The 534,137-nt window shown below is 36.8% G+C and overlaps 14 protein-coding genes and 1 non-coding gene across 26 annotated transcripts; 8 read left to right on the forward strand and 7 right to left on the reverse strand.

Annotated features, from left to right (window-relative positions):
* Window positions 1–42,547: 42,547 nt before the first annotated feature.
* LOC120625144 lies at window positions 42,548–43,249 on the reverse strand. Its single transcript, XM_039892106.1, has one exon. It carries the CDS (start codon window positions 43,178–43,180, stop codon window positions 42,887–42,889), a length of 294 nt encoding a protein of 97 aa, XP_039748040.1. The 5' UTR covers window positions 43,181–43,249; the 3' UTR covers window positions 42,548–42,886.
* A 34,565-nt stretch (window positions 43,250–77,814) lies between these two features.
* Window positions 77,815–83,391, reverse strand: LOC120625102. Of its 4 annotated transcripts, none has more exons than XM_039892034.1 (5): window positions 83,370–83,391; window positions 80,555–80,842; window positions 79,578–79,814; window positions 78,940–79,162; window positions 77,815–77,938 (listed from the first exon to the last, which is right to left on the reverse strand). In XM_039892034.1, the coding sequence occupies exons 2-5, from the start codon at window positions 80,797–80,799 to the stop codon at window positions 77,882–77,884; spliced, it is 762 nt and encodes a 253-aa protein (XP_039747968.1). In that variant the 5' UTR covers window positions 80,800–80,842; window positions 83,370–83,391; the 3' UTR covers window positions 77,815–77,881. The 4 variants fall into 4 exon arrangements, with proteins under 4 accessions (XP_039747968.1, XP_039747967.1, XP_039747966.1 ...); XM_039892033.1 differs by lacking the exon at window positions 83,370–83,391 and adding an exon at window positions 82,430–82,577; XM_039892032.1 differs by lacking the exon at window positions 83,370–83,391 and adding an exon at window positions 82,304–82,422.
* A 508-nt stretch (window positions 83,392–83,899) lies between these two features.
* Window positions 83,900–123,990, forward strand: LOC120625466 (UHRF1-binding protein 1-like). Of its 2 annotated transcripts, XM_039892548.1 has the most exons (29): window positions 83,900–84,066; window positions 84,972–85,173; window positions 89,307–89,417; window positions 92,659–92,736; window positions 94,065–94,169; window positions 96,795–96,921; window positions 97,400–97,560; window positions 97,871–98,021; window positions 98,901–99,027; window positions 100,307–100,412; window positions 101,672–101,792; window positions 102,146–102,237; window positions 103,054–103,189; window positions 103,984–104,159; window positions 104,556–104,670; window positions 105,343–105,477; window positions 105,820–105,989; window positions 106,132–106,307; window positions 107,251–107,387; window positions 107,798–107,938; window positions 110,036–110,207; window positions 110,888–111,002; window positions 112,018–112,152; window positions 115,019–115,030; window positions 118,863–118,997; window positions 119,307–119,450; window positions 119,831–120,132; window positions 120,918–121,029; window positions 121,415–123,990. In XM_039892548.1, the coding sequence occupies exons 1-29, from the start codon at window positions 84,023–84,025 to the stop codon at window positions 121,448–121,450; spliced, it is 3,774 nt and encodes a 1,257-aa protein (XP_039748482.1). In that variant the 5' UTR covers window positions 83,900–84,022; the 3' UTR covers window positions 121,451–123,990. The 2 variants fall into 2 exon arrangements, with proteins under 2 accessions (XP_039748482.1, XP_039748483.1); XM_039892549.1 differs by lacking the exon at window positions 115,019–115,030.
* A 4,227-nt stretch (window positions 123,991–128,217) lies between these two features.
* Window positions 128,218–273,826, forward strand: LOC120625468 (protein kinase C and casein kinase substrate in neurons protein 1). Of its 4 annotated transcripts, none has more exons than XM_039892551.1 (11): window positions 128,218–128,475; window positions 149,584–149,665; window positions 190,848–191,092; window positions 201,805–201,953; window positions 230,284–230,478; window positions 254,694–254,920; window positions 255,397–255,517; window positions 262,654–262,755; window positions 264,285–264,436; window positions 265,999–266,201; window positions 267,010–273,826. In XM_039892551.1, the coding sequence occupies exons 3-11, from the start codon at window positions 190,876–190,878 to the stop codon at window positions 267,120–267,122; spliced, it is 1,479 nt and encodes a 492-aa protein (XP_039748485.1). In that variant the 5' UTR covers window positions 128,218–128,475; window positions 149,584–149,665; window positions 190,848–190,875; the 3' UTR covers window positions 267,123–273,826. The 4 variants fall into 4 exon arrangements, with proteins under 4 accessions (XP_039748485.1, XP_039748486.1, XP_039748487.1 ...); XM_039892552.1 differs by having other exon boundaries at window positions 230,284–230,472; XM_039892553.1 differs by lacking the exon at window positions 262,654–262,755.
* A 9,232-nt stretch (window positions 273,827–283,058) lies between these two features.
* On the reverse strand, window positions 283,059–385,988 carry LOC120624856 (myotubularin-related protein 5). 2 transcript variants are annotated; one of them, XM_039891591.1, is made up of 40 exons: window positions 385,539–385,988; window positions 373,819–373,904; window positions 372,845–373,000; window positions 334,094–334,210; window positions 331,960–332,179; window positions 330,985–331,226; window positions 330,078–330,328; window positions 328,826–329,017; window positions 327,578–327,686; window positions 326,143–326,279; window positions 325,087–325,198; window positions 323,984–324,168; window positions 307,725–307,860; window positions 307,260–307,381; window positions 306,650–306,747; window positions 306,343–306,508; window positions 305,490–305,595; window positions 305,028–305,162; window positions 303,962–304,139; window positions 303,012–303,151; window positions 302,263–302,420; window positions 300,956–301,110; window positions 300,225–300,411; window positions 299,601–299,732; window positions 299,094–299,202; window positions 298,278–298,429; window positions 296,904–297,052; window positions 295,902–296,112; window positions 295,257–295,392; window positions 294,408–294,590; window positions 293,793–293,963; window positions 293,017–293,172; window positions 292,082–292,227; window positions 291,049–291,196; window positions 290,019–290,219; window positions 288,025–288,154; window positions 286,327–286,453; window positions 285,434–285,513; window positions 284,604–284,686; window positions 283,059–284,155 (listed from the first exon to the last, which is right to left on the reverse strand). In XM_039891591.1, exons 1-40 carry the CDS (start codon window positions 385,591–385,593, stop codon window positions 284,063–284,065), a joined length of 5,850 nt encoding a protein of 1,949 aa, XP_039747525.1. In that variant the 5' UTR covers window positions 385,594–385,988; the 3' UTR covers window positions 283,059–284,062. The 2 variants fall into 2 exon arrangements, with proteins under 2 accessions (XP_039747525.1, XP_039747524.1); XM_039891590.1 differs by having other exon boundaries at window positions 326,143–326,294.
* Window positions 308,989–313,815, forward strand: LOC120624857. The gene is made up of 4 exons (XM_039891593.1): window positions 308,989–309,063; window positions 310,889–311,047; window positions 312,313–312,474; window positions 313,635–313,815. Exons 1-4 carry the CDS (start codon window positions 308,995–308,997, stop codon window positions 313,806–313,808), a joined length of 564 nt encoding a protein of 187 aa, XP_039747527.1. The 5' UTR covers window positions 308,989–308,994; the 3' UTR covers window positions 313,809–313,815.
* On the forward strand, window positions 320,047–322,233 carry LOC120624858. The gene is made up of 4 exons (XM_039891594.1): window positions 320,047–320,110; window positions 320,670–320,828; window positions 321,221–321,379; window positions 322,016–322,233. The coding sequence occupies exons 1-4, from the start codon at window positions 320,105–320,107 to the stop codon at window positions 322,178–322,180; spliced, it is 489 nt and encodes a 162-aa protein (XP_039747528.1). The 5' UTR covers window positions 320,047–320,104; the 3' UTR covers window positions 322,181–322,233.
* Window positions 385,989–387,610: 1,622 nt separating the features above from the next.
* LOC120625127 (putative Ras-related protein Rab-33) lies at window positions 387,611–391,586 on the forward strand. The gene is made up of 5 exons (XM_039892067.1): window positions 387,611–387,923; window positions 388,816–388,935; window positions 389,234–389,383; window positions 390,977–391,090; window positions 391,483–391,586. The coding sequence occupies exons 1-5, from the start codon at window positions 387,726–387,728 to the stop codon at window positions 391,564–391,566; spliced, it is 666 nt and encodes a 221-aa protein (XP_039748001.1). The 5' UTR covers window positions 387,611–387,725; the 3' UTR covers window positions 391,567–391,586.
* A 5,858-nt stretch (window positions 391,587–397,444) lies between these two features.
* Window positions 397,445–397,516, forward strand: Trnaw-cca. Its single transcript has one exon. It is a non-coding gene; the product is annotated as a tRNA-Trp (tRNA).
* Window positions 397,517–399,065: 1,549 nt separating this feature from the next.
* Window positions 399,066–453,672, reverse strand: LOC120625153 (E3 ubiquitin-protein ligase UBR1). 2 transcript variants are annotated; one of them, XM_039892120.1, is made up of 30 exons: window positions 453,465–453,672; window positions 447,880–447,994; window positions 432,724–432,872; window positions 432,161–432,325; window positions 430,878–431,032; window positions 430,148–430,290; window positions 428,694–428,790; window positions 426,860–427,002; window positions 425,913–426,005; window positions 424,332–424,582; window positions 423,625–423,803; window positions 422,521–422,718; window positions 421,095–421,272; window positions 420,048–420,233; window positions 418,985–419,133; window positions 417,770–417,935; window positions 417,299–417,413; window positions 416,612–416,823; window positions 414,730–414,896; window positions 413,777–413,952; window positions 412,264–412,355; window positions 411,394–411,521; window positions 409,979–410,095; window positions 408,435–408,661; window positions 407,703–407,895; window positions 406,935–407,174; window positions 405,578–406,397; window positions 404,906–405,087; window positions 404,343–404,522; window positions 399,066–403,548 (listed from the first exon to the last, which is right to left on the reverse strand). In XM_039892120.1, exons 2-30 carry the CDS (start codon window positions 447,966–447,968, stop codon window positions 403,402–403,404), a joined length of 5,337 nt encoding a protein of 1,778 aa, XP_039748054.1. In that variant the 5' UTR covers window positions 447,969–447,994; window positions 453,465–453,672; the 3' UTR covers window positions 399,066–403,401. The 2 variants fall into 2 exon arrangements, with proteins under 2 accessions (XP_039748054.1, XP_039748053.1); XM_039892119.1 differs by having other exon boundaries at window positions 421,095–421,281.
* A 623-nt stretch (window positions 453,673–454,295) lies between these two features.
* Window positions 454,296–460,452, reverse strand: LOC120625154 (protein arginine methyltransferase NDUFAF7 homolog, mitochondrial). The gene is made up of 7 exons (XM_039892121.1): window positions 460,166–460,452; window positions 458,870–459,060; window positions 458,566–458,706; window positions 457,604–457,723; window positions 457,010–457,270; window positions 456,678–456,869; window positions 454,296–454,596 (listed from the first exon to the last, which is right to left on the reverse strand). Exons 1-7 carry the CDS (start codon window positions 460,395–460,397, stop codon window positions 454,423–454,425), a joined length of 1,311 nt encoding a protein of 436 aa, XP_039748055.1. The 5' UTR covers window positions 460,398–460,452; the 3' UTR covers window positions 454,296–454,422.
* Window positions 460,453–460,723: 271 nt separating this feature from the next.
* LOC120625193 (RNA-binding protein 28) lies at window positions 460,724–472,263 on the forward strand. The gene is made up of 11 exons (XM_039892177.1): window positions 460,724–461,206; window positions 461,720–461,848; window positions 462,547–462,816; window positions 463,951–464,115; window positions 464,528–464,717; window positions 466,430–466,607; window positions 467,873–468,035; window positions 468,667–468,772; window positions 470,146–470,310; window positions 470,810–470,909; window positions 471,618–472,263. The coding sequence occupies exons 1-11, from the start codon at window positions 460,939–460,941 to the stop codon at window positions 472,212–472,214; spliced, it is 2,331 nt and encodes a 776-aa protein (XP_039748111.1). The 5' UTR covers window positions 460,724–460,938; the 3' UTR covers window positions 472,215–472,263.
* A 3,261-nt stretch (window positions 472,264–475,524) lies between these two features.
* Window positions 475,525–489,625, reverse strand: LOC120625175. Of its 2 annotated transcripts, XM_039892153.1 has the most exons (9): window positions 489,540–489,625; window positions 488,895–488,941; window positions 482,917–482,990; window positions 481,520–481,659; window positions 480,912–481,077; window positions 479,531–479,655; window positions 478,321–478,458; window positions 477,285–477,462; window positions 475,525–475,810 (listed from the first exon to the last, which is right to left on the reverse strand). In XM_039892153.1, the coding sequence occupies exons 3-9, from the start codon at window positions 482,980–482,982 to the stop codon at window positions 475,634–475,636; spliced, it is 990 nt and encodes a 329-aa protein (XP_039748087.1). In that variant the 5' UTR covers window positions 482,983–482,990; window positions 488,895–488,941; window positions 489,540–489,625; the 3' UTR covers window positions 475,525–475,633. The 2 variants fall into 2 exon arrangements, with proteins under 2 accessions (XP_039748087.1, XP_039748088.1); XM_039892154.1 differs by lacking the exon at window positions 488,895–488,941 and having other exon boundaries at window positions 489,540–489,557.
* Window positions 489,626–492,302: 2,677 nt separating this feature from the next.
* On the reverse strand, window positions 492,303–511,960 carry LOC120624978. 2 transcript variants are annotated; one of them, XM_039891841.1, is made up of 8 exons: window positions 511,679–511,960; window positions 510,087–510,169; window positions 504,264–504,403; window positions 501,813–501,978; window positions 500,234–500,364; window positions 499,669–499,806; window positions 493,705–493,882; window positions 492,303–492,640 (listed from the first exon to the last, which is right to left on the reverse strand). In XM_039891841.1, exons 2-8 carry the CDS (start codon window positions 510,147–510,149, stop codon window positions 492,500–492,502), a joined length of 957 nt encoding a protein of 318 aa, XP_039747775.1. In that variant the 5' UTR covers window positions 510,150–510,169; window positions 511,679–511,960; the 3' UTR covers window positions 492,303–492,499. The 2 variants fall into 2 exon arrangements, with proteins under 2 accessions (XP_039747775.1, XP_039747776.1); XM_039891842.1 differs by lacking the exon at window positions 511,679–511,960 and adding an exon at window positions 511,574–511,593.
* Window positions 511,961–512,308: 348 nt separating this feature from the next.
* Window positions 512,309–529,680, forward strand: LOC120625393 (probable ATP-dependent RNA helicase Dbp45A). The gene is made up of 9 exons (XM_039892437.1): window positions 512,309–512,464; window positions 512,670–512,863; window positions 513,204–513,415; window positions 513,952–514,087; window positions 524,319–524,488; window positions 525,032–525,259; window positions 526,266–526,393; window positions 527,017–527,170; window positions 529,341–529,680. Exons 1-9 carry the CDS (start codon window positions 512,389–512,391, stop codon window positions 529,660–529,662), a joined length of 1,620 nt encoding a protein of 539 aa, XP_039748371.1. The 5' UTR covers window positions 512,309–512,388; the 3' UTR covers window positions 529,663–529,680.
* The last annotated feature ends 4,457 nt before the right edge of the window (window positions 529,681–534,137 follow it).

The following is a 534,137-nucleotide window of genomic DNA, read 5'->3' on the forward strand; positions in this document are numbered from 1 at the left end:
TTTTGGACATGTGGCATTCGATTTAGGCGTAATTCTACGCACTTTACTTATGTATTTAGGATAGCTAAGCCTTAAATGACGGGTTGGCTGCCGTCCGCTGAGGAGTTGTGTCCTCTGTCTCCAATTACACTAAATTGAGGCAAAATTAATCAAACATTATAACCTCTAAAGTACAAAAGTAATTATTTAAAGTAATTATTTTTTTAATTTATGGTGTAAAATCGTAAAACACTTTCATCCCCTCTACCAAAGGAACCGAGCTTAATGTCGGGATAAAAAGCATCCTATATTAATTCTAATACCTTTAGAAATATGTGTAGGTACAAAGTTTCATGAGGATCAGTTAAGTAGTTTTTGCGTGAAAGCGTAACAAACAAACTTACATTGACATTTATAATTAGTAGGGATAGGGATAGGGATAGGGATAGGGATAGGGATAGCCTTCCTCGATAAATGCCGAATAAAACACTGAAAGAATTTTTCATTATAATGTTAGTTTATTAGGTACGTAATTTTATTTTAGGTTTTCGCACTTCAACGATCTTCATTCACGAGGGATTTAGATTTAACTGGTTCGATGGGTTAATTCTCTTACGATGAAGTAAATTGGACAAAAATAATAAGAAGACGCAGTGGCGTGCGTAGAGGGTATGCACTATACAGATGATACAAAATGAAGAAAATCTCGAGTACAAGTTATAAATACTTAAGGATAGGCCTTTTATAATTCTTACAAAGCATATCCTTAAATTGTTTATAGCTCACACAGTCCCCACTCCCCAGCCTGAAGTGGCATTGGGCGGGACACATAGCTCGGAGAACCGATGAACGTTGGGGTGCCAAGTTGCTGGAGTGGCAACCAGGCACCGGTAAACGTTCCGTTGGTCGGCCCCCAACAAGGTGGACAGACGACATTAAAAGAGTCGCTGGGAGCCGCTGGAAACAAGCGTGGATTTAGGAACTCTCTACAAACGACCTATGTCCAGCAGTGGACGTACATCGGTTAATAATTCGTTCTGCTGTGTTCCGTCAATTATTATTATTACTAATTTGTATTTTTGCCGTCAACATCGCTTGCGAATCGGCTTATTTGTCTATTCCAAAAAGTTAACTTTAATTAATTTATAATAATAACTATAATATGAAATGACTCTCAAGACTTGCATACAGGCCAAAGAGATGAGATTAGGATAGGTGATTGTGACTTCTAAGCCAAAAATCAAACTACATCATAGAAGTTCACTGCTCTGGACATCAAGCGAGTATCTTTTAATCAAATTGAGCTATAAATATCTTATACTAACTTACCTACTTACACTTGGCCGAGTATGAAGCCTTAGGCCGTAACTAACATGTGGTATAGGTAAATATGCTATTGCTTTAACTTGCTTGCCCAACGGTTATTTGGTCCAACTGGTCACTTTAAACGACTTCAGAAAAAGGTGGAGGTTATAAATTCGGTACTATTTGTTTGTTTTTTGCCTTAGAACTTAATCATTATTGAAGCGATTTGGAGAATTCTTAAAATAAGTATATACTTTTCGTTCCCTTTTATATACATTATACATACAGTAGTATGTAATAGTAGCAGTGAGAGTACCTACCTAGTAATTTTCTATGTTTTACTAGGCACCGACTGAAAAATTATGAAGAAAATATTTATTTCTTACTGTTTCACTTTAAAGTTGCTTAACAAAGTCGATATTTTAGTTAATTTTTGTTGTTATATACCTATTTGATGAGAAAGTGCTATGAAATAACAAAGTATTGATCTCAACTCAAGACTCAAGGAAGGCGGAATGGGAGTTATTTTTTTACGGCCTTAGATTCCAGTCCTTCAACACCTTTCTAGAAAAAAAAAGTTGGTAATGAATCGGAGAGAGCATAGAAGTAAACCATCAGAACAAAAAAAAAACAGTCATTAAAAAGCACGTGGGATATGACGTGCTACACCTATCAAGTACCAAGTAGGTAGTTTTTTCACAATTACGCATCAAACTTGGCAAGTGGCGCATTAAATGCCATCCCATCGTAATTACTATCAGACGGGCGGAAAACTCGTCTACATAAGGTTTAAATTCGCTTGACAACTATTGTCTCCGATAAAGTAGATTTCACCTTGCGTCACGGAAAAGTGAACTGTATTGTTTGAGCAGTAAAGTTTCAACTCCAATGAATACGCAAGCTAAGAATATGTATGACAATGTACCCATATCGTTAATTATTTTTACCACAGTCACGAGGCCGAAAACACAAACGTATGATCCGATATATCGATAGGTCTAAGTATAAACATTGGCACAGGATGTGTCGTAAAAATGGATTCTACTACACACCTACCGCCTTACTATAATCGTTGTAAAGCGATTGCATTGTTATGCAATGTTTTGTTTTCTTCTTTCGAAGGACAAATAACTGATGACAGATAGAGAGAAAACATTGTACCTACACCTAAACACCAGCTTACATCGTTCATTCGTAAGTCCTATATGCTTTACCTAAGGAACTATATGTTTTTGGCCTAATATTATACTAAAATTAGGATAGTGCTCAAACCTACTAAGTAGGAACTGTTACTATTATATACTGTTTTTATTATATAAAACTTGTATCGTCTGCTGTGTTGTATTGGATAGTGTAGCACATGCTCGACACTCGCACTTTATCAGACGCGTCCACTCTCGCCTTAGCTCTCGTGTATTACCGTAACCGACAGGATTTGAACCTGCGACTCTTCGGCAACCGCAGCCTGAGCGCTTTAACCAATAAGCCACGGCTCTCCTACCGCCGGTTCCGAAATAAGTATATGTCTTTTACATCAGTCATCCGAAGATTCCGAAATAAGTATATTATGTCTTTTACATCAGTCATCTAGCTAGTAGATCGAAACTGCAAAACATTGCAGTTTCGATCTACTTTTCCAAAGGTCCATATTGCAATGTTTTGCTATTAGATATACATATTATCTGTACTTAATATCATAGGTTTGTCCATTTTGGCACTTATACTGCGATTGAAAAACTTTACGTTTGGTATGTGATTTATTGAGGTAGGTGTAGACTATGAAGCAGTATGATGCGTCCCGTAATTTACGCGGGCGAAGTCGCAGGGCACATCTAGTAATAATAAATAATAATAATAAAGTTTTTATTTCAGACCTCAGTCCATAATTGTTTTTCTAGTAAACAATTTACCTACTGAACTATGTTAGTAAACTATCATATCAACTAATAACCTCCCCGCAGGGCACGGGTCTCCTCCCACAGTAAGAAAGGGTTAAGGCCGTAGTCCACCACGCTGGCCCACCGCGGCTTGGTGGACTCAACACGCCTTTGAGAACATTATGAATAACTTTCCGGCATGCAGGTTTCAGGCATGTTTTCCTTCGCCGTTGAAGCAACGCACATAATTAAGAAGTCGAAGCCCAACCCAACTAGGCTATAAACGCATCTTACTGGACTGTCACTGGACTTATAATATGCAGTTTTAAGTGGTAAATATCTAAATCAACAATGGGCGTACCCAGGGGGGTGGGCAGGGGAGAGCAGGGGAGAGCAGCTGCCAGCAAAACTCAAAAAAAATTATGAACTCTCCTAAAAAATGTACGGGCGGCCAAGATACAGATAGGCATTCAAAAATGAAAAAAACATATAATGAAAATTAAGCTTAATTTGCTATAGTCCGCGAGCAGCAGGAGAATTGAATATAATGAATAATTGTTAAGTCAACTTCTCCTGAGGATGCTCCGGTTTCAGAGCGAAACGTGCGTTGAGGGTACAGATCCTGTTTGGTGTGGAGTATACGGATTGAAGTAATTATAAATTACACCATAAGGATTCCTCCTGTTCCCGCTGTTCGCGGAGGTTCGCGCAAATTAAGCTTAATTTTCATAATATATTATGGAGTTCCTCAAAGTAACGCCTGCTTCTATCCAATATTTGAAAAAAAACGTAGTTTTTTTCTTCAGTATCGAATATATAGGGCCCTCTGCGACAATTTTTAAAAACAGTAACGGACGATCTGGCCTAAAAAAATCTAAAACCTACTACACCAGAATCTGGGTACGCCCATTAAATTAACTCTTACGACTCAACCTGTATAATGTCACTGAGTACACATACATCAGATATGGATATAAATTATTTTGTCAGCAGCATGACTTGAATTTGATTGCCAAAGGTCAATGCGATAGGTGTAATCCTTCCGGCGTCCGATTGGCTGACACTACTCCTCCGGTGGCCAAATTAATATTAGTAATAAATAATAACGCACTATGAATAAATCTTTTACCTTCGTAGCCCGAAGAATCCGATAGGCCCCAATTGCTAAGCCTGTCCATCCGTCCGTCTGTCTAACAGCGGACTTTATGTCATGAACCGTAACAGGTAGAGACTGGTCACAGAATTTGTGTCTGTCCGTCTTATGAATAAACACAAAGAAAGTTCCTTCAATACAAACTTAAATTTTAAATAATAAAATGCTCAATCTACACACCCGCGGAATGTTGCTAGCTTACAAACATTCCCATTTTCCACATTTTATGGTAATCGTTTGGAACATTCGAAGTAAAATAATTACTGTCAACTGTTAAATTAAATGAACCGCCTGTTCGAGAAACACTATTAAAGTGGAGAGGTTTTTGCTTTAATATCAGTCGTGAACACGGTTTCTGAGTGTATTTAATTCTGTGGTTGCCAGTTATAACATAACGCTCTGAAACGTGGTCGCTTACTATGAAATTCATGAGATAGTTCAGAGCTATGCTCGGAGTATTTCTTCGTGATCTAAATAACTGGTGTAACCGACAAACACTATTGTTTGTACAATATAGAGTAGATTTTTTTCAATAAGTTTCAGAGTGGAAAACAACTCTTCTTGTTTACATAATCTTTATTTACACGTTTTATATACAGTTCCCGCAGAGTTCTTATTATTAATAGGTAGCAACTGACTGTTTACAATCCAAACACTAAAAAATTTCGCTTTAAAATTTGCTGAAATCTAAAAGAATTACTTTGATATAGTTTTCTTCAAAGAGCTTGTGTTTAATAAAGTGTATTAAATGATATGATAATAACTGCCTTGTTAGTAAAGTGGCTAGCGTGTTAGACTACAGATAACGAGGTTCGATTGCCAGATCTCGCCGAATACCTACTCTTAGGTATTCGTGCCAATTCTGTTCAGTAGAGGTATTACCATAGAAGCCGAGTAGCCGGGATTGCGTTACAATAAATATCACTATAACACTGTTTAACACTATAACACTGTTTGTAGTGACTCTACCACCGGTCGGAAGGTAGATTCTACAGAGTCTTTTTCAACGTCAACTATTTAGATGTTACATTTTAACATTATTTTTTCTATCTTGTGAGAGATGTAAACGGAGCCGGATGCTTTCAAGCAACCTTGTCATTAAGAAATTAATCAATTGTAGGTATAGTAACCTCGCTGTAATCGCATATTCTTTAAACCTATGCATTGGTAGGGCCAAAATTACCTTAGGAATCATATTATAAAAGCGTATACTCAATCCCACAAATGACTTCTGTACCTTTCGTTGACGATATGCAGATGACACTTATTTATAACCATTTCTTGTAAGTCGACTGTTTATGTCCACTTCTTGATTATATAGACTAATATGTTGTCTTACAAATACTATATTATTATATATTGTGAAGCTACAGTCAGTATACCTATTTCTTTAAACTTCTCTCGGAGGGATTTGCGTGATTTGTGTTTATATATTGATCGAACAGCTCATCAAGCAAACAATATAAATTATTTCATTGCAGTGATATGATGGTGATAACTACATTCATCGACTAACCTATTAACATTCGTAAGCTGGGAGAGTTTAAAACTGGTTAAAAAATAAACCTACAACTCAAGCCGGATATTTTATTTGTATTTTTAACTGCGAATTTGTGAGTCTCATACTGTTATCATTGAAAGAACATTTATTTCTTTGTATAGACTGTTTTTCCCGTGTCTATAAATATTAAACGAAAACTGTACATTATTATCCGTTACCCAAAAAAACAAGTAACAGTTATCTAGAATTACTAGCACGCATCTAACTGACGACGGTCGATTGTTTACGAAATAGGACTACTGACCGGTTTACCGCGATTTATTTATAACATGTGCAACTTTCTAGTATAATACAATAATAGCCGAGTGAAGCTGAAGTGGCAATGGGCGGGGCAGACAACTTGGAGAACTGACGTGTTCGCTACATGAGATCTTTGGTTGTATTCCTGCGTTGGGATAGATCTTCTCTTCTCTTCTTCGCCGTTTACTTCATTGCAGAAGGGCGTGTCCGGATTCAATGGTAAGGGGGAGAGCGGCGATACCATCTAGTCCACCCCAAACGTCGACCGCACCTGCTCGTGATGCCCCCTGCTAGATAACGGACGAGGCTCTGGCGACCGAGTAATGGCGGTATATCCATACTCCTACTCAGGAGACTAAGTGGAAGAGGCAAAAGCAGCTATAAGGTTTTAAATCCATTGGCGCAGTTTGCAGCGACCCTGCTTTCTGAGTCAAAGGCCGTGGGTTCGATTCCCACGACTGGAAAGTGTTTGTGTGATGAACATGAAAGATTTTCAGTGTCTGGATGTTTATCTGTATATTATAAGTATTTTATGTATATTATTTATAAAAATATTCATCAGTTATCTTAGTACCCATAACACAAGCTACGCTTACTTTGGGGCTAGATTGCGATGTGTGTATTGTCGTAGTATATTTATTTATTTATTTAAAAAAATGGTCCTTAAAAATGTCTGGTGCAGAAGGCAAGGGGAAACCACTGTACTATTTTCCCATGAAATCCGTATGAAAGTATACAAAATGAGAAGGTAGATAAGTCAGAGTAAAGTTCTATAACAGCCTGGAATAGCAGTAATAGATAGACGTTGGGATTCCAAGGTGCTGGAATAGCACCTTGCATCGGTAAACGCAGCATTGGTAGACCACGACAAGGTGGACAAATGACATCAAACGAGTCAGGGAGCAGCTGGACTCAAGCGACACAAGACCGTGGTATCATCATTTATTATAGAATCATTTATTTTATGGAATCATTTATTTATAGAATCATTTATTTCTCTTAAAGAATAGTTTTATATATTCACTTACAGAGAAATCATATTGATCTAATATTATTTGATTAGCAATTCTCCGGGAAATAAGTTTTTATCAATTTTACTTCATAGCTCCGTTACATTTGAACAGATTTTAATAAGTCTTTTTTTATTTGAAAGGATATACTAACAAGCATGTATTGCCTAATTTTAATGAAGATCTGATAAATATTGTCGGAGATAAAGGACATCACTCTTCACAGATACTAGCAAGTCGCAAGGCATATGGTACAACGATCGAATGCATGTGTACCATCCTACTGATATTATAAATGCGAAAGTTTGTGAGGATTGATGTATGGATGGATGGATGGTTTTAGTGTATATTTTACTATGGTTTTCTGTAAATTGGCTGAAATACTGATTTTTTTTTTTTTCGGAGTTTTACTCGCGTACGCCGCGAAAATGATTGATGATACATAAATATAATGTACTACATGTTTAAAGTAAGCGTGATTATCTTCAAAAAAATCCGCGTGGCTATATGTGTAACTGTTATGATTAAGTCACAATAACTACTTTTTAAAACACAGGTATAATTCTAATATGTTGACATGTCTATCATCATATTAATCCTTATCCAAATAAATAGTTTTATAAATATTAATTTTGATTATATACCTGAAAATTCCTTTTTAAATTATTCAAATTGAACCTATCGCTTAGAAGTTGCGACGGGTATAGAAACGCAAAAAGCAAGCTAAATGCATCGGGCCGCCCGGCCGCGAATAACATAGTTTGGAAATAAAACTTTACCTGCTATTTAGCGCTGCAATTCGTATCTAGGTTTTTTTAAGATATTAAAACCTCTAATAACCGATTCGGTGCAGACGAAGTTGCGCGCTTGTGATATATAAATCCTATAACCTGTCTCGATAAATAAGCTTTCTAACACTGAAATAATTTTTCTAATCGGACCAATAGCTAGTTCCTGAGAGCGTCGCGTTCAAGTAAACAAATAAACAAACTCTCCAGTTTTATATTTTGGTATATAAGATTAGATATATTATAGATTATTTTACATGAAAAGTTACATTAACATTGTCATTAATATAATTCAACCGCATCAATAACATTACTTCTTATTTCATTTTGAAAGTAAAACACTGTAATTAATAATGTTTTATTAATTACTGTGAGTGTATGACGGAAGGTTTCTTATCAGAAAATATTTATTATTTATAGACAAATGCATAATGCATCCAGTGTTATTGAAAAGCTGTATAACAGATTTTCCATCGTACGTAAAAGGTAACCTCGTTTAAAACTTGTTGTCTTACTAGCCCTGCTAGTGATGTACAAATTAGCATTGGAACCAGTTTTAGCATGCAAAATTACATTTAGATAGATGCTAAATGTAATTTTTGCAATATTTCAATTATTGCGATTCAATATTTCAATGGAATTCTGTTAATACAATTCAATCTTCGTACATTTGCGGTAGGTAAATGGAAAAAAAAAAAAAAAATGTAAAAAAAACTGCTTAATTGTAAAATGAATTACGGCTTAAAACGTACATCAAGTACCAATGATCAAGAAGATCATGAAGCAGGTGCTAACCTAAAAAATGAATGGCATGTTAAGACATTTCTTCTTATTTTTCCAGAGATGCCAGCACTTGAACCGTAGATAAAAATAAATAAATAAAAATGCTACGACAATACACACATCGCCATCGAGCCCCAAAGTAAGCGTAGTTTGTGTTGAATATTTTTATGAATAATATACATAAATACTTATAATATACAGATTATACATATATACATATGTATTTCATATAAATTGAGGATGTTATTTGTTATCTATATGTAATATATTTATATATATATATATATTATAGTTATATTTATATAGATATAAAAAATATATATGTTTTATTTATATATTTGTATAATTTTAAATATTATTTATTGCACCACCTACCTCTTTTCTATTTTTATTCCTTTTACGCCATTGGTTGCTTGGAAGAAATCGCTATGTAGCGATAAGGCCACCAAATAGTACTCTCTTGATATGTATTTATATCTCTGTAACTACTTTTTTTCTTTGGTGTACAATAAAAGTGTATTCATTCATTCATTCATACAGATGAAACACCCAGAGCTGAAAAAATATTTTATGTTCATCAAATAGACATCTTCCAGTTGTGGGAATCGAACCCACATCCTTGGACTCAAAAAGCAAGGTCGCTGCCAAGTACGTAGTTTATTTATTTACTTTAAGACTCCCGACTTCAAAATTAGCATGCAAATTAAATTAAAGCAAAAAGCGTTTGTAATCATCACTAGACCTTCGTCCCTAACTCGGAATGGAATATAATTACAAATGACGTTGAGTCATCGACGCGACAATCGACGTGTTGTGAATTGCTATTAAACAATCGGAATCGATTGATTCAAACTTTAATAGAGGTACCGTGGACGTACACAACCATAATACATTTTATTTTTATTGAAGTGAAACATTAGAATCGTTGCGATATGCAACTTTATGAAACGAAAATACGTCTCGATAAAGATACAAACACATAAATGTAGGATTAACGTTCGTTTTCTATATTCAATCCATCTGTAATCTGTTGATAATTTGCTTAGCAAAGACATTATTTGTTTAAAATTGTATGTTTATTTTTTGATACTTGGAATTGCTGAGTAATAAATCTTTAGATTAAGGATAGATAGAATATTGAACATAGACCTAAGTCAGCGAGAGATTGAAATGGAATACATTACACATATTGTTTTTTTTTACCATGAAAACTGAATAAAGTAGGCTACGTTTCAGAAGTTTTACTCCTGCCGTATGTGAATTGCACAGGATTTTTTCGTTTATTGCACCCACGAGTAAATCCCTCTTTAGAACGTGAAATTGTTTAACAAGTTTTTTCTACAATGTTCCAATTATAAACTATTAAAATATTATAGGGACTTACTACGCGTCTAAGTCAGGGGTCCATGGAATAAGTTCAACTCAGCATTCCGGCATGAAGCCTTATTAGAAGTCAAGTCTTTAGAGACAAATTGGATTAGGTACATAAGTCTTTACAAATGCTATTACCCCTTTTAGCAGATTACTACGTTCTATCTTAATAAGTTTAGTCCTAGTCTATTTTTTCGCAGCTAATTAATAGGTGAACTAATACAAGTAACTATTCTTCTTACATGATGGTGTTATTGTGAAATTGCTATTTTAGTAGGTATGTGAAAACACATGCGAATTTGAATATGCTCAAAATTAAAAATCACCGCCTCTTATCGCTCGTGATCGCTTTATTGAATGAATACCTACATGCCGTTTAGTCGACATGATGAAGTTGATCTCGTTTCTCGTGGAAACATCGGGGCCCATCGGTCTGACTTCACACGCACTTGAGAACATTATTGAGAACTCTCAAGTTTACTCACGATGTTTTCCTTCATCGTTTAAGCTAGTTATTTTTATTGCTTTAATTAAAAACGCCCATAACTCCGAAAAGTTAGAAGTGCGTGCCGGGGTACGAACTCGGTTCGCCCGAAAGGGAAGCCGAAAAATAATAACACATATTTTCCATGTAGGGCCAAAGATACCATTCAATTCCGATTCCGATCGGAACAGCAATCGCGCCAGTGGAAACCCATTGTGTTTGCGGAAAACACATTTTTTTGCTGCGATTGCGAAAAATCCCCGCGGATTTTAATTGTTTTCGCTTGGCAATGGGAATGGGGCAATACGAAGGTATTTCTGTGGCAGTCAAGTGGAAGGGATTTCATGGTCGCTGAACTTGATAGTGGTAACGCATCAGGAGAATTCTAGAGCGATTGTGATAATTAGAGGTAGAATTTTCTTAAATATATTATAACTAGCGGTCCCCAAATATCTGCTTGGTCCATCAATTATTAATTAAAAAAAAAAACAAGATAATCTATTTTTATCGCGAAACGTAACTCTCTCTCTTACTATCTTCACTAACTTATATCTCCCTCTCAACTTCCGTTCTCCAAGCCCAAAAGTGAAGTGAGATTCACTTTTCGTAACACTATCGTCACGCCTTCACCAGGCTACTCCCTAAGTCGTAGTGACTAAAGAAGTTTTACTTCAAAAACATTTTAATCTCTAGAACAGCATGGCAGTCCATAAGTTAAATAATAATAAATAAATTATATAGCCAACACAATAATAACTTGCTCAGGAATATGTGCAAAAATAAACGTATTTCGTAAAGACGTCACACGTGACTGAACCACGTACAATTGGCCAGGTAATTAACATCGGGCGGTAAGGTCATTACCAACTACGTTTTATATATGCTCTTGTGCATTTATTGTTATGCCGAATGGTTCTGCAGCCATTTCAAGTAAAAGTGTGCTTCTCTTACGCTTGTTCTTCATTGGATTGTAGCTATCGCCATCAATCTCACAAATTTTGTATAATCTGCGCCTTTTAATAGGTTGATAAACCGTAGCCAAGGGCGGGGTGTTATAAGTTTGACGTGTGTGTGTGTGTTTTTGTATTTCTGTCAAATCGTATTTCTTGTTGGATACGCAGTTTTTGATTATGTTTTTTTGGTTTGAAAGTCGAATTATCGGCCCAAGATGGCCGCCTCCACAAAATGGCGGTTGATATATTTTTCCACTACTCCCTCAATATGTTTGTAAAATGAAAGAGCTTGACTATACCACTGTATTATAAAATATGTCAATTTTCAAAAAAAAGGTTGCCACCACCAGAAAATGGCTAACTATATATTTATTTTCAAATCTCAATATGGATACCAGAAGAATAGGGCTCGTCTAGAAGAATAATTTACGTGACTTTGAAAGTCAAGGTTTTTAAATTTTATATTTTTTTTAGGATTAATCATCATAGTCAGATGTTATTTTCAAGCAAAAAAATGGATTACCTTAGTAATGTTTATTTGTATGGTACATGAATATGTATGGTATGGAATATGGCGCTGTATGATACGCTAAACTCATTGTTCAATTACTAGGTAGTCTCTGATACATGCCTCTTGTTACGGTGGCAAAATATTTAATAGAAGCAGGACTTTTGTCATGGGAAAAAATGGCGTGATCGGAAACAAAACATTGAAAATGTTTTCCAAAGATAAATAATATTCGTTGCTTAAATATACTGTTTTCAGAAGATATACGCCTCTTGTTACGGTGGCAAATTATGTTTTTAATAAAAGCAGGACTTTTGTCATAGGAAAAAAATGGCGTAATCGGAAACAAAACATTCAGATTTTTTCCAAAGATAAATAATATTCGTTTTTTAAACTTTTTTTACTGAAAACATAATTCCTTTGTTAGTTTTGTTTCTCCATTACACACTTTCTAACTATACAAGCGAACTTAATGATGCACGGTGTTTTATTTCAGTTCACCTTATTTTTCCATTTTAGTGGTTCAGGTTTCATAACCCGTTGTCAACCGTAATATTTGTTTTTCAAATTAGCAATTTAAAAATTACAGTATATATATCTACTGTCATATTTTAACTTTGCTAAAAGTTATAACTTATCCATGATAAATTGATTTAATTAACATAATGACGGCCGAGTGGCGCAGTGGGCAGCGACCCTGCTTTCTGAGTCCAAGGCCGTGGGTTCGATTTCCACAACTGGAAAATGTTAGTGTGATGAACATGAATGTTTTTCAATTTCTGGATGTTTATCTGTAGGATTATAAGTATTTATCTTTATCTTAAGTATATATATTAATTATTTATCTTAGTACCCATAACACAAGGTACGCTTACTTTGGGGCTGCATGGCGATGTGTGCATTGACGTAGTATATTTATTTATTTATTCATAATTCATTTTAAAATCAATCGAAAAAACGAAAATTAAATAATCTTTGAATTACATTAATGAAAATCACTGGACATTTGAGATTTGATCTATGTTTCTTATCTAACCTTTCGTGTTAGATGGCCATGGTCATCCTACTCGCACCTAGCACAGCAGGTTATTTTTAGCACATCCTATATTCGGGATAATGGGACGCTGGTGAGTAACACTCGATTGTGCTGACGTCACGCGCGGTCCCTTCGCTCCAGCCACTCCAGTTGGTGTGTAAAACAGAATAATGGATCCATTATATAACTATAATGTTAGCCACTATGTTTATGATTTCTCTACATAATCCTTGTCGAATACCGAGTTTTATCAAAATTAAGCTTAATTTGCTATACTCCGCGAAAAGCAGGAGAATCTGTATGGTGTTATTTATAAGTTCTTTCCTGTTGTCTAGGATATATTATTGTTATCAATTGGCTTTATATAATATGCTCCTTTAATTTTGTTTTTCTTCATGTCCTGTCAAATCTTTCTTCTTCCCACTTTAAGACAGGATTGTTAAAAAACATACTGTCATATTTAGTTGCATCGCATTTACAAGAGTCTGTGGCCGCTTTATTGTTCAAAGACCTTTATCTTTTCTCTGTTTCCATGGCAATCCGTGATTTAATTCCACCAAGTAAACAGCTGAGGTTGACGCTGCGTATTTTTTATAATAACTTTGTGCAGTTATTTTCCTAAAAGTAGTGATTCCGGAAGGGCTAGCATGCGGACCACTAGACCATTATGTATATCCATTATCTATCGTATTTATATATAAAAAAACTGCAATAGCTCAAAGGCTAGTAATTAATTTTTCTACGTTTAGGAGGTTTTAGTGGTCAAACAGACAGCCGCGGAAAAAGACTGTTTTATATAGTATAAAACGTAAGTAGAGATGCCTAAGTTTCAATGGAAAGATTAAAGCGGATATAAAAATCAAGAGGAAATTATGACTGGGTGTTTCCTCAATCTCTTATAACGGTTGCGTTATAAGGAAAATCTGCCACCACTGAATAATAATATGTACCTAATACTATACAAAAACATAACAATAACATAAAACAAAGAGGATGCATTATTAAATGACAGTGTATAGTCAGTACATATTTGAAAATTTAATGTACGTTCATAAAAACATTTCTAAATTTAAGAAAAAATGTGACTGCAATAATTTAAACATAAGAAGTAAGAATAAACTTACAGTGCAATATACTAGGTTACATAAAATTCATAATTCGTTTAAAGGAAATTGCATACAATTCTACAATAAACTACCAATTGACATCTTGGAGATGTCTCTTAAAAAGTTCAAAGTTTGTATTAAACGTAAGCTTATAGAAAAGTCCTATTATATTAAAGGACTACGTAATCGATAAAAAAGCTTGGGTGTAAATTATTGCTCTAACCAGGTTGCTCTTCTAATAATTTAAAATGACATTGTGAGATGGTGATAACAAAAAAAAAAAAACACCCGGCTAAGTTTGTTGTGGGCTTCTTCTTAGACCAGGACGCGTTTGGAACCCTCGTAGATTTAGTTTTAAGTTTACGAATGTGGTTATCGCCATCATCTCACTACCGTGTAATTCTTATGTACGCATCAAAAGTGCCACCTATGGGCCTACTTGAATAAAGATATTTTTGACTTTGACTTTGACTTTGAATGTTTTATTGAAGAATAAGGACCGGAAGTATAAATAAAAAGAAATACACATTACAGTTACAGTACCTATATTATAGTTTATAAGGTACCTACTGTCCCCTGACAGACAAAATCACAATAAAAAAAATAAAATCATGTGACACTTTATTAGGTGCTATACGCGCGTCAGTCTTTTATGTTTAATAGGGTTGTCACAAGTAATCACTTAAAATGTTTTGAATTTTGTTTCTATGAAAAAATAAATTCTGTTACACGTTGTATATATGTGTATATTTATTTTTTATAGAACGAGTTAGCCCTTGTCTTCAATCTCATCTGCTGGTAAATGACGATGCAGTCTAATATGGTAACAGGCAAACATATTTGTGAGTATGTCAGTTATATTAAACTCATACCCCTAATAGGCTTCTACGCGACGACGCGACGTAACGGAACGCTATATCACTTAGCGGCACGTCTTTGTGGCTAAGGGTGGTAACTTGTCACAGGCGAAGCTTCCCACCAACCAAGACCAGAGAAAATTCAGAAAATTGCCCTAAAATTGCTTCTGCCGGAGATCAAACAAATTGCCAAGTGTTGCGCCACACAGGTCGTCAAAAAAAAGGACTAGGGTCCCGTTAGCGCCATAGAGTACGGAATCCAAAAATATAGTATAGTGACGTAAGCACTCGACTGTTGATATGTTATCATAATATATAATAGAATTGTTATCGATATCATAATATGACGTCTCATATTATATCAACCGTATATTGTTATGAGTTGTGACAATAAACTGACCAAATTTTATATTTTGCTGATAACTTTTGTGTGACTTTGTTAACACGATCAAACTGTATAAATATGTAACTCGGGACGCCGGCCGCGTTTATTTAGCTTTTATTTCAACCCTAGGGCTAAAAAGTGATAGCCTAGAGGCAGTGACGTGCATACAAGGTATGCACGAGGTATGCACAAAGCGAACAAATGATATAAAATAAAGGAAATTTGGAGGTAGGCTTTTTATAACTCGTACAATGCCTATCCTAACTCTTCAAATATTATAGGACCATCTATAGAAATTTGTGTTTTTTCTTTCGAAAAGCACTATTTCAGGTCAAGTGAAACTCATGGTGGAGACCAAATTCAAATTCAAAATTTCTTTATTCATGTAGGCCTAATACAGGCACTTATGAAGCGTTAATACATGCTTACATAATTGTAAGGGGATGGTGATAACTTAAACCTAAAGCTACGAGGGTTCCATACGCGCCCTGGTCTCAGAAGAGCACCATCTTACATCTACGAAGTTAGAACAATTCACACTCAAGCTTTTATATAGTTGCAAGTTTGATCCCGACGCGCACCTCTAAGTTTACGAAACTATGTGAGTTTTTAATTTGAGCACCGGACGAAACCTGTCGTGAAAACCTATCTGGGAGTTCTCCTTGATGTCCTTGAAATCCCAAACCTTATTCTGGGAGGAGTCTCGTGCGCTGTAGTACGCCGCTAATGGTTATAATGATGATGATGAAATTATTTTACAGCACACTAAAGAAATGTCTGCCCTGTGGAGATGACAAATCAGAATACAACCTACCACCCTTCCTCTTCCCGCGTGAGTCGTACGAGGTGACTTAGCGAATATAACGAACATCGGGAAGCAGCGGCTTCTGTTCTATCATTCCAACGATCACCAACCCGTTTTAACGAGAGAACAGCAGTGGATTGTTTGCTTAAACAATCTTCTGCTGGTATCTATATAGCTTTATAGCGATCGTGACAAAGCATTGCATTACTACTCCAACGCTACACTACTTTCAGTAATAAGGAGGGCAGGCGGCAGTCATTTATAGTGGGTGAAACACAACCAGCCAATGGAGTGGTATGCATCAGGTGTATCTCTGAATAAAAAAGTGGCCTGATACAACCTCTTCGTTTCTTCATGTTGCGAATTGCCTCACGATAAAAAAAAAGTAAGTATTCAGTCTTGTTACGCTTCAGAGTGGTTATAGACTTACAGATTAGACCACCAGATGTTCAAAATATTAAATCGAGCATCGAAAAACCTCATGCATTTGACATTATAGTTTTTTGCATCCCATAAAACCAAACTCAGCATTATCGGCTACGCAGCTGTCTATGGTCACATTTCATAAACAGCACCTACGTGTTTAATCTATTAAAATGGCGGCGTTTAGGTCTGCTGAATCTTTATTTAAATTCTATATTATACAATGGTGAACAGGGATAGGGGAAACTAGGATACCAGCCGTAAAAAGATTTGTGTATACTCAAATTTAGTGACGTTCTTATACCTTCAAATAACGTATATTTCAGTTTAACATTATATTATCTATGATCATAACCTTTTAGTAATTGCCATAGTAATCCGTGACCCCATTTTATTTAGGGACTTAAAAATCAACACAGCTGATTGACACAGCGTATTTTTTATGAAAACTATGTACAGTTATTTCTCCAACAGTATATAACTCTGGAAACAGTATTTCATTATAATGGATACAAACTGATGAATCCCTCAACCCCCCTTTCCAACTAACATAGTGTGTCATCCTTATATCCCATGCTGGGCAAAGGTGAAGTATCTTTATAGAAAAAAGGAATTTACAGCTCTGGCCCCTTCACGCTACTTTAACTTTGTTGAGTTGTCATAAAAAATTTGGTACAGAAATCGGGTTTTTGTGATAAAACCATGACAGATGGCCTTCAATTCCCACTTGTATGTGCCGCCCATTATACAAACGCTTTTAAAAAATAGCTATAAAATAGCTATTTTTGTAAATAAAGTGTAAGTAAAAAATATAATAAATAATACCTATTTTTGTAAATAAATTATAAGTAAAATATATAAAAAGTATGTATATATTTTCAATTACACTTTATTTTCACACCGCCAGTAATCTTTCGAAAGCAGCGACAAAGCCGCTTCAGAAAAAGTGTGTGGTACTCCGGGCATCCGAGACTACCCATTTAAACCCCGCGGATACTTCCTGCCCTTCTGCTGCTTTTATAATGCAAGTTTCTACACTTTTTTTCTATGAATTATTACAATTATCCTAGTAGTTCCTATTTTCTTGTTACTTTCAGATTCGTTCTGTTGTTTTTTTCCTTCGTCGTTTCATTTATTTTTTTATTCTTGTCTTTTATATTGTATTTTTATCTTTTCACCTACATGTTAAGAAAATAATGAAGTAGAGTAGACTTAAAGGCGACCTAATCAATTAGCAGTGATCTCTCCCAGAGTTTTCTCTCCATAATGAAAATCCAAAAAAAAAGATATAGAAAATTCACCATTTTGTGGTGGCCGCCATCTTGGATTTGAAATTTACATGTATTATACTCATCAAGCCCTTTTATTTGATACGTATATTGAAATAGTGGCAAAAAAATATATGTAAACCGCCATTTTATGTTGGCGGCCATAATACGGACAATAGACTTCAGGCGGTGAAATATTATAAAAACATAAATACAAGTAATTTATACTTTCTAACCTTATAGTAAGACGAAAGTCCGATCTATTTTTAGCGTAAGTATATATCCATTTAAAAAGAAAACAAATATATGCAGTGCACGGATACATAATGTGACTTTGTTTACGTCTTATGAAGATCAGAATATTGTCACAAACAACCCGTAATGAGATGGCTGGAGCTTGATTTTACTTTTTAAACAGGCAATTGTATTTGTATGAAGCGAGGGTCATGATAGCTTCGACAAGATGACCTGGATGAGAAAAGTAATGATTTTTCATTTGGCCATCTGCAAGTCTGATTTTAATTCTATTTTACACGTAACAAATATATTTTAAATAAATAAATATACAACGACAGTACACACATCGCTATCTAGTCCCAATTTAAGCGTAACTGTTGTTATGGGTACTAAGATGACATATGAATATTCTTACGAATAATATACTTATAAATACTTATAATATACAGACAAACATCCAGACACTGAAAATCATTCATGTCGCTGCCCACTGCGCCAGTCGGCCGTCCTATTTTGTTTGAATCACGTTTTTTTAAGAAACAAAACTGTATTACGCATTGTTTTTGAAACTTTTCTTTACTAGCTGTTGCCCGCTTTATTCTTCTGTGTTTATTACGGTTTTTTTTCAATCCCGTGGGAACCATTTGTACCCTTTGTTACTCTCCGACATATTAACTAACTCTTTATAATAAAGGTTACTGGCTGCTTAGTGAGGACTTAGGGCTTGAAGGAACAAACAAACAAGCACACATTTATCATATTAGTAAGTGCCTTGTTTTAGAAAGCAGGGATGCCAAGCCTCTTTGCTCTACTAAAGCAAAGACGCTTGCGCTGGCTAGGTCATGAACACCGGATGGAACCTTCTCGTTTGGTGGTGCATGCTAAAAAGCCAGTGGGCCTATCGCGTTAAAGGTTTAAAGACTGCGCTAAGAGGCACATGACCGAATTCAACATAGATCGTAGACATTGATGGAGGCTCGCGGAAGGAAGAGTTGAATGGCGCAAGAGCATTAATGAGGGATGCCGTATCTATCACGAAGCTTGGCTTAGTGTTCCAGCTCAAAAAACCACGGGATCTTCAGATTGCGCCGAAGGGTTCAACTGCCATATTTGCGGCCGCAAATGTCGCTCGCGCATCGGCTTATTTAGCAATACAAAAAAGTTTTTGAACCGTCTCTCAAGATGTACAGGCCAACGTGTGTGTGTGTGTGTTTTAGTTTTTATTTATTTAAGTGTAGCAAAATAATTTTAGAGGAATTGCTCTAGCGTTCGTATTGTTTATTTTTTTGCACCTCAGGCATGTCTCGCTTGGTTTTCTCACCAGGATAACATGAACAAAAAGAATTATGCGGCACGGTTCTCGGAAAAATTCAGAACTCAGAATCGTTGACCTGAATAATTTGGACTCGCAGAATGCTTGTTTACGTTCACAGTTAACTTATCAGAGAGTTTTAATTATTTACGATAGTGCGATAATGTTAATGTCGTGGATTGTTGTTTGTTGTTATAACGATATAAAATATGTTTACTTTTTGTACTTTTAGTGAAATTGGTCCAACGGAATATAATGTAGTTCTACACACATGTATTATGACACACATGTATATATTATTTTGTTAATATATTATTTCTAAGTAACTTTAGATTTTGTTCTTGAACTTTAGAATTATGAACCTTATAATGGCTGATTGGCGCAGTGGGCAGAGACCCTGCTTTGTGGGTCTAAGGCCGTGGGTTCGATTCCCACAACTGGAAAATTTTTGTGTGATGATCATGAATGATTTTCAGTGTCTGTGTGTTTACATGTATATAATAAGTATTTATGTATATTACTTAGTACCCATAACACAAGCTACGCTTACATTGGGGCTAGATGGCGATGTTTGTATTGTCGTAGTTTATTTATTTCCTTTTTTTTAAATGGCATACTTTAAGCCACGCGAATCCTCTCAAAATAAGAACGGTATGGACCCTAGTCCACCACGCTGGCCAAGCGCGGATTGGTGGACTTCACACGCCTTTGAGAACATTAGCTTCTCATTTGAGCACATTATGCAGAACTCTTAGGCATGAGGTTTCCTCATTATGTTTTCTTCGGAATGAATGAACACACTTTCACTGTATCCACACCCCAAAATATACAGAAAATATAATATGGGCAAGCTAACACAATGCATACAATTTGGCGGCTTCGTCGCTACATAGCGATTTCTTCCAGGCAAGTGATATTTAATTTCTTAAAACGCACATAACTCCGAAAAGTTAGAGGCTTGCACTGAGGATCGAACTCGGTCTCCCAAAGGGAGGCTCAAGTTCAAACCACTAAGCATTCACAACTATTGCTGGACAATATTTTGTTGTCTTCACAATTATCATTCAACGCCATTCCAGCCCTCGTTTATTTTAGTATATCCCATTAGCGAAACCTTTTTAGAGCATAGCCCCGCCATACTCCCGCAATTTGTTTTATGACATTCGCTTTCTCATCTCAACAAGAACTCATCGCAACGAAAAATCTTTCAAAATCAAAAAAACACCATATTCTTGATCTCCGAATAACTCCTCTGTAGCTAGTTACTCTTCTTTCATTAATTTTGCCTTGTAGGGTTAGCCTTGGAAACTCGTCCAGGATTCCTCTCTGCAGGTGACCAAAAAATGCCAACTTCCATTGGTTCATCATCAACACCTCAACCAATTGACGTCCACTGCTGGACATTGGTCTTTTGTAGGGAGTTCCACAATACACGGTGCTGGGCCGCTTGCCCAGCGGCTCCCAGTGACTCGCCTGATGTCATCCGTCCACCTCGTGGGGGCCGACCTACGCTGCGTTTACCGGTGCGGGGTCCAGCACCTTAAGATCCCAACGTCCATCGGTTACATCACTGGCAACACGCACTGTTCGAAGACTTTAGTCTTGAGGCACTTCTTTGGTTAGTCTTTGTAAAACAATCACAGAGAATCAATCACAAAAACCAAAAAATGTTTTATGTACATCTGTATCAGGGCTGGATAAAAAAGACTATTCAGTAGTCACCTAGATAGATACTTCTCCCCTCCATTCATCATATCATCTTATTACCGGCACACTGCACGGAACGGCTCTCCTTCAACAATGAGTAGGGGTTAAGGCAGTAGTCCACCACGCTGACCTAGTGCGGATTGGTGGACTCCACACGCCTTTGAAAACATTATGGAGAACTATCAGAGAAGCAGGTTTCCTCACCGTTGAGGTAAGTGATATGTTAATTGTTTGAAACGCACATTACTTAGTAAAGTTATAGGTGCGTGCTGTGATTCGAACTCGGTCCCTTGGAATTGAAGTCGAAGTCCTACCCACTGTGCTAACGCAGAAAATATCAAGCGAGTCCTTACAAGACATTTTTCTTCCATTCACGAGTATTCACGAGTATGTTATCTCCGAATTCGTCAACAATCCAGTTTTGACTTAGGTCTAGGTCAGACTAATACGCGCACAATGCGTCTATTCCAAACCACGGGATGAACTGGTTAGGTATAAATAGTCCTAGGGCCAACCTTGAAAAATGTATGCACATAAATACAATAACAAACTAAGCTTTGTTGCAAGCGCGTATTGTTTAAGTGCAGTCAAAATAAATTGTTGAACGTTAACCAGGTGTTCCGGCAAGGTCAGAGTAAGTATTACCGTGTTACATAAATAGCAATGATAGCCTCGTGGTTATAGCTGCGGCTTCAATTACGGGGGGACCGAGTTCTTTCCCCGGCACGAGCCTCTTACTTATTTTTAATTTAAGCAATAATAATATAATTTAACTCATATTTAAGTATTTATGGTATATTAAGATATGTATTAGTATATTTATATTTTATATTTATCAATAGTATTTTTTTTTATTTGTGTAGTCTGGTTTATGTATTAGTATGTAGATATTCGTATGTATGTACTAAATAGTGTACCCCACCTATTTGTTTTCTTTTTAGTTTTCCTAATCCTAAGGTTGCCTGGCAGAGATCGCTACTTAGCGATAAGGCCGCCTTTTGTATCCTGCTTCATTCTTCATGTGTTTGTTCTTTTTTTGTCTTTTTTTTCTGAGTGGTGTACAAATAAAGAGTAAATAAATAAAAATAAAAAATAATTTGCTTTAACGGTGAAGGAAAACATCGTTAGGAAACCAGTATGCCTGAGAGTTCTCCATTGCGTTCTTAAATGCTTATAAAGTCATCCGCTTTTACGGCCAACGCTACGGTCTAGGCCCTAAACCCTTCCCCTCATTCTGAGAGGAGAACCGTGCCCTGAAGTGGGTCGGTAATGGGATGACGATGATGATGAAATGAAAAATGTAATTTTATTCTATACCTTACTGTAACGTTTGTAAGTACGGTTGCACAGGCTACAGCAGAGATTAAAAGAAGACCTCCCATGACGCAGCGGTGAGCTCTGTGGGCTTATAAGTGGGCGGTCCCGGGTTCGACCCCTGCCGGAGGCAAATTGGAAATTTATAATTTTTTTCTGCTCTGGTCTGGAAAGAGACTTCGGCCGTGGCTAGTTACCACTCTATCGGCATGGACGTGCTGTCAAGCGATTTAGTGTCCCGGTACGATGCCACGTAGAAACCGATTAGAGGTATGGATTTAATATTTAAACTGTCCCTAACCCGCTACCATCTTTAGGGTTCCGTAGGAAGGTAACCAACCCCAAGAGTGAAATAATTCAAAAATATAAATTCCTAAGTTCCAACTGTCGCTGACAGAACCCGAGACTTCCTCACTCTTAAAATGTCATTCACTGCGCTCACGTCTCGTTTTATATCAGGAGCGATGTATAAGGCAGCTTCGACCTATCAAGCTATAGATACAATTGCAAGATGGCGAACTGTGACGTAATCACGACAATTAATCTACGCGTTTTAAACACACCTTTAATGGTTAAAAGCAATTACACTTTACGTCTTCGTCTGACGTCACGAGCGACCGCCATTTTAAATTAACTTCCAAACAAATATGATGAAAGCAATATTGGTAAGATACCAATATTTAGGGATTTATTTTCATTATTTCGCAATTACGAAGGAAGGACATTTGCATGTTTTCAATTTGCGAAACTTGTTTCTATACTACGTCAGTGAGATCTTATTACCTTTAGAGTCCCAATGGTAAGTGAACTAACATCACTTTTGTGTTGTAAGTCAACACATTTTGTAGAACATTTTGTTACAGATACTACAGCATTGCTTTGTTCCCGTCTAAAGCATGGTTTCCAGTGTGATTACAGCACATGAGGCGTAACACCTCGCCTCATGTTGATAAACCACTTTGTAGGATGTTATCCTTGCATGCTCTGCGTAGTGCTGCTCGGTTTATAGGCATCTACTTGGTCCGACAATAATAATTATTACTGTAAAAAAAAACCAATATAAGTTTACAATTTTATATGAAGTAGTAAATCGTATACATATTTTTTTATCGTATTCGATGGCAAGGTAACGCTTCATTAAATACTAGATAGGTACCTGATGGTAAGAAGCAATTTATTGCTTGCGATAAAAACGCCCTAACCTTTTAGTCCAATCTTTTACATGTCTCATGTTTTTTTTTTTTTTTATTTTTTTTTTATTTCAAGGGAATTTTGACACAACGTGACTATGTCACCCCTATGGAAGCTAAACATAACAAAAAAGAAACTATCACTAGTTTTCTCTCCGCTTTAACGCTAATAGAACAAGTTTATAAAGCATTTTTGCCTTCTCGGATGCCGGGAAGGCAATAATGCTGTTCCACAGTCCTATATTAATTACATTAAAATATTGTCTTTAAACTAAATCCAACCTCTCGGCCGCGTACCGGGCACACTCCGCTATTATATGATACACGTCCTCTACTACATCGCATTCGGAACAATTAGGTGATGGGACCTTGTCCATTAGCGCCGCAAAACTGTTGAGCGGAATATGTCCAGATCGTAGCCTGAGGGCTGTTACTACCACGGTCCTACTCATATTGGCACCCAGAAACCAAGGTCGTCCGCACAAACTTGACTGTATTGTCTTGTACCAAATTCCTTTGGCCACTGATCTCTCATCAAAGTGTTCTCTTCATAACTTGTTACATTTAGACTTAACCATATTTAAAAGTTCTGAATGAAATGGTAAACAGCTGTATGAAATACCGTCATCAATCGCTTCTTTCGCTAATTCATCTACTCTTTCATTTGCAACTATGCCAACATGAGACGGTATCCATTGTAGAATTATTTTCTTATTGCCAGCTAAGAGCTTATATGTCTCATAATATTAAAAATTAAAATTTACCACTAGTAAAATTCAAGCGAGCAATTTTTGAAACTCTCAACAAAAATACTATTATAGTGTAAAAGAATACCTTAGTGACAGAAACACACCTACTTAGTTAAATTTTGTAACGGTGTAACAACATTTGTAATTGTATTATTTGCCTAATTTATTTAAAATGGCCTTATTACCTATTTCTGATTATTTTATTTATGTTCTTTACATCGTAATGTAATTTTTATTTTTTAAAACATTTGCACACCGTCTGTGACAGTCGATTGTGAAGGGACTGTTTGATTAAATGTTTACTTGTTTTTTACCCACAATTCGGCAAATAAATAAATAAATAAATATTATAACGTTAATTTTAGAAATACAAAACAATATTTAAAACATACATTTAAAAAAACACTTTTTATATATTTGAGCACTTTTTTGTGTTATGAAATCAGTAGATTGCTATCAAATTGAATAAAAGTTAAATACTTCTCTGTAATTTAAATAAGCCAATAGATGGTACTTTTAATGCGTATCTACGTAACATGAAAATTGTGTATGCATAATTGTGGGATAAAAATCTAATTTCAAGATACCAATCTTGACATTAGATGAATTCTCATAGCATACTAAACATCCACTCTAGTAATTCGTATATTATTACACAAAGTTTACGCCAGACCGCAAAACTGTTATGACTGTACTGACTCGATGTTTACAAAAATCCCAAAAAGATGTGGGTATTTGATATGGCTATGACATTTTTATACGATTCAAGGTTGAAACGCCATATTTAACCCAAACCAAAACAGCGGTGCAATAAAATAATCACCTACTTTTTTCATTTTGTTATTGTGGTAGGTTTAAAACCTCGTATTCGTAAATAATATTATGTTCACTTTATATTAGCGTGCTACTCACAAATAAAGTATCATCCTCGATTGACCTTTAAGGTACTAAGTGCTGCTAAATGAGGTCGAAAGAACTTGTACTATAAATAATCCTTGTAGTTTTGCAGAACAAAAAAAAAATGTTTTTCTTGACCATATTTCTGATCACGGTTATCAACTTTACACGATTCAGTATAAAAATTCTTGATATAAAAAATTACAGTTACCTCTTACGTTTGAAGTATGAATTTCTTATGTCCATTATCTATTTTCAATCTATCCGTCATGTATAGATTTATTACTAATGCCCAAGTAAGTAAAGTTCTATGCATACATTTACCTTGCACCAATGAATTTTCACTAGGCAACTAATATAAACTAATTTGTCTATGGTTCTTACCACAAGATGTGGTATTTTGCGTTTGTATTCTCATATTTTTAAGTTTTCGTATGAATTTGAGAGTTGTTAAAATACCACAACCATACTCAAACGGCGCTTACGTCATTAGATATCACATAAGAGGTCGTGAAACTTAAATAAGGCGATTCCTAAGTTTAGTGTAAATTGTCTTATAACGTTGTTACTGTAAAATAATATCCATATTCTTTTTAACAAACTACCTAGATGTGATCCAGTTAGTTTTAATATAGAAAACGGACGTTAGTTATGTACTTACTTTTAAAAAAAATTGGTATAAAATATGTTACCTAAAAAGAAATAAGTTGTGTGCCGGATGCCATTTATTTTATGGCGAAAAACAAAATACCTACCACCTGGTTTAGTTTTGATTGTAACCTGTAACCACCTAGATAAAGCAATTCACATGTAAGGTTTCTTTATCATTTATGTAATAATCTATGGAATAATAGGATTTTTCTATAAGCGTAAGTTAAGCATATTATTTATTTTTAAGCCCAAATACCTACCGATTTGTAACAGAACTAGCTGAAGTACCCGCAAACTATCTAGATGTCTAGATGTGATCCAGTTAGATTGTATAGATTGTGTAAAAAATTTGGTATAATATATGTTATCTAAGCCGGATGCTATTTAGTTTATGGGGAAATACAAAACACCTACCACCTGGTTTAGTTTTGATTGTCACCTAGATAAAGCAATTCCCATGTAAAGTTTCTTATCATTTATGTAATAATGTTAAGAAACGGCCGAGTGGCGCAGTGGCCAGCGACCCTGCTTTCTGAGGCCAAGGTCGTGGGTTCGATTCCCACAACTGGAAAATGTTTGTGTGATGAACATGAATGTTTTTCAGTGTCTGGGTGTTTATCTGTATATTATAAGTATTAATGTGTATTAAATTCATTAAAAAATATTCATCAGCTATCTTAGTACCCATAACACAAGCTACGCTTACTTTGGGGCTAGATGGCGATGTGTGTATTGTCGTAGTATATTTATTTATTTGTTACTTAATGTATGGAATAATAGGATTTTTCTTTAAGCCTTAATACCTACCGATTTGTAACAGGACTTGCTGGTGCCCGCAACTTCGTCGGTATGATTGATTATTTTATATCTATTTATTAAATTTTTCTTATTTGTGCAATTTTGTTTATGTATTTGTATTTGGCTATTTGAATGTAGGTTTATAATAATTTTACACCACCTGTCCGCTCTCGCTCATCTTGTCCTAATCCAAAGGTTTCCTGGCATAGATTGCTACTAAGCGATAAGGCCGCCTTTTGTATTCTACTTCTGTCTTTGTATTTCTATTGTTCTTTTATTTTCCTCACTTCATAGTGGAGTACAAATAAAGAGTTAAATAATAGCAATTATTGAATGTGTTGATATTATTTAAAGAAATTATGACCAAAATCACCATCAGCCAACGAGCGTCCACTGCTGGACATAGGCCTCACTTAGAGCGTGCCACCACACGGACCCCCGTCTTTCTCATTTAGCCAAATGCATAAATGTAATGAATGTGGTGATGGCAGATCAGAAAACAGTTGTCACCACCCCTATGTCGCAATACGTCACGAGCATGTCGAGGCTATCGGTGACCCTAAAGTTTTAAATCCGAATTTTAGTTCAAAAATATAATTTTAAATGTAAAACGGATATTGGGTTATTTATATAACTATAAATGCTATACAAATTCTCAATGTTGTATAAAAATATGTCAAAGTTATGTAAATTTTGACATGTTGTTATGATATCGCTAACAAGGATCTATCGCGTAATTATAACACCAATTACGTTTCGACACAATTTAGTGGTAATTAACTATTTGTCTTCCTAGATCCGACGTATTACCCCGCACCAAATGAGTACAGTCAGTTCCTTTAACTATTGACTTGTGTTAAGGTACACTTTAACTAGAGCACACAGGCAAGCTAGACATAAATCATAGGCAAAAAAAAAAGTCAAATATTAATTAAGTCGAATAGTAGGCCTATGTGATTAAATAAATATTTAATATAATAAGCGGTGGGTAAGACTTCGACTTCGAATCCCAGAATGCGCCTGTAACTTTTCGATGTGTTAGCGTTCTAAGCAATTGTAATATCACTTGTTGGAAACCTTCAAGCCTGAGAGTTCTCCTTTATGTTCGCAAAAGCGTGTGGAGTCCACCAATTCGCACTGGGCCAGCTTGGTGGACCTAAGCCCCTTCTCATTGTGGGAGGAAAACCCTGTATTGGGGCGGTAATGATGATTATCGTCTCAACAGAAACTTTATGCTATTTTAAAGCTTGCTTTAAATTCTTAAAGTATTTAAAATAAAAAGGTTAGATACCAAAGTATATAAAAACAAAAAAAATATATACTACGACAATAAACATATCGCCATTTAGCCCTAAAGTAAGCGTTGCTTGTATTATGGTTACCAAGAATATTTACATTAATAATATACACAAATGTACATATAAACCCAGACACTGCAAAACATTCATGTTCATCACACAAACATATTCCAGTTGTGGGAATCAAACCGCCGCCTTATACTCACAAAGCAGGTTCGCTGTCCAGTGCGCCAATCGGCCGTCTAAATATAAAATCTGATTAGTTAAACTTAACTTTACAAAGGTATTTGATCCGCAGTAACCGCGACCTTCGAAGTTCTTAGAAGTCATTCGCCGGATCGTTGACTAGCGCACTTACTGGTACTTACCTCCGTATCTACGTCAATAAATATTTTTATAAAGCCATTATGTAAACCCTGTCGCCCGATTATTGGGTTTTACAATTGTAATTCGCGAGCCTTTGTGTAACTTCAATTGTAGGTATTGTAAGGCCCGGAAATCCCTGATAAGCGACGTAATCCGTAACAATTAAGCTGATCCGGATAAGGATTTTCTTGTTATTAGTGTGAATTGTAACAGTTTCTAAGCGGCTTTCAAACTAAGATAGTTAGGAATAGAGCATTCGTCCCCTTATCCGAGAATGTAGGGCTAGAGTTGATAGCCCAGTAGGTAGGGCTTCAATTTGACAGTCGGGGGGTACGCCACTAACTTTTCTGAGTTATGTGAGTTTTAAGCAATAAAAATATCACTTGCTTCAACGGTGAAGGAAATGATCGTGAGGAAACCTGCGTGCCTAAGAGTTCTCCATAATATTCTTAAAGGTGTGTGGAGTCCACCAATCCGCATTGGGCCAGCACACCGGCGTGTACACTTTCAATCGTCAAAGCCCGCGGGCTCATTCCAGTGACTTCATTGATTAAATTGTACAAAAATCTCAAATTTTAATGTTGGATGAAACTTGGCTCTCCGATAATCAGATAACTCAATAATGCGTTATAATAAATCTTGCAATGCATTAAATATCTTTTTTCTATTGTTAGTGTAGTTCTACGAACGTAGAAAAAGGCGAAAGGTAAAAAAAATATCTTGTTACGCTAAAGAAGTATAACTTCTTACGCGTGAACATAAGTGCAAATACGGTTTTTTTTAACAACTACATGATGCTATCTCACCTAATGTTAAGACTACCCAGTAAGGGATTGGTAGTTATATTCAACTTAGGGTGAACATAGAAATTCAAAAATTTTCAAGTCCTGAATTGCATCCACCGGGAACGAACCGCGGACCCCTACCTTTTTGAGTTAGAGGTCCGAGGTTCGACCACCGCGCTTGCACACAGCGCCAAAGAGGTAGTCAAACATGTTCAAAGTCAATGTCAAATATTTCTTTATTCAAATAGGCACATATGGCACTTTTGATGCGTACATTACATGTAAAATGTGAAGTAAAAGAAGTGAGTTGATGGCGATAACTAAATTCGTCAACTTAAAACTAAAGCTACGAGGGTTCCAAACTGCCCTGGTCTAAGAAGAAACCCACAACAAACTTAGCCGGTTGTTTTTTTTCTTTACCACCATTAATAGTAATTTATGAATTTCCAATTCCGTACTAAAAAAATCAGAGTGCAAGTGGCTCAGTAAAGGTCACAGTATCAGTAGCCACAGCCTGCGTTATCTCAAATATCAACTCACGAAAAGCACCGTGCACGGCACGCGACAGTAGGAAACCAGTGCGACGACCTAGAAACCGATACAATACCTTTTAAGTACATGTGACTCGCTCATTATGTACCTACGTCGTTATCGGGGCATATGAGCGCACCAAGTTTACTAGATGCGTAGTTTATTTACTAATAACAATAAGTATTGAATAAGTATTCGAAAAGTGGTCGAAACTCGAACATAATTAATTTTTCCTCCGTTCCCTGCGAATTTAAATCTATTTTTTTTTAGTTTAAACGAGCCATATTTATAAAAAGAGCACTGTCGCTTAAAAAAAGGTTTATACCTAGCTTAGGGACAGTTGATTACGTATATTCAAGTAAATCATAAGAATAATATAAGTTACACCTATTGTGCAGATGTAATGTAACTTGTATCTATGTTATATTGAACAATAAACAATTGACGGTCGATTGATATAGTGGGCAGCGACCGTGCTTTCTGAGTCCAAGGCCGTGGGTTCGATTCCCACAACTGGAATTAGTTTGATGAACATGAATATTTTCAGTGTCTGGGTGTTTATCTGTATTTTATAAATATTTATGTATATTATTCATAAAATTATTCATGAGTCATCTTAGTACCTATAATACAAATTACGCTAACTTTGGGGCTAGAAGGCGAAGTGTGTATATTTTGTCGTAGTATAAAAAAAAATAAAAAAATATTGTTATTATTCAATTTTAAGTTTAAATGTTATGAAAATTAAGCTTATTTTGCTATAGTACTCCGCAAAAAACAGGAGAATCTGTATGGTGGGTTCTCCATAATGATCTCAAAGGTGTGTGGAGTCACAATGGAGGTTTATTCAAACAAACAAAAAACTTTTTATCGATATTGTTTATTTAAGGATAGAATAGAATTTGTGTTCAAATAGAAAAACTTTATTGCAACAAACCACAATAGAAATAACACAAGAAAAAGCAGAAATAGCATTTATCTTGGGTGCAAAGGCGGCCTTATCACTAATTAGCAATCTGAACGTGCGAAGCCGATAAAAAGGTAAAAAAGTGAATAATGCACCAAGTAAAAAAATAACTTACATGAACATACATAATAGTTTTACGCAATAACTACAAAAATACAGATATGAAACGAATGAATGAATTAATGATTAGAATATATATGTATGATATATACTTATATTCTATCATCAACTTACACAATTCTTAATTACACAGATAAGTAATAATTTTTAAAGCGATGTTTGAGAATAAACACAAAAAAAAGCACATGGCAAAAAAGACAAAGAAAATTTAATTAATATTAATAAATAATATTCGTGAACTAAACCTAATCATTCCAAAGCCCTGTTACTTACCTCGATGAACACACGCGACACGTGAGTACAACACGTGACCGATCTCACGGGTCCATACATCTTGTGGATCATTAGGTGTTTAATGTTCACGTGCAGTGAAATTGACTGACACTTTCAGGCATTGATATCTATGCAAACCTATACTAACATTAAAAAGCTAAAGAGTTTGTTTTGTTGAACACCCGGTTGGTGTATTCCCCGTGTGAATGAATGAATTGTTTATCGGGGAAGATTTCTGTACATTTAATATAATTTGAAAATTATAGTCCAAAACATATTTTTACGTTACGTGAAAACTACTGAACGGATTTAAATACAATTTGGTATAATGGTAGCTGATATTCCGGGTCAACATATAGGCTACTTTTTATCCCGATAAAAAATAAGCTTCTCCGGGAAAAAAGATGATTTTTTTATCAATTTTTCTTCATAGCTCCGTTAAATTTGAATCGATATTAATAATTCTTTTTTTATTTGAAAGTGTATACATCAAGCATCTATTGTGTAATTTTAATAAAGATCTCATAAATATTGTTGGAGATAAAGGACATAACTCTTTACAGATAACAGAGTCGCAAGGCGTATGGGACAACGATAGAATGCATGCGTATGGTACGCACCTACTAATATTATAAATGCGAAAGTTTGTGAGAATGGATGTATGGATGGATGGATGGATGCTTGTTACCCTTTAAGGCCACAACGAATGAACCGATTTGGTGGAAATTTGGCAGAGACATACAATATAGTCTGGAATAGCTCATAGGCTTATTTTTATCCTGGAAAAGCAAACAGCTCCTACAGGATGGCATTGCTATTTTTTCCGCATTTGTCTTTCAAAATCCGCGCACCGGAGTTTTAGATTGACGTAGTTTTTTGGATAGGCATAGTTGAGGATTTGAAAGGTGAATTCCTATCATGATATTCATCCTTATCCAAATAAATAGTTTTATAATAAAAATTGATCGTTTAACTGCAAATTCCTCTTTAAATTATTCAAATTCGACCTATTGCTTAGAAGTTACAACGGTTGTTTAGAAATGTTAAAAGCAAGAAAAATGCCGAGGGCTAAAACTTGACCCGGTAGATGGTGCTGCAATTACTTAGTTTCTTGGTTTTTATAAGATATTTAAACCGATAATAATCGATTTGATGCAGACGAAGTTGCGCGGGTCAGCTAGTATAATAATATATTATTACATAATAAACGGGGGTGAACTTCTCCTATTCTCCCTTGTCCCCGTGCTTTGGCGGGTGGACACGTTAATTATAGCCCCTACAGGCGCGTTTGAAACCCTCAAGTTTAAGTTTTAAGTTAACGAATGCAGTTATCACCTCACCTAACATGAGTGTTATCATGTTAAGTGTATGAACGCTTCATAAGTGCCTGTAGTAAGGTCTACATGAATGGAACATTTTTGAATTTGAATTTGAATACTTAAATAAACGTATATAGTAATAAAGTAACATTAATTTACATAAACGTACAACAACATTGCGTAGGCCAGTGAGTTCTAGAAGCGAGTATTATTTTTGTAACTCAGAGGTGAACAACCCCTCTTTGACACTAAACTAGTAATCATGAATGCGCATTGGTTTTGTATAACCATTGGACCTTGGTTTATAACCATTAGTTATATAATACCTAGGGGCTAAATCTTTGATAGCCTAGTGAGTAAATTCGGCTTCCTTTTGGAGGCACCGTGTTCGATTTCCGTTTCACTATATGCTTTAACGGTGAAAGAAAACATCGTGAGGAAACCTGAGAATACATTTCGTTCTCAAAGGCTTGTAAAGTCTACCAATCCGCACTTGACCAGGGTGGTGGACTACGGCCAAAACCGGGCCGTATATGGCCTGTAAATAGCAAGATGAAGATAAATAAAATAAATAAATAAATACACTATGACAATACACACATCGCCATCTAGCCCCAAATTAAGCGTAGCTTGTGTTATGGGCACTAAGATAGCTGTTGAATATTTTTTTTTATGAATATAATACACATAAATACTTATAATATACAGATGAACACCCAGACACTGAAAAACAATCATGTTCATCACACAAACATTTTCCAGTTCGGGGAATCGAACCGACGGTATAGGACTCAGAGAGCAGGGTCGCTGCCCACTGCGCCAGTCGGCCGTCGAAGATGACCACAATATAGCTTTAATGTTTTTATTTAATTTGTGTGTAAAGCACATCTACTTACGTGAAACTTTAGTGGAAACCCGCAGTTATTTACCTTTGACATTTAACTCCTACGTAGCTATGAATAAACCATAGTCATCGGGATATAAAACGCCAAACGGAGCACAGACAGACTGGCACCAAGTCTCGCAGTTATTTAATACATATTCCGTCCTGAATACGGATTCGGTGTCGAGGTCCAATGTCTGCGACCTTATTAAATTCCGCCCAAAATAAGTCAGGTTCGCTTACAAAGTAAGGCTGTCTGTCGCCTTGTGTAATGGAATAGGTCACGCTAGGCTCGAAACTTTAAACCTCCCATTTAGAAACATATCAATGGAAATTTGTCTATAGGGAATGGTCCCGGCAAAGTATATTTTTTACCGAAATTACCGTAGATAAATGGCGTGCCGCCAATCGATTTACCGTTCCGGTAAGTTGATGCGTAGTAACTATTTATCGCGAGGGTTTGGTTTTGGGTGGTTGGTTTGATTGTGCAATCAGGCATCTTAGAGGCAACGCTAACTCTTCCAATATCAGGCTTCACATCCAGTTTTTTTTATTTTATTTTTTTAATCATTGCGGATAGTGGATTCCGAAGTTGCTCCATATAATTGGGGGACGCCATGCACTCTATCTGCCGAGAGATGATCTCCATTTGCGACTCCATCCATCGGCCGTCAAAAAAACTACACAGAGTCTTTTCATAGTTCCATATTTCTTAGAACGCCCTAAAATCAAGGTAATCAATGTTTATATTCACAATTTCTGTAAAGCATAGATTGTTGATATCAGGTTTCTGTCATACACAAGTAAATTCATACTAAACACCGTAGCATTTAGTAACTTACACATCTCTATACAAAACCAACGCTGTATTTTATATTTACATATTATTATTATTATAAGTTACATGAGTTTAATACGAAAATGGTATAAAAAATACACTTTCATAATAATATAATACATACAGTATTATCATAGTAACACAAACGTGTCAATATCCTAACTTTAAAAAATATAACAATTGTAAAAGCTACTATTTAAAGCCACTACACTGTTAAAGTATTTCACGTAAATGGCGTTCATCGAATATAGTTTTTAACATAAATGTTATTTTTTTTAAGAGTACATGTTTACTCGCCATGTTTTTAATCACGGAAATAAGCATGTACTTACCTAAATATTATAAATGCCTAAGTAAGTTATTGAACCCTTAATGCCCGCCTGAGATTCAAGCCCGCGCCCGGTAATTTCTTTGATACGTTAAAAAACGCCGGTAGAAAAACAAGACTTCAATTTGCATTCATATTACATTGTTGGTTTGTTTGTTCAAATCAGGTATATGGCATTGTTTTGATGTACAAACCTTGAATATAAATTCTTTTTTTCATAGAATTCTGAATCTTTTCTAGAAACTAATTCAGTAAACAAAACTAGTCTACTAGTGATTCATTATGGATCGCGGAGAACTTGGCTCGATCGTTATTCTGTCAAGAAATTCTCAGTACCATTCTGGATTTGGCTGTCATACCTTAAGACGTCACATGGTCTTATAATCCTATTTAGAGAATTTAATTCAAGGCTCTAAAATCCGTCACTTCTTAAAAAACGAGAGTACTTTTCCCAGTAGTGGAATACTAGAGGAGACTGGAGACTGGACTGGATAATCATAAAAATACAATTTTCTCGAAATATCTCACAATTTTTTTTGAATACGTAGTAAAACTCTTTTCTAACATAGGATAGATTACTCTCTGCTTTCTTTTAACACCAGTTCAAAGTAAAACTTTGACGGCCGATTGGCGCAGTTTGCTGCGACCCTGCTTTCGGAGTCCAAGGCCGTGGGTTCGATTCCCACAACTGGAAAATGTTTGTGTGATGAGCATGAGTGTTTTTCAGTGTCTGGGTGTTTATATGTATATTCTAAGTATTTATGTATATTATTCATAAAAATATTCATCAGACATCTTAGTACCCATAACACAAGCTATGCTTACTTTGGGGCTAGGTGGCGATGTGTGTATTGTCGTAGTATATATATTTATATAAAACTAGATGATAAGCTAATAACAGATCTTAATGATTATACGGATACCTATAGTTGAATTTTTAAGCGTTAATAATTTTTTGATTTCTACTATGAGTATGTTCACGAACTAAAGAAGATAGGTAAAATTGCAAAGTGGACTTAACGTTAGGCGAAGGTGCAATATGAAACACTTATAATCACTTCAACCGGTTGACTTCCACTGTTGAACATAGGTCTTTTGTAGGAAGTTCCAAATTCCACGGTCCTTGGCCGCTTGCATCCAGTGGCTCCCAGTAAAGCTAACACTGCTAGAATGTTAGTTATTGGAATGAGCAGTTTTTTTTCTCGACTGGCTGTTGCCCACGATCCTAATCTACGTTTATTAAATGTTTATTAAATCCCATGTGAACCGCTCGTTTTCCTGGGATATAAAATAGACTATGTTACTCTCCGTTCATTCAACAAACTATGCCAAAAATCAAATTGCTTAATTGCTTACGTAGGGCGTGAAGGAAGAACAAATTATTATACTTTCGCATTTATAGCATACTAGCGTACCCAGCCCGCTTCGCCGGGCTAGATTTTGCTTTATTTTATTTAAACAATAAACTCACATCATTAAATTTTTAATTTAAGCCTCATAATATATTAAATCATTTATTTCTCTACGTATTCATTCTCTTCTATTCACTTCTCGAGTGGGTGAAGATCATTATCTATACCCATATACAACCAACAATAGAATATCATCACAAATAAATGCTGTATTTCACAGTTTGACAGTTCAAAAATAGGAGTGCTCCGTTCGTCACCAAACTTTACAGGATTACTCTCCAGGTCAATCTGGAGATTCCCCCCTTTCGGTCCAGCCGTTTCGGAGCCTATACGGAAAATACCCACACATTTTCTCTTTTACATATATATAGAAGATAGATAGAAGTAAGGATAAGGATTATTTGATGTTACAGTATATAAACATAAATATTATGTGAATATCCCCAAATCTCAACCTATTACGGTGCATAAGATACATCTCGCCGGCAGACAGACGGACAGAGGTGACTACATACTTAGCGCTATTCAAGTACCGAACCCTAGAAAGTAGTCAAGTCAGTCAAATATTTCTTTATTCAAAGAGGCACATAGATGGCACTTTTGATGCGTTGATTATATACAAAATGTGTACATAGCAGAGAGTAGTGATGGCGATAACAACAATCGTAAACTTAAAACTAAAGCTACGAGGGTTCCAAACGCGCCCTGGTCAAAGAAGAAGCCCACAACAAACTTAGCCGGGGTTTCTTTTTGTTATCACCATCTCACATTGTCATTAAAGTAAGTATTACTAGAGCTTTTCAACCATTCATTCAAGTACTACGCTTATTTCTGCCGCTAAGCAGCATTATTGTAATGCTGTGTTGCGGTCTGAAGAGCGTGAGTGCCGGTGTGATAACAGCCTCATGAGGCTTAACAACTACGCCCCAGGTTAATGGACACATCCTGCGAAGTGCTGCTTCGTTTATAGGCGATGGTTTTCCACTTACAATCAGGTGGGCCATCAGTCAATTAAAAAAAAAAAAAGAGTGTGTGTACTTATGTACACGCGTTAGAAGTTATACTTCTTTGGCGTATGGAAAAAAATTTGACGGCCGATTGGCGCAGTGGGCAGCGACCCTGCTTTCTGAGCCAAGGCCGAGGGTTCGATTACCACAACTGGATAATGTTTTTGTGATGAACATGAATGTTTTTCAGTGTCTGGGTGTTTATCTATATATTATAAGTATTTACGTATATTATTCATATAGTTATTCATCAGCCATCTTAGTACCCATAACACAAGCTACGCTTACTTTCGGGCTAGATGGCGATGTGTTTAATGTCGTAGTATATTTATTTGTTTAAAATAAAAAACTAAAATCCAGTACCTAGTGATTAACGATAAATATTAAAATTGATCACAATGATTTTATTTGAATAAAAATTGTTTTATTAACGTAATAATATTTATTTATTCACACTGTTTGTACTGTTTCATGACACCTGGAACTAACTTTACGATGTAGAATTCAGGTGTCGGCGTGCGCGCGCACCGTAAAAATTCACTCTCATCATTTTTCTCCATCGCGCCAAAAGAAGTATAAACTATCTCAATAAACGGGATAATGCGGACGAAGCATCCAAATAAAATGACAATAATAAAATTATCATTCCACCATTGAAACCCATCTGTCTCACCTAGCCTCCAAGGCCTTTGTATTCCCACGGAAAAACTTGTCTAGTTGATCCAGCAGCTATTCAATTATAGTCATATTATTATGCATCAAGACTCTTGGATAGTTTAGTATAGTCTGTAGGTAACTAGCGTGCTGCCCCGGCTTCGTACGTTGCAAAGTGGATAGAAATATGAGGCAGTTTGGAGTGATTAATAATACAATTTCACTGTATCTTTATTATCTCATAAGGTTTAGCCAGTGTTTGCAATATAAGCGCAATAATGTTTTGTTACAACATCGAAATTGAAATCTTTGATTTTCTTTGCTTTCTCTACTATCATAATATTATGTTAATTTACTAAATTACTACGAAGCGGTGATAGCGCACTGGGTACGAGCTCGACTTCACTTTCGGAGGGGGCCAGTTCGAATCTCAGCACGCACCTCTAACTATATATTATGTGCCTTTTAAGTAATTAAAATATCACTTGCTTCAATGGTGAAACAAAACATCGTGTGGAAACCTGCATGCCTGAGTTCTACATAATGTTCTCAAATGTGAGTGGAGTTCGCCAATCCGCGCTGGGGCAACGTGGTGGATTACAGCCCCCCCCCCCCCCCCCTCCGCCCTCTCCGGTAATGGGTTGATGTGATTATTTAAATTTCGTATTTTAAAAGATCTTAGCGTACAAACAACTGGAGATTTTCTTCATTTTATATCATCTGCATATCCTATGCATACCCTCTATGCACGCCACTGCATATAGGTCAGAAAACAGATTGACCTTGACTGTTGAGGTCCCATGGTGCTGGAATGGCGACCGCACCCTTAACGATGTGGACGGGCAACACCTAACGAGTAGCTGGCAGTCCACGACCGTGAATTTTGAATGACTATAAAGGACCTTAGGTATACTTTTGTTTGATCGACGCAGTTTTTGGCTAAATTAACAAAAAAATAACTAAATTGTTAATCAAATTTAAATCCAATCCTAATTATTAACCGTCGTAAGTCGTAACGTAAGTAACCAAGGTTCTGGGTATGTGGATTAAGTAGGTACACAATTTTAATGTTTAGTAAACCACATGAACAAACAGAAAAAGTTATAAGAAACTAGTTTACACAATGTATACCAATTAGGCAGTCTTATCGCTACATGTATCGATACATACGATCACTTCCAGGCAACCGATGGCGTAAAAAACTCCTCAAGACGAGCTAGTAGTGCATATAAATATATTTATATAAATATACATAAATACCTACTAATAATATAATTTCAGTAGATCTTCTTTGATCTTGCACATTCTTGTTCTTGCACATGTACTTTCGTTCACATTGTGTTAAAGGTTTCTCATACATTAAATTTTGTATTTACGAGTAGATGATGTTTAATGTGGAAGAAAGAACTAGTCTAGTTTACAAGATCGCTAAATAATAAGATGTAAAAATGAATTTATCAATTTCTTTAGAATTTTAACTATAATATAAAGTGTTAGTAACTGGCAAAGACCATAGCTTGTCACGAGTTCTTTCGAAAGCCGGACAGAAACCTTGAAGGTTTCTATAAAAAACATAGGATCGACTGCTGTTTACAAATTATCACGCGCTTTACAAGTACACAATGTGAAGAAACACAATGTTTTTACTTTTTTAAACGGTTAATCTTGGTTTTTTAACCTGCGTATTTAAATAAATAATGTTTCAGACGTTATCTTTTCTTTTTAACCCTTTGGAATTGTATTAATAAAGCTTATTTAACACGATTTACTTTATTTTATTTATATGTATTGTTTTATCGTCAACATGACCCGCAGCCTATTAAATGACAAGGTTGCTTGGAAGCATCCGGCTCCACTTTCATCTCTCACAAGATAGAATAATGAATATTAAAATTTAAAATGTAAATTTTTGATGTTGGAAAAGAGCAACTGCTGAGTTTCTTGCCGGCTTCTTCTCGGTAGAATCTGCCTTCCGAACCGGTGGTAGAGTTACTACAAACAGACAGACTTGACGTTTCAAAAGTGCTTATATTAGGCCTACTTGAAATAAATGAATTTAGAATTTTTTTTTTAATTAACATCCCACCGCTGGACACAGGCATTTCTCACGCGGATTGATGGGCTTGTATTATTTTACTGACTCCAAACCATTTAGCAAGTCATTCAGTTAACGTACCTATAAAGTTGAAACTACTTCATTAGTTCAAACACTTGGCTTGCGGTTGCATCATGTAATGCCACGATGATTTCATCCGGCTCCCATCTGACTGCTAAACATGCTTCGGAATTAGGACAACCGCCGATATGCGCGTGTCCTTAAGTCTTTATTTATGTAGAGACTAATATAACAACAACATTGCATTAAGGTTATGCAAATCGTTTGAAGTCCAATGCGGATTCCGATCTATTATAAAACTGTTGAGTACGGATTTACAATTTTATCATCTACTAGCTTCTGCCCGCGACTTCGTCTGCGTGGACTACAGAATTGCGTCTAAATCTTCGCTCGTTAACAATTTTTAATCTCACCACGGGAACTATTTGAGAGATCGGTATAGAAAGTACCTGTCCTTTTCATAGCATAAGTGACATGCATACCAAATTTCAAAGCTGTCTGCCCGCTTAACTCGTAAGCAATTTTCAATTTTCCCTCGGGAACTACTTTAGGAATCAGGATAAAAAATACCCTTTGTTGTTTTCCATGTCAAAGTCACATTGTTATATTTCCGCAGGAAACCTTTACCAGCAGGTTTTGCGGGATGAATATATAACTATGTCCATCTCCAGGATACAAGCTACATGTATGCCAAATTTTAACAAGATTGCCTCAACGGTTGAGCCGGAAATAGGTATCAAACAAACAGACGCACTTCGCATTTAGAATATTTCTTAGTTTGGATACTGACTTTATCATAATAAATCAGAAAGTCTGCTTTTTTATTCGTTTGGCTTAACCATATCTACAATGTTGACGAAATATGGCAAAGAGGTAGCTTGAAACCTGCAAATAGGTAATGTATAATTATCATCCCCTAAAAATTAATTGGATTTAAAAAAAATGGTCGACGGTTTTCAGCTAGTATAGTAATATAGAGCTAGTATACTAGGAACTTCTTTCTTTCCAAGCCTACTTATAAGAAGTACCTAAATAAATTTGTTATGATAAAATAAAAACGATTAACATGATTGCAATTACAAAAGTCACTAGTGATTTGGTATTTTTTTACATCATTTCATTTTAAATAAAGAGAAAGATTTATATAACCTACCTACTTAATTTCTTCTCATTGTAGATTTATAATAAATTGGCTAGTAATTACGTCGTAAGTACACACTAAAAGTAGCTTCAGCTTTTTAAACTGTTTTTGAGACTGGACTTAAGGAGGTCAATAAGATTGCAGCATTAGATCCGCGATTTTGACCAACAACAGTTCGCGCTAGACATGTGCCACGTAATGCTAATTTTGTAAGTGGCACCTTGTGTTGAAGGTGTCAATGCAAGGTGTACTTACGAAAAATTTGCACAACATTGTCTCTGATTTGAGAAGCTTTCTTAGTGAGTAGGGAAATCCGGTCTAATCCGGCACCCCCTTTGATTGCGTTTATTATTATTTTTTTTTTTTTTAAGTCTTTGCTAATGTAAATACTTAATAGTTTTACGGTTTACGGTAAAATTTTAATTATTCATCAAAAGTTATTAGCATCAAATTACCTTTTAATTATGTTGTGAGGCAATGTTGATTTGATTTGTTGACATGGTTATTTAATTATACCGAAATTCTCATGATTGAAAAGGTTTTAATTTATAGGATCTTATCGTTAGAACTGTAATTTGTCGTATTACAAGGTAAGGACTCCTAATAGGCAAGTAAGGCTAAAGCAGTACTTTATAGTCCAACTAATTCAATATGTAGTTGAATACCAGTTTAAATTTTGATACTTGCTAAAAAAAAAATTATAGGGAGTATGATTTTAAATTATTTGATTTTATTCAAAAAGATCTGTTTAACAGACAACAAAACAAATGGGCTTAAACTCGATTACGCTACCAGTAGTCAAAAGGGACTTTGAATCAAATTTTCAATCAAAAATAAAATTACCCCTTTCCCACATTCTTCTGATCACATCAATGAATGAATGAACACTTCTATTGCAGACCACAAAAGTACATAAAAAAAAAGAAAAGTACCTATAACAAAACAACGTTTACAATTTGGCGGCCTTATCGCTTCATAGCGATTGTTTCTCGTCCGAACTAATCCGTACTAAATATCGCCAATTTTGTCATGATCGGTAACTAGGAAGTTGCCAAGAATCAATAACAAATTTTGTATCAAAAGGACAAGGTCATCTCATTAAAATAGTCCATTGACCTAGTAGACTAAAAGTATGCTATGACCTACATAAACATAATGTTATGTAAGTAATATTTGAGTCTTATCAGATAAAGTACTTTTAAGAACGGAAATTAATTTGAATAGAAATGCAGAACTCAAGTTCGGTCTCCTAATAAAGTGCTTAAGATGATATAAATAGAGACCGAAATAATCTGAAGGAAAATCTTGCTTTGTTGACAAGTATTTAGGCCAAGATTAAAATTTCTACGAGACATTCAGTCATCGCTAACTTAACTACTTGATTTAATTTAATTACTAAATAATTAATTACTTAATAGTTTAACGGTTTAAGGTTAAATTTTAATTATTTTAATAAAGTTATTAGCATCAAATTACCTTTTAATGATGTTATGAGGCAATGCTGGTTTGATTTGTTGTCATGGTTAATTAATTATACCGGAATTCTCATGGTTATAATATTTATATCACTTACGTTGTTGCTACTGTAGTATTACTATGAAATTTATGTTATACTTTCCATGCTTTGGTTTATTTTTCTAGATCACAAAGAATTCTAAAGAAAAGCCTTTTCGTCGCGTAAATTGTATTTAAAACTTAACATAAAACTTACTATTTACTTCCTATAACCAGGTTTCGTGAAGTTGAAAAGAAAATAAAGACGTTCATTATAAAAACACAACATTTATTTTCATGGTGACATTACATTTTATCTTTACACATAGACATACATAAATACGGGTGCAAGGTGTTACAACAAGTAACAAAAATTGTTTTCACTCCACAGTTTATAATATTTTTTTTTTGACATTATATCCGGTCGTAACCGCACAGAAACACCGCCACAGTGGCTACAAAACTGTTCCGTCACATAACATTCACTTTTTTTGCGGCAAACGTGCTGATTTGGCGCGAGATTCGCCGAACCTCTCGCGAACCGTGAAAACAGGACCAGCTGTTTCTCAGTGTCAAAACTCCATTCCCAATTCCTTCCACCAAAAGCTCAAGGCTCCTCATCTTCTGATAACGACGGCAGCGCAAGTTGTCGACGCATCCTCTCCCTGCGCTGCGGAGAAACTGACTTCTGCCTCCTTAGCAAGCCTTCAGTATGCAGGATATAAGACCTCTCCGTTTCAGGTTCAAAAGTCTCAACTTCGGAATCATCTTCCACGAGGGCTGGTAAAGCTTGTAGTTTCTGACGCTTTTCCGCCGCACAATCAACTTGTCTGCCACGGCATTTCTGAAGCGCCGGATAAACGTCCACGCACAGCGCAGCGTGTGATAGTTTCACGACCATGATTGATAAGGTTTTTTGTAAGATTTAAGAAAAACGTTTGCTCTCAACGATTGCTGGATGCAAAGTGCGGGGCAGAGGTGCGCGCCACGTATTTATAGTCTCACGGAGAATTGCGCGTGTGTGCGAGCTGGCGTCACGGACTGTGTCCACGGCGTGAGTTGCCGCGGCCTGCGATTGTTCACGGCAAACAACAATGTTATCGGGGAACCGTTTTGATGTCACAATTAAGATCGTATACGTTGTAGATACGCAGGTAATGTATACTCGACCGGAGACAATGGCGGCTTTGGTATTAGGTAAAGCAAACAGACGTAAAAATTCGTGACGCCGCGCTCCGACACCAATAATTTCCTTCACGATTTCAATTTCAAAACAATGGAGCTACGACATTTATTGATGTTTCTCGGCTCTCCTCTGCGATGCATTTCTCATCTCCTTCATCCCAGCGTGTTCCCTGTATTTAGTTCCGGTTTACTTTTCTACGCAGATTCATCTGACCTAGTTTCGAATTTAAACAGGTAGATCAAGCTAAGTTATAGACAGCAATTTATTTTAAATTTCACACATTTATTAGCAGGATATTTATGGACTTAAGTTTGTTTATTTAGAGTGACAGAGATCTTTAAATGAATAAGAGAATAATACATTTGCCTCTCTCTTAATCTCTTGAGACCTGTGCCCAACAGTGGGACATTAATATGATGATATTTTTTAATAAAGATTGCACTTATTTTGAGTGATTTCTATGAGATCCGTTTGCCCAAAGTCAATAATGAATCCAATCTAAAATTTGCAGAATAAATAATAAAGTTATTAGAGCCATTCATATTGAAAGGGAAGAAGGAAAAGATTAGTACTTGGATTGCATCATAGATCTGAAGATTTTGATTAGATTAAATATTGATTTCGCGCGGAGTGAAGTATAAAAAACAATAGCTATTCTCTTAAATCTAAACTGTTCCCGCATGTTATAACGGAAAAGTATCATATGCAAATGATAAAGATACTTTTCATGTATTTATTTTTGTTTTTCTTTTCTGTTTTTATGTATTTATACAAGTTTCCACATGTAGCTATTTACCAAAATTGGCTGAGTAGATAAACCGAATATATGTTAAAAAAAACAGACTGACTCCCGTTCGCCATTTCGAATATAAGTTTTAATTACGATTGTTTAACTGTACGACGCTTTTTTCGTTCGTGGTATACGTCAATATAAAAAAGTTATTCCATTCTTAAAATCTTTTGAATGATTTGGAACCAGTTAAAGTTAAATTGAAATCATAAAAAGATTCTCAGATTTCAGTTGAAATAAACGGAACCCAATCGCCATTTTCATAATAGCCAAGATATGGAAACGAAATTCCGACTACCAAACTTCGATCAACCATGCCTAGATCAACCAGGTATAGGTTAACGTTACAGAAGAACGAATCATAATCGAGTGATATTTAAATTTCGATTTCACCGTCAACCTCTTTGATGATACCTCCAAATAGATACACGCACATATTAATCCTCTATGTTTGTATTTATATAACGCAGTATATACAAGTTCATTAACATATTGATTATATTGCTCAGTGTTATTTGTTATTAAAGTTTTATCGTTGTGTTAAAACTGTAAACATGCGCCCATGGTCATACCTACAAACACAGTTACAAGTTTAACATGTAATAAATTGGAAAATAAATACGGAAAAAGTAGCGTTACAAGTGTTGCAGGAAACCTAAATCGAAGACTACTTGTGTAAAACAATTTGGTAGATACCAAATGTCAAATAACGCTTGATCGGAGGTAAACAACTTTTTACACTTACTTGTTTATAAGGTATTAACTGCATGTTTTTTGTTAAGAAGATCAACTTTTGAACTTAATTAATATAATTAATCTGCCTCGGTTTTATAAACTTAAGTCAATGAATTCAGCCGAAAAGTTAAACACAAGGTAATAAAGTCAGTTTTCCAAAAAAGTTTTCTCTTAACTGTATTTGGAGCCTTTTTTTGGATCATTTACAAGTTGCAGTATAGCCTGACAAGTTTACCACCTGATGGTAAATAGTAAAGTATTAAAGAATCGAATTACAATATTGTAGTCCTGGATTACTTCCTAATTTTAATACACTAGGTAATAACGATTATTGCACGTAGAGGAGTTAAAGTTTAAGTTACAAAAAGAATTTCGTACACAGTTAAGATTTTATCGGCTTACAGAAATGGGATCCTGGAAACTAATCTTAAAATATAGTCTGCAATAACATTCGAACAGTATTTTAATGTTAGGACAGTGTTATAACGGATTACTGCCCCCCAAAGTGAGGATAAGGAATAAAATAATAGAAAATGAATATATATAGGTACTGCGACTGGCATATATCGCCATCTAGCTCCAAAGTAAGCGATAATAATAATAATAAGGATAACGTGGTCAAATATTGGGAAATTCCATTGAAAGCGTTGGAAGAGTTAACAATGAGGAAAACAACATAGAATAAAATAACTGAGATCGTGAATAAATGATTAGATTCCGTTAATTGCTAGTGATTGGTACGAAGCGATGATAGCCCAGTGAGTAGGACTTCCACTTTCGGAGGGGTAAGTTCGAAGCACCTTTAACTTTTCTAAGTTATGCAATTAAAATGTCACTTGCTTCAACGGTGAAGGAAAACATCGTGAGGAAATCTGCATACCTGGGAGTTCTCCATTATGTTCTCAAAGGTGTGTAAAGTCCACCAATCTGCACTGGGCCAACGTGGTGGGAGAACTGTGCCTTGTAGTAGGCCGGTGATGGGTTGATATGATGAATTGGTACAATTGGAAAATAGCATTGTGATAAATAATGCAGCTGGGGTTTTTTTTCTATTGAATCTCCATATTTTTGTTTATCTATTTCCCTTCAACAGCAGTCAGACATTGTTGACAGGAAAGTTTAGTGGTGTTTATTAGATAAAAAAATTGAAAAGGTACTAATTAAAACAATTAAAAATTAAACAGTAGCAATTCCTAGACATTTCAAATGATAAAACTCACGAAACATACAGTTTACTTGATCGTATTTACAAATGATGATCATGATTTGATCATAGCTAAAAATAAACTGACTGCGAGATGGTTATAAAAAAGAATAAGCCGGCTAAGTTTGTTGTGGGCTCTTCCTAGACCAGACCCAGGGCGCGTTTGGAACGCAGCTTTTCGTTTAAGTTGGCGAGCATATATGTATTAGAACGTAGCTTTAGTTGGCGAATATAGTTAGTGCCATTACCACATTGCAGTAATGTAAACATGTATGTATGAACCGTTCATAAGTGCCTACAATAGCCCTACATGAATAAAGAATTTTTGAATATAGGTACCTACCCCTAATCGGTTTTCAAACGGCATCTTACCGGACTTGTACCGATACTTAACCACTTGGCGATACGTCTTTGTCGGTAGGATTATATATAGAACAGGCCAAAGAAGAGATAACTTCTCCTAATTATCGAGAATCGAGAACGGGACCCTCCACTTATAAGACCACAGCTAGACTCACTTTGAAGCAACATGGTGGGTCTATGCTCTAAAACCCAATTAGAAAGAGCAGACCTGTTCCCAGCAATGGGGTGGTAAGAGGCTGATGATGTTTATTATCATCGAATGTTTTTAAGGACAACCTATCAGTATGTTTTGCTCGGGCGACGGACTTTAAGCTGTTTTAAGTCACGTACTCTAATGTCCCATAAGGTGATTTAACTAGATAACAGTGTTCGGAGATACGCACGTACTTAGTTGAACATGACGGGAGTCAGGAACAATTTCTTACTTAACTATTGGATAGAAATAAGCGTTACTTCGCCGAAGTTTTTGGAACACAATGACCAAAATTCAAGAGCGTATTCTGCAAGGTGTGTGTGGTTTATAAGAGTACGGATTTCCCTGATTTTTGCAAATTTTGACAATGTTTAAGGTTTAATTTATCTACTGGTGAAATACATAGGCATCCAGGGTTTATTTAAATAACAAATAATCATCATATCAACCCACTTCCAGAAACAATGGACGTTTGGGCTTATGTGTTTGAATGGCAAACCCGCACCGGTAAACGCAGCGTTGGTAAACCCCCAAACAGGTGAACAGAAGCCATCAAACGAATCGCAGGGGCTAGTCGTTACCGGTAAAAGACGGAGTTTAAAATTCCTTACAAAAGGCCCAGGAATGGGAGCGCATCGTTAGTATATGTCTAGGTCTAGGTCTGATAATTTTGTGTATATGATACATAGACGCACACCGAGCAGAACTATTGTGTTCTAGTAAAAACACGGCGGCTTTTTTTATGATGTGTGTGGCATGTTTTCACTGCATGCCGGCCGTGCGAGGTGTTGCTCTGTTTATAAAGAACAAGTTTAAATTCCCAACAAAACACCCTTATCCAGCAGTGGATGCCCATCTGTTAAAATGCATAGCAATATAGAATTATGCAAATTAAGAAAGCATCGTACAGCTTCTCAATTTAAAATCAGTATAGTATGTTGAATATTTCGTGAAATACCAACAAAAAGAACACGAGAGCGGGAAGTCAGATTCTACCTGTGACATCCAACTTGACATCTCGTACCTCCGAAGTGCCGTCGTGACCACGATTCACGCAAGTGGGTCGAAATATTGACAAATCCCAAAATATTATCGTGGTGTGTACCCTTGAACTATATTTAAGAAATCTTGATGAACCACTAAAATTCTTAGTTTAAAGTCTTTAGATATGTATAGCTTCATAATCCGTCCCAATGTAGTAAAAAAGACGCACTCTGAAAAACGGTGATCTTTTTTCAAAACACCTAACCTTTTGCGTCGAGGATTAAAAATAACATTAGTTAACATCGCTGCCATTTAGTGTTCAATAAAGAGTGTGAATGATAGAGGGGTGTTCCCTTTCCTTTCCTCGCCTCGGCCCCGATTTGGGTTTGATTGCTTCACTGACAGATTGGTCTGACGTCGGCACGGGCGGCGCCGCGAACCGGCCCGTGACCCAGTTCGGAAAAAGTTTGTTTTTCGGAAATGTCAAAGGACATCGCTTTATTCGAACCCTATTTAAAGCTGACATGTAGAATGCTATGGCGTCAGCATCATATCCATCCATACTTATTAATGCTAATGTGTAATTGTTTGTCCTTGTTTAACGCCCTCACTAAATAACCAATCCATTTGTTTTTTGTAATTTGTATTAGTGTTTTTACCTACACTTGGAGGAATTTTCAATTTTATAAATTTAAAAGGCATATAAAAATTTTCGGAACCGACAGAAGTAGATCGAAACTGCATTGTTTCCTACTAGATAGCGCTACAGTCGCTATAAGACTGATCTAAAAGGCATATACTAATTTCGGCATCGACGGTAGGAGAGCCGTAGCTTAATTGGTTAAAGCGATGACCGCGATGGCCAGCTAGGCGCAGGTTCAAATTATGTCGGTTCCGGAAAATTTATAAAACAATCCATTTGATTTTTGGCATAGAGCTAGTTTAGGAAACAGTTCTCACGGGAAAAAACCGTAATGAAAGCGGACCAAAACGGAGGCAACAGCTAGTTCATACTATGCTCACTAATATTATTAATGCAAGTGTGTTTTTTATGTCCTTCTCTGATGGCCTAATTAAGCAACCAATCGCCTTTATTTTCGGCATAGAGTTGAAAGGACGGAGAGTAACATAGGACGGAAAACAAATAATAGTTCTCACGGGATTTGTATAAAACAGTAATGAAAGCGGACCAAATCTATCCTCTATATTAGATTACTTTTTATCCCAGGGAAATGTTTGTTTAAAAACCCGTTAAAAACGCGCTCAAATAACGTGGGCAAGCTAGTACTATTAATGAATGCGAAATTTTGTCTGTTTGCTTATTTACCTTATGTTCGGCTTAACCGTTGAACCGATCGTGATGAGATTTGGTGAACATGTAACCAGCACCCTGGACATCTACGTGATTATTTCACCGGAAAAGGTAGTTGTTTAAAGTTACTAAGGATTTAAAATAATGCATAAGTTACCTAGCTTGACTTGACCGCTTAACTTATCGTGGTGAAATATTGCCTGGAAGTAGTTTGCATCCTAGATACTTTTTCTGCATTCCGGGGTTTTTAAAAACTCCATTCTCTAAACGCGGACGAAGTTGCTGACAACAGTTAGATTAGGTATTCGAAAAACTATGCAGCTAAAAATGAAATAAAAATCTATTTCAGAATATGCATTGCAAGCCCTTTCGTTTGACCGGCCAAGTGAGGCCACGTAACCTAGTAACCTCATTTTGAATATTTGACCCCAATTTCTGACATAAATTCACAGAAATCTAAATAATTCATTCATGCATTTTTCTTTTCATCTGTGCCTACCTTTACCTACATGCCGTGCGCTGACGGCAGATCGAGGTGTCGTACGATGCGATTAAGGAACTATAATGGGCTAACTCAGCATATCGTCTAAGGCAAGTACAGAAAACCTTTGTGGGACTGAGTATATGCTTTTATAACATAATACCGAAGGTAATATTAGATTTACCATAACATAAGTTTGAAGAATGTATAAAAACACATTTAGGTTATCGAGGTTACTTACAGGGCGCGCTTGGAACCCTCGTAGCTTTAGGTTTAAGTTGGCGAACGAAGTTATCACCATCCCCTTACAATTATGTAAACATATATGTATGAACGCTTCATAAGTGCCTGTGATAGGCCTACATGAATAAAGACATTTTGAATTTGAATATGAATTTATATTATTAATGAATTTCTTAATGACAAGGTTGCCTGGAAGCAAGCCGCTCCGCTTTCATATCACACAAGATGGAACAATAAATGTTTGAGGCGTAGGTGTTAAGCCTTTTGTGCCTGTAATGACACCGGCAACCACGCCCTTCAGACCGGAACACAGCATTGCAACAGTGCTGCTTAGCGGCAGAAATATGCATGGCTATACAGCTTTTGGCACATTGTTCACAAGCAGTGCCAGATTTGGACTAGTAGCCACTAGTAGAGCTTTTTATGATAGAGCTCGTCCGGGGAAGTACTACCGCCTGCGACGTGCACTTCATAGATGCACAAAAGCACTGGCTACCCTAACACTTTTATATTACTCGTATAGGAGGGCAATCTTTCCATTTTATGCCTTCTCTCTGCATTATCAAAGTCAAAGTCGAAGTCAAAAATATCTTTATTCAAGTAGGCCCACAGGTGGCACTTTTGATGCGTACATAAGAATTACACGGTAGTGAGATGATGGCGATAACCACATTCGTAAACTTAAAACTAAAGCTACGAGGGTTCCAAACGCGTCCTGGTCTAAGAAGAAGCCCACAACAAACTTAGCCGGGGGTTTTTTTTTTTTATGTTATCACCATCTCACAATGTCATTTTAAATTATTAGAAGAGCAACCTGGTTAGAGCAATAATTTACACCCAAGCTTTTTTATCGTTTACGTAGTCCTTTATACTATAATAGGACTTTTCTATTAGCTTACGTTTAATACAAACTTTGAACTTTTTAAGAGACATCTCCAAGATGTCAATTGGTAGTTTATTGTAGAATTGTATGCAATTTCCTTATGCCTACCCTAGCCACAAGCCCTGTTCACGCCACTGACTACATGCTTATATCTGCCGCTAAGCAGCATTACAATGCTGTCAGTGGCGTGCACTCCATATATGTACAAAAGCACTGCCTAGCCTAAGATTTCTATATAACTCGTATAAGAGGATTTTTGCCGTTTTATGCCATTTTCCTGCTGTATGCATACCCTGGTAAGAAACCCAGTGCGCGCTGAATGCTGTGTAACGGTTTTAAGGGCGTGGTTGCCTTTTTTTTTATTTCACTACAAGCTAGCCCTTGCCTGCAAACTCACCTGATGGGCTAACTTGTTGATAAAAAAAGTTCCAAACACTAACATAACCAGTAAACATTATACCTAAGTACGTTAAGGTACCTACACTATAATCTAATTTAATTCCATAGACATATACCTACAAACAAAATGATACAATTTTCAGTGGAAATTGGAGCAGACAGCGCTGTCTGTAAAAACTAGATTCTCGGAACCTTGAAAGTAGGTATTTCCCAGAGGTGTCGGCTATTTAATTAATTTGGACTATTCATAAGAAGGCAGTCATAAAAACCATTTACAAAACATTGGGCACCATTTTGTAAATTAGGTAGTCATAATGGATGGGTGGATTAGATACTTTGAGGGCAAAAAAGAGAGAACCTAATTTAATCTAATACGGAGATACATTTGATTACCTAAGCAGTAATAAAAGTTACTCTTTAAGTTATATTTGTTATGTTTTGTTTGTGTTAAAGTCTGCAGCGGATGAAGACTGACTATTCACCACTTATAACTTGTGTTACAGTTATTTTTATAAAGAGGGTAAATAATTAAACTTTGGATAACTATAATTGTTTTATGCCAAATATTTTATTAAATTGATTAGCATTTTAACAAATGTCCTGATAATTCTTATTTAATTAATAATAGTTTAAAAAAATATATATAATATTTGACATAGCCAACGTTCCTTTCCTTAACAATGAACAATAAACATAAAATAGTACAGATAAAAAATAAGAAAAATAAAAGAAACAAAATAATAAGAATAAGAAATAAATTCAAAATGTAGGCATGCTAAGGCGGCCTTATTCCTGCAAGCAATCTCTTAAAGGCAACCTTTGAATGACTGAAAGAGTATTCAGTAAATCGAAAAAAAATAAGCGTATCTTTAATAGGGGGAAGGGCTTTTGGGGTTTTTTGTTCTAAATGAAATAAGTTATAAACAAATAATGTGTTATAAACTTAAAAAATTAAGTCATTTTAGTCAATAGTAAAATAATCTATGTATTAATTCAATTCGAAAAAATGCTACTTATCTGTTTTTTTTTTAGCAGTATTGGAGTGAGTAGCACTCACTCAGCGGGCTATAAGAGAGCTTGGAGTATCGCTACGTGATCAAATCAGGGATGAGAAGAAGAACCAGAGTTACCGATATAGCTCAAAGAGTCGCGAAGCTAAAGTGGCAATGGGCGGGGCACAAAGAGCGATGGGGTCTCAAGGTGGTGAAATAACGCGCTCGCATCGGTAAACGCAGCGTTGGGAGTACCCCGACGAAGTCAAACGAGTTGCTGGGATCCGCTGGAACCAAGCGGCCCAGGACTGTGGATTTTGATTTGATCACATAGATATACTTCTTAAATAGCTATACATCGCCGTCGGAGCCTTCTTATGAAGAACATAGTAAGCGACCACGTTTCGCACGTTTCAGATCCGTAAGTCATCATTGGCAACACGCACTGTTTGAAGTCTTCAAATATCTTAAGAAGCCTTACTCAAAGTAATTAAAAAACGAATCAATTTAATAAACTTAAGTAAAAAACTACTTCAAAATTACCTCATTTCAATTCCATCAATTTACCTAATGGATGATAATTACATTTCAATTAAATGGTCAAATGAATATTGACAATTAGTTAAACAAACTTTTTACAACAATAAAAAATGAATCTGTTCTCAGTTTGTCACACGCTAATCTGTCCTAGTATTTTTTTTTAAACGTCTGCAGTATTTAATTATGTGAACTCTGCCGTGCGACAGTTCTCAAATCAAATCTAAATCTCTATTGTTTTAACATGAAACATCGGAAGAGACCTAGAAATGATTCCATCACTCATATCTGGCTTTATAAGAAAAACTTAATTAATATTCTTCACTTTTTCCTTAACAATGAACAGTGCCGGTTTAAGACAATTTAATTCACTAACAGAACCTGTAGGTCTATCAGGCTATCCACTAGAAGCCTACTTATCATCATCATCATCGCTCAGGAGCGAGATGGGGATGTAATAGTACTTTAACTCGTCACCTTCTCTGAAGAATAGAACCACCACGCTCATGTGCCAGAATTAAACAATCTCCTATCTGAATAATGAAACAGTATTACAAAATAGAGGACAGGCGACTAACCCTGTTCAAGAAACACTACTAAAGTGGAGTGGTTTCGTTTGGTCGTGTACTCAGTTTCTTTATGTGCCTAATTCTGTGAGGGTAGTTTATTCTATAAGTAAAAGCCACCAAAGCTAAAAGAAATCACACACAATTACCAGCCTACTACAGTGCATTTAGGGATCTCCTCTTACTATGAGAAGGGTTTAGGCCGATGTCCACCACGCTGTCCAAAAGCGGATTGATGGATTTCACACGTTTTTGAGAATTGTATGGATATGTGCTGGTGTTTCAACTCGGCACTTCGAAAGTGATGCTTTGGGACCCTTTGGCTATCACAGCTTTTTAAAAACATAACTAAATATAGCCGAATATTATATCTATCACAAAATAACAATATCAGTTAGGTACCTAAATTCGTTTCAAAATAGGTATTCCCTCGAATTTCATCTTTGAAATATGAAGTTCATCAATTATGTCTATTAACCTGTTTTCACACATTTTCTTCAGCGGAAAACGTAATCGGGATTTTCTGGCAATAAAAAAATACGGCGAATTTTGTTTTACACTCCCATCAACATAAACTGAACGTAAACTCTTCGGTGTAGATAAAACGGCAAACGATCTTAAAAACGTTTACGTCTAAAAAATAAAATTAATGCCTGCATCTACCGTGTAATTGCGTCAGTCAACTGTAGCTGATTTACTTGGAAAATCGTATTTTCAAGGAAAACTGTTTGTTGTAGGCACCTATACTTACCTTGGCTTCGACCCAAAACGTTCGGCGAATGGAATCAGAAACAAAACACACCTTATGAATTGGGGAAGCCAAGACTCGTAGGTTCAGCGGAACAGTCCTGGAATTGTTTAGGAGTTCCGTCAGAAATTGCATTGCAGAAAAGAGCTGTACGGCCAGCAAATAAGCTTAAATTACACAAACTCCTACGTGGAAAATTTAAAGAAATATTTAAATAATTAACAATATAGAATTTGTTATGAACTTTAAAACAATAAAACCTTACTTTAACGAAAAGTGGTTGTAAGCCGGCTTACTCGAAATGGATATAAGTTAGTGACAACTGCACATCGTCAGCGTAAAGTACATCAGTTATTTGTGGGATTGAGTAGGTACTTATATGCTTTTATAATATGATTACTAAGTTAATTTTGGACCTACCAATGTATAAGTAAACAAACGCGTTAAAACACATTTAGTAAATCTCGATTGCTACACAAATTTCTAAACGACAAGGCTGTTTGAAATTTAGCTCCGTTCTGCCCGTAATGCCCACAGGATAGGAAAATTCTAAAGATTATAAATCGTAAAATGGTATTGAAAAAGAGCAATAAAAGAATCTGTGGTAGAGTCGCTACAAACACTTGACTTGACGTTTCAAAAGTGCTTATACACGTATTTTGGTCCACTAACTTATAAAAGTAATATATTAAATCAATGTTTTGGTTACTACCAGAAAAGAAGTTCATTAAAAAATATTGAGAATCAACCGCATTTTCAGTCTTATATTATAAAACTACCTTAGAAATGCATCTTATTAATGCGGCATTTTGTTTTTTATCTTGGAGCAACGGTGAACGCTGTGAATTTAAGCAGCAGTTCCCGGATTCGATTTTGGGAATTTATAATTTCTGAATTTTCTCTGGTCTGTGTGGCTGGTAACCACCCTATCGACAAAGACGTGCCGCTAAGAAATTTTGTGTTACGGTGCGATGTTGCGTGGAAGCCGTTTAAGACTACCATACTCCCTTACAGGTTATCCCGCTAACATCTGAGACTGCATCATCATTTACCACCAGGCGAGATTGCGTCAAGAACTAACCTGTAGCGAATAAAAAAGAATTTGCTCAGACCGTGTCAAAAGCAAAAAAGCTCCACACCTCAATCGCAAAGACTGTCGCTATTGGATAGAACTGCTTCTATCCAATAGCGTTACTTAGCGGAAATCCATAATATATTATGAAAATTAAGCTTAATTTGCTATACTCCGCGAACAGCAGGAGAATCTCTATGGTGTAATTTATAATTTCTTCAATCCGTATACTCCACACCAAACAGATCCTCGGCAATGTACCGTTCGCACGTTTCACTCCGAAACCGGAGCATCCTCAGGAGATGTTGACATTGAAATGAATAATTATTAAGTGACAACAATATATAGCGGAGTATACAATATATAGCAAATTAAGCTTTATTTTCATAAGACTGTCGCTGCTTAGTCAAAGAAGTGCAGAGTCGTTCCTCGTAACAAGATGTTCATCTACTGAATAATTAAAAAATGCAATAATATCATGTTATTGCGTCACTCATGTGGCAGTTGTGTTAACACCTACGACAATAGTTATGGCGGATCAGCTGGTTAAATACTAAGTAGCTCTCCACGTACGCACAACGATAATAATTTTAACAATCAAGTAACAATGTGTACAATGTGTGCACAAGTTCTTTATTTAAACCAGCGCGATGCAGTTTAATGTGAGATGGTGATATTAAAAAAAAAATTACCCGGCTTATTTTGCTGTTGGCTCTTCTTAGTCCAGGGCGCGTTTGGAACCCTCGTAGCTTTAGGTTTAAGTTGGCGAACTAAGTTATCACCATCCCTTTACAATTATGTAAACATATATGTATGAACGCTTCATAAGTGCCTGTGATGAACTACATGAATAAAGAAATTTTGAATTTGAATTTGTGAAGCATGTTGGCCTAGCAGAAGTCTGATACCCTCTTGAATTGAAGATATCCACATTAAAAAATATTATAAAACAGGAGGTGAGAAAAACGGACACATTTCGCAAATCGATGCATTTCGCATGTTTATGACCATACGCGGTCACTTATTAACGTAAGAGTTTATTTATTATTCATTTATTTACTAACTTAAATTATCAATACAGGCTAATGCGATAAATAAGCAAAGAAAACTAAAACTTAGTATGGGCATAACTGATTAAATACATAATTGCATGGGCGTAGCCAGGGGGGGCAGGGAAGGGCAGCTCGCCACCCCCGAAATTCAAAAAAATCCTTTATACTATAATAGGACTTTTCAAAACTTCTCATCGCTATGAACAAATCTAGTACTACTAATTCGTATCTTTTTAAAACAACCAATTAAACTATAAATATATACGATAAATACATAAATACTGCCCGAAGTGCAGAAAATCGTATGACATGAATATATTTATATGACAGGAAAAGAGCCCTACGGAATAAAAAGCCGCCTGGTGGCTGGTTTATCGCTACGATCCTGAATCCAGTGTCAAACATTTGGCCATCTTAGTCTTCACGAAGAAACACTATAGGTGCTGTAGGTGCAGACTGACAAACGGCACTTCCTGCATCCTTTGTTAGTGTGAATAATAACAAATAACGTTGTATATGCACCTACGTTCGATATGACCAGTGTTTGGGTTTAAGTCGTGTTTCAGTACGAGACACCTCCTGACGTTTATGACTAAAACCAACAAGCATGGCTGCGCTCAACACAAATACTGTGTTTCAATGTAAATTAATGGATTTAAAGCTGAAATTATTGGTTCGATTTCATCTATTCGATACGTAGTTTACTTTAGCTTCAGTTAGAATTCGTGCACATTGTTTTTCAGCACAGTCGTAATGCTGAACGAAATGCTGTGCTAATATAAAATAATTAAATCATACTTCCATAATGCTAAAGTGTGTTTGTCTGTTTGCTACTTACGTTCGGCTCAACTATTTCAGAAATCTAAATAAAGGACTTAGAAGGCTTCATCCTGAAGAAGGACAATGCTTCTTGTCGCGCAAAATAGGAACTGTTCCCGTGTGCATATATAACATTTGGTACCTATGCGAGGCTTGACAGCTAAGCTGGTCCTGACATAATGTTGCATAAAGATAGCATGCGTCTTAAAAACAGACATAGAATACATTTTCTCCTTTAAAAACTAACAAAATTAAAAAAAAAAAACAGTAAAATCTCCCGGGAAAAAAGGTATAAAATCTTGAGGAAGCTAAGGTGAGGTGAGGAAGGTAACCGGATCAGCTCCCCAATCAAAATAGAGGATTGTGTATGATGAGGAATACGATGAAGGACTTAAAACTACAATTTGATATACTAACGCTTGATTCATAGGATTTAATCTATTTAAAACATATCATTCTCAGGCTGATAAGAGAAAGTCATTTATATCAATTTACTAACAGACAGACACTTCGATTTATTTCATTTGTGTAAGTTAGATAGGTCTATTCACCGTAGCATTATCTCAGTTTTATTAACAGATAATTCTCTATAAGCGCGATCTATAAGTAGATAAATACAGAAACCGATTCATAGAATACGCAATATTTTCATTATCTTATTGATAAGAGAAAGAAAACATGGACATGGACGGAGATAAGCAATACCTAGGTAATTATAATTAATCAGGTGAGTGTTTAAATGAAACATATAGATTCTAGAATATAATCAGTAGTAGATACAGACGCTTTACTGAGTGAAATAAAAGTGTAGAATGTTATCTATCCACTTTTCTGAAACGTACCGCTAAGGTATAAAACGCCCACCCACCAACTGAGTCTCTTGCCACCTATGACTTAAATATCTTCGAGGCATGAGTGTAGTAGCATTTTCTAGACTAGAGCGCTCCAACCTAGACCGCATCATTGCTTTAGATAGGCATAATTGTAGTCTAGCACAAACGGTACTAAAAGTAGTAGGGGAAGTACTACGCCATGCTTATTTCTGCTCCCTCCCCCCTACCATAAAATCTGGCAGATAAAAGGGACCTTATGTGCTAACTTTTGAATAAACCGTTCAGTAGACACAGGCAAAATGTACGGTGCTATTGGCATTAAATAAAACAGCGCAGTGAGCAAGCCCTACAGTCGATTTACTATTATTTATTTAACTACCGACAAAGCGGGATCATTTGCGGCTGTTTGCACTAGGTGACTAGACTATATATACCTAATGTTTTACAGAGATGTCTTCGTGTAGTCTGTATGACAAAACAGCCGCGGACGATCTAACCTAAAAAGATATGAAAAAGCTCTATGTAGGTACTTACTACTAAATAATTTATTATTTGAAGGAAATAAACAATAATAATTGAAGTCTATATGAATGGTGGGTAACAACTTGGAAAATAATTACCTACTAACACACGTCATTTACGCTTATCGAGCAGTTTATTATGTTCTAAAATAATAGTGTCGAGTGGTTGTTTATCAGAATCCTCGATAGCGGGCGAAAACAGAATAATTATAACACGGAATGTAATCCGTTGTGACCACGCGACGGAAAACTTTCAATTTATATAGATAACGAATTAATACGTCATATTGTCCAGCGATTTGGTAGTTTTACTTGATAAGTTTTCCGCAAGCTACCAAAACATATCTTTTAAGATTTATATGTGCTATTTTCGAACCGAATTACGAAACAACAGAAGGTTGTTAATTTAATAATAATAAACATTGAACAACCTTCTTTTGGTAAAAGAAAGAGGGTAAATAATAAAACTTTGGATTGCTATAATTTGATAAAATATCTGGGATATTTCATTAAATTGCTTAGCATTTTAAGAAATGTGCTGATACTTCTTATTTAATAAGTAAATAGTTTCAAGAAATAATTAAAATTATATTTGATTAATAGCCTATGTTCATGACATTGTGTCGAAGGGTAGTCGTTATCACAAGCTTCTTAGCCTATTGAAGCCTAGATACACAGCGTCTTCTTTGAGTTATTCCTTTATAAAATAACAAAGTTGTCTTACAAAATATGCAGCGACAACCTTATCATCTGCTGTGTTTATCAGGTCATATGGGTTCACAAATTACTATGGCAAGATCAATAAGGGCAATCTTAGAGAATACTCAAATAATAATACACAGACGAGCATTAGAATTAGTTAAGGTTGTCATTCTTTTCTTGGTGACTTTTGTTATAGAAATTGCAATGAGCGCAGCGAATGAAAATAAACTTTTTTGAAATTCGAATATAAGTGAACCTTTTTTATCTACCTCCTTTCCATCTGTTCTTCTCTACTCTTTAACCAGCATTGGCATATACACGACCGTATTTAAATAAACTTTGTGGGCCAAAATGAAACTTAGCAAAAGAATAATAGATACGCGTGGGCGTAATCAGGGGGGGGCGGGGAGGTCAGTAGCCCCCCCTGGAATTCTCACAGAAAATGTATGAACTCTCTTAAAAACAGTTTTGGGTTCGGTATCGATTATTAGAGGGCCCTCAAAAAAAGTTTTCCCAAAGCAGCTGCGAAAGAATTGACCTAAAAAAATCTCACCTTCTAACCCCATAAACCACAAGCTGGGTACACCCATGTCCTACACATCTTTTTAAACTATCATCGTACGATGTGGGATTTTGAAGGAGGTAACCGAAACCAGTGACCGAAAGGTTAGTTCACAAACCAGACGGGCAGGTGATGGACCACAAGTGCTAATTTTTAGCAGTCTCGGCTTATATACTCTTCCGTCTGCCCTTAAATTAATACGAGGTTTTTTTCATTTTTTTTATTCCACTACGAGTTAAAATAAAACAAGGTACCCGTACCAGGTAGTCGAATTTATAAAGAAATAGAAAAAGTAAATTCGACTGCCTCGTCTGAAGGAATCAAATAATTTACCCACGTATCTATTTGACGGAGTAGGAAGTTATAACATTGACGCAAGTAAACTTTAGTCGAATAAAGCTTGTTCCAGGAACAAACAGCACAGCACTTTCGGTTAATTTCATCTGTTACCGCACGTACGCGTTTAAGTTGCAGAGCTGGTGGTAATTTTAATGGTGGCACTGGTTTAGTCAGATGTCGTGATTGCCCAGTGTGTAGGACTTCGACTTCACTTTCGCAGGGAATAATCGGAAAACATCGAAACCTGAATGCTGAAAATTTTCTTTAATATAATTGGAGTCAACTAATCCGCACTGGGCCCGGCCCACTGGCTATGGCCTTAAACCCTTGTGCCTGTTGTGGGCCGGTAATGGGTTGATACTTGATATAATATGTAATGGTATGATGACTGGTTTAGTTAAAATAAATAATTAAAAAATAACTTCCTATATAATGCTTCGTGTCTGGATACTGGCTCAAAGTTAGTGGTGGAAAACAATGGGTGCCACTCAGCCACTAACCACTATTTTTTTTAATTTAAACAAATTTTCCCATTCTTTCATTGAAACAAAGTGGATCAAAGTTTTAAAAAAAATACTCACTTATTGTGGCCCGCAAATTATTAAAACAAATGTCTTTGTTCCCCTCGAAAGCAATTGTACGCTACTCTGAATTAATTTATAAGCAACTAGTACCATAATAAAAAGACGCAAAACTTTCATCTACTATTTTCCATAATTCAAAATGGATAAATTACAACTCTAAGAGAAATTGAAAAATTCAATAATGTATTGGCAGCTGGCTGATATAGGTTTCTAAACTCAGGTAAAGAGTACGTGCAGTATGAGAAATTAAAATATAATTTGTGAGGCACGATAAAAAACTAGCTTTTACTCACAAATTCCCACTAGCTCTTGAACTATTATAGGAGTATGATCATGGTTCGAGCCGTACGAGTGTAATAAAAGCGGAACATCACGTTTTAACTGAAAATACCTACTGACGTAGGCACCGTGCCTACGTCACGGCTGGAAGCTTCGCTGAGCTTTGGTTCTGTTTGATAAACCTATTATTATATTATATCTGTACACAAATAGTTAAGTTGATGAATAAATATACTATACTACGACAATACCCACATCGACGTCTAGCCCCAAAGTAAGTAAATATTTGTATGAATAATGTACATAAATACTAAGAATATACATATATACCGTTTATACATATACACTTAGAATATACATCTACTATACTATAGTTTGCAGTGACCTTGCTTTCTGAGTCCAAGGGCGTGGGCTCGTTTCCCACTACTGGTAAATGTTTTTTTTGTGATGAGCATGAATGTTCTTCAGTGTCTGGGTGTTTATATGTATATTCTAAGTATTTATAAATTATTCATAAAAATATTCAACAATCATCTTAGTACACATAACACAAGCTACGTTTCCTTTGGACTAGATGGCGATGTGTGTATTGTCGTAGTAAATATATAATTTTTTTAGCTAACTATCATCATTAATCAAGAATCCAACTCGGATGGGCAGCGTTCGGGAAACTTCGTGACATCTTCTCGTCCAAAATCCCCCAGTGCCTGAAGACTAAAGTCTTCGAACAGTGCGTGTTGCCAGTGATGACTTACGGATCAGAGACATGGTGGCTAACTATGGGCCTCATAAGAAGGCTCAGAGTCACTCAGCGGGCGAGCTATGTTAGGAGTATCTCTACGTGATCAAATCAGAAATGAGGAGATCCGTAGAAGAACTAGAGTTACCGACATAGCTCAGCGAGTTGCGAAGCTGAAGTGGCAATGGGCGGGGCACATAGCTCGGAGAACCGATGGACGTTGGGGTCTTAAGGTGCTGGAATGGCGACCCTGCACCGGTAAACGCAGCGTAGGTCGGCCCCAAACGAGGTGGACAGATGACATCAGGCGAGTAGCTGGGAGCCGTTGGAGGCAAGCGGCCCAGGACCGTGCATTGTGGAACTCCCTACAAAAGACCTATGTCCAGCAGTGGACGTCAATTGGTTGAGATGATGATGATGATCATCATTAGCCTATTTTTGTCCAACTGCTGGTCACAGGCATCCCCTCTCTCACGAGAGTAAGGGTAAAGGTGGTTTTTAAAGCCCATCATACTGCTCAAATGCGACGACGTGTGTGACGAGCTTAAGCGATTATTATCACATGGAAGTGAGTATGACCGACGGCGCTCCAGGACAAAGTGGACACTGTCAAATTTCTAATTCTATGCTGCTATTACCTTTTTTTTCAAATCGGACCAGTAATAAATAGTTCCTGAGATCACCGCGTTCCAGTAAACAAACAAACTTTTCAGCTTTATGTAAAAGATTAAACACATATTTCTAATCGGTTTCTACGCGACATTGTACCACGTGTGTGTCGGTAGATTGGTTAGCTACGGCCGAATCCTCGCACCAGACCAGAGGAAATGCAGTAATTATATATTCGAAATTGCCTCGCCTTGGAAATTCTTACCTGTTCCAACACACACAACCAACAATTATATCAATTATTACGATTACAGGAGAAAGGCAGGCGAATAAGACGCTATAGGAGGTCTTCACCCGTTTTTATTTCGATTCTCAACCGCCCGTAACTCTAACCAAATTCTTTTTTCATTCTCGTTCGACCGGAAGTAATCAAAACAATGTCAATAATTAGTTGTAGCATAATTACGTAACTTTTAAATGCAGTTTATAATTTTGTAACTATTTTTATTATTTCCTAAATAACAATATAGTTCAAGGGATACATACCACGATAATATTTTGGGATTTGTCGATATTTGGAACCAGTTGCAAAATTCAAAAATTCAAAATTCAAAATTCATTTATTTCAAGTAGGCCTAATACAAGCACTTTTGAAACGTCAAGTCTGTCCGTGTGTAGTGACTCTACCACCGGTTCGGAAGGCAGATTCTACCGAGAAGAAGCCGGCAAGAAACTCAGCAGTTGCTCTTTTCCAACATCAAAAATTTACATTTTATATTTTAACATTCATTTTTCTATCTTGTGAGAGATGAAAGCGGAGCCGGATGCTTCCAAGCAACCTTGTCATTAAGAAACTCATCAATTGTATAATAACCTCGCTGTAATAAATGTGTTTTAACACATTCTTTAAACTTATGGATTGGTAGGTCCAAAATTACCTTAGGAATCATATTATAAAAGCGTATACTCAATCCCACAAATGACTTCTGCACCTTTCGCAGACGATATGCAGATGTCACTAATTTATGACCATTTCTTGTAAGTCGACTGTTTATATCCACTTTTTGTTTATAAAGACTAATATGTTGTCTTACAAATACTATATTGTTATAAATGTATTGTGAGGCTACCGTAAGTATACCAATTTCTTTAAATTTTTCACGGAGGGATTCACGTGATTTAAGTTTATATATTGACCGTACAGCTCTTTTCTGCAATATGAATATAGTTTCAATATCAGCAGCTTTGCCCCATAATAAGATCCCGTAAGACATCACACTATGAAAGTACGCGAAGTAAACAAGTCTTGCTGTTTCTACGTCAGTAATCTGTCTAATTTTCCTGACGGCGTAGGCAGCCGAGCTTAGTTTACCTGCTAGTGTATCTATATGGGTACCCCACTGAAGCTTACAATCCAAGGTCATGCCCAGAAAAACTGTGGAATCTTCCATTTTTAGTGATTCTCCATTTATTATATTGCATGGATCGTGGTCACGACGGGACTGTGGAGGTACGAGACAAACTATATTTAAGAAATAAATATAATAAATAAATAGATACACACATCGCCACCTAGCCCCAAAGTAAGTTTTACAGAATATTTTATAAAGTAGGTAAATAATTAAACATTTGATAACTATAAATTCGTATTGGCCAGATATTTAATTAAATTGATTAGGATTAGATTATTATTTTAAATTAATAAATAGTTTCCGAGAAACTGGGTGAGTGGGTATTTTGATATAAATACGGGTGCATTTTCGAGGGCCCCGATTTCTGACGTTATCCGGACGTGGACCCTTACCACGGTCACGGGGGCGTTCGGACTATACAATGATTAGTCTCAAAGTCCACAAACAGTCTGATTAACGTCGAACCGAGCCGAGGTTCGACGTTAAGCTCGCAGGAGGCTCCCTCGGGTCGACGTCTCCCACCTTTCCCCCAATGTAGTCGAGCCCTGGGGCTCTTTTCATGGCGAGCTCTCGCGCTCGCCCCACTCCCCCGGTGTCCATCCAAAAAAGGAAAGAAAAGATACACTTAAGTCTTACATGGACTCGAACGATGCAAAGATACCTCCCGGTTTCTTAGTCGTTTATCACTTAATTTTTGTTATTTATTTTAAAGGACAGTATTTAGTTTAATAAAAATAGAAGGGAGTATGTGCTAAAGGAAAATGTATCCTGTAGCCGATGGATGTCTTATTGAGGGTTGGTAACACAAGCAATTAATAAACAATGAAAAACTCCGCTTCGTAATATAAAAAACCTAATCCTAACGTTTCAATGACGGTAGCGCTACGTAAATCGTAAAAATGATTTGCGTTCTAAAAGAATTTAGTAACGGCTCATACGCATTGACGAATGACGACGTATTTTTATTTTACGATAATGGAAAGCTACTGGCGCCTCGCATGATAATTAAATTTATCTTTCTATATAGTCATTAATAAAGCTAAACAGATTGCTTGTTTGTTCGCTAAGATCTTAAACTATCAGTTAGGTTTCAAAAATTGTTTTTATCCATAGCCCATAACAGTCCACTGGTGGTGTAAGGTAGCTCTACCTATAGACAACCGGACGACCGGAGTGGTCGTCAAGAAGAATACCTACCGAGTGGTGACAACTGTATCCTGATCTGCTTACTTTGGGGCTATAATGTGTGTATTGACGTAGTATATAATATAAAAAAATACAGAGAAATTAAGATCGATCGATTAAGCCTAATGAGTACATGGTTTAAAACATCAGTTCTCTCTGTTTCTCTGTTTCTCTCGGCCGAGTAAACGAAGTTACAAAGCAAGTGGGCGTCACGATGCGGTAGGTAGGTTTATCTTATGTGCAGAATTAACGGATGAAATTTTGCATTTGAAAAATTATTAACAGATGTTTACGCGGCCGAAGCCGTGGGAACTACGTATGAATTAATGATAAGATTTGGATATGATCGATTGCTTTTTATAAATATCATTTGTTATTGCAATAAAAACATTATTGCGATATGGTTAATGGTTTTATCGGCTGTAAACTTGGCGCGTGGATACCAGGCGTTCTGTGTCACCGAGGGCGTGACGTGATCAAGGCCGCTGTAGGGGCGCTTTGGGGGATCAAATCCCCTAGAAGTGGCTTAACACCTAACCTACCTTAACCCTACCTAGTTAGAAGCATTGAACCGCCACACTGGTCCAATGCGGTCTGACGGGCTTTAACGATTATAACACTAGCTGTTGCCCGCGTTTATTCCGATTTTTGACAAATCCCGCGGGAACCGTTTTAATATAAGTTGGGATGTAAGAGACGGTACTCAGATTTTTTTTACCGAAAAACACATTTTGTTAGTTAAGTTTAATTTGCTATACTCCGCGAAAAGTAGGAGAATCTCTTGAGAGAAAATAAAGCTTAATTTTCATAATATATCATGGAATTCCGCTAACGCCTGCTTCTATTCAATACTTTATTTTGAAAAACTCATTACGAAATCTCTACCTGACCGAGAAAAACGATAGATTCATTACTAGATACTTGTACTTACTACTTTTTAAATAATAATATAAATAATATATAATAAAAATAGCCTTTAATTCCTGAGCCAAGTGACTCCGTACACACTAATATTTTTTTTACTAACAAAACCATATTATTAATGTACACTTAACATTAATAATATTGATTTTTTAGGTATCGATGAATATATCTAAACAAAAATATTAAATTAATATTATATAATTAAATTCTTAATTAATGATGTCACTCGTATCGGATTGACTGTTGGCAAAGGCCTTCTGTAATTCCCGGTAACTTTTTCCTGTCGTGCGCGCCTCTGCTCTCTCTATGGTCGGCCTATTTCTCTTCTCATCTCGTAGTTACCAGTTTCAGATGACTTTGCTCCACTTTTCCTGTCTATCTCTATGTGAATGTCCTGTCCATCTCCATTAATTCATGTCAATCTAATTCTTACTATTTCATTACATAACATCAAAGGTATGATGTTATTTTTTTTAAATATCATAAATATATTTGAATTGTTATGTAAAAGTGTTTACCAAATCATTATTATAATTTAGGGAATTATAAGGTAATTTATTTTAACTAATTTACACAGTTTCTTATACTTATTTGCTCGGAATAACTGAGTAGTTTTGACTCTTTATTTTACGATGCTGCGGTCATAAAGTTGCTGGAAGATTCTATTAGCTACTGCTTACAGCAGTAATCGACGGTTTAAGTTCGTTGGCTATTATAAATGCACTCTCATAAAATGTGTAAAAATAGAACATCCCTACGATCATATTAGGCCGTTAACCTTATTACCATTTTTTATTATTAAATGAAGCGGTGATAGCCTAGTGATAAGGCTTCGGCTCTCCTTCCGTGGAGACTGAGTTCGAGCCCCGGCACGCACCACTAACTTTTCGGAGTTATGTCCGTTTTAAATTTAAACAATTTAAATATCACTTGCTTTAAACGGCGAAGGAAACATCGTGAGAACACTTGCATGCCCGAGAGTTCTCCATAACGGTTTTAAGGGCATGTGAAGTCTACCAATCCGCACTTGGCCTCTTCTCATTCTGAAAGGAGACCCATGCTTTGTAGTAGTTTGATATGATGATGATTTTCAAATGATGTTTTTTTTTTCATAGCAATTATCCACGGACCAAGCACATAGCCTTTCTGATTAAAGTGGAAAACCATCGCGTTATAAAAAGGGCAAAACTTCGCAGGGCATGCAAGAAACACGTCCGTCAAAGTGCTGCCACGTGTCGATCATCCTCAGGCTTAGGTTTTCAGCGTCTTGTGCCTGTACTTACAGCAACAGCCAGACCCTTCAGACCGGAAAACAAAAATGCTGCTTGGCAGTAGTACTCCACGGACAAGCTCTGCCACAAAACTCCTCTACTACATTTAATTAGGACAGAATAGAATGGAACAGAATAGAAAAACTTTATTGCCACACAGTGGCGATACTACCATAGAAGCCGAAAAGCTAGGCTTTTATTATCAATCGAAATTTCTAATCATAACTCGCATGTGGACTATAATCGTAGTGTTTCAAAGATGAATTGGTTTGTTATTTGGCACATCAACAAGGCTTTATATTGGCCATATGATGAGTCGAATTAGTCCTATATGTAACTGGGCTTGCTCTTATTCAAGACCCTAGGAACGCCACTGTTGCCACACAGCACAATAAGAAAATCACAAGGAAAACAGTAATAGTACTTTGTGCTAGGGTGCAATGGCGACCTTACAACTAAAAGTGATCTTTTAAAAGCAACCTGTGCGTGCGAATGCGATAAGCGAGAAGTGTGTTAGTGGAAAGTATATGGTACATAAAGTATGCTACAAAAAATAAAACAAAGTGACATGAACATACATACTACATTTACATGAAAACTACAAAAATAACTACATACACTACATATTTATGTTATTATAAAATTACATAATACTCAATTACAGTACAGACAGTTATATTTTGTTATTAGGCTTCGACTGGTGGGAGTGGGAGCTTTGGCCGTTGCTAGTTACCACCCTACCGACACAGGCGTGTCGCTAAGCGATTTAGTGTTCCTGTGCGATGTCGCATAGAAACCGATTAGGGGTATGACTACCATACTGTGTCACAGGTTAGCCCGTTACCATATTAGACTGTATCAAAACTTACCACCAGATGAGATTGCAGTAAAGGGCTAATTTGTAGTGGAATAAAAAAATTAAAATTAAGTTTTCATTGAAATTTTTATGAAAGTAGAGATCATAAAATCATCTCTTTATCGAGTAGGTATTAGTGATACTTTATAAGGGTGGTTGACAAATATGTCAAAAAGCAAAAACCCAAATAGCTTTGGGTTTTTTATAATAGGTACTTTATCAAGTGATTATATCTATCGTACTTGGATGGCTTATATTTATCTTTCAATATACGTACTTAGCTCGAAACGTAATTTACGTCCATTATAATAAAATAATGCGTAGTTTTTTAATGAATATTATGTATTTTATTTACTAAGATAAGATTCGATTCATTTGGGGAATTCATATTTGCCTATTAATTTTATTATTTGAAGGCATAGTATCGGATCTACATATAGATAATACACTAATATATCGGAGACCCTATCAATCGAGGTTTGCTGAGCGTCTTTCTTTCATTATTTCTAAGCCTCGTAACGGACAACGGAAACCTTAAAAGATCATTTAGTCGTCTGTCTGTGTGTCAAGGCCCAAGTATACAGCTTGAGTTGTCAAGTTGAAGCATATATAACTGCAATATAATTTATACTGCAGCTAGCTGTTGCCCGCGACTTCGTCTGCGTTTGATTTTATTTTTAAAGTATTCAGTATCGCTAAGCCTTAAAGGAGGGGTTTGCTGCTGTCCGCTGATGAGTTCTGTCCTCTATCTCCAACCAAATTCATCAGATATACACAGTTTGGGCAAAATTAAACACATATTATAACCTCTATAGTACAAAAATAATTATTTAAATCGGTTATTATTTGTCAGAGTTATGGTGTAAATCGTCAAACACTTTCATTCCCTCCCAAAGGAACGGAGCTTAATGTCGGGATAAAAAGTACCCTATATTACTTCTAAAACTTCCAAGAATATGTGTACAAAGTCTCATGAGGATCGGTTAAGTAGTTTTTACGTGAAAGCGTAACAAACAAACTTACATTGAAATTTATAATATTAGTAGGGATTTTAATTTTATTTCGATTTGGTATATTGTTAATTATTTCGCTTTCTTTTCTCTAATATTGTTATTTTTAATGTAGTGTTGCCCAAATTCAGTCTTGGTCTTGCAGTCTTGGTCTTGTTCTTGCGTTTTTGCAAGACCAAGACCAAGAACAAGACCGCGTATTTTTAGCAAGACCAAGACCAAGACTGACCGTGCAAGACTTGAGCAAGAACAAGACATAGCCTGCAAGACTCTTGCGTCTTGCAGCTAGGACTTAGCGCTATTTCACGGAGTAGTTAGGTGTAACAGTTCGGTGTATAGGTAGGTAGGTACGCTTAGGAATTCTATGAGACGCAAAAAACTATATCAAAGAATATGAAAAACTGGACCTATGCGCATTACGACTAATACCATAAACATAGCGAATAAAAAAATATCTATTAAAATCAAACTGAGTGCATGCATAGTTATGTTTTAACCATCGGCACTTTGATAATGCGGCATCAAAGGTTTTGTACTTACTTCTCAAAGAAATTTGCCGCTTTTCGGAAGTACATGGTTATGATACACGCGCCGGCGGCTTCTTTTGAAATCTAAAACAATCGTTGCCGCCGCGCCGAAATCATAACATTTGACACTATTCATGCAAAATAATTTCGAATTTTAAGAGTACCTACAGGTGTTCCAAAGAATAAATAAGTTTCAGAGTGCTTAGAATGAAAATGAATACATTATACTGATCACGCAAGTAGTATTATGATTAGGATAAAATGGTGAGGATAGGTAGTAGATGTCATAATAATTCATTCTAGTAAGTAATTATAATATTGATTACTTATATGGTTTTAAACTAATTACTTAGGTACTATTATTGTACATTTAGTCATTATATTTCTTAAGTTTTTACAAGAAAAAATAGCAAAAAAGTGTTCGAATATCTCTGAGAGAGATGATGAGAGTAAGTATTTACTAGCTGTGCCCGCGACTTCGTCCACGAGGAATAGTAACTTTGGAGGTATAGTGACGTTCAGGATTTATTTATTTATTTTAAAACTTCTGTCATCAAACATACAAACGAACTCTTCAGCTTTATTCAAATAAATGATAAATCGTAAAACTCTTTTATTAAATTTCTTATAAGTTGAGGGTTCAATCTCTTTCTAGACAGATAAGTATTGTTCTTTAAAATACAGTCAAGTTATTGTAATTAATTTGTTTTTTTACATGTTTTAGCAAATGTAAGCTTATAAATCATAAATGTTTATTAAGAAACAGTTACTTCCATGGAAAACGACATATAGGTCAGTTGATTTTTCGAATTTCTTATCAAATCTTCAGTTATTTATTAATCTGCTTGATCTTTACTATGGCTATGTTAATTCAAGCTCACAATGTTCCAATTCTAATACGTTTTTCTAAGATTTAAAGTAAACTTTAATAAATAGTAATAGACTAATAGGTAATTGCAAGACTTGCAAGACTCTTGCTGCAAGACCAAGACCAAGACCAAGACTGGGAGCGCAAGACCAAGACCAAGACCAAGACCAGGTGTATTGGCGCAAGACCAAGACCAAGACTGGCTAAGTCTCGTCTTGTTCTTGCATTTGGGCAACACTATTTTAATGTATTACTATGGGCTTTGCCTGCAATAAAGATATTATTATTATTATATTATAACTAGGTAACCTGTATCTCACCCGCGCCATTAAAGAATAGATTTGCAAAAGGCGGCCAATATATGTATATTGCGAATGATGTAGCACGATATCGGCTGAGTTTTATAAATTTATTCTTTAATGGCGCGGGTTACACCTCGGTACCGCCACGAATATTATATAATATATATTATTTATTTTAATAAGTTGAGTTTCAAAATAATGATCTTTACTTTTGGATCGTCAAGGTAAGTCAACGACAAAGTTAGATGAAAGGGGTGATAGCCCAGTGGTTGGAACTCAACTTCACTTTCGGGGGGCCGAGTTCGAACCCCAGCACGCACCTCTTACTCCTCGTTATGTGCGTTTTAAGTAATTAAAATATCACTTGCTACAACGGCGAAGGAAAATATCGTGAGGAAAACTGCATGCCTGGGAGTTCTGCATAACGTTCTCGAAGTTGTGTGGAGTCCACTTATCCGAACTGACTACGGCCTTAACCTCCTCTCATTGTGGGATCTCCCGTACCCTGTAGTGGTAGTAGTGCCGGTAATAGGTTGATATGATGATGATGAAGGTAAGTCATATAAAATTGTCTATTACAAATAATACTGCTATAAACGTTGATAGTAAACAAGGCCTCTGTGGGCCTAATCCCAGTCCTGTGGGAATCTAAGACAATCCGCTATTTAATTATTGCTAAGCAATTGCCATCACCTCTGATCGCACCCGGGCCTTCCACTTATAAGACAACAGAGGCCACCACTGCGCTGGAGAAGAATAATACGAAATATTTTATTTGATGTTACTTTAATATATTTCAAAATTCACTTATGTCAAGTAGACCCAGTTTATAAGCACTTTTGTAACGTCAAGTCATTCTGTTTGTCGTGATTCTACTACCGGTTGGGAAGGCAGATTCCATCGAGAGGAGCCGGCAAGAAACTCAGCAGATTGCTCTTTTTTAACATCATTTTACAGTTTACAGTGAAAAAATATATATTTTAATATAATATGGACGAACATTTGGAATAAATATAAATAAATAAAATAACCAAACAAACAAATTGTAATAAACAGCACTAAGAATCAGTTAGGATTAAATAAATAATATCGATATTCGATCAGTTGTTGAGTATTCCCGATTCCTAAACGAAAACTAAAACGAAAACTACGTAGGTCTTGGTAGGAGGAATGTCAATGTCAGTGGAAAAAAAAGGGGAATAAGAGGGAATTAACCGGTGATGGTGGAAAAAGAAGCATGGTTAAAACTTAAATGTACACTTGGTAGAAGTTTAAAAGGTCATTCTGTTCTCTTACACCTAATTATGAGAATAAGTAATTTATAAACATAAAGGAAAGTAAAACGAACAACCAGTTTAATTGCGAGTCATTGAAACGTACTTTCTTACAAACCACAAGTTGCTAACGAGATTGGAGATGAGTATTAACACATTTACATTAAACCTAGTTGCTAGAAGCTGTTATAAGCACCATTGTGACCAAATAATAATAACGGTTAAAGTTTAGGCATGATAATTAAACTTTATAAAACTATTTAAACCTACGAAGTCGGCAGGTACTATGATAAATTATAAGTACCTAAAGTACCTGCTTTTAATAAAGCGAAAGCAAAGTGTTAGTGTAAGAAATATTTACCTAGTAGGTAACTAAAATAAATCTCGAGGTACAAAGTAAATAAATAACTCTTAAATACGAGTATGTACACTGTATTTTATTTATATGAGCCTAACCCAATATTTCTAACAATATAATAAATTTTCCATTTTGTGAGAGGTTTAGAGCGGAGCCTGCTTCCAAGCAGCCTTGTCGTTAAGAAATTCGATTTATTAAATGTGTTTACACATTGTTTAAACGTATGCATTGGCAGGTCCAAAATTACCTTGGGAATCAGATTATAAAAGCATATACTCAATCCCATTTTCTTGGAATGGTTGAGTTGAGTACACCTAGTTCCCGTATTCGCATCCCGAGGCGGGTCACAAATATAAGGTGCTGAGTTTTCTGTCTAGACCTTGTCTGTAGGTACCAGCCCGGTATTTAAATTGGCAGTGTCATCGGAGACCACGCATGCCGCCAAACCTGGTTATTTTCACTAAATTTTGAAAAAAATCTTTAAAGCCCACCAATCCGCATCGGGGCAGTGTGGTGGGCTAATGCTCTAATTACCTCAACACTATGAGCGTGAGACATTCATAGGCTGAGGATGATTATGATGATTAATTATGTTTGTGCACAAGGAGCACCTACAAGATAACGTATTACTATTATCTACCCTTTGGCTAGATCCAATCATATTTCTATTTATATAACTTGCACAAAGTAGGTATAAGGTAGGCCATATCTACGTTATCTACCAAGTAGATAAGAAATTACTGAGTAGGGCGTATGTTCCCCGTAAAACCAGTTTAATATTATCATTATAATATCTGATACACTTATCCATACTAATATTATAAATGCGAGATTATGACTGTTTGTTTATTGGCCGGCCGATTGGCTCAGTGGGTAGCAACCCTGTTCGATTTTGCGAGTTCGATTCCCACAACTGTAAAATGTTTGTGTGATGAACATGACCGTTTTCAGTGTCTGGTTGTTTATATGTATACTAGCTGTCCCGGCGAACCTACTAGATATTCCCTGCGACTTCGCCCGCGTATTTTTCGGGACGCAGCGTACATAGTCTACACCTATAGTCATACATGAGATTTTCGACAAACATTTTTATATTAAAAATTAAATATTAATTTTTTTTTTAATAAAAAGTATCCTACATTACTTCTGATACCTCTAAGAATACGTGTACAAAGTTTCATGATGATCGGTTAAGTTGTTTTCGCGCTAAAGCGTAACAAACAAACTTACATTCACATTTTTTGACGGCCGATTGGCGCAGTGGGCAGCGACCCTGCTTTCTGAGTCCAAGGCCGTGGGTTCGATTCCCACAACTGGAAAATGTTTGTGTGATGAACATGAATGTTTTTTAGTGTCTGGGTGTTTATATGTATGTTATAAGTATTTATGTATATTATTCATAAAATATTCATCAGTTATCTTAGTACCCATAACACAAGCTACGCTTACTTTGAGATGGCGGTGTGTGTATTGTCGTAGTATAATTATTTAATTATTTATTTATTTATAATATTAGGAAGGAAGAAAGGATTCCACAGTCATATACGTCAGTCATATTAGTACCATAACTCAATCTACGCTTACTTTGGGGCTAGGTGGCAATGTGTGTATTGTCGTAGTATTATTTTTTATTTGTTTCCTTTGTCCGTCTCAACCACATTACTAATACTGAAAAAAAATTATGCAAACTGACATAGGATACTTTCATCCCTGAAAAGAGCCAAGGGACTTCCCAGGCGGATGTTCAGAAATAAACTTTAGTATCTATGTACAGCTAACCTAACAGCAAATCAGTGCATATAGAGTTAATTTTGCACGATACCTCGCATCTTGGAGACATACCATAGAGTAAAGTAGAATAGTGACACAAAGATAGGATACTTTTTTCCCAGAAAAATCAATAGAGTTCCCGCAGAATTTTTGAAAATCCGAAATAATCGCGGACGACGTCACGGGAAGCAGTTAGTGTCTGATATTCGTTTTATAATAATAATAATAATAATAATAAATTCTTTATTGCACACACAAAAACAAAATACAAAGAAACACATTTACAAAAATAATAAAAAAAAAAAAAAAACTAGTTTAAGTGTGCAAAGGCGGTCTTATCGCTAAAGCGATCTCTCCCAGACAACCTTTGGCGATAGTAGTTTTTGTAAGGAACGGGTTGTTGCGGCAATAAAAATTTCTACCTACATAAAAATATTGCAAACATGGTTGCAACTAAACTACATACATGGTTTTATCTTTAATAATTGAAAAAAAATATTCATTAACCAAATAGCAAATCGGGTCATCTTTAAATCGTCGTAGCAATCGTCTTTAAAAAGTTGTGGGAATTCATTAAGTTGTTTTTCAGTGTCTGGGCGTTTATCTGTATATTATAAGTATTTATGTGTATTATATTCATAAAAAATATTCAACATCTATCTTAGTACCCAAAACACAAGCTACGCTTACTTTGGGGCTAGATGGCGATGTGTGTATTGTCGTAGTATATTTATTTATTTATTTATTTAATAACTAACAATATCGTAAGCATAACGACCTATTCCAAAATCACCAACAGTCAGTTCAATTTCATTTATGTACTTATTCAAAGTATAAGAGAAGCGATGTTTTCCATACAATAGGGTGCAATAGGTTTAAATACATAAATAATGAAGTCGCACCTTTGACCTCGTTTGTGCATTTGCCACCCACATCTTTGTTTTTGTATTTTGTACGTCTCTTATCCTTTAGTATGCCATAATAATAAACATGTTATTTCTGTCGACAATAATTGTAGGTATCTTTTGTAACTTATGGCGCCATTTGTTCGAACATTAAGTTTTATACGCCTTCGTGGTAGTGGAATATCATCGTCATAAACATCGGCATATTAGCCCACTGCTGGACACAAGCTTCCTCTCTCATAGAGCCCTCTCGGCTTTAGACTTACCACGCTGCTAAGTTGCGGGTCAGTGTGTTTAACGATTACGCGTTAGTGATTATAAAGTCAAAGTCAAAAATATCTTTATTCAAGTAGGCCCACAGGTGGTACTTTTGATGTGTACATAAGAATTACACGGTAGTGAGATGATGGCGATAACCACATTCGTAAACTTAAAACTAAAGCTACGAGGGTTCCAAACGCGTCCCGGTCTAAGAAGAAGCCCACAACAAACTTAGCCGGGTGTTTTTTTTTTTTTGTTATCACCATCTCACAATGTCATTTTAAATTATTAGAAGAGCAACCTGGTTAGAGCAATAATTTACACCCAAGCTTTTTTATCGTTTACGTAGTCCTTTATACTATAATAGGACTTTTCTATAAGCTTACGTTTAATAAAAACTTTGAACTTTTTAAGACACATCTCCAAGATGTCAATTGGTAGTTTATTGTAGAATTGTATGCAATTACAATTACATAATAACAACCGGGCCCGCCATCTTTCCAAGCTCTCCAAGACGCCAATTTCCTAACTCCGGTCAGATGAACATGAATGTGTTTCAGTGTCTGGGTGTTTATCTGTATTTTATAAATGTTTATGTCTATTATTCATAAAAATATTGATCAGTCATCTTAGTACCCACAACACAAGCTACGCTTACTTTGGGGCTAGATGGCGATGTGTGTGTATTGTCTTAGTTTTTTTAATTTATTTTATTTATTACATACCGAGGATTTTTAGATAGAAAAACCGCAAACATATTTACCAATACCAATTGGAGCTAATCCTAGAGTAGTTACGGTACTGGACCTAGATGCTTTGGTAGCGAAGCTAATCTACGTAAGAAGAAAAAAGATTTAGAAAAATTATCCTTATCATCCCACGTTTGCTTTAAATAAAATCATTTCGTTGCATTGCTTCGATAGTGTCACAAGTGAAATAGTTATAATTTCTCGCAACAGACAAACTATCATATAGATCGGCTCTTTATCGGCTCTAGGGATTTTCTAGAGAAAACGGCACGTCCTTTCAAGTGCCGTTTTCTATGGTAGGCACAAATTCACTGCCTTGGGACACTTAAATAAATAAATAAAAAAGTTAGTAAACAAATTTTTAAATTTTTAAATCTACGTTGTAAGTTAGTAATTTTTGTTTTTATTATCTTTGAAAATATGAGCCCCGTCACGGGTAAAGGACTCCCCTTTTCCATTTTTCTCTGTAAAAAATTCATTTATTTCAAGTAGGAATACTTTCCTTCCCTAGGTTCATCCAATCTTTCCCTGCAGTTTAATGTCATCGGCCCTATCCGTGTGGTTTATATTGTTGGAAAACTTTTTACAACCAATTTAATCTGTTAGTTGTTGGTTTGTATTATTAGGACACTTATTACAACCAAGTTGTGCTACTTTGAAAGAATAGCAGCGTTTTTGTATTACAGTATTAAATTAAATAAAACTGTGAGTAACGAGTCTCTTCGAACTGAAATATTGCTATTTATTTTTGCCACACAAAATAACCGTAGAAAATCGAAAAACTTCAGTTAGAACAACTGCCGTCTACGGTAGCTAAGCGGAACATGTGGGGAACGCTTGTATTTTTCCATTTCTGGGTGTTTATCTGTTAAAAAAACATGTTTTATTTCTTAGTGTTGATTTAGAGGTCAGAGAACAAAATGTGTGAATAAAATATCTATTGGCGAATTAAGTTTTGAAGTATTGAATTCAAAATTTCTTTATTCATGTAGGCCTATCACAGGCACTTATGAAGCGTTCATGCATATATGTTTACATAATTGTAAGGGGATGGTGTGGTGATAACTTCGTACGCCAACTTAAACCTAAAGCTACCAGAGTTCCAAACGCGCCCTGGTCTAAGAAGAGCCCACAACAAACTTAGCCGGGTAATTTTTTGGTTTTTATTGGTTAATTTAACCAGTCAATTAACTTAATTATTATAACCCGGATCGAGTTGGTGTGGCCGGGGTGATCAGTTGTCATATTCGAGTGTGGGGTTGGTGCCCGCCAGGCAGTTGAGTTGTAAGCTCGATATAGGATAGACGGTAGTCAAACCGCTGCACCAAAGTCATCGTTCACTATAATATAGTACTACCATTTTAGTACCTAATTGTTTAGCAAGTGTTAAGGGTGATATCTGTGTTAAATGCTGTGCTTTAGTTATTGTGAAATATAAAGTGTTACTATAATGAATAAATGAATGAATGTATCAATGAATGAGTGAATGAATTTATTTGTACACCAAAGAAAAAAAGTAGTTACAGAGATGTAAACATAGAGCAAGAGAGTACAATTTGGTGTCCTTATCGCTACATAGCATATCTATACATATTTCGTCCAGGCAGCCAAAGGCGTAAAAGGAAAAAACATAGAACAGAGGTAGGTGGTGCAACCAATAAGACAAATATATAACTATAATATATATATATCACATATAAATACAAATAACATATAAACATACATGAAATAACTAGTGTGCTCGTGTTTTATCTGCCAAAGTATCCGCAACCATATCATCAGCTCATGATGAAGAACATGTTCACAAAATTGTGACACACATCGGCCTCCCGACATATGTATACGCAACAAAACTTCCGCGAACAAAGCTGCAAACAGTAAATTCAAAATACTTACAAATTTACATGGATTTATGGAGGGATACCTAGCCCGGTCTTCCAATCATTGGCGTGCACCGGGTTCCTTAGCAGGGAAAGGAACGCGGTTTGAAAAAAGCCAAAATTCTACTTCTATAAGAGTTACATATCAATTTTAGGGTAGGCAGTGCTTTTGTGCAAGTATGAAGTGCATGCCACTTCTTCCGAGCAATGTGTCCCTTCTTAATTCAGTAATATAACGAATGAAACGCAAGTGTAATAATAGCAATATAAAATTTATTTAACAAATAGGAACGTGCGCCCGCGCCTGAGACGCGGCCTCTGTATCAACGGCGCACGCTGTACGCGGATGACTTGGCCCGCTGGATCTTCTTCAGCAGGATCTGGAACATATACAGCAAGCTTACTCATTTTTAAGAGTTTAAGGCGCTTCAAAAAACAGATATTGAGTGTCTTTGACAAGACAAACATGACACAAGATCAATATACTTCCCAAAAAAATGTTATCATAATATATAATAAGCGTCATCTGAGAGCACATTAAGCGGTCGGTCCCGGCTGTTACTACTAATGGATTTATTATACTCGATAAAAACAACCATTGGAGCAGCGTGAGAGGTCCATGCCCCTAAGCATCTCTTCTGTAAGAGAATAGACACCTGTGTCAGCAGAGGAAGGGTAGAAAGCTAACGATGATGATGACAATATGGTGAAATTAAAAATATAAAAAAATCTTCTTAATTGGGCCAGAGGGTGAGTTAATGTTCTAAAACCCTCCCTCTTATAGATATGAGAGAACTGTAAAACATTCATAGGCATACCTCAACTTCAATATAGAATCAACAGACGTATATATTTTTGGTGTCCAATTAATTGCACTTGACACACGCAGAAAAAGTGTACAACCACAGCAAAGATTCTAGGATCTTGTTCAACAAAATCCCTTTCTTTTACATTATTCGCCTCAGCAGTACCTACATGATCAAACGATCCGAGCAAACTAGAAATTTATCTGACCAATGGTGTGGTGTACAACAAGGAGGTCTATTTGGTCCACTAAAATATAACGTCTTTACTTTTAAAAAACTAACCACAATTTTAACGGTTATATTTTGAAACTTACTCAGAGCAATTAAAAACTTCTGGTTCCTCTATTTGCTTTGTATTGTTGCAAAACAAAGAAGAGTGAGCTACTAGTTTGGTGAGCGACCAAGATTGACGTGGCGTATCGCAATCAGCCCTCCTTATATCCTTGAAATGAAATCTTCCGATTCCTCTTAAACTTACTGCTTGCTAACCGAGAAAAGATACCTAGTAGTTTGAGTACGAAGAGTTGCGAGGCGTATCGCAAGGTTTTCCCTTTATACACCTATAATTAACTCACCATATTATCATGGTCTATTTTCCTCTGCAGCGTCCGCCTCTGCACGGCGGCTGGTGGTAGGGGTTTCTTCGGGCGCTCCTCGCGCGGCGGTAGGGTGGACTTGCGCTTGTTCCGCGCACTCAAGATCTTGTTCAACAGTATATGGTTGTGCCTCTCAATCTCCCGCAATCTCTCGTTTGTGAACGACATGTTTATGCGGCGCGTGGATGGAACTGACACTGAACTGAAGTTATACATTATAAATGAAATAAACTTTTATGTTTAACTATTGATCCGTTGTCGAACATTCTAGGCCTTATCAATACACATATTATGATTCCCTTTTAAGTTTAAGTAGATATACCAGCAAATATCTCTATAACCTACTAAAAGACCATGGCCTGGCAGGAACTGAAGTACGTTCTATATACGAACGAGTTAGTACAAAGATGCACTGACAGGTTCCTATCAAATTTTAGCGAGGCAGGAAAGGCAGTAGGCTTGGAGGTTCTCCCGCTGACAGACGATTAATCTATGGAATGTTAAGAAGTTCGTCCCATTCTTTTTTTTATGGTATATTGTCCCTATATGCGCAAAGTGCAACCCACTATATCTGTTCGTTACAATTTAATGATGTCAAATACAATATGAATTCTTACCCAAAATCCGTAGATCTTCCAGAAATGGAGCCTGGTTTTTGACTATTACAACGTGACGTGCAGGACTGGCTCTTCGACAATTTGAGAGAAGTTTTGGACATTGCGTTATCAATCTGTGTCTTACTGTTACTCTCGCTTGAAACAGTTTTAACTTTAGTCTTTTCTATTTCTATGTCACTTAGGTCTTCCTCTTCAAATTCATCTGAATAGTTGACCTCCTCATCGTGAGCTTGTGATCTGTAAAGTCAAAGTCCAATACTTTATTTTTTTAAATACCTAATATTATATTAATATTAACCTACCTACCTATATACCTACACATAGCAGGTTATATATATTGACTTTTGTTTGTCATCATTACTCACCACTGTTTGTCCACCACGTTTGGCCCACTACACTCAGAATGTGAAGGGTTTAGGACAGTAGTCTACATTGATAAATTATTAGACTTCACATGGCTTTAGTAACTTTTTGAATATAATTTAGGCATGGTTTACTCATCATACTTTCCTCCACTGTGAAAGCTAATGATATTTAATAGCTAAAAACGCACATAGCTCCGAAAAGTTATGTGCATGGGAAGTTCAAACTCCAAGTGAAAAGGAGACCAAAGTATTATCAACTGTGCTATCACTATTTTTGATTTTTGGTATCTACATACAAATCTTTCCATTTCAAGAAGATTGCTGGTTTGTTAACTCAAAAAAAAAGTAGAGAGATAAAAGCAATATGGTCTAAAAAGCCCTCAACACCACCCACCACACGGCTTAGTTCATGTTTCACTAAGCCACCCACCTTAGGTCATGTTTCCCTAAGCCACCCACCTTAGTTCATGTTTCACTAAGCCACCCACCTTAGGTCATGTTTCCCTAAGCCACCCACCTTAGTTCATGTTTCACTAAGCCACCAACCTCAGTTCATAGTTTACTAAGGCTTAGTTCTTTGTGAGTTTTTTATTTGGGAATTGAGTTATTTACCTTTCGTTTTCGTTGTCAGACTCAGGTTCTTCATAAACACAAGTCTCAATACATATATTCGGAGGTCGTTTTACTGCATCAACGATACAACCCATTTCGGAGAACTCTTTTGTGATCACATCTATCTCATTATTATTCTCCTCCTGGTAAAACTGTTTGCATTTCATCCCGTTATTGTCACCAGAAGAGTAGTTAGTGTCTATGTATTGGTTTAGTTTGTCTACTTTGCTCTCGATTAAAGACATTGTGGTAAGCGTGCTTTAAGAAATAAAATGCGAGGCTCTGCAGCTAAAAATACAAATATAATTTGAGTTATACTACACAATAGAATTACCTAACCAATACCTACAAATGCCTTAAGAAAATAGTGAGTCTTCAAAGCAGGGCAAATGTTTACTCACAGTCAAGTAAAAATTATACTTTGCAATAGATAAAGAAGAAGTAGAAGTTCAATGGATAAAAAAGAATATAAAGAGTGTAAGCGAGATGTTGAGGAACAAAGTATACATTGCATATTCAAAAAATTAGCCTTTTATTCTCACGTAAATGGTAGGTTTGTATTTTAGCTGTAAGAATTAAGTGTAACTTCTTCACATTGTTTTAGTTAACTTGTCACTTACACGCTGTATCGATTGATTATAAAATTTTGATTGTATTAATTTAATCCAGGTAAATAAAAGAAAAATTGCACAATGAGTTTGAAATTTGAATCAAAGTGCTTTCAACTAACTCAACTTTTATAATTTTGTCTTCCACAGCTGTGACTAGGACAGCAGACTTTAACTCACTAGTTTCTTAATGCCAATGAACTACAGTAAATACGTATTGTGCTTAACTAAAGGGGAATTCCAAAGGTTGTGTGTAGAAAGGGATGCTAAGTGCTCAGCAGAAAAAATGTATACACTTTCTCTTTGAGTTTAAGGTCTATTGCTGTAGTTAGTTGGCTGAACTATCTATTGTAAATAGGCTAGATACACTCTTCTGTGGAGACTACAGGGCACCATGGAATAACATCATCGTTAACCCTGTAGCAATGTGACACCTATATATGTAACCTATATATGTAGATTCTGTGCTGCACATCAATCAAATTTAAATGCAAACAAAGAAGATTCATATCATCAGTCTCTGCTTAGCATTGCATAATGTCCATCTATGATAGTATGCCCGGAGGAGTGAAACAACTGCAACCAGCCAAAAAGATCTCATTTTCCTGACGGCAACTGGTACTACAGATAACAGCAATCTCAATGGAATGCCCATGGCTATGGTATCCACAAACAATCACACTGTCCACCAATCCGCACAGGGCAAGCGTTGTGGAATATGGCCTTAACCCTTCTCATTGTGGGAGGAGACCCTTTGTGCCCTGTGGTGGGCCGGTAATAGGTTGATATGATGATGAATCAAACAACGATTAGGGACCGACTTTATTATATTATATGTCTTAGATGACTGTGAGCAACAGCTTAACACATTCCATGCATCGTCTCACTACCATGTCCACATTTTTCTTGTAATTTTTTCTCCCAGCAATAGAGATCTACTTCATAATTTAACAAAGTGTTCGTTAATTAAGAAGTAACACAATTCTACTTACTGCTAGAGGTGACAAGAGAAAAATAGTTTATGAAGTACGGTGTTAAGGTTGTTGGTACTATGTCAAATATTAACTGCTTTATACGTATAGTCGTAAGGCAAGTAGCTAATACAAGTGGACTAATTAAATAAGCAACCAGATACAATTACCATCAAATTACAAACGAAATCAACGAGAATACAAATGCTAAGGCGTACGAAATCTTCAAAAAATACGTAAATAATATATTTGACGATTTTGTCAAAATAATTTTGTTTTAAGAATCTAAGACGTACGCCTCCTTCCTTGGCAGCCAGATTTAAATTAACTTGATCATCTCTTTGTATTTTTACAACACTTTCATTTCAGAAGAAAAACTGCACAAATAATTTATGAAAAATCAATAAATCTCGATAACAACAAGTAACAATAACAACCAAACAAAACAAAAAGCCCGCCACCATTCACCGATCACTCGACCAATCATCATTCACTATAAGAGGAGCTGTATATCTGGGGATTTATTTGTCTGTGTCACTAAATGACATTCTCTTTTCTTTTATCTATTTAATTAGGGTTCTGGTTATGGAGGGTAGAGGTAAGGAGAGTCATCTTATATGGGAGAAAAGTTGAAAAAGTGTCCAGTTGTTGCGCTAAATAACAGAGAATTTCAACAACTTACGTTGTACAAAATATTGTGGTAAATATAACCTTACTTCCTTGTATCTCCATACTTCCTTGTTTATTTTTCAAGCCTACTCTAACAATATTTATATTTGGCGCTTCTTTTAAGAGTTACCCTGATGCAAATGTGGCGCCATCCTAATTTAATACATTTTGACGACACTTTTTCATATACACAGATGACTCTCCTTACCTCTACCCTCCATAGTTCTGGTTATAGAGGGTAGAGGTAAGGAGAGTCATGTCATGAGTAAGGAAGTAAGGTTATATTTACCACAATATTTTGTACAACGTTGAAATTCTCAATAATTAACTACTTTAGTCGATAATGACATTAAATTTTTTAACTCGGCATACTTCAATTCATCTACGATTGCTACATTCATACCATACCCTGTGCATCCACCAGCGCCATTGTGGAGGATTTTTGAACTGTTATTTAGCGCAACAACTGGACACTTTTTCAACTTTTCTCCCATATAAGATGACTCTCCTTACCTCTACCCTCCATAGTTCTGGTATAACAATGGAATATATTATAAAGGCACTTACAATAGGAAAATTACAGAGATAGTAAAATGTAAAAATAACAGAATACTATCTAACTTGTTCCATGTTCTGGAGCGTAAATGTTGGCATACATAATAAATATTCTGCCTATTCATTTTATAATATATAGCAGTAATTTTATAATAAAAATATATTTTTATATGTAAAGGTTATATAGAAACACTAAATGACGGAAGATGATGAGGTATATGAAGTTTCTTTATTGGGATGACTACTTTAGAACTGCTAATAATAAAGACAATGATGTTCTTTCCGTTTCAAAGCTATAATTTATTTAAAATAAATGTTATTTTAACATTGTAGCTAATTCATATATTATTGCAGGTTTAATGTTAAAATACCTTAAAGATAGACACATAATAAAGCTGATTTGTTAGTGAATATGATTAAATATTCTATTGTTTATTTTATCCAAAGTCTTACGATGAATGAACAGCTGGTTTTATTGACAATGACAGCATTGTCCACTTGACGTTTAATTTAATTCATCTTTTACTCATTCGCTACTCATTCATATGCTTAGAAGAAAGAAAATTATTCCTTGAATGAGCCGTGGAAATTTGTGGGTGAAATAATGATTTTTCGTTAAAATTTATAGCCAATAATTCGTTTTATATACTGAAATTATCTTCAAGATGGTGACTATAATTAAAAACCAGTTATTAAAACATCTCTCGAGGTAAGTTGCAATTATGTACCTACTTGTTGTATTTTCTACGGTGATTATTTTTACAAGTGTTAAAATTTTAATAAAATAACAATGTTTATACAATTTATTTGGATCTAGGTTATTCGTGTAACCTTGATAGACTCTTTAAATTGCGAATGAATCTCTATTTTGTGCACAACAAACGACTGCCAGTCGCTTGTTGCTTTATTTTGTATCTTACTAAACTCTGAAACGTAGTTCTTGCAGAAGAACGTAAAAATGTATCGATGGGGAAATTTCGAGTGTGACCCTAGTGCGCCATTGCTGGGCAAAATAACAATGTTTAGTGTGTTCTATGTTTCAATTATCTGTTCCATTTTACAACTCTGTTTTCTTGTGTCTGTTCTCCTTAATTGTCTGATCGTGTTTTGTTTTGTTTATCTACTTAATGCAAAGATTGTGGAGCAGCACTAACAGCATTCTGAGAATGATTGCGAGTAGATTAGACTGCAGGAACGTGGGTCATTGCTGTGCCATTTCAAATGGAATGGGGCAGCTTTGACTTGTGTACATTCAGTAATTAAGTTAAATATGTTTGTTTGATTAGTTTTTAGTAATAACATAGACAATAGAGTTGTAATAATAAAAAACTGAGCCTATTAGATTCTTGAAATAAAATTATTATTATTTTTTTTATCTATTTTTGAGTTGTAACAATCATTATTTTAATACTTATAATTTATTTTGAAATTAGACCATCAGGATACCTTGGTGGACTATTGTTTAACAATTGTTTTGCTATGTAGTTAATCTAATACCAACCAAGTTCTGACCGTAGATTGTATAGAGCAAATGCCAACAAGAAACTCAGTTGTTCTTTTCCAAAATCAATTGAACAGAAAAAAAACAGACAAATTGTTTATACAATATTCCAGATACACCAAGAATCTGTCACCAGAACAGATCTCCCTCTCTGCTCTCAGAGGGTCTGGTGAGCTCCAAGACCTGACTCTGGATGAGGATTTGCTGACTGACCTGCTGGAATTGCCTGGCTGGGTGCGGCTGACCTCTGCCAAGTGTAATAGAGCTTCATTCAGGATACAATGGACCAAACTGAAAACAGTTCCTATTGTTTTGGTAAGAATTGTATTCATATTTTTGCTCATGGCTTAGTCTATGAATAAATGTGGGACTAAATTTTTCAAGAAAGCATGTATATGCCGACTGCAGTTTGCTAACTTGCGCGAAAAACACACTAAACATGGTAGCAGAACATTTATTTGGTTGTTAATATTAGCAATTTCTTGACCAAAAAGTTTAGATGTTAAGATCTGAGATATTAAGTACCTACTTACTATATTAATTTCATTGTGTTAGTTTATTAGTGGCATTTAGTTGAGATAGATTATTTGTAGATGAATTAATATTAAAATAAGTGGTTAAATCTAAAATTGCAACATGTTGTTTTGGTATAGGCAAGGCCCACTGCCTCACTGAGACTGAAAGAATACACCTTGTGTTCACATTAAAGAACATCTTTTGCCTCACATCTATTTTTAAAATAAGACATAGTTAAAAAAAAAAGTATTTAAACTAAATGAGGTGATTTTGAGGAATACAGGGCTTTACACGTATTTTAATACGTGTTCACTGTAGGTCTTCTTAAATATTGTTCAACGGGTAATTACCACAATAATACGATAATATGGTATGTACCCGTTGAACTATATTTAAGAATTGTTGATAGTCCACTAAAATCTTTCTTTAAAATCTTTTATTCACTGTAACTGTGAGCACCTTTTAAATATCAAAGCGTGAAAAACACTACATGACTAATCCAATACTATGTTACGGTTATTTTAAAGCGTACTAAAACTATCTAAGTTTGGGTTGCATCCTTATTATTTAACTACTAGCGGACCCGCGCGACTTCGTTTGCGAATGAGTCAACTTCAAAAAGAAACAATTCCGATATACTTACAACATGTTTGGCGTCGTTTGGCGTAACGTTTACCGTTTACGCATCGCACAAATCGGAATCTCTCAAAAAGGATATTTATTGTAACATTTCTCTTTAATGATGGTTGCCATTGGTCTTAGCGTGATGTTATATATAGCCTTCATTGATACTAACAATCCAAAAAAAATCGAAATCGAAACAGCATTTTGGACTCGGTATCGATTATAAAGCATCCCCTGGTCAAAATTATCAAAATATATTTAATGTACAGAAAATATAAGTATAGATGTCTAATTCTCCAAAATGAAGCCCTGCAAAGTGATATATATATATAGTGGTATTTGAAATAGCAAACAAAAGTACCTACAGAGAAAATAAGAACAACATATTCAATTTAATTAACAAGTAGACTGAATAGTTGAAGGCTGACCATTATACCAATTAGCTAGAGCTAATAACAACACTAATGACTAATTTCAGGCAATCTGATAGATAACATTGCTTAATTGCCATAAAATGATAACAACAATTGCAATGCTTTCTGAGTGGCTGTCCATATTCCACTACTGGCTTATTTTGAGGGAGATTACCATAAAATAACAACAATGGCAATGTTATAATCACAAGTTTTGCAATCAGCCCACCATCAACCAAGATATCAATGTCATCTCATCAGCTGTCAGCTCATCAATTGGTACCCTAACCTTGACTTGCATAAAAGCTCTAATAGTTTCTTCGCAAGGTATTAATGTGTATGCGAAACATCTGGAACCCAAGTCAGCCTATGAACACCATGCTATGCCGACCGTTGTTTGGATTTATTTATTTTTTCAACTTACGACTAGTATTACACTAGCGTAGATTCTGACGCGCCTATCTACAGAAATAATATTTGGCTGTTGGGCACTGGCCTTTCTCCTATAGGACATATGTTAGGGATAATAAACGAAACTCCAGGGGACTGGATTAAACTCTGGTGCTCGTACTGAGAATTGTTTTGACTGAAAAAAAATATAATTGGCACGAGTTCCTGGGCTTGGGAATCCAGCATGTTGTGTTGCGTAGTAGTACACTTACCACTTGACCATAAAGGCGTTGCTATGGTCTAACGGGTGTATATTAAGAGCTTTGGCAGAAATTACAGTTTCATCACGTTATTTCTGCCGAATAAAGAACAGAAATTAGTTAAGTGCTACTATGTTTATGGTTTTCGTGCCATAAATAACACTGCAATCTTACAACATCCGTTTGCTTACATTGTATACATAATGTGATACATAATAGGTGTGTTATCGATCTGCACATATCACGCGCGTGTAAAAATCGTGTGCAAGTGTTTACCGTGGAAGCTATTGTTAGAATATAATGGTAGTTGCATTCCCAAACACTTAATAAAGTTTATTGTTGTGCTGTCTATCAATCCGCATTTGGCCAGCGTGCTCGACTATGGTTGAAACTCTACATATTCTCAGAGGAGCCCCGTGCCCTGTAATCATTGTCAATTTAACCGTTTCACGACCAGTCTTTTGTAGGGAGTTCCAAAATCCACGGTCTTGGGCTGCTTGTTTCCAGCTGTTCTGACTTTCTATTCTCCATCCATAAGAATATTTGCCCGATAATGACAACTCTGGGCAGGTTTGGTCATCGATTTACCCTGCCTTTAATCGATTATTAATGGTTTATAGTCCCATACTGCGTTACTAAAATTAAATCGTCATTATCGATCGATTGACGTCCACTGCAGGAAATGGGTTTTTTGTAGAGAGTTCCAAAATCCCAGAGCCTGGGCCGCTTGTTTCCAGCGACTTATGTCGTCTGTCCACCTCGTTGGCGGTCGACTAACGCTGCGTTTACCGGTGCTGGGTCGCCTAGTCCCATACTGGGTCACATGAATCCATCTTCATCATCATCATGTCCTCAATCGATTGTCTCCATTGCTGGACATAGGTTTTTGAGAGAGTTCCAAAATCTATGGTCCTGGGCCGCTTGTTTCCAGCGGCCCAACGCTGCGTTTACCGGTGCGGGGTCGTCATTTCAGCACCTTGCGAACCCGATTGATTGTTGAACAGTATTCTCGTTAGTTTGGGCGTTTTTAAATACAGTTTCATCAAGTAAGCCGTCCTGTAAATTTAATTTGATACCTTTTTATAGTTTTTATTTAATACCATGAACAATCCAAAGCATTATTTGCGCGCAAATCGATTTTAATCCAAATCACTGGCTGGAGGGTACAGGCCAAATTTTGACTTGGGTTGTCAAATTTGCCCTTTTCTTTTCGATATTGTTACGCCTAAAGGCTAAGTCCACTTTCGTCTTCACAACCGGGCGGTTGGAAAGTCGCAAGTCGTCGATCGATTCTCCGAGCTATATGCCTCGCTTAAGCTTCGCGACTCGTTCAGCTTGTCGATAACTCTTGTTCCTCTGGGGATCTCCTCATTTCTGATTTGATTTTTCATTAAATGACTACTGATAACCATCCGGAACTGTCTAAAACAATATCGTGAACAAACTACTGGTGATATTTACATTGATATTAATAAATTACTTAAAGCAGAACAAATTGGTGATAAACCGTTATTACTAGTTCGACTAATTTTATTCTAGCTCCGACAAAGGGCAGATAAATACCTTTTTAAATCCATGTTTGGGTACTTTGGGTTATGTTATCAATCACAGATTATCAATGTCCCAGCAGTGGATAAATGTAAAGGAAAGTCATAATGAGACCTAGTGATAGCAAACAGGGCTAGCCTAAAGGTGGGCAACCAAACGAACAAAGACCGAGAGCTAGAATAAGAGATTATTTCTTGTTCTTTTAGCGTAAAGGAAAGCTCGAAGCTCGCGTTTACACCAAAATAACAACGATTAAGAACCAAGAACTAGAATTCTTGGACAAAACTTAGAAACGCTTTGAAGAGACCGCTCCGGGTAGCGAGCACACAAGCAAGAACGCTATAGTTAACTGTTCGCACGCTCTAATGCCGTTCATAACAAGCAAGAGAGCATGGTACCTTGCGAAAGGAGACAGAACAACGACAGAATGCCCTACGTCTGTTTACACTGAAATAATGTAATAGAGTGGGGATAGAAAGAGCATTCGCTCGCTGGATGTAAATCGGCCTTAAGTGTTTAATACTTCGACCACGTGGCTTTCAGGGGCACCGAATTAAATCTGCATTACACTTGGCCAGTACGGCGGAATATGACCTAAACCCTCTGGGAGAAAACCCGTGTCCTGTAGTGGGTCGGTAATGGGCTGATGATGAAGCTTAATGTTCATTGAAGATGTTTAATATCCACTTTGTTGCAGAATCTGGACGAAGTGAGCATAGCGTTGGAAGTATGCGAGGAGCCGCGTACAATGAACGCGAGCGCGGCGGCAGCCATGCCCATACCGGGCAAGTACAGCTACATACATAAGGTGAGAAAAACTTACCTTTGCATTCAGTACTTGTAGTATAATAATAATAATAAATAAACTACGACAATGCACTCATCGCCATCTAGCCCCAAAGTAAGCGTAGCTTGTGTTATAGGTTCTAAGATGAATAATATACATAAATACGTATAAAATACATATAAACACCCAGACACTACAAAACATTCATGCTTAGCACGCAAACATTATCCAGTGGTGGGAATCGTACACACGGCCTTGGACTTAGAAAGCACGGTCGCTGCCCACTGATGAAAATTTAATGTCCGGTGTTGTTATTTATTTTCTTTTCTTTATCGTAATAATTGACAGACCAAGCAGATGGCTGAGATTAAACAGGGCAACACTTTGTCATGCAATGAACATGGCCTGCATCGTGCTGGCCTGAGCCTATCAGACTTACGCATAGGTGTAAAGCCTCATGTGGCTATAATTAAACCGGAACTCATGCTCTTGAACACTTCTTCAACTGAACACAGCATTACAACAATGCTGCTTGCAGAAAAAAAAATGGCGGCATGCTTAAAATCAGACAGATTTACATAAAATTTGGTATAGTGGTACCTGATATTCCGGGTCAACATATAGGATACTTTTCATCCCGATCAATAATACGTTTCCTCCGGGAAATGGGAAGAATTTTTTTTTCAATTTTACTGTATAGCTCCGTTAAATTTAAACCGATTTCGAAAGGCATACATGACATCGATCGAATGCATGCGTACCATCCTACTAATATTATAAATGCGAAACTTTGTGAGGATGGATGTATGGATGGCTGGATGGACATGTTTAAAGTAATCATTATTACCTACAAAAAAGAGGTTATATGTCTAACTGTTAAGTCACAATAACCGCTTTTTGTTATAATTTGTCAATCAAAACACGGGTACAATCTAAAGATGGTGACATTCCTATCATGCTCCTTATCCAAATAAAATTGATTATGTACTTGCAAATTCCTCTTTATATTATTCGAATTGGACCTATCGTTTAGAAGTTACGACGGGTATAGAAATGTTATAAGCAAGAAAAATGCAGATGCGCGCCCGGCCGCGTATTATATGGTTTCGAAATAAAGCTGGACCCGGTAGGTGGCGCTGCAATTAGGTTCTTGGTTTTTTAAAGATATTCAATCGGATAATAACCGATTTGATGCATACGAAGTTGCGCGGGTCAGCTAGTATTATACAAAAGGTACAAGAAACGCAATACCGTGGTCCCTCAGAGCCCCTTTTTTTAACGTTCTGAGGAATAGCGCTTATGTAATTTACTGACACCTAATTAGTTTCTACACAACATCGTACCGGAACCCTCAATCATTTAGCAGCACGTCTTTGTCGGTAGGGTGGTATCTAGCCGCAGCCAAAGCCTCCAACCGGGAAAAGAATGCTCGAAAATTAAAATTAAATTAGCAAGGTGATCGACAATCAATAATTATCTCACGTGCTATAAGCGACCTTGATAAAATTGAATGTGTTAAAATGTTACCTTAACGCTATACAAATTAGTATGGTGACGTCTACTACGCGAACTAATGTGAGAAAAGTGAACCGCAAAAACAATAGATTTTTTTTTTCTTGACTTCGGCTTCACTTTCGGGGGGCCGAGAACGAATCCCAGCACGCACCGACAACGTGTCGGTGCGTGCTGGAAATGCTGTTGAAGCTCATAAGTATACTTCATAAGGAATCACCCTGTAAAAATATATCAAAAGAAGCATATTTATTTTTCCATACAAACTAATTCAAATTATTGTAAGTGTTTACTTATGACAACCCTATTGAAGATAAAAGACCGACACATGCATAGTAAGACGCGTACCTAAAAAAATAACGGGTTACGGGAGTCACTAGATTTTAATTTTGCGTGTGATGTTAGGGTTGTTCCGATTTCAGTAAAAAATATGGCAATGGTTTACTCAAAAACTATTAGCGTTTCGGTTTCGCAAATAAGTCTCAGAGACAGTAAATAATGTACCTCTAAAGCCTCTGAAGTATAATTTCGGTTTCCATTTACAAGTTGTATATCATTTCTAAGGTATGTGCGTTTTATGTCAGAAAACCTTCATGCCTGAGAGTTTTCCATAATGTTCTCAAAGGCGTGTAAAGTCCACCAATCTACATCGAGCCAGCGTCGTGGCCTAAACCCTACAAATTGTGGGTGGAGACCTGCGCTCTGTAGCGGGCCGATTATGTGTCGATATTATGATACGCTTGATCATTACTAAACGTATTGTTGAATTTGTTTATGTAGTACAATTTGTAGTACCTATTTCCTGATTACGCGGTGTTTTCCAAACAATCTCAGAAGTTACGAAGGTCACCAATACCCCTAGTACAAGCTCGCTCACTTCGCAAACGTCGATGCTCTTCGTATTCCTTTCCTACGAAGACCTAGACGTCAAATCTTGTACCAAAAATTGAGAAGGTCTGCAAACTAAACTAAGACGGGTTTTCTGATACGCTAGTGAACTCCACGATATTACCACGTTATCATTAATCGTCAATCAATGTCCTGTAACAGTCCACTGCTGGACTATCGCCCAACAGGTGGAATTGCCCATAATCACCACGCCGCGCTGCGCAGACTGGTTTGTGATCGCCGTAGGGGTAGTAATTACACAGAGGACGTCGCTGCCCGTGCTCCGTTATATTTCATTAGTCGCCTGCGGCAGCCGCGGGAAGAGGAGAGAGGTGGTATCTTTATTCTGCCCAGCCGTCACCATCCGGAATAATCATGCATTCGTTTCAAAATTACGAAACTCGAAAACTGTATACATTGTCGAGATGAGTAAACTGGTGCGAATACGGAACTACTCTTTTTTACATGTTTGTGCAGAGTTTTTTTGGGCTGTCGTCTATCTCGAAATCTCTTTATTTATTTATTTAGATGTTGCTTCTAATATGTTCGCCGAAGCCCGATTGCTTTTAAACCAGCTCCAATAGCGTCCAGAAGCTACAAGCTATAAGGATTTGCTGACAAGTTCGGTTTATGTGCAATAAAAAAGTCGCTTTTTACGTGGCATCGTAGGAGGTAATCAAGGTAATGCTTCGGAATGGAAAAAAATCATAAGAAATTGTCAAATTGCTGGGAATCGAACTCGGGACACTTCGTCAGGAATGTCCACGTAATGCTTAACGTAAACTTTATCAGTTCAAGTGTTGTAATAAAATTTACTTACTTATTTGATGAAGGACATAATTTTTTAACTTATTTCTTACAGGTAATTGACGGGATTTCGGTAGCTGTGAACCAAGTGCAAATAGACTTCAAATGTGATGCTTTCACCAGTAGCGTTCAGGTGATTATAAGTGATATTATAGAATTCGTTTTTAGGTGGACGGATAGAATAATCAGGGCACAATTAACCATAGAAATTTATGTAATTTCTACTCCCATTAAAACCGGTGTTTGGGTGGGTGTACTCACCCTTCTATTGGAATTAATTTGTTTTCTATGCACAGTTTGTACTGTCCCAATCTCTAGACACCTCAAGTTGCCTTTAAAACAGTGTCTTACATACTCTGCCTTCGTTTATTTAATAATACATCTAGGAATTCATCAATAACCTATTAGCAGCACCATCATCACCACGCTGGGCAGACGGGTTGGTGAACGCAGTAGATTGTATTCAAATTCAAAGTTAACTTATTTCAAGTAGGCAATATAAGCACTTTTGAGACATCAAGTATGTCTGTTTGTAGTGACTCTACCAGTGGTTCGTAAAGCAGTTTCTACCGCGAAGAAGCTGGCAAGAAATTCAGCAGTTGCTCTTTTGCAACATCATTTTACAGTTTAACAATCATTGTTCTATCTTGTGTGAGATGCAAGCGGAGCGGCTTGCTTCCAGGCTTGTATTAGTGTATAGTGGTAGCATAGAGGACGCTGCTGCCAGTTTCCCGTTACATTCTCTAAGTCGTCTCGTACGACACTTGCGGCATGAGAAGGGATGGTGACAAATGTATTCCGATCTGATCTATCTGGTGTTAGCTTAAAAAACATTTTAGACGGGAAACATCTATAGGCGAGTGTGAAACTGATTGTTGGCGTTGGCAATACAGGCCGTGGCGACGCATCACCAATTCTATATGATGGAATACATGTACTATACATAGTTAAATTGTCGCGATTTTTAGATTTTTTGTATCTGATAAAAATGCATAGTTATGTAATAAATAGTCATTATTGTATGGAACAAATTTTTAATGATTTGTCTTTTCATAATGCCATATCTGATTCGTCCACCAATCCGCACTGGGCCAGCGTGGTGGACTATGACCTCATCCCATTGACATGTAATGGGTTGATATCAGTGGCGTGCACTTCATAAATGCACAAAAGCTCTGCCTACCCTAAAATGTTCGTAACACTCATAAATGCGAAGGATTTTTCCATTTTATGGCATCTTCCTTCTTTATGCATACCCTGGTCAAACCCCCTGTGCACGCCACTGGTTGATATGATGATATGTGGTTCGTGTCGTAGTCTGTTATTTTATGCATATAACATCTGCCAGGCGTCTTATGACGGCTCACAGATTTGTGTTTGTTAGATCAAAGATAAACACTATTGTTAGACGTAGCCGACTCAACAGTGATGTAATGTTGGACTCATTGACCTTGTCTGCAGATCTCAAGGGTGACCGTGGAGTCACGCACGCCGGAGGGTCGGAAGGGTGACTTAAGACTGACTAGAATCAAATCCCCCGACACTGGGCAGCTACTTATATTTAAGGTAAAATTTGTTATTTATATTAGTGCAGTGAATAATTCTTTCAATTTAACATTTTTTTTTTTTATAAATAAATATTAAATATTTATAATATTTATAATGTAAGTACGTAGTATATTTATAAAAAAAAAAAATTGTAAAAAGGTATTTGATACATACTACGACAATACACACATCGCCATCTAGCCCCAAAGTAAGCATATCTTGTGTGTGTATAATTATAGGAATAATATACATAAATACTTATAATATATAGATAAACACCCAGACACTGAAAAACATTCATGTTCATCACCTAAACATTGTCCAGTTGTGGGAATCGAACCCACGGCCTTGGCTCAGAAAGCAGTACTTCGCCAATCGGCTGTCGCAATTTAACACACTGTCATTGGTAGTCGATTGTGAAGTAATTGATATAAATTTTGGCTACTTTATTCTTAAAGCAATATTTTTTTTGAAGCGGTGCTGGCGCAATGGGTAGCAGCTCAAGTTATCTTTCGGGGGGCCGACTTCGAATCCCAGCACGCACCTCTTTCCAACTTTTCTAAGTTATGTGCGTTTTAAGCAATTAAAATATTACTTACTTACATACCTTAAGAGTTCTCCATAATGTTCTCAAAGGTGTGTGAAGTCCACCAATCTGCACTGGGCAGCGGCGTGCATAGAGGGTATGCACAGGGTCATCATCATCAGCCTATCTCAGTCCACTGCTGGACTAAGGCCTCTTCATTTGCACGCCATCTCGGTCTATTGCTGGTTAGCTGCATCCAGTTCTTCCCTACTGCCTTTACAATATCATCTCTCCATCGAGCTGGTGGTCGGCCAATGCTTCTGTGTCCAGTACGCGGTTGCCAATCCAGAATCACTCGGCTCCACCGCCCGTCCTCCCTTCGACATATGTGACCCGCCCAGTTCCATTTCAGGGCCGCTGCTCTTTGAACGATGTCAGTGATTCCAGTTCGGTTTCTGATCTCTACGTTGGGAATCTTATCTAATAGAGACAAACCTAACATCGCTCTTTCCATTGCCCGCTGAGCCACTTTGAGCCGGTGCACAACCTTCTTTGTAAGGGTCCATGTCTCTGCTCCATATGTCATAGTGGGTAGGACACACTGGTCGAACACTTTGCGCTTTAAACATAAAGGAATGTCTCCCTTAAGGACGTCTGAGAGTTTCCTAAAGGCTACCCACCCGAGTTGGATGCGTCGGCTAATCTCTTTTTCCTGTCCCTCCTTGCTTAAGGTTATTGTTTGTCCGAGGTAGACATATTCGGAAACACACTTTACCTGGCAGCCGTGGACAGTAATATGGGCAATGTTATCCCGACACATTACTTTCGTTTTGTTGATGTTCATTTTAAGTCCTACGGCTGTGCACACTGTATGTAGCTCTTCCATCATCGCCTGTAGGTGTTTTAAGCTTTCTGCTGTAAGGACAATGTCATCAGCGAACCTCAGATGAGACAGTATTTTGCCATTGACGTTAATGCCTTTCGAAGACCAGTCTAAAAGGCGAAAGATATCTTCCAGCGCTGCAGAGAATAGCTTTGGTGAAATTGTGTCGCCTTGGCGAACCCCCCTAAGGATCTTTATTTGGTTTGTCAGTTCGTGTAATTTAACCTGTAGTGTAGCACCGCTGTAAATTTCTCTAATTATTTGGACATATCTGTCGTCCACTAAGCAACGTTGTAAGGCATGAAATATTGCCCAGTGCTCTACGGAATCAAATGCCTTCTCGAAGTCTATAAAAGCGAGGTAGAGAGGACGGTTGTATTCCCCACACTTTTCTATAAGCTGCCGGATCGTAAAGATATGATCTGTGGTTGAGAAATTTGATCGGAAGCCAGCCTGTTCGACTGGTTGTTCAAAGTCCAGGCGCTGTGTGATTCTTATTGTTAGCACTTTCGTAAATAATTTATATATGTGGTCTAGGATTGAAATAGGTCGGTAATTCGCTAGGTTGGATTTGTCCCCCTTTTTGTGGATTAGCGTTACAACAGCGTTTTTGCACGATTTGGGCGTTACACCTTCGTGTATTATTTTATTAAACATAAGCTGTAGACGCTTACGAACAGGTTTACCACCACATTTTACCAGTTCAATCGGGATTTGGTCTTGCCCGGATGACTTTTCGTTTTTCATGTGCTTCAGTGCGTTACTTATTTCGTACAGGCTTATATCCGGGAGGTCTTCAGTCCTACGTCTTACTAGTTTTGCCCTGGGATCTCTTCCTCTGTAGGTCGTCGGTTCTGGTGTAATAGTACTGTAGAGATCTGTATAAAAGTTCTCTACGGTTCTCAGGATTTCATCCCTATCTTCTGTTTTAGATCCATCGGGTCTCAGCAAACTGTATATGCACAGGGTATGCAGATGATATAAAATACTCCAGTACGAGATATAAAAAACTTAAGGAAAGGCATTGTAAGGGTTATAAAAAACCTAGCATTAAGTATTTATAGCTCGTACTGGAGATTTTCTTTATTTTATACCATCTGCATACCCTATATGTACGCCACTGGCACTGGGCCAGCGTGGTGGACTATGCGGCCTTTAACCCTTCTCAGGAGGAGACCTGCGCCCCATAGTGGGCGAGTAATGGGTTGATATGATGATGATGTGCTGTTTGTAGGAACTGGAATGGCAAAGTGCTCGCATAGAAGCAAAGGCGCTCGGTGCAGCAGCCGCGAACCTTCCACCGTTGAGGCTTCTACTAGGCAATACGCACTGCCGGATTGTTATCAAGAAACGGCTTTCAGGTATGCTTAAGTTATGAATGCTATTGCACACCACAAAAGAACATAAAAAAAGCAGTAAAGTATAACAAAACAACGTATACAATTTGGCGGCCTTACGCTTCATAGCGATGTCTTACAGGCAACCAATAGCGAATAAAACAAATACAGAAAATAGTTAGGTGGTGCATATCAATAAATTAATAAATATATACTACAACAATGCATACAACGCCGTCTAGCCCCAAAGTAAGCGTAGCTTGTGTTATGGGTATGGATATGACTGTTGAATATGTTTTATGATAGTAAACATAAGATGCTTATAATATACAGATAAACACCCAGACAATGAAAAACATTCATGTTCATCACACAAACATTTTCCAGTTGTTTGAATTGAACCCACTGAAAAAAAAAAAGTATTTTGCCTGGCGGAAAATATTCAGCAGTTTAAGCTTACTGCAAGAAAAAGAATCTGTGTTGTAAGTGAATATGTTTCCAGATTGTGCAGTCCTCGGTTCGAGGTTAGTGCTCCGCCCGGAGCCGTTAGCTTGGGCTTTGACGGATGGACAACTGCGGGCGGCTTTGGCGTGTGCGGCGGCTCTGGCCGGCCCCGTGCAAAAGGCCACACAAATGGCTACCCGGACTAAGGCAGCGCACAAGGTAAACCTTTTTAAATTGTTCAAAATATAACTTTTATACAACGTGTAACCGAATTACGAAATACCTTTTTTTCAAAGTCAAAGTCAAAAATATCTTTATTCAAGTAGGCCCATAGGTGGCACTTTTGATGCGTACGTAAGAATTACACGGTAGTGAGATGATGGCGATAGACATTCGTAAACTTAAAACTAAAGCTACGAGGGTTCCAAACGTGTCCTGGTCTAAGAAGAAGCCCACAACAAACAACACTGCGCCAGTCAGCGGTCAAACCTATATTTACCTTTTATGAAATTTAACCTTTCTTTTACAGATTGAAGAACCGCGTGAACAAATCCAAAGTAGGTCGAACTCGGGAGACAAAGATATCCTAGCACGGATGTTCGCGAAACACGACGTCCGGGAAACTTCCTACCATCTGCTCGCTCCAAGGATAGATTTGCACCTGTGTGACGATCCGGGCCGTAAGTAGACTAGTATACGACCAATATACGACTGCCTTGTTGGTCTAGTGGTGATCATTCAGGATTTTCAGGATTACGAGGTCCTGAGTTCAAATCTCGGATCGGACCAAAAATTGTTAGCTATTTTGTTGTTTCTGTGAATTAATTTCTCAGTACCAGCCAGATGTCAGGAAATCAACCCCCGTGCCTCAGAGAACACGTTCAGCCGTCGGTTATTATCAAGAAATTGTGAGAATAGTCTGTAAAGCCCATCAACCCGCATTGGAGCAGCATGGTGGGTCTCGTAAGAGATATGGCTTGGGCCCAACACTGGGCCGTTAATAGGCAGTTAGTAGACAACATACCGATTTCTTCCAGAATTTTATTCAAAATGATCATAACACAAACATTTTCCAGTTTTGGGAATCGATTTCACTACAATCAGCTGTCAATTTAATAAAATTTTCATTGTATATCATGGAGTATCGCAAAGTAACGCCTGCTCCAGTGATCCCAAACCTGGAATCACCGAAACTTCAAAACAGTTGTATTCCATCCATCCAGACTGTTTTTAGCATAGAATTACAAACATACAGAATTATTGCATGAAGTACATTGTGTTCAAAAATAGTTAAAACGCTCCGCGCACGTCTCACTTCAAACCCGCGGAATATTGCTAGCTTACAACCCATGTCTCATTTTCCCAATTTTATGTTAAACGTTTAGAACATTAGTGGTAAAATAATTACTGTCAACAAAATGGAAGAAAGTGACTAACCGCCAGTTCGAAATCACTCTAAAGTGGAGTGGTTTTTGATGCTTCAATGTACACCGGTTTCTGTAGGTTTTTAATTCTGTGGGTTTTCAGCATAACTTTGTTAATAATCCTCATTGTTTCAGTGGGAAGGTCGGAAATGCCGCAGCTAGCGAACGGTGGTGCTTTGCAAGTAACTCTAGTCAGTATGCAAGCTGATCTCTTTCCATATCACAAGGCTTCCAATGATCGACGACATTGGAGGGGGTACAGGTAATTTTTTTTTTATTAATCACTACAATTTAGCCCTTGACTGTAATCACACCTGGTAGTGACTGATGACGATGACTGTTGTCTAGGGGGTCCCCGGTTGGATCCCCGGCAGGTCCCATTTGGGAATCCCTTCTGCACGGCTAGTATGGGCAAGAGACAATTATCTCCCCGGGGAAAGGATAAAAATGTATCGTCTCCCACAGCTTTATCAACTCTCAGAGCAGGTGAAGGATAGGAGAGTTATAGTTGGTTGCGCGACAGAAGATGAAAGGAAGAAAGTGAAAGAAAGACTGGGGAAAGTAAGCGATAGACTGAACGTAGAGGACGTCACCAATAAGAACCCCCTGGTCATGCTCAAGGATGTTTTGAGCTATAACACTGACCAGGAGGTGTTAGGAGCGCTGGAAAAGCAGAACAATGCAATATTTAAGGGCCTGGAGGAAGATAGAAAAAAAGTGGAGATCTGTTTCCGATCTGTTTGCGCACTGGCGCACAAATGTGCGCCAGTGCGCATATAATGCACATATATTTTATATGGAAATATTATCCAAATAAAATATATGTGCATTAATAAACGGGGGTAAACACGGGAATTATATCCCCTGTCAGGGGATATAATTAACCTGGTACTTGGTTTCTTAGCGTTCCACTACACAGCAGTCGAGTATGGCAGATTAAACCTACAACCGTACTTGTTTTCTAAGCGACATCGTACCGAAACGCTAACGCTAATCGCGTGGTGGCACATCATTGACTGTGGGTAGGTAACCAGACCAGAAGGGATTCCCAAATCAGGCCTGCCGGGGATCGAACCGCGGACCCCTTCGCTTATGACAGCGGTGATAGAGGTCACCAGTGAGGTGGCAGGAATTATTATTGCTTGATTGCGTTGAAGGACGCTACTTATTAGCCTGCAATCTTGGAATACTTGTCGATTATCCAAACACTGTAACATCAAAGCAAAATGAACCTAATTGTCCTAGTTTTAGTGTCGCAAATTCTATAAACCTGTTTTGTATTTTGATATTACGACAAATTTGAGCTTTAAATCCAGAGAACTTCGCAGATTCCCCGGCTAGTTTTGAAACCATTCGGCGCTCATAGTAATGAGTTTGTTCGCGTGACGCGGCACGTTGCACACTGACACGTTTTTTAAATGAACTAAACTCACAACAGTTTTAATTCTTAAATATACTAAGGCCTGTTTAAAATATCTTTTGAAGTGAATAATTACATTCGTCAATATCCGCAGTGTTCGATAAGTCTTATTATATTTCAGGGAAGCTGCCACACCACATAGTCAGTGGTTGTCGCAAGCTCTGTCTACCTTCTGTACTACTCTCCTGGAGACTTTGGATCCCAGACCATTGACGCCAAGTGCTAAGGTATCGTAAAACGATGAATATATAAAAAAAAAAATTGTACTAAATAAGATATTGGGTTTCATTATTGAAATTAAATGAAAATACACTTTAACGTATTACTAACAGTGTGAAATAAAAAAAAAAATGGGCGGCCTTATCGCTAGAAAGCTATCTCTGCCAGGCAACCCAACAAAGGAAAGGGAAAAAAAAATTGGTTGTCTATAAAGTCGGCTTACTGACGATAGTTGAACGTGACAACGTCGTAAGAAAATACTGATCTAATGGTTGCATTTTTCAAAAGAAAATTTTAATTTTATTTGTTTGATAGATATTATCTTTGCTATAAACAATTGACACCACATTCACTTTTCACTGCACTTCATCCTTGCCGAAAACATGTACATGTGTTATTGTATAGAAGCTGGCCACGCGGACGCATCGCTCACTCTAGAAGGAGAGAGGCAGATGTCGAACGCGGAGGCCGACTGTGCCTCTGTCGCTCGTTCCGCGCTCTCGCTTGCACTTCAAGCCTTGAATGGAACGCCTCAGAGCGCGGTAACGCCGCATACGTCATGTTTTTTCGTGCGTGCAGCTCCATCGTATTATAAGACGTTGTCACGTCAAAAAACTTAAACTATTGGGTTAGGTTGTACACAAGAAGAAGTAGTATAATATACAAAAATAACAAATGTAACCAAATTAAAAAAAAAATCAGTCATATCATGCAAAGTATAAGCCAAAGGAAACTGACTCGGAAATAAAAATAATAAATTAGGTTGTCATTATTATTTACCAAACTGCACTAGAGTGAAGGCAATGTTTTACAGGTGTATGTATTCTATTATATACTTATTTACATATTTATTACATCCTTAAAATATCGAATGTTTTTGATATATAATACGGTGTCGGTAATCTAAGTGACGTATACTACCACAACTAAGTACGATGATGTGTATGAGAGCACGTAGATTGGTAACAGTGACTGCCTCATTGCTTTTTTTGTGACGTAAACTCCAACAACTAAGTCTTAGTTGTGGAAGTATACGTCACAAATGTAGTGCCTGCCATACTATTAAATCTGATATTTTCTTGGTATGACCCGAAACAGAATTGTAAATTTTGATAAATTAGCTCTCTTATGAGTCTTTATATTTTTATTACTTGTTGGAATGCCATTGGGTTAATGACGTAACAGAAAATGGCGGCAACAAAAATGTTTGAACTATTCTCCGGCTATTAAAACAATACCTTCTAAATTCCTAAATAATGTTTTTTAGACTAGTCACATCGAGAAGGTAGACGAGCCTGTATCCAATGGGGTGAATCATTGCGCCGCTGCGCAGGCGCAGGCAACTAACGATCCGTCCAATACTAATACTACTACTCTTACATCACAAGGTAAAAACTCTTAATTAATACTTACTTGATTGACTATAACTGCGAATAAATATGTATTTAAATTGAACTTTCTTCAATTTAATTGATATTATTTCACTTTTACAGAATCGTGATTCGCATGTATTCTTTATTATAATATTCATTATTGATTGTCTATAACTGCGAATAACTATGAATAAATTGAAGAAAAAGATATTAATTTTACTATTACAGAATCGTAATTCGCATGTAGCCTTTATAATAATACTTAATATAAGACTTGATACCTCATTGAAGACACCTTTTTAGTTTATTCGAAAGATTTCTTTAAAAGAGAACCATTAAGTTTATTAAGATATTCTGTATTATTACAGCATCGCCAACTAGAACTAGAATACTGCAACAATTGGGTAAACTTATGACAACCTGCCTTATACTTAGGATAGATGACTTCACTGTATATAAGGTAAGTTCACAACACGTTTTATATACAACGTGTAAATAAAAACCGACTTAGTTATTAATGGACCAAGCAGATAGCCCACATGATGTTAAGTTTTTTAGATTTTTATTCCTCTACAATTAAGCCCTTGACTGAAATTTAACCTGGTGATATGCATATAAGTGATGATGCAGTCTGAGATGGTAGCGGACTAATCTGTTATGAAGTATGGTAGTTATACCCCTAATCTGTTTCTACGCGACATCGCACCGGAACACTAAATCGCTTAACGGCAAGTCTATGTCGGTAGGGTGGTAACTAGCCACGGCCAAAGCCTCCAACCAGACCAGACCAGAAAAAAATCAGAAAGAATAAATTCCCAAATAGCCCCTGCCGGAAATCGAACATGGGACCTCCTAAGATCGTCAGGAGTGGAAAATCAACGCCTATAAATAGAGCAATACCTCACATCCTGCAAAATATTGCTACTGTCCATAAACCTGAGGCGTAGATGTGAAGCCTAATGTACCTATAATTACACCGGCACCCACGCCCTTCAAACCGCAACATAGCATTGCCACAATGCTGCTTAGCGGCAGAAATAAGCATGTTGGTATCACTTCCCCGAACGCTCCCTGTCACAAAAAGCTGTACTACTGCACAAAAAATATATAATTTACTCGACAAGCAAGGATTTGTACCGTATATTTTTGTTGACCTTGACTTAACAATATTTAAAACATTGTTTAAAAATAAGTGACTTCAAAAAATACCTTCTATATACCCATATCCGCTTAGAAATTTCAGTGGACAGATCTTAACCTAGTTTATTTCAATCAGGTATCAACGGGATCGAAATCCAGGGAGGCACCAAGGCCATTAGTGAGTGCTGAAAAAGCCACGTTACCCGGAGATGCTGGTCTTTTACATGCGGAGCTAACTTTCTTTTACTATCCTGGGGACGTTTGCTTTCCAGGTTAGTACGCTTTAGTATATGATATAACTCTCTAAATGACAATCTATTATCTAGACTTATGTAATAGGCGTACTTTTTCAAAATAAATTATTGTATGAGATGGTGATAAAATGCTTATAATTCTTGTTGTGAAATTTAAAACTTAATCTTTACAAACGGTCCCTAATCTGCGTAAACTCTAAAACCCCAGAAGGATGTTACCTCCCTAACTACTTTGTACTAACGTCTGGAACACTTTGGAAGTTTATTAGCCCTCGTGATTTACTTAATGATGTTTAGTCATCTGCTGTGATAGGAAACTTTGTGTCCTTAAGTTTATCTCCAGAACTCACATAGCTTAGAGTAGCAATGAAAGTTTGCTATCCAATATGCTGGAATCACTAAAGTATACCTATGTCTAGCCGTGTTTCACCTATCTCTTAAGATCATAATGATGAAACTTGAAGCAACAATTTGAATATTTCTGATAACTTGTCTCATAATGTACTTGGGCATTGGTGCACAACGAAAATAATCGAGTTAGTGCAACTTACATTCCCACACGAAAGTTTCTGTACCGTGCTATATGAAACGCTGCAGAGTATTGCCATTTTTATGATCGAGCAAAACAGGTTTCTTGTATTGCACCTTGATTTCATAATTCATTTTCTCTGTGGAAATTTGAACTCCCTGCCTAGAACGGTGATATATTCCGCTAACAGACATATGGACGGACAACTGAAAATACAGGAGCGGAATATGTTGCTTCTTGCGTTGAATGTCGAAATATCAAGCAATTCGTTCTTAAATTCAAGTGCCATCGCCCAAATTCTACGTGCAACTAAGTCCAGTGCGAGTATCTGTGGACGTGCCCAGTATTTTATGGCTGGCCGCCTTCCTGCCACACGTTGGCGCTGCGGCCGTTGATAATGCGCCACAAGACAACACCTCCACATATATGGACATACGGGCTGAGGCTATCATGCCTAAGGTGAGTTAACAGTTAGACGACGATGTATCTACCGTCTATATGATATTTGATATTATAAACGCGCAAAAAGTATTGCAAATTCAAGAAGATATCATGAAATGGTTTTAGATAAGTTGAAGGGATAACCTGATGGCCAACCCACATAACAATGCTTGAATCTATCATAACGACTTCTATCATCTTGCAGGGCGCGGAGATGCAATAAAAGATGTATTTAAAACAAATACCCCTTTTTATGTTACATAGAATTTTCTCTTACCTTTCTGAAGCATTTCTTTTACACTCACCACTTCCTATCACTGTATTAAGTTTTCTTAAAGTAGTGTTCATGTAAAATCACATAAATTTATAACAGCGTTCATTTAAAATTAAATGTTGTGGAATTATTCGTCTCAGATTGTTCTAGAAGCGGGCCCGGAACACGTATCGCAGCAGCGGGACCGACCAAAGGAACTTCACGTATGCACTGCGAGAGCCACGTTCACTAATGTGCGGGAATCGCCAAGGGCTAGTGAGTATTTGAAACTCTGCAATACTGCTCAAAAACCGAAATAAAATAATGTCTAGGAATTTTTTCCCAAAACTTTGTCCAGACGCGGATGATTTTTTTCAATCCCAGGCGCACTGTTTGTTATCCCAGGATAAAATTCTTTGTTCATCTCCAGGATTCAAGCATTATATGTCCCAGGTTTCCTCAGGATCAGTCCTGTGACTGAACTGAACATAAGTCACAGAAAAATTTACCGTCCGACTCGTTTTTAGGGATATCATTAAGAACAATGAAATATAACATTATTATACCAAAGCACTAATTCGCGGTGATGACCTTGTAAATAGTTAGGTAATATTAGCCTAACCTTCTAAGAACCGTATGAAATAGAGTCCAATGGCTTTATGTATAAACAGTGCAATTATAGAAGTTTTCTATATGACCTAACCTCTTGCATAATAATTGCTGTCTTTAAATCAACGGTCAACATGCCTCAACTATTAATTCTATATCAGATTAGTTTGATTTCAAAATTGTGGGAAAAGAATCAATATGTTGCGTCTTGGGGCACTAGACCCATCTATTCTGGCTGAAGTGAAAAGAAACTCACTGACCTTGAATTATTCTTTTGGTTTTGTGCTGCCCAAAACTGTGCCATTTTTTTATCTAATCCTGCTCCTTTTGCTTTGTTAGACACAGCCGGCAACAGAGCTGATCTAGCGTCCATAATAGCTTCGATCAGAAGGTCGGCTCCACCCAGAGGTCAGTTCCCGTGCTCCAGCGAAGATATGGACCCTATTCACGAACAGTTCCTATTGCATGCTGATAGTAAGTTGTTATTAACATTTTGAAGTGTTATAGTTTAATCTAGAGTAGGACAATGCAATATTTATACAGATAACACACTCATGTCTAACAGTCTTTTTCACTACCTATAATATGGGTTAAAATCAAAAGTTAATAAGTATCTTGCAGATAAGTGCGCACTACAACCGGCTGCGCCACTATTTGCCATAAGGTGTGTTCACAGTCTAGCTTTGGTTTGTTAATTAAAAACTATATGTCTATGGGAGATGCCATGTCATGTCATTTGTATGTTTTCAGGAGGTTATAGAATATAAACTGTTTCAATTGATATTAGTTATATTCCTGAAATATTTTTTGTCTTAGATTTGGATGACATCGACCGTGGTACGGCAATAACTCCCGAAATGTTGTGGCGAGAGAGCAGATCGGTTTGGTGTGCGAGAGTGGAGCCCTTGTGGGCTGACTTTTGTGGGGCGCGGGCTACTAACTATAAACCATCACCTTTATTGGATGCTACCCCATTAACTGCTTGGGTGAGTTAAAATTTTCCACAATTTTCTATGCATTTTCATAGATGTAACCCACATTTTTTGGTAATTTACGTTTGACCTTGGAAGCACAAATTTGATACCTCTGTAATTTTACTTTTTTAAATAGTGTTGATTGTTTTTGTAGTTATGTTTCGAGGAAGGATTCTCCCGCATTTGGGTGATAGGCCGCACTTGCGGCCTCAGTGGTATACAGCTGAATCATTACCAACTGCTCTTCCTACTGCGTCAAATGGAACGCATCAGCGAATTAACCGCATGGCTTGCGCACCAGGCCAACAGACTACCTGAAGATGACCAGGGGTACGCTTTTTTACTTAGCAATTGCCTTTTCCCACAAGTTATTGCCTCCTTTAGTATACAGCTGAGCCACAATCTTAGTGCCGCGTAAAATGGAAAGCACCATAGAGTAAACAGGTCGGTTTGCACTTCCGCACAGCACAATACCTGAGTTTGACCAAGATTAGTTTTATCATATTTTAAAGTGAAAGTAATTTTTTTTTGCCTAGGAAAATAACAATATTTCTTTCGCTTAAATAGTTCTTTATTACCTTTTAGGAAGATGTAGAATATACTGATTTGGCAATAGGGATCTTCCTTGTCAGAATAAAATTATAAAAAAATCTTTAATAAAGTATTCCAGGGTGTGTTGTCTGGCTCTCTACTCACAAATCATACGTGTTTTAATTTAATTATCTGTTAGGTGTATTTTATAAAATATAGATTTTTAAGTATATAGATTTTTTTTTTGACCAATCGGAGATTATACTTTCTTTATATGATTTTGAAAAGCATAATATAAGGTCGCTGTTTTCAGTTTTGAGCAGATGAGCCTTAGCTGTGAAAAAACACCATCTCACAAAATTATATATTACCTTTAACTAGTAGCAATAACGGAAGTACCACAGAGGATTAAGAAAAAGCGAAATAATTAGAAAAAGACCCATAAAAATGAAGTTAACCACCCAAACTCTATCTATCTTTTGGATTGAATCAAATTCCTACGGGCGTTTCCGGGATACATAAAATATATTCAAATACATATATATATATGTGTAATATGTGGTGTATTATTTAAATATATACTTATTTAATCAGCAACACCAGACATGCTCCAAAGATTGTTTACCTCCAATTGAATCGCGCAATTGCAAAGAAAATTCAGTATACAAATGTAGATAACCAATATTTTCAACCTAAACCATATTTTCAAACGACATCTTTAAATTTCTGTATTTTGTTCCAGAGCAATAGTAGTCGGTCTAGTTGTTCCGGCGGTGGAAATAACCCTGGTTTTACCTTCTAACTGTCCCGGCCAAGAGTCTTCCAGAGATCTAGACAGCGTACCATTAGATTCGTCCAGCCTTAATGATTTCAGATTAGGTAAATTGATTCACTGACTATTTACGGGAATATAAGTTTCGAGTAATATAATGAATGTCAGTTTAGCACAGTAGAGAGAGAGAGAGAGAATTTACGGGTTTTAATTTGTTTTATTCGCCGGTATTTATATAATATTAAGCTTTACAAAACCTTCCTAAAATAAAGAAGATTTATGCTTTCATAAGATTTATGGTCTGTTTTTTCTGGTCATTATTTAATGCAATAAAACATTTATTAACTCGTCGAATATCCGCAAAAAGCTTGGGATATAAGATTCTGCAATTTGCGGAAAATTTGTTTACAACTTGTTTGGATATATTGGTTTGTCCGAATCACCACCATTTGATCCAAGTTTGAAAACATTTGTTATATTCCATTAATAGCATAGCTTTTATTATTCGTCTTATCAGGTTCAGAAGCCACAATGGCACCGTCCATGCTAGACAGAGATAGCGGTGTTCTAGCAACTCAAGCATCTATAGAAGTGTGCACAGCTCAGCCTCTGGGTGCTGAGGAAATACCTCCACCAAGCCCTGGCCTGAATTTTGGAGGTAAGTGTTAAAGAAGTTGAACATTGTAACACCCAGAATGGTCTGAATAATTCACCTCATCGGAAAGCAGATAAATTGTATTACTGGAGAGCATGAAGCCAGTGTGTTCTGAGTAATCAAGGGAAAAAATCCAATGTTACCATATCTGACTCCTATATCCCAATATTGAACCTTTTTAGATTACATATGTATCTACTGTTCTAAAAAAAATAACTACACTTAGCGTTAATTTAAATTGTCAATTGATTTGGACTAGAATAGTGTATAGCTATTACGTTTGATTGTGGCGGAGCGTGTGCTAAAAAATATAAGGATGGAATGACCAGGAATTCATTTATTCACCTCAATACTAACAATGTTCAGGATGGCACTTAGATCTTTCATCAATTAACAGTATTATTGAAGCTAAATACCTAGTTTCTTAGCATGAATTATTTATTCCCATGACTATTATTCTTCATTACTATTAAAGTATTAATTTTATAAAATATATCATTAAAGCCCACCAACCTGCATAAGAGCAGAGTTGTGGGTCTGTACTCTATAACCCTGTCTCCCCAAGGAGTAAAATAAAACAACTGGACTGACTCTAATACTGTATATTAAGCTTCTCTATAATTCATATTACTACCAGTAAAAGACTCTACTACCAGTGCTGTCTTCGGCAGAGAAGACCACTGGCAAGAAACTCTACCGTTGCTCTTTTGTTCAATCAATTATTTGTCATATGTAATAACGCTAAAACGGCCCTTTGATACAAGACATATTTTAAGACAGGTCAAACATTATCATCAGGACTTTTGGCAGTTGTTTGTATAGAGCAACCCCTGGCACATAAACTGTTTGTATAAAATAATGCTAGGGCTCCATATATGATACCTAAATAACACAAAGGATGAGATATACTTATCTGATGCATCATCAGGTACAACCATAGTACCAACAACTTTTAACAACCATCACCAGTGCATACAACTCTTGTTTCGCCACAACTATATTTTGTTAAGTATATCGTTTCCATTATAAATCATCTATTCCCAATTTGTAACGGTCTTTCCACAATACTTTACTTTATCTCCTTTTCTCAATTAATTTATTTAAATCAGTGTTCACTTCTCTTTCCCGCCAATCGATCTTGTCAAACTCGCGTCACCCGCCATAGATCCAATACTTTTCTTTGAGTCTACTAAAGGCCATTATTCGATTTTCAATACACTATCAATGAGTATACAAACTATGGTTTGTTGATATATTTAATATAATCATCGGATTTATCATAGATAAAGTGCTATAATTCCTTATTCCCTAACACGTGCAATATATGAAATTATTAGTTTATCGACACACCTTAAATACATTATCATCAGCTTATATTTGACATATTACAGGAACTTCGTATCCCATAAGTGGGTAATATAAACCTACCAAGTATCCCATAAGGGTTGGCGCAAACTAATTCGTACAGCTAGATAACGATGATAAGCAAGTACATATAGCGATACTGAACGGAATAGACGCAATAACGCGCTGTCAGCGCTACAGAAAAAGTAAAGATATAATTTGTACCTTCACTATCAACATCACACTATCTACACATGGTACATTGTGTGAGATTTTCTACCTACGTTTAATCTTTCAGTCGCGTGAAAGGTTACTACGATTTGCTTAGGATCGAAAGAGAGCTATATAGTTATAAAACTGGGAAAAAGTCGCTAGATGGCGGTCTCTCGATAGATAGTTAATTTTCACGCGTTCGAATCACTAAGCTTAGGTACAACTATTCTCTTTCTCACTATTCTCAGTCTTTAGTCTTACTCTCCTCATAATGTAACTAATCTTTTAGTTACTTTAGTGTAAAGTTAATCTTCTAATTGTCAAGAAAATAATATAAACACACTTCCATGAAAAAAATCTCTTTATATTATTTTTGATTTAATTTTTTTATATTTTTAAATCATACTAACACAAAAAGTGAAAAGGTTGTTTACATTTTAAGTCGAATTAGACTTTAAACACTCTAGTACCGACTTGTTAAGGCTGCTTCGACAGTGCAAAGCATTAAATATGAACATTCGTGAATAGTCATCCTTTTAACAGGTTTTTCAACGATGCGTCGCGGATTCACATCCCTAGTGACGTCGATAGACAGTGCGTTGACTAGAGACGACGGTCGCAGTGACGCCGCATCTACTGCCAGCTCTGACAGCGATCGTTATGTCGTGGTGGGACTTGCGGCCGAATCGCCCGACGATGCTGACTTTGCTTTTAGGTGAGACTAATTAACATACCTTGTGACGTTGATAGACAACGCAGTCGCAGTGATGTCGCGTCAGTCGCGGTTAAACTGCATATAGTTTTTGAGTTATCTAATGCAAAGCTGTAAATGAGGTATTAAAGAGTCAACCTTTGCTACGAAAAGAGTATGGACTACTATAGTAATAGAGACAGGACTTTAAGTTGGCCGGATCAAAATCTGTGTTTCCGGCCATATATATATGTATATATATATTTTTTTTTCTAGGTAAGTTCACTTTTCTTTTATTATTAATTATTATTAATCTGAAATAGTCGTGAGTGTGGCGCAGATTTAGTTTTAAGGAATTCAAAGATGGCATTGTACATCGTACATCGTATTGTATGGGCCGGGGCACATAGCTCGGAGAACCGATGCTCGTTGGGGTCCCAGGGTGCTGGAATGGAAGCCTCGCACTGGTGAGCGCAACGTTGGCGACCTCCAACGAGATGGACAGACGAAATCAAGAGGGTCGCAGGGTGCCGCGGGACGCAAACGGCTTAAAATCCTGGAATTGGGAACTCCCTACAAAAGGCCTATGTCCACCAGTGGACCTCTATTGGTTGAGATGATGATGATGAACCGGATTCCACCACGTACACTATAAATATACACTGGTTGATAGAATTCTCTACTTTGCTATTAATCAATTGCAGAGAATTCGAGCACGGGCGTCTATCGAGCGGTGTAGAAGTAGCAGCCGAAGTGGTGGAGCGATCGTCATCCCCCAGTGACCATTCCATCACCAGCTCTTGCAAGCGCCGGGATGTGGTAACTTTTCTTTTACTCATTTGTCTAAATTAACTTAGTAGTAGTAAATTTTTACTGGTGGGTGGCTTCGGCCTTGGCTAGTTACCACCCTGCCGACACATAAATAAATAATAAATATAAATAAATAAATATACTACGACAATACACACATCGCCATCTAGCCCCAAAGTAAGCGTAGCTTGTGATATGGGTTCTAAGATGACTGATGAATATTTTTGTGAATGATATACCTAGATACTTATTATATGCAGATATACAACCAGACACTGAAAAATATTCTAGCGTTCCGGTACGATGTCGCGTAGAAACCTATTAGGAGTATGGGTTTGATATAACTGATATACTCCCTAACAGGTTAGCTTGCTACCATCTTGGACTGTATTATCACTTACCACCAGGTGAGATTGCAGTCAAGGGCGTGCAGCTTTTAGTGGATTAAAAAACAAATTGCCACAATTGCATTTCAGAGTAGTCGAGCCAAAATTTAAAAGAGATATTTATTGTACCTAGGGCCAGGTTTTCGGCTTCTACGGTAGTACCGCCATTGACTTGGTCATCGTTAGTGAAAACGGGCATACAACCTGGCCATACCACAGAGATAAAGTCAAAGTCAAAAATATCTTTATTCAAGTAGGCCCATAGGTAGCACTTTTGATGCGTACATAAGAATTACACGGTAGTGAGATGATGGCGATAACCACATTCGTAAACTTAAAACTAAAGCTACGAGGGTTCCAAACGCGTCCTGGTCTAAGAAGAAGCCCACAACAAACTTAGCCGGGTGTTTTTCTTTTGTTATCACCATCTCACAATGTCATTTTAAATTATTAGAAGAGCAACCTGGTTAGAGCAATAATTTACACCCAAGCTTTTTTATCGTTTACGTAGTCCTTTATACTATAATAGGACTTTTCTATAAGCTTACGTTTAATACAAACTTTGAACTTTTTAAGAGACATCCCCAAGATATAAGTTCTCATTCCGAATATAACGTACATTCGATATTTCTTTCAAGATTTCAACTTGCACTTGGCGACTACAAAACATCCACTTGCTGCAGCAAAGCGCGAACAATAAATCCTGCCTGAGGATAGTAGCGGATGACCTGAAGACTGACGAGTGCTCCTCCATACCCTGGGATGAGTTCCAGGTAACGAGCCAAAAGGAGATCGATGTTCTCCCATACGTTATTTGACCCCGGTGCTAGCAAGATGAAAGTGGTATAAATTGTAATAGGGCAAGTAAATTAATCGTGATTATATAATTTTTAATAGTGTTTTTACCTGCATTTGGAGGAAATATCAATTTTATAAATTTAAAATTAGTATAATGAAAATTGGAACGATAGGATTTGAACCTGCGAATCTCTGGCAATCGCGGCCTAAGGTCGGTTCAAATACTATCGGTTTTAAAAAATTGTATATGCATTTTAAATTTATAAAACTAATCGTAGCTGGAAGTTTGACAACCTTGTTGTTGAGTAATAAGAAAATCTAAAAATAAACGTTATGAGAAATTGCAGAGTTACGTAGCCAATATTTGATGACCATTCGTCTGGAGGGAGGCTTCGGCCGTTGCTAGTTACCACCCTACAGACATAGACGTGTCATTTAGCGATTTAGCGTACCGGTACAATGTCGCCTAGACACCGGTATAAGGGGTTAGCCGCGCCATTAAAGAATATATTTATAAATGCCAGCAGTTGTCGTGCTATCTCGTTCCTACAGTAGAATATTTACATCTGCTGCCATTTCTAAACACACTAGCTATTTCCAATTAAAAGGTTTTTTTTATTAATTTTTATTTTAAAATAAATCCTAGAAATGAAACGAAATTATTTGATTAAATTATATTACAATTAATTTATATATCAGAGAATTTTTACATTAACTACAGTGGAAGAAATATTTGGCAGTTAGGTCACCATTTTCGATTCGATTATCTCCAAGTTTTCTTATGTTCTCGACTTCTAGATTGTAAAATAGCCTAGTTTTCTTTATATAACATAAAAACATTGTTATTTTTTTTAAATTCTACTTCAGATTGTTAACACCAGGATCAATTCCTTCTTCTCCTTTGCTTACTGTAAAAAAATATTTTTTTCTACTTATTCTTTCTTGTTGTATCTCAGGAAACCACAGACACTAATCATAGCTGGAAACATATTTATAACACGCCAGTGTACACGCCACGCCAACGCAACGCCATGCTCGACGTTTTGGGTGAATTTAATTGTCGTATTCATTACGAAATTACGCTACGGAAACCAGATGCGAAGATCTGCCGCTGGTTTATAGTGTGATAATGGCTTAAGAAAATATAACAATTTGATTTGACTCAACACGAATCGCGTTACGTGGCTTCGGGTAGCGTTTTATAAATGTTTGGCAGGGTGTTAATAATATTTCAAAAAAAGGGAACAAAACGAAAAATATCTCTTATATTTAACTTGTTTGATAATTTTTTTTGTACATATTTTTTTATCAAAGGTTATTACAATTCTTAAGTAAGAGTTTATTATTTAGTTTTTCTAATAGATATTAAATCATATTTCGTAGTTTCATACATTGGCAAAACTTTTGCTCATAAATATACAGCGTGCTAAATACCACATAAATCCTGTATACACTACTACATTAAGCATTCGATACTAAAGTTTCCTCCAAACTCTCCCACATTAAAAATTCGTGTCACATTATTTTCGTCTATACCTTTTCTTACATACTCTCAAAGGCAGGTTTCATTCAAAGTTGTTTTCTATGGCATGTTTGACTACACTATTTCTTTTTCCGAATCTATTTTTCTATCCATCAAACTTCGATAAAGCCTTTACCATAACTACATAAAATCGTATTCGTAAAAACACTATCCGAGCTAGTACCGATATAAATACCTCTAGTCCCGAGCTGGTAGATAATAATGTTTTATTCTAAAAATATTTTAAAATAAAACATGTATATGAAACGTTGGAAATACCGGTGGCGTAGCTTTATAAAAATGCACAAACGAGTTATTTCTTTTCCCATTTTTTGTGGCTTTGCAAATAGTTTTAATTTTATATCTTAAAATAGGGGGAGACAAAAAGAACCTTGAGAGCAGTTTGTGCTGAAAATTATGTGTGCATATATAAAAAGCGAAAACAAATCGCGCCCTATATTTGATAACCTACGCAATAAGATATTTTTATTGTAGTAGTAGAGCTCGTCCGGGCAAGTACTACTGCCATGCTTATTTCTGCCTCGTAAGGGCGTTGTTGCCGGAATAATTACACGCACACGAGTTTTAACACAATTGACAGAGGGCGGAACGTTGCAGCACGTGTTCCTAGCATGCCCCTCGAAGTGTTGCTCTGTTTATAGGCAATGGTTTTCCACTCACCATTAGGTGGACCCACTGCTTGGTCCGTAAATTTTACGTATGTAAAAAAAAAATAACCGAATGAAAGAAGCTTTGCCAAACGAATATTTCGTAAGAGCATCTGGCCAACAAGAAATATAAAAGAAAATGTTGTTCGGATTGATACTATCAAGAATTATAACGATTTGATTGGGCTGTTTCGAATCCAGCCCACTGCAGGGCACGAGAATTATAAGAGCCTAGGCCGTAGTCCACCACGCTGGTTGGCTTTGACACACTTTTGAGGTCACTATAGAGAACTCTCAGGCATGCAGGGTTCAGAAATAGAAATATGTACATAACTTTGATAAGTAAGAAGTGCCGGGGTCCGGACTCAGTTCCCCGAAAGGAAGGCCGAAGCTCTATCCACTTTAAACCAGGCTTAAAAAAAAAAAAAAAAAAGATTTGAACGTAATGGTAAAGGCTTGTACATTGCATGATCACTAATCACTCCACGATCCCATCGTATTCGTAACCTATCCCCATCCGTAATTCGACATCGCTATTCTCTCATAAGATGTAATTCAAAATTGGAATGCATCCCTTTTCTAAACTATGTTGTCTATGTGTGTTTTTTTTTCTCTATGGCAACTCCCGCCCGCTCGGCTATCGTGCGAAAGATCCAACTCAAGGTATTTGCAACGGTTTGAAGATGGTTATAGTGTTTAATATGACACCGTAGTGGTACCATTTTGTTGAGCCCAATTAGTTTGTAGAGGTTTTGTGTCGTAGCCAAGGGGGTTTGTCTTATGTATCGAGTGAATGAGACGGAAGATATTGCCATCTCCTTTTCACAACGGTTTCATACTTTATGTTAATTTGTTTTAGTCTTCATTAAAAGCATACTTCGCTTTAAGACGATACGGCAATATCTTTTGAGAAGCTTTTAATTTTCAGATATATAAAAGAATATTTTTGTTAAGAAATCGCATGCTTTTTAGCTAAATTATCTCAATTCTACCGCCAAACAAAAAAATTATTATAAATGATAAAATTGTTGTACATATTTCTTGGGGCCTTACAACCATCTGTTAAAGTAGTGTTATTACAATATTTCTGATCCCCTCTTATCTTTTTATGGGATAATCTTTCTTTATAGGACGTCAACGTGTGTCAAATAAACTGTCATTTTAAGATAACACTGTGTTAAGCGATGGTAGTTAGGCCCCTGAAGTAATTTGACAGCTCTAAAACTAATGCTATTCTTTACAGCTCTCAGTAGAATGGGATAGCACTAATTTTGAAGCAATCATTCTTTTAGTTTAATTTAGTATTTGTATATTTCAAACGACTAGCATTTATTAATGTAAACAAGGCATCGAACCAAATGATATATTTTTCAATATATGCTGGCTATTTGCATGCTTCCATTTATATGTTGATTTTTTAGTTACGTTTTGCATGTGGTGTTTTCATCTCCCATTCTTAAAATTGAGCCCGAAATCGTAGACGTTCTCGTGTATCGAAACACTATCAACGTAAAGTAAAATAGAACGATTGCAGCATATTGCAAGTCTTTAGATCGCCGGTAACACTACTTTGTTTGCGGCGTCGCTACTAATGGTTGTATTCAATCAACCAGGTTGCTTCTTTAATAGTTTTAAATAACAATGTGAGATGGTGATAACAAAAAAAAACGGCTTAGTTTGTTGTGGGCTTATTCTTAGATCAGGGCGCGTTTTGAGCCCTTGTAGCTTTTTAAAGTTTACGAATTTAGTTATCGCCATCAACTCACTTCTTTGTCGTATTTTACATGTAATGTACGCATCGAAAGTGCCATCTATGTACCTGTTTGAATATAGAAATATTTGCCTTTGACTGTGACTATGATCGCACAAATGAAGCTTTATAATAATAATAAGAATAATAATATAAAATAGCAGAGCATTGCTCTACTGGGATCGAACAATTATCACTGACAGGTGTATAACATCTAAAAGACCCGATATAGTGTAGATATCGATCAGTGCGCCGTGCAATCATTGTTGTCATTAATATTGCACATGATGATAATTTGGTGAAAGCTCATAAAGAAAAAGCCTCAAAATACTTCGACCTTGCTCACGACATGTTTTAAGTCAACAGCCATTGTTCCGATAGTTGTTTGACTCGATAGTCTTCTCGCGAAAGCTTCGACTAACATCTTAAAAAGATTTCGCTTGGTTGCTGGATCAAGGGTCGTTTACAGAAGGCAATAATTCTGGAAACAGCATGTATTGTGAGGTTCGTCACTCTGGAGCCCTGACCGCCGGGTGCTTTGACATTCAAAAACCCCGCAAACGGAGGGTGGAAGGCTTTATAAAATAAAAATTAAGTTATAGTGATGTTTTTACTACAATTATATATATTTATTAAGCATCGATACGAATTAAAAATAAATTAAAATCAATAAAAGATAGAATTTTAAATAATATAATAAAAATAATTTATTTATTATTATTATATTATTATTGTGTATACGGCAGGAAACTCCTTATGGACTAGACACAGTGATATTTATTGTGCACAAATAAGTTCTTAACACTCGCATTAAGGTAATTTGTATTACGAGTGTAGTCACCTTCCTTCGGACCCATTGAAACAACGTTATATTCATAGTATCAAAGTAAAGCCTGCTACTATCCAACTTATAGTGATACATTTCACTGGAGTGCCAAGCATGAATGTGTAATATTATATGTATTTAGTATTAACCATTACTTTAAAAATACACAACGTTACATCTTTAATACAAATTTACTGACATGAAATAGATCAAATATTATCATAAACATTTTGAAAATAAAACATATAATGCAAAACCAGTATTAAAACAAACAAATATTAGACTCACTTTAATAAGATACCGACACTTAATAGCGCGCGGTGCGGTGTAATTGGCTTGCAGTAACTGCGCATTTAACTTGTGTGCCTTGCAAAGTTCTCTTCCAACTTAACGTAGAAAAAATCTTTTCAATCATTTCCTTTGCAATAAATAACCTATGGCACTTCTACCGGTCTATCACCCCCAGTCAAAATCAATGCAGACAGACAAAAATTCAAAAAAATGTGTATTTCGGTTTTGCTCTCTTTCCAATAACGATATTTAGAACCCCTATTTTGAAATCACAAATACTTTTATTTCATTTACATGTACCTTTTTATATTAAAATCATCATCATCACTTTAAGCGATTGACGTCCACTGCTGGACATAGGTGTTGTTGGGTACCGGACCAACGCTGCGTTTACCTGTACGGGGTCGCCATTCCAGCACCTTGGGGTCCCTACGTCCATCGGTTCTCCGAGCTATGTGCCCCACCCCTTGTCACTTCAGCTTTGCGACTCCTTAAACTATGCTGGTAGCTCTAGTTCTTCTACGGATACTCCTAGCATAGCTTTCTCCATCTCCCGCTGAGTGACTCTAAACCTTCTTATGAAGCCCACATAAAGCGACTATATTTACATATTTCATGGTTATGTTTTTAAATACAAGTGTTGCTCTACATTAAGAGAATTTTATCTGAAGTAATTCCAGGTCCGGAACGTACTGCACCTTAACCCTAAGGCTGAGATCTATAAAGCGTGCCTCAGACTTACGAAACAGTTAAAACGAGACAAACTTATGCGTCCGACATTGATCTGTCTCGTTTATACACAGCCAAGTCAAAGTACACACAATAGATCTGAGATTACGTATGACATTTGCACGCGATTTGCATGCAATGGTAAAGTAAATTTCGAAATACTTTTTCGTTACCATTAGGATCGGAGAAGGATGGGTGATATCTTTCTCGCATACTAATTGGGATTCGCTCGTCTAAACTTATTTCGCCAATTTATTCTACATATTTCCATTAGAGCGTTACTGATATCGTTAGATGTTGTCGTTTTCGTTTTTTGGTTCGAAAGTCAGTACACATTCAGGTTGGGCATGACCTAAAAATAAATCCAATCGGCTTTGTTTTACAGATTAAGTTCTCGGAAATATGTACCATCTCCCCCTAGAGGTATGTTTACGAAATAAAAATCGGTGCTAATATAGGTCTCATAATATGCTATAGCGCTATAGCGAACAGTATAAGCGTTGTGTAAAGAACCAATAAATTAGTTCGACGTCTTTGATCTAATGGTAAATGCATCTCCGCGAAAGTTTCTAGGCTACGTCCTTACTGCTGAGGCCAATAAGGATCCCTCCCTTCCTTACATTTAAAGCACGATTGCCCTGCCCTTTGGTAAGTCAGAAATAACAGGAATTAATTTCCCAATAAATTGGTTAGTAATTAGAAAATAGTGGATTATCTCGCGGCACGTATGTTATTGGGTTTATTTTACGTTGATTTTATTGTTTCGATACTGGAATACTAAAATAATTGTAATCATGTAAATGTGATACTTGAGACGCTTTATGCATGCACACAAATACACATATGTGATTGATTTATCTATGTAATTTATTTTTCCATGACACAATCATTTCTCGCAGAATAAGTTCTCGATGAGAGCACGTGCGTGGTCCGAGCCAAAGGATGAGGAAGACGATATATTGAAGCCGCGTGAGCCGCCGAGGGTCGCAGCTAGGCTTCTACGGACCGAGTTGCCAAGATTATTAAATGAAAAGGTAAAATACTTAGAGCTTGTCTAGATTATTTACTATTGATATTACAGCTTAAATGTCCCCATTTGAAGCGTCGAGTGCGACATACGAGTATCTCTGTAACGTATTATATCGCGCCTTTACAGCTGACTGAGCTTAACCGACGAAAGAAAATTTTTATACACCGGAGATCTCTCACCGCCTTATTGGACCAACGGTTTATTTAAATCCCTCTTTTATGTAGGACACCTATATCCCCCTACGACCTTAAAGTCAGTCTTTCTCGTAATCTAAAATTTGACTTACAATTTAATAATCTTGTACTCTCACCAGGGTGAACCTTTTGGCCTGGCGCCATACGTAGAACTCCTCGAAGCTCGTATCAGAGAATTGAGCATCGCTCTAAACATGAGTACGACGCTGGCGCTATCAGAGTTCATCGAAGATGAGGTGATCTTCCCGCCGATGCCGCTTGAGGTAAGAATACTCTAAAACGTAACGACAGTCAAAGTAAAGGGCCCGAACTTTTCCGAGCAAAAATCTTTTCGAAAAAAAGTTGAACCCCTAATAATTAATGTGATTATTAAAGTTCTATAAACTTCAAAACGTATTTGTCGGTCCGAGTATCCCACGCTTATTTGCCGATCCACTCCTTGGGCGACCAGTGTTGGCTATTTTTAGCACCAGTACTGATTGCCCAAAGTAAGGATCGGCTGGAGAGTCGGGCTTATAGAATACACGAAACGGACGTGATGATGTGCCTTGTTATTACGGACAAACTATTTAATATTTATTGCATATCTTGAATTTCTGCAGCTGTCAAATATTATAGGATTTCCATTTCTACCAAAATCCAGGTCCTAATCGAAAATGTCAAGCTGCACTTAGTTGAAGACCGTCCAACTAGATCGATATCATCACCACCTCCCCAACCATTGGATCTGGACCTCACAACACTTCGACTGACCAGGGACACAACCGGAGTTATCCACTTAGGGCCACCTCCAGTCAGTTCCAGGACAGTTTCCCCGAGCAGTCCAGTCCCTCAGATGCAGGAGGCGATGGAGGAAATACAGAGGCTTAATGAGGAGAACGAGGAATTGAAGAAGCGACTGGCAACTCTTAACCGAATAGCCGAAGATAATCGGGAGTTGAGAGCGTAAGTTCATTTATTTCTACCTTAATATATTTTGGACCTTTATTTTCCTTTGGACATGCTAGCTTGTAAAACGTTACTATCTTCGCAGCGTCCTTTTACGAATCAACGGATCTACTGATTAACGTGATTTGTTGCATAGAAATACGTACATTTCAGGTCATCAGTTCCATTATTTTTCATACCTTAAATCCATTTTGTTTTGCAACTTTCTTGTATATTTTGTGACGTCGGTTTTTTTTAAATAAACCGTACTGGTATAGCGATGATAGCCTAGATATTAAGACTTCGGCTTCACCTTCGGAGGGTCTGATTAGAATACTACCAATAATCTTATCCTTACAACATTTGCGACTTACAGATCTTTTTTAAGCGATTCAATATTACTTGCTTTAACGGAAAACAACGTAAGGAAACTTGCATGCCCGAAAGCTCTCCATATTGTAGCAGTAGTCTGTAGTGTACTTTATGTGACACAGCTCGTCCTGGGAACTACTACCGCCATGCTTATTTCTGCCACCAACAGCATGGTTGCAATGTTGTGTTCCGGTCTGAAGGTGGTGATGAACACAGGTCGGCACTTGTTGGACGTGTTCCTTGCATGCCTCACGAAATGTCGCTCTAATTATAAGAGATGGCTTTCCGCTTACCATTAAGTGGGTCATCTGCTTGATTTGTCGATTATAACTGTAGAAAAAATTAAATGTGGTAAGTTTTTCTTATTCTGGGAGTAGACCTGTGCAATTTGGTGGACCGGTAATGAAGATGATGATGTCATTGTGTTCCAGGAAAGTGGAAGAGGCGGCAGTGCTAAGGCAGTGCGCCCACGCGGCGCAACATGAAGCAGCTAATCTGTTGGCGGACAAACACGACCTCATAGAAACAGTGCGGCTACTGCAGGTATGCTTTACGTTCTAGCTGGGTCGCGGATGTGTGCGAAAGCGTTCCCGTGGCTCAGCCTCCAGGCGACTGGTTCGAACACCGTGGGGTTTTAGCCGCTACGAGTCCGACATCACAACCGTGCCTTCCCGTGGTGCGGTGGTAGCCACGAGGTCCAAAAAAAAAGGATTGCTTTACGTGCAGTATTACGTTCTGGGGTAATTCGGTAAACATACAATTTACATTTATCTTACAAAAAAAAATGTCTAAGATGTCTTTAAATGGATCAAACGCGAATATAGTCCGTTACAACGGCTAGTTTTTGATATGTAGGCATAACGGCTTTGACCTTTAGTTAATATTGTAAGCGAAACGGCTTCTAATAATCAAATTTGTTATATTCCAGGAACAAATATCGAACAATTGCCGAAGCAAGAGATAGCGTTCACGTGGCGGGGCACAGCGTTGCCTCGATTGTACCGCGTGCTGCGGCGAACAGAAATCCTAGTGGGCGTACATCCTTTACGAGACGGCCATTTTTGATTGACCTCTAATGACGTGCAAGACCTTTGAATGCGAGAGGTCAACTTATATTGGAAAAGCTCAACTGCATAGGTGTTGCGGAGACCATAATCCATTGGATTTGAGAACCTTAAGTTATATACAAATGCTTCTGAAAGAGGTCTACGTATATTGAAGCTGACCACTTTTCATTGACCTAATGTTGCTTACAAATAATTCCGCGTGCAAGGTGTACTTATATTGGTGTTTTAGTGTTTAATTCATATATGACGACCAACGTTGATTGACGTCTAGTTACCTAGATAGGCTTCCATTTTAGAGGTAAATTTATATTGGTGTTTAATATCGGATAAAATAATGTGGCATGACCCCTAGTTACCTAAAATATCTTATTACGGGTTTACTTATAATCGATGTTGAAGTAACCACAGTGACCTCTGACTACGTACCAATACTTCCGAAAGAGAGGTTCGCTTTTATTGGACATGCGTGTGGGTGTTATAATCTCACGGTTATCAATTAAACATAAGATCGAAATGACTGCTGTGTAAAAGTACTTTGTGATACAAGTATACAGTCGAGGCGGTATTAAGCGCGTGAGTTGCAAGCGAACGCGATAAAGAAGCCGAGAGTGCAAGAATCAATTCGTACGCGGTCACAAGACGTTTTTCGTCACGCGAGAAAAAAACTGGCTAATCTTTCAAATACTCTCAGAAAAAAAAAACTGACGTTGTTTGTTGTTTCTTCACTACATAAAAGTTTCGTAGGCAGCTTTCTAGATTTTGGTGGAAACAGGTTATCCACTCGCTATTAGTGCCTTGAATATCATTCCCGGCGGAGTGAAATCTACTATTTCTCTGCTTTTCAAGTTGATTCAACCACAAAGTTATTAATAGTAACGAAATAATTACGGCAAACTGTTTTTTTTTAGCGCGCAAAGGTAAACTGACGTACAGCCAGCATTTCGCTGCATACAGCCTATATTAAAAACATAAAAAGGGAATATCATCGTATTTAAAAAAATTACTTACAACGAGTTGAGAATTATTTGATCAAATTAAACGCTAATTTATCCAAGATGGTCCAGAATACATTTTCATTTAAGAAAATGCATACTATTTTTAGTGGCTTAAAAACTCTTTGCTCGTTAAAAAAAACCAGATTACCCGCATAAATTTAAAATGGTTCATCATCATACATATAACTTGGAGTGAGGTAAGACTTAATCGGAACATCATAAATAAAGCCCAAGATCGGTAATTTTAAATAAAACACGCTGTCTAATATCTTGGATTATGAGCCTTAAATCGATGTGATAAAGTCCTGATTACGAGCGAACGTGATGATAATTTATCTTTCGGCGACTTGGTTACATAATATTGTTTTATTTTCTGCATAAAAAAAACTAAACGATTGAAATAATCGCATTTAAATCCGTGGTTTAGGAGATCGGTCAGACGGACTTTTTTATATGTATACTATGTAAAGATAAAGATTTCAGAAAAATTATTGAATACCGCGTCTCAGTGCAATACTGTAAATGCACATTTAGATGGGTGACATGATTCGAGCCCACCCGTGGGCTTCGACAGATAAGTGTGGCAATTACATGCGTTTGACCTCTTCTGATAATAACAAGCAAAGAGAGAACCACAACCTTTTAGTGTCCCTCGACTGGACAAAGACGTGCTCTCCCAAATGAATAAGAAGCAAGTTAAACAAGGCAGGATATGACAATTTAATGAAGTACCTTATATCATTCATAAAAAGCGATAATATTTGTTCAGTTAGGGTATATTTTTGACCTCACTTTTTTGGGCAGACAGATAATATAAAATAGAAGATCCTCCTATACAGGTTATAAAAAATATTTAGGGAAGGCATTGTTATCACACATAAAATTACAGTGAATTTAACTGTACATACCCATCTAAATGTGCGTGTGAGAGCTCTATGTCAAAAACGGACAAAAAACCTGACAATGCATTTGCTATTATTTTTTAATTAATTAATATTTGGTATGCAGTGGTTTTTTTGATTGAAGTATACACACAAAACATCGTTTCAGCAGGAATATTAAAAAAATAAGATATATTTTTTTTTTAACAAACACAAGAGTGAAAACATTCTAAGCGCGTGATATAATAATAATAAATCACACACACAAAATAATCTAAATGCAAATACTAATTTATATATCAAGTTAACTAATAACAACTAATATACACAAAAAAAATAAAAACTTATCGTTTGAAGACGTTGCAACGAAAGTTTATGCGCAAAAGCTTTATGCTATATTGGGCTAAAAGTGTTTTGGTTAGTTACTGTCCTCGAGAAGTCCACATGGCAATCACGGAAAAGGGGGAAGTCCCACAACTGCTCAACGCCAGCGCCATTTTTAATTTTAGTGGTGCACGAATTCACGAAGACAAGTCTTTTTTTTTTTTTTATATATTTATAGACGAGCGCTTGACTGCAATCACACCTGATGGTAAGCGATGATGCAGCCTAAGGTGGAGCGCGCTTGCCTAGAAGATGCCTATTCACTCTTGATTTGAAGGTACTAATGTTGTAAGAACTGGAGAAAATGGAAGCTGGAAGAGCATTCCAGATGTCAGTCGTTCCAAATTCAAATTTTCTTTATCATGTAGTTCTATTACAGGCGCGTATGAAGCGTTCATTGTATAATAAATATGTTGCCATTATTGTGAGGTGATAACTACATACGCGAAGTTATATCTATAGCTAGCAGGATTCCTTTCGATAATGTTTTTGTTATCACCATCTCTCTTGTTAAATATTCAATTCATATTCAGCTATGACGTCAGGGAAATTCATACCATAAAGCATTAATATTGGTATTTTTCTTTATTTTTACTCTGACGTTGCGAAGTATCGATAGTCAAAATCAACCTTCGATCGAGAACGTACAAATGTTATACGAGGCGAAGAGGATAGATGTGGACAACACCTAAAATAAATTGAGAAATACCTTGCGTACTCAACGTCTGTACGAACCTAAGAACAATTTTGGAACAACGCAACACGAATGATTTAATTAAATGTTTGTCGCCTACGTGAACAACAGCGTGCGCATAGATTTCGTTAAACGTCTGTATAAAATGGAATTGAGTCATTTATTTTATCATTTCTATATTTAGTTCTGTACTTAAAGAATGCATTTATTATAGGAAAGTAATAGAAGTTTTATTTTGCTGAAAAATTAAAAACCAATGTTTAATCAAATAGCCTTAAACCAGCTGTGTTGCCATTTAAAGTTGCATCAAGTCTACCAAAATGCTATTTAATGAAATGATTAATCTAAAACAAACTAAAATAGGCTGTGTCGTAAAAAATAAATGTTATATACAAAACATGTAATTATTTTTATAGAAAGAAGTATATTATAGTTTTCTTTTTGTTTTTCAAGGTGCGTTTTGCTTTAACTTTTTATAAAACTAAATCGTTTTATTAATAATCATGCATAAATTATAATCTTTCTCATATTTGGCTGACGTTGTAGGTGAAAATTTTCATACAAAAAGTTCATAGCATAGTGCCATCTACCTTGAATTTTTGTTATAGGGTATTTCCTAATTTATACGTATTTTAACATACTATTTGTAAATTAATGGGTTTTGCATGTTTTAGCTGTATTAAAGTGAAATAAACCCTTTGGAATAGAATTTTAGAAACATTTTTAATAATAAAGTTATTGATAATTGTATATGTGCCACCTTTGAAATATTCAATCTTTCATATAAAATGTGAGAGTTCATCCTTTCATTGATTTTATCTAATTACAAGCTTTGGAACTTGCCACACTTAGCTATAGGGTAAAATTTAGTGAAACTAACGTTCCAGTAAAAGTATTTATAGAATTAGTATTTGATATTATCAAAATAACACTACTAACACCTGAGTGGTGATTAAAGTACGTACACATATTATGTGTTAGAAAACATGCCAATTACAAAGTTTGATTTAAGAGAACCATAACATGCAAATCAAAATCACCAATTATCGACTTATGTTCACTGCCCATTCCATTTTATTCATGTAGTTATAAAATAAATTAGCTTCATGTGTATACACCAGCTATATTGTATAATATTTTACCATAAATATATTGGTCTAACATATCTAAATGTGGCAATGTTCTTTTTTATAAGAACCTGTACTTTATATTACATATATACATATATATATTAAATAAAAAAAACTGTGCCTGTATTACACGAAATTTGCTTCAATGTCATGTGTAATTTATGTGTGTATTACTCATAGGTGGTTAAGAATCAAATATATAAACTACGATAAACAAATATGTAAACTACGATGTTACGCTAAATAGGATCTAAAAGAATATCATCGTATCTCATTTATTCATATAAACTATAGGATATTTTTCTCTATATTAAAATGTTTACAAATATATGAATAGGTTTAGAGAACGAAAACACTCAATGCTTTGAAATACATTTTTTTTATTTCAATTGCAACAGAGATTATCATATCCCACATACCTTATAGGCTGCTAAATATTTTCCTAATCTAGGAAACGTCTTCACAAAAAAGTAGTTTTCGTACTGTAAACTTGTTATGTATTTAGTATATCCATTTTTTGTATTTGATTAGTAGCATCATTTATACTGAATATTAAAAATATGTAAAGATTAAATGTGTGCTGATTTTTTAAAATGTTTTTTGTTAATTGATCATTATCTCACTCATATTTTTTATTAAAGCTATTTAATTTTTTTTTGCAAAAATGTAAATATTTTATTTTATATGACCTGTTTAAAGTCGACAAATTCAGTTTAGCTTAAAGTTTTATTGTATTTACACACTAATTTGCTTTTTTAAAAAGTAATATGAATATATATTGAAGTTTTTGTTTAACGTGTATTATGAAAAGAAAACAAATGTATTTTTATATTTAAAAAACTTCATATTCTGCAATATTCTCAATGTCGTCAAACTTTTTGTGTTACGCTATAATCTTTGTATTGCATAATGTCAACAACTAAACATGCCTACTTTGAAAATGTTAAACAATATAATATGTAAGAAAATGGTTGTTACTATCTGTTTAGTTATAAAAAGGAATTGTTAAAATTAAATTTAATGTTCTATAACCCAGTTTTTAATTTTTCATGTAAGTGTGAAAACACGTTGCTCCGACGTGTCAAGGGCTATAAAAATAATTTGTCAAGGGCTATAAGTATACATTCCTTCGCAGAACATCTACTCAACAACAACTCCAAACAAGTTCGTAAGAGTGTGGACAACAGATTTTAATGTGTGGCACCGAGTTATTAAAAGATGTTAATAAATTGGTTAGTAAACAATTCTACAAATATTTAATAGCATTTTATACCATTATGTAACTGAATTGTAGCATCGCCATAACTGTAGAAATAATATTTTGTATTTAAAAGACTGCTAAGAAAACGAAAATACTATTATAATACTTTTTCAAATTAACTACCAAAATAGTAGAAAATATTTTGCTAAGTCAACACTACCTTTGAGAGTTTTTCTTTAATGTTACTTGCATTTAAAAAACATACACGGCGAAGGTAATTACATTAAATAATTACATGCAAATATATTATTAAAGTATAAGCAGCAGCAGTGGTTAGGAATTCGAATCCCAGCCCAAATAAATATCCCACTCTTAACTTTTCTAGGCCAAGTGCCTTTTAAGCAATTAAAACATCACTGGCTTTAACGTTAAAGGCAAACATCATGGGGAAACCCACATGCATGTGTGTTCTCAAAGGCGTCTGAATCCCAACAATCCGCACTGCACTGCTGGCCCCAGCATGGTGGACCACGGCCTAAACCCTTCTCATTGCGGGAGGAGACCCGTGCACTGTAGTTGCATGTTATGATAGATAATGGTAAAAAAACGTGTGTGTACTTATGTACACGCGTAAGAAGTTATACTTCTTTGGCGTAACAAGATAAAAATCTTTTCAAAAATTTTATCTTTCGCCTTATTCGACGTTTGTAGAAAAACGAAACTAACAAGAGAAAAAAGGTATTTAGTTTAGTTTAACGCATTATCTAGTTAAATAAAGTTTATTTAAATATCACAAAAAACATTTTTGTAAATAGTTGAAGAAATGGACGTAATAAACATATTTAAAATACTAATAGACTCGTTATCATACATCCAAGTTTCACTGAACATTAGAATTTCAGACTGAAAATTGAATCAATTTTAATCAGTGTAATGAGCCCGCAGACTTTGACAGTTGAAAGTGTCCACTGTCAAACCTTATAGCTAACTTCAGGTTGTCGGTTTTTTGTGACAGTATGCGCGTGCATCGCAAAATGATGAGAGTGATATAATTATTTTTCCCTAACGTGCCAAAATAAGTATAACATCAAAAACCAATACATCACACAAAAATGGGAGATAGCATTTATTTTTATTTGATTGTTTCAACAGATACTTTTGAAATCAAGACTTCAAGATAACAATTTTCTTCCCGTATTATTTTTGTTTGACTTATAATATTTAAGTAGGAAGTAATCCCTTATTGTATTTATATGGGGTAAATTGAAATCCTATCTGGTAACACAAAACTAGATGTTGAGAAATAATAACGAATAGAAATAACGTGACCGTTGTCAAACTCTAGAGTGGCAAGTGGCAACATTTTTAGTTATGGCCGTCAGTCAGTTGGAATGGAGGCAAGTGATTGTTGCCGAAATTGTGTTTTAAAAATTTCAAGTTTCTAATAAAATCGTGAATTTGTGTGAATTTAATAAAATTCAAAACGATTTGTGTGAGTTTGTGAATTGTATAGTGACCAAATTGTTCGTGAATTTGCTCAAAGAATGTTAATTGTGTCCTTAAAGTAATAGGATCGGAGTGATCGTTTATATTATTGGATTACGGTTTCCAGTTTATACAGCTAATAGAGTGGCCAGGTGAGCTTTATAATTAGAATGTGATGTTGATAAATATTTGGTGAAAATGTAGCAGTGCCACGACAACTCAACGCGTGATGTCTTTTTACGCCTGGAGATAACGGGCTATACAAATCGGAGATTGCCTCGATTCTGATAAGATTTCATACATATAAACTTATGATTAAAACACTATGTTATATAATCCTCACATCTCATTTATTTCCCAAAAAAAACACATCTCTTTAGAACCATCATGTGGAAGTGTGGATTCGTAAACTGCTATGCTCTATTTACTATTGAAAGTTAAATTTTTATTAAGATAATTTAAAAGTGAGCGGTGCTGCTTTAGTCATTAAGAACTGCTTACTTTCTTTTCACTATTTAAAAATAACATATAGTACCTATTTGCCAAAATTTTATCTGTAGCCTTCTTTATCAGCATTTTCATACCATGTATGTATGTAACATCGTAACTGCCTCTTTAGGCTGGTGGTTGGCATGTTCAAATTCAAATTCATTTATTTCAAGTAGGCCTACTTTATAAGCACTTTTGAAACATCAAGTACCTATGTATGTTTGCAGTGACTCTACCAACTTCAACTATGTTTAGCATAGGCCTGGATTTGATGCACAGATTGGGCAAATTTTTTAGGTATTAAATTTTTTTTTTAAATGTTTCTATACTAGCCAAAACTTGGGACTCATTTATTGCATACTGGTCACTGAACAATTGCTAAATTTCTTTATGACAGCTATGTTTGGAATTGGACTATGCAGTGTTCATCTCACACTCAACAGTACAATGATTGTTATGTTGTAAAATTTCTTTTTAGAAAACAGTAACTGCTGCGTTTCTTGCCAGTATCTACATTCCAAAGTGGTTTGGTGGTAGTCTCACTTTAAACAATCAGACTAAATATTAATTTTATGTCCAGGAGGTAGGCGTTATTAAATATCTTCCTTGTAAGGCAATATTTAGATATCTACTTAACTCAACATAATTCATTTCAAACTAGAAAGAATTGCAAAGGTTTAGTGTAATGTGTGATGTGATGTGGGAATTTATAAACTTGAATCGCCAAGCTAAGATGCTCTGCGGATATATCATATAATATGTATATCCAAGACAATTTCTCAAAGATATGTTATCTTTGAGAAATTGTCTCATATTATACAAAGATTCATTTGCAATGATTCTGCAAGATCAGTACTAAATTTTGTACATCACCCAGGTATTATTTTCAAAAACTATGCTAATGTTAGTAAAGTTTTATGACTGAGAGGCGAAATGACCAAAATCTGATTAGTTAAAATATTTTCACACCTACCAAGAAATTAATCCAGTATTGCTTACAATAAAAAGCTCTACCAAGACTGCCATAAATTCAGCCAAAAACAACTACAGATTTAATTACGGAAGTTTTTTTAACTTGACAAGGTGCTTGACTGCATTCTTCTTAAAAGCTACTGACAGGGTAAATAAATAAATAAATATACTACGGCAATACACACATCGCCATCTAGCCCCAAAATAAGCGTAGCTTGTGTTATGGGTACTAAGATGACTGATTAATATTTTTATGAATAATATACATAAATACTTAGAATACCTATACATATAAACACCCAGACACTAAACAACATTCATGCTCATCACACAAAAATTTTCCAGTAGTGGGAATCGAACCCACAGCCTTGGACTCAGAAAACAGGGTCGCTGCAAACTGCGCCATTCGGCCATCAGGGTAAGATGGCAGCATCCCAACCTTAAAGCAATTTTTAAAGCACAAACCCTTTATTGGGTAAAAGTATCATACCTAACCTAAATTGCATCTACAGACTAATTTATAAATTAAAAAACAACCACTATTCTGACCAATATTCTTCCGAACAAATGAATTCAGCCACATCATTCAAGTTGCCAAACTGCCAGCTTAGAGTGCGGAAATTTGACCACCATGGTGCTTTGGAGAGCATGGTTAGTTTTAGGTTTCGGTTATTAGGACTAATAACTTTTATAATAATTATCCATCATCATTATCAACCAATTACCGGGCCACTGACGGGCACCAAGACCTGTGCACTGTGCACAGGTCTTCTCTCAGAATGAGAAGGATTTAGGCTGTAGTCTACACCGCTAGCCAAGTGTAGATTGGTAGACTTCACACATTCTTATGAATGTTATGGAGAATTCTCAGACATACAGGTTTCCGCACGATGTTTTCCTTCACCGTATGAAGCAAGTGATATTTAAATTCCGAAGAGGTGCGTGCCGGGGCTCGATCGCTGTGCAAGTTATAAAGAATTAAATATATCTATCTTTCATTTCATGTTAAACCTACATATTATATATAATACATATAATTTAAAAAAAATTTTTGCTGTATGTGTTTGTTTGTTGCGATCATTGAAAAAAAACCCGAAGGAACAGCCAAAAGAAAAATCGTAATTTGGTAAACAATACAAGGTTATTTTGTATGTGGTACTGAAATAAAAATAGCAAGTATATGATTTGAATTTTCTTATAAAATTAATGCCTTATTTATTAACAATTGAAATAGATATTTTTTTTCCATAAAAAGGTTTGGCCTTGCACAGAATATAAAAAGTTCCCTTTATCCTATTTGGCTTTAAAAATCTTAAAACACAGAACCGTTTTATAGCGAATAGGTAAGATCCGTTAATATTTTATAGCGCCGTCAAGAAAAGTGCGGGATTGTAAGTATAGGATTAGCGACGAGATGACAAGATTATACAGTGCTCGTTAACACGTTATTTACCTACTGGTTACTTATTTAACTATGTCACTTCTTTCAGCAATCACTGCTATATAAATATCATTATTTCGGGCAAGCCATTATTACTGAAATCCAATATTGACTAGTTGTCCATGTTACTTATGGATATAATACCATTTTAATGGTAAAAGATTAATGGAAATTATGAAACAAAAAAATAAATTAATTAAAATTGTATTTTTTTAAATTTAATTATCATGCATGATGGATTAACCAATGACGAGGTCTAGGTTATACAATTGCCAGGAAAATGCATATTCATGCTAATCGAATGCCTATCACTTATTACGTGGTACTTAGCAGTAATCACAGATGCTAAGAGTTTGTTCCGAACCTTAGCAGTACGTCAGAAACATGAATATAAAACGTTTTGATATTTAGTCGTTGACCTAAGAGTGACTGCTGTGAGGTTTTGACCTCCACCACGTTTGGACTAGGGTTAAGTTCGAATGTAATCGAAATCAGGGACTGCGCCGGCAAAGACGCTTGGATTGTTGCTTGTATTTGATCTTCCCGGTCGTAAATGAAGTATTGGGGCGCCTCCTGAAGTGTCCTCATTGTTGGCCTTCTGGAGTTCAAGTGAACACCGGTGTGGTTAAAAATACATGAGTGGTAAGTAATGCCTTTCAAACAAATTGCAAAAATACGTAGTTTGCGAGATCCAAAGACGTAGCTTAGCAACCTATACCAATAAAAACTTGTGTTTGTCTTGTTTTTTTGCCACCATTTGTTTGATGGCACAAAAACAAGACAAACATAGTTTTCATTCGTCAAACTGGCATAGGATATTGTTATTGCAAAAAACAGTCAGTGGGAGAAATTCACCAAATAATTAATAAGGTAGGTACCCTGGATATGATTAATGTTATAATATATTGCGAAAAGGTTTTAATTACATTTAAATAGATACAAGTAGGCATAGAAAAATAATTGACAATGGCTATAGACAGAAAGAAAATATTGGGATGCTTAAAGTTGATTATTTAATTATATTCTATCACTAGATACGATACTAAAATATTGAATCGATGTCGTCCAATAACGGAATTAACTTGGCGGGCACCCATTTCCCCGTCGAGTTATTTTGTCTTAGCAGTCGTGCGATAACAGTCCGATACCGATCGCCTAATCCGAAACGTAACTGCCTCGTTGGTCTAGTGGTTATCACAAGCGACTTCTGATCACGAGATACTGGGTTCAATTCCCGTGTCGGGACAATAAATAGTTTTGTAGGTACTAGCTTGGAGTTAGGAAATTGGTGTTACAACCTCGTGCCTCAGAGAGTACGTACGCTTTCCTCCTGCGCCAGTTCTCTTTCCGATCGTGTTGGATCTGCTGTCGCATCGAGCTATGCGAGTGAGGGAATAGAAAGTGCACCCGTGTTTGTTTATAATATCTCCCGCGTAGTTGAAAAATCTCTCTGGAGGTCGTCCAACGTGACCTAAATCAGTCAGTGAAACTTTAATTAAAAAGGGCCCTAAAACTAGCTCTGATTCAAACATAATAGAATTAGAAACAATTCCTCGATAGGTACGTGTTTCTCAATCGAGAGGCCGCATATATGCAGCAGTAGATACCAAGATAAGCAAAGCGATATCATTTTATCCGCTCTAAGCCGCGGTCAAGGCGGCAAACAATGGAATGCCCTAGATAGCGAGGTATTACGGTAGGTATTTGGGAATTGGTCACATTAGCCGCAGCAAGGTCGCCTGCGCCCTTTCCACCGGCGCAGATTGGATTATGTCTCAGCTTAGGCGTATAATGTAATTAGCTGGGACTGGGATTTATTTTATTCTCATTCTGAAGCGTCTTAAAACTTAAGAGTGATAGGGTTATTTTGGTATGTACATTTGGTTAAAGATAAAAAGTTATCTTTGTTTAGACCGGTCAAAATTATGCATAATCTGTGGTCAGTTGGAGTAGAAATTCAAAATGACAGGAACCCAGATCAAAAAAGAAGGTCATATAAAATGGCAGAAAAATAGAGGTACAGAGGAGAGTACAGACAGAAGTGTCAAGGGAAGATTGAAGAAGTTATCTCTTTGCTGTTACATTGGCTATTAGTTCAGATAGATTGATGTTTGAGTTTATAATGTGCCCCGTTGTAATAAAATACTTGAACGATTAAACGTTGTAATTAATATATGAATATGGGGTTTCTTTCACTACTAACAAATATTACTGCCGTTTGGAACCAAGTACGATACAAAATAGCAGAATTTTTTTTATGGTTTTGTTTTATGAAGTATTTTTTTTCAATTGCTGCTAGTTTGTTTAATAGGTATTAAAAATACCTTTTACACTACCGGTGGTGCAAGCGTCAAAGGCCCAAAACGGTTTTGCGGGACCGTAATTTTCAAAACTAACTCTAACATATTAAGTAATAGAAAAACGCGGCAGTTATTTAATAGAACTTACTACCTTATATTATACATATAAATGCGTATACAGTGTGTTTGATTTCAACACATTGTGAGCATCGGTTTAGCGTGATTTATTTTCCTTCTTATTATTATAACTTAAAATCTAAGATCTTGTCAGTGTAGACGTCTCCAACCTTCTCTATCCATGGCCTTTTTTGTCTTCTTTATAAGTACCCACCCCAATCTTACGTTTTGACTTTCCCACAAAGTCCACAATGTATTTGCCTACAGATAGTTAAACACAGTTTAAGACCAGACCATAGAAAATTTAGAAATTATAAATTCCCAAATTGTTACTGCTAGGTAACGAACCCGGGACCTGCCAATTAAAATCACAGCCCTCACCGTTGCGCCAGAGAGGTCGTCAAATATGGATTTAATAATAGGTACTGTCAAAGTAGAATAAAAAAAACTTGTTTATAAGATGCCACCAGGGTCTTAATGTTAAGCAATTTTCAACGTAATGACAATAATCGATGTCGACTTAAGTTCAGCCGATTAAGACAATAATTAACCACACATTTAAGCAAGACCTTGAACTGAGCCACATGTCTGTGATGTCACGGCCCACTCATGCCAAGGTTAATGAAGATTTTTATGTTAAATACCGTAGGTACCTGCTTGTATAACAGGTATTTTAAATATTAATCTCCTTGCCAGAATTTTAATGTTAAATGCAATGTTGCCCGCTACTTCGTCTGCGTTTGATTTTGTTTCTTGATGTGGCATTCAATTTAGTTCTAGTTCTAAAAAACATTAAAGTATTAAGTATAGCTAAGCCTTAAATGAGGGGTTAGCTGCTGTCCGCTGAGGAGTTCTGTCCTCTATCTCCAACCACATTCTGATCTACACAAAGTTTGGCCAAATTAACCTCTATACTTAGTACAAAAATAATTATTTAAAATCGGTTACAATTTGTCGGAGTTATGGTGTAAAATCGTCAAACACTTTCATCCCCTCTCCCAACGGAACCGAGCTTAATGTCGGAATAAAAAGTATGTAACACTTCCAAGAATATGTGTACAAAGTTGCATGAGGATCGTTTAAGTAGTTTTTGCGTGAAAGCGTAACAAACAAACTTACATTGACATTTATAATATTAGTAGGGATAAGCATAAGTGTTTCCCTGCTAAGCTAAACTCTTTTCTCTTACGCGAGCGAGGGATCAGAGTTTTGACCCCCCACAGAACACGTTGCGTCATCATCATCAGCCTATTTCAGTCTACTGCTGGACTAAGGCCTCTTTATTTGCACGCCATCTCGGTCTATCGCTGGTTAGCTGCATCCAGTTCTTACCTGCTGCTTTTACTATATCATCCCTCAGTCGAGCCGGTGGTCAACCGAACCGATGCTTCTGTGTCCAGTGCGCGGTTGCCAATCCAACCTCCACCTCCACCGCCCTGCGACATATGTGGCCCGCCCAGCACGGCTATATTTATAATATCACTTGCTTCAACGATTAAGTAAAACGTCGTGAGGGAACTGGCATGCCTGAGAGTTCTCCGTAATGCTCTCAAAGGCATGTGAAGTCCACCAATCCGCACTGGGCTAGATTCTGCAACGAGGAAATAGGCATCTTTCAGCAGGACACATTCCGCCCTAAAGTCACCAGGAAATCTTCGTTGCCCGCAGGTATGATTGATTACTCACCTGGAATGTTTTATAGGTATTCAACAGGAATGCTTCACTCTGCCGTCCGTTGGTAATAATCCGGCAGGGCTATCGGCGCACCTTATCCTTGAGTTCTCTAATTTACTATTTAGCAACACTAAGTGCAAGTCCTGTTCATTTGGAGATTTCTAATCGGTCGAGTTTCATAATCGTATAGCCGAAGTAGTTTTGGAGCGATGTGGTTACTGGTTACCAATAACTACGCGACCATATATTGTTGTAACCTATACGTTATTAGATCTTCAATTTGTGACTTTTCATCATCATCAGCCCGCAATGAGAAGGGTTTAGGCCGCAGTCCACCACGCTGGCGCAGCGCAGATTGGTGGACTCCGCATACCTTTGAGAGCACTATGGAGAACTCTCAGGCATGCAGGTTTCTTCACGATGTTTTCCTTCACCGTTGAAGCAAGTGATATTTTAATTACTTAAAACGCACATAACTGTTATATGGGTGCATATGGATAATACATCAGAAACTGCTTTCGTCTGTCAAAATATATAACAGATTTTTTTATACTTTTAACATGAAACATTGATTGAATTAAAAAGTACACGTTAACAAATGGTAAAGCACCCAGAAAAATTACAGTTATTAAGTATCTTTCGTAAAAAAATAAAATTTACGTTTTTCATACAATAGCGTGAAAAATGATGACAAAGTTTCATAATTACTTTTTTAATATGCGCCTCTATAAAAAGAGGCTAACTCTTTTTTGCTACAGTACGGTGGAAAATTCAGAAACAAATTAAGTAGGTCAAAATTTAATAACAAAACGGTTTATAGTTAAACTCGTTTAAATAAGATATTGTTATGTTAATATACATACTGGCTGCTTCCCACGGGAACTAAACGGGACCTTTAACATAAAAGACCACGTGCCCGGGAGGTCGAGGCCTGCTGTTATGTATAGTTTATGTTATGATTTTTTTTTTACTTAAACGGGGAACGTCCTTGGCTCAGTTGCATTACGAAACCATAGCATGGTTCAACACACTTGTTCGGTTTTGTAAAGTATTTTCATTATAGATATATTAAGGTATTGCCAAATCAGAGAACGCAAGGATAAGGCGCGATGGCCCTGCCGATTATAACGGAAGGCACTAGCTCGATGCATTCCTGCCGAACAGTTAACCTAAACCGTAAATTGTGGAAGCACGCACCGCTGCGGCCCTGATGCAATCCGAACTATTTCCGGAAGCGTTTAGAAATTGGACCGTACGCCTCGCCGTCCGACGGTACGGTGCGGGGCGGCCGAAAACCCGTATTCCGTAATCATTTCCGAAAACCTACGGATACGGATTCCTGCCTTGACGGCTTGTGGATTTGCCATATTTGTGTTGCTTCTTTTTGAAACGATGTGAGACGGGTTTATAGCCATCCGGCTACATAGCTTTTTATTGCATTTGTTTTGTCGTTAGTCTACTTTATATGAAGAGGTTTAAGCTGGTATTTAAATTGACTTTAAAGACTCGCGGAAGATTATTTACGTGGTCGGGGGCCTTTCTTCAACATTAAAGACTATAGGTACTAAACTACTACGTGTTAGTTACTACTTGTTAATTTTAACATTAATATAAGTTATACCTATTGTGCAGATGTAATGTAAATTGTACCTATGAATTATTGTACTATAATAATTGTACTATATATTATTGAGCAATAAACAAAATATTATTATTATTATTATTACTATTATAATTTCCTCCCACATTGAGAAGGGGTTAAGACCGTATTCCAACACGCTGGCTTAGTGCGAAATGGTGGACTCCACACACCTATGAGAACATAATATAGAATTCTCAGGCATGCAGGTTTCCTCACGATGTTTTCCTTCCCCGTTGAAGCATGTGATATTTCGATTACTTAAAACACACATAACTAAGAAAAATTGGAGTTGCTAGCTGGGATTCGAACTCGGCCCCCGAAAGTGAGGTCGAGCTCCTACCCAATGCGCTATCACCGCTACAACGACTTATTACGATACAGTTTTAGACACGTGTAGGAAAAGAACTACCCATTTGCAAAATAACATTGTTATGAAATGCATAGATTTGATAACTTAATTTCTTCGAAGTCGATTAGAATTAAAGAATGCATTGTGCGTGCTATAATTAAGAATAATACAATATGTATGAGTTTACGTAACTGCCCTAGTTGATAATGATGACTAATGACTAATGATCCAATTACGTTGGCGTTTGCGTAAATTAAAGTTTTATTCACTAGCCGTGATTTCTCATATTTATATAATAATCTTACACTGATTGAAGTTTAAAAAAATAGGTAAACTGTCCATGTCGCTATCGGTGGCTCATTTCCTTATTCACAGCCTAGGAATAAATATATATGTAATAAATAAATATATATATAATAAATAAATATATAAAAGAAAACGTATTATGGTTTATGTATCCGAAACTTCAAGCTTACAGGCGTTCAGAACATCGTCTGGATACGCAAGAATTAAAGGCGATAAAAACAGTTTTCAGAAAATTTCACTGAAATAACGATCGGCCTTTATTTTCGATCGCAGAGTATCGATATAATAAATATTATATATCATTAATATTTATTATATCGATACTCATGCGACGCCTGCTAATCGTCATGAGTATCGATATAATAAATATTAATGATATATAATATTTATTATATCGATACTCATGACGATTAGCAGGCGTCGCAGGTTATACTTTGCTTAACAAGCTGTCTTTCATTTAAACTAATCCGAAATTATAATAACTTATCCTTGTTTAAGTAACCAAGAGTAACACCCACTTGGGCAAGGTCTAGGTAAGCAATTACTTTATACGTATAATGCACATTAATTAAAAAATTGACCGTTTTTTTTCTTTGGTTTTTGTTACCATATACTTATATTTTGACTACCACACTGGCAGAGCTGTGAGCGCTGTGATTTTAAGTGAGAGATCCAGGTTTCGATCCCCGGTAGGGGAAATTTTGTCTCTGGTCTGCTCTGGTCGGATTCTTCGGCCGTGGTTAGTTACCATCCTACTGACATAGACGAGCCGCTAAGCTATACAGTGTTCCGATGCGATGGCGCATAGAAACCGATTAGGGGTATGACTACCATACTCCCTAACAGGTTAGCCCGCTACCACTTAGACTGCATCATCACGAGGTGAGATTGCAGTCTAGGGATAACTTTTAGTGGAATAAAAGAAAACACACGGGTGGTCGTTGTGTAGAAGAAAAAAAGTATTAACACGATGTTGCACAAATTGTTTTTTATCCAAATATATGACTTAAAAACGCGAAAACATTTCCCTTTTACAACGATGTCCGACGTGACAGGTAATTTTGTATATTTTAAATACGTTGAAACTGTTGAAAAACATTCGCCGGTTGCGTTTAATTTCGTTTGGTTATCATAATTTGTGTTATTTCGAAACATTAGCGTCGGTGCAGCGACCTTCGTACATTACGATTATCCGTTGATCGTAATCGATACGGATGCCGTTGTCTGTAAAATTATAAAAACAAGGACTTTTATGTACTTACAACAAAAACATCCATGCATACTAATTTTAGATATTTTCCGGTGAGAGGTTCTAAGGCCGTGGAAAAAAAAATATTTGTGTATTTTAAATGGGTTTTTCTTTTATGTTAACTAAATAAAGCGGTGATAGTTATTAATTAAAAATTAAAAACAACAGTACTGTAGGAAAAAGCTGTTCAGATTTTTAAAAAAATATATCAATTTTTTTCTTCTAACAGTCCTACAAAACGACAGTTGTTTGTCAATTTTGTAACATGATATTTTCGAGAACCCCGTATCGGATGTCGGATCGAATTTATACTAATGTTACTCCACTACGCGTTTAACATTGTCTTATGCTACACCATTGTCCGCGGGTGCCCTGTTTCAATGAGTACATTTATTTTAATATTATATTATGACTCTTTATCATTTACTTTATTAACTTCGCCCACGTGTCACCCTTGTGTTTTCAACCTTAGATATTTACTTAGAAATACTTCTCACATGCTCAATAACTAACTAACAAACTCACTGCGTCAGTCACTAACTGACTAACTCACACTTACACAAAATATATAAATATATAATAAATAGTATTGGTAGCTCCAGCAAACGTTTTTTAATCATTTCGTAGAAACCCTTCAATTTCCCGGAATAAAGATTACCATTTCTAATTTCCCAACTTTGGGCTGGTACTGTAAATTTATACGGTTTTAAAAAAACACCGAAAAATCATCGTCTCGATCTGGGGACTACACCCAGGGTCTCGCTGTCGACTATCTCCTGAAATTAATATTCAATCCAATCCAAAATTTTCAGTTGGACGATTGAATTTAGTAGTGCTTTCCTCACCTTAATATCCGACTCCTCCATGTAGATAAGAATATTTTTCAAATTCAAATTTCCATCTGTAGGTTTCAAATTAGATCGACTGTTTTCATCAGGCGTATTTAAATGACTAGACTAGACCTACAAGGCAGGAAGAGACACAACTTATATCAACTGCACTCATGTCGTGAATCTAAAGGACCCTCGAGTCGAGGAATTTCCTTCCTCGAAAAATACTGCTCTAAAACCGAATGAAGGTCAAGAAGTACTTTGTGACTCTCTTTGTTAATACAATGGATTTTTGAATAATGCGCTATAAATTGCGATTCATCATTCTTAGACCATTAACGTTCCACTGTTGAGCAAAGTAAACTAATAGTAGCTTCTTGCCGGCTTCTTTTTGAACTGGTGGTAGAGCCACTACAAACAGACAGACTTGACGTTTCAAAAGTACCTACTTGAAATAAATGAATTTTGATTTTTTGAATTTGAATAGGAGAGATGGTCTTGAAGATAGTGCTCGCAGCTTCCACCGCGTTTACGATGGCGTACATATAATTTTGAACAGGGTATCTGCCAAATTTCATTAAGATCGATCGGTGAAAGGTTACATACTAACAGACAGACTTTCGCATTCTTAGTAGATAATTAATGCGGTTGGAGATTAGAAAATGACTTTCTCAAGGATGTACAAGGTCTGTGCGGTTGTAAATCATAACAAAATATGACGTTACATCTCTGATACGAATTCATACCTGTTACGTATCTCGGATGGTGTGCGAACCAGTCATGCTGGAGGTAAGGGAAAGTGCACTTTTTGCTGATGGCAATAAATACGGGTACCGGTTGTGCTGATCCTGTGCGTGGGTTGAGACTTGAGGTATTTTAATGGTCAGCGGCCGGTCCCAACAAACTCGTTGTAGACAACTATCCCGCAGTTAGAGCGCCGCGATCAAGTGGAAGAGAGAATTAGACTGTATTTCCGGTAGTTTAAACCTACCTTACATGCGCCGGCGCAGATCGAATTTTAACCTGGTGTTCGGTAATCTATGAATATGGAACATGGTTTCATTTAGTATGCGTAATTAATATTTTGTAACAAGGGGACTTTTGAAGGTAATATTAAACTATTGGTTTCTCGCGACTTCGCACACGTAGAATTTCTGATTTTCCCTTAGATTTTAGTTTCCCCTATGCATTTTTCTGTTATACAATCTTTTAACGACCATTTTGCATTTTTAGGCGTTTTTTTATGTACTGAAATGGTGTTTAAACTTTTGGAATTCTCGCGTACCGTGGATTTTGTTTTTAATACCACGGGATAAAAGAAATTGTACGCGGACATAATCGCGGGCAATCGTTAGTCAATGTTAACGAAATTTCATTGAATCACACAAGGTATTCAAAAGTGATTATGCAATGTAAACTTTCAGTTTACATATCGGTCGACGGGTCCTGTTAGTTAAATATTAGCATTGATCGAGCAAGCGAGTTTGACAAGTTTGTGAGGTCTCCCAAAGTTTGTGGAACCATCTCGAGAGGCTGTTCGTAATCCACTAACGCTTATGCAAGCAGACACTTTAAGCTTTTCTAAGATGTAAGGAATACGAAGGTATATATATACGTCTTTACATTTATGGTAGGATATTACGGATGTCTTACTATTTTAATGTTTTAAAGTGGTGGTAGTTTGTTTCTGTCGTATTTTTGTCGTAAAGCTTTTTTCAATCATTGTCTTTAGGTTATCCATGTCATACTGCTGGGGCCTCCACACTGTGACAATCCGGATAACCTACACGGGAGCTTGACTTGCTTCCCGAGGCACGGGGGTTAAACAACTATAAATAATAAATACCTAATAACTTATAAACTTATCCGACAATCGATTCCATTACACTTTGTATCAGATTTGCAAGCTTGCAAACTTGGAGTCGCTTTATAGTATCAAAATACCTTAACGTCAAAGCAAAATGGACAGAATGGTACTTTTTTTAGATTCACAAATTCTGTAATCATGATATTTATTTTACCTAGCTGTAGAAGTGTTCACAAATTTAAGCTTTATAACTAGACAAATAAATCCAATTTTACGCTGAAGTCACGTAGTATCGATAGTCGAAACCGACCTTTGATTGGGAGTGCACATATCTTATACTAAAAGTACAGAACATGATAATATCATATCTTGACATGATCTTGAGAGCATCGCTCATCGCTGAACCTGTTGGTTATATCTGTCCAGCGATGTGAAGTCAGGACAGGTTAGCTTGTTTAATATAATCTCTGCTTTGAGGCTTAAGCATCGTTTGTAATCAAATCGCAGATGGGATCTTAAGTTGGGTCTTAAAGTCGAGTCTGAAGTAGTTTAGCCTAGTTATTATAACTTTGAATTGCTCTTCAAAGCGACAATTAAAGTCCCATCGGACTTAGCAGGGCAACCCTAGTTCTAAGTAATCTGTCTTTACAAATAATAATTTGAAGTTTCTGTCTGAGATTTTAGAACAACTGCGTCTCATTAATTTTGTACGATTAATAGAACTATTACTTAACGGCAAGTGCCTTGTCGTTAATTTTTCGTCTAACGCTCTGTTTAAAAATGATTTATTGAATGAATGATTATGGAGCAATATTAAAACTTTTAAATTAATACTACATACATAACGTACCTGCGCAGCTATTTTTGGTTGATCCTCGTACCTCTCGGAAGAAAGGGAGTTAAAGCATTGACCCGCCACGCTGCTAAAATACGGGTTCGCGTGTACTATAGTACATATCTATTTGACATCGACATTGTACACATCATTATTTCAACTGATAGGCATTGACTTCTGGGCATATGAGTTTTGTATGGTTTTCTACGTGGAGAGGTCATCGTGCAAATGGAAAGCACAATGTTGGTGACCCCCACTAGGTTGAAAGAAGATTTCAAGCGAGTCGCAGAGAGTCGCTGGATACGTGAGACACAAGACTAGAGTGGGTATTTTATAAATCATCCGAGATCACAAAATCGTTATTATTTACAACAAATGCACGTAAAGCATCAAAGTATTTACTTTCGAAACTGAACACAGGAATGGTATTTCATTAGAATGCAACGTTAGGCTTAGTGTTCAATGTTCATAGTGGACTAGAATGTCTATTGCGTATCGAATCAAACTATCTACTAGCTTCAACGTTCAAGGGGATACTAAACCAATTTCTGGAAAGCCGGAAATGTATTTCAGGCTCTGGTGCCGCAGATGTTCATGGATGGCGGTAGTCATTTAATTTTTATAATTAATAATTAAAAGACAAAGCAGAAAGCCTACCTGGTGGTGAGTGGAACACCATCACATATAAACAGACCAACACTTCCCACGTCATGCAGGGAACACATCCTGTAAAGTGTTGCCCTGTTTCCATCAACCTGGGTGTTAAGCCTCATGTGCCTGTAATTACACCGGCAACCACGCCCTTTACACGTGAACACAGCATTTAACATGAGGTGACCCGCTAACAGAGCAGCTGTCAGATGAACGGTGAGATAGAGATAGAGATAGATCATTTAGCAAAGTAAATGTTTATTTGTGTGTAAAGTATTTATAAAGACGAACGGTTGGCAACTTGTTTGTAAGAGTTACTGAATTGGTTAGCTGGTCGTGTGTTGAAGGAGCTTTGGTACACTGAAGAACAGACGGGGTGAATCCTAGAATATAGAGACAAGACGGACTTTAACAATACCACTCAGAATTTTTTGAATATTATCAAACTATAATAAAGCTTGAAGAAAAGCAGCCAATCAAGTTTGAGTAGTCAGGCGATAATACTTTGCAGTATAGAAACAGAACTCTAGACTTTAAATATTGCACTAATACACCGAATAATTGGTAAAGCTATTTCCGAAAATCTGAAAAACATTTTTAGATGAGCAGAGGTTTTGTTCTGCAACAAAGCATCTTCTGGCTTTTTGGTTGAAGTGGTCATAGTTATTAATAAGACTCCTCTACATCATAATTAAATATCATCGTCATCATCGTGAATCAAGACCTTTAAATTATTTCAAAGTGTTCGTAATCTACTCAAGATAGCCTCACGACTCAAGCTTATTCAAGAATTTTGAATCACCTTATTGGCAACGTTACTCATCGGAATTTCTCCAGTAGTAAGTAAGCACTTATGTAGATTTTTTTTAAATCTTGAAATAACATTGTGCGGGCAGCTGTTTAAGCGAGGCATGCAATTGTCAGCCTTCAATTACAATTTAATGACATTTTATTACATAACTGTATTGCCATATCTTGCAGCTATTTGCAATAAATTGCTTGATATCAGCAACAACTTCGACTACTTTGTATACAAATGGGTGCATGTTATTCAATTACGACATGGAACGTACAAAAGGACAATGTGTCGATTCATCGGGCATTATTCCCGAGTCCCCAATGAATATGATGTCTGTGAGGTAGCGCGTGACTAGGCTTAACAATATAGTCTACAAAATGCATCATTAGTATCAAGTAGGTAACAACGTTCAATACGCTAAGGAGCTAACTATAAAATTGCTAACAAGTCAAACTTCTTTTGCTCAACAAAGTATCTTGGTTTTACTCCACGAACTTGGACCGGTTGTGAGCAGCAGTTCCCTTCGACTCTTGATGATGTCTATTCTGACGATGATGAGTTTCAATACTCTAAATCACTGCTGGATATCGATACTTGATTTGAACTGCATTTCCAAACTTCAAGGTCAAAGTTGGTGCTTAAGTGGCTTACTAAGACTCGCTTGATGTTATCCTAGTTTGGATAAACAATAACGGCGCTTTGGGGTAGTAACAAGTTATTTTGTAACTGCCTTTTTTGTGGCTTCCTTCAAATCATTACTGGATTCAGCACCAACCTTCTTCTTTCTGCCCCGCGATAATGTTCCCCTTACCATTTGTTCTTCTATTATATTTTGCAGTTATTGAACTTCACAAACAAGTAGCTTCTTTCCTCTTATATTTTCTTTAGTACTATAGTATATATTTTTCACCACTTTTCGTTGTCTCTTCTTAGGAGTACCACAATCCTGTCAAATTAAATATATTGGGTACATTGTACCCAAAATATTTCATTTGCCAGTTCTCCGTACGCTGGTCTGTCGTTAAGTCAGGTTAGTTTGATATTATTTGTAGATTTTTTGTATTATATATATGTAAATAGCAGTCCAACAAAAAAGCTATTAATAAAAGTGCCGTAGCTTTGGAGTAACGCAGTATTTTGTAACTTTCTGCATTTGTGAGGTTATGTCAGTTGAAAAATATACTGACGTATATAAAGTTCCGTGTTATAGCATATTCATATTTGTGTTATCTGGGATGTCTAAGGTAACTAACAAGATAGATCACAACTATTTATTTCTTGGTACATATTCAAAATTAACTTTTCATTAGTTTCACCGATCAATCTCTTTCGTGCCTTCACCATCTACAAGACATTGGCGAAGTACCTCATGCCCAGTTGGCACAGACAAAAGTCATAAACAAGAATTGAAATATGCTGACGTTAAGCCTCATTTATTAATAATGGGGTTTGAGGTAAAGCGAATACGATTCATGTTTTAAAATGCCTAGAATGCGTTATGCGGAGTATTAATACAGTGTATTGTAGATCTGGTTCTTAATGTCCGACATCGACACCTCAGTATAGAAGCTATGTTGGTCGCTTACTACCGTGTCCAGTAAAGGTTTCCTCGCCCGTGCTCACTGCACGTTTGCTCTGACGAGGCCGCGTCGTCCGAACTCTGTATGATTAATTATCATCCTTACTCTATAGCATTAATGTGAGGAAATGCGTGGAGTTCAGGCCATCTGTTCTCCGGTGTATAGTTAACCTAACTGTTATGCGAGATCGCGTGTCCTCGAGCAATGACCATTACTAACGACGGATGCCGCTCCAGAGACGTTAGGGCTGTCGATAAGATTCTAATGCTCTTGTATTCATTTAATAATCGACTACAATCACTCATTTCTATAGTATTGAGCGTGTTAGTTTTATATATGATGCGATTGAGAATCATCTTGATTTAGAAGAGTTTCATAATGAAGATAACATAAATTTTTTTAAATTCCATTTTAAATATGCATTCGCTATCGCGCTTGATGGAGTCCATAGATAATATACTACAAGTTGTAGTGCGATGTAGTGATTCTAAACTCTAAATCGATGAGCGATAAGACACAAATATGGTACACTAATTATCTCATGATAATATAGTGATACAATCACAATGGATTCAATAACTACTGTCTAAGGAGTTGTGTATTTGCCCTAAAAATTGTATTATTGTAGAGGTGAAGCCTTTTTTAGACAGAGCTCGTATGGGGAAGTACTACCGCCACTCTTATTTCTACTTGGATAACGTCACGTCACGTCACGTCTTAGGATTTTAATTTTGGTATTCTATATATATAAAAGAAAGTTGTGTTAGTTACACCATTTATAACTCAAATTTTTATTATTGGCTGGACAAATTTTAATGATATTTTATATTTTTTGGATTTCTCTTAGACCGTAATAGGTATTGAAATATATATATATATATATATATATTTCAATATTAGTATTAGTATTGAAATATATATATATATATTTCAATACCTATTACGGTCTAAGAGAAATATAAATATATATATATATATATATATATATATATATATATATATATATATATGTATACTTATTATATTGAAATATATATTGAAGTATAGCAATCATCAAAAAAAAAAGATCCGTGGTACGAAGTTCGGCGGGACAGCTTGTTTTACATAGAAGAATTATACAATCTTTAGTATTTATAAGATTGTCTTTTTTATTTATACCCATAGTTCGTATATTGTATAGTATTTTATTTGTTGTATATAAGCCTAGTTGCCTGAAACTATAAATAATAATGATAATAACTTAAATAGATCAAAATTACCTTTCACGTAATGGAGTCCATGCCATAGGTCCAAGTAACTATTCCACAAAAGATACAGATGATGTAGAGACCCTAGCATCCGCTATTACGTGTAAAGTGCCGCATAACCGCCGCTGGGCCGTCATTCTGTCCCCGAGATCATTAGTCATTCTTGTGTTTAGAGGAATTTTGGACAATGGGTTCACTTTACTTATGTAGAGAAAACCGCTTAGGGCACAATACGAAATTAAATTATATAACTTGTCATATTATTCCGAGGGATTACGTTTCTAAATAGTACCCATTATTATCTTCGTCAGCTGTTACTCCCAGAGCCTTCTATGGCTATCCTTGAATTAATTATTGATCGTAAGATGTACTTCGAAAAATAAAAAAGTGTGCATTCCGTTCTGTTAACAAATTTTAGCCCTGGATAACGAATTCAAGGCTTTTTATTCCACTACAAGTTAGCCTTTAACTACAATTTCACCTTTGACTACAGTTTCACTTGCTGGTGTCTAAGATGGTAACGGGTTCTCCCGTAACGGGCTAAGGCAGTTTTATTAAACCCAAAACACGAATCGGTTTTACGCGACAAGTCTTCGTATATTATGAAAATTAAGCTTAATTTGCTATACTCCGCGGATAGCAGGAGTATCTGTATGGTGCTATTTATATTTTCTTCTGTTAAGATTATTGACTTTACAATTATTCATTGTAAAGTCAACATCTCCTGAGGATGCTCCGTTTTCGGAGCGAAACGTGCGTGGAGGATACATTGCCGAGAATCTGTTTGGTGTGGAGTATACGGATTGAAGAAATTATAGATTAAGTACACCATACAGATTCTTCTGCTGTATATTATAGATTTCCGCAAAGTAATGCCTGCTTCTATCAAATATGGCATGTCTTCGTGACATGTTCCTCCCACCAGGCTAATTAATTATTATATTAAATCCAAAAAAATCCCGTGTGGTAAGCATTTATATTGTATATATATTTTACAAATGATATATTCCCGACCGTCCTTCAGCACGCAGATGAATCCAAATGAAATGTCCGTATCTTTCCCCCCTAATCACTAAAACCGGTGTATTTAATCTCGTTCATTAGCTTTCGAAAATGGATCCTTTTAACCCATGATTTAGATGCGATTTTTGTGTGACGCAAAATAGATACTTAGCCGAACAGATGAGGGTTGTCCAAGGTCGTTCATTGTGTAGATCCGGTAAGTCGCCCTGCACGGGTTCAATAGGTATAGACGTAGGTATTATAAATCATTAGCTATATATAACCTCTTGTCTCTTATAAATGCGGGGATTTTTTTGTTCGAACACATGTTAGCGAGACAGATATTACCAGTTAGTTAGTAACGAAACATCTTAAATTAAAACGTACTTGAAATGACGTTTTGGACGTCTATCACAATGTCTTCTTTGTAGGATTTCATATTTTACTGGCTTATGGCTGCCGTCCATCATATCAACTCAACTCCGACTCGACTGCAATAAAAACATATGATTCTGAGCTTTATGTTATCCTAATCCTAACTTAAGTGAAGGAAAACATCTTGAAGAAACCTGCATGCCTCAGACTTCTCCGTTATGTTGTCAAAGGTGTGTGGCGTCTATCAGTTCGCACTTGGCCAGCGTGCTGGACTAGGGCCTAAATCCTTCTTATTCTGAGAGAGGAGACCCGTGCCCTGTAGTGGACTGGAAATGGGTTGATAATGATAATCCTAACTGTCCTATATTATATGCGATAGTGAGTATGTTTGTTTGTATGCTTACACGCCTTAAATACTAAACCAATCATCATGACATTTTTCATACAAGTTGCCAGGTGTTCAGATAATAGTAATTTAATTAACATCAAAAAAGGAATCTCGCCAAGAATAGGAAAATATGTTTTAGGAAATGACAAACAGAATTTATTGACAACAGCTAGTGTGTCATAAAGAGTAGTGCGTTTGTGGCAGTAGTTTATGATCCCGGGAAGCTATCATAGTTCAATAGGCCTGGCATCTTTCCAGACCTACTGTGACTTTACACTAATTTAAAAGTCTAGACTTTCTGAATTCAAATAAACCAATTATTCGACGCTAGGATATTATTATAATATTAAGATTTACATGTTCGCTAAATTTTGAAATATTAATTCGACTGTGAGATGGTGATAACAAAAAAAAAACCTGGCTACGTTTGAGGTAAGCGTTTCTTAGACCAAAGCGCGTTTGGAACCATCCTAGCTTTAGTTTTAAGTTAATGAATGTAGTTATCACCATCACCTAACATTAGCGTTAAAATGTTATAGGTTTGAACGCTTTATAAGTGCCTGTGATAAGGTCTACAATTCTACATGAATAAAACATTTTTAAATTTTGCTTACAAAGACAGAAGTGAGTTGATCGTGGTATCTAACTAATATTGCTGTGTGGTTTCATGGTGTTCTCTTCGAACTGTTTTTGTTGTGCAACTTGAAATACTTAGTTATATTATTTTATATTAACTAAACCGTGAACTGCGTCATCAGTTTCAGTCAAAGTATAATGCGGTCAACTCTAATCTTTTACAAGTTATCTTAATATTTTAAATCACTAATCTGCAATGTTTGATAAATTTATTAAGTTGTAGAGCTTGTATGTTTTTATACATTGATCGCAGCATCGACAAATCTTTTGACTATTGAGAGGTCATATTGTGACCTATTTATTGTTCAGTTTGTTGTTATAATTTGAAGACTTTGAATTTTTTTCTTTCTTACTTTGTGACCCCATTTGAAGCGGTCATAGCGGCGATAGCTCCAGTGAGCAGGACTTCAACTAAACTTTCGGTACTCAGGTTATAAGTTGTAGAACAAATGTTATTCATTATAATGCATAGTACTGCCCCCCCAGTAGAAAATTTAGCGCTTGACAAAAGCCTTTGAAAATCTAAATTACCAGTCACTTCTTGGCTCATGTTTGACTCCTTTTGTTTCAGATTAAAGTGTAAGTGCATCGATGAGACGCCGCTAGTGCCGGCACGAGTACGGCCGCCGCCACACTGCGTGGTTTACTTACTTGTAAGTTTCAATATTTGTATACCTAAAGCTTAATATATAAAACTATTGCGTATCATTTGTATTGTCAATATTTTTATCAACACTAAATTGTGGTCATTCTACAATACCCTTCGCACACAGGAAATATTATTTACCATATGCGGAAAATTGACAATAATATTGACGTGTGTGTGAAGAAAATCTCCATTAAACGACTTATTGACACTTGGGGGGGTAGGCTTTCTATAACTCTTACTGGAGATTTTCTTCATTTTATATCATCTGCATACCCTGTGCATACCCTCTATGCACACAACTATGCGGTCAGTCTAAGGATGCGTCCACATGTGCGAATATGTCGCGCGGCGCAGCGCTATACTATGCTAGGCACTCACTGTAAACGCGCGGTTTAGCGTGCCTCTCAAGCAACCCACTGCACAACCTTGTCCAACCTACTTGTCCTGAGCGTTGCGTCCGGCTTACGACCAATCACAAGACACTTGATCGAACGCGCACTTGTGATTGGTCGCATGCCGGACGCAAATATGTACGCTGATGGTAAGATTTCAGGTTTAGTCTTGCCTTTATGCGCTCTGGTATTAAGTGTTTTTCCTTGCCTGTCGGGTCTTAGAATAATTGTATCCTTGCAATTCGCAACGAAATCAGTGCAAAGTGTGTTTAAAAACTATTATAAAGTAATGAAACCTCTAAAAAATTTCTAATGCTTCAATTTATTGTTTGTTTACATTATTTTAAAGCGTTGTTTACATTACACGACAGGTTAAAATTGACTACGAAGATCCTTTTCACTGCGGTTCTTTTCGTTTTCAAAGTAGAGATAAATTATGCCATTCTCACAATGTAGATTAACGCAATAGTAAACCTAGGTAACAGTAACGCAATAATTAAGCTGTTAGATGTAGTCTGTATAGACAAGTGCAGAGTTCGTGAACCATTGGCACGCATATAGAAATTTTGCGCATTTCATCATTTGATTGTAGGAATTGCCGTGATTATAGAAAGATCAGTATTTATAAATGCTATAGATTTATATATTAACTATGTAGTAGAATTTATATTATCATATATTACTTTTTGTTTATTAAATTAATAAGACATAACACTGGCTACAAACGCTCTTTGATGTGTCATGCGTGAATTTTCATCTTTTCTTTTTTAGTTATGCAAAAGCATAGGTATACTATAAAATAACCAAGAATGTTAAGCTTGTTTAGTTTGCTACTAAGTGTTCTAAGTCATCTTATTCTTTGCTAAATTTTAGTAAATTTTATGTCCCTAAATGCATCCCTTTAACTTAATAGCCGTTTGCCGCCATTTTTTATCTTTTCTTGGCAATTTCTTTCATTTGACGCGTAGGTTTACCAACTAAAAAAAGGTTTACCATCACTAGAGTGACTGCCAGTTGGATATATTTCAGCAACGCAAATGGCAGTCGCAATCACAGGTATACCGGTTCGATAGTCGACATCGAGAGTCTTTGGAATGTATAGGTACTTTAGTAAGTTTGTAGATTACAAAATTATTAATAGCTATGCGAAATATTGTAACATTTTATTGGCCGCCGGATACCTTATTATCACAGACCCCTCCCGTACGCCCCCTAATATTAATTTCTCGTTATCCCCAAAATTTTGCGCAACTCTCTCTCTTCTCTTTTTTAAAGATTATTTTATGCCTATAAATAGAGATAAAAAATCATATTTTAATTCCTTTGTTTTTCGAAGTTAAATGGTTTGTTTATAATCGAGATTATTATTTTATTAAATCCACTTTAGACTAGTATTTTTGTAAAACAGTAATTCTCTATGACGCAGTTCTCACATTTCGCGGAAGTTATTTTTTTTACCTTGATTTTTAAATACTATTATATCAGGCATCAGCCTGATCTTTTAAAATTACTGTAATTATTAAAAGCCTATGTTACTTCTGGATAAAATAACTTGCCAGTGGTGAAAGAATGATTAAAATCGGTTCAGTAGTTTCAAAGTGATAGTTAAGTGGTACAGTTTATTTAAAAAAAAGAATATGATTCTCAGTAAAATAGCTTTAATTCGTCGTAAAATATAGTATGTACTTTCAAATGATATAGGAGACATAGCTAAGGTTGTGGATTATTTAATCTAGTACAGTAGGCGTTATCTTTGAAAGTGTATGTTTCGTTGTAGTTTTTTATTTTTAGAATAGCACCTGCCGCAGTTAAGAAAGCGTTACAAAATCAATACATATTATAAATTAATATATAATATAGAAATCAGTTATCCGGACATAACTCACAATTAAACTACGGAACGGCGAATCAGAAAATGGTGTCAATCGGAATCATTCGTACATTTGCCATTATAAAACATGTTGTTCGAAGAAATTAAAAAACGTCATCCGAGTGAAATTTACCTGCTGTAACATTTTACTATGGCTGTCTCCGAAAAGCAACGCTTTTTATTATGGTATCACAAATTTTAAACCTTAAATACCTTAAAATAGTTATCCGTTAATATTATAAATTAGACAGGGTATATTAGATTGTCTCTTACCTACGTTTGGCTCAAAACCCTACTGCCCTACTGTCGTTGGTCTAATGGCTAGCAAACTATACGATTCTCGTCTCCACGATTCTTGGATCGGGCTTAACATTTTTTACCATGAGGTTAGGAGATTGGTGATGTACAATCTCGTTCTCCAGAGATCCGCTTAAACTGTCGGTCCCAGTTATTAAAGTTTTATTAAAAGCCCACAACCCCCCTTTCAGCAGCGTGGTGAGTAATTGCTCTTAACTCTTCTTGCATTAGAAATAGGAGGTTTGTGCCCAGCAGTGGGATGTCAAACGCCTGATGACTAAACTGTGGTCAACGGAAATCTTTGACCTTTTCTCTCACGCAAATAACGTTCAAGTTTATAACTGAGTTTATATATTGAGATTAGCTCGCACAGATAGAAGTTATGATACAGCTTTGCGACGCTTCACAATATATAATGAAAAGGGCTTACTTACTTATCGCTAAGTAGCAATCGCTGCCAGGCAACCTTAGGATTAGAAAAACTAAAAAGAAAACAAAAAGGTGCACTATTAAAACACACATACCATATAATCTTGAATTATGACCCGCGTTTCCTTCCACGGATAATTTGTCACCAGGGCCGGTACGTAATTTGTTAGATTGGAGCGGCCGGGCTAACCGTCCGTCAGCGTCTCGTGAATTGGACGTCCACGACCGAGAATAGCCTTACGATTATCTCATAGACGGGGGTCGTTGCTCCAGACTAGTTATGGCTTTGTATGAATAAAGTGGCCTCGCTGATCTTGTTACTACCTCGCTGGAGGGGTTAGCAATGTATGAATGCAGATCACGAAAGCGGTACCGGAGTTCCTTACACGGTTCGTACTAAAACTGTCAAGTTGGTGTGTTCTATGAGCAAGTTCTTAGAGTCAAAATCATCAACGCTGGCCTCCTCACTCATAGGAGAGACTGTTTTAGGGCATAGACCCGCCATGCTGCTCCAATGCGGATCGGTGGGCTTTAACGATTTTTATCAAATATCAGTTATACTAACCTTAATATGTATGGCCCGATCTGGGAACCGAACCTAGGAACTCGTGACTAAATTCGAGTTCTAAGTTCTTAGTAGCAGCCAGGAATGAGAAAATAAGCGTTTTTCCCTCCTGTACTAAGTAGAGTATGTTTAACACTAGGCCCAAATTATTTAGCATTTTATACTAATAACAAGCTCTAAGCTAACAGCTTTTATACAATAAAATAATTTCCTCCTATCGTTAAGATTCAGACAGTTATTTAAGTGTACGCAGTGCGTTTACGCATTTATGAAGAAACACCCAACTGGACTTACTATAATAGTTAATGCAGTTAAGTGTTTCCTGCAAATATGATGATTTTAATATGATATCGGTTGCAGGGCTGCTTGCACCATTTAACGACGTGAAGGTATAAGGCCTAAAGAATGGAGTAGGTACAACAGAACTCAGTGCTATTGATCTATTGGAGCTATTATTTCGGGCAGGGCAGGAACGCTATTGCATAGTCTGAATGTCTTTTCGTCTCGGATGGACGGACACGCATAAGAGCCGGATGTTTGGTGTTTAGTTTGGGATCATGTATTGTACTTCCAAACCAGGTACCCGCTTTCTTGCTAGTTTATAACGCGGGCATGCAGCTAGTAAAACATAACAGTTGTCACTACAGCAAAAAAACTATAGTTATGGTGACAGATCTTACTGACAATAATTTAGTTAAATATGTTTTTTTTTCAAACCAAAAAACATGAAGTATTGATAAAATTTAACAATCGCCACTACAAGAAATAATACTAGAAATAATGAATTAATTGATAATGGTTTAAATATCGACCCGGCATATCTTTAACAAACATTACGATAAACTTTAACCACGTTAGATATTTAAACCTATTAGTTCTAATTAATTACCATGTAATGTAATGTAAGTTATTTATAAATCAATAAAGTACTTATTAATAACTCAATTAAAGAGTTACTTATTAGCTTATTTATTATTATCAGCTTTGGCCTGCGACTTTGTATGAATAAAAAAGTATCTCTCGGTTTCTTTCACAAATCTTTATTCTAAAATTCATGTCGATTGACGGACATGATAGATGGACAAACCAACGAACACACTGTAGCAATTCAGTCCCCTAAGTTTGTATGGTAAAATTTAATTAAGCAGATATTATACGCTTAGGAAGTCGGTCGGCAACTGCTAGTTAATAATTAAAAAATAATAAAAAGCCTATTATATTTTTTCAAAACTTTAAAATACTTATTGGATAAGAAGCAGGCGTTGCTTTCGCAATTACATGACATTAGAAAATTAAGCCTGATTGGCTATACTCCGCGAATAGCAAAAACATCTGTATTATAATTTCTTTAATCTGGAACAAGTGTTATGAGCAATTTAACAATTATTCATTGTAAAGTCAAAATCTCTTGAGGATGCCCGATGTCGGGGTAAAATATACGGTACAGACAGTACATTGCCGAAGATATATTTGGTGTGGAGTATAAAGATTGAAAATAATCGGTATGAGTATAGCAAGTTAGGCTTATTTTTCATAGTACAATATCTAATGTTTTATTTTTAATATTACAAACTGATTTACTCAAAATTTACCTTTTAAAGCCTCCTCTACCACTGCCACTTTAAATAGTGTTATTGAAGTTTATGTCGAAAACTTGGCAGTGGGGGAGCATAGCTTGGAGTACCAATGGACGTTGGGGTCCCAAAGTGCAGGAGTGGCAACCCACATACTGGAAAACGCAGCGTTGGTAGACCACCCAACGACAGACGACATCCAACGAGTCGTTAAAAGACCTTGGCGTGGGGAAGTCTACGAAAGAACCACGAGTATAGCTATACATCAGGCGTTTGAAATGATGATGTGTCTTCGACTGTGTGTGACGTTTGGTTACTTGGACTGGAGTCAACTCAGCGAGTACCGCGACAGCGGTATGAAATCACATCCGGTGACGTCAGAAATAGGGAAGTCAATTTGTATAACACCTTTTACGATCCACCAAAATGGATAACCAATATTATGGACCCTTGTCCTTAATAGAACAATGCTACATCGAATATTCTATTGGGACCTATATTTGGACCTAAAGTTTAGGTCCAATTGTCTCCCATATACGATGTACTTAATGCAATTTTCCACTTTGCGAAGTAGCTGGGCGATATAACGATGTGACGCTCGTTTTTTAATTATAATAACCCCTACATACATTTTAATATGTTAATCTGTTTGTAAGTATGTTTATCCGTACTAATTTTTGTAGGCTGTTTTAATTTTGACGGAACTTATTCTATTGCAAGACGTATCGTTGATCACATTTAAAAGCAAGAAACGGGAATACACTGACATGGTGTAGATAGCCTGTAGATAGCCATTATCAAAATACATCTGGAGGTACAATCTCCAGCTTCAGCTAGTGTTTAAAAAAATATCCCCGAACTCCTTTCGTACCTTGCTTAGGTAATTGCTTGTATTGTATTTGTATAGATATTGTTGAGAAGACGCCTACCATTACCTAGAGTGGTACTGTTGAAGATTCCAGCGACATTGAGCTTGGTGGATTCCCACCTTGATTAATACGTATGGAAGACGAAGTTAGGTACGCTGACGGTTCCTATATACCAAGTCTCTTTCGACTCTATATGCACTGTATATTTCTCTTCGAACATACGTTGTCTTTTAATGATCTCATTATGGCAGAAGATTAACATTACCTGGATTTATTTCCTTGATCGGGCAAAGATGGTTCGGTTCGGTTTTACTGGTCGCAAAATGCTCAGTATCAGTCCGGAGTTAGGGTAGTTTGTTACTAGGGTTTTGAATGTCTTAGTCTGAAGCCTAGTTAACCGTGTTTTGCGCTTTGAAGAAGGATGCCTATGACCACCAGAAGCACTTTAAAAGCCAAGGATGATCACAGATTTGAGAACATACAGAAACTTCGTTCAGCCATGATTGCATGCAGTAACTGTGTCCAAAAACAGTGAAACGCCGCGCACGTCTCACTCCACTCTCGCGGAATGTTGCTAGCTCACAAACTTATTTCCATTTTTGCTTTTTATGGTATACGTTTAGAACGGTAGACAAAAGAACATAATCCAGCGCTGCCCCATCTTTTCATACCTGGGATTGCCCAACGACTTTTGATCTCCCTGCTCGGACCGTCACCTGGTTGGAGAATCTGGACCTTGACTTGTAACTTATTAATTTGAAGATAATATCAATAATTTAAACCGCTTATTCGTAGAAAATTCCATACGACTAAATAAGGACGGTACAGATAAAATATTAGCTGTCAACTGCTAAATGTTATGAAGAAGAACTAAACGCCTGTTCGAGTAACACTACTGAAGTTTAGTGGTTTTTGATGCTTCAATATTAATCGTGTACCTAGTTTCTGTATTTTCTTAATTCTGTGATGATGATGATAAATGCGTAATGACAAAGAGATGAATTCACTGCCCGAGCAACGTACTCTTGAACTTCTTCTTGAAGTCTTGATTAGCATGTCACCTGCGCACTTCTTTACATATTCATGAGCGTCCATCTATTAATAACAATGACTTTATCATGCAAGTCAATGATAGTTCTGTATCACGTAACTTATATTATTACAAGAAAATAAGTAAAGAAACATTTTCTACAAGGTTTTTTTTATTGTTTGAAAAAAAAATGATGTACGTTAATTAAGCTAACAGCAAATAACTGAAAGGCATACATATAATCATACTTTCCTCAGCATTTTCAAGTCGGTGTCGAATAAATTAATTTCCTAACTATTTCAAACAAAAACGGATTTGATAAAAGTTAATTAAGCTAAAAGCAAATAATTAGAAGGCATAAAAATAATAATACTTTTCAGCACTCAGCATTTTCAAGTCGGTGCCGAGTAAAACATTATTTCCTTACTACTTATTAAACGACACACTGAACGGGACACACCCCTTTTCATGAAATAAAATGCATCTCCTGACATAGATAGTATGAACTATTTGTCGCACAACCAGTCTGGCAATCGGTCACGCAATAGTTTTCGATGTTTAGACTATCATTAAAAAGCGCACCAAACATTTAATCGTAGGACTATTCACCCGTCATTAGTACTCAAAGGATATTGTTATTTATTCATTAGTAAGAACAGTCGCTATAATCACTGCACGGCAAGCGATAGATACTCGCAGTCACGATTGGCCACTTCGTGAGTGAGATTCCACATTATTTTGTTGTACGGAACGGTTTTATTACGATTACATACATCACCCTTAGTACAAACTTGGCTTCACATACGTTAATAGTTTTCGATTATTGAAACAATAAATGTAAAGATTATTTTTGAGCACAGAATTAGGAGCATACAGAAACCGTGTACACGATTAATATCAAGACATCAAAAATCACTCCTCATTAGCAGTGTTTCTGGAATAGGCGGTTAGTCACTTCATTCCAATTAGAAGTTGACAATAATTATTTTACATGTAATGTTCTAAACGTTTACCATGAAATAAGAAAATGCGTAGTTGTTAGCAACGTTCCGCGGGTATGAAGTGAGACATGCGCGGGGCGATTTAACTGTTTTTGGACACATGCATGCAATATATGTAGGGTTCTTTATGTTCTTAATTCTATGTTTTTGAGCATTTCTTCACTAATACGGAGAGCATATTAAACTGTCGATCCAGGTTGTTATAGTATTAGAAAAGTGTGCAGGGTCTCAATTCTCCAGTCCTGTAAAAGAGGGTCAAGAGTTAATGCACCTATAGTGGTGAGGCGCCATTCGAAGTCGAATTACCATGAGCATCTTCCTATTGCGTGCTTCTTTGCATATTTTAAACAGATCTCCATCTATTAAGATATGAAAGACGTTATGCTAGGAGTTATGAGTAAGATCTCGTCATAAACTTTTCTCAAGAGCGTACAATTTCTGCTCGTATACTCGTATTATATGTCCACGTGTCCATGAATACTGAAATAGTGTAAACTCAAAGCAAAATGTACCTAATGTAACTAGTTTTACCGTCATTAATTCTTTAATCTTTTTATTTATTTTGCAAGCGTTACACCAAGGGCGCTTGTTACAGCTTTAAAAACAAGGTTTTACTCTTACGTTACAGAGTATCGATAGTCGTAACCGATCTTATACTAAGGGTTTTGTGTGCTAATAAGACGTTTGTATTGTCTGTGTCGCAGTGCTCGGATACCGCATAGCGAGGCGTGCGTAGATTTGCATACTTCTATTCCTTATGGATAACGAATATTTTTTGTATTTTGTCTTGTCTTAACGTTAGTTTGACTGCGCAGAAAATATATTGTCGAAACCGTAAAGTCCATTTATCTTGAAATCTGGAAAAGTTCTGCCGAAACCGGCTGTCTTTTAAATTAGTCTAGATTAATGCGAAGTCTTGTACTTGTAAAACGTGGCACCGCCATTGCGTAGATAAGGCGGAACAAATAAACAGACGAAAAATTTGAAACATAGTTAAGGGTAGTCTAACAGCATCAACGCACAGATCAAACCGCCGTACTAATTTTGGCTGGCACTTGGCTGAAATTTGGCATACCGAATTGCTAGTTTGTATGAAAATCGAACTTAGGTAAGCAAAACCACGTGCCAAATGAAAAGAAAAGCTAATAAGAATTCACTGAAAGTTAAATGAATTTTCAATTATTTTTAAATTGATGTAGACATAAACATTTATTTGAAATGATGGTGTAGCAGGGGTGGTATTTTTACTGAAATAAACACAAATCTCCATAAATCTCTTCCCGAGAGATGCATTATAAATAATGCTGCCTACTTTGCCTAGCTCGTTGCTATAAAGTGTGTTGGTTAAGGAGTTTTATGTTACCAAGTAGTCCTAGTACCTACGTTTATTCACCTTATTGTTACACCATACCTTTTATTATCGAAATCAGTACATCTCGTTGTTATGTGCGGAGATGGTAGCATTTCCTCAATCATTTAAATATATAGATGTCACGTAACCGATGTTGCTGTAACAAACGGCTTATTGCGATAAGACCGCCTTTGCGCATTTTTATTTTTCTTGTATTTCTGTTTCCAATATTTATTATCTTTATCCCGTAATTGTGTGCAATAGAGAATTTTTCTATCTATCTATCTATTGTTACTGCAAACTGGTATTTGGATGCCTTTTCTTGTGACGCTATTTTAAAGCTAACAAACTTTACGAAAATACATATATTACAATACATATATGGTATTTAAGTAGAAATTTTCAAGATTTTACATAAAAATCAACTAAAAAGTATTGGATAGAAGCAGGCGTGATATACTATGAAATACTATGAAAATTAAGCTTAATTTGCTATACTCCGCGAAAAGCAGGAGAATCTGTATGGTGTCATTTATAATTTCTTCAATTCTTAAACTCCACACAAAACAGATCATCGGCAATGTACCCTCTACGCACGTTTTGCTCCGAAACAATTTAAAAATTTACAATGAATAATTAATTGGTTGTTGTCAACAAAAATTTTTTAAAGATCGATTCAACGGTTAAGGCTAACATAATTTTAAACACCTTTGAAAACGTGAATGGAGAACTCTCAACGTTAAAGCAAGTTGAATTGCTTAAAATTAAAAACGCACATAACTCCGAAAATTTAGAAGTGCGTGTCGGGGATCGAAATCAGTCACCCCGTAATCGAAGCCGAAGCTTTTACCACTGTGTTATCACCAAAAAGCAAACTAAATATAATTCAATTAGAAAAGTCGTAGGCATACGCTGTGCTGTACGGGCAACATAGATTTATCACGTCTGCGTGTATAGCTAAGTACGTAAGGGCGTTCGCGTGAAAAACATCTGATAGTGTCAGGTTATTTTCGTACGCGCGTCGTCAGTTGTGCTTTTACGATCTTTTGTGAGTGTCCGAAAAGATTTAAATAGATCGTGGATAGCATCATTACAATGTGCGCTCGTTTTTTTACAAAGAACTAGTTGTTCACAATGATTTCGTCTCCGTAAACTCTGGATCATTTAAACATTGGCCACTCGAATACGTATAGGCGAAAACTATCCCTCCTGTTCGCATTTTAAAAAATTGTCGAAAATAATTTACTTCTACGAGTACATGCCATAAAAGGCAAGGTTTTGGACTAATGAGGACAACGGAAAATTATACTTTAATGTAATAAATACCATTATTTATGTCATAGGAGTATTTATGATTACTTACCAGTTAAATAACGCAGCTCATTCGCCTTTTTATCTTCCAACTTATATTACATCACACAGGCTGAAATCTTAATTAATAATTTATTAATTACTGATTAATATGCCAATGTCTGAATTTAAAATAATTTTCTCATGGTAAAATAATCATTACAAGCAGTTCAACAGTTCCAGATTGTATTTATTACGAGAAACAAAGAAACCTTTCTGTTTATAATTATAGGTAGGTTGGTAAAGAGGCATTAAAAATATGCGTAGTGCTTTGTCCATAACGTACTGTTCATTGATAAAAGAAAAATGTATAATTTTAAAACCCTCTCATCTCTCTCTCATTATGGCGTACCTTGCCTATAAAGCCATGGGGTACTAGTAAAATTATATATGCTCTTTTATCAACATTATCTAACGCGACAGATATAATCACATATATTTATTTCCTTCAAGTGTAAAAAACACTACTTAATGAAAATATAAAATTGATAAAAAAGATTTATTGCCAAATTATAGAATGCAGTCGCAAGCCTCGCCACAATTCTATAATCTGTATTTAATGTGCTCGCAAATTATCGCCGCTGAACATATTAAAAGTCGTAATTTTCCGCACCGGCAGCCGTAATCGTTACAAGTTACGATATCGCGAACTAATTGCTTGTGAAGTGAAAGTGACGTAATAAAAGTGTTTACTGCACTTGCTCCACGCCCGCCGTTCGTGCTCTCAGCAGACTCGCGTATGCTCCATCCGACCGCAGCACAGCATGGTCAGGAGACATATTTTTCCTCGGCGAATGGACTACATTTTATCAACTCTTCGAGCATTGGCGCACAGGTACAAATAATATCCGAATCCGAACAGGGGTGAACTGCTTGGCAGGTGGACTCGTAAATTTAATCCCACGTCAGGGGGATCGGGGGAATAATTTTTTCTCCTGCCTAATGGATAATTAGGCAGGAGTGAATCGAATAAATGAAATATTTCGATCATCCCACGGCGGATTTTATACTTACTTATATCCAATAATGACATAGATTCGTCCCGACAATTTTTCCGTTTTGTCGGAACTGATAAAATATTAAAAAGATAATTTATGGTATATACCTTGTTATATAATAATGATTGGTTGGGCCGTTCACACTTTATAACATACACGTAGTTTATATTGACCGAAATCCGGCTGTGGAATCCTATTATCGTCACGGAAGAACTGCGAAATCATATTAGGGATGCCAATGCAAAATTTATCGATAAGAAATATATAATTCATAATAATAAAAGGACACCCAACTATTTTTTTTTTTTTTAATTTATAGACGAGCGCTTGACTGCAATCACACCTGATGGTAAGTGCTGATACAGCCTAAGGTAGAGCGCGCTTGCCTAGAATATGCCTATTCACTCTTGATTTGAAGGTACTAATGTTGTAAGAACTGGGGAAAATGGAAGCTGTAAGAGCATTCCAGATCGTAGCGGTGCGGATCAGAAACGAAGATGCGAAGCGCTTCGTACGCGTCCGCGGCATATCGACCACGTAGGGATGCAGATCCTTAAGGTGCTTCGCGGTTCGATGGTTAAAAGGCGAGGGGGGAACTAGATCAAATAGTTCTTGAGCACACTCTCCGAAATATATCCTATAGAATACCGAAAGGCAGGCAACATTGCGACGATGTTCTAACTAATATCTGCATCTCAAGTCATTGTTACCACATCCTACTGGGATAAGTCGCAATTTTTATGCTCCCTACCCCTATCCCTCCCTTTTAAAATACTACCTTCGTATTGAAGTAAGAAGATTTTTTTATGAGGATTTTTTAGCAAAAGTAAAAAACGCAGTGTATAGAATTGAAGCTTATTTCAGTAAGCATTCATTAATTAATTCGATAACCAACGAGTCTTTCGTATCGATCCTACTGTTTTCTGTATCCAGTGTAAATACTCTCTTCTTCTTGTTTTAATGCCTCTCCGTTACTCAAGATCAGCAATCATTTTTTTAAACTTCTCATCGTCCGAAGCTATATTGATACTTCATAGCCAGGGCTTCTTTCGCCTTCCTAATAGATTTAGGTGTCCAATAAAAATAGCCCTTTTTTAATGACATAAGTAGTAATGAGATTAGGTGAAACAGCGGCGATAATGAATCTTTTAGCCTATATCGTTCTATTACTTACTATCGATATTATAGTCACTGTCCCAACACTAGCCAGCCTATCCCAAATCAAGCTAAGCCGAGCGTACCGTTACACAGCACGCCCACCGCTTCCAAGGCATTTTGCGTCCACTATACATTTAATACTACTTGGATTACATTTTAGCCTTTAACACATTTGTAATAGATGGGATTTTGCAATGTTATGCTTTATCGATAGTGCAGTTGTGCCGTAGATATGTTATATGGGTGACAGGTAGGATAAAGGCAGTGTGACAGGTATTAAATTAACCAAAAGATTTTTGGTTGGAGGTCAAAGCGCCTTATTTTGGAAAAGATAGAAAATAGCGTAGTTTGGCTCCATTCTTCTCTAGTGTCAAGTCAAACCAAATCTTTTAAAAATTAAAAATATTTAGTGCTATTAACAAATGACAATTACATTTTATTCAAGTTACAGACATCGGTCGGGAAATGATTAGTTTCTTCATTTATGTATTTCTTCGTTTATTAAGTTCGTCACCAACTTCACATCGGAAATAATCAATTGTATTACTTATTTTAGATTAAAAAATGTATTGATAAAATGTTCGGCTACTATATTTATATTTATTAAACACACCATGGGAGCGATGCTAAATCTTTAAACCTGTAGAAACAATAATGAGTGAACTTTACTTAAAAATGATGGCTTTTAATTAAGCTATGAATACCCTACAACTAGCCGCTCTAAACTAAGTTAAACTCTCTGTCGTCACGTAATAACAAGTGTTATTATATGGCGATTACATGTGGATTCTCATTGTCGGTGTGTGCTCAGGTGGGGCTTTTCAATGTCAGTATAATATGTTAAATGTATTGGTGTGTGTATATATTATACAATTTGTTAATAACTGTTATCTAAGTCCGTGGACTTGAATGTTTGTATGATAAAATAGTTAACGTATTTATTGGGTTTGAAATAGACGACTTATGCATAAGCGTATAACGGAGATTGAAGAGTGGTTTTTATTTATGCCACTATCCCTTTTCCCTGACCGAACCAAACGCCGTAGGTATTTATTGCGTTTCAAATAGACGACTTACCTATACTTAACGTTTAGCGTACCAGATGTCAGCAACCTTTGTGTTTACTATTCACGTCATAACGAAGAATGAAGAGTTGTTTGCATTAATTCCACTATCCCTATTCCCGGACCGAACCAAACGCAGTAGATATTTATTGCGTTTCATACAGACGACTTACCTATACTTAGCGTTTAGCGTACCAGATGTCAGCAACCTTTGTGTTTTCTATTCACTTCACAACGGAGATTGAAAAGTTGTTTTCATTAATTCCACTATCCCTATTCCCTGACCGAACCCAACGCAGCAGTTTATTGCGTTTCATACAGACGACTTACCTATACTTAGCGTTTGGCGTACCAGATGTCAGCAGCCTTTGTGTTTTCTATTCACTTCATAACGGAGATTGAAGAGTTGTTTTCATTAATTCCACTATCCCTATTCCCAGACCGAAGCAAACGCCGCGCCGCAGGTATTCATAGTGTGTTCAAATAGACGACTTACCTATACTTAGCGTTTAGCGTACCAGATGTCAGCAACCTTTGGGTGTACCACTTCATAACTGAGATTGAAAATTTGTTTTCATTATTGCCACTATCCCTATTCACTGACCGAGCCAAAGGTCGTAGAAACAAATTTCATAGATGCTTGTTTTTCTTCTAACATCCGTAATTCCAGATCATATCTGCCACGTACTTGCAGATCTTTCATCTACTTGGTTTCAAAACTACGATCCAAGGTTATAAATTTATTTATTTATTCAATTACAAGTCATATAGATTACTTATTTATTATATTTTTCAAAAATAATGTCAATCTAATGTTAACATTTGAAATGGAACCCTGTGAGGGCGCTGTAACCAGATTGAGAGGCGGACTTATTATTGTCTTGATATTAAATATTCTCATTTAGGAAGTCGTTTATTTTATAGTTAGTTCAAGTGCGGATTAAAAATATCCTCGAAAGCCTGCAACGCCTTGGCGGCTACTCTGGTGTTGCACATGTTAAACATCAGGTGACCCGCTTGCTCGTTTCGCTGCTATTATATACATAAAACACAAGAAATTCACTATTATGAACATTGCTACTTGCATCGGAGGTTGTGAAAATGTATTCATAAGCAATGTAATGGAATAGAAGCAGGCGTTACTTATGCGGAATTTTATGACATGCAGTGAAAATTGAGCTATATTAGCTATAATAGTTAGGTAATCCGCGAAAAGCAGGAAAATTTATACAGTGCAATTCGTAATTTCTTCAATATTGACACTCCACACAAAGCAGATCTTCCAAAATGTACTTTCTTCGCATTTCACTAAATTAAGCTTAATATTAATTTGTCAATATCTACCAAACTTGAAAGAAAACCTAGTTTAGTGACTGATTGGGATCTAGTGGTTTGGTAATAGATGAACGCTACTTTGCTTTACTTATACAAATGCACTTGTCAGCAACTATTACAACCGAACCTAGATAGTCACCCTGATAGAGAATAACAAGTACCTATCCATAATTTTTTTGTTAATGGTTCATATTTCTGCTGAAAATATACTACTGAATACTGATATACAACGTGTAACTGAATTACGAAATAATGTTGAGGGATGCGTGAGTATATTTCATAAAAAATAATCCTGTAAAAATATTAAATCAAAATAAGCATAATAATAATAAATAAATAATAAATAAATATACTACGACAATACACACATCGCCATCTAGCCACAAAGTAAGCGTAGCTTGTGGGTACAACGATGACTGATGAATATTTTTATGAATAATATACATAAAATACTTATAATATGCAGATAAACACCCAGACACTGAAAAACATTCATGTTTATCACACAAACATTTTCCAGTCGTGGGAATCGAACCCACGGCCTTTGGCTGAGAAAGCAGGGTCGCTGCAAACTGCGCCAATGGGCCGCATATTTATATTTCCATACAAACAAATTCAAAACATTCTAAGTGTTTACTTATGACAACCCTATTGAAGATAAAACCGACACGTGCATATAAATAATAAAATATGAATCACATTACAATAAGTTTCGTGTTTTTTTTTACAGTTTTTGTACGATTTTGCAAATGATGCTCTAAAATTTAGCCAAAAACAGTCGAAGTAGAAGTACATAAAGTATGGAAAAACTTTTTTTTTTTTAAATTAACATGGTGACTTTACTGAAATCTTTTGTAGACGTAATAATAATATGTTAATAAGACAAAAGCGATTGTTGAATGCGCGTGAAAAATGATATAGCCCTTTGACTTTGGTTCGAGGGGGAAATCTTTGGACTCAAACAATGATAGTTGACCATTGTCTCACTTGGAATGGTGTTTATTGTTTTTGGCGCGCATTTATATTTTATACAATGCGTCATTAGACATTAATTAATGGATTATTATTTCACTAACCTTATTATTTAGCTGGCAATTTTGCCGTCGTTTCACCATGCTCAGTTATCAGCTTTTGCTGGGCATTGTAGGGAAGAGCCGTTTCAGGGAGGTTGTACTTGTAGATTGAGGCGTACCGTTTTGTGTCGATAATTTCGCTACATATTGAATTTGTTTAACTGTATTTGTTTCGTTTAAATTAGTGTTAGTATTTCCAACGTTGTCTCATTTAATTGCCTAATTAAGCTAGATATGATTCGTGATTGATCTAGATATGATGAGAGATTAGACTAGAATAAACTAGAACTTTATAAACATTCAGAAAGAAGTCGAACATTTACATAAATGTGTGTGTCTGTTAACTTTTTGCGACCAATATTTGGCTCAACCACTTAAAAACTTGACGAATTGCGGTACAGAGAGCTTGCACCGGAGGCTTACATACCAATATTATAATAAAAGCTGAAGTGTTTATTTTGTTGAATCGCGCGCCAATCTCAGGAACTAGAATTCCCTAGGGAGCTTCCGTTGAAGCGATGATAGACCAGTGGGTAAGAAGGACTTCGTCTTCACTTTCGTCGGGCCGAGTTCGAATCCCAGCACGCACATCTAAGAAAAGTTTTCTTAGTTATGTGCGTTTTAAGCAATTAAAATATTACTTGCTTCAACGATGAAGGAAAACATCGTGAGGTAACCCGCATGCTTGAGTTCTCCATAATGCTCTCAAATTTGTGTGGAGTCCACCAATCCGTAATGGGCCAGCGTGGTGGACTATGGCCTTAACCCCCATATACCTATATTTGATGGCAATGGGTTGATATGATGATGATGATGTATAACGGAGTTGTTGTCCTGTAATAGTAGGATTATATTCCGAAAAAGCAACTAGCAACAATTGCTATATTATATGCTTGCGGTTAAAAAGCAAAATCGACGAAATAACCAAATTAGGAAGAAATAGAGGTAGCTTACAATATGGAGATGTACAGAAAGATCACTTTTGAGCCCGGCTAAACGCGGACGAAGTCGCGGGTATCAGCTAGTGGGTCTATTATATCCTGAAGTTTTAATCCCAGAGAACGCTACGTCCGTCTGGCCTACTACTCGTTGCCTTTAATGAGATTAAAGTTCCTACTGGATCATTTACAAATCGCCTGTCATTGCATTCTGTATCGTTACATCAATAACTTTAAAAAATTAGAGGTGCGTGCTGGGATTCGAACTCGGCCCCCGGAAAGTGAAGTCGAGCTCCTACCCAATGCGCTATCACCGCTTCTGTAAGTGTATGTGTAGTTTCAATTTGTTTTTCGGCAGTTTGAATGTTTGTTTGTCCTTCTTTCACGCCGTAACTAAGCAACCAATCGACTTGATTTTTGGCATAGTCTTAATTAAAAGGACGGAAAGTAACTCAGGCTACTTGTATTTCGTAGGGAAAGTAATGTTCCCGTAGGATTTGTAAAAAAACATAATATACACAGACGAAGAACGGGGGCAATAAGCAAATATTTTTATACAACGTGTATCCGAATTACGAAATACTGTTGAAGGGTGCACAAGTATATTTCATAAGGAATCACCCGGTAAAAATAAATCATAGAAGCATATAATTTATTTTTCCGTACAAACTAATTGAAAACATTCAAAGTGTTTACCCTATTGAAGATAAAAGACCGACACGTGCATAGTACCTACCTAAGAAAGTGACTGCGAATTAAAATCAAGTCACTCCTCGCTTGATTTTAATTGATGTTAGGGCTGTATCTGATTTCTTTCAGTAAACACTATGGTAATGGTTTACTCGAAAACTATTAGCGTTTCAATTTCACAGATAAGTCTCAGAGACAGTGAATAATGTACCTCTAAAGCCTATGAAGTAATATTTCGGTATTTATTCAGGGAGAACGCTACGCCGGTCCGGAGTACCAGTAGTCGACTTTAATGAGATTACCTACCCTACGGGATCATTAACAAATCGTCTGTTATTGCATTGTACGTCGTGGCAAGTACCTACTTGTGGAAACCAGTCAAGTGTGCTACAGTTTACATGTGATTTTTGCTTCGCGTGTGCTCACTGCATCTAGTGCAAGCATTTGTAAAGATATCGAGTGAATTGACTAGAATATTGTGTACTTTAAGCTTGCGGCACACTTGTTATATAATCGATTTGGATCATGGATTCTATCTTATCTTACAATAATTTATAAAGTTGAAATGTTTGTTTGTTTGTTTGTTTGTTTGTACACGATGATCTCAGGAACTATTGCTCCGATTTGGAAAATTATTTCAGTGTTAGATAGCCCATTTGTCGAGGAAGACTATATGTTATATATTATCACGCTAAGACCCATGAAGAATGTTTCAAAAGCGTGCGCTGCGTAAACGGTTAAAGTTTCGATAAAATCATGTGTGATAAAGTCGTTCCATTTTAAAATTAAAAAAAAAAAGTCCGTGACAGCATACCTATTATGTATATATTTTAAGGTTGATTTATAAGCGGACGAAGTCGCCAGGGACCGCTAGTTTAAGTATAAAAAGTTTGCTTACCGTTAACTTTTCTGAGTAAGTACTGTACAATGAACAATCTTCTTCTTAGGGTGCCGTCTCCTTACGAAGGTTGGCAATCATTAGGGCTATCTCTACCTTGGACACCGCTGCTCTAAATAATGATTTGGTGCTCTTTCCAAACCATTGTCGTAGGATTTTGAGCCATGATATTCTTCTTCGGCCAGGCCTTCTTCTGCCTGCCACTTTACCTTGTATGATAAGCTGGTGTTCCGCATCACATGACCAAAATATTCTAATTTTCTTTTTTTAATTGTTAAGAGTACCTCTGGAACCTTACCCATTCTTTGCAATACAGTGCTATTCCGTACACGATCTGTCCAAGATATTCTTAACATACGTCTGTACACCCACATCTCGAACGCTTCTAGTTTCCTGGACATGTATCTGTTAGAGTCCAAGCTTCTACGCCATATAGGAGTACAGAGAACACATAACACCGCCCTATGCTTGATATTTTCACTTGCTTTAACTTTGAAAGAAAAACATCGTTAGGAAACCTGCAATGCTTGAGAATTCTCCATATTGTTTCCAGAGGCAAGGCTAGCTATACTTACTAAACCCTTCTCATTCCTTTTCATTACCCGATGATGCTGATGATGGTATAAAGTTTGCTTTGTAATAGTGTATTTATAAAGTTTCAATAACATAAGGGTTTAGTTTATTTGGATAAATGTGAGGTAAAACACAGGCAGTGGCGTGCATAGGGTTTCTGACCAGGGTATGCATAAAGCAGGTACATGGCATAAAATGGTAAAATTCCCCTCTAATACGAGTTGTATAAAATGATTTTGGTATGCAGTGCTTTTGTGCATGTATGAAGTGCACGCCACTGTACACAGGCGTAGGAGGTCTTTGCCCACTTATAAGTAGTAATGTGATTCATAAAAGTGACATGAGCTCAATTTTTTGTTTTACTTTTTTATGTTCATTTTTAAAAATGTGAACCACGCTGTCTTTCTCTTCTTGCCCTTATCCCTCGTCACGTATGGTATGGTATCTCAGCAATTCTTCAAACTTAAATCATATGTCAATTATGTCTGTCTGCTATCTGAAGTCAACTCTCCTTGGGAATGCAACTCTCCATGGGAATGCAACTCTCCTTGGGAATGCAACTCTCCTTGGGAATGCGAGACCACGATCTTCTGTCGGCTTTCTGACGTCAACTCTCGTTGGGAATGCAACTCTCCTTGGGAATGCGAGACCAAGATCGTTATTATTAATAGATAGATACGTCAAGCTATAAAAGGGGGATAGGGAGAAATTCCGATTGAACACCCCTCAACAACGTCTTAGGGGGATGGAGGTCGTAGAGTTCAAATCCCGCCCGTTGTAGTTTCGTCGTACCTTCTCTTAGCTAAAGGGTATATAGTCAGCGTATTTACAGACGTGATCATTTGTCACATCTCTCTGTTCTCTGGTAGTAGGCGGATGAGGCGAAAGATGGGAAAGCCCTTATCCACTAGTGGACGTTCACGGGCTTAAATGATTGTGGTTATCTCAAAACAACTATGTCTATTCCCCCACGTTTCTGCTCCACTCTTTCTTTAAGTTTAGACACATTTCTTAAATTTGTTTCGTTATATTCTTTTAATTGTTTTAATAAAAAAAAATAAAAAAATTGGATATGCTTATTTAGACTATGTTACTCTGATTTCTAAGTGGTCACTTAACGTATTCTCCTAGCTAAATATACGAACTGTAAATATAATAAAAATGTATGACAGACCATCTATTTGTTAATGATCCCGCGGGGAAGGTAATCCCATTAGACGTTAATTCTTTTAGCGCTCACTCACTGCTACGGGCCTTGGAAATAGGCATGGTGTAATAACATAAGTTAAAGCGTATCATACAAGAGTTATAGTCAACATTTTCAACCCACTAATGTCCCAGTACAGGGACAGAGATGTATTTTGTTAAGATTTATTTTATATTTACAATACTCACACCGGGCACACACAAGTAGGGTTATATTAATGAACTTTACACAAGGTAGGAATAGTAAGGGGATGTTATTTCACGTTTAGACGTTTAAGAGTTTCTGTCAGTTGAAGTGTGATAAATCCTTTATTATGCGTAGTATCCTGACTATGCTAACTGATATGTTAATTTAATGTAATGTAAAAAGAGCTTTAATGTGTTATATTTTGACATAATAATATGAGTAAATGTATTACATTTTGCGACAAAATGTTTACTGGCTGTTAACAAAAATAGCATTTTTGACTATTTGTCACAAATTGTAATTTGCTGTCCGATGCGGTGATGTTGGATGCGGTTCCCATAATTGCTCCTTTTTTAAGAGTGTTAATACAATTACCAATGATCTTTATTGAACTGAGCCCCGCTATGACCTATGACTTGCACCGTACCGTCACATGTTAACAAACAATAGGCGTAGCGAGCTGTTCGATCTGCGCACGCGCCGCTATTCTCGCCATTACTATGTGGTAACTGATGGTCGCCACTGGCCACCACGCAGTTGTATAATGTCCGTATGACAATTGAAAGTACACTAAGTAGTACATGTTAACTCTTGGCTGCCATCTCACCTGGTGGTAAGTGATGATGCTGCCGGTAACGGGCTAACCTGATAAAGAGTATGGTAGTTGCTCATCACACAAACATTTTCCAGTAGAGGGCATCGAACCCACGGCCTTGGACTCAGAAAGCAGGGTCACCTGCAAACTGCGCCAATCGGCCGTCAATAAAAATCTGTTTTGGACTAAATATCGATTATATATCGCATCCCTCGGTAAAAAAAAAAAAATTAAAATATATTAAATGTACAGAAATCTTCCAGTTACAGTTTTATTATAAGTACAGACAAGTTGCGCCGAAGTCGGCATTTACCACGAGTTCAAAGGCATTGATTAACTCTAATCAAATCTTAATACATACATTGCTGGTGCACAGTATTAAGATTTGTATTTGTGTAGTATTAAGTAGGTAAGTACCAACTTAATAAATTGATACCGTAGACTATTACGTGTTATTATAGCTTTAACTCTATAAATAGTTCTCTGAGAATCCATTTGCATTGGTTCGTCGTTATAGTCGATAGGTATAATAATACCAATTACAATAATCTGAATAATAACTGCAATTGTATGAGCACAGTTTAGATTATCTCGAATCAATTACATACCGACCTAAAAACTGGGAGCTATTAACTTACTAGCAGTACGTTCCGGGAAGCGGTGATAGCCTAGTGGTTAGGACTTCGGCTTCACTTTCGGGCGGCCGAGTTCGAATCCCAGCACGCGCCTCTAACTTTTCTAAGTTATGTGCGTTTTAAGCAATTTGAATATGAATATGATACCAATTGCTTGGCGAAGATAAACATCGCGATTAAACCTGCATGCCTAAGAATCTTGGCTTAGCTTAAATAAAATGCATGTATATTAGGTACCTACTTGTGAACTCTTAAACCACTCTTATTTAATGCTGAAAACTGCATGCAAATCCGGTGCGTAGTTTAAAAGACCTATGCGTACAAACAGCGGAAGCGTATTTGTTCTAGCATGTAAGGAAAATCTTTGAGTATTTTCTAATTTTCAAAATAGCTCGGTAGGCAGTGCTTCTCCGCTTACATGAAGCGGGGACCTCTCTAGTTGTTCGCGGAAGCTTGTAGTAAAGTGTAAACGCTTGTGGGTTAATTGCTCTCGGCCGGACATTAAAATGTGCCTGTCTATTACAATAATTAAATCTTTGACCTCACTTGGACGGTTTAATGTAACGGAATCGCTGAGTTTCGCATTGTGGTCGCAATCTAAGACCGGAGTGGTAATTTACCGAATAGAATTTTTCATTGTTCTTCTGCTGTGTTCTTCCTATAAAAGGTAGAGCTTTTTCGTAAGCAATCTGAATCGTCGAGCAAAGAACTAAAAATTCTTTACATAAAACTGACGTAAACATTTTATTTCATTCATAAAAGTGGTTACATATGACCACTTTTATGCACGCGATGCACTGCGTGATGATGACGATGACGGCCGACTGGCGCAGTGGGCAGCGACACTGCCTTCTGAGTCCTAGGCCGTGGGTTCGATTCCCACAACTGGAAAATGTTTGTGTGATGAACATGATTGTTTTTCAGTATCTGGGTGTTTATCTGTATATTGTAAGTATTTATATGTATTATATTCATAAAAATATTCAACAGCTATCTTAGTACCCATAACACAAGCTACGCTTACTTTGGGGCTAGATGGCGATGTGTGTATTGTCGAAGTATATTTATTTATTTATTTATCTACTATAAAAAGCAGTTGTATTTCGCTTAGGACTAGCATAAACGAGAAACTTTCGAAAGATGCCAGAGAAGAGAAATAATAAAAAAAGAAACACAACTTTTTCGGAAAATACCATTTTACGTTTTTAATAAGAAAGAAGATAATATGATATTACTGCCACACAGATATGCAGTGGAATGTCATAATATACCGAATGTATCCTTGCGTGACAACCAAACACCAATGATTCTAGTTTAGCGGTAGGTCTTCAGACCTCTTGTATCTAAACGGTACTAAATAATAAATCACTGTCTAGTAGATTCGCTTTTTTCGATTCGATTCAATTCACTTAACAACCCGAAACCGGAGCATTCTCAGGAAACTACAATGGATATGTATTAAGACTTGACAATTTGTGGTGGTATGTGATGATGCAGTCTAAGTATGTAGCGGGCTAACCTGTAAGCTAGTATGAAAGTTATATTGAACCCATACCCTAATACCTGCTATATTGTGTACCAAGATCAAGCATCGAACAGACATTGTGGTTACGTAAACAATGGATGCCATCATAAGCGGTCGGGACTTCGGGTCTCCCATGACCTTAAATATTTGCGGTGCAGTCTAACCGCAGATGGGTATTATATTAGGGTTGCCACACATTAAATCTTTGTCATTACATAGTATAAAACTGAAGTCGTTCCCGATGTTTCTACGCTTAGATCTTTCAAACTTCGTAGCGAATTTCAATGCAGTTTGCCAGCAATAGATAAAGTGATTCAAGCGGAACATGCATATGACGTTTTGACGGCCGAATGGCGCAGTGGGCAGCGACACTATTCTCTGAGTCCAATGCCGTAGGTTCGATTCCCACAACTGGATAATGTGTGTGATGAACATGAATGTTTTTCGTAGTATCTATATATTATAAGTATTCATGTATATTATTCATCAGTTATCTCAGTACCTATAACACAAGCTACGCTTACTTTGGGACTAGATGGCGATGCTTGTATTTTCTATATATTATAAGTATTTATGTATATTATTCCTAAGTATTTATGTATATTATTCATCAGTTATCTCAGTACCTATAACACAAGCTACGCTTACTTTGGGACTAGATGGCGATGCTTGTATTTTCGTAGTATATTTATTTATTTATTATTATATTTTTTATTATAGCAGAGAAAAGCAAAGCAATTCAAAGTTTTTTTATGACAAGTTGTAATAAACTAAATAATATTTTGTTCGCTTGCATTGCAAACACTCGCTATACCTTACAAGACAGGGTACTACGGCATTGTAACATTAATCACTCCAAACTGAACCACATTAGTATCTACACTGCACCCAAGCGAAGCGAGGGGGTCGATAGTGCTTAACAAACCACTCTACATTTTCGACGACTATTTGACGGCCTGTGTCTTAGTAGAAGTATTTGGAACTCTGCTCCTCCTTTGTCAAAATTATATTTCCGGTAAAGGAAGTTCTGTGGTTAAGTTAAGGTGTTTTCTCATTAGAAGTACAAGCTTCAGACATAGTAGAAGCAAACAGATATAGTGGTTACGTAAACAATGGATAATAACACAAGCGATGCGCGACTTCGGCGTCTCCCATGACCTTAAATATTTGCAGTGCAGTCTAACCGCAGACGTGTATTAGGGTTGCCACCTATTAAAGTCCCAACAATAAACATAGTTAAGAAATACTCAGCCCGGAGTTGAGAAATTTTCGTTGTAATCCTTTACAACAGCACTTTATTTAATTTTATGGTTCTTACGTTTTTATAAGTTTTATGTTTAGTAAGATAATGGCTGTATGCTAATATTTGTTACACCCAATAAATTGTAGTTTAAAAAAAAACCGAAATGAAAATGAGGGTATACTTTAGATTTTTAATGTTTTAGACGTAACTCTTTAAATGAGTTTTAAGTTTACGATTCATTAAAGTTAATTGTAAGTTGACTGAAAATTTAATTATTGTTGTTACTTTATTTTAGATTATCGGCAACCCTAAGCTAAACTTTAAACGTTTGTCGTATCCAAGAGCTGCATCTTGCATGCACAATGTTTTATCTTGAACACGAATTTCAGAAAACTAGTAGTACTAGTAGGTACGTTCCTTATTTGTAGTCTACTTGAACGTACCCTGTGCCTTGTTTAAATAATTAGGTAATTAGAAAAAAAAAACTAAGCGGGGGCGTGGCAACTTTGTATTTATTCGTGTAGCCTTAAGTTAGAAAATTATGATGGCTTTTTCTCCTAAACACGGGGACATCATCAAGTCTCTAACTCCAAGCTGGTACGTACAGTACTGCTGTATATGACAGAAAAATTCAATACCTAAAAAAGTCTTGGCCCAAACGTGGAATAGAACCTTATAACCTTTATATCTTAATTGAACTTGCTTACCACCAAGATTGATGGTGATGAACATGGCCCACCTTATAGTAAACATAAAAAACAATCGCCTATAAACACAAAACTTTACAGGGCATGCAAATAAAAGTACCGCCCGAAACCATCAGCTAAAACGTAGGTTTTGGGCTACACCCAGTGTATTGGATAGAAGCAGGCAGAACTTTGCGGAAATCCATGATGTTTATATGTAAGTAGCCCAATGTGCATGCAATTACACCGGCAAACACCCCGTGCACGGTTCCGGGGATGAGATTCCGACTGGATGAGAAAAGCCGAAGATAGGACGGGAAATTGGCGCTGCTTGAAAGTGGACTCTGTCCAGTAGTGGATGTATATTTGGCTGATGATTATAATGATCTATCTCCAATCAAATATTAATTATTAAAAAAAGCACTAGTAGTTACATACCACTACACTAATTGTACTACATTCAACGTATACAATTAGGTGTTCCAATGTAGAAGGAAAAGGAAAAAGGAAAAGTAAAACTATACATGTTGAGGGAGCACTACTATACAATAGTCTACTAAAGGAGATTTTTTTGAAATCTTTTAAATCATTTAAAAACTAGCTGCCCCGGCGAACTTCGTACCGCGTATCATTTTTTTTTGATTAATGTTTTATTTTATTACTTACTAATCTATTTCGGTCTAAGAGGAATCCAAAAAATCAAATATTATAAAAATTGGTCCAGTCGTTCTTGAGTTATAAATGGTGTAACTAACACGACTTTCTTTTATATATATAGATATATATATATATATATATATATATATATATATATATATATAAATAACCTAAAAAAAGCACTGTTTAAATTTTTGATAAACGCGCCACTTTTGATTATATTTAACTACTAAAACCTGTTATTAGTTTTCTGCTAGTTTTGTATCACACTAACTAGATAATATATCTAGTTAGTGTGATACAAAACTAGCAGAACGCTAACCACCACCACTTCTAACACAAACTGTTTCCTTTTGTCTATAAATATCTTTAAACCTAAAGGTGTTGACTTCAAAACTAAAAACATTAGTTCAATACGTAGTTAATGCACCTTGAGAGCCATTATCTCAGATTAAAGCCTATCTTAGCTAGCGTACGACCGCAAACAATACGGGCGCGTCACGGTCATGAGTCCGCTGATTGTACCCGGCCCCATCTCGGCAGACGCGGCCTCTATGCCCGTTCACCTAAAATGATAAATAGCTACGCCACTACGTCGCGCGGCGTGGGGAAACCAGGATATTAGTTTTTTTATCAAAGTCAAAGTCAAAAATATCTTTATTCAGGTAGGCGCATAGGTGGCACTTTTGATGCGTACATTACATGAGAAGTACACGGCCGGCAGTGAAATTATAGTCGTAAACTTAAAACTATAGCTACGAAGGTTCCAACCGCGTCCTGGTCTAAGAAGAAGCCCACAACAAACTTAGCCGAGTGTTTTTTTTTGTTATAACCATCTCACATTGCCATTTAAAATTATTAGAAGAGCAACCTGGTTAGAGCATTAATTCACACCCATGCTTTTTTATCGATTAATTGATTATCGAGTAGTCCTTTATACTATAATACGACTTTTCTATATATATATCTCCTTTGATATATTATTTTTTTTCTGAAAATGTTTTTTTATTTCCAATTTGAAGTTGCAACAGAATACCCGTAGCAATAAGGCCGCCTTTGTGTGCCTCCAATTTGTGTGTCATGTTTTCGTATCAAATAAAATATCTGCAGTATGATGAGATCGGTGATCTCAGAGTGGACTTCATAAAAATACGGTGTCAATGTAACTCACCTGCTAAATAAGATCACGCTGCTTTGTAAAGTTGTATGGAATTTTTACTTCCTACGTCCACCGGCCAACGGTATCATTCTTTTGCAGTGTTATGCATTTCCTTAATCTGGCACGAGAGTTCTCGATATGGCAAATCAAACGTTTCACGCGAGCAATTTATTAGGCGCTACATAAACAGACAGATTTTGGGTCTTGTGTTGGATATTACTTGACGGAGACACTATTGGTGTCCAGTTTCTTCCCCTTGACACAATCGAGTCGCCAATCGAACCGTGTTCAGTGTAAGTATCTATTAAGAGTTCAAGACACATGCATCTTCCCTAATAATAAACCTAAAGAGTTTGTTTGTTTGATCTGGATAATCTCTGGAAATACCGTTCTCATTTTAAAATGCATTTGATATTCCAATTATTTAGGAAAATTACTACGACACATAGGAGCATCGCTACGACACTTAGGAGCTGAGCTGAGCAAGTAAGGGTGGGTGGAACGATAAGGTTTATTGTAGAATAACGGGTGAAAAGTGGTATGTGTAACTTATCAGATGTTGTACGAAGCCGAAGTCGCGGAGGCCCTAAGTACATTTATGACTACAATTATAGAAATCTATGCAACTTACACATTTGCCCAGAACTTACTGTCCAGGAGAAGCAACCGGCGACGGTGTCCATTGCCGGACGCCTAAACCGCAGTTTACTGTGATAATATGCGTGTCTCTAGCAAAAAGTGTCTACGTGTGCACAGCGCCTAATTCCACAGTGAATCATCTCGCCATAATGGGAAGGTCGCTTGCATGTGAGATCGTCTAATTTCCGTCATCTTTCGCTACAAAATAAAGTCGAAAACGGAACGTTTTAGATTCAGTTGAATTCTGTAAGTTTTTTCGTTCTTTCCTTACAGTATAGTGTCGTACGTTGGTGGAGGATCGCGCAACATTTTAAGCATAACGTTATATATTTCGCTGCATATCTTAAATACTTTTATTTTTTTCTGTCATTGGTTAAACTTTACCGCGACCTTGAATCAGTCACTAATTAGGCGTTTCGTGAATGGAATAATTATTATTTGTCTCGCATTATAATTTCTTGAAAGTGACAGTGCTGTATTGTGTGGTATGTAGTATGTAGTCTAGTTTAGTGAGACGTTCGTGTAAGAGGGCGGAAAAAAGTGTTTGTATATCGTGATCTGATAATAATTTGCGTGCGGCACATGTAGGTTATTATAACGCGACGCAATGTCGTATCTATTTATGTGCGACAAGTGATGTTCCGAATGTCTTGTGCGATTAAGGAGTGATTGATAAGGATGTCTTGAGTTTAGGTGTATTGTAGCATCGTCTATTTTTAAATTTTAAAAAGCATATAAATATGTATGTTAATTGGTTAAAGCGCTTAGGCCGCGATTGCCAGAGATTCGCAGGTTCGAATTCTGTCGGTTCCGAAACAATTTTATATGCATTTTATAATTTATAATTCCTCCAAGTGTAGGTAAAAACACTAATAAAAATTATAAAAGCATCGTTTATTGATAAGAATTAAAAGAAAAGTAACTTATCTAGACATGTTTTTATGAATATTGTAACCACTTTTTATTATTTATTATTGTTATTTTCGAATGCCAAGGAAAAGAAAGTGACAAATACTTTTTGTGTAGAGTGATGGTATTAAAATTAAGAACTTTGAGCACCCTTCTTATAATTAGTATTATTGGCACAGAATAGTCAGAAAATATAAAAATGAAGGAGTCACTGACAAATACGGAATGTTTAACATCAGTCTTAGGTTTCGTTATAGTGTATTAGTGTCAACTGTCAAGTATGAATAATATCATAGAGTCAGGGTTTAGGTGTGGCTATCCCGGAAAAATGTGGGTTAATTTAAATTAACAGTTCGGCACAAAATTAAACCCGACGGCTCCGAGAACTCGAGTTGTATTTTATCAATAAATATTATTTCAGGTAATTGGATTTTTTTAATAATGTGTCCAACTAGTATTTACCCGGCTAAGTTTGTTGTGGGCCCTTCACAAACTAGGTCGCTTTTTAAGTTCTTGCTAGGAGAGCTTTAGTTATAAGTTATCGAATGTAGGTAGTTACCGTGACCTCACAATAATGTAAACGTATATGTGTGATCTAGTTTTGTAATTCTTTCGTGCAAGACGACCGAAATAAGTGCCATAATACTGTGATCTAATAATAATTTGCGTACTGAATGTGTGCGTTATTAAAACGCGTCGGCGTTAAATGTCGTGTTTATTTTTATGCGACAAGTGAGGTTCCGAACATTATGTTTGCCTTGGGAAGTTCCACATACGGATTTAATACATATTATTGTCGTAGGTTTTGTAGTAAATAATATGATATACTTCATATTTAAAAGTTAGCGAAGTTGATGTATAGTTAGGTACTTTCTACTAGAGAAATTGGAATTGTCTCGCGGTTCGTAGATGTAATAGAGTAAGTATCGTACCCAGAGTAGGAAATGGACAATGTCTAGGAACGCTTAGCTGGCGTTTTACGGTTCTGACTACTAATATTTGACAATAATGGTTAAAACCCGCCAACCTACATTAGATCAGCGTGGTGGGCCTATGCTCTAAAACCTTCTTTCCTATGGCAGAGGTCTGTGCAAGCAATTACACGTTGATATGCTTATCATTATCATTATATACAATAATGTGAATACCATAATGTCATCATCGTCATGATTAGCGACCAATTTTCACGGACCACTACAGGGTACATGTCTCCTTTCAGAATGAGAATTTAGGTCGAAATAATGTAAGAGAGAAAGAGTTTAGGTCGTAGCTCGTAACGCATAGGTCGTAAAAGCGTATTGGTAGACTTTTCAACACACATATTAACACTGCTTTTACTGCGTTCAAATAATTATCATATTACTGTGTTCAAATTATAAATAGGTGCCCATTGAAATAAATTAAACTTGAATTACAGAAATAGACATTGTAGGTAATATTATGTTAAGCAATTTTTTGTTTGTCTGTGATGTTTTGTAACTAACAGCGAAGATAAAATAGACGCCACGTTTATTGTTTATTCCGGTTTCCGAGATTCAAGTCCAAGGGAAATGATACTGAGCGTTGAGACAAGTCTGACCGGTTCTAAGAAGCTTAGAGCGCGCGCAATGCGCATGCGCGGTCTGGGTTTGTCTAATGTGTGACCACAAAGTATAACTACACTTTGTGTGTCTGTCAGCCGACTTCCAAAAATTCGATTTCCGATTTGAGTTTAAATTTGAACCGATGTTCAAATTCTTTTTTCTACATCAATCAGATTATCCGTCTAGTTAGTAGCATTATTTTTTGTAGCTGAAATTTATGTGATAGCCTGCCAACCCGGACTGAAGTAGCATGGAGAGTTGAAGTTCTATTTTTCTATATTGATGCCAGTGCCCCGTATCTGCCTCGAGATCCAAGGAGATACAGAAACATATAGTATGTCTACAACTTACAAGTGATGTACGAAGTTTTACGAGGTAACGCGAGCGTAACTTGGCACACAATTGTAACGTAAAATCGTCCAGGAGCATTATAAAATGTTCTCATTTTCAATGAGAATCATATGAGCAAGCGTTAAAAACGCGATTAATAATTACGTAATCTGTTCAAACATACTTACATCATTTTTAACTGCGTTCGTTTGATAGTGGAGCACGATTTTGCCCGTAAATCAACTCTAATTGGACGCGTTAAATCCACAACAGCATGAGAGTACCATTCTGTTTAACCAATTTTAACGGAAATACTTAACTATTAATCGATAAATATTTAACGCAATCTTACGCTAATTTTATAAGAATCAAAATGCCTTCCTTTGCAATGCAAATCCTTTTCCTTAGAAGAAATTTCTTAGCGCATTGTATAGTTTTCTTTAATCTCCAGTTATGCAGTTCCAAATTTTTCTATTAAAAGTCGTTATTTAATTATAAAAAAAGATATTACAGGGGCAAAAGTTTCTATGGTTCGGACTTCTAAGGTTCGAGGGTGATATACTTATGTATTTATTAGGAAACAAAATATCCCATTTATTATGTACTAGCAACCTGCTCCGACTTCGCACGGATGCAATTAAGATATTAATGTGAGGCGGAGTGTTTAAATATAGTTCCATTACAGGATATTAATATACCCTGTCTCGTATGACTTAGCCAGCGCGGCGTTTGAAATGTAGGCGCGCAGAATAATAAGTATGTTTGTTTTTCAAATCTTTGAATTTCTTTGATTTTCTCTACTATAGTAGGTATGGCATGTTTACCACATAGTTTTATATGTCTCCTCTCGAACCACTCTATCTTTTGCTGAAAACTGTATTCGAATCTGTTGCGTAGTGTAAAAGATCTAACCTTACAAACAGTGGGAGCTACTTTGTTATATAGTATGTAAAGATATATTAATTAAATGATATATTAAAGATATATATTATGCAAAGATAAATTAATATATTGCATCACTTACAATGGCCTCGGTTTTATGTAGTTTATTATTAAATACGTATTAGCACGGATTGCTAAAGATGTAAGTTAGGTTGTACTTAGAATGGGTATGAGCAGCGACAGCTTACGTATGTCTAGGCATCAATATTGTACGCTTGCTATTTGCATTACGTGTGCAGTTCGGCCGTTTAAAGATTGCGTTCCTGACAGGCCGTGATTGTCTTGAATGGACGGTGTAACTTTGAAATGGCGTCGCTTTCCGATCCATTCTTATAGTTTAACGTTCACACTAACGAATTATAATTGTTATTAAAAACTCCTAAATACAAGTAGCTAGTAGTATTATATCTAATAACCCATTTTTTTATATAATTTAATGATAAATAGATGAAAAAAGGACATTAGTTTAAATTCTTTCTCCGCTGTTACAAGGTTATGTCAGTATTATTTTATACGCACGAATGACAAGAACAAAGCTAAAATCAAGAAGCATTAAATGTTACTATAAAAACGCGTAGGCTGAAGTTACACTATTTGTATAAAATAACAAAAACTATCAAAGAACTCATAATAAGTGTTAGAGGAATTTTTGAAATTTCAATAACATATTTTTATATTTTTATTTAATAGTTGCATCCTGATAAGGTGTACATTAGGGGTATACATATATTAAATACGGTATACTTCTATGTACTACTAATCGATCAACATGTTTAAGTAGAAATTTTATCTACTATCTACTTGTTGCCAGCGAGTGCACTTTATACATGCACAAAAGCACTGCATTCCCCAAAAATTTTTGTATAACTCATAAAGGGGAAGGATTTTTCAATGCTATGCCATCTTCTTTATTTATGCATACCCTGGTCAAAATCCCTGTGCACACCACTGCTTTTTGCCCGTTTATTACTGTTTTTTACTGTTCCTGTGGTAACTGTTTAACCAGGGATAAATAGAAGCCTATGCCCTTCCAACTAACTCTTTGCCAAAAACAGTAAGGGCCAAAAAAAACCAACACACTTTCGCATTTATATCATTTAACAGATGACAGGAATGCATTCCTTCCTCGAGCGTGACTCATGTACGCTCTTCATTGTCTGTGTTGCATCTTAATTAGATTAAATAGGTACCTACTGGCGTCGCATAGCGTCCGTAATGAAGTGCTGTAAACTATCTTCACGTAAATATTACGAATGTTAGCTCGTCCAAACATCAAGGGATTTAAATGACTGAGATGCCATACATAAGTGTGGGCTTGGCGTCCTATTTGTGTGTTAACTTAACATAAAAAAAATTGGTTGTCTGTAAAGTCGGCTTACTGACGATAGTTGAACGTGACAACGTCGTAAGAAAATACTGATGGAATGGTTGCATTTTTCAAAAGAAAATTTTATGTTTATTTGTTTGATAGATATTATCGTTGCTATAAACAATTGACACCACATTCACTTTTCACTGCACTTCATCCTTGCCGAAAACATGTAAATGTATTATTGTATAGAAGCTGTCCACGCGGACGCATCGCTCACTTAAGTAGGAGAGAGACAGATGTCGAACGCGGAGGCCGACTGTGCCTCTTTGTCGCTCGTTCCGCGCTCTCGCTTGCACTTCAAGCTTTGAATGGAACGCCTCAGTGCGAGGTAACGCCGCATGCGTCATGTTTTTTCGTGCGTGCAGCCGGCTCCATCGAATTATAAGACGTTGTCACGTCAAAAAAAATCTTTTTGATGCTTTGTTAGGTATAGAAGCCCTTCTCATTGTGGAAGGAGATGCCCTGCCTTGGAGCCGGTAATGGGTTGATATGAAGATGATAATGATGACGTATAGGACATAGCATTTACCTAACCTTAGAACAGCTTCCAGATTTATTTTATATATTTTCCATGATATAGGTTATAGTCCATCAGGAACTCTACGTTTACGTTTTTATTTCAGTTTTTTACTTGACGGTCGACTGGCCCAGTGGGAAGTGACCCTGCTTTCTGAGTCGAAAGGCCGTGGGTTTGTACCCACATCTAAAATGTTTGTGTGATGAACATAAATGTTTTTCAGTGTCCGCGTGTTATCTGTATATTAAAAGTATTTATGTATATTATTCAACAGTTATCATAGTACCCATAACACAAGCTACGTTTACTTTGGGACTAGATGGCGATGTGTGTATTGTCTTAGTATATTTATTTATATTTATTGTTTATTAAGAACCCATATATTATTAAATACAATAAAAAAGAAAGCTACCGCAAAGTACGTACCAATCGTATAAAAAAAGTTTTACTTATACGATTTAAACTCAATTGAAAAGACTAATCATATTATTGCTGCCCTTTTCACTCCGTTCCCAGTGGCAAAGGGTAGCACGATTTAAGGACTGTCAGTTCAGTTTAGACTAGCGGGCCCAGCGGACGTTGTCCTGTCCTGAAAATAAACAACATTCTGGAATCTAATCGCAGCGCCACCTAACTTGCTCAATTGTTAATCTCTAATCCGGGGACCCACTCGAACACACAAAATAAGTAAAATCTGTAAATATTGCGTGATGCTGATTGCTCAGCCTGCGGCATTCTTCTCACTATTAGCATCGTAACTATAAACCTTTTGGAGCGACTGTTATTATTACTATTATTTGCATGTCAAAAATAAATAAATAAATAAATGTGCTATATTATTAAATAGACATAAAAATGTGCTATGTCAGGGAAGAGCGAGATCTTCTGGCACAGGTTTTAAACTAAACAGAAGTTATCCGCCTTATCTGCTATTGTATCTAATATGTGAACAAATACATTTTTATTCCATTTAATTTTATAATTCAAAAAGCAGAATTTAAATCTTAATATTTATCAATCTATCTCACTATGTGGCTGGATGAGTATTATGTATTATGGCATAATTTTAGGAGTAGGTAGGTACTCGTAGCAGAGCTTTTTGCGACAGGACAGTGCAACCGCCGTGCTTTTATCTGTCGCTAAGCAGCATTGTTGCTATGTTGTGTTCCGGTATGAAGGGCGTTGTTGCCGGTGTTATTACAGGCGAATGAGGCCTGAGGAGGAGAATTAGGAGGACATTTACGGGGGGACATCTGCTTGTTGCTGTCAATTATATCTTTCGGTTGTACCCTTGTTTTGTTCAGAGATTTGCGTATAACAGAATTCGCATAATTACTTTCTTTCCTTCACATAAACAGTCTTACATGTGTGACTGATAGAGACATTGAATCCCACAGTTCCGACGGAAATTGTTACTTACTTGCTACGTTAATTGCGTGGTTATAAAATAGTTAAGTGTTTGTGAATCCTCTAGCTTTATGAAGTGAGAGTTCAGTTTAAAGTGAATCAGTGATGGCGAAATTGAAGAAGTGTCGTAAAGCAAGGAGATGTAGAGGCAAGATGCACCATTTCTTGCAGTACCTGGGGTAAGAACTATGAATGTAATTTAACACGAAATTTCGAAAAAGGTCACACTATGGAAAATTTAAAATGATCAATGGGGTTATAGTATATGGGGATAATTATGTCTATCCACTACACAGCCCACGTAATGGCCCACTACAGGGCACGGGTATCCTCCCACAATGAGGAGGGGTTAAGACCGTAGTCCACCACGTTGGCCCATTGCAGATTGGAGCACTTAACACCTTTGGGAACATTATGATAACTCTCAGGTATACAGGTTCCTCTCGATGTTTTCCTTCACCGTTGAAGCAAGTGATATTTTATTTGCTTAAGACGCTCGATACGCCTAACTTTTATACACATAAAGAAAAGTTAGAGGTGCGTGCTGGGATTCGAACTCGCCCCCCCCGGCCACCAGCGAAAAAAATTACGAACAGCTGCTAAAGTCGGTCACCTGCTTTAACCGTTACCCATTGTATAAAGTTTTTTTGAAGACCCCTTGCAAAATCCTCTTACTGCCTACGTAAGAAACGTCAGAATAAACACGGCCGTTCCAAAGAATGGCCCTGCAAGGCGGACAAAAAAAAAACCGGCTAGTTCCGAGTGTCCAATTCGCACACGACTTGTGTATCACAACACACACCGAAAAATTCACGGTTATTTGTATTAGCCACTTTAATTTTTAATTTTGGTTATTTATTTTCATATATCCCTATCCCTATCCCTACTATCCCTACTAATATTACAAATGTCAATGTAATTTTGTTTGTTACGTTTTCACGCAAAAACTACTTATCCGATCCTCATGAAACTTTGTACACATATTCTTAGAAGTGTTAGAAGTAATATAGGGTACTTTTTATACCGACATTAAGCTCGGTTCGTTTGTGAGAGGGGATGAGTGTTTGACGATTTTACACCATAACTCTGACAAATTATAACCAATTTAAATAAATATTTTTGTACTATAGAGGCTATAATATGTGTTTTATTCTGCCCAAACTGTGGTTAGAGATAGAGGACAGAACTCCTCAGCGGACAGCAGCAAACCCCTCACTTAAGGCCTAGCGATACTGCATACTTTAAATTTATTTAGATCTACAACTAAATTTAATGCCACATCAAAAAACAAAAGCAAACGCAGACGAAGTCGCAGGCAACAGCTAGTATATAATACAAATGGGTACACATTTTTGAAAATTTAAAATTTCTTATAAAAATACTCCCTAAAGATTTCAATTATGTTTTAGAACGTATCATTGTTGGTTATACAATGTTTTGTTATATTGGATAGAAGCAGGCGTTACTTTGCGGAAATCCATGATATATTATCAAAATTAAGCTTAATTTGCTATACTCCGCGAAAAGCAGGAGAATCTGTGTGGTGTAATTTATAATTTCCCCAATCCTTATACCCCACACCAAACAGATCCTCGGCAATATACCCTCTACGCACGTTTCGCTCCGAAACCGGAGCATCATCAGGAGATGTTGACTTTACAATGAATAATTGTTAAGTGAAAAATTCGCCAAATGTGTCGCCTTTTATACCTTTCTGACCCCCACCTAATCTATCTAAGCCCCTCCCACCTCATTAGTGCCTCTGAATATGTTCAATAGAGGTGAAGTTGATAAATTTATTTGTTCGTTTAGTAATTCGAACCTCCCATTCCTATGTTTAATAATTTCTAATTGTTCCCTCAAATCAAGTTTCAACCCTTTGTCGCAAGCATGTAATATTTCGTATGAATGATTACTGGTTACGTTAAAAGATGTTTTGCAAAATGAGATTTTTCAGGATGGTTATGATTGAAGGATGCCATATGCTCTTTGTAACGTGTTTCAAATTTACGTCCGGTCTGACCCACATATGTGGCGTGGCATTCAGAACATTGGAGTTTATATACCCCTGATCTGTGCTTATTGTCCAATCTGTCCTTACCGTTACAAATAGCTCTCAGTTGGTTATTTGTTCTAAAAGCCACATGAACTCCATGTGATCTAAGTATCTTTGCTACACGCTCTGATATAGATCCGAAGTAAGTCAGACTGGTCTTATACCTATTCAATAGGTATAAGATATAGATCCGAAGATTGGTCTTATACCTATTGAATAGGTATAAGACCAGTCTGACTTACTTCGGATCTATATCAGAGCGTGTAGCAAAGATACTTAGATCACATGGAGTTCATGTGGCTTTTAGAACAAATAACCAACTGAGAGCTATTTGTAACGGTAAGGACAGATTGGACAATAAGCACAGATCAGGGGTATATAAACTCCAATGTTCTGAATGCCACGCCACATATGTGGGTCAGACCGGACGTAAATTTGAAACACGTTACAAAGAGCATATGGCAGCCTTCAATCATAACCATCCTGAAAAATCTCATTTTGCAAAACATCTTTTAGACAGTGGACATAACGTAACCAGTAATCATTCATACGAAATATTACATGCTTGCGACAAAGGGTTGAAACTTGATTTGAGGGAACAATTAGAAATTATTAAACATAGGAATGGGAGGTTCGAATTACTAAACGAACAAATAAATTTATCAACTTCACCTCTATTGAACATATTCAGAGGCACTAATGAGGTGGGAGGGGCTTAGATAGATTAGGTGGGGGTCAGAAAGGTATAAAAGGCGACACATTTGGCGAATTTTTCACTTAACAATTATTCATTGTAAAGTCAACATCTCCTGATGATGCTCCGGTTTCGGAGCGAAACGTGCGTAGAGGGTATATTGCCGAGGATCTGTTTGGTGTGGGGTATAAGGATTGGGGAAATTATAAATTACACCACACAGATTCTCCTGCTTTTCGCGGAGTATAGCAAATTAAGCTTAATTTTGATAATATACAATGTTTTGTTTCCGATATATCGCAATAGATATCCGGAGATGTATTTAATTAGTAACAAAGCTCAGTTATTGCGAAGTACCTTCTTTGCAATATTTGAGCGTTCTTTGTAGTGACGGTTGGTTTTCAAATGCCAATTTTTTTCTCATAGACTTCTATAAAGTAATGCCTATTTCTATCCAATATTATCAGTTCTCTGTTTTTTTTCCAAATCACAAAGATACACATCCATTTCATTTAATTCTTCGCATTGTAAAGATTTTCCGAAGATAACGAGGCACGGGTAGTGAAATGAATAGTAGTACGTAAAACAGTTATTATGTTGGTATTTAAAGTACTACAACTTAATCGCTTCACTTCTACCGCGAGGCGTGGTTTACGTCATTCACGGATTCACACATTACATCACATACCTATAGTGTATACCTACTTCATTACTGCGCTGCGGGTATTGTGAATCAATGGAATGGAATTTTTTAATCATTCGCAACAAATAGGTACAAATGTTTATCATTATTATATGATGACAAGGTAGCTCTTGAATGCGATCTTACGGATTACCTTGATAGGTAGCTATTCTGACAGTTGCTAATCTGTGGCGACGTGTTATTGGTCGTACGCTCAAATAGTTGGCAGGCTTTGTCAAAACTGCTCTGTTTGTTTGATTGAGACTTTAATTTTCCGACGACAATGAAGTAAAGGAGGCAATTTTGCGGCAAAAATAAAAAATATTTTTACGACGGTTTAGAGAAGTTAATTCATAGATCTAATAAATGTATTCAACTTCAGGGTGATTATATTGAAATGGAAAAATAGTTTTGTTGTTTCATTTAATTTTAAACTCTTCCATTCCACGAACTTTTGGACCTCCCCTTGTAACATTAAAGTGGATAATAGCTTAATAGACATTTAAGTTTTGTTTATAAAAAAAACTGAAATGCCTCAAAAGTTTCTACAACCTTTGCGTTTCATAGATATGACTGAACGCGCGAAATGTTTAAAATTGTATAAAAAAATCCTCTCCACACGAAACGGTTTGTCAATAGATCGTGAGAGATAAAAACTTCATTCATCTATAGATCAAGGTCACCGTATTGTAATCAACAAAACAGACAGTTTTAAAATGTTTACATTGTTTGCACTTACCTACCGTTTTTTGATTATTTCCTATTGAGCACTGGATAGCTCAGAATGGCTTCCTTTTTCCATTTTTCCCTGACGTTATGTGATAAACTAGACACAGATGGAGTGCGTTTATCTAGAAGATGCTTTTTCATTCTTTATTTGAAGTCGAAAGTTCATTTGAGATACTGCTGGTGGCTTAGCCATATTATTATCGACTGTCTGGTGCCCACGTTTTTCTACGTCCTTTCAAATAACTCTAAGCCAAAAATCAAAATGATTCGTTGTTTAGTTCACTTTCGCAAATGCAACGTCTAAATGAAAACCGAAATAATACTTAACTTACTTCTGACACTTAACTGTGAAATCGTAACTCTAGTAGTTTTTGAGTAAACCACTGCCATAGTTTATACTGAATGAAATCATATACAGCTGCAACATCACATGCAAAATTAAAATCAAGTACGAGTAACTCGTGTCTCTTTTATTTAAACGCGCTGTGTAGCGTTGGTACTATGCACGTGTAGGTCTTTTATCCCCTCATGGGGTTGTCATAAATAAACACTTAGAATGTTTCAAATAAGTTTGTATGTAAGAATAAATATGCTTCTTTTTCTTTAATATTTTTACAGGGTGATTCGCTATGAAATATACTTATGCACCCTTAAACAGTATTTCGTAATTCAATTACACGTTGTATGATATTAGTAAGCATTATTTATCTCACCCTTAGGTCTCTCACCAACAGGTTCACACATTCCTCTAACGCAATGAGACTAAAACCTTTGCGCGTGCCTATATAAATTGCAAAATAATTACTATCATTACAGTTCTCAACCTAAGCCCGAGTGGAAATAAACTTACATCACATCTTACACATTTCGTATTAAATAATACAGGTTAAGCAGTAGTTATATTCAGAATCATACGATGAATAAGTGCTGCTTGATTTTGAGATTGCGTGATTCTTGATAGGCCGATTATAATGTTACTTTCATGATTAAGTACCTATTAGAGCATTAGAGTATTTTATTGTTGATATATTAGAACTTAATTACGAATGAGGAATCGGTTATATTCGCCTCCGGTATATATCAGCAGTGGCGTGCACTAATGGGTACTTCTTACCAGGGTATGCATACGGCAGGAAAATTGCATAAAATGGCAAAAATCCTACTCCTTTATATTAGTTAGAGTTATAATATATATATAAATTTTAGTGTAAGCAGTGCTTTTGCGCATTTATGGAGTGCACGCCAATTTTGTGGGGTTAGGTTAGGTTATACGAAAAAACATTTGTCACAGTAAATGTAGGAAAAATCGTAATGCTTACGTAAATTTACAGTAATTTTGGTTAATTAAGACGACAACGACTTATTATGAAAAGTAGGCTATACTCTGCGAAAAGCAGGAGAATCTGTATCGTGTAATTTGTGATTTCTTTAATCCTTATACCAAACCGGACTTCGGCAATGTAGCCTTTACGCACGTTTCGCTCCGAAACCGGCGCGTCCTCAGGAGATATTGACTTCACAATGAATAAATGTTAAGAAACGAGATAATAATTGAGTGACAACGACTTAATAATTTAAAAAGACAACGGTTATGAGCCATGCAGTCTCATAGTCTCATATATATCTGAGAATTAACTATTTTAAGTTTATTAGTCTTTGTTTCATAAAACTGTTTTTATAAAACTGAAGATGAAAGCAAAAATCAAAATCAATTCGATCTTGTGTTTTAAATTCCGTTTACATTCGGCTTCCACGTGCAATAACACCATAATATTCATGGTATGAGCTGAATACAGCTATGCTTTTCATTTCAGCGATCCTTCAAACTCACTTTTGAGTCGATGAGATTTCATGAGATGTGGCCTGAGATTTCAGTTGATTCTTATACTGTTCCAGCTTTAATGGCGTGAATGTTTCCATTGTGTTTCACATAATGTTTCTGACTTTATTATTGATTTACGTTTATCTTTGTCAACAGAGGGGCGGTGTGTGAGTGTCGCACCGCCATGTCGCATCACAGCGACGAGCAGGCGTTGCTGACAGTGACGTCGGACTCGTTCTGGGAGCCCGGCAACTACAAGCGTACCACGCGTCGCGTAGACGACGGCCACCGGCTGTGCAGCGAGCTCCAAGCTCTGGTCCAGGAGAGGGCCGACATAGAGAAAACTTACGCTAAAAGCCTGAGAGGGTGGGCGAAAAAATGGAATGACCTTATAGAGAAAGGTATGATACTTTTATTTTTATTAAGAGTTATAGGTACTTTGGATTCTGTGCCGTTATCACTAACGAGAATGCTAGGCATTCCGAAAATTCACATCAAATACCATCGTCACGGATAAGTAGTTGCAAGGAGCAAACTTTTTTGTGCCATATATGTACTTCGTGATATATTTCCAAATAACTTTTTACGAAACAGATAATCAAACAATCACATTATGACAAAAAGTATTACATAAAATTTTATCAGTTAGCATTATATGAATTAGTAGCCTATGAACTATCCCAGACTACAATCTATCTCTGTAACAAATTTCAGCCAAATCGGTTCAATCCTTGCGACGTGATTGAGTAACAAACATCCACACTCTCACATTTATAATATTAGAAGAATTGCTCTAACTAGATGGATGGTGAGACGATAAACACCATCCCAAAGGGTCATTTAAACCTGTTATAACACTTTGGGATGGTGTGTATATTCCTCTTCTTCTGAATCTAGGCGCATAAGATAACACTGACATCTTTAGTTTGAAATAGAATTACGAATGTAGTCCAAGTCAGCTTACGTAACTGGGTCCAACAAACCAACCAAACCAACTGGGTCCCTATCTCTCCGTGAGGTTTCATAATTTCTTAAATAATACTGGCACATGATCACCCAGAGGCTAAGACCCCTTGTTGTCCCATAATTACTCAAGACTTTTAGAGCGTCAAAAGCAACGAGTTCACAAGACCAGATTTCTTTAAATGGCATAAAAATAGGTAACCACTATTTTTCAACATCATGTCTCCTTCGATCAATACATCATAGCATATTCAACTTCATCTCCCTACTTCAGGCATTCATATCTCCGTTAAACGGCATAGTGGATTCACTATGTATCACTCCTTCCTCTTAGTACAGGAAGAAGTCTTAATGGTACCATTATCTCTTATTGAAATAATGTTAGTTGCGAGCCCCAACAGACGAAGCTCAACGGTGGACTCTTACCCGATCTCGGACTAGAAACAAGTTAGATTGTGACGGGCCTAATGCATATATATGAACAATTAAACTAATAAAATGTATTTATTTTATAATGCTATGTTTTAGTACGTCGCTAAACTTAATTATAGAGCCAGGTTCGAAACTTATTTACTGAGCCGGGTTTGATCGGATTTGGTTACGAAATAAAATGATGAGTTCCGATTTTCTCTAGATATTACGTTCTTTAAAAATATTGTTTATTTACCGAGTAGGTTAGAATCGTTACACTTAATATAATGGAATAAAAATTTAAGATCTCTATGTAAAAGCCTGTAATAGTCCAATTTGAATAAAGAAGCTATATTAGCGTATAATAAGTGTTCAGTTAGCGTAACTGATAAATACCGCTAACCACGAAAATGTATTATATTAGATATAATTAGCGAATACGCAGTAAATTTTAACCATAACTACATATAAACCTAATCATAACCGTACTATTCTTATGAACGGGGAACTTTAGTTGTGAGAATATATCACGACCGCTAGCAGCGATGTTATAGTAGAATCCTTAATAACAGTGGCGTGCATAGAGGGTATGCACAGGGTATGCAGATGTTTTAAAATTAAGAAAGTCTCCTGTATGAGTTTTTAAAAACTTAAGGATAGGCATTGTAAGAATTATAAAAAGCCTACCCTTAAGTGTTTTTAACTCGTATTGGAGAATTTCCTAATTTTATATCATCTGGATAACCTGTGCATATCTATACACGCCACCGGTGGCGTGCACTGGGCTTTTCAACAGGGTATGCATACAGTGGTAAGATTGCCAAAAACGCCAAAAATCCCCCAACTATACGAGTTATATATAAATTATAGGGTATGCAGTGCTTTTGTGAATGTACGAAGTGCACGCCACTGCACGCCACTGCCTACTAGCCTTTACTATAAATGCGAAAGTAAGTATTTCTGTTTGTTTGTCCTTCCTTAACGCCCTAACTAAGCAATCATTCAACTAGATTTTTGGCATAGAGTTAGTGGTAAGTACGGAGAGGTAAGTATGCTACTTTTTATCCTCGGGAAACAAACGTTTCCTACGGGATTTGTAATAGACCGTAACTAATGCATATATTTATTCTAATATTGTAAGCATTTTATCTGTTTCTCCGTAGCTTGATTCAATTAACCATTTATCAAGTGTTTTTTTTACATTTATATCGTGACATTTCTACAATTTTTAGTATTCTGTTTACCTTCGTATAGAGGAATGGTCCAGCAAACAGGTAAAATCTACGTCCAAACTTCGTTCTCAAAGGAAATTTCCATGTAGACTGACTTATGTATATGAGCTAGGGACACCAATTAGCAAACATTTTATGTAATACTAGCGTACCCAGCCCGCTTCGCGGGGCTAGATTTTGCTTTATTTTATTTAAACAATAAACTTACATCATTAAATTTTTAATTTAAGTCTCATAATTTATTAAATCATTTATTTCTCCCCGTATTCATTCTCTTCTATTCTCTTCTCGAGCGGGTGAAGATCATTATCTACACCCTGTACACCCAACAATAGAATATCATTATAGTAAATAAAAGCTGTATTTGACAGTTTGACATTTCAAAAATAGGAGTGCTCCGATCGTCACCAAACTTTACAGGATTACTCGCCAGGTCAATCCGGTGATTCCCTGAAAGTTTCATTGAAATCGGTGCAGCTGTTTCGGAGCCTATACAGAACATACCCACACACTTTCTCTTTTTTATATATAGAGATAAACGATTTATATAAATAAACTACGAAAATATTATATTTATATATACTTATAGCTCCAAAGTAAGCGTAGCTTGTGTTATGGGTACCAAGATGACTGATGAATATTTTTATGAATAATATAAATAATAATAATAGAGAATCACACAGAAACTGAAAAATATTCATGTTCATCACACAAACATTTTCTAGTGGGAATCGAACCCACAGCGTTGGACTCAGAAAGCAGGTTCGCTCTCCACTTCGCCAAGCAAGTTCCAACAGTCAGATAGTTTCGTAGCCTTGACATCGCTCACATGCTTAGTTACATCACACAGCTCTAGTGGAAAGGCACCCTTACGCCTTTAAAGTCATATATCTGTCTGATAGGCAATATGTAACATATCTATTTATCTTATCTTAATCTCTGTAATGTACACGTGTTAGCGTCCCGTTAAAAGCACTGTGAACCCGAGTAACCATTATTAATGCTATTAAATCCTGAATTTATAATGCAAGCCGTGATGCCTTGAAAGGAATCGGTAATGCGATATCTTTGATGTCTCTTTTAGTGGCGGAAATACATTCATGTTGTTTATTGATGGAACCCGCCTTTCATTACCAAAGAGTTGAGGACTTGGACATACTTTTACTGTGGAGATGCGAAACCTACGCCCGCATTGAATGTAATGCTAGTCGGAGAGATGTGGTTAGATTGTGGTTCAATAAATTAAAGAAAAAAAATGAACGCGCGCGTATACTATAAATAATAAATATAGTTAACAATATGAAATAAAACTTTAGATATCCGCTTCGATGCTCCTCGTCCTTGCGTTTATCTGAATGAACCTTTAATAATTAGTGAATAATAATTACCTATAATAACATAACTAAAAGAAACTTTAGCAATTTTAGTTCATAACTTGGAGTATCCAACAATATGAAATAAAACTTTAGATATCCGCTTCGATGCTCCTCGTCCTTGCGTTTATCTGAATGAACCTTTAATAATTAGTGAATAATAATTACCTATAATAACATAACTAAAAGAAACTTTAGCAATTTTAGTTCATAACTTGGAGTATCCAACAATATGAAATAAAACTTTAGATATCCGCTTCGATGCTCCTCGTCCTTGCGTTTATCTGAATGAACCTTTAATAATTAGTGAATAATAATTACCTATAATAACATAACTAAAAGAAACTTTAGCAATTTTAGTTCATAACTTGGAGTATCCAACAATATGAAATAAAACTTTAGATATCCGCTTCGATGCTCCTCGTCCTTGCGTTTATCTGAATGAACCTTTAATAATTAGTGAATAATAATTACCTATAATAACATAACTAAAAGAAACTTTAGCAATTTTAGTTCAGAACTTGGAGTATCCTTTTAGGAACAGAACCAATTCGATTGTGGGGGCAGTTATTTATTACAAGGTTTGTTTAGCTTAAAGATAAAGAAGAAATTATACACCGTATCTTTGCCTATATCATAAGGCCACGGCTGTTCGCTTTATAAATAACTGGATCTTATGTTATGTTCCTTTTTACATACATTTCGAGCTTGACGAAAAAGTGTTTTTTTTACTTTTGTTTGTCACAATTCAGAAATAAAAATGCTTATTCTGCAGAATGTTGAGATGTTTGGATCGTAAATTTATATTTCGGTACTTTCTCTGCGACTCTTTTGTGAACCACATGCAGGCATTAATTAAATAAAGGAGATTGCTTTACTTTCGCTACTATAATATAAATGCGATAGTTAGTGTTTATGCTTGTAACTAGTCTGTAATTTTAATCAGTATAACACATAAATTTGCTATAAACTACTTTTTGGTAATATGATGATTCACGAAGTGTACTTTCTTGGAAATTTTGTTTCACTTTGTACCAACTACGTAGCGGAGATCGAACAATCTGTGACCGCGGTGATGTTGTATTGGAACACTCATAGCTTTAGTTTTAAGTTTAAAAAATTGTTAATATATTACAACAACTACCTAGACACATAGCCATTCAGCCCCATAAGTAATCGTAGCTTGTGTTATAGGTACTAAGGTGACTGAATAATATACATTAATACTTAAAATATTATTATTGATTTGGGTTTTTTTTACGCCTTAACAGATGTTTTATTATGTTTATTTAAAAATGTATATATTTCTTTCAAAAAATTAATTAAAAATAAATGCAGATAAAAACCTAGACACCGAAAACTGTTGTCGTAGTATTTTTACTATGTATTTATTTAAACTGGAATCGTATTTTAACCAAGCACTTACAGTCCTCATTTCTAGTTGGCATATCTCTCGAGAGATCGTTGAAACCACTTTGTTGTTCATTACGTGACAGAACTCGCCACTTCTCGTGGATGTAATCATGCTTATCACAACGTCGCACTATCTCGCGTTTCCTTATCTGGATTGCGTTTAAAGGTAATAATATACGGTGATAATTTTATCTTAACTACGCTATCTTACTTGTACGGTACTAGGTATCTGATGTTGGATACATTTTATGGGAATTGACTAGCTGTTTGCCCGCGCTCTTTCGTCCGCGTTTTTTACGGTTTTTGCAAATCCCGTGGGAAGCGTTCGTTTTTCTAGGATAGAATGTACGTTACTGTCCGTCTTTTTCAACTGACTCTATGCCAAAAGTCGAGTCGATTGGTTGCTCAGTTAGAGCGTGAACGACGGACAAACAAACATGCTTTCGCATTTATAATATAAAAAAGTAAGGGTTCTTACAAGTTTGAAAACAATATTGACTAGGAGAAGCTAGTTGGGACAGCGCAAAGTAATAGAGTTAGTTGGTTAAGCTACATATCGATGTAGCTTAACCAACCAACTAACTAAAAGTATGATAACTCCGAAACTCAAACTCAGTCTTCACGGATAAGGATTGTAAAGCCGTACTTACCCAGAAGGCTATCGCCGCTTGTAGGCTCAAATAATGTCATCATCATCATATCAACCCATTACCGGCCCACAACAGGGCAAGGGTTTCCACCCACAATGTGAATGAGAAGGGGTTAAGGCCGTAGTCCACCACGCTGGCCCAGTGCGGATTGGTGGAGCTAATAAAAAATGTATTGACATGTAAATCGTATTGAAATATCTCTTAAGACTTTCTATAAGTAGGTACTAAGCTTAACTGTTATGATTTATCCAGCTCTCAGCGCTGTTAGATCACATCCATCTAAAAAAACCAACGAATATACAGCTAACCAGTGGCGTCGCAGGCACGTACGATATTATATAACGGTTCGCGATGTGATAACCGGATTATCGGCACTTAGCTCATCAACGATTAGCAACTCTGCACCGAACGCTAACTCTTGCTGTTACCAAACACTATTACTTACTTCGTCCTAACATAATCACCTCGCTGGCGTAGCGGTAAGCTGTATGGTCATATATGTTGGAGGTCCCGGATTCGAAAACCAGCTGCACGGCTAGAATGGGCAGGAGACAATTATAGTCGTAGTATATTTATTATTTATTATTATTATTATTTATTCAAAAAATATACGTGTAATAACTATTCCCGTGTTTTAGCAGGTGGGCACACCAGTTAATTATAACCCTTGTCAGGGGATATAATCGGGGGATGTAATTTTTGTCTCCTGCCCGTGCTAGCCCTGCTGCTGGATTTCGAATCCGGGACCTCCAACATATATACCGGGACCATACCGCTTACCGCTACGCCAGCGAGGTGATTATGTTAGGACGAAGGAAGTAATAGTGTTTGGTAACATCAAGAGTTAGCGTTAGGTGCAGAGTCTAGGCCTACAGGGGGAATATGGGAATTTTTATTACTGAAAAAAAACGCTGCTGAAGTCACGGGCTACAGCTAGTTATATTATATTGGGGCAGACGAAATCTTCGCAGTAATTAAATATCAATTCAAATCTAACCAAAATAAGCACATACCTAAGTGATGTCATACCTTATGTTTTTCTTCTGGTTGACTCCAACATCTGCGGATGATTTATTATCGAAGCAAAAGTGCATAGAGAGCGTATTTTGGAGAGCATGTGTTCAAATGAAATTAATGGAGGGCGGGCAGCAGCATCCTCTGTGCTACTACCACCTACTGCGATCACCAGCGTGTCCAGCGTTTCAGTCCAGCGGTGGACTGTTATAGGCTTTTTATGTGATGTGTTCTGTAGGGTGATGCGAAAAAAGTTTTTATAGTTATACTTAGGCGACCGATTGGCGCAGTGGGCAGCGACCCTGCTTTCTGAGTCCAAGGCCGTGGGTTCGATTCCCACAACTGGCCAATGTTTGTGACATGAATGTTTTTCAGTGTCTGGGTGTTTATCTATATATTATAAGTATTTATAAAATTATTCATCAGTTATCCTAGTACCAATACCGCTTACTTTGGGACTAGATGGCGATGTTTGTATTGTCGTAGTATATTTATTTATTTAGACTAAACAGAAGTCAACTTAATCGTATAGTTCCGCCAAAATAATGCTAAGTAGGTAAGTAATTACTAGTAGGTACTGCTTATTTTAAATTCTACAGCATATCTTATTTTGCCCCGGCAATTTTTACAGCGGCTTGCGTAAATGATTGTGTCTCGAATAATACATTAAAAACGAAATCGAAAGTTATTTGGGAACACTTAGCCTGTGTACACAACAGTGATCATTGTAGCGTTCAACAGCACTTAAAGTCGAGTAAAGAGTACGTCTGTTTGTTTGTTACGTACGCTCGGCGCAGTGGTTGAACTGTTTTTGATGAAATTTCGCCCACGTGCCGCTTCCATCCTCGAGATGGATATTTATAATAGACAAGCGGCTGGAACAGGTTACCCAGAGTTTTAAAAAAAACTTCGTCTGCTATCTATAAATCCGTACTAATATTATAAATGTCAATCTAAGTTTGATTGTTACGCTTTAAAGCAAAAACTACTTAACCGATCCTCATGAAACTTTGTACACATATTCTTAGAAGTGTTAGAAGTAATATAGGATACTTTTATTCCGACATTAAGCTCGGTTTCTTTGGGATAGGGGATGAGTGTTTGACGATTTTACACCATAACTACGACGAATTATAACCGGTTTTTTTATTTTTTTTTTGTACTGTAGAGGTTATAATATGTGTTTAATTTTGCCCAAACTGTAGTTGGAGATAGAGGACAGAACTCCTCAGTGGACAGCAGCAAACCCCTCATTTAAGGCTTAGCTATACTGAATACTTCTTACTGCCACATCAAAAAACAAAATCAAACGCAGACGAAGTCGCGGGCAACAGCTAGTAAATAATAAATAAATAAACAAATATACTACTACAATACACACATCGCCATCTAGCCCCAAAGTAAGCGTAGCTTGTGTTATGGGTACTAAGATGACTGATGAATATTTTTTTACCTATACTGATATATAAAGCTGGAGAGTTTGTTTGTTTACTTGAACGCGATGGTCTCAAAAACTCCTACTATCCTATTTGATAAATTCTTTCAGCTCTTTTGTTGGATAAGGACATTTATCAAGGAATGCTACAGGCTATATAATAACATCACGCTAAGATCAATAAGAGGATAGCAACGATTAAGAATGTTTCAAAATCGGGGGTTTTTTCTACAGCGCCAATCGGCCATCATTATGCATGGCTTGAGCGTTTAAAATATCTTCATCAGCTGAAGACGGTCGTAGGATACTAAAGGGTTTTTAATAACTCGGTATAATCGCGGACGAAGTCGCGGGCAACAGCTAAGTAGTTCATAATATAGCTATTATGGTCATTTACATGGAAACAATGGTGTTATGATTTTGTCAATGAATGCATTGGTACTGGTTCATCTTTTCCTAGAATTTATATCCAAATTACTATCCAAAATGGCAGATTCATATTCGCGTTTTCGCGTGATATAAAAAAAAAACAGGGGCACTTCTTTGACGGTTGGGTGGGCAGATCAGACCGGAGAAAATTCAGAAGTTATAAATTCTCAAATCGCTTCAGCTAGAGATGGAACCCAGGACACCGCACTGTTCACTGCTCGTGTGTACTAAGCTCTACTTTAATCGGCAATTCAATACGCGTAGTGAATTCGATACGATACAGATAGGGTCGTCGATGTGCCGAAAGTGCGTTAACATGCATGCATGTTGCGTCTGTAAAACCGAAAGTTATTTATAGTTCGATTGCGTAGGTATTGATTGTGTCACGTAAACTGAGCGCTGACGTTCGCCCTGCGCTGTGATCTGTTTATACAATTACAACAAAGTATTTCGAATTAAATAAATTATTACTGAGTATACTAGGTATTGGTAATTGCTTTTTGACGACCTTCATGGTGCAGCGGCAAGCGCTATGGTTTTAAGTGGGAGGTCCCGGGTACGATCTCCGCCAGGGAAAATTTGTGAATTTATAATTTCGAATTCGTTCTGGTTTGGTTAGCGTCGCGTAGAAACCCATAAGGGTTATGGGTTTAATATAACTGTCATATAGGTTAGCCTGTTACCGTCGCTGACTGCATCATCACTTACCAGCAGGTGAGATAACAGTCAGGGGCTAACTTGTAGTGGTAAATTACTTAAAAAATCAGAAACTTTAATATAAATTTTCATCCGCTGTTTGATACCTTTGGAGTTGGAATTTTAAAAATATGTGAAACACGTATTTCTTTATTTTTAATCGAAAACCTAAAATCAAAGTTTCATGGAATTAATTTGAAAAATGAATTGATAAATGAAGGATTTTATACAAATTTATCCCCCATTCAGGGTTGGAATTTTCAAATATCCTTTCTTAGCGGATTCCTACATTGTAATAACTATTTGTGTGCAAACTTTCAGCCCGATCCGTCAAGTGGTTAGAGCTGCCTTTTTTAAATATACCTACACTTGTTTTTTTATATTTCATAAAATACTTTACCCAAAAATTTAATGAAAAGATTGTTTAGTTTCGACGAGTTAAGTAAAATTAGTGTGTAGTAACGGTCAGGTGATGTGGGAGAGACATTACGTGCACAAGAATCACTTGCAGCACCTTGCGTCAACACATGAGCAGGTACGGGGAAAGTTATAAAACCTGCCGCACCGGCCGGGCCGCAGACTGCGACCAGTTTTTACGACTGATTGTTGAGATGAATAATTATATAATAACCGAGTACCCGGTGCTTATGTCGCGAGATGGGAGTGCTTATGCGCAACTGTTGTTGGCGGAATTTTCGTTAATGAAGCCCATTTTATACCTACGTACCTGTGAACCATTATGTCTCTGAAATCACGTATTATGTAACTCTGTTCACAAAATGATGAGTTCATGTAATCCAAAACTAATTCATATCCCTGATAGACACTGGTAGACTTCTCTTAACGTTTTTATTGACCAACACAATGGTTGAGCAGCGTACAAAACACGGGCCCTCTACAAGGCACGGGTCTCCTCCCACGATGAAAAGGGTTTGGTGCGGATTGGTGGACTTCACACGGCATTTGAGAACATTATGGAAAACTCTCAGACTTGCCTTATTTCCAAACAATGTTTTCCTTCACCCTTGAAGCAAGTGATATTTTAATTAATTAAAACTCGTGCGTTTTAGAATTAACAAAGCAAGCGATGCGTTCAGGTATTCGAACTCGGTACCCTGATAGTAAAGCCAAAGTCCTAAACACTGGGTTATTACCGCTATAAAAGTGTATATAAGCATAATACCTGTCTCTTATTTATACTTACCTCTGTATAATAAAAGGGTATGTGTTGCAGAACCACTGCAATGTATCCTATGGAACACTGCTGATTTCGAGAAGCCATAAGAGAGAATCATTAATAGCTGTTCATGCTGGTTAATCAAACTGCATAGTCTAATGCTGTTTCATGACACGAGCTTATACGTAGTGTTACTCGGCGAGATGACGTCTGCCCACGTAATAGGGGGTTAACCTACTCATCAAATTTCAGTGCGGAGTCTTCATTCTTAAATCTTATATTTTCCTCATACTTAAATTTATCCATTTTTGTTTTATTAGGACCGGAATATGGCACAATGGAGGCAGCGTGGAAAGGCGGCATGGTTGAAGCGGAACGACTGTCCGATTTACACTTAAGCGTACGAGACCGGCTTGTTAATGACGTCATCGCTCAGATTAAAAACTGGCAGAAGGATACCTATCATAAGGTTAGTGAATAATTAGTTTAATTATTTTGTTTAGATCGGTGAAAATTTGTATTAACGTTATTTCTGTTGAATCCATACATAATAAATTAAATTGGCCTGTAAGTGCTACCTTGCATAACAACGTTTTTTAAATATTAAATCTTGTAGCCTGAAACTCTTTTAAACCAGTTAGAATTAACATTCTGTTACAAACATATCAGTGTTGTAGAAAGTAACAGCTATTTTTTTACAAATAATAATAAAAACATGTCTGTGTCATAACATACGTGCATAGACAAAAAGTTCAGTGAGGGTTTTTTTAATATCCTTATATTGATTGTGATTAACATTTATTACAAAGTCAGCTTGTGGATAATCATTATTACGAAATTATTGTATAAAGATTACATTTCTTATACACAAAGTTTAATAATACACAGAAACATAACTCGTTTTTAAATTTAAAATAAAAAAGCAATGTATTCTTCTCAGTATTTGGTAGTATTTGAGCAGAAATTTGTTTGACTTACTCTATTATTTATCACGTACATCTAATCGAATAATGAAGTATATAATGTTAAAAAGCATTGTAAAAAGAACCGAAACCGAATCTTCTTTTTGAATGTGTGACGGACGAAAAATAGCCCTTATTAACCCTCCCCCTTTGAATCCTCAATAGCTCATCGGTTTTAGGGGTTTGTGAAAATCAACATTTTTTACAATAATGTACTGACTACGCACCAGTGCTGCCATCTCTTGTAATAACAAGACAAATGATATCAAGTATGTTAAAAAGCACTTCAAACAGAAAGTACTTAACAGACAATGTAGCTATGAAAAACAAATACAGTGACACTATTGAAAACCATAGCCTTTTGCTGTTTGTGCCTCTTTTGAGCGTAAAATCCGTAAAACCGCAGCTGAAAGGCCAAAATATCCGTACATGGCTAGTCGCTGTACAAACATGTCTTTGTGGGCTTAATGCGGCGTGCGGCGTCTAGCCTCAACGGCTACGGCCACTGAACGGCTGCTGGTCGCCATAAAGCATATTAACATAATGCTGCTAGCAATCATTTGTGTCTTGCTGTTTGTTATACGCGACTTTGTCGGCGGGGAAAGAGACAAAATTTTATCTTCCCACGTAGTTTAATTAACTCTCAAATCAGTTCAAATCCCAGCACCTCTAACTTTTCTGTTACGTGCGTTTTAAGCAAGTAAAATATCACTTGCTTTAACGATGACGGGAAAACATTGTGTGAGGAAACCTTCATGCCAGAGAGTTCTACATAATGTTCTCTAAGGCGTGGAGTCCACCAATCCGCACTGGGCCAGCGTGGTAGACTACGGCTTTCTCATTGTAAGATTTTTTGATATGATGATGATGATGATGATTGTAAAATGCTGATTGTGTGTGTGTCAGCTTAGAGAACTCTCAGGCATGCAGGATTCCTCAAGTGATATTTTAATAACTGAATACGCACAAGTATTTCTAAGTTCACGTGGAATCCAAATTCCAACTCGGTCCCCCGAAAGTGAAGTCGAGCTACTACCCACTGGGCTATCACCGCTTCTTCTTAATTTTACAATCATTGTAGTGGAATAAAAAAAAAATGGCGCTAAACCTTTATAATAGGAAGATCAGAATAAATAATTTCGAGAAGCACTATTATAAAATCTCGTTAACAATAAAAATTTACAGTAAAAAGTGAATCCACAATCCATCGAATGAGAAAGTTCACCGAGATTACGTAACATAGTATTAGCAATAATCGCAATAATAAATAACAGCTAAAAGTAAAAGTAGAAGTAAAAAAAAAAGCCAACATAAGCTTTCGCGTAAACAAACACCGACTGAGGTGAATATAAAATTAAATAGAAAACGACTGTCGCTTTCAATTGTTAATTTATTGTAACGAGCCGAATTATAGTTAGTGCAGTGTTAAATGCGATTGGAAGTTAAATAGCTAATTGTTTGACGCATAGCTTTCTTATGGCGCTTGCAGTCGGGACCTTTAGCTTTTCAATAATAAAAAATATCCAATGTCACCTAAACGCAACGCATCTTTTTTTATAGCGGTACATTAAGTGGAAAACCCTTGCCTTTTAGTAAGGCAATACTAAGAAGGGCATGCAAGGAACAAGTCTTGCAACGTCATCTAGCGAGGGTGTAGGAGTTAAGCCACACATCTAACTTTTCTAAGTTATGTGAGTTTTAAGGAATTCAAATATCATTTGCTTCAACGGTGAAGGAAAACATTCTGAGCAAACTTGTATACCTGAGAGTTCTCCATAAACTTCTCAAAGGTGTGTAGCGTCTACCGATCTGCACTGGGCCAGCATGGGGGACTACGGTCTTAACCCCATTGTGGAAGGAGTCATGAGATCCGTTGATATGAGGACGATGACATTTAGAATTTTATATAATCTGACTTTTCCATGCCTGGTGGAACACCCTGTGCACGCCGCTACTCGCAATGAGTTAAAATTCTAAACATGCTACGAACAATCTTTAGTTTTAGTCACAGGGTTTAAATCAGCCTTAAATGACTTGTAAATCAAAGGAGGCGTACGAATAATAAGTAGAAACGCTGCGCCGCTATTCCTAGAGTCAGCACACTGTTTTGTAGAAGTCTATAGATCTCTGTACTGAATTACTAATTCCCTACTATTACTAGAAAGCGAAATACGTAAGTTAAATTTTATTTGAATATAAACAATTAACGACTAAAGAATTTAATTCAATAAATTACCATTTCACGTAGTCTAAATGGGTCTTAAAAACATTTATAAGTAAGTATATAATCTTTATAATTTTGTCAACTGCTAAATCATATTTGATTGTATCTGGATTAAAGATTAGGGAAAGGAGATTAATATTAATATTGCAATCTTTTAGTGTCGCCATAAATAAAGAAAAATATTTTTTTTTTTTTTTTGCAACGCCCTAACAGAATCTTATGTACCTACATAATAGCTATATATAATATGGCAAATATAGGATTTATTGCAGCTGAAAAAATTGGAGGTATTTTGATTTTTTTTTCTTCTTTTCTTGTATGGTACTATAAGAAAGATTGACAGATTATTTTTGGTAGATACACCGTAAACATCGACACTTAAAACGTTTCAGTTACACGTTTATAAACCTTTTTTTGAATAACTAAGCCATAAAAATACTAGATGAATTATTATTATAGTTGCTATTCAAAGCTCGTTATTACAGACGCCGAGATGGTACCGTTATAAGTATAAATCAAGTATTGTCTCTATGGCGCATTCCATCTAATCTTATCTATTTTATCAGATAACATAGCAGTCGAGCGCAAATCTGACGCAATTCGATAAGTTCGAAAGTAGAGTAGTTCACGAAATACACGAACTGAGATAAAAAAATGCAGAACTGATTACATCGAGCACTGCACATCATCATCATAATATTATCAACCCATCACCGACCTATAACGGATGGGTCGCCTCTCAGAATGAGATCACGCCGTAGTCCAACACGCTGGACAAGTGCGAATTGGTAGACTTTGCTCGTTTTTAAGAACGTTATGAGGAACTCTTTTATTTTTTTACTCCACGACAGATTGTGAGTGACATTACCTGGTGGTAAGCGATGACGCAGTCTAAGATGGTAACGGGCTGTTAGGCGGTATGGCAGGTATATTAAACCCCTATAAGCAAATGCTAATCGTACCGGAACGCTAAATCTCCTGGAGGCACGTCTTTGTCGGTAAGGTTCTCAGGCATGCAGGTTTTCCTTACCGTTGAAGTAAGTGACATTTAATTGCTTAAATTAAATTATTTCGTTTTGTTAAAAAGAAATAATTGGTATTATATCGGTGGTTTTTTTTTTCAAAACATTTCTGCTGATTAAAAGTCTGCGCTGGTTGTTTTACTTTTAACTCCGCTCTTAATTACAGCGGTTTCAGTCAGTGGAATTAAATTGTATTTGATACGTTTTTGATAACGGAAATGTTATATCGAAATAAAAAATATCTGTGTATCGATTTTACGACATTTTCCCTGTAAGCCTAGGCTACAGCAGCATTTACCTGGTCGGTCCACATTGCCCTCGACTCTTCCTTGGACAACTAGCCAAAGCCTTTTAAGCCAGTATATACCTACATTCAATTAGATTTTTTTATATTGGGTTGTAATATGATTTTAAAGATTTGTAAATTAAAATAAATGAGCAAAAATCCATCATCAATTCCTTTCTTTTCAGACCTATTGCAACCTAACAAACAAATTACTGTCGAACTTTCATAGAGAAGAAAGCTTTAACATACAAAACCTAAAATCTTCCACGAATCGCATTCTGTAGTTTAATTCGCTTAACCCTAGAAGACCAATGGCCGAATGGGACCCAATGATTGACGTCCACCACTGGACATAGGTTTTTTGTAGGGAGTTGCAAAATCCACGGTCCTGGCTTTTGTTTCCAGCGACTTCTAGCGACTCGTTTGATGTTGTCCGTCCACTTGGTTGGGGGCCGACCGAGCTATTTGCCCCACCCATTGCAACTTCAGCTACGAGACTCGTTGAGCCATTTCGTTGATTCTCTTAGCATAGCTCTCTCCACAAACTAACTGTATTAGGTGACGATATAGGTCAGGGTAACAATTCGGTTACCAAGGCTCAAGGAAGTGTCCGTCAGTTCGTGTATCACGACTGACCTCCATACCGTGTACACACAGGATGCATTGTACTATCTCCTTATGTAGAGTATGTAGGTATGTCCTGAATTGCTAGACGGTATGGTTTTACTGATTAACGAGTCCTAGAGACATAGAGCAGTAAAAAATAGAGTTAAGCGCAAAGACTAGTTCTGCCACTAAAAGCTCTACCTACTACTAAACATCGTAAACTCATCGACAAGAAATGTACTAATTATGTTCACTGGCGTGCACCACTTCATGCGTGCACAAAAGCACTGCCTTCCCTAACATTGATATATAACTCGTATAGGAAAATAATTTGTGCCGTTTTATGCATCATTCCTGATTATGTTAATATATTGTTGTGTCGTTGTGAGCCAGAAGTAGCTGGATACGTGTACGCAGTGGCGTGCATTGCATATATGCAAATAAGCAGTGCATACCCTACCCTCAGGGTCTTAAAGAACCTTCAGATAGGACCATTAAAGTTTTGTAATTAAAAAAACACTAAGTAAAAAATATATGAAAGCGCCATCTAGTAATGAGCGGCCAAACTTCTAGGTCAATTGTCGCTAGACAGGAGACAGCGCAACCAGCGCGCGCGATGCGTAGGTATAGCTTATAAAATAAAATTTTCTACTTCGTATTTTAATTTTTAACCGTAAATGCTAAACATTTACCTTTTAAAACACGTAAAAATACCTATATTATCATTTAAATCTCATGTTATCGATTGCAGGGTAAATCAATTATTATGAATCACTCGACATATGACGCCATCTACTGTTGCATAGAAATATCAAATAAAATAAGCACGCCCAAAGAAAGAATCGTTCTGCTAGATGTGTGCGTGCAAGTTAGTAGTGTGTGTCGTGTAATGTTATAATCGTGCGCTTGTACTTACAAGATTAGCATCGGTCTTGTGTGAACAGTTTCATTCATAAATTCTCTATGTATGGGTGTCTATAAGCACTGCTTACGGAAGTGGATAATCAATTACGTGTTTGATTTTTTTATGAAAAGTATTCCAGGAATTATTGGAAAGTGAGAAAGTTAACAATAAATATTGTTTCTATTTATTGTTGACATATCAAAATAAAATAGCGTTCGTACCCATACTTACAAAAAAATTAAAGACATATTTTGACTAATTTCGATTGCAATATTATCATATTCAATCGCCATTATTGTTTACCTTCGAACAATGCTCTATGGCGTTGGTGATAAATAAACGGTTAAAGTGCATAAATTCAGCAACTTATAAAAGTTTGAGTAGTGATAGTTTAATGTGTTAACGTTATTTTATAGTTTATTCATTCATTTTTATTCGTGCGGTCTTTGTTTGGGTTCAGTGTGCCTGGAAAAAGTACTTAGAGACAACTTTAATTTCTATCTTTTTATCGTAAAATTAGAAATCATGCACAAAGGAAGGTGTGTACCAATGTTACAAATATCCACAAAAAAAGGTGATAAAGTAAAACGTATGTGTAATAATAAATATTACGAAAACTATTCTTGACTAAGCGGCTTTGTACACACCAATCGATTATTTTGCTTTCCTTTTGTTTTATTGTCCAATATACGTAAAGTTTGAAATGATAAAGGATATTGTGATATTAATAATTTTCATCAAGACGCTAAAAACATGTTGGAAAAAAATATTATCATCTTCAGTGTGCTTAGAAAATGCTGCCGAATGGTGTGTCATAATTTTGTGACGTAAATCAGGGTATGTACTTTTATTCAATTAGCAGTAGATAGACGATAGTAATAAATCAATCAAAAATATAACTTTCGTAAAGTAATTTGATTATAAACCGACATATCTAAAATATAAATTTTACTTTATGTTTGTGCTGAACACCTTGTGCATACCCTGGGTCAAAGGGCTATGCACGCCACTGCGTGTACGTAAATGGATTCACAACAAATAAAATAAATAAAAAGCTCTATAACGACTATCAGACATCAGTCTACTGGCTCTACCATACGGCCTAGTGGTTATCTAGATATTTAGCTTAGATTAAGATTCAGATTCTAGAGATGATTCCCGGGAGGTAATATATCTCTCCTATGAGAGAGAAGGCTTGCGTCCAGAAGTTACTTGCTGACAGAACAGTCTAACCTACAACTAGTTGGCCAAAGTCCTGGGTTCTATTTCCGGGTCGGGCTTGTTAGGCAATCTTTTTTATCAGTGCGGACCTTCTCATTCTGTGTTCCTTATTTTAATATCTAAATACCGCGTACTGCGATACTCATAATGTCAACACACTGTAGGGCACTCCTTCTGCAATGAGAAGGGTGTAGGTCGTAGTCCACTGTCTAGCACGCTGACCGTGTGCAGATTAGTGGACTTCAAACACTGTGTGATGTTTTTCTTCACCATATTTAATTACTTAAAACGCACGTGCCGTTGACGGCCGATTGGCGCAGTTTGCAGCGACCCTGCTTTCTGAGTCCAAGGCCGTGGGTTCGATTCCCACAACTGGAAAATGTTTGTGTGATGAGCATGAATGTTTTTCAGTGTCTGGGTGTTTATATGTACCTATATTATAAGTATTTATGTATTATATTCATAAAAATATTCAACAGCTATGTTAGTACCCATAACACAAGCTACGCTTACTTTGGGGCTAGGTGGCGATGTGTGTATTGTCGTAGTATATTTATTTATTTATTTACGTGCCGGTGTTCGAACTCGGCCCCCCTAATGTGAAGCCGAAGTCCTTACCACTAGGCCATACCCGCTTGCGATAATGGTTACACTGTATTCACAGTTCAGTGTCTGGCTCTCGGGGGGAAACACTGATATCATAATAAACAAAGTGTTTTTGATAGTTGCTAGGCAGCAGCGATCGAAAGCAGGTTAGCTGTTGCGAACCTTTTCTAGAACATCTGTATTTATTAGCAACTAACTGATCGGTTGTGAGAAATTCCAATACACGCGAGAGTTCCCAGAATACTGAACAGGTATTTTTAAAAATACATTGAACTTTTTCAGTAACATGAGAATATTGGGTAGGTACGCATTCCAATTTACGCATATCTTAAGAACGGCCACTATTACTTTAATGTTAGCGAAAATGTGTAAACTTGTTTGTTCGTTTGTCCTTCCTTCACGTTTTTACTTAACAGTCAATCAACTTAATTTTCGGCGTATAGTAAGTTGAAAGGGAGAGTAACATATGCTTTTAATCCCAGGAAAACCAACGGTTCAACGTAAAAAAACCATAGAAAACGCGGGCGACGACCGCGGGCAAAAGCCTAGTTACCCAATAAAACCTAAGCGTACATGGATATGTATGTTCTAATCTAACATAAACCGACTTTAGATAATAGTAACCAACACGGGAACTAATAGCATGACGCGAGTTTATGGAGCACCATATTTATCGCTTTATATTTTATAGTCGCTCACCCGATTTAAAATTCGCCCAATCAGTATTTCGATTCGCAAGTTTAGTACATTTTGCAAAACAAAAAAATGCTGCTTGATTAACTCACACAATAATAACAGTTAACAGTGTCTCATTAGCGATTGCCATATAATTTTTAAATTACTTTGATTTGTAATATCTCTTAAATTAATCACCAGTGCGATCTTATAGTCTACTAGTCTTATAGTCACGCAACGAATATTCCTGGCAGAGCCCCATTCCGAGGCTCGCCAACAAGCCCGCGTTACGCTGTTAAAATCATTAGGGTTAATCAGCTACACACAATCCGAAAAAAAAACGGAACGAATCGTCAGTGTAAACAAATCACGTGAAATCAACGCGCGATGCAATCACATTTTTTTATGAGTGTAATAATCACTACGCAACATGCCGCATTCCAAATAACTCTCCGCCAATCATAATAATCACATGAGTCAATCGCAAAGGTCATCGAATGATCGGACCGCTGGGGTATTTGAACACTGTTGCGATTCAAATTGTAATAAATTCGAATTGGTCGCGAACACAATAATTCATAAAACAAAATAAATTCAATCATTAAAAATGCTGCTATGTTATCTGAGCCAATTAAAATGTAATAGTTGATGTCATTCGCAAGGGCATTGTTAATCATAATAATAATATTCGGACTTTGCGTCACCTTGTCCTGTGACATAGTCCTCCTCCAGAGTCTGTCCTCTCTTTTTGGTGTCTCCAGAGACTCAAACTGTCCACGCTAGTCGCCTCTTTAACATCATCCTTGAACATTTTGTAACTTAATTCTTTTAACTTTTCATTTTTTTGTATGTATTGTGGGTGTTGTAGTTTGCAAATAATACACAAGTCTTTGTACACAGGAGGCGGCGTTAACGGGTCGCGCGCTTAATAAATATATACGTCGCATTTTGTATTTAGTTTAATTCCAACTCGTCACCCACTCTAATCTCTAGTTCAGTTTACATTAGTAGTAAAAATCCTTCTACACTTTGTCTCCCTTCCATTCTTCCGAAGATGAGTGCAGCCAAACAGATATTCTGAAATTGCCCTCGTCGAAAATCGAACTCGGGACCTTTTCTGCACATAAAACCACGGCGCTCCTGCACCAGGGAGGTCCAATCCAGAGACTCACACTTTCCTCTCCTGTTGGTGCCACTTTAGTCCCGCCTCCTCTTTAACATCATTTTTGCAAATTTTCCTTTTTCTCCCTTCCATTCTTCTGAAAATGAGTGCAGAGAAACAGACATACTGTAATTGCCCCCGTCGTAAATCGAACTCGGGCCCTTTACCCCCCACATAAAACCACAGCGCTCCTGCGCCAGGGAGGTCTACAGAATCGATATGCAGGTCGATGTAATCTTTGAACTGACAACATTGTTATTAATTACGAGTACACTATCGAATAGTAATTAGTTACTTGGATAATAATGACACGAGATCTCTCATTAAATAATTATTGGGATTCTAAGGTTATCATCGCCATCCCTAGACTATTAATGTCCCACTAGTTGACTCGTACATTTCGTAGAGGAAAGCGCTTAGTAGATTCAACCCACCGCGTTTCTCAAATGCATGTTTTGACGGCCGATTGGCGGAGTGGGCAGCGACCCTACTTTCTGAGACCAAGGCCGTGGGTTCGATTCCCGCACCTGGAAAATGTTTCTGTGATGAACATGAATGTTTTTCAGTGTCTGGGTGTTTATCTGTACATTATAAGCATTTATGTATATTATTCATAAATTTGACGGCCGACTGGCGCAGTGGGCAGCGACCCTGCTTTCTGAGTCACAGGCCGTGGGTGCGATTCCCACAACTGGAAAATATTTGTGTGATGAACATGAATGTTTTTCAGTGTCTGTCTGTTTATCTTTATATTATAAGTATTTATGTATATTATTCATATAAAATATTCATCGGTCATCTCAGTACCCATAACACAAGCTGCGCTTACTTTGGGGGCTAGATGGCGATGTGTGTATTGTCGCAGTATATTTATTTACCTATTATTATTTATGTAGACGGATACTAAAAGCTCAAAAGGAAAAGCCACTGATGTGAGCCATGCTGATGTTTACGCGAACTTCCGTCTTCTATTTTCTCCATCACAATAATTAAATATGCTTCTTTGTAAACATCGTGAGGAAATGCCTAATCTTATCTCATGTAAAGCGAGAAGCAAGGCAATGACTAAGTAAGGAGATCCCTAGTCATACATACACCGTCCACTAATAGTTATGACCTAAGGGACACCGTCTTAATAATGTGATGGTTTCAGAATGCTGTTGGGCTTACCCCTTTATTGTAGTGCATCAGAAATGTTCGCGATGGCTCATACTGATGACTTTTTTGCCATCGGAAGAAAACGAATAGCATCCTTGATGAAAAGAACGCGGGTAAGCAGTAACGGCATTCTGAAAGCACTAATAGATCGATACGACTCTCCAATTTACAAGTTGTATATTAAACTCCACGTAGGGCTGCCTGGACGCAGAAATATTAATTTGTAACTTTTTTTTATATTGCATATTAATAATTTAATTTATTTAGTTTTTTTTTTTATTTATTTAGTTTAGTTTTTAATTATTCTATTTATGTTATAGTGTACTTAGTGCGTAAATAAAAAATTCGGCATTCGATTTAGGCGATACCTTAAAAAAAGTTCTCCATAACGTTATCAAAGGCGTGCGAAGTCTACTCACCTGCACTAAGCCAGCCAGGTGGACTACACGCGGTGGCTTGCACTGGGTTTCTTACCAGGGCATGCATGCAACAGGAAAATTGCATAATTGGCCAAAATCCACCTCCTACACGACTTGTATATGCATTTTAGGGTAGGCAGTGCTTTTGTGCATGTATGAAGTGCACGCCACTGACTATGGCCTAACCCTCCTCAGGCACGGCAACTTGCCCAGCCTGAAAATATCGCAGAAAATATATAACTCTCTTAAAAAAAATGATGGTGGCCAAGATACAGACAGACAGACAAAAATGAAACAAAATACAGTTTTGGCTTGTTTTCGAGTATAGAGGTCCCTCTAAAAAAAAAAAAAAGTTTTTCAAAAAAGCCGCGGATGATGTGTCCTAAAAAATCTCACTTTCCCCACACCCTTTCAGACCAGACGCTGGATACGCCCGTGGAATTGTAAGAGTTTTCTTTGCAGGTACATTGCTTATCTTAAATTCTAAGTACAGTAGATATAAGATGTTTCGCAAAAGGTACGGCCGTAAAACTGTTTTATCGCCCTCCTTTAGTGAGGCCACTCTCCATTGATAACGCAGAGAACATCTTTTATATTATCTTAAAACGTAGAGTTTTTGTACAAATACAAGATAGAGATACAATCTACTCATACTATTTTAAGCAATTTTATTTTTGCGCTTTCCCATTTATAACAGTAAGTTTTTCGAGACGGGCCTGCGCAAGAATTATAAGTAATTTTATATTGTTTATCTGTCAAGCTGTGATAGCCCAAGTGACGTGTATAGAGGGTATGCACAGGGTACGCAGATGATATAAAATGAAGAGTTATAAAAAACTTTAAGATGATATAAATCCCCAGTACGGAGTTATAAATACTTAAGGGTAGGCTCTTTATAACTCTTACAAAGGCTATGTTAAAGTTTTTTTTATAACTCTTCATTATAAATGATATGCATACCCTGTGCATACCTTCTTTGCACGGCACTGGTCATAGCACAATGGTTAGGAGCTCGACTTCACTTTCGGGGGGCCGAGTTCGTATCCCGGCAGGCACCTCAAACTTTTCTCTATTTTTCTTCTTTATGTGCGTCTTTCATTTCTATATGTGCGTTTTAAGTAGTTAAAATATCGCTTACTTCAACGGTGAAGGAAAACATTGTGAGGAAACGCAGGTTTCCTGCAGGTTGCATGCAGATGCATGAGAATTCTTCATAATGTTCTCAAATAAATAATTAATAAATATACTACGACAATACACACACCGCCATCAAGTCCCAAAGTAAGCGTAGCTTGTGTTATGGGTACTAAGATAACTTTATGAATAATATACATAAATACTTATCTATAATATACATATGAACACCCAGACACTGAAAAACATTCATGTTCGTCACACAAGCATTTTCCAGTTGTGGGAATCGAACCCACGGCCTTGGACTCAGAAAGCAGGGTCGCTCACTGCGCCAATCGGCCGTCAAAAATCGTAAATGTGTGTGGAGTCCACCAATCCGCACTGGCCCTGTGTGGTGGACTACGGCCTAAACCCCTTCTCTTTGTGGGAGGAGACCCGTGCTTTTTAGTGGGCTGTGGAAGGGTTGATATGATGATGATGACGATGTACTGTCATGAAAATTGCTGTGTTCACCCGCGCGCCTCGGAGAGCACGTTATGTCGTCAATCCCAGTTTATTGCTACAGCATATAGCATATCATAATCTTATAAACTAATATATAAAGCTGTAGAGTTTGTTTGTTTTCTTAAACGCGATTTTCTTAGGAACTAAGCGTGCGATTTGGAAAATTCTTTCAGTTTTAATAGCCCATTTAACCAGGAAGGCTTTAGGTTATAATATATCATCACGCTAAGACCAATAGAAGCATAGCACCAATGAAGAATGTTTCGAAGTTGGGTGGTTTTTTTTCCTTTTGAGGGCTCCCGCTACGTGCGCTGCGTAAAATCATGTATGACAAAGTTGTTCCCATTTAAAAGTTCTTAAAAAAGTCCGCGTCAGCATATGTCTATCTTTTAAGGTTGACTTACACCCGGACGAAGTAGCGAGGGATCGCTAGTTATCGATAAAGCTCATCAAACCGCATAGGAGCCAAATGGTGGGTCTATGATCTAAAACTCTCTCAGTTGGGGCAGCGTGGTGAATCCCTCTTTCTGAAACCCTCTCTCTCTATGTGAGAGCTAGCCTTTAGCCCAGTAGTGAGCGAATGTTAATAGGCTGCTAATGATGTTGATGAAAGAAGCGCTGTCCTTTTCGCAATGCTCCGCGTAGAATAAGATGGCATTATTTCAAACCAATCCTAACCAATCACGGCCAAATCCTTTCTCATCCTGACAGGAAACCCGTGCCCTGTAGTAGGCCGGTAATGGATGATAATGAAACAGTATATGTTGAGTAGGGATTCCACTCAACATATACTTCCTTGATCAATATTTGAACTGCACTCGGTAACCATACAAGCCTATTTGATGAATAAAGAACTCTATAGTGTCGAGAACCAGTGAATCTCTTAGTTTTTAACAATGCTTGTCACGTGCTGGCGGTCTGCCAGCTGTTTTGCTAAGTAGGCATGTCCATTTTAAACAAAATCGATTTCGAATTCGTTTCGATTCGAATTTAACGCAATAAAATCGATTCAGCAAACAATTCTATAAACAAGAAATAATAATAATAATAAATAAATAAATATACTACGACAATACACACATCGCCGTATAGCCGAAAAGTAAGCGTAGCTTGTGTAAGGTACTAAGGTGACTGATGAATATTTTTATGAATAACACACATAAATACTTATAATATAGGTACATATAAACACCCAGGCACTGAAATACATTCATGTATATCACACAAACATTTTCCAGTTGTGGGAATCGAACCCACGGCCTTGGAATCAGAAAGCAGGGTCGCTGCCCACTGCGCCAATCGGTTGTCAAATATGTAAGTAGTATTTGAAAAATAAGGTATTATTAGGATTATAGGAAAAAATAAGTGGTTGTACATATTTTTTTAAACATTACAATAATACATATGAATTACTACATAGGTACGAGTACATACCACAAATAATACATAAAAAAGTAATATAAACATATTGCCATCGATTCGTTAGTAGATCTGTTAATGGGTATTTACTATAAACAATTACCAGTAATTTTTCATCCTCAGCTCATCAACGTCCCACTGCTGGGCAAAAAACTCCAATCTCGTAGGAGGGAGGGTTTTACAGCATTGACGCATCACGCTGCTCTGAAGCGGGCTGGCGGACTGTTACGATTATTCACTATCAAAATTTTAGGAATTTATATTCCTAACATTTGATTGTAACGTTTTTTTATTATGCAAATTACCGATGATTCTTTAACCACTTATAATCGAACTTAATGAAAAATATAAATCGATTAATCGACTTCAGATAGACATGCCTATTTTGTAGGTGTGAAAATACGGCGACCTCGGCAGGTGACCTTTTCTTTATAATAACAAGTGTCACCCACGTCTTCCCACTTCGGAGCTTCACCTTTGTGCTACGGACTTTTCCATCACAGCACATTTTCATACTACAGGGATAAATTAAAATGGTTTTGTTTAGGTAACTCAATAAGTTTAATAATTTCCTTATCAACCACGTAAGAGTAATTTGTTGGGCATAAAAATTATCCTTAATACCAAAATGAATCGCCTTGGAATTGTGCAATTTTTTGTGCACACGGAAAATGCCTCATTGTGTTAGTGGTTAAAATGGTCTCTTATCACGAGGTCCTGGGACCGACTCCTGGGTATATTGTTATAATTTTAGGGGTTTTCACTGTTTTGCCTTTTTTCCCAACTCCGTGACTCGGAGAGTACTTCAAGCCGTCGATGCAGTTATTGTATTGTGACTAACTGATCGGTGTTTTGATCCCAATAACTTCATTTGATCTACACGACGATTCCATGCTCTTAGACCCTCCTGTTAAAGGAGACTTCTGTCAAACTTCAAAAGGCCGATGGAGCCGATGATTATGACAACCTTGCGTATATACAATACATAGACTTCTGTATAAAGAGCTATATCTACTGATTTAACATGTCCATAAAGGACGTAACCTACATGTTTATATAAGAGCTATAAAAATAGTTGGAGCAGATACCGTACCGTATTTTTGTGCGTAATACACCCGCGATAAGACCTGCGGCATGCGGAAAGCGTGAACAGATTATTAATTAAGCAAACAGCGCTAAAACTGTAGGCGCGATTTGTTCAGTTTAAAAATGTTAGGATTAATTATGGTCATAAATGTGTAGTTTCTCGTTAAACGAAGTGTATGTTCGTATCATAGGGCTTTGATACGTTTCTTAAGGAACTTGTACAGACAGCGGCGACAGTACAGCGTAACTTGGAGGTTTTTTTGGAGGTCCACTGCAAGTTAGCCCTTGACTGCAATCTCACCTGGTGGTGAATGATGATGTAGTCAAGGATGGTAACGGACTAATCTGTACCCCTAATCGGTTTCTACGCACCACCGGAATGCTAAGTCGCTTGAGGCCACGTCTTAGTCGGTAGGGTGGTAACTAGCATCGGACGAAGCCTTCCACCAGACCAGACCAGAGAAAATATAGAAATAAAAACTTTCCAAATTGCTCGTGCCGGGTATCTAACCCAGGACCTCCCATTTAAAACCAAAACGCTCAAAGCTGTGCCAGGGAAGTCATCAAATAGTGTTAACTGTCAATTTTCTGAAATTCTAGCCATAGCCTGCGAATTCGTCCATTTTAGGATTCCCGCAGGAATCTAGTATTTTCCCGCGATAAAGTATTATATGGCCGTCTCCAGGATGCAAACAATTTTTTTGCAATATTTTCACCAATATAAGTTAAGCAGTAAAGTTGCATGTGCTATTTTTTGAAATCCTATGGGTAACTTTTACTAGCAGCTTTTCCGGGATAAATAATATCCTGTGCCAATATCGCTACAAGGATGCAAGCTACATGTGTGCTAAATTTAATAAAGATGGGATCAACAGTCGAGCCGAATATAGGTAATAGACAAACAGACAAATTTCGCATTTATAATATGTGGATGTAAGTAATTAAAATGTCACTTGAACTCACGTTGAAGGGAAAACATCGTGAGGAAACCGGCATGCCTATGAGTTTTTCATAATGTTCTCAAAAGCGTGTGAAGTAGGTACACCTAAACGTGTTGGAATTTGGAATAGTCCAACACGGCTCCGAACACAATGAGAAGAATTCTCATTGCATGCACTGCTCATGCTGGATGTAAGAATATTCAAGTTGCCGGCGTAAATCTGCCGTTTTGTATGGAAGGCCAAACGTAAGGTTATATTTGACATCTAAATAAGTGATAAGTACGGTGTAAATACTGTTTACATAAAAGCAATATAAATAGTTTGCGCAGATACCGGCACGCATCGTTGTGCGTAATACGCCCGCGATAAGACCTCGGGCATGCGGAAAGCGTGAACAGATTATAGATTGAGCAAACAGCGCTAGAACTGTTAAGCTCAGTTAGCTTAGTTTAAGAATTAAAAGGATTAATTGGTGGTATGTCACCGCTATTATATGTAGATTCAAATAGTCTGAGCTCCGATAACCAACTGTTAGTTTTGATGTACATCATCGTATCAAACCATTACTGGCCCACTTCAAGGCACGAGTCTTCAGCCACAATGAGAACGGGTTAAGACCGTAGGCCCCCCCTAACGTGAAGTCGAAGTCCTACCCACTGGGCCATCACCGTTATTTTTATGTACATTCGCAGTTAATCTATCGTTTTATATTGCAGCCCAAAATTTTTGATTAAAGCTAGATTCCAAGTTTTTGAAATCATGGGCGACAGCTAGTTAAAACTCTTTAACAAATAAAAACCGACATCTGAAAAAATATTTAATGCCGAAGTCGGTTTTTTTTTGCGCATAAATTTTTAGTACTCGTACCTTTTATTATTTATTTTTAAATTGACTGTTGCACTATCCCGTTTGTCGTACCAAACATCCTTCATCAAACAAAGGTTGTCTGGAGGAGATCGCTTCAAACGATAAGGCCGCCTTGGCGCACATATATTTATTTCTTTTGTTTTGTTCAATTTGTTTTTTTTCTTTATGTGCAATAAAGACGTTCTCTCTATCTATCTATCTACTGTGGTTTCCGGTCGCGAGCAAATATACAAAAATACTAACTTTGATATCATACGGGTTTAGTTATCAGGGCCTCTAGCTTATTTTATAGTGAAGCTTTGGTTACCTGTTTACATTGTTTTTCGAAAAATAAGTGATTTTGATTATTTAAAAAAATATAAGTGTGTAATAATAAGTGTGTACGTGTAAACTCTACGCGCGGTTTAAGTATAACTTTTATTATTATTTATTGATGAAATAGTAAAATGTTCCTGGGACTCCGCCATTTCATTTGATATTCATTCATATTTGTAAAATTAAAATTAATTTTAAAATTCATTAATATCACTTTCACATTTTATAAATATTTGCATTTGTTAAATAGAATAATTTAGCGTTGAAAATTTAAGGTTAGATCAGCACGTGTCAATATAACCTTGTCATTGAATATTCTAGAATATTCTACAAATTTATTGCAAAAGTAATAAATAAACAAGTATATTTTGAGATTTTCAAAAAACTGCAAAATAAATTAATCTTTTAAAACTGTTGAATTTTTATTCACTTTTATATTCAACATTGATCCGTTTGGAAATATGGGAAATAAATAATCCTACTTGGTTTTGATATTTGCCACTAGCTGGCGTATAAGTCAAGAAGCGTGGAGTATATGACATATACTTACGACCAATCTAAATTATTATTTGTAAATAGCGGAAACTACACAGACGTCTGACGTAAGCGGTACTTCCGTCAGAAAAAAAGATCTGAGTTACTCCCTACCTAAAGAAGTTTTACTTCAAAATGTCTTTCAATCGGGGCGCTCAACTCTGGTAACAATAGAGATTGCTCTTGACAGTTTTCGTATTGATCGACGTATTTTGACCCGCAGCACGGCCGCGCGAACAATGTCTTATACGACGAACGATGGCCCCTCTGGATTAGTGATTTATTGTTATCAATAACTCTAAGGGCAGCGTATTATAACCTCTTAATTTATTTTTAAAGTTATTTTTAACAGCGTCATAAGAAACGGCATAATATAGTGTGTTTAAAGAACTTTCACGCCTTCATCATAATCATATGGACACACTAGCTGATACCGCGACTTCGTTCGCGTGGATTGAGGTTTCTTATTCCCGCGAGATCTCTCCTATTATTCGGAATAAAAAGCCTTTGTGCTTTTTCAGACTTCAATATCTGTACTAAATTTCGGCCATATCGGTTCAATCGTTGCGACGCGATTGAGTAACAAACATACTAACTCTGTCTGCGCGGACTTCAGAATTAGGTCTAAAGCTTCGCTCGTTAACAATTTTTAATCTTACCACGGGAACTATTTGAGACATCGCTATAGAATGTACATTCATGTCCTTTTCCATAGGTGACATGCATTCCAAATTTCAAAGCTGTCTACCCGTGGCTAAGCTTGTAAACAATTTTCAATTTTCCCTCAGGAACTACTTAAGGAATCGGGATAAAAGGTAGCCTATGATTTTTTCAAATGCTACATGCATGCGTTATTTCATCCAAATCTGTGCAGCAGTTTTTGCGTGATTGATTAACAAACATCCACACTTTCACATTTATAATATTAGACGGATGGGCGTCCACTGCTGGACGTTGTAGGTCTGTTGTAGGGAGCTTTAAATTTTACTCCCTACGTCGGTTTCTCCCCGTCGGTCCCTACTCTTGAGCCAGACTTTCCACCTCAATATAAAAGAACTTGGTGTTTTGGATACCAGCTATGTACCGGTTCATCTTTTGTACAGGTACCAACCTAAAGCATGAATGTGGGTGGATAAAGCCAAGCTCCTAACTCGGGACTGGTAATTAGAATTATTGACAGCAAAACCTTAGAGCTATAATTTTTTACGTGACCCGAGAATTGAACCAGTCGTAATAAATACGCTGTCCACTTATAGACCAACGCGTTTTTTAAAAGGCAATTTTTATTCCTGTAACTTGAACGTGTGCGGAAGGATAGCATTAATACGTACTATTAATTCCCGTAAAGAGGATGAAGCTATGCTGTTACATTGGGCGGAAGGTAACACGATGCATGCATGCCTAAGTACCTACTTGTACTTGCATCACATGACCTCCCCGGTGCAGTGGTGAGCTTTGTGGTCTTATATGTGGAAGGTCCCGGTTCGATTCCCGGCAGGGAAAAATTGCAGCCCATGACAGACTATTTATTTTATTCATTTTCAATAGGACTACCAACAAAATAACATGTTTTATAAGTTATGGATAAACCTAGCCTTAGGTTACTTATTACTACTTTTGTATACAAAAAAAACAATATTGGAATACAAGAGAAAAGGCGAAGTTACCGGCATCCGCTAGTCTATGCCTCTATCTGTCTACTAATAATAAAGAAATGTCTAGACCACCGCGAAACCGGAATATTGTATTCTACTCGTATTTATTGACTGAAGAGTGTGTATTGATGAGGTTTAAGGCAAGTTGATTAAATAGTGGATAGAAGCAGGCGGTTACTTTGCGGAATTCCATGATAACTTATGAAATGTAAGCTTAATTTTCTATAGTTCGCGAAAATCAGGAGAATCTGTATGGTGTTATTTATAATTTCTCCAATGCTTATACTCCACACCAAACAGATCTTTGGCAATGTACCCTCTACGCACATTTCGCTCCGAAACCGGAGCATCCTCTGGACCATTTTCTTACAATGAATAATATAATTGTTAAATGTACTAACCACCATACAATTCAAATTAAGCTGAAGTTTCATAAGTTGATTAAAAGCTAATTTAGAAACAAAATAAAAATGTAAGCGAAGAAGTCGTTATAAATTCTTCTAGTCATCTTATTGCGAAGGTTTATATGCAGAAGTGCCACCTAGCTATTCAATATTCACGATATTATCTCATCCCCACGTGACTGCTGCTGTGTCGTCCGTTGCAGGTGGATTAGGGTTGCCAGACTTTTCGAATGTATTTTTACTGAAATCTATTTTTGAATATCGTCATCATCATATTAACCCTTTACCGGTTTGCTACAGGGCACGGGTCTCCACCACAATGAAAAGGGGAATTAGTACACCATGCTGGCCTAGTGCGCATGGGTGGTTCTAATTTTGGAATATAAATAACTAGAAATAATAAATAGAAAATAAAGCGCAATTTATTGTTCCCAGCCTATTTATCCTGGGAATAGGGCTGCTTCCTATTCTATCCCGCTGCTCTAATGTCCTCCTCTCCTTAGTTGTTCACTCTTGACAGAGTGGTCGTGGTTGACGATGGTACATTTTCTTTGGCTACATCAGCCCCAGCGATGCCTCCACTTGTTACGATCTTCAGCGTTTCGGAACATTGGACTATGGAGGTTTGTGTTCTAGCTTTAATTATGTCTGTCCAACGCGTGGGTGATCGACCACGTGACCGTTTGCCTTCCACATTCCCCTGGACAACAAGTCGTTCCATGGAGTGCTTATTCCTAGTTATGTGTCCAAAGAACTTGAGGATTCGTATCTGCGCAGTCGACGATAACCTCTCATTGATTTGCTCTAATGTCAGATGGTTTTAAATAATAATAATTTTAAACAAGATTGTAATTTTAACCGGGACCGGGAATGCCTTCAATTTCCTAAATCCGAGCTAGTATAAGTTTCATTTCTTTGATAGTAATCACACAACCTAGTAATTTTTGGCCCAACCAAGTAATCTAAAACAAAACCTCGTGATCCGTACGTAAAAACACACTAGACCAACAAGCTAGGTAATCCCATGCTTAGTTTGTTGTTGACAACCCTACGGTTTTACTTCAGCGCATGTCGTGCAGTAAATATTAGTAAATATGGGAGGATATAACCTTGTCACACTTGAATAGAATAGAACATAAACACGCGCAGGCGAGCCTGCGATAGTGCTATCATTAAAATGGTATTTATAATGCCTCGGCTGTATACCTATTCTGATGTCATGATATAATACAATATTTTATACCTGTATAACATATCAGCATCATTGTCATCATATCAACCAGTTCACTACAGGCCACGGGTCTCCTCTCACAATGAGAAGGGCTTAGTCCGTCCACCACGTTGGCCAGTGGACTCCACACGTCTTTACTCACGATGTTTTCCTTACGCAAGTGATATTATATTATTTTAAAACGCCCTTACTTAGAAAAGTCAGAGGTGCGTGCTGGGATTCGAACTCAGCCCTCTGAAAGATGTGCCGAAGTCCTAACAACTATAACCGCTTCTTATGAATGACTGTATCAATGAATATACTTTCATGGAACACCACAAAAAGTACATAAATAAAGAAAAGTATAACAAAACAGCGAATACAATTTGGTGGCCTTGTCGCTTATATGTATAATGCACGGGAGCTACGCTCGACCGTAACAAATAGGAAGATCTTCTTTCGAGTGGGTGTACGTGCTCGGGGACCGAGGTCCAACCGATCATCTTTGGAAGTTGTATATAACTATATATGATCATTATTTGTGAGAACTTCGGTAGCGCGATGCAAGAGCCATCTAGTTAGCACACCATTCATAATTTATTATTTATTTATAAACTAGCGAATACACGCGACTCCATTCCCGTGGTAAGTTTACTTGTCCTCAGCCTTTTAACTTTATATTGCTAGGCGTAGGCTTTCAGTCTCATGGGCCAGCAGAACTTATGCTTTAAACCCTCGACGCTGCTCAGTTGCGTATTAATAGGTTTTTAGATTATAATCACACGTATCTAAGTAACAGACTGATGGTTTAACTTGATCTACGAGGCAATGTTTGACGGGCGATTGGCGCAGTGGGTCCCCTGCTTTCTGAGTCCAAGGCCGTGGGTTCGATTCCCACAACTGGAAAATGTTTGTGTGATGAACATGAATGATATGACCCATACCCTGAACATACCCATTCAGGGTATGGGTGTTTATATGTATATTATCAGTATTTATGTGTATTATTCATCAGTCATCTTAGTAACCATAACACAAGCTAACGCTTACTTTGGGGCTAGATTGCGATGTGTGTATTGTCGTAGTATATTTATTTATTGATTAATGTACCTTCTAACTTAACTCCCTATTATATTTGTACTTTGTGAATTTTCTGTGTGGTGTACAATTTAAGTGTATTAGTTCATTTATTCATTCAATATTCTGGCAGAAAAATCCAATTACCAAATGGCTATTTTCAGAGTCGAAAATTTAATCGAAGACCTCATGACCCGTAGTAAAAATGCGTGCTAGTCGTAGTCGGTCTGACCGACTACGTTCTAATCAGTAATTTAATTACTTAAATTATTTTCCTCAAACATTTCCCTTGTATTTCATGAAATAAAATTTATCTTATCATTAATCGGTCCGGTCTCTAGACTGACCCAAATAAAGTTAGGTTGTGTTGGTATTCGGTACTGAAGGCCGCAGATAATATTAAGGATGGCTGGTACGAGGGCTACGTGCTCTTAAGATACGGCAGTGATACACGGTCTGAAGGCTAGCTTTACACTGGTGTATTCTATTTCTATTCGACATTCGAAACTTAACTTATCCACGTGCTAAGCTTGTTCACGTGTAAAACATATTAAAACGGGAAAGTTAAACATTATTTTATTAAATCCGGCTCCAAGGACCATTTTCTCTCTTGGATATCAAGATAAAATAAGACGCTGTTAAACTTTTCAGTTTTAAATCGTTTTTACACATAAACTCATGAAAATATAATTTTTATTTCTTTAGTATAATTAAAAGAACATTTTATGCCTGCGCGTTGTAGGAATAAATAATAGACATCATCGGTTTTGACATCTATAGTTCTAAAGGTCAACAACGTAAGCGATGCGTGCAGGAATAGAAAACTTTAATTTTTATCATAGACTAAAGTGGACGGTTTTTGACGTGCACTTTTTTAATTTTTACTTTTCCTGTACCTACTGTATCTTTGTCGCTCACCTCGGAAAAGAAGCGCCTAAAAGACAGCAGAAGATTAACAAATAAACAGTTACTATATACATTTTGGATATTTAAGGTTGTTTATTGAAAAGCAGTTATAAGTGGACGAAACCACGGGCACACGGAGTAGAAATACAAGGGAACAGCTGAGAAAGCATATACACAAACCAACTTATAGACTGCTAATATTATAAAGCTTTTTTAAATATTCTTATAAGTTAGACCTTGACTGCAATCTCACCTGGTGGTGCGTGATGGTGCAGTCTAAGATGCTAGCGGTCTAACCTGTTAGGGAGTATGGCAGTTATATTAAACCCATATTCCTAATTAGTTTCTACACGACCTACTAAATCGGCAGCGGTATTGCTTTAACGGTAGGATGGTAACCAGCCACGGCGAACGCCTCCCACCAGACAAATCAACAAAAATTGAAATCAGACTATTTTATTTCTTACCCAAAGGTTAAGGAGCTACAAATAGCAAGGTATATTTTTGTTAGGTGAAAACCGGTAACCAGAGACTAAAATAGTATACGATTTATAAATCGTATTTGGGTTAGGTTAGTTTCCAAAACTGTTAGATTCAAAATAAGCTAATGCTAATTGTAATTGTGTATTCAATTCGCGTGACCAAAATCTCCCGAAATTAGTATTCAAAGTTATTCAAAGAAAACGAACAGATTACAAAGATGTTTTGTAAAATGTAGATGCGTTACCCGCATTTTCTATTGCCGATATTATAGTAAGGTAACTGCCCGAAAACGAAGAAAGAGATTAAAACAAAAATTAATTAATTATTTGCGGAAACTAACTATTAGAATAAATATAACTAACTATTAGACTAACTATAAATGAGAAAAACATTCAATATTATTGAATTCAAACCTAAGAGAAGGTTTAATATTGTTTTCTTAATGCATTGTTCATGCCTTACAACTAAATTCGCCTTGTTAAGCCCTATAATAATCATCCATACAACCAAAAAAACATGATAAGTATCTACTTAAATCATTCGTTCGTGAAGATGGGATGTGTACCTCTATACCTACTAAACCCAGACCTCAGAGAGCACCGTTGTCGATCACTAAAAGTTATTTAGATTTATTTATTAATCTTTAAAGCTTGCCAACTCCCATTGAAACAGCGTAGTTTTTTTTAAGCTTTAAAACTGAGATCTTTAGAGCATTCTTTTAATCGTTTTAACTGCTTCTTAAGTCTGAGCAAAGTCAAAGTCTGCCTGCCTGAATCAAACTCTCCTATGAAAGGCCCTGTGCCTAAGGTGACGTGACAGTTTACGCCTGATTTAAAGTCCAATAATTTTGCTTATGCCCCGTCTATTTATAAATCGTCATAGACAGATTATAAGTATTATGAAGGTCAAAATAGTCCTAAAATATTACACTACACTACACACTACACTACGGGAACACTTGTTTGCGTAGCTTTAATATAGGATTTAACGTCAAAGGAATAGAGTTCATAATTACAGGTGCGAGTGACTGTTAACTGTTAATGTTAGGTTCTGGGCGGGCGTGACGTTGAATACATTACAATAAATTTGAACACAATCGCATCATCTGAATGTTAATGTAGAATGGTGGATGTGTTTATGCGCCGGGGTATACTGATAGTTTATGTTTTCGCAAATTATGTTTACTGTAACCCTTAGCCATAGTATTAACATACTTGAACGACTATTTCCGCGATATTTTTATCAATAGCAGAAGCGGTGATAGCCCAGTGGTTAGGTCGACTTCGCTTTCAGAGGCCAAGTTCGAATCCCAGCACGCACCTCTAACTTTTCTAAGTTATGTGCGTTTTAAGTAATTAAAATATCACCAGCTTCAACGGTGAAGGCAAACATCGTGAGGCAAGCTACGTGCCTGAGAATTATATAGTGTTCTGCAGTGGCGTGCATATAGATTTGGACCAGGGTATGCGTAAAGCAGGAAGATGGCATAAAATGGAAAAATCGTAATACTATAAGTGTTACATTGCCTACACTATAAAAAACTAGGGTAGGCAATGCTTCTGCGCTTGTATGAAGTGCACGCCACTGATGTTCTCGAGGGTGTGTGGAGTCCATAAATCCGCAGTGGGCCATCGTGGTGGATTACGGCCTTAACCCCTTCTCGTTGTGGGAGGAGACACGTGCCCTGTAGTGGGAATACAATGGGGTGATATGATGATGATAAATATCAATAGAAAATAGTCTTTAACCTGATCATTTTCCGGGATAAGTAGTAAATCTTAATGTGACATAGTTCATCCGACTAAGTACTAAGTATGCTTAATTCTGCCGCCAAGCAGCATTAATGTATTACCGGTCTGAAGGGTGGAAGTCGCCAGTATAGTTAAAGATACATGAGGCTTAAGACCTACGCTTCAAGGTTAATGGGCATAGGACGGCACTAAAAAGAAAACCCTAGGAACTGTTGTTGCGTTTATAGGCGACGGTTTTGTATCATTTTCTCGTCGGGGAAAAGATAAAAATTTTTCTTCTCTCGCAGCTTTATCAATTCCCCGAGCATTAGCGCAAAAGTGGAAATAATATTCAAATAATATACCTACGTGTAAATAAAATAAAATAAATATACTACGACAATACACACATCGCCATCTAGCCCCAAATTAAGCGTAGCTTGTGTTATGGGTACTAAGATGACTGATGAATAATATACATAAATACTTATAATATACATATAAACACTAGATGGCTAGATGGCGATGTATGTGTTGTCCTAGTATATTTATCTCTTTAAAGTAAGCGTAGCTCCTGTTAACTAAGATGATTGATTTTTTTTACGAATAATAAAAATATAAAAACTTATAATATACAGATAAACACCCAGACACTGAAAAACACTCATGTTCATCACACAAACATTTTCCAGTTGTGGGAATCGAACCCACGGCCTTGGACTCAGAAAGCAGGGTCGCTGCCCACTGCGCCAGTCGGCCGTCAAACACGTGTAATAATAAACGGGGGTAAACTCCTATTTCCTGTTCCCGTGCTTTAGCAGATGGACTCGTTAATTATATTCCTTGTCGGGGCATATCATTTTTTTCTCCTGCTAGCAGCAGGGCGCTATAAAATCTGAGTAGGTACAACTCTAAAAAGACAATAGTAAAACTACACACAATTTTTTTTCAATAATCTTCTAATGTAAACAATCTTTTCATCGGAAACTTTTTAGTGTATACTCATTTTGTTTTAATTTTCTTAAATAAACTTTACATTAGAAACTTAACTTTTTTATTATTGGATCATTAAACTGGTAACAACCAATGACGTTATCATGAGAATAACATAAATAAAAGAGAAAGACAGGAGATTGAAACCTTCTAGAAATTACCACAGCATGCTTAATTTAGATAATAAAAGCTAATCAAATAAAGCTAAATTTAAAACTGAATACCTGCAATACTATACAATGAATAGTGATGATATAAAATTAAAACAGAAAATAAATAAATTTAAGTTATGTAAGTAAATGTTTGACATGTTTTTTGAATGAGGTCAAAGAACTACTAAACAGTTATTTCTGTAAGCATTTAAAAGTGAGCAAATTCGAAAGACAGGCGCATGTTGTCCTGCCTTGGTCCGACAAAAAGGTAAATGAAACTTAAGATTTACTTTATAAGACAGGTAAAAACAATAGATTTTATGTACAGAATATAAGGGCAGGGATGTACTAGTCAGAGCAGTCCTTGACTAGCTCAGAAACTAGGACGCTAGGTAATCAATACTATATCGCCCAATCAGGACGGAGAACTCTACAAACCTAACATCAAAGTGAATGTCCTCAAACATTTTCTTCAATCGAGATGGAAAGCGTGTTTTAAGTTAATTTTGTGGTCTGCTGCAGACGATTTTAAATCTTCGTTTGAAATTTAAATTCTTTTATAAACTTCATATGCCATGGTTTCTGCAATTTTATAAGTTACTAGCGTACCCAGCCCGCTTCGCCGCGCTAGATTTTGCTTTATTTTATTTAAACAATAAACTTACATCATTAAATTTTTAATTTAAGTCTCATAATATATTAAATCATTTATTTTTCACCGTATTCATTCTCTTCCATTTTCTTCACGAGCGTGTGAAGATCATAATCTACATGTACACCCAACAATAGAATGTCATCATAGTAAATAAAAGCTGTATTTGACAGTTTGACAGTTCAAAAATAGGAGTGCTCCGATCGTCTCCAAACTTTACAAGATTGCTCGCCAGGTCAATCCGGAGATTCCCTGAAAGTTTCACTGAAATCGGTCCAGCCGTTTCGGGGCCTATACGGAACATACCTCCACATTTTCTCTTTTATATTTTATATATACAGATAGATAGATAATAGAATAGATAAACAGCAGTCCATGTGTTAGGAAAACCGCGTTCAGCATTATCCTAATATTAACGTCCGAACCTAGGACCCCGTGATTTTGGTTCCCGCCTAACTAATCTTTAGCGAACCGCTCAATTTGGTAACCAGGTTGTAAAATAAAAGGAAAATAAAATCTTTCTTACTTTTCAATTATCGCAAAGATTTGATCAAACGATCACCTTTGCTCGAACTTGTGATAAATTCTCCTAAATTTTCGGATAGAAATTCGTTTTTAGTAATTTTTTACATCCCCATACAATCAACTGCAGGACTAAAAGCCTCTCCTAACGAGAATATTTACCAGTTGTGGAAATCGAACCCACGGCCTTGGACTCAGAAAGCAGTTAGGCTGCCCACTGCGCCAGATGGCGATTTGTATATTTTTTTTACTGCTGCATGGAGCACGCTGCTGTCGGTTCTCTGCTTTATTCCCCTAGACGCCAGGTACGTCACCCACGGGAAGAGACGGGGCGGTAACATCTGTATTCTGATCTGACGTCACCACACAGTACATTGTTCAATTATGATATTTACAAAAGAAATTCTCTCCAATTATTTTCCATACATGTTTTTATTTAATGCAACTCTCAACTCAAGAATGCAGCCGGAGACTTTCGATTGCGAACGCCAGGCTTCGGAAATGTTTCAAGCGCAAGTAATTGAGATAACAATTTGCAGAAGTTGCCAACTAGTAAACGCTAGAATTTCTTTGATAACTAACAACATATTGTGCTCCTTATAACTATAATTGGACAGATTTCTTTAAGTAACTGAGTAATAAATACTTGTTATTGTTGTATAGCAATTCGCTTAAATATATAATGATAAACAAATAAATGTGAAGCTTTTGCTTACAATGCGATTTTTTAAAAAGCCACGACCGACGACAGATTCGTTGAGATTTATAATAAGTTAAGGTTCCTACCCATATTATACTTATGGCCAGTAGTAAGCTCTCATAAAAAAACCTCTGGGGCCATTCGCGACGGTATAGTTATTATGTCTACCCATTATCTCGTCATATCTTATACAAATAGGACAAGAAAATATATTAGACTGTTTTTGTCTGCCATAATAAATCTAATGTTCTATTTTCTACTTGTTCACAGTCAATGATACAGTTGAAAGAGCGCAAAGAAATGGACGAGGCCTTCAAAAAAGCGCAGAAGCCCTGGGCAAAGTTCCTGCAGAAGGTCGAGAGGACGAGATTGGAATACCACACGGCGTGTAAGCAGGAGAGGACTGCGCAAAACCAGGAGCGAAACGCGAGTGGGGACAGCTCGTTAAGTCCGGATCAGGTCAGTGTATGTTTTTTTTTTATATTTTTTACACATAAGTTCTGATCTTTTTGGTAATCAACAAATCGTATACAATTTTGACATGTATCTTAAATATCAATACAAAATTAGGAATGGAAAATACGAATTTGTTTTTTGAATATGGTTAATTAATATTCACTTTCATTCACATACGTTTTTAGATAATTTTAAAAATTGTTACCTTATAACCTACTACTCGTTATATACTCAAAGATTTGACTACCAATTTGAGATATGAAGAATTTGACGACCTCCCTGGCGCAACGGTGAGCGCTGTGTATTTGATTTGCCGGGTTCGTTTCCCGGGAGGTCAATTTGGGAATTTATAATTTTGGAACTTTCCCTGGCATGATCTGGCCGTGGTCGGTTACCCTACCCTACCGAGAAAGACGTGCCGCTAAGCGATTTAGTGTTCCGGTGCGATGTCGCGTAAAAACCGATTAGGGGTAGCGGGCTAACCTGTTAGGGAGTATGACTACCATACTCCCTAACAGGTTAGCCCGCTACCATCTTGGAATGCATCACCACTTACTACCAGGTACGATTGCAGTCAGGGGCTTAATAAGATAGATATAATGAAGATAATTAATAGAATTCAAAAAAAATGACAAAAACTAAACAAACAGTCGTGTGTAAAAGCGGTTTTTATTGCTAAAGCAACTCTTAGCACTAATAGGAATATAGGTACAATATACATATGACACTCTATATGTCAGTATAAAAATGATAATACTGTTACCAGAACGTGTAATTAAAAAGTTGGTAATTTTGCATAAAACCATACTTTTTGCCCATAAACACGAATAAAGATCAACACACGATATTAAATTACGACGAAACGAAATATAATTTTTTACGAAATATAACCTATAAAATTACGACTTATATATTTTATCAACATCCCATTTAATTTTATTCGGATGAACTACAATTTCATGATTCCTTATAAAAACACCTGGGTCGCAATAGTTGGAAGTCCACACAGTGATTCAATTCGTACAGTGTAGGTTACATATAATCTATCATCATCATAATCTCTTCTTCTTGCTCAGCTCCCAGGGTATGTAGGGTCGACCCAACGTCCCTTCTTAAAACTTCTAGACAGACTTTTTGTGGTTTTGGCAAATTTTTACGAACGACCGCCTGTCTGACGTCTCAACCGTAGTCTTTGAAGCTAAGTTAATAACTTAAAAATTTTACATTGTAAAGTCAACAACTTCTGAGAATGCTCTCTTTTCGGAGCGAAACGTGCGTAGAGGGTACATTGCCGAAGATCTGTTTGGTGTGGAGTATAAGCATTGAAGAAATTATAAATAACACCGTACAGATTCTCTTGCTTTTCACGGCTATAGTAAATTAAGCTTAATTTTCATAATATATCATGGATTTCCGAAAAGGAACGCATGCTTCTATCCAATGCATAAATACTTTTAATATTCAGACAAACACCCAGATAATGATAAACATTTATGTTCATCACATAAACATCTTCCAGTTGTGGGAATCGAACCGACGGCCTTGAACTAAGAAAGCAGCCCACTTCACTCAAAAATCACTTTTACGCCTATAAATGTTTACCGCGAAAGTGGCTTAAATGACGCACTATCTGGGGCGCTCGATTCCTCCGGCACACTGACTTACTCACTCACTTATTTATGATTCACCCACACCTATCAGTGTCTGTACTATCGCCTGGTTACTAGGTAGTCCTAATCGATAATCTAACACTGCATCGACTGATACAATTCCGTGCACTTGGTACCTATATCGAGTTGATTCCAAGATTATATAAAATTTTTTGGTCGTTCTAATTATTAATCGATATATTTTGTGTCGGTTAAAGTAGAGAACTTTTGACACGTAATTTTTCAAGTCGGTATTTGTTGATTAAATTCATCATCATCATCTTCAGGGCACGGGTCTCCTCCCAAAATGAGTAGGGGTTAAGGCCGTAGTCCGACAGGCTGGCCCAGTGCGGATTTGCGGACTTCACACACCTTTGAGAACATTATAGAGAACTTTCAGGCATGCAGGTTTCCTCACGGTGTTTTCCTTCACCGTTGGAGCAAGTGATATTTCAATTTCTAAAAACGCATATAACACAAAAAAAAATTATGTACATAAAAATATAACAAAATTTCATAAGAAAGTGGATTGTATAAATTTAAACATAAGAAGTTAAAATTAACTTGTAGGTCAGTTTACTAGGTTACATTAAATTAATAATTAATTCAAGGGAAATTGTACATTATTTTTAAACAAATTACCGAATGAAATCTTTCAGATATCTCCCAATAAGTTTTATTCTATAAGTTCTCCCAATAAGTTTTTGTTTTACAAAGGTAAAACAAAAATTCTTAAAAGTTTTACCGTTACACCCTGCGCCGTCGACAATAATTGGTCGTGAATTACATCTATGCTTTTATGCCTATAAAATATATAAATAATGGTAATAATAATGAACATTTGATAAGTGCCTGTGATCGGTCTACGTGAATAAAACCTTTTTGAAATTGAATTTAAATAAACTCCTCACCCCCTAGATGTGTGAAGGCAACGTTAACCGGGTACTTCGTTAAATCCCGCTCGCTCATCAGCACTTTGAACCACTGATGCAGTAGACCGAGCTAATACGTGCCTGCCTACCTGACGCCCAGTTCACGGTCAACTGAGCTGATTTTAGTCATACGTGTACAAATTGTAGGGTTAGGATTTTGCAGCGCGTGAATGTATCAGCAAAGTTGAAATGGCCAAAATTTTTTTTTACCTACTAGCTAATGGCCGCATTCTTAATGCGCTTACGGTCTCGGGTGGCGTGCGGAGTAATCACCGTCCGAAATCGCGTCACCCCAATCGAGCCGAGGTTCGATCTCACATGAGACGCCCTCAGACCGACGATCCCTTTGCTTCTTCGAGGCTTTGGGTTCAAACTCCTCCTGGCAGAGCCTCATTCCGTTGTGCTGTTAAAATCGTTAGGTTTAAAGCTACACACAATCCGGAAAAATACAATGTTCGTTTATTGCGGATTATTATGGTTTTTAAATCCCGTGAGAATCGTTATTTTCCTCGGATAAAAGCCTATGTCACTCTCCGTCCTATCAACTAACACTATGTCAAAAATAAAGTTGACTGGTTGCGTGAAGGATGGACAAACAAACACGTTATGGTATTAATATTATTAGTGAAGATTATAGTGGCCTCACAATAGAAGAACTAGAGTTAAAGTCATATCCGCTGGAGCAGTCCGAGACCATGGACTTTTGAACTCTCTACAAAACACCTATATCCAGCGGTGGACGTCAATTGGTTTATACGATGATATAATCATGGTGATTAACCAAAATAGATAATCCTCTAAATTCGGAATATAAAATAAATAAATATAAATATACTGCGACAATACAATACACACACTGCCATCTAGCCCCAAAATAAGCGTAGCTTGTGTTGTGGGTACTAAGATAGCTGATGAAAATGATTATGAATATAATATACATAAATACTTTGAATATGCAGATAACCCCACAGGCACTGAAAAACATAAAAAAATATTTGTATAGATAGAGAAAAAATGTAAAAACATATTATTATTTATCTATCGCAAACAGGAGTTCGAATAACCACCATATAAATCACATATAAATTCTTTAAAACGTCGACAATTTACGTGTTACTGACTATTTGTAAGTGCATGGATAACATTATCTCATTGGTGATAAGAAAATTATTTATTAGTGTTATCCGAAAAATGCAAGAGCCGTATTCATAGTCGATATATATATTTAAATAAATGAATGAATACACTTTTTTAGTGCACACCGAAGAAAATAGTAGTTACAGAGATATAAACATAGAGCAAGAGAGTACAATTTGGTGGCCTTATCGCATCATGACGATTTCTTCCAGGCCACCAAAAACGTAAAAGGAAAAACATAGAAAAGAGGTAGGTTAAATATATAAATTAAAAAAAAAAGTGTGTGTCAGCTCCGATGTACGACTGGAGTTTACTCCTTAAGTACGATTGTCGAAACATACACAAAAAGAGTTTATTTAGCTAAATAATGATTAATACCATATAAAAGGGTAAATTAAAAATTCTGTGCAATTTATTCACACACGGCGGAAGTGTAACTTCTTAAAAGTAGCCTACGGGAGATTGAGGCGGATGTAGGGTATCAGAACTATTAGGATAAATATAATGTTTATTATTTAGTTTCCATGGTAACAAGAATAGGAAAAAAAAATGTATACTGTTTTCTGTCTCACTCTGTCCCATATATTTATGTGTTTGTTTCTTTACCTAGATAATATTCGGTTTCCTTGGTAACTTAAATAGGAAAAATAAGTTAATTAAACGAAAGCGACGTTGCATGTATGCGCATCACAGTTGCCGGGCATGCAACGTTGCAAAGCGTAAACGTAACGAGGTCATTCATCAGTAGATTTTACTTCTCACATTTTTAACATACCGGGCGCCTTATATATGAAAATCGATTCTTAAGGAGTAAACTCCAAAAAAATAGTAAGACTTCTAAATTATCGTCTCTCTAATTATTTAATATTTCTATATGGTTTAACCCGGCCATTGTCTTTGTCTAAAACGTGCTTTCTGAGCCACGGGAATGCACAACTCCAAAATCCTAACAGAGAAGTGCAGTTTATTAAAAACTTTTTCGGCTCTATTATTTTGTATAGACTTAATATTCATACGGGAAAGTGTTTGTTTTGTGGAAACAGCTTTATTCAGGCGTACTGACGTATTCAACCAAAGCGCTTTATTTTCGGAAATCATACAGATCCGCTTGTGAATGTATCCGAAATAGAACATGGAAAAGTGATACAGGAAAACTGATTTTATTTTATATAGCATTTTTGACTGCCTCATTGTGGTTGGTCTAAGTGGTTGGCGCATTTGACTACAAATCACGGGGCCCGGGGTTCGGTAGCCATGACGGGTCTAAGTTGTTTATTGGCCCCCGTATGTCGGAGAGCACCTAAATCTGTCAAAGGTAAAATGTTTATAACAAATATGTGAAAATAATAGTATTTTATTTTTATTTTTTAAAACTCTTTATTTATACACCGCTTAAAAGGTAGGGAAATAAAAGATGAATAGAATTACAAAGAAGGAAGACACAAAAGGCGGCCTTATCGCTTAGTAGTGAATTAGGACAAAATATCTTTTTTTAATTAAATTTTTTTATTTATACGCCACTACGAAGTTAGTGAACTAAAAGACGAATAGCAATACAAAGATAGAAAACGAATACAAAAGGCGGCTTCATCGCTTAGAACAGAAAGCTTAGAATAGACAACATAAGCGAGAATGAACAGATGATGTAAAAATTATTCTGTTATAATATTATTGTCTATGCTCCAAAACCCTCTCTCTCCATGCAGGTGGGTGAAAACTATTCAATTCAGCAATTCTTAATAACACCTGGACTATAGGTTAATAATTAATAAATAAATACAATACAGTAACTCAATTCTTTTGGCAGTCGTTTGAATACAAGTAACATTTTAAAGAAGTCGTTGTCACGCCATAATCATCCCTGCGCCCCTGACCCCCTTAGAGCGTCGTTCAGTAGGAATTACGGTCGAAATTTCCATATTTAAATACTATTTAGCGAAGACATAATTGCTTAGTATGATTTTGTTACAAGCACGCAAATATGCACTTTATTTGCATCAATAATAGCGTAGTCGTGAAAAATTTTCTGCCCTATGAGGTTTTAGTGCTAATGTGACATGTTACTAAACAAAAAAAACTTTGTTAAGGGCTCCTTAGACGTTGCGTGTTTATAACCCTCGGATCCTTAAATACGGAAAATTATCACCATCTTATTACTACAATATACAAACATGCTAGTCTAAAGGTACCACCTCTTTAAGAATGTATCGAATTTTAATTAATTACGTTTTAAGATGTATAATAATAGAAGAGGGGCTATAGGCCGATCGCCAGTTGATTTAATGACCTAAGTCGTCATTGCATAAACATGGACTTAATGTCTTTGTCGTACCTAAGCCCTTCATCACTTACGTAAATCACGTAGGTAAGCGATTCAGCGTTATGGTACGACTTTTCTACGAGGTTCAAGCTTACAAGTAGGTATCGTAGTTAAATAATTGCCCAACTAACAGTTTTTGGAGTGAATAGACCGTGAACTTTTAATTATGGAATCCTTTCAAAAGTTAAAATGCCCTCGACCCTTTCGAAAATTTACGGCCCATTGAACCTAATAAGACCGAATAGAAGCTCTGCGAGCAGATGTTTATTTCAGAAGCTTCGTACAACATCTGATAAATATATTATATACATAAATAAGCTCCGTTTAAAGAGATGGCTATAACTCTTTAAACAGCGCACAAATCTATTTTTATTTGATATCTATCTTAACCTTTTTAGAGGCAATTTGTCGCGGGGTTGACCCCAAAAACGACTCAATTTCATAGACTTAATTTAAGTCAAAAACAAATAATAATATCAATCTAGAAATTTTATTATAAATATAATTTCCTGTGATTCCAAGCCTGTATCATGGGTGCCCGTTCAAGTTGTGTTTACTTTTCGATCGATAACCGAAAGTTTTTTCACAATTTAATCTTGAAGAAATACACATGCACTACTAATTGCAAACAATTTTGTTTTAATGTTTCACCACATAATATTTTTATTTTGAAAACCCTTATATTATATGAATAAGAAGCTGTTCAGTCCACTCTTATGTTAAGGATACGAAACGAGAGGTTTTTTTTGATTAGCCTTTCTTAAAACAATATAATATTTTTATCGATAAACTATTTTTATACAGAAATGAGGCCAGGAAAATGAGCTTAAATTACATATAAAATCAAATGAATGAGTAACTAGGAACAAAAATTTTTTTTTCGTGGTAAATTATTTCCATTCGTTTTTTCTCTAGGATTCATCTAGGATTTATTTGTTTTGGGCGACCCCATGTTTCATGGAGCCTCGGGTCTCGTACTTCAAAGTTGTGCACCCATCCATTTACCTACTTGGATCAACGTTAATAAACCGACGCATTACATTAGTTTGCGATTTCGTAACTAGGTCACACCATCGCAGCAAGTGCATTTAGTAGTTAAGGCTGATACACACTTGACGTTTCAAAAGTGCTTATAGTAGGCCTACTTGAAATAAATGAATTTTGAATTTTAGAGCGTTGTGACGCCGCACAATTAACTAAGCGCGGCTTCGAATCACAAAGATTTCTCTCCACCTCAACTCGATGGTGATTTGTAACTATTCGTACGGAAGGCACGGTCTGCTTGCATTATGTGTCACACCATGGCTTTTTCTATGAATAACGCCACAGCGGCCGCGACGCGCCGCTGCCGTAACGCATCGTGTACACCGGTCATTAGTACTGTAGTAATAAAGATGACTACAACGATACCGTGGGAAAACTCAGTTAAGAGGTAACTGATTCAAAGAATCACGCGTTCGATATTAGTTACTGTAGATACAAATCATGTATTTCTCATCAGATTTTCATCGTCCCCTCACGTATTACGGTGGCTTCTCACGGCGCGTGATCCAATAAACCACTTTACTCCCGAATTGACTCGTGAGATGCTACATTACAAACTGATTCATAGTTAATGTTATAAATGTAAAAGTATGTCTGTTGGTTTATGTGTTTGTTACCAATGTTTGGCTATACCAGAGCACTGATCAGGAAGAAACTTACACGGAAAGCTTGCGTACTGAAGACGGAGATATTATTGGATACTATTTATCCCGGAAAAGCATCTGGGATACAAACTGATTATATATAAAATAAAGTTCGTTACCTATAAAGCTATGGCTTATTAGCAAAACTCTGGATAGAGACTAGACAGCTTGCATCCCATAGACATTGGAGATACTTTTTTAATTTGAAAGTCTCAGAATGTATACACCATTTCTAAAAAAAATCATCATCAAAATCGGTTTACATTTCACAAAATAAACACCATCATCAAAACAAAAGCGTCAATATAATGGCTTCCCTTTTACGTGCGAAAAACGTATCAATAATGTGGCTTTGCTACGTGCATGACACGTTCTCCGGTGGCAGAAGTGGGATCGATTGCGTCTGAAACTGCGTGATCAAACGTGTGGGAATGAATGTCTTTACGAGCGTTGAGGTGACAAGCGAGGACCATCCGAGAAACGGGACATGGAAATTGATGAAAATAAGTATAAATCGACTTAAAGCATCAAAGACTCAGTCCTTAAGAATAGAGTGAATGTATACAAATATTAGACTTACATATTAATATGTATATATATTTGTCTGTGGTTGTCTGTGGTTGACAGCTGTCAAGGGAACACTCGTTTGTTTTGCTGCGACAGTTTTAATTCCAAAATAGTTACTAAAAACGTGATTTCAATGTGTTTCTATCGTTTTTACGAACGAATAACTTACCTGCTACAAGAAATATCAAACCAGAAGACAAATAATTATAATTTGGATGGAAATTTCACTAAATCCACGATTTGGTAAATATAATTAAGAACCTACCTATGCTTATATGTGTAACGAACATTTCAAATAGACAAGAACGTCAACAGCAAAATAAACATCCGGCGATACTTCAAATTTGACACATAGAGAGTGTTGTCGTACCTCAAAAAGAAGCATAGACAACATCTAGTATCAAAAAACTTTGAGTATACCATTAACATGGACATCTCGGAAAATGCGATCGAAAAAATTCTTGGAAAACTAAAAATAGAATTAGAAACTCAAACAGAATGCATAACACATAACGTTATCAATGCTGTTAACGCCGAGTTACAGCAAATGCAAGGGAAACTTGAATTTGCAGTGGAAAAAATATCAACTTTAGAAAAAAAGGTACTTCAGCTTGAGAGAACAAACAGACAACAAAACCTTGTTTTCCACGGATTACAATGCAAGAAAGGGGAAGAAACAACAAGCATTTTAGAATTAGTAAAATTCATGAATATTGTATTGGAAGAGAAGGAAATTGACTTTATAAGGAAGCTGGGGGATCACAAATCGAGTCCTCTTCTAATGAGACTTACTACGGTGAGCAAGAGAAATGAGATCCTAAGAAATAAAAAGTCACTCAAGGCAAGAAACGTTAATATTACTGAGGATTACCCAAAGGAAGTTATTGAAGAACGAAAAGCGCTTAAAGATCAACTACTAGAGGAAAGAAAAAAGGGAAAAATTGCTTATTTTAACTTCAATAAATTGATTGTAAAGGAAGGCATTCCAACACAAAGAGAAAAGAGAAAGCAACAGTTCTCGCCACCTGCACAGGAAAATGTAACAAAACCAACAAAAAAACAGGCGAAACTAGATCAACTGAAAAAAAACAGAGGAATCTTAAATCAGAACGAACAATAGCAACGAACACTCAAACCACAGACACTAAACTTAGTCATACATGAACATGTTACACGAAACAAAAGGCCCCCACCACGGCCGGTCCGTAATTAATTTCTACGCATGTATCTCGGAAAGCTCAACATCGGTTGGACCGATTTGATTTACTTATTCTATTACGTCTCAATACGAGAAAAAATTTAAATTTTGATAAAACAACGGAATAGACTCCAAAAGAATTCTGTATAGAAAAGACCATAAAAACTTTCAATAGATGACCTTGTTTAGGTGTTACGAAGTTCTATCTAGTGTCCCATGAAAGTAAAAATCATGTAGTCTGCAGTAAAGCATGTGTGCACGCATATAATTGCCTAATTACGAGCGTGCCACACAATAGCATCTGGGGTGACGGGTTCGCCCGTCTCGCTCGTTAGCACGTCCACAGACAAGGACGGTCGCGGAAGCCTTACGCAATGCGATTGGGCTTCGAATTGCGTGCTGAAGTGTGATTTGTATCTTATTAAGGTTTACTTTCGTACTGATAAAAAAGGATTGTTTTTGTTTGAGTGTCTTTTTATTGTGTTTTGCATTCAGATAATTTATTTCACATTAGAAGTTAGGTAAGCTTATTTTTGTTTTTATTCTTTATTGCGCAAAAATTAGGTACAAAGGCAATCCTAACGCGATTACGCGTTTCCTCCAGTTAACCTAATATGTGTTGAATTTAACGACGTTTATGTATTTTTTTATTTTAAAAGAATACAATTATATCGCCTAAGTAAAGATTACATATCACGCACACATAAAAATATATAAACAGTATATAATAAATAAATATAATATATGCAATATAAAAATAACATAGTTAGATACCTGGCTGCCTGAAGCAGATACTACTATCTGCTTCAGGCGGCCAGGTTAGGTTTTGGTTAGATTGATATAAAATATAGAGGCATTTTCATAATTCACAACCGTTTATTTTTAATTGAAAAACAAAAATCCACAAGATACGCTTACCTTGGGGTTAGATGGCGATGTGTGTATTGTCGTAGTACCTACATGTATTATTTACTAGCTGTTGCCCGCGACTTCGTCTGCGTTCGATTTTGTGTTTTAATGTGGCATTCAATTTAGTTGTAGTTCTAAAGTATTCAGTATCGCTAAGCCTATGAGGGGTTTGCTGCGGTCCGCTAAGGAGTTCTGTCCTCTATCTCCAACTACATTCATCAGATCTACACAAAGTTTGGGCAAAATTAAACACATATTACGACCTCTATAGTAAAAAAAAATATTATTTAATTCAGTTATAATTTGTCGGAGCTATGGTGTAAAATCGTCAAACACTTTCACCCCCTCTCCCAAAGGAACCGAGCCTAATGTCGGGATAAAAAGTATCCTATATTACTTCTAACACTTCCAAGAATATGTGTACAAAGTTTCATGAGGATCGGTTAAGAAGTTTTTGCGTGAAAGCGTAACAAACAAACTTGCATTGACATTTATAATATTAGTAGGATTTATTATTTTAATATCTGCTACGCGCACTCCAACAGCACGAAGCACGTGCGTTACGCAATACCTCTGGAATATGGACCAATAGGCGGCCATGCCGTGCCTAATTCCTGAACGATCGGTGTTGAGTGATTCCAATCACTTGACCAGTTTATTACGCTCGACGCAAGTGCTACACAACTCGCACTTGCCAATTGCTTTAACTTTCTAGCTTTCAATGACTTCCATCCGTTTTAGCTGCTTAGTGACGGCAGAATTATACCACCACCACCTTCTGATTAAGCTAAGGGCTAAGCAACAGTAAAAGATTAGCGCGTTCAAGCATGCATACAAACAAACTCTTCAGCTTTATATATTAGTATAAAATAAACATTATGCGTGCTGCGTGGTGACGGCAGATATGAATACAATAACCACCCCTCCTATTCCCGCGGGTGTCATGCGAGGCGACTAAGGGAACATATCGGAGAGCGGACAGCAGCGTCCTCCGTGCTACTACTACTACGTACTGCGATCACCAACACGTCTGCCCAGTGCTCCTTAGGAGAGGCCTCTTGCCCAGCAGTAGATTGTTATAAGCTTTGATGAATATTTATTTATACTCTTTATTTGTACACCACTCTGAAAAACGAGACAAAAAAAGAACAAACACATGAAGAATGAAGCAGGATACAAAAGGCGGCCTTATCGCTAAGTAGCGATCTCTGCCAGGCAACCTTAGGATTAGGAAAACTAAAAAGAAAACAAATACGTGGGTACACTATTTAGTAGTTACATACGAATATCTACATATTAATACATAAACCAGACTACACAAGAAAAAAAAAACTATTGATAAATATATAAAATAAATATACTAATACATATCTTAATATACCACAAATACTTTAAATGAGTTTGAGTAGATAAATAAATAATAATAGTAGTCGAAGATGATTACGATGACGAATTAATTAGTGACCTACGCGGCCCCTACACTATAGCTACATTACATATAGCTACATAAAGAGAGAGAGCGAGATCGCTATTAAGCGATAAGGCTGCCTCTTGTATTCTACTTCTTTCTTTATGTTTCTGTTTTTATTATATTTTTGTACGTATATGTTAATGTTGTGGTATACAATAAAGAGTAAAACAAAATAAAAATAATAAATACATTATACATTCATATCATTATCGACCCATAACTAACCCACTTAGAATGAGAAGGGCATAGACCGTAGTCCACCACATTGGCCAAGTGTTCATTATTGGTAGACTTTACGAGCCTTTGAGAATATTATTGAGAACTCTCATGTTTGTTTGCGATATTTTCCTTACCGGTTAAATCAAGTTATATATTAAAAATCATAAACGCACATAACTCCGAAAAGAGAGACTTCGGTCGGTCCGTGATCTGACTCTGATCCCTGAAAGGGAAGCTGAAGTGCCAACCACTAGGCTATCGGCGCTTATACATTTACAGCTCTTAACACCACCGCCTACGCGGATACGTGTCTTATCAGTTATCACGCCCTTATAGATGTCCCTTACGTGCTCACGGTTGACTACGGGCTTGTGGCTTTGAGAAAAGGTGCTGTAAGTAGACATAATAACAATAGCGTATAAGTCCGCAACCTTTATAATTACAACGACTCTGATGCGAAGGGAAAGCATCTCCAAAAGGTTTTTTCGAAGATTTGAAATAAGAAAACCTGATAAAAAAACCGTTCCTGCCCCATCGATGTCCATAGGTTAGGTAGGTTAAATTCAAATTCAAACTCAAAATTTCTTTATTTATGTAGGCCTACCACAGGCACTTATGAAGCGTTCATACATATATGTTTACATAATTGTAAGGGGATGGTGATAACTTCGTACGCCAACTTAAACCTTAAGCTACGAGAGTTCCAAACGCGCCCTGATCTAAGAAGAGCCCACAACAAACTTAGCCGGATAATTTTTTTTTTCGTTATCACCATCACACAGTTTATTTATATTAAGCTATGAAGCTAGAGCAATTCACACCCAAGCTTTTTTTATCGTCCAAGTAATCCTTAATATTTTAATAGGATTTTTCTGTAAGCCTACGTTTTATACAAACTTTGAACTTATTGTAAATACGTTAGGTGTATCAGTTGAAAAAAAATATCTCTTTTTACATATGTCATTTCTGAAGGCACGTTTGACAGTTTTTTGGACGTTTTTTACCGGGAAGCACGAGATTAAGTGACATTATGGATAACATTTTACAAATTGTTGCTTACACACGTTAGGGGCCTCTGCAGATCGTGGGCCCGGTATGCCTGATACTGCTTATACCTACGCCCCTGTTTAAAGGGGTGTAAAAAGAAAAAGATAGCACAACGTAAGCGTAACCAAGTGGGCAGTGGCGTGCACTTCATACAAGCACAAAAGCACTGCATACCCAAATTATTTTATAGCACTCGTATTGGAGGGGAATTTTTCCATTTTATGCCATGTACCTGCTTTATGCAAACCCTGGCCAAAAACCCTACGCACGCCACTGAGAGTGGGTAAATGCACAAGTGGAGGCAGGCGAGAGCTACTTGTGGATTATATTTCGTGAGTATCCGAGCGCTTGTTTAAATTTGGGTCAAGTTTCAAAAGCGTTATTTGTCCGTTGAGAACAGCAGTTTCCAACCATAGAGAAATTAAAATATCGTTAGTGTCCCACTGCTGGGCACTGGGCTCCTGTCTCACAGAGGATTGGGCTTTAGAGCATAGACCCATGACGATGCTGCATTGCTGTTCTAGGGCATTAACGGTAAAGGTATTGTCACAAGGTAGCGATAATTTAAATTTATCCTATTTATTTTAATTTCAATGTCTATTAATTATTGTATTATATAAGTTATTATTATTTTATAATATTTTAATCTCTCAATTTTGATATTCTTTTGTATATGGGTTCCCGACCTAAAATAAAATAATTTTATGTGATTTATTTTTTATACTGCTCTCTGAGGCACGGTTATAGCGGACGCGGTGTCCGCCATAATATAGTCTTCAAACCTTTAGTTAGACCCGAAAATTTTGACAAAATATTAAACATAACCGAACCGGGAATCGATTCTAGGGCCCCGGGATTCGCAATTGAACATGCTAACCACTGCAGGCATTTGAAAAATCTCGATATTATCTCAATATTATAAATGCGGAAAAATTGTTTGGTGGTCCTTCCGTAACGCCACCGCCTTGGTTTTTTTTTTTTGATTTTGCAAAGAGTTAGAGGACGGAAAATAACATAGGCTTCTTTTTATGCCACCAGCGCGATTTGTAAAAGACCGTAATAAACGGAAGAAGAATGCGGGCAAGTTAAATTATAAAGTTACTAGATATAGCAGGAAAGCTATTTTGCATATAATATGTCCCGTTAAAATGTTTTTTTTAAACTTTGTTCTACTAGTTTATTCAACAGCTTTCTATAATAATAGGTCTAATTGAACAACAAAAAAATACTATGGCAATCTTTCGAAGTCGTTCTTTTTTTTTTTTTTTTTTTTAAATAATGTATATTTGACTATTTCTTTGGATCATCGCTCATCATAAACAGACCGCACTGGACCGCAGCGTAGAAAATCACGAAATAAATAATAAACAAACTGAAAAAAGTCAAGTTGATTCAGTGTTTCTTTATTTGACAAAAAAATGACGCGTTTTTAGGGTTCCTTGCCCGAAGAGTGACAATGGTACCCTATTACAAAGCCTTCGCTGTCCGTCCGTCCCTCTGTCAGATGGCTGGAACACATGAACTGACATAACCACGAATGATATAGAAAAAATAAAGTGGGAAAAATCCCACACAAGAAACGCGTCTATGCTCTATCTTAATGTAATATAAAGAGGTAACGTTTGTGAGTTTGTGACGCTGTAAGGCATCTCTGGATCTTCTGAAACGATTTTCAAAATTATTTCACCAATAGGAAGCTACGTTATTGTAATGTCATACACAGGCTAGCTGTACATACGCTTTGTGCGTATGTAAACGAACATCATTAATAATTCGAATACAAGTTAAAAGGTTTAGTGCCCAATGAAGTGGGCACGGGTAAGATATAAAATTATAAAGCTTTTGAATTTGTTTAGTTCAACGCTCTAATCTCAGGAAATGAGATTTCAAATTGTATTTTTTTTGTGTAAGTAGTATCGGCTATATAACATAACGCTACGACCAATAGCTACCACTACCACGCTACGATCATCAATGAGAAATGTTCCAAGAACTACAAAAATATCCTTTGTGAGAGATTTCGATGCGTGTGAAGTGTGAAGGGTAAACGTTACTTCAAAACGACGGAATTGTTTTTGTATAGTTCTGAAAACAGTCCGCGACAATATACGACGAAGTCGCGGGGTTTATTATAATAGTATATAGTGTTTTATATTGCATCTCGGTAAAAAACCGTGTGGCGATGGAAGTATACAAGTGTCCTTTCCCCCCCTCTTCCCGTGGGGGTCGTTGTAGGCGATTATCTACTACGTTCACCAACGCTATTGCCCAGCGTGCTGATTCCGTGCAATACCGTTGGATCTCCCACTCTCTCGCCTTTTTCCAGCAAAGGACAGCAGTCCAATATTACAGGCTGTTGATGTAAAGAACCACTTTATGTGCTGGTAAACTCGCACTTAGCCGGCTTTTCTCGTATCATTGTACTTATTTTTTGACGGCCGATTGGCGCAGTGGGCAGCGACCCTGCTCTCTGAGTCTAAGGCCGTGGGTTCGATTCCCACAACTGGAAAATGTTTGTGTGATGAACAGGATTTTTTTCAATCTGGGTGTTTATCTGTATATAATAAGTGTTTATGAATATTATTCAAAAAAAATTCAACAGTCACCTTAGTACCCATAACACAAGCTACGCTTATTTTGGGACTAGATGGCGATGTGTGCATTGTCTTAGTATATTTATTATTATTTATTTATTATTTGTGAATGTTGACTGCACTGCGTTTACATTTAGTAGAGTCATCGTTGTCATGAAGAATTGTGTTTATGACCACCGAGAAGTCGTTAAAGTTGACATTATTACGTTACCAACGTTAAAGAATTCCCTTAATGTTTGCTCAGAATGATCGACGCTTTATTGCGAACTCACTGTGGGGATAACGTACAACGTCACATTCCGGGCTGATTATAATTTTTTTAACACAAATACTTAATTAACTTCCGGCCTGACTAGTTACTACCGGTGGAACCCAGAACCTAGTAATCCATAGTTAAATGTTCTAGCTAATAGACCAACTTTCATATATGGCCACTAGATCAACTATCGTAATTGGCAACTAAACTAAGTATTATACAATATGGCTACTAGATCAAATATCATTAATAGCCACTTAACCAATTATTATAAGTGGCCACTAGATCAACTACCGCAAAAGGCCACTGAACCAATCATCATAAATGGCCAGGTTACTTACTTCAGCACACGTGTATGTGTACCAAAGTGACATAACTGAAAAGTGGCTTGCTGAAAAGGTTCTGCGATTTAGATTGACCCAGAAACGTGGAGGAAATTGAACGTCAGTTAGTCGCAGAGGCGCCGGTGGTCTGTCGCCGCTGCATTGTACAGAGCGGTTATTATGTACGGTTCGCCTTCTGGGTGTCATGTGGGAGATGTTCCACCTACGTTTACTTATTCGATCGATAGTTTACTACGATTTAAATGGTATCGAAAGAACGCCACCTAGTTAAAATACTGGAAAACAGTACTGTCAATAGATAGTCTATTTGCGATACCATCTCGATCGATATCGAAGGTAGAAACTATGGAGGGTAGAGGTAAGGAGAGTCATCTTATATGGGAGAAAAGTTGAAAAAGTGTCCAGTTGTATGCGCTAAATAACAGTTCAAAAATCATCCACAATGGCGCTGGTGGATGCACAGGATATGGTATGAATGTAGCAATCGTAGATGAATTGAAGTATGCCGAGTTAAAAAATTTAATGTCATTATCGACTAAAGTAGTTAATTATTGAGAATTTCAACAACTTACGTTGTACAAAATATTGTGGTAAATATAACCTTACTTCCTTGTTTATTTTTCAAGCCTACTCTAACAATATTTATATTTGGCGCTTCTTTTAAGAGTTACCTTGATGCAAATGTGGCGCCTAATTTAATACATTTTGACGACACTTTTTCATATACACAGATGATCCTCCGTACCTCTACCCTCCATAGTAGAAACTCTTTCACTAGGCACTCTGTTAGGTTTTTAGTATTTTTTTGTAATTTTGGACAAGTTGTTAAATTATAAAAATGATAAATCATCCTCATGTTACTAACTAGACGGCCGAGTGGCTCAGTGGGCTGTGACCCTGCTTGTGAGTCCAAGGCTGTGGGTTCCCACCAACATTAACGTTTTTCAATGTCTGGGTGTTTTTCCGTATATTTCTAGTATTTATATATTTCATTCATAAAAATACTGTTAAGCTAAGTTTGTTGTGGGGCTTTACTTGACCGGGGCGCGTTTGGAACCCTCCTTTAAGTTTTAGTTTCAAGTTAACGAATGTATTTATCACCCTCACCTAACATTAATGGTAACATATATGTATGAACGCTACGCAAGAGCCTGTTATAAGGTCTACATGAATAAAACATTTTCGAATTTGAATTTTGAATATTCACCAGTCATCGTAGTACCCATAACACAAGCTACGCTTACTTTGTGGCTAGATGATGATGTGTTTATTGCCGTAGTATATTTGCATTTATAGTAATTTTTAATGCCCCACTACTGGGCATATGCCTCTTCTCTCAAAGCAGCGAGAAATATGGAGCTCATACCCACTACGCATATAATACACGCAACACAAAAACCCTTATAATATTCTCAACTTAGATTCGTAATGGTGTTTCTACATCGTGTTATTATTGCCCGATTGCTGGACATGAGCCTCGGCCTCTTCTCCCATAGCAGGAGTACAGAGCTTACAGAAAATAAGTTTGGAAGCAGCACAAAAACACATAATATTTTCTACGTAGGTTCGCTATGATGTTTATACATCGTAGCATAGCCTACGTGACATGCCCTAGGTTTTTTTGAAGAGTCATTCATCACAGTAGAGCCAGCCGCGACTCGCCTCAGGGTGTTCTTGTATAGCGACCGTCTGCGAGCACAGTTTAGCAAACAGTCGTTTTTTTTTTTTGGATTTAACAAAGTAGCGGCTTTGACTGCGATTTCACATGAACGTTAGGACGACGCGGTTCCTAATTTAAAAATAAACAGTCCCTCTATTAGTTTATTTGGCCATCCAAAGGGGCAATGCTGCCATCATCTTAGGAACTGTGCCTCGCTGCGGTGGTCGTGGACGTTTTAGATTTTATTTACTTTGAAATAGTTTATTAAGAAAAAAAAAACAGTCCGTCTGATTGATTTTGTTAAATAGGTGTAAAATAAAGTAGTAGTAGAAAAGCTTTTTGTGGCAGAGCTCGTCCGAGAAAGTACAAATGCTTATTTCTGGCGCAAAGTTGCAATGTTAATGCTGTGTTCCGGTCTGAAGGGCGTAGTTACCGGAGTCATTAGAGGCACATGAAGCTTAACACCTACGCCTCAGGTGCAGGACATCGGGTGGCACTCTTAGGAAGTGTTCCTTGCATACCATGAAAATAAAGCTTAATTTGATATACTCCGCGAAAAGCAGCAGAATGTGTGTGGTGTAATTTATAATTTCTTCAATCCTTATAGTCCACACCAAACAGAACTTCGGTGGACTAAGGTGGTTAAGGTGGACTTAACAATTATTCATTGTAAAGTCAATATCTGCTGAGGATGCGCCGGTTTCGGAGCGAAACGTGCGTAGAAGGTACATTGCTGAGAAAAAACGATAAGGAAGCCTGACATGAGAGTATGAGCTGTATGAGCTGTAAGATCCATCAAGCTGTGACATTTACTAGCCGGATCTAGTGCCGCGAACAAAAACATACATTTTAGAATGAATTACAAAAAAAAATTCAAATACTTAAATTATTTATAAAAAAATATTAAATGCTGACAATATATACTAAAGAACAAAATACGAAAAAGAGCAAAGCGAAAAAAATACCAAAGTTTAAACAATACCACAGTATTGCGATAGGAAGTGGTCCTTCAGTTTTTTTTTAAATTTAGGAAGACGATCCCCTTTATTATGTCTATGTCAAGTACTTTATTAATGCGTTTGATTTCCATGGTATGTCATGGATTTCCGCAAAGTAACGCCTGTTTCTATCCAATGTTCCTTTCATGCACTGCGAATTGTTCTCTGGTTAATAGCCGGTAGATACACTCAGATATGCCATCCGCTTGGTTCGACAATTATAACTATTAAAAAAAAAAGTTTAATTAAAGGGAAGAAGCGTTTTTATTTTTGTTTTTACTCGATCTTAGTAATTGCAATACACAGAGTCAGTTCATATTGGACACAGAAGCCGTTTTTTTTAATCTAAAACTTTGTGAACACTGGTAAAACAAATGTATTTGAAATTGTTCCTCCTCTGGTGTCACATCAGTGAGAAGGTTTGTATTAAACGAGAGCTGTCAGCCCTTCAGGATAAATTGGACACACTTGGTTTGATACACTGTGTTGAGGACGGATATCGCAGCGCTTCTACGTTTCCAGTTCGGAAACGGCACTTCGTAGCGTTCATTTTCCATAACTGTTATGTGTATGATGGAAACCATTTAGTATTTAGTTAATATTTTTTTTTTTAAACCATGCACTCAATCAATTCTCTATATTCAAAACTCTTTTCACACTTTTTATCATATATATATATATAGCCTGTAATAGAACCAGACTTGACTATATGCTTCCCGAACGGGAGAATTTGTCCATAATCGGATAAATAATAAAAGGATGCCGTCACCACGCGGCACGTGTTTATATAACATATTGGAACATATAGAATAATGTAGTATTAGTTAGGTTAGTAAAGGACTGTCATCGAGAGATTCATTATTATAGTTACTATTTAATAGGCTTTCCTTTAGGGAGTTGCCTAAATTAACTAATTTATATTTTATACTTACTGTATTGACACTATATCTTAATTTATTGAAAAAAAATTATGTTTTCTGCCCCCCTACAGAGAATCTTGCTGGTAAGAAAAGACATCTATTGTATAATTTTACTTTTGTGTTTGGTAGTTTGATCGCTCGTGAAGAATATGGTTTGTTTTTCGCTAGAAATGCAAATAAAAAAAAAATGACGTAGAACTCTGCTAGAACCGTTCGACTTTTCGAACTTTCGAGTTGGAAACTTTTACCCTCACCTCGCAAGTTGCACCGCAGTTTATGCCAAGTTGAAGTTTTCGAGCTACCTTGTGTACAGTAGGCAAGTAATTGGGATAAAAACACGGACAATGTAAATGTACCTAATTCATCTTCTTAGTCGTGCGCTCATGCCAGTCGTTATAGTAGCCAGGGGTTGTTAGCCAGTTAAGAATTTCGATCCGGTTTCGGTCAATTTCCCTGGCTATTACTAACCTACCCACAACAGTGGCGTGCACTTCATACATGCACAAAAGCACTGCATACCCTAAAATTGAAATATGGGGGGGGAGAGGATATATAATTTTTGTCTCCAGCCTGATTAGTGAACTTCCCCTCTGCCTTGAGAACATTATGAAAGCATGCAGGTTTAGTTTATTTAACCGGTTAAAAGGAGAAATCGTTTGTAATTAACTTAAGAGATACTGACCGTAATGCAGAAGTACTAGGCTGTGTCGGGAGGTCGGCGGCTTTGGTTTGTAAACTTCTTTACATAGTAAACATTTTCCAATAAAAAAATATGAATATTCAAGAGATTCCGATAGGTATAGGGATTGTGGAAGTCGTTAAGTTAAATATTCAAAGAGATAAAAAACTCGCTATGTAGTCGCAGTTGATTTCCCTCCGGCTTAAATTCATTACAGCTAAGAGCTCAACTCCAATATCTCTTAGAAAAACTGTTTTACCTTCGAAATTACCGCTTAGAGGAAAGTTGATATTTTTTTTATCCTTCTTTCTCTATGATGGAATTATTATTTTTATTATTCGTAGTCGGAGATTTTTCTTAGTCCAACTATAAAACTGTTTAGGCGCTTGTTTATTTATACATACTATAATTCCGGCAGTTGCCTGGAGTGTAAACGTAAAAAATCATTAGCAAAATTGTTATGTTTGTTTCAAACTGCAAGTTCATTAGAAACATTACATAATTAACGTTTTTAGCTTCCAGTAATGTTTTAGATTTGCTCTCATTTCATTTAACGATTTGTGAACCAACTTTTTTGACTTTGCTAGCTGAGAAAGCGAATGCGAATTTCCAGCGCCCGAAAAAGCAATAGATGTGTTACGGAATAACTTATAAGTTATTAAATAATTATTTACTCGTGTCATGTAAGAAACTACTTCGTATGAGTTATTTTTACCAGATAACTGGATAAAGACAAGACGAAAATTTTTTTCCCTTAGATTTTGTATGGCACTAGACATCTATTAGGTAAATTGTTGATCGAAGCTTTTTAGTGAAGCATAAAAACTACTACTGGCATTTATTTGTTGGGTTCTTTTAAGCCGTATCATGAATAAAAAACAAAGGTAGTAGGTGTGTAATATTAAAGCTATACTTGACACAAAATCGCGAGTACGACATATGTATACTTGAGAAAGAAGTAGGTGGCGGTGTACCTAATAAATGAGTTTAACGTAAAACTTAATTTGATGTCACTCGGGAGTCGAGAACCGCCGTCACCCCTCGTCTGGGTCTTAATTGGTTTATTTCCTAACCGCCGTGCCTACCTGCCTTATAAGTCAATTTGAACGGGTTTACTTGAAAAAAAAAATCGAAATTCACGTCACGCCTGCCGTTTGGTAGTGACTCTTCCACTGGTCCATAAAACAGTATTTATATAATAAAAGTTCAATAATCATTATTTGCATTTACTATGGAATATAGGTAAGTAAAGGCAGTTTGCATAAACAAGTTTTTTGTTGAATTTTCCAGTAGTGCTAGCCTTTATGTTTACCTTCTGTGAGGCTAGTGTATCAACCACTAACATCATGTACGGCTGTATTATTGTCCCATTAAATAAATAAATATACTACGACAATACACAAATCGCCATCTAGCCCCAAAGTAAGCGTAGCTTGTGTTATGGGTACTAAGATGACTGATGAATATTATTATGAATAATATACATAAATACTTATAATATTCAGATCAAACCAACATAATCATGAAAGACTATAATATAGTAGGGGAGACCGGGGATGGTTGAATAACTTATGACTTAAGCTCATTTATCTCTGATGTTTAACTTTATATAATCAAACCAACAGTTAAACAATAGTTGAGATAGGAGAATTATTCTATTCAAAAATACTTATCTATAAGGTTATCATCTGTGATAGGTTGATGAAAAACATGTGATGGTGGCGAGTTATTGTTGCTTAGTCTTTCTGCCCCTACAGCCAACCAGCTCCGGTCTCCCCTACACATATCGTAAAAATAAATATACAGATAAACACACAGACACTGAAAAACCAATCTTCTTGATCATACAAATATTTTCCAGTTGTGGGAATCGAACCCACGGCCAAGGACTTAGAAGGCAGGGTCGCTGTACATAAATGACATTACAGAAGTAACTAACAACAAATGCGTCTTGTTTGCGGATTATATTTCCATAATTCTGTCATCAAATAATAATAATCTCTTTTTACATCAATCTGACATAAATAACACTTTAAATAATTTAATAAACTGGCTTGACATGAATAATTTACAAATAAACTAAAACACAATACTTACAATTCTACAATAAGTCCCCCGCTACCCTTATTCGTCCAACGTCTCACATAAAATTCTTAGGACTAAACGTAGATTTCAGACTGACATGGAGGACTCACATCGATACAGTATGTGAAAAATTAAATAGGTTTTGTTATGTGCTAAGACGTCTCAGAAATGTCGTAGACTTTAAAGTAGTTATGTCGGTGTATCATGCGTATGTAGTGTCAGTACTTAGATATAGCTTGGTGTTCTGGGGCAATGGGGGCTGATGTAAGTAGGGCATTCATTGCCCAAAAAAAGTGTATTCGAGCTATGTGCGGTGCTTCACCGCTGGACAGTTGCAGACCAATATTTAAGCAATTAAAGCTGCTCCCTCTACCTTGCTTACAGTGGCGTGCATAGAGGATATGCACAGGGTATGCAGATTATATAAAATGAAGAAAATCACCAGTAGGAGCTATATAAACTTTATAGCTTAAGGGTAGGGTTTTTATAACTCTTACAATGCCTATCCTTAAGTACTTTATAACTCTTATCGGAGATTTTCTTCATTTTATATCATCTGCATACCCTGTGCATACCCTCTATGCACGCCACTGCTTGCTTATACATCTTTGAAACTGGGTGCTTTGTGCAAAAGCATAAGGCATTATTTACAACGGCCAGTGATGTGTACCCTAGGTATGTTAGAAATACCTATCGTTTAGTTTTAAACTACCTTCCCAAAACTAAGTATTTTGATAAAAAATGTGTTATGATGTGTATTAAAGTATATAATAAAATACCTAATTATATGAAATCATTAGCAATTAATCAATTTAAAACTAAATTATTTAAATGGCTTTATGTGTACAATTTTTATGTCATCAAAGAATTTTTTGAATTAAAACTTAATAATGACGTATAATTTGGTAATAATGACATTAAAATTGAAAATATTATGATTATGTATATTCCTAGACATTATATGATGTAATAAATTGAATTGATGACAACATGTAATAAATTTGTCAAAAAATATTGTTTATTATGGTGGAATTTAATGTAAACCATTGCATGCCATTGTGTGGCTGATTGTAAATTGAACAATTCAGATTTTCACACTGCGCCACTCGGCCGTCAAGGGAAAAAAGCATCCCAATTCATAATATAATCCTTTTACCATTATTATTATTATTATTATTTAACTCTTTATTGTACACCACAATGAAGTTAGTAAAAAAAAAAAACAATAGAAATACAAAGACAAAAGTAGAATACAAAAGGCGGCCTTATCGCTTAGTAGCGATCTCTGCCAGGCAACCTTTGGATTAGGACAAGATGAGAGAGAGCGGATAGGTTAACCCATTAACCCTGTACCGTTCAAATAATTGTGCGTATTTTATCATTTACCTTCAAACGGCAATATTTTCACGTCGCACATAATTTCAAATCATACAACACAACTGACATTAAAATAGTGTACCCAAAACACCTATAGTAAATAATATGTACGGTTTTAGTTCCGTGGAATTTATTTGAGCTGCAATACACATATATTTATAATTCTGCAAACAGATAAAGAAAATGGCGGAACGCGTGTCAAAATGCCGCGAAGACGTCGCTAAGAACCGCGACAAGTACCAGGCAGCTCTGGCAGAGATCACGGCCTACAACCCTCGCTATATTGAGGACATGACGGGGGTGTTCGACCGCTGCCAGCAAATGGAGGCCCAGAGGCTGACGTTCTTCAAGGAGGTGCTGTTCAGCTTCCACAAGTGCCTGGACATTAGCAAGGAACCCACGTGAGTTGTTTGTGTGTTCCACGCACCCCTAGCTGCATCCAGGATACACGACCAGGAAACAGGAAGCATCTTAGCATTTCGCTAGATAATTTAATATCTATTGGTTTATAGTATAATTGACGGACGGAGATAAGCAAGGGCGTTGTAGGCAGTTCCCCGGACGAGCTCGAGCGAAAGAGCGCTACTACTAGGCACAAGAAAAAAAACTTATGTATAGACTTTTTTACATAGAGAATAACCTAAAACGCAACTATTAAAAGAATTATCTGATGAAGAACTACTCTTTTTTAATCAAACAATACTAAGGTCATCGCGACGACTGTTACAATATTTTGAATTAATTGACAGACGAAAGTACCAAATTCTACCCCTTCCTTTTACCCCGATTGCATAAGATAATAGTGAATATACTTGAAATTCCAACGCACGATAAAGTCATTCCATCCAAAGCTATCATTTTACTTTATAAATTCCAGATTACCACAAATATACGAAGAATTCCACCACACGATAAACAACGCCGACCACCAGAAGGACCTCAAGTGGTGGGCGAACAACCATGGAGTTAACATGGCCATGGCGTGGCCGCAGTTCGAGGTAACCTCCACCATCCACCACCCACATAGAGCCTGCTTCCCGACCACAGCTTAGTAATCATACAGTTTCGAGTTAAAACTAATTTGATAGTCATAGGCGCAGATTCGAGAATAATGTAGCGGGAATTACATTCTAAAAGCTGACAACAATTATCAACAATCACTGGTGAATTTTAGTAGATCTCAGCTTTATATGCTATATTCGCATGAGAGAGAACGTCTTTGTCCATTGTAAGACATTAATTCGCGTGGTGACAATGTACTAGTTACTCATCATCAGCCTATAAAATGTCTCGCTGCAAAGATTTCTTTTTAATTGAAGAAAGATATAAAGGCTTGTATCCATGCAGGTAAGTCTCTGACAGTTAGGGATTTACAATAATAGAATACTGTTACTATCTAGGAAAGAAACGGTCTTAGATTGCAGAAATGTAAATTTAAGGCAGTATAACAGCAAAGACGATGTTTTATCTAATAAGCCCCGATTTCAACTTTCGTGTCAAGTATATGGATATAAAAAAATATTTTTTGTATCGCGACCTATAAGGCTTAAATTCCCGCAAAGCTTTCGAGGTTTTGGGATTTTTCGAACTGTATGATTGCTAATTTGTGTACACAATCTCCGATACTTACCAAGTAATGCATATAATTATATATGCGATGCCGTTATGTATGCAGTTATTAACTGAATGCTTCCTTGATAGATAGGATTTTCTAGTCAGTATTAGTTAGGAGTTTTAGTGGCATGCGAACTACATACTTGTACCCATTTATCTATTTCTTATTTCTTTCTTTTCTAATTGGCTGAGATTTTAGTGATATACGAGTAGTACAGAAGCTGCTTTAATGCAATCAACAGACGGTCCAACTTAGGTTTGTGCCAACCATCCAACCAAGACAATTTAGTAGGTTAGGTTTAGGTACTGATTTTCGGACAGGAGCCTCTCGTGTGAAATTTTGCACATATTCTTCATTGAAGTGGGCGGTAATCTAGTTTTTATACTTACATGGAAAAAAAAATTAAAAGTATATGTCGAAAGTCCACATGCATCCTTTTATAGCTACAGGATTTGATAAACTTTCAAACTCCTATAACTTAGCGAACTTCTTGGGAAACTGACAACGCAGTCTAGGTTTCTAGTAATATATTGACAAATAAACATCAAAGTATAAAAATGGTCATGTTTCTAATAGAGGTTCTATTTGACAAAAAAATGTTTTCCTAAATACTAAAATCCATATCGATATCCATAAGAGCTTCTCTCTGATCGGCCTATCGTCTTCAATGAGACTTAAGATTAAGCTATCTGAGGCCCAGATGATATCCCCAAGTTATAGCATGTCGAAATAACGTGCCAAGGCATTCCGTTCATATGGTATGCAATAAAATAATTATGAATCGGTCCAACTAAATTATTATACTAAATTATTATGGCACCAATTAAATTGGATCGTCTGTTATGAGTATAAACAGTCGAAATTAATTCTAACACTTTCAGTAGAAGCGCTTCTAATGAGTAAGCAACCTTCAGCGTATTCTTGAGTCATGCGACGCTAATTTCAATATTGACACTGCAGTTGTTTGATTTAGCAGCGATTGTGAAACATTTGATCAAACATTTGGGAGTATACTATAGGAGTAGGTATGTAGGTATGTAGGTTTCACAAAACGCTAACGGCTTTTCGTTTAACAAATTAACTAATTTTCGTGATAAACAGATCGGATAAATACCTCGTGGCAAAAATTCGATCGAAAAGTAAATGTTTGAAGTTATAAAGACAAGCAAAGTTTTGAAGAGAATTAAAATCGTAAAAATAATGTTTTATATTTCATATTGCGGCCAATAATTAGTTGTGTTATTTATCCTACGATTTAACTAAAAAGGGTACAACTATTCGCGTTTATAAAATATTCACTAACATCAAAATTATAAACTAATTACCGGCCCACTACACGTCGCTATAAAAAGTTTGTACGTATAATAAGTGTAGCCGGGATTGACAGCGGTCGCCCTAAATTGCTTATAAAGCGGAGTCATGTTCTCCCCATAGGATTATCTTGTCATCCCAAGAATAAAATAGACGACTATAGCTGATATTGCTGAATTTATATAAATAATTTGGCAAAACGATATACATTAAATTGTACCTGAATAGAAAATCAACTATTGGGAGCAATAATTCTTACGATACAATAAAATAAATAAAATATCGCTCATTCAGTAAAGTTCCAAATGAAAATTAATAAAATTCATAAATATAGAAAGGGCATATCTATGGTGCCTACCTACATATGTAAACCATAGATACGAAAAAAAAAAATCTTTTTTTTGGACTCATAGAATTCAGGCCTACCCTACGACTTAAGAAATTTAAAACATTGGATAGAAGCAGTCGTTACTTTGCGGAATTCCATGATATATTATGAAACTTAAGCGCAAGCAGTTAAGACAATGTACGAAGATCTGTTTGGTGTTGTGTATAAGGATTGAAGAAATTATAAGTTGCAAAATTCCTTTTACTCCGTTGTTCTAGTATTTCCAAACTCGAAAACGACTCTTTGCAAATCGGAAGCGAATCTTGTACTAAGGTACTTCACAAGGATTTTTTTTTTAATGCGAAATTTAAATAGAGTACTACGCGGTTAAAAGTCCCGATTTTTAAAATAACGTAAGAAGGAAAATATGTAGTAAAGTTTTGTCTTTTAAGAGTTTTTCCAACACAAAAGGGCATGATGGGGATTAAGGGGAAGATGCTGCCTAACCATTTTGTAATCTTATACTTATATATGAAGCTGAAGAGTTTGTTTGTCCTGAGATAATCGCGATCAAGTTAACAATACTTGCACGCGATGCCCTCAGAAACTACTAGTCCGATTGGAAAATTATTTTAGTGTTGGATAGGCCATTTTTAAACTTACTAAAAGCAAAATATGATCACGTTAAGACCAATAGTAGCATTGCACCAATGCAGAATGTTTCAAAATTGAGGATTTTTCTCCTTTTGAGAGCTACCGCTGCGTACGTCAACAATTAAAGTTTCGATAAAATCATGTATGACGAAGTTTTTCCCCTTTATATGTCAGCATATGTCTTTCTTTAAAGGTAGACTTATACGCGAGCAAAGTTGCGAGGGACCGCTAGTATTTTATAATATTCTGGATAGCTGGAATACTGATAAAGTTTCATAAACAAGTTTTAGGTGCTTAGTGTTATGTGAGTTTGCTTGTATGAGATGATGAAGTTCTTAAAAACATATGATACTGGATAGAAGCACTTAGTTTATAGTTAAGTCAACATCTCCTGAGGTTGCTCCGGTGTCGGAACGAAACGTGCGTAGAGAGTGCACTGCGAAAGATCTGTTTGGTGTGGAGTATACAGATTGAAGAATTTATAAATGTCACCGTACAGATTCTCCTGCTATTCGCGGAGTGTAGCAAATTAAGCTTAATATTCCTTTTATAATAGCTTATTTAAAAATGAATTACTTAACTAACGGACAGTGTATACGGTTTATTTTCGTATTCTGATGTCTTTTTAATAGAATGAAAATCTAGTAATCGGTTACAAACCACGAAGCTAACCGTAATTTCCCACCAGAACATCCAGAAAAACAGCAATTACAAATTGCCCCTGCACGACAAAGGCCAACACATTGTCTCCTCCCAATGCTTTATCAACTCTCCGAGCATTGGTGGTGGGAATAATATACGGGAGTAAACTTCTCCTAATCCCTGTTGCCATACTTTGGCCAGACACGTAAGATTTATCCCATGTTATAGGATATAATCAGGGGATATAATTTTTGCCTATGCTAGCCGTGCTGCCGAGGATTTAACCCGGGACTTTCGACGGCGCTCCGCAATGCGCCAATCGAAACAAACGTTCGGAAATATAGCCACAGTATGTCGTTAAAAGGACGAACCGCCTGAGACCACGGAGCCAAAACTTTTCAAATACCTCCCGGCCGGCGCGACCGCGATGCTCGCGCGGGTGGTCACCACCCGTCCACCACCGCTCCACATCGGCGCCCTGTGGGCACGCGCCCAGAGGAGGTTGCGCCGCGCTCTCTCAATTTGCTTCGGAGATGAGAGGGAGCATCGAGTGGCGCCGTCGGACACGACTAGCGTTCACAACAACGGATGTTATAACATCGCGTTCCTGGTACGCCACGGTGTTGGTACGGTTGCCAGAGCTGAATACAATCACGTTATCACTCCCCGGAAAAGTTAGGCAGGCTCGAGTGTATATTTTTTTAAAGATAATTGCACGCAGTTTCGCAGAAAAAAGGCTACCAGTCAAAGTCAATATTGAGTTGTGACATTTGGGTTATTAATAAAAATACCTGCGTGGTCTGGTTTCCAGTCATAAATTATAATATGTGTTCTCAACCTATTCGTTGATCTTTTTGTCGAATGAAAGTTCATTAACTGGTTTGTAAACTTTTGGAAAAAGTTCTTTCTTACTAAACCATGTCTAATTTATAAAAATTCACAGACATATATTTTTCGGTGTATGTTTGACAAGTTACGAAGTCGACCAGGGTTCTCTGTAATGATGAAATTTTTGCCTAACCCTTTGCAACCGGCTGCTACCAACTTTTACGAAAAATATATACTCGAGTCACAAAATCTGCGACACAATTGGCAAAATGTACGCATTCGGTTTCACCCCAAATTTATTTTTGATGGTAATTCATTCAGCGCTAAAGGACGCTACATTTCCCAATAACATCGAAATGTGCAGCTCTGAAAATCGCCTAATTTAGTCCTTTCGCACGAAATTCACCAACGCCCGTCAATATTTCACCAGCTTTTTCACATCAAAATTTTTGGTAAGATCTTTAAATTTTTGACAATTATTTCACAGATTATCACTGATATCCACCCATCTCCACTGATTTGTTTCGACAGACTGTCCTGAAACGTCATGCTAAATACAACGCAAAATATGGATTGGGCACTTTTGCATTGTTGGTTTTTAGATGCTGCATCGCAGAACATTTGCACCAATGGCCGGTGCACTAGTTAAAATAATTTGTTTACGTCCTAAAACATATATAGCTGCTTTAATGCCATCACATGATTCCTTAGCAACAAATTCATAATTGAAGGAAGAGAAAAATAACTCAATGACTACAAAAACATGACTTTACTGCTATTTGCTAAACTTATATTAAACAAATTGATTAAAAACTGAATACATTTATCGTAAATTTTCTATTTTGTCGCCACATTGTATTTCCCATAATGAAATACGATTTAGGTACAACACTTAAATATAAACAAGCCCTTAAGAAAATACTCTCCAATTATCCAGAACCTTTCGAAGTCGGAAGCGTAATAAAATAGTCTAGTACATTCGAATTTCATAAAGCAAATTGAAAATTTAAATCGAATACGAAAGAAAACACTGCCAATTCCAGCTACACTTATATACTACAATAATCAATAAAACGAAATGAAGTCAACCTATATTTGCTAAACTTATATTAAACAAATTGATTAAAAACTGAATACATTTATCGTAAATTTTCTATTTTGTCGCCACATTGTATTTCCCATAATGAAATACGATTTAGGTACAACACTTAAATAAACAAGCCCTTAAGAAAATACTCTCCAATTATCCAGAACCTTTCGAAGTCGGAAGCGTAATAAAATTGTCTAGTAAATTCGAATTTCATAAAGCAAATTGAAAATTTAAATCGAATACGAAAGAAAACACTGCCAATTCCAGCTACACTTATATACTACAATAATCAATAAAACGAAATGAAGTCAAAACAAAACTTACATCTATATGGTTTCAGATACCAAAAAGCGAGACATAAAACCAAAAATAAAAACTAACGATCAGAACTAACAGTATATTTTTTTGGTGGATAGAAAGACTAAGATTTACAAGACCAGTCAATGTGCCACGTCTATACGACGCCATTTTCTTTAAGCCAAATAATATAAAGAAAAATGGAAGAAGTCAGAAACATGTTACCAACACCTTAGGAGACGTGTTGTCGGCGGTTTGCCATGTATTTATGGGCATAAAAATATGTGATAAGATTTGATTTGACTGAACCAAAATGGCGTCGTATTTGTGGTGCATATTTGTTATTTCAAGTACGCATAACTTACAACCTCTTTGAATCATCAAGTATGTTTGGTTGAAGGCGCAGTTAAAATCGGGAACAATAAAAATTCGATAGGTTCTTCGCTACATTAGCTATTTTTTTTATTTAATTAAGTATCATAATAGTTACTGCTCTTGAGGATTTAACTAATTACAGACTGATGCTTTTATACACGTTCTAACTTGGCCTCTATAATACTTTAACTCTTCTACAATCACACGATTATGAATATACCATGCATAATTCAATATCCATCCCATATAAGCATGGTCACTCGCAATATCTCCCTTTATTGTCATCGTCTCACACTTGAGTGCACAGAGCTTGATGTTGCCGTCAGGTTAGGCGTAAGTTGTCAAACAGGCGAAGTAACCCTTAACACGAAACTTTGACTTTGAAATTTGACTTTGACGGCTGCAACCTAATGTCACAGAAACCTGCGGCATAATTGTATGTCTGCGGCTTTATTACAAAAATGACGTCGCCCTGTATGTCAGTCTACGCTTGGCCTCATCAATCAATTAAAACACGAGCTTTGAATGGAAGTGTTACAATGTTTTATTAATTCATTCCTTTTTTCCCATTCAATTTTATTTCGCCTACACGCGCGGACTAGTTTGGATACGTCATTTTAAACAGTAATTTTTATGACTGATATTTTATTTCTCTGCCTACCATCTTTCTTTGATCCTTGTTCCTTTTTCTGGTGTTTTATGGGCAGACCCCGCATCTGCACTATAACTTTGATGGTTATTCATACATCATCTTCCAAAATAGAAATACCTCTTCACAAAGCTTCTTCCCAATGGAGTTGTCCTTTGTTTACCTTGGTCCTTACACTTTCCTTGATCTTTAATCATTCTTTGCCCCTCTATCCATAGTTTTCCTTGTTTCTGGGAATATAAACATATAACTGGCCTACAAAGCCAACGAAAATGGCGTACAAATCGTATCCCAACTGGTTTGTGTGTTGTTCCCGACCGCTTGTGACCGCGTGTGTCGACCCAGGAATACACGGAGGAGTTCCGGGACATCGCGAAGGGCAAGTCCAAGGAGAGCCTGCCAACCGGGCCCATCACGCTGCTCAACCAGCGGCCAGTCAGCGAAGACGTACGTCCCAATACCTGCATCGGTGTCTTGTAGATGCGAACTGCTACGCCATTTGATTCATTTTTTGGAAACTCATCTCGTTGAAGACACGTGGCGTGGTGCTATTTCGGTTAGACACAGCTGTCAAAACTAGCGACAACCTTTCTTTAGAACTATCAGATTAGTTAGGAAATCGTATTAAACCGAAATAGCAGCACTGATTTAATTAGATTTAAAAAAAACTAGTCTACTAAAGACCATATGTGTAACGTGCTCTTAAAAAAAACCAAAAACTTAATATTTTTAATCCAAAAAGTTTTGTGTTATCATAATGTGGAGAGAATGTATCAAATGGCGTTTATCTTCGAGCTACAAAACGCTGACGTTATTGCATCTCACTCAATAATTGTTTTTCGGTTAACAAATCACTTACTCTGGATGTTATACTTTTTTTAAACTTTTCGGGGAAGTAGATTATCTTTCCGGGGCAAAATCCGGGATTGTAAGAAAAAGTATCAATTTCAACTTGATAGATACAGTGTAAAGATTTGGCGTCCAAGGAAAAAAACTCTAGCGTAAATGTAACTCTTAAGTATCTCTAACTCTTAAGTAGATACTCCTTTTTTCAAAAATTTTATAACCCCAAACCATCAAACTATTGGATCGTTTATGAGGCGATGTTCAAACAAAGTGTTCAACCGATCCTTACCCAATGTAAATTCCAAGGTCGAGTTACGTTATGTATTAAATAATAAAGATTTACAATCTTTGGTACACAAATAGAAATTAATTGTAATAAGTTATTGAGTGAGATTGCACAGGTGTTTAAATAAGTTGTTACATTTGCACAGATCACAAATTTTTAAGCAAAAAGTGGAAAGTAGATAATTTATCATCCCTTTATTAGTTTGTTATTTGCGCAAATGTCAAGGCAAAATAAGGCAAGTTTTAAGGGGCTAAACACATTTTTATGTAATAAGGTCGTTTCTTATTTTTAAGTTGTGAGAAAAAATGCTTGTTTACTTTTGTTTTAGAAGTGTGGTTAGGCCCAGCGATGGGATTCAAATGAGAATGAAGAGTTTAAAATAATAAGAGACCAAGATTAGCATATTGCTTTTTTATATTTATTTTAGAGAAATGTTGCATGAAATTCTATTTAGAACTTTCTAGAATGTTAAATAACTGGTGTATGGGTCATTCTCATTTCGATCTTTATTTATTAAATAAGATTGCTTTATTTGACCTCAGTATATATATATTTTTTTTTTATCGTTCGATGTTGCATGATGGATGTCGCTTTTCCAATATGCATTTTTGCACGTTTTTTTTATATTTCTCTATTAATAATAAATAATATTAACAAATCATTATTTAAGACGTATTATTTTTGTATACATATTACAAAATATATTTTTATTGAAAAGTTATTTTATAAACTATTACCTTTATTAAAAAAACCCTTACATATAATTTTGAGTATTTGTATATAAAACTTCATAGGGAGGTGTGAAGAACCTATTAAATATTATAAGTTATTATCTGTGATACAGGAACTCCCGCCAATCACAGTTAACAACAAGACCGGCAAAACGGCCAACAACCACACGGAACCACCAACGAATAACACGACCATAATGCATAACAATACGAGCGCGAATAACACCATAGACAAGAAGACCATCAGTGCACCCATAGCTGTCACGTGAGTATTTACTCAATTTTTTACCAATGGACCAAAACATAACAAAAAACAGGGAACCAAAAACTTACTAGCGTTGTTAAAAGCAGTTGACGTTTTAAAAGTAAGAGTTATAATTCTGAAAGGTCAAAAATATCAGAATAATACTGGTTTAAGCAATGATAGGAAATTTCCTTTCTATTTAAGGACAATATTATAAATAAAATCTGTGATGTCATCTGAATTGTTATCTTTTTACACGTGTTTATGTAACTTACCAACCAAATTGAGGTCAGATGACTGGGTTACCGAAACGATTTTTCACACAACCACACCAAAATTTGCAATCCCTAATCGTCATCATCACCAAAGCTCGATAACCCTGGCTCCCGGAAGGCTCGATAAGCCTTTGCTTGGCCAAACAAATTTTTCCATCGGGGGCGGTCAGAAGTAACTTCCTTCTAACTCCGAACTCCCAAAACCCCCAAGTGACTCTCTACTTCATCACTGCACCGAACGAACCCTAGGTTGTCCTTGGCCTCTACGCCCTTGTTATTTGCCCTCCATCACTATTTTACTACCACGCCACAGGGAGGTGCAGTGGTTATATGCCTGACTCTTACCAACTAAAACCCACGGTGTTCCAACTCGTCGCCTGGTGACTGGGTCACGGGAACGCTTTCGCAACAAACTGTCGCCATACCTAACCCCTATAGTTCCCTTCCTAACATCCTCACTCCATCTTTAGCATAGAACGTTTGGAAATATACGCTTGCGGGTCCGGCGCGTGCACGCGGGCGCCGCGTGCGTTCGCGCTGCGCGACCGCGCTCTTTCGCGGTACACCATCTTCGACACTAGCAACGTGTTTAACCTGTTAGTTGCGTAGACATTTTATTGATATTTGTATTAAATTGTCTTTAAATTAAGCGGTTCTAGAACGTAACATTCACTTTTGGGAGTTATGTGCGTTTTTAATTTATAGCGCTTAAAATATCACTTACTTAAACGGTGAAGGAAACAATCGTCAGGAAATCTGCATGCCTCAGAATCCTGCGTAACGTTCACAAAGGTGTACCAATCCGCACCTGGCTTGCGTGATGGTCTATGCCTAACCTCTTCTCATTCTGAGAGGAGACCCTGCCCTGTAGTAATAATAATAATATATATAGTCGTATTTTCACCTAATACCAAAAAAGTCTACAGACAATTATTTTCCGTTTCTGTTTTCACCCTTTTTACCGTAGTGTAACTGTGAGTATCATGGATTTTTGAACGACTTACGAAGATGATCGTGCTTTAATACAAAACTTATCACTGGCAACAAGCACAGTACAAAGGACTTCAGGCAATGAAGGATTTTAAACAGCCGACATCCAAGACAGTTATTATACTACGTGAATTTTCTTTTTGGGGAATGTTTGTAACAGCTGAACAGACAACATCTTGGAATAAACTTGCAAAGACCGCTGCTGATCTTTGCTGAAGCACCATTAAATTTTTGAAGAAATTTGAAACGTCAAGCTCTCAAGGTTAACGTTTTGTTTATAGAGATACAAGTTTCAAAAATCTTTGTTTCAATTTACAGAAACGGTACAGCCTCAGCACCTAAATCGGCGAAAACATCTCCCGCGAAAGACAGCATTAGCGGCAAGGACAATCCCTTCGAGGAGGAAGAATGGGACGAAGAGTCCGGGGGAGCCCTCACGGATACCGGGGAGCCCGGCGTACCGGTACGAGCGCTATACGACTACACCGGCGCTGAGAGCGATGAGCTTAGCTTTCGACAAGGTACGTTCCTAAGCATCACGCATTTCGAAGTGAGTTATTCCGGGAAAGATGGTTAATTTTCCTGATTTTAATTTTTCGCATATATCTCGAACTCTCGAACTCCAATGATATGAACAAAGAATATTTGAATCAACCTTTCAGCTTTTTTGCTTTTTTTTTTCTCTCGGTTTGATTTGGTCAAAAGAAATCTGCCAAGGCAACCTTTGAATGACAAAACCTGTTGCAAGAGAGCGGGATAGTGCTTTAAGTGTACCAATAAAAATATATATTGTGCACCAACCCAACCAAACTAGCAGATTAGCCATTTTTTAGGCAAGAATGCTTTCAGCAAAATCACTTATAATATTTTTTTTTTATTTATTACATAATATTATATTAGCGATATTTCAAAACTAGTGAAAAATTATTATCATTTCTTGTTCCCCGTGCGAAACTTTTACCGCATTCACCATGTTCCACCCCCATAGTACAAAGAAATCAATAATAATAATATTTTATTTATTTCTAGAATTAGATATAACACGAATACTTGCTCCTTAATTAACTTATTATGTACAATAGTAATAACATCAATAATTAGCTAAGGTGAACTCACACCGACCACTCAGCACCCATTGTCTTCTAAAACCTAAAGTTTAGTGTCAACGAGACAAAAGATACCAAGCACTGAACAACCGATGAGAACTCACCCTTACTAAAATAGAAGAGTGCTTTGACATTTGCACTAGGTTTGCTTGAGCCGCAAGCAAAATACAAAGACTTCTCGCCTGTCTTTTTTTAAATGTTAACTATAGAATATGTCTTTCAGGCGATCTATTCGAGAAGCTAGAGGACGAAGACGAGCAGGGCTGGTGCAAGGGGCGCAAAGACGGCCGCGTGGGCCTCTACCCCGCCAACTACGTCGAACCCGTCGGCCACTAGCGCTGCGGTCCGGCGCTTCGACTCAGTCCGCAGTGCTTCGCCGCACCGCGTAGCTAAATCGGAAACTCCGTCGTGATTCGTAGCGCTACTTTTAGTGGGAGTTCACGTACTACATTGTTTCATTTGTAGTATGGTGGGGAGGACGTATGCACGCATCGCATTCTCTCACACACTGACACCCTTTTTATTAAGCGTGGCATAGCGTGTCAATAATTGTAAAGTGTTTTGTCACACTCACTCATGGCACCTTTCAAATGTCAAAGCGTAAGAAAACACTATATGCATTTTTAACTCTGTGTTTGAGAGAATGAGAGACGTATATAAGTCACCCGCAGCATACGCTTAGAACTCTTATAACGGATGCAGCAACGTGCCTGTTTGCGGACGCTATTCTACGGTCGCGATATATTAAACGTATAAAATAAATAACACACCTGTGATTCAAGATCAAATCTGTGTCAAAAAGATGGCTGCCCTAACACCAATGGCGCGCACACCATAGATGCGAAAAACACAGCCTAGCCTAAAAAATTATGCATAATCCAGATCGGTAAAGGAGTTTTTTTCTTTATTAGTTATCCCTTGTTCAGTGTTCACTCAATAGATGCGGTTTGGTATCTTTTTAAATTAATATCTGTGGCGTCAGTACGTGAACTCTCAAAGTTTCGTCGATTCACGTACGTAATTTTGGACATAGGATTGGGTAGCTGTGCGTATCGATACGGAAGCTTATTTATGGGAGACCAAATAAAAATATTGTTCTTTAATTCCGCAGTAACTAAACTTTTAAACAGTAGCCCTGATGTATTGAATTTAGTTTACCATTTTAGAATTGGGTCATAACTTATTATATCCTTAAACCCTTCTCATCCTGAAATCAGACCCGTGCCCTTTAGTGGGCGGGAAATGGGTTAAAAATTATATGAATACCATATTGAATATTGCGTATTGCCGGTGTTCGAAGATATATGTGACTGAAACGCAGTTTTATAACTAAGGAAGAGCAGAGGACAGCAAGAGAATCAGAGTTACTGAAATACCTCAATTAGTTGCAAGGTTGCAGTGGACTGATGGACTGAAAGTCCTCCTCAACTCCGATAGGTCTAAGTAGCTATTATAGTGACCTTGAAACCAAAATGACTCGGCCTTGGTCATTCCCCCACCCACCATGGGTGGAACGCCGTTGGAACTTTAATCAAAGCGTCCAGGCAGCCGTTGGTCACATAAGGCACAAGACATAAGTCCCCATAAATAATCTAAGCCCAACAGCGACGTCCATCGTTTCAGACTTAATCGAGATATCACTTTGCGTTAATTTCGGCCGAGATTTAGCACTTGTTTTGTAAAAATCACGTGACGGGGTACGCTACAGCCCGAGCGAGTGTTCAATGGCCACTGTACTTTACGTGAACCGTAGAATCAATGTTGCTATTTCAATGTATTACCTCAGCAGTTCATATAAGCGAAAAGCTACTGATATCGCACCAATACACTAAATGAATATTTTATATTATCTTTATAAATACGAAGCGGTATTAAGGTTGAGGCGATCCCTTATATGAAATTGTTGATTTATTAGAAATAGTAACACTGGTCTTACTAAATTGTACCTTATTCCAAGGGACATGAAATTTGACTTTATCTTGAACTGTATAAATATTTGAGAGAGATGTGTATTTGAAATAAATTTGTGAAGTCATATTTTAGTAAGTACTAATTACATCGTACAGAAAAAAAATACGTAAACATTGTTCATAATAAAATGAGCCAACAACTTGGGAATTAAATATTTAGGATCATGGTGTTTTTGAATGAGATTCCACTTGGCACTTTTAGTTTTAAATTAATTGATTAAGCCAGTATTTAAATGCCATCTCGAGACAGTTAATATTAGTTGTAATAAAAAATATTAATAATACACGGGGACATTTTTGTTTGTCTTCCAACGGCGATATATTTCATTGCAGCGATATTTCAAAATGTGATGTTAAAGATAATATTCAATTATTTTGGTGCACGCGAAACATCCTAAACCGAATGTTAGAGACGCGTTGCGGGGGCTGCACTGTAACCAAATCTTACTTAATTCGATCAGCTTTTTAAAAATTACGTTAGTTTTTTAGTATCAAAACTTCAAAGTATCAAATAAATGAAATCAAGAACATGCGACATTTTTTTTTGTACTACACTTTTTTAATTGATAGCTGTTAGGTTGTTTCGCAACACCTCACATAATTTTCTAAATTATTTATCAGTGTAGTGTACATATGTGTAGTAAACTGAGCACATCTAAAAAAAGAGACAATTTGTTTCGGATAAATAATTTATCGTCATTGGTAGACGGGTAAAAACGTTGCCATGTATAAAAATAAATCACGAAGTAGTTCAATATTTCGCACTGAGATGGGAGGCTGGGGCTTAATTCGCTATGACATTAAATTAGTGAAGCGTTCAAGAATACTTTAGTGACGTCAATAATAAGATTTGACACCTGTAATTCCGTGGGTAATTTGGATTTCATACGACAATGCAGTTCTTAAATGTTTCAACACGGTCCAATTAACTGTAGTTCTTCCCCTTTCGATTCCAGTATTAAGAAATAACAGAATGTTTTTATGCGATGACGTCATCAATACTTTAGTATAATTTATATTTTATATTATATCCAGTAGCTAATCCACGAATTAAAAACGATGAACAATAGGCTCGTTTTACTTTGAAACAGAGATTCGATGTTTAAAAACGAATACGTATGCGATCTTGGCAATTTCGTACTAAAAAAAGTTACACAGATAATTTGACCGTGCTTCGTCAATTTTATGTCGTTTTGTTTGGACGAAATGTCAAATTAAATTTTATATCCCCATAGTTCGTAATTAAGATACTTCCGAGCGTTCGATCGACAGCGAATTGCCCTAGAATACAATTTAGAGCTCCAGTACCCTACGGACTAAATAATTAAACGATAGATTAAAAATGGATCATTTTAAAGCTGAGGTTAACTAAAAAGGACTATAATAGCTCATTTTCATTTTCACCTTTTTCCTGTTTTTACTAAAAAAGGGCACCGCAATGTCTAAATAAGTAACGCATCATCTAAGGCTTTATGTTCTACTGTCTTAAAAACGAAAATATCTCGAACAATCAAAACGGTTCATACAGAGCTCTCGCAGGAATGGACCAATGAAAATGAGTTATAAAGCCTTCTTTGCACCTTTAACTTACATTACTTTCTATTTTGGGTTTTCTCATGTCTCTTTGTGTTTTGATTCAGAAAATATATTGTTCTTCTTATCCAGCATTCAAGTTCTATCGTGCTAAGTCCGTAGAGTCCGAAAAGATATACATTTTTAGAAATCTTTAGAATTTTTACGCTTCAGTCTTTTATTTAAAAAAAGGTTTGACTTTATACATTACAGAAAAGTAGGTGTTGTTACATTAGTTTATAAAAAAAAAAAACTAGTACAGTTTAGGGATCTGACATTCAGACATAATAGCGTCAGGGCTTTTTGGGGTCCGGGTCAAACATACATAAGTAACACAAATATCAAGTTATATCGGTATCAGTGTTATAAGGATCTGTTCTGAATTTAGATAGAAGCGTACGGGTTAAACCATGTCTCTGTCAGGGCATCTTTCGAGACTCATTATGTCATGATGCCTTCCAACTGAAGGATAAAACCTTGCATGGTTTTTTCTCTATCCCTGACAGAGCCCCGATGGAACCCTGTTAAGGCAATGACAGTACTCTGAAGAGGCCCTGACGGTGCTCTGAAGAGGCCCTGACTCTAATATAAAACAATTGCGATACGGAGCTACGTGTCTGTCGTAAGCTTTAAACGGTCTTATGAATATTCATTTCATCCTTCATTGAGTTCAGCAGAGCTATTGTCGAGTAGTTGTACCAGTTCTGTTGTATACAACTCTTCGAACTGAAATAAAATTGGCAGGTCTAAAAATAGTCCTTTTCTCAAAAGAACATAGTGAAAAGCATAACGCATCTTTCACACCTGCCAACTTATTGGAGTAAAGATAAAGAGATAAAAGATAAATTTATCTTTAACAGAACCGGCAACATAGTATGCCTCAAAAAATTATATGACACGAATATTTCATCAAAGCGTAGAGACGGTACACATTTCTACTTTCTAAACAAATGTCGATTCATGTGATACTGGATCTCTGTTTGGTTATGTGTTCACGAACATTAACATTACTATGGATTACTTTCAAATTCATAGTATTGTTTTGTGAGGCTGTCACATAACTAGACATGAATTACTAATTCCCCACAACTGTAATAGCCCATCTATATCAGTAGTTCTTTCCATCGCTGCATAAGTACGAAGTTTTTGACGCTTTTTAAATCTCCCCTACGTACATGATTTTCGCGGCCCAATTTTATACATCTTTTTTAACAAAAAAAAAAAACGACTGTCGACAAGTGATTTGGCACCGGGGAGCGGGTATTTTTGGAGGATATTTGTACAATGTGGAAACCAAAAAAAAAATGACTTCTAGTGACGTTTACTGACTTAGGTTATAATTTGCGCAACGACCGACTTAGTTGTGGTGACGAGCGAGACCACAAAATAACACAAGACATTTTATTGTATGGACGATGTTAAAAGTTTTTTTATTATGAAAAATATCTAAGGCGCTGCGTACTAATGAGACACTTAGAAACCGACACGAGACGTTTTCACGGGAAACCGTGGTTGCATTTAACGACACGTTCTGTGTCCAGGTGTGTACTATTTGCATGGAAAATTGTTTATGTGACCTACCAATGTAAGGATTCTCTTACACTGTGTCAGTACAGTCTTGATGCAGTTGTGCCAATTGCATTAATGCTGCAACAGAACTATGTTTAGACCCTTATCGGAAACCATAAGCTACGTATGAAGTGACCAGTTTTGTATTAATTATGCAAACATATTACAGCGTCTCGTATCGTTTATGAAAATTGTACGTTTGCGCAACGCCTTAAATTTTGGTTAACACAAAAACATAAATCACAGTAATATACACGTGATTAGAAAGATCGCTGAAGTAAGATGAACGTGTTGTGGGTTACGTTCATTTTGTGGTCTGGCCCTCCGCCGCGGTAGGTGCACAGCGTGGATAGTGAAATAATTACTACCTTTAATACCTAGCTAAGCCAAATACTGAGCGTCCGGGACTAATGCGCACCGCCAACATACAGATTATATTTGTGATATATTGACGTATAATCCATTTTTAATTATCTGTCTTACAAAGTAAACAATAATTTCGTTGTTTTAAAAATAATTAAAACATTTACACGAAGGAAACTCTTTTTTTGTTGATATTTATTTTAACACTTGTTTATTTTTCTTTTCTATTTTTAAATCATACTTTGTACTATAAAGTAATGAAGAAATTTGTTACATTATAAGAAAGGTAAAAAAAAATGGAGAAGGTGGCTGCAAGAGTTCCGGCGCCTCAATGTACATACACGGTTATATATTCGTCGTGCATATAGTATAATTATTTCCCATTGTATATAATGTATAATTAATAATTAATGTAATGATAATGACGGGCGGCGCCAACAAACAAATTAATGGCCTAAAATGATCACCACCCCTCGTTGCCTGTTGTTTGGGTATGACATTACGACACCCGGTCGTAACAGCAATTTATGACGTCAAAATTGACAGCCTGAATATGAAGAAGTGTTGAATTTGACGTCACAATTCGATATCATAGAACCCTTGTGAACGAAAAACGATGCCTTGCACGCTTTAAGAAAAGTCCATCACTCTTTAAACTTCAAGACAGTTGTTTAAAGAAGTTACGAAAAAATCTTAGGGCTTTAATTTTCAAACCGCCAGAGTAATATGAAATTATATCTTAAGAGTTAAACGCAGAGAAACAGGATATTCTGATCATATAATAGTGTGAGTTCACGTATCAAATAGAATTTATAAAAATTTAATTTAAATTTATAACTACTTTTGAGGATACTGGGCAAAGAAAACTTAATAAAATAATTGTAAATAGCAGGCACTGATGATGTTATACAATTTAATTAAAAAAAATAACCAACATTTCAAAGTTAGTATAAGTTTACTTATAATAACATTTATTGATTTTTGGGCAGGATAATTTTTATAGAGAAAAATTCTAAAAATATATCTCAATTTAGTATTTTGTTTTCGCGCTTATAAAACCAAGAAAAAATGTTAAGATATATTTTAATTAACTTATCTTACCTCTAAGCAATTTGTTCTACTTTGTCCTAATTCGGTATAGTATATTAACTGAGAAGACACATTGTACTGCTAAGTCGATTACTCAAAAGTATTTCTTTGGCTGTAAGGCATCGATATCGATGGAAGATGGTCGATCTTTCTAATCTTCATAGGTTGTTGGCGTCGTTACGTCGTTGTAGGTTAAATAATAACGATTAATATATTATGAAGATATTTAACTTTTTTTTTTCATTTTTTACCTCGTTTTCAACATTGTTGTATCGTAATTTAGGAGGCTGATGTTTTATCTTTTGACTCGCGAAGGTAGTCTATTAGTCTTAGCGCTATTTGTTTTACTTGTTATGGGTTTCGAGAGACCTCTGTGAAATTCTTTGTATTATATTATTATTATTATCAGAGGGTGGTTACGGACCACATATGTTAATATATTATTAATATTGGTAAAAATAAAATTGTTACATATGATTTTGATGCGTTTTATTTATTTTAACTAAGAAATATGTGCGCTTCTGCCATTTTGCTTCGCTTAACAAACCTGCATTAATAAATAGCTGGCATGAATAAGTATTATATCAGACAAAACCTTTGTGAACATGAAAGAATGGATCCATTTTGTTGTACACCACATTAAAAAATGCACAGATGAAATAAATATATAAGGTAAATTTGGCGGCCTTATCGCTACATAGCGATCTTTTACAGGCAACCAAAGCTTTAAAAGAAAAGTCATTTATAGACGTATGGTATGAATTAAAATTCACCATTTTTTTTAAGTTAAAATGCGAGGTAGTGGGTATGGCAGGTTCTATACTAAAAAGCGACGATGGCTTAGTGGTTATGAATATTTTAAGCTTTAGAAATGAATGAAAAAGTCGTAAGTCTACATACCTGAGAATTTCTCCATAATACTTTCAAAGGCATGTGGAGTCTCCAAACATTTTAAAACAGCATTCTGAGAGACGGACGCCCCGCAGTGGGCCGGTGGTAGGATGATGATGATGATGATGAAGATATATATGTTAAAATTTTCTTTTAAAGTCACCGATGTCGAATATTGGGCACTATATGTTGAATGAATAGGTATGTAAGAGATGTGCCGTGTGGTACAGACGATAAGAAAACAGTTATTACCACTCCTCTATGCGGGTGGCGTTCGAGGTAAGAGTGTCCAGTGTTGCTACTGCCATCTACTGCGATCGCCAACACGTCTGCCAAGCGTGGTAATTATGACCAAACCCTCCCATTGGGAGAGGCCATAAGTCCAGCAGTGCACTGTAATAGCCTACTGATGGTAGATGACATAAAAGAAAAATATCAAATAAAATGCATAAGTCAATTTAAAAATCTCTTTATTTTTATTGTACGCAGTGCACTGTTACACGTCCTAGCTTCCAAGCCCGGCGCGGTACAAGCATTCTCATTAATTAATAATATTAAAATAATATAAAACTTATCAAGCTGTAGGTACATGTGATTGCAAAAGTGTGGTGTCGTACCGCACCGGGCTTCTTTTAATATAGTTTACATGGAGGTCAGCTGCCGTATTACGTATCTTTTTGATCTGGTTGCAAACCGGTGGTTTATATACAAAATCATGATTTAACACACACACGATTTTGTTTGATGACAGTACACCATGTTTAGCAAATGTCAGAAAGGATACAGAATACAGTCGATCAGGGTTTACAAGGAAAGCTATAGTATACTACATGGCTTACCCTATAACAATTTAAACTTAACACATTTTAACCATAACTGGTGACGTCAGGGAAGACATTTAAAGAAGTGTAAAAACTAAACTCACAAAATGCAATAGAATATAGAGAACTAACTGCTGATTTGGTTTTATTACGGACAGGTTGCTAACCAGTCCATACTAACAGATAATAAACACCAACACTGGAGGAACTTCGTATAAGCACATTACTCTCTCCTAGATGCTTCGCTCTTAAATGTGCAAGTTAAGCAATGCAATACAACATCGATTAGAAAGTGTCCGGTTTATAACATATATATACATAATTTATAATATGTATGTTCTGCACCTTAGTACAATTAGTTCAGATAATTCCATGCGCACGGAATGTCGATTGGGAACTGAAGTTACAGAATGCAGAAAGAAAAATTTTCAGTTTCTAACGTAATTTCATGTACAAATCAGCATGGCAGTGTTTTGTTCAGAAGGACGTGGTTGCTGAGTGTAATTTCAGGCACATGAGGCTAACATCTACCTACCTAGAACGTAGACCGTCAATCATAAAAAAAAAAAAAATCGATTGTCTGAAAATTCAGTTTACTGACGATAGTTAAACGTGACAACGTCATAAGAGAATACTGATGGAATGGTTGCATTTTTTAAAAGAAAAATTTAAATTTTATTTGTTTGGTAGATATTTTGTATGGATATAGAAAGTATATAAATTGAAATCACAATTGAATTGATGAAAATGAAATGAAGTTACATTTATTTGTACGCATGAATACAATTATGTCAATTTTTTTTACAATGTACATAGTTTCTATCATCATCGTTGCTATAAACAATTGACACCACATTCACTTTTCACTGCACTTCATACTTGACGAAAACATGTAAATGTATTATTGTATAGCAGCTGTCCACGCGGACGCATCGCTCACTCAAGTAAGAGAGAGACAGATGTCGAGCGCGGAGGCCGATTGTGCCTCTTTGTCGCTCGTTCCGCGCTCTCGCTTGCACTTCAAGTCTTAAATGGAACGCCTCAGAGTGAGGTAACGCCGCATGTTGTCATGTTTTTTTTTCGTGCGTGCAGCCGGCTCCATCGAATTATAAGACGTTGTCACGTCAAAAACTGTACAGTTTGTTTGATAAGTTACTGTTATGACTGGAGCTTTATAAACTCATGCAAAACGCAATGCAATAAGATTACGCGTGAAAAAGTCTTCTTGGAAGTTTTTATGCCAGCAGTATTTCATCGAAAGTTTCTAACGTGATAAATTATTGTACAGTCCTTGTATTAAAATGTCAAATTGTACGTCGCAGTAAGAATTCATGCGCAAATAACTTCAGATGCGAATGCAGGGTTTAAAGTATGTCTATGAAAGCTAAAGGCATGTTTTATAATAAGACTAAGCAGGCTTAAAATAAAGCAGACTTAATAGTAAAATCTTTAGTCGTATATTTATCATATCAACTCTTTTATACCAAATTCTCGGCAATATGTGTGGTGCTTTTGGCACCGGACGGTTAGGTAACGATCGTTCAGAGGAATAGCAGAGACACTGCGGAAAGAAACACCACACATTTTTTATATTGATAAGTTAGTAACGTCAGACTAGATTTCTACATCTTAGTTTGCGCTCATTTGGAAGTATTTTATAGATGGTTACCCGCATGAGAAACTATGTGGCATTATACTAATCTCCCAATTAGAAAAGGATCTCAAAAATACACCTTAACCCATAAAAGTATTATTCATATTAATGCAGATTCGAAAGGTAAAGATTAAGATGTTTTGACAAACATCACATTGAACTGAAACGTAATTATATTTGAAAGACGGTCGACTGTATGTTTGTTAAACTGTGGTATTAGTGCTTGTTCAGGTAACATTTTGATGATTGTAAAAAAAACTTTTTTCTTATATATATTTTATAAGAAATATTTCGTGCCCGTCTACCGTTGTAGTATAAGTATTGTTTTACATTGTTATTGTTGTTTATTCCTATTTTAAATGATGAAAAAATATTTCTTGCCTATGTTCGATTATAGTGCTGCTTAAATTGTCGTGCTATGAATATACGTCTAAAAATATTTATTAGGCATGTTTTAATTTTTTTTTTGCATTCCCACTTTTCCTCAAAATAAGTCTGAAGTTTTTCTATTAGTTATAGACCAACGTAATAAGTTCCTAAGTTTGGTCCTAATTATGACAAATATTTCCGCCTTTTTTAGTTCCCGGTTGCAACTTGAAAAGAATTCTGCGCTTGGTTACTTGATAAAGAAACTGATAATGCAAGAAAAAATAAAATAAAATAAAGAATATTTACAATGTAACTACTTGCAAAAAAATAATAATTTATAAACACTGCAAATTACCGATTTTTTAATATTGTTATTGTACCTGCATTAGCTTTTAGAAATATGAAAAATATAAACGATGTTATGATAGCCAAAATATAGGTTTGACTCGACTACGGTCTACAAAACAACTTTTGTATTATTGGTTAAGTTTTACTCGATCAATGGAATAATGCCTCGAACCCTGAATTCCTTGATAAAGTTGTATAAAAGCGGTAACCCAGTAAAAACATGCTATACAATATGATACCACGCTGCGCGTGTTGAGACAAATCAGCTCGTAGCATCGTATTATTTTATAATTTAAACTTGTATCGTTATGTAATGCAATATAAATAAGATGTGCATCTTGCAGTTTTAATATAGGTACAATATTTATATATTTACTCAAATCGCATTCGTAAAAATTGCAAACAATTTTCGACCCTATTGCTAGAGCATTATGAGCCATGGGTTTGAGCTTTGATTATACTATTTTGGCTTGAATTACTCGCCGCCTTAACTCGACACGCTGGTCAGTTTGTCCGTCTAAAACACCTTCACCATAGCATAGAGTCACGTGACGATATCAACATAGAATACATTACATTACACTTAGGTTTTACATATATTTACAAAACAAATATTAAACGGCGTAGCGTAAACATAACGAACAATATTGTGATCAATTTTCTACAAGAAAAGGACAAAATGTTTATCTTTAAGGAATTATCTTTGTGCCAAATTTCGTCAAAATTTTCAGGTGTCGCTTGCTCGTTCCTTTTTTTGACAATAAGGTACCCATTAAAAAGAAATGTTTCAAATCAGAAAGTTATCATAAGAGTCATTGAATATAAATAACTCCTGTCAATAACTATCAATTTCCTTTAAAGAAAGTCCCAAAGTCTAGTTAAGAACTTATCAAAAGACATTAAGGAAAAATACATATTTTCTTAATAAATTGTGGGTTTTTAAACATAAATAAATTTACTCCAATAATTCACGTAATTAAATTAAAAAAAGATAGATTTTTCTAACAAGTCCATTCTCGTGAGTCTCAAGAAGAGCTTACTAAAGAAATGATCCATCAAGTAAGGTCTTCTAACAAAGAAAAACACAACTAAATTAGCTTCATCTCACAGGCTTATAAAATAAATAAGCTTAACTGAGATTCTCGCAATAACACTTTTTTCGAAACGGACAACTTATTTTGTTTTCATACTATATAATTTCATATATTAAAGCAAAAATAATACTATAGACAATGTATATATCAGCTTTTACATGTTAAAATTCAAACCAATCACATTCATCATCTTGATTTACCTTTTGATCTACGAACATGGCGGTTGAGGCAAAACAAATCATTTTATTAGTGAAGATGAAGTTAGCTGATAGAAAATGTTATGTCCGCCTTTAACCAGGGCCCCGTTTCCCGTGTTCTAAGCAATTAAATATCACTTGGTTTTAACGGTGAAGGAAAACATCTTAAGACCCTCCTTCACCGTTCGCAACACAGAATTAAGAAAATACAGAAACCGTTTACACTAATTGAAGCATAAAAAACCACTCCACTTTAGTATTTTTTCATAGAATTTAACAGTTGACGGTAGTTATTTTACCGTTTACAATAAAAAGGGGAGAAGTTTGTGAGCTAGCAACGCGGGTGTGAAGTGAGACGTGGGCGGGTTATTTTCACGGTTTTTGGTGACAATGCACTGCATGCAATAATTGCTGAATGAGGGTTCTGCATATTTTTAATTCTTTGGTTCTCAAAGGCGTGCAAAGTCCACCAGTCCGAACTTGCGTGGAGGACGACAGCCTAACCCCTTTTCATTCTTGGAGGAGATCCGTGCTATGTGGTGATGATAAACAAAATCAGTGTGAATGGTTCACTTTAATGATGTTGTAATTGGTTAATTCGACGATTAATATATTTAGAAACATCAATTAATATATATCTAACATAACAGTTACGAATAATTAAATATAAAATTATATTAAAACGGAAATATTATTATAATGGAACAGAAGTCTATACACAACAATAATTAATTAATTAATTAGGATAAAATATTTACAAATAACCAACGTAACAATATAATATTTTATTTGTAGGTGTCTAACTACTAAGATTTTTAGTCTAAGAGCCTAACAAGTAAACTGTGGGAGGTATTTGCAGTCTTTCGTTTTATTTTTACATTTAAATAAAGTCGATCTAAGTAACAATTGCTAGTTTAAAGGATATAGCCGGTCAGTGGGTTGTGAAAAGACATTTATGTGACTTTGTTACGGTTAGCTATTTCATTATAAGCCAAGATCAGAAAATAAATATTCTGTGTTGCCAAGTTATTGTTATTATATTTTAAAGTTTTTCTATCTATTAAAGATAAATATTTTTTCTTATTTCTAAAACAATTCTGTAAACGCACACTGAATTAATGTTCTTGGCCCATGTTTAGTTGGGAGATGTTTAGCGAAGAAAAAACTTTTGTGTAGAGGTTGTAATAATATAAATATTTTCAGTGTTTACATCTAAGAAACGAAGTTTGGCACTTAACGTACGAAATCTCGTACTATATCATCAACCCAAATTTTACTTTTGCCTACTACTCATTTGAAGCAAGAGATTTATGAATTTTGTAACATACCTCCGACAATTTACAACATGGACTCTTTCACTATTTACAGTAATAGTCAAGTCGACTCTACATGCGTTACTGCACGAAAAGCGAGATTAAGGAACAGAAAGAAAACCTATTTTTCGATACATTCGCCTGTAAGCGGTCCTTATTTCAGACTATCGCTACTAGCGCTATCTACGGAAATATTACTGCCGATTTAACGATAGTATTTTTTTCATTTTTTGCGTTTAGCGTTCAGCAGATCCAGATACATTTTACTAACAAATGTATTGAAAAATGTAGTATCATACAAGTGTCTAATATTACAACTGTCAGCGTTGTTAAAATTTTCGTCCTCGATTTCTGTTACCAACGTACCACACTTGTAAGACGAAATAATATTACAGTTATTCAGAATCAAAACATATAATTTTAATATGATGATAATGTTACGTCACCAAATGAGTATGAATTTGGTTCGTTGCTATAACGCAATTAAAGAATTAATTTATAAAATGCTGCTCTGAATAGTATATTTAAGATGTGTTTCTATACCTTTCGTACAATATACGAAAAAACAGAGATTGAGAACGGCCGCCATTCATAAATCTATTTTTTAATTAATGGCAGCTTGGAAGCAGGCCACTCCGCTTTCATTTCTCACAAAACAGAAAAATTCTAAAGATTGTTAAACTTTAAAAAGATGTTGGAAAAGAGCAACCTGCTGAGTTTCTTGCCCGCTCTTCTCAGTGGAATCTGCTTTCCGAACCGGTGGTCACTACAAACAGACTGACTTGACGTTTCAAAAGTGCTTATTAATTAGGCCTACATGAAAAAAATGAATTTTGAATTTAATTGCATGGGTTATATGATAATGTTATGAATGTAACGCGTCTTTGATAACTTAATCAACTTCGAACACCATATCAACACCAACTGATTTAAATTAAGACATTGGAATGTGCGTTATATGTTATGTGACATAAAGCAAACTTTTCAATATTTTAGTGCCGATTGTGGTCACATGTCGGCCATGCGAAAGAGACTTTATGTCACATGACATTGGTGACATGACAAGTTGGTGTTGAGTCTATGTATTTTACAAAGGCCATCATCCCTGTCTAAAATAAACTGTGCGTCTATGTCATTGTGAGAGAAAAAAACGAGTGTATGGTGCCAACACGCATTTTTAACTTTGCGTTTCACGTTACGTTTGTTAACGGTACGTTACGTTTGTTAACGGTACGTTATGTTTGTAACGTTACTTTAGGTTCGTAAATCTGAACTATTTGTATGTATTTTTTGATAATGCGTTTGGTCGTTCATATAACAGTCATACAAGAGTTAAGTTAAAGACTAACATAGTAATAGCAATCGACACCGCTGAGAAGACCAACGCTTTCAATCAATAATGCACTAAATATGCACTTAGTCTTATAAAAAAAACAACAGAAAGTCTCTGGTTTTAGTTTCTTTACTGATGGTTACGTGTTCAAAAATATTGAATATAACTCATAATAATATGTTCTATTAAAATAACATATTCCGTCACTTTTATTACTTTATCGAACGCTTAGCTATGTCACTAGAAAACTAAAGGAAAAGGCTGCTAATTCGTGAGGCAATTCCTATTTTTCACTGACCATTTTTGACGACTGTCAGCTCATCTAGTATATTGTTGATCGTAGTTAAACACACATCGAACGTTGAAGATGATTATTTTCTACCCTAAATTTAACTTTATCAATAAAGGCCAATGCTTGGCCTTTATTGATCCAAGGCGAATAACAACGATACACCAGCTAATTCATAGCCTAACTTACAACAGGGACGGACAACGGAACGCTGCTGTTTAGAAAATAAGAAAACTGCTTATCTATCGACATATTGAAGCTAGAAACACGTCATCAGTCGCAATAGCATCTCTGGAAGTCATAAGTTTGTCTCCAACAACGCGACTTCTAGCTATTGTCCTGTACCGGAGCTAAGGTCCTCGAGCACATCACAAGCTCAGGGGAATATCTTTCTCGCATCGAAATAGCTCCCATACAGTAAACATTGCATTAACAAATGCTAGGTTTTAAGAATGCCAGTCTGATGCTGTTTACTTTTATCAGATCCCTGAGTCTTGATTGAGTCAACTGTGGGGCCTAAGCGAAGAGTTCTGGGGCAACCTCGAGACCCAAAAGTCCGGCAGTTATCTGACTAATGTGCAGTGACTCGTTGATCTTTTTCGGCAGTTCTGGTTGTTTTACAGATCTCAAAATGTCTGATTGTATACTCCCGAGCATTTTAGATCGCCCGCTATGGCTGATATTTAAGGCTATTATTAAATTTAATTATAGTTAATATTGTATTGAAAGATTAGACTAGATTCTTGAAAACCTGCCGTTTTGGCTGTAGAATATTCTCGAAATCTGCCGTGGTGCGGGTCTGTTAATTTACTTTCTCACCCATGTACATCAGCCACAGAGTGTTGTGTTAAAAGCTGCTAGAAGTCACATTTCTGCAGTGATGTATTTATGTACTCATATATGCACCCAAATGGTTTACGCTGTTTTGGGTTATTTTTTTGTTTTCTTTAATTTTGTGCAGTGTACAATAAATAATATATCATGTACGACTTCAGTATGACGTCATAAGGTGCTGCTGTACCGATGCATTGTGTGATTATAGCTAGCAGTTGATATTGCTATTCCTAATAAATCTGTAGGCTCATAAATTCTGATTTCTCTAATTTGCGAGCATTGAGTTAGTATAAAACTGCGTTTAGCAGAACATTCAGATTTTAGAACATCCTTAATGGCTAACTTACACAAACGTCACGTTAATGTCGGCATTCAAATTTACAAGAAGCTCTAAGGCGGAAGGAAACAAATCACACTAAAAAGACCAGGTTTCCCTTACAATAAGACAAAAAGTTAATTTTAGAAAGACGCCCCAAACTTCTAGTGATTGCAGCTTGCTGTAGCGTCTCCGACTCCAACATCGACTCATTTAGGAGACATCCCAAGACCAGGGAGGTCTTGGGATGTCTCCTAAGTCGTTAATGAGAAGGATAACAACCGGTAATGATACTAATTCTATGAAGTAGCGGCTTCCTTTTTCATGTTCCCCGTGGAAGAGTATAGTAAATTTTTAGTTCAGAAATTCGTTTACAACAATATTATTATCAATAAATCATTGTAAGTAAGAGAAGGGTTGTACATTAGTAGCTACAATATCAAGACAGACAGCTTCGCTTAGATGAAGGCCCGGTTGTTTACATCACCTGAACATGGTTTCCAGCCTTAACCACGGATTATTCTAATTCCAAGCATTTTGTTGTGACCAAGGTCATGCTAAGCAAATGTCTAATGGTCAAAGGAGCCCCTTAGGAACATTTTCCCCGATATTTTTAGTGCAGACTCCATCTTTGTCATAGCTTCCACCCGTATCTCAATTAATATTACGGAATCTAATCAGGTTAACAAACGAAAAACGACGTCATTTATAGTGTGATTGTCGCCATGATTTTTTAACGGTTGCGTGGCGTGTATCAAGTATGCTTTAACTATTATAGTTTTTTTTTTAATTTCCTCGATATTCAATTTAAGTATATCTAACTAATGTACCCTTTAAATTTTTTTGGCATATTTTTCCCAATTTGTCCTCTATCTGATATGTCATGATATTTATCAACCGGTATTTAAATATTAATTTTTAATTATATTGTGACATGTCAGCCCTAAGCCCACATAATCCGTAGCGGTTTTTATTGTGTAAAATTCTGTATTTACACAATTCACAAGAGAATTGTGTAAATCTCCGCTACGGTCTTTGTGTGTTTATACTTTAATCGAATCCAAATTAACTTAGACAAAAAGCATATTTTATTCATTTATATTAAACTTTCGATTAAATTTGACAAATAAAAATATAAATACATAATGATACGTAAAGCTTGTGACACATTTTCATTAATATAACAGTTAAGTCTAGTGGGTATCGTTCGTGTCGCACGACATGTCGTGTCGCGCGTCGTGTCGCGTCCGTGGCTCACTGTAAGCAAGCTTGCAACTTCTCGGTCCACTCCTGCGCAGCGTTGGCGTCGCTCGCACAGAAATTGTATGTCCGTCTACTCGTTCGTAACTGCAGTAAAATGCAAAATTAAATAAAAATATCGTAAATAAACTAATAAAATAGGTATAATATAAACTAATTCGTAACAGTTGGAGAAAAGTTAAATAAAAATAAAATACATTCGTGACCGTTAAATGCGATAATAAATAAACTGAGTATAATAAAATACGCAAAAACTTATTGGTATTTAGAGTTAACCAAACCAAGAAGGTGGAATGGGATTCAACGGTGAAGCAAAACATCGTGAGGAAACCTGCATGCTTGAGAGTTCTCCGTAATATTCTCATAGACACGTGTGCAGTCCAAACTGGGCCAGCGTGGTAGACTACGGCCTTTACCCCTTATCGTTGTGGGAGGAAACCTGAGCCCGTAGTGGGTCGGTAGTGAGTTGATATCATCATTATCAGATGACAAACTACCTACAGTGAAAAATATCAGTAATGTAAGTGTAACTCACGTCAAAGAAAGACCTCTCGTCGCACTTCTTAGGAGGTCCGGGCGCCGGTGCCGCCTGGGACACTGTCAGCACTTCTGCCAAATCTGTACATCAAACGTTCTCAATTTTATGTTATGATTTTCACGCTCGCAAAGATGGGTCACAAAATGGGTTTAACAAAATGGACTTCTTGTCACTCGTTTTAGAGTCGCAAACTCTACAAGTACTATATATAGTAGCTGATACTAAAAGTACTATAGGATTTTAGTTTACAAATGTTATACAACGTGTAACTGAATAACGAAATAATGTTGAAGGATGCATAAGTATACTTCATAAGGAATCATCCCGTAAACATATTAAATCAAAAGAAGCATAATAATTTTTCCATACGAACGAATTAAAATAATTCTAAGTGTGTTTTGACAACCCTATTGAAGATCAAAGAACGACACGCGCATAGTACCTACACTACGCGACGCATACCTAATAAAGTGTCAGAAGTCACATGATTCTAATTTTATCATTTCATTTACACGTTGCACATATAGTATGTAATGGAACAAGGATTTAAATCGATTAGCCTATTATGAAAATTAATCAAAATCTCCTGAGGAAGCTCCGGTTTCGGAGCGTAGAGGGTACACTGCCGAAGATCTGTTTTCTGTATAAGGATTAAAGAAATGATAAATTACACCATACCTCCTGCTTTTCGCGGACTATAGCAAATGAAGCTTAATTTTCATAATATATCACGGATTTCGGCCAATTAACGCCTGCTTCTATCCAACGATTAGACCATATTTTCTCCATCGTTTTGTAAAGAGAAAAAAAGTTGCGAGTGTTCTTACCAATAAAACCTTTACAATGGGAATCCTCCATCGCGTCGTAGTATCGAAGCTGATGCTTTATAGAGTCGAGCACGAACCACCTGTGGAATATTTTCAATCAAAATTATTGTATCATGGTTTCTGCTTATCTATCCAAAAGTCATGTTTTCATTTCGCAACAAGTTAGCTTTTGATGCCGTCTAAGATGATAGCAGTGATAGCGCATTGGGTAGGAGCTCGACTTCTCTTTCGGGGAGCCGAGTTCGAATCCCAGCACACACCTCTAACTTTTCTGAGTTATGTGCGTTTTAAGTAATTAAAATATCAATTGCTTCAACGTTGAAGGAAAACATCGTGGCGAAACCTGCATGCCTGAGAATTCCACGGCCGTCATCCTTTCTCATTGTGGGAGGAGTCCCGTGCCCCGTAGTGGGCCGGTAATGGGTCGCTGTTATGATGACGATGAAGATGATAGCAAATTTATTCATTATTAATTGCACATTGAATTTTTCTCATTTCGGAAACAGCACATACTAATTTCGGAAACGACAGGACTTTTACAGGCATTTTGAAAATTTAATATATTTGATATTTCCTCTATATGTAGAGAACAATAAACAAATTATAAAAAAAAGCAATGTTTCATGTCTTGTTTTGTGCTTGAAAAAATCCCAGATTGCATCAGCCGGAAGACCTCCCACTTATAACACCACAGACCTAACCACTGCGCCAGGGAGGTCGTCGAGACATCGGACATCAAATTTTATGATTAATTGGCCTTTAACAAACTTTGATTAATACTAATTAAAAATTAAATTTGACCAGTGGTTTCTCAGCAAAATGAAAGTTCCTCCTATGAAGACTCTAATCTCTATAGACAGTTTAGAGTTTAGGGTTTTGTTAAAGGTCCTTACCTCTGCTTCCACCCTTTGAGCAGGGCACCTCTTTTGTACAGATGCCCTTCGTGGGTGCGGTTCTCGGCCACGTTCGACGAGAACTGCTCGTAATACTGCTGGGAAGACGACTGCAGGGTTGCTACTCCTGTGGGAAACGCACATCATCAACTCATTTGTAACTATTTAATTTTAGAAGCGTGCCGAGTTAACCTTATTATTGGGTCAACATATTTTATTATTGTTTAGCTTGTATGTGATAGTTTTGATTGCTCTTTTGTGACCTGTTGGTGATCTTATTGAATAAATAAATAAAAAATCGGTAGTCTTTTAACATCCGACTGCCTGGCTCGGGCCATATTTTTTTTTAATAGTAATCATTGACGGTCTGAGCAGGTGGAGCACCCGATGGTAACTGAAAAGCAAACGCCTACAACAAAGAGCGACACTGAGACAAAGAGCGCAAGAAACACGTCCTGCAAAGTGCCGCTCTTGTGTCCATCAATCTGAGGCGTAGGTGTTAAGTCTCATTTGTCTGTTATTAATTATAATAATTCTAATAATTATAATAATTCTAACAACAGATTATCGTCATATACTTGGATCTCGCTGATGAGATTACCGCCATGTGGAATGTTGAGTCGACAGTTATTGTTTCGATCGTTGTTTCAGTCAATGGTCTTCTCGCGAAAAGCTTCGACCAACATCTTAAGAAGCTTTCGCTTTATATTTATATAAAATAAAAAAATGAAAATCAATAAATGATAGAAATATATAATTCTCACAGGTTAGTGAAGAGCCTACACATCGAACTGGTGAACCCACAAATATGACACCCCTGGTGAATACAAAATAAGACGAACTTAAAGTAATGTGTATAATGAAACCCAAATTCGATAATACTGCTGTAGCGGTCTCCACATTACAGAACTAGATGGCGCCACAAAAATCCTGCATCGCGCTAGAGAAGTTTTCACTAAGAATGCCTATATATACAACTTCGAAAAATGAGCACGATCACCCGCTCGGAGGACGATCTTCCTATTGTTACGAGCATGAGCATGAGCATAGCTCCCGTACACTGCTATAGTGCAAGACTGAGTCGCTGTTATGATCGCCCGTCTCTGGAGCGAGAACCATAAACTTACATAAAATCTAGTGAGATGAATAAAAACAAAAATCTAAACACCTTTGGAATTAAATTAAATCGAAATCCCCAATTAAATTAAATTAAATCCAAATCTCCCAGACTAGCATACTTCAAACTTTGAGTCATAAGAACGACTTCAAACTGAGATCAAACCTATGAAGTCAACGCGCGATCGATTCAAGTCGCATGCGCGAATTTGAGTTTCAGATGCATATAAAACCATTCTCAGACGAGTCAACGCAGAAGGGATTAACCGTTATTGCATGGCATTGCCTTATCGTTAATAATAATAATAATAATGATAATTTCTTTATTTCAGGCAAAGCCCATATTAATACATTTGAAACAACAATTAGTATTACTTAATATACAATATCGAATTAAAAATTAAAATTACAGTATAAATTTATTCAAATGGCAAGTCAAAAATATAAAATTAATAGACAAAATAATAAGTTTAATACTATTTGCTCCGTGTGTGTGCATGTAAAACTGGCATAAAAAGATTATCACAAATTGATGGAAGCCTGTTAAAAGAGGCGCACGTCAGTAAGACCAAGGTCACTCACCCGAGGACACGGCGCGGTCGCGGTCGCGGTCGGCGGGCGGCGGCGCCTTGTAGCGCGTACACGGCAGCGCCAGTGCGTCTGCGCAGCGCTCGTGGCACGCGGCGCCGCAATCCACACAGCGCACGCCCGTCTGTGCGCACGACAATGGGATTACTGCAGCCAGCGGGGTGCACTTCATACATGCGCAAAAGCACTGCCTACCCTAAAACTTTTCTATTACTCGTATAGGAGGACCATTTTTCCATTTCATGCTATCTTTCTGCTTTATACCTACCCTGTTCTGTGCACGTCAATGACTGCAGCGGCCAGCATAAGGCTTACAGTGGCATGCATACAGTGTAACCTCAAGGTATTCACTAAGCGGGAAAATGATTAAAAATGAAAAAAACTCCAGTACGAGTTTTAAAAACTAAATAGAATTGTCTCAGCCTACAATTGTGCATTTAAAAAAGCTGATTTAAATATTTTCACAATTCCGCTCAGAGTTTAAAGCGCAAAATTAAAAAAAACTGGTTGTTACGTAATCCTCTCTTATTTTTATTATAGTATCTTTTGTTTTTTTTTAATTTATCTCTTAAGTTTTAGGTTCTGTAAATTGAAGAACGTCTATATGTCACGATGCATGCAGAGTTTGCATGTAAGTGGGGTATACAATGTATAATTTATAATATTACCATTACGTTTATAATTAATTAAAGGCATTGTACATAACGTTGGCTTCCTAAATAAATAAATAAACTTAAGAATTGTAAGAGTTATATAAAGACTACCCTCAAGTATTTATAATACGTACTGGTGTTTTTCTTCATTCTATATCATCTGTATACCCTGTGCATACCCTCTATACACGACACTGCATACAGGGTATACACAGGCATTGCTGGACAGACGTGTCAACATAACACACGTATTTACCATGTGGTGACGGCAGATTGGAATACAGTTGTCCAATCCTGTTGAATATGTGTACCAATCCTCGACGCGACCCGCATGTGTCGTACGTGACGACCCAGGGGATAGACTTCGTAGCTTTAGTTAAGTTTACGAATGTAGTTATCGCCATTACTACTGACTACTATGTACACATTTTGTATGGAATCAACGTATCAAAAGTGCCAAGTGCCTTTTTGTATGAAGAAATATTTGATGCAACTAAGTACTACCATCTACTGTGATCACAAACCCGTCTACCCAGGGTGGTGATTATGGGCAAAGTGGACTGTCATAGGCTATTGAATCTGTCCGGTAAAATTGGCAGTGCTACCTTCCTTACGATATGTGCAATAGCTAGGTTCAATTTCTGTTATCAATTAATAATAAAATTATGTTGATTTTGATAATTGAGGTAACCAGAGTAAAAAAAAACCAGATTCGTGACAATGTTTTGCTGATTTCGGATATGTATACAAGTCTGTGGGGCCGAAGCTTTAGTTATAGCACTTTTCGTAAGGACGCCATAGTGGATTCCCATTGGATAAGGTTTGGCTAGGAGAACCCTATGAAGAGTGTAGGTGGCTGTATCTTATCTTCTAGTCTAGTCGACAAGTTGAAAATGGTACAAAATAGAGATACTGCACTTAAAATTATGTGCGATAACTCATTGCATCCGGAATGACGCCTAGAAAAATGTGCCAAAAGCGTGTACTAGCACATAAAAAGTTTCAAAAATTATAAACAATTTAAGATGAAAAAAAATTTAGTTTTTTGCCAATATTTCATAAACTATTAATATTTAAGTAATTTCAAAAAAGATTCTGAAAGAGGAGGAAATTTCCAATAAGAGTTCCCAATTCCCGGAACTCTTTCTCCATTATTTATAATTTTTTTTTTTACGCTAAAAATAGCTCAGACACTTTTGGGCTGGGCTTTTGGCAAATTTTTCTAGGCGCCATTCCGGATCCAATGAGCTACCGCACATAATTTTAAGAGCGGTATCTTAACTTTGTACCATTTTCAGCTTGTCGCCCAGACTATTCTGGAATGTCGCAACGAACCTCGAGCGGCCCCCACAGCAGGTCGGCGCAGTGGTCGCAGCGCGCGGGCGCGGCGGCGGGCGCGGGCGCCCAGCGGTGCGCGGGCGCGGGCGGCGCCGGCGCGGCCGCCATGCGCGCGCGCGCGAGCACCTCCAGCGTACTTCGCCGGTGTGCCGCCGCGGTCGCGCGCCGTACCACGCCGCTGCACATCGACGCGTTGCGCTGCGAAAACACGACCATCAATCCCAAGCTAGCAGTCCCACTGCTGGGCACAACCCTCCAATCTCTTAAATGCAAAAGTATGTTTGGTTGTCGTTTCTTCACGCCCTAACCGAGTACCCAATTGAATTGATTTTTGAGATAAAGTTAGTCAAAGGACAGAAATGGGCTACTTTTTATCACAAGAAAAAAAAAAGTCACCAATTGATTTGTGAAAACCAGTAATTATACCGGATGTAGAAAGCGGGTAACAACAAGTATAGTATGAGCGCAAAAACCCTCTCATACTAAATACTTGGACGTATAACGGTTGAAATGAAGATAAAATGCTTTCTGATGCACGCAACAAAGGCAAAATACGATGTACCTATACAGTTATTGACTACTTATGAGTTATAAGTCACTAGCATAAGAGAATAATTTGATTAATCTTTTATTCGGATATACCTACATTAGGTTTACGTTAACTATGGCAAACCGCTCATAGAAATTAATATTATTAATGCGAAAGCGTGTTTGTTAGTTTGTGGATCCTTACTTCAAGCCCTAACTGAGCCACAAATTACTTGATTTTTAGCATAGAATAAGTTGACAAAATAAAGAGTAGCATAAGGTAATCCCAGTAAAACAAACTGTTCCCAAAAAATTTTAATAAACGCGGTCGAAAAATGCGGGCTACAGTCATTAGAGCATAAGCGTAAGATTTATCTCAGATGACGTCTTTGGACGTCTAACGTGCAATGAAGAGGGGAAGGTGCTTTCTGAGGCAAGCAGGGTAAAGGCAAAACACGATGACATCATATAACAGTTATTATTTTCTTAATGTATATACCTGTAGCTCTAATGTGTTGGGCAGCTCCAACTGGTCCCATCGCACCCTCCACTTCTGCGGCAGGTGGCCCAACTCGAGCTCCAGCTGTCGCAACCTCTCGAGCAGGCCGGTGAACGCGTCGGGCATACACCGCGATATGCTGTCGTACCTGCACAACAACGAAACTTTGCATAATCCTACTCGGCCTAACCGAAGGCTGGACCAAACCTGTGCACCCTCCGTGTCTCTAGCTCTAGCTACGAATGGCTACGGACGGTCACATTATACTAGTTATGTAATACCGCACTGTTTGCATTCGCGAGTGCACATTATAACTAGCAAGCGCAACTACTCGCAAACCGCTCGCGAAACTGTCCAAAAGTGCCCATACTAAGTTCCTAAGATTCACGCGAACCGCAATATGGGAGGCTGCGTAAGTTTGCGCGGTTTGAATCCCGGGAATTTCTGACTTTTCTCGGGTCCCTAGACTTCGGGTATATAAACTCGAGACACGGTTTTTGAAGTTTTGTTGTATTTGTTATTTTTACAAGATCATACGTAGTAAACGACTCGATCCTCGCGAAAATATAGTTGTTTGTTTGTCTTCACTTTACTATTTCCCTAAAAGAGCAACCATTCGACTTGATTTTTACTGATGATCACAGCAAAAACAAACTGTGGGAACCGCGTGTTTGTTGGAATTTGCAAAAAAAAAGTTATAATTCCTTGAACACCCCTTATATGGTTGTGTTTGCAACGATATTTTGAGTATCAGTCAGTCATAAATAACATTACATGAGGTAAACTGCTGTTACTGTTATAAATTTGTAATTTTTTTATGGATTTACTTATTTTATTGATAACTCTCGCCAAAAGTTTACTTGATTTTTATTTTGTTCTGAAGTCTCAAGATCTCCTGTTCCAGGAATTATCGACATGTGAAAGTATCGAGACTTGGAATTCGCCTGGAAGTTGGCTCTCTGATGTAAATGAGAAACTATTTCGTGATATGGTGTTTAAGAGTTAAGAGCTATTTAGTGTAAGAGTAAGTTACCCCGCCACGACTAGTCGTCGCTGTGTGGGCTGCGTGCGCTCGTCGAGCCAAAGGTCCGGCTCGTAGGGCACGCCGTGCGCCATTTCTTCGCTAACATAGTACTCCCATATTTCGAGACTGCTGACTGCGCTTACTGGACGCAGGACCTGTTTGTGAAACATATACAACGTGTAACGAAATTAAGAAATACTGTTGAAAGGTGCATAAGTATATTTCATAAGGAATCACCCTGTAAAAATTAAATCAAAAGAACCATATTTATTTTTAGTTACAAACGAATTCAAAACATAGTTTACCTATTGAAGATAAAAGACCGTGCATAGTACCTACGCTACTATGGCAATGGTTTACTCAAAAACAGCCTTTTGGTTTCACAGATAAGTGTCAGAGACAGTAAATAATGTACCTCTAAAGCCTCTGAAGTATTATTTTGGTTTTCATTTACATGTTGTAGACTTTGTAACTAAAGCTAGGTTGCTAATGCTAAGTTGTGTAGCAGAAATCGCATTTACGCCTGTATTTGTGTTTGCATTAAACTGTTTGCTTCTAGATGAGTCTGAAAGAACTGAAACTATTAATAATTTATTTTCTTCACAGAGAAAAAGCGATATGTTATTTTTGATCATATTTCGGAATAAAATTTTCTGGTTAGAACATATACTAAATAAGTTGAGATTACATTGTTTTGGTTGTATATTTTATTAATAACGAATAAAATATTTCCTTCGAATGTAGGTAAGAGAAACACTTTATTAATTAATAAACCCGACTTCCCTTGGAAAACATTAAAAATTAATAGAAAAAAATATTTAAAAAAGAATTGCCAGTTGCAACGTTCCACACTGAAATCGAATCCGGTGATATCACGGTCTTAAGGTCAGTCCTTAAGATCGTGGCATGACCGGCTAGAATAAAACTATTAAGTTACTACGTACTGGGTTGTCAAGGTCAGGCGTATACAATAGATTGTAGAACAGCGGCGACCGTTGGTGCAGCCGCTCTATGTACTCAAAGAGTCCTAGTGAGGTTCGGCCGTCCTCCCCCTCTCCGCCCGCGCCGGCCACGCCCCCTGAGCCACCTGTCTCCACTCCCTAGAAACATTTTTTACTTACACAATAAAATATTGGAAACAGAGAAAATCCTGAATTTATATCTTGTTTAACCGAAATCCCGGAAGCGGTGATAGTGAAGCGAGATTTCGGCCTCACTTTCGTAAGGACTAAGATTTCGACACTTTTGTAACTTTAAGAAGAATGCCCGTAGCATTTGGGCAATTAAATTTATCGGCGAAGAAAAACATCGTAAGGAATTCTGGACGAGTTCTCTATAATGTTCTCAAAGGTGTATGAGGTTCACCTGCTTGCACCTGGCCATAGTGATAAACTGTGGCCTAAGCTGTTTAAATTCTGAGTAATTGGCCGATTGATAATAATGATGTTGACGATACGAGTTATACAAATTTGGGGTCGGCAGCGTTTGTACGCATGTATGATGTGCACGCCACTGGAAACCTAAAAACGCTGCCATGCCAGAACCTTTGGAGCCCGCACCCGTTGTTTATCTGAGCTTGCTGAGCTGAGCTTCCCACCCGTTCCCACTGTACCTTTACAACTCTTTCTTTGTATTCTAAAGCATTTCATCTTCTTAGAAACAAGTGAGATAAATAAATTACAGTCAATATTATAAATCCAAGTATGGCAACGCGACATACCAATCTGGAAGCATCAACTCTTCGATCATCGGCGGGTGCCAACCCAAGCTCCGCACGTTGAGCTTCGCTGTCGAACAGAAATGTGCGGAAGCGGCAGGATACACTGTGGTACGCCACAAACCGAAGGTAGTAATCGTTGAACTCGAACGCTAGCGGGAACTGTTTTTGTAGCTGGAACAGAAATGGTTTCCGTGAACAAGTTGTTTTTCTTTATTATGCACATTAATGGGGTAAGATTAAAGATCAGTGTAATCTTACCCAAATTTAATAAATAATTGTAAACAGTAATAAACCCAATTAAATGGATATCAGGATGTCTCGAATGATAAATAAAGAGCAATCATACGGAAACATTAGAATTAATATTTACTGTTGTACAATAATTAAGTCGAATAGTTTTGAGATCATACCCCGAAGTATGCAACGCTTAATGAATAAATTAGCAACCTTGCCTCTAAATATAGATCAAAGTTAAAAGAAGAGTTTTGTAGCATGACGAATGTCAAATCAATGAATCTATAAAAGTGTTAAATAAAATGTATTCTGGTGTGTAATTCAATGACAAGGAATTGTTTAGATATAGAATACTAATATAAACATGCTGATTTACATTACCTGATGCACCGCGTCGAGGAACATCAAAAAGGTCGGTGTGAAACCCTGCTGCGGTGTGGCGGCCAGGTTAGATCTCTGCTGAAACTTGTGGCCCAAAGCTAGCCATTCCTTTTCCACCATTATCCGGAAGCCTTCTAACGTTCGGTAATACGGATCCAGGCAAATTTGTGCTAATGATGATATCTGAAAAATATAATAATATGCTTTTTGGTAAATCTGTAATAGTAAGGAAAGTTTCAGATATTTTAAAGTTAACGAAACAAAGTGTCTAAAACTATTCGGGTTAAAACTTCTATCAAAGGCATTATAACTAACATCGTAAATCGGGCCAAATCATTTTAATGCACTTAGTACGGGATAGAACTGTTGATTTTTAGGCTGTTGTTTTATCGCAAATATATTTTCACTTGTACCTAAAGCGGAATTAACAAACAAGTAGGAGTAAGATCCGAGTCAATTAACGTGCGCTGGAAATAACTATAGAATTTCTGTATGGCATTATATCAGAATTGAAAGGGTCCGTAGCAGAACAATATGAGCCAATACACCTAAACGGAGGCTAAAGAAAATATGGGCCGAGTACCTAACTCGGAAAACCGAGGGGAGTCAAAGATGCTCGAAATTCGAATGGCGTTGGTAATACCCCACTTGCGGGTCGACCGACGACATCAAGAGAGGAAGCAGGAAAGCCGCTGGTTGCAAGCGCGCTAGATCATAGAAAACTAGCACTATAAAAGACAGTGGCCGACCATCGTTGATAGATGACAATGATGATGAAACAGAAAAACTTCCTGTCATCTTATAGTTGAACAATGGAATCTTATCGGGTTCAGATGGCGGCTGAATTACCTGTGCAGTGACATCCCAGCCATCTTCGAGTGAGAGCAGGACAGAAGAGCCTTGTACGTCCAGTAGGTCGACGACCGCTCCGGACAGTTGGAACAACTGTCGCAGTTGCCACAACCACCCGGACTCTTCTACTAATCTGAAATTAATTATTTATTTTCAAACCCATGTATCAAGGCCAGCCAGCGGTCGGCGCGCGTTTAAATGGTGCCAGCAGCAACACCATTTAAGTCTACGCGTTTTAATAAGTGCGAACAAGACGTTCGGTATGGTGTTTCGCTTAATAGTTGTCTAGGTAAATAAAATCTTAAAAGGCGTTAGTGAATTATAACTTATCGTCGCGCTCTTAAGAGTCTTAGAGCGTGTTAAAGAAGAAAAAATACTGTATCCCCTCTTTATCGACTTCTGTAATATCTAATTATCTAAAGTTTGACTAATGATCACTTACTAACGAGGTCGAAGAACGTTAAGACGCAGGTCGTGCGAATCTTTGGGCTTTATCAATTATATTTGAAAATAATCGTCAAACTTGCACTGGAGTAGAGTGGTGTGTCTATGCTCTTCACCTATATTGCCTATTGTGGGCCAGGTCTCTGTGCTCAGCGGTGGGCTATCAATAGGCTGGGAATGATAACTTTTGGTACAAACCTGAAGAAACCAGGTTCATCCGGGCTCTGCGGTGCTGATGGTGCGGCCGCCCGCAATAGCTTCTTAAATGCGTGTTTGGTGTGCCGTGCGTCCGGGTACTCCACGGGTACGGGTTCGACCCCTGCGAGCGCCACACTTGCGCCCTTCTCCGACAGCACGTACAGAGCCGCGCGTCGGTTTGTATTGCCACTGCCACCGCCGTCGCCTGATACTAGAATAAAATAAGATTTATTATATTCAAGCCAGCGGAAGAAAAAAACTTAGAAGCATAACTACTGCTCAAAAATGGTCTATAACTAAAACATAGCCTATGTGGGAGTGGCTTATAAAGTGTGCCCCGTTTACGTTTAAACCACTACTCACAATGTTGACAGATTAACTACCGGACAATCACCGCCGGCTGCATGAAGCACTGTAGAACGCATCATGGTGCGCTTATAGAATGATTGGTACTCATTTGAATGTCAATTTTGTTAGAAAATGAAAACTTTAAATTTTTTTTCCTTTGCGGATTCAAGGTCATTTGGAAGGGGCTAGGGAATAATTGAAAAATTAAAAGTTTAGAGGTTGATTAAAGTCAAAGTTAAAAATATCTTTATTCAAGTTGGCCAATAGGTGGCACTTTTGATGCGTACATGAGAAGTACACTCTAGTGAGATGATGTCGATAACCATCGTAAACTTAAAACTAAAGCTACAACGTTTCCAAGCGAGTCCTGGTCTAAGAAGAAGCCCACAATAAACTTAGCCGGGTGTTTTTTTTTGTTATCACCATCTCACATTGTTGTTTAAAATTGTTAGAAGACCAACCTGGCTAGAGCAGTAATTCACACCCAAGCTTTTTTATATATTACGTGGTCTTTTAATAGGACTGTTTTGATAAGCTTACGTTTAATATAAAGTTTGAACTGTTTTGAGAGACATCTCCAAAATGTCAATGGGTAGTTTATTGTAGAATTTTATGCAATTTCCTTGAAACGATTAATAAGTGTTAAACACTTACCGGAGTCAAGATCTGCGGTAGACAGTCGCTGCCGAGGTACGTAGAGCTCGAGATGCGACGGTTGGCGACGATCCTTCAACGAGCCCCAGCGGCCGAAGTGTCGCGCTGCACTCGTGCCGCCCTTGCCCCCGCTGCCGCGACCCAGCACCCTGACAAGCAACCATGATAATGAGCCTGGTAAATGAAGCTCATAATCATCATTTGCCTGGTTCTCGAGAAAGTAAATTTAAATCTTTTACACCAGTATTGCTTAAGTTGGCTTTTGAGAAGATGCATACAAAATGTGGCGGTCTCCACATTATCAAACTAGATGGCGCCACAAAGCTCCTGCATCGCGCTAACGAAGTCTTCACCAAAATTAACCACATATACAACTTCCAAAGATGAATGTTCGGACCTCGGTACCCGAGCACGATCACCCACTCGAAGGAAGATTTTCTTATTGTTACGGACGAGCGTATCGCCATAGCGAACGTACACAAAACATATGAGATATATTATAAGAGATATATTCTTATATACTTAATATACAACGTGTAACCAAATTCCGAAATACATTTAAAATTTCATAAGGAATCACCCTGCAAAAATACTAAATCAAAAGAAGCATATTTATTTTTCCATGAATACGAGTTCAAAACATTCTTAGTGATTACTTATAAAAGATAAAAGACTGACACGCGCATACGCGACGCGTACCTAATAAAGTGTCAGGAGTCACTTGATTTTAATTTTGCATATGATGTTAGGGCTGTATCTGATTTGATTCAGTAAAAACTATGGCAGTGGTTTACTCTAACACTACTAAGTTTCGATATCAAAGATAAGTTTCAGAGACAGTATGTAATGTACCTCTAAAGCCTGTGAAGTATTATTTCGGTTACACGTTGTATTAAGCTGATGAGTTTGTTTTTTAACTTGAACGCGATGATCTCAGGAACAACTGGTCCGGTTTAAAAAATTCTTTGAGTGTAGGATAGCCCATTTATCGAGGAAGGCTATATATCATTACGCTAAGACCAATAGGAGCATAGCACCAATAAAGAATATTTTAAAATTGGAGATTTTTTCCTTTTGAGAGCTTCCGCTGCATGCGCAGCGTAAACGGTTATAGTTTCAATAAAATCATGTATGACAAGATTCTTTTGTTCCCTTTAAATGTTCCAAAAAAAGATCGACGTATACGCGGACAGCTACAATAATAAAGGCAATGTCAGAAAATGATAATACACTTTTTTTTAATTCTTTATCCGCTGCTATAAGGTTACGTTAACAAAAAAACAATAAAAAGCAATAATTAATTATTGCCCTATATTTATAATTGTTTTTTTAATTAAGTACCGAAACAGAACCAGTGGTACCGTTCTCACTTACCCGAGGGTCCCAGCGGCTTTACTCAGCAAAGGTGTGTGGTTGTGCTGCTGCTCTTCGCAGCAAAGCAGTAAGGAATCCAGGCTCAGACTGGAATCTTCGAGCTCGCCTCGTGAGGCCGGTGTTAGCGCCACAAGAGTTGCTAGGTACCTTTCCTGCAACACAATGGTTTACAGTTTGCGTTACCTATCTTTCTCTCTCTGAAGTAGGCTGCAACGAATGCGCAGTAGTCACAACTATAACCTATGCGCAGCTCAAAGCAAAAATTCTTCTTCGATACGTGTTCAAAACTTAAGGGTATGACTAAAAAATAATTGCAGGGAGTCAAAACCCTGGCATTTGGAAACCCGTTCGTCTAGCTGTCGACGTTCAGTAGTTGATATGATGATAAGGATTATATTATTCACGTATGAAGTGAACGTTCGGAGAGCCTGACTTCAGAAATAATAAGATAATAGTACTAGCAACGCTTCACTCTAGCTTTCGCAACCGGTTGACACATATCTTCAGACATCTGTCAAACGGTGGCGACCTATCATTCCGGACAGTTGCGGAGAATGTGCAACTCGCGCTGTCAAATAGGGAATAGGATAAAGTCGCAGGAAAATTAGAGGTCCCCGATTTCTAATGTAATGCCGTTACGTACGGACGTGACTCTCATTCACGGACAGGCGGGCAAACGGACGAACGCAATCGACCAAAATTACCCAAAGACACTAAGTCGATGTCCGAGCCTTTTTTGGGAGACTGGTTTAAACCATGTGGTGGTTATCAGGTGCAATCGGTACGTTATTAGTATGGATGATTGCGGCGTCTTACTTGTTCTAAACTAGATGTAGTTTCGGTGCCGCTCTGCGCGGGCCCGGGGGTCTGGTGGCTGGACGATTTGAGCATTCCCATCACGCCCTTATGATGTGACGCGGCTGATCTAGACAATATACATTGTTTATATCACCTTACATTGTTTACATCACAGATAAAAACTTTATTTTAGTCTTTGAACGTCACGAGTTACATCGTTTTTTGTTTCATTTGAACATTACTTTAGATAGTGATCTCCCACGTTTGTTAAACAGTGGTTTGACACTAAAACAACTTTTGATACAAAGATTTTTTTTTCTATTTTATAATGAAGACCAATACAGAAATTTAAAGTTTAAAATCTTCGCTATCTAGGACCTACTTAAACACAAACAAAAAATTCTCATGTAAATAGGTCTAAGCGTTTTGTAGGAGTTCCGTGACAAACACACGTACAACAAATTTTCTATACTTATAGTAACTATACAAAAACATATTCTATACTTATAGAAAAACATCGCTTACCTCGCTAACAGTGCACCGGTACGCGGATGTCGCCAAGACAGTAACGGCACTCTGCTTTGTCTATAGCATCGCGTCGCTCTTCTCAGCGACTCGTCTGATATGCTCTCTGGCACGGCCACAACCGCGGGGTAACTATATCACAAACAATTTCCAATTATTAAATAGATATGCAATCTATATCGATTCAATCTAGTCTATTTTATTGAGTTATAGCATTGTTTGTATGCGAGATTGTGTTTGCTAAAGTAAAGGTCAAAGCGGTGATAGCTCAGTGGATAGGAATTCGACTTCGCTTTCGGGTGGCCGAGTTCGAATCCCAGCCCGCACCTCTTACTTTTCAAAGTTATTTCGTTTTAAGCAAATAAAATATAACTTGGTTAAACGGTGAAGGAAAACATCGTGAGGAAACCTGCATGCCTGAGAGTTCTCCACACTGTTCTTAAGGGTGTGTGGAGTCCACCAATCCGCACTGGGCCAGCGTGGTCTACGGTCTTAACCCCTTCTTATTGTGGGACCCGTGCTCTGTAGTGGGCCGATAATCGGTTGAAAAGCTTAATATTTATGTTAATTTCTTATAACTAAGTATATTTAATTTAATATGATTTTATAAGTAAAATGTCTGACCTTCGACATAGAGTATAGAGCGCATTAGCATGCGCGAGTCGGAACGGAGGCGCCGCGAGTCCAACGCGCGCCCAGTCGCGAGCGTACACACGTTCGCGAACACGCTCCAATGACCTTGAGTGTGTGTCTATGCCTTCCGACACACCGCTACCCGGCCCGCATGCGCCTGAAAGTTCTAATTCTTCCACTGGAAATAAACAAGTAATAGTTTTAGTTCGTAGTAGCAAAGTTAAAGGGCAACCACGATTGATATGACCGAGAAGAAATCTTCTGTTTTTTTTTATAAAAGTAGTCCTTAACATTTTTTTGCATGTCACAGAGATTCGTATGGCATTAATTTTGGGTAAACTTTTATATTATTTGGGGCACGGTGTGAACACTACTGATGATACACAAAACATATGTAATATAAATATGTAAATATGGAGATGTTGCCCGCGTTTTTTTCGGTATTAAAAAAATCCTGCGGTAACTGCCAGTCTATTTCCGGGATAAAAATAAACTCAAATCAAAGATGCAAGCTCGCAATCATCATCAAATCTCTATGCAAATTTTATTAATAAAGTTCAACATTACAGATGAAACCACGGAGAACAGCTAGTATTTTATAGTAAGTTGGCAAGACAGTTGGTAAGTACATTGGCAGACACGATTTTCGCCTTACACATTCCGCGAGCTTTAGAGATCATCTGATAGCATCATAATATCGATGTATAAATGTTAAAACTCACGTGACAACGTGTCGGCAGATAGGGAAGACATGAGCGGTGGTGACGTCAGAGATCTCGCGTCCGCTGAAGGCAACACGTATTTCTGACGCTTGGAAGGTTTCGGTTTGAGGCCCGCACGCCGAGCTGTCTTCAGCAACGTCTTTTTGGCGAAGCCTCTATGAAACAAAAATATTTTTGGAATGTAGATTATTTATATAGAACAGTTAACTCACATATTTTGCACTAATTTAATCTAGTACAAGTTCTCTGTAGTTACGGTGACAGCAGATCAGAATACAATTGCCACCCCCTACTCTTCCCGCGGTTGTTGTACGAGGCGACAAAGGGAAAAAAAACAGAGAACGGACAGCAGCTTCCTCTGTGCTACTAGTATCTACTGCGATCACGAAACCGTCTGCCTATCGTGGTGATTATGAGTTAACCTTACCCGTACAGCAGTGGACTGCTATAGATGTTGATCTGTATACCGTCGGAGAAAAATTCTATAGATTGTGAAACTATAAAATGATGTTGAATAAGAGCAATCTGCTGATTTGTCTGTCGGCTCTCTGTCCGTAGTATCTGCCTTCCGAACAGGCAAAAAAAATTGAAAACTGCTAATAAACTAAGCCGACATGAAAAAAAATAATTTTGAATTTTTGATCATTTATTCAGTTTGTTTATCCCGAGGTACAAGTCGCGGCAAGTAAGTCTAGCGCTGAACGAAACGTGGAAGGGATAGATGCACATGGGTACTGTCGCGCAGGCAATACAATCATTACTTTAGTTAATAAATAGTATTTAGCCATTAATTAATAAAGTAATGATTATTATCCAATAAAAATGATATTATTTAATTGTAATGTGTGTGTTTGTGTGTAGTGTAAATGTAGTGTAAATATTTGAGTATGAATATATGTGTTTGTAATTATTATAGTTTAGAGTTTCAAGATCCAAAGACTTCTTGTTAAAATATAATTTAGGCTATAATTTTAACAAGTTTATCTGGAATAGAAAAATAAAAACATTCATTAAAACTACAACAAAAATTAACAGTAATAACAAAACAATTCAGAAAGCAACTGTACACTGGAAGTGCGCGGGGTGTCGTATCGGTACAGGAAACGGAATACGACTGGAGAGCCAATAAGCACCTGCGAACGATACGCACACCCTCCCGGCGACCCTCTTACTCCCCCATGATACCTAATTTTCGACTTCTGCGCAATAACGGTCACCGCTAGACTTTCGTGCCGCTACTTATAACGTTTGCGTGAAACGCTTGGTGGTACTTCCACAAACGGGCCAGAGAGGGAAGGGTTACGTACTTGAGGGTGTGGTGCTTGGGTTGCGCGAGGTCGGCGGGCGGCGGGGCGCGGGGCGCTAGCGCGAAGTGCAACAGCGGGTGTGGGGGGTGCCGCAGCCGCGCCACCGCCTTCCGGAACGCCTCCGCTTGCTCGCTGCTCACCTCCTCATCCAGCGCTACCTGCCGGCGAATAAACGTGAGTATGAAATAAGTCTTAAGTTGTACGACTCTTTTGTATCTCGTATAGTTTATATTCATTTATTTTGGTACTTACTACTATTGAAAATTAAAATTTACAGGCATATAGTTCCTATCGTTCTACAATGTAGCAGTATGTTTTTCCCACGGCTGGTTTTATTCTTCTAATTAACACCTTAGGTAATCGTTGCAGATAGGCACCGAGGACAAACCTCTGCGGTTTTTTCGGTGCTTTTATACTAACCATTTTATTGTAATTATTTTATTTGAGAAATAAAAAAAAGTTGTAGTATCTATTTATTTATTCTTCTTTAATTGGAAAACCAAAAGTTGTAGATGCTAAATAGTTAACAAATTGGTTGACTTAAAACTAATAACAGGTTTCCACAGAAAAGTTTTATATAAACAAGTACTAAGAAAAGGTACAAGTAAACAACACAAAGTAAGTAAAATAAACAAGTAGTCAGTAAAGTGTTTTTCTTTTATAATTTCTTCTTCTTTTCTTGATTAAGTAAGGATAAACAGGTTTTTTAAGTTTGTTTTAAAATGATGTATATCATAGCGAAAACTAACCTTGATAAGCTGGAATGTAGCAGCACGTAACTGCAACCCATCGTGTAAAGTGTGCTCGAGGTGCGCGTGCGCAGCCCGCACCCCCTTTTCACGTGTCAACGCACTCAGGGGGAAACTGCGCACAACCGTCGCCTCGCATGCTGCAATAAATCTTATCATCAGTATTCTCAGCCCGTACACTTACTATGTACAGTCTCATACGTACACTCATTTGATTTAGTTGGTACTTCCAACAATTATAAGGACATTGTATTGTTAAGATAAAACAATACAGAGCATCCAGTGTAATTAATCAAGTTAACCAACTATACTTTGGAGTAACGTAAACCTGTCAAATTTGTATGAACTTGTAAAATTTTGATACTTGGTCCTCTATCCAAAATTATAGATTAACCCGAAAGAGGCTTTGAAGTTACTTTACAGTAGTGCGACAGGTAGTTTAGAAGATATAGTAATAGTAGTCAAATAGTAATCAAGGCTGTTTACAAAATTATTTCTCACTTTAAGACTTGACCGTAGACAAATAATCTTATCCCTCGTCCCATTTTGGGAACTCACTACTTCTACTAACCCTATACCCAGCGGGATTTCACTAGCTTCCTTGAGTTATGTTATTTAATGTATGTTTATATCTTATTTGTAATTATATGTGATATATATATATATATATATATATATGTATCTATATTTATATATTTGTGTTCTGTTTATATCTCATTTATTGCACCGCCCGACCTCTTTTCTTTGTTTTTTCCTTTTGCGCCTTTGGTTGTCAGGAAGAAATCGCTATGTTTGCGACCAAATTGTACTATCTAGCTATATGTTTATATCTCTGTAAGTCTCTTTTTTCATTTGTGTGCAACAAAGGTGTATTTATTAATTCATCCTTCCATGGTGCCGTCACGCGCTCTGTAGCCATTGGTTACGAGCCGCTGTCGAGTCTTGCTTACCGTAAGGGTCTAAGGGTACGCCCTTGAAGAGCAGCCGGTAGTTGGTGAGGAAGAGCGCGCCCTCTGCGGGTAGCAGCTGCGAAAGTGCCGAGCCCCTGCCGTCGGCCAGCAGCAACGCACGAAGCGCCGTGCCAGCGCCGGCCTCGCCACTGACCAGCGCTGGCCATGCTATTCTAGGCTGCGGATACAGGATTACGTTCGCAAGGATGACTTGGTAACACAATACTCTTTTTTAGGGTTCCGTACCAAAAAGGCCAACAGTTTTAATCTTTAAAATTAGGGTCCCGTTAAAATTACTAAGACTCCGCTGTCCGCCCGTTTGTCTGTTTAACTGTCCGTCTATCACCAGGCCGTGATATTTAGCCAGTTAAAAAAAAAAAACCACCAGCTAAGTTTGTTGTGGGCTTCTTCTGAGACCAAGGCGCGTTTGGAACCCTCGTAGCTTAAGTTTAAAATTGACTAATTTAGTTAGCGCCAACAACTCACTTCTATGTCAAATTTTACATATAATGTACGCATCAAAAGTGCCATCTATGTGCCTTTTTGAATAAGGAAATATTTAACTATGACTTTGACTTGAAATGTACGTAACTGCGAAAAGTTACAGGTGCGTATTGACTGTAACAATATTAATATTAGAAGTAAAAAAAAAAAACTTGTAGTGCAGTTTACTAGGCTGCATAAAATTAGTAATTCATTTAAGGGTAATTGTATATTACCAGATGAAATCCTTGAGATGTGTCTCAGTAAGTTCGAAGTTTATATAAAGCGTAAGCTTATAGAAAAATCCTATTATAATATTAAGTATTACATGTATGATAAAAAAAGCCTGCGAATGAATTGCTCTAACTTTATAGCTAAACATTAACTAGACTGTGAGATGGTGATAACAAAAAAAAACCGGCTAAGTTTGATGTGGCCTCTTCTTAGACCAGGGCGCGTTTGGAGCTTTCTCAGTTATAACGCTGCATAGGTGCCTTTAATAAGGTCTACATGAATAAAACATTTTTGAATTAAAATTTGATTTTGATTCCCTACTTGATTCGGAATTTCGTAAAGGACTTACCTTCTGAACAGGCGGCAGTCGTCTACTCTCCCGTGCTACTGCATCTAGAGTCTCCAGGTGCATGTGAACAACTCCTGGAATCATCTGATGTAGACACCGCACGTGCTCCGCAGTCACCCCGCCTTCTGTACACACCTGGGAAAGTAGATCTACAAAGTTAGAAGATCTGGTAAAACAACTTCATTATTATTGTGCTACAGGTTAAAGGATGTGTAAAAAAGGTTAACACTATATTTAAAACTGTCAATTAACTTTCGTTTGTTATAATTAATAACTATATTAACTAGGACAGAAATGAGTAATCTAAAAACGAGATATATGGATATCTATACGAGGATAAACGCAGCAGCCAACATTATTGTTGCGTAAAAATAAAATGAAAATTGAGAAAGATTGCGTTATGATTGGCTACGAAATTTTCATTTCATTACAACTGAGTGAAAATAACTCAGAAAAAATTACCTTATCGACGAATCTGGACACCATTTTTATAACGTTATTGCCTGCTTCTCCGGGATCCGCCTCTTCAAAACCAGATTCAGCGTCCGCACTATCTGATTCCGCGACGCTAAAACAGCCAATTGTTTTTTTTTCTTAGTCTCGTATGACCTAATAATTCCTTTTCTAGACTCGTTTCTGCTCCTGATCAGAAAGCTTACTCAGCGACGGAGAAACCTGTGCTCCGATAAATTCTTAGTAATATAAAGTAATATCAGAAATTAGGGAACTAGAATAACATTGCTTAATGATTTCAGTTTAACTAAGTGGCAATGGACGAGATATGTAGTTTGGAGTTCATTGTAGTTCGGTCGGTCGGTCAGTCAGTCAGTCAGTCAGTCAGTCAGTCAGTCAGTCAGTCAGTCAGTCAGTCAGTCAGTCAGTCAGTCAGTCAGTCAGTCAGTCAGTCAGTCAGTCAGTCAGTCAGTCAGTCAGTCAGTCAGTCAGTCAGTCAGTCAGTCAGTCAGTCAGTCAGTCAGTCAGTCAGTCAGTCAGTCAGTCAGTCAGTCAGTCAGTCAGTCAGTCAGTCAGTCAGTCAGTCAGTCAGTCAGTCAGTCAGTCAGTCAGTCAGTCAGTCAGTCAGTCAGTCAGTCAGTCAGTCAGTCAGTCAGTCAGTCAGTCAGTCAGTCAGTCAGTCAGTCAGTCAGTCAGACAGTCAGTCAGTCAGACAGTCCGTCAGTCAGACAGTCAGTCAGTCAGACAGTCAGTCAGTCAGTCAGCGAATGAGTCACTCCGTATGTCCGTCCGTCCATCCATCCATCTATAATATTACTAGGATAAATAATTCTTAAAGGCATCTTGTACTCAGTCAACTTACCTGTTGGTAATACTATTGCTGGCGCGATCGGCGTCGTCACCCCGCACGTCCGCCCTCCGACCTGCGCCCTCTAGCGGCAATAACAGGTACACCATACGGTTCGCGTAGTGAATAGCCTGGCTGTACAATGTGGATTCTTCGCTTGCAATTAACTCGCGTTGTTTTTCTACAGATCAGGAAAAATGTACAATTAAAGATAACGAACGTCACTAAATTTTTAGAAAAATGCAACGTTATGTTAAAAAGAGTATTTTATATTATGTCAATAATTTAATTTCATCTAATTTTGAAAAATAAACAACTTTACCTTGAGGTAACGTCGGCCATAGCCTCATCTGCTCTGCGGCTATTTCCAGCGCGCTCGGTTCCTGAGCCTTCAGTAATGATATGTATTCGTCATCCTCCCTGAAAAAAAAGTAGGTTTCTAATAATATCGCAAATAAAGATTTCACTTTTGGGAACGTTAAGTTAAATGGAGTTTACACCATAAAACCAAATTTCGAGCGACTAATTTTAATTGTGTTACGGATTAAAAGATCGATCTGAATTGTTAAATAACGCCCGATCATCATTTAAGTCTATCCTTACCTACAGGAAAGCATAGAAATGGGATTGCACTTTTTGTTACTTAATGTTTACGTTAAATGATTTACACAGTTTATATTTATGTTAAATCCAATATATGAGCTTTAAAAAAGTTGCATCATTTTTGCTATCAAACTAAGGGTCTCTTTTCTAGCTTCTTTAAGTTGGCAGTTTGAACAGATTACGAATGTGCCTATAAGTATATATACAGGAAAAACAAAGTTACAGGAATGAATCTTTAAAATTGTCAAATTTATTTCAATGTTCTTAAATTTTTCTGTAGTTCTAGAAAGATGGACTGGAACTTTAGAAATGTTATAATTGGCTAATACCTGGGGCTAGGTATTCGATGGTGGTGCGCCGGACTGGGGATGTATAGCGCTTTAATATCTCGCTGCACGTCCTGGTAGAAAGCCGCTTCCCAGAACTGCTGCGATGTCCAAACTTGGTGTTCCTGAAGGGGAATGCCTCTTTAAACTTGGGCCGTGATTCCAAACGCTCCGTTTCGTCTTAAAGGTTGAATTTTTTTAGGAAGGCTGTTTGCAAAATTATAGTGAGTTGTATTAAAATTTTAAACTTAAACAAAAGCTCGAGCCATCTATTCCTTAAATAGATACAAAATTGAGTTTTAAGACAATGCAAATAAGAACCACTTTACTCAATGTTCAAGTATGTACAAAATCGGAAACGAGTCCATGATTGCGAGCGAGCAAAACTTGTACTAAGGCTACTGAACAGCGATGGAAAAGCGAGGTTGGGACGATATCCCATGTTATGTATTAGCTGTCAGTGTTTACCTGTATACACATGAAGGCGTACTGGATGACTCCAGTGCACAGCTTGCGACAGTAAGCCGTGGCCAGTGGAAGGATGGCTGCGGCTATTGAATGCTCGTCCAAAGCGCTGGCCGATTGCAGGGCACAGTTCAGTAACCTGGGAAAGGAAATATCATGGCAAGGCATAATTGACCGTACTGTATAGACCAAAAGTACCCGTTTTTGAATTTTCGTTTGTTATTGTTGCTTGCATAATGGAAAAGTTAGCTTGTTTAACTAAGGGTCAAAAATAATGAGTTTTGGGCACAATTGTATTAAGTTGAGATCGTGTCCACCAATAGGCCAGCGTGGTGGAATACGGCCTTTACCCCTTCTCATTGTCGGAGGAGACCCGTGCCGGTTATATATATATTATTATTAATTTAATGCTTGCACAATATGTTAAACAAGTAAATTGCAACATTCAAGGTCAGTGATTACTGACTGTATTATTATTGATAAGTTACAATATAATGCGACACGCGATACCAAAATGAACGGTTAAGTGCAATAGTGATACTACAAGTCTGATGAAATATTAGATAAGGCTTTGTGTGCGTATAAAAAAAACACCCATCAAAACTATCGCGGATAACGGCAAAACGAACAAATATTTCATTGTATTGTACAGTGTGCATAAGTAATAATTATTTATTGTAAATTCAACATCTTCTGAGGATGTTTCGGTTTCGGAGCGAAACGTGCGTCGAGGATACCCATATTTCCGAAGATCTGTTTGGTGTGGAGTATAAAGATTGAAGAAATTATAAATTACACCATACACATTCTCCTGCTATTCGTGGAGTTAATTTACATAATATATCATGGAATTCCGCAGTTTTTTATTTTTTATTCCACTACAAGTAAGACCTTTACTCACCCGGTGATGATGCAGTCTAAGATGGTAGCGGGCTAACCTGTTAGGGAATATGGTAAACATACCCCTAATCGTTTTCTATTCGACTTTGCAGCGAAACACTAAATCGCTAAACGGCACGTCTTTGTCGGTAGGGTGGTAACTAGCCACGGCCAAAGCCTCCCACCAGATAAAAAACCTGCTTCTCTCCAATTTCCATTAACCTTACCCTTAACAATATCCATTAAACTGTATCAGCAATCTACACCTACACTATAAAAGGAGTGATAACCATCGACATGATCATCAGCCGTGACATCTCATAGTTGCATGATATTTATAAACGAAAGCGTGTAAACAAAACCATATTTTATTTTACGCTAAAACAAATTCACGATGCTGATATTGTACCTATGTGTTATTGCAAGCTCCTTTATGATGGGGCTATCACAACTAACTACGATGGTAAGTCCGACAACATAGCATAGACTCCATCACTTGATAAGACAGACATAAAAATTTTTTTAAAAAAAAGGCTGAGTCCAAACTAGGCGTATATACGTTAAATAATATAATTAGATACATTTTAAATATTGTATAATAAATGTAACATTATGTATTGTGCTGAATAGAAATTGAAATTTAAATTGACATAGGATATAAGCAGGCTTACTTTGACGATTAACAATAATTTAACTTAACCTTTAAAATTTAACAATTATTAATTGTTAAGTCAAAATCACCTGAGGATGCTCCGGTTTCGGAGCGACAGGCTTACCGGTACAGGCTTTGTGTGCGTATAAAAAAACAACCGAGGTGGGTGTTTTTTTTATATATCAAACGTTAGTAAAAAAAAAGCAACCAGTTTTTAGAGGCCTGGACAAAGAAGTAAACGACATGTATGATCTTTAAAGGCCAGTACCTACCTGTTAAGAAACAGTTGTAAGATAGCGAATGTATATTGTCACCTGACTATTCTGTAAAAAATCTGTATATGCATATCAGCTCTAAGTCTTTTGTGAGTTAAAGTATACGCTTTTATTACAAGATGCCGAATGTGATTTAGGACCCTAGCACTGTAAGTAGTAGTATAAGTTTGTTGTGTTAATACATATTTATAAGCAACCGTTCTGTTCTCATCTCTCACAGATAGAAAACCGATTGCTTGTATATAAATTGTACCTAGATGTTTAAACAGAGCAACTTCTACTCGATGTAATCTACCTTACGAACAATAGCCTTAGTACAAGATTTAATCGCTCGCAATCGAGTAGTCGTTTTCTAGTACGGAAATACTTGAACATTGGAATAAAATGGGCCTTATCTGCATTGCATTGAAGCTAAAATTTCCCAATTTTTCACGTTTGTAAAACCAAAATCAAAAGTACAGGATTTGCGACCCTAAAACGAGTAACATTAGGTCCACTTTACTTTGACGGTACAAGTTCTTCATGATTGCGCGCGAGGAAATCTTGGGCTTTTTCAAATGTTTAAAAAATTAAAAAATGTAACATACTTGGCAATAATTTCTTTTTTTACTTTTCTTCGAATCAAATGAATTATCTATAGGTCTATGTAAATAAGGAAGCTTTGACTTTAGTCTGTGATACATGAAACTCTTCCTCCATTTAATTAACGACCGATTGGCGCAGTGGGCAGCGACCCTGCTTTCTGAATGCAAGGCCGTGGTTTCGATTCCCACAACTGGAAAATGTTTGTGTGATGAACATGAATGTCTCTATATTATATAAGTATTTATGTTTATTGTTTACGAAAATATTCATCAGTCATCTTAATACCCATAACACAAGCTACGCTTACTTTGGGTCTAGATGGCGATGTGTGTATTGTCGTAGTATATTTATTTATTATTATAACCAATTCTACGTGACGGAGCAAACGGGGGCGGGGCGACGGTATTAGGAGACCCGGTGAAGAACAAAGTTGTATTTAGAGTTCACTTAGAATTACTTGACAGTCAAGAACAGTGTCCCTGGCTAACGTCCCACGCAGTGGAAGCAATAGCTGGAAGCACGTCCTGTGGTCTCCACTAGCAAGGTTCCTAACAGCGTCCGGCAGGTGTCTCCGAGAGGAGAGCGTTTGCTGAAGCACCGCAGGCAGGTACCGCTAGAGATGGACAATGGTTGGCCGCGGCACAGTCTTGAACTAGTGGGAAAAAATCTCTTTAGCGCGATTTACATTTCACGCAACTACAACTAACGCCATCTAGTGTTAGCGGGTCAATATTGCGTTTTATTGTAATCTTACATTATTTATTATCTGGCTTCAGGGCAACGGGATATGGTCTCTGGTGAACATAGCGAAGTGCGACCGTCAGCTGGATTCGGAGGCGATAATAGTGGACATTAAGAGGAGCAGGATCAACCGCACGCACGACGGCATATCCGCCAAGCTTGACGTCGCATTAATAATTGACGACTCTTATGGGGTAAGCTTGCGTTTAAACTGCTCAGCTACAAAATCATAAGGTCCTTTTTTTATCCCACTAAAAGTTAACCCTTGACTGCAATATCACCTGGTGGTAAGTTATGACGCAGTATAAGATGGTAGCGAGCTAACCTGTCAGGGAGTGTATACCCCTAATAGCAGTGGCGTGTATGGGGGTTTTAACCAGGGTAGGCATAAGGCAGGAAGATAGCATAAAAAGAAAAATTCACCTTCTATATATTGTATGTAACATTTAGGGTAGGCAGTGCATTTGTGCATATATGAAGTGCACCACGTAGCGCACGACCGTCGCGTAGAAATTTATTAGGCAGCTAATAGGTTTCTACGCGATATCGCACCGGAACACTAAATCGCTTAGCGGCACGTCTTTGCCGGTAGGGTGGTAACTAGCCACGGCCGAAGCCTCCTACCGGATCAGACAAGAGAAAATTTGCCGGGAATCGAACCCAGGACCTCCTACTTAAATTAACATCGCTCAACGTTGCGCCAGATATGTTTGTCAAATCCTTTCCAACATTGGAGAAAGGTATGGCAAGAGGTGCTATGAAGGTTTCGGCGATGTTTTAGTAATAAATTAAATTCAATACTATTCTTGGAGTAAATCAGGAATTAGAAGTTCTTAGAAGAACCAGAGTTACATAGCTAAAGGAGTTGCGAAGCTAAAGTGGCAATGGGCGGGGCACATAGCTCGGAGAACCGATGGACGTTGGGGTCCCAAGGTACTAGAGTCCTCCCACCAGTAAACGCGGCGTTGAAAGACGCCCGACGAGGTGAACGGATGAACACAAGTGAGTCGCAGGAGGTCGCTGGATCCAAGCGACAAAAGACCTATGTCCAGCAGTGGACGTATTTGTGCTATATACTTTTCTACTTTGATAGTCTAGTGAGTGCGGTCCCCCTTACGGGGGTACGCACCACAAAATTTTCGGAGTTATGTGCGTTTTTAATTTGAGCAATTAAATATCAGTTTCTGTAACGGTGAAGGAATACATCGCTAGGAAACCTGCATGCCTGAGATTTCTCCATACTGTTCTCAAGGGCGTGTGAAATCTACCAAGTGGACTTCGGCTTAAACTCTCATTCTGAGAGGAGACCGGGCACTGTGGGGAACCAGAGGTGCTGTTGTTGTTGGTGTTGTTGACGTTGTTGTTGACGTTGTTGATGACGATGATGATGGTGATGATGATGATGGTGATGATGATGATGATGATGATGATAATAGTGATGACTTCCTACTTTCCCTAGATACTCATAGACGTGTGCAAGTTCGTCGACGGTGGATGCAAACAGTACCAGATCATATCTGACGATAGTATCATCAATTTAATAGACAAATACGCTAAGGAAAATGTTATAAGAGCATTTGAGCTCGCTAAAATCGACCCACCGGAGTTTCCTGTTTATGAAGTAAGTTTTTATTTTTATTTTAACAGCCCAATATTGTAAACTGCCAATGCCGTTGGTAGCTACCAGATTAGACTATAAATAGGATATTAAACTCTTAAAAAATTGTCACCTCTGGAATTCAAACCCTGTTATACACCATTTTTATGCCAAAGAAGTCTGCAAAACTGCCTCTTTGGTGTTTCGGTTAAAATGTTAAAGGATGCTGGGTGGGATTCCTGAAAGGAGTATTGTGATACGTAGAATTGATGATGCATTATGACATTATTAAAAGTATCGCGCAAAGTTAATAAATCAGACTAATTTAAAATCTTCAGATACCAATTTGGTAACACTGTCCCTTTATTTATAAGAATGGCTAGGAAAAGGATATAACAAAATTCAATCTGCCATCTGACGATTTTAGATTTTTTTGAAGTTTTTTTTGGCGCGTTAGGGGAAAATGATGAGAGTAAATTTTAACGATGCGCGCGCAAACCGTCGCATAAAACCAACACCATGAAGTAATGTTTGACAGTGTACACTTTTAATTGTCAAAGTCTGCCGGCTCATTCCGGTGATTTAATTGATTCAATTGTACAAAATCTCAATGTTCAGTGAAACTTGGTTGTCTGATAATGAGTTAACTAGGTAATGCGTTATAATAAAACTTTCAATGTATTTAATACCTTTTTTCTATTGTTAGAATAAAACTTTTGAAAAGATTTTAATCTTGTTCCGCGAATGAAGTATAACTTCTAACGCGTGCACATAAGTACACACACGTTTTTTTATTCCTCTACAAGCTAGCCCTTGACTGCAGTCTCACCTGGTCGTAATGGTCGATGCAGTCTAAGATGGTAGCGGGCTAATCTGTTAGAGAGCATGGTAATCAAATCCCTAATCGTATTATAAGCGACATCGCACCGGAACACTAAATTGCTAAGCGGCACGTCTTTGCCGGTAGGGCGGTAACTAGCCACGGCCAAAGCCTCCTACCAGATCAGACAAGAGAAAATTCAGAAATTATGAATTGCCCCTGTCAGGGATCGAACCTAGGACCTCCTACTTAAAATTCACAGCGCTCACCGTTGCGCCAGTGAGGTCGACAAAATAAGATTAGCTACGAATAAGTAAATACTAAGATTGTTTCCGATTAATTTCGGATGTTAATCGCATTGCAGGGTAACTACGTCATAGAAGACTTCATAATGGACTATTGCGAGCTGCCAACGAATTGCGTCTTCGGCAAGTTTGAAGCTGAAGTTTACCTGGTCAATAACGAAGGTGAAAAGGTGGCATGCCTGAAGGTGGTGATCGTGTTCGACGCGCCAGAGGACGATGAAGAACTTTGTTAATAGGCAGTAGGCAATATTGAATAAAAGTACAATAAAGCTTATAAGATTTCGATTCATTTTATCCCAGTAATACACAAATCCCTAAGACGATACAAGACTGTGTAATAAATATGCATTTAAATATGAGAAATTACATAAATAAATAAACAAATAAATATACTACGGCAATACACACATCGCCATCTAGACCCAAAGTAAGCGTAGTTTGTGTTATCTCAGATAGCTGATGAATATTTTTATGAACAATATACATTAATACTTATAATATACAAATAAACAAACAGACACTGAAAAGCATTCATGTTCATCACACAAACATTTTCCAGTTGTGGGAATCGAACCCACGGCCTTGACTCAGAACGCAGGGTCTATGTTATTTTCAACTAATATTGTAAAGAAAAAATAAGTTTTTGTTTGTTTGTGTGTTGAATACACTCACCCGTAGTTGTCCGTGCATGCATTACGTTATAAATAGCTCATACGAGTGAACAGCTAGTAGTCGGGGAACACTTAGTCGTCATCATCATCATACCAATCCATTACCGCCCCACTACAGGGCACGGGTCTCCTCCAACGAGGAGGTTCCACCACGCTGGCCCAATGCGGATTGGTGGACTCCACACACCTTTGAGAACAGTATGGAGAACTCGCAGGCATGCAGGTTTCTTTATCATGTTTTCCTTCAACGTTAACGCAAATAAATTAAATTGCTTGAAACGCACATAACTTTAAAATTTAGAGGTGCGTGATGGGATTGGGAGACGAAAAATGTGTCTTTTGTTTGTTTCATTAAGATTGGTAAAGTGATTGAAGTAGATCTTCATGAAATTTGCTAATCTTCAATGATGGACGTAACGTTCTTGTAATCCTGAAACAGCATCTGGGTAACAAAGCTTAAAGAAGGATAAAGAATGTTCTTGTTCACGACTACGCAGCTAAACCTATCTTTGCCAAATTTAGACAGCTTGCATCCTAAAGACAGACATATAGTACTTTTATCGCGGTAAAATATTCATCGCGGCACCAGTCAATCGCAAATGAAAACACCAAGTGCGATTTTGGTTCCAACATTTTCTTTCTGGAAATTTCGACCTACCGGTGAACAAGCCCCGCCCCGTAGACGGCCGGAGATAAAAGTTGATAATGAAGAATTAAAGGCTATTATGGAAGCGGATCCGTCGCAAACCACGTCCGCGCTACCTGCAGGCTGTTGTGTTAGTGATAAAACTGTTTTAATCCACTTGCATAAGCAAATTGGGATTGTGAAAAATCTTGGAAGATAGGTACCTCATGAATTGAGTGCAGCAAACCGACAAACGCGCGTCGACTACTGTGTTAAATTACTTAACCGGCACAATAATGAAGGAATTTTGAATCGAATCATTGCTTGTGACGAAAAGTGGATCCTCAACGATAAACGCAATGGCTGAAGTGAAGAAAACTGGATCGGAAACGCTCGTCGCAATAATAAATAAATATACTAAGACAATACACAAATCGCCATCTAGCTCCGTAGTAAGAGTAGCTTGTGTTATGGGTATTAAGATGTCTGATGAATATTTTTATGAATAATATACATAAATATTAAATACTTATAAAATAATATAATTCCTAAGGTAATTTTGGACCTACCAATGCATAAGTTTAAAGAATGTGTTAAAACACATTTATTACAGCGAGGTTATTATACAATTGATGAGTTTCTTAATGACAAGGTTGCTCCGGCTCCGCTTTCATCTCTCACAAGATAGAAAAATGAATGTTAAAATGTAAAATGTAAATTTTTGATGTTGGAAAAGAGCAACTGCTGAGTTTCTTGCCGGCTTCTTCTCGGTAGAATCTGCCTTCCGAATCGGTGGTAGAGTCACTACACACAAACAGACTTTACGTTTCAAAAGTGCTTGTATTAGGCCTACTTGAAATAAATGAATTTTGAATTTTGAATTTATAAAATACAGATATACCGGATGTTTGGTGCATCGTGTGCCAAATCGAATCTGATGATTGGAGGGGTCTTTGGCTATCTCTTCAGCCCTCGTAAAAAAATCTTGCTCAAACGGTTTTTTTTATACTGATTTTAAATTGTTTTTTTAAAAATTGTAAAAATTCTACATTTAAATTTTAATAAAAAATAAAGTTGTTAAGTATTAATTAATTTTCTTTTTAATCTTTAATTTGTAACGTTTTACGCTTCTTTTGAAACTAGAATTACACGCCAGCAACATCTAGTTTTTGTTTTACAGCCCCGCAAAGTTTTTTTTACGTAAAAAAATAAGCTTGAACGTCAACTTTCGGTTTTAATAAAAAAAAAACTAAAAGTGATCATGTTCTTCCAATTTTTTTAAAACATCTCTGGACTGTCCCCTTTCTAATGGTGTGCAATATGCCATGAAAAGTAATTAGTAACATCACTAATTTTCAAATTTTCTAAACTTAGTCACAATTTTCTAATATTCAACAGATGAAAGAAAAACAAGTTTTTGCGTAAATAAAACTCACAAGCAGGTAAAATTTTTAAATTTCGTAGGTTTTACTTGAAATAAAAATAATACATTGCATTTGAAACATTTATTTCATAATTTTTACAAATTCTGCTCAAATTGTTCACCCCTGTTTCGAATGCAGGCCCGACATCTTTGACGTATTGTTACAGTTGTAGTCCGAAGCCGTATTTCGTTCTTAATTGTACCGAAGGCCGCTTCTATGCGTTGTATTAGTACCTCCCTCGTTGGGACTTCTGTGGCGTATACTAGCTCTTTGGCACGTCCCCAGACATAAAAATCTAACGGAGTTAAGTCTGGGGAACGTGGAGGCCATGCAATAGGCCCATCGCGCCCAATCCACGAATTGGGGAACACATTATCGAGGTATTCCCTCACAGTTAAACGCCAATGCGCGGGACAGCCGTCATTTTGAAATACTATGGGCACATCTTCATTAAACACGGGCACCTCGGCCAATAATTCCGGCAGATCATTTTGCAGGAACTCTAAATAATTATCGCCATTTAAGTTATCAGGCAGGTAGTGCGGTCCAATTACCTGATTCCCAATCACTCCTGCCCAAACGTTCACACTAAACCGTCTTTGAAAAGATTGCTGTCTTTTGGCATGTGGGTTTTGCCGTTTCGGTGCCCAATGGTGTAAATTGTGCAAGTTAAGAATCCCTTCTCTGGTAAATTTGGATTCGTCAGTCCACAGTATTCTTTTTAAAAAATCAGGATTATCCACATCTGTGTGTAACAAAAACCGACAAAAGTGCATTCGTCTGTCAAAGTCGCCACCCTCAAGACCTGCAACAACCAAAAATCTTTTTAATTCCCCTTGAGCAGTAATTAATTGCACTAGAAGATTATGGATACCTGCTAAACAAAGGCAACGTCAAACAAAGGTTTTAAATTACGTACCTTGAACCGGAGTCTCGTGGAATGGATATTTTTCGTTTTGTCGAAGGACTTTCCACACTTTCCATATTGAAATATCAAGTTGTGCCGCCACATATCTAATGCTTCTTGTGTCGTCTTCCTCAAAAAGTGCCAGTATTCTCTCGTCCACTTCAACATTATGTCGCACAACATGTCCCCTTGGTTCATGAAAATTGACACTCCCAGTCTCGCGTAAACGTCGGTATGTGTCTTGGAAGACTCTGCGGCCAGGTAATCGTCGACCAGGAAAGCGTTCCTGGTAAAGTCGTTGCGCTGCACGAGCGACACCACGGGCTGCACCATAAACCATTATGATGTCCGCATATTCCTCGTTAGAGTATGTCGTCATTGCAACAACAAAAAAGTCAACAAAGTTTAACAATAACACCAAAAGTAAATAAAACGTAACAAAAAACAACAAAACTTAACGAAAACTAAATAAAAGAATCGTGGAGTACAGTAAGCTAGCACACACGTTAGGCAGCAGAGGCAGTGATGTCTCGACTAAAAAATAAGATGGCCGCCGTGTCGACGCGACGCGGGGCCCGTTCGCGATTGGTTCAAACAGGTTTGCACTATGCAAGAAAGGAATAGAAGATAGATTTCGCTTCACTAGAGTGAAAAAACTATTTTTGCCTGTTTAAACGAACAACGGGCGTATAACTTTATGAAAGAGACAGAAAATGTCATCTGCCTTGTGAATTGTGAGTGTTATTTACGCAAACCCTTGTTTTTCTTTCACCTGTTGAATATTAGAAAATTGCGACCAAGTTTAGAAAATTTGAAAATTAGTGATGTTACTAATTACTTTTCATGGCATATTGCACACCATTAGAAAGGGGACAGTCCAGAGATGTTTTAAAAAAATTGGAAGAACATGATCACTTTTAGTTTTTTTTTTATTAAAACCGAAAGTTGACGTTCAAGCTTATTTTTTTACGTAAAAAAAACTTTGCGGGGCTGTAAAACAAAAACTAGATGTTGCTGGCGTGTAATTCTAGTTTCAAAAGAAGCGTAAAACGTTACAAATTAAAGATTAAAAAGAAAATTAATTAATACTTAACAACTTTATTTTTTATTAAAATTTAAATGTAGAATTTTTACAATTTTTAAAAAAACAATTTAAAATCAGTATAAAAAAAACCGTTTGAGCAAGATTTTTTTACGAGGGCTGAAGAGATAGCCAAAGACCCCTCCAATCATCAGATTCGATTTGGCACACGATGCACCAAACATCCTGTATACCCAGAAACTGAAAAGCATTAATGTTCATCACAGAAACATTTTTCAGCTGTGGGAAGCGATCCCGGGTACTGCCAATTGCAACAATCGGCCGCCAACCCTAGCGAGTCAGCTTAATCCTGGCCCAAGCAAAAATTGACTCAAAGAAAAATTTCTTGTGAGCATTTTGTCGACTAGTGCCGACGTCGCTCACTATAGTTTTCTTAAATCAGACGATAACGGCGGATGTCTATTATCGGCATCTGCAAACCATGATGGAAAGCTAGCTACTAAACAAACGAGGCTGGTCTATCGGTCTAGGCCACTGCTGCTTCAAGACAACGCTAGACTCCAAACTGCTACCAGATCAGATGAGTTTTAAGAATTTGCTTGCAATGCAAAGCAAATCCCCTTAAAATGCACTTATGAAACGAAACTACACATATAAAAATTGGTTGTCAGTAAAGTCGGCTTACTGACGATAGTTGAACGTGATAACGTCGTAAGAAAATACTGATAGAATGGTTGCATTTTTCAAAAGAAAATATAATTTTATTTGTTTGATAGATATTATCGTTGCTATAAACAATTGACACCACATTCACTTTTCACTGCACTTCATCCTTGCCGAAAACATGTAGATGTATTATTGTATAGAAGCTGTCCACGCGGACGCATCGCTCACTCAAGTAGGAGAGAGACAGATGTCGAACGCGGAGGCCGACTGTGCTTCTTTGTCCGTCGTTCCGCGCTCTCGCTTGCACTTCAAGCCTTGAATGGAACGCCTCAGAGCGAGGTAATGCCGCATACGTCATGTTTTTGTGTGCGTGCAGCCGGCTCCATCGAATTATAAGACGTTGTCACGTCAAAAATAATAAGGCTTCTTTCGACTAAATTTTAAACTCAGCTTTGGTGCAACTCAGCAAATGCAACGTGTAACGGAATTACGAAATACTGTTTAAGGGCGCGTAAGTAAATTTCATAAGGAATCATCCTGTAAAAATATTAAATCAAAAGAAGCATGTTTATTTTTTCATACAAACTATTAACTTGACTTGAACTATTAACTATTAACTTAACTTGAAAACAATTTAAGTGTTACTTATGACAACCCTATTGAAGATAAAAGAGTGAGCAGTGCATAGTACCTACGCTACGAGACGCGTACCTAATAAAGTGACAGGAGTCATTCTAGCAAGAGTTTACACAAAAACTATTAACATTTTGTATTCACAGATAAGTCTCAGAGACGGTAAATAAAGTACATCTAAATAAACTGGAGTACTATTTCGGTTTTAATTTACACGTTGTATAATCACAAACCTTCATATGAATATATTTATATTATAAAACATAATTATTTAGAATCATGCAATCCATTTAAATGTTACATATCGTGCGAAAATAATAGAATTTTTCAAATAGTTACACTCGCTACCTTTTATCAAACAGTAAGATTTAAGCGTGCATTTGTATAGGACAGGAGAGATAAACATCGGTATTTTCATTTTATAAAACATAATTATTGCAGCTATATATAGGTAAACGTGGAGACAATTCTTAATGGTCGTTCTGTTGGAATAGACTCACTATGTTGGCAACGAGACTGTGTTTTTTTTCAAGCCTTTTTGTATTTGTTCTAGCTTATAACATGCAAGTGAGTGTGTAGCTTTTGTATTTTTCTTTATTTACAAAGTCTTGAAGTCTCGGGTCCAATAACGGACTATACTCACAAGATGCTGCTTTTAAAGGTTTAAAATAAAGTAAATAAAAAATATTAAACAGAACTCGAAACAATATAATTTACATAATATTTATAATTTTTATTAGCTACACTTATAAAAATTATCAATTTTTTATAAATTTAAAATGCATATAAAAGATTGCCAGAGTCGCAAAAATTCAAATCCTGTCGGTTCCGAAATTTTTTTTATGCATTTTAAATTTATAAAAAAATATAATTTTCATTTATCACAACATATATTTTTCCATGCAAACTTTGGAGGGTATTTTGATGATTTTTTTTAGAAATAACTTTAAAGTTAATTATTTTAATTAAAAAAAATATCTTACAAATCGGTTTATAAATGGGAGTTTATTAACGGGAGTTCTTATGTTAACACATTGATGGTGATGATAGTGGTAATGGTGATGAGAATGAGAATGATGAAGATGATGATGATTATGATGATGATAATGATTTTCTGATTAAATAGGGCGACGGCGTATGGTCAGTGATCAACGTGGACTCGTGCGGGGACAAACTGGAAAATGTTGTCGTAGGGATAAAAGTGGATAAGCACAGGGTAAACCGCACGCACGAAGTGTTCCGAGCCGAGGTAGACGCTGCTATGATCATCGATGACTCTTTTGGGGTAAGTTATTTTACTTATTTGTATTCACGTACAAAGTTCATTCGAAGAGTGGTGTTAAAAAATGTTTTAGTAGTACTAGAGCTAATTGTCAAAGAGCTAGTTCGAGGAAGTAATACATCAATGCTTATTTCTGCCGCTAAGCAGCATTGTTGCAATACTGTGTTCCGATCTGAAGGACGTAGTTTCCGATGTCATTGCAGGCCCATAATGCTTTACACCTACGCCTCAATTTGATGGACACAGGGCGGTACGTTGCAGGACATATTCCTTGCATACCCTGCGATGAGATGATCTGTTTATAAACAATGATTTTCCCCCTACCCACGTGGGCCATCTGTTCGTCAATTGACACTTCCAAAAAAAACTAGTAACGTGACTTTTATAAAATACAGATTTTCATAGACGTCTGTAAGATAGTGGACGGCGGTTGTAAGCATTACACCAACATCGTTGACGGTCTGAAGAAATTGTTGTACACGCATGCAAAGAAAAACGCTCAAATCGCCTTCGAGTTAGCTGGCATCGACCCTCCAGATTTCCCACTCCCGGAGGTGAGTCTGCACAATGGACAATGCATGCAACAGAAATTTACACACGTTCTTACGCATACTCACACATGCGAACGCAATGCCGAGGCAACACAATTAGGGTTGTCAATTTTCTTTCTAGTTCACTTTTATACAACGTGTAACCGAATTACGAAATAATGATGAAGGATGCATACGTATATTTCATAAGGAATCACCCTGTAAAAATATTAAATGAAAAGAAGTAAAGCATATTTATTTTTCCATACAAACGCATTCAAAACATTCTAAGTGTTTACTTATGACAACCCTATTGTAGATAAAAGAACGACACGCGCATAGTACCTTCTCTACGCGACGCGTACCTAATAAAGAGTCCGAAATCACGTGATTTTAATTTTGCTTGTGATATTGGGGCTGGGCAGGGAGTTAAAATTATGGCAGTGGTTCAATCAAAGACTATTAGCGTTTCTGCATCACAGATAAGTCTCAGACACAGAAAATATGTACCTCTAAAGTAGAGTAGCCTGTGAATTATTATTTCGGTTTTCATTTACACAATTGTAAAAAACACAACTGTACGTTAAGTAGATAAAATTATAAACATGCCTCTGAATCGAGTATTATTGATATTTAAAAATGACCTTGTATATATTTCAGGGTCACCACCTACTAGACAACTTTTTATTAGACTACTGCGAGTTGCCCACGTATTGTGCTTACGGCACGTACGAAGCGGAGGCTTTCGTCATTAAGGACAAGGAGCAAGTTGGCTGTTTGAAGGTGGTCGCCGAGTTCGCGCAGCCAGAGGAAGAAACATGTTAATACGCACTAAACCAAGCCATAAACACAACTGAGCATGGCTTGGTTCGCGGCTTCTATTTATCTTACTCGTTCATTCGAAATAAAGTGTTACGAGTGTCTAAATTCTTATTTCATTGTATCAAGTAGGCCATGAGCACTTCTGAAACGTCCAGTATGTCTGTATGTAGAGACTCTAGCACGGGTATGGAAGGCAGATTCTACCGAGAAGAAGCCAAAATAACTCAGCAGTTGCTTTTTTATAAAATCAGAATTTCTACAATTATTATAATGTCTTGCGAGAGATAAAAGCGGAACGTCATGCTTCCTTAAGCAGTGCTAAGAAATTATTGTGCACCAATTTTCTTGTATTATGTCATAAAAACAAGACAAGATTATGTCCACCTATTGTACTATGGTTCATAAAGTTTTAGTCCAGTAGACCAGTTCATTGCAGCATAATTTAAAACAAAAATTGGTTGATTAAATAAGACGAGCTTATTTCCCGTGCTGTGGGAGATAGTCTTTTTTCTTTCAAAACATATGAAATCATATGAAACACATTTTTATACGTAATTTCGTAGACGAATATCATTATATGATGGCAAAATAAGAAAATGTTCGTTGTATTTTGATTTTAATTCACCAACCAGTTCAAAACATATCCAATTATACAGGTGAACGAATGTAGAGCTTTTACGTTTAAAAATGAAATACAGACTTTAAAAAATTCTTAGCGTCTGTTATACAGTAATAACGGTGCAGTTGGAGACACTCTAAGTTCACTGTAATAACTACTCAACCTTACGGTGTATGTTTGTATGTATGGATGTGGTTATCTCGTTTGAATTATGTTTTAAATAGGCTACAGTCTTAAAGGGGCGAAAGATGTGACTGTATGAATACGTGATTGAAATAAAGTGACTCTTACATTCATGTATTCCAAAATTTTCAAGACCAGATTAAAAACCGAGAACTCTGGATTCTGGGTTAAATTACAGTCCACTGCTGGGCTAAATGATTCTTACAAAGGTTTACTCATAATCAGCACGCTGGGCAGACGAGTTTGTTATCGCAATAGATGGTAGTAGTAACATAGAGGAAGCTGTTTCCCGTTCTCCGTTATATACCCTTAGTCCACGCCCACGCATAGAATCTTATGTCATCGAGTTACAAATACAGTGGTGTAATTTTGTGGGACAATTGGTGGTAGGTTTCCGTCGTGGTTATAAAAATACAACCGAATTGATAACTTCTCCTTATAGTGAGTAGGTTAAGAACGATTGTTTATTACAAAATTAATATTCATTTTTCTTATAAAATACGAAATACAAATATTCAATCATATATGGACAAATGTCCGAAATAAAGATTTATTATTATTATGGCGTGGCGATACGTCGCCTCGGCCTGTATCGCCTAACTACCTGTCAAGGAATATTGCAAAGCTATTTTGCTATTTTCAGTAGGGACCCAAAGTCAGTGGTGTTCACGGACAGGCAGCGACATGGTCTGACGTAGTGTTTGTGTACTCTATGGGAAAGTTACTGATAAATAACAAACACATTGCTGTGTTAGTATTATAGTTGTTATTTGTCAGTAACTTACTCATACAGTATACAAGCACTTCGTCCTTATAACTTAACAATAATTACAAACAAACTTTAACAAAAACTTTTATTTATTATGCGCTCGGAGATGCAATTTCATATTAGTACCCTCTTTTTGTAAATTAGCCTGTAAGTTCCATTTAAGTGGAAATTCCTTTATGGAACAATAAATACCTTAAACCAGAAACTTAGGTCTGAAAATAATAAATGTACTCACCTGACGACGAGCTCGAACTGGTGGTGCTGTAGAAGGTGTTTGTTGGTGGGCAGCCGCGCGGCCAGGTCCCGCACGAGTGCGCTCCGCGCGGACGGCGCCCGCAGTGCGCGCAGGACCCCCGGGAACGACTTGCGCGCGTCCGCGTACCGGCACTCGAATATCGCGGCGATACACGACCGGAGCACCTGCGGAACAAAAGGGTGGGTGTTTATATGAATATTCTAAGTATTTTTGTATATTATTCATGAAAATATTAATCAGTCATCTTAGTAGCTATAACACAAGCTACGCTTACTTCGGGGCTAGGTGGCGATATGTGTATTGTCGTATTATATTTATTATTATTATCATAATATAGAAATCCATAGACCAAGCAATCGTGCGGTAAATCCAAGATTCAAGATACAAGACCGACATGGGCATACACTACGCCCACGCCACGCGACGCGTACCTAATAAAGTGACAGGAGCCACATGATTTAAATTGCATGTGATGTTAGAGCTGTATCTGATTTCCCACGTCATATATAGAAATCCGAAGACCAAACAATCGTACGGTAAATCCCACTAAGGACCCATAATAAGGGCGCTTGTATAAAAACTTTCCTTGCCCCCATACAATGACGCGATACTACTTCGGGTCTCCTTCCACGACGCGGGATTAAGCGGTTAAATACACCACGTACTCTGTCCAATGTATTTATTGGTATTGGAAAAATAATAAAATAAAAATTAAAAAATTAAATGAATAGTGCATAAGAAGTCTTATATCGTGTGTCAGCGGCGCGGTGGTATCACTTCGATCAATTGTGGTCGTTTTATGACCACAAACACAGTGGTTGAACTTCGTATTGAGTTGCACATGGCATTGGGTTCTATTTGCACAACTGAAAAATGTTTTTGTTATGAATATGAGCGTATTTCAGTGCCTGGGTGTTTTTCTGATCTGTATATTATAAGTATTTATGTATATTATTTATCAAAATATTCATCGGTCGTCTTAGTACCCATAACATAAGGTACGCCTACTTTGGGGCTAGATTGCGATGTATGTATGGTCGTAGTATATTTATTTATTTATTGAATGGAAATATAAAACTTGCTTCAAGTCGCCTGGCAGAGTTAGTGAGCAACAGCTGCGTGTGTTCGACCGCGCCCGTGGGAGACGCGCCCGGTGGAATGATCCGAGGCGCCGGTAGCCGTATCGCTGACAATCTGAAACAATAGCCTTATAGAAAGAATGGATTTAAACAGACTTTTAGAAAAAAAATTACAATATTAATAGACCGGGCAGATGGCACAATCGCAGGGCATCCAAGGATCAACGACCATCAATAATAGGCGTTTTGCTAGGACGCCTTAACAAGGCCGAACTAATAAACACTGATATAATTTTCAATATATATTATCTTTATCCCTTAATTGTGTGCAATAAATAATTTATCTATCTCTCTATCTAATTTTCCATGCCTCTTACTTTTATGAGTACCTCTGAAGACTGATTTTCAAACTTCCGAAATTCAGTCTTCCTGCATCTACCAAAGAGGCCGGTTTCCGAAAAAACACAAGTAAGATAAGTTAAGCAAACTGAAATACAATGACGAAAAAGAAGTAAGACAGAGCTCCTCTTACAGATACAGGACAATTCTGAAACTCAGTTTAAACAAATTTTCCTAAAGTCCCTTTTTCCTTAGCACAGCGGTACGCTTTTATTCTCAAACGTGCTTGGAAATTTGGGCATTATTTTGACAGCCTTATTCGAAATAAATCGATATTGCTGCACTGGCCAAATACATGCGCCACATGGCCATTACTGCAGTTTTATTTTAAAATAGAACGACCTTTTCTCCGAAACATGGCAACGGTTTTATTTAAATTTCGAACCGGCTAGCAAATAAAAAGCTGTATATTGAGAAAATAAAACCCAATTTAAGCGGGAAAATCAATGACTGAATTTCGAAAAGTTAGAATTACTTTCCGAAATTCTTTTTGACAAAATGAGTTAAGAAAATGTTTGTTAAAAGTACTACACATGCCTTGGCCACTACAAGGCATTGATGGAATTACGTATATTATATTTACACTTCCGTCCATCAATGCATCCGATGCCACAGCAGCAATGTAACTTTAGCATCCTTGGTTCTTGGCACTTTACTCACTTGGGGTTGTTAGCGTTCCTGGCGGTGACCTCCTCGATGACGTCATGGACGCGTGCGGTGTCCAGGTGGGGGAGGGGGGGCTGGTGGATGCGGGCCGAAGCACCCTCCGGCGGCCGCAGAACTCGCTGAGAGTACGCCTGCGCAGACACCCCCTGTTACAAACTTGTCGCTTTCAGTTGAAGCCATAAACTTTTTCACACCAGAGCCCAGACAAGTTTGCTACGGCAACTGTGATTCAACGGTCAAAATTCAAAATGTCATAATTCTAAAATTCTAAATTCATTTCTTTCAAATAGGCCTACACAGTGGCGTGCATAAAGGGTATGCACAGGGTATTCAATAAGCGAGCATATGATATGAACTGAAAAAAGTCTCCAGTACGAGTTAGAAAAACTTAAGGATAGGCAATGTAAGAGCTTTAAAAAGCCTACCCTTAGATTTTATAACGCGCTCCGGAAAAATTCTTCACTATATATCATCTGCATACTCTGTACATACCCAATATGCACGCCACTGGGCCTTCATTATAAGCATTTTTGAAACGTCAAATCAGTCTGTTTGTAGAAGATCTGTCACTGGTTTGGAAGGCATATTCTACCGAGGAGAAGCGGGCAAGAAACTAAGCAGATTGCTCTTTAACGAAATTTTTTCCTACTCGTGAGAGAACAAAGCGGAGCAGCTCTGTGTTAAAAAAAAGCATCAATTGTTTAGTCGATTAATTCCACTATAGTAATAATGAAAAAAAAAAACCAAGTAATGTTTGTTTTAAAAAAAATATTATATGCAATAAATTGTAAAAGAAGTCCTCGCACAGGGTACGCGCTCGCTTGTCACATAAAAATAATGAGACTTCAAAGTGAGATAAAATGATAACAACAAATTCAACTATTAAATCTACTCCATTCGTTTAGTAATGAAGATTTTTAAATGTAATTTTAAATAATAATACATTTATAATAAGTATCTGGACTTTCTTTGTGTCCTCCGCCAGCTCCATCGTTCGTTCGCCAGTTACATCCGTAACTGTTGTCGAGTCCTTAGCCCAGCTTTTTTTTTAATTGACCAGTCCTCATCCCCAACGAAGGTAGTAAATATATCTAACTAACACTATAAATATATCTTGGCTAACTACCCTCAATACGACGGTAATTAGCGCAGAGGGCAGCGACCCTGCTTTCTGAGTCCGTGGGTTCGATTCCCACAACTGAAAAAGGTTTGTGCGATGAACATGAATGTTTTTCAATAGCTGGGTGTTTATCTGTTCATATATTATAAGTATTTATGTGTGTTATTCGTAAAAATATCCATCAGTCATCTTAGTGCCCATAACACAAGCTATTTTGGTGCTACATTGCGAGGTGTGTACCGTCGGCGTACCTTTTTTTATTTGTTACGGATGCTAGATAATATAAATGGAAAGAAAATAAAAACAGACCTGTGGATTAGGGTTTTCATTAAGATGTAACTGCATGGCCAGCTCCTGTAGGTGCTGGAGTTCCAACTCAGGGTTCAGTGACTCCAGCCTCTGTTGTTCGGGCAGGTTTCTGAAATCATAAAAGAAAAGAAACGTGTCACCTCTTGCCAGAGAGAGAGAGAGAGAGAGAGAGAGAGAAAAAGAAAGAGAGTTTTAAAGTACACGGAACAAAGAAACAAAAGGAAAGATGTTAAATACAATAGGCGGCCTTATATTTTAGTGCCTATCTTTAGCAGACAACCTAAAGGAACATAATATAAGGAACTCAGATACTTTAAAAAAGCGCCATCTCGTGACAATATTGATTCCAAGTATTGAAAATGTAATTTTTCTTTAATTAATTATTTATTTACAAGAACAATTACTACGGTTAAGTTATAATAACAAAATATTTCATTAAACTGTAGGACAGTCTGTTGACGGAATCAGCTCTCATAAATAATAAAAAATTAAATTATAACAATGACTTTATTTTATTAAAACTATTTAATAGTTAGTATTTTATGTTTATATATAATACAACCTTAAGAGATAGACAATATCGCGTACTTTTTTTTAGAACTTTTAAAAGGGAACAACTTTGTCTTACATCATTTTATCCAAACTTTAACCGTTTACACGCAGCGGAAGCTTTCAAAAGGCAAAAGCGTCCAAAAGCGCGCCTTCCTCGATAAATTGGCTATCCGACACTAAAATGTTTCCAAAATACCGCCAGTAGTTCCTGAGATCATCGCGTTCAAGTGAACAAACAAACATACCCTTCAGCTCTATACAACGTGTTAATGAAAACAGAAATAATACTTCACAGGCTTTAGAGGTTATTTACTGTCCCTGACACTTATCTATGAAACCAAAACGCTAATACTTTTTGAGTAAACAATTGCCATAGTTTTTATTGAAATAAATCAGATACAGCCCACAATCACATGCAAACGTAAAATCATGTGTCGCTCAGTACTATGCACGTCTCGGTCTTTTACATTCAATAGGGTTGTCAAATATTTCCCGAGTAAATTACATTGTATGGAAAGATAAATATGCTTCTTTTAATTTAATATTGTTACAGGGTGATTCCTTGTGAAATATACATATGCACCCTTCAACAGTATTTAGTAATTCCGTTACACATTGTATATTAGTATGAGATATAAAACAAGTGAATGTTAATTGCCACCCTAATTTTCTTTTTTTTAAACACGTATGTCTTACTGTACTAATTCATCCCATATGTCAGTCGGTCGCCACGGTGGGCCCCGCTCCGCCACCAGGCCGTTGAAGAACATGGATTCCAGCAGCCGCACCGCGAAGGGACACTGCGACAGCCCCCTCGCGCCGAGGAACCCGGCCTTGTGGAATGTGAGCACCGGCGCGGGGTGTATCCGGATTATTGTTAAACAATGCCTGGGGAAACGCTTATATTTTAACTAACTTCGACAAGCAGGAGTTGTGAGCTAAGCGGTGATAGCGCAGTGGGTAGGACTTTGACTTCACTTTTGGAGGGCGGCAGGGTGATTACGTATCTCGCGACAGCAATGCGACAGGCGTAAATCTTGCAATCTCGCTGTCAAACGTCACTTTTGTTTATTTATTGTATGGAAAAGTGACGTTTGACAGCAGTGATTGCAAGATAGGCATAGGATACGTAATCACCCTGCCGAGTTCAAATCCTAGCACCTTTAACTTTCGAAGTTATGTGCGTTTTAACAAATTAAAAATATCACTTGCTTAAACGGTGAAGGAAAACATCGTGAGGTAACCTGCATGCCTGAGAGTTCTCCGTAATGTTCTCAAAGATGTGTGGAGTCCACCAATACTGGGCCAGCGTGGTCGACCACGGCCTTAACCCCTTCTCATTGTGAGAGGAGACCCGTGGCCTATAGTAGGCCGGTAATTGGTTGAGATATTGATGATAATCATGACAGCTCCGTCATATATAGACATGCAAAGTTTGCTATACTTTGAAAAAGCGACAGAATCTGTTTGGTGTAATTTATTATTTCTTCAATCTTTATACTCCACATGCGTCTCATGTCGAGTATAAAGATTGAAGAAATAATAAATTATAACATCTTAGGCAGTGTACTGGAGCATCCTAAGAACTTTACAATAAAAAAAATGCTCAGATTTATCACAGTAACGATGTTCAATAGAAAGTTATTATTCTGTGCTCACTTGTTACGAGGCTTTCGAAGGATAAAGATATTTATATATTCTGCATAAACTGTACCTAACAGTGTACTTGAGGACTATAAACCCGTCGAATCAACGTTACTGTGTGTACGTGGAGGATTAGGGCAAGAGCCCTAATCCTCCACGTACATATATTTTTCCATTAGTGATAGTAAAAATAAAAAAGTTTGACATATGATACTTTTATCCCTTAAAAGAACTTAAGAATCAATTAATTTTTCGTGCTCTCAAGCACAAGGTTTAATTCTAGCCGACGATAGTAAGCACCCACCTGTAACCCTGTAAAAGTTTCGCTAAAGTCCTCATAAAAACCGCCCGGATTTCCTTATCGAGCATATGAGGGGGTGATGAGGAGGGCGCGGGCGGTGCGAAGGCAGAGTCCGCGGACTTGAGTTCAGGTTGCAGCACCAACGCCAGGGCCTCTTGGAGGGAAGACAGGAGCTTTCCTTCCGGTTGGGGAATGTTCACTCCTGCCGGTATGTGGAGCGAGCCGACGTCTAAGTCTGCTACTATGACATCTAGCTGTAACAGAAATCCATACTAATATTAATACGAAAGTTTGCCTGTTTGTTTTTTTTTGCGAAATTCGCGAAATTTGGTACATATATTGCTTGCACCCTTGAAGTGTACATTTATAGGCATGGCCGTACCCAGCTTTAGGTCCAGGGGGGCAAGTGAGATTTTTAGGTCAGTTCGTCCGCCGCTGTTTTGTGAAAAATCTTTTAGAGGGCCTCTATAATCGATGTTGAAGCCAAAACTGTATGTTTTTTTATTTTTGTATGTCTGTCTGTCTGTCTGTCTGTATCTTGGCATTATAAATTCTTGAGAGTGTTCATACATTTTTTGCGAGATTTCCCCCTTGGGGGGGCAAGCTGACTTTGCATCCTGGTAAAGGATATAGCACACTTTCATTACGGCAAAAAAACGGTTCGCGCGTTATTTTTAAATACCGTATATAACGCGGACGAAGCCGCTAGCAACATATAAAATTATTTATAAAACTTGCAATATTAATGAATTAATATGTGTTTACTATACTATAACTGATTAGAAAGTTATCACAAAGGACAGCATTCATTGATTAATTTCTTTATTTTTTAATTCATTCATTCGTTTATACATTTACTGATACTAACATACATACATTCATTCATTTAGTCATTCATTCGGTTACTCACCAATTCTGAGACCTCCTCTTTCAAGCTGGAATGTACGCCGATGAGAAAGGGCGTCGGAGTGGCCAACACCTCAGCCAAGCCCGCCGGCAGTAGTGGTATGTACACGTGCGCGTATCTGAAGGGGAACATGAGCGCGGCGAGGGCTCGGCACGCGGCAGACAGTCGCGCGGCTGCCAGCGACAGCAGTAGGACCTTGTGCTCGCTCATCACCGCACACCACAGCGTCACCGAATTGTGTATACCTGGAAAATAACAAAATAAATAATAGTTATAGCAACTATATAATAAATATATAATAAATAGCGTCATTTTTGGGCAGCGACCGTGCTTTCTGAGTCCAAGGCCGTGGGTTCGATTCCCACAACTGGAAAATGTTTGTGTGATGAACATGAATGTTTATAAGTATTAATGTGCATTATATTCATAAAAAAATATTCATCAGATATCAACACAAGCTACGCTTGTGATGTGTACTGAGATAGCTGATGATGTGTGTATTGTCGTAGTATATTTATTTATAATTTATTTATACAAACTTAAGGGTTTTATTATTATTATAACTCTTTATTTGTACACCACATTAAGAATTATACAAATAAAAAAAAAGAAACATAAAAATAGAAGTAGAATACAAAAGGCGGCCTTATCGCTTCGTAGCGCTCTCTGCCAGGCAACCTTATGGTAGGCTTTTTGTAACTCTTACAATGCCCTTGAGTTTTTTATAAGTCGCACTGGAGATTTTCTTCGTTTTATACCCTGCGCATCAGTGGCGTGTACAGGGTTTCTTAAGAACCAGGGTATGCATACAGTAGGAAAATTGCATAAAATGGAAAAAATCCTCCTCCTATACGAGTTATATTTCAATTTTAGGGTATGCAGTGCTTTTGTGCATGTATGAAGTGCACGCCACTGCTGCGCATACCCACTACGCACGCCACTGTGCTACAAGGTTAGTGATGATGAAGAGCTCCTCACCCAACAGCCTCAACAGCATGTGCACGGCGGTGTGGGTCACGGGCATGGGCGGCGCTGCCGGCGGCTGCAGCGCCTGGCGGTCCCCCGCTCCGATGCTGAACCGCACCTGCGGCCCGCCCGCCGGCGGCACCAGTACGCAGCCCAGCAGGTTGCCCACTAGCGTCTCCAGCGGCACGCCGAGGTTCTCAACCCACACCGTGTAGATTATGCCGAGGCAGTTCTGTGAACGAACGAAAAAAAAATTTTAATTCTACTTGATAAATAATGTCAGTATTAGTCGTTTCCAGCCGTCTTTGCAGAGCATGCATGGAGGCAGATGAAACACCTACGGACGTGATGCTGGAGTGCACGGGCGTGACAGAGCAACGCAAGATCTACCCGGGATCACCAGCCACTATCCCAGAAGTCCTCAGCAACCTGGGCGGTATGCTGGGATTCTGGAACGAGCTTGGATGGCTGGAGTCGCGAGCAACAGTGGGAAATTTCTACGTACAACAAGCGAAGCGCTTACGTGCGGAAACTGCCCAGAGAGAAGAAGAAAAAGAAGAAGAAGTCGTTTCCAGTAAACGATGATCTTTGTTTAAGTCGTATGTTTTTGCTCGGTAATATTTGTGAAACTACCCGATTGTACAAACATTTTCTTTTAGCTGCATTAAGTTATGCTTTATAGATTTATATGTACCTTCTATAGTGTACGCTCACAACATGTTGTATTTTTAAGTTTAATGTTTTCTCAACTAAGCTATTTTTTTGTAATTCTTTTGAGAAATAAAGATCTTAAACCACACGTAACGTGAGCTATTTTAACGAAAGCACGCCCCGAAGAGTTTTCTGTCCGCGTGAAGATCACACTTAGATCTCTCACGTTCTTACATTTCATTTGCTTATAAGAAATAGAAATAATTTATTAGAAAAACTCAGTACGTCTCAATAAACAAAATCTCAAAAAATCTCATAATTTGTACCGAGATAGGTATTACCTATCACCCTATTTTAAACGACAGATAGCTGTTTCGCTTTCATATTTTTTTACAATTACAGCCAAGAACTTGGCTAAACAAGCTGCTTTTATTGAGCAGTGTAATAATTCTGACATTAACACCTTGGAAATCATTCCAAGTTATTCTACTTTAAACTAGTTAAGGAGACAACAGATGATTCCTCTTGCTTAGATAAACAGACAACTGAGACTATCTCTGGCATATATGTACAATATAAATTATATTAAGGCATTGCACAATTTAAAAGTAAACCAAAAAATAATAATAAAAAATAAAAAATCTAATTCTAATCATATCAACTTGGTTCACCAAAACATTCAATGTATTAAAGGAAAGGACTTAGAGATTGAATTATTTTTGAATGATTTGAACATTAATATTTAATGTTTAACTGAAAACTGGTTGAAGACTCATGAATACTTGTTTAATTTTGGTAACCACCAGGTTGGTAGTTCGTTCGCCAGAGTTTTTGACCCCTAAACTAGGAAATCCCGTATCTTAGGGGCCGGTGCCTTCCCAAACATTGATTCAATCATTGAGATTATATATAGTGCACTTTAACAGAAACTTTACAAAGGTGTGTTGAGTTCTCTAACGGTTAAATGAGAATAGCATAATTAACAATTTCTTTAGTTACAATTTTTGGGAAGGACCTCGCCTCTAACTCGCATTGGCATTATTTGCTTTTTTAAGATCACTTGCAAACATTAAAAACAAAATGTTAACAGTACATAATAACACATCCTAGGCGGTTAAAATGACATAACCAAATTTAACTACATCGATTCGATCATAGTATTCGTGATAGTCAGTGATAGAAACAAGTACCACGACCTGCTTCTGCGATTTGATTTGATACATCGACCGGACTGCTCTTTCTACACACATAAATAAACTAAAACTATAAAATGTGCACACTTATTAAAATTAAAATTGAGAAACTTTTATAATTTTTATGAATGCCCCATCGGCTTCTTCGTTTCCGAATAGCCTCGTCTCTCTGATCATCTGTCTTGCTCTGAAGTCGCAAGACTTCACTGCTCTCGCTGCCCTCGTACCCCATTGATAGGAACGTGCAAGCGCAGTATTGGTAACTGGAAATATCCTGATGATGTGGGCGGAATGCCGCTTACCCGGAATGTATCGATGTAGTCTTGTCTGGAAACGATGACGAGACATTTGGGCGCGTACATGATGCTGTGGTGGGTAATGTTCGCCACTGGCCGGCTGCCGTCCAGAGACTCTTCGTCCTGGAAACAAAAATTAACAATTAGTTAACTGATGACTCGAAATACGGAATTATTGCCTTGTTGATCTAGTGGTGAGCATGTTCGACTGCAAAACATGAGGTCCTAGATTCGTTCCCCAGGTCGGGCCAGTGAGTAAATGTTCCACCAAGAAATTGTTAGTGTCAGCCCGAAGTTTGGAATTGGCGGAGATTCATCCCCGTTTCCGTTCGTATCTGGTCCAAACGGACTATGAGAGTGAGGTAATATAGAGTACACCGGTGTAAATGCACACAATGGTACACTATACATAAATATTTACGCGTCTTTGGGAAATCTCTCTGGAGATTGACTACCATGGTCGAATGGGTAAACGGTGGGGTATCGTGTAAGGAATGCATCAGCAACATTACTCTTCTTTAGTTGGGTCAAAAGTATAGAATATAAAATGGTTATATAAAATTTAACAATTTTAAGGAAAGCCGTCTTACTAGGTATAATTCAATGGGTTTGTTGTATTACAATATATAGGTATATCTCCAAAGTTTATAGAATTTTATTTTGTTATGTCAATGCCTTGGCTACGTTTCACGAGTCGCCCAAAAATTGTTAAGTATGGAGATTTTCTATAAGACATCTTCAGTGCCAGTCTAGAGTAAGGAAATAGCGTTGACCAAAAACATACTGAACTTCTACGAGACAGGCCTGCGACCCTACATCCTACTATTAAATTATTAAAATGCCACTTCTGGGCATAGACCTTACACGGGTTTTAGGGATTATAATCACTTTAATGCTCTCCGGAGGCATGGTGTTGGACACAGCCAATAGCAAAATGCTAGGCTAGTATGATGTAAAAAAAACTACAATTTAAATACAAACTACAAATTATATTTTTAGTTCCACGACACTATATGGCTAGCTCTAGCTCCGACGCTCGCTACAAAGGATCAATAAGGCGATATTACGCTGAATATTTGAATAACTTCGTCGGCATTTTCAAACTTTTCAATCGAGCACAATGGAGGGCTTCCTAAAAGGAGCGACGCCGGTTACGTACGGAAGCTATTTCGATATTGCTGTCAGGCGAGGCTTCACTGCCGGTGCCACGTACCTTGCATTACTCGATATTAACTTTTGAACTCTGCTCACATTCCAAGTGAACTCTTTCAAAAACAGTTTCTGTAATCGAAACTGTAAAGACACTGTAATCGAAACTTCAAAGTTTAGGAACCTTATAAATGAACGTGGTTTTTTTAAAAGTTATAATTGATCGATGGAAAACCATCGCCTTTAACCTAATTCTCAGATATTAAGTAATGTATAAGTTTAGTACCATGTAAATTAAACTTAATTTGCTATAGTCCTCGAAAAGCCGGAGAATCTGTATGGTGTAATTTATAATTTCTACAATATTTATTACTCCACCACATTGCATAATTCGATGAATTGAAGATATAGTAAATTACACCAAAAGATTTAGAGGGCGTTACTTTTCGCAGATTATAGCAAATTGAGCTTAATTATTTTTATAAAATATCATGGCATTCCGACAAGTTACGCCTGCTTTTAATCCAATAAGTATACGTTAAATAAAACAATACTAATTACTCTTAGCTAGGCTAGATTGTAATGCTTTATGGAGGTAAAAAAAACATTCGTACAAGATAAGCAACGTTTTGGAATTATAAATGGATAATGCTTCAACCTACAAAATACGAGTACATCAGTTTCATAAAGTCCCACATTTCATAAAGCCCGGAGTTCTGACGCTTTCTTTTTATAGTAGGTAATAATTGCCGGACCAAGCGAAGCGTTGATAGCCCAGTTCGTAGGAGCTGGATTCAGGGGGCCGAGTTCGAATCCCAACAGGCACATCTAACTTTTCTAGGTTATGTTCGTTTTGAGTAATTCAAATATCACTTGCTTCAACGGTGAAGGAAAACATCGTGAGGAAACCTGCATGCATGAGAGTTCTCCATAATGTTCCCAAAGGTGTGTGGAGTTCTTAGCCCCTTCTCATTGTGGGAGACCCGTGCCCTGTAGTGGGCCGGTAATGAGTTGAAGTGATGAATTGCCAAACCAAGCAGATGGCCAACCTGATGGTAAGCCATATTTTTAAACAGGGCATGCAAAGAGCACGCGCTGCAACATACCTCCGAGGCGAAGGTGTAAAGCTCATGTACCTGTAATTACTCTGAAAACCACGCCCTTTCGACCGGAACACAGCATTGCAACAATGCTGCTTAGCGGCAGTTATAAGCATGGTGGCACTTCCCCGAACGACTTTTCGCCCCAAAAACCTCTACTACTACGAAAAGCTCCGATTGAAGTCCACTGCTGGACATAGGTCTTTTGTAGGGAGTTCCAAAATCCACGGTCCTGGGCCGCTTGTTTCCAGCGGCTCCCAGCGACTCGTTTTATGTCGTCTGTCCACTTCGTTGGGGGCCGACCAACGCTGCGTTCACCTGTGCGGGGTCGCCATTCCAGCACCTTGGTACCCCGACGTCCATCGGTTCTCCGAGCTATGTGCCCCGCCCATTTCCACTTCACCTTTGCGACTCGCTGAGGTTTATCGGTAACTCTGATTCTTCTACGGATCTGATTTGATCACGTAGAGATATCCAACATATCCGCTGAGTGATTCTGAGCCTTCATATGAGGCCCATAGTAAGCGACCACGTTTCGGTTCCGTAAGTCATCACTGGCAACACGCACTGTTCGAAGACTTTGGTCTTCAGGCACTGAGGGATTTTGCACGAAAAGATGTCACGAAGTATCCCTAACGCTGCCCTCACGACAATGAAAAAAGTAGTGTAATGTTTAACAGGCTCACGCATATGTGTCTTGAACTTAAGTTTATTTATTTACTTAAACAACTTTAATGCATTATAAAGGAAACATACACAGAAACACTTATTTTAACATAAATTATGTGCAAAAGGCAGCCTTATCACTAAAAGTGATCTCTTCCAGGCTACCTTCACTAATGGAATAAGTCAATGAGAGATAGAACGCAATTCTATAAAAAATACATAAATAATTAAATAAAATTGTATGTATTTATATAAAATAATAAATGTAATAATGAAGAAGAAGAAGATATATAAATATTTATATTGAACTTTGTAAAGATCTGATGAAAATCTTCGGAGCTGTATGGTGCCATTTGAATACGAACATCGTAGTGTTCGCCAGTCCTGTTTTTACTTCTTTTTAATTGTGAAGGTATATCCACTTTCGAGGGAACAGAGTTTGAACCTCCTATAACTTTTTAAAGTTATGTGCATTTCAAGCAGTTAAATATCACCTGCTTTAACATCGAAAGAAAATATCGTGAGAAAGCCTGCATTTTAAACAGTTCTCCATAATGATCTAAATGGCATGTGAAGTCTACCAATCCACTCTTGTTCAGCGTGGTAGACAGTCAGTCAGTCAGTACAGTCTTAGTTTCGAAGTCTGTGTTTCTTTGCCCAGTAATAGGTTGGTGATGATGATGATGAAGATTTTTACGAGTAAAATACATAAAGTATAATAAAAAAATGCACTTAACAGTCCAGAGTTGAGTCGTCACAAATCCGATTCGGTTAAAACTTTTCTCATTTAAACCACAATTGGCGGCGTCCCTTTGTGTCAAACACATAGGTAGGACGATGTGAAATTAGTTTTCATGAGTTCACATACAAAGTATTACTGCATTATCAAACTTTTAAGAGAAGATTGGCCCCTATTTTTTTATATAATCACGTCACACTTTCAACCAACGACCGAATTCGAAGACGGAGTTTCTCACTACCGACGTTATTTGTTGTGTAAAATTATATTGAAAAACGATAAAATATAAACCCCTATAAATCCCTCGCATGGCGAGTTGGAATAGGAGGCTCCCTACGAAGGATCAATAAAGCGATAACACGATGCATATTTTAATAACTTCGTCGACGTATTCAAACTTTTCAATGGAGTACAACGGAGGGCTTCCTAAAAGGAGTAACGTAAGCTAGCTACGGAAGTTATTTCGATATCGCTGCCAGACGAGGCTTACTGCCGGTGCAAAAAAAAACCTACTCAATATTAACTTTTCAAGTCTTCTCATATTAAAGGCCTTTGAAATTCTAACATATTACATTCGACGGCCGATTGGCGCAGTGTGCAGCGACCCTGCTTTCTGAGTCCAAGGCCGTGGGTTCGATTCCCACAACTGGAAAATGTTTGTGTGATGAACATTAATGTTTTTAAGTGTCTGGGTGTTATGTATGTATATATATGTATCAGTCATCTTAGTACCCATAACACAAGCCACGCTTACTTTGGGACTAGACGGCGATGTGTGTATTTTCGTAGTATATTTAATTATTATTTCTTAAGTAATCACCATTGCCGACAAGAAAGTCAGCGAGGCTATACGTCTAACTTTTATAGTTAAGTCAAAATAACCGCTTTCTGTTCAAAGTTTTTAATCAGAACTCGGGTACAATCGAAAGATGATGAAAAAAGGTTTAGGCTGGGATTTATAGTGAGTAAAAATGGCAACCTCTGGTTAATTTTTTAGTGCCGCTTTTCCCAGATGTAGTTGCTAATACACAGTACTTTGATATATGTATGTCACAAAGAGCCGACCCACAGTATAGTGGTGGTACCGATTATTCAGTATGGTAAACAGAAGCAATATGGTAAGCCGCTATCTATCGTATGCCCGTCACGCAACATATAAATGTTCACCACAGAATTAATAACGTACAGAACCCTCATCCAGCCATAACTGCAGGCAGTGCATTGTGTCCGAAAATAGTGAAAACGCCCCGCGCAAGTTTCGTAATTTTGCTAGCTTACAAACTTTTCCCCATTTTATGGTACACGTTTAGAACATTAGAGGTAAAATCATCATCATATCAACCCATTACCGGCCCACAACAAGGCATGGGTCATCTCCAACAATGAGAAGGGGTTAAAGCCGTAGTAAGTCCGTAGCAACGCTGGCGCAGTGCGGATTGCTGGACTCCACACACCTTTGAGAACATTATGGAGAACTCTCAGGCATGCAAGTTTCCTCACAATGTTTACCTTCATCGTTGAAGCAAGTGATATTTTAATCACTTAAAACGCACAGAACTATGAAAAGTTAGAGGTGAGTTCTGGGATTCGAACTCGGCTTCCCGAAATCTAGGCTATCACCGCTTCGCTTCGAGTTAAACATATTACTGTTAACTGCTTAATGCAGGGAAGTAACTAACCGCCAGTTCGAGAAAAACTACTATAGTGGATTGGTTTTTGATGCTTCAGTGTTAGCCGTGTGCACGGTTTTCATATGTTCTTAATTCTGTGATGTTCACCATATCCAGTGAGATCGCTACTTGCGGAACGCTACGTCAACTATCGTTTGCGACGCAGGTGAAGGCTCATTGTTTTATGCTGATGGTAAAACGTTGTATTCTTTTGACATAACGTGGTTGCCATATTTGTAGAAAATTCTGAGACGTTTAAGCGTTGCTATTTTAGCCTAGGGTCTAATTTCTTCTTACTTGCCTTGTAATGTTAATAATTTAAATTTAGTATAACGTTTATTTTTTTTATTTGTTAAAAAAAAAAATACTTACTAAAAGATTTGTTTTTAATTTTTATTTATTTCATCGCACTTTACACTACAAAACAATAAAAAGATTGCTTACATTTTAAGACAAGTTAGAAGAAAGAGAGGGAGACTTTCAAAGTCTCATACTTCAAAAGCTTTTGAAATGAGTGATAACTAACACCTTGTTTGGGGCACTGTTGGTGACATTTTTTTTTTTTAAAGTAATAATTGACGAACCTAGCTGATTTTAAAGACCTCCTTGGCGTAGCGGTGAGTGCTGTGGATTTAAGTGGGAATTCCCGAGTTCGATCTTTTTAGGGAAATTAGGGAATCTATAATTACTGTTTTTCTCTGGTACTGATCTGGTGGGAGGCTTCAGCCGTGGCTAGTTACCACTATACCGATAAAGAGGTGCCGCTAAGCTATTCGCGTTCCGATAAGGAGTATCGGTTTAATGTAACTGCCATACCCCTAACATGTTAGCCCGTTACCATCTTAGACTGCATCATCACTTACTATCAGGTGAGATTGAAGTCAAGAGCTAACTTGTAGAGGAATAAAAAAAAATATATGGACCACCTGATGGTAAGTTTAAAACCATCGCCTATAACAGAGCAACACGTCGCAGGGCATGTATAGAACACGACACAAAGTGCCCTTTATCCATCAAATTAATGCGTAGGTGTTAAGACCTATGGCAACCGCGCTCTTCAGACCGGAACACAGCCAAGACGGCAGAAAAAAACATTGCGGTAGTACTTTACTCATAGAAAATATGTTCTAGATGAAATGATGACGATGATGAAGATGGTAAGACATACCTCGGATCAACAGAAAATAAATAAAACTCTGTTTAAAGTTGGCTGAATACACAGAACACAGACGCCTCTAGGGGGCTCGCTCGCACGCAAGGTCTCACCAACAAACAATAGCTCCCACGGGGCGCCATACCGTCACACGTAACCCCGTCATAACTATAGGTATCAATGTCAACATATTACGCCATAGCTCTCGATTCTACAGCGCGACGGGCGATTAAAGTTATATAAACAACGTGTTACAGAATTACGAAATAACATTAAAGTATACTTCATAAGGAGTCAGCCTGTAAAAATATTAAATCAAAAGAAGAATATTTATTTTTACATACAAACGAATTCAAAAAGATAAAGTACCTATGCTACGCGACGCTACCTAATAAAATGACAAATTATAAAAACCAAATTGCAACGACGGGGGATCGCATCGGGAACCTCCCACATAAATTGCAGCACTCACCGCTGCGACAGAGGGGTCGTCAGAAATACCTATAGCAAAATTATAATAGGTCAATATGACGATGAAGAAGTACCTAAGCAAAAATCTCAGTACTAGGTACTTGTGTACTAGTTAGCATCCGGGCGACGCGCCGCGGCGGTTCGCCACGTCTCAATAGCAATCCAGAGCAATGGAGCCCGTCCCACGGGAGCGTCCATAAACAAAGCTCGCCTCAGGTTCGTGTTTATTTAGCGTTGAATACCTAAGGTTAAAGGCGTAAAGGAAACACGATGAATACTCCTTCATGCTCATATCAGGTTGTAAAGAAGTAAGAACTATGACACACAACCTACTACTCTAAATCTTCTATTAGCATTGCTGCATTCATACAATTTTGTCCTTTGTAGAAAAAATATTGTTCGCATTAAATTACTTTAAATCAAAGGCCTCAAAAATTCAGCCGGATATTTTGAGTTCTAATTGCCTTACAATAGAAACCAGCTTTGTGCCAGCAGGCACAAAGCTCGGGAAAATTATGGACGTTGGACGTACGAAGGTGCTGGAATGGTAGCCCCGCACTGGTAAGCGCAGCGTTGGTCGCCTCATGAGGTGGACAGACGACGTTAAGAGCGTCGCAGGTAGCCGCTGGACCTAAGCGGCACAAAACCGTGGAATTTGGAACTTCCTACAATGCCCTATGTCCAGCAGTGGAAGTCTATCGGTTGATACGATGATGATAATAAAGTGTGCTTATCTAACACAGCACATTCCTACTATCCCTACTAATATTATAAATGTCAATGTAAGTTTGTTTGTTACGCTTTCACGCAAAAACTAATTAACCGATCCTTATGAAAAGCGGACAGTAGCAAACCCCTTAAGGCTTAGCGATACTGAATACTTTAAATTTTTTTAGAACTACAACTAAATTGAATGCCACATCAAAAAACAAAATTAAACGGAGACGAAGTCGCGGGCAACACCTAGTTATAAATAAATGTACATAATAGAATGATGCACTTTTCTCATTGTGCTACAAGGCACGGATCTCCTCTCCTCAAAAAAGGTTTCAGGCCATCCATAGCTGCCTCAACGCTGGCAGAATGCGAATTGTTAGACTTAACACGCCTTTGAGAAAGTTATGAAGAACACTCATGCATGCAGGTTACCTCACTATGTTTTCCTTGACCGCTAAATCAGGTGACATTTTAATAGCTTAAATAAAAAACGCACCTAACTCCGAAAAGTTAGAGGTGCGAGCCGTAGCTCTTATCATTGGGCTATCACGGCTTCTCTGAATCTACTTAACCTCAAACTAAAAAAAAATACATCGTGAATATGTAAGTATTGATTAACGAATGTTTTAAATGAATGAATGTATACTCTTTTATTGTACAGAAAAATTGTAAATAAAAATTTTACACAAAGTATACAATTTGGCGGCTTTCGCTACATAGCGATCTCTTACAAGCAACAACGGCGAAAAACACAGCTCAAGAGGAGAGGTAGGTGGTGCATATAAATTTATTTATTTATTTCCTATTACAGACTATTTTTACAGGAATTTTCCTAATGCACTAGCGTAGATACTGATGCCTACCTACATACTAAACTTTATCAGTGTAGCAAATGCACCACAAAGCAACCTTTGTCAGTTCAGTCAGAATACAACAAAACAAAAATATACATATTTATTTGCATATATACCTATATATACATAAATTCCATATATATATATATATATATATATATATATATATATATATATATAATAAACTTACAATATTATATATAGATACTGATTATTAATATACAACTTGTACAATGAATATCAATAATACATAAATATATACAAAATATTGTGTTTGATTGACAAGAGTCAATCCCCAAACGAAACACAAGGCATGTCTAAGGTTCCGAAGCTTTAGACAAAAAACGATCTTTAACAAGTATGTATTTAAAAAAATGCTAATTGAATTATTATTAAAATCTTAAAACTTTAAATTAAAAGCCCTTCGAAGTATAGAATAGGGGGTGATCACTACAATTACAACTTAAAACCGTCTCAACCATATAAAGTTACGGACAACTGATTGTATTTCATAATATAATTCTTTTACGATGTAAATAACGCAATCGCTCAGATAAAATTATCATCGCAGTCTAGACGGCTAGCTCGACGAGCATCGCGTCTGGCCACAGCGTTCCGGCTGATTTGAATAAGCCCTTCATTTCCCAGTTAATTAAAGGGTTGCGGATCGAGAAGGGCACTCCTGGCTTGCGAGCACCGACCGCCAACTTTCGAAAAGAAAAAAATTATATGCTTTCCCGAAACTTTCTTTCCCCACTTTTGTGCTTTCGTTTTACTCGGGGAGTTGGTTGTAGGCTTTTTCACAGACCGACGGCCGTATTGTTTAACTTTTTTGACAGATTGCCAATCGGTCTTCTTTTTTATCTTTTCGTTCTTCGTCCGCGTTACTTACGGATTTTTAAAAATCCCGTAAACTCACTTTTTATGTAATTCTTGATTATTTTTAAACAAAATTTAATGAAAATTCTTATAATCAAATAGTGAAAAACACAAAAAAAAGGTCCATAAATAATAGGCACAAAGAAGTTAAAATAATAATCCTCAATTTACTCTAAAACTTGCTTGATACCGAGACGCTTTTAATGAATTACACATTTATTAAGAAACAACGATCTCTAAAAAACTTAATTTATGTAAAAGGACATTAATGAAAACTGCAAAATTATTAAAACATTATTCTGATGATAAGGTTGATCACAGACTGGCGCGAGCTTTAAGATCCGCACGAACACAATGAGGATATTATCAATTTAAATATTTCTTTATTTTCCCTACACATTGGAGTAATCTGGAGGCCTGGTCTCAATCCTTTGCCCAGCAGTGGACCATTAATACCCACAGCGTATTAATGGTCCACTGCGGCAATAATCACGATGACTATAATATAAGATGACAAGGATTGAAATCGGTTTAGTTATTATTTTTAAACAATTTGATTTGCCTAAAGAAGGACTTCACAATGCAATGTGAATGCAATGTGAATGAATGATCGTCATTCGCAATTGTTTGGCACTACCCATGCAGTGGACTGGTGCTAATGATACCACTAGCATTTCTATGTTAATAATGCGTTGCGTTTTATGTGTCATGAAAGAGCTTGTATGGCTGGAGTAGTACAGCTGTGACGAAGAAGCGCCGCGCCGCGCCGTCGTCGTCACGTTTGACATATACACGTTGCAGCAGTCTGCGATCATCTTAACTCATCGATGAAACGCTCCAATTATCCACCGCCGTCGATATTTAAAATTTATTCAACAATATAATGGAAGAAAGGACAATGTTACAATTAAAGTGGTGATAGCCTAAGTTATAGGTATAGTAAGGGTTGGGTTTCCCCAACCAGGGGACAGAGATAGATACCAAGCTTGCACCTCTTACTTTTTAGGGTTATGTGCGTTCTAAGCACTTAAATATCACTTGCTTTAACGTTGGACCACGGCCTAAATTCTGCTCCTCCTGAGACGTGGACCTGTGCAATAAAGTTAGCTGGTAATAATGGTTTTGATATGATAGTATAGAAAACTTTACCAAAAAGTCACAATTTGAAAACCCAAGACGTTAAACATGGCTTTGCAACTTCACCTAGTAAAAACTGTAAACGTGAGACATAGCTACACATGCACAGGCCACAATAAGACTACTTAGATAGTTCAGATCCATTTGATATTCTAGTCAAGGTTACCATAGTTATTGAAACAAATCGTAGAGAGCAATTATAATAATAATATAATAATAATAGTTTTTATTTGATTAAAAGTAAAAAAAAATTCATCTTAAATTACCCTGCACCCCCAAACTAGGATATGCCATGTGTTGGGGGTGAATTGGACGCAAGTACAACAGGGCCGTGGATTTGGAAACCTCTAGCTTACAACTTATGACCAGCCTTGGACTTCCATATTAAAATACGTTAATTTAGAATACTGGTAATATTCCCAAAAGCCCCTCTACCATATAATCACTCTTTCTCCCTATATTGCCCGCCGCTAATGAATAATGCAAAAAATAAACTCAACCAATTAAAATATTGGTCGATCATAGTCAACTAGCACATATAAATGCGCGCAATTTATAACCCTATTGCTGGTAAATAAAGATCTCAATCGAGCGAATTATATGAGTACATAATGATGTCTGTGCGGGCGGGTGTACCTATGCGGATGGAGGCCTATTTCAATATACCATTACGAATTCTTTAACGGTTCATTAACCTGCGTTTGTAAACATCCTGCACACTGCAACCTAATTAGGTAATAGTGCTAAACTAACATAATATAATATATCTTGCCTAAATAGACAGGTCTCAAAGCGTGCTACCGACCGTTTTTACAATGTTCCTCGTGAGGAAAGGTACCACTACATTTACCCTGATTTGAAATCAGGGTTAAAACGTTGTAAGGTATTGATTAATAAACATTAAGGGACGAAATCTCACTAGAATTAAATTAATTTCCGCACTACTGTAATAACTGTACTTTTTCGGCAATGTTATAAGATTGTTATTATATATGTATTAAATTACTTCCACGTAATGTCTGTTTTTGCCAAAATAAAAAAAAATTTGAAGGTACGCAATACAAATGGAGACCATTTTGCATTTGCAAATTTAACTTATAACCACACACACCTTTTCGAGATCAAAGTCGTTTTAAGTAAAATTCTTTTACACGGTTATTTGAAAAACATTATGGTATGAATTATGGGATGAACTAGACATAAAATTGAATGTACTGATCAAAAGTGCGTTGCAAATAGGTAATTCAGATTGAAACATTGATTTCCGTAATGATACTTATCAGAAACTATACGGGGACCAATCTGTAGGCAATCGCTCAGTGCCTGAAGACGAAAGTCTTCGAACAGTGCGTGTTGCCAGTGATGACCTATGGCTCTGAAACATGGTCGTTAACTATGGGCCTCATAAGAAGGCTTAGAGTCACTCAGCGGGCCATGGAGAGAGCTATGCTCGGAGTATCTCTACGCGATCGAATCAGAAATGTGGAGATTCGTAGAAGAACCAAAGTTACCGACATAGCTCAACGAGTCGCGAAGCTTAAGTGGCAATGGGCCGGGCACATAGTTCGGAGAAAGGATGGACGTTGGGGTCCCAAGGTGCTGGAATGGCAGCCCCGTACTGGTAAGCGCAGCGTTGGTCGACCCCCAACGAGGTGGACAGACGACATTAAGCGCGTCGCAGGTAGCCGCTGGATCCAAGCGGCTCAGAATCGTGGAACTTGGAACTCCCTACAAAAGACCTATGTCCAGCAGTGGACGTCTATCGGTTGATGTGATGATGATGATGATGACTTATCAGAAACTATACGGGGACCAATCTGTAGGCAATCGCTTCTAACGAAGTAGCGTTTAATAATACACTAATTGTATACTCAATATTCCCAGTAGCTGTATGATCTCTGTGGCGCAGCGGTGAGCGTGGTTTTAAGTTGTAGGTTCGATTCCCGACAGGAGAAATTTATGATTTCTAAATGTTATCTGGTCTGGTCTGGTGGGAGGACTCAGCCGGGGCTAGTTACCACTACGACAAAAGACGTGCGCTAAGCGATCCGGTACGATGTCGCGTAGAAACCGATTAGAGGTATGGGTTAATTATAACAGCCATAATCCCTAACCGTTTAGCCCGCTACCATCTTAGACTGCATCATCACTTACCACCAGGTTAGTTTGTAGTGATAAAAAAATTACACAAAAAAAACAGTGCCTTGCATTTCATACAGCACATAGGCAGTGCTTTTGTGTATAAACGAAAAGCACGCTACTTCTAAAAAATTTATGGATCTCGTACAGGAGGAGAAATTTACCATTTTATGCAAAATTTATGCCTACCCTGGTCAACCCTGAACAGTGGCCTTATGTGATATTTCTTCAAAAGTTTCACAAAAGGACAATCAAGGTCGCATATGATTTGTTAGAAGAGAAGCAGTCGTAATTAATGTAAAGTAAAGTAAATAAGCGTATATTTCACTGAACGTCATAAAGTCATCCGCGGTAAATTGCTAATGTATTTCTATTGTGGCTTAATTGAGTAGCATTTGTATCGTGCGCAATATCGAACAGTAGTCTTAGTTCGAGATTTGTTCGCTCGCAACTGCGGAGTCGTTTTCGAGTTGAGAAACACTTGAAAATCGGAGTGAAATGGATCTTATTTTTATTAATTAAAGCTCAAATAGTGTGTCTCTGTGGCATCGTATTTTCTGGACGGATGAACCGATTAACTCAATATGGGTATCGTATCAAAGTGCTTGACTAGTAGAATGCCAAACAATTGCAAATCCAAGATTGCCGCCACCACTAGTAGCATAATATTGATCACCGTATTGAAAGTCGGGGTTTATTTAATTATTTGTACCCAAAAATGTCTAAGCCAAACGAAATGGACAAGTATAAAAGTATTGCTGTTTTTTTTCACCCTATCCTCGGGATAAACCGAATGGCAACACTAAGTACCTAATCTACTTCCATCTTAATCAAGTTGTCCAGTTGATAGATTGCGAAATGAATTTTAAGTAATACTGCAGGTGCACCGGCAGTTTACGTAATTGCCGGTAACATGGTGTGATATAAACGCGTTATAAAAGTTACCCAATGGAATTTATAAAGGTAACGTATGCCTTAGGAATCAGTTTCCTTTACGAATAACTAACTGGAAATATCTATCTATACGCCATTTACATTGATTGCCTAGTAAGCGTTGACAGCCCAGTGGAGAGAGACACTTTCGGGGTACCGAGTTCGGATCCCAGCACGCACGTCTTATATTTCTAAGTTACGTGCGTTTTTAGAAATTCGAATATCACTTGCTCCAACGGTGAAGGAAAAACATGAGCCTGTTATTACACCGGCAACCACACCCTTTAGACCGGTACACAGCATTGCAACAATGCTGCTTAGCGGCAGAAATAATCTTTTTCACAAAAAGCTCTATCTACTACTACTAATATAATGTATTTTTATATTAAAAATCTTTGCGTTACTTTTTAGTGAAGAATATGTTTTACACTGTATCACTAATATTATGCCAACAACGGATAGGCGTAATTTTCTATCAAGAGTAAACAAATTTACGGCTCTTTTAATATTAAAAATATTTTCCTCTACTTTATCTATCCGAAAAAAATCACTTATATATCAATACTTTTTCATTATCCGCTGCCAGCAGAGAAAATTGTCGCGGAAGATGAAAATCGAGCTAAATAACCTACGGGAGGCAATCGAGATGTAAATTGAACGTCAAAACTCCATCACGGAGATATTTAGCATCACATTGCCTCACATCTACGGAGCGGGTTTTATTATACGTTTTAGCTTCGGGCCGCGTTTGACATATCCACGACGAAGAAGTTTCTGGCAAATTATATTCTTTAAAAGCACAAATCATATATTCTGCCATTTTCTTAATTTATTTGTTTGCATCAGGCAACAAGGCCTAATAGAAAAAATTAAAATACAAAACCTATAATATATAAGATAATAAGATAAAAAAAACAAAACATACAGTAAGTATATAAATAAGAATCTTAAAAAAGGTATTATTAAGTTTAGGTAGTACCTGCGTATATATATATTTCTATATAGTGTGCATAAAGTAGCGCCCACCTTGGACTAATTTTCATCAAACATAGATCTCCCAGAAATTTATATCACGCCGTCGTTTTTGCGTCTGGGTTTAAAAATCAAACCGAACCCAGAATCTGTCATAGCACTGACCGCTGCACTTGATCGACGAGTATAAGAAAGTTGTATAATCTGTTAAAGGTTGTAACAGGTTTGACATACCAGAATATACAATAAGTTATTGCACTTTTGAAGGCATTCCCCCATAAGAAACAAGTTTACGGTGCCATGATATGCATAAAATCAAAAGAGAAACAACTTACATAGGTATGTTCTCTAATCTCTTATGATCGAATACTCTGCTAACGGTGGTGCGCAGTTTTGTCTGCATGCTTTTAAATGAACAGCGTATTATGATAAGAAACAAAATACTTTTCTTGACCTAATGACAGATTGGAGTGAAAACCATTATTTTTAATGTAAACCATTATTTTTAATTTTTAATCCCCGACGCAAAAACGGCGGGTCGCAATAAGTTCGTGTCTATGTGTGGCATAATAGCTCCGGAACGGATGGACCGATTTTGTTTTTGGTTATTTGTTTGAAAAGTGAAAAGTGTTCTCTTGGTAATGTGTGATAAAATCGCTCCAAGATGGCTGCCGCTACTAAAGGAGAATTACTTTTTTATTCGGAATTCCCTCAATATGGATATAAAATGAAAGGGCTAACCTAGCAGAATAATCTTGAATATGTTGTACACTATGTTGAAACGGAATAAGGAATATTAACTAAGAAATATAAAACGAAAACTAAAAACTTGAAAATTTTTTTTTTTCTGTTCAATTGGTGAGGAAAGTGGAATCATAATTTTTTATTTAACTTTGAGTACATTATAAAAAGAAAAATATTCTACGACAATACACACATAGCCATCTAGCCTCAAAGTAAGCGTAGCTTGTGTTATGGGTACTAAGACAGCTGATGAATATTTTTATGAATATAATACACATAAATACTGAAAAACAATCATGTTCATCACACAAAACATGTTTCCAGTTGTGGGAATCGAACCCACGGCCTTGGACGCAGAAAGCAGGGTCGCTGCCCACTGCGCCAACCGGCTGTCTTCATTATGAGTCGGGGTTTTTTTTTTTTTTTAATTTGAATGTAATATTATGATTTTAAGAACCTCGGAAAAGAGCGGACAAAGGTGAAAGCCACCACCTTTGTCCGCTCTGGTCGACCAGTGCAACAGTAAAGCTGGCCGCATCCGCAATGATAACTAAAAATATACGGTACTTGATGGTACCAGGATGTGCTGTGCTGATTTTGATGGATTAACTACGCCACAGGAAACAATAAGCATCCGGACAATAAAGAAACCACTTTATTAACTGACTTCCAACAAAAAATGAGAGAGATGATACACTGGTCGTTAAAGAAGTGAAAGACTGGCACGCCATTGTAGTCAACGTAGTGTTGCTATTTTACAATAAATTACCAGTTGATATATTGGAGATGTCTCTGAAAAAGTTCAGTTTGTATTAAAAGGAAGCTTATAGAAAAGTTCTATTATAGTATTAAGGACTACGTCAACGATAAAAATGCTTGGGTGTAAATTATCGCTCTAACCAGGTTGCTTCTTTAATAGTTTTTAAAGGACAATGTGAGATGGTGATAACAAAAAAAAAATAACAACCGGTTAAGTTTGTTGTGGGCTTCTTCTTAGACCTAGGCGCGTTTGGAACCCTCGTAGCTTTAGTTTTTAAGTTGACGAATTTATTGATCGCCATCAACACACTCCTATGTCATATTTTACATGTAATGTACGCATCAAAAGTGCCATCTATGTGCCAATTTGAATGAAGAAATATTTGACTTTGACTTTGACTATATTTTAAACAACCATATGACATTTTTTTTTAATCGTTATATAAGTGAATACGCTACCAAGGCACACATACACACTGTCTGTGTACTAATACTTTGAAGGACAATAATGACTGTCATCGTCATCGTTATCAACCAATTGCCTATCACTACAGAGTCAAATAAAAACGTGGGTCTTCTGTCAGAATGCGAAGGCCTTATTTCAAAGTCCATCACGTTTGCGCAATAAATGTATAAGCTTAAACACACTCTCGCGTTCAGAACATTACTAGTGATAGTGTTACACTAAATCATGGCTAAGAATCGCCTAAGTTAGTTTAGCGACTACTTCACACTGTCGGGTGAATTGCGAAGGCGTTGTTTATTCATTTATTTATTTATTATTTATGTACCATAAATTGTGATTGTGAACATAAGATACATGAAGTATACAAAGGAAATCTTATCTCTAAGAGATCTCTTCCAGCTACCCCAGGATGTGAGTAAGATGATTTAATTGTGGTATAGTTCAAATAAAGGTACAATATACTTCATAATAACTACTAAGTATATTTAATATATCTAAATAAAAATCTACATACTAATACAATAAAAATTGAATATACTATATATACAAAATACATAAAAATATAAATATATATATCTATAATAAGTAAACAGTGATAAATATACTATGACAACGATAGATAATGCTCCTTTACATTGTGTTTAAAAGAGTGCACCGATCGGCATTGTCTAATATGTTCTGGTAGTAAGTTCCAAAGTTGCGTAGCGTGGACGGAGAAAGATTGTTTTAATGTTACTGCGAAACAGCCTACTCTACTGTCTTGCTGCACAAGCTATTTCCATACTAGGCGCACGTTTGCTCGCAACTGTATCGTTTAACTTGGCAAAAAGGTGCAGGGTTTCCGTTTACGACTGCTTCCGCTCCTGTTTACGACGGTACTCGAAAGCCATTTCATCTTTACGGGAGAATCCACGATATTGCAGTAAGACAGCGCTGAAGGATCGTTCTTATTTAAAACACTGTACGAATTAAATTGAGTTTTACTAACCATTCTTTTATTATTATATATCAACGGCAACCACAGTCATAACATTGAGTTTAGTGAAATGGGTGGCCACCGACTACACTTATTAGTTAAAGATAATAATTTTGTCATTAAATCAGGATTTTAAACTTCTTATTATGTACTCGTTGTTAGTCTTTGTCTCTTCTGTAGCCCAGTTATAATTTTCTTTTATAACGAAAGTTTGCACTTGGGATTTTAGTTTGTTGGTGTTTTATTTTGAGAAATCTTCAGTTATAGCGATATGGCGATTCAAATTCGATCCCAAACCAAACTAAGGGTTTTGGTTTTGCTTTTTCTTTTTAATTGACGGACCGATCACAGTAGAAACCATTGCCCATAAACAGAGCAACCCTCGCAGGACATACTGCAACGAACCGCTTCGTGTCCATAAACCTGACACGTAGGTGTTAATTCTCATGTGCCTGCACCGGCAACCACGCCCTTCATTGAGCAAAGAATTGCAACAATGCTATGGCGGTAGAAATAGCGGTAGCACTTCTCCGGACTTTTATTATTATTATTTTTTTTTTATATATTAATAGCGGGCAAACGAGCAAGTGGGTCACCTGATGATAAGTGATCACTGCCGCCCATAAACATCTGCAGCACCAGAGGAGCCACCGATGCGTTGCCGGCTTTTAAGGAATTTGTTTATCCGCCCCTTGAATAACCCTAGATAGTATTTTTGAGGAAACACATCAGATGGGAGATTGTTCCATAATTTGCAAGTGCGCGGTAGAAATGATCTGGTATTCATTTTTCTCTATGGCGTACAATAAAAGTGTGTTCATAAATTCAAGTCTATATTCATTTAACACTTACAAAAATAGATGAGTAAAACATTAACAAAGTGCCCGCGTACATCATCGCGATTGCTCACATGTAACAGCCGCCGAATAAATAGGGCCCCGCTGAGATCACTTCAATTAAATCTATGTTCAGATATCAAAATGAACGTGATCTTACTGCTATAATGTAGTGGATAAGTTATATAGTATTTTTTAATAAATACCTTAGGGGGCGTTCATAAAATACGTGAGATGTTTAAGGGGGGGAGAGGGTCGAGGCAAATTTCATCTAATCTTACGTGGGAGAAAGGGGGGGGTCTCGACAAATATCACGCAGTTTTTTCAGATTGAAACAAAAAAAAATTATACTATTCTGGTCCATTCGTCTGTTTACAATAACAATCCAACGCGTTTACGTAAGAAACACACATTTTAAAATTTTCTTCATTTTAAAGATTTTTCAAAATGTCGGATAAAACTCACGACATCTCACCAGGGGGGAGGGGGACAGAAAATTTAAAAAAAACTCCTCACGTAATTAATGGACGCCCTTACTTGACAAGCGATTGAATAGTTATATTAATTCTTTGTTTTTATATCAATTCGGTTTTAAATTATTAGCTTCTTGCAAGAGTGCTGGTTCGGAAAAGTACTAACGCCATTATTTCTGCCGCTAAGCAGCATTGTTGCAATGCTGCTTAGCGGCAGAATTCCGGTCTGAATGCTGTGTCACATGAGGCTTAACGCCTACGTATCAGGTTGTTGGGCACAATGTGGCACTATTTTGGGCGTGTTCTTTGCATGCCCTGCGAAGTTGTGTTCTTGTTATAGGCGATGGTTTTCCACTGACCAATCAGGTGGATCTTCGGTTTTCAATTTTATCTATAAATAAGTACGTACTTTAAAAAAAAAAAATGCGGTCAAAGCAGCTGGCAACGGCTAGTAAATAAATAAATATACTACGACAATACACACATCGCCATCTAGCCCCAAAGTAAGCGTAGCTTGTGTTATGGGTACTAAGATGACTGATGAATATTTATATGAATAATATACATAAATACTTAGAATATACCTACATTTAAACACCCAGACACTGAAAAACATTCATGCTCATCACTCAAACATTTTCCAGTCGTGGGAATCGAACCCACGGCCTTTGAGTCAGAAAGCAGGGTCACTGCCATCTGCGCCAACCGGCCGTCAAAATTAAACATTTTAGCACAACAGCTTAGCATGGTGCCAATAATGCTGGCTTCATTTCAGGCATGAGGAAGGCAGGCGGACGAATCGACGCGGCGGATCATGGTAATTTTATCATTCGCAGATGTAACTTTTTATTTGTTTTTTTTTTTATTGGTTTATACACTCTAGCGCTAGGCCACAATCTCACGTGATGGATTGGAATACAAATGTGGCCGAAGATTGTACGCTTGCCTAGAAGATACCTATTCACTCACTTGTTTTAAAGACACCCAGGTTGGAAACACAGAACTCGGGAGGGCGTTCCGAATCCCAGCAATGCTAAAAACCCTACGCAAAATAATTCGAATGTCTCATAGAACAGTGGGTATTCTGAATACCGCATCCACAATAACTTGTATCGACGAGATAACATTCATTTTCCGTCTTGCCCGCAAGGCTGTTGACCCGCCAATATGGGCCTCGCATCGTACCAAGCGAACGATGTATTTATTGCTTCGATACATCTATTTAGGGAAGATTTTTCATCCGCAAAATTATCTTTTACTGAAGTAAAAAGTTGAATTTATTTGCTTTTCTCTACTATACTATAACATGCATGTTGACTGCATATAAACATTCCTCTTGAATCACTCTATCTGCTGTGCATTAAAATCGGTTGCGTTGTTTGAAAGAACTAAGCGTACAGACACAGGGATCGACTTTTTTTATACTTTGTAAAAGATTTCGATGGTAAATATGTTCGTAGGTAGGTACGTATCTACTTAGCCAATTTGAGAGAAAAATGTTTTCCCAAAACACCAAATAACTTGTACGTCCGTCCCTTGAGGCATCAAAGCTACTTTATGCGTATTTTTCCGTAAAAACACGAAGCGGCTCAAAACGTCCCCGGGGACATCAATACACGAAAATTCGGAATGGCGGACGTAGGATTTCACTCTGGCAAATAAATTGATAAATATCAAATAGCGTAAGAAAGCTTCCGGCCATCTTTTTTTTCATCCCTACATTTGTAGTGTGGAAGTACGGCCCTCGAGGCAAAGAGTCCTTACCGTAACACTCAAGACACTATTCTATTAGCCTTTTTTAACCAGGCCATACATAGCCTACTAAAAATTATTGTAAATTATGACGTCATCGGTAATTGCATGTACTGCCTAGTAGTCAGAGCTTCGGCCTCCATTTTGAGGGAACCGATTCCCCGGCACGCATCTCTAACGTTTTGGAGTTAAGTGCGTTCTTAATTTGAGCTATTGAAATTAGTGAACGAAAATATCGTGAGGACTGAGTCAACTTGCAAGCCTCAGAGTTCTTTATAATAATATTCATCATTATCATCATCATCACCATATCAACTCATTACCAGCCTACTACATGGCACGGGTCTCCTCCCACAGTGGGAAGGGTTTAGGCCGTAGTCCACCACGCCAGTCCAGTGCGAATTGGTGGACGTTATACGCCTTAGAGAACATTATGGAGATATATTTTAATCAATAAATCAATCAAAAATACTTTATTGCACACAAGAAAAAAAAAAAAAAAGACAAAAAAACCAAAGGTACAAGTCAATTAAATTTGTGTAACAAAGGCGGCCTTATCACTTACAGTGATTTCTTCCAGGCAACAATTATGAGGAATTGGCTCACATATGAATCCTTATAGCGGTGCGCAAAACTCTAAGAATATACATACATATTAATAATTACAAAAACAGTACATATATTAAAATAAAATAAAATACTATATGGTAAAATAAATAATACTAAAACAATATATAATAAAGTTAACGGTACAGAAAGTAAATGTGTTACAGTGTTAAATAATAGTTCTTTAGAGGAGTCTTAAAAATACTGTGTGATTTAGCGTAACGAATGTCACGTGGAAGATCATTCCACAATTTAACTGCCTTGATAGTAAATGACTCATTGTAACAGTGCGTACGGCTGATTGGCACTTCCAGCTTATTAGAGAGAAAGTGTAAGAATTGAAATAGCACCAAGAAATGTAAAGTTTTAATTACGTACATAAGTTAGAAAACCTCGGCTTCACTTTCGGGGGGCCGAAAGTGACCTAAAGTGAAGTCCTAACCACTGGGCTATAATATTATTAAAGGCCTCCAATCCGCACTTGGTCAGCAGTGGACTTCGTTCTTAACTCCGCACATTATGAAACAGGACCTGTGCCCAGTAGTGGGCCGCTGATGGTTTGATGATAACTTAGTTTGAGTACCTTTTGTACCGCTGCATTACTTATATGACTAACTGCAATAGATTAATAACTGCAACGATATAAAACCCATTGTAGAACCGATAGAAAAAAAACCCACAATGTTATCACGGGTTTTGCGTTACACTTCATCCTGCGGTCTAGCGTAACGAGGCGTCATGTTACATACATACAGTACATCTAGTCTAAACAAATATGGATATAGTTGAAAACTGTAGGTGTTAACTAAATTTAAACCATCTTGGCCTTGGTTAGAGCCCACCAAAGCGCATTGGAGCGACACGGTAAGCCTGTTCTCTGAGACAGAAAATGCCTGTGACCAGCAATGCGGCTTGTATAGCCAGAATACTCCTCGAGGAAAGGACATTATACTTATCCTTTCGCATAGTTTTATGCACTCTCCGAGCATGGGCGCCAAGTAATAACCAAATATAAACGTGTAATAGGAAAGGGAGGTTAGCCTCTCCTTTTGTCTGAAACTCTGCTTTGGCGTACAAGTAAATTTATCTTGTCAGTGATAGAGATATAGTCGTGGGATTTAATTTTTAGCTAGCCGTGTTGAGGTTAATAGAATAATCTTAGGAAGGATTTTTACTAAAGTATGCAATAAAAAATTTACATCGCCTTCATCTCACTACCATGACATATGTTTTATGTAACGTGCGCATCAAAATTGCAATATATGGTAGGTCCATATATTGCATTGAATGTCGTTTGAATAAAGAAGTATCGACTTGACTCTGACTTTGACAAGAGACACGACAAAATGTATACGAAATGTTTTCCTAACTATTACTTATGATTACTATACCCACTACAAGAAACCGAGAGTGAAATTTGACCTGAGGAAATGACCTTAGCTACTAGGAGTACATAAAACAATGATAAACCGGATAATGCACACACATAAACAAGTAACGAGTGATTGTTCGTCCCGAACAGTAACTAGCAAGACGCTGCTGGCACCATTTAACGAAATGCGCTGGCCCGTTGCTTGCCAGTCAGCAAGGGATTTAAAATACAAACTGTGAAGAAATTAAAGTAGAGAACACTAAAAACAAGGAATACAAAACTTCAAGATACCCGCATCGACGCTGGACAAAATTATAAACATAATAACCGACGTCGGGCTCCGCCATTATACACAGGCTACGGTACTTTGAAACAGGCCCGATCTATTTATAAGCACATGAACAAACAGATTTCCGCTTACAAAATACAAATGTAGGCAACACTTTTTTATGAACCGACGTCTCCATGTAATCCGCCGCGAGGTCATAAAACTCGTATATTATTCAAATCCATATTTAGAATCAAAATAAAAGATGGAGGCGTAAAATACATCCGCGCCCGTACTAAAACAATGATAGGAAAATAGAACTGTGATCAAAACTAAACCGTCTCGATGTGTTATGTACTAATACCTAATTGATAAAGCATGCTTAACACTGTGGCATACAACCTTGAATATTGGCATGCTTATCCCGAGTGTTTTTTATCAATCTGACAGAACAGTTATTAAATAAATAAATAAAAATAAATATACTACGACAATACACACATCGCCATCTAGCCCCAAAGTAAGCGTAGCTTGTGTTTTGGGAACTAAGATGACTGATGAATATTTTTATGAATAAGATACATAAATACTTATAATATACAGATAAACACCCAGACACTAAAAAGCATTCATGTTCATCACACAAACATGTTTCAGTTGTGTGAATTGAACACACGGCCATGGACTCAGAAAGCAGGGTCGCTGCCGACTGCGCCAGTCGGCCATCAATTGGTGTGTATATTTAAGTAATTATATGAGCAGGTGACAATTGTCTCCCCGGGGAAAATAATTGTATTTTTTCCTGCTCTACGATACTTTGTTTGTAGATATGTGAAACAAGGCGAACTACCAAACACACTTTCGCATTTATAGTGGTTAGTAAATGATTGTTATAGAAATCTTACCAATATTTTAATACTCTGTTTCTGTACTTCAAAAACTAGTTAAAAACAAGAAACATTTTCTAGAATTCTACGTATCAAGAGCCTTTAGAAAATCTGCATACAATCTCGATAGTCACAGCAGACCTCCCTAATGGCTCCCGATCCCTATTCATGAGTCACACTCACGGCATGCCCTTATCGCGCGGCATGCCGATATATCTCCCAGCAGCACGACCATTTTTTTAATGATAAACTGTACTGGAATTTATTAATATATAATTATTTAAATCGGTCAACACTTGACGGAATTATAGTGTAAAATCGTCAAACACTTTCATCCCCTCTCACAAAGGACCTAAGCAGAAGTTGGGGATAAAAGCCTACCTTTCAAGTGAGATAAAACTGAACACGTGTTTTAAAATTAAAATCGGTTAGTTAGTCCATCGCGGAAGAACGTGACGCTTAAGTTATATAAATATTAAGATTTAAAATTAGTTTTTCTGCGATGATAGATTGTATTTATTCCCCGAATACCTACCTGCCTGGTAACCCGTATCTCTCCAGCTCGTTAACTAGCGCTGTGCAAATAAATTACTTCGATTGTTTGATCCGTTGCTGCGTGAAGAAAAAACATAACAAGAAATATTAGTAGGTGCCACTGAGTAAAAAAAAATTGTCTATGTTACTCTTTGTCTATGCCTGCCAACCTGCTGCCTACTCAAACAAGTTAATTTTTTGCTCTACTGCACACTGTTTGTTGATATGTGAAACAAGGCAAACTAAATAAGGTTAAATAAGGATTGTTATTGAAATCTTACCAATATTTAAATACTCTGTTTCAGATGCCTGTAAGTCTTAAAATCAACGTATCAAAGGCCTTAAACAAATCTGCATATAATCTCAATAGTAACGGCAGACCTCCCTAATAGCTCCCGCTCCCTATTCATGAGTCACACTCACGGCATGCCCTTATCGCGTGGCATGCCGGTGTATCTCTTAGCGCCGCGACCATTCTGTACTGATAGCCTGTAATGGAATTCATTAATAGTGCGTTATATGTTAAGAACGGAGTTTAAAATGAACAGAGATCTTATTTTAAGTAGTAGTAGACCCGTTACGTTGTTGAACTACTATCAACACGAACTTTTTGCTTCTTCCTTTCTGATCCGCACCGCAATGGCCTGGAATACCAGTGGCGTGCATAGAGGGTATGCACAGGGCATGCAGATGATATGTACGAGTTATAAATACTTTAGGGTAGGCTTTTACGTATCTCTTACAATGCCTATCCTTCAGTTTTTTATAACTCGTACTGGAGATTTTTTTCATTTTATATCATCTGCATACCCTGAGCATATCCTCTGGAATGCCCTCCCATCTTTCCCGATACGTATAATCTGGGTACCTTCAAATAAAGAGTGAATAGGCATCTTCTGCATATATGCAGATGATATGTACGAGTTATAAATACTTTAGGGTAGGCTTTTACGTATCTCTTACAATGCCTATCCTTCAGTTTTTTATAACTCGTACTGGAGATTTTTTTCATTTTATATAATCTGCATACCCTGTGCATATCCTCTGGAATGCCCTCCCATCTTTCCCGATACCTATAATCTGGGTACCTTCAAATAAAGAGTGAATAGGCATCTTCTAGGCAAGCGCGCCCCATCTTAGGCATCATGAGTTACAAACAGGTGCGATTGCAGCCAAGCACTTGTCTATATTATATTTAAAAAATTAAAAAAAGTAGTGATTTTTGCGACACGAGCTCCTCCGGTGAATTACTACCGTCAAAAAGCTTTGCTGTGTTGAAGTGCGTGGTCGCTGGTGTAATTACAGACAGCCAGTCTACAATTGTTAACTCACTCACTCAATGAGTAAGTCTTAACGAGTCACCTTAATAAGTCACCTTGTAAAGTCAACATCTCCTGAGGATGCTCCGGTGTCGGAGCGAAACGTGCATAGAGGGTACATTGCCGAAGATCTGTTTAGTGTGGAGTATAAGGATTGAAGAAATTATAAATTACACCATACAGATTCTCCTGATTTTCGCGGATGGTTTTGTTTGGTGCGCCAATGAGTACATTAAATAAAAACCAATATGTATAGTGTATACTAATACTATAAAGTGGAAAGGAGAGTTTGTGCCGATATGAAACTACGTATATGTATAACAAAAAATCTCGTTCACTTTCTACGATGATTCACAACTATGTTAGTTTTTATTTTCACAGTGCAGTTTACCCCTGGAAGTCTTAAATCTTGCACCTGTTTATTTGAGTGGTCCCTTCCGCCCCTTGCTTGCATGCATGGGATGTCATGCGTAAAAAGATACAACGTTCCGTTGCCACACTTTACCTACTTAGAAATAGTTATATAAACGTTGGGATGTGCTCAAATATTTGGAGTATTCCTTGTGTGTGTGTGTGTGTGTGTGTGTGTGTGTGTGTGTGTGTGTGTGTGTGTGTGTGTATCAGGGTGTGTGTATGTATGAGGGTGTATGTGTGTATGAGGGCGTGTGTGTTTGTGTGTGTGTGTGAAGAAATACCGTAACATTTGTAAAATATTGATGCTGAATCTGTTGTAAAAAAATCTTTGAACTAAACTAAATCGAGGTCTGAAAGTAATGCCGTCCTTTTCACACTGAATCTCCTGGAAAAGGATGCAACTATTTTGAGACCTGTCAATTTTGTTTAGTAAAGTCGAAAATTAAAATTGATATTACTATAGTATTTCATATTGCACCTTTTTGGTACGGAACTCTTTGGTGTACGCTAACTTTGAAGACCACACAGACAGAGTTGCAGGTAGAAACTAGTACCTAACTACAATATATTATTAGTAGTCAGCTAATTGGTGTTTGATCACAATCGCGATCCGTACACTGTGACGTCATGGCTCGCTTTATTTCGAGCGGCCGTAATGATTGTTTACTTTTTTTTAGCGCAGAACACCGCGCGCCGCGCTCGTGGGAACCTTTGGGTAACTTTTTGCTTATTGTGCTAGAATGACGACTTAAATGCCCGCCTCGTTGCTCTAGGAGTTAGTATATTCGAAATGTGGATCCGATATCCGGGTCAAGGGGCAAATATCAACTTCGTATAATAATAAACACACACATCGCCATCCAGCCCTAAAGTAAGCATAGCTTGTGTTAAGGGTACTAAGATGACTGATTAATGGTTCAATTATTAATATACATAAAAACTTATAATATACACCCATATACTGAAAAACAAAACAATTCATCACACAAACATTTTCCAGTTATAGGAATCGAACACACGGCCCTGACTCAGAAAGCAGACTCTCTAGCCACTGCGCCATTCTGTCCGTATTATGTGTATATTGGTAGACGAGACCTCTTAACTCACAGTAACTTGCAACAGTTAATTCTCCAACGCAAAGCATAACAAATATGACGTCACGGGCATGCGTTCAAAACAATGGTCTTATCGCTATCCTCATATCGGCGGCCGTAAACATTAAAATACATATGTACACCAATCGTAGATGTACGAGAACGTATGTAAACCTATCATTGATATTGGCGTAGGTACTTTTAATTTTATATTGATGACACTTTGTATTAATGTCAAAAGCGGGGATAGCCTAGTGGTAAGGCATCGGCTTCCCTTTCGGGGAGGATCTAGTTCGATCTCCGGCTTCGAAGTTATGTGCGTTTTTAATGTAAAGCAATTGAAATATAACTTGCTATAACGGTAAAGGAAAACATTGAGAGGAAATGTAACGTTCTCCAAGGCGTGTGAAGTCTACCAGTCCGCATTTTGATTTATTTTTTCCAAAAAAATAAACTGCCAATGTCTCTCGGTATGATGTTCGGATTGTAAAGTTATCGACACATTCAAACCTGTGCCTTTTTTCAACTTCGCTTTGTTCGATATTACATAAAACAGTAAAATTCTAGTTTAAGTTTTAATCTTGGAGTTACGGACGCTTTAGAAGATTTTGTCTTGCTTATATTGATGCCAAAGTGATTCGAAACAACTTTTAACTCTAACAATACTTTGGTATAAAGGTTTGATTTAGTGGAGATATCGGCCTCATCACATATATATACGAGTATCATGCTAACTATAATGATAAGTAACGTTTGAGTACTGTTGTGGTTATGTATGTTGTATTATTAATTTTTATGTGGGTATGCCTATAATTAAAAACAATAAAGCAGTTCTGATCAAGTGCCGAGTTTGAATCACAACATGGTGACAGCGGTGAACTAGTAAATTAATAATTACTAAATTAATAGGTGTAATTGGTGTTAAAATCGGTAAAAGTGCGTTATTGGAGGCTTTGCGCATAAGTGATAATGGAACACGCTCGACCGCCATCGGAATTATGCTTAGAAGGAGGACCGGCATGCCGCGCGACCGCGTGGCGAAAATGGCGCCAGCAATTTTTCGTGTTTTTAAAAGCGGCCGGCGTTCACAAAGAAACTACAGATGTTCAAGCTAGTCTGTTAGTAAATTTAATAGGATCGGAAGGGTACGACATTTATACGACGTTTAAATACACAAAAGATGAAAGTCGCGAAAATATTGATACCTTGGTGAACAAGTTCAACGAGCACTTTGGGACGAAACAAAATACTACCATGGTTCGCTTTAAGTTTTTTACCCGGAATCAAGAAGCCGGCGAGTCTATTGACGAATACGTGACGGCGTTGAAAATCTTATCTGAGCATTGTGAATTCGAGCACTTGGAGGAAGGTCTTATTCGCGATCGAATAGTTTGCGGTGTATTGGATGGCAAGGTACGAGATCGGCTACTAAGGACAGAAGAGCTATCATTGCTAAGTGCCTTAAAAATATGCCGGGCTAACGAATTTTCAAAAGAAGAAAAACAACACATCGAAGGCGTCAAGTTGAAAAGTGATGCTGGTGAGGCGTGCACATCATCGACGGCGGTGGACGTCATTTACGGCGCGCGCGGCGGTGGGCGAGCAGGCGGCTGGGCGCCGCGGGCACCGCGCGGGCGCGGATGGGCGCCGCGCGGGGCCGCCCGCAGCGCTGCGCGGATGCAGCCTCGCGGGTTTTCGTCTGATGTGGTGGGGCGCTCGTGCGCCAAGTGTGCCGGGTTTCAGTGTGATGGTGGTTACAGGTGTCCTGCTAGGAGTGCCGTATGTTTTTTGTGCAATTCTCAAGGTCACTTTAAGAAAAAATGTACATTGAATACGCGGAAAAGTGTGTATCAAATAGTGGAAAATAGTGATACGGATGAGGAATTATACAGGGTCTCGACGATTGATAGTAATACGGACTGTAAGGACGGCAATAAATGGTATGAGACAATGCAATTATATAATAGTCTAAAAACTGAAAAATTCAAACTCGATACGGGATCGGACCTTAATGTTATGTCTATAGAAAGATATAAACAGTTAGGTTTGCATGTTTCAGCTTTATGTCAAATTAATGTTAAGGCTCAATCATTTTGTGGTAATCAAATACCTATACTGGGTTCTTGCTATATTTCTTGGATTTATAAAAACAATAGATATAACTTAAATTTTTGCATTTGTAAAAATTATTGTCAGAGCGTGTTAGGGAAATATGCTTGTGAGGAATTAGGTATTATCAGACGCGTTTTTACCATAAATATAGATAAATATTCAGATTTGTTTAGCGGACTAGGTAAGTTACCGGGCGAGTATAAAATTATTATTGATCCAGGAGTACATCCGTCGGTCTGTCCTGTAAGAAAAATACCTATCGGTGTGCGCGACAAACTACAAGTGGAATTAAAGCGTATGGAAGACATAGGTGTCATAAGGAAAGTATCTCATCCTACGGAGTGGGTTAATGCGATAGTAGTAGTAGCAAAGAAAAATGGTAGTATTCGTGTCTGTCTCGATCCGCGGCCGCTGAACCGGGCTGTGCGTCGTGCGCACTACCCGCTGCCGACCCTCACTGCAATAGCGGCCAGGTTGCAGGGCGCGCGCTACTTCAGCAAGCTGGATGCTCGTTCGGGGTACTGGATGATTCAGATTGACAATGAAAGCGCGGATTTATGCACGTTTGGAACACCTTTTGGACGGTATCAGTTTTTACGTTTACCTTACGGAATTAACTGCGCCTCTGAGGTGTTTCATGCTAGGGTACGGCAACTGCTGGAAGATCTGGAGGGTGTAGACTCATTCGTGGATGATATTATCGTATGGGGTTCTACTATGGCACAGCACGATGAAAGATTGAAATGTTTATTGGAAAGGGCACGGCAGGTAGGTATCAAATTTAATAAGGAAAAGTGTGAGTTTAGGGTACAGGAAGTAAGTTATTTGGGACACACGTTTAGTGCTGGTGGTATGGCAATTGACAAAAATAAACTTAAGGCTATCGAACTTATGCCGACCCCTCAAGATAGGCCCGCTTTAGAGCGTTTCTTAGGTATGGTAAACTATTTATCAAAATTTATTACAAATTACTCGGAAATAGCATCACCCTTGCGTAGTCTCTTAAAAAAAGACGTAGTTTGGTGTTGGGACGAACAGCATGATAACGCGGTGCGCCAGTTGAAAGGCCGGCTGTGCGCGGCGCCCGTGCTCGCGCTGTACGCGGCGGACGAGCCCGTGCTGCTGTCCGTGGACGCTAGCTCGCACGCGCTGGGGGCGGTGTTGCTGCAGGCGGGACGGCCCGTGGAGTTTGCGTCGTCCACGCTCACTGATACGCAAATTAGGTATGCGCAAATAGAAAAGGAATTGCTAGCTATTGTATTTGCCTTAGAGCGATTTCATCAATATCTATTCGGCCGGGGTGACATCACAGTAGAAACGGATCATAAGCCTCTCGAGGCCCTTTTCAATAAGCCGTTAGATGCCGTACCTGCACGTTTACAACGTATGATGCTAAGAATTCAAGGTTACAGGTTCAAGGTAGTATATAAACCAGGAAAATATATGTTCGTAGCGGACACTCTGTCGCGTGCGCCGTTGCCTGAGCTGATGACAAGTAATGTCTCAGTCGAAGTTGAGGAACAATCTTGCTTTGTGATTGACAACGTAAGGTTCAGTGGTGATAAAATTAACCTAGTTAGAAAAGGAGTCGAATCTGATAAAGAATGTCGAACTATTATAAAGTATATTAAAAATGGCTGGCCAGCAAATAAATATGATGTCGATGAATGCGTGCGAAAATTATGGCCATATAGAGAATGTTTTGAATACATAGATAATATTATTTTGAAAGACAATTTAGTTTATATACCTCAAAGTCTTCGATCCGAAATGATAAACCGGGTTCACGAAGGTCATATGGGCATCGATAGGTGCAAGCGACGTGCTCGGGATGTGATGTTCTGGCCGGGCATGTCGCGTGACGTGGAGCGCGCGGTTCGCCAGTGTGTGACGTGCGCGGAGCACGCGCCGCGGCCCACTCGGGAGCCAATGATCCCGCATAAGATACCTGACCTTCCGTGGTCGAAGGTAGGCTCGGATATTTTTCAATACCGAAACAGGAACTTTTTGCTTCTCGTTGATTATTTTTCAAACTTTATTGAAGTTAGTACATTGAATAGTATTGGGAGTAAGGCGGTGATACAAGCTATGAAGGATCAATTTGCAAGGCATGGAATTCCAGCTCAATTATTGACTGACGGAGGCCCGGCCTACCGCTCTAAGGAATTCATGGAATTTCGGAAGAAATGGGGTTTTGAACATATCTTTACTTCACCCAATTATCCTCAAGCTAACGGTCGAAGCGAAAAAAGCGTTCAGACAATAAAAAATTACTTAATTAAAGCGACTAATTCGGGATCAGATTTTTATTTAGGCTTATTAAACTTTAGAGCATGCCCACGCGAAGGGTTAGCATCTCCGGCGGAATTGCTTATGGGGCGTAGGTTGAGTACCAGACTTCCAGCATACGAGCAGATGCTCAGACCACACCGCGATAACCAGTTAGATTACGATTGCATGTTACGTAAGCAGGCTAAGAGTAAATCATATTATGATCAACACTCGCGAGCGTTGCCTGAGCTAAAGCCGGGAGAGAATGTAGTTATGGTAGATGAAGGCAGACGCAAGCACGCTAAAGTACAAAGTGCAGCGCCTCAGCCGCGCTCGTACTTCGTTACAGACATGTCAGGGAGGCGATATAGACGAAATAGACGTCACTTACTTCGTATTCCTTCAGCGGAGGGCACCGCAATGTTCCAAGAGGAAGAAAAGTGGAGTAGCGCGGAAAGTGATGAACAAAATGCGCCGGATGAGATTTGTGCTTCTGCTACTACTGTCGTAGAAACCTTGCATGACAATGCACAAAGGGTAGAAACTCATAATAATAATGATATAGATATATCAATCAGACCGGCGGCTGTCAAGGCTCGCATTAATCTCAAAAAATATAAATGATTGTTACTCTTAATATAATTATAATTAGGTATGTTCTTACAATGAATTAATTGTTAATATATACTAAGTGCATGAGGTGATTGGCTTATGTATATTTGTACATGTATACATAATCAGTCTACCAGTATTGAATCTATACCTATATGCTTTTAAAATTTTATGGAAGAGATGTTGTGGTTATGTATGTTGTATTATTAATTTTTATGTGGGTATGCCTATAATTAAAAACAATAAAGCAGTTCTGATCAAGTGCCGAGTTTGAATCACAACAAGTACTATGTCAGAATGACCTTGACAAGGATGACCCAATTTTTGACGCACCGGAAGTGTCAACTAGGCGATAGCCACTGTTTCGAACCATCACTCCGATCCCTATTATACAACAGAAAGGCGTCAAAATACAATAGCATTGTTTGGAATGTCTATTGTTTATTCGATAACAGTTCTGAATAAATAATATGGCAATTATTTACCTTATATTACCTGTTATAGTAACGGAAGTGTGTTTGTCGGTTTCTTTGAAGTGAAGTGATTTTTTACAAGTTTATCCTGCAGGGCTAGCACGGGCGGGACATAAAAATTATATACCCCGATTATGTCCCCTGACAGGGGATATAATTAACGTGTCCACGTGCTAAATCTCTGCAACATGCAATAGAAGTTTACCTCCGTTTATTAATACACATATATTATTTGGATATTATTTCCACTTGTGCGCCCGTGCTCTGAGAGTTGATAAAGCTGTGGGAGAAGATACATTTATATTCTTTCCCCGGGGATATAATTGTCTCCTGCCCATGCTAGCCGTGCAGAGAATGATATATTCTATGATCGATTTATTTATATAATATTCTTTTTTTACACACCAACAAGCTAAGAAAATAAAACTAAAATAGAATTGCCAAGCAACATTAGGATTGGCAAAACATAAATTGGACTGCACAAATGAAATAATACATAATATAATAAATATGAGAAAAATAATAAAGGCTACCCTAGCAGAATATCTCAAGCTATATCTTTAAATTTCACTACAAGTTACCTAACCCTTAACTGCGATCCCTAATAATGCATTAAATGATGATGCAGTCAAACAAGGTTACGGGCTAAAATGTTAGGGGTATGACCTTTATATTAATACTAAACAACCCCTGACAGGGGATATATTTATCGTGTCCACTTGCTAAAGCAGGGGAACATGGAATAGGGGGAGTTTATTATTACAAATATATTATTTAGATATTATTTCCACTTGTGCGCCAGTGTTCCGAGAGTTGATAAAAGCTGTGGGAAAATACCCCGGCGAGATAATTGTCTCCTGCCCCAGCTAGCCGTGCAGCAGCAATTTTCGTCTTTTGCCTGTGCTAGGCAGAAGACGAAAATTATATCCCCCGATTATGTATATAATATCCCAAGGGATTTCCCCGATTATATATATAAGGGATATAATTAACGTGTCTATGTGCTAAAGCACGGTAACTGGGAATAGGAGAAGTATACCCCAGTTTATTATGCCACATATATTATTTCAACTTGTACACCAGTGCTCTGAGATGTGATGAAGCTGTGGGAGAAGATAAATTTTTATTCTTTCCCCGGGCAGTGGCGTGCACTCCATACATGCACAAAAGCACTGCATACCCTAACATTGATATGTAACTCGAATAGGGGGAGAATTTGTGCCGTTTTATGCAATTTTCCTGGTGTATGCATACCCTGGTAAGAAACCCAATGCACGCCACTGTCCCCGGGGATATAATTATCTCCTGCTCATGATAGCCTTGCAGGGGAGTTGGTTTCCACGCAGCATTGGACGTAAATCGTCTGGCACAGCTTTGCCGGTGAGGTGGTAACTTGCCTGTTATTACCTCTTCATGGCTGAACGGATTTTGATGGGTTTTATTAGTAGTTAATTAACTTACTGGTTTTATATATATTAGAAATCGACTTCGTTGGTTTTTTAAAACTTATAACCAGTGAATACTTTAAACCAAGACAGCCTGAAGTAATAATAACATAAATATGTTTAAACAATCGTTATCAATGACAATGGCGTGTAAACAAAACAATAGTAAGCCGATAAAAACGATTTTTTTTTAAATATTACCTTCCATCGACCTTTATCGAGTGTGATAATAGTAGGGTTCTGTGATAGTAGCTAGAACTAAAAGTTTATGTGATTTATGTATGTCCTCGTTATGATTTCAAAATCACCATTTCAACCGATGGACGTCCACTGCTGAACAAAAACAACACCCTGCTAAGTTTGTTGTGAACATTTTCATTGTGGCGCGTTAGGAATGCTCGTACTAGCTTAAGTACTTATGGCCAACATCTTTATACCGTGCACTATTTTTTTATATAATTTGCGTCAAAAGTCGTAATCAACGGACCTCGTGAAATTTTTGACTTTGAACTGTTACTTTTATGAAAAAAGCATTTCGTAACAGTTCCCGCACTCTTGAGTTTGTACATGGCGATAAAACCAACATCTTCCCGGTAGTCTTCCTGAGTACTGTGGAAATTTAGCGTTTGATATTTATGTTTTTTTTTAATCGACGTACTTTAAGTACCGACTACTGGCACACGCAGCTTGATCTTATCTCGAAAAAATACACGGTTTTTAATTGTTAACTTAAAAGTGCAATTCGAATCGACAAAGAAAAACGTATAGCGTACGGGTCCAATTGAAAATTTCTCTCTCTCTAAATTCACCTGTTTGGAATCGTTGTCTAGGCTGAAATTAATTATTATTGTACCAAATAAACTGATAAGCTGAATTCATAACATTGTTATCAGCACAAGGCGTCATTCATTTGTAGTCTATCAAACAACGGAAACTCGTCAATGACACAGATTTCAATTGGCGCCCTTCGGAGAACGTCCTTTGACACTCTATCAGAATTTAAAACAAACAATTATAAATTCCCAAGTTTTCCCCGCCGGGAATTGAACCCGCGACCCCTACTTAAAAGACCAGCTCTCACCACTAAGCCAGAAATTTCGTCGGGTTAGATTCCCAGGTAAACCACCGGTTTGTATTAATTAGGTGTATATGAAGGTACTAAGATACTATGACTCGGAAGGATGTTAAGCCGTCAGTCCAAGTTATAATTGGATGTTAGAGTCCCCATTGATCCGAGATGCTGCCAGCTAGGGTCACCTAAATTGGGTCCATTTAAATCTAATTATAGAAACAAGATTAGATGCGGGCAGAAGACGAAACACCCAAATGACTTGTAGAGCGAAAACGGTTACGCCCCATGATTACAATAGTTAAGCAGTAATTACTCTAATCAAAATCATTTCTCTAGAATAAAGATAAGCACTAAATAAAAGTTAAATAAATGTATTAATTTCGGTACATATAATATTATGTACACTATTTTGAAGAATATATTTCACTTGCCACACGCATGACAAATACAAAATAACTTAGCTGGTTTAAGTCTATACTCTCTATACCTCTATGATTAAAAGGAGGCTCATATATACTAATAACATAATTAGGTTACAGATAATATAAATTCTCTATAGGCAAAAAGATTTCGACTTTTTTTTTTTTATTTGATTGGTCTCCATAATAGGTGATATATATTGCGCCGACAACTAGTTGCATGTGAAACAATATCCAAAAGACTAGGATATTTTTAGGTAAAAGACAACTAATTTTTACATCCGTATCTTGAAAACTCAAATTATGAATTCAAGAATAAATTCATAATTACATATTCACGTATGAGAGAGCATAACAGGTTTGCAAAACTCGAAAAGTACTCAGTGGATTTCATTTAAAATTTTAACATAACTTTGCATTGATATATATTTTTTTTTTATGTTCATAATTGACAGACCAAACAGATGGCACGACTGATGTAAACCTGAAAAGCTTATAAACAGAGCAACATTTCGCAGGGAATGCAATGACCACGTCGTGCAACGTACCGACCTGTTAACATCAACCTAAGGCGTAAGTTTTAAGTCTCATGTGGCTATAACTACAACGGCAACAGAGTCATTCAGCCCGGAACACAGCACTGCATTAACAGCACTGCAAGAATGCTACTTGGCGGCAGAAATAAGCATGCCAAATAAAGCCCTACTTAATACTACTATGTATAAAGTATAGTTTTGAATATCGATCGTTTCGTGGCGAAGGATGAAAGAATATAGTACTCATAAAGTTGTCGATCGAAACTTTGCTTTATTAAAAATACCGCGGCACATTTAGTTTCCCCGGACTAAAAAGTTTTTTCTGTCAGTTACCAGGATATAAGCAAACACTATGCAAATTTCGCGAAGATCTGGTTTAGCTGTGCAGCCGTGCATAACATGTAACAAAGGCCGGAAAAAAAGAGTATCCGACATTTCCAGGATAATCATTATATAATTTTTAAAGCGCTTTTACTTACACTTGAAGGAAATATCAATTTTATAAATATCACAGTCGCTATAAGACTGATATTAATGCATACACTTATTTCGGTATCGGCATTTGGAGAGCAGTAGCAGAGTTGTCAAAGCGCTCAGGCCGTGATTGCCGGAGAGTCACAGGTTCCAAGAATTTTTATATGCATTTTAAATTTATAAAATCATAATCATCATCTGTATAAACAGGTACAGGGCACGGGTTTCCTGCCGTAATGAAAAGGGGTTAAGGCCGTAGTTCACCACACTGGCCAAGTGGAAGTCGGTAGACTTCACATGCCTTTGAAAACATTAAGTAAAACTTCACCTTCACCGTTGGAGCAAAGTGATATTTTAATTGCTTAAAACGCACATAACTTAGAAAAGTTAGAGTTGCGTGCTTGGATTCGAACTCAGCCCCACGTAAATGTAGCCGAGCTCCTACCCACTGCGCTAACACCGCTTGGAAGGATATATATACAGTCAAACCTGGATAAGCGAGAGTTCAAGGGAGCACAATCTCATTCTCGCTTATAGAGGTTTCTCACTAACCCGAGTTTCTCGCTAATGCAGGTACATGGGTAGCGTTTCTCTCTTATAGAGGTACGCAGCAATAACAAGACATATTCATGAACTATGTAATTTTATTTTATTTAGAACTTATTTACATTTAAAAAAATCCGTGAATTTCGTTTGGGTTTTTTGTTTTTGTATTTTGAATGTTTTTCTCGAACTCATAAATTTTGTCGAATATTGCTTGCTCGACTGTCGCTTATAGAGGTATAGATAAGTAGCAGTCTCACTTACGGAGGTCCGTGAGGGAAAAACGACTCTCTCTTACAAAGGTTTCTGTTTCTCGCTAATAGAGGTTTTGGGAGTTTAAAATGACGGGTCCTGGCTATTACTCTCACTTATAGAGTTTTCTAACTTATCCAGTTCTCACTTACCCAGGTTTGACTGTATATATATATATTTATATATAATGTTTACTAATAATTTTTTTGAGTCAGTTTCTCTAGCGGATAGAAACAATACTAGTAATAAATTTCGCTCCTAACCTTGGCTATTATATGTATAAGGTATAAATTTTACGGTTAAATTGTGTCGATCTATTAGAGTGGAACGTAAAGGTCAGTACACACAGCGTGCAGTGGGAGCTCGCCGGATGCTTTATGAGAACATTGCTTTAATTTATTGAGACATAAATGGATAAAGATGATTTGCTACAAGAGCTCTAATATTTTGCGCGGTGAGCGCTGTGGTTTCAAGTGTGAGGTCCTGGGTTCGATTCTTGTTAGGGGCAATATGGGAATTTTCTATGGTCTGACCGAAATCTCACCTGATGAGTAGTGATCACCTGTTATGAAGTATAGTAGTTATATTAAACACATACCCCCAATTCGGTTTCTAAGTTACATCTTATCGGAACGCTAAATCGCTTGGCGTCACGTCTTTGCCGGTAGGGTGGTAACTAGCCACGGCCGAAGCCTCCAACCACACCAGAAAATTCACAAATTATAAATTCCTAAATTGCCCCGGCCGAGGTCTAAACCGGGACCTCCTATATAAAAACATAGCGTTAACCGCTGCGCCAATGATGGCATCAAAAATGTCGTCTTTGTATACTCATTGAGAGTACCGGTGCGCAAGAAAAGCCTAATCATCTTACAGCAGATAATAACGCGAGGATGACGCGGCCTCCGTACTCCACACAGAAAACTTTTCATTCGAAAAGGTTACAAATAACATAATATATTTTGACATACGTAGAGATTTTCGAAGTTCAAGCAGTACTAAATTATGTTTTTGTAGACGTGACGTCATAATTTTGAACTCGGCTTTCACCTTCATAGCGGATCTTTAGATTTTGCAGTTTTATTTATTGAAAATAAATACCAATCTCACTTAGAATAAAAATAAGTTTTTCATAATATATTAATAGGTACCTACAATATTTTAGCGATTCTTTGTTTATGTCATCACGCCTATTGTTCGATGTAAAGTTAACATCTGAGGATGCTCCGGTCGTAGTGAAACGTGCGTAGAGAGGACATTGCGGAAGATCTTTTTGGTGTGGAGTATCATTATTTAAGAAATTATAAATTTCACTGTGCAGATTCGACTGCTTTTCGAAGCACTAATAAATAGATTCGAATAATCGAAATTAAGCTTCGTATTCATTGTGATGTCCGGTACTGATCGAGCAATTAAGACATATCTTGATAATGCCTAATGGTGCAGCGCTATTATGCATAGGTACATACCTCGTCTGCGGGCTTTGTGGGCGTGATGGCGACGGTCTCGTTGAAGCAAAGGCAGGCGCAATAGTGCCGGTTTGCGTCCACGTCCGTCAGCACGGACACATAGAAGCGCGGCTCCGAGCGCTCCGTGGACAGCGCCCATCCTTGCGGTTGGCAAAACTGAGGGACCACACGAATAAATGTAGAGAGGCAACTGTCGTCTGGGAATATTTCTCAAACTCCTGGCTATCTAACAGTAACATAAATTAAGCCCTAATATTTTAAGCACTTTTAAAACAGTCAAGTATGCGAGACAGAGCCCATCCTTGCGGTTGGCAGAAATGGGGGACCACACGAATAAATGTAGACAACTGTCGTTTGGGAACACTTCTTGGAAACTCTTGGCGAGCTTTCAGTAATATAAAATAAGCCCTAATATTATAAGTACTTTTGGAACGTCTAGTATGTCTGTTAAGAGTTACTCTACCACTGATTCGGAAGGAATATTCTACCGAGAAGTAGCTCGCCGAACCTCGCCAAACCCCCTAGTCACTGTTCCAATCGTCGCAGTGGTTATTAGCAGAGGATCTTGTAACTCAGTTGACACGAAACTTAGCTACCCACAGTGGAATTTTACCACCTGATAAATACATAGTTTGCATTCTAAGACATAAGTTTCCAACTTAGTTCACTGTAACTGTGTTGGCAGATGCAATTACGTAATGTATAATAATGATTTGGGAGGCATTAGATGGCAATTTTACACATACAACAATTTTGATTATGGGTGCTAGATTTATCAAGATGAATTTTACATGCACCGTTCGCCCTCCCTTTATGAACGAAAACACATTTACAGGAAAAGAAAACCAACATATATCTAAGACTGTACCAATTCGTCAGCACTTGAGCCACAAATCAATCGGCCATTCGTTCCTAAGCCTAAAAACTTAGTTCTAGCATAACAATATAAAGTTTTGAACAAATTATAATCTCACCCATTCTATACCGTCGTGAAAGGGTGTGTCCTCCCAGTTGATTTCTGGGAATCTTTGAAGTATTACGCCGTTGCTCAGTCCGCCTCCTGAAACAAATAAGAATACATTTTAAGTTGTAGTAGTTGTATGTTAAATCTCTTAATACCCGTTTTCACTATCGACGACCAAGGAACATAGCTTAATTAGTAACGCCTAATCTAAGGCCATTCATAAGCATACATAAACTTTTCACAAATGGTTATCACCTAAGAGTTGGTGAAACGTTTTTTTCATATTGCCCAAATTATTAGGCATTCGAATTAGGCTCTCAAATAAGCCTTTATTCAGTCAAGTGTATTACTTCGACACGGCTAGCATAATCAGGAGATTAAAATTATATCCCCCCATTATATGTCTTGACGAGGGATAAAGTTTACGCACTAACGCTGCCAAAGCTCGGAAACGGAATAAGCGGAATAATAAGTTTAAAGCAAATGATATTTAAATTGCTTAAATTAAAAAACGCTCATAACTCCGAAAAGACAATGGTGCGTGCCGGTGATCGAACTCTGTATCCACGAAAGAAAAGCCAAGCTTTACACCCACTAGGTTATCACCGCTTATTATTATACGTATATTTATTATTATTTGGAGATATGAAATAAAGCTGTAGGAGGTGATAAAAAAAGTGTCCTTTCACCGGAAATAAAATGACTACTGCCCACGCTAGCCACGCTGTGAGTACCAAATGGATGCCATAATAAATTACGAACTGCCTCACCTTTTATTAATTCCCACTGGCATTTAGTGTTTCTAGTAACCATTAGGAGATCAAACTATTAAATTTTTCGTCGTTTATATCAGTGCTTCTCATTAGTAGAGTATAGTAGTCAGATTAAATGCGAAGTAAAAAAGAGGGTAAGAAAAGTGGGAGAACATTATAAAGGTGGGAAGGCGACCTAAGAGCCTACAGCAGGAGTACAGTGGAGAAGGAAAACCCAAGATCGCAAAGTATGGAAGAACATGGGGGTAGCAAGAGAATCTAGCTAAACCGGTATCTGTGTAAAATATAAATACCAGTTATAATAAATGTAAGACTGTTATTCAGCCTATAAATAAATAAATAAGAAATACCGATATAAAAGTGTGACGCATAATAAATAAATGGAGGAATTGTAAATATATAAAAAAAAAATTGATTGCATTGGCGTTCATTCATATTTATTTATACTGCGAGACCTAGATTCTTTGCTTTTAATATGAGTAGTTATACTTAAGTATATTTATACGTAAATTGTAACACTTCAGGCTATATTTAGTCTATTGTAGTTGAAAATTATAGCCACGTAAAATAAATTTCTATGTATATAAATATAGTATAGCAATTCTGTTTAATTAAAAAAAAAAATCAAATTTAAAATTCATTTATTTCAAGTAGGTCTAATTAATAAGCACTTATGAAACGTCAAGTCTGTTTGTAGTGACTCTACCACCGGTTCGGAAGGCAGATTCCACTGAGAAGAGCCGGCAAGAAACTCAGCAGATTGCTCTTTTCCAACATCATTTTAAAGTTTAACAATCTTTAGAATTTTTCAGTTTTGTGAGAGATGGGAGCGGAGTGGCCTGCTTCCAAGCAGCCTTGTCGTTTAGGAATTCATCAATCGTGTAGTAACCACGATTTATTAAATGTGTTTTAATATATTGTTTAAACTTAGGTAAAGGTGATCTACCTAGGCAATATTACCTTCGGTATCATGTTATATTAATTATCTATATCTTAATATCGATATCTTCGATTATATGTTAACAAATTCGCAGCTATTAAAAACAACAAGTATCGAAATTCTATCAATACATAGCCTACACCAACGCCAGAAACAACTGGAGTCAGAGTCATAAAAAATACTATTTTCATTTTCCACTGACTTGACTTCCTTTTTAACCGAATTACAAAAAAGGAGGAGGTTCTTTTTTATGTGTAACTCTTTCATTTATAAACAGATTTAAATTATTTTTTCTTTAATGTTTTAAATATCATCATAAACCCATTAAATGCCCACTACGGGGCTCGGGTCTCCACTCAGAATGAGAAGAGTGTAGGCCGTAGTCTACCAAGCTGGCCAAGTGCGGATAAGTAGACTTCACACGCCCTTGGGAACGTTATGGAGAATTCTCAGGCATGCAGGTTTCCTCACGATTTTTTCCTTCACCTTTTAAAGCATTAGATATTTAAATTGTTAAAATTAAATACGCACATAACTCCGAAAAATCAGTGCTGCGTGCTGGTGCTCGAACTCGGTGTCCACGAAAAAAAAGCCGAAGCCTTACCCACTATGATAAAACCGCTTCTAATTTATGACAGCGCGTCAGTTTCACAAAGTGGACTAGCACGGGTCGTTAGGTGTGGAAAGTTTGGTGCTTTTGTTTTCGTACTAGGTCAAGGGCGCACCCGGGAAAAGGCACCTCTGACGCTGACACGGAATTAATGTCGTCTCAGGTTGATTCTACGACTACGCTATGCCCGCGGCATCGCCCGGCAGGGTAGTTAAATGTATGAGCCTAAATATTTCGACGGCCGATTGGCACAGTTTGCAGCAACCCTGTTTTTTGAGTCCAAGGCCGTGGGTTCGATTCCCACTACTGGAAAATGTTCAAGTCATGAAGAAGAAAGATGGCATAAAATTATAAAATGTTTTAAGAGTCAAACTAAAATTTTAGGTTACACAGCGTCTTTATGCATGCATGAAGTGCACGCTACATGGTACGTTTATATAAATACAGTCTTCATAGTGATAGGAAATACCCTACTGTTTTTTTTGTTATATACAATACATAGTTTTTAAGTCGTTGTGATTCCGTATCTAACGACACGCTTGCGACAGGCGAAAATCATGCGATCTTTGCCCTCAAACGTGACTTTTGTATTTTTATTGTACCGCAAATGATTGGCAGCAAAGATCGAGCGACAGAATTACGCCAGTTGCAATCCGCTATCAAAAACTATGATCTGTAACTTGTACATATGTACAAAAACCATGATCCGTAAAGAAAAAAAAGTAACATTAATAGGCAAGCAAAGATCGTCAGGGTGATTACGTATCTCACAACAGGCAAGACTTTTATAATATGGTTATTTTTCTCGTTGATATCCTTATTCTGATGTGGTGTATAAGGAAGAGTATAATTATTTAAGTTCATAACTTCATACAAATAATATTTATACGTATTTGACTTCACATTTTCGTTTGGCTGTCGGGTCCAATAAATTATTCTATCCCACATTTCGTATCGCGACTTGTCAGTTTAAAAACATCTTAGGCCATCAAAATTCATGGCAGGCATAAAATTGTCGGAATTCACGAGTGTATCATGCAGGACACGCAACACTAAAATTCAACTTAAATTATATGAATACTTTCACACATTTCTTACAAGACCTTTTTAGTGCAGGTTCCTAACCCAATAAAATCTATCGACAATTCATGTTGCTTGGTGGTGATATATATATATATATTAACGCGATTTTGCGCTACGAAATCGATTTAGCGAAAAGGAGGTTTTTAAAGCAGTGTATTTATCAAATTGTGGCATATTTTTAGTGGAAAATAATTTAATGACATTTTCAAGACCTTAATGCACATCAAGCCGGTTTTTAATATACAATTAAGGTTATTCGGTAGCATAAATATTTCCTTTCAAAAAATCATCTACTCCATTCTTTAAAGCACAGTATCTCCATAGTCCAAATTCCAAAGCGACAAAATGAAATCCTGTTTTTGTATAGTTAGGGGACTACAACCTGCATAGTTTCTAATAAAACACTTAATAGAAGCGTTATTTGTAGACAAGTGTGTAAAATAGAGTATAAAGCCTTGTATGGGAAAATGTTACGTAGTTATTACAAACCGCACGCAGACGGAGTCGCGTCAGTTTATTTATAAAATTTGCATGATAACAGACGCTTCTAACGAGCGTTTAGCATCATTACAAGCCACTAGCAACTTAACAAGTGATAACAAGTTAGTTAACAAGAGTTTAGTTAGATAAACTCTCGTTTAGATAGTTATTTAGTTTGAGGTGGGTCAAGCAGAGGGTACAAGCATTTAATATTGCCTTTGTGTGTGGAAATTACTTAGCTATAATAACAAGCCTAGCCTATTTCATATCCCACTATGAGAAGGGAAATACCGTAGTCCACAACGCTGCCCTAGTGTGGATTGGTGGACTCCACACACCTGAGAACATTATGGAGAACTCTCAGGCATGCAGGTTACCTCGCGATGTTTTCCTTAGCAAACAAGTGATATTTTAATTACTTGAAATTCAAATAACTTTGAAAAGTTAGAGGTGCGTGTTGGGATTCGAACTCAGCCCTCGAAAGTGAAGTCGAGCTCCTGCCCACTGGGCTATCACCGCTTATAATAGCAGAAAAAGCAAAGAATTGAAAGGTGTGATGCCGTAACAAACATATTTTTGTGCGCAAATGCTGCTCTAACCTTAAGAGATAGAATAAATTAGTGTACCACGGAATTGTATTATTAATTCCTCCAAACGATGCCGCATAACATTGCACCCGATAGAAGCGAAGAAGTAGTTGTATAAACGCTAACATTTTGCCATGTTACCTATACGCAAAGGAAGGTCAACAAGTGAACTATCGAAATTTAGAGGCCGGATCGACAGGTTAGGTGCACTTCTAAATAACTATCTCACTAGTTCATTTACAATTCATTATTATTGTGCAATAAATAGTAGCACGTTGTTTTGAATACAATATTGTATACTATAATAATAACATGTATAAAGAGAAAAGATTTATTTCGTTAGTTTGTTTATCTAGGTGTGCTTATAATAAAACTGTAACGGTTTGAATTCTGGAAAGTAAAAAAACATTTGTAATTTGTTTTTGGGCACTCTATATTTCTGGTGTTTCATATTTAATTTTTTGTATTATTTTTCAGTAAATATAATTTTTATATGTTCTATATTCATAATGGTTACTTATTTATTTATTTGTTTTTAGTTATAAATATTGTTTTATATATATTATAAAATATTTATTTAAGTAATGAAATATTTATGTTATGTATACATATAAGCACCACCTAACTATTCTCAAATTACAGAAAATTATCTTCGCCATTGGTTGCCTGGAAGAAATCGCTATAAAGCGATAAGGCCGTAAATGTATCTACTTTTTGTGGTGTGCAATAAAAGTATATTAATTTATTAATTCATTCTATAGTCGATACGGCAGCCAAAACTGTATTTTTTGCATTTTTGTCTGTCTGTCTGTATCTTTACCGCGCATGACGCTGAAACTTCTGTATAAATTTTAATGAAACTTGGCATGATTTGAGTTCGTACAACATAGGATACTTTTCAACCCGAAATTCAGCAAAGATCCCTTGGGAGAGGGAATGAAAGTTTTTAAAGATTTTAAACCATATCTCCATCAAATTTGAACTGATTTTAATAATTCTTCTTACACATGAAAGGTTAAAATTCCTAAGAATAAATGTTTTGACTTTTTTGGTTAGTTTTTTTTTTGGGTTTAAATTGACGTCACAGCAACAATTCGCAGTGCATGCAAGGAGCGCGTCCTGCAACGTGCCGCCCCCGTCTATCATCTTGAGGCCTAGGTGTTAAGCCTCACGTGCGTTTTATTACACAGGTAACCACGCCCACAGCATTTTAACAATGCTGCTTAGCGGCAGAAATAAGCATGGCGGTAGTACTTCCCCGGACGTTATCAGTTTGTTACCTTGAAAGCCATACCCGGTAACCAGTTATGTGCAAAGCTCCAAGGCCGATTTGAAAGTGGTTATGCATTACATACGTTGATAGTAAATAGACGAAAACTATACAAAATCTGTGGACTTTATCATCATACGTCGTGATTTTTTCATACGATTATTTAATTTATCTTATCACTAGTTTCAAGAGACGTTAGAATGACTAATTTTATTACCATACAATCTTTTCTATCGCGACCTTTGAGTACAGTCGCGTTCACAGTTTGATTACAAACATTGCTGATTCATAATTCATTGGTCACATAGCGAACCGCCCGGGATTCGCTCGAAGAACCCGATTAGGGGTATGGGTTCAATATAACTGCTATAACCCCTTAAGGTAAGCTCGTTGCCATCTTTGATGCAGATCACATAACATCAGCACGGCTAGCATGGGCAGGAGACAATTTATCCCCGGGGAAAGAACAAAAAATGTATCTTCTCCCACAGCTTTATCAACTCCCACTGAACAGGCGCACAAATGGAAATAATATCCAAATAATATATGTGTAATAATAAACGGAGGTAAACTTTTTCTATACCATGTTCCCGTGCTTTAGCTGGTGGTTTAATTAGGTATAATAATATAAATTAGGTATAATTAACGTGTCCCTTGTCAGGTGATATAATCGGGGGATATAATTTTTGTCTCCTGCCTGTGCTAGCCCTGCAGGTGGGATTGCGTTCATGGGATAACTTATCCTTGCTTATATTATAAATGCGAAACTTTGTTTGCTTATTTATTTTTTTGTTCTTCCTTCACGCCCTAACGAAGCAACCCTACTCCTGTCCACAACCAAAACTGTCATATTATAGTTTGAAAGGACGGAGAGTAGCATAGGCTACTTTTTATATAGGGAAACAAACATTTCCCACGGAATTTGTAAGAGACCGTAATATAGGAGTACAAAGAACGCGGAGAACAGGTAGCAGTGCTCTAGTCTAGTCTACGCAAAGTGTTCGGTGTAGTAGTAGTGCTAGCAACTACACCGAACATTTTGCGCGGACACAAAAAGTGTCTACGTGTCTACATATCCACCCACTGCCGGCCCACTACATCGCACTGATATCTTCCTAGGACTTGAGCTTGCTCGGGGTACCAACCCTCTACGCCGCGCTACCAACCTACTTCGGATCATTTCTTTTTTAAATCAGTAACTGACGCGGTACATAGCTTAGCACAACATATTGATGGACTTGGATGGAAAATGGCGACCCCAAACCTACACTCAACTTGCCTTCTTGTCTCATTCTTGTCATTATTAGTTTAATGTAAAGTATTTTTGAACAATATAAAAAAATAATTGCGATAAAATAAATAAAAAAAACGATAAAAAGACATTTAATTTCTGTAATAATGTTATTTTTTTTATTTTACACTACAAAGTTATGAAAATATGGTTTATATTATGAGACAAGTTGACAAAAATTGACCTATAAACGCAGCGTTTTTAGCCCCTAGGTAGACACGACATAAGTAATTCTATCGAATGACAGGAAGCCGCTGGACATTTCGTAACAAGGTCGTTTCGTTAAAATAAAATCTATGCGAGTTTTTTTTTTAAATAAATACAATCAAGATGAGCGACCGAAAACAGACAGGCGGCGGCGCGGCACGGCGGTCTGAATTTACTTTACTCTATGAAGTTGTACAATATTTATGATTACCGAGAGCAGGAGAAATTGCATGAATAATAATCGATTGATTTCTTAAGTGGTAGGTATATAACTGGTTATGCTGTTATTATCATTTAATTGCCTTTTAATTCTGTCAACAGTATCTCATAAAAGCGAAAGTTTGTTTGTACGTTGGCTTTGCGAGGACTGCATGTAAGGATCAGATGCCTTTACCGTCATGAAACAGTATTACGAATACGAATGGTCTTAGAATTATGATCCTTAATAGCTGTTGCCCACGTTGTTGGTACGCGTTTATAGTGGCTTTTACGAACTGCAAACCGTTTTTTTCTTGGGATAAAAAGTATCCTATGCTACTCTCCGTCATTTTAAATTAGTTAAAATGCGAAAAATTTGATAGATTAGTTGCATAATTAAGGTGTGAAGAGACGACAAACCAGAAAACACACTTTCGCATTTATAAAATTAGTAAGGATTTTATGGACTTTAAATAAACTGTCATTTTAAGATGAGGATGCTGTTTTAAGCTTAAGCGTAGTAAGGCCCCAGTACCGTTACTGATATCCCATGGACGCAAACGGAGCGCATTGCTTCCTAGTTTCTAATATGCACCGCAAGACCTACTGAAGCTGTCTACCTACTTATTTTGTAGGCAGTGGGGTGTTAAAAGTTCTAGGAGTATAGCTAATTTTATACAATCTTCATTGTATAATACCAAAGTAACACCTGCTTCTAGCGTTCTATCCAATAAGCAGTAGCCTTTTTATTAAAAAAAATATTTATATGCTTATAAAAAAATAAAGATGGGATACTTTTATAGGCTTCCTTTGGAATACAAATGTAGATTTACTCAACATAGTATCATATCATATATCATCAGCTTTACGAATTATTCTAGACAGACTTTAAAAAGAAAATTATATCACTTGTTTGGGTAAATACTATTGTTAAAATAGTTACATGAATGAGGTTTCTTTCTACTTATTTCTAGGAGTTATTATGAAAACATATTATAACACATACTTAAAATGCACTTAAAAAATTCAAAATGGTTGATTTAACAAAGAATATAACTACAGTGATGTCATTTACTTAAAAATATAAATGATGAGATGAGATGAGGTAGGTAGGCAACTGGTAAACAATAGTACTGTTGTACAACACAAGAATTTGTGCAACTTCATCATCCTTAGCCTATTAATATCCAGAGCTTGGAGCAGGAAAACTATATCTCTTTGATAAGAAATTTATTAAATCACACTAACATCCTTCATGGGGCTTGGTACAGGTTTGTAGGCTTCAATGTTTTTTATCATGTTATAGTAGTACTGACCAGGCTGTGTTGTAAAATACACTCTGTAGTTTGTGTTCCAGTTTGGATAACACAATTCTCCTAATACTGGGCAGAAACTGAGAATTTATTTACTGTCTAACTCTTAACAACCTCCCTGGCGCATGGTGAGCGCTGTGAAATTAAGTACGAGGTCCCGGGTTCGATTCCCCAAAGAAGCAATTTGGGAATTTATAATTTCTGAATTTTCTCTGGTCTGGTCTGGTGGGAGGCTTTAGCCATGGCTAGTTACAACCCTACCGACAAAGATGTGCCGCTGAGCCATTTAGTGTTACACAAACAAGCAATCAGACATACTTTTGCATTTATAATATTAGTTAAGATTTAACTATAAGATTTAACAATGTTTGAACCAATACACCCCACCAAATTTTTTTTAATTTTAGAAATTGGTTCCTAGAAAAGTATGTGTTGTCTAACTCATGACATCCTTTTTTCAATTTGTTTAAGGAAACTTCTTAGTAACCTACCTATACAGAGTCAGCATTTCCCAGAAATGAATTCTTCAGTGCACGTTTGTCACAAACTATTAACAGAGATTCAAGGCTGGATGAATTAGGAATTCAATGAAAATCATCACACAATTCCTGCAAGAAATCATTTAAAATAACAAAAACTTTTAATGATAGTTGGAATATTAAAATATTACATAGATTATTGTGGAAATAAGTATTGTGGAAGCAAGTATCCTGTTTTATGAAACATGTAATGGTATATGGAATACACTTTTAATAATTTCAATGAATGTCAATGTGTCATTATCATTCTCCTGGCGCTTTCCCTATTTGGGGTCGGCCCTCCTGATACTTGTCCGCCATAGTTTTCATGTCATTGAAAACAGTCCTAGTCCAGGTGGTAAGTGGGCGACCTCTACCTCTTTTGCCTTCATCTATAGCCATTACTTCCTGTGTCATGTGGCTTTTGTCTCTACGCATTATATGCCCATACCAGCGTAATCGGCCCTCCTGCATCTTATGCTGTACTTCCGCAACTTTAAAAGAGTATCGGATAAACTCATTCCACATTTTGTCTCATACCATAGAGCACATAGGGAAGGAAAATATATTTCTTGACTAGCTGATTAATACTTGATAATTGAATAGGTGTATAATATTAAAATACCTAATAATGAGACTTGTGAGAGTTGCCTCTGTAAATGAGACTATTGTGTCTAACAGGTTGCTCAGCTTAAATTATATTTAACTGATACCTATAATCTGGGTACCTTCAAATCAAGAGTGAATAGGCATCTTCTAGGCAAGCGTGCTTCATCTTAGGCTGCATCATCACTTACCATCAGGTGTGATTGCAGTCAAGCACTTGTCTATATATTTAAAAAAAAAAAATATTCTTTATTGTTTAACACAAGTTAACTTCATGTTAATTTAGTCATTTAAGATGTTGTGTAAGACCTTATAAATATAAGAGAGTAAATTAACTAATTTTTTGATTTGAAGCAAATGTCTTATTAGTAATAGACTTATGGTAGTAGTTACTAAACTTTAAGAGGGAAACATTACCTATTATAACAAGAGTTGTTATAATAGGTAATGTTTGCAAATAATGCAATAAAATATTATAAACTCAGTGGGCAGAATGGTAATATTTTAACCATACAGTCCTGTCATTGCTATACAGTAATTTTAACATTGTTGATATAAGACCAAATCTATTAATAAATTATTGGACATTTTTTTCAACACAATATCAAATCAAGGCCAAGTAGAAAATCTAAATATAAAGAATAGGTAACTAACTAGTCATTCCTTACATTCATTCAGCTAAATCAGTTTTGATCACAGTATTCTGTTTTATGAAACATGTAATGGTAACCTTGGAAGCTTGTGTGAATGAGCTTTTTTTATAAACATATTGTAGCAATCAAATGAACAGACGACTGTCTGTCTTTTGTTTAATAGATTTCTAAATAATTATACCCATACTGAAACTTTTGGAGACCTCCCAAATGGAAGCATACACGCCCATAACTAGATTGCAGTCAAATTTGTATACAAACATCACATGCAAGTAGCATATCTAGTATAGTGATAACCATTACAGATTATTTGTGTTGTTTATTATTTAACTAGTGAAATAATTGTGATTTATATATTACAAAGAAATAGAGTATTAATAGTTATGATGTTATTTGCCAGTTGACGATAATGGGACTTATTTGCATAACTTTAAATGCCTATTTAATTTGTTGTTTTATAATCAATACAAAACTCAATATTACCTCATGGAAATAGTAGCTTGCCAAAATTTAAAATGCCTGTTCACCTTAGCTTTAAAAGTAACAAGATTAGCTTGGCTAAAAGACTATGGTACATAACTCAAACTTAGTTATAAGCACGCACCATCAAATCCTAATAAGCATTTTCTCAGTAATAGCTATAAAATAGTGTACCTGAGTGTGTTGTATCAGTAGAATCAGTTTAAGAACAGCCTAGACAAATATAATGTATTCACTAATAGAAAGGATTGCATTTTCAACACCATTCTCATCAAAGTATGGAGGCCATTCTATTTTAGCAGCATTTTAAATTTTATCAACCCTGTTAGGCCTCCTATTTAAAAGGAGAGAAGACATAATTATGACCCTCCATGTCAACCAACCATGGTTATGATGTTAATGAGTTTTGTCTTCTAACTGTCCTCATCATCATCATCATTACCGGTTTACTATAGGACACAGGTCTCTTTACAGAATAAGAATCAGTTCAGGCATCAATGACCAAGAGTAGATTGGTAGACTTAACATGCCTTTGAGAACATTATGGAGAAGTTTCAGACATGCAGGTTTTGTCACAATGTTTTACTAAGCAATTTATATTTTAAATTGCAATTATAAACGCAATTACCTAAGTCCTAAAGTTCGTATAGAGCCACTTTTTCCACCAATATTCTCTTTCATTGCCACAAATACATATTTTCAGAAGTATGTACCAACTTACTTTCTTTCTCGTGGTCGAAGCCCACTATAACGAAGTAGTCCACGAGCCTGGACATCGCAATCCTACGGGAGCATCCAAATAACACCACAAATACACACCGTATCTGAACTAAACACAACGAAATACATTTTTTTCAATATTTCACATATTAACCCGCCACTATCGTAACCAATCACACACACGACGCGTAGCAAACCATGAACTTTAGATTAATATAAACAATGCACGCATTAATAAAGAACTGAATAATTCCTCTTCACAAATTACACCAATTACGATAACCCACAAAAATAGGTTATAAACTCGCAAAATTTAATATTTCGCCACTTAAAAATGAGTATTCTATTATTGTGTTATAAAAATAATTCAAAATATATCAATTATAAAACAAAGTTTGCAAGGTTTGCAAAATTTTAGTTAATTAACGGCACAAATTACGGGAACCCTCTCTCGTCATCCGACATTTCCAAAAAACTGGTATGGAACCATAGACTAAAAGGCAAAATACTGAAATTATTAGTCATACCACATTAAAACATACATTTTCTACCATACAAAATGAGGGCTCTTTGAAATCAATCATAATACATTTGTGTTTATGCACAAGCTCTTTAATTAAAGAGATGGTATCATTTTCTTCATTTTCACAGTCGATTGCCCAAAGTAGTACAATTAAACAATTTGATTTACAAGCCAATTTGGCTTCCTTGTTTTTTTCCTTTCATTAGCTTAATTTTTATTTCTTAGATACCTTGGTAGCAAACAGGCAAATATTTTGTGGTAACTATTAAAATACAAAAACATAAAACACACCTCAATCCTTTTTTTCCTTATTAAAAAAAATTACCAATTTTATCAATAGTTATTTTATTTTATCAACAACCTTTTAGAAATAATTCTTATAATTTTTTTTTTATATTATATAGTGTATCTCTAACTAAGAACTTTGTGCAAAGCTATTCTATTTTTATGAATTATTGTAAGAATTGCATATATTTTAAGGAAAAAAATAATATTAGTTTTCTAACAATTGGTAGTAATATTAAGGCGGGCATCCCGAATGAATATCACTCATAGATTGTAAATCAAGTTGTCAAGGTTAGGGATGTTATTAAATTAATATCGATTTTTAAGTCAATTTGAATTGAAATCTTCAAGTAAATAATAGGCAACTGGACACTTATTAAAAAAAAAATGCTAAAATGTATATAAATAGAATGTTTGTAACCTGAAACGATTAATCAATTAATATTTTGGATAAATAATTTTTATTTATAATTTTAAATATTTGATAGAAGCAGGCGTTACTTTGCGGAAACCCAAGATATATTTTGAAAATCAAGCTTAACTTACTATTCTCCGCGAAAAGCAGAAGAATCTGTATGGTATAATTTATAAATTCTTCAATCCTTATATTCCACACCAGTCAGATATTCGGCAATGTACCCTCTACGCACGTTTCGCTCTGAAACCGGAGCATCCTCAGGAGATGTTGACTTTTCAATGAATAAATGTTGAAATCAACAAATAAAACTTAAAAATAATCGTGGTTTACTCCCTAGGAAATACGGTTACCTGTGCGCGACATCATCTAGGTATAAGCAAACAATACCCATAGCGATCACAATGTTCACTCGATCGCTTTATTTACTCACAGATGACGTCACGCGGATTGATGAGACGTGGCAATTTTGAAAATTAATAAAAACTTAGCCGGGTGTTCTTTTTGTTATCACCATCTCACATTGTCATTAAAAAAATGCTTTATGCTTCTCGACCTCTTCTTAAGTTTTTAATTAACCTAGAAAAAACAGGCATCTCGAGAGGTTTTAAATTAGTTCAATTAATATACATAGCCAATGATTGGTTTATTGTGTTTTATATGTTTAAAACAGAAAAATCCTAATCTCAATATTGCAATATATATTTACTAGATCGATCAAAAGATCTTTGATGTCAAAGATCGATCAATAGATCTTTGATCGCCATCCCTACTTCCTAGTATAATCCTATTTATTTTATGGTCTGTGCCCGTAAGTTTGACGTTTGTATAAGATTGTTTCTGTGTTCAGTTCCATTTATTTTTTCAAAATTGGTATTTGTCCTTCTTTACACAAAATCATAATATTGATATTTATATTTTTACGAGTTAATGTGTTAACAATTTCATCCGATAAAAATAAAGCAATGCCAGATCCCATTGAACCAGTGCCCGGTTTGAAGCAGAAAAAAGTGTTTAAAATTATAGTTCTGGGTGATTCTGGAGTTGGAAAAACATGCCTCACTTTTCGCTTCTGTGAGGGGCAGTTTCTTGATAAATCCGAGGCTACAATCGGTGTGGACTTCAGGGAAAGGACCATACGCATAAGCAATGAAGATATCAAGGTATCAATTTGAAGAATCACTGAGAAAATTAATTTACGATTATACCAGAGTTTAGGGGGTTGTATAGTATATTTGTTTCAGTGCAATTCCGTTGATTGCCCAGGTGAAGTAACGTTCATTTGGGAGAGGGAGAGACTTAAGCGATAAAGCAGCTATTTCCATTCAATATCACTGAAACAAATAATTATCATAAATTTATGTTTCTTTGATATATTTGCTATTCCAGACTATAATTAATCTTTATGCTAAATTTCATCCATCCGTTCTGCTATACAGTAAGACTGACACAGATTATAGATAGTCCATAGAGCGGAAATATATATAATAATTATCAGCTTATACTCTTGTGTCTCTCTTAATCGTTTTTTCTTTGCAATCTAGAGTTTTTTCTGTCAATCTAGTTTTTTATTTGCAAGTTCTGGCAGTCTCTAAGTGGGTCTACAATATTACATTTATATGTTTTTTCATGTTTTGTTTAGTTTTATAAGAGTTATTGCAACCTGTTGATTGTCCATTAAATAAATAAATAAATAAGTAAATATCCATCTTAACTTTTGCATTTTAGTGTTATGATAGTATAGATTTGAGTGATGAAACTACACTTGGATAGAAGCAGGTGTTACTTTATGGAATTCCATGATATATTATGAAAATTAAACTTAATTTGCTATACTCCGTGAACAGCAGGAGAATCTGTAGGGTTTAATTTATGATTTCTTCAATCCTTATACTCCACACCAAAGAGATCCTCGGAAAATGTTTCTAAAATCTAGGCATGTTTTGCTCCGAAACCGGAGCATCCTCAGAAGATTAGGTTTAGGCCAAGCAACACTGTGTTTACTGGTGCGGGGTTGCCATTCCAGCACCTTTCAAATTCTCTTAATTTTCACAGTTACAACTTTGGGATACAGCAGGGCAGGAGAGGTTCCGCAAGTCGATGGTGCAGCACTACTACAGGAATGTGCACGCTGTGGTCATTGTTTACGATGTCACCAAACCAGAGACTTTTCATGTAAGATATTTTTTCAAATACTGCCACTGAGAAACAGTTAATTCTGACATTTTAATGAGTCTAAATTTATTGAACGATGCAAGAAATTTGCATAAATAAACATGACATGTATTCTATTTATTTCATTGCATAAAATACTAATTTTATCATAATGTACCTTCTAAATATAAGACCTTGCTCTATTTTAACCAAATTATTACACTTTTATTTTACATCATGTGAAAATAAAAGAAATAATCACAATCTGGTATTTTTTATTTAACACTGTACATTTTATACTATCTAAAGATTCTCTCAGTCGATAGCAAGCTGGATGCAAGAGGTGGAGTCGCACGGGCTGATGGGCTCGCCGCGTGTACTCGTGGGGAACAAATGTGACTGCGGTACTCCGGAGTCTCGCCTGGCCACCACCTATGCGCAGCGCCTCGCAGACAAGTACGGCATGCCGGTGAGAGAACCATTCTCATACAAGGGCAGTAGTAGGGAAGAGTGTACTATATCCAGAGGATTCGATTCTGGTCGACTTTTCTAATCCCGGAATTTCGAGATTATCTACAGTTAACCTCGGGAACCCGGGATAGTCCCAGCACTGTATTGGTAATGAAATGTTGTAACGAAAATGCAATAAAACATAACAAAATTAAGTAGTAAGTTTTGTGAGTACATAGAATATTTAAGTTTTATATCTTCAAAAAGGCTGCTAAACAAAATTATAATTTCTACTTATAAAATAAACAAACCAGGCATTTCTGTAAATAATCTAAAATTTATTTGCTGAACATTAGCTTTCATAGGGTCTTATTATAATATAACATTGCTTCATATTCTACTATAACGCATGCGGATTTTAAAGTGCGGATGTTGCGGAGTTTAAAGAACAATAATTATATTATTATTTATAACAATAACAATAAACTTCAAAAAATTAACTTCTTTTGACTTATTTAGATAAACGATTTAAAAATGTATCAATCCCGAAAACCCCGGAATTCATTAAATTTGATTCTGAAAATTTCGGGACTAAAATATGAAGGGGACCCTTGGTTCCGGAGATGGTCTTGGGTGTGATCTCCGGTAATATTATCACTGCCACATTCGCTATATAAAATGCCCCCTATATGCAAAGTAATAACAATTCCTTGTAAAAACAAAAACAATTCTTTAAAAAAAACTGGTGGGAATTTTATCTCATTGATTAGATTATATTGTACTCACAGAGAATTAGGTGTATGTACGATAATATGTCCATTCGTATCTGTTTTTTTTTCTTTGTTTCATACATCAGGAAGTGATAACCTAGTGATAAAAACTTCGACTTCCCTTAGGGAGTCTGAATTCAGTTCCCAGCACCTCTTAACTAATCGAAGTTATGTGCGTTTTTTGGCAATTGCCTTAACGCTGAAGGAAAACATCTTTAGAAAACCTGCATGCCTGAGAGTTGTCCAGAACATTCTCAAAGGTATGAAGTCTACAAATCAGCACTTGGCCAGCGTGGTAGACTACGGCCTAAGCCATGGGTTTACCCAGGGGCAGGGGAGGGCAGCTAGAAATCTCGCAGAAAATGTATAAACTTATTTAAAAAATCTATGGCGGCCGCGGTACAGACAGAAATAATAAAAATACAGTTTTGGCTGCAGTATCGATTATAGAGGGTCCTTGTAGCGAACTTCAGGGTGTCGGTTTTTTGTGACGGTGTGCACGCGCATCGTAAAAATTTACTCTCATAATTTTTCCCTAACGCGCCAAAAGAAGTACTTATAACTTCAAAAGTTTGACAAATCAGCCGTGGACGATCTGACCTAAATAAATTTCACTTGCCTTGACCAGAATCTGGGTACGCCCATGGAGTAAGCCCTTCTCATTCTGAGAGGAGAACCGTGTACCAGTAGTTGATATTGATGTTAATACGGCAGTATAACCCGCGCCATCGTCAATTTTGGAACGCCCTACAAAATACATATGTCGGGCAGTGGACCTCAGTCGGGTGAAGTGTTGATGACGATGATCACATGGGACTCACGTCGTGTTTTGTTCGCTGCAGTTATTCGAAACATCGGCGCTACTGGACTCTGAATGCAACAACGTGGAGGCAATATTCATGACGCTCGCGCACAAACTGTACTCCAAGCAGCCGCTGCGCGTGGTCAGCGTTGAGGTGAGCAGGTCCTAAGATGCCGAGTGTTCCGACATGAAGCTCAAACAACATATCATCATAACTTCTGTCTGCGAACGTACACTTTTATATTAGCGGAGGTTATTGGTTTCATTGGTTTGCAGTTTGCAGCGACCCTGCTTTCTGAGTCCAAGGCCGTGGGGTTGATTCCCACTACTGGAAACTGTTTGTGTGATGAGCATGAACGTTTTTCAGTGTCTGGTTGTTTACATGTATATTGCTATTTATTTATGTATAATATTCATAAAAATATTCATCAGTCATCTTAGTACCCATAACACAAGCTACGCTTACTTTGGGGCTAGGTGGCGGTGGGTGTACCGTCGTAGTATATTTATTTAGTTAATTTATAACATTGTATTTTCCTATTTCAGGGCGAACGCGTTCCAAGGCTGGTTACTCTATCTCGACAAAAGAGGAGTAATAACATAAATCATGACAGTTGTCTTTGTAGCTAAACTAGGTATACGTTATAGAACTGCGAAGGTGCTAATTTGGCAGTCTACAGAAATCCATATGTGCGTTCATAAAATACGTGAGATCTTTAAGAGGGGAGGGGGTCGAGTTAAATTTCATCTAATACGGATTTTTTTTTTCTGATTGAAACAGATAAAACTATACTATTTTGGTCCATTGGTCTTTTTACAATAAGAATCCAACGCGTTAACGTAAGATACCCACCTTTTGAAAAATCTCACGTGTGATTGGGGATCTCACCAGGGGGAGAGAGGGACAGAAAATTAACACACCACAACACCTCACGTAATTTATGGACGCCCCCTAAAATAATATCTTGTCTGAACACGTTTTATTCTAATAATTCTACGACAGCGGTTTCTGGCAAATTATTGGTGAAGTAATACAATAAATTAGCACCTGTGACGGAGCTGTCGTCATCGGCTTTCTGATGTCCCAATGTTTGGCAAAGGCCTCCGTTTTCATTAGAAAAAGGATAAGTGGATAAGTCGGCTTTAAGTTTTATTTTCACAGGTTAGTGAAAATAACCGGGAGCGACTGTTTAACGTGTTCTTCTAGGTCAAGGCAGATTTACTAACCCAATTTTAGTATTTTCCATCAGTAGTTAGCGAATTGGATGGTATGTAGCCGGCTTTATTATTGGTTATCTGTGGAATGCAAAGTTCTTTATCTGTTGGTTTTTCAATCCTCAGTTTGAACTATGGAGGGTAGAGGTAAGGAGAGTCATCTTATGAAAAAAAAAATGAAAAAATTTTTATTCAAAAAAAAAAAAAAAAAAAAATACGTACGTAGTAAATCTTATATGGGAGAAAAGTTGAAAAAGTGTTATGCGCTAAATAACAGTTCAAAAAACATCCACAATGGCGCTGGTGGATGCACAGGGTATGGTATGAATGTAGCAATCGTAGATGAATTGAAGTATGCCGAGTTAAAAAATTTAATGTCATTATCGACTAAATTAGTTAATTATTGAGAATTTAAACAACTTACGTTGTACAAAATATTGTGGTAAATATAACCTTACTTCCTTGTATCTCCATACTTCCTTGTTTATTTTTCAAGCCTACTCTAACAATATTTATATTTGGCGCTTCTTTTAAGAGTTACCCTGATGCAAATGTGGCGCCATCCTAATTTAATACATTTTGACGACACTTTTTCATATACACAGATGACTCTCCTTACCTCTACCCTCCATAGTTTGAACCCATAATGTCTTATGGGTCCACTATGACTTATGTTTTAGTCACGGATCTTATATACTCCCCTAAAATATATGGGGAACGAGTTATAGTGAATGGACTTTACTGCCGCTCGGAAAAGACGTAGGCCGGCAATTCGACTTGGCAGATAGAGAAAGCAATATGTCTCATTACCGCATTTCAGAAAGATAAAGCTAACATGAAGTTATTTCGTCTATGGTTGTGATCAGCAGACACAGACAAAGAACTGTGTGTTCTTCAAATACAAAATTACCCGTAATAATGCCGCTTGCACACGATCCAATTCGTAAACGGCATGGAGTTGGTAATGGAATCTTTATTATAGTCCCATATAGTAGTTATTTAAGTTGATGGTATAATGGCAGCTACAGCTGAATTACCACAAATATTAAAAAAAAAAACGATGTAGACATAATAATATATTTTTGGTATTATAATGTGCCAAATATGTAGTTTTTATAATTTCGTGGATACCAGCTAGAGTATAATAGATATTATTAATTATAAGAGTACAATGTAAACAGGGTTTTCTCAGCAATTATAAAACGAACGGACAGACACAAGTGAGGAAATTCTGAAGGTAATATCTCTGAGATAAGCAGCATAATAGTTACTCTCCCGTGACTAAGTTCAGTTAAAACTTTAGATAATACAAACTTTCTACGACTATTCTACACAATATGACCCACGTGCGCTATAACTCCTTTTTTTTTTAGCTTTTTGGATGATGTTAAAGTGTTTATATTCTCAAATTGGACCTAGAAGTTTAGCTCGTTTTAACAAACGAACTTTCATCCCCTATTGAACCCCTTGGGGATGGAATTTTTATAAGTCCTGAAATTGTATTTTTCTATTTTAATTTTCAACCTAAATACCAATTTCGATCGACATTCCAACTTCAAATGAGCTTTCATCCCCAATTTAACCACCTTTCCCAAGAACTGGGCCATTATAAGTCTGAATGTTAAAGCATCTAAACTTATTACTACGTTATTATAAGAGAACCGATCCCGTCAACAAACTGTTCCACAGTTTGAAGGAATGTTTGTAGTAAGTTTGTAGTATGTCTGTAGTAATTATAACTGAAAATAAAACTATATAAAAAAAATCAATTACAAAATATATTTTGTAAATGTATTTTGTAATTGATTTTTTTTTAATATATATTTTCTGTTAGTTCCAGAGACTAACGTTTAAGTTCAAACAAATAAACAAACTCTTCAGCTTGTTAATTATATGAAGATGAAGATGCCGGTCCTCAAAATGTTTGTAAAAAATAATTTAACGAATAATATACAACGTGTAACAGAATTACGAAATAGTGTCGAATCACCTGTAAATATATTAAGTCGAGGTCCTACCCACTGGGCTATCGTCGCTTTCCTATTACATGACACTAATTTCAAAATTAATTATTCAAATAACGAGTAAATACAACGGGTTATACTGTTAATATTTTAATTCGGTATACATGAGTAATAAAAAAATGCAGATCCTACGTTGCTAAGAGGACGTGGCGTTATATCTAAATTATTGATCTCTCTATTAAGTTAAGCGTATGGTGCGTTGGTCGTAACGCAACCATCGTTATCAACCCATTACCGACGACCACCCATTCAGACGGCCGAGTGGCGCAGTGGGCAGCGACCCTGCTTCTGAGTCAAGGCCGTGGGTTCGATTCCCACAACTGGAAAATGTTTGTGTATATGTATTTATGTATATCTATATATATAAAAGAGAAAGTGTGTGGGTATGTTCCGTATAGGCTCCGAAACGGCTGGACTGATTTCAATGAAACTTTCAGGGAATCTCCGGATTGACCTGGCGAGTAATCCTGTAAAGTTTGGTGACGACCGGAGCACTCCTATTTTTTAAATGTCAAACTGTCAAATACAGCTTTTATTAAAAATATAATGATGTAAGTTTATTGTTTAAATAAAATGTTTTTAAGAATAACTAGCGTACCCAGCCCGACGAAGCGAGCTGGGTACGCTAGTTATTCTTAAAAACATTCATCAGTCATCTTAGTACCCATAACACAAGCTACGCTACGCTCGTAGTATATTATTTATTTATTTATTACCGGCATCACTATTACATGGCACGGGTCTCCCCTCACAGCAAGGTTTTGGCCGTTGGTCAAGAACGGATTGGTAGACTTCACACACCTTAGGGAACATTATGGAAAACTCAGGCATGCAGTTCACAATATTTTACTTCGCGTTAGTGATATTAAATTGCTTAAAACGCACATTACTTCGAAATATTAAAAGGTGCGTGCCCAATCGCCCAGCAAGGGTGATAAAGTCCTTACCACTGAAAGAAAACATCGTTAGGAAACCTTCACGCTTGAAATTTCCCCATAATGTCCTTAAAGGCGTCTGGAGTCCGCCGATCCGCACTGGGCCAGCGTGTTGGATTACGGCCTTAACACATTCTCATTGTGGCAGGAGACCCGTGCCGTGGTAGTGGGCCGTTAATGAGTTGATAATATAATGATGATGAGTTCATAAAATTTATTTATAAATTTATGTATTATTTCTTGCCCTATTTGAAAGAAATCATTTTTGAATTATAATTATCGGTTTAACTTTAAAGTGGTAAGCAGTGGTACCTTTTTACTACCATCGCTTTAAGTAGTGTTATTTTAATATTGTTGACGTTTTATTTTAGAACAATTATGCTGATTTTCGGTCGAAAATTTACCGTCATTTGAAAATAATACTGCTTTCAGCTTTGGTAGAAATATGGTACTGTATAGAAAACGTAATTTAAGAAATAAAAATGGAGAATTATTTTGTGATTAATTAATAATAATAAGTATGTAATTATAAGAAACGTAATGTTTTAGATATAAGTAAAATGCAAGATGAAAGAAATAAATTGTTCAAAATATTGTTACAAAGACTTGTTTTTTTGTCATGTTGCCCGCGCCTTTGTTTGCTTCTTCTCCGGGTGCAAGCTGTACATACAGCGTTGAATAAAAAATTACAAAAATCTTTTTGCCTGTAGTTGTTCACATTAAAACTAACAAGAATTGTTTTACAACTTTTTTTGAAATAAAAAATATTTATTATTTTACATAGATACTCTAGACTACGCGATGTTTTTTAATCACATGTATTGGGTTTCACAGCGCCTTGTAATGCCACTTTACAGAAATAACGTGATTAATAAATTATTTTCGTTGAAATAAATAAGTTAGTCAAAGTAATAATTTTGAATAGTCGAAGAACAAAATTTGTTCGTTTAATGATAGGAAATACAAGCCCGAGTGCATTCTGTTATATTTTATCTTACTCTAAGTATATGTCACTGTATATGTGCCAAATTTAATTAAAATTGGTGCATTAACTAAGCCGAATATAGGTAACAAATATACAAAAAGATACCTTTTCGCCTAATTAAATGTTGGAGAGTTAAAACCGATTTCAACAATACTTTCATAGGTTGGAAGGCTCTTTGCATGAAGTAATTGGTGCTTCGTTTATAAGTTAAATGATTCGCCGGATCTTTTTAAAATTGGGAACACTACTCGCGAGATGGTCATCATCATCGGGACGATATACCTACCGAGAACGTAGAGACAGAAAAAGCCAATCCCTAAAACCTCATGCTTCGCCAATGAACATGCGATGATAGCTCAGTAGTTAAGGCTTCGGCCTCACTTTTGGGGGACCTAGTTCGATCCCTGGCACGCACCTCTTAACTTTTCGGAGTTTTATTTAAATATAACTTGATTTAACGGCGAAAGAAAACATCGTGAGGAAACATGCATGCTCCATAATGTTTTCAAAAGGCGTGTGAAGCCTTTATAGCCTCTCCACGCCACATTTATTTAAACGCGCCGTTGACGCGCGTTTCACAAACGCATTGCAGCGCGCTTTTTCCTACAGAGCTTGTTGTCGTTTGTATCGATTAAAATGCGCGTCACTAGCGACCGTCTTACGCCATCTTGCTACTGTTGACGAGGTTGTGCTTAAAAACACAATATCTCTACTGTATCGATTTGAATGCGTCTTTGCATTTATACAGGCGTGCAAAGGTCTAGAGGTTGCGCCTGACTGGCTTGCGTATCGCGACTGTCTCGCTTCAAACGGGCATCGACGACGCGTTTAAATGACGTAGTTTGCACAAGCCCTAACAATCCGCATTTGCGTGGTGGACTATGGCCTCACCCTTTTTTCATTCTTAGAGGAGACCCGTGCCCTGTAGTGGGACGGTTATGGGCTGATAATGTTGATCCTCATTCCTCACCTTCACTCATACGTTCAGATGTGGCAGAAGGTAGATATGGAAAAATTTAGAACACGCGGGCTCGTCGCAATCCACAGGCCAGCGCGCGACATAAAGCTTCGCCTCAGCGTTTTTTAAAGAACACTATTTTTTTTTTTTCATCTTCACTCAAAGCCGAATCCATGCCAGTTACCTACTGCTAAATCAACGTATTCTTACAGTGTTATCGCATAGTAATAGGACGACAAAATAGTAAACGTATCTAGTGGTTTACTGACAAGGTCACAGGATTGCTTTCGCACAAAACCGCAATATACGTAGGTAATGGACCTATCTAGATCGATATGAATGTTAAATTACCGCTTATCAGCAGTGTATCAAATTCACTCCATTTGGTATCGACTCCGTGGCGCAACGGTAGCGCGTCTGACTCCAGATCAGAAGGTTGCGTGTTCAAATCACGTCGGGGTCATAACTTTTTTTGGTCATAATATTTGCGTAAAAATAAAATTATTATTTAATATCTGAAATTAAATCTCAATCTATGTTTCAACTGCTAAAAAACTTTCCCTTTTAAGCGAGTGTAACATGTTATATTAGTATTTGAAATAGTTTATTAGTGTTTGAAGCGGCTAAGTTCGAATTCCAGCACGCACCTCTAGTTTCTTTTCAAAGTAATGTGCTATTTAAGTTGATTAGTGTTTGTTTGTATTACTACAGGATAGGAGTGAATTTAATAAAAAGTTACCTTTGAAATTAAGCCGTTTTGGGATCAATAAACCCGGGTCTATTATCCAAAATGGATGACAATTTGGCGACCCAACTTATAAGTCAAAAACAAGAAGAATTGTTTTCTTTTTGTTTTTAACTTATAAGTTACACAGCCAGTAATTTAATTTTCAGATCTGATTTTTATATTCGTAAATTTGACTGGAAAGGGCTTTGACAGACGGACGAACTGATAAAAGGACTAAATGAATTAATTTCGTCCTAGTAAAGTGCCGTTAGTTGACAGTAGATCAGAATACATTTGTTACCACCCAGTCTTCCTGCGGGTGTCTCACGTGGCTACTAAGCGAATATAACGGAGAATAGGCAGCATCATCCTCCGTGCTACTACTATCTTCTGCGATCACCAATCCACGATGTGAATATTGGCAAACCCTTCCGTTTGAGGAGGCTTTTTGTCGAGCAGCGGAATGGGTTATAGGCTATTGATGATCAAACTATTAAGAATTAACTTGAATGAAATTTAGATTTTGTCCGGGTGCCGACCCAGGAATCCAATCCAGAACTCTTGATTCATATTCGAACATGCGTACTACTAGACCAACGAGGTAGATATCCAATAGTAAAAACTCTGAGTAGTACGACTAACCCAAGCTGTGATAAATGCAAACTATATAACGGACGCTTCGAAATTAATATTACCCATATTTTTTTAAATTGTACATATTGACGCTTGATTCTTTATTGAAAATTTCTCAAATAACTCTTTAACCATTCTTGTAGGACCTACGGTCTTCCAAAGCTTAGATATAAGAAAAAAACCACTATTGCTCGTAGCGGCCGTTTTCATCAACTATGAAACACTTAGAAACTTGGTTTATTTTTTCCAAATTCAGGCCTTGATTCCTACAAAGTTCCAGCCGGCTCCTCCGTGACGGCAACTGTTGCGATTCCCTTGGACAGCTTTTTAGACTGACGTCTTGATTCTGGAAGAACTGTAACTCATAAAGAGATAACGTCGACACGCAGATACGAATCCTCAAATTCTTTGGACACATTGTAAGGAATAAATACTCTATGGAAAGCAAATGCTCACGTGTTCGATCACACACGCGTTGGACAGACCTTTTATATTAAACCATAAATTATATAAATAAATATATTATAAATAAAATATACCTACATAAATTCCATAGTCCAATGTTCACGAACTGCGCAACAAATGTAGGCGCATCGCGGGATCTGCATTAGCCAGAGTTAACAACTGAGTAGGAGTAATAGAAACACGTAAGAATCTCCAAGAAAATCTTTATTTCAGAAAAAAATATATACTTTAATAGGGTTACCTAAGAAGTTACCCGGGGTGTAACCGTGCGCAAGCATAAAATATACATATATATGACCAAAATGGCAAGTTTAAAGAATAAACGACTTATTTCATACATAATCAAATTCTTAATCGGTGTTACTATTTGTACAACTTTTTAAGGACGAAAAGGGCTAGCGCATGTCAAGGAGGGCAGTATTTTGAGGCAAAATAAAGTTTATTTCAGTTCTTTAAACATCTTGTATTAAAATACTTTTTTTCCAGAATAAAAGAATCTTGGTAGTCTTCAGGATGAAAGCTTTCTCGTTAGTTTCGCCAAAATCGGTGGAGTATAGGCTTTATTCAAATCCCCTGGGAACATTACTCTGGTGCTGATCCGGGATTTAAGTATCCTATGTCCATATCCAGGATAAAATTAGGATACTTGTGCTCTGTGACGTGCGGATGATGGATTGATAATGATGTTTACACAAGGCCGATGTATCGCCGTTTTCTTTCCCTAACTTAGCTTTAAGTCACTACCGTGTCTCGAGATTTAGTATCATTATTACGTTAAAGACTCACTAACTCATAAAAAGGCTGACCACTGACAATAACAATTGACATTGGCGTAATATTTGTGCTCTGTGCACGTATAAAGCCATTCTCCTAAGACAAGAGGAAGAAGAAGTAAGGCAGGCTTTATCGATCAGCATGAAACTGAGCAAGCATTGTGTTCTTGAACTATTAGGAGCTGATTAATAATCATGGTACGTTGGAATAGTTAAGCAATGTTTTGTCACACTTCACTGAAATCACTTGAAATTGCGTGAATAAAAAACTGCGTAACTATTTCAACGTTATGCCACGTTTATAGTTGCTATTCTTCTACAATAACATAAGGTCAGAGCAAAATAGCATTGGACTTTTTTTCGACGCAAACCATTAAAATGCAATCGGCCGGGCCTTAATATGCGCTAGCATATAAATATAAACTTATAATTTCTAAGAAGCTATTTTAGATAAAATTAGACCAATAGATTCACAACAAAACTGTACAAACACAACAAAAATGTAAACCCTTAGAGTGATATTCCTGAACTGGCAATAGAAACATTATAGCGTCGAACTGAATTGAACTTTATGTCTCAGGATTTAAAGTTGTAAATTCCGTTCCTGTATCATGCCGCGTCAAAACCAATAAGAGATATGTCTAGTATAAATGTCATACACCTACAGGTTAGCTGGCTACCATCTTAGACAACATCATCACTAACAAGGTCTTTGCAGTCAAAGTAAAGATGTAGCAGAAAAATAATCCAATCTAAAATTTTCATAAGGGAGATTGAATGTAGTAGTGCTCTCCTTTTCCAACTATTACCTTAAGATTAAGATAGCACTAGTCAATTTAATCTGTCGCCTAATTCGAAATCTTTCGAGGAAATAAAAAGTTATTAGTCATGTTCAGCGACAAGGAAAAGTAGATAGGTAGTAGGGTAGTGCTACCACCATGCTTATTTCTGCCGCTAAGCAGCATTGTTGCAATGCTGTGTTCTTGTCTGAAAGGCGTGGTTACCGGTGTCATTACGTTACGTGCCCTCGCGTCTTAACACGTACGCCACTTTGTAGGACCTCCTTTCATGCGTTTTTTTGTGGTTTTATGCGTGTGTGGTTTTCGACTAACCATGCGGTCATGGTCTGTCAAAAATAATTATTAAAGAGGCGGAAATCTCTAAAATCTACGAACGAAACTTCCCACGAAAAAAAATTATTCTAAAAGACTGCCTACTAGTGGAAATCTAAACCATTGTTAATTGCTTACTCGATTTCCGGCACATAATTATTTAAGAATTTTCAATTTCTAAATCACAATGAAATTAACCTTGATTTGAATAATTGAAAAAATTACACTATACAGATTCTCCTGTTTTTCGCAGAGTATAGCAAATTAAATTTCAAAATTTTCTTAGAAAAGAAAGAAAAAGCTTTAAAAAAAAATTAGCTCTACTCTATCCCGCGTAGCGCACAACGCTGTGTGATTCCGCCTTAAATAAAGGCGCACATTCTTGTATATTAAGTGCAAAATGTCACTGTTATAAATTACATCGACAATATTCTTTTGCGCACAAAGGAATAATAAACTATTGTGAACACCATTGAAATACAGGCCTTATGGCTTTACGTTTAGATTTAAATTAAAACAAGATAATCTCGCGAATAGTGTATGTAAATGTATAAAAAATGGCGTGTTGGGATTGACTAATTTACTCTGTATATGTTTTCTAATTAAATATACTTTCAAATGCACAAATAAAACACAAATTAGATATTAAAATGTTTAAAATAAAATCACAAATTTCTATTTTTTCAGCATTAAAACAACATTAAGATATAACCAGTTTGGCCATGCGAAATGTTTAAAATAAAATCACAATCATTAGATATTATTTGAAAGGTTACAAAAAATTTTGCCATGTTAAATTTGTCAGCGTCATAATTACATACAAATTGAACCAATTTGGCTAAGTCATATTTAAAAAATAAACACAAATTATTGTTATACTAAAAATCAAAATTACATTACAGTCGAAACAATTCGGCCATGTGATGTTATACTCATCCACATTCCAAACTCGCGTATACATATTGAGAATATTTTTTTTCAGAATCCGAATAAATTAGTAGTAATATTTAACAAATTAACAGGGTGTCCGAGCGTTCATTAGATCGCCGAAACGCCACTAGAATCTAGGATCTATTTTAATAATTAAAGAAATACAGCGTTCTAATCCACACTAAAACTTGTGATCACAATAGCTCTAAAACATAAATACGCACTAACGTTAACGTTGTACGTAAACTTTTATCATTTTTGACACATAACATCAGTAAATTTTTAACACTGCGATTTCGTCTACACGTTTTTAATACCGCTTCAGTACACTGAATCAAAACACGAAGCCCCGATGAACAACTGTTTAGAACCATTTTGTTCTTAAATAATGCAATAATTTTAAAATTATAAAATGAATAATATTCCTGGTAGTGTTCACAAAATTCTATAAACGCTGTTGTTTCAAAAGTGATTGGATAAATATCAGTTTTACTAGTATGTATTTGACGTCGTTTACGCATTATGGAAGTACTCGTATCATCAACAATTATTAAGTCTCATTTCAATTTTACACAAAGATTTAAATCGTATTTAACCAGAGTATATCTACAATTTCAATCTTTCTCAATACATAAATTGGCAAGCGTTTCATATTGCGAATATATATTTGTGTACTTTAAATCGATTTATTTTATAAATTTATTATTATTTCCATAAAAAGCACACAGATACTTCGGCGCGCAGAATTGAACCTTTGAGTGGGATTTTTACGGAAATGTTAATAAACATGTTATTTATGGGGATACCGAAATACATAAATATAATACCCAAGATATTGTCATTATAAAACGTGTTAAGAGAGACAATGTTATGTGAAAAAAACGTGATACGTGTGTCATAAAAATGTGTATTGAGATGAATGAGATTCCGCGCATCGTCATGACTTCACCAGCCTAATGTCTAATGCAAGGTCATATCGTATTGTATTTCGTGGAAGATAGATTCCACTTTTGCAATACCAAGCCTTGCAAGGAATAAAACACTATGCTAATTAGTAACACACAAGCATCCGTTATGCATGTTTATATTATGAAAGTTCGTGCTAAATCAGCCTTTTTTGTTTACTGGCCTGAAAAATGCATTCTTGATGTCTGTCAGTGTGCGCTACAAAATAAAACTAATCAGTTGATATAACGTAGTGACAACGCAGTTCGATTAAAAAAATATAGTTTTATTATCCATTTGTAATTTATTGTTAGTTGTAGAAATTGCATCGAATATTTTTTGATTCAGGAACGCTTTTAACGACAGGACGACAGTTTCAGAAAGCATTGCTCAAGTGTTAAAGCAAGCTTGCTCAGTTCGAGTTATTTAAAGTAACTTGGCAAACGGGAAAGATCTTAACGATGAATATCTCTTCATACACTCAAATATATTTATAGTCAGCGTTTCACGCTCGAAATAAGTTTACGTTCAAACGCACGTCCTTACGTATTTATCGTATTGCATTTCGGGCAAGATCCCGCCGCTTTTCGCTGAAGTGACGTCTTGCATGTAATATATAACTACGAAATAACTCTTTAAGATAACGTTGCACGTTCCCAATACGCTGACGCACGTGCGTGCGTGCTGTACGCATTAAGGCCCGTGCAACGAGCCTGTGCTATTCCCGGCGCGTCGCACGTGATGCTATGAACAGACGCATCGCTCACATGTTCTGCCATGTGGTGGTGACCAGCATGTTTGTATCCAGGCCCCTCGCGATCCTCTCGTAGATGCCGTGGCTCAGCCATATCATGCGGAGCTTTTCATACCGCTCCTGACATAGGTGTAGTGGGTTGCCTCGCCGTAAACCCTGGAAAGGTTATGTGCAGACGTAGGTTACTAGTCCTCATCATATCAGAATTAAAGCGGAAATAACATAGTGGTTATCGGCCTCTCTTTCGGGGTCAATTTTCTTAACATGTTGTGGAGTACAAACAAAAATTATAAATAAATAAAAAATGGTGTGTGATGACCACTATTCCCCACTTGGTAAGCGTGGTGGAGGACTAAACCCTTCTCACTCTGAGCGGAGACCCGTGCCCTGCAGTGGGTTGATAATGTTCTTAAAAGGCGGACCGCTGGGCTACTCACTGTACTAGGCGAGTAGAAATGAGAAGTACGTTTTATTAGTGCGGCCCACTGAAGTTCCTTAGTACCCGATTTCAATAAACCTAGGTATAGCCTAAATCGGATGCCTAGTGATTTAGGTGATTCATAGAGCAAAAACGTTTATGCGATGACTAAAGACGTTAGGCGCCATCTAAAGGACACCGATTCGGCGGATCGTAAAGTTTAGGGGACTCGTAAACTGACACTTGACAGATGAAAAGAGAAAGAGAAAAAACCGTTTTTTATAAATTAACTTCTAACGGGCATGAACATCACTTGCTTCAACGGCAGTGGAAAACCTTAGAGTTCTCGATAACCTTCTCAATAGTGTGTGAAATCTACCAATAGCCACTTTTCCAGCGTGGTGGACTACGGCCTCAACTCATTCTGAGGAGACAAGTGCTTGTAGTGGGCTGGCAATGCGTTGATAATCGCTTGGAAGCTGCTCGGTGTACCAGGCGAGCAGGAATGAGTCGTAGGTTTTATTAGCGTTACCTGGTCCGTCTCGCCGTAGTTGTCGAGGTAGGGCGCGGGCAGCATGGCGCCGCGCGCCGGCGCCGCCAGCAGCAACAGCTCGCACTCGCGCACGCGCAGGAACGTGCCCGCGCCCGCGCCGCAGGCCAGCGCGTGCGCCACCACCGCGCCCACCAGGTCCACGCCGCTGCGCCCGTGTGGCTGGCGGAAGCGGTTGCGATACTGATCAGTCTTGTTTTTTATATTAATAGCGGGCAACCAGAGGAGCCACCGATGCGTTGCCGGATTTTAAGGAATTTGTTTGTTTATTCTTATCCGTTTTATACCGAATACACTTCGGTGAGTGTGCTCAAGCGGTTCCAAAGGCGCAGTTTTTTTGAAATTGCTATCACCATCTCATATCAAATTAATATTTAGCTATTAAGTTATAATAATTCATAGACAAGCTTTTTGTCATCTTTAAAATGATAATAGAATTTTTCTATAAACTTACGTTATGTATAAATCTTTAGCTTATTGAGAAACATCATGCATATTTCCTATAAAGCGTAAACCACACACACAAAACTGGGCAGCACACTAACCTTGCTGACTTCAATCTGGCAACAGTAGCTCTGCGAGCACAATATCTGCCCGCAGACCAGACACATGGTCGGGTTCTTACTGTCCTCCCGCTCGGAATTCGGGCACGTGAACTCCGAAACCACGTTCATAAGTTCCGAAAAGTCATCCGGCAATGTGACCAATCTGGGCGGTTCGCTGGGTTCTGAAGAATAATTATTATGAAGATTAAGCTTAATTTGCGCCAGGGAGTTCGACAAGGTCGTTATACCAAGTTAAGTCTAAATTCAAAATAATTTTGGCACATGCGCATAATCTGGAGGCAAGGAGGAGCACCGGAGTATCCTCAGGAGATGTCGTCATCCGCGGTGTCGTATTTAGAGTCAATTTACGTACGTACGTTAATTGGCTCTAAAGGATTGTTTTTCCTTCATTCAAGTCTACATTTACATACTAAGTATTATACTTAATAAACTCGCCAGCTATCGATTAATGCAGGTTTTACGCGTGTCACTAATATATATTTAAAAAATAAAAATGGTAGACCGTAGGTTGGCCAAGGTCCATACTAAAATATTCAAACGTATTTAGATCTAGCAAATTCTTGAAAAATGCATTACAAATTTGGACCAGAACAAAAGGAGATTAATAAAAGTATGTTAGACAAAATATATATGCATGAACTAGTCACTCACCTAAAACTATACTCGGCAATATTTCGCCCTGGAACCAAGCCTGCGATGCCTCTGCCCACGCTGCGGCTTTCTTTTTGGCCAACAAATTGTCTATTAAATCTCTAAATGAGTGCGGCATATTTAAATACCCGCACATCGCGTCCCACGTGGCGCCATCGACCACAGTTAATTCTGTCGACGGTTGAATATCGCTTAAAAAGTGAAAGAACAGACAGCAACATCTCAGGAAATTCAGACACTGTTTTTTGACACATTCCCAAACTGCACTCGGGTTCAAATTGTCTGTTTCCAACTTCCCTCTGCGTAATTCTTTCATGATCGACAAAAGGTTTTCCAGGTCTGGATTGACCTGTTCCTCGCCCTCCATTCCTTCAGCGGTACACGTCGTCACTTCTGTTATTATTAAAGCTTTAGTTAATGTCGCTCTGAACGCTTCTAGCGTCAGTTGCCTCGCTAAATGCGTAGGTCTTGCAGGTCCCGAAGTTTTGCTGAATATTGAAGGTATAGTTATGACTAATGCGACTAGAGTGCCGAAAACTTCGTGCGTGAGAGGAGAAGTTTTCCCAAGAGTATTTAATGCGCTTAAAGCGTGGTGCGATACATGTTTGGGCGCAGACCATACAGCTGGTATGACAGCTGCTAGCCTTATTATGGTTTGTAAAGCATCTCTGTGCCTGGACGGTAGGTCGCCCAATAAAGGCCTTTTCTCGGCCTGTAGTATGGTGTTTGTGCTTTGTATTGTGTACGATGTAGCTCGACACAGGGTTGCCACTGATACCAGACCTCCCGATTCCGATATTTCACTTAAACCTGGAAGCATCTGTGAAAAAAACAGAAAAAAAACGACTGTTGTTGAAAGTGTTTCAAATTAATATCATACAGCTGGATACAGTTTGAATTTATAGTTTTTGCAGTTGGCAGTGTTAACAGATTAAACCGATACAGTAATAAAACAGATTTTTGTTTGTTGGTACTATAGTGAGTACCTAAAACTAAAATTGAGTGTAATTGACATGGCAAGGTCAAATATGTATCGATCGTTTATTCTTATTGAGGGTGGGTACATATGTATATACTGCTGTGCTAATTAAAAATGAAAGTTTTTAGCATTTTGCTGAAATAGAGCTTTAGACATGTCCTGCATCTGAAAAATAACTGTTTTGTTTTTTTTTTACAGGTCGTTCTGTTTTCGGTTTCCGAAATAATAAGTGAGATACATATACATAGGAATTCTACCTATGTATCTTACTCTTTCATTTCTATTTGTATATTCAGAACAACAAACTGAAACTCTGTTTTAGCAAAAACGTTGTACGTTTACAAAAATGTTTTAAAGGACTAAATTTTACCAACTAACCTTAGCGAAGTCTTCGATAAGAGTTTTCGTAGTTTCATTATACTCGGGCAGCACGGTATCGAAGTGGGCCAAGAACTCGGCTGGTAACAGATTCTCCGCGTGCGTTGATATGTACACTTCGGCTTCATCGGCCGACTCGTCTTCCATGTCGGAAGACATGGCCCCAACAGAGCGAGCCCGCGCCGTACAAAGCATATCTTCACAGTATTCCGTGCAGAGATGGACGGTCTCTGAGCAGATCTGAGTAAGTTACAAGTAGACGTAGCGATATTAATTCATGCTATTTTACGTAACGTAACGGTAATAGGGGTTAAAGTATAAAATTCCCGTTGTTATAGTAATCGTTACTTTGAATTGACATAAAACCTTCCTGGTGTGAGATTTTCGAGTGAAACTTTTTCACAACACACATACGTGTATCAGGTTAAAAAATGGGCAACATTTGATTTTCGACTTTCAAATGATCTTTTATTCAAACTTGGACGTGAAAGATGGACACTTCGAAAATAAGAGTGATTTTTTTAATAAGAATTCCGACGCGGAACAAACGTGGCAGAAACGGCTCGCAATATCAACACTGCGTTTGAAAAGGAGACTGCTAACGAGCGCACCGTGTGTTTTTGGTTTAAAATGGAAATTTCTCTATATTCATAATACTATAAAATAGAGTTATAGAAAGATTGTTTACGTGTCAAGAGTATACGTGCGTGCGTATACGCATAAAAGGTGACGTATACGAAGTGCGTGCGAGTTGTTTATTGTATTCACCTGATGTTTGAGCTGTATTATGAGATCCGTGGAGTCGGCATACGTGGTCTCGCTGAGGGGCGGCGGGGGGTGGGAGGGGATGGCAAGTGCTGGCAGCAGCGGCAGGGCCGTGTTGCAAAGCCGCTCACACAACGGGCACAGGTACTCTTTCTTCTCCACGTCGAAGGCTGTGGGTTGGCGGATGCGGTACGGTCTGCGGAAAAGAATATCATCTATTTGGTATGGATTTTAACTGCTTACCTTAGCTGCAATCTCATCTGTTGCTAAGTGATGATCCAGTGTTAGGTAGGGTAGAGGGATAAACAGATTAGCAGTTATATTGAACGAATACTCCACATAGGTTTGTTTTTACGCGACATTGTACCAGAGCGCTAAATTACTTTGCAGTACCTCTTGTAATAACTAGTCCCATCAGACCAGACTATAAGAAATGATTAATTTCTAGATTCAAATTCACATTTTGTAAGAAAATGGAACATTCATATAAAGATTTGATTTTGAGATTAAATTGTAGCCGAAAACGTTCTGCCTAGTAGGCGCAAAAATTAAAAAAAAAAAAAACATTATTCTTCAGTAAAATAGGTAATGACAAAAGGTATATGACAGTTGTAGTCAGGAAGCACGCTCGCTACACCAATGGGAATCGGATGTTTAAAAGAACTCTATAAGGCCGCCTTTGCACACCCACTAAGTACTTGATTCTTTGCTATTCTATTTCTATGTTCTACTCACCTCAGCTTCTCCTTGTCGAGCACCCCGTCCACGTACTTCCTCCAGCACCTGGCGTGCAGCGCGTGTCCGCAGCACGACACGTGCGGCTGCGGCCCAAAGCCGGCGGGCGCCCACGCGCTCCGCCCCGATTCCGCCCCGCCCGCGCCCACGCCCCTGCGGTTGAGCACGGTGGAGTTCTGCGCGAACGCCACGAGCACCATCGGTTCCGCCATCGCTTCTACGCGAGCCTGCCGACAACATCATCGTCATCATATCCTGGGTGGATATTAGATTACAGGGCTCGGCTCTCCTCCCACAATGAGAAGGGGTTAAGGCCGTAGTTCACTACGCTGGCCTAGTGCGGACTCAAAAAACCTTTGACAACATTAAATGAATCAATGACGGTCGGTAGACTTAACATACCTTTGAGAACATTATGCAGAACTCACAGGCATGCAGATGTTTTCCTTCTTCAATTGTGAATAAATACATGATGTAAATATACTACGACAATACACACATCGCCATCTTGTCCCCAAAGTAAGCGTAGCTTGTGTTATGGGTACTAAGATGACTGATGAATATTTTTATGAATATTATACATAAATAATTAGAATATACATATAAACACCCAGACACTGAAAAACAATAATGCTTGTCACACAAACATTTTCTAGTGGTGGGAATCGAGCCGACGACCTTGGAGTCAGAAAGCAGGGTCGCTGCAAACTGCGCCAATCGGCCTTCAAATAAATAAATAATTAAATATATATTGTGTTATTTGTAATGACGCCATTAACAAACAATTATATTAGTGGCTAATTGTAATGACGCCATTCACATTTCGACGTGTATGTTGGACTTAGTAGTAGTAGAAGAGCTTTGTGTGACAGAGCTCGTCCGAGGGAGTACTATAGCCATGCTTATTTCTGCCGCTAAGCAGCATTATTGCTGCTGTGTTCCGTTCTCAAGGACGCGATTTCCGGTGTAATTACAGACACATGAGGCTTAACAACTACGCCTTAAATAGATGGACACACGGCGGCCATGTTACAGGACGTGCTTTCTTGCATGCCATGAATTGTTGGTGAAGTGTCCAACTGATAGTAAGTGGAAAACGGATCCATCTGATTGGTCCGTCAATCCTGCTAATATTATAAATGTGAAAGTGTGGATGTCTGTTACTCAATCACGCAAAAACGACTGAACGGATTTTCTTGAAATTTAGCACGCATGTAGCCTTTGACATGGAAAAGAACATAGGCTACCTTTGATCCCGATTCCTTTAATAGTTCCCGAGGGAAAATTGAAAATTGATTGACGTGCTAAGCCGCGGGCGAACAGCTTTGAAATTTGGTATGCATGACACATATGGCAAAACGACATTCAATTACTATTATATTCCTACTCCGATCTTTGAAATAGTTTCCGAGGTAGGATTAAAAATTGTGAACGAGCGAAGCTTTAGACCCAATTCTGATTTCCACGCAGAAGAAGTCGCGGGCAGAAGCTAGTTATTATTATAAAAAAAAAGTATGTTTGTGAGTAACATATAGCGTATTAACCTGTTCTTGACACATGATGCATATTCTCGGCGCTTCGTTGACTCCTCCGCCCCAAACGCCCAGCGCTGCGCCTCTGTATAATGGTAAAAGGTCTTGTTTTTCCTCTTCTTCTGTCACCTAAAACAATAAAATGCCCATCATTCCATCATACTTAATATCAATTAAAACAAATACACACTATTATAAGGTTGCCTGGCAGAGATCGCTACTAAGCGATAAGGCCGCCTTTGTATTTCTATTGTTCTTTTATTTTCCTAACTTCATAGCGGTGTACACATAAAGAGTTAAATAAGAAATAAATAATACACCTCGTAAATGAAATAATACTTCAGTCTTTAGAGGCTTTAGTACATTATGTACTGTCTCTAAGACTTATCTTTGAAACCGAAAACCTAATAGTTTTCGAGTAAACCACTACTGCTATAGTTTTTACTGACAGAAGTCAGATACAGCCATAACGTCACGTGTAAAATTAAAATCACGTGACTGTTGTCCCTTTATTAGGTACGTGTCGCGTAGCGTAGTTTGTATGGAAAAATAAATATTCCTTTGATTTATAATTTTTATTGGGTGATTCCTTCAGAAATATACTTATGCATCCTTGAAGATTATTTCGTAATTCGGTTACACGTTGTATATGTATTTAACACATAATCGGTCAAATAACAGAAGTTTAGTTATTATTTATTTAGAATTTTAACTAATATATGAGCAGATTTTTGAACTCTATTATTCTTATTATATTACTTATTTTTGGACTACAGAAAAGCTTTAACCTGACGACCTCATAGACAACCTACATACAGCTAAAATGGCTTATAGTAGGAAAACTGGCAGTGTTTTCTTTGAGCACCCTTTGTGCTTATGGGGTTAAAAAAAGAAAAGTCTGTATGAAAATCTGTCATTTTTATTAAAACTATATCCATAAAACTTGGTATTAGGACTTTTGAGCGAGTAACGGGATAAAAGTTCTTCATTTTGCAAGATATTTTTCATATTTATTTATTTTTATTTTATTCATTTATTTGGTATCTATGACCCATCACTACGCACTACACTATAACATAAATAGAATAATTAAAAATTAAACGAAATAAAAAAAAAACAAAAAACTTGCATTAAATAAATTTAAACAAAAATATATATTAATAAAAAATATTATTAAATATTAGATCCACGAAAATTGGTAATTTAACTGTCTATTGTAAATAATTCTTTATTTACAACAGACATTTCATTGATTGATAATATGATTTCTTACAGCTATAAAATTTTCGTTAAAAAAGTTATTTTTGTCCATTTGGTAATACGACTTTTTTTGCTTTTAGCTTAGTCGTTATCTGAATCTCACGGGATATTAGAAATTATAAGCAGACGAATTTCTTATTATTATACAAGTACTTATAAATGCTTACCGCCGTGTTAGTCTCCTCAAAGAGGGTAGTGTTGTTGGCAATGAACTTATTCATTTGATTCTTCATTTGCGCCATCACCTTTGCCCGTCGCTCCGCCGCTAGTTTGGCACGACGAGCTTTTTCCGCCTCTGGAAAATATATTTCAGACCATTTTAGTGATGTAATTAAGATGGTAGGAAAAACCTCTTTTTCTTGTTTATTAAATATACTACGACACTCATCGCTATATATCATTTTTTTTTTGTTAAACATTAATATATATTTATAAAACAAACGATATATGACATTCACGAGTGCAAGTCTAAGTGAGTAGCTAATCTGTAACGATAGCCTAAACTGAAAAAAAAAGTAACCGTAGCTTCTGTTATTATATATTATATTATGAATAATATACATAAATTATTATAATATACAGGTAGACACCTAGACACTGGTAAAAATTCAAGTTCATCATACAAACATTTTCCAGTTGTGGAAATCTAACCCACTGCACTCCGGTGCAGACAGATAGACTCCAGTTTGAAAACAGGGTCTCTCCCCACTTGGCCAATCGGTCGTCAAAAGTTGTAGGGGTTAGGTTACAATTACACTAAACCCCTAATCAGTTTCTACCTTTCAGTATTTTCTATCGGTTCATCGTGCTGAAGGAACAAAATAATGTTACCAGAAGAATGTTAAATATTTATATTGAAGGCAAAAGAAATAAAAGAAAACCAAAGAGATGGATGGATTCGCGATGAGTGTTCAAAGAGTTAATAGTAAGATGACTGCTTATGGAAGAGAGAACAGGTTGTGTCGACACGGTTTAGCGTGGATATAAAGTCTTAGAAAAAGAAGAAGAAGGGGAAGTAGAGTAAGATACAAACTCACCGGCTGTAGCATCCACTGTTGGCTTTTCTTCCTGGTCAGTGTCCATGTTTTCGCCATCACCAATGTGTTCTTCCCCACGGCCCAGAAGCGTCCTTAAAAAAAAAGTATGGTCCAAATAAAAGACTTGCTCGGAACTGTAAAGAACATCCTCTACACATTAAAAAAAAATGTAAAAGCAATGTGTCATCTTTTGTTTCAAGTGTCACATTAAAACACGAACGTTTAACGAAATTGGTATAATTACAAAACTAGACAGTGCTGCCAGTAGCGTATTCTTTATTATTTGTCTTAAAAAAACCGAAATTGGTATAACTACAAAACTAGACAGTGCTGCCAGTAGCGTATTCTTTATTATTTGTCTTAAAAAAACCGAAATTGGTATAACTACAAAACTAGACAGTGCTGCCAGTAGCGTATTCTTTATTATTTGTCTTAAAAAACCGTAAAGGCTTGACAATGTAATGATTACAGGAATAAGTTGTGGAACAAAAGTAACGTCCTATCAGCTTAGTATCTTTCCAACTTATTACGCGTACAACTTCTGAATACATTTTTGCAATACTCTTTAAACTGCAATTGAAAGACCCACCGCGTCGCATAGCCCTACCATGTTATTCGATTTCGCAAGTATGAATTTAAAAGTGTTTGTTTATTTGTTTGTCAGTTCTTTTCTTTACGCTTTAACTAAGCAACCAATCAACTTGATTTTTTGGCATAGAGTTAGTTTAAAAGACGGAAAGTAATAATAATAATTATTAATAAGTATAGGTACTATGACAATACACACATCGCCATCTAGCCCCAAAGTAAACGTATCACACAAACATTTTACAGTTGTGGGAATCGAAACCACGGCCATGGCATCAGTGAGTAGGGTCGTTGCTCACTGCGCCAGTCGGCCGTCCAAAGTAGTATAGGCTACTTTTTTTCCCAGAGAAAAAACGGTACCCACGGGATTTTGAAAACCTGTAATAAGGCAACGCAACGCATGCGAGGCCACAAGTAGTGATCCTACTAATACTATAAATGTGAATGTGTGGATGAACGGCTGAACGGATTTGGATGAAATTTGGCATGCATGTAGCCTTTGACATGAAGAAGAACATAAGCTACCTTTTATCTCCATTTCTAAAGTTCCCGAGGGAAAATTTCAAATTGATAACGAGCTAAGTCGCGGGCGAACAGCTTTGAAATTTGGTATGCATGTCGCCTATGCAGTGGCGTGCACAATTTGGACCAGGGTAAGTATAAAGAACTAAAATGGCATAAAATGGCAAAATCCTCCGCCGTTGCCAGTTAAACTTTAATATTAGGGTATGCAGTGCTTTTGTGCATTTATGAAGTGCACGCCACTGCGCCTATGCTATGGAAAAGGACATTCATTTATATAGATCTCTCACATAGTTTCCGTGATAGGTTTAAAAATTGTTTACGAGCGAGGCTTTAGACCCAATTCTGAAGTCCACGCAGACGAAGTCGCGGGCAGAAGCTAGTAATTAATAATTTCGCTTACCGCATCTTGTGTAACAGCCACTTGGCGAGCGCCTGGTGAGCGTCTACTCGTGGACTGACAGATAGTCGCTGCAGTAAGGTCAGCAGACCACTTCGCGCCGCACTTTCCGCGAAGGCCAAGAACTCGTAGTGGCCGCACTCTTCGTCGCGCAGGGCATAGCCAATGAGGTGGAGTGCCTGGACAACAAGTTTCTAGTAACTGAAGATATTAAATATTGAAATAGATATATATTTATAAATAAAATAACTCAATAAAATAAATAAATATACGACAAACATCGCCCTATCTAGCCCCAAAGTAAGCGTATCTTGTGTTGTGAGTTTATTTAATCTCAATCAAGGGCCAGAATTTAACAGCTCGTTAATTTAGGTCGGTCGGGTAGGAGACTTCACTTTCGGGGGGCAGAGTTCGAATCCCAGCACTCCGTCCACTCCGCGTGCGGTTTCTCACTCTGTGTTACACACTTGTTTAAAAATAACGCTTCTATATGTGTTTTATTAAAAACGATTAGCAACAAGATTTCATATTTACGCTTCGCAATTTTGAGTAAGGAGATATAGTGAAACGGTGAAAGCAGTTCGACTTCACTTTCGGGGGGCCAAGTTCGAATCCCAGCACGCATCTCTAACTTTTCTAAGTTATGTGCGCTTTAAGTTATTAGAAATATCAGTTGTTTCGACGATGATGTAAACCATCGTGAGTTAACCTGCATGCCTGAGAGTTCTACATAATATTCTCAAAGGTGTGTGGAGTCCACCAATCCGAACTGGGCCAGCGTGGTGAATTATGGCCTTCTCATTGTGTGAGGAGAACTGTGCCCTGTAGTGGGCCGGTAATGTGTTGATGAAACTCAGATATGTGAGCATCCTCAGATGTTTACTTAACAAACCCACAATGGCAATGTGGCTAAAAGTTCACATACATTTAAATATTTATGAATAAAGTTTACATACCTTATGTACTTGTGGCTCAGAGAAAGATCTCGCCTTCAAGTCCAACGCCCTTTCGAGGACGCATCGTAACACGTGTAACGCGGCGTCACACTGGAGCAGATTTGCGAGTAGTCTGAAGGGCGGCGCTAGTTTGGGCAAGGGTGGCGGCGGACAGCATTCTGGGAGACCTTCAAATCCAATCACGTGATGTGAGAACTAAGATTTCTACTTTTTTGAAATAAATACATGAGCACAGCGCTCTTGTGTTTTAAGTAATTTGTTAACTTTTTAGTAATTTCAACTGTTGGTTTTCCAACTAAAGAAAATAAAAATAAATAGTTGGAAAATCCAAAAGTGCACGCCTCATAATCTCATTCATTACAATAAAATTGAGATTATTTGTAAATTTGTAAAAGTATTTTTTTAATAATAATTAAACTACATCTAATTATACCGTAAAAGGTAATAGTAATAGGCTTCTATTCCTCAAAATCCTGATTAATATAAAAAAAAACAACTCGATAAGTGAAGTATTTCGCTCGTTATCATGACACGGACGTCCAAGACAGAACTTTTATAAACAATTTTTAATTAGTTTAAATAATAAAAAGAGATTTAAAAATATCATGAGTGTCAAAAATAGTGTTATTTCTGAACATTTGTCTATTTATACTTATAAAAGCAATAAAGAATAAAAAAAGTGACATTTTGAGTAGGAGAATCACTCGGTGTGCGTAAACTGGCAGTAATACCCACCTCAACGCTTCGCTTATGAGGCGTGCAATAAATAAATTAATAAATTGTCGATTCCAAATTTGTTTTCACCCGCAGCAGGGCAAATATTCCCTGATGTCTGATAATTACGTCCATCCATTTTCTCGTCTTATCTCATAGAAATATGATGAGAAATAAAAAAGTTTGTGACATTTAAAAATACCTACAAAGGACAGAGATTGAGATGATGGCACTAACCTCTATTGTTGAGACTGGCAATACAAATGACAGTTTAAATTGTGTCCCAATTCGAAGCGCCAGATTTGACATACGAGTGTCTCTGAACTAATATCAGTGTTTCTATTCAATTATTTTATAACGAATAAGCAACTCTAGAAAGTAGTGGGAAAGTTACAAGTTTATATTGTAAACACAACAAAGTTAAGTGAGTTTTTGTTCATTATTTTAATTTAACCTATTGATTAACCAAAACATTTTTGGATTTTTCATAATTGCTATTCAGGGAAACGCGTATAAAAAAATATCCAGACTACCTATCATGTAAGCGGAGATGGCTTCCTAAATAATTTATCTTTAAGAAAGTATAATTTTGTGTTAATTCTTTTTTATTAACAGTAAACAAACTTTTACAGTTAAGAATATCTCTTGTAGAAAGTATAACTTGTAACATTGCAATACTTCTATCATTATTGTTGTCGATTACATTACCTGTATAATTTAATTAGTTAACTTTCAATACTCGCTCAACAACATTTTGCTCAACACATGTATAATGATTGTTCTTGTTGTGCACTTTAAATTTAGCATGCTTTATAGTACAATTTGAAGGAATGTTATATTATAATGAGACCCTATGAAAGCTCATATTCAGCGAATAAATTACATTTCATTTAACCCAAAAATTTCCATGCCAAATTAGTTTTCTGTCTCCAATAAATAAAATAAATAATAATAAATAAATAAATATCTACACATCGCCATCTAGCTCCAAAGTAAGCGTAGCACAAGTGTTATGGGTACTTAGTTGAATGATGTATAATTTTTAATGAATAATATACATATAATATACATACAACACACTGAAAAACAGTCATGTTCATCAAACAAACATTTTACAGTTGCGGGAGTGAAAGTGAAATAGAAGAAAAAAAAGAAATAAACTACTTGCCAGCAGACTTTCTCCTGTTTCTCTGTTCTTCTTCACTTCTAGAGAGTTCTTCTCTGGTATAGTGATAGAAGAACGTGTCGTAGTCGTCGAACAAATGCGGCTTCAACTTGTACACACCGCGGTTGTTGCCGCTGGACGGCTTCACAAAGTCCGCGACTTCGTGAATGACTGCTTCGAGGCCAGTTTCGTGGAGTTGATCTTCGGGTAGGGCCCTAAAAATATGTAACCAAATATTTTAAAGCGGTCATTGGGTAGGAGCTCAACCTTCGGGGGACCGAGTTCGAATCCCAGCATGCACCTCTAACTTTGTACATTATGTGCGTTTTAAGTAATTAAAATATCACTCGCTTCAATGGTGATGGAAAAGATCATTAGGAAACCTGCATGTCTGAGAGTTCCACATAATGTTCTCAAAGGTGTGTGGAGTCCACCAATCCGCACTGCGACAGCGTGGTGGACTACAGCCTTAACCCCTTCTTATTGTGGGAGGAGAGCTGAGCTCTGTAGTGGGCCGGTAATGGGTTTATGTGATGATGATGAATATTTTGGTGATTTCTGAGTGCTCTAGCGGCAATTTATTTTATTCTACTGAAAGTTAACCCGTGACTGCAATCTCAGCGTAAGTGATAATGTATTCAAGCCCATATCCGGTTTGAGTTCCTTGTCAAGGTCAAACTAAACACTTACCTATTAAGTTCTGAGTGCGGCATCGGTTTGACGCAGAGCATCTGGATTATCTCCTTTTTAGTTCTCTCTTCGTTGCAAACTTCGCCCACACCCGGCACGTATCGGGAGCCCACCACTAGAAAAATGAAATATTGCTTTTCAACACTCTTTTCAAACTTGTTAACTTTTAAAAATAACTAAGGTTTTCAATTAAAACTTTTAACGACGTCTTGCAACTCCCGTTTCTAGCACCAGCCGATTTTTTCAAAAAGCATTTGACTAAATAATCCAAATCATAATTATGTTTATTCAAATGGGACATATTTTTACAAATTCTTTTAAATCATTGAAATATATGTTCCACATTATTGTAAGGTGACAACGACTGCGGAATTTCTAAATTAAACCAAATTGGTTTCTAAAGTAGTGTCCCATGCACAATGTTCCATGTAGAACAGAATTGGCACCAATTTCGCTTAAAATTTCTCTCACCTGTAATCAGAAGCCCCAAGAACTCCTCAACCATACTAATCGTATGCCTCAGAGTGTCATCTTCTATCGGCTTCTGCTCAAAGTCAGCGGCCGCCCAGTCCAACAGGTTGAACTTGTTCAATACATGAATCATGAATTCATTGCTTTCGATAAGAGAAGCGCCGATCTGGAAGACAAATATTACTTTAGCTTTGGGATAAATTGAAGAAAGATATTTATGAGTTATGAATATCTCTTCATTTACCCCCATTCTTTACGACTAAGAACCGTGTTCACTCCAATAATTTTTTTTAGTATATTATCTACCAATATCGTTAGTCGTATTTGTAAAAGGACAATTACTATGGTTAACATTAGTTGTCAATAGTTTAAAAAGACATCTAAAAACCTGTACATTAATACTGCACCAAAATTAGCCTCGCCTATCGTAATACACGATTGAAGAAAATTTATGACTTTTGGGTCGGGGGTTAAGGTAGGAGTTCTGCCGCTTTCTGGACGAAGATGGTACATGTTTTGACATTGTACTTTTGTATATATAGTAAATATTACTGGTATACTTAAAGGTAATTTTGTCGCTTTCTGGACGAAGATAGTGAAAGATTTTGTACGAAAATCTTTTGGCGAGAAAACTCTCTTATAGGACATATCACTGAAGCAATCTAAAAAGTTGGGCAGATGATTATAACAGTGTTTAGAAGCGATTATCTAAATCCTATAATGGGTTTTTCACCTAGTTTAAGATGCAGGTAAGGTGGTGGAGTACACAAATCTAAAACGTTTAAATAGTCACACTAAAATACAAAAACAACGCCATATATTTTTCAGAAGGGGTTGAGGAAGGCAAAGGCTAGTTTGTGGTAACGCGTAGACTTCTGTCCAGCAATCGAACCATTGACATGAATTTCATGATATTTGACCTACTTATTCAGTATACCACCACATAATTACATACAGAAGCCACATTCACCCAATATTGCATGCAGTGTGTCCAAAAACAGTGAAAACGCTCAGCGCACGTCTCACTTCACACCAGCGGAATGTTGCTAGCTCACAAAATATTTCCCATTTTCCCCATTTTATGGTAAACGTTTAGAACATTGGAGGTGAACTAGTTACTGTTAAACTGCTAAATGAAATGAGTCTGTTAGAGAAACACTACCAAAGTGGAGTGGTTTTTGATGCTCCAATATTAGTTGTGTACACGTATATTACCTGCAGCATAACCACGTCCCGGTCGAACATCTCGGTGCGGCATTTGACGTTGTGATAAAAGTACAGCTGGTTCAGAAGCGCGAACCCGTTCCTACGCCACATGCCCGCGTGAACTTGCGCTATCATGGCCATCGTGCATAGCACCGGCTCTGGGGAACAACGGAAACGCTAATGAACTTAACGATCCATTAACACCTTACACATTGTGATTAAAGTTGTTAATGGATCGTTAATGAAAATAGCTAGTTAAAAGGTTGTACTATACCGATGGGTTTACAGAGTTTATGATTGAAAAAAACGCTTGTTATTCAGGTTTATCCTGGTATCAATAATTTTAAAGGAACTACGCGGTGGCAACCATAACATCAGTTGTGTTTTCGTTTAAGGTCAAATGGGGTGACAGATTACTATGGCACCAGGAAAAAGTCCAGTCCAGATAAAAAAGTGTTGCGTTACTTGATATTCTAATATTTTATACATGATATCCAAAGTGCAATACAGGCAAATCCGTATTGCTTTATACTGAACAACCTCAAAATTGACCAAAATAAATTATTGAAACAAAATTTTTGACGAAAAGGATTTGCAAAAAAACTCATGACTTTATAAAAGACATAATATAGAAGGGGTGTTTTTATGGAATTAGCCAAATTGACAAGTTTAATTCCCGTTTTCATGAACGACGGGCAAGGCAATGCCTAAGTAAATAGCACCTGATCAAAGAAGATTCCCAGGGATACATTTATCACCAAACGATTTTTACTTGGTAAATAATATAACCTAACTTGTCTATGGTTCTTTCCACAAGGTGTGGTATTTTGTGTTTGTATTATTATTATTTTTTTTCCATCTTTCAAATGTCAGTTTACTATTCCCCTTAACTTTACGACCGCTGAATTTATGTCGTTACTTAAGACGGCACCTAACAAAGTTAGTAAGTCACATAAGAGTTCGTGAAACGTTTTTTTCTCTAGGAATCATCTAAATTACTAAGATTAAGGCCATTCCTAAGTTTAATGAAAACGGGCATAAGTGTCATAGAAATTGGTAGGAAAACACTTACCTATGAGCTCTTCCGGGGTCGGTTTAGGTCGATCCTGGCGTTCGAACTCCCGACTGTGGTAGGATAACCCATGGCGATGAAGTTGCAAATGTAGACCAGCAATGAACCTTGATAGTGGACGATGTACTGACACGGGTTCTTTGGATACGTCGTATGGGATCACTGACGCACTTTGGTTGCCTAGTTCTGTAAATAAATATGCAAAACACTATATACTTCAAATCTCTTTTGTTGCTTGAATTCACGTGAATGTAATGATTATGAAAAAAGTTATATTCAAAAATAACTGACCTGCAAATACGTAAGCACAATAGCGGGTTGGGAGAGGGTTTCTTTGTTTTGCTTATTTTTGATGACATCAGGGTGGGGGGCATTGGCGTGCATAGAGGGTATGCAGATGATATAAAATGAAGAAAATCCCCAGTAAGAGTTATAAACTATATAGAGTATATCATCTGCATACCCTGTGCATACCCTCTATGCACGTCACTGGTGGGGGGTTGCTTACGTAATCATCACCCAGATGTTAGTTTATTTATTTAGTATACCACACATTAATAATAAATATACTACGACAATACACACATCGCCACCTAACCCCAAAGTAAACGTAGCTTGTGTTATGAGTAACTTAGATGACTGATGAATATTTTTATGAATTAGATATACATAAATACTTAGAAAATACATATAAACACCCAGACACTGAAAAACACTTATGCTCATCACACAAACATTTTCCAGTTGTAGGAATCGAACCCACGGCCTTGGACCCAGCAAGCAGGGTCGCTGCCCACTGCGCCAGTCGGCCAATGTTTATGTAAGTAGGGGAAGATGGGGGTTAAAAGCTTTGCTTACTTTTGCTGACAAGGGGGAGGGATACTATATAATTGTAATAAATCTGCGTACGTAACATTTGAATGGCCCCCTAGTTTTAAATACATTGCGATGCTACTGTAACAGTAAAAACTTCTCGAAACATCTCCAAGGTCATTCGTTAGTTTATGATCTTGTTTGGTTCTCTGTCTTTCTCGCTCTCTCACTCACCTCTGAGTTCGCTCGCGTTCTTCGCGCACGTGTCTGCGTGCCGGCGCAGTGCCATGCGGTACGCGGACGCGGCGAGCGCGCGTTCCGAACTGCACCACTCCAGCGCCAACGTAATGCTCTGCGCCAACTTCACGTGCAGGTTGAACGCCGACTCCCACTCGGGCTCGTATTCCATGTGCTGGCCGATCTACGAATATATTAGAACGAAATATCCTTTTTTTCACACGCGCACACGTACGAGTGTAAATGTGATGTCAATTTTACTTCTTATGTCATGTCTTGGCAAAATAAGTTTAATTTGTTAGAAGCAAAAATAAACTTACACTAGACTACACAAAATAAGCAAATCATTTAAAGGTTTTGATATCCTATATTGTCTCTAAAAAAGTTCAAAATTTGTATTAAGCGAAAGCTTATAGAAAAGTCCTATTATAATATAAAGGATTACGTAAACGATAAAACAGCTTGGGTGTGAACTATTGCTCTAACCAGGTTGCTTCTTGAATATTTTCAAATGACAATGTAAGATGGTGATAACAATAAGAACAACCGGTATTTAGTGGATTTATTTTTAGACTAGGGCGCGTTTGGAAGCCTCGTAGCTTCAGTTTTAAGTTTACGAATGTAGTTATCGCCATCACTAATCACTTCTATTTAGACATTTTGTATGTAATCAATGAATCAAAAGTGCCATCTATGTGCCTATTTGTATAAAAAAATATTTGACTTTGATTAAGGTTTTCAATTCTTAAACTTAATCTACAATATAGAAATCGCGACAGTTCTAAAGAAACAGATAGATAGTAAAATCTTTATTGCACGTACAGAAAGAAATCAAGTTAAACAAAACAAAAGGTAAATAAATATATATTCGCAAAGTCGGCCTTACCGCTTAAAGCGATCTCCTTCATAAAAAGTAAAATATGCAACCTAAATAATTGTAATAATATAACATCACATTTACACTTGGACGTGTGAACGTATGAACGTTTGTATGTCGAAATATGATCTTGTACATTCCAGGACAGACTAATCTATTTCTCTGCCAGTAATCTGTGAACCCACTTTACTTTAAATATAAACACAGCTAATGTTATGGTTGACACCGCGCATTTTTTTATAAAACTTGTTTTCTATAAGTATTAAGACCAATATTTTTTTTCCGAAATTGTTTACACTATTTATTAAATCGCATTTATAAAAACGCGGACCGAATCGCGGGAAACAGCGAGTATACTTATACTAGTAATACTAGCTGTCATATTAAACTATTACCGGCCCACTACAGGGCACGGGTCTCCTCCCACAATGAGAAGGGGTTAATGAGGATTGGTGGACTCCACTCACATTTGAGAACACTTTATTCGTCCTTCCCACTGGGCTCTCATCGCGTCATAGAGACAAAGTATAAAATGCATCCACATACCTGTCTCACAACAGAATCCATTCCCTGCATCATGACTAGTAGGTTCAGCATCAGAGACAGTCCATGGAGGAAGCCCTTCCGAAGGTCGTCATCGAAAGTGGTTGGCAAGGAACCCAATAGGTACTTCACGTCGTATAGGACGAATTGTGCACGCTTGAACGCCATGGACACGTGATTGCGATCGAATTCCAACCGACCCTGTGGAAGAACGACCTTGTTAATCATAATCATATGATGTGCAATAATTAACTAGATATATTTTTATATATCCACAATATTTAAAAAAGGTCATTTTATTTTCCTATTGTGTTCGAAATTATGCAAAGTCAAATAAAAAATAACCTATATATTATAACAAACTACAGAGTTATTTCTTTTTAAGTTATACCCCTTTTGGCGCGTTAGGGAAAAATTATGACAGTAAATTTTTACGATGCGCGCGCACACCGTCACAAAAAACCGACACCCTGAGGTTAGCTATAAGGTTTGAGTCTGTGGCGTGCATAGAGGGTATGCACAGGGTATGCAGATGATACAAATTGAAGAAAGTCTCCAGAAAGAGTTATAAATACTTAAGGGTAGGCTTTTTATAACTCTCACAACGCCTATCCTTAAGTTTTTTATAACTCGTACGGAAATTTTCTTCATTTTATATCATATGCATACCCTGTGAATACCCTCTATGCACGCCACTGGGTGCGACAGTGTTCAATTTCAATCGTCAAAATCTGCGAGCTCATTCCGGTGATTTAATTAATTCAATTGTACTAAAATCTCAAATTTTAATGTTGAGTGAAACTTAGTTGTCCGATACTGAGTATTTAAATAAGCTTTATTTAAGTAGATGAAACTTTCAATGTATTAAATACCTTTTTCTATTGTTAGTGTTTCGTTTTTTCTACAAACGTTGAATAAGGTGAAAGTAAATATTTTTTTAAATATATTTATCTTGTTACGCCAAAGAAGTATAACTTCTTACACGTGTAGGTACATAAGTACACACTCGTTTTTATTATTCCACTACAAGTTAGCCAATCTCACCTGGTGGTAAATAATTAAATTGGTACCAGACCCTTAATTCAGCAAAATAGACGATTTTCTTACCTCGGAGTTGCATCGTCGATTGCATTCGCTGACGAACGTGTTCATGACGACGAATAGTGCGTCGTGCTTTGCGATGAGATGGTGGGCGAGTGTCGGCGTCGTGTACAGCTGCACTGATAGCGATGAGATCGAGAACGAGTGGTCGTGGTCGTCGCGGATGAAGTCCTTCAGGATCGAACCTGAATTGAGAAAAAAATAATAATATGTCACAGTTATAAAATGAAAGAAAGTTTAAGATACAATTAAACATAACATTCGCGTGGTACAGTTACGATCTATATATTTTTTTCTGTAACACCTATTACCTACACCTGTATGAGCAAATAAATAAAATTCAATTGAATAGAACAATAAAAAATAATAAAATAATTAGCAGGAGAATCTGTATGGTACAATTTATAATTTCTCCAATCCTTATACTCCACACCAAAAAGACCTTCGGCAATGTACCCTCTACGTTTCGCTCCGAAACCGGAGCATCCTCAGGAGATGTTGGCTTTACAATGAATAATTTTCATAATATATCATGGATTTCGGCAAAGTAGCATCTGCTTCAATCCAAAATTCTATAGTCCATTTTTATTAACTTATCTTATCGTAAGTTTATTGTGTAAAGTATGTTTAAGAGACAAAAACATATTAAAAGATTTTCGTTTTCATAATATTAGAAAAATGGAAAATACTAACATGATAACAATAATTCTCACCGTAATTTTTGGTGAACAAAATAGCCATAGTCCTCTTGGTGGAGGTATCCATAAGGGTGGTCGCTATGAGCAGCCGATGCCACGCGGTCCTGGCGGCTTTCCACATGTGGCAGTCGTTCTGCATGACCCCGGCGGCTACACCGACACTAGTCCCGGCTAAAGCCCAACTAGCCAAGCCAGATTCCTCGCCTAGAGCCACTTGGCTGACGGCTAATCGGAGACTTTGCTCTTGGCTCACGAAATTTTGTAGCCTAGAATAAAAAAAATTGTGTTAGAAATGTTTTAATTCAGTTTGATATTATCTTAGTTGGGTTTATTTAAATTGCAACTACGCGTAGTTGACGTTTCTTATTAATATTTAATTAAAGTTTTTGAAGTCAAACTTCTTTAGAATCGTTGTGATTTCAAACCGGATGCAACGGAAAAACGACAGGTAAGAGACACAAATACAAAAATGTGTAGGATGAAGCCGACAAAGAATGAGACAGAAATATACATACTATTTATGTTATTTATTTATAGCCCATTAATTATAGTTATACTCTTATATTCCGACTAATCGTAAGGTAACTCGCGCGAAGAGGTTAGCTTCTTAGTTTCTAATATGCATTGCAAGAATGTGAATTACATCGCTAAGTATATTTAAAATGGGAACTAAAACAGACAAAGAATTCGAATTCAAATCTATATTTCTTTATATCTAGACGTTTTTTTTTGTGTTTTTTTAAATATTTTTTTAGGTGACTTTGAAAAGATTTAAAGGTAATTTACCAACATGACTGAAACAATTGCTTCATTGGCATTCGAACATAGTTATCAATTTGGACAGTACGTGTAAATAAATAAAAATAAATACTTGTTACAAGTTTAAAATTGGATTCATTTAATTTTTCATAAAACTGGAAAACAATGAGCGAGTTCGATTCTTTTACCATATGAATAACATTTATTTACGTGCTTTAAGCGATGCCCAGAAATGTTTTAAAAAAAAAAGAGCCTTTGAACTTTTTTCCCTTAAGTTTTGGTTATTTAACTCAACTTATTCCCATCACTGGTAACGATGTACATTTACATTTATGTGCAACGTGTAATTTTTTTTTTTTATTTTGTACTGTCCCTGAGGCTTATCTGTAAAACCATAACACTAATGATTACCCACTGAAATTGTTTTTACTGAAAAAAAAAAATCAGAAACAGCCCTACAATCACATGTAAAATTAAAATCATGTGACTCCGGACACTTTATTAGGTACGCGTCGCGTAGCGTAGGTACTATGCGCGTGTCTTTTTTATCTTCAATAGGGTTGTCATAAATGAACACTTAGAATGTTTTGAATTAGTTTTTATGGCAAATTAAAAAAAGGGTTCTTTTGATTTAATATTTTTACTTATGCATATTAGAAACATTTAATAGTTTTATTTTTTTTAAATATACATATGCATCCGTCAATATTATTTCGTAATTTTGTTACACGTTGTATAACAGGTCTTGTGATTGTAACATTATCGAGAGAGAGTGCCCTTCCTTTCTGGAGAACAGTTGTAGCTTGAAGCAAGCAGTAAAGCTTGAATTCCTCTTACCAGTTTAGCAGTTTCATCGCGAACATTTGGTGCGCGACCACGTGTGCGTGCATCACTAGCACCTTCAGCGCCGGCCCGTGGCGGGAGGTGAACCTGTCCGACACGACACGCACGTTAAATTACATTTAGCACTAGTACAGCTTTTTGTGTTAGAGCTCGTCCGTGGAAGTGATACCGCCATGTTTATGTTGCGGTTGTCGTTGAAATAAAAAAAGTAACAATTTACGGACAGAGCACCACTTCACAGGGCATCAAGGAGTATACTGACTGTAGCTTCACATTATATTTATAATAATATAGTATTTGTAAGGGTTGCCTTACTTTTTGTTTATAATTTAGACTAATATGTTGATATTAGTCTATATAAACAAAAAGTGGATATAAACAGTCGACTTAAAAAGAAATGGTCATAAACTAGTATCATCTGCATATCGTCTGCGAAAGGTATAGAAGTCATTTGTGGGATTTAGTATACGCTTTTATAATAAGATTCCTAAGGTAATTTTGGACCTAAGATAATAGAACATATCAATTACGGAAAACATTTAATTTAAATCGTTTTAAAAGCTTCTTTAGGAAAGATTTAGATTTGTCAATTCCGCTAATTCGACCGTAAGGCTCGATATTTCCATTGTTCCAAAATGTTCCATTTTCAAACTTTGAAATGGTGTGCAATAAAAGAGTATACATCTAAATTTATTACAATAATTATTAATAATAAAAAAAACCTCTTTTGCATTTGATACCTCCATATATAAAAAAAAGGTAATTGGCTTTTTAACTTCAGGCTACGACCTTTAGGAGCCAAGTAAGAAAAAGTCAACGCCTACCGGCGGGCGGGTGATGCGACGCAGCAGATCGGGGTATATTGCGTAGAAAAGCTAATTAAAGTTTGTATGGGAAACATTAGAACAACTGGTAAATATATAAATAGTATACAAACTCACATCTCAATGTCGGTCTTGAGTTTGTCGCAGATCTGAAAGGAGTTGCACTTGACTAGCGCGCGACCCTCGCGGTCTATCAGACTGACGAGCTCCACCGAGTCGCGTTTTGAGCATTTTATCACCCGCATCAGGGTTGTTATAACCTATAAATCATACAATACATTATTTATTAGCAAAATGCAATTCCAACTTTCAGAAGCGGGATTGGAATGTGAGTGTATCTGGCAATTACGGACTGAGCGCTTTTCCAGTTTAACAGCGCTCCTGGCTGTTGATGCTTAAATTAAAATCCTCATCATCATCAGAAAACACAATACCTAACAAGTCCCGAGACATAAACAGTCCGCGGTGTTTAGGGTGTTAAGCATACTTGGATATGGGATTGAAGCAGGCGTTACTATGCGGAATTCCATAATATATAATGAATACTAAGCTTACTTTGCTATACTCTGCAAAAGTACGAGAATCCGTACAGAGTGATTTATAATTCCTTCAAACTTAAAACTTCACACTGCTATTTGGTATGCCTAATTAAAATTTCCATTTGAAGCGTTGATAGAGCATTGGGTACAAGCTCGACTTCCCAGCACGAATCTCTAACTTTTTTAGTAAAATTATGTGCGTTTTAAGTAATTAAAATATCACTTGCTTCAACGGTGAAGGAAAACATCGTGAGTAAACCTGCATGCCTAAGAGTTCTATATATGTTATGTTCTGAAAGGTGTGTGGAGTCCACCAATCCGCACTGGGCCAGCGTGGTGGACTACGGCCTTAACCCCTCCACAATGTGGGAGGAGACCCGTGCTCTGTAGTGGGCCGGTAATGGGTTGATGTGATGATGATGATTTTGAACGACTTATTAATGTTTTATATTAAAGTTTTAATTAAATTAAACAGGAGAAGGGGTAGTTTCAGTGTATGGAACACTTTATACAAAAACTTTCGCCTTCATAATATTAGTGTGATATCATTAATATAAAAATAGATCATAGTAAATTCAATTTACTCCTACAAAAATCAAACTTAAAATCGCCTAGTTCTCGTTCAAATCCGAATGCAAATTTCATTCGAATTAATAATATAATACCAGAAAACATTAAGGAAAAAGAGTACGATAGCGTGTTCATATATACCCTTAAAAATATTCAAATAATTAAAATCGTTTACTGTGTTAAGGATTTTTTTAAATAATGATACATAATAATATTTATTATTGAACGGTTTGCTGCGATTGTGATATTATTATGAACAATGTATTAGTAATGTAAAAAATTGAAATTGAAATTGGAAGATGTTGAAAAAGAGCAATTGCTGAGTTTCTTGCCGGCTTCTTCTCGGTAGAATCTGCCTTCCGAACCGGTGGTGGAGTCAATACGAACAGACAGACTTGACGTTTCAAAACTGCTTATATTAGGCCTACTTGAATCAATGTGTACTACACAAAAAATTTAAAATATGAATTTAAAATTATTGAATCTTTTGAATTTTGAAACTGCTTGGTACAGCTAGTAAATAATATTATTAGTTACTTATTTTTATAAATTTAAAATGCAATATAAAAATTTTCGTAACCGACAGGATTTGAACCTGCGACTCTCTGGCAATTGCGGCCTGATCGCTTCCTCCAATTAAGCTACGGCTCTCCTACCGTCGATGCCGAAATTAGTATATAACTTTCACATCAGTCTTATAGCGACTGTAGCGTCATCTAGTAGGAAACGTTACAGTTTCGGTTCGATCTACTTTTTCAAAAAAAAAATATATGCATTTTATATTTATAAAAATTGATGAAGTGTAGGTAAACACTAATATAAATTATAAATACATTAGTTACCTGTTCAAAAGTATGAGTTTCGTCATTGTATAAAACTGTGCAGTAACAATCAGGTTGATCGAGTATTTGTAGTAAATCTCTTTCAGCGTCTTTTAATCTGAAAAAAAGAAACACACCATAAATAACAAGCATACCAACTTTCGGTACAGAATTTCTTTTATTTCATTTCCTTTCATACCACCTCTTATAAAAAAAAACCCATTTAAAAAGTCCAAAAAGGAGTGCCTCAACAAAAATTAAAAATTAAAAAAATTGTTGGCGGGCGTTACTTTGCGGAATTCCTTGATATTTAATATTATTCAATTTCATCTCAATTCGCTATACCTACTCGGCGAATAGCAGAAGAATGTGTACGGTGTAATTTATAATTTCTTCAATCTTTATACTCCACACGAAACAGATCTTCGGCAATGTACCCTCTAACCAAGTTTCGCTCCGACACCGGAGCATCCTAAGGAGATGTTGACTTAACAATGAATATTTGTTAAGTAACAAGTTATATATGGCAAATTAAGATTCATTTTCATAATAATAAACTAGTAATTATTGACGGACCATGCAGATGGCACACCTTATGGTAAGTGGAAAACCATCATCTATAAAGAGAGAAACACTTCACAGGGCATGCAAGGAACAAGTCCTGTAACATGCCGTGTCCATAAACTTGAGGCGTCGGTGTTAAGCCTCATTTAACTGTAATTCCACCGGCAACCGCGCCCTTCAGACCGGAACACAGCATTGCAACAATGCTGCTTAGCGGCAGAAATAAACAGGCCGATTGGCGCAGTGGGCAGCGACCCTGCTTTCTGAGCCCAAGGCCGTGGCTTCGATACCCACAACTGGAAAATGCTTGTGTGATGAACATGAATGTTTTTCAGTGTCTGGGTGTTTATATATATATATATATATATATATATTATAAGTATTTTTATAATATACATTATAAGTATTTTTATAATATACATTATAAGTATTTATGTATATTATTCATAAAAACATTCATCAGTCATCTAAGTATCCATAACACAAATAACGCTTACTTTGGGGCTAGATGGCGATGTGTGAATTGTCGTAGTATATTTATTTATTATTTAACAAATACGTATAATCGTAGGTTGCCTGGTAGAGATCGCTTTTAAGCGATAAGGCCGCCTATTGTACCTTTTCTCCTTTCTTTTTCTAATGCTTGTTTATTTTTTTTTATAAATAATGCTGGTGTTATTTATTATTTAACAAATACGTATAATCGTAGGTTGCCTGGTAGAGATCGCTTTTAAGCGATAAGGCCGCCTATTGTACCTTTTCTCCTTTCTTTTTCTAATGCTTGTTTATTTTTTTTTATAAATAATGTTGGTGTACAATAAAGTGTAAATTTCATTCATTTCATTCATTCATTCAAATACATACATTTCAACATACAAACTCCTTCTATCATTGAAATTAAAAATACATACATCAAGTCATTGGGCAGGCCGGGCGCGTGGTCAAGCGTGAGCAGTCGGAAGCAGTAGGAGAGGCACATGGATGCGACTATCATCATACGCTCCGTCACTTCCGGGTCCGTGCTGGCCTGGGCTTGCTCTTCGTTGTCTGGAGCCTTAAAAACCAATATACATACTTTTTCTTCAAGCTCAAAACTTTTTTTCAAATATACCAGGCAAAGGATTAAATATTGTGGGGGGTATTGCAGTATACGTGGCAATGAAAAAAAATTTGTTAAAAAAAACACAAATAAGTGCAAAACATTTTTGAAGTTATACTTATTTTGGGGCGTTAGGGAAAAATGGTGAGAGTAAATTATTTCACTCCGTCACAAAAAATAGACACCATGAAGTTAACTATGAAAGCATTTTAGTTTTTCTAAAAAAGATTTGACAGTTGACTTACAATAATTTAAACAATAAATTTTTTCTATTGTTAGTGTCGTTTTTACTACAAACGTAGAATAAGTCGAAACATTAAATTTTTTAAAAGACTTTTATCTTGTTACGCCAAATAAGTATAACTTCTAACGCGTGTACAAGAGTACACACACACGTTTTTTCTTTCGAATATACAAGGCAAGGGGTTCTAAACTGAGCAGGCGGACACGTTTGTCATATCCCTTGTCAGTGGATATAATTTTTGTCTCCTGGCTATGCTCGGCCCTGCAGGTGGAATGGAAAGAAGATGAAGAAGACGTACAGCGTGCAATTGGCAGAAGGGGTCTCGCTTCCAGGCCTCCGTGTCACCGCAATCGCAACAACCGCCGCCGCCCGACTGACCCATCTTGTACTTATGGTGGCGGTGCGCAGACACCTTGAAGCATTCCACACACAGCACGCACGTGTTGTCCATGCCTGAAATTAAGGGTATAGGTGCATAGGCTGTTCTCTTGAGGGTGCTACGTTTACCAATCCACACTTGACCAGCGTGATGGTGTATGCAGTGGCTTGCATTGAGGGTATGCACAGGGTATGCACTAAGTGAGCAGATGAAAAACAGATGGGACTCGTTTACCCGAACTAAAAACTACCACGGCATGTCCCTCTCGTTGGCTTTATCGGACGTCCGGGGAACCCGTTGTATACTTCCCAGACCTCCAGTACGAGTTATAAAAACTTAAAAGATCGGCATTGTAAGAATTATAAAATGCTTACCGTTATGTTTTTATAACTCGTACTGGAGATTTTGTTTATTTTATATTATCTGCATGCCCAGTGCATACCCTCTATGCACGCCACTGGGTGTATGGCTATTCAAAGTCAGAGTTCATTATCAGGAACCCATTACTAGAAGGATTTTGGCCATAGTCCACCACGCTGGCCCAGTGCGGATTGGTGAACTCTCCGAGTTAATAATAATGTTCTCAAAGTACTGTGTACTTATGGGGACAATACGGGGAACTCTCAGGCATGCAGTTCCCTAAGGATGTTTTCCTAACACAGTTGAAGCAAGTGATATTTAAATTGGTTAAAACGCATCTAAGAAAAGTTAGAGGTCGGTCCTCCGGAAGTGAAGCCGAAATAAGAACTAGCCTTTCACCGCTTTCGCGTGTGATTGCTTAAACTTAAACATATTTGTATGATGGAAAATGTTTGTGTGATGAAGTATTTATGTATATTATTCATAAAAATATACATCAGTAATCTTAGTACCCATAACATAAGCTACGCTTACTTTGGGCTAGATGGCTTTGTGAATATTGTCGTTGTATATTTATTTATTTATATGCTTTCCTTATAGCGGTAATAGCGCATTGGGTAGGAGCTCGACGTCACCTTCGGGGGGCCGGGTGCGAATCATAATGTTCTCCATGGTGATTTGTGGGCCAGTGCGGTGGACTTCAGCCTTAACCCCTTCTCATTGTTGGAGGAGACCCGTGCTTTGTAGTGGCCCGGTAATGGGTTGATGTGATGATGTCGTTGATGCTTTCCTACTTTAGGACTACCCTGGTCAAAAACTCTGCACAGAGGCTAGCTACTTACCGCATTCTCTGCAGCTGTAAGCCGGTTCTCCCTGCTTAAAGACTTTCCCGCAGAGGGTGGAGCGTCGTGGCGGCGGCGGCTGCGAACTCTCCGCGGATCCGTAGACGAACTGTTCTAACGGTTCTATTAACAGTTTCGTTGCCAAATCCTCGTCGAAGGACCAGTCTGGAAAAAAAGTCTGGCTTTGTAAAATACATTCCTAGTAAGGCAAGTGTTATGAGTGCGTGCGTGCGTTCGTGCGTGCGTGCGTGCATGCATGCGAGTGAGCGTGCGTGCGTGCGCGCGTGCGTGTGTGTATGTGCCAAGGAATATTATGTCCTGAACGTATGAACCGATTTTGAATTTGCTTTTTTTGTTTGACATGTGAATTAGTTGGGAGGATTCCCAGAGCTATGTTTGATAACAATCATCAAAAAACGGCGGATTACATATTTTTTCACAACTCCCTCCATATGGATATCAAATGAATGGTAGTATAATAATGTACACTATATTAAAAGATGGGGGTTTTAAAATTTTTCATTTATAGGTAATTAATTACTGATATAAGTTTATGGACGTACCTAAACATGTCCTGTTGGGCTGTGGCGAGTAGATCCTCGGCACTGTTACCCGCCAGTGGTCTTGGAAGTGGGCAGGCGAGAGCACCCCCTCTGCTAACTTTGTGCGCCATAAGTCCAGCACGGCGTCTGCACGCGCCGTCAATGTAAACCTGTCGATACCACCAAAAAAGGAAACATTATTTTAAACGTTTTGTTACTGAAGACGACCTCCCTGGTGCTGTGGTGAGAGCTATGATCTTGTTAATGAGAGGTCCCGGGTTTAGAAAGTTTGTGAATTTATAGTTTCTGTATTGTCAATAATTTTTCCGAAAAGGGCGTACCGTCAAGCGATTTGGCTCGGGTACGATGTCTCGTAAAAACCGATTAGGGGTGTGAGTAAAATGTAACTGACATAGCCCTAACCTAACAGGTTAGACCGCTACACTCTGAGATTATAGTCAAAGGTAGAGGAGGAGTAGTGGGACATTGAAACCATAATGCCCGTTTTCAATAATCGCCTAAATCGAATGCCTAATGATTTAAGCGATGCCTATAGAAAAAAAAACGTTTCACTAACTCTTAGGTAACAACTATTGGCCAAACGTAGATGTATACCCAGCAAGCAAAATATATTCTCGTTATGCAGTTTAAATAAATAAATAAATAGATTACTAGGCTACATAAAATTGCTAATTCATTCAAGGGCAACTGTATATTATTTTATAACAAATTACGGCATGAAATCTTTGAGATGTCTCTCGACAAGTTCAAAGTTTATATATAAACTTACACTAGCTTATAGAAAACCCCTATTATAATGTTAGGAATTACTTAAACGATAAAAAAGCTTGGTTGTGAATTGCTCTAACTACATAACTTCAGAGCTTAATATTAATTTACTGTGAGATGGTGATAACAAAAAAAAAATAACTGGCTAAGTTTGTTGTGGGATCTTCTTGGACCAGGGCGCGTTTTGAACCCTCGTAGCTTTAGGTTTAAGCGTACGAAGTTATCACTATCCCCTTACAATTATGTAAACAATAAAGATATATGAATGACCGCTTCGTAAGTGCCTGTGATAGGCCTACATGAATTAAAAATTTTTGCATGTTGAATTTTACCTAAGAATATCGTTACTTATTTAGGCATTGCCTTGTATGACGTTAGTGAAAACGGTAACAAGGATGATAAAGCTGAGTGTTATTGTGATAACGTGTCGTCAGATATCAGAACAAAGAAAAGAGAATTGGCACTAAAAAGGCCAAAAAAAAAACGCCGGCATCAAAAGCAAAAATACAAAGAAGCACAAATAGCTTTGTCCGTATACATATTTTGCAGTACGTCACCCTTTATTTTTTATTCCACTACCTTAGCCCTTATCTGCAATCACACGTGATTTTAAGTGATAACGCAGTTTAAAATGGTAACGGGCTAAACTTTTAGGCGTATAGCAGTTATATTAAACCTATAACGCTAATCGTACCGGAACGCAAAATTGCTTAGCGGCAGGCGTTTGTCGGCAGGGTGTAAACTAGCCAAGAGCGAAGTCTCTGTCTTTAATCATTATTTTGAAGTCGAAGGGGCGTTTAAAAAAATACCAAAATCATGTTTCTTATTACGTAGTCGATAATAGATTATAACTAAACATATTCAAATCCTCTGTATGATCCATCACATCTCCAGTCTCCGAAGAAAAAAAGCTTCGCGACATTTCCCCTGGGTTTTTCACTGATAAGATAACATTAATCACTAAAATGTTGCAACAGATTCTACTATTAATGCTTGGTATGTAGTATGTACATTATTTTTGTCCAGCATTTTCTTTTGTCTATGGGCGGATACATTCGTGTAATTTTTACAAATCTGCGATACTATACGCGGACGATGACTTCGCAGCGCGGTAAACAATAAACTGACTTCGGAATTGGCATGACGCCACGTGATGCGGGGGATCTAAAATCATATGTTTTCTACACCAAAAACTTGTCCTCAGTTTTTAGTGTCACGGCACAAAAATTGTAATGCTCTATTATTATTATTTTATTTATATACCCATTATGGACCCTCGCGACTTTGTCCGCGTATGAGTCAACCTTAAAAATAGTCGCATATTATCGCGGATTGTTTTTAGAACTTTAAAGAAACAATTCCGTCCTTTTTACGTTACGTTTATCGTTGACACATCGCACACATCAAAATCTCTCAAAGAGGATATTTTTTTGCAGTTTTTGCAAGATTTCTCATTGATGATCGTACCGTGGTCGTGGTAGCTATTGGTCGTAGCGTGATGTTATATACAGCCGATACTAACAAAGCTACCATCTTAGACTGCATCATCACCCACAACCAGGTGAGATAGCAGTCCAAGGCTAAGTTGTGGTGGAATTAAAAAACTTAAACGCATCTCGTACGGTAATATATGTCATGGAATTCTTTAAAATAACGCCTGCTTCTACACAATATTTGAAGAAGTTAGTTATAGAAACTCGCACCCGATAATTTCTTGCAAAAATACGCTAATTGCTTTAAAAACAAAAACAGCGCGGATTTAGTCGCGGGCGAGTCGACAGCTAGTCAGCTATAATAGCGATATTAACAACCGATGGAAGCGCAGTGCTGAACAGTCTTAAGTAGGCATTTCCATATACCAATGGTTTTATTCCCTACTGAATCACCGCAAAAAGTCATGACATTGACACCTACCTTACTGTAGTATACGTCAATTAAACACAGCGGTCGGTTGCTAACTGATTTATTTATCCACCCTCACTTATCATACACTACACTTACATTGATTCGCCATCAACTAACTCACTTCTAGGTTATATTTTACATGTAATGTTATCAAAAATGCCATATATGTGCCTATTTGAATAAAGAAATATTTGACTATGTTTTTGATTCTTCTACTATATTTATATTATGCATGACTACTACATACTTTATGTCTGAACGTCATCGATTGGACCAGGAATTGGCATAACATCATTCAATACGTCACATATTGTTTTCGTGCAATTTATAGACTGCTGATAAGACGCGAGGGAAAACTAATAAACAAGCGCATTCAGCGTTTGTGAAGTTTTTTTTTTATTACACTACATGTTAGTCCTTGACTGCAATCTCACCTGGTCTAACATAGTAGCGGGGTAACCTGTTAGGGAGTATGACTGTTATATTTAACACACACTCCGTTTTCTACGCGAAAACATACCGGAACGCTAAATCGCTCAGCGACACGTCTTTGTCGGTAGGGTGATAACTATCCACGGCCGAAGCCTCCCAGCTGACCAGACCAGAGAAAATTCGGAATTAATAAATTCCTAAATCTAAGCCGGGAATCGAACCCGGTACCTCAAACTTAAAACCACGGCGCTCACCGCTGCGCCAGGGAGGTCGACAAAAACATTATCACCGGCCCGCTACAGGGCAAGGGTTTCCTCTCAGAATGAGAAGGGTTAAGGGCGTAGGTAGTACACCAAGCTAGCCAAGTGCGGATTGGTAGACTTTACCTTTGAGAACTTTATGACGAACTCCCGAACATGCAAATTTCCTCACGATGTTTCGCTTCACCCTTAAAGAAAGTGTTATTTTATCAAACGCACATAGATCCGAAAAGTGGACGAGTTTCGTCTTTTCTATCTATACTTATAATCCCTACTAATATTATAAATGAGAATGTAAGTTTGTTTGTTACGCTTTCACGCAAAAACTACGAAACCGATCATCATGAAACTTTGTACACATATTTCTGAAGGTATTAGAATTAATACAGGATGCTTTTTATTCCGAAATTAAGCTCAGTTCTTTTGAGAGATGGGTAGAAGGTGTTTGACGATTTTACACCATAACGCAGTCAAATGATAACCGATTTAAATAATTACTTTAGAGGTTATAATGTCTGTTTAATTTTGCCCAAATTTCGTGTAGATCTGATGAATGTGATTGGAGATAGAGGACACAACTCGACAGCGGACGGCAGCCAACCCGACATTTAAGGCTTAGCTATCCTAAATACAAAGTGCGTAGAATTACACCTAAATTAAATGCCACATGTATTTCGAAAAACAAAAACAAACCCAGACGAAGTCGCGGGCAACAGCTAGTAAAACTATAACTGGAAGATTTCTGTACATTTAATATATTTTGAAAATTTTGATCGGGGGATGCTTTATAATCGATTTTGATTCCAAAACAGATTTTTATTTAATTTTTGTCTGTCTGTCTGTCCGGGCATCACGTGAAAACTACTGAACGGATTTAAATAAAATTTGGTATAGTGGTAGCTGTTATTCCGGGTCAACATATAGGATACTTTTTATGCCGATAAATAATTAGTTTCCTCCGGGAAACTGGATGAAATTTTTTATCAATTTTACTTCATAGCTCCGTTAAATTTGTACCGATTTTAATAATTCTTTTTTTATTTGAAAGTGTATTTATCTATAATGTAAAATTTTAATGGAGATCTTATAAATATTGTCGGAGATAAAGAATCTCTTCACAGATACCAACAAGCCGCAAGGGACATCGATCGAATGCATGCGTACCAACCTACTAATATAATAAATGCGAAAGTTTGTGAGGATAGATGGATGTATTGATGGACGGTTTCAGTGTATATTTTACTATGGTTTTCTGTAAGTTGGCTGAAATGTAACGATGTTTTCTAAAGATGTCATACCGCGAAAATGATTGATGATACATAAAAATAATGTACTTCATGTTTAATCATGATTATCTTCAAAAGAATCCGCGAGGCTATATGTTTAACGGGCCGCCCCACTGTGTTGCGGCTAGTGGAAAAGTAACTTTTTTCCGATTATTTTTTTCAGTGTTTTTAATGATGCAATTTTGTCATAGACATTCCAAGTAAACAAAAAACACATAAAGCTTATTTTTATGTTGGCCCGTTGATTTCTAATTGATTTTAGAAGTCAAATATACACAATTTTATGATTTATTTTAAAAACTAATCATAGGTTATTTATCAGAAATAAAAGAAGAATTAAAATATTTTTTTTTTAAATTTTTCGAACAATTTTTTTTAATTTTTGACTTTTGTTGAAAATTTGACCCAACAATTTTTTTCGGTGTAAATTTTTTTCACTCATTCTGTTTGGGATTTCATTCTGACCAATCTGTAGAAGTTTCTCATCGATACAATTAAAATTACAGTTTAGGCAATATGATTTCCAAAAAATTCCGGATTCGCAACACTGTGCGCCCGGCCGCGAATAACATAGATTGGAAATAAAACTGGACCTGGTAGGTAGCGCTGCAATTCGTCTATAAGTTTTCTTAATTATTAAACCCTTTAATAACCCATTCGGTTCATATTGATATAAAAAACCTGAGGAAGGTCTAAATTTTTGAGAAATTTAATTTTTACTCTGTAATAAAAAAAAGCATATATATTTTCTTCTTTTTTTTCCACGAGCAGTCATGGGCAGGTCTATATTGCGGCGTTGGCTTTGAATTTCGGGAAACGTTATATAGGTGTATGACTACCGTTTGAGCACCCGTTTAAACCTGAGTGGTCTTTGGGTTCTCATATATTTTACCAACAATGTGGTTGTTTTTAGCAATAGTTAAATAAAAAAAATATTAAAATAAAAAAAAAACATTTTTTATTCCACCGCAAGGTAGCCAATCTCACCCGGTGGTAAGTGATGATTCAGTCAAAGATAAAGTAGCGCGCTAACCTTATAGAGGTATTGCAGTTTATTTTACTATTATACTACACTTATTTCGCTTACACCTAGCATATAAGAGGAGAAAAGAGCATGATAAGTGATTAAGTAAATAAGTCCTTCGTTTGTTTGTTTGTTTTCATACTTTATTGCACAGTTAAGAATTATTAATATCTTAAGTAATTTGTTTGTTTTAATACTTTACTGCACAGTTAAAAAGCTATGTATATGTACATATGCGCAACTTAATGTCCGGAGGCATCTTCTACCAGTCTAACCTTTTAACTTTACTTCTTACTTTTAACTTTTTTGCGTTTGTTTTTTACTTTTTTTTCATTGATATGGGTCACTTTGAAAATTAATCTATATTAAAAACCCAGATTCAGGAATAGAGCATCATGGGCAAATATTTAAAATCTACTGTTTATAATAACACCTATTTATATACAGCATAGAGTTCAAAATGTACTTTAAAAATTCACTAAAACTTTCCATCTATTTTGGTTACACGGTCAACGACATAAGATGACGATTAGGTACGGTAATGACGAGGCATTTTCTGTCTTATACAAAAGGTATAGAGTACATTTCTGTTCATTTATAAATGCGGGTTAATTGTTTTGGCTATATAAATACTAATTGTATGAAATCTTCAAATGCAATGGAAATAACGTTGCTAAGTTCGTTTTGTTAGGTAATAATGAAGGCACTTGGTACTGGAGCTGTCTAACAACGAAATTTATGGACACACCGACGCCACTCGATGGTCACGCGGGTGTTAATAATATCACAGAATAAAAAACCGGCCAAGTGCGAGTCGGAGACGCGCACGAAAAGTTCCGTAACGTCATCACTAATATTATAATTGCGAAAGCGTGTGTGAAGCGTTAATAGCGCATTGAGTAGGGAAGCATTAATAGCGCATTGAGTAGGGAAGCGTTAATAGCGCATTGGGTAGGGAAGCGTTAATAGCGCATTGAGTAGCGAAGCGATAATAGCGCATTGGGTAGGGAAGCGTTAATAGCGCATTGAGTAGGGAAGCTATAATAGCGCATTGAGTAGGGAAGCGATAATAGCGCATTGAGTAGGGAAGCGATAATAGCGCATTGAGTAGGGAAGCGATAATAGCGCATTGAGTAGGGAAGCGATAATAGCGCATTGGGTAGGGAAGCGTTAATAGCGCATTGAGTAGGGAAGCGTTAATAGCGCATTGAGAAGGGAAGCGTTAATAGCGCATTGAGTAGGGAAGCGTTAATAGCGCATTGAGAAGGGAAGCGTTAATAGCGCATTGAGTAGGGAAGCGTTAATAGCGCATTGACAAGGGAAGCGTTAATAGCGCATTGGGTAGGGAAGCGTTAATAGCGCATTAAGTAGGAAAGCGTTATTAGCGCATTGGGTTCGACTCGACTTCACTTTCGTGAGGCCGATTTCGAATCCCAGCACGCACGCGTAAACGCGGTTATGCAAATAAATTACGTCTGTTGTATATAGAAGCTCCCTCTTTTTTTTACTCCACTACAAGTTAGCCCTTGATTGCAATCTCACCTTGTGGTAAGCGATGATGCAGTCTAAGATGGTAGCAGGCTAACCTGTTAGCTAGGATGGTATTCATACCCCTAAAACATCATCTTCATAAAAACAACCGATTGAGGTCCACAGCTGGATATAGGTCTTTTGTAGGGTGTTTCAAACTTCACGATTCTGGGCCGATTGTATCCAGCGGCTCCCCGCGACTCGTTTGATGTCGTCTGTCCACCTCGTTGGTTTACCCCTAATTATATATCATAAACATAATCATATATTATATCATTCTAAATCGGCAATACCAGTAAGCCAGAAATTCATCAAAATACGATCAGTCATTTTTGAATGTTTGTTTATTTTATTGGGAATTAAAATAAAGTTTTTTTTTTTAATTCCCTCTCTACAAGCTAACCCTCGACAGCAAACTTACATGGTGATATGATGGTAGCGGGCTTACCTGTTCGGTTAGGTTAGGTTATAACCGACGAGGTCGAGGTTATAGATAGCGGTTACAACAAACCTAATCGGTTCCTACGGGGCATCGTACCAGCAGTGGCATGCACGTCGTACATACGCGATAGCACTGCTTACCTGCATATTGCCCTGGACTGGTTCAAAAACTACCTTATGGGTAGGCAACAATGATGTGTTAAAATAAGTGATAAAACTAGTGACTTTGCTGACATCACCTACGGAGTCCCTCAGGGTAGCGTCTTGGGTCCTACTCTTTTCCTAGTGTATAAAAACCCTCTCTGCGAAATATCACCACAATTCGGCCGTGTCTGTTGTTTTGCGGATGATACTGTCGTTTTATTCGAAGGCTCAAAGTGGGAAAAAGTGAAAGCGTCAGCTGAAAAGGGACTGAGCCAAATCACCTCCTGGCTAGAAGACAATCTATTAACGGTTAACGCGACTAAGACTAAATACGTGTGTTTCAGTGTCTCCCGCAGAACAGAACCAGACAAGAATTTTGCCCTTTCTATCCATACTTTCCCCTGTAACCGAAGCAGTAGTCAACTCGGCTGTAATTGTAGCATTCTAGTGAAAGAAAAAACTATAAAATACCTCGGTGTTACAATTGATGAGCACCTTAACTGGTCGACCCATATTCAAAATACCACGAACAAAATAAAAAAGCTTATTCCCCTATTCAGAATCCTGAAAGATGTTGCTCCAAATGAGACCACGTTGTTGGTGTACAAATCCCTATGTCTTCCTATCATGACCTACTGCATCAGTGCATGGGGATGTGCCGGTAAAACATTCATGCTGCAACTAGAGCGCGCGCACAGAACACTGCTTAAAACGATCTTTAGCAAACCGTACAGATACCCTACGGTAAAATTATATAATGAACTCAGTAACCTTTTTAATGTTCGACAGCATTACCTTTTGGCAGTAATCATACGCCACCACCCTCATACGGCTGGTAATGTTGCTAAAGTTAGTATTACTAGGGTTACCAAATTTCCAGCACCCAGGAGTAGCACTCGCTTTGCACAAGCACAATTTGAATTTAGATCGGCACATGTATACAATACATTTATAAAGGTAAACAAAAACCTAATCAATGCCAGTAAATATGACCTTGCAGAATCAGTAAAAGGCTGGCTATCAGGTCTTAGCTATAACGACACTGAAGATATACTTAAGATTATGAGGTAAACATTTACACAATTTACATTTCACACATTTGTACAACATTCTTTCATGTTAGTGCACTGTTTTTGAATGTCTTAAATGTTGTTCACGCACGCACACAAGCATTCACTTGCACATTCATGTACGCACTCACGCACATACGGTCACACACACACACACACACACACACACACACACATACACACACACACACACGCACACTTTCACACACACTCACCCAGAATACCCCACACAGACCTACAAAATTAATTCTTTACTTATAGTTTAATTTTTATACATAGGTTAAACATAGGTTTCAAATAATCAAGGACCTAGCCTCTGTAACACAGGTTTTCCTTCCGCAGAGGTTAGGGCATTCATGTAATTATTATATCCATCATTTTTAGCCTGAATAAATGATTATTATTATTATTATTATCTGTGTACACTTGAGTGTCTCAGCTAACAGCTGGTATTTCAGGTGTGCACGGACCTAAGTCAAGTGCACACCCAGAGTCAAGTAGAAGGTTGTGGTTGGACATTATTGTGATTGTGTGTGGGTTCACCAGTTCGATGTGTAGGCTCTTCACTACCCTGTAAGAATTTACGGACTATCCTGCAAGTGTTCAGGATAACAGCTTTTTGGAGAGATATGTAGGTGAATTCCGGTAAATTGAGTAAGCTGAGTGACTGGTGAAGTTGTTTGGGAATGACACCTGTAGTGGATAATACTATGGGAACTATGCTAACTTCATTAAGCCGCCACATGCGCTTTATCTCGTCTTTAAGGTCTGTATATTTAGAAAGTTTTTCGGATATTGTGTTTTGTAAATTATGTGTGTTGGGTATAGCTATGTCTATGATGATTGCAGTTCGGTTCTTTTTATCTTGAAGTGTAATGTCAGGTCTATTGTAATGGATTGTTCTATCTGTAAGAATTGCACGGTCGAAATACAGTCTGTATTCGTTGTTTTCGAGAACTGATTCTGGTACATATTTATAATAAGGTATGGGTTTCAGATTTGATATGAGATTATATTTGTAAGCTAACTTCTGATGGATTTTCTTCTATTCTGTCTGCGCTATTAATTTACAAGCGCCTGTTATGTGCTGTATGGTTTCATAATTACTATTGCATTTTCGGCACAAGTCCGTAGGCAAGTTTAAGATCCTCATTATATGTCTTTGGTAGTTGCGAGTTTCAATTATTTGGTCTTGTATAGCAATCATGAACCCTTCAGTCTCAGGGAAGAGTTCGCCACGACTTAACCACGCGTTCGACGCTGCTTTGTCGACATTAGGTTGGCAGAGGTCATGTCGATGTCTCCCATGTAGAGACTTTCGGGCCCACTCATTTATTTTTGTCTGTTCTGTGGTTTGTGTCTCATTTTTTTGGAATGTTTTGTCTTTGAGGTTCAGCGGTGTTAATTTAGCGTCAGATTGGACAGTCGCCTGATGAAGACCGGATGTGGTTGATTTTTTGTAAAAGTAAGATCGGAGTGTCGTTATTTGTTTATTGTGTAGGTTTTGGATATCTATTATTCCTCTGCCACCTTCATGGCGTGGTAAAGTCTGTCGTTGAAAGCATGCTCGTGGATGATGTTTACGGTGCTTAGTTAGTGTTGTGTTTATAATTCTTTGAATGTTCTTTAATTCTGTTTTTGACCAGTTAATAATGCCAAATGAATATGTTAAAATCGGTATAGAAAATGAGTTAATAGCTTTGATAATATTTCGTGAGTTTAATTGTGATTTTACGAGGGAGTTGAGTCTATGTTTAAATTGTTGTATTAGTTTGGTTTTTGTGTTTTTGTACTCTATTAACTTCCCCTGGTTATATCCTAAATACTTATAAACTTCGGTCTCTTCTAGTGAATTGATTTGCTGTCCAGCTTCCATGTGGTAAGTGTGTTGTAGACTTTGTCCATCTTTGATTGCATTAATTTTGCATTTATCAATGCCAAATTCCATACAAATATCTTGAGAATATTGCTCAGTAAGATTAGCTAATTGATACAAATCTTTTTGTGTCGTGGCATATAATTTTATGTCATCCATATACATGAGATGATTTATCTGGGTAGTTATCTGTTCGTTCATGTTATTTATCCTTTGTGTATTTTAAGGGATAGCCTACGTTTGCAGCAATCAGTACATTGGAGAGTGGATTCAAAGCTAGGCAAAACCATAGTGGGCTCAAAGAGTCACCTTGGAAGATACCGCGTTTGATATGTATAGGTTCGCTTTCAGTGTGTGATATTTTAAGTCGTGTGGTCCACTTGTGCATTACAGTTTGCAGCAAGTTTGTTAGTGTAGGATGTATTTTATAGATATCTAAGACTTTTAACAGCCACGAATGGGGTACGGAATCATATGCTTTCTTGTAATCAACGTACATAGAGTGAAGCTCTTTTTTCTGTTTTTGTACTAGCCGTAATATCACAGAGTCGATTATAAGTTGTTCTTTGCAGCCCTGACTATATTTCCTGCACCCTTTTTGTGGTTCAGCTAGAATTCTATTGTTTTCAATGTGGTCGTATATTAAACTAGTAATACAGGAACTAATTATTTTATAGATAGTTTGGAGGCATGTTATTGGTCTGTATTTGGCTGGGTTGGTTGGATCTGAAGGATCCTTTGAAATCATGTAGGTTGTTCCTGCCATTACATAGTAAGGTATAGAGGCAGGATCTTGAATTAAATTATTTATGTGGTTGTGTAAAAAGGGATGGGTGTATGCAAACTTCTTGTACCAGAAGTTGTGTATCTTATCAGTTCCAGGGGCTTTCCAATTATGCAGTTTTTTTTATGACATTTTGAAATGTCTCTATTGATATGAATTCAAAGGGCATTGGCTGTACGTGTCTATTTCTGTCGTATTCATCTCTGATCCAATCTGCTTTATCATTATGATCTTTAGGTTTCTCCCATATGTCAGCCCAAAATTTTCGAACCAGATCTGGTTCCGGAGTGTTAGGAGTAGAGGGATGATTACTTGATGTATTATTAGATGTAGATAATTTTAAATTCCGATAGAAGTTTTTTTCGTTGTTTTGAAATTGGTTGTTTTGTGTTTTGCGTAGTGTACATGCTCGATATCTATAATTCTACTGGCTATAACTGTAAGTTTTTGTTTGAGAGTATCTATAAATTGTGTAATGCATGAGTTTGGTCCCTCATGTATAGAATGTACCTTGTATTGGTCCATGATTTTCCTTACTTGCGCTGTCAGCATTGGACTTGTATTTCCGTTACGATATTGAATCAATCTGCCTATTTTTACTCTAAGATCTTCTCTCTTCTTCTCTAATCTTCTTTCCCAATTCGGTTTTTTAGGTCCCATTCTGTTCGACTGTTCTGCAGTTATATCCATTTTTGCACCATTACATTTAGCCGCTGTCCATGCTGCGCAGTATATTATAGTTTGTAGTGTTTTAAAGTCTGTGTCTGAATTTAAATACTTTGGTAGAATGTTATTATCAATGTAATGTATAATTATCGAGAACTTTTTCGAAGATTTCTGCTTCCAGATGAATGGTCTAGTAGTAGGATCGGTATCAGTGTACTTACTAAAGGTTTCTTTAAATGTATTATCTATATCATGGTTAATATGGACGAGTGAGTTATTATTACTTTTTATAACATCCGTCTCACTTGTTTCTTCATCAGTTGTATTTCGAGGATAAGGATAAGTAGCCAGTAAATTATAATGTGGAAGTAAATTAATATCACTAGTGTCGTTTGTAGTTAGTGTAACATTGTTGGGCGTTTTTTGGTAATTTAAATGAGCTAATTGTGCATTTTGTGTGGGTGTATTTATGTGAGTGATGTTCATATTTAAAACATCGGTCTTTATTTTCTCTAGTTTTTTGATATCTAATAATCGATTATTTACTATAGAGCGCCTTTGATCAGATAGTCTTTGTGGAGAAATGTTTGAAAGGTCTGGATGGATATCAATAAACTTTTTATGTAGTTTCGTACGGTATGAAGTCATATTGGTTTCCGATTCTGTAACTATGTAATAACATCTCATTAAACTTTCATTAAGATCATCGGTCCATCTCATTCGGCTGCTCGTGTCTTGTCCTGTGTGAATACTTTTTTGCTGAGTATGAGTGCTCGTAAGTTGAAGTTCATCAGCTACGGTTTTCTTAATTTGTTCGAGTCGCTTTTGACAAATTAATTTATTACATATTATACGCCGTTTCTGGTCAGCTACTCGTTGTTCAGAAACATGTGAGAGTTCAGGAAAAATCATTAAAATTTGTTGGTGAAGTGGTTTTCTATACGTAACTTTAATGGATTCTAACTTAGTTATACGGTAGTAGGACCTGATTATTGCCTCATTGTATACATCGGTCCATTTCATTCTCAATTTCTTAGCTTTCAATATGGTGGGCACAGATTTACTGACAGAAGTTGTCTCCTGTGCAACATCCATTGAAAACTCGCTGCTTACATGGGATGACGGTGACGTTAGTATCGACGCCACTGCGTACCGGTACGCTAAATCGTACGTTCGGTATGTCTTTATCAGTGAGGTGGTAACGAGCCACGGCCGAATACTCCCAGAAGATCAGACCAGAGAAGATTCAGAGATTATAAATTCGCAAACTGCCCTAGCCGGAGGTCAAACTCGGGCTCTCCATTCATAAGACCACAGCGCTCATCAATGACGAAATATTCGGGAAAAAATATTGCTCTGTTGCTGCGTGAAAGAAGGAAAAACCATTGAAAACTTTGTAATATTAGCGATAATATCACCAAAAATAAACTAACGCGTTAAATTGATTTGGGTATCCTTTGAAAACAATAAAATAAATACTTAAATAAATTTGAAACGTCCGAACTAAAAAACGACCACGAAAATGGGGACTTGTTGTCTTTTATTAATAATAAAATTCTGCCAGCTCATATTGTGCTTTAGATTTAACAAGTTATGGTGCATTTTCCTCAAACGTCGAGGGAGGAAGTTGGCACCTTACCAAAATGCGAGGCCTACCTGCTCCCTAAAAGACCTTGAAGGCGTCGCGACACTAAACTCATTTCTGCGGCCTCGTGTGATAGAAAGAATACGTCGAGACACGAAGAAGTGAAATCAAGTGGGTGCGCCAAGAGTAAAAAAACGAAAAATTATACTGACACAAGTTTCTTGCCGGCTCTTCTTAAAATTCAAAAACACAAAATTCAAATTCATTGATTTTATTCAATATTAATTGAATTGACGGCGATTATCCGATTATAAGTCCAAGGCCGTGAGTTCGATTCCCACAACTGATTTTTTTTTTTATGGACATGAATGTTTTTCGGTGTCTGGATGTTTATCTGTATATTATAAGTTATTATTTTTATTATTAATAAAAATATTCATCAGCTATCTTAGTAAACATAACACAAGCTACGCTTAATTTGGGACTAGAAGGCGATGTGTCTAATGTCGTAGTATATTTATTTATTTTTATTAATATTTATTTCAAGTAGGCCCAGTTTATAAGCACTTTTGAAACGTCAAGTCAGTCTGTTTGTGGTGACTCTACCACCGGTTCGGAAGGCAGATTCCACCGAGAAGAGCCGGCAAGAAACTCAGCAGATTGCTCTTTTTCAACATCATTTTACAGTTTACAATGAAAAATATGTATAAAATAAATTTTCTATCTTGTGAGAGATGAGAACGGAGCCTACTTCCAAGCAGCCTTATCGTTAGGAAATTCATCAATCGTATAGTAACCACGATTTATTGGATGTGTTTTTACATATTGTTTAAACTTATGCTCGATAGATTCTGCATTCCGAACCGGTGGTACTGTCACTAAAAACAGACTGACTTGACGTTTAAAAACTGCTTATAAAGCCCCTAGGGCTAATTGAAATAAATAAATTTTAAATTTGTTGATTTTTTTGTTACGTTTTATTTTATTTTGTTGTCGTGTAAAAATTACGATATTTTTTCTTTATGAATAGAAAGTGCGGATTGATATACTCCAGACGCCTTCGAGAACATTATCAACACACTCTCAGGCATGCAGGTTTTCTCAAGATGTTTTCCTTCACCATTGAAACATGTGATACTTTGATTGCTTAAAACGCACATAACTTAGAAAAGTTACGAGGTGCGTGCCCGGATCAAACTTGTTCCCCCCGCAAGGGAAGCCGGAGCTTTATCCACCGCTCAGATTAGACTTCAATACGCAAAGCCATTTAGTTTTCTTAATGAACTACTATCTAATTAAATATCATCCGGCAACAATTACGACGGGTAGTCATAAGACGGGATGGCGTGTAACCTTGACTAATGGAGCACGAGAAGATGGTATACCTGACAGCCGGTATCATGTCCCCTGTGTCCACTTCCATGGATTCGTCCCCGACCTCCACCTCCAGCTGCATGGGTGGTGGCGAGCTCATCTCCGGTCAGCTCGCTCCAGAGCGCACTGCAACAATCAAGTTATAAAAATAAAAGTCTGATCAAACTGTTTTGAACCCCGCGAGGGACGCGTCACGCGATAACTTTAGGCATGCCGGCAGTAAAGAAGAATCCGCGAAAATAAAGAGTAAAAATCAAATAAATCTATACCATCTATATTATATTAGTTATAAAGTGGAAATATTTGTTTGTTTGTTTGTACTGAAAATGCTCAACCTATTTTAACCATTTCTTAGCCAAAAGAAAGCTAAGCTACCACTTAGTAACTAGTATAATTTATTTTCGAAAAAATTGGAGTTACCTAAGAAAATTTGCAATAATGTAACCCAAAGTAGCAAAATTTTGCCTAAAAAATTCATTACTTGGCGTGCGCTGAGAAAACTATTGATGATACTTAGAAAATCTGTGGGTATATAATGTGGGTGGGTAATAATGAGTACTTCAACTCATGTAGTGAGTTGAAGTACTCATTATTACCTAAAAATTAAATAGTTCAAACAAACTAAAAAAACACGCTTGGTATAAAAAACTAAACTAATTTCTTTCTTTTAGTTTATTCATAATAGCGATTTTTTTTAATTTTTCTTGATCTATTATTTTTATTAGAGCAAAATTAATCGGTAACCCATCCACCATTAAAGAGATAAAATATTTTTTTTTTTATTCAGTGTGCCCGTCTCTCGAAATGCAAGTTCTAATTATTATTTAAAACAGGCCATTAAAAAGTAATAGCTAAAGCCCTCTACCATCTAGTAGCTTAATGTTTTCTGTGGAATTTGTTAGGTACGCGATCGCCATAGGTTTTTTACATTTGGGTCTAGATGGCGCTGTAGTAATTAGTAAAAAATCTTATTTTTTATAGTGAAAATTGGAATAATCTTTTCAGATTAGTGTATTGTCATCGGTCCTCGATATGTCTACAAAGTTTGAAAGAAATCTAACCGTTTAAAGTGGGTCAAAATCGCGCCCAAAGAAGTCGGTTACAAACAAACATACAAGTGAAGCTAATATAAAGCGTGTAAAAAGTCCGCGAGGAAATATAGGCATCTATTATAGTTCATTCGCAATAGCAGCTTTTGTGTTCTAAAATTTAATTAGGTCGTAAGTTAGGAAAAAAAACTTGGTAACATTAATATCGCAGTATTAATACTTACTGAAATAAATGGTGGGTGGTCTGAGGCATTAGCACTCAACAGAAAAAACCTATGCATACTAGTGCGAGCGCTTACGGGGCACTGTGGGCTTAATAGACACATGTTCAACCTAAAGCTGCAGGACACAGTTCTATGTAGACTCTGTAAGGAGGCTGCGGAGACGCCGCTGCATTTGATCTGTTCCTGCCCCGCGCTGATGCAGCACTCTTTTGGGGAAACACATAATGCAACCAGAGGATGCTAAATTTCTTCGAGCAAGGAAAGTGCTGCTTTTCCTGAAGGCGACCAACGCTTGCTGGGAGATCTAGACAGCGGCGTCACAATAGATCGTAGCCGGTCGACGTGACACCAGGGATCAGACGAACCTGAGCCGCAAGCAGAAGAAGAAGAAGAAGAATAAATGGGTTCTATCATTGAATTCATTCCAATCGGATATTTAATGAAGAAATTATCGTTTTAAAAATGTAAGAACTTTATAGGTAACCGTTTTGTTTAGGTATATAATATGTATACAATACGGTTCTTTTTATTTGGTATTATATATTTGTTTCACTCATTCCTTTCATTTTGTATTCCTAAACAATTTAAAATAGGCTTTAAAAACAAAAACGAACGTGCACGAAGTCCCGGGCAACAGTTAGTTCATTTACAAAGTCAACATCACCTGAAATGCTCCGGCGTGCGTATAGTGTACATAAACATTTTGTAAAGATCTGTTTGGTGTGTATTGTATATAGATTTAAAAAGTATAAATTGCACCTAACAGATTGTAGCGGATAATAGCAAACTAAGATTTATATATATACATTGGTCTCATGGTTTTTTTAAATTGACTTACTTATTTGAAAGTCGGTTAAAAACCGCATTAAAGGCGAGGTCACTTTAGATACCAGGTGGGTTTCCTTATTTATACCGGCCGCAGTCGAGACCGGAAGATATTGAAACTCCTTTAGCGACTTCCACTTCCGGGGGGCGGACGTATATGTTGTCTGTGCGCATTCCATCTCTACATTTATCGTGCAGATGAAACAAAATTCTTCGCGGAGTACAACATCTCTTATAACAAAGATTATATTTTTGGAATGTTTCTATGTAGCGGAACAATTTTTAGATTATTTCGCTCATAAAAAGCTATATTTTCAGAGGGTATATGTACTAAGAGTTATAGCTGGTGGAAAGACGTGCTAAGTTCTAAACACAACAAGTACGAAGCTGTTTTTTTTATAAACAGATGCGTGCTAAGGTTAAGTTAGCTTCTCGTAAACATATGTGACCTAGTGTTTCGCCAGAGAGCGGTACACACTACAAAACATATAGTTTAGTAGTAGTCCCTAGCTTTTACCCCAGTTGTTTTTTAAGCCACTGGGAAATTCATCGGACAGGTGGAAATATGGAACACTTACTCAGCGGGCGATGAAAAGAGCTATGTGGAGAGTATCTACGTGATCAAATCAGAAGTAGGGAGATCCCTAGAAGAACTAGAGTTACCGACATAGCTCAGCTGGTCGGAAAGCTGAAGTTGCGATGGACTATGGGTTCCCAAGTGGAAGGTGGACAGACAGACAGGTGTGAACTTCTCCCATTCTATGTTCACGTGCTTTAGCATGTGGACACGTTAATTATATCCCCTGTCAGGGTATATAATCGGGGGATATAATTTTAATCTCGAACATTGCACCAATGCAGGTTACATGCCAACAACATGACTAGCCTATGGCATCGTGCGCGGTTTTTTGGTTTTTCAAGAATCCTGCGTGAATCGTACTTTTTGCCGCAAAAAAAGCAGTCTATTTGTAAATCCAGGGTATAATGTATGTCCAATTTAAACAACTAGGACCGATATGATGCGCGACGGCTCAAAAGACTCTTCAAGGCTCGGAAGTGGACAACCTTATTTTCTAACTAGCCTTAGTAACTGAGAACCAGACCAGAACCAGAATTCCACCCCCGCGTAATCGCGCATGCTAACCTATGAGGCATTTGTTAATAATATTATCTATAGTAGTTAGCATAGCTCTTGTGACTCACTTCTGTTGTCAACTCACGTCTGCAAATGGGACATAGGTATTGCTATGAGTTATGACGTAAGCGCCTGCACGCGTATTTTCTCACGCGATTTATTTACGTCTTATGAATATAATTTTATGACAATGTTAGGTGTACCAACGTGCTGGAATAGCGAACCCGCACCGGAAAACGCGGACGCGGAAGACACGTATCAAGCGAGACATCAAGCAAGATACTGGAAACAAACAGCCCATTATGGTCAATTTTGCTGGACATAGGACTACAAAAGACATATGTCCAGCATTGGATGTCCACTGGTTGAATGATGATGACAATGTTTGTGCTTTGGTCAAATTCAAAGTTTTTTCAAATAGCTCTATACTTCAGATGCCATAAAGTGAACTAATGTGAAACTAGACATTGTTGAAAAACTGAAAATTTTGTTATTCTTTCACATTATGTATGATTGCAAGTCAATCGTCAATCAACTCAATAATAATAGTAAATGAGATAAATTTTTAAATCATTTTAAGATACAATAAATATATTACAGGTGTTTTCTCCTCTGATGCCCAAAACAATACATGCAGCTTTTCACTACACCATATATGTATACACACATAGCTTGCATCTATAAGTGATTACAGTTTATATAATTTATTAACTATACATTTTTTTTTTGGTCAGTCATATTTTGTCAAAATAAACTGGACACTTAGTAATACGGGACATATGTCAAATCTATATTACAATTTTAAGTATAATTACCGGACCACAACAGGGTAATGCTCTCCTCTAAGAAAAAGAAGTATTAAAACTGTGTCCATCAAAGTAATGAATCAATTGTAAATGTTTTTGTAATTGTAATTGGGTAACTCTGAAAGGTAGACTAAAGCACGAATCAACAGACCTAACAGCTTGTTGATCTAATGTTTAGTTTGATTGGCACGTAGCTTTGTGATCCTAGGTTTGATTCCCCAGCCGGCCCGAAAATAGTTATCTAATAAGTGAGAAGAACTAGTCTTTTGGACATTAAAAACTGCGTAGCTTTAAAGCATAGCTTGACGTTTCAAAAGTTCTTATATTAGGCCTACTTGAAATAAATTAGTTTTGGATTTTTGAATTTTGATAGTTTATCCAATTTTTTGAGCCAATATCTACTACTTATCATCTACTTACTCAGTAGTACTTCATCAAAACTGTAGAATTCTGTAGGTTTTAGTCAATATACTTCTAAAGGATAATATATATATATTTTGGCAATTCATTTTAATTCAAATTCATTATAATAGAATATCTTAAATCAAATTGTAATAAAACTTGCCAATTTCATTTCACACAAAAAGGTGAAATATTCTTTTGTATAATTTTAGAAGATTCATTAAAAATATATAATACTTTACAATGTCCTCTTTGTCAAGTTACAAATGGCCGAATATTAATTAAGACAGGTAAAGTGTTTTGAATATTTTAGTATGGATATGGAGGTGGCATCAATACAAATAAGTATTATAACCAAAACAGTTTAAACTTCCAGGTTCCAAAATATTGGTACTTAACCATTTTAGTTACATGGTATATTATAGCATAATAGACTTTATGTAAGTACACAAATCCTCCATGGTAAAGTAAATATAAACAGACAGACTAAATGTTTCCAGGGCCTGTATGTACCAGTGACTGGCAAATTTGAAATAAACAAATATAATGATAATAAGACAACTAATGCCCAATTTTACAATAATGCATAACATTTTATTATGGATACCATATCAGCCAATAATAAACAAAAGAAGCAGTTAAACAAAAAAAAATGTTAACCTTAAAATCTTTATTTTCAATTTACTAATACAGTTTTTGGTATGATTTCCTTATTATGATGACTGCAAAGCTCTACTTGGACATGTTCTGTTTTTCACATTTTACATAATATATCTGAAATTAAATTTGGCACAGAGAGAAAAAATCAAAACAAAATTGACATAAAGTTGTTTTATTTTACTTATGATAGTGTTCAAGCCCTTTGAAAAAATAGCGGTGCACATAAGAACCTAATAAGAGATTAATATTGTTATTAATGTATTGATTATAGATACTTATGCTAGAAAGCTGAAAATTTGTAAGTGTAGTTGGTGCAAATTACAGGAAACCCATTCTATTATGAATAAAGAATAATCTCGTAATCGGGACCTAAATTTACGTGAAAACATTAGGAAACTACTGTTTCCACATTAAATTTCGACACGATACTTTATTACGGTTTCGTATCAGTGAATTGCGACGAAATTATCGCAACAAAAGAAAATTCAACCTCACCTAACGAAATTGTTAAATCATCCAACTTCAAGTCTTTGTGCTCCAAGTACGTGTGCTCCACCAACTGTTTGAAGAACACTTAAATTAGCACTCAACTTATTTAATATCATTAGTTTTGTACACCGTGAACATCACAATTTTTCACATCTGCTAGATTTCTCTGGCACAAATCCACTGAAATTATATGATTATGACATTTCATCGCAGCGTGAAAATTGTCCAAAAATATCGCGTGAAAAGCATATTATTTATCTGTGCCATAAATTAAATTTTACTATAAAATGAGGAAAACAAATATTAATAAAATTTGTATTTAAAATACCTAGACCTATAATGAAATGTTATTTTTTGAATACTTAACAATTCTTATTTATCGGTCTTTCGATATTTACGATTTTTGACCACAGGCCTACTAGATTAGAAATATTTTTTTTAATTCTCTTTCTGGGTTCTAGCTCATTTGAGACTGTATAGCCCTCCATTCACTGAGAAATGAGAATAAAGTAACCTCATTCTACTACATAATTATTATTTTCCAGTTCAGGACAGGTATAGAACTAAAGGTCGGCATAAGGGAGTGAAAGTATAAAGCGCGATTGTAAAAATCGTATTTCACGCTTATAGTTTTCTTTAAAAAGATAAGTCAAATCAGAAGGATCACAAAATATAAAAAAATAGGTACAAACTAAAATTGCGGCTGTGTTAGCCTATTTCGTCGTATCTTATGACCTATGTATAAAACAATGTATACATTCTTCGAAATTAGAACAAATAATGAAAGTCCTTCAACTATGTCGAGTTCTGTATAAAAATGAATAAAAAACATTTATCTTCGTTTCAAAGCAATTAATTTATTTACACATTAACAGTTTTTTTTACCTATTCTACATACTTCAAACAATAGGTACCCATTGAGTTATATTATTCAACTCAATGATAATACCATATAAGTAAATATCTAGGGTGCTGAAAACCCTAGTGGAGGGTATTTTTCTAAAATTCGCGCCATTCCGGAAGGATAGAAGGCCATAAATTTGAATCTTTCACCCATTTTCTTTGGGTTTACTAGCATATCATATGCAGACTTAATTTTTTCTTTATCATTTTCCGTATTGGCGTTATCCACTAACACCTAGAACAATTAATTTTAATATAACACAATTCTTAAGTTCTAAGTTTATCAGTTAATATAATTTTAGTAATATATCACAAAAATGGATACCGGCTATAGTTGCCTTAATCAATTTCTTTAAAATACAGGTTAACCCTGAGGTTTCACCAGTCAGCGCCGATTTTTCGACATGTTACTTATATGTGTAACACTTGACTTTCTTATGAAAATTAAGCTTAATTGTATTTGTATTTGTACTTGTACTTGTACTTGTATAGGATAATTATAAAAGTATAGAGTGTGTAAATAATCAACCACTGGCACCAGACTTGCCCTCAAATTGTACCTCGTTAAAATATTTAAAGTGTACTCATTCCGATTACGAGGCCTCGTAAGAGTCCCGTATCGTTATTTTTCGTCACTACCTACCCCTACCTCCCCGTGCCGGGAGTGGGTAATTTGCGCGCCTGCTGCCTTCCTTGGATGTGGTAGCAGTTTCTCAGGCTCCCTCTCCGGAATCGAATCCTGATTCCCCGTTACCCGTGACAAACAATGGTAGTCGCAGAAACTACCATCGAAAGTTGATAAAGGCAGTCATTTGGAAGATGTACATCGGGGTACAATATTGATATGATATTAAAAAAATAACATTAATAAATAACATAATAAAAGACCACCACTTTTATAGAGACATAACGCCACTGTGTGGCGTGTCCGCGATCCTATCTTATAAATTACACCATAAAAATTCTCCTATTTTTCGCGGAGTATAGCAAATTAAGCTAAATTTTCATAATATATCATGGATTTCCGCAAAGTAACGCCCGCCTGCTTTTATCCAATACTTGACTTTCAATCTTGTCAATAGCGGTGAGATCGGTGAGATCCGGTAGCGATTGACATAATCAAAATTTACTTTTAAACAGTGTTGCCAATTCTGTGGTTCACAACAAGCTTCTGAAACTAAATTCTCAGTTCTAAAAATAGCGATGTCCTTTCCTCAAATAACATTAGTAGTGAAAATGGTAACACATGATAAGTGAAGTATTTCGCGCCTTATCGTGACCACAGGATATGGGATCCGCACATACAGACACACGGACGTCCAACGTCCACGGACGTCAAACATTTTTAAACAATTTTTAATTAGTTTAAATAATAAAAGTGATTTAAAAATATCATGAGTGTTAAAGATAGTATTTTTTCTCAACATTTTTCTATTTATATTCACTTATAATAGCAATAAAGAATAAAAAAAGTGACATTTTAAGTGGGAGAATCACTCGGTGTGCGTAAACTGACAGTAATACCCATCTCAACGCTTCGCTTATGATGCGTGCAACAGACTTAAATTAATACTGGCCTGGTCTTAGCCCCATTTTGAATTTTGAATTATTTGAATTTTATATGTACTGTTTCATTAATGCATAGAATGTTAAGCCGGTCTAAAAATTGGTATTTTTGACCAGGGTAGAAATAAAGCAGAACGATGTCATAAAATATAAACATCTTCCACCTTTATGAGTTCTGTAACAACACAGGGTAGCCAGTGCTTGCCACTGAATGCCGTTGATATTCCCATAACGCGTAACTAACAATGACCAATAACACGTCCTCTTTTACTAAGTAATTTTGCAGACCATCAATTTCATCAGGAACAATATTATTCTGTACTCTACTCTGCCGGAAAAAGTCACGTTTAACTAGCATATGATGTAAACAAGTAAAGCAGCCAGCGCTTAGCGAATATGAAAACCGGAAAATGCCGGATGGAACCGAACGACTCGCTGCAAGGGGGCATAACGCTCTTTCTTTACGTGACGATTTATATCAGTAAACTCCTACTGCAAAACACGTTAGGGAACTACGTTCCAAAAAAAACTACTCCTCTTTAGAATGAACCATTTTTTAGGACCAATTGGTATCCCTTGAACCAATGTACCAGTTTTAAAGTTAATATTTTCGGTATTTTTTTCAAAAATTCACTTACGCGGAATTGTTTGACGTAACGGTTCTGGATCAATCAATGTTTACTACGAGGTATGGGAGTGCCAAGGTCATTTAAATTAAAAATTAATTATTTTAACTTAACAATATCTTACTTGTAGTCTAGCATTAGCGTGCAGTCGCTCTAAAAAGTCCATCTGGGTGACTGGCCCAACCACTAACGCATAGTTCTCATCTCCAGGTGCCACTGACGCAGCTATTCGCAGTTGGCTAAAATCTACGTCTGCCGTTAGATCTGCAGTTCCAGGACTTTCTAGCGGATCCGCTATTTTGTGCTTGTGAAATGCCTATAAAATTGGATATGATTTGTTTTAACTGCTTTAGGATATAAACTCTGGAACAAAGTTTCATTGAAAGACGAGTTTAAACCCGTATCTGAGATCTAAAATAGGTTCTGAAATAATACTTATAAAGGTGAGGAAATTACCCTAAAAGTATCCCCCTTTTCACCGGCGTGTCCGTAATCAGCGATTAACGCTAAACCACCGAATTGATCAACTCTATTAGCAAGTTGCTTTGCAATACCGAGACTTCTAGGACTTATCTCAAGTGCTACCCTGTCCCCCTTGTCTAAAGGCGGCCTTACAAGGACTCTGGTTGACTGAGTTTCATTAGCCGATATTCTGTAACGTAATTTGTCGTTCTCATCAAGGTCAATGAGGATTTCACGCCATCCTTTTTCTGTTTTCTACAAAAAAAAATAAAGCTGTTAGAATATGAAACGAACATTAAAAACTCAAAAATATATATGTTACGGGTAAGGTTGTAAGTTGGAATAAACTTAGGTTTACCCAGGTTTACTTAGTTTGACATTACCCAAGGTTTTTGGGTAATGTCAAAATAATAATGTAATAACCTAACCTACTCAACCAGAGTTGGGTAGACCTAGGTGAGTATGGGTAAAATCCGAATTAAAATTTATTTTACTTATTTTTAGGACTTTACCCAAAACCGTGTAAACCTAGGTTTACTACATCTTTTTGCATTACCCGTAACATACTCGTATATATGTTATACTTACTTCAAATTTATGAATAGGTAAAACATCAAAAAATTCATGGGCAATGTACCAAGAGAAATTATTTGGTACTTTCTTCAAATCATTATACCAGTACACTTTTATACCACTCACTGTTTCACCCTAAAACATGATTATAGAAAAGAGAAGAATAAGCCTAGAACATAAAACAATGGTGTTAATTTAATTGAGCACAAACCGTTAACTTTTTTGTATTAAAATCTACTTATCTATCTATTATATATTAAGTATATCATATATTTATATATTTATGTATATTTTATACTTATATATTACGTATATTTATTTTAATTATCGATACAATTTGGTATTTATGTATATATTACAACACTCTTGGCACTATCTTGTTCCCTTGCTCTAAGTCCTTTCTACAAAGGTTGCCTGTAAGAGATTGCTTGCAGCAATAAGGCCGCCTTTGCATGTCTACATTGTTTACTGTTTCATTAATGTTTCTTTTCCTATATGTATGTTTACATGCAATAAAGTGTTTCTTCTTCTTCTTCTTTTTAAAGTAGTTAATCTAAGTCCAATAGTTGGCCTATTTACTCTTGTTTTAAATCTGTTACATATGAAAAGAAAAGCACTTTTAAGAACTAATAAGTTACTTCACCATGAAGTGACAAAAACTATTTTTTACGAGCGAAAGACAAAGAGATATTGACATAATAAGAAAATGTATTTACATTCTTTATCTAGCTGTTCTGTAGATGAACAAATTAACTTAACCATGTTTATACAGAAGTAGTAGAATAGTTATTTTGTCTCATCACATCAACCAAATATCGGCCCACTACAATGCATGTCTCCTCTCACAATGAGAAAGGGTTTAGGCCATAGTCCACCACGATGGCCCAGTGCGGATTGGTGATCCATTTATAAATAGACTGCATTATCCCTAGGCCATTGATAAAAGCACAGTTGTTCTTATAATTATTTCTCTTTACCTCACGATTATGGGGGCTTTCCAAATCCATTTCACTATGAGAAACGCAAAGTCTGTTTGCTTGTACCATCTGCATTGTTGATGATATCTCTACAAGGTGGAGGCTGACATCTGCTGCTTTATAGCCGTATCGGTTTAGCACCTGAAACCTCAATAAAAAGTGAGAATATCCAATAGAAGGAAATTACAGAAGCGTACCCAATTGAATTTTTTCCAGTCTTGAATATCTTGGACATATTGCATTCAAAATTAAGTGTAATTAAATGAGCGACTCTTAGTGGACTAGAGTTCAAATCTATACTTACCCTCAAGATATCTATTAAAAGAGTGGCTTTTCCTGGGCCCAACTCAACTATCTGCAAAGGTTTCCCCAGACACATCTTCTGTGTTTCAGCATAAAACCATACAGCTAACATTTCTCCAAACAACTGGCTGACTTCAGGTGAGGTTATGAAGTCACCAGTTACACCTATAACATCTTTTTTCTCGTAGTAACCTAAGAATACAAAAAAGCATGCACTTTTAACATTGTTAGAAATAGCTTGTATGTATCACTTGAATGCAAGCTATGCTAAATATCAGCAAGTTTGATTCAGGGGTTCAAGGATTAACACTTATTATTATCAGCCACTGGCGTGCATTGGGTTTCTTCCCAGGGTGTGGTGTATGACCAGAAAAATTGCATAAAACAGCACAAACTCTCTTCCTATTCGAGTTATATATCAATGTTTGGGGTGTGCAGTGCTTTTGTGCATGTATGGAGTGCACACCACTGTTATCAACCTATTAAACATCCCACTACTAGGCACAGGCCTAGTATTTCTTAACATAGAAGAATATAGGGTGTAGTCCTATAGTTATCCTAGTCTGATCTTGTGTTAATATTGCTAGCTTAAGTTGTTCTTGTGGTACAGAGAAAAAGTGTAAATTAATCCCAAGTCATAGAGTTCACATTGACATTGCCCTGTATTGGGATAGAATGCAGCTTTACTTTGCATTTCTTACGAAATTAAGCTTAATGTTGATTGTGTGTTGTACCTAAAAACTGGATAAAATAAACCTTAACATAGAGATCTAGTAAAAGAATAACTGGACAGCTAATCGGTTTGTATACTGGAATTATAAATTTGGCTCACGCTGGAACTGAAGACTAGCTTACGCTTTTATAATATTATGATTCCTAAGGTAATTTTGGACCTACCAATGCATAAGTTTAAAGAATGTGTTAAAACACATTTATTACAGCGAGGTTATACAATTGATGAATTTCTTAATGACAAGGTTGCTTGGAAGCATCCGGCTCCGCTTTAATCTCTCACAAGATAGAAAAATTTAAAATGTAAAATGTAAATTATAGATATTGGAAAAGAGCAACTGCTGAGTTTCTTGCTGGCTTCTTCTCTGTAGAATCTGCCTTCCGAACCGGTGGTAGAGTCACTACACACAGACAGACTTGACGTTACAGAAGTGCTTATATTGAGCCTACTTGAAATAAATGAATTATCAATTTTCAATTTTTGAATTTTGTTAGGCGAAACTTCACCAAAAGCTGTTTTCTTAAGCCCTAATGACAAACTACTAAATTAAATAACATTAGGAACCTTCTGTGGGATTGGTAATAACTATGTGCATATATTCAGCAACAGTTAAGGGCCCGTTGAGGCGTAATTTCTCTTTAATTATCGTCATAATACTCGGCGCGTCCGCTAGGTTAGGCATTTTTAATGTATTCGGATCGGGACGCTTTACGACTTTGTATCCTTTATGTCTTTTAGACATACTATTTATAAGCACTGGCCTACTTAAAACACGAAATAAATTACGCGTATTCATGTTTAAAATTTAAATTGAATAATTTTGAGCCCGATTAATTATTTTGGTTTTTATGTCAAATTTGACAATCAGCTGTAATACCATTAGGGTTGTACCATGGGTGTTCATTCTACTATATGGATTGAATGAAAAACCGCTTTTTGTAGAGTAATCTATAATATTGTTGGTAGATTTTAGCAGTAGTGCATAAATTTACATTTATCTGAATTTTCAAGACATAAAATAAAAATTAATTTTTAATTTGAATAAAATGATTTGTAGAACTGACGGAATTACCGAACGAATAATTGTATCACAAATGTCACTTTGACGGTGACATTTCTAAATCAATAAATTTGTTTTGGTCAAAATGCGAGCTACGAGCAGAGTTTTTAAAATTTTATTTCATTTAAAGATCCACAATTAGTTTTCAAAATCAAGTTGCGCTTAATTAACCAATTTGTCGGTTGTACTGCAGTTAGAAAATATTTACACTTATTTAAAACACGTGTTTGGAAGTTTGGTTATTTTGTGTGTTGTGTGTCCGTAAATATAAATTAAAATGTCTGAAGAGGAGCACGTAGACACGGAATCAAATACAAAATATAAAGAAGGCGTAAATAAAAATGCCAGATTGATCATCAAAAATGTGTCATTCAAAGCCACGGAAGACAGTCTCAAAGAGCATTTTTCTCAGTATGGCAAAGTTGAAGAGATAAATTTACTAAAGAAACCGGACGGAAAACTTGTAGGCTCCGCGTTTGTTCATTACACGCAAGTTCCTATGGCTCAAAAGGCACTGAATGGAACTAACAAGAAACCATTTTTAGGTAGGTATTTGTGCCTATCCTGTTGTAGAAAAACCTCTGAAACTATACTAATATTTTGGGACCAAAAGTAGTGCTGTCCTTTTCACAGTATTTCCAATGTAGATAGCATTACTCTTAGACTTTTCTATCACATAATTTCTGAGAGTGTTAGTTATGCAATTTACTCTTAAATGTTAAGTCTTAAACAGCAAGTTAGGTAGATAGCAGGTAAAGAAATAAGGTTGTGTTCTGACATGGATGTTGATGCTTGGCACATTTGATAAAGACAGCATGTTACTGAGCACCAGCCTAAAGCTGACCTGCAAGTGGTGTTTTAGAATAGAGGTCTTGCAGGGGGATTATGTTTCTTGCAATAGGCGCAAATCTTGCAATTGTTGCTGTCAAACGTCACTTATGTTTATTTGTAGTAAGGAACAGTGATGTATCATAGCAGTGTATATTATTATACACTGAATATTATTGTATATTATTATACACTGAATATTATTGTATATTTATCATTTTTATTTACAGGCAGACCTATATTTGTTTCCTGGGCAGTTCCCAAACACAAATACAATGAAGAAGCAATTAAAAATGGACAAAAGACAAGATATTTCAATTATGATGCATCAAATGAGGATTCTAAACCAGAGATTAAAGGTTTGATTGATTAAAAACTCTTTTTTTCTTTTATTACTATAATTTTCCAAATACTAAATAGACACACTAAATTATGTGACAAAGAGTGGTTAACATAACATTAATATAAAATTACTGGAAGATTTACCTGGCTAAGTTTGTTGTGGGCTCTTCTTAGACCAGGGCGCGTTTGGAACCACCGTAGCTTTAGATTTAAGTTGGCGAACGAAGTTATCACCATCCCGTTACAATTATGTAAACAAATATGTATGAACGCTTCATAAGTGCCTGTGATAGGCCTACATGAATCAAGAAATTTTGATTTTTTTTTTAAATTTTTACTACAAGATTTATTCAAAGAAGTGTTTGTTTCAATATGTAAGGTTTCTCTACAACCTTGCTACTCAACTCCGTTACTAAATTAGATCTTTGAAGTATAGTGTCTAGCCCAATCAAAGGCTAACTGATAAATCATCAAAAGCTATCTATTTATATCAAATAATGGACTTATTAGACATAGATACATAATAAGGGAGTAATACAAGACCTGTATAAAAGTTGGCTTTTTCTTTACAAAATATTCTATACATCATTTTCTCCCACTCTCAGTTGACTGTTACTCTCTCAAATGATAGAATATCATCATCTAGTACATATGAGAGATTTCCATACTCCATTGTTGTACTGCAACGTTTCAGCATATTTTTTTTTGTATTTAGATGAAGATGAAACAGAAAACAAGGAGGAAACAAAGGAAGAGAAAAATCAGATAAGATTAAACAGAAGAGCTCGCCTCATAATCCGTAACATTTCATTCAAAGCCACTGAAGAAAGTTTGAAACAGCATTTTGAGCCATACGGCACTGTACAAGAGGTCAGTCTACTGAAGAAGCCTGATGGGAAAATGGTTGGATGTGGTTTTGTGTTATTCAAGAATGTGCAAATGGCTAGAGAGGCACTGGCTAATACTAACATGAAACCGTTTATAGGTAAATATTGTAATATTTCCGAATGAAGTAGCCTTAAGAAGGACCTTTCTTAAGCTGTTCTAAAGTTGTACAATAAAGAGAAAAAAAACAATTATTGGCTTATTCTCTAGTCTACACTAGTCTAGCAAGCTTAACTAAGCAGCACCAAAAATTTTAAGCTTTAATATTTTCTGTAAAAGAACTGTCATTATTGTCATACAATTTGGAAATTGAAAATGAAATAAATATATAAATATAAATAAGTATACTACAACAATACACACATCACCATCTAGCCCCAAAGTTAGCGTAGATGGGTACTAAGATGCCTGATGAATATTTTTTTTTTATGAATTACTAGTGTACCCAGCCCGCTTCGCCGGGCTTGATTTTGCTTTATTTTATTTAAACAATAAACTTACATTATTAAATTTTTAATTTAAGTCTCATAATATATTAAATCATTTATTTCTCTCCATATGCATTCTCTTCTATTCTCTTCCTGAGCGGATGAAGATCATTATCTACACCCATGTACACCCAACAATAGAGTACCCAATCATAGTAAATAAAAGCTGAATTTGACAGTTCAAAAATAGGAGTGCTCCGATCAATCCAGGAAATTTACAGGATTACTTGCCAGGTCAATCCGGAGAATCCCTGAAAGTTTCATTGAAATCGGTCCCGCCGTTTCGGAGCCTATACGGAAAATACCCTCACACTTTCTCTTTTATATATATAGATATACATAAATACTTAGAAAATACATATAAAGGCCCAGACACTGAAAAACATTCATGCTCATCACACAAACATTTTCGTTACCTCTGTCTCAGTGAGCAAATTAAACATTGACACATTTGTTATTTAGAGTACCATTAACAGCCCACTACAGAGCATGGGTAGTACTAGAACATAACTGTCTATTACTAAATTATCTGAACATACTATGCCTTTAAGAAAACGTGAATAATGAAAAGTACTTGTATGTTAGCTCAGGCAACCTAAGGCGACCATTTGTGAAGATATGCTTAATGGAGCTAATTCAAATAAATCTGGACAACGCACCAATTCTGCTTATAGCTAGATAGTCTGAATGCATAAACCAAAAAAAAAACAAGGAATAATTTATATAAAAATCTTTTCTGTCCTTAGGTCGACCCATATCAGTAGATTGGGCAGTTCCTAAGAATCAATACATGCGGCACGTAGTAAACCAACAGATGGAGATGGAAGATAGTATCAAAAAGGAGGAGTCAGACAGTGACGACGATACTCCAATGAATGTATCCACGGACGAGGTCAAGGATGAAATCAAGAGTAAGTTTTGTGCTAGCGGCGGCCCACTTGCTCGTTTGCTTCCTTTTAATATAAATAAAAAAATATGATCGTATTAATTCTTGCTACATAAAAGATTTACATTGACAATATGTACGTGAATCATTTTCAGTGGTATGTAACATTTTTATTGGCTGAGGTTTGGTCTAGTAAGCAAATCTCTTAAGTAATTTAGCCTAGATGTCCCACATAAACAAAGGGTTGATGTTTAGTTGAAAGCCCTTCCAGATCAGCACCGCATCATCTTAGATTAATTCATCATCAGCTCAAAGAGACTCAAGACACATGAGTTCCAAGTCAAGTAACTAATATTGCTATAAAATTTAGAAACCATTAAAAAAATGTTAAAGATGTTAGCATATAAACAAAAACAAAACCACAATTATCGTTTTAGGTGAATCTGGAGACAGTTCTGAAGAAGACGCTGATTCAGAGGATGAAAATGTGAAATCAGAGGATGATGATAAAGGAGATAGCGATGGTGATGAAAGTGATGACGAGGATGAAGACGATGAGCCTGCCGATGATGATAAAGACGATGATGATGGAAAGAGTGTCACAAGCACACAGCCAGATTTTCAACGGTACAGTCTGTTATACTACTTTTGCTAAATACGTTGTCACGCGCGATTATGAAATCTTAACTTCCTAATAATCTATATATATAAAAGAGAAAGTGTGTGGGTATGTTCCGTATAGCCTCCGAAATGGCTGGACCGTTTCCAATGAAACTTTCAGGGAATCTCTGAATTGACCTGGCGAGTAATCCTGTAAAGTTTGGTGACGATCGGAGCACTCCTATTTTTGAACTGTAAAACTGCCAAATACAGCTTTTATTTACTATGATGATATTCTATTGTTGGGTGTACATGGGTATAGATAATGATCTTCACCCGCTCGAGAAGAGAAGAGAATAGAAGAGGATGAATACGGAGAGAAATAAATGATTTAATATATTATGAGACTTAAATTAAAAATTTAATGATGTAAGTTTATTGTTTAAATAAAATAAAGCAATATCTAGCCCGGCGAAGCGGGCTGGGTACGCTAGTAAGGTTATATGTAACGATATTTTCTTTCAAAAATTTTCTTTATTTAAGTTTACTTTTTTAATACATGGCACTGATGCTTTGATACAAATTTATCCATTGCAGTGAGATTATGGTAATATGTAGTTATGGTGATAACTAATTAATTTAAAACAAAAACAATGAGGGTTCCAAATTAGCTCTGGTCTAAGAATAAGCAATAAACTCAGCAGGGCTATTAATTTTATAATGGAAATTCCAGTATTACTTATATTTAGGAATTCGTTGTTACTATTTGTAGCCACTTACGACTTATCGCTCTGTGAGACTAACTTAGTGCTGCATTAATCAACCAACTTGGAGCTAAGACAGGATTTCAAGTATCGGCATGTCTTTGTTTACTAGCCCTTGATTGCAATCTCATCAGATGGTAAGTGATGATGCAGTCTAAGATAGTAACGGGCTAACCTGTTGGAACGCTAAATCGCTTAGCGACACGTTTTTGTCGGTAGGGTGGAAAATTCAGAAAATATAAAATCCAAAATCGCCTCCTCCTCTGCCCCGAAATTTATACAACATGTAAAGGAAAACCGAAATAATAATTCACAGCATTTAGACGACCATTATGTACTGTCTCTGAGACTAATCTGTGAAACCGAAAACCTAATAATTTTTGAGTAAACCACTGCCATAGTTTTTACTGAAAGAAGTCAGATACAGTCCTAATATGACATGCAAAATTAAAATCATGTGACTCCTGTCACTTTATTAAGTACGCGTCGGGTAGCGTAGGTACTATGTGCGTGTCGATCTTTTACCTTCAATATTGTTGTCGTATGTAAACACTAAGAATGTTTAGAATTCGTTTGTACGGAAGAATAAACATGTTTCTTTTGGTTTGATATTTTTACAGGGTGATTCTTTGTGTAATATACTTATGCATCCTAAGACATTATGTTTACACCTTGCATAGGACGAGAAGAAGAAGAAGAAACACTTTATTGCACGTATAACATACAGGAAAAGAAACAGTAAGGAATATACAGTACACAATGTAGACATGCAAAGGCGGCCTTATTGCTGCAAGCAATCTCTTACAGGCAACCTTTGTAGATAGGACTTACAGCAAGAGAACGGGATAGTGCCAAGAGTGTTGATAGATATACATAAATACCAAAATGTAAAGATACAAATACATATATAATTTAAATAAATATACGTAATATATATTTTTTGACGAGATTTGTTTAATTGAATAATTTCCCCAGGATAAAACTGAACGACGCAGAAGACGGTTGCACCATTTTCCTGACGAACATACCGTTCAGCGTGCACAACGAACAATTGCAGGCGTTTGCGGAGAAAACTGGCCCCGTCAAATACGCGCTCATATGTATGGACAAACTGACTGAACACTCCAAAGGCTCCGGATTCGTTAAGTTCGTGGTAAGTTTCCGAGTGCCTAGTACTAGATTTTCTATCCCTTCAATAAACTGGCGCTATTCACGTTGAAAAGCACGTAAAGCCATGGTCAGGGGTTAGTATCACTAACTTGGTGATAATTGCCATAGCCTGTTAACCCGTATAGACCCTCCAAGGTACACTTGGAGGCTCTACATCTCTCTCCTATTATAAAGTCTCCAGCACCGACGCAATGTTGCCTGTTTATCGGTTTTTTACCGGATATACTTCGGTGAGTGTGCTCAGGAACTTCACAATCTTGTTCCCCCTTCCCCGTTTTACCACAGAACAGCGAGACACCGAGAGCGGTGGCATCCTTATGTGGTTGATATCCCATCAACACGCACGAAACGTTTTTTATCCACGTTTCTGATACGTGCCGCTAAGATGTGGAACGCCCTCCCGGTAACTGTGTTTCCTGCCACGTATAATTTAAGTACCTTCAAGGCTAGAGTGAATAGGCTTTTTCTAGGCAAGCGTGCTCCAACCTAGACCTCATCATTGCTTTCTAACGGGCATGATTGTCGTCAAACGCTAGCCTATCGTTAATAAAAAAAAAAAAAAAAAAAAAAGTAACAAAAAAAAACTTTGTACCAATCATTGGGAAATAGTAAATAAATAAATATATTAGGGCAATACACACGTCGCCATCTAGCCCCAAAGTAAGCGTAGCTTATGTAATGGGTACTTACTACTTAGATAACTAATGAATTTTTTTTTAGGAATTATATACAATATATATGAATTCTTATAATATATAGATAAACATTCAGACTCTGAAAAACATTCATGTTCATCACGCAATTTTTTTCCAGTTGTGGGTATTGAACCCACGGCCTTGGATTCAGGCCATGGAAGCAACGACATATTTGGCAATTTCCTTCTTATATATGCAGCTTCTTTTTTTTACTATAAGACTGTTTGCAGAGGTGCCGCTTCTGGTTTCTCTTTAGCTCGCTCGTTTCATTTTTTGTCAAATCCAATCTTGAGTAAAGAAAATTCTCTTTTAACTATCACAGGACGCTTGGCAGATTGGAAACAATTGTTGATTAGAAAATATGCATAAAACGGTGGTTCGTTAAATGAAATAATATGATATAACAAAAAATAAATCTTTAGTAATAAATCGACGTTAGTAAATTTCAATTTAAAAAAAACGCTGTGCTTCGCCATTAAAATTGACGGTCGTACCCGATGCATTAGAAGTCTTAAATCAAAAATCTTTATTGAATCTGACACGTGCTCTGCAGAATAAGGACGACGCAGAAAGCTTTCTAGCGCTGCCAGCAGAGCAGTTGCGGCTTGAAGGTCAGGTGCTAATCGTGAAACCGGCCCTCAAGAGAGAAAACCTGCAGAAGGGTGACAAGAAACAGCCCAAGGACAACCGCAACCTGTACCTGGTTAAGGAGGGAGGTCAGTTTGTTTTTGCACTACTTTAAAAAAAAAAAATATATTTATTTGGGTAAATTAAATTACTGTAGACGTTAATGGCTGGAGCCTTCTTTAAAGAGTACTATAATTGCCCCTCCCCCTGTCAGAAGACTGATCTTCCAAGTTCCACATCAAGAAATGAACGTAATAACGAGGGTAGGTTGCAAGCAGAAAATAATTTGTGATGATATTCGAAATAATTTTTTAAAAATAAAAACCCTTTAAAAAGTTTTTTTTTTTTTTTGTAAACATTCCAACTTCTTATTTTCTGTAATGTTTTTTAATTGTCACAGTTAAGAGTGGAAAAATATAGATAACAAAATCTCTATTACAATCAACAATATAATTTTTTTTCAATGAACAGCTCTTCGAAATTCAAATGAAACCTCTTAAAATTTACCTTAGTTGCCATGTTTCGGAGTTAAACATCGTTCCATTTTTAAATTACACAAAAGACATGAGTTTACTATGGAATTTATTTGGCCGCTAAACCACGATAGATATGGATTTCATACAGTTTTAGATGCTCGCATGTGGCCAGTAGAAAAATTCCGATATATCTCGAAGAAGAAAATTTCCAAGCTTGTTTGAGCAAATATAATTTGTTGTTTAGTGATCGTGGCGGGTACGAAGGCAGCCGTGGGCGTGTCCGCGTCAGATATGTCCAAGCGCCTGACACTCGAGCGAAGCAAGACGCAGATGTTGAAGAACTTGAACAGGTGAGTTGCTTGCCTTTTCACACACGATTTTGACAAGTGACATGTATGGTACCCTCACGTCTAGACTGTCCCTTCTATAAAGGTCCTCATTAGACATTTCTGACAAATGAATAAAATATTTTAATGTTTGCATAGCAATGAAGATGCACACATTAAAACAGAAGATATAAACACAAATCTTACTCTTATCGCTACGTTGTGTTCGTTGATTCACATTAAATAAAATTAACTCTTACGATGAAACTGCATCTTTTAAACGTTTTTTTAGACTCTGGCACTTGGTACAGATAAAATAACACAAATCAAAGACTAGAAATCGTTTATTTATCTATAATATATATTTTAGTGTCACGATGTTTGTAAAATTTTTGTAAAACTACTGAACCGATTTTAACTTTTTTTTAAAGTTTATTTGTTCCTACTTAATAGAGGATAGTTAATATCTCAATTTATAAAATATCTGACAAAGAGTCATAATTATCTGTTAGTTCGATAAGATTCTAACAGATGGCAATGTGAGGTAGTTAGTTGACTTAATTTAGTAAGTATCCGATAGATGGCGCCATTATTATTATTAATATTATAAAATATATGAAAGTGTGATAAAATATATAAAGTCTTCCTTCACGCCCTAACTAAGCAAGCAATTCACTTAATTTTTGGCGTAGAATTAGTTTGAAGGACGGAGAGTAACAGAGGCTACTTTTTATTTTATAAATTTTCTCCAATTATTGACTCCGACTTTATATACTTAAACCACTTTACGGCTGTTCTTGACTTGGACTTATATACGGTGTTTTGACAATAAGTGCTCAGGAGGTAAGCTTATTGTTGAGCCAGTCGGCAGGCAGACACCAGGTCCGTATACGGGCAGCAATTCGACTTATACCAGAACGACTGAATGGTTATCGAAATAAGTCTTCCTTTTTAAGAAACATTGCCAGCACGACGAATGTTGGTCAATGTGTTGAATGTTATTTAAGAGGAATGTGCAGTAGTATCCTCACAAGTTGACTTTTCTATCATCAAAAAAAAAACAAAATCATTTATTTCAAGTATGCCTAATATAAGCACTTTTGAAAGTCAAGCCAGTCTGTGTGTAGTGACTCTACCACCGGTTCGGAATGCAAATTCTACCGAGAAGAAGCCGACAAGAAACTCAGCAATTGCTCTTTACTAATATCAACAATTTACTTTTTACATTTTAACATTAATTTTTCTCTCTTGTTCTCTTGAGATGAAAGCGGAGTCGAATGCTTCATTTAATTTTTGACTTTGATTTGTAAAATCGCCAATCAATATGTATGTATCTTAGGGATATAACAGTACGAATTAAGCTTTTTTTTAAATTATAATTTTGATTATCTATGCAGATTCGTATCCCGCTACCGGATCGTGGTGTCGAACCTGCCCCCCAATTACGACGACAACGCGCTCCGCCGCGTGTGCGTCCGCACTGTGGGCTCCCCCGCTGTCGTCACCGAGTGCCGAGTCATGCGCGATCTCAGGGCGCCCATGGGCCGAGACGGGAAACAGCCGTGAGCAGTTAAACATTTTTAAATTCATTATAATTGTGTGTGCGTGCGTGCGTGCATGCGTGCGTGCGTACGTGCTTGCGTGCATGCGTGCGTGCGTGCGTGTGTAACGGATAAAAGGTGAAACTGCTACATGCAGAGAATACTTCGCAGTGCTGCCTGGCGACAGAAATAAGCAAGGCTTTGGTATTTCCCCGGACGAGCTTTCAAAAAGCTCTGCTAGTAGTAGTTTAGACCTTCCATGTTTAAATGCAGTTGTGTCGTCACTCATGGCAGATCGAACCTTAATCAGATATGCAGTGACGTGCATAAAGGGTATGTAATGGGTATGCAAGTTATATAAAGTAAAGAAAATCTCCGATAAGAGTTCTAAAATACTTAAAGATAGGCATTGTAAGAGTATTTCTAGCTCGTACTGGGGTTTTTCTTAATTTTATATCATCTGCATACCCTGTGCATACCCTCTATGCACGCCGCTCATATATGTAATACTATAACCTAGGTCCAAAGGCTACGGGTTCGTGATGTTCACTCGCCATGAAGATGCGCTCGCGTGTTTGCGGAAACTGAACAACAATCCTGATGTATTCGACAAAAATAATGTAAGTACAACAAAACAATTATTAGAATAAACTATACAAATGGCTAGAAAGTTTTGGAATGATCTTTCCAATTTTATTAACACTGAATTATTAATTTCCAAAGTTGTTTTTTTTTATTTCTCTACAAGTAAGCCGTCCAGCAGTGGCCGTCAATCGGTTGATTTGATGATTATGATGACAAGTTAGCCCTTGACTGCAATCTCACCTGGTGGTAGGTAATGATGCAGTCTTAGATGGTAGCGGGCTAACCTGTCTAACACGTCTTTATTTGTAGGGTGGCAACCAGCCAGACACCCACCAGACCAGACCAGAAAACATTCAGAAAAATAAATTACCAAATTGACCCTGCCAGGAATCGAACCAGGGACCTCCTAATTAAATTAACAAGGCAGCAAAAAATGTTTGTTTGTACTTTTAATACGCTCTAACTTAGCATCCAATCAACTTGGTTTTTGGTATAAAGGTAAGGTGATAAGGACGGAGAGTAACGTAGGCTACTTTTTATCCCAGGGAAACAAATGATTCCCACAGGATTTGTAAAATAAAAAGTAATAAACGCGGACAAAGAACGCTATAGTCTACACGTAATATGTACAATCACCATTCGTTTTTTTATGAGACTTACCCTTGAACATCGTTGCCACATCAAATTGCTCCCTCGCTCGCTCGTTACAATTTTTTTTTAAATAATCTAATTCTATATTCCAGAGACCCATCGTATCGTTCTCAATTGAAGACAGAACAGCTTTGAACGCAAGAAAGAAGAGATTAGAGAAGTCAATAGCAAACAATCCATTAGCAAACCAAGATAAAGAACAAGAAAACACACGTAAGAACAGAAAGAGAAAACATAATTCAGCGCCCGACGAGAGTTATATGAAAAAGGGACGATTCGACAAGAATAAAAAAGAGAACACCAGCAATAGACAAAATCGATTTGGGAACCAGAACAACGAACAATATGAGTTAAGAAAGAGCAAACAGCAAAATAGATTTGGTAAGAAAAATAACTATAACGCTGAAACTAACGTTGGAAAGTTTGTTAGAAGGCCAATGGATGACGTAGAATATGCTGGTTTATCAGCCAAAGAGGGTAGTCAACACAAAATGCGAAGTAACCATAAACTAAAAGCCCAAGCGGATATCCATAGACAAAATGTCAAACAGGAGAAGAAAGTGAACAAGAGATCCCAAAGATTAAAGATGGCTGCCCGTGAGAGAATAAAGCAACCTAAGCAGAAGATTAATAAAAATAAAATCGGCAAACGCAATAAGAAAAGGAAGTTCAACAATGATTTCATGTAAAAAATTAAAACTTGTAAAAAATGTATAATAAAAAGTTTCCTCAAAGTTCTGTATAGTTTCTTTTAAGTATAATTTTGAAATTAAAGTCACGTAATTCGTAAAATCTACTTATGTCTAAACGCACAACCAATTTTTACTGAAGGAATAGACAATCGCAGAAATAGTACTTGCGATTATATAACAGAGATTTTTTTGCGTTACTTACTACATACTAATATTAGAAATTTTGTCTGTTTGTTTGTTGCCTATGTCCTTCTTTACCATTGCATGATCGTATCCTTTATCTACTTTCCAGCTAAATTGTTATGGATACAAAATGTAGAGCAGAATGCACAGAATAAAGAACATACAGAAACCGTGTGCATGATTAATATTGAAGCATCCAAAACCATTCAACTTAAGATTATAGTCGTAAAAATTTAATAGGCCCGTTTTGACATTTGTGCAAGACCATAGAATGTAACTTGGAACGAAACTGAAAGAAACAATAAAATAAAAATCAATTACATACGGTGTTTTTAAAAATACGTAAATTTTTTTGGGACGTTAAATTATATGAAAGAATATATCGCGCTATATATATATAATATATATATATATATATATATATATATATAATATATATATATATCTTTTTGCGCTTACTTTATAGTAGCATGCAATTTATAATTGTTGCGAAACGTTCCGAAAACAGTTACGTTCGAAGTCTTTTTTTTTTTGTACTAGAGCTGTAACAATTTTTTTTACTGAATATCGAAAATAAATTTTGTGTAGTAATCTTTACTGCAAAGAATGAGCTTGGTTCTCAAAATGGGTTCTAAATAAAGAGTCTGAGTTGATGTATCTGACCAAACGGCACATGACTGAAGCGTCCCCGCGCGCACTGCGCAGTTTTTCGTTCCTCATCTTGTAAAGTTGACTGTGCGCTCGTTTAAGTTTGATATATATTGTTTACTATTACGTTAACTATGGCTCTTCTATTTTGGACATTAATTTAAACATAGTGATTTGACTCGATTTTTGTGTTTGTTGTTATATAGTACTAACTCTGTTTCAACATGTTGAAAAGTGGATGTATAATCAACAGCCAGTCACGCGTATTGGTTGTGAAGTTAAAGGAATACTTTGAACGAACGAACACTTTACAATACATAATAATATCAATTCGAGTCTTATTCCGAGTCTTATGTCAAAACGGGCCTATTACTTTTATACAACTATAGTTTCTCGAACAAACGTTTATTAACTTAATAACATTTAGCAGTTGACAGTAATTATTTTACCTGTGGTGTTGGGATTCACCATAAAATGGGAAAATGGGAATAAAATTGTGACCTAGCACCATTCCGCGGGTGTGAAGTGAGCCGTGCGTGTTTCACTGTTTTTGGCGAAAATGCACTGCATACATTAAATAAACTACGTTCATCATGTTCATCACACAAACATTTTCCAGTTGTGGGAATCGAACCCACGGGCTTGGACTCCGAAAGCAGGGCTGCTTTCGCTGCCCACTGCGCCAATCGGCCGTCTAATAATGGCTGAATGAGGATTCTGTATGTTCTTAATTCAATGCTACCAGGCGTATTTCTTTAGGCTTCTTTTGTTTCCCATAATTTTTCTATTGAATCTGCGCGTATATAGCTGTAATATGTACCTACTTATTAGGTACCTTACGTATTATTATGCACATTGAACTCTGGATAGCGTGAGAAAAAAAAATCCTGTGCAATTTGTTCACACAGGGCGGAAGTGTAACTTCTGAAAAGTAGCCTACGAGAGATTGAGGTGGATGTAGAGTATCAGAACTATTAAGATAAATGTAAGGTTTATTATTAAGTTTCCATGGTAACTAGAATAGAGAATAAAAAAAAATTATAATGTTTTCTATCTCACTCTGTCCTATACATTTATGTGTTTGTTTCTTTATCTAGATATTATTCGGTTCCCTTGGTAACCTTAATAGGAAAAAAACAGATGAAATAGTATGTATATTTCTGTGTCATTCTTTGTCGGCTTCATCCTACACATTTTTGTATTTGTGTCTCTTACCTGTAATTTTTTCCGTTGCATCCGGTTTGAAATCACAACGATTCTAAAGAAGTTTCACTTCAAAAACATGTAACCCTAGTACAAGATTTGCTCAGTCGCAATCGAGAGTCGTTTATGAGTATCGAAATACTTTCATAGTAAAATGCATCTTATTTTTATTCTATTAAATCTTAAATTTGCCTACAACGTTTCTAAGTTGCTTAGAACGTTTGTAAAATAAAAGCCAGAAGTACACGATTTGCGAATCTTAACGCCTGTTTCCACTATATCTAGGCACCGCCTATATCGAATGCCTAATGATTTAGGCGTTAGAAATAAACTCTAAGGTGATAACTATTGGTGATGTATGTAAAATTCAAAATTCATTTATTTCAAGTAGGCCTAATATAATCACTTTTGAAACGTCAAGTATATCTGTTTTTAGTGACTACTACAGGTTCGGAAGGCAGATTTTACCGAGAAGAAGCCGGCAAGAAACTCAGCAGTTGCTCATTTAAAACGTCGTTTTACAATTTAACAATCTTTGTTCTATCTTGTGTGTGATGAAAGTGGAGCAGGCAACCTTGTCATTAAGAAATTCATCAATAGTAACCTCGATGTATTAAATGTGTTTTATACATTCTTTAAACTTATGTAATGGTAAATCTTATATTACTTCCGGTAACATGTTATAAAGGCATACACTCAGCCCAACAAAGGTTTTCTTTACTTTCCTAAGACGATATGCTGATATCACTAATTTATGACCGTTTCTAGTACGTCGATTGTTTATATACACTTTTTTTATATAGATTAATGTTTTGTTTTACAAAAATTGAATTGTTATAAATATATTGCGAAGCTACTGTAAGTATACCTATTTCTTTAATTTTATCACGGAGAGATTCGCGTGATCGAAGTTTGTATATTGATCGGACAGCTCTTTTTTATAATATAAATATAGACATATATGTATTGATGTATGTCTAAGAATTGCCTTAGATTAGGCGTTACTTATTCTTTATTATTAATTATAATATTCTTTATTACTTATTATTATTATTACTAGGGTCACGGGTCAGCCGTGCAACTTCGTCTGCACCAAATCGGTTATTACCGGAAAACACGAATAAAATAACATTTTCTAAAAATGAATCCTAGCTAGAATCCCCCGAAACTCCCTGTATAATAAAATTCATGAAAATCGTTGGAGCCGATTCCGAGATTCCAATTATATATATACAATAATAGCTCGTTTGAAGATATAAGATATATATGGAATTGCCTTGTTCGTTGTTAGTGAAAACTGGCATCAAACTGTTAACGTTAGGCATAATAATTTTAATTATACGGTGTTGAATTTTATTGCGAGCGATATAATAGTTAGTTAGTTAGTTTATTGCGGAACGCCTCAATTTCTGGTAATCCTCTCTACAGCTTGTGTTAAGTTTGGGGTGTAGCTCTGACACGTTGTTCCTGATATGCGTGCGAAGCAACGCTTCGTACTCCAGCGGGTGCTTCAAGTAGTGTTGCACGTGCGGCGAGCGCGCCCAGCATTGCCATGTGCACTGCGAAATGAAGATTAAATCACCATATCATCATACTAACGTAATCAACACTACAGGGCACGGGACTCCTCCCACAATGAGAAGGGGTTAAGGACCAAGTCCACCACGCTGGCCCAGTGCAGATTGGTGGACTCCACACACCTTTGAGAACATCATGTTGAACTCTCAGGCATGCAGGTTTCCTCACGATATCTCCTTCACCGTTGAAGCAAGTGGTACTGCAATTAAAACGCACATAACTTAGAAAAGTTAGAGGTGCTTCCGAGCAAGCACCTCTAACTTTTCTTAGTATTCTTCTTTTCTTTATTCCGTTTGTTAATTTGTTTGTAATATTTTATCGCACACACATTTATAACACTGAAAAAGAAACAAAATAACGGTAAGGCGAATCTCTTCCAGACAACCTTTGGCGAGAGGAAATACGACAGAAAAAGATGGCGCGGTTAACTTCACATAAACTACTTACTATTAGATAATACGTACTAAAATATACTACAAGGGATAAATTTTAAACTACATTAAAAACTATGTGCTAACATAATTCAATAATATGCATACTATATATAACATAGATAAATAATACTCTAAGAAACGATTTAAAATAATGCTCAGTGATTATGAGAGATATATTAGCAGGGAGCTCCAGATACTCATTAGGGCAAAGTCCGTTTAATATGGACCATTACTCTCTTTTTTTCTTATTGCACTTTTCCGATTTGGAGTAAAAGTCACTTGATATCAGGTAATATAATAATCCCTTTAACGTGCTCTCGAAAGCAAAAAGAAAACGTCAAACGCTATTCGCACTATAAACTTCACAGAAGCGGTGATAGTCTAGTGGCTAGGACTTCGGCTACACTTTCGAGGGCCGAGTTCGAAACCCAGCACGCACCTCTAACTTTTCTAACGTTGTGCGTTTTAAGCAATTATAATATATCTTGCTCCAACGGTAAAAGAAAACATCGTGAGAGTTCTCCTTCTCTTCTTCAATGTTGTGGAGTCCGCCAGTATTTTATAAATTTAAAATGCATATAAAAATGTTAGCTACAGATGGCGCAGCGCTAGTCGCTTTAAGACTGTTATAAAATGCATAGACTAATTTCAGCATCGGCTGTTGAAGAACCGTAGTTTAGTGGTTAAAGCGCTCAGGCCGCGATTGCCAGAGAATCGCGGGTTCAAATCCTGTCGGTTCCGAAAATTTTTATATGCATTTTTAATTTCTAAAAGTGATATTTCCTTCAAGTGTAGGTTAAAAACACTATAAAGATTGTAAAAGTATGTACGTTTTTCTTTTAAAGGTTTATTGTAACACCCATAACCCATCTGTCACTCATTATGTCCTCTGCAGATCGCTTTTTAGCAATAGGGCCGCCATTTGTACAAGTGTCGTTTTATGTCCTTCTATGTGTTTCTTGGTGTGCATTAAAGTATACTAGGTTTCTTCTTATTCCTATTGTCTGCGGTTCTATCCTACCTCGATGCCCATCTGCAGCCAAAGGTCGCGCGCGCGGCGTATCCTGCGCTCGTGGCCGACGGGGTCGCTACTGGAGAGCAGGAACAGTGCGGGCGCGCGGCACGGCGTCGCGTAGTACGTCTCGCACGCGCGCTCGTAGTGGACCGTGCACACGTTGTAGAGGGCCTTGAGGTACGTACTGTTAACCAAACAATAAATACATACGTAGGTATTGATTTGATTTGTAGTTATTATGTAAATGTACTATGTATGTTTATTTTATTTTTTTGTAACATATTTTATGCACCACCCACTTTCCATTTTTTTATCGCCTTCGCACGCTCAGGTTGCCTTTAAAAGATCACTTTTAGTGATAAGGCCGCCTAGCATCCTAGCACTAAGTACTATTACTGTTTTCCTTGTGTTTTTCCTATTGTGTTGTGTTGCAATAAAGTTTTTCTATTCTATTCTATCCTGTACGAAGGAACTACGTTGGGAGTATCTCTACGATCCGTAGAAGAACCAGAGTTACCGACGTAGCTCGACGAGTCGCAAAGTGGAAATGGGAGGGGATTCGGAGAACCGATGGATGTTGGGGTTCTGGAGTGCTGGAATAGCTTCCCGCACATGTAAACGAAGCGTTGGTTGGCCCCTAACGAGGTGCACAGACGACTTCGAACGACGACTCGCTGCGAGCCGCTTGAAACAAGCGGGCCCAGGATCGTTTATTGTGGAACTCCCAACAAAAGACCTATGTCCAGCGGTGGACTTCAATCGGTTAATGTGATGATAAGTGTGATCAAGGTCTACTTGATACATAGAAAGAAAGATTGCGGATTCTGCTTTCCTTAGATGCATGGCGAATATTTATTGTTTCTATTTGTCGGGGCGTCAAAATGCATGCATCCTTAATCCTTTTTAGGAAACCAAGCGGTACCTATTCTAGCTGGGGTGAGTCCTACAAACTCGAACGCAAACTGCGGGGTTCTCCCTATGGCCTGAAAGGGTACCTATCTATCATTCTACACCACAATAAATAATGGCTGGTTCTACTTACGCCATAATAGTTTTGGTTATTTTCTGCGCGGGCTTATTACGCGGGAAAATCGCGAGCGGCACTCCTACCGTCACTTCGGTGATGTCTGCTACAGAGTCCCAAACTTGCGCCTCCACACGGTTCAATACGGGCTGGTACCTGCGGAATTACGTTTTATATGACACAAGTTGTTATCATATAACCAAGTTCCTTTTCCACTGAAACTCCTTATTTATAACATTTAGACAAATTCTGTGTTTCGTAATTCTTATAACCCGGGAACTCTAAAACAAGAGTGACTAGGCATCTTCTAAGCAAGAGCGTCCCATCTTATGCCACATCTACACTTTCCATCAGGTGAGATTGTGGTCAAGCGCTAGTCTATTAAAGTTAAAAAAAAAAAATTCAAATCAGAAAACCAGATACCTAAATGCTTGGATACATTAATAAGTTATGCTGGAACTAAGAAATTCAGATAAATACATTCATGAACCCTGAAACATTTCAATCCTTTTTTGGACAGACGTTTAATGAAAAATATTTTTTTAAAAACTGGTCGGTCTGGCCGCGTATTGTTAAATAATTGCTACAAGAAATTCGCAGTAACAGCTCAGAGTTAGGAAATGGGCGCCATCCACCCACATGCTTTGGAAAACACGTTATTCCGTTGGCAACGCTAATTATCACTTTTGTATTTATGAATGTGATAAAACTCGAATAATATAATAATGCTATGATCGCTGCACAACCAGTTCCGCGTTGCCACTTTTTTTATTCCTAGCTATTTACGTCCTAGATATTCAATTAGTTCTTATGATATTTTGTTTATTTATTTACTTTTGAATATTATTTCGGATCTGTGATACGATGCATGGAGTCCACGTTGTTTATTAACTCTTTTGTTGAAACTTTCAACTTGAAAGGAATTTCCTCGTTAGGTGTTTATTACCTCAGCACGGCTTGGGAAAATTTTAGAAAGGGTTAAATTTTACCTTCTCCCACACTTTATCCACTGGCGCAAATATCCAATTAATATACGTGCGAAAACAAACGTACTCTTCTGGCATACTGGGGTAAACTTCTGCTATTCCCTGTTGCCGTGCTCTGTCAGGTGGACACGTAATTTATCCCTTGACATTGTCAGGGGGATTAATCAGGAGCTATAATTTTTGTCTCTTGCCTATGCTAGCAGTTCATGCGCCAGGTCTCTCTAAGTTACGTAATAACTTACTTTTCTTTATCAGTCAAAGCGTGTACCATAGCCTCCGACCAAACGTATCCGCCCACGGAGAATCCGTGCACCATGTACGAAGTGTCATTGGCGTACATCAACTGCAGCAAGTCTCGTGCGATCACCTGCAGGAGTACTCCTCAAAGTCAACGTCAAAGTCAAAAATATATTTATTCAAGTATGCCCATAGATGGCATTTTTGATGCGTACATTACATGAGAATTACACGGTAGTGAGATCATGGCGATAACTATTTCGTAAACTTAAAACAATAGCTACGAGGGTTCCAAACGCGTCCTGGTCTAAAAAGAAGCTCATAATAAACTTTTGCTTAGGCAACGCATAACGCGCTCATTCCTCTTATAAGGTCCAACATTTGTTGGGTTACATATCAGTAGGCACTATTAGAGTTTTCAGTTCACATTAATTTAACAGTGTTTCGGTAGGTACTCAAAACATTTACAAATCAACATGTTTTGTCTAGACAACATAAGTATGCTAATTTTAATTCCTAAAAAACAATTAAATGCCCGTATGATGGCATTCAACAGTAACGTGTTTAGAGTATTGTCGCTAAACAAGTTGTCTATTTCTATTTTAACATACATATAACAAAAGTGTCTCTGTCTATCTGTTCCAGCTGATCTCCGACTGGACGCATTTTGATGGAACTTTTACTGGCTGGTAAAGTATAACGCAGGGAGTGCACATAGGCTACGTTTTGGTCATGATATCTATTCCTTAAGGGGTGAAATGGGGGTTGAAAGAGTGTATGTCAGTCTCATGTTTTAGGGTGAAATGAGGCCTAAGTACTCGTTCCTATAAATTTCAATGGCGAGTTAATTCAAAAATTCTACGCGTTTAAAACGGTAAAGTTGATAAATAATTGCTAAATAACTGTTCATTGTAAAGCAACATCTCCTGCACGGCTAGCATGGCAGGAGACAATTATTTCCCCGGGGAAAGGATAAAAATGTACCCTCTACAGCTTTATCAACTCTCAGAGCACTGGCGCACAAGTAAAAATAATATTTGTGTAGTAATAAACGGGGGTAAACTTCTCCTATTCCGTGACCCAGTGATTAAGCAGATGGGCACGTTAATTAGATCCCCTGTCAGGGTATATAATCGGGGGAAACTATTTTTATCTCCCGCCCATGCTAGCTGAGGATGCTCCGGTGTTGAGCGAAATGTGCGTATAGGATTGTAGGGGTTGAAGATCTGTATGGTGTGGAGTATAAAGATTGAAGAAACTATAAACTACACTATTCTGATTTTCGCGGAGGATACCAAATTAAGCTGGGCTTAAAATGGATTGGGTTATCATTCGCGTACTTGGACAAATGTAATAAGTCCGGTAGGTTTTGACTCAAGAAGATACCTTCGCTCCCTTCCGGGGCCACAGCAGCTGCCACGGTTCGCAGGTCACCCGCAGCACGTCGAATCCCTCGTCGAGGTAAATGTTGGCGTATTTCATCACTTGGTTTTCGGTTGCTAATAACCAATTCAGCATTATACACATCGGTTTGTTTGTTTGCTTAGTTAACCTGGTGATAAGACGATATTTCTTTATTGAAGGTGTTTTAATCGTCGGCAGGTTATTACAATACAACGTTGCTTTAGTTTATTATAACTGGAATATGGTAAATTTTTGTTTGGAGATTTTTTTTTAAGTTTTTTAATTTATATTTATTATAATACCATTTTATGAAAAATATTTTGATAAAAATTGAAATAATTACAAACTAAAATTAGTATTTAAAAAAATATAAGCCCTCTAAATGTTCGCTTATGGGCATGGTATCCAATATGCTGACGCTATTGCCCCTTTGAATTGCTAGACTTAGCCGTTTGGCTAAATAAGCGCCAGCTGTTGGGTCACCAGACGACTAGACCAATTTTTGGGACGCGCTGTTAATAAAATATTTCGTGACGTGTAAAAGTAATTAATTAAAACGCTAAATTATAACAAGTAAAATAAATAATTACTTCATAGTTTTAAGATCTGCGTGGATATTTATTTTGTCGCTGGAAATATAAAGAAGGTTCTTGTTTATATGCTGCGTGTGCGCATCTCGTGAACACAACTTTCTCGGTAGTGTGCGTGACTGCGACATGCGCGTGTTACCCTAAAACAATTACAATATATGTATACAATTAAAATCTATACTATAAAATTATAAATCTGTAGTGTCTTCTTCTATTTGCAGGGGTGATTAGCATTGAATAAAGATGTGACGCCATCTTGACTAAGTATTTACAGTATTCAAATTGTCACAAAACAGAAGTTAGATATCTATGAAAACTTTAAAATTAATTGTAGGTACATGTTTAAACTATTTCCTCGTCGTTAAGAAATTCATCAATTTAATAAATGTGTTGTAACACATTGTCCCTGATTGGTTTCTACGCGACATCGTACCAGAACGCTTAATCGCTTGGCGGCACGTCTTTGTCGTTGTCTCGTTAATGGATTGATGATGACGATGAGGTATGTATGTATAAACCTATGCTATTAAACTATGATTGAATGAATGTATACACTTTTATTGTACACCAAATAAAGATACAGAAAAATTTTATATCAAAATTTTACACAAATTATATCAGCGGCTTTATCGCTACATAGATCTCTGCCAGGCAACAAATGGTGTAAAACTTGCGTAAAACACAGTTTAAGAAGAGAGGTAAGTATTTTATATGTTTAGTTAGTAATATATTGTATAAGTAGTTTATATATTTGCATATATATATATATATATATATATACCGCTCCGTACCTAAGAATTATATATATATATATATATATATATATAATTCTTAGGTACGGAGCGGAGCGGAATCGCATACCTTAGGCATAACCTTACGCCATTCCGTCTACATATTTGAGTCGATTTGCATTAAGTGTTTTGTTCCTAGTGCTAAATTAAATAACCCAGGTCGGACCGTCGAATAGGTGGGTCATTAATAATTTATTATTCATTTACAAAAAATAAGTTTTACAAAAAATTCAATCACTTATGTGATTTAGCAGTTGGGGAGAAATGGGGGAACTGGCGCCACATAATACTAATCTTTATTTACATGCATTTATAAAAAATAATATAAAATAAAAAAGACCTATAAGCTATGTTAGTACCTATGCTACTTGGCGTACCTTTCATTTATAAAGCACTGAGAAAACAAATGCCTTCCCACCCAGTGCTCCATAAATGGATTTTCTTTTTTGTCTAATAGAGCTTTTGATTCTGCTCATCACATGCAGGAAATTATGTCAACGTTAACGTTATCATTTTTGTTCTTAATTAATTATTAATACAAATTCTTGCGGGACATAGCTCTATATGGCTCTCTTGAAATAAAAATCAATGTATATCTTTACTCACGTTAATTAGTACTGCAGGAGTCTTGTAGCACACAGCATACATGTACGACATTGGTTTTGTTGCCATGGCCCAATCTGCGGAATTACAAGTTAATAGGTATATATTTCTGAATAATACAATTTAATGGCTGTCTTATTAAGCCCTACCCAGCCGTATCTCCAATACAAGAAAAATATGTAGAATAAACATAAAAAATGATTGGTTATTATTTTTAATTATCCTTCGGAACATGCATATTGTGTCAGTGTACTAAGCAGGTGGATAACAAAAGGTGTCCAAAGTAACTTCCTAGATAGCTTGGTTTAGCAAATCTACAGACACTCTTCCTTAGATATTTTTTCAGTATCGAAGCATCTAAAATTTATAATTAGAGCATTTCAGCTTCCATTAATTATGTCTCCTTATTACCAAAATATGTAATTTATAAATTGATTTGTAAATATATTAATATATAATTATTAGGTATAAAATATAACGCTAGTTAAAAAGCAGTTCACTGACCAAATTGAACGACCCAAACACCCAAACACCCAGGCTATAAGTAGGACTTCCGTTTCGAAAAAAAATAATGAAATAAATGACCTAATTAAATTATTAATTACTGCTGGGCTGGTCCCCATTACCCACTGGCTCCGATTTCCCCGTATTCCCCTACATTTCACATTTCAACTTCCTTATTTGTTTTTTTAATCGCACGAGTTTAAATAACTTTAATTTGTGACTTTTTAGTCGTTTTTGTAGTTCACTTATTAATTACCTACCTGTTGTCTTCGACTCCGTCCGCGTTGGTTAAGGTTTTGGTAGACCCGTAGGAACTGTTAATTTGTCTTGGATTAAAGTTATGCAATGTCTATCAAGAAAAAAATTAAGAAATGGTTTTTTTTAACTGTCAAAGTGTGCCTGTCTGTTTGTTTGTTTGTAACATATGTTTAGCCCAATCTCCACCGATCTTAATGAAATTTGGCACATATACAGGTTGCTCCCTGTTGACGGATATAGGATACTCTGTACCCCAGAAAAGCACAGCGGTATTCTGCATAGATAAAACTTGCATCCTTTTTCTTCACCTACTACATAGCCCTTGACTGCAATCTCACCTGATGGTAAGTGATGATGCAGTCCAAAATGCTAGCGGGACAAACTTTTAGGGGATATCGCAGTTATACTTAACCCATACTGCTAATAGGTGTCTATGCGACATCGTACCGGAACGCTAAACCGCTTCGCGGCACGTCTTTTCGGTAGGATGGTAACTAGCCACGGCAAAACCTCCTACCAAACCAGATCAGACGAAATACAGAAATTATAAATTCCTTATTGAATCAAACCTGGGACCTCCAAGTTAAAGCCACAGCGCTGCGCCAAGGACTTTGTATAAATGTAAGCTTGTTACGTAAGTAACAGCTTGCTTTCGTCTTTCTTGCTTAGGGATGCTTTAAAAACATAAAAAACGCTGACGAAATCACATATAACAGTTAGTAAATACCAAAATAAAATTGTAGTGTCAGTCTGTGGTTTCTAAATAACGAGCACGTTATAACCAAAAACGTTTCTAAAATTGTTCAAAGTAGATAAATAGATTGATAAAACTCTTTATTGCACACCAAAAAGAAACAACATTAATGACAACCTTATAAATTTTAACAAATAACTGTCGAAATTGGATCGAAAAAGGCGTCACTTTGCGGAATTCTATAATATAGTAGCGTACCCGGGCTTCGCCGGGCTAGATTTTGCTTTATTTTATTTAAACAATAAACTTACATCATTAAATTTTTAATTTAAGTCTCATAATATATTAAATCATTTATTTCTCTCCGTATTCATTCTATTCTATTCTCTTCTCGAGCGGGTAAAGATCATTATCTACACCCATGTACACCCAACAATAGAATATCATCATAGTAAATAAAAGCTGTATTTGATAGTTGGCAGTTCAAATTAGGAGTGCTCCAATCGTCACCAAACTTAACAGGATTACTCGCCAGGTCAATCCGGAGATTCTCTGAAAGTTTCATTGAAATCGGTCCAGCCGTTTCGGAGCCTATACGGCACATACCCACACACTTTCTCTTTTATATGTATATAGATAGATAGATTATGAAAATTAATCCCAAATTAAAATTAGTAGTGAGTTTTCCATAATGTTACCAGGGGTGTGCAGTTCACCAATCTGCACTGCACCAGCGTGGTGGAGTAAGGCCTTAACCCCTTCTCATTGTGGGAGGAGACCCACGCCCTGTAGTGGGCCGGTAATGGGTCGATTTTATGATGATGATCTTTAAAGGGATGAAAAGTGTTAAAGTTGGAAGTTTATATGAGGGCGGACGAAATTAAGGTCATTAAAAATCAGAAGTTGGGTTCCTTTTAGGGTGATGTTATCTGCTAAGAAAGGGTTTGACTAAAACCCACCCCTGTAGACTGTAGTGGTGAAAAAACCAGTATGGTTTCAGACCTGGAAGAACCACTGTTGACGCGATAGAAGAAGTGATCCAAGCAGCAAAAGAAGCGAAACTCAATAACCAATGGAATTCCCTTATACTGGTTGATGTCCGAAATGCTTTCAATACAGCAAGGTGGGATACGATTATCAACAAGCTGAAATCTCGGAATATCAATAAACACTTGATGAACGTAATAGTGGACTATTTTACAAACCGTTTCATACAATTGGAAAAAAAAGTTACGGCAAAGATAACCGGGGGAGTACCACAGGGATCAGTACTTGGCCCTACGTTGTGGAATATACTCTACGATGACGTGATGGATATCGAAGCCCCTGAAGGAGTCAAGCTTATCTGCTACGCGGATGATCTAGCGATTTCAGTAACTGCGAAGGAGGCGCATGATATGGTGGTTAAAGCCAATGAGACGCTGCATGCCATAGACCTGTGGATGCACCAAAATAATTTAGACGTCGCGCCGGAGAAAACTGAAGCAGTTGTCTTTAACAGGAAAAAGAATGTTCACAGGATATACTTTGATTTTGGGGGAAAGACAGTGATACCATCATCTAGTGTAATATACTTAGGAGTAAAACTGGACTCGGGATTAAATTTCGGGCTGCACATAAAGTCGGTTTGTGAGAAAGCTTCTAGGACCTCGAGAGCTCTCTGTAAGTTACTCCTGAACACAAAGGGACCCAGCGACAACAAAAGGAGGACGTTAGCCATGGCCACCCAGTCAATAATCCTGTACGCTGCACCAGTTTGGGAGCCAGCGATGACCTTCGCTTTACACAGAAGGCGGGTTCTCAAGGCACAGCGCGTGTTAGCACTCCGAGTATGCTCTGCCTACAAAACCATATCGACGGATGCAGCGCTGGTGTTAGCTAACCTAACGCCTATCCATCTACTTGCTGCTGAGAGGACAGAAGCAAGAAAATCGAAAAACTCCGATCTCGCTATTTCAGCTCAGCAGGTAACACTCGCGAGATGGCAAAATGAATGGGATACGTCTACCAAAGGCAGATGGACACACCGACTCATTCCTAATATTGAACGATGGACGAGTAGAAAGCATGGCCGATTATCTTACCGACTGACGCAGTGCCTTACGGGCGATGGCGTGTTTATGGACTACCTTAGAGGCATTGGGAAAAGAGAATCAGGGAGATGCATGTACTGCAACGAAACGGATGATGCAATGCACACAATTTTTAATTGCGTCAATTGGGACAAGGAAAGACGAGAAATTAGTGAGGAAATCGGAGAATTTAACGCTGAAAGTTTGGTGCATAAAATGTTGAAGACGGAAAAAAACTGGGTGACTGTCGCAAAGTATTTAGAGACTATTATACAGGAAAAGGAGAAAGAAGAAAAGAGAAGAAAAACAAGTCCATGAAACATTTTCAAAATCGTTGTCGTGTTTTAGGCCGAAAGGTGGGTACACGGTCAACGAGGTGACAGGGGGGGTTTTAGCCGGTACAAGTCCGGCACTACCTAGCGCTGCGGGTGTCCATGAGGATTTCCCCTCCTGTGTAGGAAAAAAAAAAAAAAAAAAAAAAAAAAAAAGACTGTAGTGGTGAAATGGGAGATGGAAAGTTGTATAAAAGTCTCTCGTTTTAAAAAAGATCAATAGTTCTTATTTTAATAAAACACCTCTATTTGATAGAAGCAGACGATACTTTGCGGAATTCCCTGATATACTATGAAAATTAAGCTTAATTTGGATTCTCCGCGAAAATCAGGAGAATCTGTGTGGTGTAATTTATTTATATTTCCTCAATCTTTATGCTACTCACCAAACAGTTCTTCGTCAATGTATTCTTGAGAAAAAAACTTATATCTAGGTATTAATAACACTACGCGGTAGATCGGTTGTTTTTATCATGTGTGAATTTGTTGTGATTTAGAGTGTGAAAATGTATATATTCATAACATAACAATTGATTCTTTCAATAACTTAAGTAAGTCCTAATCCTAACAGCATGCAAACTTAGTACGTACCTTTTTACATCTTCAACTACGAGTAGCTGAAGATGTAAAAAGGTAGCCTCCATTGTTTAAATTACAATGATATTATTAAAAATATTGGATATAAGTTGCAGAACTCCACTTGCTTGCAACCTTGACGTTCGTAATTTCAATATGCATTTTTATTAGCGACTGCCAAAAATGCATGTTGTCGGTAATGTCGCATGCCTTTGATAAACGAGGTTTTGAAAGTACGTACTTAGGTAGATTGATTTAAGCATTTGAAAGGTAACAAGGTAAAACTGCAATGTTATTGCTAGTTATAAAAGCTAATTGGGGTTTTTTGCCAAGAATTTCTCAGTATTACCTATCAGCACGGCTAGCATACAAATACAAAGACAACAAAAAAAATTAAACTCTAATCATTTTAGCCTTATATGCCCGTCATTTATACGAAAAATTTAATAAAACTTACTTACTTATTATATTGATGTATCTAAACACTTTAAATAACTATCAAAACCGATTAAAAGTCTTAGAAAAATATTAAGAAGTACTTATTATTAAAGTTACATTCTCCTTCTAGGTGATATAAACGTATTACAAGATATAATTTAGGTATATAGTTGGTATATAATCAAAAAGTACTATCTGATTTCAAGTAGGTACAACTGGCTATCTTTCGCACGATAAACTAATATTAAATTATGATTTTAAAAATAACGACGCGCACTCTATGCCGGAGTAAATTCTGTACTAATGTGGACACTTTACAGAATCGCGTAACGGAAATCATAAAAAACTAGCTTATTCTTTATAAACGTACTCGCTAAAGCCGTACTTTTACCGGTGTATTACATATTTTATAAATTTGCGAAGGAGCCATGACGTGTAGTTATACTAATGAAATGTCAGTCTTTTATATGCCTCGCTCTGTAAGTTTTTTTTAATCATTATGTAACACAGAAGGTGAATCATTGCGAGTTTACCTACTACCTATGCGACTGAATTAAATATCTCCATCCGAGGGCTCCGTTGAGAACCGTCGGCCCAGGGCCGTGGATTTTGAAACTCCCTACAACAGACCTATGCCCAGCTGTGGACGGTATATAATATTATATAACATAATTTTTATCGGTGATGAAAATGACGACCTCCCTGGCGCAAGGTTGGGCGCTGTGAATTTAAGTAGGAGGTCCCGCGTTCGATTGTCGAAAGGGGCAATTTGGAAATTTAAAATTTCTGAACTTTCTCTGATCTGGTCCAGTTTTGGTCGTGGCTAGTTACCATCCTACCGAAAAAGACGTGCCGCTAAGCGATTTAGTGTTCTGGTGCGATGTCGCGTAAAACCGATTAGGGGTTAGTGAAGTGGGGTGGGTAGACTACCACACTCCCTGACAGGTAAGCCCGCTATTATCTTAGACACATTATCGCTTATCACCAGGTGAGATTGCAGTCAAGGGCTAACTTGTAGTGGAATGAAAAAAAGAAAAGAAGAAAACGTCAAAAGCGTGGATAATCCCATAGCCACACGATAACGCTTGGGAATTAAGATCTGCTCACCTTATAGCCGTAGTCTGGCCCAGTGCAGGTAGGTGAACTCCACATACCTTTGAAAACAATACGGGGGAACTCTCAGGCATGCAGGTTTCAATACAGTTCGTAGTGTTTGTTCAATGATGTACATTGAAAAACAGTTAGATATTTCATCTATATGTGAAGCTTGTATCTTTCTATATTAATTCACCTTTGGGCCACAGACTTTTATATAAATAACTATATAGTAAATGTATAATAATTTATTAGAAAAAAAATTGTACAGGCGGGCAGACAGGCAGGCAGGCGGGACATTACTTAAAAAATCAGAAACTTTGATATACATTTTCATCCCCTATTTAATGTCCTTGGGAGTGGAATTTTTAACGTTTTTCGTTATTTTTAATCGAAAACCTAAAAAACCTAAAATCAAAGTTTCATGGATGTATATTGAAAAATAAATTGATAAATGAAGGATTTTATTCAAACTTTCATGCCCCCTTTTACCCTCTTGTGCCTATCTGTGTGCAAAACTTCAGCCCGATCCGTCAAGTGGTTAGAGCTGTGCGTTGATAGATCAGTCAGTTAGACACCTTTGCCTTTTATATAAAGATAACTGCCATATCCCTAACAGGTTAGCCCCCTACAATCTTAGATAGCATCATCACTTACCAACAGTTGAGATGGAAGCCAAGGTCTAACCTGAAATTATTTCATGTTAAGTATTTAAGAAAAAATGAAATTAGATGTGCCCTGCGGCTTCGCCCGCGTAATTTTGGGAGGCAGCGTACTGCTTCATAGTCTACACCTATAGTCATATATGAGACTTTTTCATAAACATTTTTTATCTTACGTTTTTTTTTTTCTCAATGAAACGAATACTATGTTATTTCTATTATCTCCAAGAATATGTATAAAAAGTTTCATGAAGATCGGTTCAGTAGTTTTCGCGTGAAAGCGTAACAAACAAACTTACATTCACATTTATATTATTAGTTGGGATTATTATATACCTATCAAAAGTTATCTTACTTACCAACTTAAAATAAGTTAATAATTATAATAAGTTAGTATTATTATTTGTATTTCAATTTATAGCATGTCTGTGCTTTAGACGTAGTTGAGCTTTGTTTTGTGACAGCTCGTCCGAGGAAGTGCTAGCGCGGAGCGCCACGCCGCGTTGGTGGACACGGGGCGCCACGTTGCACACGTCGTGCTCTTTTAAAAAAAAAAGTTTTTTTTTCTAATAAAAATAGTTTATTTCGGTAAGAAACACTGTGAAGAGTTGCTCTGGTTATCCCTGACCAACTGTTTGGGCCATCACGTATAAAAAAAAAATTGTAATGATATTGATATGTCATGACGGCCGATTGGCGCAGATTGCAGCGATCCTGCTTTCTGATTCCAAGGCCATGGGTTCGATTCCCACAACTGGAAAATGTTCGTGTGATGAGCATGAATATTTTTCAGTGTCTGGGTGTTTACATATAAACACCTAAGTATTTATGTATATTATTTATAAAAACAGTCATCTTAGTACCCATAACACAAGCTACGCTGACTTTGGGGCTAGATGGCGATGTGTGTATTGTCGTAATATATTTATTTATTTATTCATACAAAACAAATACTGATCAGTCATCGATATTGTTAGAAATATTGGGTTAGGCTCTCATAAATAAAATACAGTGCACATATTTAAGTTATTTATTTACTTTGTACTTCCGAGATTTATTTTAGTTACCTACTAGGTAAACCTTTTTCATACTAATACTTTGCTTTCGCTTTATTTAAAGCAGGTACTTATAATTTATCATCGTACCTACCGACTTAATAGGTTTGAATAGTTTTATAAAGTTTAATTATCATGTCTAAACTATAACCGATTATTATTTTGTCACAATGGTGCTTATAACGGCTTCTAGCAACTAAGTTACATTAATGCAAATGTGTTAATACTCATCTCCAATCTCGTCAGCAACTTGTGGTTTGTAAGAAAGTACGTTTCAATGACTCGCAATTAAAGTGGTTGTTCGTTTTACTTTCCTTTGTTAACAATTACTTCTTCTCATAATTAGGTGTAAGAGAACAGAATGACCTTTTAAACTTCTATCAACTGTACTTTTTAGTTTTTAACCATGCTTGTTTTTCCACCATCACCGGTTAATTCCCCCTTTTTTCCCACTGACGTTGACATTCCGCCTACCAAGACCTACAGCTTTCGTTCAGGAATCGGGAATCCTAACTGATTCTTAGTGCTGTTTATTACAATTTGTTTGTTTGAATGTTTTATTTGTTTATATTTATTCCAAATGTTAGTCCATATTATATTAATATACCCATAACACAAGCTGCGCTTACTTTGGGGATGTATTTATTGTCGTAGTATAAATAAATATTTATACTACGGCAATATATATATATATATATATATATTGGCGATTAGGAGGATACTTAAACCAAACGAACTACGTTAGATGGGGTAGTGCGTTTTCCTTTATTATAATCTAGAGTGCGGTGTAAGACAAGGAGGTTTAACCTTGCCAATCCTTTTTAACCTTTATGTGAATGACCTAATTGTTGAACTTAGCAGAAGACATGTTGGATTATAATCGGGGGATACAATTTTCATCTCCTTCCTTTTTTAATTGTCCATCCGCAAAAAATAAAGATGAGCTGTATGTAGAGAAAACAAATAAAAACAACTCAAGCATTTCCAAAGTACTTTATTATATAAAAAAAATTTAGACTATAATTCAAACACTTTTTTATTTTCATACCAACTTATACTAATAATTCAGTCAATGTTTGAAAGTGCATAAAATCTTATTTTAAGTTACAGTAAATAACAATAAACTCTCTTTATAACTATTTGGTCTGATTGATGTTTCATTTTACAAACCTATGTGAATAAAAATATATATGTATATGTATGAACGCTTCAAGAATGCCTGTGATAGGCCTACATGAATAAAGAATTTTTGAATTTGAATTTATAGCATGTCTGCGATTTCGAAATAACTGCCTTTATTGAACTCATAGTACCATGATTATTTTAACTTAATACACGTTTTTAGATAAATCTGTTTCTGTTTGTCCAGACCGATCTGAAGAACTGTTGAACTGATTTTGACGGACAGGAGGCAGTGCTAGTTTATACGCATCGTTATAAACCATGCCAAGGGAGATTACAAAAATTTTGCTCGGACATGCTCCAGTAAAAGAAGTTTATATTTGTTATACCCTTTTTTTAGACTAATTTTTGATAAACTCATTAAAGCGGGTTATGAAATTACTGAAGCGGGACACAATTAGGCGGGTCATAAACTCACCGAATCATGCTATAAAGTTATGAACGTATTGGAGCGGGCTGTAATGAGCGACGACCGTAAAAAGACCTCGAAATTTGTAGTTTAAACCCTTGATAGTCAAAAAGACTGGATATAACTAGATTTTACTCTGCAATTTGATTCGCTCGATTCAGCTACGTCACACGACTTAGGTAAAAAAGAAAATAGTTTCAGAAGTGGGAAGCTGAAAACGTGAGTGCTATCTGAGGTTCTGTAAAACGTTTCCGCTAACTAAATTCATTAATCCTAGTATCTTATACAAAATGTTGTGATAGTGGGACGCTAAGCGTGCGCCCGCGACTTCTCCTGGTGCGCGCTTGCTACGTGCTCGCGTAGGTGCGCGCGCACGAGTGCCACGTATTCGTCTCGGTGTTTCGTGAAGTGTTGCACGTGCGGCGACCGGTCCCAGCAATGCCAGGTACACTGCAGAAGAAAATCCTTTATAAGCCTAAAAGTCGTGAGTGGTTAGACACACATTTTTCTACAAGTTCTTTTTTGGCGTGGTGGGAGAGATTTACTCGCTACCTTCGACCCATTTATATGTTACTCGAACAAGTGCAAATAATATTCAGTCAACTTTGGAAGTTGTATATACGTGTATCTGAAAACCGAAATATTACTTCACAGGCTATACAGGTAAATTATTTACTGTCTCTGAGACTTATCTATCAAACGCAAACGCTTAGTTTTTGAGTAAAAAACTGCCATAGTTTTTACTTCAAGAACTGAAAAACATCACTAGCAACACATATAAAAGTAAAATCAAGGGACTCTTGTCACTTTATTAAGTACGCGTCTCGTAGCGTAGGCGTAGGTAGCTAAGAATGTGTTGAATTCGATTGTATGGAATAATAAATATGCTTCTTTTTATTTAATATTTTACAGCATGTTTCCTTATAAAATATACTCATGAACCCTTCAATTAGGTTACACGTTGTATGATATGGTCATTTTTTGTTTATACATGCAGGATCTTTGTGGCGCCATCTAGTTGTATAATATGGAGACCGCCACACGTGTAACATTAATGGGGGGCAAACTTCTCATATTTCCCGTTGCCGCGCTTTGGCAGGTAGACACGTAAGATTTATCCCTTGTGAGAATATTTAATCGGGGGACATAATTTTTATCTCCTGGAGGGCTAGCACAAGAAGGATACAAAAATTATATCCCCTGCTAAAGTACGGGGACAAGGAATAGGAGAAGTTTACCCCCGTTCATTATTACACATATATTATTTGGATATTATTTCCACTTGTACGCCAAAGGTCTGAGAGTTGATAAAACTGTGGGAGAAGTTAAATTTTTAGCCCTTCCCCGGGGAGCCCTGCCGATGGTAAGTGGAAACCATCGATTATACACAGAGCAAAAATTGAGAAATTATTAAGTCCCAATTTACCCCTGTCGGGAATCGTACCTGGGACCACACACTTGAAACCACAGCGCCCTCCACTGCGCCTCCACTGCGGTCGAAATCGCTATCTCACCTTCATACCCATCTTGACCCAGGAATCGTAGACATTGCGGTTGCTACCCTCCGCCCCGACGGGGTCACTGCTCGACAGAAGAAACAGCGCGGGCGCCCGGCACGCGTTCGTGTGGAACAGCTGCGACGACCTTATGTAGTGCACCGTTGCTGCGTCGTGGAAGGTCTTCAGGTGGTACCTGGAGATGGAAAATGGCGGTCAACAAGACATTTACTATCCCCCCCATAACAGACTGCAATAACAAGTTTCTCACACAAAATGTCAATTGCATGGGTCTAGGCCGCAATCCAGCACGCGACAGTAGTTTTTGCACTTTCAAATTCAAAAATGTTTTATTCATGTATATCCTTATAAACTAAAGCTAGGAGGATTCCGAACTCACCCTGGTCTAAGAAGAGCCCACAACAAATTTAGCAAGTTTTTTTTTATTTATCACTTTCTCACAATCGATATATACATATCGATTGTGAGAAAAGAGTACACATCCAGTTGCAATTTGTTTATGCTGATGATGTTTGGACGCATGGATATCCTCTATATTTGTCTATACTCTATACAATGAATGAATGAATGCTAAAACTTTTATTGTACACCACACACAGAAAAAATAAAAAATACAAATAGAACAGACCTTTAAGGTAGAAGGTATAGTTTGGCGACCTCATCGCTATATAGCGATCTCTAACAGGCAACCTAAGGCTTAGAAGAAAATGCTATAAATGCTTGGTAGGTGGTACAACATAAACATACATATATATGTATGATATTATGATATAAATAAATAAACTTCTACATTCTATGTTCCCCGCAATCATGTTCGTAAAACGTTCTTCAAGCTCCTTCTTTCGTTCGTTCTTCTTTATAATTAAACAACTTCTATCCAAAATGTATTAGTTTTGTGATCATAATCAACTCTTTACCAGCCCTCTACAGGGCACGGGTCTGCACTCAAAATGAGAAGGGTTTATAGGCTAATTGCGAATTGAACTTCACACGCCCGTAAGCAAAAATTAAAAATTAAACAAAACGCACAAAACTCCGAAAGGTTATAAATGCGTGCTGGGGATCGATTCCGGGCTCCCCAAAAGGGAAGCAGAAGCTTTACCCACTAGACCATCACCGCTTCAACCTCGACATTATTGTACGGTTTTATTTATTGTACTTTGGGATATTGTACATTTTAATTCTTTCATTTGACACGCACCCACGCACGCACGCTCTACACTCGCATACACACACACACACCAAACAAACGCGCGCGAGCACACACCACACACACACATACACACAAGATACACGAATGAAAAACTATAAACTACATTTAATAAGACATTACAATTTAAAATAAATTATAACTATTCATACTAATAAATCTAAAATCTTTGCATGATTAAATCTTCTGTTAAAATGAAGGTTTTTTTTTTAAATTTATGTTTAAAATATTGAACAAAGTTACTCTTACTTAAATTTAAATTAATCAATTTAATATAACATTACTTAAACTATGATATATTCATCCTTGTATATATTATCCTGGGAAAAGGGCCTGGTGGCTTGAGACACAGGTTTTACCACGTTCAAGCATCAGCCCCCAAATTATAACTGTGTAACAAAATAGCCCGTAAGCAACATTATGTTGTACTTATACTTCTAAGTAATGTGGAGAAATAAATAAATCATTCATTCGTTCATTCATTCAAACACAAACACGCAAACACACAAACACACACAAACCCCAAAAATATAACACTTTGTCGTTTTAAAAATAGCTGTAAATAGGTATTCATTATCAAGTGATGCAATACGATAAAGTTGAAACATCCAATGCGCACTAAAGTCTCGAGTGATCGCTATTTTGACTACGTTTCATTGATAAAATTAATTCATGGCATGAATCATTGTTCACTTTCCAAATACGTGTCTGATAACAGAAGGTTTAAATTTTAGGATTCCGTAGAGTACAGTCGGAAATAATTTCATTTGTAACCGTTTTCTGGGCCCCAAGTCTGCTATTCGGTACAACCTATATTAAAAGCTAATAACTTTACAACAAATTAAATTACTGCTCGTCAAGTCTAACAAGCTTGTTACGTAGGTGACAGTTTACTTCTTGCTCGTTTAGGTTAAGTTTTTTCACAACTAATCAAATAACCATTTCATCATCACCATCATTTTCCTGGCGCTTTCCCTATTTCCTTTACTATTTCTTTTACTCCTGAAACTTGTCCGCCATTTAATACGGTCTTGTGTCAATTCTGGTGTTACGCCCAGAGTAATTGAAAACTGTTCTAGTCCAGGTGGTAAGTGGGCGACCTCTACCTCTTTTGCCTTCATCTATAGCCATTACTCGCTGAGTCATGTGGCTTTTGTCTCTACGCATTATATGCCCGTACCAGCGTAATCGGCCCTCCTGCATCCTATGCTGTACTTCCGCAACTTTAAAAGAGTCTCGGATGAACTCATTCCGAATTTTGTCCAATCTTGTAATGCCCCCAGCCCAGCGCAACATCTTCATTTCAGTAACATGTATTTTCTGTTCGTCACTCTTCCTCATTCCCCAGCATTCGGACCCATAGAGCAGAGCTGATCGTACAGCTCTTTTGTACACGGTGCCTTTCACTTTAATTGGCAGTTTCGCATCACAAAGAACACCAGTAAGGGACCTCCATTTGAGCCATCCTGTGTTGATTCTGCTTTGAATATCATCTTCGGTATTTGCTCTCGTGTTAATAACGGAGCCTAGATATTTGAAACTGTCAACTTGGTTCAAAGTTGAAATAACCAACTAAATTATAAAATGCTCATGCGATCTATGTAAGCGAATCGTGGCCACTAACTTTAAAAGTAAAAAACACAATCTAGCAATTTTTTAAACAAAGATGCTTCGCAAGATCTTCACTCCGCGCACGGAATTCGGATGAACTATTAGTTACAACAAGTGAACAATGTTGAAACAATTCGCAGGCACTGTAGAGCCAACGCTTCAGGTGGTTAAGACACGTAGAGGAAGCTGAACAACAAGGAAGTCAAGGTGATCACAATGGACGCCACAACAAAAAAGGCAGAAAAGAAGATCCAGAAAAGGAGGATGGATGCTTTGGAAGATTTACAGAAAATTGGAAAGTAAAAATTGTGGAAGAAGGAAGTAAAAGTGAGATCCTATTTGAGAAAAATAGTAGAGAACGTAAAGACCCACAAAGGATTGTTGCGCCGAAATAAGTAAGCAATTATATAACACGATGCACTTTTTTTTCTTTTTTTATATCTAAGATGGTAGCGGGCTAACCGGTTTCTACGCGATCTCGGAACACTAACTAGCTTAGCTGCACGTCCTTGACGGTAGGGTAGCAACAAGTCACGGCCAAAGCCTCCCACCAAACCGGACCAGAGAAAATTCAGAAATAATAAATTCCCAAATTACCCCTGCCGGAAATCGATCCCGGGACCTCGGATTTAAAATCACAGCGCTCAGCGGTGTGGTAGACCAAAATTGCACAGCACTGATGATGATAAAAGTATTATGATTTCATTGAGGTCGGGGGAATAGGGAAGTTATTGTAGACGTAGTTTTCTTATTCATTCATTACTTGTTCCATATTACAGACCCTTACCAAAAGAAAGTTTTTTTTTTTTTAATAATTACTATGTCAAACACAAACGTTTGTCAAATTTAGCCAGATTAGAGATGCCGGAAGTGCCAAAATTATCGAATCTAAAATAAATACATACATAAATTCCGATTGCATTGTATCGAAACAAAATATCATACGTAAAAATACTTTTTGAAAGCGTAAGAAATAATCGGTTCCAGGACCTCGTTATCTGCTGTCAAAAATGTAAACTAAGTTAGCAACGAATCACGCAAAAGGTTAATATTTTTACTGACCAAATGACCTAAAGATGACCGATATAAGCATTACATCACAAGTGATAATAAATCCTTATTAATGTCATAATCGTCTTATCTTATCGTATTATTATTGTCATATCGCTCGATAAAACTTAGATTAAATCTGACAACTAGTCGGGGAAAATTTTCGGCGTGCCAGATGGAAAATTATTTTTGATGTGTCGTAGTCTTCTTCTCAGACCTTCTATAAAAAAAAAACTAGACTAACTTATAAATTATAACGTTTGTTTATGTTTGAGGATAATTATTTATTTGGTTTCATATTTAATTTATTACTATTTTTAAGTAAATATCATTTTTATATTATGTATATATATATATATTGGTAATTACTTATTTAATTATTTGTATCTTAAGTTACAAATATTGTTATATATATGTTACTAGCTGTTGCCCGCGACTTCGTCTGCGTTTGATTTTGTTTTTAAAGTATTCAGTATCGCTAAGTCTTAAATGATCATAGTAGTATATATATATATATATATATATATATATATATATATATATATATAACATGTGACTGCCAATTAATTATAGACAAATAATTTGCAATAAAATAAAATTGTGACTATAATTAAAGATCTAAGCTACCTATCTCTTAAGTTGGACCAGACTGCTCATGGTGTGCCAATTTAATTTAAAATCGGTTAAGTAGTTTAGGAGTCCATCGCGGACAAACATCGTGACAGGAGATTTTTATATATTAAGATAAATATTTATTTGAGGGTATATGCACCACCTAACTATTTTCTGTATTTGTTATCTTCGCCATTGGTTGCCTGGAAGACATCGCTATGAAGCGATAAGGCCACCAAATTGTATACTTTTACTTTTTTATGTACTTTTTGTGGTGTGCAATAAAAGTATTTTTATTCATTCATTCATTATTCTAATAAAAAGGATACTATAAAATAGTTCGAGGTCAGAGCTTTGAATTCAAAATTATTTTCTGCTGAAAATTAATCTTTTTGACTTCCTTTTCAAAAGATGGACGTTATCAATTCGCTTGGTTTTTTTTATGTATGTTTAAGCATAAATCCGTCATTTATAGATGGATTCGCAACATCCATTTTATGTTCTACAGTCATCCATTTTATGTTCTACACAAAATTCTGGAATTTGGTCGCATTTAAATTTCATAGAGATTTGACGAAGAGTTCCTAGACAGACAACGGAACTTTAAAAAAAAAACAGCAGAAACCGCGATTGCTGCCAGTACCATTAAAATAACACCACGCCAGTAAACTTGACAGTTTTCCCACATTCTTTATCTAAGTTTGTTGAACACAAAGCTAGTTGTGACACATAGTAGGCAAGCATTATTTATGTAAAGTCCCATTTTATTTTGAGAAAGAATTTCTTCAATGATTTTGTTTTCAGTGCCACAGACAAAAGAAAGATGGTTCAGCACAGTATTTTAAGCCGGATTTACATTGAGACAGTTACAATCACTGGTAGTTTCGTCTGATTAGAGTCAATGATAGTCCGGCTTAAAACTCTTAAAAAATATAGTTTCGCTGATAAGAAACTGTGACGACCTCGGTGTACATGTGTAAGATAACATTCAGCTAGACGCCGTCTATGCGTCCGTCTACTAATCACGATCATACAAAAAGATAGCATGCCACTATTTGGTATGGTCCAATGTTTATATGTAAAAATCATCATCGATAAGACCATTTTGACCATTTTTACATAAAAAATGTAACAGACTTCCCTGTAATGGGCAAAGGCCCATGCAAAGAAAAAGAAGTTCAAATCCCGTCTTGTTCGAAATTAAGAATTTCTGTCAACCCGCATTGTATAGGGTTGGTGGGTCTATGCTCTCCTTCTTTCTATTACCGTTCAGAGAGGATAATCATTTCAACCATTAACCAGCCCACTACAGGGCACTCCCATAGTGAGAAGGGTTTTCATTTGGGATGATAACTTTAACTTTCCCTTTAATTATGAATTTTAGATAATATATGTGGATGTGGAGATAATTGTCTCCTGCCCATGCTAGCCGTGCTGGGGAGTATGATATGATATGGATGATGTTGCAAGTCACTTACTCCATATAAGCCTTGAGGGTTTTCTGCATGATTTTGTTCTTTGGGAAAACGGCAGCCGGCACTCCTATGGTGATCTCGGTGATGTCAGCAGCGGAGTCCCACACCTGGGCCGCCACTCGGTCAATAACAGATTGGTATCTGAAAATATTATTAAAATTATGAATGAATGAATGAATGAATACACTTTACACATATAAACATAACGTAGAATTATAAATAAAAATTAATTATAAATTGATTATATAGAAACCTACGCTTTACCTTGCTGGCGTATTACTTCATTTGCTTTAAACCGGAAACAAACGTACAACTATCTGTGTTATAATCTATATACAACGTGTTGGGTTAATAGTATTAAATGACAAAATATAACCAAGTAATTTTGGTCTGATAAACACTATCGTAAGGTAAAAATAATGATTCGCAGGCATAAAGCAGGAAGATCGCATTAAATTTTAAAAAAGCTGTGCGAAATTTTAGGCTAGGCTGTGAAATTCACGCCGATGAAGTCCTTTTATCTGGCGACTCCCTGCTACTAGAGTTGTGTGAAAAGGACTTTACTTACAATTGTTTGTTGTCCATAACTTGAGCGCAAACCTCGCCCCAGATGTAACCGCCCACGGAGAAACCGTGCAGAACCGTTGGCTGGTCGTTCTCATTCGCTGCCATGAACTTGATCAGGTCTGCCGCCACTAACTGAAAATCACATTGGAACCGTTTTCTTTATGCCAACGTGTATGTTCAGAGGGTTGCTAGATATTTTTTTTTATTCCGCTACAATTTAGCCCTTGACTGCAATCTCACCTGCAGGGCTAGCACAGGCCGGAGACAAAAATGTTATCCCCTGACAGGGAATATAATTAACGCCTGCTAAAGCTTGGGAACATGGAATAGGAGAACTTTACCGAGTTACTTAAGTTTTTCTCTATCATTTATTAATTTACATTTTTTTTTAAATTCTTAACAATGCTTAAAAAAATATAAAACACTATTAAAAATTTATCATAAATAAAACATCCACCCTCCGCTAGCGAGGCTTTTGAATGCCCAAGCAACGGGCGGTCAGGGCTCCAGAGGGAGGAACCTCCTCACAATACCCGCCGTTTCAAGGACTACTGCCTTCTGTATCCGACCCTTGATCCAACAACCAAGCGAAAGCTTCTTAAGATGTTAGTCGAAGATTTTCGCGAGAAGACCATTGACTGAAACGACGATCAGAACAATAAAGGTCGACTCAACATTCCACATGGCGGTAACCTCGTGAGCAAGGTCCAAGTATTTAGATACTTTGTCCTTTTCAGCTTTCACCAGATTATCGTCATGTGGAATAGTAATGTCAACAATTATTGCACGGCGCACTGATCGATCGACTAGCACTATATCAGGCCTATTAGCTGTAATATACCTGTCAGTGATAATCGTTCGATCCCAGTAGAGCAATGCACTGCTATTTTCAGGAACTTGTTTATTATTACACATATATTATTTGGATATTATTTCCACTCGTGCGCCAGTGCTCTGAGAGTTGATAAAGCTGTGGGAGATGAATAATTTATATCCGTTTCCTGGGGATATAATTGTCTCATGCCCATGCTAGCAGTGACATGGTAAGATGATGCAGTCTAAGATGGTAGCGGGCTAACCTGTTAGGGAGTATGGTCCCTCTAATCGTTTTCTACGACTTCGCACCGGAACACTAAATCGCTTAGCTGCCGTCTTTGTCCGTAGGGCGGTACTACCCACGGCCAGAGCCTCCCACGTAACCAGACCAGAGAAAATTCAGAAATTATAAATTTCCATATTCCCCTGCCGGGAATCGAACCTGGGACCTACTTATAATACATATACCGTTGGCTTCCTATTAATAAAACAAACCTTAGATGAAAAACTGTAACTGAATTCTTACCTGTATTCAATTATTTACCTGTATTAACAATATAGTAATTCTTAGCTGCGATTTAATGGTTACGTAAGCTGCCACGTTGCACACGACACAAAGATGAGATCAAAGCCCTGTTCAAAGTAGAGTATTTCATCACGTGCTTCTGTTGAGGCAGTAGCCTGATGACTTTACCTGTATTAAAATAACTTCTTACCTGTATTAAACTAATTATTTACCTGTATTAGTTATAACGTTAGCTTACCTGAGAGCCTTTCAACGGCCACATCAGCTGCCAAGGGGTACAGGATACGGAAATAACATCGAAGCCTTGCTCCAAGTAGAGATTCGCGTATTTCATCACGTGCTTCTGCCGTGCTAGCAACCAGTTGATCATCACACATGTGGGTCGGTTTAGCTGTTTGTCTAACCTGAGGAAGAATGGTTTAATTGTTAAAGGCACTTAGAACTTATGTTATCTAAAGAACGCCATCTATTGAAAGTAATCCGAAATGGCAATATATTATTTGTACGATAGATAACTTTTATTGACTTTGTTTTTTTTAAGTTATAGTTCTTTCGGCGCGTTAGGGAAAAATTATGAGAGTACATTTTTACGATGCGCGCGCACACCGTCACGAAAAACCCTGAATCCTAACACCCTGAATTTAGCTATATTCAATTTTAGATTAAAAAAAAGGTTTCACAGCGTACACTATGGTACTGAGTGATTTTTACAAAAACTATTACGTTTCGGTTTCACAGATAAGTCTCAAAGTACCTCTGAAGCCTGTGGAATAATATTTCGGTTTTCATTCACACGTTGTATAATTCTTGAGTATCCAACACCATATCACCATTATCAGTTTTACCGCGTCTGGACAAAGTCCACGTTGTTACATTGAAGCGGTTAATTAATAGTAGTTTATGAAGCTGTCGATAGCAGAGGTTATTGCTTCATAGTAATACACGTGTGTTTAGATACTTCGCTTTGTGCAGTTTATACATACGCGCACTCCGTGATTTGGAGAGCAAGTTGAGCTGTCGATCCCTCGATGCTGAATAATGTCAATAGTACTGCCTGTGTACGGGGAGCCTTAGGCTCGACACAACTGCATATACATCATATTTTTTTTTATTTTTTAGTGCTCTTATTTAATTTCGATTTGGTTGTTTTGATTTTGATTTGATTCGATTTAATTTAATTTAATTTTTTATTTTAATTTTGTTTCAATTTATTTGTAAATTATTTAATTGATATACAATGTTTAAAGTTTATGGGTAAAGCCTGAAATAAATGATAATGCTATTATTATTATTATATACGCATCTCCGCCATTTTCGGCAGTCGGCTGAAAATACTAAGCTTATTCTGGCTGTTATACATATTGGAAGTAGCCAATGCACGTCTCGTACATGCGATCTATAGCAACGTATGCAACGTGATCTAATAATAAGCTATGCCCTTGACAATACTGACGCCAACATTCGACCTGCGTTCAACCATATCTACGCGGTTGTCTATTAAACTTCTTTTGTATCATGAAAATTAAGCTTAATTTGCCATACTCCGCGAAAAGCAGGAGAATCTGTATGGCATAATTTATTACTTTATACTCCAAACCAAACCGATCTTCGGCAATGTTCCAACCCTCTACGCACGTTTCGCGCCGTCATGCTTAACAATTTATTGTAAAGCCAACATCTCCTGAGGATGCTCCGGTGTCGGAGCGAAACGTGGGTCGAGGGTACATTGCTTAAAATCTATTTGGTGTCGAATATAAAGACGCAGTCAAGGGCTAACTTGTAGTGGAATAAAAAAAAAAAGAAATCCCAAAATAATAATTGTAAAAGAATGAAAATTTTTTTTTTAGGTACGCAGTGCTTTAGTGCACGTATGAAGTGCCAATGCTCAGCAGTGCGACATTAACCCGAGGATGAACGGCTATATTTTAAGATTAACGATGAGCGCAGCGGTATATCGATTTCGGAGTGGCGCCATTGTTAAAACTGACCTAAAATCAGTTACCAAACCGACGAATACATCTGCATACCAAAACGGCCCATTTGCATCTAACACAATACACATTAAACTCGACATCTTATCATTACCGGCCACTACAGGGCACGGGTCTCCTCTCAGAATGAAAGGGTTCAGGTAGTCCACCACGCCGGCCCGGTAAAGATGGGCTGAATACAGTAAAACCTGCATGCCTGCACGGTTTCCTCACGATGTTTTCCTTCACAATTAATATGTACTAAGGCCACAATGTTATAAGATTAGCTCGCTCAAAATCAAAGAGTAGTTTTCGAGTATGGAACGTTTATAAAACAAACATAAGAAGTAGAGGATTTGCGACTTCAAAACAATTGACATTAGGTCCATTTTACTTTGACGATGCAAAAATTAATACTTTGAAAACGACTCGACTGCGAGCGAGAATTTTTTTTTACTAAGGCTATTATAGTGAGTTAATAAAGATGATATGTTTTATTTAATTTATTATTATTTTGTGTACATCCTAACCCTTCTTCTTAACTTCATGTACTTTGGTAGGTAGCCTGGTAGAGATCGCTTTTAAGCGATAGGGCCGCCTAATGTACCTTTTTTCTTTATATCAATTGTGTTTTTTTATTGCTTTGTGTTTGGTGTACAATAAAGTGTTTTAAAACAACTGTAAAAACTTTGATGAATTTGATGGATTTCATAACTCACTTCATAGTCTTCGGATCCGTGGTGAGCTTGACCTTCTCGTTAGTTATGTACTGGATGTTCTTGGTGATGTCTTGCGTGTGCGCAGAGCGGTCCCACGCCAGCGCGAGCGGCGCGCATGACAGCAAAGGTCGCAGGCGCAGCTGTTGGAGAGGACATAAAAATTTGCATCTAGCTGTCTTGAGTGACTGATACAAATGAATTAATTTGAAGTGTTTTCTATGATTTCTAAAGTTTGTTTTATCGTAAAAGAATCGGCTGTAATTTTTAAAAATAGAATTTCAATTCACTTAATAAAATAACTGTTTTGTTTAGGTGTAGGCCTTAACTTTTTTTTATCTCGCGGTAGCCTCTAAATTAAATGTCTGAAATGAATGAATTAAAAATTATTTTTACTGCTTTACAAATACCCTTGATGATTAAACCATTAATTTAAATAAGAATGAATACTATACGCGACACAAATGTAACAACCTTTTGATTCTACCGGCGATCTAATACAATTTTAGAACACAAAAGCTGCTTGTGTGACTTAACTGATAGGTAGATAGATTCCGACGCGGATTTTTTTGTTGTGCCATCGAACAGGAACGCTAAATCGCTTAGCGGCACGTCTTTGTCGGTAGGGTGTTAACCCTAGCTACGGCTTCCAACCAGATCATACCAGAGAAAATTCAGAAATAATACATGGGAATAGAACCTTGGACTTCCTATTTATAAGATCACAGCGCTCACCACTGCACCAGGGAGGATGCTAAAACCATCTTACTCTACTGCAAAGTTTTAACAATGATAACCTTTCCAAAATGAGCGTTCATGAAAAAATAAAAAATAAATTATATCGCATCGCATGTCTTCTTGTTAAGGTATAATACGGTGTTTAGTTGAGTCATTAGTTTGACATTGAACCTTAGACCTCAGTCATATAACACGTGACTATTAACCGTCGTATTATGAAGGTATTTCATATTTTTTTGTGCAACACACAACAATCATTATTTAGACATTAAGCTATTGTTTTGATGGAACGAGCAAAAATTTATATTGTTACTACGTTCCGAATATGAGTAAAAACTTGTGTTGCATTCTACAGAAAAAACTTTTGGGTATATGAACTGTAAAACCCTTGAGGCGCGGAAGTCAGGATGATAGTTTTCAGGAAATCAAACTGAATATAGATGATGTAGATTGTTTATGGCTAACACGTGGCTCCGACATTATGATAAGTTAAACTTGCTTTACCCTCCCTACTATCCCTTATCAAAATCAAATTACCATAAGGTAATTTGATTTTGATAAGGGATTAGATATTATTTTGGTAATTTTTATCACGATAAATACATCACTTATGGCAGGATTTTGGATAAATGGTTGTGCGAAATTATTTATTCTGTTATTAATCTATACTTATAATAAAACCGTAACTGGAAGATTTCTGTACTTTTAATATATGTATTTAGAATTTTTTTATCGGGGGATGCTTTATAATTGATACTGAGTCCAAAACAGAAATTTATTTAATTTTTTTCTTTTTGTCTGTCAGTCTGTCTGTCCGGGCATCACTTGAAAACTACTGAATGAATTTCAATACGATTTGGTACAGTGGTAGCTGATGTTCCGGGACAACATATAGGATACTGTTTATCCCGATAAACAATAAGTTTCCTCCGGGAAATGGGATGAATTTTTTTATCAATTTTACTTTACATTAAATTTGAACCGATTTTAATAATTCTTTTTTTAAATTGAAATCATGTATTGTCTTATTTAAATAAGGATTTGATAAATATTGTTGGAGATAAAGGACATAACTCTTCACAAATAAGAGCAAGTCGCAAGGCATATGGGACAACGAGAATGCATGCGTATCGTCCTACTTCTATATATAAAAAAGAGAAAGTGTGTTGGTATGTTCCGTATAGGCTCCGAAACGGCTGGACCGATTTCAATGAAACTTTCAGGGAAACTCCGGATTGACCTGGCGAGTAATACTGTAAAGTTTGGTGACGATCGGAGCACTCCTATTTTTGAACTGTCAAACTGTTAAATACAGCTTTTATTCACTATGATGATATTCTATTGTTGGGTGTACATGGGTGTAGATAATGATCTTCACCCGCTCGAGAAGAGAATTAACACGGAGAGAAAAAAATGATTATCTTATGATATGATGATATTAAGCGACTTAAAATTAAAAATTTAATGATGTAAGTTTATTGATTAAATAAAATAAAGCAAAATCTAGCCCGGAGAAGCGGACTACGCTATTTGATGAAAAAAAAGCAATTCATCCGCGTACTTTTGATTGTTTAAATCTCCCGCAAGAAACAAATAAATAAATCGACAAAAAACCAACAGACGCACTTTCCTATTTCTACTATTAGTATAGATTCATTCAGCAATATATGCATGCAGTGCATTGTGTTCAAAAAACAGTGAAAGCCGCTTAATTTTGCTAGCTCACAATTTTTTACCATTTTGTTTATTTTACGGTAAACGTTTTGGACATTAGAGTTAAATAATTACTGTCAACTGCTAAATGGAGTGAAGTAACTACCCGCCTGTCCAAGAAACACTTCTCTAGTGGAGTAGTTTTTGATGTTTCAATATAAGTCGAGTACACGGATTCTGTATGTTCTTAATTCTGTGAGGTTTCTAGGTGCATTTTGCAAGTGCGTTTATTATTGCTTTTAGTTTTTGGTACTGAAATGATATTTGTGTAACAACTTTGCACTAAAGTTGTTTTTTTTCACTTTCTAATCTCATGTAGATTCACGCGTTAAGCTGAATTACAAATGATGATTTATATCTTAATCGCCCTGACTGCAAATCACCTGTTCATACTTGGTGTGTGAGGATGCAGTCAAGTTGGTAACAGGCTAACCTTTTAGGGATACGGAAGTTTTATTTTCAGGTTTCAACGCAACATCGTACGGGAACGCTAAGCGCTTAGCGGCACGTCTTTGACGGTGGTATGAATGAATCCACTTTTATTGTACACCAAAGAAAAAAAAGTAGTTACAGAGATATAAATACATATCAAGAAAGTACAATTTGGTGGCCTTATCGCTACATAGCGATTTCTTCCAGGCAACCAATGGCGTAAAAGGAAAAAACGTAGAAAAGAGGTAGGTGGTGCAATAAATAAGATTTACAATTGTGGTAAAAGAAATTTCCTAAAAATTGCCCTGCCATGATCAACAACTCATCGTAATGATTAGTCTCAGACATTCCAACTTCTGCGCGCTTCCCTCTTAATATGCACCAACAATAAATATCATCAATATCATATCAACCCATTCCTACCCCACTGCATGGTACGGGTCTACCACACATGAGAAGGTTTTAGGCCGTCGTCCACCACACTGGCCCAGTGTGGATTGGTGGACTCCACACGCTTTTGAGAACATTATAGAGAACTCTGAGGCATTCAGGTTGCCTCACGATGTTTTCCTTCACCGTTGAAGGAACTTCATTAATTCGGAAACTCGGTCCCCCGAAAGTGGGACTGAAGTAGTAACCACTAGGCTATCACCGCTTTTAAACACCAAATAAAATAATAAAGACGAAACATATTTCTCTATAAACCGGCTATTGAAACTCGTGTGTACACTAACAAGCCACGTGCGTCTGATAGACGCTAGCTGTTGCCAATTGTTTAATAAACATCATTACTTATGCGGTCCTAGTACATATACCTACAAGTTATACCTACTCCTAGTACTGTGTACTACGCAGTTACGAAAATCAATATTTGTATTATAATATTAGAATTAGTTGACTAAAATGCAGTAGTATTTTATTCGGCTATAGCTGATAATTATCGCGAGACTACGATCTCACTTTATGGCCCACTTACCATCAAGTGAGATTGTAGTCACGCGATAACATCCATAATATCAATCCTCTATAAAAGATTCTGAAACAGTTAGCTTACAACATTAAAACAGCCAGTTGTAGTATACGGTGTAGTATCCTTATATCACCCATTACTGAGTGTATACAAATAAACTGGTAGTAACTGGCGTCCTGATAGTGAAACGCGCGTGAATGGCAATGTTCTTTTTTTCAAATTAACACAGATGCTCTTTTTTTTAAACTTCATACAGATACCACGCATCGAGCAGTAAGTAGCTGGCTGTCAGTTGAGTAAACCCTTTGCGCAGAAGGGATAAAAAAAACAACAGCGACTATTATGAAATTCAGTTTGAAAACAACATTATATCATCCGTTTGGATTATATTATCATTAGGTGTTTTAATGTAGGCAATAAGCTAACTGTTCAGAATCTTTTATAGAATGTTTAAAGCATGGAAGTGGATTAAAAATTTTAAACACATTCCTACATACATGTTTAGTTGTTTGTACTTACTTGTAAATAAAATAACTACGATTTGTAACATTAGGTTAACCAACTGAGTACAGTGCTATCACACTATCTGCGCATTGCAGTACAAACGGTGCATTTGTGTTCCTATGGTAGGTACATTGGTATAGATAATCAATATATTAATTGTCATTGGATATTGAAGGCCAAGTTCAATGCCGCCAATCACTCGTTTAATATTTATTACAAGCAGTTAAAGTTATTTGCGACTTCGTTTTTACACATATTTACACACAAAAGCATCTCGATAGTGCGAAAATTAGTAAGAGAAAAGATAAAGGTGAAGCATAGATGTGTTATACAGGGTAATAAAAAACCCAGAAAGCTCTCGGCCTCGTAGTTATCACCTATCCTATCTATTTGACGATCTCCTTGGCGCAACCGTGAGCGCCGTGGGTTTAAGTGGGAGGTCCCGGGTTCATCTGCTGTTAAGTCTGCAGTCTAAAATAGTAACCGGCTTGCTGTTTGAAGTATGGCAGTTATATTAAACCCATACCCCTAATTTCTACGCGACATCGTACCGGAACGCTTAAATCACTCTGCGGTACGTTGTAGGCCCGATAATAATTAGCCACGGCCGAAGCCTCCCATCAGAACGAAACGCTACATTCGATCACACATCTAAAATCATTTCAAATTCTAATTTAATTTAAATCAAGTACTTTGCCGTGTGGTGAAAGCAGATCAGAATAGAACGTGTAACCGATTTACGAAATGAGGATGCATAAGTATTTTTCATAAGGAATCACACTGTAAAAATCTTAATCGAAAGAAGCATATTTATTTTTCCATACAAACAAACTCAAAACATTCTTACGACAACCCTAGTGAAGATAAAAGACCGACACGCGCATAGTAGAAGACCTTCTTAATAAAGTGACACAAATCACATGATTTTAATTTCGCGTGTGATGTTAGGGCTGTATCTTTTATCTTTCAGTAAAAACTATGGCAGTTGTTTACTCAAAAACTATTAGGTTTACTGTTTCACGAACAAGTCTCAGAGACATTAGGTACATAATGTACCTCTAAACCCTGTTAAGTGTTATTGCGGTTTTCATTTACACATTGTGTATTACTAACTACCTTTATTTACAAGGCAAATATGGGAATATAATATTAGTATAGATAAAAGGTAGTAAAGTCCTCTTTGCTACTTCTACCATCAAATGCTATTTATTACCAAACAGTATGTCCGGTGCAGTCTTTTATGTAAAAACCGCCTTGGGAGATGCCTTCAGTGCAGCAGTGGACTGCTATAGGTTATTGATGTTGAGGCCTTATAAGCAATTTCAACACGTTGCACGTGTCTTTTTATAGTAACTGCTACCCTACTACGTTCGGGAAGCATCGGGAACTGTAGGAACTGTAGGAACTGTAGGAACTCAGTAGGAACTGTAGAGTTTAAATCATATCAACAATCAACTATAGATACGTACATTTCCACGGCTAACTTTCCCGCTGTTGATGGTCGCTGCTACCACAGTCTTGAACAGACTCATTTTTGACAAACAGGTCAAATCTGAAACAAAGTAAAACCTAAGTAGATCTTCTTCACTATTTCATATCTACGTGAATATAAAGCTCATTTTAAATTTGAACAGACAAACATTTTGTTGAGAAGCAACCTAAATAATCAACATTTTAATTAGTGTCAACATTCTTATTGTATGCAAATGAAAAATAGTGACATAGATTAAACGTAAGCATACAAAGCATTAGGTGAACAGATATTATCAAGTAAATCACAATCACAGACACACCAAGAAGTTCCACAACAGCTATGTCCGGCAATGCAAATTGCTTGGTACAATAGTTATATGCTATATTGTAGTTAAACTCATCTTAAATGCACACATCAATAAATTATGCTACATGGTGCTCTGCGCTCAAGTCTTTTACACTGGGATAGCACGGCAACCAGAATTACTGTTAAAGATAAGAACCAATTGGTTGCTTTGAAATATATTTAGTCATAATCTCTATTCTCAGTTATAACTCCAGTATCCTTACTAATGTAATAAAAGTGAAAGTCTGTTATCCTTTAAAAACTAAGCAAACAATCAACTTTGTTTTTGGCATAGTGCTAGTTGAAAGGAGGCATAGGCTACTTTGTCCCAGGAAAACATTTGTCCCACAAACACAAACAACACAACACAAACACATACAGTTCTCATGGGATTTGTAAAAAGTGTAATAATGTATGAGTAATAAATAAACTGGATGCATGCCTGCAACAGCAAACACAAAAAAAAAACGGAATTGATTTACTATGTACAGTATCAAACTTAAAGACTGTCCTGGGTAGACACAGCACCAGTGATTGAGCATCAGACTTGTCATTGCATCATTACTTTAAGGATAACAATTCAATACCTCAGTCTTAGAAACCATAATGCTCAATGAAGAAACCTTGGCAACTTCAATAGATATCGCTTTTTATCATTATATTGCAACCTAAATTGTCTGCATTTTATCCAAATTTGGTTGGTCTAAAAACATTGGCAATATGCGTGATACAGAGTTGTCTAAGTATAAGAACCGCACTTGAAGAATAATTCACACAGCGTTTGTCCAGCTTGTTTATTTGTTTAGAATCTCTAGAACTACCAGTTGGATTTAAAATATCTTTTGTTTTTGATAGCATAACTGAGAAAGGTTTAACCTCATTGTTCAAACCCTTGAAGTCGAGCGATGCGACGTGGTTGGTCGTAGAATATAAGTTTATCATAATAGACGAAAATAATGCACATAGTATTACATTATTTACGATGTGCGAGTATGCAAACCATACCACGTGATCTTCGCATCAAAGCAACTTGTTAGTTTGTAACGCTGTAATTTTCCTATTGATGCCAAAATTGCAGTCATTGGAACCAGCACACAAATATAGGATACGCATTTAGCTTAGTCTCTAACATCTTACTTTGTAAAAAAACCGCAAACACTACTTATTATATTTCGATAATCAATCTTACTACACTAAATTACAAGCTGAATATTATTGTGAATCAAAAATAATTCATCTTACCTCCGTAACTACACGCTAATAATGATTTATTCGGCAGATGCAAAATAATCGGTGAGAGCAAATGCTTATTGCTTTCATTGATGCATTTTCACATTAATTAAGGTTTCTGTACCGACACTTAATCAAAGAACTCTTCATAAAAGAGGTGTTATAAAATTAAAGAAGTTGTCGAAACGAACTTTTAAATGCGTGAATAAGAAGTTTTATTATTTTATTTTATTAATTTTGTTAGCCACTAATTTAACCCACCCTCAACCACAACACATGAACGACTGATTGATTGGTGAATGATCAATGACGTGACGACTGCGGAGTGGCGAGTGACGACATGACATTGTGTGAAGTTGACAGTGTGACAACAATGAACGAATGAAAATGAATTGAAAGATTCCAGGCATGGCAAACAGCCACTAACCCGAAGAAGAAGAATTTTAAAACACGACATTGAGTGTGCTGGTGCGTGGCAGCACCTGCACTGCATTTACGACAAGTTTTAAAACATTTAACTTTCTAAAAAATAAGATAGCACTGAAGACATGGCTGTACGGTTATATACCTTTGCCTTTTCCCAACAGGAAAGAATAAAGAAAAAAACTCAACTGTGAAAGTCAAAACAATATGTCAAAATAACGTGGCTCTGTTTGTGTTTGTACAATGTTTGTACTATTTTAGTTTTTCTTTAATTTTACAGGTGATGTTATCTATCAAATATGAATGAAAATGACGGAAAAGAATTTGCAGAACTTGGTGTTAAGCAGTGGCTTATTAAACAGTTGTTTACATTGGGTACTTATAATAATTTAATGCTTACAAATAGGTTAATTTAAAATTTTGATGCTTTTGAAAGTTAGTTATAGTATTATACTAAAGTATTCCCATGAAGGCAATAATGTGCCTATTACGGCGTTAATGGCCTGTCGTTGTAGAAAGACTTGTTGTTGATGAAAGATTTGTTATTTGTTGACTGAAATGATTCAATATCCTTTATCAGGAATAAGAGCACCAACACCAATTCAAAAAGGTTGCATAGCACAAATACTAGGTGGACATGACTGTATAGGAGCTGCCAAAACGGGTTCTGGGAAGACATTTGCATTTGCCTTGCCAATATTGCAACATTTAGCTGAAGATCCCTATGGCATATTTGCTTTAGTGCTCACTCCTACACATGAACTGGCTTATCAGGTAAATTAATTTAATCACAGATTTGGGGGCTTCAAACCAGAGGGGCATTTCTAAGTTTCTCAGTTAAATCGTTTCTAAGTTTAACGATACACAGCCTCGGTTTTTTCATAACTGTAGTTAAATTACTTTAAAAACTTACTAAAATAATTATAGTACAGCATGCAGCTACAGCTTTTTAAAACTATTAAAACCCAGTGTCATACTCTCCTAAGACCAGATTATAGTAAATAGATAGTTAGAATCAAACTGTGGATCTCACATACAATCTTGAACGAATATTGTAAAGAAAATTAACAGTTAAAATAGTTATAATTTAGTAATTGATAATATTATTTTGCAGATAGCAGACCAATTTCAAATACTAGGACAGCAGTTAAAACTAAGAGTATGTATAGTCACAGGAGGTACTGATCAGCTTGAAGAGTCCTTGAAACTAGCCAAAAGGCCACACATAGTTGTAGCTATGCCTGGTCGACTAGCTGACCATATTACTGGCTGTAACACATTCAGTTTGAAGAAAATAAAGTATTTAGTCTTGGATGAAGCTGACAGGTAATTAAAATATTAAGGCATTTTATTTGAAAGTTATGTCAGGTTATTAAATTAATCTAAACAATGCGAGAAAGGGATTTGTATAACTTATAACACTACAGCTTATGTTATACTGGAGTCATATTAATGTCAAAGATCACCATAATATTCATAGACAATGAAAATGATATATTATATGGTAGTTCATCAATCATCAACATTAATTACCTAAAAATGATTTTTCTGTAAATTGAATACTTCTATAGTTGTTTAACCAATAATGATGATGATGGCACCTACAGTGCATGTTCAACATTGTGATAATCAACAGAGCACAAATGCACGGGTCTCCTCTCAGAATGAGAATGGTTTCAGGTTGTAGTACACTACACTGGCTGAGTGCATATTGGTGAAATTAACATGACTTTTAAGAAAATGATGGAGGCATGCAGATGTCCTAATGGTTTTTTCCTTCACCGTTGAAGCAAGTGTCCTAACCACAAGACTATCACTGCTTTCTTGTTATTGGCCCCTATTGACTTACTGTCCTCTTTTAGGCTCTTCAGTGAATCATTTCAAGGCGATCTGGAGACAATATTCGAGGCTCTACCGCAGAAACGGCAGAATCTTTTGTTTTCTGCGACCATCACAGATGCTGTCAGGGAGTGTAAACCTCTTCCCTTGAATAATGATGTAAGTGTCTTTATGATCTTTTTAATACTTTTATTAATTGTGGAGAAACACATAAACTTAAATCTGTCACTTTGGTGTCCCAAACACCAAGATTTAATAACTCCATATAAATACAGATTATGTTATGTTAAATTCATTATCTTCAGTTACAATAACTTCTGTTCTTTATTTGAATTATCTAGTAGTATATTGCTCTATTAAACCAACAGTTCGCAATATTATAAAAATTAATTAATGGCATCACTGGTAATTGAATAAATTGTGTTTGTGTTAGGTCTACAAGTTTTTTTTTTTTTAATATTATTTTGACTGTGAGCGATGATAATGTTGTGAGCTTAGGTCAGGGCGCGTTAGCGTCGCTTAAGGTTTAAGTTTACGATAAATCACCAACATCTTACTACCATTTAAACATGTAGGTATGTATCAAAATATCCTATGCCTATTTAGGCCTATTTTATGGAAGAAATTAAATTTAAAATAAAAAAAAATAAACTAAAAATCAACAAATAACTTTGAATAACATGCTCAGCTCTGTATTGCAATATATAAACTGCAACACTTTTCAGTAGATACCCCTAAGATGTAACCCAAATTCAAAAAAGTAAAAAATTTTAAATTTTAAATTAACGTTATAACATAAGATGTTCAGCTTGAATAAAGTGAAGGTCACCATACAATGTTCTTTTGAGACTGTATTCTTTTCTAAATACATTAATCAATCTCTTGAGTTTATTGTTTACTAAGTGCCCTTTGATGTGTGCTCGAAAACCGACACTACGAAAGCCGGCCGGCAAAAGTTACAACACACATCTCTTACATGTTTATGATCGCCTGGTATCCAATGTTTTGATCAAACGTGACTTCCCGTGACGAAGATTCTATTATAGCTATTATTATTTAGCCTGCATGTTTATAATTTCCTGTTACTTACTTATAGTTTCTTATTTAGTTCTTATTTTGAATGAATATAAAACATATACTTCATTCTGTTCAGTTCAGTCTAGCAACTAGAAATCTCATATCTACTGTCGAAATCTCTCCTAGTATAAAATGTTATATACAAAACGTGCCCTCTAATTAAGACCAGTATACATTTGTTTTCACCTTCGATGTTGTAAAATTACTACTGCAGTTAAAATTGTACTACAGAAATATCAAAACTTGGAAATTTCAACGTTCTCGCTAAATTGAATTTGTATGCCATTTCTTTTGAAACGGTTCTACAAGCTCTTGCAATAGAATAGTTGCACTCTATTCCATTAACATCTCCAACAAATTCTTTTAAAGAGCAGTTATTCCAATTAGAAACGGTAGACAAAAGATACGGTATCAGGAGTTCAGAAAAAAATGTACACTCTCTACATCTTAAAGAGTGAGTCTCGTTTTGATCATAACTTTGCGCACTAGGCGAGCATATACAAGTAAGAGATGAACTAACATACCTACACATTGCGAAAACTAAACGGTACCGGGATATCATAATTATGTGCAACGGGTCAAGCTTGCTTTACAGGAAAGTCACGTTTTGCTCGTAGCACTGAATACTAGGCAATCATGGACAGGTAAGAAATTATAGATACATTTTCTGACCTCTATGAAAAGTGAAAACTAACGTGGGTGGTAACGTACTGGGATCAGGTAATGTAAAACGGGACAAGCCAAATTTTATAGGAAAGGCACGTTTTGCTCGTAGCACTGTATACTAGGCGATCATGGACACTTAAGAGATTATATGTATATTCATTTATGACCTCTATCAAAAGTGAAAACTAGTTGTAGGTAGGAAGGTACTGGGATATTAGATAATGTGCAACGGGTCCAATAAACTTCGAAGGAAAGTCACGTTTTGCTCGTAGCACAGTATACTAGGCGATCATGGACAAGCAAGAGATTAAAGATACGAACTCACATTGTAGTAGTGTGTGTTAGTTTACAGCAAAATCAATACGTACCTACGAACTATCGAAAGTGAAAGCAGCCCGCACGAGCCACCAACAAAGGCAACCTCACCGTTAACGGACCGATTAGTAGAATGAGTTTATTTTTAACGCTGATATGATGATTTTGATAATAAAGATGAAGAATTTGTTTCGTTATACGCCCTTATCTCAGGGACTAGTGGTTTAAATTGGAAAAAAAAACTTGTGTTGGATATACCATTTATTGAAGAAGGCCAAAAAACACTAGCTTAGACTAGTTAGTTGGGTTACTAGAGGATCATGAAAAGTGTTGCAAAAACGATTGATTGTTATCATAGGATTAATACGCGGACGAAGTCGCGGGGAGTCGCGGGTCCACCTCAGCTTAAGTTAAATAATAAAGTTATTTTTAAAATAAAATCACGTGCAAAATCTATTTAAAGACGTACCAAAACTTTTTAAAACCTTTGAATTGAAAAGTGAGTACATCCGTTTGATGAAGGAGTATTTTCTCTTGTTTTGTTGATCTAAAAACGATCATTTGTATTTAATTACAACCATAAAGGCCTTAGAAACAAACGTTTAATATTATTCAGTGTTTTGTCACACTTAACTGAGATCATATTTCAAATGTCAGAGCGTGACGTGACGAAACACTGGACAACTATTCCGACGCGTGACGTTATTCTTCGTTTATGATTATTGAAAGTTGATTAATTTTCGCGCAATCATATAGTGAAACGTAGTTGATTAAATTTCTCGCAAACAGCGAAACGTAGCGTTCTCGGGACCATTCGATTCTATGGACTCAAAACCGCAAGCCTCAAAACATCTTCCATAAGGTGTGTAGTAGTGAAGTTAGGGTAAGTGGAAAACTATCGCTTGTAAACCTGAATTCAGTCAATTAACCTGAGGCAAAGGTATTGTACTCATGTGCCTATTTTTACACCGGCAACAATGCCCTTTAGACCCGAACACAGCTATTCTGCTTTGCGGCAGAAAACACGCGGTACTTCCCCGGACGGGCTCTGTTGCAAAGGCTACTTCGTGTCGGCTTGATAAAAACTTGCGGTTGACTTCGATTTTCGTCGCAACATAAGATACCAGGCGTCCATAAACACACCAGAGTATTCCAACAGCAGAATAGGGGTGTGTGTAAGAACAAACATGTATTCACCCTAAAATCAATAATCATGTCGCTGTCAAAGTACAGTAACCATACAGTGGGAATTAGCGCCTGTTATAAAAGAAACTTTTATTTTGGCGAGCAATACCTAACTGTTTGTTATTCTTGTACTATTTATTATTTACATGATAAATAATAAATAGTACAAGAAGCTAATCTCTTTACTTTTGAATCAAAAGTAAAGAGATCTTACTGATGAGCGTGTAAGGCAATCAATGGAATGTTCTCTTTTGCCTAAGCCAGGTTAAAGGTACAGAGTGCTGCTAAATGCGGTTGAAAGAACTTAAACCATTAATAATGTGTGTCATTTTTCACAAAGTGTTTATCGTGGCCATTTTTCTGACTAAATGGTTATCCGTCTTACACGACTCATAAAATTACGTTGGTCCCTCTTATGAGATTTGAATTAAGATGTCCTTTGTTATTTAAAACAATTTTGAAATAAAATAAAAAATACTATATAATATGGAGATATTACTGAATATATAAGTTTTTTAAAATTTTTTTGTGTCTCATTATATTTTTCCTCGATGGGCCGCATACTTAAAAGCTTTCGCAATGTTCGCATCTTAACGAGGGGGAACTTAAATTAAAATTTTGCATACATATAAAAGAATAGAAAGACACAAGACAAATTTAACTGGAAATATTTCTGTGTTAAAATGTTTAAATACCAACATGGCGGGGACTCATCGAAATAACCTTACCTATACCAAACGAACAACGTCACTATAAAATATTATGGTATATTTTAGGAAAATTCAAACTCCATGGCATGGTGATGTACCGTCTTTGCCTTCTTGATGGCTTATGACGATTCGTTGTATGCTGTCTGTCTGTCTGTCCAAATAAAGGGTCTACCAAAGCTGTATTTCTGTTATTACACCTTAGCCATTATTACACCTTGAGACGCCAGCGTCCATTGATTCTCCCAGTTCCCGCTCCGGATTTTGCCACTTATCTTCTGAATCTCGGGGACAGCAATGCGTTGCTCAACTGTATAATTCCTAACCGTGTCTCTTCAGTCCCTATTATCTATACTTCTATACTAATTTTATAATGGGGAAAGATTTTTTTGTTTGTTTGTACCCAATAGGCTCCGAAAGTACTGGACCGATTTTAACCATTTCTTCGCCAAAACAAAGCTAAACTATGAAGAAGTATCAGAGGCTATAATTTTTTTAGCAAAATTTTGCCTAAAATTTCATTCTAAAAATGTTAAAGTATTCAGTATCGCTAAGCCTTAAATGAGTGGATTGCTGCTGTTCGCTGCAACCACACACAGTTTGGGAAAAAATAAACACATATTTTAACCTCTATAGTACAAAAATAATTATTTAAATCGGTTATAATTTGTCGGAGTTATGGTGTAAAATCGTCAAACACTCATCCCTTCTCCCAAAAGAACCGAGCTTAATGTCGGGACAAAAAGTATTCCATATTACTGAGGATCGGTTAAGTAGTTTTTGCGCGAAAGCCTAACAAACAAACTAACCTTGACATTTATAATATTAGTAGGGATGTATCACTTTGTAAGCACACGATATCACGTGGTAAATATTAACAGTAAATTTAGTACATACAATTTACGTAATTAATCATAAAATCTTAAAAATATCATCATCGGAATCATCAAACACTCACAATCAGAAGGGTCTAGGCCGTAGTCCATCACGGACTACGGCCTAGCCAGTAGTACGGGTTGGTACAGAATAGTATAGAAACAATTATTATACTACGTGTGAAATCAAGCATTCCGAGATATTAAGTTGTTTGGGTTTAGGCAATGTTTACGCACTAAAGAAAACAATAAACAACCTTGATCGCTACGAAATTGAAAACATTTGATACCAGGGAATAATAAACATCCTAGAGTCTTCATCACTGTATCATACAATGCTGAAGTTGGCCGCGTTTAGTAGTTAATTTGTTCCAGAGGAGCAATTGTGGAAAATATGTATTTATTTGATAGCTTTCATTTGCGAAAAAGCTCGTTCTAGTAATGGTAGTGTTTGGAGTTCATAGATACCAAGATTAGGACCATAATTAAGGCGATGAGTGAAGAAAAACTACTTTAGAACAATCTTTTTTTTTATTCCACTACAAGTCAGCCCTCGACTGCACTTTTACCTGATGGTATGTAATGATGCAGTCTAAGATGGTAGCGGGCTAAGCTGTTAGAGGGTATTGGAACGCTTTATCGCTTGGGCGCTTGGGGTGGTAACTAACCACAGCCAAAGCGGCCTACAAGACGAACCCAGATCACATCAGAGAACATACAGAAATTATAAATATCCTAATTTCCTGAGCCGGGAATCGAACCTGGGACTAAGTACTGACCACGCCAGGGATGACGTCTATGAACAACCTAACAATCTTCTCTTCTAATTTGTCTCAGGATGCTTCACCATCTTGTTATTCTCCCGACATTAGATACTAGGAAATAATGTACAGTTAAGAGTTCTATATAAAATACAGCTGCATACAAACAACTAGTCGTTGTGTGCATTCTTCGTACACAGCAGCAAATTTCACGGGGGCTAAAATGTGAAAACCGCTCCGCACAATATCCGCTCGAAATTGAAAACAATTGCTACCAGGGATTAATGAACATGATAGAGTTTTTTAAGGATGCCAACATGAAATAACCTCCTTTATTCCGATTGATGCCAGGGTTTTATTAAACGGTATCGTCATAACATTAGCTACTAGTCTACCATATTCTACGAGGATATTCTACAAACTGCAGCTTCTTCTTCTACAAATGACGCAGTTATCGAAAGTGCATCAGCACCAATAGTCATTATGTTAATATCTGCTTTACTTTAATAAATATCTGTTGACTCCACGGCAGATGTACGGCTTTGGAAGAAAAAGTGATAACCACCGATAGTAGGCGTAAAATATCTCTGAGACACTTTTGCGTCATAAGATTGAACACCCGCGACCGAAGGCACGTTGTAGATCGCCTACTACTGTACTGCAGAATAGAGTGCCTACTACAAAATACAATTATTATTATTATAAAAAACAAAGTGATAAAAGACTAAGACACCGGGAGGCATCTTTGCAATACGACTGCATTTTTTATACACCTCAGTCCTACATGGACTGAAACAAACTCAATGTCATTAGTTGTGTCAAACATTAGTTGTTAATCAAACATAATTTTAATTGTTTCTTGGAAACAATTTATTAATTAAATAATAATTATAAGCGTATTTGTAAAAATCCTAATCAATTTCATAAAATATCTTGCAAAAATGAATTTATAGTTATCAAAAGTTTAATTATTTACCTCACTTATAAAATTACTGTAACATTCAAAGTTCTTAAAGTACCTACACAAAAAATCATTCACGATACTCAGAGCTATCCTAAAATCAATGAATTTGAAAACAACGGCAACCAGGGTATTATAAGCATTAAGCAACCGACGCGACTGTTATGAAATATTTTTCGTTTTCATCTTAATAGGTATTAGCTACCTGGCTAACAAAGACACATTCGAGATCTATTATAAAATGTAGCTTCATATAAGGAAAGTTAATAAGCTCATTTCAATTGGATTATAAGCTATAATTATATTAAGTGTGAAGTCTGAAAATAAAATACGCCGTTTAAAAATTCATTTTTTTCAAATAGATACTTTTAAAACGTCAAATCAGTCTTTTGTAATGACACTACTACTAGTTCGGAAGACAGATTCAACCGAGAAGAAGCCGGCAAGAAAGTCAGTAAATTAATAAATAATTATATATAAACTAAATACAAAAAGTTTCGTTACTTTCAATCTTTACACTGCTTGCAGGTACTTACTGCAAGCGGATCTTATCAATTACATAAAATGTTACTTGTTATATTCGAAAAATATCGACAACATTCTAAGAAAACTCCTAGAAAATTTTCCAATTTATAACATCTTCAATTCTTAACCATTTATGTAGAAAAGTTCTTATTAATTATAGTAAGTTATTAACTTAACACAATTCCTAAATTATTGTGGCGTCTAACACGACGGAAAATGATCAACATTTCTAATTTAGACCGTAACCCTACGGTTTGGGCAGTAGGTAAATCCTTTTGCTGTCGATAAATTATACATCTCTTAAGGAAGCTCCGTTAAGTGTTAAGTGATTGTTAACAATTATTCATTGTAAAGTCAACATCTCCTGAGGATGCTCCGGTTTCGGAGCGAAACGTGCGTAGAGGGTATATTGCCGAAGATCTGTTTGGTGTGGAGTATAAGGATTGAAGAAATTATAAATTACACCACACAGATTTTCCTGCTTTTCGCGGAGTATAGAAAATTAAGCTTACTTTTGATAATATATCATGGATTTCCGCAAAGTAACGCTTCTATCCAATAATTTAACCTGTCGTGAGATACGAAACCCTACCGGGACCGGGCATGAAATGTTCTCGTCAGCTACTAGGCAACCATAGTCACATAAGAGACATTGCAGCACACAAGTATGTTCTAGTGTGTATTAAGTACACAAAACGGTTTTCTCGCAATAGATAACCCACCAACCAGGCTCCACAACACACACACCAGTCCAACCTACAATCAATAAGTACCTCCTACCATCGCACGGTTTGAAATTGAAAACAATCGCTACCAGGGTTTAATAAACACGGAGGAGTAGTTTTCTGTACAATAAAGCCCATAAATCATTGAACTTTCCAGTCTTGGATACCAAAATTATACGTATTATTGAATGAATTTCACAAAAATTATACGGATTACTGAATGAATTTCACAAAGTAGGAATTGAGAATTCCTTTTTCTATTTACTGCGTACTTCACAACACTGTTGAAAATGGTTCATTTCAGCACTGCGTACTTCACAACACTGTTGAAAATGGTTCATTTCAGCGGTTAACGGTTCAATATTAAGTGCTTTGTAAAACCAAAACAATAGTAAAATATAAGTATAATATTACTGAGCCCTCACCGCTCTTATTAAACCAAAACAGTTTACCCGGTTTATGCTAATTTAATGCCAGGCAATCATAAAACATTAAGGGGTTAATCACACCCCATGAAGCAACTCACATCCCGCAAAATAAAATACAAATACAATACAAATAGTGCCTCAGTGGTTTCAAAAACGTTTAACGTTTAAATATGATGTGCAACTATTAAAAAAGAAGGCTTGATTGCAAAAGAAGCGTATGTTTTTGTCTTAATATTTAATGGGTGGTGGGAGAAGGCAAACCCATACTTCAAGTTATGTTTACTTTGCTGCGGTTTTTAGATTTTTGGCTGCTGGCATTTGGCAAATAAACTTCTTTAAGTTTGTTGCTTACACAACATGTTTGTTGCTTATACAACATTTTAATATTTAGAAACGTTCTTCCATTCTTTTTTCATTAGTACGTAGTTTTAATGGCATTAATCGACCACTCAGAATAAATAAGCAAGCAGACTTGGGGCCCAGATACCCTTTCATTCCACATTCAAAACATCAAGTACCAGGCAACCATAAATTGTAAGGAATGTACAAAACATCTCGACGATCAACCCTCACCCCATCCCACTTCAACGATCAAACCTCATTCCACAAGTTGCGCAGTGATTTTAGCGCATCAAGTCCCCGCCATATTGGATAGTCGCTTTCGAAGGATGAACGCGTTTCGTAAAATCTTATTGTTAGTATAAGCTCTGTTTAAGTTACGGTCGATACCCTCAGCAATAAAAAAATATGATAGGCTACTTTTCGAACATTCCTCACTGGCAATATAGACCACATATCCGAGTTAGCGAACGAGTCGTAAAGCTGAAGGGGCAATGGACTGGGCACATAGCTCGGAGAACCGATAGACTTTGGGGCCCTAAGGTGCTGATAAACGGAGCGTTGGTTGGCCCCCAACGAGGTGGTCATCAATCGAGTCGGGAACCGCTGGAAACAAGCGGCCCAGGACCGTGGAGTTTGGAATTCCCGACAAAAGGCCTACCATAAGTAAGCCGCGTGTCTTGTACTCAACGCAATAGTTCATTTAAATCGATAAAAATATACCGATTAACACCAAAGAAGTAAATCCTTTAACTATCCATAAATGTAGATGTGCTTTTAGACTAGCTCAGGAATCTATAATATAAAAGATAATAAAATGATGCTTCCTACTTCAACAGATTTTGAAAATAGGCCCAAATTAGAAATATTCATATAACACACATGCATCAACTCACACACGCACACATGCACTCACACACTTATGAACACATGAACTCACTCACACACACACCCATACACACTACATAAGAAGCATGTTTTTTTGTATTTGAAACTTTATCATTTTTTATTTATCTTTGTTTAATTTACTTACTTCGCTCTTATTTTGTTATAGGCATTTACCATACATTTATTGTTGGAGGCGGGCGTTAATTGTTGCGACACAGTTTATACTACTGCAACAGTTATCGCGGCACCATGTTTATTGTGTCAATTCTGTACCCTACCGATATTCTAAATAAATAAACAAGTAAAAGTATAATTCCTTACCTACGAATAAAAATACTCCGTGTCGTAAACTCGGAAGTTACGTTGTCCTGATAATGATTATTTTTTTGAATTTTTGATTCACATATACAAATTTCTGCGAATAATCATTACATGCAACTAATATTTTAAATGCGAAAGTGTATTTGTTTGTTTCTCCTTGGATTGGTAAAAAACCGTTATAAAATCGGACGAAGAACGCAGTCAGCAAATAATGTGTATAGGAAGAGCAGCACAACGATGTATAATCGCAGAAGCTGGGCTTTTCTTTCTCAAAAATTGTAACTAATAATAAAATTCATCATCTTTATCAACAACGACCCATAACCGGCCAAATAAAGGTCGCGGGTCTTAGAATAAGAAGGATTTCGGCCGTAGTCTACAACGCTCGCGTAGCACGGATTGGTACACTGCAAACGACATTATTCAGAACTTTCAGACATGCATGTTTCCTCACGATATTCTACGTCACCTTTAAAACATGTGATATTTAATATCTTTCCGAATTCGGTCCCTCCGAAAGAGAACTCGAAGGCCTTACCCCCTAGGCTAATGACTGCAGGAACTAATGATAAAATAAGCACGTTAAGTACACACAGGAGTTTTTCTCTTTGTTGCAGAAACTTATAACCTGGTCTGAAAGCGACCCGCAGTTGACAGTCACAACCCTCGACCAGCGTTACGTGGTGTGTCCCGCGTATGCCCGGGACGTTTACCTCGTACAGACCCTCAGAAAGTACAGAGAAACTAAAGCAAGTTCGCATGTCATAGTCTTCACTGATACTAAGAAGTGAGTATTACTGAAAAGTGATCAATTTTACTAAAGTGCGGCCAATTTATAATAATAATAATAATGTTTATTTTGGGGAAAAAAAATCCAAAGCTAGTAACAATTATCTTATTTACTATTTTAAAAATTAACAAAAAATTGCTCTAACCTATAAATATCTCCTATTTAAGGTAAGAACCCTTTTGGTGTAGGAGTGTGTACCGACCCAGTGCTTCATAATGGGATTTTCCCATTTATTGCTTAATATTTTCAAAATACTGTTGGAGCTTCCGCGCGTCAATTTATCCGCGGACCAAAGTGGGCGGGTAAACGGTTATCGAGATGATATTTATGCACCACCGTTTTAAGTTATGCTCTAACTTATGAGCTAAATATTTCTTTGACCTTGAGATGGTGATGACAAAAAAACAACAGTTTTAAGGTGATTAATGTGGTTATCATTATAATTACCTAACAGGTTAGCCCGCTATCACCTTAGACTGCATCATCACTTACCGTACTTAAAAAACCGTGCTTGTTAAAAAACAAAGTGTGTTGTGCCAGAGAATGCCAAGTTCTATCGATGATGCTCAACGCGATCGGGATGGACAACGTGTGTCTGCACGGCTTCATGCGGCAGAAGGAGCGCGCGTCTGCGCTGTCGCAATTCCGCAGCAACCTCAAATGCACCCTCATAGCCACCAACGTGGCTGCGAGGGGGCTGGACATTCCCTCCGTGGACCTGGTCGTCAACCACAAACTGCCCTTGGAGCCGCGCGAGTACATCCACAGGTAAAAAAAAAACGTGTGTGTACTTATGTACACGCGTTAGAAGTTACACTCCTTTGGCGTAACAAGATTAAAATTAAGAATCTTTTCAAAAATATATTTCCATATAATTAAATAAATGGACATAATTAACATAAATAAATTTGGAATACTATTAGACTCATTATCGGACAACCAACATTAAAATTAGAGATTTCATGTACAATTAAATCACCGGAATGCGTACACTGTCAAAACTTAAAGCTAACTTCAGGGTGTCGGTTTTTTGTGACGGTGTGCGCATCGTAAACATTTACTCTCATAATTTTTCCCTTACGCGCCAAAAGAAGTATAACTTCAAAAAGCCGCCTGCTTAGGGCTTATTTGCTTCCATGAATAAAGGTGGTCGGTTTTTTCTCCTAGTTTATACAACGTGTAACAGAGTTAGGAAACAATGTTGAAGAATACATATGTATATTTCATAAGGAATCACCCTGTCATATTAAATCAAAACAAGCATCTTTATTGTTTCATACAAACGAATTCAAAATATTCCCATTGTTTACTCATGGCAACCCTATTGAAGATAAAAGACCGACACGTGCATAGTACCTACCCTACGCGACGCGTACCTAATAAAGTGTCAGGAGTCACATGATTTGTATTTTGCATGTGAGCATAAGGGCTGTATCTGATTTCTTTCAGTAAAAACTATGGCAGTGGTTCACTCAAAAACTATTAGGTTTTCGGTTTTACTTGGCACCTAATTAAAAATGTTGTAAATAAAATTTATTTCTCTCTTTTTAGTTACATAACAAAGACTGTTCTGTTTTGTCTAAAAAAAATTTTAAATAAAAAGTTCTGCCTAGGTATTAACAAAGGAAAACATTGCAAAGAAAGGTGTGTGAAGTCTACCAATCCGCACTTGGCGAGCGTCTTTGACAGTCTAAATGAGTCCGCTCTCAGAATGAGAACGGGCCAACTGGCCGGTTATGGATTGATGATATCTTGTTGTGCTGTTCATTTCTAGGGTAGGCCGTACGGCGCGGGCAGGTCGAAGCGGAATGGCAGTATCCCTTATAACACCTTACGACATATTACGGCTTGGCGAAATCGAAGAGCAGATCAAAACGAAACTCAGCGAGTACAAAATCGATGGTATGTCAAATCATTGTGCCAACTTTTAACCTTAATATTAGTGATATTCATTACACATGATTTATATTAAAACTTAGGTAGGTAGACATAATCATTTCTAACATTGTAAATGGGAAAATGCGTTTGTTTGTTTGTCCTTCCCTCACGCCCTAACTAAGCAGCCAATAAACTTGATTTTTGACATAAGATTTAATGAAAAGGACGGAGAGAAGCTTTATTTTTGTTTCTGGAAAACGAACGGTTCTGTTGTAAAAAAACTGTGATAAACGCTGAATAAGAACTTGGACAACAGCTAGTAATCAATAAAAAAAAGTAAAAAAAAACAGTTTCAGTATGTAATTAAATTAAAGGATATAATATTTATAGCTCCATGACGGCATGAGAGACCGTCACGCCATTTGCCGTGATGTTACATTTACATTTGCGTAACTTATAATAATAACAGAGTATAAATATAAAATAAATCGCGTGAGATAGCGTCACGCCATTAACCGTGACGGCATGCTAGTTTAACTTCAAGTTGCGCAAATAGATTTTGAGGGGCGTGACGGCATTCAAGACCGTCACGCCATTTGCCGTGACGGCACACGAGATGGTTTTAATTCCAAGGTGTCTGTTCACAGATGACGAAGCAGTGAAAGTGTTCACGACCGTCAGCGTGACTCGCCGAGAGCAGGAAGCTCAGCTGGACAACGAGGAGTTTGAGCAGAGGAAGAGGAACTACAAGATCAAGAGGTGGATCATGGCCGGGGTCGATCCGGACGCTATGGAAGCGGGGTAACTGATATTTTTTACTTACCCTCAGGACGGACTGTATAAAATTGAAAAAATCTCCAGTACGAGCACTTCATACATGCACAAAAGCACTGCATACCCAATTTTTTTTATATAACTCTTGTTTGAGGGGATTTTTTCCAATTTATGCCATCTACTGTTTTATGCATACCCTGGTCGAAAACCCTGTGCACGCCACTGAGTACGAGTTATAAAAAGTTCACACTTAAGTTTACAGAGAGATTTTCTCCATTTTACACATCGATTTTACACTATCCAGCCTTTGGTTGCCTGGAAGAAATCACCATATATATATCCCTACTAATATTATAAATGTGAATGTAACTTTGTTTGTTACGCTTTCACGCGAAAACTACTGAACCAATCATCATGAAACTTTGAAAACATATTCTTGGAGGTAATAGAAGTAATATAGGATACTTATTATCCCGAAATTAAGCTTAGCTCCTTTGGGAAAGGTGATGCAAAAGTTTGACGATTTCACACAAGGACTATATAAAAAATGTTAGAAATGTTCTTCGTTAACCTTTAGCATATAAATCAACTTACAATGCGATTTCGATTCGTCCCATAACGATTACTTTTTTTTTTAAGTGATAGGAGGAGCTGAGACTGGTCAGACAGTTCTTTTCAGATATTGTTTATGCGAATAGATTTTTTTTATTAGAATATACAACTTAAAAATTTCAGTACAACTACACCTAAATTTAATGTCCATTGTGTCTCAAAAAACAAACGCAGACGAAGTCGTGGGCAACAGCTAGTATAGAATATATGTATAGATAAGGCCACCAAATTTTCATATACTTATCTGTGATTACTTTTTTCTCTAGTGTGCAATAAAAGAGTATTCATTCATTCATCCGAGAAACGACCTAGATTCAATTTTGGAATTTATTATTTTTGAATTTTCTCCCTTTTCTTCCTCTTTTGTTTTATTTGCTACTTTTAATTGTGCCAAATCAGCTGCACTTCGTCAAAGTCACATGTACTAGAAGATCCAGAAGTTTCCCTAGTCTAGGCGGCTTTGGCCGTGCCTCGTTACTACTCAACTGTAAAAAACGTGCCGCCAAGCGATTGTATGTATGTAAATGCATACATATCATACACCTAAATAAATTCAAATTCATTTATTTCAAGTAGGCCTACTTTATAAGCACTTTTGAAACGTCAAGTATGTATGTTTGTGTGACTCTACCACCGGTTCGGAAAGCAGATTCCACCGAGAAGAGCCGGCAATAAACTCAGTAGTTGCTCTTTTCGTATACAATATAATAATTAAAATAATAATTCGTATAAAAATATGCGTATAAAAAGGCTTACAGGTAAAGAGCGATCTCTTCTTGACAACCTTTAGGCTAGAGAGATATATAAAAGGTCGAAATTGGTAGGTGGTGTATAATATAACCATACATCACTTGCGGGGGGCCTCGTTCGAATCCCAGCACGCACCTCTAACTTTTCTAAGTTATGTGCGTTTTAAGTGATTAAAATATCACTTACTTCAACGGTGAAGGAAAACATAGCGAGGAGACCACCTGAGAGGTCTCGATAATATTCTCAAATGTGTGTGGATTCCACCAACTGGGCCAGCGTGGTGGACTACGGCTTTAACCTTTTTCTTAATGACAAGGTTGCTTGGAAGCATCCGGCTCCGCTTTCAGCTCTCACAAGATAGAAAAATGAATGTTAAAATGTAAAATGTAAATTGTTGATGTTGGAAAAGAGCAACTGCTGAGTTTCTTGCCGGCTTCTTCTCGGTAGAATCTGCCTTCCGAACCGATGGTAGAGTCAATACAAACAGACAGACTTGACGTTTCAAAAGTGCTTATATTATGCCTACTTGAAATAAATGAATTTTGAAATATTAACCCCTTCTCACTCCGTGCGGGATCTCTGGGAGGAGATCCGTGCTCTGTAGTGGGCCGGTAATGGGTTGATATCAGGATGATGACAGTGGCGTGCATAGGGTTCTTGACCAGGGTAAGCATAGGATAAAGCAGGAAGATCGCATTAACTTGAAAAATCCTTCCCCTTTACAAAAAAAATTAGGGTATGCAGTGCTTTTGTGCGTGTAAGAAGTGCACGCCACTGGAAGATGATGATGATGATATAAAAAATATTAGTATGTAAACAATATTTTTTCTTTCAGGCTGGAGGAAATGCGTCGTAAACGAATCAAAACCGCGAAAAAAGCTAAGCTAGCTAAAATCAAAGAAATCCAAGCCCGTATAAAGGATGAGGAAGCGAGGCAAGATGATCCGAAAACAACACCAACGGACACGGATAATATCGACGCCACTATAAAAAAGAATATGAAGAAAGTCAACAAAACACTGATGAAGAAGGACGAGAGGTTTAAGAATGTGATCGGGAATTTAAGCAAAATCAAGAGGAAAGCGGAGAATGCCAAACAGAAGAGCTTAAAAGAGGAGGAAGAACCAAGGAAGAAGAAAAAGAAACTTGTTATTTAATAAATGATGTTATAATTTTTTCTTTTTTTATTACACTACTAGTTAACCCACGACTGCAATGTCGTCTGATGTTTAACAAAAAATTTAAACTGCAAACCAAAGATACAGAATCCGCATTAAAGACACTTTTAAATCACATATGAGACACAGAACTAGCATAAAAGACACTTTCAAATCACATGCCAAACATACAGAACTCGCATAAAAGTCACTCGCAAATCACAAGCAAAACATACAGAACACGCATTAAAGACACTTTCAATTCACAAGCAAAATATACAGAACTCGCATAAAATACACTTTCAAATCACATGCGAAACATACAGAACTCCCATAAAAGACGCTTTCAAATCACATGCGAAACATACAGAACTCGTATAAAAGCCACTCGCAAATCACAAGAAAACATAGAGAACTCGCATAAAATATACTTACAAATCACAAGCAAAACATACAGAACTCGAATAAAAGACACTTTCAAATCACATGCGAAACATACAGAACTCGAATAAAATACACTTTCAAATCACATGCGAAACATACAGAACTCACATAAAAGACACTTTCAAAACACATGCTAAACATACAAAACTGCCATAAAAGACACTTTCAAATCACATGCGAAACATACAGAACTCGCATAAAAGTCACTTTCTAATCACATGCTAAACATACAGAACTCACATAAAAGACACTTTCAAAACACATGCTAAACAAACAAAACTGCCATAAAAGACGCTTACAAATCACATGCGAAACATACAGAACTCGCATAAAAGTCACTTTCTAACCACATGCTAAACATACAGAACTCGCATAAAAGACACATTCAAAACACATGCTAAACATACAGAACTTGCATAAAATACACTTTCAAAACACATGCTAAACATACAGAACTGCCATAAAAGACGCTTTCAAATCACGTGCGAAACATACCGAACTCGCATAAAAGTCACTTTCTAATCACATGCTAAACATACAGAACTCGAATAAAAGACACTTTCAAATCACATGCGAAACATACAGAACTCACATAAAAGACACTTTCAAAACACATGCGAAACATACAGAACTCGCATAAAAGACACTTTCAAAACACATGCTAAACATACAGAACTCACATAAAAGACACTTTCAAAACACATGCTAAACATACAGAACTGCCATTAAAGACACTTTCAAATCACATGCGAAACATACAGAACTCGAATAAAATACACTTTCAAATCACATGCGAAACATACAGAACTCACATAAAAGACACTTTCAAAACACATGCTAAACATACAAAACTGCCATAAAAGACACTTTCAAATCACATGCGAAACATACAGAACTCGCATAAAAGTCACTTTCTAATCACATGCTAAACATACAGAACTCACATAAAAGACACTTTCAAAACACATGCTAAACAAACAAAACTGCCATAAAAGACGCTTACAAATCACATGCGAAACATACAGAACTCGCATAAAAGTCACTTTCTAACCACATGCTAAACATACAGAACTCGCATAAAAGACACATTCAAAACACATGCTAAACATACAGAACTTGCATAAAATACACTTTCAAAACACATGCTAAACATACAGAACTGCCATAAAAGACGCTTTCAAATCACGTGCGAAACATACCGAACTCGCATAAAAGTCACTTTCTAATCACATGCTAAACATACAGAACTCGAATAAAAGACACTTTCAAATCACATGCGAAACATACAGAACTCACATAAAAGACACTTTCAAAACACATGCGAAACATACAGAACTCGCATAAAAGACACTTTCAAAACACATGCTAAACATACAGAACTCACATAAAAGACACTTTCAAAACACATGCTAAACATACAGAACTGCCATTAAAGACGCTTTCAAATCACATGCGAAACATACAGAACTCGCATAAAAGTCACTTTCTAATCACTTGCTAAACACACAGAACTCGGATAAAAGACACTTTCAAATGACATGCGAAACATACAGAACTCGCATAAAGCGAGTGAGTTGCGAAGCATAAAAGACACTTCCCAGTTACTATTCGAAATACATAAAACTTGTATAACACACTTGCGTAGGACTCCTGCGAGTCACTCTCACTCAAATACAATACACTTTTACATTCCAACCTTTAAAAAAATTAAGAATAAAATCAATATCCTAAAGAGCTTCAAGGTGATCAACGAAAATACTGACGAGAATACCTAAACAGACTTGCAGAATAGTATTACTGATTTCATTGAGTAGTTTCGACCCTTGCAATAATGCCTGTGGCGTATTGAAGTATTGAATAAGAGCGGAGTCAAAATAATCCATATCCATAATTAAGGAAAAGATTGCCATAGTAACACAAGTTAGAAAAAAAAAAGTTAAGAAAGTTTCGCATATCTAACTCTGTTTGCGAATGATTATTTCTGATTTGTTTTTTTTTTCACTACAAGTAAGCCCTTTACTGCTATCTCCTGGTAGTAAGTGATGTTGCAGTCTAAGATAGTAGCGGGATGATCTGTTGGGTGTATGGTAGTCATACTAAATCGCTTAGCGGCACGTCTTTGTCGGTAGGCTGGTAACTAGCGACGGCCAAAGCCTCCCACCAGTCCAGACCAGAGAAAATTCAGAAATTATAAATTCCCAATTTTCCCATGCCGGGAATCGAACCCGGGACCGCCTACTTAAATTCACAGCGCTCACCATTGCGCCAGGGAGGTCTTTAAAATATACATTAAAAGAAGACACAAGCAGAGCAGTGCTTTTTTTAAAGTCTCAAGAATTACTCTTAAGATGTGAATTAGAAAGTGACTTTTATGACTATTCATTGTATAGTATTGCAGGTTTTCAGTTTTAAATTTTGCTTTATTTGATTAGCTTTTAGATTATCTAAATTAAGCATGCTGTGGTCATTTCTAGAAGGTTTCAATCTCTGTCTTTCTCTTGTATTTATGTTATTCTCATGATAACGTCATTGGTTGTTACCAGTTTAATGATCCAATAAAAAAAAAAAAAAAAGATACTCAAAGATAGATTGAATAAAATAATTTAGTGAAAAATAAAATCCAATTATTTCCATATTTTTTTCGTTAAATGAAACAACATTCGTACGATAAACAATAATTTATTAATTTTTACATTGTATAATAATAATTACAAATAAATAAATACAACAATGACAATAATTAATATTAAAAATAAGCAAATCGTCGATGGCAAATGATTTGGCACGAATTAGCAGCGAAGCTTACAACAAATAGGTTTACATGTTCTTTGAATATCCGCACTCAATGTGGGCATCAAAATCAAAATAGATAATAAAGTAGATTTCACATAAAAAGAGTGCTGAAAACGGTCCAGTGAAATGGACAATTCATTGCGAATGTGGTGAATACTTTTAAATATTATGTTTATTTAAACACAGATACATACGAAGTCTCTTCTGATCTATCGCTGTCTTATTAGTGCATTAACTCAGGCTCCGAATACGTCAATTACCACGAATTTCGCGATATGTGAATTTAATAGTATTTAATGAATCTATTTAAAGAACATACCTGTTCTATTACCAGCTAGGACACCTCATATCGACAGAGTTATTTTTTTTTCGCTCAGTAAGCTTTTTTTTATTGAGACTAACATATTAATAATATATTGGGTCATATCCTCATGAACAAGGAATTATATAACGTGGCGACTCTTGCAAGTAGTTACTTTGAATCAACTATAAACAGTGAAAACAACTTGTTAATTTAGTGTTGGCAATAAAATATTTTCTTAGGCCTTACTCATTCGTATGTCATTCTTAAAACAGCCCATTGCCGTAGCGCACTTTTTACGTGAAACAATTTATAACACTTTCGAAGATCGCCCTTAATGGTACTGAATCTACAACCGATTTACCTACTCTTGTATTGAAAAAAAATCTATCTATTTTGTTAGGCTTCGTAGAACCTACTTTTTTTTTAAATACGGATTCCCGATTATTTAGATCTTCGGATCTGATGGTGATTATGAAAACGAAGTAGGCACAAATAAATAAACAGTAAGTCATTCATTCAGTTTATCAATTTATTTGTTGTTTTGTTTTTTTATTGAACTTTTTTATTTTTATTTTTTCTACAATTTTTTTTACACCTTTAATTTTACTTTTTAATTGGTCTTTTTTTATTTCAATTTCTAATTCCTAATTATAATAATAACGCAACGGGCGACGCGGTTGTTTGTTCAGTTTGATACTGGAGCATACTGAAAATCACCATAAGACTGAGTTTGCGGCCATTTGCTATATTGTTAAATAATAAATTGGTAATAATTTGATTTAAGGTTTTGTATTAACAATAAAGTATGGCAATAAAGGATTATTATTTTTTATTATTAAGTTTGAATTATCTTGTCTAGAAGAGGCGGGGTATTAAAAATAAAATTATTTGAAGTAGACTTACTTTATAAACACTTTTGAAACGACAAATCTGT

This window comes from Pararge aegeria, chromosome 7 (assembly GCF_905163445.1).
Source record: "Pararge aegeria chromosome 7, ilParAegt1.1, whole genome shotgun sequence".
Taxonomy (NCBI): domain Eukaryota; kingdom Metazoa; phylum Arthropoda; class Insecta; order Lepidoptera; family Nymphalidae; genus Pararge; species Pararge aegeria.

Coding starts and splice junctions, on each gene's coding strand:
- LOC120625144 (XM_039892106.1), bottom strand. CDS start 43,180: ATGGTCGTGAAACTATCACACGCTGCGCTGTGCGTGGACGTTTATCCG.
- LOC120625102 (XM_039892034.1), bottom strand. CDS start 80,799: ATGTCTTTAATCGAGAGCAAAGTAGACAAACTAAACCAATACATAGAC. Junction 79,163..79,577: donor GGAAGATCTACGGATTTTGG/GTAAGAATTCAT, acceptor GTATAACTTCAG/TTCAGTGTCAGTTCCATCCA. Junction 77,939..78,939: donor AAATAGACCATGATAATATG/GTGAGTTAATTA, acceptor TATATGTTCCAG/ATCCTGCTGAAGAAGATCCA.
- LOC120625466 (XM_039892548.1), top strand. CDS start 84,023: ATGGTGACTATAATTAAAAACCAGTTATTAAAACATCTCTCGAG. Junction 107,388..107,797: donor CCTTAATGATTTCAGATTAG/GTAAATTGATTC, acceptor TCGTCTTATCAG/GTTCAGAAGCCACAATGGCA. Junction 107,939..110,035: donor CCCTGGCCTGAATTTTGGAG/GTAAGTGTTAAA, acceptor TCCTTTTAACAG/GTTTTTCAACGATGCGTCGC.
- LOC120625468 (XM_039892551.1), top strand. CDS start 190,876: ATGTCGCATCACAGCGACGAGCAGGCGTTGCTGACAGTGACGTCGGAC. Junction 255,518..262,653: donor TGGCGTGGCCGCAGTTCGAG/GTAACCTCCACC, acceptor GTGTCGACCCAG/GAATACACGGAGGAGTTCCG. Junction 262,756..264,284: donor AGCGGCCAGTCAGCGAAGAC/GTACGTCCCAAT, acceptor TCTGTGATACAG/GAACTCCCGCCAATCACAGT.
- LOC120624857 (XM_039891593.1), top strand. CDS start 308,995: ATGCTGATATTGTACCTATGTGTTATTGCAAGCTCCTTTATGATGGGG. Junction 309,064..310,888: donor TATCACAACTAACTACGATG/GTAAGTCCGACA, acceptor ATCTGGCTTCAG/GGCAACGGGATATGGTCTCT. Junction 311,048..312,312: donor TAATTGACGACTCTTATGGG/GTAAGCTTGCGT, acceptor TACTTTCCCTAG/ATACTCATAGACGTGTGCAA.
- LOC120624858 (XM_039891594.1), top strand. Junction 320,829..321,220: donor TCATCGATGACTCTTTTGGG/GTAAGTTATTTT, acceptor TATAAAATACAG/ATTTTCATAGACGTCTGTAA. Junction 321,380..322,015: donor CAGATTTCCCACTCCCGGAG/GTGAGTCTGCAC, acceptor TATATATTTCAG/GGTCACCACCTACTAGACAA.
- LOC120624856 (XM_039891590.1), bottom strand. CDS start 385,593: ATGTCCAGGCTCGTGGACTACTTCGTTATAGTGGGCTTCGACCACGAG. Junction 298,430..299,093: donor CTACATCTAGTTTAGAACAA/GTAAGACGCCGC, acceptor ATTGTGTTGCAG/GAAAGGTACCTAGCAACTCT. Junction 295,393..295,901: donor GATGAACCTGGTTTCTTCAG/GTTTGTACCAAA, acceptor AATTAATTTCAG/ATTAGTAGAAGAGTCCGGGT.
- LOC120625127 (XM_039892067.1), top strand. CDS start 387,726: ATGCCAGATCCCATTGAACCAGTGCCCGGTTTGAAGCAGAAAAAAGTG. Junction 388,936..389,233: donor CCAAACCAGAGACTTTTCAT/GTAAGATATTTT, acceptor AGATTCTCTCAG/TCGATAGCAAGCTGGATGCA. Junction 389,384..390,976: donor CAGACAAGTACGGCATGCCG/GTGAGAGAACCA, acceptor TGTTCGCTGCAG/TTATTCGAAACATCGGCGCT.
- LOC120625153 (XM_039892119.1), bottom strand. CDS start 447,968: ATGAGCTCGCCACCACCCATGCAGCTGGAGGTGGAGGTCGGGGACGAA. Junction 417,414..417,769: donor CTTGGGGCTTCTGATTACAG/GTGAGAGAAATT, acceptor TCATTTTTCTAG/TGGTGGGCTCCCGATACGTG. Junction 414,897..416,611: donor AAACAGGAGAAAGTCTGCTG/GCAAGTAGTTTA, acceptor TTGGATTTGAAG/GTCTCCCAGAATGCTGTCCG.
- LOC120625154 (XM_039892121.1), bottom strand. CDS start 460,397: ATGAATACGCGTAATTTATTTCGTGTTTTAAGTAGGCCAGTGCTTATA. Junction 459,061..460,165: donor TATTACCAATCCCACAGAAG/GTTCCTAATGTT, acceptor TTGTATTCTTAG/GTTACTACGAGAAAAAAGAT. Junction 456,870..457,009: donor AAAAGGGGGATACTTTTAGG/GTAATTTCCTCA, acceptor CCAATTTTATAG/GCATTTCACAAGCACAAAAT.
- LOC120625193 (XM_039892177.1), top strand. CDS start 460,939: ATGTCTGAAGAGGAGCACGTAGACACGGAATCAAATACAAAATATAAA. Junction 461,207..461,719: donor TAACAAGAAACCATTTTTAG/GTAGGTATTTGT, acceptor TTTTATTTACAG/GCAGACCTATATTTGTTTCC. Junction 470,311..470,809: donor GGCCGAGACGGGAAACAGCC/GTGAGCAGTTAA, acceptor ACTATAACCTAG/GTCCAAAGGCTACGGGTTCG.
- LOC120625175 (XM_039892153.1), bottom strand. CDS start 482,982: ATGGCAACAAAACCAATGTCGTACATGTATGCTGTGTGCTACAAGACT. Junction 479,656..480,911: donor GGCCCCGGAAGGGAGCGAAG/GTATCTTCTTGA, acceptor GTACTCCTGCAG/GTGATCGCACGAGACTTGCT. Junction 477,463..478,320: donor ATAACCAAAACTATTATGGC/GTAAGTAGAACC, acceptor TTTGGTTAACAG/TACGTACCTCAAGGCCCTCT.
- LOC120624978 (XM_039891841.1), bottom strand. CDS start 510,149: ATGAGTCTGTTCAAGACTGTGGTAGCAGCGACCATCAACAGCGGGAAA. Junction 504,404..510,086: donor GGAAAGTTAGCCGTGGAAAT/GTACGTATCTAT, acceptor CCTCTCCAACAG/CTGCGCCTGCGACCTTTGCT. Junction 500,365..501,812: donor GGCCGTTGAAAGGCTCTCAG/GTAAGCTAACGT, acceptor TGTGATTTTCAG/TTAGTGGCGGCAGACCTGAT.
- LOC120625393 (XM_039892437.1), top strand. CDS start 512,389: ATGAATGAAAATGACGGAAAAGAATTTGCAGAACTTGGTGTTAAGCAG. Junction 512,864..513,203: donor CACATGAACTGGCTTATCAG/GTAAATTAATTT, acceptor ATTATTTTGCAG/ATAGCAGACCAATTTCAAAT. Junction 525,260..526,265: donor CCGCGCGAGTACATCCACAG/GTAAAAAAAAAA, acceptor GTTCATTTCTAG/GGTAGGCCGTACGGCGCGGG.